The sequence below is a fragment of the Lycorma delicatula genome, chromosome 12 (genome assembly GCF_047948215.1).
Source record: "Lycorma delicatula isolate Av1 chromosome 12, ASM4794821v1, whole genome shotgun sequence".
Taxonomy (NCBI): domain Eukaryota; kingdom Metazoa; phylum Arthropoda; class Insecta; order Hemiptera; family Fulgoridae; genus Lycorma; species Lycorma delicatula.
In genome coordinates, this window is record NC_134466.1 from 39,879,069 (window position 1) to 40,455,784 (window position 576,716).

Below are 576,716 nucleotides of genomic sequence, written 5' to 3' on the forward strand. Positions count from 1 at the left end.
GTTGTTATAGAACATTTAACATAATAAAAATGTTACAAAAATTTTGTAATTAAGCTTTTCCCTTCCTGAGTTGAGGCAGTAGATATAATTTTATTTCATAATAAACTATATTAATTTTTTCCTTACTCTTGAGACAGTTAGAAAATGTCATAGGAAAGATTTAGGTCTTTCGTATGATCCTAGCGCATGCAAGAGGCAGTAGTCAAAATTGTTTTCCTTTAGAACAATAATGTTCATTTTACAGCCAGTTTGTGCGTAAACAGAGTTAAGGTGTCACTTATGTAACTGATTATCACCTGAATTTAATGTGGCTTGGCATAGTGATACAAAACAATAAATTTTACACAGTGAAGAAGACAATAGGAAACAATAGCAAGTGAGATGCTTATTATTAAGATATTGTATTATTATATTTGAGTGTGTCATGTTCCATGCCAGCTCACCTAATTTGGTTATGTCACTTAAAACATGTACAACCCTGCTATAACGTGGCCATCTGAAGACAACTTTTATACCCGCATTATAGGTTAACTGCATTACTTTTTGGATAGTGATTAAAAAAAAAAAAAAGAGTTAATATTGTAACACAATCAAAATTTTACAATAAAAATTAGAATATTTTGGGATAATATAAAATGTAGAAAATAAAAATATAGTACTGAATGTGTATAGTAGTACAGTTCTTACATTTTTGTAGCTGGATTTTATTTTCACTTTTTTTTTTCAGAATACTGTAGTCGTTTAAGAACTTCCTTTATAGCCTAATTAAAAATGCAGTACTGTACTAACCGATTTGAATTTAAAATACCATAAAGTAATATACTGTAATGCTATATTATAACATATTACTGCATTAACACAACATATGTGAATGTTTATAACTTAACGTTTAGATTTAGGATAGTTACTTGAAAAAAAGCAAGTTATTTTTGTTGCTTGAAGTTAATATTTTTTTACAGCTATGTATAATTTTTAAAAAAATAAATTTTTTAGCATATTTTATTATTCTGTTCAATTTTTCACACAGTTAAATGTGTACATAATTAAAATGCATTTTAATATGTTTTCTAAAAAGTAGACAAATTTTTTTTTTATACTGATTACAATTCTTTTTTTAGCACATCCTTCTTCCACATTATTTTGAATTACATTATAGCAGAATTGTATTGAATTTATGATAAAATAAAATAAATAAATGTGTTTTTTATGTACACCTGCAGGTAAACATTTGTACAAATTAATATTGTAGAAACTAATTTTACTTTTACATATGACAGGTCTACTGTGATTTATGTTTTAGTTTGTGATCATAATACCAGTAATCAGTTGTTTAAACTGTACTATTTTCAGCCATCCTTTACCATCATCATTGTTTATCATAAAATTATGAAAAAATTAATTATACATATTCTTTTGATAATTTTTAAATTATAAATTTTTCCATTTTTTATAAATATCAATTTATAAATGTTTTGAAGTAATTACTTAACTCTTTTTTACAATCTTTTTTCTAATATGTAGAAATTGTAATGTAAATACCTTAATTATATCATCCATAATTTTACAATGAATTTTTTTTAATGTATCAACTATTAATAGTTGGCTGTAAAAAATGACCACACCACCACCAGCTTCCATTGAACTATGCCAAACATTCTCAACATTAGTTAATAAATGGGAATCAAGCAGCAACAAGAGTGTTAGGAAAATACAACAATACGATTATATATTTTAGAAAATGTATGTCTTCATTGTAGATGTTAACAAGCAATAAAGAATGTAAGAATTATTTTTGAAATCATATTAGTTTTTTTTCAGTTAATTTTAACTGAAAAAATCATAAAAGATTGATCAATTGTTAATTACTTATTACTTCAATTAAAAATAAACATATAAAAATTCATAGATAGGCTATTATTGATAATAAAAATAAATTGGGGAATTATAATATAGAATTTTTTTTTTAATTTTACTCTATAATATTTAATTGGCAATAATAACTAACTAAAGGTGAAGTTATGTGACTTTTAAAACTAGATAATAAAATGATAAAAAATTGGTTTAAAACTCTGTTAATTATATCATATTATAAATAAAATGTAATAAACGTAAACAAGGTAAAATTTAATATAGCTTAATTACATAGCCGAAGGATTTATTGAACGTAATGAATGACATCAATATATCTTTTGAATAAATATAAGTATTATTTTATACTTTGTTGTTAAAATTATTTTATATTATCAAGAGCTCTTATAACAGGAGGTGTTCACCCTCATTTCATTTTTTGTATTACCTTTAGTAAATGAATCAGAATTTGGTTACTGGTATTTCTTGAGCTACATTGGTGAACTGTTGGTTTTTCACTTACTCATTGTTATGTTTGTATTAGATCTAAGATCTCATGTATTTACTTTACTTCTGCTCAGGTTTGTAACAGTCTGGTTTGAATTTTTCATAAGATGGTACAAGTGCCGTCATCTTATAGTGTTGATTTTTATAGTGCAATACAAACTCACAAGTCTTATTACACATAATTTGATTGCAGCACCATCTATCTTTTAACGTTGGCATTTTTTTAATAGTTACATTTAGCTATTTTCAGTTCTATTTTAGAGCATTATTACACTCCAACCATACAAGTCCCCTGAACCCCATATCACACTAACAATAAAATAGTTTGCCCTGGACATTTATTGCACCCACATATTTCCAGTATTTTTTTAATATGCTGTATATAAAATTATAATAACAGAAAAAATAAAAATATATATTGCCATGTATTATTTTTTTTTTTGTAAACTAGACAGTTGAGATTAAAATGTTTCATTTTTACTTTCATGTAATGTTCATTAAATGCAATGTTAATTTTTTTATAAATATTTAAAATTTATAATCATAAAAAGACAATACAAAACTTAATAGTAGGTATCGCAAATGATTTAATATTGTGTAGGAGAAAATTTACAAACATTTCTTTTGAAAATTTGGTAAATGTAATTATGATTTAATTTATTATATGTAATTTTTTTAAAATATTTACTGCTATTTTTGTTACTATCTCTATTTTTACATAGAATAAGGTAATCAGTTACTGGCATCTTGAAGGAATTCCTGATTATAATTTGTGTGTAAGTATTATTCTAATAATTTATGTATGTTCTGTAGAACCGGTTAAAAGGATGTAACCCCGTGTTATTGAACAACTATTTACTAGAACTGTCAATTGCTACCTAACAGCTGAAGCTAGTTTAATATACCTAACTTTACTTTTCTTTTTTTTTGTAGTGTTAAATAAGTAATTTTACTTCCTTCATGTAATTAACATTAGTGTTCAGATTAGGATTAATTGAAAACAACACAGTCTTTAAAACATTACTTCTTTTACTATAATTGTTTGAAAGATTTTAGTATATATTTTCATTTTAAAAGATTTAATTAACTTTTATGTGAAGTTTTTCAAGCACATATAGTTTTACACAACAAGAAGTATCTATTGATTAACAGTTAACAATACATCCTAGCCTGATGATCCAGATATGTAATAGGCAACAGGTTCTATAACTAGATGAAGAATAACTCTAGCTATTTAAAGTCTCAAATCAACCATGTGGCATAAGATAATAGAAATTTTGAGAATATTAGATGACTCATCAGTAAATTTCACAGAAAATAGAACAAAATAAAAGTATTTTTATTTTTATTTTTTTTAATAACTGCTAATATATTATAGAATTTTTATTGTAAAATTACCATTGAACAGATAAGTAATATAAATAAATGCCATAGAAAGCACATGCTTTCTGTGGCCTTTTTCTATATTGCAGTTTATACTGTATTGTTTTTATATCGGTAACAAGTAGAGTTAGTTTTTAGTAAAGTAAATTGAAAAAATTAATACTTTGATGAAATTTTTTATGTTTGTCTATTTATTTATATGAACCTGATTGTGGGTTCGTATAAAGGTCTATTACCTTTATTTATATGTAAGGTTCGTATACCATACCATGTCTTTACTGAATAATTACTTTTTAAAAAGTTGACATCAGTGATTGGGTATTAAAAAATAAAAAAAGTTTTTCAATTTTTTTTTATTAAAAGTGATATATTTTCAAATAATGTTACAGTTTTCTTAACCACTTCAAACTTTATAAATGCAATGTTTTTAAATAAGATTCTAACCAACAGTCCACCAGTATTTTAAAAAAATTAATTTTTCTAAAGTGTTGAAAATATCTATAAAAAGTGATTCCTTAAAATGTATTTTATTGTTTTGCAATAGATAATCTAAAATTATAATTGTTTTGTCAATCAAATTTTATAAATGTTATAATTTACTTATTGATGTTACATTGTTAATTCATTGGTGATTTGTTACATTGAGTTAAATATTGTTAAATTTATTGTGGTTAGTGTGGCATGGATTGTCTAAGCTGTTACTGGATGTAATTAATATACAACACAGTTAAATATTGGTTTTACGTTTTTTTAGATTTATTTTGAAATGTGTAAAGTCCAGTCCACTTATATTAGAGTTGGATTCATAGATCATGTATCGTAGATGTTGCCAATCGCAGTCAAGTAACAAGCATTTGTAATATTATCTACCAAATCTCTTTTCCATTAAAAAGTTCATTTATCTATATTAAAATTATAATTAGTAAAAAGGCCTGCACCTTCCTACGGGTTTTTGACTGAATAGTTTATATTGCTCAGCGGATGGGTTCATACACCTCTTACACTTTGTTACTTTTCTTTGAGAAAAAAATACGGTTGAGTATGCTATTTAAGTATTTGAAAACAGAAGTTGAATGTAGGAAGTAAGAAACAAAATAATTATGGAGAAACATGTTCAATTTGTCCAAGTAATACTAAAAATGATCCTAAATTAATAGAAAAAGAGGTTTGACAAATGCTTTTTTTAAGAATTTGTTATATGGAATTAAATTTTAAATGATTAGAAAAAAGAAATAGAAGTACATGGACATTTCTTAATAGTAGCAATTCTGCAGAATAATGGAGAAAGTAAAATGGATTGACAAAATAAGTAACAAAGTATAGAAGATAGGCAGAATTTTATGAAGATTTAACATCTTTGTTATATCTTACACAGAATTGTCTGGATTGAAAGATCACAAAGGTGAAGAATTAATAAAGAAAATGAAGAATAAATGGGATCCTTAAGATAGGAAGAGAAAAGCTACAAAACAAAAAGGAAACTGAAAAAAATAGAAAGCATTCAGTCAAAATCTATTAAAAGCAGATTCATCAAAGATGATTTATTCTTAGATACCTATTTTATTAAGGGCATAAACAAACTTTTATTTAAAAAAAATATATTGGTCAACCAAAAATATTATGATCTACATGGGTTGTAAACAGAATGGACACTGTCTGAGGAAAACCTTTAGTTTTTTCTGGACAAGTACGTGTATTGTGGTTCATCTAGATTACCCTTTCTCACAGTCTGTTTCTTCTTTTTATCCGTGATCCCTAAGTAATTTTGGATTCTGTAAGTGTAGGTCTAATCAAAATAGTTGTATGTAGGATACTAGAAACTGTTGAATTAATAGATTCTTAGTGTGATCTGATTGTGGGATGTACCCATAAACCAGTCTGGAAGCTCTGTTTTTTATGTCCATTGATTTACAATAAGCAAAAAGTTGTAATGTCTATTGAGTAAATCCTGTGGCCAGTAAAATGGATTTACATCTTAGTACAATATATTTTTCCTAATTAGGCAAATTTTATCCAACAATTTTTTCCAAAGATTTTTTTTATTTCTTAATGCGTTAGATCTAGTAATGCTATTACAAAACCATGCCATCAGTTATTGTTAATGATTAATCTATACATATAATTATATTATTATGTATATTATACATTATAATTAAAGAGTATATTAATATTATTTTAATTATTTATAAAATAATTACTCATGATTTATTTTATTGGAATTTTTGTAACTAGTCATTTTCTGTCATTATAAAATTGGTTTTGTTATTTATAATTAAGAAAAAAGAATATGAATTGTTGTTATAACCTAAAATTTTATAAAAGTTTTAGATGAAATTTAACCTTTTATTCGTTATTTTGTTAAAATTATTATCTAAGATTTAAGTGATATAATTATATTTTAATTATTATTATTTATTTGTCTTTAAATATAAATCTGTTAAAAACTAAGGAAGAAATTATTGATAGTCTGGTATATCCAAAATCTTCATGAAGATAATTTTTTTAACCTTTATAATTACCAGTCCTAATATGAATGTATGCCTGTTATAGGCTTATAATTTAATCTGCTCTACCCCACATTTCTCCTCAGTATTGAAGTTTCATCTGCTATCCATTTAATCTGTTACTACTACTTCAATTACATCTATTTGTCTTGACGTTATCTGCTTAGCTGTTCCTCACATTTACTTTTAAAAAATAAATTACTTTGTTGTAAAAGTAAAACTACAAACAAGAAAGATGCCATGTATTTTTGATTAATTTTGGCCAAAAATTATTCAATTATTTATGTTGTCTGAAACTTAACCAAAACACAGTAAACAGAAAAGTAAATTTACCAATAATAATCGATTTTTGTGGGATCTGCATCATAAGTTTGTATTCAGTTTTATGATTACATCAAAATCAATTATTTTTAAAAAATTAAAATTTAGAAATAAATATATATATATATATATATATATATATTGGTTAAAAAGTTTTTTTTAGTTACTATTACCCCAGTGTGCAGCAGTACAATTAATTACAAGTTCTGCTTGGGCCCATGTTGTGTTAAAGATGCATTTATACACAAATCTTATTTTATTAGATGATGGTAAGTGTAGTTGAGTCAGGAGCAAGCTGCAGTACAATTAATTACTTACAAAGACGCATGGTAGACAAGAGGAGAACTAAGGAGAAATTCTATTTTTCCTAAGGATATTTTTTGTTTAGTTTTACAAGTAGAATGCAAAAAAGTATAGCCAGCCCACCATTTTAGAAACACGTATACATGTATATATATATATATATATATATGTAAATGTGTACGAATAAATAATACAAACCAACTATTTTTATTCTATGAAAAATCAATATTTTCAGCATCATAAAAGAATCATTATTATACTCGTAATTGGGATTTTATTTTAGTTGCGGGCAAACTTAAAAAATAGAAATTTTATTTTCTGGTTGTTAATGAATGTTATCAAGAACTATCAGACCATTTCACTTGTATTTTAAATTTGATTTTGGTAAAAATAACTTAAAATTATTAAAAACATTTAGACATTTAAAAAAATTAAATATAAATAAAGTAGATTTTTAATTTTTGTCAGCTTCAGTACATGTCTATTAAATTTTCTGGTATCCTTTTCATTGTAATACAAAACTGTAAGATGGTTAAAAATTAACATATACCTATGATTAAACTCCCATATATTACAATTGACCCTTATTAAATTATCTCAGGACATATCAAAATTGTAATTAAAAATTATGATGAAACATTTATCGATTTTCTTTAATGTATTTTTTGTTTATTTTTAAGAATAATCTTTGTAAAATATTTCTCATACAAACTGTTACAAAATATATGTATATATTTATTGAACAGTTTCAGATTTATTTAAATGAAAAAAATTGTAGTTTGTTGTCATTCTTAAGGTTCTTATTTCATTAAGGTTGTCCACGAATATAAAGCGTAATTATTAGATTGGGATGTATCATTTGATACCTATTTCATGAAAATTGATTCAACATCCGGTTAAGGTAAGAAACCAATTCATAAAGGCATAATTGGTTAAGATATTTTTGAATCAAGTTGACTTTTATATTACTCTTATAAACATATGTTTATGTGCTTAAAAAACAAACATATAATCTGTTTTTTTTTTATGCTGAAAACAAATATGAACTCAGAATCTTTCTATAACCCACCATTTTTGAAAATTTTTATTAAAGCATTTTTTATTTTTCACATATTGTATTTTGTTAGTTCATTTTTTATTGTTTAACTAATACTGAAGAGAGAGCCTTCATGGACAAGATTAATCATGTCTGTGCATGATTAATTAAAACACAGTTGTGTTTGGATTTAGGAATGAATTTTGTTCAGTCTAATTGCCGTCTTAAATTTTTTAACAGTGCAATGTTATAATGCCTCGAAACTGTGTAAATGATGTGGATACCTGTTATATATGTGGTGAGTTTATCGTAAAATCAGTATAAAACATGGACTTGTCATACAGTATGCACTATTCTGTATACAAGAGAATGGCTGAAAGGTACATGGAAGGCTTTGCCATTTGGTATACCTATGGTTTGGTGTGAACCAAAGGATCATGTACAAAGTAGTAAAGAAATTATTTCAGCTAACTGTTCAAAGTATATTTCAAGTAAACACAATGCATTTTGTACATTTGGAGCACTAATATAATGTATAACCTTGTGGTTGTAATTAAATTATCACAATCTATAATTATTGAAGAAATAACTTTTGACAAATATAGGTTAAATTTAAGCAATAGTAAAGTATATACTGATTTGACAATGAGGTAAAGGAAACTAAAGATTATATTTCACATATATGAATACTGATTAAAATGCTATTCACAACTAGTTCAACATCATAATTATATAAGGTGAGACATATATCCAAATAGGATGTTGTAAGTAATATTTCCACACATTTAAATTTTGGGTAAATATTCTCTTTGAGGACACCTCTTTTCTGGAGAACATAAACTATTCAGTTATGTGCTGCATCCGTACTGGGTATTTAATTATAAGAATGGAAAAGATATCTTGTTGCACTTCTTTCAGTACAATGTTTATCTCATTTCTCCAAAAATAGGTAAACCATCCCTTTCTCACAATCAAAATTTTTTGTTATTATTAATCCCTTATTCCCAGTAGTGTATCACATGTTTTGGCAATATATCCTGTAGATAAAAATGTTATCAGATTTACAGAGGGAATGGTTGTACATATGGCATTTGAGGACACTATTCTTTGAATAGTGTAATGATTTTTAAAAACCTTTTCATTTCATTCAGATGCACAATCTGATGAATTGACTTACTAAAAATTGCAAACACCTTTTAAAATATTTCAGTTTATGTGTAAAATTTTCCATCTGTAAAAGAAAAAATTACTAGAAAATTAAAAAATTGTTTTTACAAGGTCTTTCATCAAATTGTCGCAAACTACACAGTCAATTATGAATCTAATTGAAGTAGTCTCTCAGAAAAATGTACCTTAGTTAACATATGGAAGTATATAATAACCGATTCCAAGTAATATAAGTATAAATATTTATATTATAATTTTGCAATTAGGGATAATACACTATCACCATTTTATATAAATATTAAATGTAGGTTAGTATTTATGTGGAGTTTCGGGAAAGTAGCCAAGAAAAAAAAGAATGATTGTTGAAGGTGATGATATAGACTGTTATTAATAACCTAGTTATACGGAGAGCAACACGGCACTGGTGCAAGCGGTCAGCGGATAACTGTGTCGAGCCGATCGTTTTTTTCCTAAGACTATCATCAGATTTGATTAAAATTTTTATGGAACCATTCCAAAAGTATATTCTTTCGATTAAAAAAATTATCAAAATCGATTTACTAACGTCGAAGATACTGTGTAACATACATACAGTAGAATTGATAACCTCGTATTTTGAAGCTTTTAAAATTAAAAAAATCTTTTTTTAATTTCGATTTAATCTAATACTAATTTTAATTAATGTGAAGTTAATTATTGCATTCATAATAAATATATCCTTTTCTAGCAGTCCTACAAGATAAGTTAACATTTTTTTAAAGGAAAAAGTCTAGTCTTGGGGAAAATTTTAGTTATATGTTTTTACAATTACAGGGAATAGGTTATGGTAATTATACTGTTTGTTTATTAGAATAAAAAGAGAGAAACATTATTGAATAAATTCGCCGTATTTTATTTACACGCATGCGTTACGTGAACGTGTAGTTGTGTGCGTAAGTACGCGTACTATAAATAAATATTTGTATAAAAATACTTGTTTATAAAAATATTTTTTTTTTTGTATTCTCAAAAGAAATATTTGTATGAAAGCTTTTGTGTAGAAAAGATATTGCTTGAATAAATTATGACTGTGTTGTTACTGTTGAAATACTTTTTCAACACGCAACACAAGTAAACAAAATATTTATTTTTTTTCAAATAAATAAAAAAAGAAACTTTTTTTGGTATTTCTGAAAATACTTCAAGGATTTCCTTAAATCCTTGAAGTATACTTAAATCTTCATTTTAGTTTTATTCAAAAAGTCTGTACGTAATATCAAACTCATAATTTTATTTTAAATAGTAAAACTATTGATATTTACAAAAAGGTGTTTCCACTGCTTACCATTTAATTCTGCTTTTTAATTAACATACATTTTTATTTTTATAGAATATTATTGAAGGTAAGTTAAAAAAAATTGTATTTCTAATAATTTTGTTCACTCGTGTACAGATCATTCTTTTATCACCACACATTTACATACAGATCATACAAATCACCTAACTACTAGGATGTAAGCATAAATCATATCTATGACACTATGTTTGTATTAATTTTCCCTTACTACTCAGGACTAAATAAATATATTGGTAAAAGGACCAACCTTTTACCAATATATTTATTAAAAAAAACTTGATATGTTTTGTTTTTAATAAACTTTGAAATTCTTATACTTGAATTTTGTTTCTTTGAATTTTATTAATATAATTTTACTTAGAATTAAATTTTCAGCAAATTTTTTAAAAACATTCAGGTATTTATTACCCATTTAACTAAGTTATTTTACGCAAAACATAAATAGTGTATTTTTCAACCCTAATCTTTTATATTTTACTCTAGATTTCTCAAAAAATATTAAAAATAAAGTTTTGCGACCAGTTTTTTTTTTCAGGTCAGATTTCATATAAAACCATTAAATTTATCCCTTAATCTGGGTTCTAAGAATTACATTCTGACTTAATTTAACAAAAGTGCAGAAATCAGGGAAAAATCTTTCATCCTGATCTCTGTCTCATTTATTTTCACCAGTAGAACATGCCCTGAAATTTTGTTACATATTTCATGAATCATTCTTTAAATTAAGATCTTATAGTGTAGTTATAATTGAATGTGGTCCAAGAAGGAAAAAGAATTGCTTGAATTTCACATATATTTGCTTATACTTATGTTGGTTGCTTATACTTATGTTTTTTCCCAGTTATGTCTTCTGTTCAAGTATAAATTAAGATGTTTATGTGTGAAATTTGTACATCATGAATAATATATTAGGACAGCAAAGGGTAAATGTAATAGGTGTGCTTTATTGGTTCTTAAAAACCCATATTTTCTGGTAGTTTTGAATAAGATGTAAATGGTTTTGAAAGTGTAAAAATGCTGTGGCTGAGTTTTCATGTACTGAGATCAGTTCATGATGGTAATCTTCTTACAAAAGTTGCTTTTGCTGTTTTTATGAATTTGTGTAATTAAAATATATTACAGCTGATGAATTTGAGGCCAGAACATAAGTAAGCAGTATAACCATTCTAATTTTTTATTGAATGTATATTATATTTTTATTCTTTAATTATTTTTTAAAAGTTTCTTGACTTTACTTTTTTTTTTAGATAACTATGAACGAAAATAAAAATATGTTAAGAAATGTATTAAATAATTTAGGATATAAGCAAGGGTTTATTCCATACAGACCAATTTTATATAATTTACTCGGAATAATATTAGCTATTGGTACAACTGTCGACATTAAAATGGAATGGAATAATATAATTGAACGATTTACAGCAATAAAAGATTTAAATGTTGCTATTACAATAATGGTATTTGGTTTTGAACTAATATTTATACCGAATCATATATGGTCATTAATGGAAATAATCGAAACCGATTTTTTTAATGATCAAAATTTATTTAAATTATCCAAAGAAAAAATTAATATTATTACTAAAATTAAACAATCACAAACATTTTATTTGCATAATATGTTTTATTTATTATTATTAATTATATTAATATTAATTTTTGTACCACTTTCAATTGCAATTTATGTATTAACTAAAAGTAATATTAATGATATAAATCGGTTACCTCTTCCAATTGCTTTTTGGATACCAGATAAATTAAATAATTTACAAAGTTATTTTATAATATACACATTATTAGCAATCAATTTAATTATAATTCCAAGTCATGCTTATACTGTAGTCGCATCATTTGCTGGAGTTGCTCAAAGTATGATTATCGATATAAAATTATTTAGTTTATCAATAAAAGAAGTTGATCAATTTGTTAAAATTGATACTTGTCATAAATCGATTGATTATCAAAATAATAATATAGATGAAAAAAAATTAAAGTTATACACCAAAAATTTAGTTATCAAACATCAACAAATTTCCAGGTAAAAAATTTATATATTATAATTTAGTTTTTATAAATTTTACTTTTTTTTTAATTTCATAACCATAATGGTAATAGGTGATTGTACATAATTCACCAGTTATTTCCAAAAATAGCAAAGCTGTCTTCAAGAATAATAATACTTCAAATGCCATACTTTTTAGGAAAATTGACATGTGAAGTAGTTTTATGTTGCCTTCTTTATTAAGCCAAATATATAGTTGCATTTCAGCATGCCAAGCCTACCAAAATAACCCACTGGGTTGATCTAGTTGTGAACTCATTATTGTAAATCAGCTGAAGTCAAAAGTTCTAAGGTTCAAATTCTAGTAAAGGAAGTTACTTTTATACAGATTTGAATTCTAGATCATGGATACCAGTGTTCTTTGATGGTTCGGTTTCAATTAACTGCACATAATATTTATGATATTGAACTAATATTTATACCAAATCATATATGGTCATTAATGGAAATAATCGAAACCGATTTCTTTAATGAAATCGGTTAACAGGAATAGTCGACCTGAGACCGTACCAGACTATACTTCATTCACATTCATGTATATCCTCATTCATCCTCTGAAGTAATATCTTACAGTAGTTCGGGAGGCTAAACAAAAAAAAGAAAGCCTTCTAAAACACTGTTGGTGATATTCAACCAAAATATAATGGTATTGGAATACCATTATAGTACTACTTTTTGGGAGAAAAAAAAAATTGTCCTTTCATATAATATTTGTTTTATCTTTAGTTAATACTAAGGCCAGACTAAAGTCATTTTACATTTTATTTTAACATTAAGTGTTCACTATTATCACTGAAAAACATTACCCTTCCTTAAGTAGTAAGTGACAAAAAAAAAAGTTTCGCTTCTTATCAAGCAATCATCAAAATGTTTCAACATTCTAATCATAGCCTGCCACCTTTGGCTGTGGACCATATTCTTATAATCTGCCATAATATGAAATCAAACATTCCAGTACTGGAAAATTTACAAGTGCACCCTTGCTTTAGCCTTATAAGTGACACCACCACTCTATACACCACAGAAGTGGCTGAATAATAATCATCATTACTGTCAGAAAAATGGTTTTGTAAGGTTTGGTATATATAAATATACACTATATATATATATATATTGGTATATATATATATATAGTGTATAATATATATATATATACACACACCAATAATAACAAATATATATATATATATATATCAATTTATATTAATAACATATATATAATGTATATATACACCACATAGCCAATAAAATTAGTGTATAAGCATAAAATGATTATTTTGAGAAAAATCTGTTTGAAGTGTTCAAGTTGGAAAATAAAATACATACCTTAACTAGATTTCAATAATATTTTAGAGGGACATTTTACATTCCTAATGGGTGTGAAATAATATTTCATAAAATAAATTATATTTTAAAGAAAAATTTACTTTATTGAAAATATGGAACTTACAACAAAGCTTAGTAGTAATAAATATGAAATGGAGATTCAGTTACAACATTTTACTGAATAATGTTCTTAGAAATCAAGCTTTTTTTATAAAGCGTGACTTTCAAATAAAAAATTATGAAATACTTCAACTGCTTTTTAAATTTTGCAAAAAAGAATATTATTAAAATCTAAAATAGAAACACTTACTATTTTAACAGATTAATAATTATATTTATTATTTTTTTATGTAGTTAATGGTAAAATTATTATTGAAAATTAAATACTGTGTTGTACACTGTGTTCATATTTAATCATTTACAATGAATTTATTCTCATTAAAAAAATTACACTTTATTTTAAAATAATAAATAAGTTTCATCATTTTAATAAAATTTAAAATAAAAATAACATCAATTCTTATAAAAAATGCAAAAATAGTAATACATAATAATTAATTTATCGCAATCTTATTAGAAAATTATTTGTAAAGTAAAAGAAAAATATTTTTAACATTATTTACAGGCTGTTATATATTAAACATAAACTAAAAGTAACTAAAATGATTTCCAATACGCTGCTAAGTTACTTAATAATTAAACAGAAATAGAGATAAGTATAAAAAAGTTTGAAAATACTGATTTAAACAGATCTGAAAACTTAACTATAACAGAAAATAAAAGTTCTTCCATTTTTTGCTAGGATTATTGTTTTATTTTTGAATATATTTAAATATATTTCAGCAATTCACACACAAAGAAAATCTTCAATAACAGTTATAATAGTAATATTAATAATATTAATTATGAAGTATTTAATTGTTTAAAGAAATTATAATTCACAGTCAAGTGATGAAGATAAAAGAAATCAAAAACCCCAGAAATCTTTCATCATTACAGAGTATATGCTATTACTAATTTTGAAATATCACTTTGTATCATCCTTGTAGTAGGATTTCAATTTTTGTATATGGCAGTTCAAAACGTTTTCTGTATTCAATTGTTTTAGAATGTTCTTTAATGACTTTGAATTCTTTCATTTATTCCATGAACTTCGCTACGATTTCATCTATATGAAAATTTGTACAATTTGGACTGACAGTGATCCCAAGTCATAATTTTTCAGTCAGCAATTTAAAAGCTTTTCCACTTTTCTTGTCAGTTTTACATCTCGTATCATTTAGCGCTAAATATAAGCGGCCGCTTCTTTTAGAGCTGTATGCTTCACTTTCTTAATTGATGCATGGATCCGCTTCGTTTTGGGCATGACTCTTAGACTCTAGTCTAAGATAATAAAACGAAAAAGAGGGACAGGAACCCTAATTTGAAAGAGGTCAGAAGATGTTGAAAAAGATGCGTTAAGGCTTTCTTTGGATCTTTTCATTAATAAAGATGACAATGATGGACGTATTGGGGTTTACTCTCTTCATAAATTAAATTAGCTAGGGAATATTGAGTGTAACCCACCGAGTTGGTCTAGTGGTGAACGTGTCTTCCCAAATCAGCTGATTTGGAAGTCGAGAGTTCCAGCGTTCAAGTCCTAGTAAAGTCAGTTATTTTTACACGGATTTGAATACTAGATCGTGGATACCGGTGTTCTTTGGTGGTTGGGTTTCAATTTACCACACATCTCAGGATTGGTCGAACTGAGAATCTACAAGACTACACTCATACTATCATCCTCTGAAGTATTATCTAAACGGTAGTTACCGGATGCTAAACAGGAAAAAGGGAATATTGAGTGATATCGAATTTGTTTGTCCAATTATCGATTTTGTAATGCGGCACTTTACAACATGTGAGCTCGATTGTTATTTACTTCGTTTTCTCGTTACAATTTTTAGCTGAATTTTAAATTTAACACCAAATAAGTTTCTTTATCGTAGATAGTAAATTGTTGACGAAAGCTTAAGAAAATTATGTAAAAATGTTTTAACAAAGTGCATTCTGATGTGTTTTTAAAACCGAATCACATAACCTAAAGTGGGAAGTTAGTAGTTTGAAAATATATAATTTTTAAGTAATCACTTTTATGTATTATTCTTTTTAGTGAAAATGAAGGTATTTAAGAAATATTTATGTCGTTTTAGAGAAATGATAAAAGAGGTTAAGTGGTCTCTTTTATCAAGTTAGTTTGAGACTGCTAAACAAAGCATAAGCTTTGATGAACTTTAAGCGGCAATTAACGTTTTTTTAAATACACTGAACGGTATTTTTTTAAATATTAACTTTAAAAACTATACAACTTAAATGTTAAGTTATTATTATTGCACTTTAAAGTTGGATTTTGTACTGTTTTAATTCTTTCGGCATTTACAAAAAAAAAAAAAATAATAATAATAATAAAATAAAACTAAAATCAGGGCTTTGTGATGACTACACCAATGAAGGTGCTTATGAATCGCAGCTGATCCAGCGGCCTGGAGCCCTGTTTTTCTGTACTCAGACTTGTTCCATGATTTCCTTCTGTTGAAGTTGAGGTATTATCTACCTTTCTAACATTTACAAACAAGAATCACTAATCATGTGTCCTTCAAGAAATATATATATATATATATATATATATATGGTACGAACAAATTTTGCAATGTCATCCCAACCCATATTATTATATGTGGTGAATTCCTTTCCAAATTTTTCCAGAAGGTGGCCTCTGTAGTGTGAGTGGTAGCATCTCAGCCTTTAATACAGAGGTCCGAGGTTTGAATCCCGGTCAGGCATGGCATTTTCTTCATTCACTTCATCCTCTGAAGCAATACCTAATGGTGGTCCCATAGGTTAAAAAAAGAGAAAAAAAATTATTCCAGAAAACCATATTCCAGGCTCATGTGCTATGATATATTGCACAATCATCAGAAACAACACTTGTACATATCACTAAATTTTGCATGGCAGGTTGCAACGTCTCCATTCAGTAATTTGGATGACATGAATCATCAGTTCCATGTCTCCATCTGATAATTTATACACAAAAGTCAGTCAAAATGGTTTCATATTTAATTTTTTTTTGATTTGATCATGCATTATTGATCATGGTATATTATGTTTGTGAACTCTATGGTATAATATGTGTAAACTCTATTCATTTACAAATAGAGTTAATTGGAGACTGCACAATCAAATAAGAAATGATCAGAATCAATAATAAGCAACTGCACAATCAAATAAGGTGACACTTGTTTGCACTCACATCTTTTTTTTATTTATTAAATGGCTTCTCTTTAACATTGCTGGAAGCAATTTCAGATTTTCCTTGATCAAGTATTGCTGATTTATGAGGTGGATCTTTATTAAAGCATTCACAAAAGCTTTCATTGTGGTATTGCTTGCCTCATGCATTGTTATCATACACCTGAAAGCATGTTACAAACTGCTACTCATCATTGTAACTGCATCTACTCACATCAGCCATGGTTTTGAAACTGAAACAAGAGATTGAGTGAGTGTTCTATGCGATCATGAGAGCAGCAATACCAGTTGTGGTAAAAATATTTTTTTCTTAGGAACCAAATACTACATGACTTTAAGTAGTAGTTGTATGTTAACTATAAGGAGAGGTATGGGGACTTCTTGTGGATGTACTGTTGGTCATCTCTGAATTCTTACGTTATTGCGATAGATTTTGTGATGAACAAAAAGTTGTAATATTTGGTATTATGTATATCTATCGCTACAATAAAGACATAATGAATGTATTCAAAACAAATTGCTCAAAACCTGCTTAGAACAGACTTCTTCTTTCAGTACATGATGGACTTGTTAGTGTTATAATTAGATATACTAGAATGTAAGCTAAGAAAGAAATAAGATTCAACATAAAATAATAACACATTATGTTTTGCATATATATATATATATATATATGCAAAACATATATATATATATATATATATATATATATATGCAAAATATATATATATATATATATATATAATATTGAAAAATGTTAGCATTTTGATTCATTTTTCAGAAAGTTGATTAATATTAACAAATTTGTGCGACTTGGTATTACAGCAGCAAATCAATCACTTTGTTTTCAAATATGTGTATATATTTACTTAAGTTTAGAGGTAAGAATTTTCGTACACTGCATTAGAATCAATCTTTTAATATTTAATTCTAATTTTTAAATGACAACCTAAGTAGTTATAAATTAACCTAATATATGACGTAAGTACTGAAGATTTCATGAACTCAAAAATAGGAAATGCAAGTAAACAGTGTTTAGAACTAAAACTAACACCAATTTTTTCACTACAAGAACTGGCTAAATAATTAATATCATTGCTGTCAGACAAAGCATCTCTGATTAGTGCCATTTGTATCTCAAATGCTTTAAATTTGTAAAAGCAGTTAAATAATTTGGGGTAGATAAGACAGAAATAACCCACCAGGTTGGTCTAGTGGTGAACATCGAAAATTAGCTGATTTCAAAGTCAAGAGTTATAAGGTTCAAATCCTAGTAAAGGCAGTTACTTTTAAACAGATTTGAATACTAGACCATGGATACTGGTGTTCTTTGGTAGTTCTCTTTGGTTTTCTGTTTAACCTCCAGAACCACCATAAGGTATTACTTCAGAGGATGATATGCATGAATGTAAATGAAGTGTATAGTCTTGTACAGTCTCAGGTCAATCATCCCTGAGATGTGTGGTTAATTGAAACCCAAGCACCAAAGAACACTGGTATCCATGATCTAGTATTCAAGTCCATATAAAAGTAACTGCCTTTACTAGGATTTCAACCTTAGAACCCTCGACTTAGAAATCAGCTAATTTGCGATGACAAGTGTACCACTAGACCAACCAGGTGGTTGAGTTTCAATTAACCACACATCTCAGGAATGGTCGACCTGAGACTATACAAGACTACACTTTACTTACATTCATACATATCATCCTCATTTCATTCTCTAAAGTAATACTATATATACACATGGAAAAAGCCAGGCGATACTGCAAGGTATCAGATAGATTATATGGTTAATCAAAGATTTAGAAATCTACTTGTCGATTGCACAACTTACCCTGGAGCAAACATTGATAGTGACCATAATTTAGTGATAATGAAATTTAGATTGGGGTTTAAAAACCTGAACAAAAGGTGTCAGATGAATATGTGGAATTTAGAGTAGAAAATGTAGAAGAAGAATGGGAGAATGTTAAAAAGGAAATTCTTAAATCAGCAGAAGCGAACTTAGGAAGAACAAAGAGAACTGGTAGAAAACCGTCGATTTCAGACGATATATTGCAGCTGGTGGTTGAACGTAGAAAATATAAGAATGCTAGTGATGAAGAAAGTAAAAGGAACTATTGACTCTTAAGAAATACTATAAACAGGAAGTGCAAACTGGCGAAAGACGAGTGGAATAAAGAAAACTGTTCAGAAGTGGAAAGACAAATGAATATTGGTAAAATAGACAGAGCATACAGGAAAGTTAAGGAAAATTTTTGGGTACATAAATTAAAATCTTAATAATGTGTTAAACAAAGATGGTACACTGATTTATAATATGAAAGCCAAAGTCAATAGGTGGGTGGAATATATTGAAGAGTTATATGGAGGAAATGAATTAGGAAATGGTGTTATAGAGGAAGAAGAAGAAGGTGAAGAGGATGAAAGGGGAGAAACAATACTGAGATCTGAATTTAAGAGAACATTAAAAGATTTGAATGACAGAAAGGCTCCTGAATAGATAGAATACCTGTAGAATAACTACGCAGTGCAGGTGAGGAAGCAATTGATAAATTATACAAACTGTTGTGTAATATTTATGAAAAAGGGGAAGTTCCATCAGACTTCAAAAAGAGTGATATAATCATGATAACAAAGAAATCAGGAGCAGATAAATGTGACGAATACAGTACAATTAACTTAACTAGCCATGCATCAAAAATTTTAATTAGAATTCTGTAGAGAAGAATTGAGAAGAGAGTGGAAGAAGTGTTAGGAGAAGACCAATTTGGTTTCAGAAAAAGTATAGGGACAAGGGAAGCAATTTTAGGCCTCAGATTAATAGATTAATAGATTTGGCATTTATAGACCTAGAAAAGACATTCGATAACATAGACCGGCATAAAATGATCAGCATTTTAAAAAAAAACTAGGGTTCAAATACAGTGATAGAAGAACAATTGCTAACATTTACAGGAATCTAACAGCAACAGTAATATTTGAAGAACATAAGAAAGAAGCCGTAATAAGAAAGGGAGTCCTACAAGGATATTCCTTTTCCTCGTTACTTTTTAATCTTTACATAGAACTAGCAGTTAATGATGTTAAAGAACAATTTAGATCTGGAGTAACAGTACAAGGTGAAAAGACAAAGATGCTACGATTTGCTGATAATATAGTAATTCTAGCTGAGAATAAAAAGGATTTAGAAGGAACAATGAATGGCATGGATGAAGAAGTCCTATGCGAGAACTACTGCATGAAAATAAACAAGAGCAAAACGAAAGTAATGAAATATAGTAGAAATAACAAAGATGGACCACTGAATGTGAAAATAGGAGGAGAAAAGATTATGGAGGTAGAAGAATTTTGTTATTTGGGAAGTAGAATTACTAAAGATGGACGAAGCAGGAGCGATACAAAATGCCGGATAGCACAGGCGAAATGAGCCTTCAGTCAGAAATATAATTTGTTTACATCAAAAATTAATTTAAATGTCTGGAAAAGATTTTTGAAAGTATATGTTTGGAGCGTCGCTTTATATGGAAGTGAAACTTGGACGATTGGAGTACCTGAGAAGAAAAGATTAGAAGCTTTTGAAATGTGGTACTATAGGAGAATGTTGTTAAAAATCAGATGGGTGGATAAAGTGACAAATGAAGAGGTTTTGCGGCAAATAGATGAAGAAAGAAGCATTTGGAAAATATAGCTAAAAGAAGAGACAGACTTATAGGCCAAATATTAAGGGACATCCTGGAATAGTCGCTTTAATACTGGAGGGACAGGTAGAAGAAAAAAATTGTGCAGGCAGGCAACGTTTAGAATATGTAAATTGTTAGGGATGTAGGATGTCGGTGGTATACCGAAATGAATCGACTGGCATTAAATAGGGAATCTTGGAGAGCTGCATCAAACCAGTCAAGTGACTGAAGACAAAAAAAGAAGAAAAGTAATACTTTATGGTGGTTCTGGAGACTAAACCGAAAAAGAGAGAAAGAGATAAGACAAACGGATGGATATTTGAATTACGAATAATTTCCCTACTGAATTGGAATAAAATATATTCATTGTTACACAATAGGAAAGAGGTACCTTAATTTGATTCTTTAATTATCTTTTACAGTATTTCTTATGGCTGTGTCCTTAAAAAGCAATACATGAGGCACCAGCTGAGATGATTTTTATGAGAATAATGATGTATAATGAAGAACTAATCCCTATTGTCTCCTAGTGAAGGTGTCTCTTTTAGAGTAGAATATAGCCTACATATCTTCTATTCTAAAGAAGACAACAGAAACTTATTTTATTGTACTATTCTTTTTCCCTGTAAGCTTGCCATGGGATGGTTATCATTCTTTAGAATAGCTGTTGTTTTCAGAAGTATCTTGTAATTGACTCATGTCAGATTATTTTTTTGCAATTTTGCAGCTTGATAGGCAACTGTTCTTCCAGAGTGATGGAGATCAGTCCCAGTTTTTCTGCCTAAATTAAACTGTTCCACCCACTTATACACATTACTGCGGTTTAAACATTGTTTCCATACTGTTTCAACATTCTTGAGTAAATTTCTGCCGCTTTTGCACCTTCTGATAGCAAAAATTTTAAAACTGAATGTTGCTCTTCCGGCGTACATATTTCAATTGGAGGTTACATCCTGAAATCAATAAAAGAGGTTATGTTTAGATTAATTATGATTGAAAAGCTGATTAAATGTGTTCCCAAGGTTGCCGCCAACTTGACCCTCAAAAAGTCTCATTGTCATTGAATGAACTGCTTTTTTCTCTACATCAGTTTGTCTCTTTAATTATTGAAAATCCCTCATAAAAGAGAATTTGCAGAATTAGATTAACCTGTATTTCCTAATATTATTGTAAATAGAAGAGTTTAATCGATTTGATAGGAATACTAAAGGAGTTTTCTTTGCTAGATATCCAGAAGAATTTAGAAAATTTGTATACGTGAAACATATCTTGCAACTGTGTTCAATAATTTTGCAACATGTGTTGTTTGTTAGAAAGTAAATTGTAATAAATAATTGCTATTATTAATAAACAGTGATATTAAATTTATTAAACCTCATCTTATAGGTCTGAAGAGGTCAAGATTGATGTTGAAATCTGATATTCCCCATAAACATTGTTTTTTATTTAGGAATTCATTATATCCTAAATTTTAATATGTCAAACTAATCTTATTTTTAAATAAATTATGATAAAAAATCATTACCATTAATAAATGATGAAATCAAATTTACTTATCATATCTTCACACATATAAAAAATTTGAAATTGGTATTGAAATTTGATATTTTTTATAACCATCAATACATCTTTTTTTGTGTAGATATTAGTTACCCTTTTACAAACTAAAGCATGCTCATCATACAGTTTTAAATTTCTTATTTAAATAATGAAGAAAATATTCATTGTAGTGTATTAGTGTCTTGGTATTTATAATCAATATCTTCAAGTTTTATAAGAAATATTTTAATACTATGAAATAATATCAGCAAAAGAGTATTAGTAATTATTGTTTTAAAAAATAAAAAAAATAAAACTTTATTTATCTATTTATTTTTATTATATCAACAGCAATAATTTGATATCCTACAATAAAACTACCATTGGATGGTAATGAAATTTTGTAGGTTGTGAAAAAATGCCATTATATGACTTGAACCCAGAACCTTTGGATGAAAGGCAGAGGTGCTGTTACTCTGCCAAGTAGATCAGTGAAGCATTCATTTCATTAAATACTTTATAATTATGTTTTACGATTATTTCTTTAACAGATTGGTAATATTAAACAATTACTTGATCAATGCAAATTTATTTCACTCTGACGTATGATTATGTTAATAACATAAAAAGTGAAGTTAACATAAATTAAGTGTCGGAAATGCAAACTAAACTTAAAACTAACCCTTAGTCGTCACAGTCAGAATCTGAGTCAGTCGTTAAAGCTGACTGATGTTACCCTTCGTAAGATTTTCTCCATCGTACACATGATTAATAGCATGGAACATGTGATGCAGTATCTCTCTGTAGTGACTAGGTTTCCATTTAAATATAAATTTGGTCAGTTGTCCTACAAGGTCGTGTTTAGTATTGCCATACCTTAATACTTTATCCCTAACCTTTCTCCACAAACGTCTAACCTTGACTGTAAATCTAATCTTTCTCCACAGAATGGATTAGTATCTGAACAGATTGCCATAACTCACAAAAAAACTGTTGGCTAATTGATTGGAGTACTGGTAATACAGTGTAAACTTACACATGGGTCACCCATTGTCCAGGTTTGCTTTCTGATATTTAGATATTGTGTTTTTCCTGATTCTAAGCATATCTAAAATGGTTATAGAGAAAAGAAAAGAAAATTGAAGCTGATGAAATACTTGCTCAGAATTAATGAAAGATTTAATTACAAAAAAGCTGGATTTCAAATCGTTAGATAGATTATAATTTTTTTTTCTAATGAAGTTTATTAATAAGTAAATCATTTCATATTAATGTAATAAAAGTTGTAAACGTAGTCTTTTGCTATTGCTCTTTTTGTAAAAAAATAAGATTTTTATGCGTTCTCTCTTTTAACAGATCATTGAGATTCTAGCCAACTTTTATGAAAATTTTTCTTTACTTTACATCCCTTTGTTATTACACTTATGAAATTACATATGTACTTACAATTTTATTATAATATATTGTGTGGTGCAAAAAATAGTTTCTATATTTACTGAAATTTGAGTAATAGCAATTGGTAGATTTTAGAGTGAGGTTGGACTGTATATTCATAGGTGATAAATGAAGACAATGCCTTGTTGTTTGTTGAATAATGGTTTAATGAATGTTGTCCTGACACTTAATGAAATGTATAATTGAACTGGATACATATCTCTTTACATATATAATTAAATTAAATAACATATAACTTATACTAATAAACTAAATGTTCATTTGAACATGTGCATCTGGACTGAAAGTGCATATGACAGCTGTGGGACGGATTCTGACATTGAATGCTAGTACCATCTTAACTCTCCGTTGAGCGCTAGCACCTACTAATCGCAGCACCAGACGGCTTGACGTGGAACGAAACACACCGCCCACCAATTATAATTACCATAATTATAATTTTGTGATAGATTACATGAAATGAAACTTAATATACAAACAAAGAGTATTACATAAAATAATTACGTAAACTTTGAAAGTACAAAAATTAAAGTTAATTCAACAAATTTTATATTGATACAGGCAAAGCTTACAACCAAAACAAATTGAAATAAACAAATACATTAGGAAGACGTTAAATAAATCTCGTTGATTACATTCAGAATGACTAAGTCCATTTATCGTGTTATTATTTTTCACATCAACTAATCTATCATTACCTGGACACACTTCAACAATTATTCCTAATTTCCACATCAGTGGGGAAGATTATTTTCTTTAATTATAACTACATTGCCAACGTAAATGTTATTATTTGAAATTTTACACTTGTTCCTCTGCTGCACGGAATGTAAATAATCGACAGACCATGCTTTCCATAAGTCTTTCAATATTCTTTGTATAAGCTGCCACCTAGTAAGCTTATTTACATTAATGCCTGAGAAATCAGGATCAGGTAGGGAAGTTAGAATCAGAAGTTAGATCAAGGAGCGAAGGTTAGAAGATGTCCAGGAGTAACTGGATTTGGATCAGATGTATGCCGCCCACCATAACGGATAAGTATTTCCAAAGTGGAATTGATTTCTTCCGGAGAAAGATCTGAAAATACGCGATTATTTTTATTTTTTAAATTATAAATGAAGCGAAGACATATGAAAATATGTTTAATGTTTGTGTGAACGAAGAAAATGGTTTTGAAAGTTTTAAGCTTCTTTAGCTTGAAGAGCAGTTGAAAACACATTAGTTTTGCTAGACTTCTCTTCCTTGAGCGAATCTGGCAGAATCGTAGAAATAACAGATTGATTGGATGGCCAGACGTTCTCCTCTTCCTTCAGAAAAGACAGACCATTCCACCAGAGTTGTGATTAGGTTAATGCATCCAGCATGCAACCACATGACAGGATGTCTGCAGGGTTATCCCTTGAATGAATGTGCTTCCATAAGCATTCCTTAGTTAGCTCTTGAATTTCACAAACTCTATTTGCGATGAATACCTTCCATCGATTAGGAAGCGATGACAACCAGTAAAGTACTACTTTAGAATCCGACCAAAAATGGATTGACTCAAATTTTATACTTAAAATACTCTTAACCTTATTGAATAAATGAGATAATAGAAGAGCCGCATTCAGCTCTAACCTATAAATAGAGATTTTCTTGACTGGAGCAACTCTAGATTTTGAACAGAATAAGTGGGTTTCAATGTGTTTGTTGCTATCAACAGATCTGATGAACAGACAAGCACCATATGCGCTGCTACTTGCATCACAAAAACCATGTAATTGATAACTCTTACTAAAACTAATTTTAACTAATCTAGGAATCTTAAAATTACTTGAAGATTTGAGTTGAGAGTACAGGAAATTCCTTTTTTCTGCTAACAGAGCGGAAACAACTTTGTCCCTGTGAAGGTTGGTGCACCATAACTCTTGTATGAACACTTTAAATGGAACAATTGCAGAAGCAAGTAGACCCAAAGGATTGAACAATGAAGAAATAATTGACAAAACAGGACGTTTAGTGTAAGAAGTATTTTTATCTTTTGGTTTGATTTGATAAATGAAATCATCACCTTGAGGATCCCAAGACAATCCAAGTGTTTTGATTTTTTTCATCTTTGTCTAATTTGATGAAGGAATCAGAATTGTCAAACATATCTGGAACTTTTGAATGGCATTTATGTAGTGAAAGTCCATATTTGCTAAGCAATAATGAAACATCATTGTATAATTGGTTCAACTGATCGTTGTTGTCACAACCAGTGAGCAGATCATCGACATAAAAATCTTGCTTAATTACTTGGCAAGCTTGAGGAAAAGAGGCGTCATTTTGATTGGAAATTTCAATCAAACATCTTGTGGCTAGAAAACTTGAAGCTGCTAAACCATAAGTAACTGTCTGTAAGTTATATGGAGTGATTGATTAGTTGGTATCATCATATCAGAGAATTCTTTGTAATGAAAAATCTCGAGGATTAATGCGAATTTGTCTGTACATTTTAGGAATGTCTCCTGATAGCACATAGCTGTGAGTTCTAAAACAAATTATAATTGAAAGTAAATCTTTTTGTACTACTGGACCTGTAGCAAGAATTGAATTGAATGATCAGCCATTTGAAGTTTTCGCACTACCATCAAATACTACTCTTGTTTTGGTAGTGGTGAAAGATTCACGAAATACTGCGTGATAAGGCAAATAACAGGTTTTATTTGGAACCTTGGACTGAGTTGATGCTACAGGTTACATGTGATCTAATTCTTGATATTCTTTCATGAAATAGAAGTAGTCTTCCTTGAGTTTAGGATTATTCTTAAATCTACGCTGTAATAAATTGAAACGATGTTTGGCATTTGCAAACGAATCTCCTAAAGTACAGTTTTCCTTATGAGGAAGAGATACAACAAATCTGCCTTTGTCATCACGAAAGGTATTTTCAACAAAATGTTTTTCGCAGAAAGATTCTTCCTTGGTCAGTAAACGATCTTCTATCTCTTCGGATCTCCAAAATGATTCTAATTGAGAGAAAAGCTGTTCATTGCTGATAAAAAGAGATGTTGAATTTGAATTGTTTTTCCGCTTACTAGGTTTCATAGGATTTGACTAGAAACTATGAAACCAAGACGAGTTTCTTGAAGTATGGTATGTTTGGAATTATGAGTAAATTGAACAGGCTTAAGCAAAGAAAGATAATATTGAGTGCCTAGAAGAATGTCGATTTGCCCAGGAATATTAAAATGAGGATCAGCTATAAAAAGGTGAAAAGGAATTTCCAAGTCACCTTAACTCTACGTCAATTATTCGGACAAGAAGGTAGTTTTTTTTTTTAATTCTCGTCCAACTAAATATTTTTCGCTTAAAGCTGTATAATATAATTGAATTTAAAATAAAAAATCAATAAAAATGATAATTATAAAGCTGGTTTTTTGTTAATCAGCATTTATATTTTCGTTAGCGCGTTTTTGAAGTTAGCGCTGAGCGTTAGACCCACTAGATCGCAACACCAGACGGCTAAACGTGGAACAGAACAACAATTTTATTTTTAAAAAGTGGCTTTCATATTGGGAAAGATTTTTAGAAAATTGTGTTTAAATACTTAAATTACAGCTATAACTGCTCTTAAATTTACTTTTGCTAATATTTTCTATTGCATCTTGATGGATCATTGAAATTACAGTATGGGGAAAAAATATAAAATTCAGGGCTCTTCTTATGTGTGATTTTCCTTAACTTCTACAGGTTTACTTCAAATAAATTGCAACTTATTATATTAAAGGAGAAAATAAATCTTATTCCAATATAAAAATAAATATTTTTTATCATTAATAGTTCATAAGATGAAAACCAACATATTTAAACATTGTTCTTTCTTTAATGATGTATTCTTCATTTATTGTATTCCATATATAATTTTTTGTTATATTTATGTTTCAGGTTGATAATAACTTTATGAAAATTGGCTATTTTATAAGTGCTTTATCTGAAATATTAATTTTGTATGCATATTGTACAAATGGTCAAAAGATAATCAATGAGGTAAGAAAAACACATATACATGAGTTCAATAATTAACTTAGTAAATTTTTTTTTCAGTTCGTTTGTAATTCATTAAAGCTATATTTTTATTGTGTAATAAGATTTATTCTGAATCTCTTCTTATTATTATATTTTATATCATATGTAAAAGAACTCAATACATACAGAATAAAACAATAAATTAGGTAATTTAGCCTGCAGATTTATTAGGAAAATAATTTTAATTCCAGATAAAATAATGGAATACCCTAAAATACAACACCAGTCAACAGTAAGCATTAAAATTTACTCATATGTTGTATGGGCTGTGGCAAATTTTTTTGATGGATTTGTAACTGCTAATATTCTTTCTTTATGTTTGATAGATAGTGCTGTTCATATCATTTTAATAAACACATGGTATGATCAGGTGATCAGCTTGATTTTATTATTGAAATATATTTAAAAAATAATGACTGTTGTTACAATGTAGGATTTATTTTTTTAAATGTTTACTTTCCTGGTGAATATAGCTAAAATAGATATATTATAGGAAAAGTATGGAGATCATAGAAAAAATGGTGTACTGGGTTTTTCAAACTTTTACTTTTAGGATCCAGTTAGTTCAAATATACAAAAAGAAATGTGAGTGAATGTACGTATGTATAGTTGCATGTGTGTTGCACTGCTTTTTACTGTGTATTTCAGGATTGACCAAACTGATTTTCTTCAAATTTGGCCCAAATATCCCTGTATATGGCGCATTGATCATATTAAGTAAGTTTTTTCAGAAATTGTTAAAGGAGTTGGGTGGATATCATGGAAAAACCAATTTTGATTTTCTTCGGAAGCGTTATAAAAAAAAAACCTTATTAAAGCAAATTTCATTCGTACAATGCATATAATAATAATCCAACAAAAAAATCTCAAAAATTCAACCACCACCTCTTAAAATTGAAATGTATGTTTCTGTTCCCCTCGGTTTAATTATTTTTCAAAAAATCTTTGAAAGTTTATTCTTCATACATAAAAGTTAGAAATAAGCATATAAAGTGTTAAAGTATTTTATTTTAAGCACTTAATTTCATATTTCTATAAACAAAAAAAGATTTTTTAAAAAGTAAAATTTTAAATGTAATAAAAATTACTTATTTGTTTGTGTATTCTATTTTTGTCATAGGTGTAAATTTTTAAATAATAAACTGATTGAACGTTTGACATTAATGGAGTCTAGCAGCATAATCAACTGGGTGTAATTCATGTGATAACATGAATTTGGTATGGCTTTAAGTTCAGTAGCTGGGTGCTTTAAAGCCACTATGCTGAGATATTCTTTTTAGTTTTGCAAGATTTCGTAATGGTTTGTTAGGTGAATTTAAAACATCTTCCAAAAATGTTTTGTCATTAAGTATTGAACGTTACTAGCTATGTCTCTGATTGCAAACAGAACCAGTCCCTCCATATTTCTTTAACAAATGAAGAATTGAAGATTTATTTGGTTCATCCTTACCCAGGAACTGCAATTGAAAAGCTTCTTCACACAAAACAAAAAATTTAGTTGTTAATTAAATTTCCACAATAAAAATTCTTTTTTCCACGTTCAAAACTATTTCTTCTTAATAAAATTTTTGGTTATCTTAAGATAACCAAAAATAGCTAACTGTTCACAAAAAAGAAATAGAAAATTTTATCAGATAATAGAAAATAACAACAATAGGTAGTGCTGCCAACCTCTTCAACTGAAATTATTATATTAACTTTTCTAAAAAGTATTTTTCTTCGGTTCAGTTTTAAAACAAATACCCAGTATATATTTTTTATAATTAAAGTTTTATAATGTTTTTCAGTGAGATTAAGTAATGCACTAAAGTGTTGGAAATAAAATTCCAGTTTAAATAATTAAGACTTTTTTTTCAGAGTGATGAATTAAGAAGAGCAATGGGTGAATGTCCATGGCTTGATAAACCTCTATGGTTTAAAAAAATGCTACTTTTGATGATGACAAAAGCACAAGCAACATTACAAATTAAACCATTTGGTCTTTATGTTGTATGTTTAAACAACTTTGTTGGTGTAAGTAGCTTAGTTACTTTTTTTTTTATGAAGAATAGAATCTTTTTTTAATGTGACTGTAAAATAAGAAAATAACTCACTATAATCATTCCTATAATCTATGTTAAGAAAGAAATTAGGTGATTGATTTAAAAATATTAATAATAAAAGTAGCATGACAATAAGAGGCTGACCATTTTGATAGAATTTTGGCAAAGTTGTGTTTAGTAATGGATAGAATTAAAACGTAACCAATCTATAAAGTGTGTCCAATTATTTCAGAATGAAAAAATAACTTAAAAAATAACACAAATAAAATAATTTTTTCAAAATAAGCATGTTCAAAAATTAAGAATTGTTTTCCATACAGCAGTAAAATATTTTTAAAAGTCACAACTATACCATTACTGTGATTATGTCTGGCAAGTTGTTCTCTGTTGTGGAAATTGCTAAATATAAAACTAAACTCATTGAAAGCATTTATAAATTGATTTGTAAAGACAGTAATTGTAATCTAGGATGTTTAGGGAAAGCTAACAAAATATTGAAATGAGAATAAATGAGCATTTGTCTCTTAGATATAAAACACCAAGAAATTTGTGATTGCTCATCATTGCCTAAAAACCAATCATAAAATTTGTTTTTTTTTTTTAAATAAGTATAAAAAAGGTCTTTAATATTTAGCTGCAGTAATTTTTTAGTGCATGTATTTTTCATGCATTAACGAGTTCACATTGTTTGGTATTCGCATTATTTCCACAGTGTGCTTCTGGACACCAATATCTTGTAAGGTAAGGTTTTACCTCTTCAACCCCTATCTATAGTTACTGATAGAACTCTTTGTGTAAAACAAAAAAAAAATTCAATCTCTGTTATACAAATCTTCATTCAAACTGTTAATTTATTCATTATCCATTTATGTAGGATTTTTACATTCTGAAAGTGGTTAATAAGTTATAAGTTGTGACTTAATAAGCTTTGAATTTTCTTTTTTCAAGGGCATCCATGAGTGAAAGTTTATTGAAACATTATTCCATAATTTAGCAAATTACATTTAGATTTACCTCATCTGAAAACTTCACAAATCAACAAACAACTTTGCTTCACTGTCAATTTTTTTAAACCTACCAGAACGTTTCTTCTCTTTCAGCTGGTTATAGAACAAACTAAAGCAGACAATATCAGTTTTTCTCATCAAATTCTCCAAAACCCCTAAAGTTTTTTTTATTATATTAAATTTATGACATTTGGTGATAAATAAGCACAATGTCAGCAAATTGTAATCTTCTTTGGGTATTATTCCAGTATGAAGCACATTATCAAACATTTGAAAAGTTTAATGCAGCAGTTTATATCCCTTTAAAAATGTTTTTGCCTGTGTGGCATGAATTATTAATAAATAATGAATAATTAATAAAACCATTTTGATAACATTTTCAAATAATCTGTGCCCTATCTGATTTGTCTAACTTGCAGCAATGGAGATAAAGACACGTTTTAAATACTAGAGTTTATCTAAAATAAGGAATTTCATCGTCTTGACCTAACACATCCAAAACACAACACAATTTAAAATCATCCATCTGCCTTGTGATCTTTATACACAAGTATACTTAGGACATTTAATAATTAAACAGTTTATCAGATTTCAGACCTAAATTTTATTTATTTTTGGAAATTTACTTTTAGACAAATATTAAATTCTACAACTCTGTATGAATCGATCAGTTTTTCTACAAATCCTGGTAATTTTGTGATTTATAGACGCCCAGAAAATTTTCATTTTTAAACACTGTACAAGCAGTGAATTCTACATCTATCAACAGAGAGTTGAACATTTCATCCCTGAGTGGTTCCCTTATTTGTGGGCCAAAGAAATCCCTTCCTTAATTTTGCACCACTTATTTCAGAAATTTCTGCCATATGTACAAGAATCCTTGATTGTCGAGAATCCATGATTGTTGTTCTTAGCAGTAACAAAATATTTTATTAACCCCAGTTTGATATGAAGTGTACATGATGCTGATCCCTAGCTCGGCTGTCTAATTCACAAGTAAAACAACAGTATTTTGTATACCCTAATTGCAGGCCTAACAGAATTATTATTACTTTTAAATCTCCAAACCTATTCTAAGTATTCATTTTTTAATTAATTTTTTTATACCAGTTTTTATAACATGCTGTCTTTTTGTATCAATTTCATAAAAGATTGGTACAGAAGGATATTTATTAATAATGTGAAACAGAACTGCTTTTAAATTACATTTAGAGGAATCAGTTGAAAGGCGCCTTTCCTCAGGTTTCATGAACTCATCCTAATTGTAACTGTACTAAACCAATATATGTACAGTAAATTAAGTAATTTTCTTCAAAAAAGTACAGAGAAATCTTTCTGCCAGCCTCGATTACCCAAGATTTTTTTAAAGTAAATTCTAACCTTGAAATCTTGAGCCTAAAATTCAGCTAGATTTTTTGATAAGTTTATTCTCTTACCAAGTCATTTAGACCACCTTGTCAGAAATATAATTGTGTTACCAATATAACACAATTATACCCATCATTTGGGTGTGATGAACATCATCTGAGCATCCATCATTTCTGTGTTTACTGAACTTTTTAATAACTGTACTAAAGTTTTATCTGGTTGCATTCACATTATCATTTTTTTAAACCAAATAATTTCTTTGAATAGGCAGATTATTTACTGTCTACTTCCATTATTTCGATTTTTCCTGGTATTATCACAATAGTTTAATGTGATGTATTTTAACACATATGTTTGGTAGTTGGATAATACGGATTTATAAGTTATACTGAGGTTAAAAGATAAAAAATAGATAAGTTAAAGTAAATACATTAAATATAAAAAAACTACTACAAAACAATTTACTATTCAGAAGGCATTATATAAAGAGCTTTTAAGCTCATATTTATGTAAGAAATTAGGGGTTTTTCAGTTTATTAATTATCATTCAAACATTCATAAACAATATTAATGTTTTTGAAAAAAAAAATTTTTTTAATTTTATTTGAAATAAACTGGAGGAAAGACTTTTTATTGAAAATTGCAATTAAAGGCGTGATTCTTGTGAGCTGAAAGCAAACTTATTTTATTAAAAGTAAATAATATTTTTTTTTAAGTATTATTCCTAGTTTTTATATTTTAATAATTTATTTGCGCCTTTTTTTTACAGATTTTAAATGGTGCATACAGTTATTTCAACCTGCTTAGAACTGTAAAATGAATTATTTAATATGACTGAAGTAGACTGATAATTTTTATTGTAATAATGATCTTTTTCTACATACTTATCAGTCTAATATAATCAAATAAGTGTAAATTATATAATTTTGTGTAAAAAAATAAAATAAAATATTTTGAATAAATATTTATCGAAAGTGGAGATATTCTTGTTTTATTATATTCATTTTTTTGTTACTATAACCTTTTAATATGTAAAATAAATAATGGAATTGATAATATGTTAAACTGTTCATTACATTCAAGGATTATTACACAAACCGGATATTCAAGACCCAAAGCTGGATATTCAAATCTCATCATTATTGAAGTAACTTAACTTTTGAACTTCACTGTAATATATTCTACACTGTAAATTTTCTCTTTCATGCAAAAACTACACAACTAATTGAACTGAAATTTTGCATGAACATAACAAGTGGATTATACTGAGGAAATTACAATACCCTGACTTTTTTTATATACTGAATAGGATTTAATTGTTACCCCTCCACCAAAAAAAATCTTCGCCAGGCCAGGCCAAGTCGGGCTCATTGACTAGGATACTTCTCTCTTTTATGTTTCTCATCCGCAAAGTGGATGAGAAACATAAAAGAGAGCAAAACGTTTTGCTGTGAGGAGGCGTATCGATGTCTCGGAACACAAATAATATTCTAAGTCCTCACCGAGAATATTATAAGGGGGATCATATTTTCTCTTTTTTCTAACTTCCTGTTCATCCCCGACTCTCACCCCTTCAGGATCTCCACCGATCCGAGCCTCCGCTATCTCCTGATCCAAAAAATTGCACCCTCCCAAAAAAACCCTTCGCCAAACCAAATCCTACAGTTTCTCGGGTTTTCACCTTTTTTTTTGGTGTTATATTATGGATAGATCAGAACTGGTGTGCAACGCCTAGAAAATGATAGATTCGGCCTGGCGACGATTTTGTGGTGGGGTGGTTATTTTTGGGCTTTTTTGGATTAGCGTTCAGGAGATAGCGAAGGCCCGGATCGGTGGAGATCTGGCGCGGTTTTCGTCTGAGACGAACAGGAAATCAGAAAAAATTGCATCCCCCTTATAATTCTCTCACTGAGGACTTACAAGTCTTTTCGTGTTCAAGACATTCATACTGACCGCCAAACGGTCTTTGATAAGCGTCATCTTTGTATTCCACGAGCTAATCCACGTATTCTTTTGATGAAAATTTCCACATCATAGCATAGGATGCTGCAAAAAGACAAAATCCCACCGCATATGCATGACGATCTCGCCAAGTTCAATCTGTGCAATGAAAGCAACCTACACGATTAATTGCCAAATTTTAACAATCTAAAGATATTCAATTGTAAAACAATATGACACGGACAATAAATACCATATTTAGATTGCTTTCGGTACTAACGAAGATGTGTGCACTTAAACAAGTCGGGCTCCGTGACTATGTAGGATACTTCTCTGTTTTATGTTTCTCATCACCAAAGTGGAAAACCACTACCACAAGATGTTTACCCAGATCAGCTGTGTGTTGAAACTGGCAGCACTTGTAACAACTTTGACATCTACAAATTCTTTGGCCTTACACGAAGAGAAGTCAGTAAACAAACTTCACTCAGATTAGACGCATTAAAATAGATCAGAACTCACGTGGAAAACAACATAGTAACGCTCTGCCTCGGACTTACCCATCAAGAATAATAATTGACAATTAACCTTGAAGGCCGTCTCTGTCATTTGAGTATTGTGATCCCGTAAAAGACACATTAACTCTTCCTGAAGTAAACGTCCATCAATATCATACACCATGACGTTAGGACGCCTCTTCCTTTCATGTCGGTTTTACTTACATCGAAGGAGACAGAAAAAAATTTATCTTTAAATCGTCGGCAAAAACTAGTTTCTTCTTCGCATATTTTGAATTTTCAGGCTGGGCGTCTGTCCATTACCAGTGTCTGGGATGTATTCTCGTAAACAGTTTCAGTCCTGCTGTGGAATTTTCGCAACTCTTTCCTTGACCCGGAAGTCTTGTGTTCGTTAATGCTTTCGGGTGCTGCTGCTGTAAAATAATACCCGAGGGTGTCATTTCTGTGCCCAGTACGAAGAGTATGCTGCCAAATAGAGCAGAAAAATTATCATAAATCCGAACAAACCAAATTAACTGTATAAGCTTTATAATCAGCCGAGTAAAAGTACAATTATACCTACGTGTACTTCGTTTTAGCAACCATCTTATCTAAAAGGGCAGTGCGTTTGGTTCCTTATTATGCGTAGTGATAATTCATCAGCTTCTGAGGCTGAGGCTGCTCAGCGGGTGTCGCATCGGAACTTCCGGTGACGATGGGCTCTTACTGGTCGAGCGAAGGTTGTGGACAGTGATTGAATTCCAAGCTACACAAGTATGCAGGATACAAGAGCTAAACGTTCATCAACGTAAGACGACCTTTTTTCTTCCGTGTATCCCGTAGGGGAAGACACCTGTCTTGTGACGCTTCCGGTCGCCGTACCATCCCCCTGAATTTCCTAGCCCTGATGGGCTTTAATGGGAACAATCATGTGTATCTCGATTCTCCCCGAGGGGAAGAAATTCCTCCAAATAGCGTGTCTGGTTTGTGACATTAATAGTTCAAGGTAACCAAAAAATTTATAAATATATCCAAATATGTATTTTTTTAAATTTGAATAAAAAAGGAAAAAATTTTACTTCCTAATGTGTTGTACATGTGGTACACATTTCATAATGGGATTACAGTGTGATCATGGTGAAATAAAATAATGAACTTGTACAAACTCACCACTTAACTACAATTCATATAGCTTCCAGATACTTACAGAAGAATTACACAGTGTACACTTATTTTTACAACCTCTGGTCAACATTGTTCCCTTCTTGCTTTGAGAGGTAATATAAACTATTCCTGTTGGATTTATTCTGGGATCTACTTTTGAAATAACATCACTCCTATGTATATTAAGAAAGAACATCCTCAAAGTTTGTGTAGTGAAAGGAAGGTGAAGGCCCATGTGAATGTAAGAACTTACTCTTCACTACTTGATTTTTCTCATTTGAGTCTAGAACACACCCCAAACACCAGAGTCCATATATCTGTAGATCAAGAACTCAACTTCTTCTGTGAATTCAATATCATCCTCAATATCTGGTGTGCTTGCTACTGTTGAGTTGTTAGAAAATGAAAACACCCTCACTTGCACCTGCTTCTTGTTCAGTGAAACAAAAGAGTGGAGTTTCCGAGTACCTGGTATAGTTCTTGCTGTCATTGTCATTGTCCTACTTTTTGTAATTTTGGATAATCACAAAAACTTGCCTAGTGACATAATCACATAAAAACCCATTTAGCTTTAAAATTACACCAAACTGAGCTCTGTTTCTCTTGTAGGAGCTGAGAAATCTATTGTTCTGTAATTTCTTGAAAAATCTGAGAAAAATATTTCATTTTTCCATCACTTCATGGGTTGAGCCAAACCTGTAAATTTTATTGGTCATGAATCCGAGAAGTCATTTATTTTGGTTGATTTGATGAGGAATGACTCATTGATGAACCTTTAGCTCGAGTATCCTGCATGTAGCTTGTGAGCTAATCGACGTCTTATGTTGTTGAAAATTAAAACATCGGAGGATGCTGCAAAAAGACCACATCCAAGCCCCTTCGTATGTCGATCTCGTCAAGTTCAATCTGTTCATTTTAAGCACCCTACACGTTTAATTGCTGAACTTTAACAATCTAAAGATATTTAATTATAAAACAATATTTAGCCTGGGATAAACAGGAAATTAGAAAAAAGAGAAAGAGTGATCTCCCTTATAATTTTCTCGGTGAGGACTTAGAATATTTTTCATGTTCAAGATATCAATATGCCGACTGGCCGCCCCACTGCCAAACAGTCTTTGCAAAGCATCATCTTGGTCTTCCCCGAGCTAATCGACGTCTTCTGTTGATGAACATTTAAACAGCATAGGATACTGCCACAAGACAACATCCAACCCCCTACACATGGCGATCTCGCCAAATTCAATCTGTGCAATGTAAGCACCCTACGCATTTAATTACCAAATTTTAACAATCTAAAATATTCATTTGTAAAACAATATGACATGCACAACACTTACTATTTACAGTACTATTTACGGTACTTTCAAAGACGTGTGCAGTTAACACTTTGGGCTAACCGACTACGTAGGAAACTGCTCTCTTTAATGTCTCTCATCCCCAAATTGGAAATACACTAGCACAAGATGTTTACACAGTTCATCTGTGTGTCGAAACAGGCAGCACTTGTAACAACTTTGACATTTAGGTCATAGTTGTTTACATAGGTTGTTTACAGAAAGTAATAACACCAAATAGAAACTGCAGATAGGTGGTTCATGAGAGCAGTTAAAAGATGTTCCAGGATGGGCAGACCTAAATACGGATATACAAAATGAACTGCAAATTACAAGCATTACTGAGGTTTGGACTCATTACCACAACAATTGGTTAGATCATTTATAGAGAATGGATAATGGATGATTACAGAACATGGAAATATCTGCCGAAAGGAAGGATAGACCCAGAAAGACAACATACCAGATGGAAATAGTTTTGATGTTGAAAGAGGTTTCAACAGGAACCTAATCAATGAACAAAGAAGAGAGAAGCAGGATGTAATTATAGTATTTGTTCAAAATACATCTTGATAATCACAATGTCCATAAACAAAAATTATGTCTGGATATTTTTCATTTGAAAAGACATATTAAAAACTGATACTCAAGCACACTGCATTCGTTTTCAATTCTTAAATACAAAAATATTAAAATGCAACATATGAATTTCAAATGCTGGTCAGCTATTACAACTGCCAACTTACAAAAGAGGAGTTCTCAATTTTTTTTTCAAAACCTCTTCTAAATAATGAATTTCTATTTCTTGATATTTTAACACAACACAAAGAAATTTAAAAATTACTATTTTAAACTATCATCTATTTAATCTTTGTTATTCTTTATTTTTTTTTTAATGGTTGGTTTTTTAAATTATTATTATTATTATTATTATTGATTCTTAACGTTTTAGTTTAAAATTATTGTATAGTTTTTTTTTACCAGATTTAGGTTTGATTCATTTTTAATAAAAGTCAAATCTTTTATTATATTAATTTGTCTTAAATTTATTAATTAAATTTTCTTCAAATTTTATTTTTATACTGATAATTTATTTTATAAGGTTATGTAAAAACCTAAAAAAAATTTGTTTTTTCATGTAAATGTTTTCTTTTATTTATTATTAACAGGACTCATGATATGAGGACATTAGATAATATGAAAAAGTAGGATGAAATTAAAAACACAAATATATATAAAAATTAAGTATATTTAATATGAATTTAACACTTTAAATTGAAAATTCACAAACTTATGACAAAAAAATGAAAAATACTTTTATTAAGTAATTAAGAAGCAAAATTATATCCCACACACAAAACAGATATTTATAAAATGAAGTACCTAAAAGTTAGAATTAATATCCTTGATACAATGTTGAACCAACATTGAAGAAACATACTTAGGTATATCATTTACGTTTCTGCGAAAATTTTTCATTGCAAGCCAAGAATTCTTTTCTGAAATGTGTTATGATATAATCCACATTAAGTTTCTGAAAATCATTAGTCATTCAGATTCTTATTTACCAATCTATCTGGTCGCTCAATTCCTGTCAAATATCAATAAATTGTAAATACTAAACAAGAATAGATAAATATTTCTACATTTCAAGTTCAGATTATTTTATTTTACTAAGTACAGTTTCCTGTTATGAACAAACATTTGTCATTAATAAATCCCAATAACACATGTGTGGAAGCTATACTTTAACTCTGCTTATCTTCTGGAGCCGGTTACTGAATACAAATATGCCTTTCTCCATTACCATTTTATTTTTACTCAATACCCATCAAATTCAGAAAGCTAACTTTCTTGCATTTCAGTACCGGATTGTCGTGGAATGGATTTTACTGTTATTCAGAACCTACATCCAGAGAATATTTCACTTAATGATAATCTGACACATGGTATAAAAATTCTTTGAATGAATTTTCATCGACAGTCTGTAGTAAATTGTTATTGTTTTGTAAATTATTATTATTGGTAGAAGTTGCATTAGAAAATGTAGAAGAAGAACAAGGTACTTCCCAGTTATTTTGTGATGAATTTGGTGATAACGATAGCTGTTGCATGTGTTCAGTTGGTGATGAAGTTGAAGGTGATAAAATTAGTGAGAAAAAATCAGTTGTCTCAAATAAATCTGTATTAGTTACTACTGGTACAGTTGTCATAGGTGATAAATCTGATGACAGTTGAGTTATTTTTTTATTAATTTCTTTTTTATTGTTATCAATTTCATTAATTATATTTAGTTCACTATTATCATCTTTAGTTTCTTTCATCTGATCATTTGTCCAATTAACATTATCTATAATTACAGATGAAGTATTATTATTATTATTATTAGCAGCTGCATTTAAATCATATTTTTGATTTTGATTATTGTTTTGGATGGAAGACAATGAAACCTGTAAAAAAATAAATATTAAAGTAAAACAAAGTAAAACTTACAATTTCTTAAGCTACATCAGTAAGTATTTTTATAGAGGAGGGGAGTGGCGCTGAAATCTAATGTATACTGTACCCAACATCTTCCACAAAATGAATAACTTTGAAAATTCCAAAATGACAGCCATTAAATTTTTTTAACCATTAGTTGCTCATACATCAGTCTTCTCAAATTGTGTTTTTATAACAAAAAATGTCTAAATGTAAATGTAAAATGTTTAAATGTAAATGTGTGTGTACCTTTTATTGTGAGCAAAATCATAACTCACTTGTTCAAATCTGTTGGTAAACAGCTGAGGTATGTCTGAAATTATTACACTGGATCAAAAAAATTATTTCAGGTACAAAATTATCAAAATGCACATTTCATTTTTTATTAGTTTTCTTTTATCATGATTAAACACATTTTATTAATTTAGTTAAAATGTTTCTTATAAGGTAATCATACAACGGTTATTAATTTTTACACGAGATAAACAATGCAACATTTGGTGTTCTCTTCCACCTAATGAAATATCACCAAAACCTATTGGAACACTCAAGAAACAATTTCTAAAATTTTTTACTGAATTTATTATCTAAAATCCATTTTCTATCTGTATCTCATAATTGAATTGACCAATTGTAAGTAATAACAAAGTCATTATTATTTAAAAACTCAATGGATTTTAAAGTCATTAATTAAAAACCCATATTTGAAATAAAAATTTGTCAAGGAAAGCTATGCAAAGAATCTGGAAAGTTTCACAACCTTTGTTTGATTTTTAAATAAACTGATCACATCCAATATATCTAATTTTTTTAGAAGCTATCAACATAACTTTCAAAATACTGAATGAGTTATTTCCTTGGATCAAATATTTACTAAACGTGCTTTAATCGTAGGAGCTCATAGGTATAAATATTAAAATGATGGGCCATTAAAAATCATTAAAAAAATTATTTAAGAAACAATATTGTGCTATAATATATCAATTTAAATAGAACATTCTATATTTTATATTGATTTGAAAATATTAATACACTTACCTACATATAAATGAAAATCGAAATTATCAATAGGAAAAAAAAATTTAAAACAATCTTTTTCTAATTTCATCAGCACATAACTAAAACTAAAAATAGTGTTATAAAAAAATTATTATATACGAATGTCACATTTTTTACTGTTTAATTCATTAAAAAAAAAATAGTAACATTCATTATCAAAATAAAAATTAAAAAACAATAATATACATAACGAACAATAATAGTAATGGCATGTAATTCCATGCCATTACAGCATAACAGCATAATGATAAATTTAGTGATTGGAGTGCTAACGAATGAAAATAATGTCCCAGAGATCCACAGATCTAGTCCGTTTGGGAGCGAAGTATAACCTCTAGTCTCCTACTTCAGCTCCAACTTTGAGGACTGCTTGGATTTACAAATAGGTTGATTGCAACTAACATTTACTTATTAGCTCCTTAATAAGTGTGCACTCCAATTCAACAAATTATCATGCTACTATACATGTAATCCCAACCCTGTAAGGGGGAAGACACACGCCTTGTGACGATTCCAGTCACCACCCCCGTCCGGTTCATAGCCCTGTTAGGGTTTAACGGAGTCAACATTTGGCCTCTAACTTTTTACATCTCATAGTAATAAGCCAGGCCTCATTGGGATGCCACCAATGTAAATGTCTACCGAGGCATTTACATCGGTGACTTTTAAATTCAGCTTTTGCCTTCGCTGCAGGCCTCGTCTGGACATGTTCTACTTCGTCTTGAATGTTCTACTTTGTTGCCCTCCGAACTAGCTAACCAAGTTCGCGGAAGCACGAACCCTGCGTCTAGTTCTACTTTCATTGAGCCAATTTCTTGTACTGTCTCATATATTCCAGGCAATGAAAAACAACATACCACCAAAATTGTTCACAACAACAAAAATTTAGTCCTTGTTCCCTTAGTGAACTCTACTTTAGTTCATACCCCTGTTACTATCACGTAAATCCCAACCCAGTAGGGAAAGACACCTGTCTTGTGACGCTTCTGGGGCGTACCATCCCCCTGAATTTCCTAGCTCTGATGGGCTCGCCCTACCATTCCCCTGAATTTCCTAGCCCTGATGGGCTTTAATGAAACTATCATGTGTATCTCGATTCCCCCCGAGGGGAAGAAATTCCTCCAAATAGAGTGTCTGGTTTGTGACATTAACAGTTCAAGGTAACCAAAAAATTCAAAATATATCCAAATAATTATTTTTTTTAAATTTGAATAAAAAAGGAAAAATTCTTTACTTCCTAATATGTTGTACATGTGGTAAACATTTCATAATGGGATTACAGTGTGATCATGGTGAAATAAAATAATGAACTTGTACAAATTCACCACTTAACTACAATTCATATAGCTTCCAGATACTTACAGAAGAATTACACAGTGTACACTTCTTTTTACAACCTCTGGTCAACATTGTTCCCTTCTTGCTTTGAGAGGTAATATAAACTATTCCTGTTGGATTTATTCTGGGATCTACTTTTGAAATAACATCACTCCTATGTATATTAAGAAAGAACATCCTCAAAGTTTGTGTAGTGAAAGGAAGGTGAAGGTCCATGTGAATGTAAGAACTTCCTCTTCACTACTTGATTTTTCTCATTTGAGTCTAGAACACACCCCAAACACCAGTGTCCATATATCTGTAGATCAAGAACCCAACCTCTTCTGTGAATTCAATATCAACCTCAATATCTGGTGTGCTTGCTACTGTTGAGTTGTTAGAAAATGAAAACACCCTCACTTGCACCTGCTTCTTGTTCAGTGAAACAAAAGAGTGGAGTTTCCGAGTACCTGGTATAGTTCTTGCTGTCATTGTCATTGTCCTACTTTTTGTAATTTTGGATAATCACAAAAACTTGCCTAGTGACATAATCACATAAAAACCCATTTAGCTTTAAAATTACACCAAACTGAGCTCTGTTTCTCTTGTAGGAGCTGAGAAATCTATTGTTCTGTAATTTCTTGAAAAATCTGAGAAAAATATTTCATTTTTCAATCACTTCATGGGTTGAGCCAAACCTGTAAATTTTATTAATCATGAATCCGAGAAGTCATTTATTTTGGTTGATTTGATGTGGAATGACTCTTAATTGCTTTCAAAAACATATTCAGTATAACTAGCTTCTAATAATAAGCCCAAAATTTCATTAAAGTTACAGGCTTCATCCATTTTGACAAAATAACAGCGACAACTGAACAATACGCACAACACTAAACTAACAATTTGTGCACAGCAATAATTTAAAAACAAACATTTTTCGATATCATTTACAATTATTTGATTGTATTGCCGATAGCCAAATATTTTGTACAAATATTATATGTAAAGAATTTAAGGAATCGATTCATATATATATCAGTATATTGGGAAAACTATAAGCTTTGTATAAGACTGATTTTTAATATGTTGTACATTACATCTCTATCACTACAGAAAGGAGCAAAACAGTTGTAAATTACAACAGTTATCAGTTCTAGAGGTAAGTCCCATAAATAACGCTACGGCACTACTTAATAAATACATCCAAAATAATATATGTCACAGAAACCTTGCTTCATCAGTTTAGTTATAAAGCTATTTTTTCAAAAGTTTTTTAACTAGAAGTTTAATTAAATTAAGTTTGATTTGAAAAGATTTTCTTACGTTACAAGTAGATGTTTTATCTGCTTCAGTGATAACTAATTCATTTATACATCCTTTTATCATGTTACTACCACTGCTTGAAACAACTGACGTTATGGTTGATGTTGTACTAGATGATGATGATGGCAGAATTGTACATTTGTGGGTTCGTTCACTAACCTAAAAAACAAAATAAAAATAATTACTAAAAAGTATATGCACCTTTACAAATCTTTCTTTATTTTTCTATAAATGTACACAGGGAAATATATTTTTACATTTATTTAGCATGTTCACTGTTAGAGCTGCAGAGCAGATCAGTGAATAAGATAGATCCTTCATTTCTTACGCCTGAAAATCTCCAGTCTCAAGTATTTTTATACCAACAATTGTGAAGAGGTACATAAGGTTAAGTGCATGTGTTGTTTGAAAACAGGACTCAAAAGGATTACATTTTCGATTGAATCCAATCATATTAATTAATGTAATTTAAATGAATTATAAATGTATATGAAATTTAATTACAATATGAGGGCAAGTCAAAAAGTAAAGTGAAATTCACAAATGACATACAATATATTTTAACATAATCCCTTACAACTTCTATGCACTTAGTTCATCTTTTAATGAGCTCCTAAATTCCAATCTGGAAGAAAGTTTTCAGTCTGGTGTGCAGAAATTTTTTCACCGCTTCTAAGGCCTCTTCATCAGATTGATGATTCCCTTGCAATTCTTCTTGTAATGGGTCAAAAAGATAAAAATTGTTTGGAGCCGGACTTTATGGAGGGTGGTCCAGCAACTAAAAACCGAGATCTTTAAGACAAATGACTGTTTTTTCGGCCATATGAGGTCGAGCATTATCCTGAAGCAAAATCACACCTTTAGAAAGTTTACCATGTCTTTTAAATTTGATTTATTGCTTCATAAACGCAGTAGCTGTCAGTTTACTGATTGACCTTTAGGTGTGAAGTAAACCAAAAGCGACCATTTCATATCCCAGAATATCGTCATCATCACCTTTCCTGCAGACAACTGAATTTTTGAACTTTTTTGCTGTGGGAGATGAAGGATGTTTCCACACTAAACTTTGTCGCTTACTCTCGGGTTTAAAGTGATGGACCCATGTCCCATCAACGATTATTATTCGCTTAAGTAATCAAATCACCTTCATCTTCATAACGTTTCAAAAGCTTCTGGGAAATTTTCAAACGATGCTGGATGCTGGTCAAGTGACATGGAACCAGCGAGCACAGATTTTTCAAAAGTTTAAAAAATCAAGGCTGATTGAAAATGCTGAGCCATGACTTATAATCAACTCACTTGCAAAGTCATCAACTGTAATTTGTTGATTACTGAGAATCATTAGTTTAACCGCTTCAATATTATCATTAGTCTTTGAAGTGGAAGGTCTACCTTGCCGCTGTTCATCACAGAGAGAAATCCTACCAATTTTCAGTGATCAATCCATTCATATATCTTGCTTCCACTCACACAACTCTCTCCATGTTGCTGCTGCACTCAATGAATAATCTCTGCTGGTTTCACCCCTTCCGAACTGAGGATACGAATCACTGCTTGAATTTCTTCTTTGGTGCAATCAGACAAAGGAGCACTAGTTTTAAACACTTTTAAACAGAATCACAAATAGCTAACAACGAAACAATACTTTCAATGAACAGGTGATAGAGGTTATGAGTTATAGCATAACAATCATTACTGCCATACATGTGATTAGGAGGGAAATAAAAATTTCCCTTTAATTTTACTAACCTCGTATTAATTATTTTATAATAATTATTCATAATTATGATTAAAAAATCTTAATTTTAAATTAGAACCAGCAGATGTAAAGACAATTACTCAGAATGTGAGATATCCTGAAGCCCAGATAAAAACTTACACAAAAATGTGTTGGAATCTATCATCATCAATCTTAATTAAATTAATTTGTTTATTTAATTTAACGTAATATTTTTTTATGTGTATTACTTTTTTACACTGCCCAAATCCCTTCTAAATATTCATTCCCCTGTAATGCTACATCTTAAAACCTCTATTTGTTGTTTTTCTCAGGCTGTCTGTAGTTGACATTTTTTGCCATAAATTTGTTGTTACAATGATTTTTTTACCACCTGGTCTTACTTTAAACACCTTTTATTGTTGAAAAAGAAAAAAAAAGTTAGAAATTTATTGTGCTGAAGAGGAATGAGAGAACAGGAATTGGAAGGTGCTGTAAGCAGAAGAGTAAATGCAGAATTTGCTGGAAAATCTCATATTGAAAGAGAAAAGAGAAAGATGAAGAGGAAAAGATCTGCTGTTATCAAATATACATTTAAGAATTAGAAAGAAATTTCTAAAAGGTACAATAAATTTGTATACAGTAATTGTATACATATTTTTTACGAATTTGTTTCTAATTCCTAAATTTACATTTGATAAGAGCAGGTTTTCTTTCTATTTATCTTTCTCTTTCAACATTACTGTTTAAAGAAGACCAGATGGTAAATGAAGACAATGTAACAACAAATTTCTTTTCTGTAATAAACGTTTTTCTGGCTTGAACAGGTTTGTTTATTTTGAACTCTGTATTAGCCAATACTTTGTAGTTTTACTACCTAAAAAACTTTTTGACTTAAGCATTATTTCAGGCATGAAAATTAATTAATTGCTAATTTATAAACACAAATTAAATACACACCTTATATCTAAAATTCCTGTTACATACATTACACTTATAAGGCATTGCACCAGTATGTATGCGACGGTGAACCAAATATGAAACTCTCTGACGGAAACACTTCCCTGAAAAAAAACAAAAAACAATCCAATGATATGTAATTGAACATACTTGGTTAAAACTAATAATTAATAAAATCTAAAACACCATTTAATTAATTTCTGACTCATTCACCATCAACTTTTAAAAAAATTTAATTGTTTTCAATATTTTTGAATGACACAAAAGTTAGTTTAACGTAAAAGTAGTACAATCTGGCAAATGAAAGAATATACCAAAGCTTAGACTGCAATAATTTCTCAATAAATCATTGTAAAAGAATGCAATATATACCAAACCGAAATAACATCGGAAACATGATTTTTGCACTCTTTTTCTAAATGCTATAGAAAATCCTAACACTTTACAAGACAAATCTTTGCATCCTGAAAAAATTGGTGTGTGGTATGCGATATCTCGTCATCGTATAGTCAGACACATTCTTCGAACAGACAGTAAATGGTGAAGTATACAGGAATATTGTGCGCCAATTTGTGTCCCTCCTGGAACCTCAAGAACGGTACTGCTGGTTTCAGCAAGACGGCGCTAGACATGCCACATGTCTCGAGAAACCATGGATTTTCTGCAAGAGTTATTCGATCTTTTTTTCTGCTTGTTATTCGATCTGATGATCGAATAATAAGCAAGGGCTTATGGCCTCCAAGGTCCCCAGACCTCACATCTCCTGACTACTTTTTGTGGGACTATTAAGTCTGAGACCTTTATAAACAATCCTCACACTATTGATGAACTTAAAGTCAATATTACAGACTTAATCATGAATATTTCCAATGCAACTCTTAAAAAGGTTTCTGCTAATATGCTGAAAAGAGTCCGTGCATATATAACCGCAAGGGGTGGGCATTTTGAGCATATTCTTTAACAATTATGTAAGTAATAGCTTTTTATTAAATTACTTTTGTAAGTAACAAATACATTTTTTTTTTATTCCACCTAAATTTCCCTTTTTTAAATTACATTTAAAATTGGGTAACAGGACTAAAAAATCACTCTGTACAAAGGGCATACAGCTTTGATGTTCATGACAGCTGATATGTATGTTTACATAAAGTGTAATGAATTTTTTCACCTCTTTTTTTTAGCCTATAAAAATTAATTACAGAATGTACCTCTTCAGGACAAAACCCAAAATGGGTGTCCTCAGTTTAACATATTGTCACTCTGGACTAAAAATTTGCACCGAGGTTGTTAAAGTGTTATTTTATGCAAAAGAACTTATTTTTCTCTACCATGACTAAGAAGGCTAACAAGCAATAACCAACCATAACCAATCATAATGGCAAAGATGGAATGGATTTTTTGGATATCCCTATTTTATTACAATTACTGAAAATCAGTTTACAATTACATCACAGAACTTTACATAAAGATAAAAGTTTTCTGCCATACAAACCTTAGGCAAAACGGAAGAATGAACTGGTGGGCACCCATTTATGAATTCAATTATTATTGACAAATTATATTTTTTTCAAACTGTAATACATAGCAATTATTGGTGAGTTACAATGTTTTTTTTTTTACAAAAAAGCAACTAAATTTCTAAAAGAAATGGAAACAAGACAGAAGATGCGTTTCAAAACAATCCTTTCTACCAGAAAATAAAATGATGAAAATTATACCTAGGGCTGAAAACATATTCTGTAAGTTTATTTCTACTTATTTAGAAAGAAAGTGAAGTATTTTTTAAAATGTATTTATTATAAAAGATCCCTTTTTTGTATGCTTATCTACAAGTCAGGATCATTCACTGGAATAATTTCTCTCTCTCTCTCTATATATATATAAATATATATACACACACACGAGGGTAAGCCAATTATTATCTGCAATTTAGTTATATTTTTGTTTATGTTGGTAGCACTGTCATGTTGCATAGATGACGCATGCGTGGTTTAATTGTTGTTTTGTCTGTGCAGGTTTGATGCTGCTAGGTTAGTTCCATTATCGCTGCCCTGTCGTTAACCAAGGCTGGTCCGCTCCCTTTCTGCTTGCACCAAAGAAGAGCAACTTTCAGTGATCCGTTTTTTGTGGTTGGAAGGTGTATCAGGAGCCGAAATTCATCAAAGACTTTTGGTACGGTTAGGAAAGTGTGTTGCCGCAACGGAGTGTCTACGAATGGATTGAAAAATTAAAAAATGGTCGCACATGTGTTATGCATGACAAAGAAGCCGGACGACCGTTTACCGCCACAAATGAGGAAAACATTGAGCGTCCACGTGACATGGTTTTCTTAGAGAGATGAGTAAATATTGATGAAGTGGCACATCGTCTGCAAATCAGTCATGATTCTGCCTACGAAATCATCCACAAGAGACTTGGGTTTCATAAAGTCTGTGCAAGATGAATCCCAAAACAACTTACACAGTTGCATAAACAAACGCACTAGGACATCTGCCAAAAACATTTGGATTGCTATGGTAATGAAAATCTTCTTAGACAGAATCATCACTGGTGACGAAACATGGATCCATCATTACGAGCCAGAGAGTAAGTTACAGAGTATGAAGTGGAAATATCCAAATCCGCCCGGCAAAAAAAAGTTCAAGATTCAACCATCCACAGGAAAACTGATGCTTACGGTTTTTTGGGACTCATAAGGCCCAGTACTGGAACATTATGAGGAAAGGGGCACGACAATAAATACAGCACATTACAGTGAGATGCTTACTGCTATGCTGAAGCCTGCAATTTGAAGCAAACGCCGATGACTGCTGTCGAAAGATGTTGTGTTGTTGCACGACAATGCCCATCCACATACTACTGAAACGCTCCAGAAACTCAACTTTGAAGTACTGGCTCATCCTTCGTATTGTCCTTATCTTGCCCTTTCTGACTACCACTTGTTTGGTCCACTCAAAGAGGCATTAAGTTTCGTCTGAGGTAAATTGTTACCTCAGACGAAACAGTGAAAGAAGCAATACATTCCTGGCTCGCAGCTTAACCGAAAACCTTCTTTTATGAGAGCATCAGGAAGCTTTTGCAATGATGGACCAAGTGCGTTGAAATGCAAGTTGAAAAATTATGTACATGTAGGGTTTCTATTTGCATTGCGATAAAATTTACAACTACACTGCAGATAATAACTGACTTACCCTTGTGTACAAATATATATATATATATTCACATATTACATTATTACATAAGATATATATCTTATAACATATATATCTTATGAACCAAAAGGCTTGTTAAAGGAATAAGTTAGGTGGAGTTATACCATTCAACAACCAACTATACATGGTGATGAGATCAAAGCAATACCTAATTGCACTTCTGTCATTACTGAAGGTAATATAAATACACATATAAAAATATGTGTATTTTTATATATTTAGTTACAAATAAATAAACTAATTACTAATGAAATTTAGACTTACCTTATATACAATGAACTTCACCAAACTATAGTTCAAATTGAATAAAAAGTTTATTAACTTTTGTTAATGACAAATTAAGTTAGTATGAAGAAAACACACAAAAAATATAAATCATCTGCAACTAATAAAGAAAAACAAACAACATTAGTAAAGATAAACATTTAAAAACAATAATAGTAGTATTAATTAATAAATATACACAACTCAAGAAGCATGACAAGCAGAACTTAAATCATAAAAAGGCTGGTAATAATTACCTGTTAAAATAAATCATACACTTACAACAGCCATCAACAATCCAAATCTCATTGCAGACCCATTTGTCATAGATTATAACACTGTGCTACAAGAGATTGACAAAATTTTGAAATAAGTTTATCATGTAAGCTCTAAAAGGAAAAAGTATAATAGTAAACTTTGACCAGTATACTTGTTAAGACATTGTTAATTCATTATGAAAGGGTCTAGACCATCGATTCTCAAACTTTTTCATCCACCATCCATATTGAGAATCAAAAATTTTCTAAATGTTTGCTTAGATTGGGAGATAGCAGAATCAAAGACAAAAGTGGCCTTTTCTCTTAAAAGTGGAATATTTTGGTTCAGAAAAATCATAGAGACATACAAAAAAAGAAATTAAAACTAGTCTTAAGCTTTTAATTGATTTTAATGCAGTTTACAGAAAACATTTTGTTTCCCCATGTGTTCAATCAAACACGAAGAAAAACTTTCAAATGTTTACAAGTTTTCTTCTCACGGTTTTTTTTAAATTTGATGATTTTTGAAATCTGAAGTATACTATCAAAAAGTAGAGTATTCAAGCTTTCATTTATTTTTATATTCGTCTCTCTAAGCCTCTTGTTTGCACAGTTAAAGTAATTTGAATACAATCATTTTCTATCATAAAATGTAGGTATCCCATTAATTTTTTGTACTAGTGTAGTAGTATTATTTTAATCAGCCATCACCTTCCTAGACAGCCTGAACAGCCCCAATCTTCTGTGGACCTTCTACTGCCCATCCCCCCCGAAGGCCTCTAGTGCCCACAAGGGAGCATTATTGCCCACTTTGAGAATGACTAGTCTAGACCAATAACAAAAAAATAATAATAAAAAATAGTACAATGGTCATGAAAGATTATTCTTCTACATGACTTCATTCATTTCAACCCTCCATTTTACAAATAAAAAAAAACTTTAGTTAAATAATTTAAGCAGAATTTTATTTCCTTACGCTCCAGGCTTGGCAGAGTGACTCATCTATTCACAAAGATGAGCAAGTGGTTGGCTACCCAGTGATTAGAAACCAAGAAGTTCATGGATGATACAAAGGGTTGGATTTCTGGTAACAAAGTTCTTTAACAATGGTTAAATAAGTAAGATAGTGTCTAAATATGAGTAATAATTATATGGAAGCATAGTGTATATATAGAGAAAAATCATGCATATAACAATTTTTTCTATTTATGGTTTTGTTTTATCAGTAAATCGAAAGTTAATTTTTGAACAGCCCTTGTAAACAGTTAAACTACAACAATGTGAACAAGAAGCATGCATCAAAATAAAAAGTACAGTTTACTATCTGTATCTTATAAGGTCTGATGATTACACTCTCTACAACAGATTTTCTTATTAACATTAAGTACAAAGATTAAGAAGTCAGCATATAATAAGTTCAAGAACAATATTTTAATAAAGTAATTTCATCAAGAACAGTGATCAATTGAATGTTGTTGCAACTTGTTCAAAAAGAGCCACAAAATATGAGAGAAATCAATGGGAAAAAACCCAGACTGGCATTTTTATATCTGAATAAAATGGCTGTTTATATTGGATGGGTGGGAATTAATGCCCTATTGAAAATTGTTTATGAATTTTATAATACTAAACCAATTTTCATGAAACAAAAAGCATTTTGTTCCTAACAATGGTAGAATTTATTAAATGATATCTCATTTATGTTATTGCAGATATCAGTGGGCGGACCATGGCACAACGTCTAACCATGTGTGAGCAGGCTCAGCTGGCATCCCGGTATAAAGTATGGCGGTCCATGGTACAAGTACAGAGATGGTGACAAAATGTAAAAGGACCTCATGCCTCAGTAGATACGAAGACCATAAGAAATTGCCACTCAAAGCTAATGGACACAGGTTCTACACCAGATGTTAGGAGACGCGGTGCCCTCAACATCCAGGATGGAGGAAAATGTGAAAGTGGTTCAGGAAATGTTCAATTGAAGTCTTCAGAAATCACAAAGACAGGCATCTCGCGAAAGTGGTTTAACCTGACACAAAATCCTAACTGTTCTGAAGAAAGAGTTGAATTTTCATCCATGGAAACCACATTACTGCCACGAATTATCACCAGAAGACTGTGATTATCAATTGGAATACGGGGAGATGATGCTTGCTTGGTATGATGACTGGACCAATAAAATTTTTGGTAATATCCTTTAGTCAGATGACGCTGTGTTTCATGTTGGGGGGTTGTTAACCGGCACAATTGTTATTATTGGGCAACGGAGAATCCGAGAATGGTTGTTGAAAAAAGCCAACATCGACCAAAGGTTATAGTGTAGTGCAGGATGACATCCACGAAAGTTGTGGGTCCATATCTCAGGGACACAATGAATATAGAATGATACCTTGTTATGCTTGAAAATTATGTTCATGGTATTGTATCCACATGGGACAATTACAACAACATAATCTTTATGCAAGATGGGGCCCAACCTCACTTCGCAAATCCTGCCCTTATGTGGCCAACACACATTTCCCAAGATGCTGGTTGGGACATCATGGCTCCCCTTGAATGGCCAGCAAGGAATCCTGACCTAACGCCTGTGACTTCAACTGACCTGCAAATTGGAGGAGCAAATTCATCCCATCCATTTATGGAAATTGATAGATAATGGTGATGCTTATGTGGAGTTTTAGCAATGCATAACAATTCTACCACTGTAAGGAACAAAATGTTTTTTGTTTTATGAAAATTAGTTAAGTATAAAAAAAGTTAAACAATTTTCAATATGGAGTTAATTCTCGCCCACTCGGTATATTTAAGGAATAATTACAGACATTAAATTAATTACTGCTACATAACTGCCAAGAATGACAGAACTGACTGATAGAACTGCGAGAATTCCTCCTCCACCTAACACGTTCACTGCTATTCCTCCAGAAGTGCATGCAAAATGGAACTAGCAGTTATGAATACTTTTGTAATTATAATTTACTAAAGAAAATTTTTTATTACAATGGATTTTTTGCATTTTTGTGTAGTTTTCTAAAAGTATTTTGATTTCAGTAAAAAAATTTGGTTTTTTATTAATGAACATAACACTAATTTAAAAACGATTATTGATCTGAATTTAAATTAACACCTTTTAAAAAATCCCTAATGATGGAGTAACAGCTCTGAAAGTACTAGGATTTACATTTTTTAAATTGTTGCTAAGTGAAAACTTAATTTATACAAATACTTCATTGTTGCAACAAAATCATTTGTATATAATTGTAGTAATTCAAGTACATCATTTCAATGCAAGATTATATTTTTCAAACGTTTATTCTTTAATGTGAAAAAGAAAAGTAATATCACACAAATATCACCTCTTTTTAGCTTCATTCCTCTTCTTCAATTTGTTTCTCATTTTTTCGGCCTGGCTTTGCTTTTGCTCATCTATCCATTTCTTTCTGTCTTTTTTATTTGTCACAAGAACTTTTATTATAAATTATTCTTAGGAAGTTAACTCTATCACAACAGTCCTCTTCTTTCAAGCCTATCCTTTGAAGGTCCTCTTCAATTTGTTTCTGGTAATTTAATTTGTTTTTCATGTTCCACACCCAGTCTAAGACTTATTTATTTAATCTGTTTCAGTCTATTCTGATTATATGCACCAAGAAATTTAACATTCTTTTTCTAATTACTGTTGGTAGAATTTAGAGCTAGTGTACACTGTATTTTTGATGAGATGGTAGATGATGAAATGAAGCAATACTATGTTCTTCTTGAATCGTTATATTTAATATCTTGTCACCCTTGACATTTTTATTGAATTACAATAGTTACATTAAACTTTTAATGTATGACACTTTTGTCATAATTGAACTTGAACATTATCAAGAAACTATGAATCCCCTTGGACTGAAATGAAAACACAACTGCACTGTGCGGGATTCTGACGTATGAACTTAACTTGCCGGTGAGCGCTAGCACCTACTAGATTGCAGCACCAGACAGCTCGACGTGGAACAGAACACACCGCCCACCAGTTATAATTACCTTAATTATAATTCTATGATGCATCACATGAAATAAAATTTAATATGCAAATAAAGAGTAATATATAAAATAATTACATAAACTTTGAGTGTACAAAAATTAAAGTTAACTCAATAAATCTAATGTTGATACAGGCAAAGCTTACAAACAAAGTAAACTGAAATAAACAAATATATTAGGAGCATGTTAAATAAATCTCATTGATTACATTCAGAATGACTTATGTCATTGCAAGCATTTAAATTTGGAAGAACAATCAATTTATTAATAGTTCTTTTAACTATCGTCTTATTAGTTTTCAAATCAACTAATCTAACTAGTCCATCATTACCTGGATATACTTCAAAAATGATTCCTAATTTCCACATCAGTGGAGGAAGATTACTTTCTTTAATTATAACTACATTGCCAACACAAATGTTGTTATTTGAAATTTTATACTTGTTCTTCTGCTGCAAGGAATGTAAATAATCATTTGACCAAGTTTTCCAAAAATCTTTCAATACCTTTTGTATAAGCTGCCACCTAGTAAGTCTATTTACATTATTGCCTGAGAAATCAGGATCAGGTAAGGAGATTAATGGAGAGAAGGTTAAAAAAGCCCAGAATTAGTAAATGGAGTATGCCGCCACCATGATGGATAAGTATTTCCAACGTGAATTAATATCTTCCAGAGAAAGATCTGACAATATACAATTATTTTTATTTTTTAAATTATAAATAAAGCGACGACAATATGAAAATATGTTTAATGTTCGTATGAACGAAGAAAATGGTTTTGAAAGTTCTAAAGTTTCTGTTGTTTGAAGAGCAGCTAAAAACACATTAGTTTTGCTAGACTTCTCTTCCTTGACCGAATCTGGCCAAATTATAGAAAATATAGGTGGCTTGGATGGCCAGGTGTCCTCATCTTGTTTCAAAAACGACGGACCATTCCACCAAAGTTGTAACGAGGTTAATACATCCGGTATACAACCACTGCAGAGTTATCCCTTGAAGGAATGTGCTTCCATAAGCATTCCTTAGTTAGCTCTTGAATTTCGCAAACTCTATTTGCGAAAAATATCTTCCATCTATTAGGAAGCGAAGACAACCAGTACAGTACTACTTTAGAATCCAACCAAAAATGGATTGAATCAAATCTTATACCGAAAATACACTTAAATTTAATGAATAAAGGAAAAACATTTTGTTTTTTTCCGTGTCTTTCTGTAAATATGTTTAGTTCTTTGTATCTTTAATTAGCCACATGTAACACAAAATAAATAACTTTTGCCAACAAGCTGATATCAGTATTACAGAAAAAGTTAAAAAATACTCATACATCAGATATTGCAAAAACTTCTAAATTTTCATAGACAACACAAACTACTAACTTGAAAATTTAAATTAAATTAAAAAGGATACTGCAAACCTTAAACTGAATAAATTATGTAAAACAGAATACATTATTTGAAACATACTAAGAAAAATTGATAATTATAGAGACTGAAATAAACGGCTGGTACTCAAGACTTTTTTTTGTTCTACTATACAAAATTAAATTACATAAACCAAGAAAAATAAATTGACTAATGTCAATTGTCTCAAAAAAATTAATGTTTTTCTGTTCCAATTTAAGACTGACATGAATGGTCTAGAGAACCTCATTTGGTACACACATAAGAACTACTTAAAAATCCCTAAACAGACACAGGGCATTTCTATAATTAATTTTACTTGCACTAGTTGAAAATAATTAAAAAATGTAACTGTAACTTAAAACTTCATATGAAAAATTTGTTTTTTCTTTCATAATATAAATTAAATCAAATAAGTATGTGCAATTTCAGGTTCTGTTGATAAGAATTACATGAACAATATATTTTAGTCTATAAACAAAAACGCAACAACAAAATTAATTTTTTTAGTTTTTTAAAACAAACACAACGTAGTCTCACTACTGACTTTCTTTACAAAGTTCCTATTTCCTACCTACATCAGTCTCATTAATGTATAAGCAATCCCTCACTCTAGAAAAAAAGGGTAGGTTTTCCCCTCTCCCAATAGTCAAGGTAAAGATAAAGGTAAGTTTCTCAACCTACATTGTATAAAAGATTTAATTCACAAAAACCAAACTGTATCAATAAATAAACTGATAGAAATCTTTGCTACAGGAAATACAACAAATTAAAAGCAACCTTGTTATGCAAAGGGTTAATACATAACTAGTTGATTAAATTTATCTTATTTACAGGTCAATGTAACAAGTATAATAATTAAATAAAATAATATAAAGCTGGAATAACAAATTAAAAAGTTTTTCTATACATTTATATTGTTTATTTTTAACTGACCACAAGTTTCACAAGAAAATGGTTTTTCTCCCGTATGTATCCGTTGATGATTATGTAAAGTAGATAATTCTTTGAAAGCACGGCCACAATCACAACACACATATGGTTTTTCATCACTGTGATATAACAAATGTTTATGATAAGATTGTTGAAATGTAAAATTTTTACCACAGGTTGAACAACTATACGGCATTTCACCTGAAAAAAATAAATAAATGACTTAACATTAATTTCCAAATTCATAAAAGTTTAAATTACTACTTTTTCCCGACTGCCAGATGCATAATATTTTTGAACTTTTGTAACTTAGAAATGGCAACCAATGGAAAGATAGCTGATTATTAATCAATTATCTTTTACTTCACACATGAAAAGCATATAGTGAGATGATGACCACATTGATTTCATTTGTAAGTACATTATATAATATTGTTTTTCATTTTGGGTCCAGAATAATATAGATACCAAAGTTACTTTAATTTAAATAGCCACAATGAAGAAAAATAAAAACATCTTTTTGTCAGTGAAAATTGAAAAGTCCCAAACAGCAAAAAACAGAATATATATTTTTTAGAGGTGGAGAATCAATTTTAAGAAATATTTTTCTAAAAATATTCATGTATAGGTTTTGCATAATAAATCTGCTTAATTATAAAAAGTTTTCTCTAAATTTAATACTCCATTCAATAAAGCAAAAAGAAAATGAAAATAATTGCAGTAATACTTGATAATTAATAATTGATAATTGTAGTAATTCAAGTACATCATTTTAAAGCAAGATTATATTTTTTCAAACATTATTATTTTATGTGAACTTTTCTGCAGGTGAACTTTTAGGTCCAGGGTCTATAATTTAAAAAATACTGTAGTCATTTCTAAAATAAACTCACATTTCAACAATAAAAGGGTTTTAAACTCTCTTGATTATTTGATCACAAAATATTTAACAATTATTTTACAGAGAAGATTCAATTGATAAGGGCTTCTTCATCTTCTACAATGAATTACCTAACCTAAATTGAATGAATTTTAAAAAAAACAGATATCACTTAATTTAGTTTTTTATTTAAAGCAGGATATTCAAAGAAACAGTAATATAAAGCAAATGATTGTTTTCAAATAAAAATTCATTTTTTTATGTTTACGACAGCAAAATCACATTACAAATTAATGGAAAAAGTATATTAGTATCTCATATTTTACAGAGTAAACAAATACTTTGTTGTTAACAAAATCATTTTTACATAATTGTAGTAGATCACTTTTAAAGTAAATTTATATTTTTCAAATATTTATTTTTTTATGTGAAAAAGCTAAGCTAAGATCACACAAATATCAATCACTTCTTTCATTTCATTCATTAAAAGAAAAGAATATATAAATTCTCCATATTACTTTTCTCACAAGTTTTTTGGCAAAAGAACATAAAACATATGCTTCAATTTAATTGTTTGAAGAATTTTATGATATTTATATATTCATTGTATGAAAAAAATTAAAAAAAGGAAAGTACAATGTATGTAAGAATAGTGACACTGCATGTAAATATCTGCTTTTATGGGAGAAAGTTAAAATGTATGTCATTGTTTTCCTATCATCGTATCTCGTAGAATCTGGCCTTAGTCATGTAACAGTTGTTAACAAAAAATCATTGACTCTGTATTTTAAAAAGAGGTGAACTTCATCCGACTCACAAAATTAGAGTCAGATATTAAAATGTTAACATCAAAACATGGCCACAAAGTTCTCATAAGTAGGATATATTTAATGGAATCCTATTTAATAGCCTTAGGAATAAATTTATATGTTGTTTAAAATAGTATGTTTTTAAATTTTTTTCCTATTCAAGTAAAAATATGTTTCATTTTTATCCATTAAATTTTTCAAAATTGGTTAATTAAAATTTTGTTTATTAGAATGTTTAATTATTAGCTTTTACTATCATACAAATAAATATTTCATTTAGGAATACTACATACGTGTATATGGGGGTCTACATACGTAAAGTTAGGAGTTGGGGGACTACAAGCAAAATAAGGTTGGGAACCCCTGATCTAGGTAAACTAGTTGAATCCTAAACATAAGCATTTTTAAAAAACTCGATACCCCATTTTTGTCATGATCACCATACTTTCCCCCTTATATATAGAATAGCTAGCTAGATTACCCCACTGGGTTGGTCTAGACTTCGAAATCGGTTGATTTGCGATGATGAATCGCAAATCAACTGATTTCGAAGTCAAGAGTTCTAAGGTTCAAATCCTAGTAAAGTTACTTTTATATGGATTTGAATACTAGATCCATAGTTTTTGGATACTGGAGTTTAGTGGTTGGGTTTCAATTAACCACACATCTCAGCAATGGTCAACCTGAGACTGTACAAGACTGCACATCATTTACATTCATAAATATCATCCTCTGAAGTAATACCTTATGGTGGTTCTAGAGGCTAAACAGGAAAAGAGACCTAGCTATATTAATTGGAAAAGTAATTACATAAATGTGTAATTTTATTTTAATATCTACCACAAAAAAACAACCTAGAACAATTTGGAGAGTAAAAACTCTTCTATTTACCACCAAGAAAATAACTTATTATTTTTAATACAACTGACCAGTATGCAATCGCCTATGTTTTTTTAGAAAATATTTTGTACTGAATGCTTTTGAACAGACATCACATTCCCACTGTTTAACTTCATGTGTTTTTTCATGTTGAATAAGATGCTGCTCCTGTAAAAAAATAAAATATTCACTTTTTTGTAATAAGCAGCAACCATAGAAATTAAAATTAATTTAACAAATTGATTTCCAATGTAAGAGGCTTGTTTTTAAAATAACATTCAATATGAAATAAAAACAAAAATGAAAAATATGAACAAACTTATTACTTACTTATGCATAAAAACTTGACTTATTTACTACTTTACTACATAGTTGCCTTTAACTTCAACATGTTTTTCACACGGTTTCACTAACTTTTCTTCATTTCCTCTTTAAAAAATTTTATTGCCAATGATTTAAACCATGCCTTAATGCCATTTTTCAATTTGTCATCATCAAACTTTTTTGATGCAACCCACTGTTTAAGAAAATAATTTTTGTGAGCCATGTCAGGTATAGGATGGATTATAGGCCTTGTGGCTCCAATCATTACTTTGTATGTGCAACAATACAATTGAGACTCCAACGTGTGAAAAAACTGGCGCCCACACCAATGAAGCAAAACTGGTCAAATCTACTTGAGCCAGCTAATAAGCACCAATTCCAACTAGCTTAGCCAACCAGTTTGCCATTTTAGCACAACATGTTGACGTGAATGTTGAGTTCAGGTAGCTGTAGTCATACAATAATGCGCCAAGAATATCTGCCCACCAATACGCCACCAAACACAAGCCTGGATATCAGATAAATATCTCAACTTAGTCGATCAGCTTAAAATAGTAAAACTGGTTGACTATGAACAGTACCAGAAATTGAACCGGGAAGTCAGAAGGAAGCTGAAGGCATTGTATGCAGCATATTGGAATAATATGGCCACCAAAATGGACATATTATTCCTAATATGTTCCTGTTATTCCTAATATGTTTTTTGTGCATACCTGCACAAAAAAACAACCTCTACACAACCCCTAGATGCAGAAGTGGAAAATCTATGAATTTAAATTTAAGAATATTCAGAAACCCAATGGAAACCTTGTTCGATCTCCTATGAAATGACTACACACATGGGAAGAATTTTTCCAAGACCTATGATGCCATGAGCTGCCACCTGTTCCACTAGCAAACTGGCCAATTTTGGAACTGTTGGAGGACCAAGCCATTAATGCTATACCAACAGTAGATGAAGTGAAAACAGTGATAAAACAACTCAAAAACAATAAAGCGCCTGGGATTGATGGAGTAACAACTAAAGTACCAAAAGCAGGTAGCAACATCCTTGTCAATCGCATACAGTAACTAGTACAGCTATGCCATACAGAGAAAATCCTTACACCATGGAAACAAGAGATTGTTTTACCAATACTAAAGAAGGGTGAAAGTCGCAAAAGCAAAAACTACCATGGTATAAGATAATGGCTACCATGGCCTATCGATAACTGGAAAAGTTTTCATGAGAATCATCCAAACTAGACTACAGAAACATCGGGAGCAACCGTCTAGAGAAGAACATGCTGGCTTTCACCCAAATAGAGGCTGCTGCGATCAGATTTTCACTCTCCAACAAATATTGTAAAAGCGACTACGCTGCAGGAAGCGAACAGTCATTGTATTCATAGATTTCAAGGTAGCATTTGACAGCGTTTGTTGGAAAGCAATATGGGCGGCACTCAAGTCTGAACTTATGCCTGCCAAACCCATCCAAGTACTCACAGAAATGTGCAATGGCTCAAGCAGCTGCAAACGCATTCGTAAAGAACTGTCTGATGAACTTCCAATATAAACCGGTGTAAGGCAAGGCTGTGTCATCTCACCCTTGCTATTCAATACTGTTATTGATGCAATTATGCAGAAAGCCTTCAATGGCCGACGTGGTATTCAATACGGCGAAAACAGCTATGTGACAGACCTAATGCTTGGTGATGATAGTGTTATATTTGCGGATGATGATGCCAAGGCGACAGACACCCTGTACAACATTAAGAGTGCAGCATAGCCATATTGTCTCAAAATTAATGCTGAAAAAACCAAGGTTCTAAGATTGATGGCTCACCATCTGCTGTTTACCTGGCTGGAATACAACTGAGTAGGCTGACAATTTCAAATACCTTGTATCATTAATCCAAGAAAAGATTTCATCATTCGCAGAAGTCCGTGGCAGGATTGGCCAGGCAACTGCTGCCTTCCAACTATTGGACTGGTGCCTGTGGAGGAAACCAAATGTAATCTTGAAGACAAAGATCTGACTGTTCCAGGCATTCACATTACCAGTCTTGCTATATGGATCAGAAACATGGGCACTACTGAAAGAAGATCTAAACATTAGAAGTGTTCTAAATGCGATGCCTACAACGAATATTAGGTAAATCACTGTATGATCATCTGCGAAATCTCACCATCAGGCTCAGATGTAATGAACAACCTACCATTGAACTCAAAATACATAAGTGCAGACTGCGATGGTTTCAGCATGTATGCCGAATCATGCATGAATACCAACTTCTATACCATCTCCTATAGAGACAATAACTTGTACAATAAAAGATCCAATGAACTGCACCAAAGAAAACATGGGTCAAGCAAATTGAGGATGATCTAAAACACCAGACTAAATGTAGCTGCCACAAAACTTGCAGCTACCATCCCGAAACATTGGGGAAATACTAGACACAATGCTCAATTTCCAGTGGCACCCACAACGTAAATATGTGGCTCCGAGCTCACCCTCGTCCATATGCTCCTTAAGGGATCAAAGAAGAAGAAGAAGAAGAATGGTTATCAAGGAAATCTCCACAGCCTCCAGGAAGTTCAAACTGTTATTCGTGATTTCAACAAGAACATTCCACATGAACAACTTGTGAATCTTTGAGAAGAAATGTATGTAAATATCTGAAAGTTCTTGGGGACCACTTCTTACAATTACTGTAAGTTACACATTTACAGTGTGCACGGAAGGTGTATATTAACTTTTTGAATGCACTGTATTATGTTTGTAATAGCATTTCGGTTGCTTTTGTAAAACAACTGAAATGTTATTAAAATCACCAAACATTTTATTTAATAACTTACCAATATCAACACAATTATAGATATTTTTCAACATTATAAAATGAAATGACATACTGCAATTCTGTAGATCAACTGATATTTATTTAAAGCAAATCAAGAATAAAATTAATTCAAGATTTCATATAAATGTTTCTATCTCTAAATTACACAAGATAAATTATGAAAATTCACTTTTTTATAACGTTCAAAATATTGATTTTCTGTAGCTTTATCAGTGCACTAATTTCAAGTAATATCAATTTATAACTTCCATCATGTAGTGTATTGCATGAGTAGTTACATAAAAAATTACACAACTTCTCAGGTCATAAATGGTTTTAGGTTTGGTTTCGTAAATATTATGTTTTAGAATCATTCAAAAGAAATAACTCGGTGGAGATCCAGATATGGAGACCTGGCAGATCAGTCTAATGCTTCTCTGTGATCTATCAAATAATCTGAAAAGTTATTTAGAATTTTTCGTGCTTATAGAACATTTTTAACAGTCCACACAACTTATTATGTTAACTAACATGTCATGATTAAATAATCCTGCAAAATTTCATTATAAATTACAAAAATCTAAAGATCTATGACTCATGTTCAAACATTTACTTTTTAAGTATTTAAAAAAATTTATTTTTTTAATGATTTTTACTTTCTAAGATTTACTGTGATTATTATCAGTCTAATATCTATACCAGGATATCATTTAATTTTATAATATGTTGAAAAGTATCTGTAATTGTGGACTTCATTGCTAAGTTATTGAATAAAGTGTTTTATGGTTTATGTTGAATATTAAATATTAATTATATCATATGTTTATAATAATGTTATATCCATAAAACAAATAATAATATAAATTATGTTTTAGTATAATCTGAAATGATAGATGTCAGTTAGTTATAAGTGTGGGTTGCAAGCATCTTTACAGCTACTTTTTTGTGCTGTTTTATGTGTCATTGTTATACCTTTTTTTTTTTTTTTTAAGGCATTAGCCACGTTTGTTATACAATAAATTATCTCTTTGGAATTAATCAACTCTTTTTAAACAATCTGTGCAATTATTAATAATTTAAATAATATTTGAAGTCTTTTACAACAGTAAGTGTTACAAATACATTACTGAACACAACCTGAAAATGAAACATAGTAAAAAAATAAATACAGAATGTTTTTCCTAGTTTTAAATCTTTAAGAATAATTGTATTTTTAAAATTATGATTAATAAATGTAAAAAAAAAAAAAAAAAAACAGTAATTATTGAAAAGCAGTTCTACCAAATTTCTCATGAAAATCTTTTATTGCATGTCCATCTTAAAAAATTTAAATTGAATTCAAGATGGTAGGCAGAAATTCAAACTTTCATAAAGATGTATTTTAAAAACGCACATGCATCTGTTTCTATCAATTAATGATACATAGTTATGTATTATAATATATATCTTCAAACTTTTGTAACACAATGTATAATAATGTAGAGGAATAACATTAAGAGAAATTAATAATAAAGAAATCACACAAGTGATTTGGGATATTTTCTGTTCCTGTTCCTATAAGACGTAATATCTGCAAAAATATTTTCAAACAAGTCTAATCCTTTGTGCCATTAATGCTACATAAATTTGCACAATTGGAATCAATCATGGACCAATCATACAACACTGGGCTTTGTGTGTTGCTTTGCAAGCTGCCATGTACTCTCTACTTTCAGTGTATGTGTGTCAGCATTGGGAGTCTACAAAGTTAAATTTACATACTATAACTTGATGGGTATAACTGCATTTTTGAAGATGATGCACGCTTTCCAATCATTAGATATAACTGTCATCACCAGAATAATATATTCTTTGATGAAAAGTAATAACGCTGCCTCAGTTCAGTTCTCAGCAAAGCATTCCCTTATACCATGATACATACCTCCAAGAGCCCACTGTTACAATAATAAATGGTCAATATCATTTTTCCACTGCAAAAATAGGCTTTTATCAATTTTCACAGTTTTTCTGAGACCACCTATTTGCATTGATTTTTCAATAAATCGTTAGCACACTTCATACCTATAATTAAAACAGCCAACCATAGTATTATGGTAATTTCAAACTCCTATTCACAAAAGTTTCTTATTACAACAATGGATGAAAAGTAAAATTTTCTGGAACGGCAATTTAGAGCCTATCCAGGGTGTATCTCGTAATTGTATTCTGGACACTTACATTTAAATAACACTATCTCTCTCAATCGTATAACTGTAAAATTATTTAATGGCCATAATTATACTTCCTCAGGATATGTAAAATATCACGCTCTTGTACAAACTTTACATCATTCTCCATCTTTAATAGTTCTTTCTACTAAAGTCAATAAAATTCCTAACTCAGAACATATGCACACACAAAATTGCCAGGTAATAAAATAACCAGATATCTTACTACCCTGGTATCTTGGTACTGTTATATCTAACTGGCTTCCAGATAAAGAGAACACTTGTTCATAATAAGTGTTCTGTTTATCTTGCAGATAGAACAGATCTATTATAAGATAATTTCAGTAAAATTTTTCCTTAATAATACACTGTTAAACAGATTAAAAAAAATATCCATGATTTGTTCTACATTACCAAAAAATTACCTTTTTAAAATTCTTTCCACACATGTTACATGGGTAAAACATATCTCCTCCAGGTGATAATGTATCTGGTATTTCTGGAATAACAATATTTGTTGCACTACTTGCAGCTGCAGCTTCTAGCTTTTTTAAAACTATAAAAAAAAATATATCAATAAATGTAGATTAATATTTACAGTACTATTAGAAAATTATGTTTTATTTTATACAATCAGGATGGACAGATGAATGAATATTTCCCTTTCTTCACAATTATAAAATCTGTAATGAACAAAAATAATTATATGTAAAAAACAGAAAATAAAATTCATTGTCATCTGTAGAATTTGTCTAAAAAGAAACCAAACTTTTTCAGAATTATTTTATTTTCTCATTAAATAACTTATTAATATTCATCTCTTTTTATAGTGTCTACAGTTAATATATCACTCTGTACGATGATAAACTATATTTTAGTCTAATTTAAGCTACTTTGAGGCGTCATTTGTACCTCAGAAGCTTTATATGTATCACAAAAACAAGTAAAAAAGTATAAAACAACAAATTAATGTTATCTTCTTCTGTTGAAAGCAATGCATTATACCATGACTTCAATCATGAATATAAAGCAATTTATTGAATACTCATTTATTCCTACAAAATTATTTATTAGTAGCTGTTAACTATTTAAATACATTATAAATAAGTAATTCATCAATATTCAAAGGTAGTTTGACAATTTTGATTAAATAACTTATTGTTACTATGTCAGTCTAACTTGTATATTCTTGAATTTCTTTTCATTGTCACTGTTTCTTAGTTCTGTTTTAAACCGAGTTGTTGAATCATGCTTCTAATCAATTAATACGTGAAATTGGTGATAAGGCAAACCTACAGAATTTCTACAGAACAACTACTGTTATATTTATAGTTTTATAAACTTGGGCACATTTCAGCTTTACATAATAGACTGATAACAACAATAAATGGCAATATAAAACAAGTGATGAATTTGCTTACTATGAAAGACTACTCTGGTTGACTTGTTCATATTGCTGCTACGCACATTTTTTTCATAATTATTTTGATGGAAGTAATAAACTATAGTATAAAAGTATATAAAAAAATCTTTGATTAAATGATTTAAAGATAAACAGTATTTTCTTTACACTGTAAAGACAGAACAAGTGAAACATTACTGAAAACAATTACTTGTTTAGTGTATACAAATTGGTACAAACATTATCTCTGCTTTATGAAAGGTATATGTATGTATATTTGTATAAGAATTTCAAAAATCAACTTTACATATTACAAAGTGAATCACAGTCAACATTTTGCCAATTCAATTAATAGGGCATAAACACAGGCTGTAGTCACTAATGGTACCCATTAAACAATACAACATTCACAAGACAGAACAATATGTCCAACATGTATCTGTGAATGCAAAAGATGTAATGATACATTCCAGCAAGTGCAGGTTGGAATTCACATATTCTGGTAGGCAGAAAAATTTTTAAGTGCATATTTCTACTCATTTTCCAAGTTAAGCATTTTTAATAAAAACACTTATAAACATATATTTTTCCTACCATTATTAAATAATTTCAATACAGAAATTTAAAAAAAAATATGAGTATAATCTGCAATCATTCTACCAAATTAATTAATTAAATTCATTCTACTTAGTGATTTAACATCTCCATTCAGCACAAACATGCTAACTTATAAACATGTAAAAGAAGATACTTATAAACATGTAGATATCAAACATGATAGCTTATAAAGCTATCCATTATTTTAATTTATATCATCAAGGTTTTCTGGCTTGAATTTTCACAATACTACGAATTATCAAGGATATTTTTTTAAATTTCTAATAATCAAATTAACTAGCACTCAAGCCTGCAATAACCACTAAAAAATAATAACCAAATATAAATACCTGCAATTGTAGGATGTGCAACACGTCTATGAACCATTAAGCTTCCTCTCATTTTAAACGATTTAGAACAAAGATGACAAGCAAATGACTTTTTTTTATCATTAAGAAAGCCATCATCAGAATGAACCAACTGTTTATGCATATTTAAAATTGTTGGATCAGGAAATGAAAACAAACACACATCACACATCACGTTATCATTACTATTGCCATTACCATTACTACTGTTATTATCACTCAAAGTTAATGTTGCGTTCAATAATGACATTGACGGTGATAAATTTTTATTTTGCTGTAATGAATTACAAATCTCTTTTTTCTTATTAATAGTAGGAAACATATTTTTATTACCATTATCACCACTTATAAACTTTATTCTACTGTCTAATTTTAAACTACTACTATTTATTTTTGTAAAAGATTCTTCAACAGTCTGTATTGCTTGTGATGCCGTTTCTTTAGTAAATTTATTAGATGATAATTTAATTGAACTATCTTTACATAAATCATTATTATTTACAATAGAATCACTGTTTGAATTATGAAAAACAGTTCCTTTTACAAGACTATCACTATTATTGCTATTTAATCCATTACGTAAAAAAACAGATCGATAAAGTAAATCAGTTGCATTTATTTTATTATTATTTACAATTTCATTTTTGTTCAATTTATCAGAATTTACATTTAATTTTATAAAATTAGTAATACCAGAGTTATCTGACAAACTACTATTGTTTTCGCTGTAAGAACAACATTTATCACTAGAATTCCTTAACAATAATTTATTTGGTGGATTAAAACAACAAATTTTATTATGATTCGCTGACAATTTTTTTTGTGATTTATCATTCAGATGACACATTTTTCTTTTATCAAAATTATCAATATCATCACCATCATCTGTGGTACCAGTATTGGAAATTACACTTTTACTTGAAGAATCTGGAATATTGTATCCCTGAGGTAATGATTTAGCTTTATTATCATTATATTTTAAAAATGGTTCTAAACTTTTTTTAATCATGTCACAATTATTATTATTACTGCTCCTATTATCAATATTTTGATCAGTTATAATAACACAATTAATATCAGATAATACAGGTAATAATTTATCATTAATATTACAGCAGTTTTTATTTAGTTTTAATACATTATAATTTTCATTTGGTAAAATTTCATCACAGCTATTAACGTTTTTATTACTCACTGGTTCTACTTTATTTTTTAATGATGTCGCTAATACATTTTGATTATTTTTATCAATTAAAGTATCTAAATTAATCATAGTTGATGAATGTAATTGATTATCAGTCGATACATTTACATTAAACTGTCCTTGAATGTCATTATTTTCATTTAAATTAGATGATGAGGATGACATATTACTATTATCATTATTTCCTTTAAAACTTTCATTATTTAATAGTATTTGTTGCTGCTGCTGTAAATTTAATATATGGCTGAATAGATGAATCGTAAATTTATCTAAACCAAACACAGTATCATGACAAACAGGGCACTCCAATAATCTTGTAGTTACACTGATCAAACTTAAACATAATGATGGTACAGATGAAAATGTTGACTGGCAGCATAATGGACAATTAACAGTTGCAGTAGATGCCATTCTGGGAAAAAAAATATATTATCAAAATTATAAACAAATTTTTAAAAGTAAAGTAGACTTATCATACCTGTATGTCTTTTGTATTAGGAGGGCACCTGCTCACCTGCTCTTATGGATGTGATACATCCATAATCCAAACAAGCCAGTAATATTTTAAGCCAACAGTTTTTTGATACTGTCTCTAAGTCACCAATCTATTGATTCTAAATAATAATAAATGCTGACCAGTTAATTTAAAAATGAAACTAACTACAGATATACTTACTACAGGAGTAAGACGTGCAGTTATATATAAGCCCAGAATCAAAAAAATATGAATGATAGTAGAGCTCATTTAAATTAAGTTGATTAATGCTTTTAAACAAAAGTATTAGGCAATAAGCTAAAACACTGCTTATACATTAAGTTTGATAAATCTTATAATAGGCATTCCTTGATGATGTTAATGTTTTAAAATAATGTAATATTTCACATTAACATAATATTCTGAATATAATAATGAGAATAATTTATAATTAACAAATAACAATATATAAGTAAAATTAAGAGTATAATCATACTGTTAAACTGATATGCTATGAATAGTAGCATTGAGTAATTAAGCCTCCAAATATCAGCAGTCATGATCAAAATTCATGGTGCATTCACGAATACAAACTATACATAACACATGAATCCTGAATATGAACGTGTTGTTTTCATCCACTGTCATCTTTGTCAAGATACCTGAAGATTTTCATAATGTAATGTGAATCAATCAAATTTAAACCTTTCCTGTCTGCAAGGAGTGAAAAATTACATTAAAAATATGTATTACTTCTTTCTAACCTTAAAAATAATGCTTCTGTATGTTCAAGTAGATATCAACTGTAGTGTGAAATCACTGTTACAAAGAAAATATTCAATCTGTGGAGAAGTCCAGCTCAAATATTTGCATTTCTTAATCTAGAAATTAAATCTACATATTATTAAACAGATAAAACTGAGTAATGTCACTGATAAATATTCAAATCTTAAGGCTAAAAGTACATCATTATAACACCTCTTTTTCATAAAGTGGTTAATAGTATTATTAACTGTTTGTAGATATATTCAAAAAATAGCCACTGATGTGTGAAGTAGAAAATATGTTGACATTATTAAAAAAACATAGACAAATAATGTTTTATTTCAGTAGCCAACGAATTTACCTACAGGCATGACAGCCTTGAAGTAAAATGTACGCAATTTACCAATACGTAATTTTATTAAGAAGAGACTCACTAAACGTTAAATACTACATATGAATCCCACGGTAAACATATATTTATGTTTCACAGAGAACATTTTGCTTAGCATAAACACATTGCCAGTTTCTACTAACGTTTTTCATAACCTCTTAAGTTGAATTAACACCATTAATAAAGAACCTTTAATCAATAATATATCTTAAAATAAACTGAATATATAATAATTACCTTCATTGAATAAATCAAAACTGTAAAATGTTATGTTCTTTATAAATAGCTACAAAATACTAACTTTAGACAGCCTATTTACCATGGTTCAACTCTATACGTCGTAGAACTGAACTGTATGAATGAAATATATTGTTAACTTAAAAGTTCTCAAATTGAGGTGCACAGGAACTTCTGAGTAATTGATTCAAATGAAAGTCATTGATAACAAAAATTTAATTAAAAATACACATTAATGGTAACTTAAGTCATTTCAGGTATAATTTCTTAAATTTATTTTTTTTTTGTCAGATGTCTTCATAAACAAGCTCAGAAACTAGTGATCAGAGTATTTCTTGGAGATGCCTTCGTGCTTGTGTTATTATTAGTGATTGGATTTAATCCTATTAATAAATTCTTTTGGATTTACCAGTAAGCCAAAGCTGTAAACTATTTAAAAGCTAATATTTAAGTACTAAAATTAGTTATTATGAGCAGTGTTTTTCTCTATTTAACTCTAATTTTTTTTGTGTGTGTGTGTGTGTACAGGTTTTTCAAAAATTAAAACTCTCTGTGCATCAATTAAAAACCGTTTTTGCATGACATAAAAAAGCTGACAACACAGTTGTAGGACTTTCCCGCCACGCTGCCTTTTTCTGATACATGGCTTACACATACAACTTAATTAAAAATATTATCATTTTATTTAAATATAATATTTTTTGTTTATTTAATTCAATGATTCTAACTAAAGCGCGCGGGTGTGGCGTACTAGCGGCCACTTTAAATATTATTCATTTATTTAATTCTACTGCTCTCCTGTGACGTTACAACATATCAGACGACTACAGCTGATTTTAAAGTCGATAGTTCTAAGGTTCAAATCCTAGTAAAGGCATAAAACTAGGATAGGGTTTTTTCTTCTTTTTCTGCTTAGCCTCTGGAACCACCATAAGATATTACTTCAGAGGATGATATATATGAATGTAGATGGAGTTAGTCTTGTACAACTGGTTAGGTCAACCGTTCCTGAGATGTGTGGTTAATTGAAACCCAACCAGAAAAACATGTATCCATGATCTAGTATTCAAATCCGTATAAAAGCAACTACCTTTACTAGGATTTGAACCTTATGATTCTCAATTTTTAAATCAGCTGATTTGCGTTGACGAGCTTACCACTAAACCAATCTAGTGAGTTGTACTTTGGAGGTTGGGTTTCAATTAACCACAAATCTCAGGAATGGTCAACCTGGGACTGTATAAAACTACACCTCATTTGCATTCATACATATCCTCTGAAGGATATGTATGAATGCAAATGTGCCTCCGGAACCTTACAGTGGTTCCGGAGGCTAAACAGAAGAAGAGAGACTGCAAGAGCTGTACGTACGTCAGTACTATATTAACGCTCTTTGTGGTGAGAGAAGGTACTAATGACACGCTATACACGCTAGTTATACGAGTGTATAGACGCTATAGACCAGAGGTTCCCAAACTTATTTTTCTCACAGACCACTTTCAAAATTTTGCTGGTTCCGGTGGACCCCCTGCATCGACATTTCTACCATATTTCCAGTCGACGGAAAATGTGAAAATTAGATCTAACTATGAAAATTTGCGTTACGGCTGAGTTCCACGAAGTAACAGCGTCCGAAAAAAAGTGAGAATTGATTGGTTAATTTTTGATTGACTGTGCTGTGAGTGGATGTCAAAAAAGTAAAGTTGGCCAATCAAAAAAAGTGCTTCCATCCAACTTTACATTTTTGACATCTACTCACAGCACAAGAAAGCAATCAATTCTCACTTATTTTATTTAGAAAACTTCCCATTCAGAGTGGTAAAAAGCAAAAGAAAAATAGTATATTTTTTGTGTTGCATTTATTCAAATATGTAATCATTACACTATTAATTATTTTGTTATCATATTGCAATGTAATATAATAAAATTGTCGTAATATAATTAAAATTAAACATTAATAACGTAATGTAACTTCTACAATGACACTCACAAAATAGTTACAATTTTAATGGGTGGGATGTACTTGATGGATTGACAGCAAATTATCAATGTTTGGCTTCAGTTTTGTTAGGAATAAGCGCAAATCTCCCCGTTTTGTGATATTGAATCTGCTCCTTTTTTTTGATAAAAGGTTTGTAACGACACTAAAACTTTTTCCGACAAGATATGATGAGGGAAACGCTATCAAAAGCTTTCTCGCAATTCCCCACAGTCCAGGATATTTTTCTGGTATTTCTGCCTGCAGCCAAAATGTTTGATACCCTCTTTTAAATTTCACGTTCAGCTCCTCATTAGTGCTAAGCTCGAGTAGCTCCTCTTGTAATATCACATTCTCCACTTCCGTTTCATCAAATGGATTTATGATCCATGGTGATATTTCCATCGTCAGAATATCTTCAAATCTGATTTTGAAGTCATCATGCAGGGCAATTAAATGTTGAACGTATGTCTGAATATCCTCATCAAGGCATTCTACCTGTGACAAGTTTGAAAACTGAGAAAATACGCGCCGACTAATATTTTGCTTCATAAATTTAATTTTCCAAGAAAAGCTGAAATTATACCCTTTGTTTTTATTAAATTGAGACTGTCCCCTTGCAATTGTAAGTTAATGTCATTAAATTTTTTGAACAAATCTGTCAAATACGCGATGTCAGCTTTCAAAGTGATCAGCTTTTCTTTTAAATCTGAATCTTTACCTTCTAGAAACTCTAAAACTGATTCAAAAAATGAGTAAAATCTTGTTAAACATGCACCTTTCGACAATCAGCGTACGTAAGCGTATGTAAGAGCAATCGTTGGAAGTCTTCATCATTTTCATCGCACAATTGGGCAAACAAACGCGTATCCAATGCATTGCTTCTTATCTTGTTAACAGCATTAATTACAAGTTGAAGCGATTGGTGCAATCTATCACTCAGATTTTTCGCTACTAGTGTTGTCGGTGGATGACACAGTGAATTGCAGTTACCTCTGGTTTAATTCTTTTAAGATGGCTTATAAACCCACGATATCGCCCGACCATGGCAGGAGCTCCATCTGTTGCCACCGAAATGACGTTTGTGAATGGAATTGATTTTTCGTTAAAAAAATCACTCAGGACATTAAATATTGATTCACCTTTAGTGTCCGTCCCCAAAGTTTTCGCGAATAGTAGCTCTTCATGAATTTCTTCGTCCATAACAAATCGAACATATGCCAATAATAATGCTTCATTACCAGGTAAAGTTGACTCGCCCAGTTGAATAGAAAAATGAGTTGTTTGCAGATAATTACACAAGAAACTTTCAATATCAGAGCTCATTTCATCAATACATCTTTGTACAGTGTTGTTAATCAAAGGAATTCTTTTGAGTATGTCAAATGGAGATTTGTGCAGAACAGTTTTTACCTCTTCAACAGCGGGTAAAATTAATTGTTCTCCAATGGTGTGCGGTTTTCCAGATTTCGCTATAAGTAATGAAATATTGTACGATGCCCGCAAGCCATCATCGTTACTTTCAGACGTTGAAGCGAACATATTGTGCACGGTAGGTCTCGTTTCATATTTTTCCTTCAATGTTTGAAAATATTTCAAATCTTCACCTATTTTATGAGGATGACACCTTCTTAGATGATCTTCGAGCTTCGATGGTTTTATAGAGTCATTGCTCAAAATTTTGCTGCATAAAAGGCATATAGGCAATCGCTTGTCTGCTTTTGATAGAAGAAATCCAAATTTTAAATAATCAACACTGTAGTCTACATTTCTTCTTAGATTCAGTCATGTTTGGTATCAGTTACCTACCGGTAAATAAAAAATAAAACTTTGTTTTAGTAATCTCAAGGCGGTCTTACTTAACAGGATATGACTATTTTAACAGAATAGGATTAATTAATTATTGCAATGAAATAAAGTACTAGCGGCAAACTGATTCTAATTATTAAAAGCAATAAATTGGTAAGATCCATAATAAAGTTTTATGAAAATGGCTGAACCGATTTTAATGTGATGTAAAACAGTTTTTCATTGATTATATTTTGATATATTTCTGTAAATTCTATAGAAAATACTTTTAAATAACCAATATTTTGATATCACAACTCTGCGATTTTAATCATTTATTTATTACTTTGATGCACGTTATGAGTATGTAAAGACAGGTACAATTTATGAAAATATACAACGTGTTACAAAATAAGGGTTACAACCGGGAAATGGTATGTTCAGGATCAGTTTTTAAGTCGATTCCAATAGTTTTTTTATATATCTGAAAAAAAATTTAGACCAAAAATTAATAAATCCTTAAACGGAGACAGTAAAAAGTGGTCACATTACAATATTGTGATGTCACGTAGGTAGCGTAGCCCCCGCGGCTTTGACCGCGCCGCGCGCGACGTTTCAATATTGTGATTTGACCACTTTTTACTGATTTTTTATTAATTTTTGGTCTACATTTTTTTTCAGATATATAAAAACAACTATTAGAATCGACTTAAAAACTGATCCTGAACATAACATTTCCCGGTTGTAACCCTTATTCTGTAACACGTTGTATAAATGTATATAATTATTGGTGAACCACCACACAGTCGGATAAAAAAAATATTACTAATAAAGTAGGGACAAAAAGTTCAACCTTTCTCGGCTTTCTGTTCTTTTAGGGAAGTCTCTAATAATGGCTCTGTTCAGTATTTAATTTCTAATACGTACCTACTACACGCAAACATTACAACATAAATATTTATCTTTATCGCAGGTGGGTTGGAAGAGATTTCTTTTAGGAATAAGCCTCGCCTTCTGTACCTACGTATTTTTTGTAATTTGTGCATTTTTTGTTTACTGACGTGTACAATAAATTGTCAAATAAATAAATAAACAATAAATAAAATAAAAGTAAGTATAACAAAAAAGCAGGTAAGTACGCTAACATCTATTCACTTTACTTTTCTTTTCGAAATTCCGGAAACAAATGAGTAACGTTTATCCTTGGCAATCGATTTTATATTAGTGAAGAATCAAACAAATTCATGCAAGATTGCTAGCACACACACCACAAGTCGTATTTCGTCCCTTTGCACGGCTGAACAAGCGTTGCGGACGGCGGCGGCGGCAGCGGCGGCGCTTTGCAAGTCTCGACACGTTCGTTGTACTGAATATGGAATATGCAAGTTTTTACAAGTAACAGTCGCTGAGCTTCTCAAAACATTATCTGCCTAAATTGATACGCATAGTCAAGCCAACATTTTAGTTCTTCACTATCGAAACCAGATGAATTTTCGTGGACCCCCGCTTACGAATTGTGAACCCCCATTTTTTTGTCACGCCAAAGTAGACCCCCGTCGAGTCTCCCGTGGACCCCTGGGGATCCACCTGGACCACTTTGGGAATCAATGCTATAGACGTTGACACGCTAGTTTAATTAGAGCATTTTTTGGGGTGAGAGTGCGATTTTGCAAAAAACGTTTTGGAAATATTATTTTTTAATTGTTAACAAATGTACCTAATAAAAATAAGACCTTAATTAGGTAAAATCTTGAGATACTAAAGGTGAACTTGGTCTACAGCCTTAACCCCTCAACCTTTTAAGTTGAAAATTTAATGGCATAAATGTCCCAAATATAAAAGTAAACTGACCAAGTGTGGTCAAAATCGGTTGACTAGTTCTGGAGATATAAGGTGATTTAGAGTGCAACAAAAAACATTGAACACACACGTACATATGAGCATCCAGAAAATTTCCATCTGGTTTTTTGGGTTCCTTGGGTGTCAAAACATAAATGCAGTGAAAACCGCATATGCCCAAATTTGACCGATTGCCATACTTTCCCTTCTGTAGCTACAGCTCTGCTGTAGAGCTAGGTGGGAAAGTAAAAACGATAAAACAGGAGTAGTCTAACATTATTATCCAACAAATACCTACATAATTAACCACTTAATGCACAGCTCTATGGCATCCACAGATAAATTAGATATAATTTAAATTTACAATTACATTTAAAGTCAGCATTAAGTAAGTGGTTAAGACATTAAAAACAAAATCCCTTTCGGCACGCTGGAAGGCGGAAGTAGATTTCACTGGTGCTATATGGGGATAAAAAAGATTTCCACCTTAAAGTTAGGAAAAACTTCAAATTTACTCAGTACGACAATGGTTGCATGTGAAAAAAAGTTTCACATGTTTACTATACGACAAACCCCTTCGGATATAAATTGTGGATAATAATTGACTTACCCTCATATTAAAAGCTATTTATTTTAAAATTATGTATATTTTAGATTCTGTACTCCAACTTTTTGTAAATTAATATCTTTATATGTATATCAGTTTCTATGCTATGATTCACAAAGCTTTATTCCATTTTAACCTTTGCCAATAAGTAAGAATGCCTTTAGTAATTAACAAATTAAAATTGCCTTACTTAATTACTGTTATACCTGTAAAGATTAAAAAAAGTATTTAATTGTTAAAATGAAATTTGAAATATATGCTTCACCATATGGTAGAAAAAATATATTTTACAAGTTAATTGATAAAAATATTTATCCATTAAGGATAATCTTCTATTAATAAGAGAAAAATAAATAAATAAAAGTAAGTAAAAAAACATTCACAAACTGAGCAAAGCTATTAATGTAATATATTTTCAAATCCAAAAGAATGTTTTTTGGTTTTTGTATTTCTTAATTTTTACATTTTTTAAATTACTAACTAAATCAAAATTTTTATTCGTTAACTTATGTTTATATACAAGTGGTATGAAACAAATGCTTTAAATTATATTTCAGTGACTAAAAAAATATATTTTATTTCAAAACTAGAGATTTGATAACCGATTTTTTTTCTTCCTTCACAGATTTTCCCTTCTACATCCTAGATTAATTAACCCTAGAAGCCATAATTCGCAATCCATCAACCTTTTTCTCTCTATTACAAGTTTTGCCAAAAGCTTTTCTCTTCCTCAATTTATCTTAAAAACTATCATTTTAAACTTTCCTCATCCTTTCTATACTTTTTCTTTTAAGATTATATGTACATTAAAAATTCACTCATTTGCCTTGTATGATCTCTTTTTGTCTGTACTTTGCAGTACACAAAGTGCTAATTTTTTTTTAAAGTGTTAAAATTCCTGTAAAATTATTTTTTTCTCATTCCCTTATCTTTTTTTAATAAACAGCATTCTTTTCTTTGTTACAACACTTTTGATTTGTTTTAAACCTTAATTTAATATCTTCCTTTGTTTGAACATCCTTTTTAATTTTAATATCTTATTAAAATAAAACTCTTTAAGATCTGGTTCACTGAATTCTCATGTTTAACTCATTCAGACATTTCTTTCTATTGCTTTTCATATATTTTGTTTGATTCTTATTTATTTTTTCAATGAATCTTTCCCTAAGCAATAAGTTTATACAAATAAATACTTATAAAAATCATTTTCATTTTTAGACCCATTAAACAAAATATTAAAGTCATTTCCAATTCTTAACATTTAAGTATACAAATTTATTATATATATTTACATTTATTTTTTTTGGGATGATTAATTCACCATATAATATTCAAAGCTTGTGTGCATGGGAATATGAAATGGAAATTTTGTAGCGTGTGAAAAAATTTCATGCCTGACTAGGATTTGAACCTGGGACCTTTGGACAAAAGGATGAGATGCTATCACTCCAACACAGACATTGGTGGAGTGGTGAATTTTAAATGTGGGAAGTACAGTTGTTCACATATGTATAAAAAATCTGTATATAACATCACTTGCAATGTAGGGTCCAATCTTAAAATTTTTGATTGGCCCATAGTTTCTTTATTTTTATTTTTTTTACCTGGGACTATTAGCTCAGAGTGACACATTAAATCAGTTCATACAGAAAAAAGTAATACATATAAAGAAAGAATTTAACTTAATAATAATACAAGATACATAGAATTAAAAGTGGATTTACAAAAACATTAAACAGAATAATAATCTTGTAGTAAGTTGGTAAAGTTTTCTTATATTTACAAGGTAATAATACTACTTTCACTTATCTTTTAACAGTAATTTCATCTTTTTTTAAATAGTTTTTTTTATTACTATAATGTTAATATTTAAATAATGAACTTAAAACTCATCTTAATGTATCCAAGTTAAAATTGATAATTAATTTAATAAATTATATCTATGTGAACTTTCTATATGGTACCTACTTACTTTTATTACATTTTGGAACTCTGGTCCATCTTCAGAAAATTACTCACTGGAAGTTGGCATCAGATTAAGATGAAATGGAAAATGAAAAAACAGACACACTCATATATATATATATATATATATATATACAAAGCTACAACACAATCAACAACATATATGACCATGCACAAGCACGACGGTGTGCACATCGCATTTGTGCATGGTTTTATGTTCTAAAACGTGTTAAAAGTAAGTAGGTACAATTTAGAAAGTTCACGAAGGCAGATATAATTTATTAAATTATTATATAATTAATTCACAATAAAAAATATTTAACCACTTTAATTATAATAATGATTAACTACTGAAATTTTTCTTTACATAATTTACCTTCCTTTTTCTGTATTATTTTTTGCTTACATTTATTCTCATATAAAATATAATGTCATCTCAAAAGCTCTTTTAAAAAATCAGAATAAGTGTTTAAGATACAAAAATGGATCTGTAAATGGAGCATAATGAATGGGGGTCATGACACTCGGCAATGAGTAAAACAACTGATAAGATATAGCACTCATCATTATGGATGGATCAGATCATTGCATGACACCTGTAAGTAAGATTTGTGTGGACTATAGTTAGAAAATTAAATATGTTAAGCTCATATGTGTATCCTGGCATTTACAATATTTATGAATAAGCAACTTTGTTAAAAAGAATGATTACTTATTCTTAAAAAAATAATATTCACATTTACCAAATCAGACAACCGAAATGTTTTTGTATAATTCAACACAATACGCTGGCTTAGGAGAAAAGGCCTTATTATGCTTCTGTTCACATTTTTTGATAGATTGCCAAACCAGTTATTATTTTATTGATGAATTTTTAAATAATACTAATTAAAAACAAAACAAAAAATTTGCTTTGTTTACATCCTATTCAACATGTACATATATGTGCGCTCCAAATGATTTTCAATGACTTCTGAATTGTGAATTATTTTGTAGAATATTTTTTAAATGCAATGTCTTTATCTTAACATTATTTCACGCGCTTATTTTTAAATAATTAATATGGAGTTTAAAGAAATTTATTATTTATCTTATAATTTATTTTTATACTAATAATCAATTTTATTGATGTGATCTATATAATATATTTCTATATACTGATCAGAATAAATATTTATTTATGTCATTAAATATTTGTATCATAATATTAATGGGTGAATTTAAAGCATATTACTATAAAAATAGAATTTGAATGATTGAAAAAAAAGATAGAACATTCATGAAAATATTTTTCTTATATTATTTAAATTAACATTTTATAAACATAAATATATAGAAAGAAAGAAAAAGAGAGCCTTGGAAGATGAACAAACTTAAGGGACTGATTCAGGACATCAAAATAAACAAAAAAAATCATGTAGACATACAATCTCATGTTTGAATTGCTTCATAATATAGAAGTTACAAAAAAGAGAGAACTCAGATGTTTATTGTAAACATCCTTTTACAATAAACTTAGTTCTTATATATTATAATAAGAACTTAGTTCTTATTGTAATAGGAAGAAATGAAAAACAGAGATGCTTTGAGCTACTGCAAATGGAAAGAAACTGACATCTTGTCTGACTTTCATGTAGAAAACTCTTCTTAAAATTGATGTAAGAGATGTGTTTGTTAGGATATAAAGAGTTTGGTGGACTTCAACTAATTGAGGTTAGGTAATAGTGTATATGGAATGTTGATTGGATGAAATTTTGAATAAGAAATATTTATTTGTTTTAGTCAGTTTTCAAGGACTCTCAAGAAAAGTGATAAAAATTCTTGAAGAATGTAAAACTGATCTAGCAGTCACATTGGGATAAATATATTTAAAAGAAATATAAAAACTGGATGATTAAATAATGACTATGATTTAACCATGTCAAGAAAAAATAAAAGACTAGTTCAATTTAATTTGTCACTGGTTGAAATAAAATGTGTAAATTTAGATAATTAGTGTCAATCTGGTGATATTCAAATTAATTTTTTAAATGTTGATATCCATGATGTAATTACTATTACTTCTTAACATGTTTTAAACAGTATCACAAAACAACATTTTAAAATTGCTAAGCATATCTCTTCAATGAAAATAACTTCCCTGGAGGGATGTGCTGCTAATTTATCTTTAAAACATCCTTTGGAAGAAAGCATTCCAAAATTTTAGAAGAAAGTCCTTCAATATTTAATTATTTTAATCTTTTAAAAGTTGAAAAGATTTAAAAAATTAATTACAATAAATTCATTTTATTTTAAGGTAAAAGTAATATCATTCTAAGAGTTTTCATTCTAAGTTAACTTCCATCAGAAGCTTACTAAGAAGAACAATCTCTTTTTCAAGAGATTCTTTTGAAGCAGTCTGGGGAAATAAATTAAGATAGAAGTAAAGATTTTATAACTGTGTCACCTGAAAGTGAAGTCTACTTAGTTAAAAAAATGAAATAATTCATATTAAATTTTGAAATAATGAAACTTAATCAATAAAGATCCCATAACCTAAGTCAGTAGATAGTAATGTCTTTCATCAAGTTTTGGGTTCAAATCCCAGTTGTGCTTGGCATTTTTATGTGCTAAAAAGATTCATCTACTTAAAAAAACCGAATTAGGTGTTAACCAGTGATTGCCAATGTGAATAAATAAACTTAATTAACCAATTTACTGATAAATATATTTAATTAAGTTTAGAGTGTGCACTTTATGCATAGGCACATGTTATATTGATCAATAAGGTAATTTGATCCTACATTAATTTAATATTTAATGTATGAGGGAATAGATAAATCTAGACAAGACATTTAATAAACATTGTTTATAGATTTATTTTATTATTTATTACACATAACTTTATTTAAAAAAAAAAAAAGAAAAAAAAATCGTCAGCTAATACATGTTAGTTATAATAATAATTAAATACGTATTTAATCACTCAGCTACTTATTATTATTATTATTATTTATTATAAGATGTAGGTAGTATTACAATATTACAGAAATTTATTTATTTATTTTTACAATTTCTTTTTTTTTGAAAACTACTTGTTTATTTTATAAAATACAACATATGTATTATGATATCTGTACTTTTCTATTAAATAAAACAATAATAATAATAATAATAATAATATTAATAAAACTTCATTTCTTTACTATTAAATCAATGCTATTTGATTTAACATATTGACTCGTCACATTTTTTTTTTTAATAAAAAAAAAGATTTCTTTTTTATGCATTTATTGATATTTATAAAAATACTGCCAGTTATTTTTTAATGAAAAGGAAATTATTTAAAAATTAAAATTTTATAATTCATTTGAAGAATTCATTAAATAAGCATATTAATATATTTAATAACATTCCCCACAACAAGTATCTCAAATAAAAGAAAATTAACTGGACCCATTCTAGTATATGTTAGGATGAAAGTTGAATTACCAGATTAAAAAAAGGATTCAATACAGACCATAACCCTACCTCCATGGGAACTATTTTTGAATTACCAGTGGTATAGTACAATAAAAGCTTTTGAATGGAATTTATATATAATTGAAATAATATAAAAAATAAAAAAACATATCTTTATAAAGTTGGTAAAAGTAGACAATAAAGATGGCTTAATATATTTCCAGTGGCTTGATCCTCATCAAGGGTGCAATTTCAAAATAAACATTACAGAATTAAAAGATAATACTTTTTCTCTTTAATAAATTAAAAGTAATAATTTCTACTTAAGTCACAAAAGCTAAATTCTAATTCTTTTTTATACTTTCAATTTTTTTATTTATCTATTACTTTGAAATTATGTCATTTATGATAAATCTAATGAAAATGACATAAATCCATTAAAATAACATAAATTTTTTCAACTTTATAGAGAAAGGTATTTTTATTTTTTATTTTAACATCACAAAAATAGTACAGGATAGACATGTTATGTATTTATGATTTTACAAACAATGTAAAAAAAAAAATTATATAAGGAAACCTGATTTTAACAGATAAGTACCTGGGTAAACGTTTTTCCTACAGCCATCAAATGGGAAGCAGAGTCCCTGGACGTGTTCATAGACAAAGTTGCAATCACCAAATCAGACAAACATCAAGGAAAAGCAACTTTATTATCCTTATGTTCACTGGGCAGATGTGATGAGCATCAGACTAAAATCCTTAGAAAATTTCCACAGCAAAAATCAGAAGATTTACTATGAACGAGAGAAAAACAAGTTTATTTAAAAGTATTCCTCCAAACACTAAATGTCCACTTCATACTCAAAATCCATCAGAATATTAAGGTATCTTTTCTCAAAATTTAAACACTATATTACTGGTTAACAATTTAGTTTAGAGTTGACCAATTGAAATACATACACACACACACATATATATATGTAAAAGGCTGATCTTTCTTTAGATCCTAAACAGCCAACTGAGAACTTTCTTAAGAGTTTTTTTTTTACAGAAAACTTATTAATAAAAGTTTACAAACAATAGCGTCTAAAGGTGCCAATATGATTTTTGTCATATTACATTTTCTATAAAGAGTTACTGTACTTTTTATTTTCTCAGCTATTGTATATAGGAAAGTTTGTTAATTTTGCGTACCTGGCTTTATTTTTCATTTGTCACAGTTTTTCATGTTCTGTTACAAAAAAAAAAAAAAATTATTAGCATCTCTTTCATTTAATATGTAGGAACATATGAATACTAATTCATGAAGTATGATTTGATGACTTGTGTATTTGAGGAACTGATACAATTAAATTTTTATGGAAATTGTTGAATCTAATATGGTAGTTCCCCTTTTATTCACGTTTGGGTTAAATACAGAGGTAAACTTTTACAGTTAATTTATGTCATTTTTATTCTTCATCTAAATTGAAGGTCTCTGATTTATTTGAATATAAGTACTTGAAAAAGTAAATTGGAAGTAACATTCTGATTGATGATTATTTAATTGTTGGCCAAGAAAACAATTAAGGCACAAATCATAAAAAATAAATTAATATATAGAAATTATGATTTTATTATTTACTAATTTGTTTAATTAAAATTTTTAGTAGTGTTGACTGTTATGGTGATTGGTCATTAATAAATACCAGCAGTATACTACAAAACTAACACCTCACATTGTTTAAATTTTGTGATATATGGCAATTGGTTTATTAATTATGACTTCAGCCATTGGAATTCTACCTTTACTTCTTATTTTTTAGTTTCCAGAATAATAATCTCAGAAGTATTTTAAGTATTACCCAATAATTAAGTAAAACTTAATTATTGTTTTACAAATCATGGCCTTCAAAGTAGAAACAGAACAGAAATTATTTGAAACTGTTTTAATATTATAAACCTTAAATATTGTGTTAAAATCAATTTCTGTAAATTAATTAGTATTCACCCATTAATAATATTTGGTCATTAATATATATTAATACTCACCCATTAATATAGATTAATATCTATATTATTTCATTTTTGTAAAGTACCATTTAATCAAAATGAAATTAAAAAAAGTACTTAAAAAATTACCTTAAAAAAGATACTTTATGGTCATATAAAGGGTCTGTTTACATAAAAACACATTTAATATTAATTTTTAATTTCTCCTATTTCTATTGACAAACATCTGTTAGTTCCCTAGATTTTAAATTTATGTTTAGAAAGCTCTTTTTAAATTTTATGGGCAGGTGAGAATAATGACTTTTTTCTTATTTATTACCGCTTACAAAGTAGAAGGTAGGAGTGATTTTTTCCCTGTTAAGAGTAACGGAGAACCTATCAATTTTTAATCTTACTCGTTTGGTGACCATCAAACGAGTAATTACACATTTTACATATTTACATATGTAAAATATTTGTGTAAATATTACAGATATTTTATACAAAAATTTATAATATTTGTAATATATTATAATATATATAAAATATTTGTAATATTTATATTTTTATTGCATATTTTTTATAATAAAATTATTATAAAAATTTCAGCTTTCTCTAACTTGATGAGAATTATAGGAAAACCTACTGGTTGATGTTTGATCAGATATATCATAGATTTTATATGCAATAGGTCCCTAATTAATAAATATTTAACAGGTGCAAATTCAATAATGTAGACATCTTGAATGAATTTTAAAATTGGTATCATTTTTTATTCCATTATTAGGGAAAAGATTCCCTTTGTTTTGAAGTAGTGGGCAATTTTTATGTATAAATTTTGCATTTTTATCAGTCATAAGCAAACATATAATAAGAACAATATATAAGATATCTGAGATATGAAGCACAATTTTTTGTTACATTAATTTGTTGTTAAAATAAATTGTATCATATTAACTGGCATTGTTTTCATTAAATTATTTTCACGGGTTAAGATAATTTCTGTTTATATTTTCATTATGTGCTATAACACTTTTCTTTTTCCTAAAAAATCTTTTATCATTTTTTTTTTATTATTTATTTATTTTATTAATAAAATACAGCTCAGTACTGTATAAACTTTCTAATGTTCATGATAGACAATCATTCAGCATGAAAAATCTCTGAGACCTGTATGAAGTGATAGAAGGAAATCAGTTGAAAAAATAGCATCAGACATTACAAATAAAATATCAGTGGAAGTTGTAACAGAATTCCACACAGTGAGCTGAAAATGCACATATATCATTCTAAAAATACTCTCTGAAGATTAAAAAGAACTATGAAAGATGGTTTCAGCAGACCTTACTGCTACAACTGATCAAGGCAAACATTTTCTGAAGAATATAATTACAGGAGATGAGACATGGCTATAAATACATTAGGGGTGATTGGAGCTGTGCCTACAGTGAGCTTTTCTCTCCTTAGAGTTTTATATACAGGTATATTATTGATATTGTATTACAAGTATTATTGTCATAAAGATAATTTTTTATTCTTTAAGTACAAAAGTATTTTGGCCGAATTAATGATGGTGAAAATGAATTTTTATGAAGAAATATCATGTCTGATGACCAGAATTTGAACTCGGTACATAATGAAAATAACATGTATTAGAAATTTAAAAAACCCGACATTAAAAAAAGAAGTAAAAAATTAAAATGAATAATAAAAAAAGGATTAGAAATGTTAAAAGTTTATGACATTTATGGCTCAATATCTTAAAAGGAACATGACAAATAATTCTGTGAAAGAATCAAGTCAATACCTGCAATAGGTACCAGGAAAATCATGAACATATACTGCACAGGTGAAACATAACCCCCCTTTTTTCACTTTGCTGTAGTCAAGAGTTAAAAATTGAACACATTCAAGGTTAATTTTCTTGAACAAGAACAAAAGAAAAGTTTTGATTTTGCTATCTTTCATTATCTACATGATGCCATCAGAAAGAAATGCCCTGGAAAATATAAAATAAAATTGAACATAAGTTATTTTATGTGATTTTTGGCTGAGAGTAGTTATAAAGCATTATTTGGTAAATGGGAAAAAATATTTTTTCTAATTTTACGATATAAAATCTGTGCTTTTATTTTTATGTGACTGAATGATAATGGTAACAGTGAACAATTTTTTACATAATAATATTTACGATATTTTAATTCTAAAATTAATGTACTCATCTTAATTACTAAGGCATTAATCTGATAAAATATACATGGTAATAGTGAATACCAAGCATGAAGAAACGCATTCATGAAGAAAAGAACTTCTAGAAAATTTGTTTTGTAACAGCAAGAAGGATTCTGATCAAATTAAGGAAAATGTTTACCAAACGCTTTGTAGCCATATGATAATAGATTGTTGTGGATGGTCAATAATAAGAAGTATTTAATTCATTTTGTAATGTCTTAGAGAGGAATGAAGAAAGATTGACAAAATGAAAAATGAGGAAGTTTAAAAGAATAGGAGAGAAGTAAAACTTGATGTAGATGATAAAGAAGAGATTAACACTTTTGTGTAGCAAATCTTACATAGAAATTATCTTTAAAAAAATGTATGGTAGGAAGGAGAAGGTAAGATGAACTAACTAAACTACTAAAAACAATAAGGGAATAAGGAAGATGCTTAGATTGAGAAAAATGGAGGACATTTAACTAAATTTGGTCAAATGATAGATTCACTGAAGAATATCGCTTAATAAAGAATATTTAATTCTTAAATATTCTTCGCTGAAGAATATTTAAAAAATATTCAATATTAATAAATATTGTTAAATTAAAAAAAAAATAACTATTTCCAAAGCAAATTAAATTTAAAGCATATATGTAGATGTTCTCTTTAATTCACTTTAATTTATATATAAATCCATAATGAGTGGTGGGGGAGTTAGAACTAAAATTAGTGTTAGATTATTTTTTCCAATTAAAAAAAAATTGACATATTTTTAACATGTTGAAGGTTAAGCTTCAGATAATAATTAGTTAATATATTATAGTTTTCATTTATAATCAACATAGTTTATTCATTAAAGTACATGTTATGAAATCTTTTTTTTTCTTTATTATTTATACATTTTACAAACACAAAATTTAATTATTTATATATTTCATACACTTTTAATATATTTATTTTTAGTAGCAATAACAATAATATTTTTTTTTATATGTACCTCCAAACACCAGTACAGTCAATTCTTACAACCCTAGATAGTAGCAACCAGGTAGGAGACATAGTGGAGAAAATGATAATACAGCAAAACAGTTTTAAAGAAAATTTTTGTATGCCAATTTTTTAACTAACAAATTTTATGAAAATGAAGTAAAAATTAAAAAAAAAGTAATATTGATATTATAACATCAACTACATTTATACATAATATTACATTTTTCAAAAGAACATATTAAAATGATAAAAGGTAAAATCACCATGACAAGCAAATTTAATATGCTGATCAGCATAACAAAATATTATTTAAATTATTACAAAAGAATAAAATTAATACGATTCACTTAAAGTAAGCCCTATTAATTTTTTTTTTAAAAAATAAATCATAAAATTTTTCTTTGTATACAAGACAATTGTTTCAATATTACTATTAACATGATTTTTAATAATAATTACTTTAACTGTATGAACATATCATATGATATAAATATTACTATTAATTTATTTGTTATAAATTAATTTTTAATTAATTTATTTTTGATAATATAATATTTAAAAAAAAATTTTGGGAATTTTTTTGTTAGTTAAAAAAATAAGACTAAAATATATAACACTCATTAAAAAAAAAATGTTATGGCAGTGTGCATTTACATTTGTTTTTTTGTTTTTTTTTAACTGATTTATAATATCTTATGAAAATTTATAACTCTATAAATATAAATAAATTTAAAAAAAATTCATTTTGATCGACCTTTTGGGTTGTTTTATTTATTTATATATTTTTTTATTTTATTTTCATAGTAATAAGAACCCATTAAATGTTACTATAATTAATACAGAAGTAGTTAATTAATTGAAACAAATAATGATTTCTGAAATGACTTCTTAATTGTTTATCTACAGGTTTTACTTAACATACTATGTAAGAAGTAAAAAATGTAGCCTCGTGAATCGTCTAAAATTTTATTTTATTATCACTTATTTAATAAGTAAAAACACTTGTATAAATATATTTAAAAAAATAATAAATAATAAAACAAATATAAATTCACGGTGAAAGATAGTATTAATATTGGAAGAAAAACTTAGCTTTCACAGTTTATAAATTGTGTTAAAATACAATTTATACGTTTCTTTTAATGCACTGTAGCTTGCTCAAATGCCTAATTTTAATTTATATTATTTTGCAAAACATTTTAATGTTTATATTTGACAAAAAAAAGAAAAATTATTCATGCATATTGTATTAATAATTTAAAAATATTGATTAAAAACATATTTTATATGTTTATTTATTTTTTAATTAAAAAAATGAAAAATGTGTGCATAAATATCCTTTTAAATCAAAAATCTTTAAATATTCGCTTCTCATATATTCAGTATTAAAATAGTTATATATTAAATAATTACAAAAAATATCATACATTTAGGGAAATAAATAAATCAAATTTTTAAAAAAATTAATTTATTTTACGAATTTTGTAAATACAAAATGTGATAGAACACTGAAGTACATGTTCTTAGTCAAATAGAATCAATGATTTATAGCATTTTTTGAAAGCTTACTGGACATGACTTCTTCCATATTGCATTTTTTCTCAATTGTTTTCTTTAATTTTTATGACAGTTACTATTTGTGGATATATTTATCAAATGTGGTGTTAGTATACTTTATATATTAAAATATATGAGATGTTGAAAGCCACATTGTTATACTGTCCCATAATGAGGTTAAGTGCACTTATAAGATTACCAATTTATCCACAGTAGCAGATTACAATAAAAACGAATGAATAAAATGAATGAATAAAAATGTTTAATGTGTATCATAAGAGCAAATGATACAATTCAACATAGATTTGACATTTTTCTTAAACATGCAAGGAATTAGTCAGGATCAATGAGTCATAACTCAAGTTCACAGGTGTTAGGAAACTAATAAGAAATCAGGCATTCACTTAAACTAGTACAATAACAATGAATTTGTTACATACATAACTCTACCCTCATTACTTACTGTGCAAGTTTATTGATGCGAATATATCTATTAATAATCTAGACAGCAAGAGTTAAAATTATGATCATAATTAAATATGTTTACAAAACTAATACAGAATGGATTTATCCTTCAAATGGCTGTGAAACGTTAAACAGCTTTATTATGATTAGTAATAACACATGGCTTTCTTTGACAGTGAGATCTTGAAAAATTACTCTCGCTTCTGAAAGAATTTAGACCTTTACCAAGAAATTGGAACTTGTGACCACCAGTTTGGCAGTCAATGATGCTACTGAGTGAGCTAGGCAAATTAAAAATGATTAAAAATACTCTATTACTGCATATAAATTGTAATAGCTTAGCAAATCTAGTAAAAAAGAATAAGTTATTCTGATCACAGATTTTTAGATTTCATTTTTCTTCATTTCACTTTTCTTCATTAGGTACTGAGAGAATTGTAGTTACTACTCTGATTTCTTCTTAACTGTGGTATGATTTTCTGAGAAAGCTGCTTCTTTATTGTGGCTCAGGGTTTAGGAGAGATATTTTATTATCTAAAGGAGCAATGAAATCTAAATTTAAACAATGAGTGACTTAAAAAAAAAGATGTGGGTTGTACTTCCATTAAAGGGAAAACAAGAAAATTGAAAAAATTACAAAAATAGAAGTTAATTATGTACTTTATTTTGAAATAAGCAAAATGATGCTTCATAATTGGAAAAATGAATAACAAAATTAACCTATTAATTCAATATATCTGATGATACTGAATTAGACATACTATCATTTTGTGGTTTTTATTTATTTACAAGATTTAAAATAAAGAAAAAATATGAATATACAGGTGGTTTATTTTTACCACAATAATTATTCTTCATTCTGGAAATTTATGTACAATTTTTCCATTATCTTATTTTCTCTACATCTAATCACTACATGTTTGGATGAGATTAAATCAGTTAAGAGAAACAGTCCACTATGCTTATTTGATCAAATGTAGCTGCCTGAATGCTAGTTAAAAGGCTGCCCAGTTTAGCTGAATATGTTTTGATACGAATTAAAAATCTCAATAAATTTTTAATTCTGCTTTAATTTTACCATAAATTTATAACTTTACTAAAATTTTACTGTTGATCATTATAGAGAAAAATTTTTTTGAATATATGTGTTTTTTTGAAGAAGAGGTGACTTATACAGTCTAAATTTAACCATAGTAACCTTCCTATGAAATAAAGGGTTTAATAGCAATATTTTTTAGGTACTATATCCAAAATGGGAGTGGGTGATCTGACAATGGATAGTAATCACTCTTGAAATTAGCATAGCCATTCTTAAGGAACAAACATCTCACGATTGGCTTAATAAGAAAAATAATGAGTGAAATGGTTTTCTGGTGCCTTCTTTATTATAGCAAATAACCATGCAAAACTTCTCAAAATACAAAAGTTTCAATCTTGTTCAGAATACAAAATCATTGGTTCTCTGTTCACCAAACGAATTGGGCTCAATGTGAACATCACTACTTTCAGAGAAAGTAAATCAAAGTAATACATCTTGTAATTTAGATTCTTAAACATCCACTTCAGATAAAGGAAAATGGTGACTATATACTAATTAAATTATATCAAATTTTCTGATAATATTGTAAAATAATCTGAGATAAATGCATAGAACAACAGGAGATAAGATAGTTGTTATATTCTAAATTAGAGAAAACAACATTTATTGAGGATCCACAATCATGATGATCAGTGATTAGAAAACATGAAGATTTTAAACAGAATTACAAAACCAATTAATTCATTATTAATTACATTCCTATATATTACAATAGGTTAAATGCATTGTATATGTAAATAAAATAGTTCTAAAAAAATAGATATTCTCAACTTTGAAGGAAAATGTAAAACAATTAAGTGGACTGCAGATACTAGGGATTTATTAAGGACAATTGCAGATTATAATTTACGCACACAATTCACAGTTTAATGCATAATTTAATGTATTAAAAATGGGAAAAGATTTTATTAAAAATATGTTAAAAATCATATCATTAAAAATATGTAATAATTATTTTTTCAAAGTTATATTCTGTTGAAAAATAAAGCATATGTTAAACAAATTATTTTGACAATTATCACGAAGCTACTGTAACAGATAATTTCTGTAACAGGGTTTTAACATTTTTTTTAATTTTATTTTTAATAATAATTTTTTTAATATATATAATCATATACGTATTTAACTAGCTACAGTTTGTAATTTTTTTTTATTATTTAATAAATTTTTTCATAATAATTGGCACCAATCTAAACATTCAGACTTTCACAGTATCTATCTTCTGGTAACACCCAAAAATTACTAACTACAGTTTGAAGTTTTGAAATAATTATTTACTGTATTTATTATTTCTTTATTTATATATTTTATTTAATTAAATAATTTAACAAGTATTTGTCAATAAGAATTGTATTTGTTGTTAAGTCAATAAAAGATATTGCATAAAATCTGACGTTGAGATATACTATGCCAACCATTGTATATGTTAGGAGAAGTCGGTTTATAATTTAAGTCAGTAAGTTACTTGGCCTAACTACATATGTAACCAATCACTATCAGGCTTTTATCACCTAACACTTTATCTAATCAATGATTACCTTATTTTTTTAAATATAGTAGGCTAGTCGATGACAAACCTAGTTATTCCATTCCTTAACATATACATGTGACACAGAAAAATATTTGAGGTTAAATATCAAGCAATATCTTATATGTTGTAGTAGGTAGTATTTGTCACAGTAACAGTGTTTAGTACAATATAATTAGTTTGTATATAAACCTTTATGATGACCATGATGTAATCTCTTTATTTTAATGTATAATACAATAATAATTAATCATTTAATTAAATTGTATCATCCAATTAATTACGGTTTGTTTTATTTAATTTGTTTAATAATAAATAAAAAAGGTAAAAGTTTGAATTAACAAAAAAGTAAATGAAATCAGCACATAGTAAGTCACTAAAATTATTGAATTAAAATTGTTTTATGACAGTTTTATTGGCTAATACTGTATTTACACAAGTTTATACTACACTCATTTTTTTCATACAGGGGACTTACAGATATGTTTAAAATATGCTTTTTCCAGGATCAAATAATTTGTAAAGGGCTTAATGTTTTAAATTGTTTGAAATGCTCATTTGCAACCAAATATTGTTTCTACAAAACAGTTATGAAAAACGTAAATTTATAGGTCTACATAATTTTATAAATTTAGTTAATTATCTATTTTCAACTATTCATTACAAATTTAATTGGTATAATAAAATTAACAAAAACCTCTTAGATTACTATTTACCTGGTTAAATAAGTTAAGTGTCAATCCGATTTTACCTAGACTAACTTAACAATGTTATAAAATAATATGCTGGATTATGAGGACCAATAGTTTTTCATTTAAAAGTATTTGCTTTTGAACATTTTAACCGTTCCCATAACATTGATTTTATTTATTAAGCCAGTATTACCTTAATAAAATTTAAATTACATTCAAATTTTGTTTATATTTTTTATTCATAAAGAAATCATTGTTTGTGGTACTGAACAGATTTTAACATGTTAAATGCACTTAACATGTTAAATTTGGTGGACCTCTGTAAACTTAGAAAAGAAATGTCGTCATTTGAGTCATGAATGGATGTAATATATTTTGTGAAGAAAATTGTAAATGTAAAAATATTTATGTTTATTTTTAATTAGGTTAAAAAACTAGGTGTGTGTGTGTGTGTGTTTGGGTGGGTGGGTGCGCATGCATGTGTGTTTAAGAAAAATAATGAATCCACTTTTAGCAATAAATAAAATGGTCTTACATATATTCTTAAAAAAATAACGAATTAATAGTGTAAGATGATCTACATATTTGTTGATTAAGATAGATCCACTAAAATACTTCCATTCTGTACATAATACCAATAGAAAAAATAGCCATATGAAAAAAGCTATTCATTTTTATTGTATAACAAGCGGATTTGATCAAATATATTTTTGGTCCAGACAGAAAAATATAACTCGCCTATTTTGCAAAAACAATAATTGGATATTTTCATGAACACTTCTTAAATAACTTTATTAATTATATAACTTAAAATTTTGAATCATTTTAACTACACCTAACTGTTAAAAATATAAATGCGTAGAAACCTAAATAAAAAAAAAATTGTACCCTAACTTAAATATTTACTAGTAAAAAAAAACAAAAATAATGATCTTTTTATAAACACATCAATTAAATTCTTAATGTTTATTATTTTAATGAATATATTTTATTTATTTTAATGAAACTCAGTAACTAAAATTATTTCTTAGTAGATTATAACAATTTAGACTGGAGGTGTTAAATAACAAAGGTTTCTGAGACATAAGCCAATGACAGTGCCAGTTAGCTAAGTTATCTGAGGGTTGATTGTAATGTAATTTATTCTCAGTAAAGCTATAAAATATATCTATGTTTCTATAATTCAAACGTGAATAGTTTACTGATGTGAAGGCCAATTTGAATGTCAACAGTGCTACAATGAACTGTTATAATATACAGTGCATGAACAAAATTAAAATGTCACATTAAATATTCTTTTTATGAAATTATATAAATTAAGTAATTTTTTATAATTATCACAATTATTATTACAATTTTTACTCTTGTTATCATTATTCAGTAAAAAAAATCACAAATTAACACAAAAAATTTTTTTAATGAAGTGTAATTTTTATTTAAATAATCAACTTAAGTTTTCTGGATTAAACTTACAGCAGGACCACCAGAAGAGCTTCTTCTACTAAAAAAAAATCTTCAAAATCTGTCTATCTGTCTAGAATAAGGCTTAAACATACATTACATTTATATATACTGGTAGAACTGAGAATCATCTTTTTTTGAAGTCAATTAAAGATTTAAAATGAATAGCCATTTTTTAAATTAACCAAATGATAATATTAAAATCAATGGAAAAAACATATTACTCAGGAACAGTGTGATTATACAGATTTTTCATTGTTCCTTAAAATTATGATAAACAACATTTTTTGAACACATTATACTTATCACTAAAATTTAGTGTTTTCTAGTCCTGGGTAAAATGGAAAACTACCTCAGAGGGAATTACTTTGTAATTTCCTTCTAATCTAGCCTTTTTTTTCTTTTCTTGGAGTAAAGAAAGAATATTTTCTTTTTAAATATCACAGAAAGGGAATCAGCTACCACCTTGTTCTCTCTGTTGCAGGAGGTTGGTTCTTTCTAGTAGCCACCATGGTAGTTAACATTTTATTGGTGCTCAATGGTGTGGTTTATCAAAACCTTCATAATAAATTTATATTTGAGAAAATCCTATAAAAAATGTATAGGATGTTGCTAGCTGAAATCTGTTAAATTCCGGATAAATTCTTTTCATTTTCTAAATCAACAGAGAAATACATAAAATATACTATCATAAAATAATCATTTAACTCAATAAACTTTTGAAAAATTATTATATAAAAAGCTGTACATTCAAAATAAATGATTATCCATTTATTTACTCAAAATAAGTTTATTCAACTTCTGAGAGCACAAACTATATTACTACTAAAGATGCGGATCTTACAGGTTAATAAAATAATTAATTCAACTAAACATAAATCATTGTTGGAAAAAAAATTAAATTTTAAGACATGCAATTTTTTTATAAAGAAAATTTATTTATAATTTACTGCATACATATAAATTCAAGGATGAAGTGTGGCAACATCATAATACTTCCTTGTAGTTTCAAATGTTGGTACCATGGCACCCAGCATATAACAAATTAACATATTAATATAACAAATTAACCATCAGAAAACATAAAATATATAGTAACTATATTCTTATAAGTAATATAATAAGGCCTTTTCATTAACGAACACCCACCTTCGGTTATAAACATTCAATTTACATCAGATTAGACAATACCATCATTATTTAAAAATCTTATATCATCAAAACAATGATATCATACACATAAGATTCAGACCCTTTGCCAGGGAAGACTGTTTGTTGTTCAAAGAGTTTCATTTAGCCCTCATAAACGTCCTTTTCATGAACAGCCTTTCTACAATTTTGTCTAGATATAAAACACAAAACTGGGAATTAATTCTTATACTAAATGTCATTTAATTTCAGAAAAATTACTATTTTTCTAATGTGTTAGTTTTAACCTTATTAGGAATATTTTAGTTCAAATATCATGTTAATAGCATATCCTATTAAAAAGTAATATGTAAATATTATTTTCAGATGTTAAATTAATAAAAATAAAAATGTAAATTATATTATTTATATATAAACATAACCTTTTGAAACACATCATTTTTGAGTCTATATTAATAATAATTAATAACAATCTATCATCAGTAAACACAATAAAATATGAAATCAGATAATTTCACCAATAAAATAAAAACTCCTTATAACAGATCTGTGCAACAGTTTTAGTTATACATGCTTAATTTATATTGGGTAATTTATTATTTATATTTTTATAACAAAAGTATTAATCTTGTCATTTGTATACTGGATGCCATGATCTAATGCTTGCAAGTGATCTGATATAAGAACAATGAGATAAGTTACAAACAAAAATGACATAGTCCATAGCCGTTTTCAAGAATAAAAATGTTCCATACCAAGCTTGCTAGAGAAAATGAGAAGTAAGGAAGCCTTTGGATAGTGTCAGTCCCTATGGTAAACAAAATTTAGGTGTCACTGTATGTATGGCTAAATATAATCTTTAGGAAAATTTGTTTTACTGATATGATGATATTTCGGCTAAGCTGAACATATCAGCACACCACATTTTATAAATGAAGATTATGTACATACAATGACACCTAAATTTTATTTACCACAAGGACTGACTCTAAAATGAATATCAAACACCAAGAGAAAGCTAGTCTGAATATCATCACAGCCATAAAAAAGACTGGGATAGATAAAATAAAGCAACATTATAAATGAATCCCTTTTCTGTGGCAAACAATGCATTGTATATTCGACTGTCTTATTACGATTTGATTACACTGGTTAAATATTCCTATCTGAAGATAAAGATAAGGATAAAACAAGCTCTTCTTATAAATTATTAGTAAGATTAAACTTGCTAAAATTAAGTAGTGTTTATGGATGGTTAATCATTTATTAATTAATTTCAAAACAAAAGACAATATGTTTAAAAAGGTTATTATAAGTAAAAAATATATATGTACATTATTTTTAAGTAACAAATGATTTAATTTTATAAATTAATTTATGATCAACTTTTAAATTTAGGATGTAGAATTTATAAGCGGGGTTACCTCTTGTTTTTTTTTATTATTTTTTTAATTAAATGGAAATAAAAACGTTGATAATAAAAGGCCTATACAAAATTGTAACTACATGTGCTGATTTAAAATAAAAAAAGTATGTAATATATCAGTTTACACTGTATTTCATGTTTAAAAAAATGCTGACATTTTTAACAATAAAACTATTTTTAATTTACTAAAAAGTAATATTCATTATTTCTATAAAAAAAGAAAACATTAATGGTAACAAAACAAAAAAGGTGTTTAAAAACCTATTAAAAAGTAATAGCTATTTAATTATTGAAAATCTTCAATTTCTATACACTAGATACAATTTTTTTGGTAGTTCATGAATGAATTATATATGATTTTCACATCATTCACAACAGAATTTACATTTTATTTAGTAGAATATAAAAAAAAAAAAAAAAATTAAGTAGTACATGGTCTAATTTTGATGTAAATGTAGAGATGCTATTTTTATAATGTAAGAAACAGTGGCATATACTGAAAAAAAAAATTATAATTGAATAGCGATTGGGGACCTATACAAATCAAAATTCTATTATTCAGAATATTTGTATAAAATGCCAAATATATGTTTATCCAGATGATATATATGATAAATGTGTAGTCTTGAACAGACTCAGGCTGACCATTCCTGAGATGTCAGATGAGGACACTTATAATAATACAGTAAATTTTTATGTAATTCAGAGATTTAAAAACAGTATGATAATAAAATTACAAAATTATATAATTATAATTAATTATAAAATTAATAAATAAAATTGAAGGTAATATAATAATTACAAAGAGACACACCACAACTACAAAATTTTGCATTGGCTTTTTGTCATGAGAAGATATTGTCGCGTTCATATAAAACATTTTAGCTTCCCTAACATTTGCTTTATAAACATACTTTAATTGTTGGTAATACTAATAATAATGTTAGAGATACATATAAAACACAAATTGAATATTAAAATTTGACAAAGATCCTGACTGAAATACTCCATGTTATGATAAATTTTTAATGAATTACATTGACACACCTTATGAAATATGAAAGAAAAGGAAGAAGAATGCAATAATAATTTTACTGTTAACAATTTTTTTTTATGACCATGTACCCAATTAAAAGTCAACTGGGTACATTGTACCGAATCATTAAAAACACACACATTACTTTGGAATTCTATTTTATTTACAATAAATAGAATAAAATTATATGAACTTTTAAAACAAGGAGACTGATCTTTTCTAGAAGATAATAAAAAAATTTCAATTGTCTAAGAGCATTATGAAATTTCAGATCAAAAATTATTTTGAGTAAAGAAACAATTGCTTACCAATAATCAAAATGTTTGTAAAGCAGGAGTGTCCAACTTTTAGCTTTGCAAGACTGCATACAAAGAAGGCAAGTTGTTTTGGATCACACGTAAGGTGTTAATATTTAAATAATTTAAACTTTATTAATTTATAACTTTTTTTATTATAAAATTAAAAGACAAGACAACCAACGTGAAATTAGTGAGTTGTTTGGCATTGTTTTTGACATACTAAAGCTTCAATATTTTTTTTATGAAAGTAGTTACAATTCTCAGTAATCTCAAGGTGTTCATCATATATTTTGTTTTTCGCTTTAGTCTTCATGAGCTTCGTATTTGAATATAAAACAGCTCACAAATGTAAATGCTTCTAAGTAGCAATAATATGAATAAGGTATGATTTTGAATCAAGGGATATTTTTCTTTGGGAAGATATATCTTATAGAATCCAATAAAGCGACAGGATCAGTTTCTCTTTAAGTTGAATGTCAGATTGCAGCTCTATGCATTCCATTTGAAAATGGCAGATAGTATTTTTATATCGGCTGAAAATGGAGTTGCAGATGTAACAAAAGATTGCTAATTTTTCCAGAATTCTTGAAACTTATACTCAAATTCCTGTGTCAAATTGAAAAACAAGGCTGCATATTTTTTGTTATTCACAAGTATTTAGCAATCATGCCAAAATTACATAACATTGCCTTAATTTGAGATTGTTATAGTTTCAGTTTCATTTGAGTGCTGTCAGTTTAAAACATTGTTGGTTTACACCTTAAAAACATATATCTAACTCATTAAAGTGAAGTATACTAAAACTGCCACATCTGTGCTCCAGTTTTCATCGTCAAATTCTGACAAATTTTATTTTTGATTCCATACATTACTTGATTTCATTCCAAAAATCATAAAATTTTTTCAACATATTACCTCAGCTCAACTATCTTAGTTCAAAAAAGTAAATATAGTCAGCATCCATAAATTTAAGGAATTCCAGGAATTGGCCATGATTCAATCCCTTGACCCTTATGAAATGTATAGCCTTGATGACAATTTGTATGACGTTATCCATCTTTAAAACTTTTGCACATACAATATTTTGGTGAACTATGCAGGATATTTCACCATATGTACATTTTGGTGGTACGTGATTGTATTATTTTCTATTAATTTTACAAGTCCATCTCTTTTACCTATCGTCACCAGGGCACGATGAATAGCTATACCAGATATATTCACAATGGACAAAGAAATTCACTTAAACATTTTTCACTCCTATATATATATATATACACTTAGCTGTGTCTTTTAATGATACTAAAGAAGCCATTTTTTCAGTTATATTAGATCATTACCTCTAGTCAATTGAATTGTATTAGTAGCATCAATAGTTTTGTTTGTCGACAAAGTATACAATTTTAAATTAGCAGCTCTATTCTCCAAACCTTTTTTGATAAATTTTCCTATTTCATCAATTTGTCTGGCTACAGTCTAGTGAGACAAACTGATTTTAGATAACCAAATTATATCTGGTACATTTTCTTACATTGCTTAACAAACTTCCCACTGACATACAATTTTGATTTTTTTGCCATTAGGTTTGCAATCACATAACTTACTTTTACAATAGAATCTGTTAGAATATTTTTTAAAAAACTTTCTTGAGATGATAAAATGTTTTTCAGTTCCGCTGCTTTGTCTTTACGACACATTAGTTAATACGCATTAATTTTTGCACATTTAGCATATAATACCTTTTCAAATTATAGTCTTAAATACTGGCACAAATTCCCTACAAATTAAGCAGTCTGCCTCAGTAAATAACTTGACAAAAAAGTTATCTGTCCATTTTTCACTGAACAATCTTCAGTTTTCTATAAATTTTCTTTCTTTTCTTTGGTTTTCTTCTGAGGTTCTGTGTGGAAACCATGCTAGAATTTAAAAAAGAATAGATTGAAAATTAGAAACTGACATTTAATAATCAAATAAAAATATTTACATGTCTTCATAATAACCAAAAATGTCCATCATTTACAATGATAGGTAGGAAGAAATATTATCAACAACCATTGCATTTACTCATCAAATCACCACAAACATATGTCTGTACCTTTCTCGGTGTCAACTTGACTGTTAACAATTGCACACTGAAAGCCACACTAGCGTGCACATGGCGCACATAGAGACATCTATTTCATGGTAAAAGTCGGAAGTAAGAGCGCTAGCACACCATTTATTATGTTGAGAAGTTACTACTTGCATGGATGGCAATTTTGAATAAACAGAATGATTTTATGAATCCCTCATTGCTAAAAATGTATTAAATTCAGAAATTCTGTGCTTATAAATTAATATGTTAATATTGCATTTTTAGTATTATTATTGGTATTTTTGGTAACAATCTCATAAAATATGTAAGTTTATATTTTTTTTTTGTTTTACATTCAAGCCATCCTCGACTGCATGTGGCCTGTGGGTTGGACAAGTTGGTTTTAAAATGTGAAATTTAACAATAAAGGATGTTAAGATCATAGCAGAAATCTGGAAACTTTTAAAAATTGAAAATATTGAGGTCTTACAATATGACTTCAATTAAGCCTTACATACTGCTACCATAAAAAAGTTTTCACTAAGTTGAACATTATGGATTAATAGTTGTAAAATCAAAACTATTCTGTTTTTAAAATAACTTTCAAATTGGTTTCAGAAAGGAATCTGGATTAATTTATTTTTAATAGAAAATAGGAGTGCTTCAGAGTTCTGTACTTGGTCCCTTTTTTGTTTGTCGTATTGGTATTTATTTTATTCTCCTGTAATGCTAAAATGGATCCAGGTGTACACTTTTTTGGTATGTAAAAGTACATGTTTAAAACAGTTGCTAGAGGATGCTAAGTTATAATTAAGAGGGGGTAATTAATTTTTTTTAATTAACCCAAAAACTGAAAACTTATGTGTTTTCTCAGACAACTTAAAAGAGTAAGTAAATGAAATTTCTAGGAGTCAATTGGAATAAAAACTGACTCAGTGTTCCCAAATTAAACTCAAGTGTTCCCATTTGTAATAAAGTTCCAAAATTCTTTTTTATCACAGAAATTAAAAACCATCGTTGAATAAAATTCTTCTGGAATGCCTACTTCAGTTTCTTTCATTCCCATCTACTGAATAGGTTAATTCTTTTCATCTAATTCCACTTTTGTTTATTTATGGTATAATCTAACTAAATTTTACAGGATATTTGTCTTAATAATTGACAATTATGGATGTAATATGATACAACTGATGTAGTATGAAGAGCTTTATTAAACAATTAAGTATTATAAATTACACTAACAGTATATCTTGTAGAGCATATTACATATAATAATATATTTAAGAACTTTGAAGGAATTTTTAGCTTACACTCATACAATATAAGATGTAACTGTCCTGTGGAAAAGGCCCAAAATAATTATAAAATATGACCGTATAACTGTTGAAACAAAATTTGTGTAAATATGATGAAATTGGAAAATAAAAACTTTTCAAATATTTTAATTTGAATTAAAACAGTGTATAAAATTACAGACAAAACAAATAAATGTACTGGTAATTATAAAAATTAATGTACTCTAATACAAGTATCAGTGTAAAGTTTTATCCTTCACAAAAAAAAGGAAAAAAAAAGAAAAATTATACATGTATTGTAAAGAGTATTCTTTTGTAGACCAAAAAAATAAAACTGTAAGTTGTTGTGGTGCAGTATCATATTCAACTTAACCAATAACTGTTTTTTAGAAACACCAGTGATGTAATAATACAGGCAAATTTTCTTCAAAATTGATCATATTGAAAGTATAATTTAAATTTACAATTAATATATATATATATACACATTAATTATAATATTCAAATAAACTTCTGTATTTATTTCATGCTTATTCAGATTTCTAAATGAAATTTTTAGTTCTGAATTTTTATTAACTTGGATTAAATCTGAATGTCAAGTCTAGATGAATGATGTTAAAATAAAGTGAGATATAAAAATTAAAACTCATTTAATAAGTGACTACTTCATGAAATTTGTTCTGCCACCTGTAAAAGATAAAGCCTGTAATATAGGCTTAAGGCCATAAAAAGTTAAGCATATACATTTACTTGCACTTTCTGTATTGTAATTTTTTGTATTGAAGCTAATCCCCCTCAGTTCTGGTGAAAAATGTGAAAACCTTTTTAAAACACTACTTAACTATTACACAGTTAATTAGTTTTCTTTTTGCTTTAATTATAATACACTACATAAGCTCAAAGCTTGTGCACAGGAATATAAAATATAATTTTTGTAGTGTATAAAAACTGCCATGACTGACCAGGATTTGAACCAAGGACCTCCGGATAATATGCTGAGACACTACTACTCCACCACAGAGATCAACAAGATTGCATAAAGATTTCTTGGAAGTTAAATTCTCCTACACGAATATTTGAACAAAATACCATGTTAAACATCAAATTTTTTTGCCATGTATCAAAAAGCCAAATTATTCATATTACATATTATTATAAAAGAAAAAAAAATTAAATAGCTACAATTTGTATTAAAAAAACACTTTTTAAACACCTTTTATATTAATAAAAATAAAAATTAAAAAATACATTATGATCTATATTTTATAATAGTGGCTAATATTATTTTTTATTAAAATTACCATACTGTATATTAAAACTTAAGTATTTCAGTTTTTCGTAAAACTTAAATAATTTTTTTCCGTTCCATTGTTTGATGATAACTATTTGGTTTTTTAATATAATTAAGATAATAATAACAATAACAATTATTGTATTTATTTCAAATAAGTTACTAAATGTTTATTAATTTATATTATTTTGTTTTCTTGTAGTTAGAGCCGTCACACTGGAAAACACAATGTATAACAGTTGAGATGATCAGTGAGAAAGCCCGAACAAACTGTTGTAAATAATAATAATAATTATATTATAAAGTACCTAAGGAATATATATATATATATAATATATATTTTGTATATTTATTAATAGTTCATATTTTTTATAATATAATATTATATATATATACATTTTTAATTTTTTTCCTCCATTAACTTTTATGGTGTATCATAACAAACACTATGCAGAGAGGTGGTCCAAAAAGATATAACCACACATTTTGGTGGACTGCATTTTATTTTAACTAATTTTTTTTTTTGTGGGCCAATACATGCAAATAGGCCAATTAGTGTCTTCGGTATATCATTTTTATGATAAGGACAATAAAGAGTACAAAATATTATTTTAAGTAATTTCATGTTTTGAATGTAATCATTAATAGAAATACATTCTTTTTATGTAAAATTTTCATAAAATTCATTCAATTTTTCTTTTTTACACAAAAGGCAAAATGCTTATTTAGGCATTATAATTTAAAAACATTAGTAAAATCAAATTCTATCTTTTAATTCTTTTGTAGTAATGATTCCACTTAATATTATTTCTAATACTAGCTAAACCAATGCAAAATATACTCTTGCAATTTAATAGAGTTCTAAATAGATTTTGTAACAGATATAATTGTTTTCAAACAATTATTTGAAAAATAATTTTATCATGAAATATTTTTTTACTTAATAAATTAATCAATTTGAAATCCCTTTTTAAAATAAATAGATTAAGATAAGAATCTCAAAGAGATTGTGGATAGAATTTTGTATGGAGAAGAGTGAGATAAATAGGAAAACTATGCAGATACATAAAATAATTCTACTAAATAATTTATATATACAGGAACTGACTTCTAATAGGATAGAAATTTAGAAAAAATTTTAAATTTGCAATGATTCAAGGATAATTTTTTTTTTTAGCAGTGAATATGTGCTCTTACTTGGAAAGGCCAGTTTCAGTCACTATAATCTATTTACTAAACCAGGCTCTTTTTGTTCTACTTTCATTGTCACATTTAATGAACATGAAGAAAACTCTGTTGGTGGTGGTTATGCATTTGTATACTCCCTTTTAAATTACAGATTTATTTTTTTGGATAATTCTGTTGATAGCAAAAAAAATATTTATTATTAAAAAAAAAAATTGTTTGCATGATTTGTCAACTCTTATACAAACCTGGTGGTTTATGTTAAGAGTTATTTTAGAACTTTCACTTTTCCATCAATTTATATTTTCCAGACTATACTATTTATTGAAGATAAGCTGTCAGAAGTGAACAGAACTCTGACTTTCATACGTATGATACCTGGCCTAAAAATGTCCTGTCCTATCCAAAGCACAGGATATCCATCCATGAACGTGCACCAAATTATGCTGATTATATCTTTATAATAAGCTGCCACCATATATTAAAACTGAATCTAATCAGAAGGGATTTAGGGGGATTTTGCAAGGTTATTTGGTAAGCAAATATCTGTCTGAGGAGCGATAGTTTTCCATCTTCTTCATCGTATTCCAGATACTCAGGCATGGATAATAAATGTAAAATGAGTTAATCTTATGGAAATTACCTTTAATTTTGGTTTATTTGTAATATGATACCAGAGTATGTGTGTTTAGAAATAGTGTATGCTGTAACTGTGATTTTGGTGTTAGTTTGTGATGTTGTTGGTGTCATTTTATGACTCTACGCCTACCACATAGATTTATTATTTCTGCAACTATGGTGTTATGCTATAATGATGTAAAATAAAAATAAATAAATATATATATATTTATAGCAGTCCAAGAAGATTATAAAAAATATATCATAATAATTATTGTAATTTTATTATAACACTGTATAATTTTATGTGGTGTAAACGGGTAGAACCAATAGGATTTCATTAGGTGTTGTAGTGGAGGTAGAGCGGATTTGTGATGAGAAGATGATATATTATTGAGATGTAATGTAGAAATTTGTCATGATTTGATTATTAAAGGTATTGGATAGCTAATATGACTTACATTTGTGTGTACACTTGAAATAGATTAGATAATAAGAAAAACATTTTGCAGGTTATTTATATTATGTCTGAATAGTTTATAACAGAGGTGTTTAAGAGTAGGTGAAGGGTTTATACTTGAGAAGTTTCTAAAGAGAGAATTTGTTTGCAGTAAGGAAAAAATTTAATGTTTGGTTTTAAAAGTACTACGGAATCTGATAAGAGAAGAGGTTTAACAGCTCAAATAGTGCTATTCTGTGCAGTTACTATGACATTTGTTACTAAGCAACAGAAATTCTTCATTTGCACATAGTATTATTTCTCATACAGCCTTTACTGAATTTCAATAATATTTTACAAAAACATTTTGTGAGATAGATATGAATTACGACTTTTTTTTCTGAAAGAACATAAATTTCTGAATCATTTGGTATAAAGATCTCAATTTCATGAAAATCTGACTAAGATGCTAATTTACTGGGTGTGATGTTATTATGACTGATATTCTTAAAATACCACATCCTGACTTGGATCTCTCATTGATACAAATAAACACTGATATAAATGAACACTGATGATTACTTGGTTCATTTATAAATGAATAAAATATTAATTTATTTATTTAAAAAAAATAATGAATATTTTATTCTTCATTTTCTTATGTAAAAATTTCTATTTGAAATTTTTGATTTTAAATTACAATCTACATGCAAGTTGTCCTATGTAGTTTGATATTCATTTCTGATGCTATTAGGTATTGAAAAAAATAATTTTGAATGGAATAAGAAAATTAATTTTTGAATTTTTTATTAGTTAATTGACCTGCTTGTATACATTGACCCACATATAAATATTTACCACTTTCTTTTATTATTAAAATTTTAAATAAACTAGTATAAAACTTATACAAAACATTCACGTAGTGTTTTTTCTTCTTTTTTTTGTCCACATCTTAAATAGAAAACAAACATACGTACATACATCATACATACACACTAGTTAATTTTTTTTAATGTAATATTTTTATTTTTCTTTGTCATTACTAACATATGCAACCACTTTTACATTTCATTTATTTTTTACCTTTTAGATAACATAATTTACGAGAATAATAAAAAAAAATAAAGTAGCAAATGAATGTAACAAATATATAAGTTAAATAAAAATTTATACATTTTATACCTGTATAGAGACTTAAAGTGCAATTAGATTTATATTTTAGGAAAAAAAGGGGCACAGGTTTATTAATATACACCCCACCATTATTAGACTTTTAGCACAATCCTACTTACCCAAATATCAAATAAATCAAGTTTTATAACTAGCCCATTCATATATAATACATATTTGCAACTTTGTCAGAGATTTCATAACAAGAAATAAAATCTTTAATTGAATTCTTTCTTAGTACCTGGATTACTAAACTTTTTTTTACAATAAAGACTGTAAAATTCATACAATAAAATTGAAACCTGGATTAAAAATCACATAAATCATCATTAAAAATTAACAAAAATTTTGTAAAGTACTCATTTATAAGCTTCTTTTTTTTTGATTTTATTCTTTACAAAAGTTATTTGTAAAATTTTAAAAGCCATTAATAAAAGGTGAAATTTCCAATTTTTATTCAATTTTTTCAAGATATCTTTAACATAATATAGTATATACAAACAATATGGAAATTTCCTTTTAGATAAAATAATCTCACAATCTTTTAAATGTATTACAAAATTTTAGGCGTTTTAGTGTAACGATACAAGGAGTTCAAGAAAAAAAAGATTTTTTTTTTAATTACTGAAATAATAAGGAAAATAGTCAAATAATTCATCCTTACAATGATATGGGAATATAAATCTGGAGAGATTTTAATGCAAATGAAGGGTTAATTGAATTACATTTCCCGATTTAATTACTCTCAACTTTGAAGGGGATATATATAAACTATCCACTACTTACTTATATTTGTAAAATAATTTCTTTTCAGAATCTTAACTTTTACATTAACTGTTATCAATCATGGAATGCTTTTTAGATAATACTGAAAACAAAAGATAATAAAAATACAAATTTATATCAAATACTAAAGTAAAAATTGGAAAATGGCTGTTACGAGTCCCTAAATGAATGGGAATAACTGAGTTGGAAGATATAAAAAGACACCCTGAATTAAGAAATGTAAAGACAAATAGATTACAGAAACATATTGTTTCTATGAAATCAAATTTGAATGGTGAATTAAGAAAAAGAGAGACTGAACTACCAATTAGAAAATAACAGTATTAAATATAAATACGTAGTTGAAAAGATGAGTAAAAAAATATCAAAGGATAATTTTAGCAAATGATTTTAATATTAATATTCCTGTAATAAACATGTTATCAAGAAGAACTGAAAAAATAACAGCTGTAAATTAATTTATTCTTATGAGCACTAAGAATTCCCTTTGGGATTTGGAGCAGAAAAAAAGTTAAGAGATAAGTTTTCAGTGCACAGAAATATATTCACAGAGTACAGTCAACAAATCTCAATTGCTAACATGTAGTACTGAGATGCTGTTAAAATATCTGTTGAAATATTTTCTCATCTATAACGTCAGAACAGTCATAATGATTGTCTTTCATTTAAGTAGTGAACAATATGATTACATTAATTTTATTTAGCATGGCCTGTTGGTATATATAATCTATAAAAAGTTTTTATAAATTATAATTTATAAAAACTTTTTATAAAATATATGTTTGTTCTCTTCAACCAGTTTTCCAGCTACTCCCGAGTCTCTCTCTCTCTCTCTCCATGTGTGTGTGTAGGCAAATTTAATTATGGCAACCTGTTTGCCAGATCTGACGTAGTGTAGATGTAGTGCAATATAAGTGTAAATGTACTGGTAAACATGTAGTCTGAAACACTCAGGTCAAGTATGACCACTCCTGAGGTATGTGGTTAATTGAAACCCAACCACTCAAAGAATACTGGTATCCACAGTCTAGCATTCACACCCATATAAAAGCAATTGCCTTTACAAGAACTTGAACCTTAGAGAACTCAACCTTGAAAATCAGCTTATTTTGTGATTAGTTTAACCACTAAACTAACCCAGCAGGTTATTCAACAATGTAATAAATAATATTAATTACAATATTTTAAGTAAATGCCTATAATTAAATAATAATATAAGTGAAAATAGATAACAACTTAGGACACTGTTTGAAAGCTTACAAAAATTATTTTTTATGGACCGTATAAGTAGAAATAGTCATTGTACTTTTCTGCCTAATAATCTTAAAAGAATAATACAAATATATCTGTGTTATATTTCTCATTACTACATATATAATTACGAGAAAACTCTACATAATATTCAGATAATTTAATCTGAAATTTTACTTATTCCTTTAATAGGTCCTGAGCAAGATGGTAAACTACTCTGATCCAAGGCAACCCATCTATGAATCAAAGGGACCCTTTTATTTCCCTCCCTTCTTCTCACCATTATTTTAATTTTTAACATTTCTTGAATGGATTCCATAGGAATTGGGTTAGCCACTATGCAGTTCCACCTATGACATCTTGTAGTCCTGCTCTTTTTACTGGGGGCTCAATGAAGTGTCAACCTATTTTTTTCTTTTTGCTCTGCAGAACTGTCCAAGACTCCATTTAATATTACAGGAGAGTTGCAGGAAAACTTATTTTGTAAGTGACTTGGATTGAAAATAATGACATGTTTTTAACCCTACAAGGCAGACATTTATTTCTGTCGAGGCAAGCTGTTTTGATCCACTTGCAAGCTTTGCTTTAAAAATTTAATATTTTAAATGATTACATCATTTTGTTTGGAATAGAATGCAGAGAGAGAATTATTGTAACACTGAAAAAAATTATTCCTCGCGAAAACATTTTTTGAAAGAAAATGGGTATTTTTTTTAACAATATTTTTTACTTTAGTGTTCGCAGTTTCAAATATTACAAAAATAAAATATAAAAAGCCAGCATTTTTTATATATAGAGTTTGTAATAAATATTCAAAAATTAAAATAAATCAGCTAATTTCCATTGGCTATAACAGCTTGGAAAATTGTAACGTCAAAAATTGACAAACAAAAAAAAGGAAAATTTAAGTTATTCAAAGCCACACGTGAGAAAATCAAATGTGAATCACTGATTGAAAAACTGAAAATTGTAAGCAATTATGTAACTATAATTTTCTGGTATCACCATTTAAAGATTACAAAATACAGATGATATTTAGCAGTGCAACTGCCTCCTTAATTCTGTTTACCATACAGATTACACTGAACATTATTACTTTTAGAGAAAGTAAGTCTGATTGTTACTTCTTGTATCTCAGGTTCTTTACAAGACTATAAGAATGGGTAGGGCAGATACCAGTAGTTGTAAACCAACAAATTAATGTACCTTTTACATTCATGAAACAATTTATTAAACCTACTGCTTCAAATAATTTGATAAATTTATAATATAAAAGATGGACTATAATGCAGGAGAAGAATTCTTGAATGATGAGAAAAGACCAAATAACGAGATAATGCCCACTGCTTGGAAGAAGTTTCATTGAATTAAAAGAAACTGTCTTTTGAAACTACTGAATTTTTCTTACTTTCATTTTTTTTGTTGAAATCTTTCTTTTAATTAATCTTAACTTATCTTTTAACTTTTTCTCTATCCTGTTCTCCTTTTAAAAATTTATTAACACACTTTCTAGGTAGATTTCATAAAAAAGCTACCTATTGTAATGGATACCATGATTCGATTTCCAGAAATTTTTGACATATCTTCGCATTTCACATCCCCCAGCCAATCACTTTCAAATTGATATATAAAATATAACGACCCAAAATCTTGGTTGAGTTCATTAATGGCCAAAATTGAATCATAGGGGTTGAAATGGGGGGGGGGGGCTTTTTTGAAAAACAAAATATTGCTATAACTTTCTTATTATGTAAAATATCAAATTCGTTTAAAGTTCCTACTATTCTTTGGATAAGAGTGTAAAACTTATAAGTATAAAACTTAGTAAAATTTTTTGATATCTTCCACCATGGCCTAGGAGGTGGAAAAAATGGGGGTTTGAAGATAAAAAATCATACCTTCCTTAACAGGTACAGTATTGAATCAGTTTAAAGTGGTTGTTAGTCCTCTAAACATTACCTAAAACTTTTGTCTGAAACAATTTTTGATATGACCAATCCTTACGGAAAGGGATGACCAAAATGTTGCTGGAATTGTAAGAAGATGGGGCTTGTCGTATGCTAAACATGTGAAACTTTTTTCACATGCAACCATGGTCGTATTGAATAAATTTGAAGTTTTTCTTAAATTTAAGGGGGAAATCTTTTTTATCCCCTATTTAGCACCGTTGAAATCTACCTTTGCCTTCTGGTGTGCCAAAAGGGATTTTTTTATTATTGACATACTTGAAAACTAATCACTTCAAGTTCTAGTATTAAACAATTGTAACAGATAAATCTCTGCCATTAGATGGCTTAAATTTGCCTGATTTATTTAAAAGCAACAACATTTCCAGAAAAAGAGAAATTCTGTTTGATTGAAATTGCATGTGCTAAAAGAGTAATTAAAAGTTAATTTTTTAAAAGCTTCAAACTTTCCAAACAGCTTTAATTGTAAACGAATAAAATTCACAGATAACATTTTCATTAAGTTATACTGATGCCTATATCATTTTCAAACTGGCCATCATTTTTGATGGTATGAAGTACAGTCAATCCAAATCTAGAAAATACAGAATTACCACTGAGATTATAGCCTGAATTGAAAAAAATATAAAAATATTTACATTCCTACTTCATTATTATAATAAATGTATGCATAAATTTGAAATACTTTCTTGAATTTCTACTACTATAAATTTTTATAAATTTCTATTAAAATTATACCTTTTGTGTTAAATGTGATATTAGTTTACTTTTGTCAGAAATAAGCATTATCCAGTATTGCACAATAAACAGTTTTTAAAAAATCTTATTGTAGATAACAATTCCTTGGTAGTTTCTAAATTTTTTTCTTTTTTTTACAAAATATTTTAAAGTTAAAACAAAAATAATCATTAGCTATTGATTTTAATTAATACACATTTATTAAGACAAAATTTAAGTTGATTTAATTTTGGTGAAAATTTTTAATTTTTTAATGCATACTATATTTGTTAACATTTTAAGTTTTTATAAATAAATTCAAATAACATTTTCAATTGAATGCACAGAAGATTTTTGCCTAAATTCAAGGCTGTCTTTGAAATGTACAATTATTTTATCAGCATATAGATTGTACCTCCAAATTTTAAAATTTTATAATAACACAAAAATAAAGCTATCACAAAATTAATTATGAAATGTACTAAAAGAATAAATATTTTTACCTTTGTGATTAATTTAAAATTATCAAATCTAATTACTGATTAAAATTATTTAAATTATTTTATTAATTACTCACTTTCAAATTATATGGTAATAATTCTTCCCAAGACCGTTTGAAGATGTTCATCATCATCATCACTTTTTTCATTAAAGTTTCTGATGACAACATTTTTAATCATTCCCATTATAAAAAGGTTAAGAAATCTCTTACATAAGAGAGAGAGAGAGAGAGAGATGATACATAATCATATTTGATAGATCTATGTTATGTATATTCATTTAATATGTTGTTTTCTTCATGTTTATGTAAATTTTATATTATTCTAAATATGAGATCTCCAGTTTTAGGCACTCAACACACATTTAAAAAAATAGAATTAATCAATATACCATTTAATATGATCAAAGTAATGATTAATTATACAAACATAATATATGAAATTAAATGACCAAAATACAGTAATCAGATAAACTTACTGTACTAATTTCCAACAAATCGATTTTTGCGGTTTCCTGCATCTGAAAATCGATTATTAAAAATTAATATAATAATAATAATACGTTTATTATTAATTAATATATAAGTTTAAGTTTTCTAATTACTGTGTTTTAGTGGTTTATATTTCATATAATATTAAATTTTATTAACACAGCAATCAATATGTTAATGAATTATTTGAATTAATATATAAATATATATAATGTTTTATATGATTACATATTTACACGTTTTACTAATCTTTAAAAGGGAGGCACCAGGTTTACTGCTACAAGATCCAATTCTGGGACTAAAATTACATGTACTGGACTACAAGACCCATTTTGATGTCTCAATTAATAGTGATTTCCAACTGCTAAGAGTCTTCATTTCATCACATTTTTTCAGGAGAAGAAACATAATATCATAAAAGAGCAAATTACAAAGATTTCAACAGCTTCCTATTTGTATTAACCTCCTTTAAAAGTTGTTAAGCTATTTTCCCAAAATTATAATCTTTACATTATTGTTATAAAATAACAGCTGATTTTTACAAAATAAATTTAATTTGTAGAATAATTTTGTTATCTAAGTCAGCAAACAAGTTAAGACCCAGTATCGGGGATATGCTACATATTTATGACTGGAGGGGTTTTCTAAAACTGTTTTTATAAAATAATTTTTTTTTAAAAATATTTTTAGAACTGCTATTTTCTTTAGAAATATTTTATTTTTTGCATTTCAAAGTTTCTTTTAAATATTTAAAAAATGATAGATAAAATAAAAAGTTTTTTGAGTGGTATAAAAAAACTAATGCAAATTTTTTTTTATGTATGTTCTGAACCACACAAACTGACATACTTGGATTTCATTATTTCAGATGACAAAATAGCTTTTTTCCTTATTTCATTTTTGTAAACAAAACAGTGTATTGTAATTATAAGATTGTCATTTATGACTTTTTTAGGCACCAATTATGTTTCTCATTGAAATACATTGAGACCCAAGTTTATGTCTCACTTTTTATTATAATTACACAGGATTTAAGATAGAATAAAATTTTCTATAGAAAAATTTATAAATTGAAAAGAAAAAAGAATTGTGGGAAAACATTTTTGTAGCAGTGTAGTCTCAAGTAGTGCTGTTTTGGATGTAGCAGTCAATCTGTTATTTGCTATAACAAATTTTAGTAAAGATGATTCTGATAATTAGAATATTTGAAAGCCCTAGAAGAACTATATCCATATTATCTGAAAGTGAAAAGTATTTGTAATTTTTAATCATTTTAAAGTTTGTCGTATTTTTCATGTTGTCCAATTGACATTTGTCAATAACTGATGTAAATAAAAATAATGAACAGAGTAGTAGTAAAAAATATATAAACGAATAATTATTATAAAGAACAAATTTGAACTGTAACTGTATTCAGATGTAAAACTGTATACAGTTGTAACATGTTAACTGGTCAGCATGATAACTAAGTTCTGAAGCCTAGAATAATATAATGGAATCATACAATAAATCTTAAAATGAATACTTTTAATGAAATATTTTTGTACTATAATACATTTCACATAAAATTTAAGTGTGGTGAACTAAAATCTATTTTTTTTATGAACAAATAAATTTTATAGTTATGATTGTATAATTTATTATTCTAAGTAAAATGGAACTGTAAGTTGATTCAATGTTCAGATCCTTGGCCTACATAATTATACAAAGAAATTTGCAGCTACAGTTTTAATACTTATAATGACAGGTCAACAACATTAAATCCCAAGACATTTTTCTCTTAGCTATTAATATTTTTGTGTATTAAGTACTCTAATGCTTTTTAAACCTGTCTAAATAATATTGCAGTTACAAAAATGGACTACCTTTTTGATAGTACATTTATAACCTCTACATGTCTCTATTAGTTTCTTATATAGACTATATTAATAGGAAATATTACTTATAAAAAATACAAAAAAATACAGTTTAAAGAAAAGGTTAATTAAAAAAATAAAAAATTGGTGACTGAACACACATGTTCGTAATATTAATAACAATAACATAAACACACAGATATAAAAAGATTTATATTTTTATTTATTAATTTAACAATTATATAATATAAGAAATGATACGAAAAAAAATCAACTTATTTAATAAATTCAATATAATTACTATAATATTTAATAAATATTTATAGGCTGTTAACTTTTTTTCTCATATTAAAAAACAATTATTTCTTCACTTTTTTCTGTTATTCACATAATTAAAAAATAAAATAAAATTACAATAATCTAATTAAAACTGTACTGGCAGTGAATAAAAAATATTGATCTGTAATAAATAAACAACAAAAAAAAATCATAACTCCACTTATTAGGCTTTCATATTATCTATATAATTTAGGCTTCATTTTTCTTTATTAAAAAAATAAATAAAAACTATTAATAATAGTTTACCACAAACAGTTTTAAAGAACACAGACACGTTTTGTATTCACAGAAAATATAATTTATGTAAATGTAAAATACAATAAAGTTCAAATCACCCAACCAAAAAATGGGAATGTCATATAACAAAATATGTTACATAATCTGTTCCTGAACAAATCTGAAATCTTAAAACAATAAGGGACAGAATGCAATGCATAAAATCTATGTAATCATCTTTATAGATTTAAAAAAAGATATGAGTTCCGCATTAGAAATCATCTTCAGTTTGAAATAAAATGAAATAACTGCAATAGCAAAAAAAGAAAATCACGAGAAAAACCCTACAACCAATAAAAACAGGTGAAAATAAATACAAATTCAAAAGTAATGTAATAGATCTTTCTAATTACAATGAAACTGAGAAAATACCAAATTCTATGGCCACCTTATGAGAACAAATTATACAAGTTCACAAAACAAATCTTCAAATTTTGAAGATTTGTTTACAACAAAAATAACTGTGGTTATTTTTTTATTGAGTTATTTTTTATGAGTGGATCTCAGTGGTTCAAAAAATCTAAAAGAAATGAAAATATCTGAAGAAATGGTACAAGATAAAATAACATTTAGAAAACTGGTATAAAATTTCAAAGATTTTCAAAAAGGAAGAAAAAAGAAATAAAAAATTCTGATAAGAAGAGAGAAGGAAAAAACAAAGTGAAAGAATGAAGAACAACAAGAAGACCAGGAAAAAAACACCCTGAAGAAAAAGAAGTGAATGCAAAATGTTGCTTCTTTTCAATAAAAATATGAATTGTGAAATAAGTTTTGCTTGAAACTAAAAATTTATTTAATTTAGATAAGTTATTTTGAGAATATATTATCTGTAGTTATTTTATGTAGAATATATTGTGAGAAGGATTAAAAAATTATATATGAACTCTTCTACAACTTTTAGAAAAGATATTTTGATCTAGATGTTGGGATCCAGATATTCAACACTAAAAACAAAATAAATAAATAAATAACTGTATTTCTTCTCAAGTCATATTTTTAAGATTAGTCTGTTATAAGTTATCAGTGATGTCATATATATTGCAAGCAGCATCCAGATTTGAAATCTATTCAGAGATGTGCTTTTTATGGGCAAATTACAATACCACAAAAATCATCATCAGTAACATGAAATGTAAGATAAAAATATGATTTTACATTAGTTGATTGTAAAATGGTGTACACTATTTGAGAATAGTTGCATATTTTTATTTTATTTTATTGTTTGTTTAACTTCCAGGAGCACCATTAGGTGTTGCAGAATGGATGCATAGTATTAACAAAGATCACCATTAGGGAAGGGATCAACTTCAGCAATGAATGAAAACACTGACTGTGTAAACAAAATTATTCATGAAAACAAATAAATCATTATGGACATAATTCTGGACGAACTGAATTTGTCATACGGAAGCATACATTACACCTATAAGTATCACAAGTATTGAAAAGAATATGCTTAGTTGGCTGTTCGCTTAATGTCAGATTAATAGAATGAAAAATATTTTTAAGTAGCTTTCTTGTATTTGTTTTATTATCATAACATACTATCTCAATATATTTTAAACCACTTTTTAAGGTAAGAGATTCATTTTACCAACAGAAATAAAATTAGATCTTTCTGAATGGAAACATTCCTGTTCTTTGCATATACTAAAGTACCAAATAAATGTCTATACTGAAAAGATGTTTTTATTTTTTTTTTTCTGGTTTTGTTGGGTGAAAAATGCTTCCACGTTGTCACTGCTCATCTTTTTTTGTAGATAATCAAGATTATGTGCGTACTGAATTCATGCTTATGTGCAGTACAATTAACACAGCAGCATATCGTGAAATTCAGAAGAATTTAATATTCACAAATATTAAATTTAATATTTTTTAGATATTATATAAAAAAGTAGTTTATGAATTGTTTGTTCAATGAAATATAAAAACTGCTCCAAATATATAATATTTTTCTGTTTATATACATGCATTTTTACTTCTTATAATTACATACAATTAAATTATTTTAAAAAAGTAATAAAAAATATGGTTATCATAAATAAGACAATACCATCTTAGGAATGCTTTACTGATGCGCTGTTACTCTTTTTTAATGTTTATATTCTATTGCTATTATGTTTCAGTAGTTTTATTGTGCATGTTATATTAAAACTTATTAGCATCTCAATATTTTACTTCCATAATGTGTGAACAATTATTTTCTACTGTTAGTTAAGTACGCACTAAACAAAGAAATGTATATATGAAAATAATTTTCATCTTTATAGAAACATCTTTTAAAATACAGGACTAATATAGACTATTAATCAATTTAATAAAACAAAATGTTGGGTAATCAGAAACTACTCTACACAAAATCTATATGAATTTACATTTTAGAAATGTTAGCAGTATATATATATATATATATATATATAATATAAATTTTTTTTTAATTTTATATAATTTCTATTTATTATTTTTGTGTTATAATTTTGATTATTGTATGTTTTTTTAATTAGTTTTTTTTTAGGAAAACAATATTAATTTGTATTTTCTAAACTGACATGTATTTTTAGAAATGGAAGTTGATGAACATTTGCATAGATATTCATTTTATGATTAAGAAAAGTACAGGCCTCTGAGAAGCGTACAGGCCTGTTTCCTTGGATCTTTATAAATTTTAAAAAAACAAGCAATTATTGTACAAAAAAAAAAAATAATAATAATAATCAGTTTTTATCAACAAGAAAGAAAGTAAATTATGTTTTATAAAAACCTAATGGTCCCATATCTAGATTGTGTGAGGAAAAGAAGAGAAATTTTTGTTTATCTTTAAATCCTTTTTCCCCAGTCTTATGACAATTTGTTAGGTAGTATTTAAATGGGGTTTTTATTGATTGTTGTCCTTGTTTTCAAATAGGTTGAAAAAAGAAGATATTTATATACCAAATAATTAATAATCTTTGTGCATTGTTGAAAATTACTCAACATGAGAAAACTTTGCAAATAGTCCAATGTAAAATTTTCTGTTATTCCAAATCTGTGAGCACAAATTTTTCCTGTTATAATATCCAAAGCTATTGAGAATTTTTTCTTTAACTTTTATTTCATATCAAATCAGGTAAGTATGTTTTTATGAATAGTTTTATATAAAATCGATGCTAAGCATTAACAAAAGACTTTTTAGATTCATTTAACACATATAGTAAAGAATGTACCATCATATTTAATAGTTTATATAATTATATTATCGATTTATGTATTTAATATACTGACATGACATATTGATGTACTTCTATAATCATACTGTAAAGAAAATAGACATCCATTTTAGTTCAGACTCAAAAGTATACAAAAATATGAAAATTTAATTAATTTTTTACTAAAGTATAAAAACTATAACTCAGTAGATTTTAGAAGATAATTAATAGTATAGAAAGTTTAAAATAAAAAAAGGGTTATAGAAAGAGCTATAAAAATTAACAAAAAGATCATTTAACCAATGATATATTGTAGATACATTGAATGTGAATACAAAGGTGCATGTGTGTCTGATTTACTTCATTTCTTTTTTAATTTATAAAACCAAAATAAAATTTAAAAATTTTAAATTTACTGTAGGAAATTTTATTTTATTACTGTAGGAATGAATGGGAAGTAAAAATTTTATTTGAATTATACAACAGTTCATTTTAAAATTATACTTCTTTTAAAAATTATTTTTAAACAATAATACTTTATATAAATTAGTTTAAAATATTCATAACTAAATTAAAAAAAATTGTAGCATAAACTGATAAAATTAACATACATAATTAACATTAATATAAAAATATCACAATCAGAAACAAATAGAAATAATTATGATAACAATAATCTAATAGGTTAAGTCAACACCTGAGTTCACAATTCAAATTCCCATATTATTCTAATCAGTAGTCAATGAACCACATGAATTGAATGATATGTTATTTTTATTTTTCCAAATAAATAAATAAACGAATAGACATATCATCAATTCAAGTGGTGGCATTAAATTATAACTTTTTCATTCTTAATCAACAATAAACAACAACATTATTAATAATAATAATAATAACAACAATAATTTGTTAATAATAATCAGACCAAAGTGTAGATATCCTTTTGTTGGCCAGACCTCTCTGCAAATCAGAGCTATATTCTAATCATTCGAGTTCTTAATGTTAATAAATGCCATCTCCAGTGTCCAATGTGTAATAGTATAAGAAACAAAGAAAGTCTAGAGTGCACTCGCACAACTTGAGGGGTCGCTCGGCTGGGCGAAGCACAAGGATTACTCGGAAGGTATGACTCGCAGCTTTCAGAAGGAGGCGGGCTTGGAGCAGGAGGTAACCCTCCCCTGCATATGGGTGCCACTGTCGGGCAGTTCGATCCCTGGCAGGGGGTGTAGCAGCAGTCAGAGGGACCATGCACCGAACGCTGAAGCTGGTCCCCCGTTTCTGGTATGTTGGGGTCTGTAACATACAATTTAATATTTAAAGAAAATTAAATTATAATATAGAAACAATTACAAAAAAATTAATCTTAAATATAATTCTATTAGTAAATTCCAAAAAAAGAAACTGACAAATTGTTCTAGGAAATTTTAATAAAATTAGCACGATTAAATTAAAGTTTTGCAGGTGTAGAATACTGAGTTTTTCTGGATAGGTGCCTCATCTTCAAGTCTTCTGTCAATGTACTGTCAAGTAGAAAATCCCTGTCAGTTTGTAAGATACTTACGCAACTTAATTAAGAAATGGATTTTCTACTAGCTTTTATAAAATATCAGCATGTCAGCACAGGTAGAGCCAGATGGTAACTGAGACAATTTCTACAATGACAAACCAAGAAGTGATGAAAGATAGGTAGAAAGCTGGAGAGTGGAAGAAAAGAACAATCAACCCATAGATTTATGGCTTCTGATCCAACACAGTGAGCTAATTTAATATTTTAAGGACCATTTAATATATATTATATAGACACTAACACTTGACTTACTTTTTCTGACAAGAGATAGGGGGCTATTCAAATGCCTATGTAAGATTGAACAGAGAGCAAAATTGATAAATGTATAATGTGAATAGAAATAAATTTTTTCATTATATCATGGATGTTTCAGGAACATTCCAGATATGTTTCCTGAAAATTTGGATATTATAATCTTCTAGGAAAATTCTAGAAATGTTCTATGAATAATGTAACAGCTGATATTACAGTAATGTCAAACTTGAACCTCATATACCTACTTATCAAAATTAAACTAATATAATTTTTTAAGTACTGCATTTCAAATTATTACTTCTGAGCAGTAATACATTCTGCTGCTTAATTTATGTTCCAATATCTGTTTTAAAAAAATACTATGTAAGTGAACAAATAGTGGAGTATTTTATATATTGTAAATGTATGAGGTGTGTTCAAAAAGTAATGAGAATTTTGAAATTTCACAGGTTTTATTACTCCAATTCTCAGGATTTTTTCATTGTTATATTGGTAAACATGTTTGAAAAGTATCTGTATATTTTTAGCCACATTGAATGTTTAGTCTGTTGTCTTCTGTCAAAAGAATAACATGTTTTGGTACAATTGGCGATTTTTTTATTTGTATAAATAATGGATCAAAGAATTTGTATTAAATTTTGCAATAAGAATGGAATAAAGTGTAGCAATGTTTTAAAAATGTTAAATATTGCTTTTGGTGCTTCTGCTATGAGTAAAGCAAGGGTTTATGAGTGGTATATGCGTTCCCAAAAAGGTGAAGATGTTGAAGATGACGAGTGCCCCAGACGCTCTAGCACGTCAACAACCAATGAAAATGTAGAAAACGTGAAAGAAATGATGATGAATGATCACTGAATCATGATCAGAGAAGTCGCTGATGATGTTGGGATATCAATTGGCTCATGCCATGAAATTTTTTTGGATGTTTTTGGTATGAAACGTGCGACAGCAAAATTTGTTCCAAAATTGTTGAATTTCGAACAAAAACAGCGGCGAATGGAAGCTGCTCACGAGTCACTAAATGAAGTCAACAACAATGCAGAACTACTGAAATGTGTCGTAACAGGTGATGAAACATGGGTTTATGGATATGATGTCGAAACTAAGGCTCAATCATCCCCATGGAGACATTCTGGATCACCAAGACCGAAAAAAGCTCGACAAATACAGTCGAATGTGAAGGTTATGCTCTCAATGTTCTTCGATTTTAACAGCATAGTGCATCATGAGTTCTTGCCACAAGGTCAAATGATCAATAAGGAGTATTACCTACAACTTCAAAGTCATTTGTGTGAAGCAATCCGAAAAAAACACTCGTATTTGTGGCGAAACAATTCATGGTTTTGGCACCACGATAATGTGGTTGCTCACACTTCATTGCTTGTTCGTCAATTTTTAGCCAAAAACAACATTGTAATGATAACCCAACTGCCATATTTGCCAGACATGACCCTGTGTGACTTTTCTCTTTTACCAAAAATAAAGAGAACCTTAAAGGGCTGATTTTTTACTAGCATAGATGAGATTAAAAGCAAACAATTGAAAGAGCTAAACACTATTCCAAGGATCCCAAGCGTTTCGAGGATTGTAAAAAAAGCATTGGCATAAGTGTATATTATCTAATGGGGACTATTTTGAAGGGGATAACATTAATGTAGACAAATAAATAAAATTCTTTCCGAAAAACAAAAATTCTTGTTAATTTCTGAACACACCTCGTTGAGTATGTTAAAATTTATAAATTTTAAGTTGATAGATTTATAGATCTAGATTGAGCTAAATCTGTGTGTTTATTTTATACTTTCTATGGTAAATAATATAATTTCATAAACTTTTTGACTTCATAAATCCTGTCTGCAGGAAAGGTATTTATTTTTTAAAGTAAAAAATCTGATTATAACTCACACTTCATTATTTTATATGTAATATATAAATGAAATTAACTACTTCTCATTTTTTTTTTTCAACTATATTTTATCATTTAAAATAAAAAAAAAATACATAACTGGCAAACAAACAGATTACCAGAATAATAAAAATTAATGATAATATTGTAAAAATTATACAATTTTAACACTATTTATATAATATATACTATTTTTTTTTTAAATATACAATTAATTTACCGAGGCACAGGAAGGTAGGCTCCCCAGCATACTGGGTAGGGTACGCGGGGGCACGGTCCCCAGGCAGAAAGAAGGGGCACTTCTGTTCTACTTTGTGGCAGACTGATCGGCATGGCTTTAAGCGATGGCCACCGATCCAGTGAGGCACCATGGCAGAACATACCCACTGTTGGTATGCTTCCTAGATAACAAAAACAATGTATTTAAAAAAAAAATACACTAAATTTAGTCAATATAAAATATTTTTAGACTTTAAATGACAAAGTTTTATATAAATGATTAAATTTCAGTCCACTTATCTTAAGAAATAATGTAAACCAATACATGTTCAATGGAATGCCTACTTTTGTTTAAATTTGTAATAATCATAATAGATATTCTAACATTAATGAATCGGAACTATTTTTTCTAACAAATGCTTCGACTCCTGAGAAAGTTTTTTTTTGGATTGGAATGTACATTAAATTTTTGTTTTTCTTTGATTATATAATGAAAAATAGTTCACAAATGGTGTGCTGAGAATCTAAATACTTTGAACTTACACTTGTGCAACAGAAAAACACTAAATTTAAAACTCCGTCGTTCTCTGTGGCAGAGTGGTTGCGTTTCAGCTTTTTGTCCGGAGGTCCCAGGTTCAAATCCCGGTCAGGCATAGCCTTTTTCAACTGCTACAAAATTCCATTTTCCATATTTCATGCACAATTAGTTAAGTGGAAATTGCACATGTTCTCACAAATACACAATTTTTTACTTTTTTTTATTTTAAAAATAGTAGAATAATAATATGAAAAAACACATGTTAAAAAACCTGGTGTAGGCATCGTTTATTATTTGGTGCAATATTATTATTTAGGTTTTTGAAATGATTCTTAATTAAGTTTATCTTGAATTAAACTAAGCAAACTGCTAGAATTAACTTGAAAAAAATGATCTCATATTTTATTAACTAACTGAATGATTTAATTTAGTATAAAAATTATGAAAATGAAGATTTATTTTTAACCTCATCACTACTGTTTTCGTCTGAATCAGATAGAATGTAATCAAATAGATTTATTCATCAGAACTGTATTTCATTCCAAACGTTTCACCATGAAGTACATGGATGAGATGTTCGAACAAAATACTCACTCAGTGGTCTCTGAGAGGATAACTTTCCTAATTATGTATTCAACATGTCATAAAATTTGGAAACAGATGTATCTGTAATAAATTACTTTCTAAATTTGCAAAATTTTAAAAAGTTTATTATGTATTTTGTAACAAAAATCAATGAATAAAATTTAATTTATTCTAATCTTTCTTTTAAGCAATTAATCAAATTTTTTTATTTGGGTCGAAGTACCACAAATAATTATAACATATCACAAATAGTCCTTATAACAATAAATTCAGTAGCAGATTATTTTTTTACATTACTTCTACAAAATAAATGGACTTTCAAACTTACCGTAAAGTATAACTCATTTGACTTCACCTAAAATTACTTCTTAAAACCTACCCTTAATGCAATGTAATTACATTCAGTAGTATAATATATGCAATTTATGTTTTTTAATCTCGTCCTTTAAGGTGTTTTCAGTTAAATCATGAAATGGTGAATCAGCTGATGAAAATTGATGGTGGTTTAATTCATCAACAGCCAGACACAGAAACCTTTATTTTAAAACCTATAAAAGCTGAAAATTATAAAAGCCAATTTCAAAAAATTATATATGAAAGAAAAACTACAAAAAAAAAAATAATAAACACAAAAGCACAACTTTATATACTAAGTAATTCCTGTAAATATTTAATTAATAGACATAACAGAACCAGTCTTTCATGTAACTTTGTGATAAAGTAATCATTAATGTATTTCAGTAGCAATAATAACTTACATTCAGTGAAATCCCTTAACAAGGAGAATAAACTTACTTTGCTTTTAGTGAAGTTTATCAGTCACATACTAAATCATATTTGCGAATATAGTATGCTTCTACTTATGTAATTGAGTTACATTTAAAATGCACTGATCTATGTTTCAAGCTAATTAACAATCTGGTGCTGATATAAAATAATATTAAAACAATTTTACAGTGATCTTAATTAATAAGTTTAAATAATATTACAAATAAAATATTTATTAATCATTTTTTGTAGTATTTTGATACAAAATAAAAACAAACCATTATTAATGATATTTCAAAAATAAAAACAAAAAACATTATATTCTGAAAGTATTGAGCGTCTATTTATTAGTGATAAGTTTTGCACAAAAATCTGGGATTCAAACTCAAAGTGGGCTCACTTTATAGATACAGATCAGCAATCTCCAAACGTTTTTGTTTTCATACCTGACAAAATTAATTATAAGTTGTACTCCATATAATATAACATTAAATATATATATATATATATATATTGTGTGTGTGTTGGGGGGAGGGATGTGTGTAGTCAAAAATCCAATTATTTATACTACTTCTTTGGTGTAAACCCCCTCCCTCCCCAAGGTTAGACGCACCCTACTTTGGAGACCACTGATATAAGTAAGAAGTACTCCTGTATGTACCTCTGTGTAGATTGTTTTTTTTTTTTTGAGTTTGTTCATTTTGCACAATAACAGATTAATGATTAAGTATCTTTCAGTTAAATACATTTTAAATAACCTTGGATGGCTACTACATCTTAAGTTCAAAATCATATAAAGGATTTTTTATTAAAATAAGCCATTGAAAAACAGCACATACTTTTTATTATTTTAGTTCAGATATAAAACTGATTCATTAAAATTAATACAGGTATAAACTTTTAATACGGTATGTAATTTTATAAGAAATAGGAGCCATTAGAAAGAAAACTTTTCTGATTTAATAATCAAAAGGTTTTGTTTATTTTATTAAAAGAGCAACTCTCATAATGGTTCTTTTAATATGTATTAAAAAATATTAAATAATTCAGATTGTATTTGTGTTTTTATTTTTAAACTTTTGATCATATGCTTTGTCAGCGATTTATACAAAGTTCAAATCTGAACTTTTTTTAAACTATCAATCTTTTAATGGCAAACCCAAAAAAATGATTAAATACAACAAACATCATAGTAACTTAATATAACAGAAATCATAGTGGTTTCAGTTGCTTATGTGTCCACCTTCACCTATTTTCACCCTGATATCAACTGATGTTATTGTAGGTGAATTATTTTTATTGAGTCAAAACATACAACATATTTTTCTACTAACCTCTAAATAGAAGTCTTCCTAATTTTACAAAAAAAAACAAAAAAAAAAACACCAGCAACAACACTTGTTGATGCTAGGTTGAAAACAGTGGTACTAAACACTAAAGACTGTCACAAAAGCAATTGGAAGCATTATAACATGCATTTTAAAAATGTTATACTTAATAATTTCATTAAATAAAATTATATCTCTAATTAAAAATCTGACTCCTTCTATTTCATTTAAGTTTAACCTTTTAAAGTTAATATTGATACTTTTACAATTAACATGTGTTTTTTTATTATTCAGATTGTTGCCATAACCTTTGATTCACTTTAACGTATATAAAAAAAAACAATTAAAAATGATTATCAATAAGAAATGCAAATTATCTTTCCATAAAATATACTGTTCAAGAAAAGAAAAGAGAATAAAAACATTTATCAATGCATTTATTAATTTTTTCTCAAATAAATTAAAATTTTATATATAGAATTAAATTTTATAATTATTACATAATAATACATTTGACGATTAATTAGTTAATTACTAAAAGGTAATCTCAAAAGCTACTGAAATACTGCGTTAAAATTAATTAAAAATTGGTTCTGCTATAGGCAAAACAATTGAAAGCACAGACAACTTAATTTATTCTGCCATTAAATCAATTCATCTAAGTAAATATATTCAGGACCAGAGCACAAACCATACTGCGATGAAATAACTGAAATATTTTCTTTTACAACTACCTTAATTCTTCAAAGCTGTACTTAAATCATATATGGATATAGATGTTATAATTTTTCATCAAGAATAACAAACTAAAAATGTAAATTTTGCATATTATAAATATATGTATATATATATATATATATATTAATAATGAAATGTTATGCTACATAATATATCACACATAATAACCTGTTTTCAAATGATACATTAAGAACACACATTTCTATTTATAATAATCCTAAAATATTACAATTATTATATTGTTATTAATATGTATATATATACTAATTATTGTCTTTTGTTACATTAATTAACATCTTTCAATTAATTTATTATTGAACATGGAAATAAAATTTTACCTCAAAAAATTAATAAACGTAAATTGTTTTTCAGTAAATGGTTGTAAGATTAAACAAAACACAAAAAAAATTTCAAAACCAGAAACTGATTATGAATCAAAATTAGAAAAACGTTTTTCTAATTTAATGGTCATTTGATTTCAATGATCATAATATTGTGTGGACAAGTTACATCCTCTTTTCTATCTCAAAGAAGTATACAAAAAGAGTTAACACAATTTTAAAATATTTATGAATTAAAATTTTTCCTCTTTGATCACATTGTTGTTAGTTAAAAAAAGAAAGAAAAGGGCTATAACTTCAAAATACTGCAAATTATATGTTAATATAATGTTGAAATTATTCTTTTCAGTAAATTTAAAAATAAAAGTTAAAAAATATGTTTTATAGAATTTATTAAGTTTAATTCTTTTAAAAAAAATTTTGTTTTTTTAAATTACTAAAAATTTTAAAGATAGATCTCAAAATGAATAAAACCTGCTTTCCCAAAGGTTTTTTTGAACTAATAATTGGTACCTTCCTAAGTGAAGTTTCAAGTAGCACTATTTCAATGACGTACATTTGAGAAACATTAGGAGATCCTTCAGTTACATAATTGAAAATTTATCACGTATTTAATATATTATAGAGATCACATTTATATTCGTATGAATATATATTTATGACTGTTTGAAATAAACTAAATTTTTTATAAACTGATTGATAATAATAACTTTAAGTTACTTTTATATTTTAGATATTATTTAATTATGCATTCAGTGTTTCAAACTTTTTACAATCAACAAAACAACAATGCCGCTAGAAACCTCACTGACAAGTTTAAAAGGTGTTTGGAAGAATAAGTTTCATTAATTTGAAAGTAAGCTGCAATTAATAATAATTTTAACGCTTCGCATTCATCGAGATTTTCAATAAATACTAACTTTATCAAAATATGTTTTACTTGAGCTCATCTTCTGTATCTTAAGAAATTTTCAAAAAACATATCTATGTTATATTCTTTGAAAAGAGAGTGTAAGAGAAAAATTAACTTTCATTAATTTTGTCATTATTTAAATGAAAAATATGTTAATTATATCAAAGAAAAATAAAAAGATAATTTAAAAAGACAAAAGAATTAAGATAGTTCCAAAAAATATACTAAATAAAAAATTATTAGTAAAGAATTGAATTAATTGTATATTTACAGCTTCTATACTGAAACAAAGACAAGTAATAAAAAATAAAATAAAATGTCAAGCTGTTTTATTAACTGAAAGAAGTAAATGAATATAAAAATAATAATATATATTTATTTAGTTAAAAATATTTATTATATAAATAATTAAGACAAATATTTACTGTAGCCAAAAACTTGATGGAAGAAGTTCTGACCAATTAAACACTTTAAACTAAATGCAAGATTTATTATGATTGGTCTAGGCTGCAAAAGGGTTGCTAATTACATATTATTATCCTTGTATCAATTCTTCAGGTAGCAAAAAAATTTAAACAAAAAAGATTTAGTTCATAATCATGGTAAAAGACCTTCAAATGCGCTTGGTAGACTATTTTCAAAGCTAATCTTTATAAAAAATTTGCTGAATGGAATTATGAGTAATTTTTCCTACAGAAAAATATAAATTTCCCTATGTCCCAAACTGTTTAAATGTAAAGAACTGAGATATTATTACACATACTGCATCAGAGTTGCTTTTACTCAGAGTGTTCATTTCACAACAAATCCATTACGTTAATATATTAAAACTGTTCACATTTTGCCTGATATGGTATACTTTATATTCTTGAAAGTGGTTGTAAAATTATCAAGAATGACCGAGTCCTATGTCAGATCATCAACAACTGTTTGATAATGACAACTAACATAAATATAAAAACAAAAAAAGATCAAAAGGAAGAACATTTAATGATAATTCTGTATTTTATTCATAAAATACTTTAGTTTATTTGTAGTGAAAATAAACTTAATTTATCAATATTATCTTTGAACGGTGATGTCCATTAATATAATCAATTCAGTAAATTACATGATTAACTCCTATGATATTTTAAAAGTTTACAGGATATCTGGTGCAACTTAGAAAAAATTTTATATCAAAATGTAACTAGTATGGCTTAATTTTGATATTGACCTTATATACTAAAAGTTAATTGCATCTTCTGATACCCTGTAGATTCCTTCTGATTCCAGAGTAATAAATGTGCCTAAGTGCACCTTTCATTATTCAGAACTTATCCCGCTGGATCATTTATATCTTTAAATAAAGTCCTTGTTAGTCTGATCAATATATATTTTATTTATATTTAATTTAGATACATTTTCACTTGTTTAAATATTATATCATTAGTAAATTATCTCACACTGTTAAGTTTAAAATGGTGTACATGTAAAATATTAATGTTTAAAGTGTATTATAATTAATATATTTATATTTAGTTTAACATTTTAACTTATATCTTTTACTATTTGATTTCGACATAGAAATACTGCAATTATTGTCATCCTTTAGTTGAATAACTTCATTTAGGTTATTTGAACCAGTAATGAGATCATCGACATGGAAATAATTTTAAATAGCTTTTCTACCCGACATCCAAACAAACCAAACGGACATCATTACTATCCTCACTTCCTCTAGCATACCCGAGATGGAATGTTTGTTTTTAATATGGCTAATGTATTTCTAAATGTAACATCTGACTACTCACCTGTAACCACTGTTATATAATAGCACTAACAGACAACTTTTTTGATATGTTTTCCTTTAAGATCTATATTAAAAATGGAGTAAAACAAAATGAATGAAGTATCTGATATGTAGCTGTTGAGAGACAAACTTAAAATAATGGGTGTTGTCAGGAGTAGGTTGCATCACAAGTCAAAGAGATCATATGTTAAGCTGTCAGCAGTGGTGATTTGATGATAGAAACTTTTCTTCTACACCATCTTTCCAACACCTTTTTTGGCAACCTCTAATTTAAACAGACAATTTTGTAAAAATAAAATCATTATACGTATGTGATTACACTCTGGTAAAGTTTTTATTAACTTTTATTTTAAAATAAAATTTATTCTAACTTATTAAAAAACTATTCATTAATAAATAATTTACAAAATCTAATCCTATCGAAAGTATAATACCATTTCAAAATTTTCCTTTGGTCAAAAGTAATTAAATTACTTTTAAATATGTATTAATATAATTTAATGAATTAGGTACTGCAATTAGGTACTTCAGTAAATCAATTGCTTCTCAGTAATACTTTCTTTAGTAATTTGTAATTTTTTTCATGGCTAGATTATAAAACAATAGGTTTTACATGTCTTAATCTTGAGTTTACAATAATTTTTATAAGTACTTCAATGTTACATGCATTGAATAAGAGTTTTGATATTAAAAACAGTTATTATTAATTTTATTTTGTGATGATTAAAAAACTTTTAATTTTTAATTTGAAGCATACGTATTTCTATCATATTTCATTAAATAATTTACAATTTTTTATAATTTAATAAATAAAATTCTAAAATAATGTGTACATACTCTATCTGCATATTTATAAAAATATTACGTATAATTTTAAAAATTTATGATTCGCATGTTTGCTCAAAATATGGCTTTCAAAAATGAAGTTAATATGATTAATACATTCCACTAACTTTAATAAAACTAAAATAAAAATAATCTGATTATAATTGAGATTTTAAAATTTACATACATGAGTGAATTAAAACTACAAGCCACCTGGGTAAAACAAAATACTGTATCTTCTTACAACCTGATAGTTCTCAATATTTGGAATATCTTAATGCATTGCATCTGGAACACTGAAGGATGTGAAATAAGGATAAAATTCCAATAATTAAGTCACCTTCTAATGAACATATTCCTTAAATCACTTATGTTAAATATTAACAGCAGTTTCAGTATATGGTGTTAAAATTTATTACGTAGTAATAACTGCAGCGATTGGAATTACTTAGAGTATACTGATAAAATAATGATAAAAAGGAAAATTCAAAAACAGTTTCCAAAAAAAAAGAGGAAATCTATAAACAAATGTGTATTTCGATTATTAAACAATTATCTGTAAGTAAAGAAAAATTAGTCTTCCCACTCGTCATGTAAAACATTAAGATCTGGACCATCAAGGTGAAAGACAGGAGAAGAATAGATGCATTTGAAATGTGGCCCTACAGAAGAATGCTCCACGTCGCTGAATGGAAAAGAGAACCATCATTTCGAGTATAATGATTTTATACAGAGTCTGCAATATGCTTCTAGCAAATCCTTCACTTTTTCGGTCAATAGTCTGTAGGCCTGGTGAAAATCTTGAGAAGCTAGTTGTATAGGGAAAAATCGAGGGCAGCAGGTCTTACAGAAGACTGACAAAAAATGGCTGGACCAAATTGAAGAGGCAACTGGAAAAAACTAGGCACATTGAATGACAGAGAAATGTGAGCTATGGCGGGAAATTGTCAGCAGGATATGAATCATGTCACCAGCTCTCAGACATGAGAAGAAGGACCACTGATAATGGTAGAAAAATTAGTAATAATAAACAAAATATGAAAATAAAATTAAAAAGAAAATAATGTATACACAAAATATATCCATTGTAAAACACCTATTTTACTTATATTCATAAATAAATAAAAAAATAAAATATATATATATATATATATGGTTTAAAAATGTTAATCTAAATGTAGTTATGAATATAAAAAAATAATTACCAAATCTCAGATTGAACAGGCCATGTTGAATGACGAACGTAATATTATTACAATAACTAATGATAAAAAGAGTACTACTGAAGTAGTTGCGATGATTATTTCAGTAATGTAGTTCCAGTAACTAGCAGCAGCTTGTAGTTTTATGTATTATATAACTACAGAAACTCTAAATTGCTAAATCGTGCAACATCTATCTTCTTGTTTTTATTATTTTGTCTAATACGTTTATTTATAATTAACTAACATAATATAAAAAATACAGCTAGAAAAGTTAATTTATATGAAAGTGTTATTAATGTTCATTAAATATGATGCATATTTTGAAATTTTAACTAAAAATTGTAAAAAAAATAAATAAATAAAGTTTGCCGATCTCCGTGGCGTAATGGTAGTATCTCAACCTTTCATCCACAGGTCCTGGATTTGAATCCTGGACAGGCATGGAATTTTTTATAAGCTACAAATTTCAATTTCCACTTGTAAGCCTCTGTAGTGAATTAATTCAATTTTCAGTCGAAAAAGAGTTCAAATATTTTTTTAAACAAAAAAGTTTTCATTTTTTGAATTTATTTTTGTTTAAATTTGTTTAGTGTAAAGAAAAAAAAAATAATTTGTTAATTATTATGTGAAGGTATTCCTCAAAAAAAAAATTCAACTCGGTTCATATGTCAAATAAAGGTTAAAATATTCAGTTTTTAAATAATAACATCAGAATATGATAGTACAACTTAATAACATGTAAACAGATCATTAATATTATGTCCGATAATTTATAAAATTATTTTAATAATGGAATTAAAATGCTAGCCATGTAAATAAAAACAATAAATTAGTAATTAATAAATAAATTTACATCAAATCAAAAAAGTATGTTTCTGACAGCTTTCTTTATAGATTTATAATAATTTTTGTGGTAACAATGTTATAATGCCTGGAGATATTTTTTTTGAGATTAAAAAACATATCAAAATAACAATTTTGCCCTGCAATTTGTACTCCTAGAATTTCAGTTGGTCTTATTACTACTGGAGCCGACAGGATAAAATTTTTTAACATTTTAGACAAACATCAAAAACCAAGTATTAGTAGATCCATGTTTAAAATTACCTTTTTACAATATTTTAGCAGAGAAATAAGCCTGTAAGTTAGGTAAAAACTTGCAGGAACAATCTGTATATAATCACACTTATATGAATCCTTTTTTGTAACTCTGTATGCATATAATTACTTGACGTGTTTTTAAGTTAGGTTTTCCCATTATTTGATCTTTTTACGCCTGTTAAGTATAAAATATGACAGAACCGATTTAAAATAAAAAATATCATCAAGTAATTCTTATTAATTTTAAGAGAGACACTGCTGCTTACATATAAACTATTAAAAATCTAATGAGAAATAAGAAATCTATACTTGTTGAAATCTATTAAAAGAAGTATTCAATAAATGGGTTTGAACAAGAATTATATATGTGTTTTATATATATATATATATATATATATGTAATACTCATGACATCATTAAGATCTGAGATGTGGTAGTTAACAACGATTACTGACATCTTAGTTCAATTTTATTACAATTGTATGTGTGTTGAGTTTTTTTTGCTTTTGAAGTTTAAAATTAAAAAATGTCTTTCTAAGAAATAAGGAACTATTTCACAAATCCTATATAAGAATTTAATTTTACAATGAGTGTACATGTTAATTACATATATAATTAACATTGGTAACTAATGGTATATATCTATTTCTCGCTCTCCCCCCCCCCCCTATATATATATATATATATAGAACTATTTGAATTTATTTATATAAAAAAAATTCTAATATTAAAATAATTTTTGCAACAATATCTTCTTCAGATCAAATAAAACAGCTTGATTTTAATATAGTGACATATAAACACAATAACAATTTTACAAATAACAAATGAAATAAAATCAAAAAAGGTTTTTAAATAGAAAAAAAGAATACAATTTTAATTAAACCAATCGGCAATCACTTCCTGTTAAAAAGGAAATTGAAAAAACAATAAAAATTAAATAAAACCTGAAAAAGTTAATTATTTAAAAAAACACGTTTTATTATTAATAGATTTTCTTCTTGAAGAAAAAAGTTCATCAACTTTTTTTTCATCTGAATCTTTAGTCTTGAAATCTTGATATGAAATGTTCCGTACTGGCTGAACCTGAAACATAGAAAAATAATACAAATAATTAATTTTCTTAATACATAAACAAAATATATAATAAAATTTATTTTTTAGTTAAATGTAATAAAAATTGTTTTAAATATATTTCTATTGAAATATTAAAAATAATGAACTACAAAAACTAGATATCAAACCAGGACTTGGGTGTGATAATGGTGATCACCTTAATACCTTTATTCTCCTTATTTTCTTTATTTTTCATAATAAAAACTATAAATAAGGAACAAATACTTACTGATATAATGAATCGTCAAAGGAAAAAACCCAAAGTATTTCTGATTAAATATTATTTCATCAATACTCTATTACATTTCATCCTTCACTATTAGAAAAAAATAAATGGAAGATAGTCATTTTTAAGTAAAAAGATTAAAACAATGGTCCTCAAACCTTTTCTTTATGTACTCTCATATGAATTACAGATCAATAGTGTACCAATTAACTATCAAATATGTATTTGTCCTTAGCATAGCGAAAGAGTTATATCTAACAATGGTAAAGCAATAAAAATTACAATTTTTTTTATAAATTTCTATTTATTTAAAAAAAATCTGATGCGGACATCACAAGACTTCCTTGTACACCTATTAAATTTCATATACACATTCTTTGCTGCACTTCATTTAAACTTATTTCATTTGAAAGTGAGATACGATCCTCGAATTCTTTAATATGACGGAGAGTTACACTATTGCTAAAATATTAGTTTTTATTAACATCAAATATTTATACAATTATTAATTCAACAATATTATCTGAAATATTAGAATAGAGTAAAAGTCCCTTTATTACTCTTTAAATAAATGTAAGTCTTATATCTATCTAATACTATGTTTCGTAACGGTACCATTATTCGACTTAAGGAAAATTTCGACATATCTTCGCGTTTCACATCCCTGAGACTCCAAAAGTTTATCTATCTATCTATCTATATATATATATATGTATTTCAATTGTGGACATGATAACAGCCGTAATTTTAAGCCAATCACATTCAAATTGATACATAAAGTATAACGACCCAAAATCTCAGTCGAGTAAGTTAATCAGCAAAATCGGACCATTGGGGTGAAAATGGGGGGGGGGGCTTTTTCAGAAAAACAAAATATCCCTATAACTTTCTTATTAAGTAAAATATAGAATTCGTTTAAAGTTCCTACTATTCTTTGGATAAGACCTAAATCTTATATAAGTAAAGTTTTTTTATATCATCAACCATTGGCCCAAGTAGTGGAAAAAAGTGGGGTTTCGAAGACAAAAAAAATCATACCTCCCTTAATAGGAGCAGTATAAAATCTGTTTAAAGTAGTCGTTAGTCCTCTAAACATTACCTAAAACTTTTGTCTGAAACAACGTTTGATATGACCAACCCTTATGGCAAGGGATGACCAAAATGTTGCTGGAATTGTAAGATGGGCTTGTCATTTGCTAAACATGCAACCATTGTCATATTGAATAAATTTGAAGTTTTTCTTAACTTTAAGGTGGAAATATTTTTTCATCCCCTACTTAGCACCGGTGAAATCTACCTCCGCCTTCCGGCATGTCGAAAGGGATTTTTTAAAATTAATATCATATATCCATCAACAAAATGAAAACAAAAACGAAACAGGAGAAGGTTACAAGATTTTATAGCAATATTTATCATCAAGTAGACTGAAACAAATGCATAAATATAAAAAAATTTCCTGAGAATTTTATATATTAATTTTGTTTCACGTCGCTCAAGTAGATATGTGGTGCAAGTGAAAACGTGTCGATCCATAACCATGAACACATCGGTTCGAATCCAACTTCATATACATATATATTTTTTTATTATTAATTATTAACCTCTGATTGTAAAAACTTTTTAACTAAAGTGAAAAATACATGAAATTTTATTTTACTAATAACTTACGATTTTTTTTTGTATTATTACTAAATTATTATTTATGGTTAAAATTTTTTTACAATCAGAGGCTAATAATTAATAATAAATAAATATTTCATATACATATATATATATATCGTTTTTGAGTTATGTACGTACGTACATACATAACGCCGAAACTAGTCAAAATGGATTCAGGGATGGTGAAAATGAATATTTCTGTTGAAATCTGAAAACCGAAAGTTTTCGCGATCACAATACTTCCTTTACTTTGTACAAGGAAGTAAAAAGGATAAGTTTTCCAACTTTCTGGGTACTCTAAACTAAAGGGACAAGTTCAGCAAAGTCTCTAAATTTACATCTTCTTTGGGCAGTTGAAATTCATGTTTTTAATTATGACGTGCAATATTTTTAAAAAAAGGAATCTCACTTATTATTCAGAAATAAAAATATCCACTTTTATTAAACCAGACAATTGAAAACTGTTATTCTTATTGTGTATATCAGTTCAATAATTCGATTTACGAATAAATTATATTTTTGTTGGAATTTTTAATAAATTATCTAACCATTTAAAAGAAATTTTCTCAGCAACTTATTTAAAATATAGTTAAAAGATTTTCTTTTACAGAAACAACACAACTTAATGTACTTTTAATTAATGTTAATAATTAAAAAAAAAACAAAAAAACAGAATTTTTTGTCAAGCTCAACATGAACATTATATGTGCTCAAATAATCTTTATTAACGTCTTTTGAAATTAGAATTATTTTTTATAATTACTATTTTCGTAGTGTTTATAATATTTCAAGTGTTTATTATATTAGAAATAATTAATATGGAGTTTAATCAAATCAATATCTATGTTATAATTAATTTTGTATCGTTTGACACTACTCCGATTAAGGTTTTATCGTGGTTTCCCTTTATCCATTAAGGCAAATACTGGAGCAGTTCCTTTTTTTTATTCATGGATATTTACCCGTTCCTGAAATGATCTACATATTTTATTACTTTCCCGTCTAGACAGTGCTATAACTGTAGAAGGGAAAGTACTGTAATCGTTCTAATTAGGGCATATGGGGTTTTCACCGTTTTGACACCAAAGGAACCCAAAAAAACCAGACGGAAATTTTCAGGATATTAATATTCTTTTCTAAATCACATTATGTCTCCAGAACTACTGGGCCGATTTTAACTAAACTTGGTCACATTACTACTACATATGGGGGCATTGATACCATTAAATTTTCAACTTAAAAGTGTTAAGGGGCTGTAGAACAAGTTCACCCTCAATATCTCGAGATTTTGCCTAAGACCATATTTTTTCTTAGGCACATTTGTTAAAAATTAAAAAAAAAACAATACTTGCAAAAAAAAATTTTGGCAAAATCGCAACTCCCACCATGTTATGTGTATATTGTGACATTATAGGAGAGCGGTAGAATTAAATAAATGAATAATATTTAAAGTGTAAAAAAGTAAATCGGTCTGGCTGGGTCTCGAACTCGATCGTCCGGTTGACTCGGTACCTCGTGCGTTACGCCTTGCGGCTAAACCAGTCTCTGTTGACCGTATAAGCGAAATCTGTTCTATGTAAGTTGTAAAATCACATTAGTTTAGTTAGTGCCGATCGACGTCGTTAGTACCGCCACATCCGCGTGAATTAAATACGGTATGCACGCGCGCTTTAATTAGAATCATTAAATTAAATAAACGAAAAAATATTATATTTAAATTAAATGAAAAAATTTTTAATTAAGTTGTGTGTGTAAGCCGTGCATCAGAAACAACCCAAGTTGTAGGATTTTCCCGGAACACTGCTTTAGCCGTGTGACGGGAAAGTCCTACAACTGCGTTGTCAGCATTTTATTATTACGAATCAGAATAAAAGATTTATTTTTTTGTATCTGACAATTTTTTTCTGAAATTTATTATTACAGTATTTCAATATTTCTTAAGTACAGTTTGTAAATAAAGACCAAAACGTTTATGGCTGCATTTGGGTACTCGTTTACATTCAAGATATCTTAATATTAAAACAAAAAGTATATAATTGATAGAAATGGATACTGTTACTCGTATTTCTAAAGAAGAGATAATTTTTTCTTTTTTAGCATATTTATAAATACAAAGGCACTGGTAAGTTAAAATTTGAATTTATCAGAAATATATTTTTCTTCATATTTCACTCATTGTTGAGCTCCGTGACCCCAATTTACCGTGCATCGTCATCCTACACGGGTTTCAGCGCTCCTCAAAGTCTGCTGGAAAAGGAAACCGGCGACTTTTTTGACTTAGTCTATCCATCTGCTTTAAGAATGATTTTTCTCTTTGATGATATTTTCGCTTGTCTCAATCCTGCCCCCCACCCCACGGAGCTCGACATGATTCATATTTATGACCGCTAAATAATTGAATCTTAAAAATAATAATTTTCTTTGGATATAGATGTAATTGTGTCAGAAGCGATGAGAATAACGATGAATGAATAGATAAAGATTTTAAAGCCAGTTATTTATTAATAAACAATAAAAAAAGCAAGGGGACAAAAACACGTCTGCAGAATTCCATATTCATCTTGAAGTGAAGATCTCATTTGCACATGTATTTTTAACGAAATTTCAACCATTTTTTCACGGTTGGTAACGTATGACTTCAACCAGTTCCTCTGATATCAGAATAACAAAGTTTTTTATCAATAAGAAATATAGAATTAAATGCAACGTTTTAAGATTGCAAAAAAATTGAAAATGAATTTTTTTTTTCTAATCTACACTGCTTAAAATATTATCCAAAAACTGGAAGTTCGCTGTTCCAGTTATTAGACAGTTTTTTTTCTCCTAAAACTATGTTGATATTTTATAAATATTGCTGTTGGGGAAAAACTCCATTAATAAATTAAATTTATACGAGAGACAATAATATTTATGACTTTTTATTTAAAAATATAGCTATGAATTTCATCAAAAGCTACTGAATTTTTATTCGTTAAATTTAAAATACAAGTTTTAACTTACTAATTATTAACAGGAAATAAAAATACGATTCATCAAATGTTTGAAATGGATTATTATTATTATTATTTGAAATTCTGGGAAAGAATTTATTAAACTCTTCTGTAACAAGTACAGGGGAAGACATAACAGAAGTCCTTTTTTTTGTTCAATTTTCTGTTTCAAATTTGCTTCAAGTTTTAATAATTTCCACGAATTTTTAAATTTAATTAAATATCTGAATATTATAATGTAATATTCTCTTTTAGAATAAATTTTTTTGTTAATTTTTCAAATAATTTTAGAAATTATTAAAAAAATATATTCGAACATTTCACAGAAATAAATTTATATTTCCTTTAATAATTCATGAATTTTTTGTTCATGTTTAAACTGAAGAGCAAACTAGAAAGAAACCTTCTAAAAACATTAAAAAAATTATATATTAATTCTTAATAAAAAGTAAATTACTTTATTAATTTGCAAATTTATTTTTGACAATAAAGTTTTCAAAAATCTATTGAATCTTTGTTTATACCCTTATAAAATAATAAAAAATAATCATTATTATTTTATCGCTTGTTTCCAGTAATAAATTCTGTTATTCGATTAGACAGTTGTTATCTAAAACACTATAATCTGGATAAAAAATTCGAAAATAATCTTTAATAAAGTTGTGAAAAAAATTGTCTGTATAGCGGTACTCGTAACTCTACTGGCAGGAATATATATATATATATATTTTTTTTCTGCTAACTCAAAATGAATAACAGTTAATTTGTCATAAGAATGTATGAAATTCTGCAACTTTATTTTTAGAATTGGTTCAGAATAGGGAATATTTAAATTCGATTTTAGGTTTTTAATATATTTGAAAAATGAATAATTTGGTTATTAACAAGATTACCCGGTGTTATTTGTGATATTATATACTATTTATTACTCAATTTTATTTGCTTTAATTCTTTTTACCTGGATATTTAATTAAAACTCATTTACAACGTAGAAATCACAAAAGAATTCTCAGGAATGTGAGAGGAGGAGCAATCCAGTATGAAATTTAGAAAGAATTTATTTGGTTTAATTATTACAACTTGAATGTTTTTTTTTTAATAAAATTTACCTGACCCCGTAGGGAAAGAAACCCTCCATGGGGCAGTTTCGGTTGCCACACCACTCCCTCCGTACCTAGCCCTTATGGGCTTTACCGGAGGTTATCTTCAGAACCCTGGCAAAAGACATCTCTCAGCCTTATTCTTCCTGAATCAGATAAATATCACATGTGATATTTCCATCGGTGTACTACTAGGAAATGAACTCTTTAAAACAAAACACATTTATATCGAGTCTAAAAATACTGAGTGACAAGAAGGAACTGAAATTAAAAACGCAACTACCTGCTCGATAGGTTAGAAGTTGAGTTCAACACAACCATAACGCAAAACAAGAAATAGAAATAAAAATAAATAAAACACTACAAAAACATCAAACTTTGTAACACAACCAAAACACAGGAAAGACCAGGCGGAACCCTAAATTCCCTCGGTAATCCTTTCTCTTGCCAGGTATCAGATGAGATTTTCAACGATTACCCATTCGGCCCAGTTTTTCCAATTCTCACGGAGATCTAATGTCGACCCGATAATATCAAACCGACAAATAGTCTCCGAGCGCATAAGTTCGTATTTTGCGCATTTGTAAATTACAAAGTACGAGTCATCTAGTTTTCCACAATCTGGACACACCTGAATCCCCCAGGCCAAACCGTTGGACTGTATCTCGGAAGGTGCCATGACCAGAAAGAAATTCCGTCACATACTTGTTAGGGTAAACTAAATAGGCGCCCCGCAAACCAACTACGTCTGGGAAGACATCATGCGTGTAACGTCCATCCTCAGTCTCATCCAATTTGGCCTGCCATAAAGCACTGCCATGCCGTAATAACTCGCAAATTTATTTTGAAGTCAGTTCACCTGACTTCTTAGCAACATAACGCTGCTGTTTTTCTAACGCAATTAAATCTATCGGTTTCACTACCGAATGAGTTTGCCTCCCTTAAAATAGCACGGTAACCTCCCGATACCGTTAATAACATAATGCGTTAAGCTCTTAATAATATATCCCGATAGCCTTTAAATTTTAGTTTAAAGACAGGCACCGCATATAGCATAATTACCTCGCACACACCTTTATATAGGATACTCATACTCTTAAAATTAAGACCCCAATCAGGATTGACCACTCGTCGAATACCAAAAAAGACATGACGGCGATGTAATTAAGGTGAACTTGTCTCTTGAACTGTCTCGTCAAGAAACACCCCGAGGTACTTTAGAATTTGAACATATTAAATACGATGGCCTGACATCGAAATATGAACCTGATGCCTCACTGCCAAATGGCCTTTAAGAAGCATCATCGTGGTCATCAACGGGCTGAGCGTCAACCCCGAGTAGATCTAGGTGTACCCTGAGCGGGTAACAATATTTTTGCAAAAGGGGTTTAATATTTTTTTAAATTTATTCTGAGAGAATAAGTGTCAGAAATATACTATCACCAAAAGGGAACAACTGATGTAAATATATCACAGTTAAATAATATTTTACATTGCTACAATTTAAAATCTTTTACTTACTATAGATATTTAATTAAATTAACAGATAAAACCATTTGTAATGCTATTATAAAACAGGTTATGTCATTTAATCCAAACAAAAAATAAAACATGTGCAATTTGAGAATATCATTTTAGCAGAATACTTCTTTGTTTTAATTTTGAACGGAACGAAAAGATAATTGAAACTATTGTAAGTCCTCAATTATTATTAAGGAAAATATCTTTAATTTTATAAATAGTAACTACACAGATAACATTCCTACAAAAATTTACATCAACCGCCAACCTATAAAAATCATATTACAATGAAAGTTTCTATTAATTATCTGGTATTTAAAAACAAATATTAAAATAAAATTATTAATTTATTTTGTAAATTTTATTAATATTTTTTCAAAATATTGAAAAATATTTTTAATAAAAAATGACACTAAAATATGATGCTGCATTCCCTGTCTAAGCTTTAATGTTTATCCAATGATGAAGTTAATTGGATAAATTTATGCCTTATTAGAGAAATGAACATTGGTAAAATAGACGGAGCATACAGGAAAATAAGGAAAATGTTTTGGGTACATAAATTAAAATGCAATAAGTGTTAAACAAAGACGGTACCGATTTATAATACGAAAGGTAAAGTCGATAGGTGGGTGGAATATATTGAAAAGAGTCATACGGTGGAAATGAATTAGAAAATGGTGTTATAGAGGAAGAAGAGGAAGTTGAAGAGGATAAAATGGGAGAAACAATACTGAGATCTGAATTTAAGAGAGCATTAAAAGATTTGAATGGCAAAAAGGCTCTTGGAATAGACGGAATACCTGTAGCGCAGTGCAGGTGAGGAAGCGATTGATATATTATACAAACTGGTGTGTAATATTTACGAAAAAGGGGAAGTTCCGTCAGACTTCAAAAAAAAAGTGTTGGTCATGATACCAAAGAAAGCACGGGCAGATAAATGTGAAGAATACAGAACAATTAGTTTAACTAGTCATGCATCAAAAATCTTAACTAGAATTCTATACAGAAGAATTGAGAGGAGAGTGGAAGAAGTGTTAGGAGAAGACCAATTTGGTTTCAGGAAAAGTATAGGGAAAAGGGAAGCAATTTTAGGCCTCAGATTAATAGTGGAAGGAAGATTAAAAAAAAACCAACATACTTGGCATTTATAGATCTAGAAAAGGCATTCGATAAAGTAGACTGGAATAAAATATTCAGAATTGAAAAAAAAATTAGGATTCAAATACAGAGATAGAGAACGATTGCTAACATTTTTAGGAACCAAACAGCAACAGTAATAACTGAAGATCATAAGAAAGAAGCCGTAATAAGAAAGGGAGTCCGACAAGGATATTCCCCATCCCCGTTACTCTTTAATCTTTACATAGAACTAGCAGTTAATGATAAAGAACAATTTAGATCCGGAGTAACAGAACAAGGTGAAAAGATAAAGATGCTACGATTTGCTGATGATATAGTAATTCTTGCTGAGTGAAAAGGATTTAGAAGGAACAGTGAACGGCATGGATGAAGTCCTACGCAAGAACTACCGCATGAAAATATTCGTAAACAAGAACAAAACGAAAGTAATTAAATGTAGTAGAAATAAAGTACAAAATAAGAATTTCGTTATTTGGGTAGTAGAATTACTAAAGATGGACGAAGTAGGAGCGATATAAAATGACGAATAGCACAGGCGAAATGAGCCTTCAGTCAGAAATATAATTTGTTTACATCAAAAATTAATTTAAATGTCAGGAAAAGATTTTTGAAAGTATATGTTTGGAGTGTTGCTTTATATAGAAGTGAAACTTGGACGATCGGAGTATCTGAGAAGAAAAGATTAGAAGCTTTTGAAATGTGGTGCTATAGGAGAATGTTAAAAATCAGATGGGTGGATAAAGTGACAAATGAAGAGGTGTTGCGGCAAATAGATGAAGAAAGAAGCATTTGGAAAAATATAGCTAAAAATAAACGACAGACTTATAGGCCACATATTAAGAAACATCCTGGAATAGTCGCTTTAGTATTGGAGGGACAGGTAGAAGGAAAAAATTGTGTAGGTAGACAACGTTTGGAATGTGTAAAACAAATTGCTAGGGATGTAGGATGTAGGGGGTATACCGAAATGAAACGACTAACAGTATATAGGGAATCTTGGAGAACTGCATCAAACCAGTTAAATAACTGAAGATAAACAAAAAAAGTGCCTTAAATTTCAGTAAAATATTGTTAATAAATTAATCATTTACAGCGGTTCTTGAATTTTATGAAAAAATCGGATCAAAAATCTAACTAATATTCACAAGCATATTTTTTTTTTACCACGACTGCCTCAGGAAGGTAATATATTTAGGGTGTATATGTATGTTTCTGTTGCCCACCAAACCACTTTTTCAAATGCAAGAAGAAGAAGTAGTCGTTAGGTGCAAGGTCAGGACTATATGGAGGGTGGTCATAAAGCTCCCGACGAAAATTTTGAATCTTCTTCTTGGTTAAGGCAACGGTATGAGGACGCGCGTTATCGTGAAGGAAGATTACATCAGGCAACAATTTCCGCGTCGTCGATTTTGGATCACACGTCTCAATTTGGTGAGCGTTTCGCAGTACACGTCAGCTGAAATCGTTGATCCACGTTCCATGAAATTAACCAAAATTACGTCCTTTTCGTCCCAAAAAACGGTAGCCAATATTTTTCGACTCGAATACGGAGTTTGGTTAAAAATTTTCGGTTTTCGGAACTTCAATGGCCCCACTGCATCGACTGTAGTTTCTATTTTGTGTTGGTGTAGGATATTCACATCTCGTCGCCCGTAACAATGTGGGAAAACAGATAGATCTTCTCCATCTTGTCGATAGCGGTCCAAAAATTGTACGTCCATTGCACATACTTTTCTCTTTGTGTTGGTCGGTGAGTATTTTCGGTACCCATCTTGCACAAAGTTTGTGATATCCGAGCTTTTCTGAGACAATCGTGTAGATAGAGGTGCGTCAAACATGCGGAAATTCATCAGCTAGAGCACTAATCGCCAATAACATAGCAATTTTCGGTTCACTTGTTCAACGATTTTGTCGGTCTGAATACTGGACCTGTAACTCCGCTCTTTATCGTACACATTTGTGCGGCCATTTTTAAAGTCTCGACACCATTGTATAACGTTTCTTTAACTCATTACTGTAGGTTCATACACTAGGCACAACTCCCGATGAATTTCAACAGCTGAAGATCCTTTTTCACACAAAAATCGAATAACAGTGCGCACTCTTCACGACTGGCAAGAGAATCGATTGTCGCCGACATTGCGATCTGCATTTACCGGCAGGCAAACGACTACAAAATCAAAACAACTGCACTGGCTTCGTAAATAGCCCTGCATGCATGAAACTGTGTTCAGACCCGCTAATATTTAAATATAAGTCGACGGTCTAACTTTATGAATATGCCTCGTATATATGTTAAATTAAAAAAAAAATTATACTGTATACAAAATCGTTACCGGCACGCTGTTCAATTGTCCTATATTAAAGAGCAATTGAGAGATTGGTAGTAGTGTGTTTTAATTGTTAATATTTATCTCTTCTTTTATAAATATTAGTGGATTTAGTACAAATTAATATAAAAAATAATTAACCAAATTAACTAATTAATTAAATTTAATTAAGTTGTAATTTGTTTTATTATATTGTTAACCTGAACAAAGTTTTTTACAGATAATAAATATATAAACGAGTCATTTATTTTATTTCAGGAATTAAATGCAACGGAGTCGAAATAGAATTTAATAAAGACGGTGACGGGTAGAAAGAATTTATACAGCAAAATATTTTAAAGAATATTTTTCTATATTGCTTCAATAGACTGCATTTGTCTATCAAATTATTTATATAATTTTTTTTATTATCAGGATCAGTTTTTAATTTTTGTTTTATTCTATCCTTTGGTTTACAATTCATGTTGTGAAATAAATCAGTGACTAAACGTAAAATGGAAATGTATTGTTATTTAAATTTACGAAAAGCTTAAAGATGTTAGACGAATAAATAATTATTATTTTTTAAATTTCTACCCTATTTACACGAGGGAGGGAAATTTGCAAATTTTAATTTAGATGAAATAGAATAAATTTATTCATTAAGCGAAAGATTTTAATTATCAGTCAAAATCTAAATGAAAAACAATGAAGTCAGTTGAGAAATGATTAATTGAAAAAAATCTTTTGTCATTATCTTGTCTGTTAATATTAAATGGTTTTTAAATAATCAATAAATAAACTAATTTTCATAGGTAGTTTAGAATACATAACATTAAATCACGGAGAAATAAGAAAAAGAAAAATTAGCTGGCAAAGGATGCTAAGAAAAATACTTAGACCGAGGAAAACGAATGAGGACTGTTAAATGCGGAACAATAATAAACTCGTATCTCAGAACAGATTCAGAGACTCCATATGTACTAAATTTTTATAAATATTTAACAAAAATGATCCCTAAAAAACCATGGGAATTTTCTACAAATATGGTGACAAAACTAATGTATGATGCTTCAAACAAATCAAGGAAGATATCTGAATTGCAGGTACAAAACATACAAACATAGTGAACAGAAACATGGTCAGAAAAAAAGATAAAATATTGTGAAGAAATACAAAAAGGAAACAGAGAATGTAGTAATAAGAATTGGTCAAAAGAGAGAAAGGAACAACATTGCTTAAAAATGGAGAGTTGGAAGAATAGTAGACAGACTAGAAATTAACTAGCTTTCGATGATAATGAATATAAAATTCATTTTTTATTACTCTCTCTTTTCCTGTTTAGCCTCCGGTAACTACCGTTAAGATAATTCTTCAGAGGATGAATGAGGATGATATGTATGAGTGTAAATGAAGTGCAGTCTTATACAGTTCGACCATTCCTCAGATGTGTGGTTAATTGAAACCCAACCACCAAAGAACACCGGTATCCACGATCTAGTAATCAAATCCGTGTAAAAATATCTGGCTTTACTAGGACTTGAACGCTGGAACTCTCGACTTCCAAATCATCTGATTTGGGAAGACGCGTTCACCACTAGACCAACCCGGTGGGTTCATTTTTTATTACTAGATTTAACAATGATTATTTTTACTTCCTTGTACGAAGTAAAGAAAGTATTGTGATCGCGAAACATTTCGGTTTTCAGATTTCAACGGAAATATCCATTTTGACTAGTGTACATACGTACAGACGGCATGACGTCTGCACGAACGTATGTGTGTATGTATGTACGCACGTATATCTTGCATAACTCAAAAACTGTTAGTTGTAGGATATTGAAATTTTGGATTTAGGACTGTTGTAACATCTAGTTGTGTACCTCTTCTTTTGATTGCAATCGACTGAACCAAAAGTGTCCAAAATTCAAAACAAATTTGGATTTTGGACCTTTACTTAACGGCAGTAATAAGCACTCATTGAGAGCTTTTCAACGATATATCAAAGTGGTACTTACTTTCACTGGTTCCAGAGTTATAGTCAAATGAAATTTTAATTAATGAAATATTTGGATCTTAGAAGGGAAAGGCATATCGATTCGAATCAGACTTCATATCCTTCTTTTTTTAAATTATTTTTATTATTATTATTATTGAATTATTAATAAATCAATAAAAAAAATATCAGAAGTTATTAATGAAATAAAATTTTATGTACTTTTCATGTGGACACCACATGACTTCCTTTTACGCCTATTGAATTACATATATGCATTTTTTGCTGCACTTGATTTAAACTTACTTCATTTGAAAGTGAGATTCGATCCTCCAATTCTTTAATAAAGATTGGATCATAATGAAGATTGGAACACCATAATGTTCGGATTTGTTTGTGGTGTTCGTAACAGCATTTTATATTAGTTTATATCTTAATTTTGTTTCACGTCGCTCAAGTGGTTACGTGGTATAAATGAGAATGTATCGGATCCGTAACATGTACACGTCGGTTCGGATCCGAATTCATATGCAGATTTTAAAAAAATTTAAATATATTGATTTGTCAATAATTTTTAACCTCTGTAAATTTTTTTGAATTAATATGAAAATACATACAGATTTATTTCACTAATAAGTTCTGATTTTTTCATATTTTTTTTTTGTTATTATTGAATTATTGTTTATTGTAATTTTTTTTACAATCAAAGGTTAATCATTATTAATAAATCAATATAATTAAATTAAAAAAAAAAGTTAAAACAAATATATGTATATGAAGTCGGATTCAAACCGATTTGCCTTCCCCTTGTAAGATTCAAATATTTCATTAATTAAAATTTTATTTGGATATAACTTTGGAACCAATGAAAATAAATACCACTTATGATTATCTTTGAAAAGCTCTCAATGAGGGCTGATTACTGCAGTTAAGAAAAGTCCAAAATCCAACAAATTTGGATTTTGGACATTTTTGGTCAAGTCGATTGCAATCAAAAGGGAAGGTGAACAACTAGATGTAACAACAGTCCCAAATTAAAAATTTCAAAATCCTACGGCTAATCGTTTTTGAGTTATGCGAGATACATACGTACGTACACTAGTCAAAATGGATATTTCCATTGAAATCTGGATTTGAAAACCGAAATTTTTCGCGATCACAATAAATCCTTTACTTCGTACAAGGAAGTAAAAAATATACCGATTTTAACTGTGATTCGTAAATACTTTTTATATTCTTTTTCCTCCGTAATGTCTACTGATGATCATTGTTTAATAATAATCGAAATGCTCAAATTGGCAGTTTTTTTTTTTTTTAATCACTAACAGATTTTGAACGATGATCCGCAAATATTTGTCTTTTAGGAAATAATATAAATACATATTGGAATTTTCTGATAAGTAGTCTATAATTTTAAATAAAACTTTTTTCTTACCTGGAATGATATCTGATTTTATTTATCATTGTTTTTTTTCTGTTCGTTGTTTTTTTTTTTATGTCGTATAACTTCGGATTTCAAAATGGTTTGTAGTAGATGTTAATTTCTGTTATGTCAACCATATGACACGTTTTCGTATAATTTGAATTTCGTAGTGGATTATGAAATAGCGGGTCATCAAGCACGGTTGTAGGGTTAAGCGTAATTCCTCAATTAAAACACTTTCAGACCAATTGTAATTAATTAAATTCATATCAATTTAGACGCAGATATATCAATATTAATGTAGACCCACAGTTTAAAAATTAGAAGGCTGTCAGAAACAGATTTTATGTTCGCTTCAACCATGATAATAATTCTTTGAATTTTTTAACGTTGAACCTGATAGATTTCATGTAATTAAACAATGTTTAGTCCTTCTGCTCTGTACTGCGTTAATATTTGTAAATATTAAATTCTAGATGCTGTAATACCATCTTTTAATTAATTGACATCTATTGTGTAGAATACGTTTTCACTTCAAAGTTTTAAAATCAATCTATGATATGAAGAAGGCTCGCTGCCATTACAATCCAATTCATCAACTGCTTTTTACCTTACAGTAGATCTCTTTTTTTCAACACAAAAAATAATTTATTATGCGATGAAATACGTCTTTAATAAGTTAATATTCATCTAATTTTCAACATGATTTTCTTAGGAGTCTTATAGGAAAAAAATTCCATAGATAATCAATTTATTTTATTATTCTCTAAACACTTATTTTACTCATACTAATAACTTTTAATTATTTTATTGCAGCTTCTATTGCTGAAACTGGCTGTTCATTCACATATTTTATAAAATTAGAACATTCAAAATAATGTACGAAAATTAGTTGCAAAGAACTTTAATTTCACGTACACTGGTGGAAAAAGGGTAACGAGCTGATAAATTTTGAATTCTAAAGCTAGCTTATTAAGACATATTAATACAAACGGGAAAACAATTAACGCCAGCAAAAATTACAAAATCAAAAACATATATTCCATATAAAACGAAAATGTAATTTAAACTTACTTAAGATAACTCATAATGTTTTTAAGATAATTTACCTGTAAGAATTGATAGAGGTAAAAATCACTTATTCATCAAACCATCGATAGAAATAAAACGTATAGAAACACACCTTTCAAAATCACATGTTTTTGCTAATGAACGAAAACATTTTTATCTCCTTGTACGAAGTAAAGGAAGTATTTTTGGTTTTCAAATTTCAAAGGAAATATTCATTTTGACCATATCTGAATCCATTTTGACGTGATATCTGTACGTAAGTATGTATGTATGTACGTACGTATCTCGCATAACTCAAAAACGATTAGCCGTTCAAATGTTAAAATTTAAGATTCAGCACTGTTGTGCACCTCCCTTTTTGATTGCAATCAAAATTAAAATTTTAATTAAGAAAATATTTGGATCTTAAACAGGAGGCATCGATTCGAATCAGATTTCATCTCCTTTTGTTTTTTTAATTTTTCTAATAGTTTTTAATTTAATAGTAACCCGTGATTGTAAAAACATTTACAATAAATAATAATTCAATGATAATAAAAAATAAAAATAAAAATTATTAATGAAAAAAAATTCTATATACTTTTAAAAATGTGTAAATGTAATTTAATAGGAATTACATATATTCATGTGTAATATTGGTGAAAAATCTGATAATTTAATATTAATTGAAAATGACAATTTAGAATCATATTATTTTTGGATTTTCTACTTTAATTTCTGTTTAATTTTATCTACATTAAAGGTAACTACAGAGCGACTGAAAAATAGATCCTCACAAGAACAATATATACACTGAGGCATACACGCCCGACCTTTAATAAATTGTAAAAGATTCTTATCTTTTAGGTCATTATTCCTCTGATATTGTCGGAAAATATTCTCCGTAAGTCAGAGTTGATCATCATTTCGTTTGTTTTTTGTTGCCAATAATTTAATCGCTCTTTGGTTTGATAATTCTACTGATCTTAATTTGTGTACACGTTCTCTAGTTTTCAAATTTTCTCTCTAAATTCATCGTCCTTCTTAATCTTTTTATTCTTTCCTTGGGTTAATGTTTCATTCCTCTTTATATTCATCACTTTCTCTTAATATTTTTGTTCTTTCTTTGTTCTTAACATTTTCTTCCCTTCATATTCATCTTCTTGTCGTTTTTTTAGATATATTTCTTCATGTTATCTTTCTTTTTCCTGTATGATTATTTTTTTCTTAATTTTTTGTTGTTCACAATCCAATAATAAAAACTGAATATTTTACACCGTCGGGTCGAAAATTAACATTTGTAACCAGTATGCAGGAGTTCAATAAACGGAATAGTTTAACTATTAACTTTTGTTTATACGACACACCAGAAATCTGAAACTTTTGTTAATCAGTAACTGAGGAAGATACGAATAATACTGCTCTAATAATACGAGCAATAAAGGGACATTTACGCTCTTCTAATATTTCATGTAAGATTGTTGAATTAATAATTGTATAAATATTTTATGTTAATAAAAACTAATATTTCAGCAATTGTGTAACTGTCAACTTTATTAAAGTGTTGAAGGATCGTATCTCATTTTCAAATGAAATAATTTTAAATGAAGTGCAGCAAAAAATGTGTATATGTAACTAACTTAATAAGCGTACAAGGAAGTCCACATCAGATTTTTTTATATAAGTGATCTTAAGTGTTGCATAGAAAAATGAAATTCTTACAAAATGTAATTTAACATCAAGATTTTATATTACTAACTAGTTTCCCCGTCACGTCATCGCCCGCGTTATATGGTTACTTAACGTTTTCTGTCGTAGTCAGAGGATTTTTAGCTAGTCAGGACCCTGCTCTCTAGAACCCCTTGTGTTTATTAACTCATGCTTGAGAATAATAATGATAAATAAAAATAATTAAAAAAAAAATTAAAACAGACTTCCATAAATAATAGTACTAAAAATTTACAAAGATTATATTTTTATTTATTAACTAGCATCCCCCGTTGCAGCTTCGCCCGCGCTATATGGTTACATATGATTAATTGTGTGTCGACCAATATTTTGTCGTTTTGACAAACAATAACCAAATCGAACCATAAATACAATTTTTCGAATTATCTCGACCCCAGCGCCACCTATCTTAATACAACTTGTAGTTACGTTAAACCTTCTGTGAAATCACATAATTTCAAATATTATAAACAATTTTTTATTATTGAAATGTCATAAAGACAAACGTTTTGTAATATGAATAATTGAATTTATTCATTTTTATTTTTTCGGAGAGCCATTAAAATTATGTAATTGAGACCGTAAAAAGGAATGCACGTTTAGTTCCTGCTCCTCTGAACCGGTTCAACACTCAAGTATTAATCAGCAAAGGGGAGTATCCTTGCGACTCTAATGAGCCTCCCCGCCTACTACGTCCGGCATGGCAGGTCGGTTCACCGGTTCCGGACCTTTTCCTTATTTTCATCTTGCCTCTACCTATAACTTCTAAAGCCAGGGACACCGCGTCCGGCTATGCCATTCCCGGGCCTTACCACAGTAGTAGGGTCTCGGTCTTTTTTTTTTTAAGATTTGCAGGTTACTTTTTCTTAAATAGTAACCAATAAACGTTTGAATTCCTTCACAAATGAATTTAAATACGGAGTGATTCAGGAAAACTTTAACAGATTTTCAGGACATGATCTACTGGTAAAAATAAAGAAGAAAGATCATATAAACATAGGTTTGGAAAAACTTCGTTAGCGAGTAACAGCTAGTGAAAGATTTTATCGTGATTTCTGTGTCTTCGGTATAAGCCAGACTTATAATTCTTGAAACCCAAATTAAGGAAAAACTTTAGTGGTCTTATATGATGAAATCTTACCTGAAAAATTGAAAAAAAAAGTCACCAGAATCTTATTAGATAGATTTAAAAAGAAAGCTACCAATTTTAATGGGTACCATGATTGGACTTCCGGAAAATTTCGTCATATCTTCGCGCTTCATATCCCCCAGACCACAAAACCGTCAGTTTAAAAGTTTACGACACGATAACTGCCGTAATTTTCAAATTGTCACTTTCAAATTGATACATAAAATATAACGACCCAAAAAATCTCGGTCGATTTCGTTAATGAGAAAACTCAGACCATGGGGATAGAAGGGAGCATTTCAAAAAAACAAAATATTCCTATACTTTCTTATTTATTAAAATATCGAACTCGTTTAAAGTTCCTACTATTCTTTGAATAAGAGCCTAAAACTTATCTAAGTAAAGTTTTTTCATATCACCAACCGCCTATGGTTGGTAATATCAACCATGGGGTGGAAAAAATGGTGTTTTGAAGACAAAAAAATCATACCTCCCTTAATAGGCACAGTATCGAATAGATTTAAAGTGGTTGTTAGTCCTCTAAACATTACCTAAAAGTTTTGTCTAAAACAATTTTTGATATGACCAACCCTTACGCAAGGGATGACCAAAATGTTGCTGGAATTGTAAGAAGATGGGGCTTGTCGTATGCTAAACATGTGAAACTTTTTTTTACATACAACCGATGCTCTGAGTAAATTTGAAGTTTTTCTTAACTTTAAGGCGGAAATCGTTTTTATCCCGTACTTAGCATCGGTGAAATTTACCTCCGCCTTCCGGCGTGCCGAAAGTTTTTTTAGCAGTTTTTGAGAAATCTGGTATAAATGACAGAAAACTTGGACCGAATAACACACTATTTTATGTTTGACATAGAATATCTTTGTGAAATTGTTAATAACAACAAAATTTGTGGAAAATTTGATTCCGAGTAAAATGGTTTGAATAAAGTCAATTTAAACTAAATACAAAATAAGAATTTTGAAATTTATCAGGAAAATAAAACGTATAAAAATGTGACAGATTTTAACTAGGTATTAAACGAAACAAAGTTTTCAATATTACAAAACAAAATAATTAAGTATTTTAGAAAAATAATAAACAGAAACACAAAGAATAAAACCAACTTACAAACAATTAAATAAACCGCTAAAATATCCTCCGCTCCAATAGAAAAAGCAGTTTGCCCGACCAATGTTTTTGGTGGCTTACCGAATTTCAACAGGGTTGTTTCGTATTAGTTATACCGCACTGAGAATTCTAAAACTAATTCTTCTGTTGAATTTGACTTTTGTTCGTATATTAATTATTTCAAGCAGTCCCACAGATTAATAGTCCAGAGGTGTTACATTAGGCGATAAAGCCTAATATAAACTTCACTACGTTCAATAGGCTTGTTTAAGAAAGTTGTATTTAAGTGTTATCTAACTGCTGGAGAAAAATATGGAGTTGCTCCCATCGTGCTGGAAAAATATGCTTTTTTGTTATCAGAGGAAGATTTTCCAGTAAATCTGCAAATTATTTTGCAAAAGGTTTAAATATGAGCACCCGAAATATTATCATTTAAAATAAATGATCCCGATATTTTGTTGTTTATAATACCGCAGCAAACGTTTACGTAGAACCTGCGTTGGTATCTAGTTTCGACAATGCCGTCGAATCTTCGTTACTTAACTTAATTAAAATCTACCGCATTTTGGTATGTTTTGTTTTTAACAAACTTCGAAATTCTTACGTTTTGCATTTACTTACTGTAGACTTTATTCTACAGGGTTATCATAAAAGAATGGTGCGGTTTCAGTAATTCATAGGAAGATTGTAGGGAAATTTCTAGATGTTATATTGGTATCCCTCAAAGCCTCCAACCCAAAAGTTTGTTTATCAGCAGTTGTAACCACAACGTCAGTTCTTGTATTGTTTTTGCGGCGAGTTTAGTGAGTTACTATGTTCTCGGATAAAGACAAAGCAAAGTGTGTTTTATTGATATCTGAATTAAATTCCTTAATTTTAGTTCAACGTGCGTTCCGACGTGAATTCGGAAGAGATCCACCACACAAAAATAACGATTCGAAGAAACTGGATCGGTTAAGAAACAGAAATCAACCGGCAGGCCAAATGTATCAGATGAAACGGTTGAACTAATTAGACGATCGGCAATTAGAAGTCCTGGGAAGTCCATTTCCCGTCGAAGCGTCAAATTAGGTATTCCAAAACCAACAGTTCACAAAGTTATAAAAAACTGAAATTACACGCTTATAAAATCCAGATACTGCAGGAATTGAAACCCGATGATGGTGTAAAACGTTACAATTTCGCTGTTGAAATGTTGGACAGAATAAGTGAAAACGAATCATTTTTAGATGATATAATTTTTACAGACGAAGCTACATTCCATGTGAATGGATGTGTTAACAGACACAATTCACGAATATGGGGTTCTGAAAACCCACACGCAATTATTGAGAAACAACGCGATTCGCCTAAAGTTGATGTTTGGTGTGATATGATGAAAAATCGTGTAATAGGGCCTTTCTTCTTCGCTGAAAAAACAATTAATGGAGTTGTGCATCTTGACATGTTAACCAATTATTGCTTTCCTCAGCCGGATGAACTCGAAAACATTCATCGACTTCATTTCCAACAAAATGGTGCTCCCCCACACTTCAATGCATCGGTCACGGACGCTTTGAACGAAAAATTTGGAGATCGACGGATAGGCTGGCAAGGACCCATACTTTCGCCTCCAAGGAGTCCAGACCTGACACCTTGCGACCTTCTCTTGTGGGGGTACATCAAAAGCATTGTTTATACTCAAAAAATTCGCGAACTTAACCACTTAAAAAAACAGGATTAATGAAGCAATGACAACCATTAACGAAGAAATGCTAACCAATATTTGGAGAGAAGTTGAGTATCGTTTGGACATTTGTCGAGCGACTAAGAGCGCACATATTGAAATTTATTAATTATGTAAAAAATGTTTAAGACGACAAATTTGAAAAATTAAAAACATAAACTGTAAGTAATTCTGTTTGAATTTAAACCATATTCAAAACCGCACCATTCTTTTATGATAACCCTGTATTTTGTATACTATTTTGCTCAGTATCAAATTCTCTACAAGGTTTTTTAAAACGTTTATGTGTTTATTACCCACTTAAAGTTATTTTACGCCAAACATAAAATAGGTGTTTTTCGACCCCAATAATCTATCTTAAACCAGATTTTTCGAAAATTAGTAAAAATACAGTTATCGCACATATTAAAAAAAAAAGTTTTAAGTCAGATTTCATATAAAACCACTAAATTCATCCCTTAATTTGGATCTGAAGAATTACAATCTGGCTTAATTTTACAAAAGCTGTAGAAATCAGGGCGAAATATTTCGCCAGATGATACTCAAAAACGAAGTATTTTCCAACCTATGTTTATATGAATTTCCTCTTTATTTTCACCAGTAAAACATGTCCTAAAATTTTCTTAGATTCTTTGTAAATCAATCTACATAATAATACAATATTTTAAAGTCTAAAGATATTAAAAAATTCCTGTAAACGAGAAAAGGTTTAAGGAAAAACGAAATAGTTATGGAAATAAACCTTTAAGAAAATTTTAAAATAAAATAAAATAATACGCGTTAAATACAAACTAAGAAACTTACTAGTACGAAGTAGAAACAAACTAACAAATGAGAGGTGATTATGAGGTATAATAACGTGATCTACATCGACAGACAAAATATAATATGACTGATTAAATCTTATCTGAAGAGTAATACAGTAATGTATATGGGAAGGAAAGTGTACGCTTCGCTAAGCTGCGCATGAGCACACATCTTTTTTCATAAAGTAACAAAAAATGTAAAACACTTATCGTAGGATAAATAACCAAAAATTACAAAAAAAAAACTTTATTATTAAATACAATAATGCTTGGTACAATTAAAAAATATTAATTTATTAAATAAATGTTTAATTGAATTTTATAAAGTATTATTGAAAATTATTCTTAATTTTATTTTAATAGTTATCATTCATGTAAGGAAAGAGGATCGTCCTTTCCAATGACTACTTTTTAAACATCTTTGACTTATGCTACGGCTTGTAAAATTGTATTCGTAAACCTATAGCATTCAAATAGTAAAATAAAAAAAAATATATATATAGATAAATTATGTAATAATTTAATTATAAATAACAAGTAAGGTTGTTCTCATGTTTCTGAGGTGATTATATTTTTTATATACCCATAAAAAAAAACTCCATAAACAAGATATGGCAGATTTCCTGTAATCTGAACTAATTATATCCAAGCCTGTACTGATTCGCCAAGGAAAACTGATTTTTAGGAGATCCAAAAATTGTATTATCTTCTTAATAATTATCAATTAAAATAATTGTTATTTATTAATCTCAAAACATTAAAGATTTATATACATATTATTTTATTAATACTGAATAAAATAGGCCGTAAACGTTTTTAAAAAATTCTACGTTGAAAAGAAATCAATAATGAAATTAGTTTTGTAAATGATTTAATGGGTTTTCAAATAATAACTACCAGATTTTAATAAAATATATCTACTTAAAAAGAAAATATAAACTACTTTAATTACAATTAATTAAAAACTGATTACAATAACATATGAAATATAATACCGCGTAAATGCTCTTCACGAAAAGTTTTAATTAAAACCATCGTAAATGTTTTTTACACAATCGAAATAGTCAAGATATCTTTCCAATAAAAAATCATGAGGGTTGGTTTGTTAGTTTGCTGTATGTACTTTAGAATCAACGCGTACAACCTATATAGTAAATAGAAGGGGCATGAGGTTATTTGAATGATATTAGTTATCTTTTACAATACGTCCTTTAATTCGTAAAAGGAAGTATTGTAATCCAGAAAAATTTTCTGTTTTCAAATTCCAACGGAAATATCCATTTTGACCATCCCTGAATCCATTTTTACTAGTTTCGGCGTGACGTCTGTACGTACGTACATATGTCTCTAGCGTAACTCAAAAACGATTAGCCATAGGATGTTGAAATTTTGGATTTAGGACTGCTGTAACATCTAGCTGTGCACCTCCCCTTTTGATTGCAATCGACTATATATATAATAGTACTATATATAATATATATATAATAGGTGTCAAAAAGAGCCCAAAAGCCAAACAAACTTGGATTTTTGACTTAACTGCAGTAATAAACCCTCACTGAGAGCTTTTCAACTATATATATATATATATATATATATATATATATATATATATATATATATATATATATATCATACGTGGTACTTATTTTCATTGGTCCCAGAGTTATATATCTTACAAGGGGAAGGCACATCGGTTTTAATCCGACATTATCTCTTTTTTTAACTTTTGTTTAATTGAAATATATTGATTTATTAGTAATTATTAATAATAATTTATTAATTAATTACGGGTTAATAATTTATTAACCCGTGATTGTAGAAAGATTTTTACAATAACTAATAATTCAATAATATCAATAAAAAAAATGAAAAAATGAAGTTATTAGTGAAATAATAAAATTTTATGTACTTTTAAAAATGTGTATAAGTATTATTAAATATGTGTACATGTAATAGATTTGCTGAAACATTTGATTATTTAATATTAATTGAAAATTATAATTTAGAATCGTATTATTTTTGGATTTTCTAGTTCAATTTTATTTACATTAAAGTTAACTACAGAGTGATTGTAAAATAGACCCTCACAAGTATAATATATACACTGAGGCATACGTGTCCAATCTTTAATAAACTGAAAAAAATTCCTATCTTTTAGTTCATTACTCCTCCTCTGATATTGTCAGACAATATTCTCCGTAATTCGTAGTTGATAATAATTTCGTTTATTTGTTTTTTGTTGCCAAATCATTAAATCGCTGTTTAGTTTGATATAGTAATTCTTCTGATCTTAATTTGTGTATACATTCTCTAGTAGCAGCAATTGTGTAACTGTCCACTTTATTAAAGAATTGGAGGATCGTATCTCACTTTCAAATGAAAGTGAATCTAAAATGAGAAAATATTTTTTTGAAACTTCTATTTTTCTTATTTTAGTCTCTAATTGAAAGGGGTGTTAAATTTATAAAAAAACTTCACTTTAGCAAATTTATTAATTTAAGTTTAAATGAAGTGCGGAGGAATTCGGGCCTCACGTTATCCAACAAGGTCTTAATTTACAAGGCTATCCTGCGCCCAATCTGGACGTACGGTATAGAATTGTGGGGAACGGCTAGTACTAGTAATGTGGATATTATACAACGATTTCAAACAAAGTAGGGAGGGTAATTGCCGAAGCTCCGTGGTTCACGCGGAATGATGATATTCAGGATTATCTAGAGCTCCCATCGGTTCGTGAGATTGCACAACAGCGCAATGTCAAATACCTGCAGAGGCTTGAGAATCATGTAAACCACTTTGCAATTAATCTACTCGATAACAGCAGAGACGTCCGACTTAGGGTCTCCGTAACAGTTTGGAATCTAACACAGTCAAGTTTAGTGGTGTCGTATCTAATTTCTTGTTACTTCTCTTTCTTTTTCTTTTTATTTGTTATTAATGTTTGTTTTGTGGACTATATGGTGCTGAAATTATATTATGACTGAGCTTGAAATTTCATATTTGATTTTAAGTTTGCTTGCAACTGTTTGTTGTGTATTATTTATTTTGGGGGTTCCTTAAGGAACTTCTTATCACGTCCTTTTGTCAGGAAACTTAATTATGGCTCCGCAGGAGAGCCGATTGTAATTATAATTATTATTGGGCAAAAAAAAAAGAAGTGCAGAAAAAAATGTGTGTATGTAATTTAATAGGCGTACAAGGAAGTCATATGGTGTCCACATCAGATTTTTTATAACTGGATCTATGAGTAACTAAATGAATATACATTAACTAAGGAATAATAAAGTGTGTCTTAGTAAAGACTGGTATTTTAATTAAGACAAAAAACTCACTTTTTAACAACAATATTTAATATTTTTGTTGTAATATAAAGTAAAAATTAGCAAGTTATATATGAATAAATATGTAAGTTAAATGACCGCCATGGCTCTGTCAACAGATGTCCACTTCTTAATAGAATTATCAAGTATACAAATTCACATGTCTGACAGCCAATTTCTTCTATATAGCGACGAATTTCTTTCTTCAACTGTAGGAGTGTGTTGACTACTGGCATACACGTTACTCTTCAAATAACCCAAAAAAAAAATAATATCAAGATGTTAGATCCCATGATTTTGCCACTTCTTATCTCCAAAACTAGAGATTAGACGACCTGGAAGTTTGATCTGCAATAATTGAATGGTTTTAAGTACTGTGAGGAAGGTTGCACCGTCCTGTTGGAACCTATGTCTTATTATTCTGACAAGAAATAAATTCTCGAGCATCGTACAATAACGAATAGCATTTACTGTAACAATATAAAAACTGTCGTTCTTGAAGAAGTATGACTGAATCACTTTCCAAACCCAAATTATGAACCGTAAAAAAAAATTAATTAAAAATAAACCATATTTTTGACTTGGTTTAAAAAAGTAGACTTTATTGACTTTTGTGGATACATGGAATACATGTTAACTGGGCTTTCACTGTCCCAAATTCGACAATTTTGTTTATTCACGAATTCGTTAAAGGGAAACGAAATTCATTACTAAGATTATTATTTTTCATTAAAATTCATCATCCATTTCCTTATGTTCCAACACTCGATTGACGAAGTCTCTTCCTTGTTGACTGTATCTAGAAAGCAGATCTTGCGTCAATTTGATGTCTAATATATGAAGAAGAAGAAGGTCTTTTGTCAAAATTCGTTATACTGTAACCCGTGAAATGTTTAATTGTTCTGCTCGTTGGCGAGCTGATGTTTTAGGATTAATTCATACACTCTCTCTTCACTGCAACGACCTTAAGTGCACACCGTCCGTAACATTGATCCACACGCGGTGTACCAATTATTCCCTTTAAGGGAATAAAAAAAAACTCAAATATTTTAATCAACTCTTCAACAGTTTACCGATATGGGGTGCATTCTGTCTAACGAAATGAGTACGTAATTTTCTCATCGTTTCCGCATTTTCTCAAACTTCCCATTTTTGTAATAGGGTTTTACAATAAATAAGTTTTAATAATGTGGGTTTTCTAATAACCTCTAAATCTCACTATGAAAGATATCAAATATGGCAGCTTAAAATTTTGTAGTTCGATTTAGGCGGAATTTAAAATACAGCTTTTAATTGAGAAGCTTATACAATGCGTTCATTACTATTATATCTGAAGAGGAGGAAGATATGATGCGTTTGATTGGAGGTATGATCCTTAATATTTATTCAGACATAGACATTAAAAAAAAACTTTAGGGTGGATTAATTAAGACATTATCTGGAGGATGATAATTAGATAAATGTAAGAATTATTGGTAATAATAATAATAATAATAATAATAATAATAATAATTAAATGATAATATAAGTAATGGGCATATCAGTTTGGATATTCATTAACTGCGCACATTCTTAATCTCTTTTTACCTCATCTTTCTTTTTCTGTTTAGTCTCTGGAACCACCGTAAGGTATTACTTCAGAGGATGATACGTATGAATGTATATGAAGTATAGTCTTGTACAGTCTCAGGTCGACCTCGAACTTCCTCGACTTCGAAATCAGTTGATTTGCGATGACGAGTTAACCATTAGACCAACCCGGTAGTTTAATCTCTTTTTTACCTCCTAATGGGTAAACATTAGAGAACAACTTCAATAGCGCATCAAGCTTAACACTGGTCGTTAATACCTGTTATTAACTGAAAAATATTTTTATTCTTTTTTCCATATATAATGGAAAATATATAATTTCTACCAACGGAACAACTGCTACAAAGTTTTTCACTCACAATTCAATTCAACGATTTACAAAGCCCACCCATTACTTTTCCAGAAAATATAGCTAGAATAGCTACATTAAAGGGGAAAGTATGATGATCGGTTCAAAAATGAGGTAGTTTCTTTGCAAATCTTAACGATTTAGAGTCCAACTAGTTCATTTAGACAAAAAAAACATATTTGTGAATGTATGTACTTACGTAGTATATTGTATCGCATTACTTTTGGCTTTTTATGTCAAGACTAACCGAACCGATTTTCTTAAAATTTGGCTCAAATATTTTGTATTTTCATGGGTCATGGATCATATTTATTTTTTTCAAAATTCGTTCAGAGGATGGTGGGATATTTCGAAAAGTGACTTCGATCTTCTTCACAGCCATTTAAGAAAATATTTTATTAAAGCAAATTTTTTACCTACAATGCATTTATAAATAATCCAACCTTTTTATCTAGAAAATTAACCCCCACATCTTAAAATTGGAATATATGTTTTTTGTTTTTTTATTCTATCTCCCATCGGTTTATATATTTTTCAAAATTTTTTTGAGATTTTATTTTTCATATATATATAGAACTATTAAGAAATGTGTACAATTTTTTTTTAATTATAGACCCCGAACCTAAAATGTGAAAATATTTTTTTTTGAAAATTTTATTTTTCTTATTTTAGTCTCTAATTGAAGGGTGTGTTAAACTTATAAAAAACGTCACTTTAGCAAATTTATTAACCCTAACCTATATACGGAAATTTTTAGAAACATGTTTTTTTAGTACTTCTTCCACACCTCTAAAAAATTAAATATTTTGTTTTTTGGTTCTAACTCTTCTAACTTTTTTTTTTTTAAATAAACATACCTACGTTCATTTTATAATCAGCGTTATTGTATTATTACAATTTTATGAAAAATAAATATTAATTTATTTAAGTGAGATAAACGGTGCACCGTTCGTCTTTTATACCCTTCGGGTTGGTCTAGTGGTGAACTCGTTATCGTAAATCAGCTGATTTCGAAGTCGACAGTTCTAAGATTCAAATTCTAGTAAAGGCAGTTACTTTTATACGGCTTTGAATACTAAATCGTGGATACCGGTGTTCTTTGGTGGTTGGATTTCAATTAGCCACACATCTCAGGAATGGTCTACTTGAGACTGCACTTCATTTGCATTCACAAACATCATCTTCATTCATTCTCTTAAGTTATACCTTACGGCGGTTCTAAGAAAAGAGGAGTTCGTTTTTATAAAATGTTCTAATCTAGAATACAGTGCGTTAATCGTATAATGAATGTTATACCCTGGTATTTGGTGCGCAATTCGGGTTCGCCGGGTACTTTCGATATAGATTAGTGATATAATTTAATTATTATTACTTTATTAACCGTCTTAATGAGTTCTTGTATATCTTAAAATGTAGTAAAAAAAGTTACGAACCGCGCGAGCAGGCTCTATTTTTTGCTCATTTTTTCGAAGAAGTTTAAACAAATTTTACATTTTTAAAGTCACCATTTAAAAGAACAAGTCTTGAAGAATACATTGCAACTTGAAATAGACACTAAAAAGTTCTTAAAAGCCAAAATAATTACAGTTGCTTTTTTATAAACAAATTACAATATCTCAGCAACATATTTACCAATTTGATTGCGTAACTACTTATTAAATTCGGATTTTTAAGAGCTAATTTTAAAACAATAAAAATGTTATATTTGCAATTAATATTGAATTTGCAAAAAAAAGCTATTTTTAACGGTTTTCGACTTTTTTTGCAGTAACTAATTAACGAAATTAAATGTTTAAGTACTTAAATTATAGTACTGCAAATGTCTAGAACTTTTATTTAGAAATGTTTCGCCTAGGAAGTCTACCTTGGCCTACAAAATTGAAAAACTGACTTTCACCACCTTTGAACAGCCGCCATTTTGTCCAGTCGTATATAATCAAATTATGCTTACCCTAATCTACAATACCATTTATTTCTCTAAACTCTACTGACTTTTTAGGAAAAAAAAATCCCTATTGATTGGATCCTTGCAGTAGTGTTAAAAAAAATTGTTACTGTAAAAGTTGTAACTGCGTCTATGCGATATCATAAAGTTGAGATCTAGATGTTTTATACGAACAAAATACTACATGAAATTAAGCTACAACATAATTATTACGATATCAATCACTATAACTACAACCAATAAAATTAGTAATGTTACTAACTATTAAAAGTATAAATTACACAAAGTAGAATATCAGGGATTTAAACTTATTTAATATCTCTCGTCTTTGACTTACAGTAATGAATTAGAAATAAAATGAAAGAGTAAATCATACAACTTTTCCCTACGAATATTCAGTGTGAACACATTTCATCACGCCGCGCACATCCAACCGATAGTACTCCCACACTTATACCAGCATATCTGAAGTAATGAAGGTGACAACGGCTTCAATTCTGTGCATCAAATAAGGTAGAACAGTAGATAACGAAAGCATACATACATGTATAGATGCATCTACTTTTCTATAAAGACGAAGAGGTTTTTTGTTTGTTCAGGATAAACAAAAAAAAAATATTCGATCAAATTTTTTCCCATTTTTCTTTGAGAAGGTTTTTAGATATATTTCATTTGGAAGATATATATAAATGTAGCGGTGGAGATTTGCTGGTTGAAGCGCAAAATTTAACGAATTGAATTAATTAACTGTGAACTATGAGTCTCTATCACTGTGTGATCTGAGTTTGTATTGCATGATTTGAATCAATAATATTACAAAAATTATAGAATTAAATTTACGTTGATAAATTAAAAAAAATTCTGTTTCACAACAATGAGCTTTCTGTGGAAACTGCGTGTAAGGCTAAGATATGCGACACCTCGTGAGAAGCTAATCCGTACATCACCATCAAATGGTAACAAACGGGATACCCCTGGGGCGCTGTCTTGGGAGGTGCAATGGGGTGCTCTTATAATATCTCTTCAAATAATCATCTGATTTTCAAAATTAAAATTGGATATTTGTTAGCAAGGGGAAGGTTAAATTTCCATGTATCACTAGACTCTCCATCTAATAGATCATGGTTGTTCAGAAATGTTATCTAGAAATATTTTAGAAATATTTTACAGTGCTGCACTTCTCATTCGGGACGCAAGGTGGCGAGCCGCCTACCACACCGGGCTCGTCTAGTAGTTAACTCGTCATCGCAAATGAGCTGATTTCGAAGTCGAGAGTTCTAAAGTTCAAATCCTAGTAAAGGCAGTTAATTTCATACGGATTTGAATACTATCATAAATACCGATATTCTTTGGTGGTTGGGTTTCACTTAACCACATATTTCAGGAATAGTCGACCCGAGATTTTACAAGACTACACTCCATTTACATTCATACATATCATCCTTATTCTTCGTCTGAGGTAAAAATACATAACGGTGGATCCGGAAACTAAACAGAAAAAGAAAGAAAAAGTGGCGAGCCACTAAATTCTTGTACTTTTTTTTCTAACTGCGAGTCGCTCCCAAGATATTTTTAAGTAGAAATATTTTCAATAGAGGTCTTTTTGAGATTGAACACAACAAATCGTGAGCGATTCACAACCAATGCCAAAAAAAACTACTAAAGATAAATTGATGAGAATTTGTAAACATGTTCTTCTGACACTGAAGAAACTGCACAATAAGAAAGGATTTTTTTTTACATTCCCAGTATAAAGGGATAAAATGGAGTAAAAATGAAATTTACTATTTTTTTTTTAATTTCTCGATAACAAATGAAGATATCAGCTCCATTTTTTGTGTGTAATCTTCATGTGAATATCTAAAATCCAATTTCTAGTTTTTTTAAATTAAATTCCGAGCTTCAGGAGTTAAAATGAATTTTTTTTTTGAAACCCTGATATTTTTTTTTTAATTTCTCGGTGACAAATGAAGAAATCGACCTGATTTTTGGTGAGTGTTACCTTCATGTGAATAAAACAATTTTTAGATTTTTGAAATTCGACGATGAAAAGGGGTGAAGAAAGGTAAAAAGAATTTTGAACAATGATTGTAAATTCTCCATTTTGGACTACACTAAACGAGATATTCAGTAGATTTGGGCTTTCAAATACACTTCAGATAAATATTTAAAAACCATTTTCGGGTTTTTTTTAAAACAGATTTTTTTAAGGGGTGCAAAGTGTCGTGGCTCATCTAACACAGTTACTGTAGTTTATAATCATTACGTTAAAAGATTTATCCTCAGATTATTTTGGAATATTATTTAATTAAGTAAATAATATTTTTCAAATATTCTAAATTTATTTTGGAATAGCAACTTATATACATACTATCATTTTTTCATTAATCATTTTATATATTTTTTCTTTTGTTTTTAATTTCCGGGACCACCGTTAAATATTTCTTCAGAGGATGAGATGAACGATTTGTAGCGTGTGAGAAAATAACATGCCTGATTGGGATTCGAACCAGGGACCTCCGGATGAAAGGCCGAGACGCTACCACTCGCGCAACGTAGGCCGGCAATAATTTTATATTAGTACTACTTATTATCAAGTGATATCAGGATCAAAGCAAAAACGGATTGTCTTTAAATTGTGCATAAATTGAAAATTTTAATATAAAAAATGAATTATTTTTATATTTAAAAATTTGCCATTAAAGCCTTCAATGATAATAGTTGGAAATATCTAAATTAAATTAACATATATAAAGGCCGACCTCCGTGACTGAGTAGGTAACATCACGGCATTTCATGCAGAGGTCCCGGATTCGAATCCCCCGGTCAGGCATGACAATTGTTAATACGCTACAATTTCCACCGGGCTAATATCTATTGATGCCTGCTATTTCATAAGAAAAACTTGACATAAGTTATTTTTTATAACAAAACGTGGTTAAAATCGTCATAAAAAATATATATTTGATAATAGATGATTTATGTAATAGATATTTTTATTTTTAGGGTTTGTATTAATAGGAATTACAATATTTTCTAGTTTTATGAAAAACTTTGAATTAAATTATTTATAAGGAGAAAATAGTTACAAGAATGCATACTTAAGTATGGCATAAATAATGTATCGCTTCGCTCAATAGATTAGCGAATGCAGCTTAGTAATAATAGCGCCGGCGGATGTAAGGGTAGCCCAAAAGCAATATAATTTTCGTTCTTAACCGATAACATATTAAATACTCGGCAATAAATTTTTGAACGCAAGATGTTTTTTATAACTGGGTAAATTTCCAGAATAAAACATTTTCCAATTTTTCGTTTTGAAAAAAAGTAATATTTTTGTAAAATGTTGGTGAAACAATAATTAAAAGTTACCTTTTTCTTGGATTTCAATAGATAAAAAAAAAATACATTACACTGATTTTCATTACTTATTCGGGTTACCGAAAAATTTATTGTATTTAATCAATAAATTTTTAAAAATTTCTATTTCCCATGAAGAAACGGAGAAAATTTAAGGACATGTTTTACTAGTGAGAATAATGGAAAAAGTTCATAGAAATATAGATCCGGAAACGTTTTGAATTTCGAGTTACAGCTAGCGAAAGATTTCGTCTGGATTTCAGCTCTTCTAATAAAAAAAACCATACTGTAATTTATGGAACTGAAGTTAAGGAGTATTTGATGGTTTCTTATGTAATTTGAGCTCTGATATAGGATAAAACAGGTCCCAGAAGTGTAACTCCAGTAATTTTTACGATATCCAACGTAAAACACAAAATTCGGTGTCGAAAAAAACAAGCTTTTTTAAAGTTTTTTAAAGATTTTTAACTTTGTTAAATGACTGACAAATGCGGAAGATTTAGTAAAAAAACTTGTAGAGAATTTAATTATGAGAAAATTATTGTAAATACAGCCAACAAAAAGTAAATAAAAACTTTTAAAAATAGGTTTTTTTATCGAAGAAAAACAGAGGAAAAAGAAAAAAAAATCATATTATTCTTTCTGTACCTAATAAATATTATTCCTACTAAATCTTCATCATTTATTAGTTATTTAATAATAATAAAGCTATTGTACAACAAACCAAAAAAAAAAACTTGTTTTCGACACCGAATTTTGTGTTTTATGTCGAATATCTTAAAAATTACTGGAGTTTAAAGTTTTGGGACATGTTTAATCCTATTTCCCAGCATAAATTACATAAGAAACTACCAACTTTATCCTTAATTTTGATCCCAAAAATTACAGTAGGATATTTTTACTACCTTGTAAAGATGTAAAGGAAGTATTGTAATAGCGAAAAATTTAGGTTTTCAGATTTCAACGGAAATATCCATTTTAACCATCCCCGAATCCAATTTGACTAGTTTCGGGGTGACGTCTGTAGGTACGTATGTATCTCGCATAACTCAAAAAACGATTAGTCGGAGGATGTTGAAATTATGGATTTAGGATTGTTGTAACATCTCTGTTGTACACCCCACCTTTTGATTGCAATCGACTAAACTCACAATCTACTAAAAATTGGTACTAGGACAGAACCTGCGAAATATAAAAAAACATCTGCCAACAGGACTTTCCCGTCACGGAGCTTTTTTCTGATGCACGGCTTACACACACAACTTAATTTAAAATTTTATGATTTTATTTAAAAATAATATTTTTTGTTTATTTAATTTAATGATTATAACTAAAGCGCGCGCGCATACCGTATTTAATTCGCGCTGAAGTGACTGTACTAGCGGCCACTTAAATACTTTTTTTACACATTAAATATTATTCATTTATTTAATTCTACCGCTCACCTGTGACATCAGAACGTAGCAGACGATTACAGCAGCTGTACATCAATGCTACACTAGGGCTCCTTATGGTGAGAGAAGGTAGGTACTATTGACGCAGTATACCCACTTAGCTACTAGTTTATTTAGATCATTTTTTGGGGTGAGGATACAATTTTTGTAAAACATTTATTTTTTTTGAAATATTATTTTTTGTTAACAAATGTGCGTAAGAAAAATAAGACCTTAATTAGGCGAAATCTAGAGATATTGAGGGTGACCTTACTCTACAGCCTCACTCCCTTTTAAATTTTTATTTAAACCTTTTATTTAACCTTTTAAATTGAATATTTAATGGCATTAATGCCCCAAATACAGAAGTAATCTGACTCAGTTTGGTCAAAATCGGTTCAGTAGTTCTGGAGATATAAGGTGATTTAGAGAGTGACACAACATACATACACGTACATATGAATATCCGGAAAATTTCCACCTGGTTTTTGGGTTCCTTAGATGTCCTTAGGTGCCTTGCTATTTGCTTGTTGTTTGAATATGTGTGTGGGCGCTTATTCCCTCCCTTCTGTAGAAATGCTTTATCAGCTATTCACAGGAGGGACGGGTCACCAGGGGTGGAGGTTTAGTCGGTAGTGGGCAGAAATACATACGCCTATTTTTACTATCTTACGGAACCTGTTAGCGAGTCCGACACTACTTTGGCGTTCGTAAATTGGGTAAATGGGGGCTTAAAAAAAATTGGCTAAATTAGACCAATTACAATACATTTCTAAAACTATAGCTCTGCTGTAGCACTAGACTGGAAAGTACTCGTAACTAGAAAATTTAATTATTTAATTTAAATCATTTGTTAATTGTTTATTACTTTTTTTTTAATTGACACCCGACTTTGTAGAACAATATTAAATATTTTTTCTCATCACATTCCCAGTATTTTTTTAAATTATCCGAGGTTTCTTTTCTTCTTTGCAGTTCAATTCTGCTTTTTTTATTTTCTTCCAAAATCTTTTACATATTTTGAATTTTCATCTAAATTTATCTCTAAATGTGTTAATTTTCTTTTACATCTTCTTTAACCTGCTTAAACCAGTTGGTAATTATTTTCCTGTTGTTTCCTTGGTCAATGATTTCTTTTGTTAGTCTGTTTCCATCAATTCTCATCAACTATCCATAGAAGGCAAGATTGGATTTCTTAATCGCTTCTGACAATATATTTTTTTCCTGTTTAGCCTCCGGGAATTCCCGTCAGGTATTACTTCAAAGAATGATATGTATGAGTGTAAGTGAAGTGTAGTCTCAGGTCGACTATTTCTGAGATGTGTGGTTAATTGAAACCCAACTACCAAAGAACACCGATCTAGTATTATCTGATAATATTACCTTCAAATAAAATTTATAGTGTTTTTCTAGTTTCAAACCATCGATTAATCGATTTATTTTAATTATTTTTACTAATATTTTCATTATTACAATCACTGTGCCTATCACTGTGGTGGAGTGGTCTTTTATTCTGTGTTCGAGTCCCATTCAGACATGGGATTTTTTCTAACGGTACAAAAAAAGCATTATTATCCATTCAATTATTATAAAGACCCCAAACTATTGTTGTAGTAGAAGTAAAAAAATAAAATTTCAACAAATGAAAAGAAATTTTTTTTTTAACTTTTATAACTAATCTTCATAAATAATACCGTTATTGAAAAATATAATATCTTTTTAAAATACGTTTTTGAAGTATTTATTTGAAATTCCATTATAGTATGGTTTTAAAAGAAGTCTTTGGTTTATCAACTAGGAGATAATTTAGACCATCATCTGTATTTTTTGTAAAAATAATCATAAAATTGTTATCATTGACGTGATTAAAAAAAAATCTTCTGAGATCTGTTTCATGAAAAGCGGTCAACAGTTTAATTATATTTGGACAAAGAGAAACAGTTATCTACGAACGAAAGAAATAGTACAATCACCATTTCTGTTATTCTACTGGGTAATCAAGACTTTGATGTGATGAATGAATTTTTTATTTAAAGACTCAAATTTAAAATAGAACTTACGATTTTTTTTTACAATTAATCTATAATAATAATAATTATTACCTGTAAAATATTTGAAGTATTCCTTTTCATAATTTCAGCATGTAGAACAAAGTAACTTCGTCCCTGCAAACAAAAGAAATAAAACTCTTAAATCGTTTTTTATTACTTTTATATCATATTTAATTAACATGCAAATATTTTTAAAAATCTGTAATAAAAGTAATTGAAATAAGACATTTTTATTTCAAAAATTTACCCTAGGAAAACCTGTAAAAACGTACGCCTGATTTAGGCTTAAACCTGAAAAATCCAAGCATATATATTTATAATTATAACCTGAAATTAAAATCATAAAAATATTAGGAACATTTCCAGGGTAATATATTAATTATTTTATAATTATTAGGGTGCATTTTTATTGTGCATCCCTAACTACATTTTATATTTTTCTTCTAATTCTTAAAATCAAATTTAGTAACTTAGATGTATAATTGAAAGGTATACGAAAACAATAATTGATATAAGATAGGTAGGCTTAGTAAGAACAATAAAAAAAAAGTTAGATGTTGGCAGGAGGTGGGCTCTTTCATCTACAACTACTTGGTAGTAGATATATGTACGTGATTCAGGAAGATTATAAGAAAAAATCCCACGACATATTCTACTGGTGATAATAAAAGAAGAACCTTCATATAAAAATTGGTTCGAAATTTTTTGTTAACGAGTGTCGGCCGGCGAAAGATTTCGCCCTGATTTCTGCGCCTTGAATAAAATTAAGCACAACTGCAAAAGATTTACGAACGACAGTGTTCAATAATTCTTCAATAGTTTATTTTTATAGGTAATGAAATACTGCATGGAAAAGGATCGTTAAATTTCAAATTATTATAAAATTAGTAAGTTGTATTTTAATCAAGATATTAGATTTTGCAGAACTCGAAGCGAAACGGAACGTCTCCTGTGTGTAGATATTGAACTGGCTGTTTATGATAAAGATAAAACTTGTTTTGTTTTAAGTGTCCTCCAAACTATCAAATGCGAAACTCCGATCCGCTTAGAAAGACGTCGTTTACTGACGCCTGGACTGCATCAATAATAATTTCACCAATGACAGCGTTGTGTTGGACAGATCGTTAGTACCTGGTACGAGTATAGGTAATGAATCTGTTTCTTGAATATTGTGAAAAGTGGAGCTAATTGTTTTGGAATCTGGAAACTTGTGATTCGGAGAACTCTATTTCATATTCTACTGCAGAAACTGTAACATTATCATTACACACAACAAAAATGAATACCATATCGACGTTTTCCTTTGTTGTAAATAAGAACTGCATTACTTCAATCACAAAACAATCTCGTTGAAACTAAAATTCACAAAAAAACCTTCGCTAACGACAGCATAGTTCACAGTACTCTATATACTTAATATGTCTTACAGAATGATTTAAATACTAATACAGTATTGCGCATTGTTGATCAGCTGTTGTTATTTCATTGCCAACTTTGAAATAATTTTTAAAATAATTCATTGTACTTCTATCATTAAAAAGAAAATATTATCTAAGTAATTTTTGTTTATTTTTTATAACCTAGATTGGTTTTCCAGCAGGATGGCACGTCACCACATTGGGGATTACTAGTTCAAGATTTTCTGAATGAATCATTTCATGGCAGATGGATTGGCCCGACGGTCCCACTCCTTGGCTACCACGATCACCAGATATAAGTCCCTTATACTTTTTCCTCTGGGGTTATGAAAAGACAGAGTATATGCAACACCCGTACTTAATCTGGATACATTTAGACCCAGAATACCTGAAGTTATAAGTGTTACCGAAGAATTGTTGATCAACACGTGATGTGAAATTGATTATCGGTTGGACATTCTACGAGCGACAAATGGTGCACATGTTGAAATTTATTGACAATGTAAAAAAAACTGATGACGTTTTTTTTTCTTTTGCCATAAACCGTACAGATGTAACTGTAATAATTTTTTGTAATCATAGAAAAACTTTATGGACACCCTGTATATAGATTTTTTTGTATACGGCTTAAGACGTCTTACTACATCTTAAATTATAAAACATGAACATTTTTTGGTAAAATAAGAAAAAATTAAGAATTTATTATGAAAATCTTAAAAGAATAATAAAAAAAAAATGAAAATATATTTCAATATAGTTTAATAAAGAAAACATTAAGAATACGTAATTTAAAATAAATGAAAATTTAAGATCTGGAGATTCCTTTAAGAAAAGCTGAAGAAGAAGCTTTATGATAAAGTTAAATTAATAAATATGGCTTAACATTGATCTTATACCATTTAATTGATTTTTACCTAGTAAGGTTTCACTTTATGAAAATATAACTCAGTCTGCGAATCTTTACCGATACCAAAGTCCATGATATTTTTATTTTTCATCTTACATTTTATATTTTCAACTGAATAAAGAAAAAAATATTAAAGAAAATGTAATGATATTAGAATTTAATAATCAAACTTCTGATATGGACACCATATAACTTCCTTGTACGCATATTAAATTACATATACACATTTTTTTTAAATGAAAAGTACATAAAATTTTATTTTAATAATAACTTCTAATATTTTTTCGTTATTATTATTATTGAATTATTTACCGTAAAATCTTTTTTTACAATCAGAGGTTAATTATTAATAAATTAATATATTTAGATAAAAAAATTAAAAAAAGTTAAAAAAAAGAGATGAAGTCTGATCTAATCAATGTACCTTCCCTTTGTAAGATCCAAGTATTTCATTAATTAAAATTTCATTTGGCTATAACTCTGGAGTCATGAAAATAAATACCAATTATGATATATCATTGAAAAACTTTCAATGAGGGCTTATTGCCAGTTAAGAAAAAAAGAAAAATCCAGTTTTTTTGGGCTTTTTTGGACACTTTTGGTTCAATCGATTGCAATAAAAAGGAAGGTACGGAAATAGATGTGACAGCAGTCCTAAATCCAAAATTTCAACATCCTACTGGTGATCGATTTTGAGTTATACGAGATACATTCGTAAATACGTACGTACATCTCAATTTCTCCCGAGGGAGAACACTCGCCTCGTGACGTGTCTGGTCGCCACACCAACCCCTCCGTTCCTAGCCATAAGTGGCTTAATCGGAGGTACGTAAGTACAGACGTCACGCCAAAACTAGTCAAAATGGATTCAGGAACGGTCAAAATGGATGTTTTCGTTGAAATCTGAAAACCGAAATTGTTCGCGATCACAGTACTTCTTTTACTTCGTTCAAGGAATATCCATGAAACAAAATCGAATACAAGGTGATATATATTTTATTATGAACGGAAAACACAAAACAGAAATAAATACAGACATAACGATTTATCTTACGGAAGCTATTCGGAAAGTAACATCTAATTCGTTATTAAAAAAAAAATCTGATGTGGACATCACATGACTTCCTTGTACGCCTATTAAATTACATATACACATTTTTTGCTGCACTTCATTTAAACTTATTTCATTTGAAAGTAGATACGATCCTCCAATTCTTTAATAAAGTGGACAGTTACACAAGTGCTGAAATATTAGTTTTTGTTAACATCAGATATTTATACAATTATCAATTCAACAATATTACATGAAATATTAGGATAGAGTAAAAGTCCCTTTATTACTCGTATTACTAGATCAGTATTATTCGTATCTTTGTGGGCTGCTGATTAACAAAAGTTTCAGATTTCTGGTGTGTCGTATAAATAAAAGTTAATAATAATTAAACTATTCCATTTAGTTCAGTTTTTATTTTTGGATTATTTGGTAAATAACTAAAAATGGAAAAGAAACAATCATAAAGGAAAAATAAACATGAAGAAATACATCTCAAAAAAACGATAAGAAGATGAATATGAAGAGAAAGAAAATGTTAAGTACAAGGGAAGAATAAAAAAATTAAGAAAAGATGATAAATATAAAAAGGGAGAAAATGTTAAAACCAAAGAAAGAAAACTAAAAAAAAAAAATAAACAGGAAGTAAATGTTACAAAGAAAGAAAGAATAAAAACAACACGAGAAGATGATAAATGTAAAGAGGAAGAAAAAGTGTTAAAATCAAAGAAGGAATAGATTAAGAGAAGATGATAAACATAAAGAGGAACAAAACGTTAAGATCAAGGAAAGCATAAAAAGATTAAGAGAGAATGATGAATACAAAGAGAGAAAATTTAAAAAACTAGAGAACATGTACACAAATTAAGATCAGAAGAATTATATCAAACCAAAGAACAATTAAATGATTGTCAACACATGATTAGAATAATATTAATAAATTAATTACTAATAATTTTTTTAAATGATTAAAATATGTAACCACTGTAATGTAGAAAAATGGAAAATGAAAATTAATCGAATTTGCTGTTCTAGGTAAGTAGTTCTTGATCAACTTCAATGTTTTCCTGTTTCACTAAAAATTTGGGGTCTTTTCTGTTTCCCCCCCCCCCCAATGGTTTTTATTTTTTACGTTATGTATTACGTGTCAGTAATTTTCATTTTATAATTATAATTATTTGGTTTTTGGAGGTATTTACAGAGAAATTACAAATATAATCTAACCAAACTTAACCTTCGCTCGTCAGTGAAGATTAACAAGCGTTGGTTAGATTATATTTTTAATTTATATTAATAATTATAAGCATATAATTAACACATGAGCAATCACTAATACGTAATATAACAAAAATCATTGTAGGAGAAAAAAGAAAAGATACAAAAATTGATTTTGGTAACAACTTTTATCTAAAAAATTTATTTTATCCGTAACTTATGAAAAGCGGTAACTCTTACATCAACAGTATACATAAAATTACTAATAAATATTTCCAATTTTTAAAATTCAATATGCACATAGAGAGAGCGAAACTAGTTAATCTGTAAGGGAGGGATTAAATTTTAACCTCTAATCATATTAACATATAAAAATGAATGTTTGTTTGTTTGTTTGTCCCGTCTGCGTTTCTATACTATTCATCCGATTGCAATGAAACTTTGGCGAGTTGTTGTGAGCACGCCCACAAAGGTTTCTGAATTAATTTGGACCCGCTAGGTGGCGCTGGGATATAGATATTTCGAAAAGATTGTATTTATGGTCCGATTTGGCTCATAATCAAAATATATATTAGTTACGTGAAAAGAAATATTTTTGCGAAAAATGGTATAAAGAAATACGGAAAAAGGGGAAAAGGGAAGAAGAGAAGAAGGAAAAAAAGGAAAAGGGGAAAAGGGAAGAAGGGGAAAAGGGAAGAAGGGGAAAGGGGAGATGCGAAAAAGGGAAGAAGGGATAGATTAAATTTTGTGAAGTTCCGTAATATTCAGTTTTTTAATGTTTTATCAAACTTTCATTTGTGTTCATTTACTCAAAAGTAGAAATGGCGAAGCATTGCCGGGCTAGCTAGTATAATATTAAAAAAATTTCAACAAAATTATAGGTATATTTTTTATTATACGATGAATTTTACTTAAGAAAAATGCAATTAAAAAATTTTAGGTAAAAAAAATTAATCGGTTAACAATGTTTGTGTCAGGACAAATTATTTCATAACGACTTAAAGAATCTTAATGATCAATAACTAACTTAGTTATAATTTATCGGAACTGAAATTGTTAAATATGTAAGTGAAGTGGCATCTATCGGCAGAAAATTTAATTATACTAGTACGTATTGTAATGTAATTAGTATGGTGACCACCAAAGGGAAAGTTAACTGCACGTTTCCAGTCTCAAAATGAAAACTTACGTATTATGTAACTAATTGCAACACTGATATGGAGTATTAAAACTGAAATGTGATGATTATTAATATCATCAGTCTGATTTCTGAAATTTCGAAACATTTGTTTTCCTTTTTTTGTATATAATTTTATCGCACAAATCTAATTATAGAAAATTTTTATTACAAATTTATAATGTCTGTCTATCTATTACTTTACTAAGAATAATTGAACCGATTTGAACGGATTCTTCATAATAACTTATGTTTAAGGTAGATTACATTACAAGGTATTATATTTTCAGTTCTTGGTTGTTTGAACGTAAACTTGAATGAAATTAACGCATATTTTTAATTATTATAGAAAGAAACACTTGATTATTGATACTTACTGCTCGTGAGTCATCAAGTTATTATTTTTTTTTATAATCTTAGCTTCAAAACGAAAATTTTAATAATTAAAAAAAAGAAAATTCTAAGAAATATATGACTAGTCTGCCCGTTTAGCCAGAACCTGGACCCTCGGGGCTCAGATCAGACCAGACGAATCCCGAAGCTAACTCAGGGGCTCTTCAGATCCTCTAGGGTTCAAGAGGCCTAACCCATGAGTGCAGAACTCGACTACGACTCAGATCCCAATATGCTACGGGAACCGGCGCCCTGGACACCCGCAGAGCTTATTTCGGTCCCCATTCACATCTACCCAGGAGGCTCCACCTGCTGGACCCGCGAATTGTACGTAATCCTCATGGTTGTGAGAATAATAGTGGTAAATAATAATTATAGTATTCAGGCTTTATAGAAAGCCGAAAAAAAACTAAAAGATAGAATAATAGTAACTTCTTTCCTTTTTCCTGTTTATCCTCCAGGAATCACCGTTAGGTATTACTTAAGAGGATGAATGAGGATGTTATGTATGAGTGTAGTCTTTTACAGTCTGAGATCGACCATTTCTGAGATGTGGTTAATTGAAACCAACCTACCAAAGAACACCGGTACCCACGGTCTAGTATTCAAATCCGTATAAAAGTAACTGCCTTTAATAGGACTTGAACGCTGAAACTCTTGACTCCAAAATCAGCTGATTTGCGAAAACGCATTCACAAATAGACCAACCCGCTGGGTAAAAAAACTGTAACTAAAGTACACACACCTTTGACCACAAAAATTCATAACTTATTTCTTTCCCAAGCTGGCAGAAATACAATAATGAAGTAAAAGTATTAATTTATTTTTTCCTTAATGAATATCTTTAATTCACAACTTCACCTCCTTGGGGGCGCAGAAACAATGAATATTTTTATTTTCTTAACCTTCAAGGGAGCTAGGGGTCTCGATCGATGGCTTAAAATATTCCCTGAAATAATAAGAATGTATACTGAAAATTTGAAAGTAATCGGTCGGTTGATTCTCGCGTGATGCGATAGCAAAGAATCAAAGTGACCAACTTCATATATATATATATATATATATATATATATATATATATATATATATATATATATATATATATATATATATCTGAATAACCATCTGTTAGATTGAGAGTGTACCTAATCCACGCAGAAATTACCCTTCAACCTACTAAGAAACACCCCGTTTGAATTTTGAAAATTGGACGATTGTTTGAAGAGATATTATAAGAGAACTCCATTGCACCTTCCAAAACAGCGCCCCAGGGATATCCTGTTTGTTATCAGTTGATGGTGATGATTGGTGTTGCCTCCCACGAGGTGCTCGCATACTCCACCACTCTAGCCTCACACGTAGCCCCACGTAAAGCCCATTATTTTTAACAGAAATTTTTGAAACTTTTTATTTAACATAGGTTTAAATTTATTATTATTGTAATATTATTCATTCGATTTATTCGAATCATTCAGTTTAAATCCAGCTCACAAAATGATACAGTTCACAGATAATTAATTCAGTTCATTAAAGTTTGTGCTTCAACCGGAAAATCCCCACTACTATGTATATATACTTTTTTTTTCAAGATGAAATGTATCTAAAAACCTTCTCAGTTATGCTAAGAAACATTAATAAAAATTCGATTGCGATTGATCGAGTAGTTTTTTGTTTAACCCGAACAAAAAAAAAAAATCCTCTTCCTCTTTATATACTAGTATAGATTTAAAGTTTTGGAAAAAATAATTTACTAGTTATAAAAGACTGTTTACATTAATAATAAATATTTTATAACGCTCAAGGACGTATGTGAAATGTTTCATAAAATAAATATTTAATTTTATTTATATTTTTATATATTTAGTATTAATATGTTTTGAGTTCAACCGGGCTCTTAAGCTACTATCTGTAAACGGTTCATGTTAACTGTAATTAAAAAAAAAAAAATGTTTAATTTAAATAGAAATAAAAATTCTAAATATTTATAAAAAAAAGCAAATACTTCAATTTTTTTAACACTAAATGAAATAATTACAATAACACATTGAATTCTTTAGGATATCATTATCATCGTTTTTGGATGTAGTATGCAGGGATGAAGATAATTTTTTTTTTTTTTTAACCTCCGGGACCACCGTTAAATATTGCTTCAAAGGTTGAGATGAATAATTTGTAGCGTGTGTAAAAATGCCTTGCCTGATCGGGATTCAAACACGGGACCTCCGGATGAAAGGCCGAGACGCTACCACTCGCGCAACGGAAGCCGGTAAGGGATGAAGATAGTTGTATTTATGATAATTTTATCTTTTCTGCTATGATGTATTTCTTTAATATTCAAGATAAGCGGACGAAGATAATCGTTATAAATATTAATATCTGCGTAGTATTGAATGTGATTTTACTGATTATTAAAAATGTTACTGATGTATGTGATAACAACGATGAATAAAACAATAAAATTATTTTAACGGCTTCAAATTAATATTATAGAATTGCCTCAAGAATATAAACTATCATTGACTTTAAATAATTAAATTTTACTTATTCATTTAGTTCGTTCTCTCCTAAATAAAACAAGTATATATTAAACTAAGTGAAATAGCTTGTCTAACTTAGTAGCACTCCCTATTCTGACAACTGACGTACGGACAGGACGATAAGAACTGCTCCCCCTTTCCGACAGCTACATAATCGAGACATATATATCTTAATATACTACCTCTTGCCAAACTGAGTTTTTCTGCGAACCTACCTTGTCTATTTATAGGATGAGTTAATTTGATTAAAGCACATTAATCCAATCATTGTATTTTATTTATTATTTTCAACAGATACATTCTTATTCCATTTTTACTTAACTTCATTTGAATTTAGTGATAATGATGACTTAACAAAGATAATGATTACTTAACCACACTGTATTTAGTGATAATCCTCGCTAAAAGTATTTACGATTATACTAATGGTAAATCTATTCTAAAATCCGAAACAAAATAAAATAAAATTTGTGTGTGTGTGTTTCTGTTTCAAATTCCACAGCCACCACAACACAGGCTTCTTCACTGCGGCCACGCGGTCCCCCCAACTCCTTCCCGGACACACGTGTGTCTGGATGATTATTGTTATGATGTTTGTGAGAATAATCCGCTTTTTACTAATTCAATCACAACGCCGTCGCCGCTCCCAAATTGCGATCGCGAAATTTGACCCGTTGTAAGTTCCTTACTTCCTTTTACCTTTCAAGAAAGAAGAAGAGGGAACGTACCAAGCAGCCACCAGCCGCAGTCCAAAGAAAGAAGAAACCTGCACTTTTCCCCCGTTCAGCCTTTCAGGGCCAAGGTACTTTTCAAGGTTATTGGCATGTAATTTGATTACTGCCAACTCACGGAAAGTTTAGGCCAAAGAAGAAAGAAGAGGTCGAAAAAAGAAGAAAGGAGACCCTCAACGCGACCCGCCATCACGGACTGGAGTCCGGTGGAAGATCCCAGCAGAGAAACAGCGTAAAGAGCAGCCACAAGAAGATGAAGATTTACATCCTTTCTACTCACCATCCTTAAAACTTACAATTTAATTCAGTCAGCACATGCAATTCCCTCCGGAGAAAGGGGCGCACTGCTCCCTCAAAATAACTAGGGCCCCGTTTTGGCGGATTCCTGCCAGCCCGTAAGGTGCTAGTACCGAAAGGACTTCAGCGGACGGAGTGAAGGGGAATCACACCGGGAACACCAGACTCAAAAAGCTTAATCTCCCGCGGTCAGACCCAGTAAACAAGTAGTTACACGCTGGTCCACACGGATTGGAACGCAAATCACCAAATTCGTCCATAAACAAAACTTAAAACTTATAACCGCCACTAAATAAACCCATGAAACTCGCCCGATTATAGAATGATACAGCAGCAAGGGACATTGTCCAGGCTCTGCAATGTGTAGGAAGAAATATTGAAACTCCCGCCATTCTTGCGTTCCGTTTCCTATTTTAAAATTTATTATTATTATTATTATTGAACTTATTACTGAAAATTATAATGCAATTGAAATCCTATTTATACCTGCCTCAACGCTTTGTAAAACGTTTTTAATAAATATATAAATTCTAGTTTTAGTGTAACATCCTTAGGTTTATCTATTCTTTTTTTAAATGTATTAAAAAACGACTGGTTATATTTATTTAGTCTTTAAAAAAATGTTTTTTATGTCAAATTCTGTTGAAAATTAATGGTACTAATACCATTGATTAATTTCTATATGTGTATTTCTAAAATGCATGAAATGTGAAAAAAATTACATAATTTCTTACAACTGTTATATTGCTCCACGTGTTAAAATTCATAATCATATAAATATACTAGCCGGCCCGTGCAGCCAGAACCTGGACCCTCGGAGTTCAGGTCAACACAGGTAAATACCGGAGCCAACAAAGAGGCTCCTCGGGGCCTTCAGGAGCCAAGGGGCCTACTCCATGCCCGTAAATCTCGCTTCGTTCACTATTCCCAATTTTCAAGGAGGACCGGCGCCCTGGACACCCGCAGAGCTTGCTTCGGTCGTCGTTCCTATATACCCAGAAGGTTCCATCCCCTGTACTCTCGAATTGCACGTTTATATACATTTCCGTACAGCCGTGACCTGTTAGATCGAATGTAACTGATCCGTGCAAAAATTAGCCTTTAGCCTACTATCAAACACCCCTTTTGAATTTCGAAAATCGGAGATTTTTTGAAGAGATATTATAAAAGCACTCCTTGCACCTTCCGAAACAGGCGCCCCAGGGGTATCCCGTCTGTTAACAGTTGAAGGTGATGATTGGTGGAGCCTCCCACGAGGTGCTCGCTTACTTCACCACTCTAGCCTCACACCCATTTCCCACGGGTAGCCCATTATTATTACATTTTTTGCATTTATTTAATATTATTTTATTTAATTTAAAGTAAATTTAATTTTATTTATTTTTATTTTTTAATATTATTCATTCGATTAATTCGAATCATTCAATTCAAACCCAGCTCATACAGTGATAGAGGATCATAGTTCACAGTTCAATTAATTAAAATTTGTGCTTTAACCGGCAAATCTGCACTATTAGATTTTTCGAGATGAATATATCTAAAAACCCTCTCAGTTATGCCATGAAACATGGGTTAAAATTTGGTTGCGACTGATCGAGTAATTGTTTTTTTTGTTTATCCCGAACAAACAAAAATTCTCTTAGTTTTTTTTTAATATAATAATATAGATAAACAGGTAATTCTAAATTGTACGGAAATTTCTCGGGAGATGATTATAATACCAAAAATAAGAAAAAAGGTTATATAAAGATAAGTCAAAAAACGGTTCGTTTGAGAGTTCCGGTTCGCGAAACATGTAACCCGGCTTTCTGCTTCCTCTGAGAAATTAAATCGTACTAAAATTCTTAGGGTACAAATCGAGGGATAAGTTTAGTGTTTCCTTTTGTTTTTTGGTCTAAGAAAATGAATAAAAGTGGTCCCATACCTTTATCTCAAACGTTTTGTCGGAAAATATAATGTTTTAGGTTTGGAATAAAACATAGTTAATTTAGCAATAAAGAATTACAAATTTCAGTTAATTTTGTAGAGAATTTAATTCTGAGAAAATTGTTGTAAATAACGTCTATTAAAATCAAATAAAAATTTGAGCTTTTAAATAAAGTTCAACTTTATTTAAAAACTGGAACGGAAAAGTTACATGTTCTATGTTTTAGTCGTCACATAATTTTAAAGAGATAAACGGGCTGGATGATAAGGTTCGTCTTCAAAACTTATATGCCTTGAAATATTTAGTACATATATCCTCAATTTGCATTATTATTAATTAAAAAGATATATATTAACCAACAAAAGTTTTAATTATTACAAAAATATTGCGGATAATTTGCTACAAAATGATTTACGATCGGTATATCTCTTTTTATATTTTATAATAAAATTAAAATTATTTTAAATAAAATATGTATGCATATTTTAACCGTTTATGTAATCTATGAATGAAGCTATTTAAATCTTTCCTTAGAATATCTTGCTCCACTGAAGAAGATTCTACAGAGCATAATATGAAGAATGAAGCAGGCCTTTCTTTTAGAACTAATAAATAAGAAATCACAAAAATGGATTCAATTTTTAAAGTTTTTTTAAAATTAATTAAAGTACGACATTTATAATAACATCAATACGGTTAATTTTTTATTGTATATAAAAAAAAAATCGATTTTCAACTGAAACAGCCTACTACGGTCTACAAGATATTACTTTTTACTTTCCCGTATAGCGCTATAGCTGTAGAAGGGAAAGAAATGTAATTGGTCCAATTTGGCCATATGCGGATTTCACCGGATCTTCACTTTTTCACACCTAAGAAACCCAAAAAACCAGATGGAAATTTTCTGTGTGTTCGTATGTACGTGTAGGTGTTCGGTATCTATTACCTTATATCTCTAGAACTACTGAACCGAATTTGACCAAATATGATCAGATTACTTCTATATGTGGAGTATTGCTGCCATTACATTTTCAACTTAAAAGGTCATGGGGGTGAGGATGAAGAGCAAGGTCACCTCAGTGTATCGAGATTTCGCCTAAGGTATTATTTTTTCTTAGGCACATCCGTTAAAAATTTAAAAATAATTATATTTGAAAAAAAAAATTTCGAAATCGCACCCTCACCCCAAAAAATACTCTAAACTAGTGGCTAAGTGGGTACACTGCGTCAATAGTACTCCTTATCACTCCAATGAGCGCTAGGCTAGTGTAGCACTGACGTACATCTGCACAAAAAATATTTTATTTAAATAAAATTATAAACATTTTAAATTAAGCTGTGTATGTTTGCCATGCATTAGAAAAAATCCGCGTGTCGGGAAAGTCCTACAACTGTATTGCCAGCTTTTTTAATCATTTTCCATATTTCCTTCATTTTCTCAGAGTGCATACATTTTTTTCTTCTGGTGCTCTTTCTTCTTTCATTCACAAGTATCTTCGTATTATAAATTATTTCTCTAATTTCATTTTATAAAAACAGTCCTATTCTTTTATCTTAAGGTTCTGAAGAACCTCTTTCATTTGGTTTGTGTATTCTGTTTTGCTTTTTTACTTTCCAAATTTTTTTCAAAAATTTTTATATTTTGACTGTTTGGATTCAATGAATCCAAAAAGGAATTTTCTTATTTTATTTTTAGTCTTTACTCTTTTTTCTATTTTTCTGAAACAGTAGAACGTACGTCCATTCGATTTTTCAGAGATTTTTGCTATTATTTTTTACACAGATAAATCGATGTTGAAACCTAATATCTCATGCAATATACGATGAAAAAGAATCTCCTTTGTTACAGAAATTTTTGATCTTTCTATTTATTTTTAATATTTTAATAATATATCTTTGTACAAGAAGTACAGAAGTTAAAAAAATGTGTTTACTTTCTCGAAAGATTACGTAAAGATTTATAAAAGTTTATTTATTTATTAATAAGAAGGTAACGAAAAACTGAATGAATTTCTTATATATTCGATTGTAACACAACAGCTTGACTGAGCTTCTTTTCACTCTAAAAAAAAGGATGGTGCCTGGATGGATTTGCTTGTTTGTTGGATGTATGTGCTCACATTATTATTTTAGCTGCTATTGGCGGAGAGTGGACCACGTGATGCACCGGGCACCTGCGCACGAACGATTCGTTCATTCGAACGATTTATACTCCTTTATATGAACGATTTATCTAAAATTTTATTTATGTTTTGGAGAGAAAAAAGGAAACATTGGGGTTAGAGCTGTGATAAAAAATTACCATTCAAGAAACAGACAAAAATGTTACGGATTTTGAAGCTTTTCGTTGTAAAAGTATTTGTTGTTATTAGTACGCTAAATTCAACAACGTTATTCAGTTACAATTAGCAAAAAAATTTAACAAAATGATGTGTAATGAGACATAAACCATGTAAAATTTTCGCGGCCGCCTTTTTTCTAGTAAGATACCAATGTACAGTCAGATTAGAGGGATTCATACACTATTAAATTCTTGAATTTCTTATTCTTCCAATAATCAAAAGCGAATTGATTATTAATTTTTATAGCTGCGATTAATGCGATAAAAATAAATGAATAAAGACATTTAACGATGATTTAAATTAAAAATATATATATATATATATATATATATATATATATATATATATATATATATATATATAGGAGGTGCGACAATAAAGTAATGAGACTGATGTGAAAAAAAAAAATGTTGCTTACCATTTTAGTCATGTTTAGTGTTGTCTCCTTCAAAGTAGTTCCCCTCTGATTGCACACACTTATTCCAGCGCTTCTGCCATTGATGGTAACATTTCTGGAACTCATCTTCTGTAATATCCTCCAAGACCCTCGTCACAGCTCTTTGGACATCTTGTGTTGTTTGAAAATGGTGTCCGTTGACCGCCATTTTGAATCTTGGAAATAGAAAAAAGTCGCACGGAGGGATATCTGGTGAATAAGGTGGCTGTGGTAGTACTGAAATTTGTTTTGAGGTTAAAAATTGCTGTACTGACAGAGCGTATGGGATGGCGCATTATCGTGATGCAGAATCCAATTATCAGCAATGTTGGCACGAACACGAAGAACTCGTTTACGAAGTCTTTCTAAAATTTCTTTGTAGAGATATTGGTTAACTGTTTGTCCAGTAGGCACCCACTCTTTATGAACAATTCCCTTGGAATCGAAGAAGCTCACAAGAATGCATTTCACTTTTGACTTTGACACGCTTGCTTTTTTTGGTCTGGGTAATCCCTTTGAGCACCATTGCGAACTTTGGCGTTTTGTCTCTGGATCGTATTGAAAAAACCAACCTTCATCGTCAGTGATAACACGGCTCAACAAATCTGGATTGATTTCCGTTTGCTCTACCAGATCGGCTGCCACATTTTTCCGTGTTTCTCGCTGTTGTGTGAGATTTTTGGGGACCATTTTTGCACAAATTTTTCTCATACCAAGATCTTCAGTTAATATTAGACGAACCGTTTCTCGATCGATGTTGAGTTCTTCTGCAATCATTTTCACGGATAATCTTCGATCAGATCTTACGATTTCACGCATCCTGGTCAAGTTGACATCTGTCCGTGAGGTTGATGGTCGTCCACCCGGTCTTCATCTTCAACATTCGTTCTGCCTTCACTAAAAATTTTATGCCACCGAAAAACTTGAGCTCTTGACATAACCTTCTCTCCAAAAGCCTTCTGAAGCTTACCGTAGTTGTGGTCGCGTTTTCACCCAATTTAACGCAAAAAGAAATGGCATATCGTTGCGCAATACTTTGCGGTTTCATTTCTGTGACGAGAGACACAAGCACGTGTTCACTTATTACAGCACAAATCACGACCGAGCAGTTGCATCAATGTGCTGCTTGGACTAGAAGTAGCTTATAGACCAAGGTCAAAGTTGGTGTGCCTACGCAAGCTGCAGGGTTGCCACATCTTGCAAAGAAAAATCAGTCTCATTACTTTATTGTCGCACCTCGTATATGGAAGGCACGTCTGTTTAAATCAGACTTCATCTCCTTTTGTTTTTGTTAACTTTTTTTTTTTTTAATTTAAATATATTTTAATAGTTATTAACATCTGATTGTAAAAAAATTTTTATGATAAATAACAATTCAATAATAACAATAAAAATAAATAAAAAATTTCAGAAGTTATTAATGAAATAAAATCTTATCTGCTTTTTATTTTAAAAAAAAATGTGTATATGTAATTTAATAGGCGTAAAAGGAAGTCATGTGGTATCCACTTCAGATTATTTTAATACTTTTATTTATTGTTTCATCAACAAAGTCATTAGCGACTTATCAGTATAATTTAACTGTACCGGAAAACGTGTAGTCTTGCGCAAACTCAGGTCGACTATTCCTGAGACGTGTGGTTAATTGAAACCCAACCACCAAAGAACACCGGTATCAACGATCTAGTATTACCTTTTTCTATTTAGCCTCCGGAAGTTTAGCTTATAGACCAAGGTCAAAGATGGTGTGCCTACGCAAGCTGCAGGGTTGCCACATCTTAAAAAGAAAAATTAGTCTCATTACTTTATTGTCGCACCTCGAGTATATTGTACTAAAAATTTACGTTATTAAATGTTAATATTAAATGGAGTTAATATTGTGTTAAATTATCGTAAAAATTAAAAAAAAAAAAATCCCGTATACAGACTAAATAAAGAAATTTAAAAAAAAGAAAAAAACTGAAAAATTTAGAGGAACTTCTACTTATGAATCCTTGTTCGTTTGCACTTTAAATACAATTAACTACGCTATGATGTACTGAAATGTATTTACTGCAATCGTACAAAACTTTTTAACTATACTACTTTTTTGTGTGATAAAAAATTAAGTTGCGAATTGAATTATATCATAAAGAAAAATAACTATTAAGAACCCATGGAGAAAATAAATCTAATGGACGTCCATAAAGTTATGAAAAAGAACAATCACCGTAAATTATTGATAAAGAGTATTAGATTGCATTTAGGATGTAATGTAATAACCATGTATAGTGGGCGAGACACGAGAGTACACCTGACCTTGGCCGAGTAATTGAACTGCGTTTATGCGGTATCGTAATTGTTTACATGCGAACAGCTTCATATTTCATTTCTACACAAAATTAAATAAAACCAAATTACATCAAAGCAAAAGCATCATCTCATCTATATTGTTACTAATTTAAAGTTATCTAATTGTACTAATTTAAAGGTTATTATGTTGAAAGTTTTTAATTAATTTAATACGTAAATAACATTCTGTGAAACTCATCTATTATTATTATTTTAATATTATTAATCAGACTATTATTACTTATTATCACGTAATATCAGAATCAAACAGAAAAGAATGGGCTTTAAAAAAAAAATTACGCGTAAATTAAAATAATTATTTAAAATGGATTATTTTTTGTAAAAAAATTTGCATTAAATATTAGGATAATCGTAAACGTTTAATTTAAATTTAAAAAAAATAATAATACAATTTGACTAATATTTTTTATAAAAAAAAAGGTAATTAAAATCATTGTAACATAAAGCTATCGAAAACAAGAGATAATTTTTATCTCTATCTATCTATATCTATCTATAATCTCTATTTATCTATCTATCTCTATTATTTAATATCTAATATTCTATCTAATATCTATCTCTAATTTATATTTATCTATCTCTATTTATCTCTATCTATCTATAAGTAGGGAGAAAACAAAGTAACGATAGGTATGCTCAATAGAGTAGTAAAAAAAACAAACAAATAGTGAACTCAGCTTGGTTACTAATAGCGCCTGCGAAAATAACGAAAGGCTAAAAACAAGAGCAATTATTGTTTCTCGCGGACAATATTTTGTTATTTACACAAAAATCCTTTAATAAAAATTATTTTATGTTTTTTCAATGGGTTAGTTTATAAGCAGGTACAATAATAATAATTAATTCGATCTGTTGTATAAACAGAGTGATTTACCAGGATATGCAGATACTTGTATTTTGGCAGCTCACGTTTTAAGTAAAAATTAAATCAATTAACATGATCCGTATGAAGTCGAACCTTATCGGCAAGCAGAATAATACAGAGTGTTTCATATCAAACGCAACCCATCCAATCACTCATCCATAAAATTTCAAAAGTCAAGCTTACTCCCCTACTCGTTACTGAAATGGACTCGTCCGACATCTGAACATCGCGGTGACGCAGTAGAACACTACCGATAATAACAAAAATGCAATCATAACGTTCAGTGTATTGCTAGAGACAAGATGGTGTTTTCGCTAGATGAACGTGTTTTCATTGTTGAGTCGTACTTCAGTACGAAATCAGTGGTTGCAGTGCAAGATTTGTTTCGTCATAAGTACCCAGATAAACCAGCTCCTAACAAAATATCAGTATTAAGGTTAATTGCAAACTTTAGAGAGACCGGTTCTGTTAATAACAAGGAACACAAAAGATCTGCGTCAGTGTTGAATACAGATACAGTCACTGAAATCAAAGACCGATTACTCGCCTCACCAAATAAATCGATCAGACGTTTGTCTGCTGAAATTAATTTGTCTAAATCAACTGTTCATCGGGCGACCAAACAATTACAATTACGACCTTATCGCGTTCAAACGGTTCATCGAATTCTTGAGCCCGACAAAGAAAAACGGCTTCAATATTGTCAACGGTTCCGTCGATTTCTGCGTGAGGGAATTAATGTTATGGATTCGTTATTTTTCACAGATGAAGCACGGTTTCATTTGGATGGCTACGTAAACAGCTAAAACAGTAGAATTTGGAGCGCTGAAAATCCCCACGTTTATCACGAAAAACAATTACACCCGCATAAGTTGGGCGTGTGGTGCGCGATATAGCGGAAGAAAATAATCGTTCCTATTTTTTCTCGAGTACACCATTAATGCAGAACGATATCAGGATATTTTATTTCAGTTCATCGCACTCTTGGAAGAGGAAGACAGACACTGCTGACTACAATATGACGGTGCGACATCGCACTACGCAGGTTCAACTTCTGATTTCGTCGAGGAATTCTTTGGTAATCGTGTTATCGGTCGAGGCTTGTGGCCACCAAGATCTCCAGATTTGATTGCGGCGGATTTTTTTCTACGGGGTTACCTCAAAGAAAAAGCCTACAGCAACAAACCACGAACACTTGAACAATTGAAAATCAATACTGAACAAGCTGTATTAAATATACAGCCACAAACTTTGAAAAAAGTTGCAAGAAAAGCTGTAAAAAGAATTGAAGCTTGTATTAAGAAGATGGCGGGCACTTCCAACATTTACTCTAAATGTAAGGTAATAATAAAAATTACATTTACATTTACACATGCCTTTTTATTATTTCAATACCTACCAATATAAGGTTGGGTTGCGTTTTATATTGGACACCCTACTTTTACGTTGAGATCCAGGGAATTTTTTCAATAGTCCTGGCTTTTGTAGATCAGCTTGTCATTGTAGTATGGGCTGTATTTTTTTCTAGAAAATCGACAAAAACCAGTTCTTTTGCATCCAAAAAAATTTTCATATTGATTTTTCTTACTGATGGTCAAGTTCAGAATCTTTTCTTGGTAGGTGAACTTGTGTGCTTCCACCTCTATGTTCTTTCTTTTTGATTCTGATTCATAAAGTTGAATTTATATTTCATCACAAGTTAGAATACTGTACCAAAAAGCCTGACCGTCCTGTTGATACCGTTGTTTCAGTTCTGCAAAGACTTGTCTTTATTATGGTGATGATCAGTCAACTTTCTTGAACTTGTAATTTTTCAGCTATAATCTCAACTGTAATTCTTTAGTCTTCTCTTGGATGAGCAGTCTTCGTGAATTTCAAAAGGTGAAATTAAAACTTCAATTGGACGTACAGAACGGTGTTTTAAACCGTCATTTTTAAACGCGTTTGTTTACCCGCTGAAAATATTTACTCTTTGGTAAAAATTTATGCGGTGTACACAAATCTGTCATTATTTGGTCGTACGAAAGTTTTTTTTCATCTTCGGAAAACAAAAAAAACGGATCACTAATTCGCAAACTTCAACTAGATTCGTCATCGTAAAATAACATTTTGTGGTTATATAAACAAAATAATTTTACTCAAACAGCTAATCAAAAGTCATCATAAGGTTACCAGATTAATGTTCTGAAGGTATCTTCTTACCAACAGATTTGCCTTCACAGCTATATGCCTTATTGAATGATAATTTCGTAATTATAGAAATTTATTTCTGTCGTAAATTACGAAGCTCAAGTCAATTTCGTGAAAAAATGTAAAGAAGAAGGGTATATTTTCTTTGCTTATATCTGGAAAATAATTTCGTATACAACAATTAATTAATAAAAGAATAAGCTAAAAAAAGTCACGAAGATTTTATTATTTCTTTCTAATGAAAAACTTAGTTTCAAACATAAGCTTCATATTTCATTTTAAGTGTAAAGTGTTATATTTATTCTTTTTAAAGTAAAAAAACGGTTAATTTTTTATTTTTTAATAACTGAAATATTTTTATAATTCAATTATTCAATAAAACAATAATCATTCGCTTTATTTTTTAATAGTTTTTTCGTTTTATAACATATTTAACGCAATTAAAATTTTACAACATATTGCTTTTTAAAATACTATTGTAGTTATGTTATTTTTTGTTTATTCCTTTTACAAGGTTTAACGTAGGAAGTTTTAAATTGCTACTTAATATTCTTGGAATAATTATGAAATATATTTATGTTTTTATTGATTATATTTATTATTAAAATTTATGTCAGTTGACATTTTTGTTTTCAAAGATTTTTTTATTTATTAATATTAACGCTTACCTTTCATCTATTTGACGTTATGAAACAGGAATTAGCTTTTATATAAGACTAACAATTTTATTAATTAAATTTTCAAATATTAGTAGCATTTTATAATTTATTAATACATATCCTGATATAAATATATACATGTGTATTTCCCGTCGAATATAGAATAGATATATTAAAGGGGAGAGTATGTTGATCATGTAAAAAACGGGGTATCAAATGTTTGAAAAAAATATTACTTTTTAAAGTCCAACTTTTTCATCTACACCAAAAAAAAAATATACATAGGTATTTGCCTAAGTATGTACGTACAAGTGCCACACTGTTTTTGTCCTTTATCTTACGATTGAACAAATCAATTGTCTTCAAGTTTAGCTCAAATATTTCTTATATAAGGTATATTAGTTTTTTTTTTCAAAATTCAATAAGGCAAGTGGGTACTATTACGAAAAGAACCAATATCGAATTTCTTCAGTGGCATATTAAAGAAAACTTTATTAAAGCAAATTTGTTGCCTATAATGCATATATAAATAATTCAAAAAAAATTTTCCAATAAATACACGCCCACCTCTTAAAATTTAAATATATTTTTCTTTCTGTTCTTTTCTTTATCTCCCTACGGTTTGAATATTTTTCAAACACTTTTGGAAAGTTTATATATACTTCATTTATATAGAACTCAAGAAATATCTATAAGAAAATTGTTAAAGTTAAAGACTCTCACAACTAAAATGCACAAAAGTGTTTTTGAAAATTTTGAATATTTTTGGGAAAAATTTCATAAAATTTATTTCTCACCTCTAAAAAAATATATATTATTTTTGTATTTTGGCTCTAACTCTTTTAATTTTATTATTTATAGCCGTAAAAGTCATGCAATACTTTGCCAGGTTGTTAGATAGATTTCATAAGAAAACTACCTATTGAAATGGGTACCATGATTCGAATTCCGGAAAATTTCGACATATCTTCGCTTTTCACATCCACCAAATCACAAAACCACTGTCAGTTCAAAAGTTTATATATCTAGTTCACATTCTTGTGTACAGGATAATTGCCGTAATTTTGCGCCAATCCCTTTCAAATTGATAAATAGAATATAAAGACACAAAATCTGGGTCGAGTTTCTTAATGGACAAAATCGGACCATGGTGGTGGAAATGGTGGGGGGGGGGGCTTTCTCGAAAAAACAAAATATCGCTATAACTTTCTTATTAAGTAAAATATCGAATTCGTTTAAAGTTCCTACTATTATTTCGATGAGGGCCTAAAACTTATCTAAGTAAAATTTCTTGATATAACCAACCATTGGCCCAGGGGGTTGAAAAATTGGGGTTTCGAAGACAAAAGAAATCATACCTCTCTTAATGGCCACAGTATCGAATCAGTTTAAAGTGGTTGTTAATCCTGTAAACATTACCTAAAGCTTTTGTCTGAAACAATTTTTGATAGACTAAACCTTACGGGAAGGGATGACTAAAATGTTGCTAGAATTGTAAGAAGATGGAACTGTCGTATGATAAACATGTAAAACTTTTTTTCACATACAACCGTATTGAGTAAATTTGAAGTTTTTCTTAACTTTAAGGTGGAAATCTTTTTGATCCTTACTTAGCACCGGTGAAATCTACCTTCGTCTTCCGGCATGCCGAAAAGGATTTTTTTAATCATTTATTAATATATATATATATATATATATATAATGATATATTACCTTATGTTATACCTTATTACCTTATATTTATCTTATGTTCGTTATTGAAAAAGAAACCAAAAAAAAAAAAAAAATACAGTTTCAATTATTTTCACTTAACTAGCAAAAGAACAATGAGATCAATAAAACATAACTTCTTTAAGAATCAATTTTTTTTTTAGTTTTCAGGAAAAATCTAATAAATGTTTGTTTTATACATACAATCTTATTTTTATATTAAAATCATATTTCACGCTTTTGAAAATTTTACAAAATTATCATTCGGACAGAATTTTTTGTAAAGCGTATCTTTATTCTAATTAATTCAAATTTCAACAAAGCGACATCAATAATGTATTAAAATTGAAAATAATATTCTCTCGATTCTTCATTAAATTTCGAGTTAAAATTTAAATTGACGCTAAATCAAAAACCAGTAGGTTTTTAAATTTCAATTTGAATCCTCGTTAAAGGATAAGGTTTTTTTAAATTATTATTTTTAAATCTTTGATTTCAGAGTTTTTAAAATATTTTATTTATTATTTACTGAATTAAAATGAAGAGTAATTAAAATTGAAAAAGAAATATTCTTTCAAAAATGCACTGATATCCGGGTCAGAGCGTCGCGGCCTCTCCTCCGGAAGTCCGATTTCGAATCTCAGTTAAATAAATAAGTAAAAATAAACCAAAGGTAACAAAAAGTAATTAGAAAGGGAGATAAAATTATACATCTTGAATGAAGTAAGGCAGAAGTAAAAAACAAACTTTTACAAGGAAATTTATTATGCAAAAAAGAAATTCACTAATATCTAAATTAGTTATACGAATTTGGTAGATTTTCTTAAATATATTAGTGAGTTATTGTAAGACTTTATGGTACCGAATTAGCGAAATAAGGAAAGGTGGGGGAAATGTATTAAAATTGAAAATAATATTCTCTCGATTCTTCATTAAATTTCGAGTTAAAATTTAAATTGACGCTAAATCAAAAACCAGTAGGTTTTTTAAATTTCAATTTGAATCCTCGTTAAAGGATAAGGTTTTTTAAATTATTATTTTTAAATCTTTGATTTCAGAGTTTTTAAAATATTTTATTTATTATTTACTGAATTAAAATGAAGAGTAATTAAAATTGAAAAAGAAATATTCTTTCAAAAATGCACTGATATCCGGGTCAGAGCGTCGCGGCCTCTCCTCCGGAAGTCCGATTTCGAATCTCAGTTAAATAAATAAGTAAAAATAAACCAAAGGTAACAAAAAGTAATTAGAAAGGGAGATAAAATTATACATCTTGAATGAAGTAAGGCAGAAGTAAAAAACAAACTTTTACGAGGAAATTTATTATGCAAAAAAGAAATTCACTAATATCTAAATTAGTTATACGAATTTGGTAGATTTTCTTAAATATATTAGTGAGTTATTGTAGGACTTTATGGTACCGAATTATCGAAATAAGGAAAGGTAGAAAAGATATGATTAGAGTAGAGGATGTTAAAAATTATGTGGACTGATAAAATACGAAATAAGAAATCCACAAAAGGGAAAGGAGTTTTGGATGAATCTTCTAAACTTATTATATCTCCTTATTACATGTAATAAAGATGTATTACATTGTTACATATAATTCAAAAAAATTATAAATAATTTAAAAAACATAGCTTACCAAATTCCATTTTAATTTCCTCAAGCGCATTCGGCTATTCTGCCATCTTCAAGAGGAATGAATATAATTATGATTAAAATTATAAAACTACCATAATTGAATTATATATATATATATATATATATTAAACAATTAATCGTCATTTTATTATTCGTCAAAAGTTAAAGTTTAAGTCTAAGTGAGTACGTCCGTATTGTAATAGTTTCTCAAGTAATAAGCTCTGTAAAGTGTGAAATTAGTTTGACCAACTTAATTATTATTGTTCACTATCTGCTTATACAAAATATTATCATCGAACTTAACTTGTTCATTTATTAATTTGTTACTATTATTGTATATATATATATATATATAGAATTTTTCGAGATTATTGAAAAGTATCTTGAAATCTACGGTTCTTAGACTGAAAGGTATATTAATCTCGAAAAATTCCATATATACAATAATAATAAATGAACAAGTAAGAGTTCGATGATGATATTTTGTATACGCAGAAAATGAACAATAATAATTAAGTTGGCTAAACTGATTCCACAATTTACAGAGCTCATATCGATTGAGAAACTATTACAATACGGACGTAGTCACTTATACTTTAAATTTTCACGAATAATAAAATGACAATCAATTGTTATATATACATATATAATTCAAATACGGTAATTTTATAATTTTAAATACGGTATGCGCGTGCGCTTTTGTTCGAATGATAGAATTAAATAAATAAAAAATATTATTCGTAAATAAACTGATAAATATTGTAAATTAAGTTGTGTGTGTAAGCCGTGCTTTACAAACAAAACCGCGTGAGGAAAGTCCTACAACTGTGTTTTCAGGCCTTTGTGGCGCGAGTGGTAGCATCTCAGACTTTTATCCGGAGGTACCGGGTTCGAATCCCGGTCAGGCATGGCATTTTCACACACGCTACAAATCATTCATATCATCCTCTGAAGCAATATTTAACGGTAGACCCGGAGCTAAACATAAAAAAAACTGTGTTCAGGTTTTTTTTTTTAACGAAGGAAGAAATACTATTCTTTAGCTTAGGTCAAACATCCAATGCATTTGTGGTCGCGCCCACTGTATTTGAAGACGCTAATGATGATGTTACATATTTTTGTAATTCGTATACTATGATGGAATCAGTTGCTATGGAACAGTCTATAGATTGTAGCCAATGGTTAAACAAAAAACATAAACCGAGATTGAAGTGGTTGCTAGGTAAAATTAAATCTTTTAATTCCTCTTAATATTCCAGATGCCACTCCTTACTTTATTTAATTATGTTATTAATGTAAAGAGATAAATTTTGTTTGTCAAAGTGATTATTAACTAAATAAATACTGCAGTGAATTAAGAAATTCTTTAATTAAAATCTGCTTAATAAATCATTATTAAAAATCTGCTTCTCAAATAGTGAAATTACAATAAATTAAATTCACCTCACTTTACCTTTCTTCTCTACTTTGAAGTCATTAATTAAATTAAAAAGCTTCTTAATCAGCTGATCTCGGATTTGACTCCAAATTTAAAAATACGCCATTCTTTCTCCTATAATTTATTAATCACACCGTTTTCGTTAAAATACATGTATTCAGATAGGAAAGTAAATAAATAATGTAAAACATTCTGTAGACGCGAAAATAGTTTATCATTGATCGAATTTAGCAGCTGATTATACAAATCGAGTTCGAGAAGGTTAATTAATTCTACGTTTGATAATGATATGAAATCTTGTACCCATTCTAAGAACCACTTTGTTTCGATTAATACAATATAATTATAACATAAATCGTATTTTTTTTTTTTTTTTAATATTTACTTTCTGGTTAAGAAAAAAATCCTAAGCTGTGAAAACAGTTCACCTACTTCATTATTCATCAACGTATCCTTCATTAAATGAAAATCTTAACCCATTATAATTAATAAAAGAAAATTACCTGCATACAAATAAAACGGAACATTGGGAAAAAAAATGATTACTAGCAAAAACTGAGTCTCCTAACTCGTACTTTGTTTGTCGTGGTTAAAAATTAATATCTATTTCATATTGTTTTTTTTTTTCATGTAATACGGAAGCAAGGAAGTTTATATGCCCCATTTAATTTAGTTTTCATTTTATTTCTCTTTTACGACAAAAGTTGAAATAAATTTTATAAAAATTTGTAAAGAGAATTAATCTCAACAAAAATTAAAGTGCATCTTATCTTTTAATAAAATATTTATGGTTTATAGGGGAGAAGTCAATTACTTTTGTTTTTCACTTTACTCTTTCTTTTTAATTAAATCGGTCGGTATGGATGAAAAATAAATCCTTTCTCCAAATTTTTTATTAAATGTATCCCTAGGTAGCAAATAAAAGAAAAAACTATTCTCTCAAGAAGGGAAATAGCATTCTCGAAAAAAATATTACTAAAACAGATGGGGAACTCTCAACCCACATACAATAAATAAAAATAAAAATTACTAGTAAAATCATTAGAAAAAAGTCCCGCCGAGAAAATGTTACATGGTTTATATTTCATTACATATGATTTTTTTTTTACACGTTTTTCCCAAGTATAACTAAATAACGTTCATGAATTTAAAGTAATAACAACAACAATTTTACAACATTTTACAACGAAAAGGTTCAAAATCCTGAACATTTTTAGTTGGTTCTTGAGTTGTGTTTTTTAACACAGTCTAACCCCTAATGTTTTCCTTTTTTATCCCCAAAATAGAAATATAATTTTAGATAAATCGTACAAATCGTTCAAACGAATGAATCGTTCGTGCGCTGCACGCAGCTGCTCTGCGCCAATGGTAGATAAAATAAAACATGTGAGCACATACAAAAACCGCGCTCACCTTCCTTTTTTTACGGAATGAGACTTAATTTTCGTGCAATAATATCTTTTTGCAAAAGTTCCCAAAAAAAGTATTTTAAATATTTATTATTTCTTAATGTGTACGTTGCACGTTGCGATCTAATGAACAATAAGCAATTCCTCCCCCACGGTCCAATGAGATGAGGATGATATGTATGACATCTAAAGGAGGTGTTCTCTTGTACAGGCTCAGACCGACCGTTCCTGAGACGTGTGGTTAATTTAATCCAAACCACCAAAGTACCGAAAATAAAAAAAAAACAAAAACTTTTTTCCCCAAGTCCAAAATATAAACAACGCCTAACATCTGTGTAAAAGTAAATAAACTGGCAATTGGCAACCGGATTAACGGGCTCCGTTTTGAGTTCCCATCGATGGAATATCGTGTACGATGGGCTTCTCCGGTTGAGATACCCGCAGGGTGTCACCCGTATCAACTACGCTGATGATTTAGCCCTGGTGGTGGTAAAGACTGAAAAGAAAGCGACACGTGCCGCGAATGCCGCTATCGCGATGGTCGGTGAGTGGATGGCCGGGATAGGACTCCATCTGTCCTACGATAAATCTCTGTGTCCCAGTGGCGGTAAGGCGCGACTGCTCTTCCCGATTACAATGGAGGAAGCGACCGTCCAATCACGGGAGGCCGCAAAGTGTCTTGGGATGTGGTTGGCCCGTAGGCGGTCATTCACTCGTCACGTTCGGGCGGTAAGTGAGAAATCTGGGCAGACTGTTAAGAACTTGGTTAAGTTACTATCGAACGTAGGGGGGCCCCGTACGTCGAAGAGGAGGCTATACACGTATGTGGCGACCTCGATCCTCCTCTGATGGCGCCCCAGTGTGGAAGAGAGCCAATCTGGTTGGGCGTAACAGATGACTTTTGAAGGAAGAACAGCGGCGTATAGCTCTTAAGGTGGGTCGGCATACTCCTCGGTCTCGACTGGGGTGGTACTGGTGGTTACTGAGATGCCGCCACTTCAACTGCTGGTGGCGGCTTGTTCGCGAGTTTATCAGGATGTGTCTAAGAAAGATGTCGACGCAACTGTCTACAGGGATTGGCAAGCTAGGTGGAATGCATCCACGAAAGGGAGATGGACGCATCGTTTGATCAAGCACATTGACCCGTGGGCCGGGAGGGAGTTTGACGAACTGGAATTCTGGTTTACACAATACCTGACCAGCCATGGGGTTTTTCGTTCATACCTGTGTGGACGAAGAAGAGCTGAAGACCCCTTCTACTCCTACTTTCGGGACTTAGACACGCCAGAGCACGTGATATTACAGTGCCCGTGGTGGGACGAGGATCGCCGCGACTGTGCTGCCGTAACTGGGCATCTCGAGGTAGGGACCATAGTTGGAACGATGATACGCAGTCCGGTGGTCTTCAACACTGTGACGGGTTTTGTGTTGGGAATACTTCAAATGAAATATTGCGAAGCGGGGGGTGGGGTGAGGGACAGCTCCGTACGGAGCTGCCGTTTGCCCGTGCTTGCACGAATGAGCGGTGGTGTTGAAGTGCGGGGACTCTCGAGCCCCTGAGCTAAAAGACTGAGTCCCGACAGGGCCATTCCTTCGGGGGTATCCCTGTTAGAAGCGAAGAACAAAGGACCGAGTCCCGGTTGCTGGGTGGTGAAGGCCGGGAACGGCATAGCCGGGCCTGGCGTTTCCTCATCTGGAGGCTAGATGCAAAGCCACCTCCCGGAACCGTGTTCATGCTTAATTGGGGGTCTGGTTCCAGGAGACAGGGTTAAATAATAATAAAAAAAAAATCACCAAAGCGCACCGTTATCCACTGCCTAAATCCGTATAAAAGCAACTAACGTTTCCTAGGATTTAAACCTCAGAATCTTCGAGTTAAAAAATGGCTATTAAACAAACGATTTGAGACGACGAGTTAACCTAGACCAGCTCGGTGGATTAAATTAATAATTTCAAATATACTTCTATTGTAATTTTTTTTTTTAAATTCATGCTGGTAATCGAAACAAATTACGAAACAGAGACGAAACCAACTATTGGATATTTAAAAATATATATATTTTTTTTATTATTCATTCATTTTTATTTTTTACATTGTCAAATACATATTTTCACGAAATCCAGCTTCCAGAATTAAATAAATGAAAATTCCGTAATTAAAAGCCATTAAAAAACCTAAAAAAATTTTACAAAGTAAAATTTCTTTATTTATTCTTTTTTTTTATGAATTTCGAATGAGTACATCCAAAACATTTATTCTGTGATACAAAAAGAACTATCTCCTTATATATTAAACTATTACTTATTTAACTAAAGATGAAGCTAAAATTTTAACCAGAGTTAAAATATTTTTTATTCTAAAAGTTCCGATAAAATTGTATTTATTATATATACTGAACTCGAATTAAAATAAAGTTAAGGCGTAAATTCAGAAAACTAAAAAAAAAATTATTTTCAGAAAAATAAAAATGGAAACAAGTAAAAAATGGGTTGCCGAGCTTTTTTTCCATTTTAAATTATATAAATAAATTTTTTTATAAAAAAATATTTTGCCAGTCTAATTTATATACGAATAAAATGTACTAAAACAGGGGTGCACACGTAACTTTTATAGCAGACCGCAAGAATATGGTCTATAGTCACAGGTGGCTAACTACATGAATATTTTATAAAAAATGCACACTCATTTCAATATTTACACTAATAGGAATCAAATTTTATCTTTTTCATATTAAATTTTTATCGACTTATTTTGTCGCTGTTTACTTGCGGATATCCAAAAGTACGGAGCATTTTCCTGCGGTCTGAGTTTTATAATTTAGGTTATATTCTTTATCGGGTCATAATTTGTCAATAATTTATTAATAAAAGTAAAAATGAAGTAAAGGAATCAAACCAAAAAATTTTAAATCTGTAAAAACCTACAGTGCATGAATATTCACAAATCTCAAAATTTAATAACTGTGACATCAAAGTACATTTTGTTTTATTCATTGTAATAGTCCAGTTTTGATATGTCCACACGTCCGTAACGTTATAAAAGCTTAGCAACCTTCACTAATCCACCGGCTTGGTCTAGTGGTGAACGCGTCTTCCCAAATCAGCTGATTTGGAGTTCCAGCGTTCAAGTCCTAGTAAAGCCAGTTATTTTTACACGGATTTGAATACTAGATCGTGGATACCGGTGTTCTTTGGTGGTTGAGTTTTCAATTAACCACACATCTCAGGAATGGTCGAACTGAGAATGTACAAGAATACACTTCATTTACACTCATACAACAAGAATTTACACTCCTCTGAAGAATTATCTAAACGGTAGTTACCGGAGTCTAAACAGGAAAAAGAAAGCAAGCTTCTCTATGGTTTGTTTTGCTTGTCTCGTTCGGGTAATATGTAGCTCGGTGTTTTCACAGCCATATGACTCTGGGTTCTCTCAAATTTGAGCCACGCACTTTAACAAACATCTAACTTCACGCATGTGGCACCTGTTAGTCAAATACGGGTGGGTGAAATAATGAGATTCATTTGACTGAATCCTTTTTCAGAATTGGCTGAAGTTCAGATTATTTAATGTTAAAATAAAGGTAGGCAAAAATTTAAGTTAAAACAAATTTTATGTGAAAGGATTATTTTTTATTTATTCCAAAATGCAGTACCGGAACGGCGATCCGGAATTACTTCTGTCCAAAATTAAAAAATATTTTTTTCTATTAATTTCTATCTTGGAAAGCGTGTGGTTTTTTTTATTAATTTCTCAAAATTTTGTTGTGTACAAGTTCAATATGTAATCACCAGCTACAGTAACAAACTTGGTACAGAATTACACATATAAAAAACTCATGAATTTAGCGTAATAAAAACTTTTACAAGAAAAAGCTTCAAATTCTTGAACATTTTTAGCAGTTTCTTGAGTTGCGATTCTTTATCTCTAATCGAATACATCTCTAATCCAAATGTTTTTCTTTTTTATTCCCAAAACAGAAATACAATTTTAGATAAATAGTTCGTGCGCTGCGCGCAGCCGCCCGACGCACCACCATTGATCCGCACTGATATTTAAGACAATCCCATAAACGTCAAGTTTAAGTAAACGTAAAAAGTGAAAACATCCTCTCACGTTCGAAAGGTTATGCAGACAGTATTTTTCGATTCTGAAATAGTTGTTTACAGTGAATATATGCCCCGAGGAACAACAATCGATGCTGAATCTTACTGTGAGACTTTAAAAAAAAATTGCGTAAAGCCATTAAAGAAATAAGACCCGGAAGATTGAGCGATGGATTCGATTTTCTCCACGATAACGCTACTCCTCATTCAGCTTATATGACAAAAGAATTACTCCAAAAATTCAAGTGGGAAGTGTGGTCTCATCTCCTTACAGCCCTGACCTAGCATCCTGCGACTACCACCTATTTCGTCCTCTCAAGCGAGACCTGGGAGGGGAGTGTTTCACTAATGATGATGAAATGAATGTCCTTAAGTAGTTGAAGAAAATTGGAAGAAATTTTTATGAGAGTGGAATTATAAAACCTGTCGCAATATATGAAAAGTGCTTAGAAAAACTTGGCGATTATGTCGAAAAATAGATAAAACTATGTAGTTTTTGTTCAATAAAAAAAAAAATTGTCTTATAAATATGTATTTGTTTCATAGAGGGGGTGTAACTTACTTTCTGATCGTCCCTCGTATATACTCATTCTGATTGAAAATTTTATCTGCAAGTGTTAAAAATAATTATTTGAACTAAGATTTTATTTTGTTCTACCTTTCCCAATATATTAATGGACACATCTTAAAATTATACTATTATAACTAGATATTCGTAAAAAAAACATAAAAAAAAGTAAAAAAAAAATCCTTTCGGCACGCCGGAAGGAGGTAGATTTCACCGGGGCCAAATAGGGAGAGACGAACTCGGATTATACGAGCTCGTATCAAACATTAGTTTCCGTATTTTACAGACACTACATTTTCTCATTACACTACAAGCTATTGCCAAATTTATCAAAACTTCCTTATGATTTTTCCAGAACCGCTTGACAACATATCTACTTGAGGATTAGTGGGAGATTTTAGGTTTGTCTCTTTGTACTGATGAAAAAAAAGACAATGTTTTCAAAAATTTTTATTTAAAAAAAATGTATAAATGTAACAACAGTGATGTTGAGAAGATGATTTGAAAATACAATAGGCCTACATTACCAACATTAAGTATTACAACTTACGTTAGATACCCTACCTTCTTTGAATATACCGAAAAGAAAATTCTATCTTCCTACCAATTTAGGCAAAAAAATCACACGATGTAAAATTATGTTTGTACAATATTGGCTCCAAGTCTTGAATATCTCCGTGTAAAATGACATCGCTGTAGGTTATGAGTCTTTCCTTGCAAGTCGTTACTTTGTTTTCGCTAGGTGCTGCTGCCGCTGTATTCCATGAAAATAGAATTCAATCGAATCACAAATACAATTTTTGGTTTTGGTCATCCTTTGCCGTAAGGGTTGGTCATATCAAAAATTGTTTTAGAGAAAAGTTTTAGGTAATGTTTACAGGACCACTTTAAACTGATTCGATACTGTACTTATTAAGAGAGATATGATTTTTTTTTTTTTTTTTTTTTTTTTTTTTAGTCTTCGAAACCCCCAAACCCGTCGGGTTGGTCTAGTGGTGTTGACGCGTCTTCCCAAATGCACTGATTTGGAAAGTCGACAGTTACAGTGTTCAAGTCCCCTAGTAAATCCAGTTATTTTTACACGTATTTGAATACTAGATCGTGGATACCCTGTTCTTTGGTGGTTGGGTTTCCAATTAACCACACATTTCAGGAATGGTCGAACTGAGAATGTACAAGACTACACTTCATTTACACTCATACATATCATCATCTGAAGAATTATCGAAACGGTAGTTACCGGAGGCTAAACAGGAAAAAGAGAGAGAGTCATCGAAACCCAATTTTTTCCACCCCCTGGGCCAATGCTTGGCGATACCAAAAAACTTTACTTAGATAAGTTTTAGGCCCTTATCCAAAGAATAGTGGGAACTTTAAACGAATTCGATATTTTACTTAATAAGAAAGTTATAATGATATTTTGTTTTTTCGAAAAGGTCATCCCTCCGATTTTCCACCCCCATGGTCTGATTTTGCCAAACGAAGAACTCGACCGAAATTTTGGGTTGTTATATTTTATGTATCAATTTGAAAGTGATTGGCGCTAAATTACGGCAGTCGTGTCTACAAGAAAGTGAAATATATATATATATATATATATAAATGTATATAATAACTTTTGGACTGACGGTGATTTTGGGGTCTGTTGGATGTGAAACGCGAAGATATCTCGAAAATTTTCCGGAATTTGAATCATGGTACTCGTTACAATAGGTAGTTTTTTTATGAAATTTACCTAAAAAAATTATAAATAGTAACCGAAAAGATATATTCTTTAACTTGCTAATAAAGTCCGACTAGGCAATTGAATTTTCACGTTAAGAATTAACTTCATTCATTTTTTACTGGTTTATAGTTTATTTAGCCGTTTTTTTAATTACAACATTTTTTTAACTTTACTGTACTTTTATTTTTGTTTTAAAGTTTTATTATTCATATAATTAATTTAATTGCATTATCACGTTTACAAAATTATTTAAATTAACTGTTAAAATACCCATAAATTCTATAATAATAGGTAATTTATTTTATTAAAAAGATAAGCATTGTGGTATTGTTATCGTCACATAAATTTAATCAAGAAAAATCAATGGTCTGTTTGCGTGTGACACATTGAAGTGAGACTGGATAAACGATACTGAAGTGTTAGATGATTTTATTAAAAAAAAATTAGATTGAAGAATTGAAATAAAAATTAATTTTTAACAGAAAGATCAGAAGTGTGGGAAAACAACCTCATGATGACAAATGCATAATAGAGAAAGGTTTATTTACAATAATTTTTATGTAATTTTAAAGATGTTGTCTAAACGGAAAATATCGAAATAATATTCTATTATATCCCTGATTTATCCATAACGTTTTCCAGAGTTCTGATATAAAAAAAAATTAAAAGAAAGTTTCAAATATATTTTAAATTCTACTTCTCAAAATTACGTAGATACCTCGGACAAAATATTAATTAATAATTCAAAGTATAAAAACACAAAAAAATCTGGAAAAGTATTGCATATTCCCGGCTATTAATAATAAAAATTAAGAACCAAAAATCAAGATATATCTTTTTAAAAGCTAGAAATATATCTTTTTTTTTAATTTCTAAAAATATTCATATTTAAGTTTATATATTCATATTTAAATTTGATGAAGTAAAGTTTTTTCTAAATATCCCTTTAAAATAAAAAAAAAAAAACCTTTTCTGCATTTTAGGTCCGGGTCTATAATTTTAACAAACTGTAGACGTTTCTGGATACCTCTACATATGAAGTATAAACTTTCAAAATATTTTTGAAAAATTGCCAAACCAAATTGTTAAAGGATGGATTTAACCCAACGGATTAATCTAGCGGTAAACTCGTCATCGCATAACATCTGATTTCGAAATCAAGAGTTCTAAGGTTTAAATCCTTCTAAAGGAAGTTACTTTTATACGGATTTTAATACTAGATCATGGATACCGGTGTTCTTTGGTGTTTGGGTTTCAATTAACCACACAACTCAGGGAAGGTCGACCTGTGACTGTACAAGATTACATTTCATTTATATATCATCCTCATTCATCCTCTGAACTAATACCTTTCCGGAGGCTAAACAGAAAAAGGTAATACTAGATCGTTGATACCGGTGTTCTTTGGTGGTTGGGTTTCAATTAACCACACGTCTCAGGAATAGTCGACCTGAGTTTGCGCAAGACTACACGTTTTCCGGTACAGTTAAATTATACTGATAAGTCGCTAATGACTTTGTTGATGAAACAATAAATAAAAGTATTAAAATAATCTGAAGTGGACACCACATGACTTCCTTTTACGCCTATTAAATTACATATACACATTTTTTAAAAAATCAAAATCAGATAAGATTTTATTTCATTAATAACTTCTGATATTTTTTATTTATTTTTATTGTTATTATTGAATTGTTATTTATCATAAAACTTTTTTTAGAATCAGATGTTAATAACTATTAAAATATATTTAAATTAAAAAAAAAAAAAAGTTAACAAAAACAAAAGGAGATGAAGTCTGATTTAAACAGACGTGCCTTCCATATACGAGGTGCGACAATAAAGTAATGAGACTGATTTTTCTTTGCAAGATGTGGCAACCCTGCAGCTTGCGTAGGCACACCAACTTTGACCTTGGTCTATAAGCTACTTCTAGTCCAAGCAGCACATTGATGCAACTGCTCGGTCGTGATTTGTGCTGTAATAAGTGAACACGTGCTTGTGTCTCTCGTCACAGAAATGAAACCGCAAAATATTGCGCAACGATATGCCATTTCTTTTTGCGATAAATTGGGTGAAAACGCGACGACAACTTCTGGTAAGCTTCAGAAGACTTTCGGAGAGGAAGTTATGTCAAGAGCTCAAGTTTTTCGGTGGCATAAAATTTTTAGTGAAGGCAGAACGAATGTTGAAGATGAAGACCGGGTGGACGACTATCAACCTTACGGACAGATGTCAACTTGACCAGGGTGCGTAGAATCGTACGATCTGATCGAAGATAATCCGTGAAAATGATTGCAGAAGAACTCAACATCGATCGAGAAACGGTTCGTCTAATATTAACTGAAGATCTTGGTATGAGAAAGATTTGTGCAAAAATGGTCCCTAAAAATCTCACACAACAGCGAGAAACACGGAAAAATGTGGCAGCCGATCTGTAACAGCAAACGGAAATCAATCCAGATTTGTTGAGCCGTGTTATCACTGGCGATGAAGGTTGGTTTTTTCAATACGATCCAGAGACAAAATGCCAAAGTTCGCAATGGTGCTCAAAGGGATCACCCAGACCAAAAAAAAGCTCGCATGTCAAATTCAAAAGTGAAATGCATGCTTGTGCGCTTCTTCGATTCCAAGGGAATTGTTCATAAAGAGTGGGTGCCTACTGGACAAACAGTTAACCAATATCTCTACAAAGAAATTTTAGAAAGACTTCGTAAACGAGTTCTTCGTGTTCGTGCCAACATTGCTGATAATTGGATTCTGCATCACGATAATGCGCCATCCCATACGCTCTGTCAGTACAGCAATTTTTAACCTCAAAACAAATTTCAGTACTACCACAGCCACCTTATTCACCAGATATCGCTCCGTGCGACTTTTTTCTATTTCCAAGAGTCAAAATGGCGGTCAACGGACACCATTTTCAAACAACACAAGATGTCCAAAGAACTGTGACGAGGGTCTTGGAGGATATTACAGAAGATGAGTTCCAGAAATGTTACCATCAATGGCAGAAGTGCAGGAATAAGTGTGTGCAATCAGAGGGGAACTACTTTGAAGGAGACAACATTAAACATGACTAAAACGGTAAGCAACATTTTTTTTCACATCAGTCTCATTAATTTATTGTCGCACCTCGTATTTCATTAATTAAAATTTTAAATTAAAATTAAAATTAAAAATTTTTTTAAAAAATGTTTTGTCTATAACTTTGGAACCAATGAAAATAAGTACTACTATATCGCTGATAAGCTTTCAATGAGAGCTTATTAATGCAATTAAGCAAGAGTCCAAAATCCAAAACTTTTGAATTTTGAGCTTTTTTTAACACTTTTAGTCCAGTCGATTGTAATCGAAAGGGGAGGTGCACAACTAGATGTTACAACAGTCCTAAATCCAAAATTTCAACAACCTGGGGCTAATCGTTTTTGAGTTATGTGATTTACCTACGGACACGTAGTACAGACGTCACGCCAAAACTAGTCAAAATGGATATTTCCGTTGAAATCTGAAAGTCAAATTTGTAGTCAAGGGACATTGTTTTCAAACAACAGGAGATGTCCAAAACGCTGTAACAAGGGCTTAAGACAACATTCTAGAAGATTTCCATAAATGCAACCGGCAGTGACAGAAGCGTTGGATTAAGTGTGTAAAAGCAGAAGCGAACTAATTTGTAGTAGATTACACTACAATTGACTAAAAACGTAAGTAAAATTTTTTATCAAATTAGTCACATTACTTTATTATTGCCCCTCGTAAACAGATAAACAGATGAAGACTTCTTATAAATAGTAATACAGTGTTTCTGTTTATTTTAAGAAACTATCGCTTGGGGGTCAACAATTATTTTACGTAAATAAAATGTTATTTCTGATTAAAATTACACATAATCTAGTTGTATTCAACAATTTTATTTCCATCCGTTAAATTTTCTGTAATCACTCGTATTCATATATATATATATATATATATATGTATATATATATAAACGAGAATAATAAATTACTAATATGATAATCAAAAGACAAACGCTTCCTCTAGGAAACTAATCTCAACGTAGAACTGCAATGCGACCTAAAAAAAAAGTCTGAATGGTTCATTAGCTAGTGGTGGAATGAGTGAAATGCGATTAGAAAAGATTACACTGGTCAACGTGATCTTTGTCTCACGAGTACCAATAGGTGCACTTAATACAGTTTTTTATCCTTTTTTTTCAAATATGTATTCGGTATTTCTCCATCACCCACAGTTTTTTTTTGTAATTTAATATTTTAGACGTTTATTCGTCCACTTGTCCATTGTCAAGTAAAAGCTCCTAGAATTGCAAATATTATGGAATCAAATGAGGTAACTCAAAGGGTAGCGTTGCTACTGTTGTGCAGGTTCAGACGTGTATAGACATGTACAAACGTGATCTAGTTTAGCACACATTTATCAGGACGATGCTGGTTATGAGACAGTAGTGAACCAGTAAACATATCATTGTGGGTGCATTATGTGTCTGAATTATTGTGTATTATAAATTAAAAAGTTTATTTCTTTTAATTAGCCGTTAGTTAAAAAATGCCTAGAGTTTGTTTAAATCATCCTAACACAATATTTGTTACGAATATAGTGAAGTGAATCTCAAGTCCCAAAGGCGAAACCTTACACCATTAGTAAAAAAGTATTATGATCTTGGGTGTAAAGTCAGGGACCAAACAATGGCCTGGGTACCACACATCTGTTGTTTATATGTTTTAGGTTTTTCACTGCATGGAAAAATGGCACACGCTATATGCCATTGGCTATCCATATGATTTGGAGGGAACCCAAAGATCATTCTTTTGACTGTTATTTCTGCTTAACAAACATTAAAGTGATTACGTCAAAATCAAAACATCCAGTGGTGTGCCCTAACTTGCAATCTCTAATGAGACCAGTTCCACACTGCAAAGAATTGCCCATACCAAAGACTCCAGAACATGTAACATTAGATGAAGAGAGCTCAGAGTCTGATGGAAGTAAGGAAGAAAGAGAAACAAATTCTGGTGATACAACTTTTGAATAAAGCAGTTCATCTGAGCCTCATTTACTGACACAAGAAAATTTTAACGATCTCAACCGAAATTTAAAGTTAACCAAAAAACAATCTGAAATGCTTGCTTCCAGGCTAAAAGGGTGGAATCTTCTTCAAAAGAATACAAAGATATGTACTTATCGTAATCATCAATCTGAATTAAAAGACTATTTTTCTGAGCCTAATGTTTTGTGATTACATTTTTTCTCTTATGGAGACACTTTGTAATGAACATCACCCAACAGAATGGAGCTTGTTCTTCTAAAGTTAGTTTAACAGCTGTGGTTCTGCATAATGGCAGTATATTCCCATTAGTACCTGTGGCTCACTCTGCTAATATAAAAGAAACATATGAAAACTGTAAATTTATGTTGGAAAATCTTCAATATGCAGTGTATGAATGGAATATTTGTGGTGATTTGAAGGTAATTGCACTTATTCTTGGTCTGCAGCTTGGTTACACAAAGTACTTGTCTTTTGTGTGAATGGGGTAGTAGGAACAGAAAAAACCATTTCATTAGAAAAGAATCGCCTAAATGCCAATTACATATTCCTGAAGAAACAAATGTGAAACATAACCCATGTGTAATCCTAAAAATGTATATCTACTTCTCTTATATATCAAACTAGGATTAATGAAGAATTTCGGCAAGGCCACGGACAATACTCTTGGTTTCATGTACTTAAAACAGAAGGTTTCTAAAATTAGTGATGCAAAAATTAAAGAAGGAATATTTGTGAATCCACAAATACGATCACTAACGCATGATGAAAAGTTTGAGGAACTATTGAATCCACTCAGAGAAGGCGCTTGACAAGCATTCAAAAATGTTATTTACAGTTTTTTGAGAAATCGAAAGGCGGAAAATTACCGTGATATTGTCAACGATCTTATAAAAATCTGGGTTGTAATATGTTCTTAAAACTACAATTCTTGCACTCGCACCTAGATATCATCCCGGAAAATCTTGGCGTAGTGAGCTATGAGCACGGGGAAACACTTTCATCAAGAGATATCAGCTACGGAAAAGAGATATCAAGAAAAATGGAATCTTAATATGTTGGTCGATTATTGTTGGACCATCTAGAGGGTTGCACTTAAGGCAAAATGTAGCAGAAAATCGTCATTTCTTGCTTTCTAGGCGAGTCAAATGTTTGAATATTGTGTAGTTAAGAATGCAGAAAATATTAAAATGTTTGAAATTATAAATGCCTCTCGGAAACCTTGCGTGATGGGGAAAAACCGATATATTATTCAAATTCCAGGAGAGAAAAGATACTATCAAAATCACATGTTTCTTCCGGAGAAAAAAAAAATTTTGTTGCCCAGTGTTATCGGGAGCTTTACAGAGAAAAATAAATTTGTTAATGATGGATATTTTCCGCGGTTATTTTATTAAAGATAATAAAATTCCATGTAACGGCTGGAAAATGTGATCAAGCAATATTCCTTATGGAATAATATCTTCCTTTCTTTTTATGTTTAGCATCCGCAAACACCGTAAGATATTAATTACTTAAGAAGATGATTTGTATGAATATAAATGAACTTTAGTCTTTTACAGTCTCAGGTTGACCATTCCTGAGATGTGTGATTAATTGAAATCTAACCACCAAAGAACACCGGTATCCACGATCTAGTATTCAAATCCGTATAAATGTAACTAACTGTCTTTACTAGCATTTGAACCTTACAACTCTCGGTTGATTTGCGATAAGTTCACCTTTTAAACCAGTGTCTTAACTGACCGTTCAAAAATAATATTATGAAGGTAAATAATATAGAAGGCATACACATAATTAAACAAAAAGTAACGGAAAACTAAAACGTCATCTTTGAGTTTAATATGTCAGTGGATTTTGAAAGTGTTGGAGAAAAACCCGGATCATATCTGAAAAAAAAAATTACTTTGTTTTTGGAAATTTTTTAAAATCCTTTCTGAAACCGATTAACAAGGCTTTATATTTTAATTCAACCTTTTTTTTTTTATTATTTGTTCTCAAGTTACACCTAAAAAAATAAATACCAAAGTCTATTTTTGTTCTGTTTACTAGTTGTAATAGACACGTAATTATTTTAACTGAAGATACAGAAATTGCTGTTAAGTTTTTATTCAATCAATTACTATGTATGATTATAATAAAATTAATTATTTATTTAAAATTCGTTCATGCTGTATAAATAAAAACAAACTGACCCAAATCATGGATCAAACTAGATAATGGATACTAAATAATGGACCGTCTATTTTTCGGTTTTTAAATGAAATGTTTGTTAACTATTTTTGAGAATTTTTTACATTTCGAAGATTTTTTTTTTTTGGGGGGGGGTTCTGGGCGAAAAACGTTTCGGCGTTATCATCGCCCGAACGCTATGTATTTTTTTTTTTTATAAAAAAACTAAATGTTAAAAATTCACAATTAAAACAAAACCTTCTTTAAAAACAATTAAAATCATCTTAAAATGAAAATATCTGTAGCGTATGTAAAGATTAAAATAAAAACACAAATATGTATCTAGCTATATATCTGATTTAGACAATAAAATTACTATCTGCTTAACGGCAAATGGAATAAATATCTGAAACACAGTAATTTAAATATATGAATATAAACGGACAGCCCCAAGGAATCGTAAAACATAACTTCGTTTCATTATTCCCTAGAACAGTTCACATGCTAGTCCCTACTTTAAATTTGTGAAGTAATGCCACGTAACAGACACAATCCACGAGGATGTGATGCACTGTTAGTTGCCAGTCACAGCGAACACAAACTGCTGCAACTGTTTGAGTCATCAGATATCCATGAGTCAGCCTAGTGTAGCCCATTCGCAAACGGCAGAACCTTCTACCGACGGTTATTTCTGTAAGAACAGTTCCATGGTGAAACAGTGTTCTAAATTGGGCGAAGTTTATTATTCATGGTAGGATCACACCACTTTGCCATTTATTATGAACTACCCTCTTCAGGTTACAATCAAGATCGTTAGAAGCAACGCAACTGGTAAAAAGAGACTGAAAACAAACCTCTTTTGCCTCACTATCTGCGCGCTCATTGCCTGAAATTCCTGTATGACTGGGGATCCAGCAGAAGGTCACTGTTGTATTACGTCTACTCATTTGTGAAATGACACACTGAATCTCATAAACTATAAGGTGTCTAGAGTGTACATCACCAATTGCCTGTAAGGTACTCATGGAATCTGAGCAAAAAGAACATGTCGAAATTTTGAGCTAACCAATGTAAGGTCTTATTAATGGCATACAGTTATGCAACGAAAATACTGAGGTATTACTTTCGGTCGTACGGTGGCACTGGGAATTGAAGATGAATCTTCTTTACGTTTTGAGTTATGAGAAGTACGAAAATACCATTCATTTAAAATGTCTTATTTATCTACATATATTTGTATATAGATCTGTGCGTAACATATCGTGGTGCGAAGATCACCAAAATTACTAAACCAATTTAATTTAAATTTAGATATGCTGTGAGTTGTGTATCTGAAACTTGATGAAGTTGGTTGAGCTGTTACGTTCAATTTAAAGTGGGAAAAAAAAATTGAGGTTTTGTTGACTGTGCAGTGGTGTATTTTTTGTACGTGTATATGATGTGAGTCACAGTGGTGAGCGAGTTGAATCTTAATATTTGTGGATATAAACTACTGGTTAATCGAACGTACGTAGTGCGTTGTACTTTGAAAAGATCAGTGCGTTTCTGACTGCAAAATAGTGAGGGTATCGGAAACGAAAAGTTGGTCTTGCCCGGAACTACGCAAAAGTTTTTTTCTTATTTCCTACGAATTTTTATTTTATTAAGTTCTCGGATATGATTACATACTATATTAAAGAAAAAAAATAAGACTTTATGGATACTGAATCCAGAATCAGGTCATCCAAACATTTATACATTAAAGTGCATAATGGATTATTGCAAATTAATTATGGATACCACTTATCGATCCATTTTAATTTTGTGTAAGGAAAGGAAATTACATTTTTTTTCAAAACTGTACTTATGTTTTTCCTTGTACAAAGTAAAGGAAGTATTGTGATCGTGAAAAATTTTTCGTTTTCAAATTTCAAGGAAATATCCATTTTGATCATCCCTAAATCCATTTTGACTAGTTCGGCGTGACGTTTGCACCTACACATGTGCATGCGTATGTATCTCCATAACTCAAAAACGATTAGCCGTAGGATGTTGAGATTTTGGATTTAGAACTGTTTAGAACTAGTTGTGCACCTCCCTTTTATTGCAATCGACTGAACCATAAATATCCAAAACAAGCCCAAAATCCAAAAAAAAATTGAATTTTTAACTTTTTCTTAAGTGCAGTTGAAACCCTCATTGAGAGCTTTTTAACGATATTTCATACGTGGTAATTATGCTCGTCGGTTCCAGAGTTATTGCTAAATAAAATTGTAATTAATGAAATATTTGGATCTTACAATAGGAAGGCACATCGGTTCAAATCCGACTTCATCTCCTTTTTTTTAATTTAAATATATTGATTTATTAATAATTATTAATTTCTGATTGTAAAAAAAAAATACAATAAATAATAATTCAATAACAATAAAAAAAATGAAGAAATCAGAAGTTATTAGTGAAATAAAATTTTATGTACTTATCATTTTATAAAAAAGTGTATATGTAATTTAATAGGTGTACAAGGAAGTCATGTGGTGTCCATATCAGATTTATTTCTAACGAAAATATTTTAATAAAAAATTTCAAGTAGTTAAAATTTATATTAAAAAACATTTTTAATAATTTTTTAACAAAATCTTATGGAAACAGTTTTGATTTGTAATTTATTTTCTGGAATATAATTTTAATAAAAATATCTCAAAATAAAACAGGAAAATTCCAATTAACAATTCTCTTCTACGTAATTTATAAACTAAATACCTGCAGAAACGAAAAGTAATTCAGCTGTTTGTATAAATGTAGGGTATATGCATAAACTAGAAATTTCTATGGGTAGTTTTAGAATTTTAAATTAAAAATTGTAATAATAAATATGTTTTTTTTTTTAATTTAAATTTCATATTAACTACCTTTAACAGAAAAAAAATAAAAAAATAAAAATGAAATACGATATTTTTGTTGTGAGGTAATCTTGTCTGATTGTGCATCGTACATACATTGACCAGTATTAATAAATATTATATAATGACAAATGGAGTAGATTTGTAGCGCAGCTCTGAGCAAAGTATCTTGCTCAATCCAAGTGTTACGTAACGTAAAGTACTTTTTTACCCATCAACGTAAGGGCATGTGACGCTTTAGTTTCACCGACATCCGTTAGGAGCGTTAGTAGTATATATATTCGATCGATAAACCTCTAGGCCTTCTCTATCCTTTCTCGATAAATTCCTCCTTCTTTAGCTAATACACCGTCTTATATAACTATCTCTATCGTTGTATACACAACTACAAGAAAGACTCACTCTGCTTAAAACTTGTCTCGCTCTTTCTATACCGCAAGAAGTTTGCATTCTTTTTCAATATACGTACTTCATCACTCTTAGCTATTATTACAAACAATAGAAACCCGTTCATTCGGACTTAGTTAAACCAGAATTTTGTTCAACCGGAGTATTAGCCTTATGTGTCAACTTAGTGAAATAAAATAATTTTTTATTAATAAATGAAAAATAAAATTGTTATACCAGATGTGGTATATGTGAATGATCTGATGCACTTTTTCATTCTTTCCATATATATATAATTATTATTATTATTATTATTATGTAGTATGACCTACAACCCCAATTATTTATTTTTTATATACTAGTGTTCATATGTTCATATTCCCTCACGTTTTAACCCTCTACACCCTTTACTTCAAGTATCATATTAACTAACTAGGACTCCTTTTTTATAGCCCAGTAACCTAGTTTTTATTTTTATTTTTTAAAAATAAAATATCATCACAAACTTCTCCGTTTTTTAGCTAATCTTAGAAATTTCTTCATTTCAAGGTTTGTATATTTTTTAAACATTTCTTGTAAATCCATAATGTTTCAAAGATTCTTTCTTTGCATTCATAGACATTCTGATCTTCCTTATTATCCAAGTTATAATGTAATAAAGAATTATATTCCATGTAAATATTATTATTTATTTTTTAATTTGTAAATCTAAATTCAATTCAATTTAGAGAATATTTTTTCCTTCTTGTTAAACAATAATGTTTTGATTTCTTCTCAAAAACCTTTATGCTTAATAATTTTAATACCTAAATTACAAAATTCTAGAAGTTCCATTATATATATATAAAGCCCACTAGTTGATCTGTTAGTTAACTCGTCGAAAATCAGTTGTTTAACAGCTCATTTTTGAAGTCGAAGGGTCTGAAGTTCAACTCCTACTAAACGTTTAGTTCCATTTATACGGATATGAATACTAGACAGTGGATACCGATGTACTTTGATGGTTGGGTTCAATTAACCAAAAGTCTCAGGAATGATTGGCCTAAGTCTGTGCAAGACTATATCTCATTTACATGTCAATATATCACCCATCTCACTGAGCCGTAAGAGGGGGGGGGGGGGTTGCTTATTGTTCACTACTTGAACAGATACATAAAATAATAATAAATAAATAATATATACATATAAACCAACATGTCGTGAGCGATTCATAATCAACGCCTAACAAAAACTACTTAAGATAAATTGACAAAAATTTATGTACAAGTTCTCCTTACGATATAAGTACACAATAAAAGTGGATTTATTGAAATTCCGAATTTAAATGGTTAAAATGGATTTTTGAATTTTAATTTTGGAACCTGGCTATTCTTTTTTTAATTTATCGGTAACAAATGAAGATATAAACTAGATTTTTGGTGTGTGTAATCTTCATGTGTATCTAGAAACCGATTTCTAGATTTTTCGAAATTCCACCTTAAAAGGGATGAAGAAAAGTAAAAATGTTTGGATAATGAATGAAAATTTCCCCCCACTTCTGATTAAACGAAATATTCGCTAGATTGGGACTTGCCAATACTCTTCAGATAAATATCTAAAAACCATTTTCGGGTTTTTTTGAATTTAGATTTTTTAAGGGGTGCAACAATGTAGGCTCGGCAGCTCAACTAACACAGCCACTGATACTGTATGTATGATGCGACTGGGTGCGTCTGCCTTGGGTTAGTTGAGTAGTAATATATCTAAAATTAATTAAAAAAAGAGAAACGAAGTACGGTCACTTCCTATTGGTGCTTGTCAGGTAACGGTAAGATCCGGAGAAATACATTTTTACCCGTAGTACGGTAACCAGTTATAACTAATATGTTTAAGCTGGAAGCCGACTATTTTGAAACCCACATTCTTAGAAGATTCAAAATTTCGAATCCTGTACTGATCAAAAACGGTAGCTATGAAGAAATTAAAATACACTGATATTTTTTTGTAAATTCAACAGGCTTTAATTTTTATTTATCGTTATTATTCTCACAAGCATGAATTTAATGAACAAAGCGGGGACCAAGGGGCAGAGCCCTCTCCTACATGGAAGGGGGAGCGAAGCGAGGGCAAAGCCGTGACCGGTCTGCTAGTTAATCTATATATATATATATATATATATATATGTCATAGGCGAATTGAAAAATCAGTCTTATTGTAAAGACCGCCGTCATTTTTTGATGCGTCCGGAAAATTGGGAAATTATCTAGCAAGACTAATTAGAAAATGTGCAATTGTTTGCTCTGAGAGCCTCGTTTCATCCAGGCTTATTGCAGAAAGCCTTAGCCCATGCAGGTGTATTGAAAAGAACCCACCGGATTGGTCTAGTGGTTAACGCGTCTTCCCAAATCAGCTGATTTGGAAGTCGAGAGTTACAGCGTTCAAGTCCTATTAAAGCCAGATATTTTTACATGGATTTGAATACTAGATCGTGGATACCTGTGTTCTTTGGTGGTTGGGTTTCAATTAACCACACATCTCAGGAATGGTCGAACTGAAAATGTACAAGACTACACTTCATTTACACTCATACATATATCATCCTCATTCATCCTCTGAAGAATTATCTAAAAACGGTTGTTACCGGAGGCTAAACAGGAAAAGAAAGAAAGGTGTATTGAATAGAACGGCACAGTTCAATCATGAAAAGCCTTCGAAACATTCACAGAGATAGACGGCGACCAGTCGACATATGCGTAGTGTCAGACGACGAGGAGTCTCTTTCAGAACTGCTCAGTAGCAGTTGAATTGTCTCAGCGTGCTCGCGTTTTCGTTCTATACAGCGTTCTACTTAGTGATATCGTGTATTTTTATTTGTTAGCGTAGTGTCATTTTGTGTTTTTTATTTCATCTTGGTGTGTGGCGTCATCAAGCCTGAACAAATTTAAAAAAAACTTTTTAATAACATTTACCTATTACATAATTAATAATAATGATAAGTTCTTTAAAATTATTTTAGGTAGATTTCATAAGAAAACTACCTATTATAATGGGTACCATGATTCGACTTCCGGAAAATTTCAACATATCTTCCGGTTTCACAATCCCAAGACACCAGAACCACTGTCAGTTCAAAGGTTTATACATACATTTATATATATTTCACTTTCTTGTGAACACTAGTGCCGTAATTTTGCACCAGTCACTTTTAAAGTGACACATAAAATATAACGACCAAAAATCTCGGTCGAGTTCGTTAATGAGCAAAATCAAACCATGGGGGGGGGGGCTTTTTCGAAAAAATAAAATATCGCTATAAATTTCGTATTAAGTAAAATATCGAATTCGTTTAAACTTCTTACTATTCTTTGGGTAAGGACCTAAAATCTATCTGAATAAAGGTTTTGATATCACCAACCATTGGCCCATGAGGTGGAAAAAATTGGGTTTCGAAGACAAAAAAAAAGTAAGTAAATTTGAAGTATTTTTTAACTCTAAGATGGAAATCGTTTTTATCCCCTTCTTAGCACCGGTGAAATCTACCTTTGTCTTCCTGCGTGCCTAAAGGGATTCTTTTTATGTGGTTTAATAATCATTTTAATATCTTGTTTATGAAAATTATAATAATTACATTCGAACCTCTATATAAAGAAATCGAGAATCCCGGAAAAATTCGTTAAATAGAGGCTAATGTATAATTGACGTTAAGTTTAGTGTGAACAATACGATTTTTACGTTATTTAATACGGAATTAATGTCTTGACGTTGTACCATACAATTATTAATGAAAAATATAATTTTTCTTTTTTGTCTGACAATCTGTCCAGTTTTTTGCACAATCCACGCCTTTTTGTTAAATATGTAGTCTACCTCTAGAAATTTAATTACTCGAAAACAAAGCGGAGTTTTACTTTTGTCGATTACCAACATTTTAAGTATTTTATCCCTAGCATGATTCTATCTAGTAACACTGTAATTCATAGTTTATTTTGATTACCACCAAAGCACGGTTATTTTTAAGTTAAAGTTTTGTCGGGTAAACATTTGAAAAATGAACCCGTCTCGTTCTAGTTGAAAATGACTTTTTTCTGATATTCTTCTAAAATCGATTTCAACACAATCTGCTTCCAAGTTTGACAGTCAAATACGCTGGCACTTGTACTTTCTCCAGAAATTACTTTATGAATAACACGATATTTTTTTTTTTAAGCTTCTCCAACCACCCATTGCTGGAGTGAAAATCTTTGTGTCCTAATGCCGCTCCAAATGCTAGGGCTTTTTCTTTAATTAATGTCCCGGATAACGAAAACTTTTTTCTCGCATTACTGTCATCCATTTTAAAATTGCTTTCTCGATATCATCATACCTTTTAATTTTTTTCAATAGATTTTCTCTATGTTGGTCTTGTTCTTGTAGTATCACGTTCCGATTTTTTTAAATTGTTGTTAATAAGCTCGATGGGATTTCAAATTTTTGCGCGGTATATTTTTTTTAACACCTTTGTCAACTTCGGGTAAAACGCTAATTTTTTCCTAAACACTAAGCCGTTTCCGTTTTGACACTGTAAACGGGACACTAAAGAAAAAGTATAGTACTGTATAACGCGAGTAACTTTCGTTACTCGCCTGAATTAATTCCAGGAAAAATTATTATGTATACACTCAACAATAAAGGGAGTATGTATTAAATGTTTCTAAGAATTCTGTTATGTCTACGTACTGTAGATAAATGTCTCGTTTAGATAAATGAAAAGTTTGCACAGAATTTTAGTGCTCTGCGTTAGTTAATGGATTACGGGAAATTCTGCCACATTAATGTTTAGGCAGACAGTAACTCCAGAACAGGTATTTAAATCTTTTGTTAGAATTTTATTGTTAATGGCTTATAAGAGAATGTTGGGAATTTTCCTCAGTTCAATAAAAATAATCTATCATTCTTCACAGTTGTTAAGAATAAATTGTATTTGTATACAGGTAAGATTTAAATCAAATAAATAACTACCTTAAACTTACAGAGATGTCCAAAATATAAAACTAAATGTCATTAATTTTAACAAACATTTCGTAAAAATTACTCTATCTTACTACAAACTGTATTATGTTAGTATGCATGTCACCATTTCATTATACAGAGGTATGAATAAGTTAAATAGAGGAAATTTATGTGTAGTTTTATTAAAATGTCATGGTGCACTAAACCTTTTTTTTGTAAAACTTTTTTTTGTAAAGTTTTCGTAAGATCGAGGTTCGTTATATTGAGGTTCGTTTGTATTACATAATTTTTCTTTAATAATAATGAGAATTCCTTTAAAAAAAATATTGTTTCGTAGTTTTTAAACTACATATTTCTTACCTTAATGATTGATATCTAATTCAAACATTTCGCTACAGTAAGTACAAGTTAGCACAGTGTTTTTACCTGCTTACGTTTTTAAAGCCTTCACTATCTTGGGGTTATTGCAAAAAGCCTGGATGAAATCAGGCTTTTTGAGCAAATCAAAATTAATCTAATTAGTCTAAAGTTTTGCTTGCTCATTACAATAAGCCTGAAATATATTAGGCTGATTAGAAATTGCTAGATAATTTTCCGGGCGCATTGTAAAATGACGGTGCTATTTACAGTAATCCTGATTTTTCAATTTGCCTACGACATATAGTACATACACAGTTGTTTCTAAAATGGTGGGCTGTCTATACTTTTTCGGATTCTACTTGTAAAACTAAACAAAAAATATCCTTAGGAAAAATGGCAATTTCTCCTTCGTTCTCCCACTGTCCTTCATTTTCTTATTTTTATATAAAAATTTATATCTCAAGTTCGAATAGACGAATCACATTAATATTTGGTAAGCGTCTTGGTAATAAAGTTTTAAAATTAGCAAAAAAGTAGGACTTAAATACCTTCGGAAATTACAAAATGGCGGTCATGTTTATTTTTCAATCCGTTATATTTTCATAAATTTTAGTTTTATCAAAATTTATGTTATTTGTTAAAATATTAAACCTTTTAGGTTGAACAAAATGAAATTTATTTTTGAAAATCGGTTAACAAATAGCCGCAAAAAATTCGATGTTGTAATTTTGTGCCTGTTTTCTTGTCCTCCATTTTACGTTCAATTCGATTAAATATTGATTGTTAATTGTAGTATTGTAAATTAGTATTAAATTAAGTAATAATTTTCTCACAATAATAAATCTAATAATTATGACACAAAATTACATCAGTTTTCTCCCATAACTCGACTATTTGTTAACCGATTTAAAAAAATTAAATATCACTTTGTTCAAAATAAAAGGCTTAATATTTTAGCAAATAACATAAATTTTTATAAAACTAATATTTATGAAAATATAACGCATTGAAAGTAGAATTACTAAAGGTGGACGAAGCAGGGGCGATATAAAATGCCGAATAGCACAGGCAAAACGAGCCTTCAGTCAGAAATATAATTTGTTTACATCAAAAATTAATTTAGACCTCAGGAAAAGATTTTTGATAATGTATGTTTGGAGCGTAGCTTTATATGGAAGTGAAACTTGGACGATCGGGTACCTGAGAAGAAAAAGTTATATAGGGAATTTTGGAGAGCTGCATAAAATTAGTCAAATGACTGAAGACAAAAAAAACCATTGAAAAATAAACATGACCGCCCTTTTGTAATTTGCAAAGGTATTTAATTCCTGATTTTTTGCTAATTTTAAAACTTTATTGTCAAGACGCTTACCAAATATTAATGTGATTCGTCTATCCGAACTTGAGATATAAATTATTTTATAAAAATTACAAAACAGCGGTCAGGGGGAGAACGAAGGAGAGATTTCCATTTTTCTTAAGGATATTTTTTGTTTAGTTTTACAACTAAAATTCGAATAAGTATAGCCAGCCCACCATTTTAGAAACACTCTGTGTGTGTATATATATATATATATATCCTGTTACAGGATCTCTTGTCTAACATTCAATTGTATATATATATATAATTGAATATCAGAGGATCTCTTGTCTAACATTCAAACAAATAATGCTCTGTCAAACGTTTTAACTTATAGATATTATTGCTGTAATGGAAACTAATAATGAACAAAATATAATTTATGATCCATTACATTAGTCAATAATGACGAATATGTCACAATAAAAGCTCGGTGATTGACATTATTCAGCGCTTACATATTTTAATATAACATGAAATACAGTTTTTCATGATAGTACTAAGATCTAAGTAGATTTTTACATTTACATTGTTTCAACAGATTTTAAAGAACTGCGAAAAATTAATTAATAAAGTTCTAGTTAATAAATTGAAATTTATTCACTTGTCAAAGTATTGGTAATTATTTAGTTTAGATACCTCACAACGAAATCACAAAAATACACCAAATTCGTTCAAAATTAATATTTATTCTATTAATGATGCATTTTGGGTGTCGGAAAATAGAAAATTAGTAAAAATTTACATAGGGATACAAATAACAAATAACACAATGAAAATCGAAAAAATACTTATATCATAGTGAAACATTATTTTTAAAGATAATAACAATTAATTAAACAGTTAATCTGAATCAGTTTGCGATGATACTTCAGCAGGATCATCACACAAGCGATTTGCCGAATCAATGTGTATCTCTCTTATAATTCGTCATAAATGGTGAAATCGTGTTTTATAATCACATTACTTCCTTTTAAATAAAAATTCGACCATATGTCCGTGGAAATGGTGTTTGCAATTTCCATAACGCGGCACATTGCTTCTTACTTCCCTCCATTGACGTTCGATTGTCTGCGTATGTGCCCCAGTGTCCGGATCTATAAAATTGTATGTATGATTCACAGTTAAGTGTTGGAAGCCTCCTGTCTGTAAACAATCATAAAATTTCCAACAGACACTAACAACTGTAGTACCTGGGTGCACGTAGTCCTTTATAATGCGGAGCAATGTTTCCTTTATCACATGTCGGTACTGGAACCGTGAAAACTTCTTTTATGTCTCGTTGTATTCCACCAAATATCCAATTACCATTTATAATTCTGCCGCGATTATATTTTCGTTAACCGATTTTGGCTTCGTCGATTTCTACAACTTTGCCTACTCCTCCAACCTTTTTCGAATTAGTGCACGAATATTCAAAACAAATTTCCCGAAAATAATTGCTCTAATCTACCTCAGTACTAGACGATAAATTTAGCTCACTACACAACATATATGGACGAGGTGGCTTTATTACACACAATATTGTGGAGAAACATAAAATAACAATTGTAACCTAGCGGTGGCTAACCGTGTATCGGCGTATTGCGAAATGGCTACGTTACACTGTTTTCTTTCATATTTCTTATGTTTGTTAAGTACACGAAGGCGTTTTTTACAACGGAAAATGTGTTGATATTTATTCAGCTTCATTTCGTTATAACATGATGGACATTGTCTGTGTCTCGGTAAAACGTTATGATTGTAAAAAAATTGTCTCGCATTATCCCGACTGAGAGAATTCAATAAGTGTAATAGATGTAAATTCACAATTTTTACAGATACATTTCAGGTCCAGCAGATTTTTTTTTCATCCATTGTAGTTCACTCTATTTACTTACTGAACACTTAAATTCTATAAAGAAAACTAGAAAACTTAGATGCCGTGTGAGAATAGAAGACAACAATGATATCTAATGAATAAGTTACAAATAATAAAAGTAGTGTAGTGAATAAGAAAGAATTATACATTATTCGGAGGAGAGAATCTGCATTATCGAGTGTATCAATCTTCAAATATCTACTTTGATATTTTTTTTTTTTTGTGATTTTGGGGTGAGGCATCTCAACTAAATAATTACCGAAGTATTTTTTTTATTTTCAGATGGGAAGTTTTGTACTTTAAGGATTCGCCGGGATCCATAAAAAGAGAAGAAAACACTTGGTCAACATTTTTTTGATTAATTTTAAATCAAGCCAATAATAATAAGCTGTTTAATTAGAATAAATGTAAAAAAAAATTAGATACATCGTTCATAACTGAAGTATATAAAAGAAAAAAAAAAAAAGAAACTTAAATGAACGGAAAAAGATTGATTCGTAAATTAATCAACATAATGCTCGTTAGAGATTGTTACTGATCTCCCACAACCACATCCGTTAATATAGATTTGTGCTTGATTGCGGAAATAGTGTAATGCGGTTGACGTATGTATGTAAGTACGTAAGTATATATATTTGTGGTTACTGTAACTACACACCGACTTTCCTGATTTTCAGGAAATTGATATTAAACAAATTATGCCAATGTAATAACTTACATACGAGTATATTCAATCGATATGGAAAACAAAAGAAAAAGTGCTTTTACAAACTGAATGACCATGATTTTTTTGAAAAACATAATGGCGAGCAGGATAATCCGTGAATGATTATAATATATATGTACACATATGTATAATATATTATGAAAGATGGCAAGGTATTACATGATTTTCCCAGCTTCACCGAAAAGTCTATGCAGTTTAATCATTAAGAGTCTTATTTTTATTTTCACGAAAATGTTTATAATAAAAAAAATGTTTATTTATCAAATTTTAGGGCCCTCATATCAATTGGGATTTTTATATTGATTTTAAGGCCAAAATAGCCGTCAAAATATTCAAATTTCTAATAAAAAATGTTTAATTTTGAATACTCCCTTACTCTATAAAATTCGTCCTCAAAGTGGGCGATAATGCCCCCTTGTGAGCACTGTAGGCCATGAGGGAGGGGGGAGCAGAAGGTCTAAAGAAAATTGGGAGCGTTCAGGCGGTCTAGGAAGGCGATGGCTGATTAAAAAAAGCAAAAATGATGTTTTCCTGATACTTAAAATTAAAAACCTACTACACGAACACAAAAAATTAAAGGGACACCTATATTTTATGCTAAAAAATGATTGTATACAAACTTCTTTAATTTTGCAACCAAGAGGCATAGAGAGATGAATAAAAAAAAATATTAAAGCTTGAATACAGTTTGATAGTACACTTCAAATTTCAAAAATCATCAAATTACAAAAAAAGTCAGTGAAAAATCCCTCTCATTTAAAATGTAAGTTTCAACTCAGAAATAGGATATACCACATTTAAAAATAAAAATTGCAATCGTTTTTTTTAAGTGTGCATCTTAAAACAGCAATTGCAATTATTATTTCTAACAGACTGTAAATTTAAACATTTTGTGGGGCTAGAAAATTTTTGATTCTCAATGTGAGCGGTGAGCGAAAAAGTTTGAGAATCGATGCTCTATAAGGACAATTTAAAGAAAAGATACTTTATAAACAAATAAATTTATAAAAAAGAATTGTTTATAAGTAGTGAAAAAATAAAGTATAACACTTTTATGATAGTAATAAAAAAAATGCTTTTTATTTTGGATTCGGGATATATTATACGGGGTCAAAACTATATAAATTTTAATAGATCAAAACAAAAAATCTTTTTTAACAATAAAAAATAAAAAAATAAAAATTAAAAACAGAAAAAACTAAATAACTTTCTAGAGGTAGGGAATAGATTTTAAGAAAAGTTTGTCTAAAAATATTCATACATTAACAAATTTTCTTAAGTAAAGTTTTCTCTAGATCTTAAATCGCCTTCAATAAAGGCTAAAATAAGAACATAAAAACTTCCAAAGAAACTTTTCTGTGTTTAAGGTCCAAGGTTCATAATTTTAAAAAATTGTAAATATTTCTGGACAGCCGATACGATGTATAAAATAATACCAAAATACGTTTTTAAATATTAAAACTGAAAGGAGATAGTACCAAAAAAAACAACATATACTTCAATTTTAAGAAGTGAGGGTTGATTTAAAAAAAAAAATTGATTATTTATATATACAATGCAAGTAACAAATTTGTGTTCATAAAGTTTTCTCTAAAACGTTTATGAAGAAAATCGAAATTGATCTTTTCACGATATCCCCAACCACGAAATGAATTTAAAAAAAAAATTAATACGATCAATTCCTTAGATACAAAAATATTTTAACCAAATTTGAGGAAAATCGGTTTGATCAACCCTGAGATATAAGGCTAAAAGGAATATGACACATATGTACGCACACATTTTTTTTAAATCTAGATGAACTAGTTGGACCGTAAAACGGAAAAATTTGCAAAAAAAACGGGTCCCCATTTTTGGCATGATCCTTCCCGTTTAATGAAAAGATTCCATACATTCTCCTATTCTAGCTATATTCGCCAAGAAAGTAATATACAGGTGATTCAAAGAAACGGGAAATTTAAAAAATTAAATAACGTTAATGAAAAATTTTTTTTACAAAATGAATATTATTTCATATAATTGTACAAATGTTGCCATTTTAGGATACGTACATTTTAGTTTATTTTTTTAAATATGACATCTTCCAGGTGACCTCTTCTACGTAAACACTCACGAAGTCTCTTCGTTAAATTGTTCATGGTTTGACGTAACATCTCAACTGGAATTTCCGCAATTGCTTCTCGGATCTTTGCCTTCTGTTCTTCCGTTGTAGCAGGTCTACTGTGGAGCACTTTGCTTTTAAGGTGACCCCACAAAAAGTAATCGCAAGCTGAGAGATCAGGCGATCTGGGAGGCCATCTAATGTGACCATTTCGTGAAATGACACGTTGTCCAAACAATCGGCGTACAGCTGCCATCGATATTCGTGCAATATGTGACGTTGCTCCGTCTTGTTGAAACCAGGCTGTGTTAAGAATAGGTGAAAATCTCTTTTGTTGTTCCACAACAAAGGTTTCAAGCACGGCTACGTAACGAGCCGACGTCACTGTAATCGCAAGATCGTTGTCATCCTCAAAAAAATAAGGGCCTATAACACCGTAAGATGACATAGCACACCACACTTTCTGGCTGTGCAACGGACGCTGGTGTAGCTGCGTAGAATTTTCTTGTGCCCTGTATCTGAAATTTTGCTTGTTAACAAATCCACTAACGTGGAAATGCGTTTCGTCTGACATCCACAGTTCGTGAACAAACTCTTCGTTATCATTTATCTTCTGAAGCATTACATTACAGAATTGTGCTCGTACAATTGCATCGTTCGGTTTCAGTTCCTGGACGATCTGCAACTTGTATGGATGGTATTGCAAGTCCTTCACTAACATTCTTTGAACACTTGAACTATGCAATTGTAAAGATGCTGAGAGACGACGGATTGACCGATGTGGACTTCGTGTGACAGCATCTTGTAAAGCTTGAACATTCTGTGGTGTACGGACGGTTCGCTCACGGCCTGGAGGTTTCTTTTTCATTGCCGAACCAGTTTCCTCAAAATCAGATATCCATGTTTTAATTGCATGTGCTGATGGAACACGGTCGTGCCGTCCCAGATTAAAATGACGGCGAAATTCTCTACGCGCTCCCTCCACACTGTCATTGTTTTTGTAAAACGCTTTGACAGCAAATGCACGTTGCGCACCACTCCAAGGATCCATGACAACTAAGTGGCAGGTTAGGTTAGAGAGGCTGGCGCCACTTATCAAGTGGTACCAATCGCCCACGGCTACCAACACAACTTTCAAAATTTCCCGTTTCTTTGAATCACTCTGTATATTATTATTATTATTTCTGATTATTCCCCTTTAGAAGAACGTGTGAACTTGAACCGGTCGGGACTTTACTACCATGTTTTTTTTTCGTTTCTTCCAAAACCTCTGCATCCGTTCATTGTGTTTCTTTTTCTCTCCTCCGACCATCTTCTAATTCCCGTTTCTCTTTTTTGTTCTTGTTCAATTTTCTTATTTCTAATTTCATTCCTAAATTTGCTTCTTTCTTTGTTTTTTTCTTCTGAGGTGTTCAGATGTATAATATATATATATATATATTTATACACAATTGGTCCATGACGAAACGGAAAAACTTTCAGGACATGTTCTACTGATGAAAATAATGAAAAATGTTTATATAACCATAGGTCAGTAAACACTTAGTTTTCAAGTTATGGCTAGCGAAAGATTTCGCCCGGATTTCACCTCTTTTAAAAAAAGAAGCCCTACTGTAATATTTTAGACATAAATTAAGTAGTAAAGTTGGTAGTTTTTTTTTATGTACTTGAAGCTGGGAAATAGGATAAATTAGATCTCAGAACTGCAACTCCAGTAGTTTTTAAGATATTCGACGTAAAACACAAACTTCGGGTCGAAAAGAAGTTTTTATTAAGTTTTGTAGTACAATAGCTTTGTTAAATGACTAATAAAAATAAGATTTAGTAACAGAACTTGCCACCGGAAATATTTTATATCGAGCAGAGTGCTGTGTATATTATGAAAGAGGGAATTTTGAAAAATTACCGTAACTGAGGTTTGTTTTCGATAACCATTTATCATTTCATGAATTTTATTCTTTTTTATTTTGCTATATTAAGAATAAACTTTATTAGTGACAACAAAATAATACAATTTTCTATCTGTTTGTTTTGCTTCAACAGAAAACCGATTTTTCTAAGTTTTTATTTACTTTTTATTGGCTGTATTTACATTCATTTTCTCAGAATTAAATTTTCTGTAAGTAATTTGTAATATAAATGTAAGATTACCTTTAAACTCAAAAAACGTTTAGTTTATGTGAATAATTCTTTTAGAAACGGTATCATTGAAATTCGGCAATATGTATAAATTAACCGATATAAATCCGTATTTGAACGAATAGTAAACGTTAAACTGAGAAGGTACTTTATTACGATATAATTTATAAAGCAGTAATTTTTCTTTAATTTAACATAGCATTTGACACCGTTGGTATTAATATAATTGTTAGTATTAATATAATAGAGAAAGGTGTTCATTATTTATGTATTTTATTGTTTGTTCTATACACTGTTTTTAATTCAAAATTTTTAAATATTTTATTCAATTTATTATAATTTATATTATATTCAATTTTAGTGTATTCATTTATTATATTATTGTTCGTTCGCTTTCTTTTATTTTTAATGTGTATTTTATTTTTTATTCTGGTAAATTATTTATTTAGTATCATATACATTATTTAAAGTTATATATTTAATATTATTCAACTATATTTTATATTTAAAATTTAATTTAATATTTAAAATTAAAATTTCATATATGTTTAAATAATAATAAATTGATGAGTGAAAAACTCAGGTTCTATAATGATATCCTTTACAAACAAATTATAAAATAATTAATTATAAATAAGTTGTTAACATTTCATTTAATATTAAATCTATTTCATAATAGTCGCAGACATCTTACAAACATGACGTTACTGTCTTATTGACGTACGAATTCATTTTATTCTTAACGACCGAACATTATGAACAAAACAGTTTAATTTAAAAACGATTTGAATTTAAATTAACATTTTTTTATAAAATCCCTGAAGACGGAGTAACAACTCCCAAAGTACTAGGATTTACCCTTTTTAAATTGTTGGCAAGTGGAAACTTAATTTATACAATATTTATTTATTTGTGTAGATTCAATCCATTTTGTAAAAGATAACTTTATGAGTTCTTTGTTCGAAATTTAAATAAAAAAAGTTACAATTTCAATTTGTCATTTAATTTATTAAAATTAGACACCTTTTTTCAAGAAATAACAGTAATTAATGGACATTTTTAATTTATTACGATTTTCGAAGGGAAGGGACCAAATTTAAATTTCAATAGCTCGTCTCAATATACATATACGTCAGTAATGTATAATATATGGTAATAATGTACATTTACGTGGCTCTAATAATTAAAGACACAAATATCTAAGGCAAAAAAATTGGTAATAGGGTTACGATACTTTCAGAACACTAAGTTGGTAACCCTGTGATGACGTTTGATCAGCTGTTAGTAAAATTGTTTTGTTTCTAACCTCAAAATCTCATTAACGCTCTCGAAGTTTACAAATTAGTTTAACAACAATTTTTTGCTTTCCGAAAGTAGTAAACCGGTTAAAATTTGCTCTCGTATGACTAAATAATACGGACAAAGTTGCAAGGACGACAAAATATTTTTACAATGAGATAGAAAAATCTAACGAGGATATTTGTGAATAACAACACTGTTCTGGACATCCAACTGAAGTTTCAAATCCAGCGCTTGAAACTCGCATAGATTCTCTCATCCAAGACGACCGATGATTACAATTGATATTATAGCTGAAAAATTATTGTCAGTACAGTTCATAACATTATCACATCATCGACAAGCTCAAGTACCGTAAAACAAGCTGAAGACGGGTTCCATGAGAATTATAATCATATCAAAGAATTATGATCATATTAAAGAAACAACTTCCTACGAGCACAGAGCTGAAGGAAAGGTATCAGCAGAAAATGATGGTTTTTCCCACAGTATTCTAACCTGGATGAATCATGGATTCACCATTATGAACCGGAAATAAAGACAGAACATGGAATAGAAGCACACGAATTCCCCCCCCCCTCCCACCGACAAGAAAAAATTCCGAATCCGACCATCAGCAAGAAAAATCATGATGACAATCCTTTGGGATGCAAAAGGCATAGTTTTTGTCGAATTTCTAAAATATCAACAAATGATAAACAGTGAATATTACTATGACACGCTTATCAACAAAGTAAAACCATCAGTGTTGAAAAAACGCCCTGGATCTCAGCGCAAGGGTATTATTCTGCTTACGATAACGCCCGTCCTCACACCCCTCAGGTAACTCGAGAAACCATTGATAAATTGCTTCCGGAATTAATTATTTGGTCTTTTCAAGAAGATGTTATGTGGTAAGAAGTTTAACGGTAATAACGACGTTAAAGAAGATATAATAAATTTGCTCCGATTTCAAGAAAAAAAATTATTTGCAACAGGCATAAATTAGTTGATTCAGAGATGGGTCAAATATATTAATGTTGCTGTAGGTTACATGAAGAAGTGAAGTCACATTTATTAAATAAATCTTTTTAGCTTTAGAGCATCTGTGTTTTTAATTATTATATTAAAAACCTACCTTGTTATATTACCTACCCTAATAAACGGAATTTATATGTGTGTCTGTCTGTGTGTACGTCCCCATTAGCTTAGCACCGGAATGCACCGATCACTAGCGGAAAATCCCGATTCGTTAATATATGTCTCGTGCTGGTCAGGTGTAAACTTGTTATATTATTATATATCTCATATATACAGATATATATGCGAAATGTATATTAATAATATATTTTTTTATTTATGTAATTGTTTTTCTTCATAAAATCGATTGTTTAATTAAGATCCAGGTTTTATTTCCTCCTTTTTTATTTGTAAAAAAATATTTTTCACTTTTTTCTTACTCTTTATAAATTCTCACTTTTTGTTACTCTTATTAAATGAATTTGTCTAATGCTCTATTGTTAGTCAGTCTTGTAATAATTATAAAATAAATTAATAAATTTTACTACCGTAATTCATTCATTCAATACCGTAGCAAATCTTAAAATACAATCATTTTTGATACAAATAAATCGATACTGAAAATACTATCGATTATCCAATTAGAATCATATATATGATTGTTTTTTGGCCTTGGAGTTACAATTAAACATACGTATAGGCAAAACACGTGGGTAAAATCAAATGATAAATAATAAAGAACAAAATTAAAAGAAACAATAACGGTCAAACTTATATATCCTCCTCAGCGATTTATTGATTTTGAAGCCAAATTCTCTTTTGTTATTGTGTCAAGGAAGGGTAGTTTCATATTACGACAATTTTTTTCGTAAATTGAATATAATATAAAAATAATAAATAAATAAATTTAATTTATATTTAAGGTTCTAGCTTTCGTATTGAGTGAATTTGCATATGGATAAAATTCGATTACTTCCAATTCACGGAAAGTGCAAGCTAAAGATGAAAGAAGAAGTTAACAAAAGACCCACAACGCGACTCACCGTCACGGGCTGGAGTCCGGTACAAGGGCCCAGCAGAGAAACAGCACGAACGGCAACCACAAAGGAAGATGAAGATCTTCAATCCTCTTACCCACCAACCTCAAAACTTACAGTTTAATTCAGTCAGCACATGCGACTCCCTCCGGAAAAGGAGGTGCATTGCTTTCTCCATATAACTAGGGCCCCGGTATTATACGGTAGGCGTATTTCAGCTAGCCTATAAGGTACCAGTACTGAAAGGACTTCAGCGGACGGACTGAAGGGGAATCACGCCGGGAATACGAGGCTCAAACACTTAGTCTCCCACGGTCAGATCCAGTAAATAATTCTCACGCTGATCCATACGGTTAGGAACGCAAATCACCAAATCCGTCCATAAATAAAACTTAAAATTTGAAACCCGCCCGATAATAGAAATATACAGCAGCAAGTGACATTGTCCAGGCTCTGCGATCTGTAGGGTGAAATATTGAAACTCCCGCCATTCTTGCGTTCCGTTCCGTTCCCCATATGGATATTATGGATCTGGACGAAAATGTTGAAAGTCTGAAATCTTTAAAAGATGCTTAAACCGATCTAAACCAAATTTAATTAGGAAGATTTGCTGATATTTTTTTCGCTTTTCCTTGATTAATTTTCATCATTTAAAAAAAAATTTACAAAAGAGGTAATCAATTTTGGACACCTAATAATAGCATTCCAAGACGCCTCCTGCCCGGAGGACCTAGCTGCGGAGGCTCGCCCTGAAGCTAGTATAAAATTAAAATACCGGCTAATGTGGGGTATTACTTTCATGTTATCTTTCTGTTCAATCAATAACTTATTTCAATTCTGTCCATTCTTTCAACGTGTGTTTATGCATTATGCATAATAAGAAAAATTGTTTTAAAAAAGAGTTTAAAGAATAATCTTATTTTAATAGTTATATGATAATATTAAAAAAGGTTTTCAAATTTTCCATACCTTGACTATTAAATGTTACGTAGTATTGACTGTTGACTTATTATTATATCATTTGTTTTTAAAATTTTATATATTTTATAATTATAAATGATTATTATAATTTAAAAATAGTAACTAATAAAATTTTATAGAAAAGTATAAACGGTGAGAGCCTGCTTATAAATCTGGAAAATAGGAGATATAGTTCTTGACAATCCCATCATGTAGCAAAACGAGACGGTGGCATTTGAAAAAGATTTCACATTTTTGGGAGTGGTTCTTTCACTGGATGGAACGTTTAAAAAAGAAGTATTGATAAGAATATTGAAAGAGAGTGTACTAAAATTGTTCGTATTTGTAAAACAACATGAAAAGAAGAAAAAAAGGTTTTTAAAGACGTTCCTTGAAGTATGTTTCTGTGATGATTTGTGATAATGACGAAAGATTTAGATATTAAAAATTAATTATTTGAGAAATGCTGTGGAATTAACTATTTTTAACATATTGGAAAGAAGATATTTAAACAAGAATATTGTTGAAGAATTTATTGTACGTTCTGTTTATAAAAAATCTGATGTGGACATATCTGATGATTTCATATGTACATTTTTTTTTTTTTTAAATGAAAAGTTCATAAAATTTTGTTTCATTAATAACTTCTACATTTTTTCAATTGTTTTTCTTTATTGTTATTATTGAATTATTATTTATCGTAATTTTTTTACAATCGGAGGTTATAATTATTAATAAATTAATACATTTAAATTAAAAAGTTAAAAAAAAGGAGATGAAGTCGGATTCGAACCGATGTGCCTTCCCCGTGTAAGATCCAAATATTTCATTATGCTATAACTCTGGAACAAATAAAAGTAAGTACCACATGGTATATTGTTGAAAAGCTTTCAATGAAGGCTTATACTGCAGTTAAGAAAAAGTCCAAAATCCAAATGTTTTGGACTTTTGGGGTTTTTTGGACGCTTTTGGTTTAATCGATTGCAATCAAAAGGAAAAGTGCACAAATAAATGTTACAACAGTCCTAAATCCAACATTTCAACATCTTACGGTTAATCGTTTTTGAGTTATGCGAGATACATACGTATGTACAGACGTCACGCGGAAACTAGTCAAAATGGATTCAGAGATGGTCAAAATGGATATTTCCGTTGAAATCTGAAAACCGAAATTTTTTGCGATCACAATGTTAGAAGAGAGCAACTTACCTCTTGAGGATATATACGGATAGAAATGTTGAGGTTACTACAAAGGATATGGAGATGATAACTACTTTGTAGCAGAGACAGAAGACCAAGAAAAGGATAACAGGATCAAGTTTTTACACAAGAAATACACCTGGAATAATAGGAACAGCTAATATAACAAATAGAATTTTTTATTAATGTAAGACATACTTTTCTCTTTTATTTTTTTCAAAAGGATCATGTCATGGGTTATAGTAGGTTACGTATATACACCGATGGAAATGTCTGCCGAGACATTTGCAATGGTGGCAACCTGACAGAAGCCAAACTGATAAGTATGTTGTTTATAAAGTTTAGAGAGTCTAAAAGACGACCTCCGGTAAAACTCACCAGGGCATCCGAGATCGTCACAAGGCGGGTGGTCTTTCCCTAAGGCAGACAGGTTGTTCTTTATTATTAAACACAATATTCCAAAATAATTTTGTAAACATTACATTACAAGTGGTGTTTCTGCTAAGAAAATTTAGTTATATCGAATTACCAGTTTTTTGTTCATACAATAAGCGCAAAATTTTATTGTTAAATTTTTTTAACATCAATATTTTAGTATTAAATTTAATATTGTTAAAATTTACATCGTAAAATCAATAAAAACTATTTTTTTTTTTTAATTATATTTTTCTGTTGATAAAAATAAATATAAAATAATTAAGGCCGTAAAGGTAATAATATTTTTATTAAGTTTATAAGTTACACCGGCCTCAGTGGCGCGAGTGGTAGCGTCTCGGCCTTTCATCCGGAGGTCCCGGGTTCTAATCCCGGTCAGGCATAGCATCTTTACACTCTACAAAAACTGTCATTCTCATCTAAAGTAATATACCTAACCTGGTGGTAAAAAAAAAATTTTAACTAATAAGGATAAATGTTTTAACTTTATCTAAATTTCGGCAAAATTCAGCAACATCGTAACCAGCTTACATATTATATAAAAATTATAATACATAATTTTTATATATAATATATATATATATATAAAATAACATAATAACTAGATGTATTCTTATTAAAAAAAAAAAGTTGGAAAAGTTTAATGATGAAAGTTAGCCAATTTAAATGCATATCACTTCAAACACCGATTTGCTAAGCGAAGTGTAGTGTGGAAAATATTCGCTAATTTATTTCATAGACTTCATTATAATTTTTTTTCTCCCCGTTCGTTTATGCCAAGTTATAATTGAGTTGTTATTGTTAACAAATTTTAAATTAACTACTTTTTCAACTATTATATTTTTTCAATATTACCAACATACAAAAAAATATGTTTTTTTTACGCTGTTTTAAAAGAACTTTATAGAAATATTAATAGTGAAAACAATATTAAATTCTCAATGTTTCTCATTAATTATAAATTGAGGACTTATTATTATTATTAATTTGTTTGTACACACGAGGTGTGACCAAAAAATAATGATAATTTTAACGTAAATTAACTTTTTCTATATTGATATTGTCCCGTTCAAAATAGTCCCACAGAGATTCGACACCCTTATGTCAACATTTCTTCCAATTCTCAAAACATTTTTTAACATGTTCTTAAGTTCACTTAACTATTGTTTTCTTTATTTTATTTATCATCGAAAATTTTCATTTTTGTGTTCTCTTAATAAGTGGAAGCAAGAAAAATTCGCAGGGTACCATGTCTAAGAGGTTGCGGGATCAGTAGTACAATGTAAATTGTGGTTGAATAATTAAGAATGAAGTGTGAACTAAAGAATTATCGTAGTGCAAAACGCAAAAATTGTTTTCCTTGCTTTATGATCGTTTTCTTTGGATGACTTCATGAATAGAACATATAGTTGTTAAATTACACTAATTGTTGATCGTACAACCTTTTCGTAAAAATTAATTATGGACAATAGCACTGTAATCGAGAAAAAAAAACAATATGGAAAACTTTAAAATTTGATCAAACTTGGTTATTCTTATATCTCTAAATAAGCACAATTTAATTATGAAACAATATTTATTAATTAGAACATAATGAATTAATTGAATATAATAGTATTGTAAGAATTGTCCATATCATCACTCCAACCCTCGATTCGATAGTCGACTTGCATCGATATCGAACGATGGGATACGACAGTTATCCAGATAACCTCGATTGTGATAATCCGACCTTCATTTCAATATCATAATCTACGTTTCGTTTCCTGGTTTAAAAAGTTTAGGTGATTTGGAACAGCAATGACAGCTAATAATTGTTCTTTCTGTTGAAAATTCAACAACTTTTAGAGAATTTTATTGCTGCTCGATTTATAATCAAATGGATTATGAAAATAGATTCACCCGAGTCATAAGAGATTTCCACCTCTTTAACGATTTCTCTAATAATTATTAAATGATTACTGATAATAATGTCTTTATTTCGTCGATATTTTCATCAATTGTTGATGTTTTAGTAAATCCAATGCTATTGCCGCCTTAAACATTCTCTTCTTGAGATATTTATATCAGTCATACAGCCTCGGCAAAAGCCTTCACCTAACGCCTTCACCATTTCACTATATTTTAAGTACAAGTGTAAGTGAAATCCAGTCTTTTACAGTCTCAGATAGACCATTTCTGAGATGTGTAGTTAATTTAAACCCAACCACAAAAGAAAACCACCTATCCATGATCTAATGTTCAAATCCGTATAAAAGTAACTGCGTTTACAGCCATTACTCTGCTGCCAAATTTAAATTATATCCATCTAATGTGACTGAAAATATTTATATACACTCGTAAATTATAAACAGTGCTGCCAACACGTAAGAAAAAATCTATTTCAGCTCGCCGAAAGACGGAGGTAGATTTCACCTGTGTAGGGGATAAAAAAGATTTCCAATTTAAAGTTAAGAAAAAATTCAAATTTACTCAATAAAACAATAATTGCATGTGAAAAAAATGTTCACGTTTAACATATGACAAACCCCATCTTCGTACAATTTCAGCAATATTTTTGTTATCCCTTGCCGTAAAGATTGGTCATACCAAAAGTTGTTTCAAACAAAAGTTTTAGGTAATGCTTAGAGGACTACTTTAAGAAGGACCACTTTAAACCGATTCGATACTGTGTCTATTAAGGGAGGTATGATTTTTTTCCACCCGTGGGCATAAGTTTGGTGATATCAAAAAACTTTACCAAGATAAGTTTTAGGTCCTTACCCAAAGAATAGTAAGAAATTTAAACGAATTCTATATTTTAACTAATAAGAATGTTATAGCGATATTTTGTTTTTTCGAAAAAGGCCCCACATCCACCCACTGACCCGATTTTGCCCATTAACGAACTCGACCGAGATTTTGGGTAGTTATATTTTATGTATCAATTTGAAAGCGATTGGCACCAAATTACGGCAGTTATCGCGTACACAAGAAAGAGAAATATATATGGATTTATAAATGTAATATATAACTTTTGAACTGACGGTGGTTTTAGAGTCTGGGGGATGTGAAACGCGAAGATATGTCGTAATTTTCCGCAAGTCGAATCATATACCCATTATAATAGATAGCTTTCTTATGAAATCTATCTAAAAGATGAACTCAACTGAATAGGTAGTGCGCAGATAAATCCTTTTTTTTTATCACAGCCCGTAATTTTAAATATGAAAAACATTTTTTTTCCTTTTAGAGACAGCTTTAAAAAAAAATCAATTCTTACTTCCTTGTACGAAGTAAAGGAAGTGTTGTGATTTTAATGTTAAAATTAAATAAAATATTATTTTAATTAGATTGTCAATAAAAATATTTGTTTTTATCTTTTTTTTTATTTCCTTTTGCTAAGGAAAATTCAAATATTAAATATTGAAAGTCTTTTAGTAAAGGAAATCAAATCTTTGCGTTCAGTAAATGCAATTTTATTTATTTATTATTTTATATTGGTTTCTAAAAAAATACAAAACACAAGTTACCTTTATTAAATAAAAAAGCGCTTAGAACAAAATTTAATTTCAAGAAAAAATGTTGGAAATAAGGAAATAAATAACTGTTTTATAATGAAATAAATAAAATCGTTCCATAATTTTTCTTATAACGAAAATTTAATAGCGTAAAATATTACAACAAGGAAAAAAACCTGATCTAGACATCATATGACACTTGTACGCCTGTTAAATTATATATACACAATTATTGCTGCACTTCAATTAAACTTATTTCATTTGAAAGTGAGATACGATTCTCTAATTCTTTAATAAAGTGAACACTTATACAATTGCTGAAACTAGAGAACGTGTAAATAAATTAAGATCAGAAGAATTATATCAAACCAAAGAGCGATTAAATGATTGGCAACAAAAAAACAAATGAACAAAATGATTATCAACTCTGACTTAGAGAGAATATTCCCCGACAATATCAGAAGTAATGAACTAAATGACAAGAATTTTTTTCCAGCCACTCAGTAGTTAACATTAATGTAGATAAAATTAAACAGAAATTCCAGAATAATTAAATAAACAAAAATTAAACTAGAAAATCCAAAAATAATACGACTCTAAATTATAATTTTCAGTTAATATTAAATAATGAGATGTTTCGCCAAATCTGTTACATATACTGTTACATATTTTTAAAAATACGTAAAATTTTATTTCACTAATAATTGTTTTTATTATCATTGAATTATTAGTTATTGTAATTTTTTTTCAATCATTGGTTAATAATTATGAATAAATCAATAATATATTGAAAAAAGAAAAAAGTTTAAAAAAATAGTTAAAAAAAAACAGATGAAGTCTGATTCGAACCGATGTGCCTTCCCAGTGTAAGATTGAAATATTTCAATAATTAAAATTTTATTTGGCTATCACTCTGAAAACAATGAAAATAAGTATAAGCAATGATATATCATTGAAAAGCTCTCAATGAGGGCTTATTACTGCAGTTAAGAAAAAATTCAAAATCCAAATTGTTTGGGATTTTAGAAGTTTTTTTGGACACATTTGGTTCAGTTGATTGCAATCAAAAGGGGAGATGCACAACTAGATGTTACAGCAGTCCTAAATCCAAAATTGCTATATCCTACGGCTAATCGTTATTGAGATATGTACATACGTACGTACAGATGTCACGCCGAAACCAGTCAAAATGGATTCAGGGTGGGTCAAAATGGATATTTCCGTTGAAATTTGAAAAAAAAAATTTTCGCGATCACAATACTTCCTTTACTTCGTACAAGGAAGTAAAAAATAAAAAAAAATAAGAGTTTATTTTTTCAGACCTTCCCTTTAATTTTTTTTAACTCGCTGATGTATTTAATAGCAGTAATTTCTCTAATCAACAATACTGGATGGGCGATAAATTGGTTGATGGGTGAGTACTTTCTAATTAACAGATTTGACAATTTAAAGCTATCCCCGTTATCCGTTAGACACAATAATGATAATAATAATGGTGAATAGAGAAATGAAACAGGTTCACCAATATCAAAACATAATTTTCCCTGTGGATGTAAAATACATCCACAGCAGGTAAATTACAGAAATTAAACTATTTCTAGAAGATAACGGAATCATCATTTGAAATTTTGAACAAAAAAAAAACATTTTTCCAAATATCTTAAAGTTCTATCAAGTTAATTACAACGAAATTTGATTAACAAAAAAAAAAAAATTAAGAGATTAGTCTTCTATACATACAATAAATGAGTAGCACACCCCTATCGCTGCTTCGCCCGCTTTATATGGTTACTTGCGTTTCCCGTCCCGGTCATTTTTTTTTTTATTTTATATATTTTAGTCAAGTAACCGGAAGCGGATGCAGCCAATCGCGTCGTACAGTGGCAGTGGCTGTTTTGCTTGAGCCACCATGCTGTACAACATCACATCCCTTAAAAATCGAAATTCAAAAACCTCGAAAATGATTTTTAAATATATATCTGACGAATATTTACAATCCCAAAAAAATAGAACATCTTCGTCAAGATTTCGACCGCTGTATATGTTTACTTACGTTTCTCGTCGCGGTCAGGGGATATTTAGCCGATCACGACTTGCTTCGGTCACACTTCCCGTCTAACCAAAGGCTGTGTCTCTTGGAATCCGCTGACTTCATTAAACTCATGCTTGTGGGAATAGTTATGATAGATAAAAATTAAATCCTGTTCAACTTATAAAATATATCACTGTATTGGAATTTCTAAAGAGCAAGAGTTTGGTCAATACAGGACTCAAATCTTTAAGTAATCTAAGAATGTGGGTTTCAAAACAGGGTGCTACTATCCTAAAAATATAAGTTTTAACTGGTTACTCGTCCTTCGTGCAGATAAAAATGTATTTTGCTCGGTTTTTAGCATTGTACGACAAACACTACAAGGAGGTAACCGTACTTCGTTTCTCATCTTTTTTAATTACTTTTAAGTTCATTAGCCAAGTAATTGGAGGCAGATGTAGCCAGTCGCGTCGCACAATCAGTAACAGTGTCTGTGTTGTTTGACCGCCGCGCCGCTCCTCTTAAAAAATCGAAATTAAAAAAAACGAAATTGTTTTTTAGATATTTACATGAAACTTACACACCAAAAATTAAGTTGATATCTTCATTTATTATCGAGAACTTAAAAAAAATTAAAATTCCATTTTAAACCTTTAAAATCAAATTTCAAAAAAATCTTTCTTGGTGTGTATTTTCACCGTAAGAAGAAAATGTATACAATTTTCATCAATTTATCTTCTGTAGCTTTTGATGGGCGTTGATGAATCAGGACAATTTGGTTTATAGGTACACATAACTAGGGTCGTCCCTGAGCGCAACGCGCATTATGCAAAAACTACTGGACTGATTTTAATAAAACTTTGCAGATTTATACCTCAGAGGATCGGTCATTATCTCCAATTATAATTAACACGATATTCGTAATGGGGGTTAATATATTAACGATATTCATTAAAGAAAAAAAATTAATCTTTTCACTTCATTATATTAATGTTACCATGGTCTAGCACTATAGCGCTATAGCTATAGCTATAGAAGGGAAAGTATTTGTAATCGGTCCAGTCTGGACACATGCGGTTTTCATCGGATCTTGACGTTTTGACACCTAAAAACCCAAAACCCGGATAAAACTTTTCCGGATTTTCATATGTACGTCTGTGTGTTCGCACTCCTTATATCTGTAGAACTACTGGACCGATTTCGACCAAACTTTGTCAGATTACTTCAATCTATTAGGCATTAATGCCATTAAATTTTCAATGGAAAAGGTCAAGGGGGTAAGTCTGTATAATAAGATCATTTCAAAATTTCGCCTAATTAAGGTGTTACTTTTCTTAGATTTGTAACAATTAAAAAAAAAAAAAATTCAAAAAAGGTTTTTGCAAAATCATACCCCTACCCCAGAAAATAAACTAGTGGGTATACTGCGTCAATAGTAACCTCCTTCCACCACAAGGAGTGCTAGTGTAGCACTGACGTACAGATGGTGTCGATTGTTACGTTGTGACGTCACAGGTGAACGGTAAAATTAAACAAATGAATAATATTTAAAGTGTAAAAAAGGATTTAAAGTGGCCGCTAGTACCTTCACACACGTGCGCGCTTTACTTAGAATCACTGAATAAAACAAAAAAAAAAAATTATATTCAAATAAAATAATATTTTTAATTAAGTTGTTACGTATGTGTGTGCAAGCCATGCATCAGAAAAAATTCGGGTGACTGGAAAGTCCCATAACTCTGTTATCAGCTTTTTTTTTCTTAAATGAATATCTGTAAAATATTTAATATTTTAAGTATTTTATTAGTCTAGTATTATTGTTATTAGCTTAAATTAGGATGTGAATACTAGATCGTGGATACCGGTGTTTTTTGTTGGTTGGGTTTCAATTAACCGTACATCTCGGGAATGGTCGACCTGAGACTGTACAAGACTACACTTCATTTATATTCATACATATCATTCTCTGAAGTAATACCTTATGGTGGTTCCGGAGGTTAATAAAAAAAAACCCCGAAGAAAGCTTAAATTAGCACATTCAGCTATCGTCGAATAGCAGGATAATTAGAAAAATAAAAATAATTATTTTTGGAAAAGGGGTATTGAAAAATGAATAGTTTTGGAAATCTAGCATTGGCTCTATTGACTCTATGCCCTAGAAACTTACCGAAATGCCAGCGAAGAAAAGAAAGAGAATTGATCAAATCCTACAGTCAAACATAAGCCATTCGTGCGTCGGAAACACTTGAACAACGGGAGCTTCTTGTACAGCAGTAGCGTATCAGATCTTCTAAATCAACTGGGAAGTGTTAGAGGAAAGACAGATTTTCAGGCTTTAATTGCTATTTATCAATATTTTTTTCACAAACATGAGAATAACGAACAAAAATGGAGTGCAGGGAGCAGCCCCATAGTAAACGGGAAGGGCTCGCTTCGTAAGTCCTGACCGGCTAGTTTAATATAGAATACAGAAACAGTTATTTTATATAATTCATATTTGTAGAAATAAAAGATACACTCGTGTAATATATGAGTAATTTCATAATAATTCTCGAAACCTGTTCCATCCTATCAAAAACAAACTGATTTACACGTAAGATATAACAATTTTTTTAATGTTTAAATATCCATACTATATTGTTAATTCCATTCTTTTTTTATCGAGGACAATAAAAGACTACACATTTTTAAATTTGGAATGCCCTGATCAAAGAGCATCAGTCACCATTTTTATCAAGATATCAGAAAAGTGATTCTTAAAAAAAAATTATTTTGTAAACTTCTTTTGGATTAGAAGGGAAAATTTAAATTTATTTGATTGAAAAATTCACTAATACCATAATTATAACATATTTCATTTAAATATAAACATTTTGTTTAAGAAAATATAAATAAAGAAGAATATTTTAGTTGAGATGCTTAAAATAATGATTTGGAAGCAATTCCAGTCGGCTGTTTAAAGCGGCTGTGTCAGAAGTGAAGATAGCTACTATGTCAGTCTTTATGTCGAAGATAGCATCTAGAAGAAGAAGAAAAAGAAGGAAGCAAAGGAGGAGGATGAGGAGAAGGATCAGAAGGAGGAGGTGGCGAAGTAGAAGATGGTGGTGGAGCAGAAGGTGGCGGTGGTGAAGGAGGAGGTGAAGAAGTCTTAATACATGATTCCACCAACCAAGTGCACCTCTTTACAAAATTATTCCACAAATTTCTCTCCTCTCCTACTGTCTTAAGATTTCTTCTATATTTCGAAATTTATCCATCTATCTAATTTTCTAAATTCTTCTGAAACATCATATTTCTAAGCTCACTATTGGTTTCTTTTTTACTTCCTTGTACGAAATAAAGGATACCATTCCGGTGGTATTGTGATCAAGAAAGATTTTGGTTTTCAGATTTCAACGGAAATACCCATTTTGACCATTCCTGAATCCATTTTGATTAGTTTCGGCGTGACGTCTGTACGTACCTATGAATCTCGCATAACTCAAAAAGATTAGCCGTAGAATATAACAATTTTTGATTTAGGACTGTTGTAACATCTACTTGCGTACCTCTCCTTTTGATTGCATCGACTGGATCATAAGTGTCCAAAAAAAGCTCAAAATCCAAACAATTTGGATTTTGGACTTTTTCTTAATTGCAGTAATAAGCCTTCATTGAGAGCTTCTCAACGATATGTCATAAGTGATATTTATTTTCATTAGTTCCAGAATTTAGCTGGATAAAATTTTAATTAATGAAATATTTGGATCTTATAAGGGGAAGGCATATCGGTTTGAATCAGACTTCATTCCTTTTTTTAACTTTTTTTTTAATTTAAATATATTACTTTATTAATAAATATTAACCTCTGATTGTAAAAAAATGTATACAATAAATAATAATTCAATAATAATAATAATAATAAAATATATATATATATATATATATATATATATATATATATATATATATATATATATATATATGAAAAAATATCAGAAGTTATTAACGAAATAAAATGTTATGTACTGTTAAATATGTGTAGATGTAAATTATAGCCGTACAAGGAAGTCATGTGGTGTGCACATCATATGTTTTTAGGTGTAATGTAAAAAAAAAAATTCTCAACTGTTCATATTAAATAATATACAAAATTATGCTATTACATATATGATTATTTTAAAAATAGTCTATTTTACTGCCTATATCTTAACTCTAAGCAATTATGGTATGAAGAGGATTGTTAAGGTATACAAGTATGTAACGTACTACCGAATCAAGTACTATTCATATTACAAACATCAGTCAGATTTTGATTAATGGCCAATATAACTATAGCGGTAGTAAATAGGTTAATAATAACTAAATTTCAAAGACATCTCTAGTGCAATATTAATAATATAAACGCGCTTTCCTACTTCAGTACTGACGCATTACATTCCTTCCTGCTAATTAAGAGCTTGGGTTTGGCCGGTTTGTATTTACAATCATGTATGCAATTACAAGACCACTTCATGGATGCATTACTGTAAGGATCTACATATACATTTTTTTCTGAATGATGTATTTCAATATATATTTTTTTCTGTATTTACTATCCATTTTTTAACTGGTATAAAATTTAATTAAAGTTAATATAAAAAAAAAAATGCTGGCAAAGTATTGTATGAATTTTTCATTCCAAAACCTTTCCGGCTTTGGCCGGAAAATCTTTTCAATTCAATCATTAAGACCATCAAAATTTTCAAATTTTGAATAATAAAAAGATTATTTTGAGGGCTCCCTTAATCTGTGAGGACAATTTAATAAAAAAATGTTTGTAAAGAAGTGATTTCAACAAAAAAAAAAAAACTAAATAGTTAAAAATATTGAAAAAAAAGATATAACTTTAAGACAGTGATGAAATAAAATTGCTTCTTATTTTGGGTACGAGGTATATTATAGGGGCCAAAACATAAGTAGTTTTTATGCACATACACGCGCACGTGCGCATATGTATTTATGAGCTGGAAATATATTGTATGACTTTTCCAACTTTGCCCGAATGTCTTTTCAATTCAAACATTGTCTTATTTTTATTTTCTTAATAAATAAATTTTTATATTAACAAAAAAAAAGTTTTAGAATTTTATTTAAGGTTAAAATTTTCCAGATTTCAAATAAAAAAAGTTTTAATCTTGAGGGCTCCCTTATACAATAAGGTCAACCTAAAGAAAAGATTCCTTAGAAAAAAAAATATATTTAAAAAAATATTTGTTTAGAAATATTAAAAATAATACGGTTCCGAATATAGGGGTAAAAATAGTTAATTTTTTAATTGCCCTAAAATGATAAAAAAAATTTTTTTTAACAATAAAAATTAAAAGTTAAAAACCAAAATATTACATTTTTTAGAAGTGGGGAATAAATTTATAAAAATGTTATCGAAAAATATTCATATATAAATTAAGCTTAACAAATTTGCTTAAGTAAAGTTTTCTCAACATATAACACCCCTCCAATAAAAGCTAAAATAAGAAACAAAAAACTTTCGAAAAAACGTTTCTCTGTTTAAGACCCGGGGATTATCATTCTGGAAAATTGTAAATATTTTTAGACAACCCTACATACAATGTATAAAACACCAAAACACATTTTTAAAATATTAAAACCGAAGGGCGATAGAGCCAAAAAAAATATATATTTCATACGGTTCGATTTTTTTTAAAATTTGGATTATTTATGTATGCAATGTAGTTAAATAACAAATTTGTTTTAATAAAGTTTTCTGTAAAATGCTTCAGAAGGAAATTGTAATTGCTTTTTTCGAAATATCCCCCGTTCCGTTAATGATTTTTTTCAAAAAGATTAATATGATCAATTCCCCATATATAAAAATATTCCAGCCTATTTTGAAAAAAATCGGTTTAGTCAATTGTGATTTAAGGCCAAAAGTAGTGTGACACATACGTGCATATTAATATACAATATATATACATACAGAGTGTTTCTAAAATGGTGGGCTGGCTATAGTTTCTCGGATTCTACTTGTAAAACTAAACAAAAAGTATCCTTAGGAAAAATAGCAATTTATCCACCGTTCTTCCACTGTCCGCCATTTTGTTATTTTTATATAAAAATTTATATTTTAAGTTCGGATAGAGGAATCGCATTAATACCTGGTAAGCGTCTTGGTAATAAAGTTTTAAAATTAGTTTTTATAAACGCCTACATTGTTTTTTTTTTAATTCTTAACAAATGCGCTTAAGAAAATAATGATCTTAATTAGGCGAAATCTCGAGATACTGAGGGTGACCTTGCTCTACAGCCTCACCCCCTTGACTTTTTAAGTTAAAAGTTTAATGGTATCAATGTCCCAAATATAGAAGAAATCTGATCAAGTTTGATCAAAATCGGTTCAGTACTTCTCGAGATATAATATGATTTAGAGGTCCACACAAAAGACGAACACACACACACACACACACGTATATACGAACGTCCGGAAAATTTCCATCGGGTTTTTGGGTTCCAGGTGTCAAAACATGAAGATCCGATGCCAAAATTGGACCACATATGCCCCAAATTGCACCGATTACAATACTTTTCCTTCTACAGCTATAGCTTTGCTATAGTGCTACCTAAACGAGGAAATAAAAAAATATGTTTTACTTTGATAGATTGAACATTTCAAAAAAAATCTACCAAAATCTTAAAATAAATAAGGTTTACCCCTACAGATTACAAGTTGAAACAATATTTGACCTACATACCCCTTGGCCCATATCTAAAATAATTATAATTATAATACGTAAAATAATACCGGTTTTGGACATTGCAGCGCGCGCGCGCACATGCATACACAATCTAATACCACAATTACCACATCAAACAGTAAACATAAATTGATTTACAAACTTCACATGTAACATAACCACAATCGTGTTATCTTCCAGTAGCACAACCAGACAGAATGGGGGAGAAGTGGTAATTCGAAGGACACAAATTATAATAATTACCTGAGCAAACATTAACAATTTAATTACTTTAATTAGATTAGAGCCGCTCGATATAACACATTAAAATATTAATTATCTCTATTAAAGAAGATGTAAACGATACTTCGAACTATCGATAATGCTGGTAATTTTTTTGATTAAATAGTTTTTAATCTAACAACATACCGTTCGTTAAAAATAATTGTACAATTACCAGCCATATATCTAGTTATATGTTCAGATATTTTAAATATTTAGTACATAAGCTTAAGGCTAAATAAATTCCAATTACTTAATTATTAAATCTTCAATATTACCGAATACATGTTACCAACAATTCAGTAGTCTAACTTAATTACTGAACCTTACGATTGTTTGGAAATAATCGATATATTGAAAATCATCGAAATTATACAGTCAATATTCAAAATTATCGGAATATCGATAGAATATAAACTGGTAAGATGATAATTTAATCTAAATCTCCAATAATACCGAATACATAAAACTGATAAAACAGTAGTCCTACATAATTACCGAATTTTAGTTCTTTAGAAATAATCGATATATCGAAAAGTCCTAAACTAAACAGATATACAGAAAAAAAACTTTTTTGTAGAACCATCTCAACAGTTTTTCTGAATTTTCATGTATTATTTCACGAACAATTTTCCTGCGTAATAAAATTCCAAAAATAGCAAACAGTTAGGCTCTATATAAATCGTTGTATCCAAAGAAAGTAATCTGGGATCAAACTTTTGCTTTCCCGTTGAGCCAGTAGTTTACTTAAGGGAAAGACTCCTACCGCACTGCTGTCGGAAGCTAACTTAGAGTTATATGGCTGATCACCAGCCAATTAAGGCTCCAAGCGTTTTAATATGATGGACAGGTACTTGCTGGCATTCAGCGAGCTAGGCGTGGCAGTGAATTGTGCTGTCTAGACGAAGTAAATTTTAATTTATTGATGTCATTTATATTTTTAGTAGTTGACGGGGTGTGCCTACCCATTTTATTAAACATATGACAAATGAGCGATTGGGACCCGTAAGCCGATGATGTATGGCACCGCGCTTAGTCCGCTCACGCTGTTAGGCAAGCTCTAGGAGCTATTTAGGACACTGGTCGTTAAACTATTTCGTGGATTAGGAGCCGTTTGTGGCACAGACATTCGGTCTTATGTTTTAGAGCGATCGAATGGGGTGGTGGCGGGAGAAATACCAAGAAAACCGTTTAGCGCACAAGCAGAACTATATAATATAATTATGAAAAGTATTATAATCGGTCCAATTCGGGCATATGCGATTTACACCGGATCTTCACGTTTTTATACCTAAGGAACCCAAAAAAACCAAAAGACCGAATGGAAATTTTCCGGATGTTCATATGTACGTGTGTGTGTTCAGTCTTGCGATCTTTATAACTCCAGAACTAGACCGATTTTAACTTAGACTACTTCCATACATCGGGCAATGATGCAATTAAATTTTCAACTTAAAAAATCAAGAAGGTGAGGCTGTAGAGCAAGGTCTCAGTATCTCGAGATTTCGACTAGTTAAAGTCTTATTTTTTTTAAGCACATTTGTTAACAATTAAAAGTAATAACACTTGCAAAAAGACTTCTGCAAAATCACATCCCCACTCCAAAAAATTATCTAAATAAACTAACGGTATAGTTGGTATACTACCTCAATAGTACCTTCTCTCACCATAAGGAGCGCTAATGTAACACTGACGTACAGCTGTTTTAGATGTCTGCTATGTTGTGATGTCACAGGTGAGCGGTAGAATTAAATAAATGAGTAATATTTAAAGTGTAAAAAAGTATTTGAACTCTTTCAGCGCTATGTGTATAATTTTGATACATGGTGATATTTCTGTACGGACCATGTGTATCACATTTATACATATTAATGCCTTTACTGGAGCAGCTGTAATTTGATATAATTTTCATCAATTGATGAAATTTTCATTAATTGCTGTAATTTTGCGCCAATCATTTTCAAATAGTTCCTTAAAAATAACTCGTCCCAAAATCTCGGTCAAGTTCATTAACGGCTAAAATCGGACAATGGGGGTGGAAATGAGGGGCTTTTTCGAAAAAACAAAACATCGTTATAACTTTCTTATTAAGTAAAATATCGAATTCGTTTATAGTTAATACTATTTTTTGGATAACAGCCTAAAACCTATCTAAGTAACGTTTTTTGATATCACCAACCATTGACCCAAGGGGTTCAAAAAATGGAGTTACGAAGACACAAAAATCATACCTCCCTTAATAGGCACAGAATCGAATCGGTTTAAAGTGGTCGTTAGTTCTCTAAACATTACCTAAAATTTTTGTCTGAAACAATTTTTGATATGACCCACCTTTACGGCAAGGGATGACCAAAATATTGCTGGAATTGTAAGAAGATGGGGCTTGTCGTATGATAAATGTATGAAACTTTTTTCACGTGCAACCATTGTCGTATTGAGTAAATTTGAAGTTTTTCTTAACTTTAAGGTGGAAATTTTTATCCCCTACAAATCTACCTCCTCCTTCAGGCGTGCCAAAGGGTTTTTTTTTACTTTCTGTATACTTCTGATGTACTTATTACAGGCAATGGTATTTGCAGACGATACTGTAATATATGTTACACATGATTCACCAAATTTTTTTAACAGTTTTTACTTCCCAAAGTGGCTTTTTATAATTAAATATACAGGTTACCATGAAGTTCTCCCGAAACTTTCATAACCTGTTCTTTTGATAAATGGAAAAAGTTCATATAGACATATGTACTAAACTGCTTCGTTTTGCGGGTTTCAGCTACCACGGTGAAATGAGGTCGTAATGAATCTTCTAGGACGTTAATTTAGGGGAAGAATTAGTGATTTATTATAGTTTTGATTTGAAAAATTAAATAAAATAGGTTCTGTAACCGTATCTGCAGTAGGTTTTGAGAAATCTGGGTAAGAAATCTGAAAATCAATAAATTGGGGTAAAAAATTGGGGTTTTTTACCCCAATTTATGTACATAACAATTTATGTATGTTTAACGTACAATATCTTTGTTAAATGAATAATAAACACATAAAACATTTTAAACAAAACTTGTAGAGAATTTATTCTGAACAAAATTTAAGTTGTAAAAACTAAGAAAATACGAAAAATTTGAATTTTGTTTAGAATAAGAGTAACATTAAAAAGGAAGAAATTTATGTGTAAACATTTTAAATAAACTAATAACAAACAATATTTATTTCTTTGTGGAAAAAAATCTTTGAAGAAATAGAAGCAATAGAAGAAATGAAAATTAAATACATTAAACGTGTTTTTTCAACTTTAAGTTTTATAGACAAACGTAATATTCTTTAGTAATGTTCATTTTTCCACATCAGACTCCGTAAAATATCTCAAATACGAGATCTGTTCAAAGGAAAACCGAATATTTTTAATTACGTGCCAAAGGAGATATTTAATGATGCGGTTGGCAGGATTGTGTTTCGTATAACTTCCTTCGTAACCGGATGTTCTTGGATTGTTGATATCTCGTTTAAATTTCGTGTTATTTTATTTCGTATATCTTCGGTAACTACCTAATCAGAATATAAAAACCGATAAAAAATAAACCAATGACAACACATATTCATTCTGGAATTTCAGATATTACACTTATCATTAACCGCCCTCACAAATTACTTCAGTAAATATCTAATCAGAATCAAAACTCCCAAAAAAATAAAACTGTTAAGGTTTCAACGAGGGTTTGCGGTCAATTGAAAACATCGAAAATCAAAATTCAACAATTTATTTATAGTTCAAAAAGACATAGTCCGAATCAAAAAAGTACAGATATGCATGAAAGGCGAGATAATAATTGTTATATATTTTTCCTACTTTATTTTCTCAAACACAATAATATATACCGTTAAATATTTTCTTTCTGCTCTACTAATATTATAAATAATGATAGAACTTTTTTAATATAAAAGAAATACGAAATTATCGAGAAATAATTGGAGATAAACAATTTTTTTTATACTTGTATAAATATTCAATAACACAAATCATATAATAAAAAATTCGTCAAATTTTCTCTAATATGTTGATTGAAAATGCAAAGACTCTTGCCGGCCCGATTTCATACTTTAAACCAGGGCTTCTTAAACTTTTTTATATAGCGACCCCCTTCAAGCTTAGGAAATTTTAAACGACCCCCTCCTCCATATAATGAAATATATATTAACCGTAGATGTAGATGTAATATCGCACTATTTTACAATGTAAATAAAATAAGGATTAAAGAATACGTACCCATTCATTTCACATATATATAATTGGAAACGTTGACGGGATATCGGTCGTAATAAAACACAATAAACAGAATGACATAAAACTATATATATATTTATTCAATAGAAAAAATAAACTTTTGTAACAATTTTTTTATAAGAAAACATAAAACTATATCTATATATTCAATAGAAAAAATAAAGTTTTGTAACAATTTTTTTAATAAAAACATATTATTAACATCAAACAATATTAATGTGACGGATATGATTGTTTATTTTTACACAAATAATTAAATCTAGGCTCAATTTGAGTTAGTGCAGATCGTAATAAATTTTCAACGTTTATTAAAGTTGAACGGTATTTTGATTTTATGTAAGTTAATGTGGAAAAGGCTGATTCACATAAATATGTTTTACAAAATGGCAGTAATTTGTTCATTGCCATTTCCGATAGTAGGGGATATTCTGATTTGATTTCTATCCAAAATTCATGCACAGGCACTTGAGAAAATCTAAGTCGCAAGGTAGTATCACTTGTTAATTCGGCAAATTCTTCTTGTGCTTTTAAGTTTAAAAAATTAATTTCTTCCATTTCAATTGAAAATGGATTGCAAATCCATTGTTGTGTATCGATATCATTGGGAAAATACCTATGCATGTAAACTTCCATATCCTTCAAATGATTAACTATAATTTTTGTTATAGGAGTATCTTTTTTTGAAATATTGTTACTAATTATATACTCGTAAGTAAATGGAAACATTTCGAGCGATCCACTTTCCACTCTGTTCTTCCATATAAGAATTTTTTTAACAAAGGCCTCAAGTTTATTTTTTAACATAAACATATTAACGCAGACTCCCTGCATTGATAAATTCATATCATTGATTTTATCAAAAATATCTGCCAAATAGCATAGCTTGAGAAGCCGTAAATTATCTTGAAAATAATCGGCCAAATTAGAATTTTGCTCTGTTAGAAATATAAGAACTTCATCTTTTAAAGTTAATAATCGTTTCAAACTTCGACCTTTTGATAGCCACCTAACTTCAGCATGTAACAATAAACTTGTATAATCCGAATCCATATCAATGCACAAATTTTTAAACAATCGACTATTAAGTGCTCGACTTTTAATAAAGTTAATGATTTTGACTGCATCAAAAAACACAGTGTTTAATTCTGGTGCAATTTTTTTAACAACAAGTGCCTCTCGGTGAATCATACAATGTGTAAATGTAATATGATCATTTCCAGCTTTAACAAATGCTGTAAAACCAAGATCTTGTCCGGTCATTGCTGCAGCACCGTCCGTGCACACACCAACACAATTTTTCCAATTTAATCCTTCTTTTTCAAAAAACTCATTTACTTTTTTATATATATCTTTTCCACGAGTATGACCTTCCAGAGGACGACAAAACAGTATATCTTCATGAATGCTTCCCTCATAAATATACAAAAAGTAACAACTGTGCCATTTTTGAAATGTCTGTCGACTCGTCCAGTTGTATTGCAAACTTTGAGCTGTCTTTAAGCCTCATAAGAAGCTGTTGAAATTGATCATTGCTAATGTCTGAAATTCTTTTGGACACAGTGTCATTTGATAATGGAATTTTACTAATTTCAGCAGCATACTGTTTTCCATGAACAATTTCAGACATTCTTATAGCTGCAGGTAGTAAAAGTTGCTCTCCAATAGTAAAAGGCTTTTTCGTTTTTGCTATCAAATACGAAACTTCATACGATGCCAATAGATATTTATCATTCAAAGTAACATACTTCTCCAAAGTGTTCTTTTCTTTATTTGATGTTTGCAAAAGATGCTCAAAATATTCTATTGGCTTTTTTGATAACGTTGCATGTTTAGTATTCAAATGTCGTTGCAGTTTTGACGGTTTCATGCTTTCTGCACCCAAAACTTCTTTGCAAATTAAGCACACTGGTTGTTCTTCATTGTTGTGAGAAGAGCATGTGAAGCCATACTGCAAATATGATTCGTCATATTTTCTTTTTTTTGTTTTGCTAGAAGTCGGATTTGAAGCACTGCAACTTGGTTGTGACGGCGTGGCAGACTTATTAGTTGGAATTTTAATTAGCCATTTATCCATGATGGTTAAATAATAATAAATAATTAAACAAAATGTAGTTGAACTTTAACGTAATAATTAAAAACACCAACTGAAAATTACACAGTAAATACACACATGTCACTACGAAGACAAAGCTGAGTCCAAACTGAAGTACAAACAGAAAAATAACTACACTCGAATCTTTACCAGTGCAATGACAACAAATTACGATCAGATCAACCCCGACACATGGCGTGTTCAAAGTGTGCAGCGCACAAAGGCACCGTATCACAAAGACGCCGAAAAGAAGCTTTCATTTAATTTTTTTTATTATTCTTTTATAAAAATAATATGCCGATTCGCCTAGCCTAGCTTGATTATGCTTCCGTATTGTATGTGTAAGCTGTAAGGCAACGCGGCGTCTGGGTACTTATAATCACTAAGTTATCTTGCAAACACTGACGCCGGCGGCCAGACATCAATGTCGAACGTTCAGTTGAAAATCGAGGAGCGCGTTGTATTTATTATTTTAAATGCTACTTCCATATTTTCATTTATAGGCCCTACATAACAGTTTTGCATTGCCACTTTTTTCAAAAAATAGTTATAATAAAACTACAATAGTATTTTGTATGATTTTTATTTGTATTTATATTTGTACGTAGTGTGTATACTAATTTTAAAATTTTATTTATAATGATTGAAAAGTATCAGATCTTTGCGATCCCCTTTCAGTAGTCTCGCGACCCCCCTGGGGGTCGCGACCCACAGTTTAAGAAGCCCTGCTTTAAACAACTTCATAAATCCTAATAATTCATGATACATAAGTGAGTGTTCTACTTCTTGACTTGCTTTTGAAAGACAATAATTCACAATGCAAATCATATGAATGATCATTCTCTAGTTCTACATTCATGACAGTATCAAATGATTTAATCATTGAAAATATTTAATTAATTAACTGAAAAATATTAACGGTTCGAAATTTTCATTGTTTCAAAAATTAATTCAATTAAAAAAATTAAATTCAAAAATTAATTCAAGAAAAAAATGCATAATTTCAAAATAATAAAACAAAACGTAAATTTCGTTCACAAAATTGAAATATGTTTTAACAATTTTTTTATTTAATAAGTTAATTTTTTCAAGCTAATTCTCTACACAGAGAGACAAATAGTTATGATATTTTAGAGTCAAGGTGACATTAGAAATGATTTTATCACTTAGAATTTTCAAAATATCAAAGAAACATTTTACTAGAGGTAAAATTATATATGATTAATACTGTGTGACTTTTTAACCATTAGGAACATGATAAATATATCAATGGAAACCTACGAATGGTAATTATTTTACACAATAAGACCTTCACTTTAAATTGTCACAACGTCCCGTACTGCCCCTAACGTTGATCTCTGATTAACACTTGATCTGTTCATTAAGTGATATTTTTCGCCATAACGGACAAAGTTGAACTTTTTGAGATCGTAATGCATTTCCGAAGAACAATAAATAATAATTTTAAGCGTAAAATATTGAAATTTCGCTCAAATTCATTCTTAAAAGTGTGAAATCGGGCCGGCAAGAGGTTTTGCATTTTCAATCAACATATTTAAGAAAATTTGACGAATTTTTTTATTGTATGAGTTGCGTTATTAAGTGTATATACAAGCATATAAAAAAATTGTTTATCTCCAATTATTTCTCGATAATTTCGTATTTTTTTTATATTAAAAAATGTCTGTCATTTAGTTATAATATTAGTAGAGCAGGAAGAAAATATTTAACGCTGTATAATTTTGTGTTTGAGAAAATAAAGTAGGAAAAATATTTAACAAATATAATCTCGCATTTCATACATAACTGTACTTTTTTGATTCGGAAAATGTCTTTTTGAAGAATTATAAATAAATAAATTGTTGAATTTGATTTTCGATGTTTTCAATTGACGGTAAACTTTCGCCGAGAACTTAGCAATTTTATCATTTTGGGAGTTTTGATATCATCTGTTTTTTTTTTTTACTGTTCATTCGTTAAATTCTGTGAAATTTTAGACGATATATCAAGTATATTCAATAAATATCTAATCATCTATTAATAATAAGATTCTTCTTATTTTTATGAAAAACAACTTCAAAATTCTCATCAAATAAAGCTCTCGATCTTCATGAATGAAAATCTTTTTTTTTTTCATTACAGTAAAATGAAATTAATGTAGATCTAGATCATATCAATCAGTTTTTCTAGTCGATATCATTATCGACTATTAGTATTTGAGTTTTTATTTTCATTGATTTGAACAACTACAATAATAATATAGAAACGGTTCAGCATTATTAAAAAAAATGTTTTAATAGTGTTAACAAAATTATCAAAAAATACAAGTTTGAAAACGGTAAAAAAGTTGAATATTAATTCTAAATAAATTTAAAGCAGTGAATAAATAATTGATATGATTGTATAGACATATATAGAGCCGCCCCTAGTTTTTGCGGGGCCCGGAGAAAATCTGAAATTGCGGGGCCCTTTCTAAAAATACTAAGTATTATTGAATAAAAAAAATAAGTAAAATAATTAACTTTAATTTTTCAACAATTTATTTAAACAAAATAGCAAAAATTATAAAACAAAAAGTGTAAAAATCTTCTTTTTTTAAGATTGTATGTTTTATCTTAATTTTTTTAATGAACCTTTTGTACTATTTTATAAAATATTAATTTTTCGAGCTTTTATTTCAGCAAAATTTTTTATTAAATCATACCAGTTTAATTTTTCACATATTTCGTGTTCGATAAATAAGTGTCAGATTTGTTAATCGTTCCTGTGACATTATTGTCCGTAAATAATTTTTAATTAGTTTTAATTTAGAAAAAACTACGTTCTGCTGATGCTATTGAAATCGGAATTGTTAATAATATTCTTAAACTAATGATTTGGCCAGATTTGGAAAAGAGTCCTGGATATTTCTCAGCATATTCAATCACTGTACTGGTGTTGTATTTTCAACATTAGTACAGATCGAACAAAAAATTTTAATTTCTTTGTATAAATTGGCTCCATTTATATCACGATTAACATCTTACCTTAATTTTAAATCTAAATCCATGCAAAAATTTTTAAGTTGGTCATAATAGTAGAATATTATAAAGAAAATCGAAAATATTAATATGATTTTCAATTTGTTCAAATCTTTCTTGTAATGAAGATATATGGCTTGACTTATTACTCCTAAGAAATAATTTCTGTAGAAGTTTCTGGATCATTTACACATTCATCTGCTCCTACTCCTTCATAATAAAAATAAACGTTTACGTTTTCTTATTCTTACGGTTTTTAATTTATTTTAATTTATTATTTTTTTCTGAAATATTATTTGCTTCCATTTTAGTTTTAAAAACCATTCTCTCTAAATTCTTTAAAAAATCCATCAACCTTTTTAAAAGCTTGGTTACTAAACTTAAATCGGAATTAGGTTTTTGAACAGTTTTACTTACTGTATTGGCAGTCAATAAATAATTCATAACGAATAACTGTAGATAAAACAAATTACAAATTAATTGCATGCTCAAGTAAGGAATCTGTTTCACTTTTCACATTAGAATCCTTTGTCACGTCAATTAATTCTTTTAAAATATATATATATATATATTTTTTTTCTATTATATGTACAATTTTTCGAAATAACACGACCTCAACGCCACCTGGCGGGTCCATTTTTGCAAAAATATTTCGTTTCACGTAACTAATATATATTCCAAATATGAGCTAAATCGGCCATAAATACAATTTTTCGAAATACCACGACCCCAGCGCTACCAAATAGTTCTAATTGTAGAATAAAAATTTTATCAAATTATTTTTGTTTTATTTATTCCTTTTTTAATAAAACTAGTATAATCTCTTGTAAACTAATACTTTTATTTTATTTTTTTTTAATAAAGTGATGGAAATTTAAAAAAATTGTTTCATCTCAGTACTTTCATCTACATAAGAGTATTTACTATTAAAACAAGTTGTAGTACATTTTCATTTAAATTTTTTTATTTCAAGTATACATTATCAAATTTTTATACGATACCTAGTACTATCAAGTACTGCTATGTTCTTTATTTTTCTTGTTTAGCCTCCGGTAATTCCCGTTTAGATAATACTTCAGAGGATGAATGAACATGATATATATGAGTGTAAATGAAGTATAGTCTTGTACAGTCTCAGTTTAACCATTCCTGAGATGTGTGGTTAATTTGAAACCCAACCACCAAAAAAACACCGGTATCCACGATCTAGTCTTCAAATCCGTGTAAAAATAACTGACTTTACTAGGACTTCAACGCTGCAACTCTCCAAATCAGCTGATTTGGGAAGAGGCATTCACCACTAGACCAACCCGTGAGTTGAGTTAAGTACAGCTATCTAGCGGCGCGATTCATAAATGGGTTAGAAGAACAAAGATTTCGCATTTTAAAATTAAAAATCGTGAAATTACGAAGATTATCACATATTTATCGACAAAAAACCTATATTTATTAAGAAAATTTATTTCTGCGATGATATATATGTAGCTTTATTTCATCAAAATTATTATTTTTTTTTTATTTTAAACAATTTAAAAATTTTGAAATGTCGATTTACGAGGTGGTTAGAGATTAAATAAGTTTTCGGTGTTTCCGTCGTGGGACAAACTCTCGCCGTCGTCATTCTACCTAACGAATTGATTTGAGTGCAACGTGTTCAAGCATTAGTAGCGATTTTTGTAATTTGCGATTTTCGGGAGCAACGATGCAACGTAAAATTTTGTGTGAAACGGGGAAAACCTTTCATAGAAACGTTTCAACTTTTGAAACAAGCTTTCGGAGATATTGCTCTGTTATTATCTACTATTATCCAATTAATTAAAAAGTATATTTTATTATTATATTAATATAATTTTTTTTTTTTTTACTATTATTTTTTTTACAAATTATTTACTGTTTCGTATGTTTTTAATTGACCTAATATCTGAAATCGGAATAATTATTAAATAAAAATCGGTTACCATAGAAACACAGTTTACAAATGTGTAAGAAAAAAAAAGTGTTCAATTAGATAAATTTCATCAAGAAGGTAACACGTACTGTTAAATTACGAAAAATTAGAAAACTTTCTAAGTTCATTACATAGAAAATAAGTTATCAGTAAAGTAATTTTGCAGTTGAATGATTTCCATTATCTGCGAAATTATTTTACTGCAAAACACTCACTCGTTATCTTCTGACTAGTTTTCTAGTCGCTATTTAAAATTAGTCACAAGAAGACGAAGTATACAGCAATTGTTATTTGCGCTTATTAGTCTTCTATTCAGCATGAAAACAAAAAATGAGATAAAAGAAATAGTTTTTTATTTTCATTTTTTTTCGAGCAAAAAATAGTTTATAATGTAAGAACAATTTATTATCATTTTCCAAGTACGTCTAACCTAAGAATCCGTACAATACAATTTTACATTAAATATTTTACTTTATAGTAAAATCAACAAAAAATTGAGATTTGCGTAATTCTGCGTAAGAAGATTTACCGTTATTTTATTTTGTTTCCTTTTGAAATAGAATCAACAAGCTCACCACTGATTCACTACGTAAGCGCGTATGAGAAATATACCACTATACCGTCAACATAATCCTTTTATAATAATGCGTAGGAGGATGGCCTTTCGCGTAACATCAGTGTACCGTATAAGATCTTACGAGGAAGCAATGGTCCTTGCCGGAATTTCTCCTTTCGAGTTGCTTGCCAAGGAGATAAGGGAGAGAAAATATAGCGTGGAGCGTAATTTAGCCAGAGTTTGTTTGCGAGCTGGTAAAGCATGTAGGAGAGGAGTCTTAAAGGAAGCAGGACTAGGCGTCTGATACCGGTTGTGAAGGATTGGGTGAACCGGTGGGTGGGGGAGCTTGACTTCTACCTCACTCAATTCTTCACGGGGCACTGATATTTCAACGCATAAAGCGTACGATTTACTCCAATAAAAGGGGAGGTGGTTTTAGTCGTTAGTCTGCTGGTGGCGGTTGGATGAGACCACCAGCAGAAGCCCGACACACCGTGCGTAAATACATTTCCACCTCTTTCCCGAAAATAAACCCCTATATAAAAAACATATACCCAGTCTTCATGATCCTCAAAGAAGCAAACGCTACCTGTAATGCCGAACAATATTGCTAACTTTAGATACCGCAGATAAAGAAACGTCAACGTTCAAAATTGCTACATCATAACGAATCATGATTCTAATTTGCCCCGCTCAAAATTTTTCGAATTTAAATTGAGACCGTAACTTAAAACCGACTCAACCAATCTTACTGAATTATCACACTACAACTTCAGATACACTACTGAAGCAAATTTAAATTTCGGTGAAATTGATCTAGTTTTGGAAATTTTCGAGCTTCAAAATTTCACATAAAGTCCCGCAGAAATAACTTCCCGATTTCCCACCGCTGCTGGTGGAACGCTAATAGGACAGGGCTTGGTTTCGGTATGCCATTTTGTACCGAGTGTCTTCCCATTTCAGTTACAACCTTGGCGTGGATGAGTGAGTATAACGCTTTCGTTATTAAAACGTTTTAAACATTTTTTTTTTTATACTATGCCTTGATTGTCTTGGTCCATTTCGGTCATGCGACGTCTAGCAGCCCAATACACTTCACCCTCACTCTTTGCTGTGGTTCTAACGTCCCGTAATTCAGTACAGGTCAATAAATGTAGGGATGCCATTAACCCTTGTCGACACAGTAGGCATGTTGCAGATTCGGCGAGTCCAATGCGGTGGAGGAGGCTCTGGAGATACTAGTACCCCGTCTTCATTCGAAACTGTGCTACGGCCTCACTCCTTGGAGGATCTACTAGCACCCGTCTCTTTTCGTCAAGTAATGATACCCATTGCTTCTCCTTTAACTCTAACCGTCATTTCTGCTCCAACTCTCCCATGATTGAAAATTTGATTAATTTTTTGCCGTCACAAAAGGTATTGGCTTATCGGGATGTTCCATTCTGGCACCTTGTTTAGCTAATCCATTAGCTTTTTCATCGCCTGATAACCTACAGTGTGCCGGTATTCACTGTAAAACGACTTGTATGCCTTCTAAAATCAATTCCTGACGCATGTTAACTTGATTTGTGAAAGAGCAGGACGCATCAGAAACGGCAGTTATGGCAGCTTGCGTGCGAATAAATCATGATAACGAATTTCTTCGGTTTGAACTTTTTTATGGATTCCAAGGCGAGAAAAACTGCTCTGACCTCGCCGCCAATACTGACGGCCAGATACTGGCTAGCTTTCCTACAGGCTCTGATAACTGGAAAGCTTCTGCATAAACTCCAGCCCCTTCATCCTTTCTTGCATTAATTGTCTGTGAACACGTGTAACCATAGGAGTGTGAGGTATCGTACTCTTACAGTTTCGAGCGCAAAATTCTTTAGCTCTGTCCTTGAGAACTTTGTTTATCAGCTGCAGGAGCTATAAGTTGGTTTAATTTTAAAAATGGTGATTCTATTATCAACACGCAGCGATTATTACGTCCACACTTTCGGCTAGGTCGAGACGCCACGAACCCGATACGGAGACAATTCAGTTATGGTTGTCCGACTTTAGAACTACCGGTTTAGATTCGAAGAAGAAACCACCAGATAGGCCACGTTCACCGGAAAATACTGAAGCAGTGAGACAAGCAGTTACACGATCTCCATGTCGCTCAGCTATTAAACACGCTGCTGCGTTACAAATTTCTGATTCGATTGTAAGGAAAGTTTTACATGCCGACTTACAGTTTTATCCTTACAAAATGACAGTTGTACAGCAGATAAATAAACGTGACTGGATTAGCCGTATTGCTTCTTGCCAGACTAAAATATTTCGGTGAACTCCATTGTGCTGTCAAGTGTCGAAGCTAATTTTTTCATTTATCGGGTTATTAACAAAGAAAAAAAATGTTATTGCCTTCTCACAGTACTTTCATCAACAGTATCATCACCATAAATGAGTTTTAAACAATTATTATCACCACAGTTCACTTTTTATGTTATTAAAGATTCAATCACTACAGGTTGTTTTAAACGCGTTGAAACAGGAGGAGTACTCGACTTCGCGCGACTGACAGAAAATAAGATGACGTGAATCAACGAGGTTGGAAATGAAACCACAAGATGCCAGCTCTTGTTTTGTGTGACATTTTATTCCCAGTTACGTTCGAGTGAATATTACATTAAAAAAAGCCGCCGCAATTATACAGAGTGTTTCTAAAATGGTGGGCTGGCTATACTTCTTTGGATTCTACTTGTAAAACTTAACAAAAAATATCCTTAGGAAATATAGCATTTCTCCTTCGTTCTCCCCCTGTCTATATCTCATGTTCGGATAGACGAATCATATTAATATTTGATAAGCGTCTAGGCAATTAAATTTTAAAATCAGGAATTAAATACCTTCGAAAATTAAAAAAATGGCGGTCATGTTTATTTTTCAACCGTTATATCTCCTTAAATATTAGTTTTATCAAAATGTATGTTATTTGCTAAAATATTAAGCCTTTTATTATGAACAAAATTACGTTCTACGTTTTAAAATCGGTTAACAAGTAGCCGAGTTATGGCAGAAAATATTAATTACCAGGTTTTATTTTTAAATATAATTCGTAATTACTTTTATAAGTTATTAGTAAATCACAGATTTAATTTTTATAAAGTTTTTACCGTTTAAAAAAATATTTTGACGAAAAAGGTAATAGGCATGAAAAGATTAATTACGAGTGGATTTTGGAAGTACGTTAAGTTACTCCATTGGTATGTCGTTTAGCTATGATATGAATAAAATTAACCTTTATCGGTGGACTAAGGTGTATATGTTACGATGCTTTCCATGACGAAGATGGATACCGTTTTTAAAGTGTCAAAAATTAATTGGGTCAAGCAGTACTTTTTCTTTATCTTCCGCCTTGTGTAACCTGAGCGTACACTTTCTCTCCTAATCCTTCTCCTTCTCTCTTTCTCTCTCTCATAAACACACACACTCACACACACACACACACCATACACATGCTTATTCAGTCCTTTACTTCCTACTCTTCTTCAACTACACACTATTTCATTTTCCATAATACCATCTTCCATTTTTACCCTTCTTTTGTCTGTTATTATACATTTCTTTACAACATTTGTATTTACATACTCCGTTTTCACCATCATAAAATCAACGTGGCAAAGAATAATAAATTTTATTTCCAAAATTTACCTACTGTTTTTGAAGAATAGTGAAAAATATTATTAATTGATAGTGTACGCAAAGTGTTATCGGTTTTAATCTTCAAATCACAAGGAAGAATATTTCGTATGTGAAAAAAATTTAAACATAAATTATGGACGGAAGACGTTAATTGTTCCAACAAAAAGATAAACGTTATCCACCAAATTGTACTAAGCCCGCCAGACTGATCTAATAGTTAACTCGTCGTAAATCAGTTTTTTAACAACTGATTTTCGAAGTCCAAGGTACTGAGTTCAAATAAAGTTAGTTGCTTTTATAGGGACTTGACTACTAAACGGTGGACACCAATATACTTTGATGGTTGGGGTTCAATTAACGACACATCTCAGGAATGATCGACCTGAATTTCTATAATAGTATACTTAATTTATATAATATCATTCCCATCCCGTTGGGTTCTGGGGAGAGCGGTTGCGTACTGTTCACTAGTTGAAGAGATTGCAACGTACATATTAGGAAAATAAAATAAAATTGTATTACAGAAAAAAAACTTTTTTATATCTCCCACTTACGGACAACTATTTTTCTCTGTAGATTTTTGCTTTTCCGGAGAATATAGTTTTTTTTTTGTTTCCGGGACCACAGTTTTCAAAGTAAAGATGAAATGACAATTGTTTTGAGTGTGAAAATGCCGTGCCTTATCGGTATTTGAACGGGAAAATATCAGTAATCAAGTCAAAAATTGGGTATCGAATTCTTTTTCGAATCTTTACGTTTTATGATTTAATTAGTTCTTACAGAATAAAATAAAAAAACATACTCTTATGTATTTACGTACGTGTGTCTAACTACTTTTGGCCTTACATCTCAGGGTTGACCAAAACGATTTTCTTCAAATTTGGTTCATATATTTCTCTATATGGGGCATTGTTCATATTATTATTCTTTTTTTTAAATTCGTTAAAGTAAGGGAGATATCGCGAAAAAACCAATTCTGATTTTCTTCAAAGGAATTTTAGAGGAAATTTTATTTAAGCAAATTTGTCACCTAAAATGCATATATAAAAAATTTCAAAAAATCAACCCCAACCCCTTAAAATAGAAATATACATTTTTGTATTCTTCTGCTCTATCTTCCTTCGGTTTAAAAACTTTTCAGACATATTAATCTTTATATTTGATATACAACTATCAAGTAATTTCTCAATTTTTTTACTATAAACTCCAGACAATTATATTATTTATTTTAAGTAAAATAAATCACACTTTTTTTGCCTTTCGATTAAAATTCGTCTAAGAAAAGAAACAATTCAATTTTTAAAATAATTTTATTGGCTGAATTCGCATATTAATTATATAAAATTGTTTGAATTTATTTTCCATACATTTAAGATAAAAGTATACAATAAAATATATTATTACACTTTGTAATGTAAAAAAAAATCTGGGAATCTATTGCATCACTTTTGTGGCTACCCTTGGTAAGTCATACATACCTTGCACAGCTTTTTGATACAATTTTTAAAAATACTTATTAAATTACATTTTTAATATTAAATATTCACACTTAATCACTAAATGATTAACAAAGAATTTGCATTGATATTTTATATAATTGTATTTCAAAAACTGACATTGTAAAAATTCTACAGATATTGCAAAATAAAAAAAATAGATGTGGACATCACATGACCTCCTTGTACGTCTATTAGATTACATATACACATTTCTTAGTGCACTTCATTTAACTTATTTTATTTGAAAGTGACATATGATCCTCCAATTTTTTTTAATAAAATGGAGAGTTACACAATTGAATTGTGGTGGACACCAAACTGCATCACATTTTTTTGTGGTGTCCCTATCAGAAAAAATTTTCTATTTATTTGGAATGTAACAATACCTGGAATATTATCTTCTCCGGTATTTATAGTGAAAACAAAACGTGTCGAAAGTTTTTGGATTTTTGTCTTTTTTGGAAACTTTTGGTTCAGTCGATTTCAATCAAAAGGGGAGGTGCACAACTAGATGTTACAACAGTCCTAAATCTAAAATTTCAACATCCTACGTTTTTGAGTTATGATACATACATACGTACGTAGACGTCACGCCGAAACTAGTCAAAACGGATTCAGGGATGGTCAAAATGTATATTTCCGTTGAAATCTGAAAACCGAAATTTTTCGCGATCACAATATTTTCTTTACTTTGTACAAAGAAGTAAAGTTATTAACATAAGAATCTGCCGTGAAAAAACTTTATCCAATTAAGGATGGAGTTTCCGGTCAGCTGGAAATTGGTGATAATTCTTATTCCAGTTTAAATAATTCTGTTTATCATATGATTATTGCTGAAAACGGAACTTACTGATTTTATAGAAAAACAGTTCAATAGAATTGAATTCTTTATAGCAATTTATTTCATAAAAAAAAGGAAAAAGAGATTATAAAGACGTCATAACGGTGTTAATCTTCTTTACAATTTCTAATAAATTTAACATTGAGATTTTAACACACAAATACTTTTACGCTAATACATTATTGTTACGTACAGTTAATCCTATTTATTTGGAATGTAACAATACCTGGAATATTATCTTCTCCGGTATTTATAGTGAAAACAAAAAAAACGAATGATAATATTGGTAAAGATAAAAGAGAGTTACATATAAGAACTTTTCTGGAAAAAATAATTGTGTACATAAAAAAATTACGTAAAATAACAAAATTTTAATTAATAATGATTGACAGATAAACAGTATTTATAAAAGCGATTTATGTATCTATCGGATTTAGACAGGGTTTTAGTACAAGAATAAAAAGATACATATAACTAACTATTCGTTAAAAGTAACCCTGATAAGAAAAGCATAAATTTATTTTTTAAATATTTAAACTATATAAACCTCAATTTGTACTGTCTTCCTCGACTTAGTACACGCAATTACCTTATCAAGTACCTTATCTTCTATATTGGTGGATAGATAAAACGCTACCTCAAAAAAGGAAAGGATAACACTAACCCTAAACCATTCGTTCTCAAAGTGGGTGGTAACCCCCTTGTGGACGCTGGAGGCCTTCAGGAGGGCGGTAGAAGGCCCACAGAAAATTGGGGGCGTTCAGGGGATTTAGAAAAGCAATGGCTAATTAAAAAAAAAAAGGCAAAAATTATGTTTTTCCTGATATTTCAAACTAATTTAAATACCTATTATACTAGCACAAAAAAATTAAAGGGATTTAAAAAATATAGGTTTTGTATTTTTTTATTAAAAATGATTGTATTTAAACTACTTTAACTTTGTAACCAAGAGGCTTAGAGAAACTAATAAAAAAAATTTAAAGCTTGAATACTCTTGCAGTATAATTCAGATTTCAAAAATCATCAAATTAAAAAAATCACTGAAAAGAAAAGTTTAAAAGATTTGAAAAATTTGTCGTCAAGCAAGATACCGCTTTGTACTGGAATATCGGGGCGTTTCGATCTATACGTTTGCTTCACGTATTCCCCAAAACAGGTGATTTTAATCACGATACTCTGTTCTTTCAATCGACGCAAAAAATCAGCTAAATTATTGTTCTCATGTCTCAGAACGCGGTACACAAAATATTACGGCTGACGAAACGGTTTCATAGGTATTGCTTCGTCTTTCTTTTGTCATTTCACTAACACGGTTTCATCCGTTTGTGAAAATATTCTTCAACAGACCTTCCTCATTCTGTTCATAACGCGTTAGAAGTAAACTTCTATTCGAAGGTAAAGAGGCAAGGTATCTATCTGGCCACAATTTTACTGGAACCGAGACGGTTATGTAATTATTTTTACGCTTCCGACACTAATCTTTACTCTAGCTACAGTTTCTGCATATTAATGCGTCGTTGTCCAAAATAAGCTGTGATATCATCGGGCATGACACTGGTGCTCGGATATTAATCGTGGGCTTCGTTTTCAAGCCCTTCGACGCCCTTTCTTAAAGGTATCACACGACCGGTGCCTCCGATAACGTTTCATCGCCGTACTGGGCGCACAGTCTGATATAAATTTCCCGGGTTTAATATTTTTTTTAATTAAAAATTTAATGATAATGCGTTATACAACGGATACATTGCTAGCTCATCACGCTAACGATCGATTTAACGATGCAAACAGAACTGTTATAGGCTAGGGTGGCATCTACTAATCCAGTCTCTCTGTAAGTGCAGCCACAGAAAACCGTTAGTTTCTCTTTTTTCCAGAATAGAATTTCCATATGTATTTGAACCACCTTACTAAATATATATCTTTTAAACAATACAGAATGATCCCGCCATGTTCCCAAAGCATTAGTTATTTTGTACTAGACCACTGAAAAATGTAAAGGCGAAAAACTCCGATTTACACAATTGAACGTATTTACTGTTTTTCGTAAAGCTCAGACATCGATTACTCAATGCATTCTCTGCAAACGAGTATGTCTTTCATAAGTAAGTATCTCTTCATCTCGCAAGAGATGAAAAGAGTATGAAAGAGTATGTCTTTCATTTCGCATCTCTTTCATTTCGCAAGTTTCCATGATGACGCTCCTTACAGTAGTAAATTAATTGTGAGCGTTCTTCAGGCGTAACGCGGGAGCCTACCCAATAGCCACAGAGCTCGCTTCCCTCGCCATTCTCAATTTGTTGAGGGGACCGGGGCCCTGAACACCCGCAGAGCTTGCTTCGGTCGCTATTCCCATTTACTCAGAGGGCTACACCTTAGGACCCTCACACTGTACGTTATCTTCATGGTTGTGGGAATAATACTGATAAATAACAAAGTATTCAGGCTTTATAGAAACCTAAAAAAGAAACTAAATTACAAGATAGAATAATTGTAACCATAGTAACTAAAGTACACGTACGACGAACGAAAAATTCATAACTTAATTCTTTGCCATCCTTACAGATTTATAATAATGAAGTAAAAGGATTAATCTATTATTTCTTTAATCCCCAACATCACCCTCCTTGAAGATGAAGAAATAATGAATATATTTAATATATTAACCTTCAAGGGAGACAGAGCTTCGGTCAATAACTTAAAACCTTCCCTGGGACAGCACGCATGTATCTTCGAAATTTGAAAGCAATCGGTCGGTTGGTTCTCGCATGATGCGATAATAAACAGACAAGCTTTATATATATGCATATATATGATAGGTTTAGCCTCCCACAAGGTGCTCGCATACCTCACCACTCTAGCCTCACACTCAGTCCCCACGTGAAGCCCGCTATTGTTAAATAGAATTTATTTATTTAATATTATTTTATTTAACGTAAATTCAATTCTATTTATTTCGTAATGTTATTCATTCAACTGATTCAAATAATTCAGTTCAAACCCAGCTTAAAAAGTGATAGAGATTTTTATAGTTCATTAATTCAATTCGTTAATGTTCGTACTTCAACTGGCAAATCTCCACCACTACATAGATATATAATTTTTTTTCGAGATGAAATTCCAAAAACATTCCCAGTTATGTCAAGAAATATGGTAAAAAATTTGGTTGCGATTGATCGAGTAGTTTTTTTACCCCGAACAAACAAAAACCCTCTTCCCCTTTATATAATACGAGTAGTATAGATTCCTGCATTTTAGACAATCTTTGCTAATATACGATAACAGATTCTTAATTTCAATGCATCCTTTTCCTCAGATCTTTAAATCGTTTTGAACAAGCTTGTTTTGTTTCAAGATAATGTTCTTTTCTCTTACGAGCAGTCTAATTTAGTGCAAAATATTACGATAAACAAAAAGGGAGCACCATTTCATTTTTGGATCCATTCGTTTAAAATAGTAGTTTCCAAACTGTGCAAATATGAGCATCACGTTCGCTTAAATTAAACGTTTACTTGTAATGACAGTAACGTCATAGCATTTTTTATTTTATACATGATTCTAAATGTTTTATTCAGAGATAAGTTGCATAAGTTTTATTTTTTATTTTTTGACGTGAAACGTCTTTAAAATAACACCGAAAAATACGGGTATCAGAACAGAAATTTGTAGCCTAATAGTTAAGGTCTATATCGTCCTGCCTTAATAAGTCCCTAACTATTAGACTCAGAAACGTAAATGCGATGTCATTTTATAATTTACATGGTCAGTTCGCCGATACGACTTTGAGTTTGCGTCACTGCCGAGCGGGTTGTCGGGGAAGGGGCTCCACGCAGATCGGCCAAAACTGGCGCTCTCGCTCATTTCCATTCAGTGTAGCTCACGACTTAGATGTGATAGCGCAGTGATTTGTGTGTTTGTGTTTAGATTTTGTCGATTAAAGTAGTAGTAAGTGTATTTTTGACAATATTTATGTGTAAAATATTAAAGTAAACGTGTAAAAAAGTATAAAAAGTGTCAGTCCAAGTTCGCACAAAAGATAGCCGGAAATATAAATTACGCATATCGTTGGAAAGGGGAGGTTATGGGTCACGTACAGCGAAACCGGTACCGAGCGAGCGAAACTGTTTCGGGAGCGTCGGAAAGCTGGCAAGGCGCTCTCAGTGAACGACCCCGACGGCGCGAGCACCTCTACCGCTGCTTATTATGCCTTATGTCTTACTTCTCATATCACAGACCAATGTTAAACAAAATTTCTGTCGAATTAATATTTGACGGAAAATATATATCATAAAATAATATCATGTACCATTTTATGTTACAATTAAATTTTGTATGGAGTCAATATCTCGTTCTTATTTCAATCCAACACCTAAAAGTGACTAGACCGACTAATTTATTTCCATTGAGGACTTTCAGTTTTGTTAAAAAAGAATACGATGGTGGCTCTTGCATTTAACTCTACAGATAAGTTAGTCGGTTTGTAGCTCGGAGGAACTTCATCCAAGGTCTGTAACGTTTCACGTTAAACCAACGGCCGTGCGTCCAGATACAGCCCCACCCGATTTTTTAGTTTTATGTTTTGCTTATATTCTTGGTTGTATAATAAAAGATGTAAATTTCAGTGAATGAAAGCAAAAAAAAAAAAAATTAAGAAATTCACTTATTTTCTTTATTTCTAAAAGCATATTGCCTAAACATTATTCGAACAGGTTTCTAGGCAATAAGAGTACGCTATGACTATCCTCTAAAACATTCCTGCTGGTCTACAGTATCTGGAATATTCTAAGACAATCGAGCACTGTATATGAAATTTTTGATTAACTAATTACCTTCACAAAGTTTAACAGTAATAACCAATAGACAGCTTAAATTTAAAATTTACATGTAAATTTAATTTTTTTTTAAATTTAAATTTTATTTTTATTTAATAGACAGCTTAAATTTTTTTAGAATTTTAAATTTCTTAACCTGTATCCAAACATGTGCTATCGAGTAAGGCATTTTAGAAAAATACAACTGTAACACAAGAACACGGATAAATTACAACTGACAATAGTTGGTGAAAACTCTAACATATACGAACAATATTTGCCCTACTTTTATCACCGTTAAAGGTAGTGATTCTCAAATAACTGCAGTTCAAATAACCAACTCAATTTGGTTTTAAATTACTCACCAGTTATCATATAGATTGTTAAAAGTACTTATGCTTTGATAATAAAAGCAATATTACACTTTTCGTAATTAATATAACTATTCATAATCTTTAATTATAAATGACAGTAGTTGAAATATAAAACCACAGCTGAGTGTTTACCATCTATAAATGAGTATTAATTTTATGTACTTTCTTTTTTCTGTTTAGCCTTTGGAATTACAGTAAAGTATTACTTCAGATGATGAATGAGAATGATATATATGAATGTAAATGAAATGTAGTTATTTTTGCCTTTGCTAGGATTTGAACCTCAGAACTCTACATTTTTTCGAAATCAGCTTATGTTCGATGACGAGTTAACCACTAGATCAACCCGGTTGGTTTACCAATTAGGGCTGCTATTCTTCAAGATTTTTTTATCTTGTTTAACCTCCTAAATTACCGTTAGGTATTGATTCAGAGGATGAGATGAATGATTTATAGCGTGGGTGATAATATCATTCCTGACCGGGATTCGAACCCGGGACCTCCGGATGGAACTTCCTTTACTAGGATTTGAACCTTAGAACATCCGACTTCGAAATCAGCTGATTTACGATGACGATTTCACCACTAGACCGACCCGCTGGGTTGAGTCATACAGAATCGGTTGGGTTTGTTGTATACAATTTAATTTCAGCTCACCATATACAGCATCTAAAAATTCAAAACTTAATCGCAAATAAACAACAACGATTGGCAACCACTAAAATGAAGTCGATTGGCAACTCCCAAACACGACGAATAAACTCAACCATTCTATCCAAAAAAAAGAATGAGGGATCTACCATTTCCTGTTTGGAAAAGTGCCAGACTTAGAAAACAAAAAAAGCTCTGAAAGACTACAATTTTTATGTTATTAGTATAAGGTTAACAGATAGACCGTGAATGATCACCCGAAGTAAAACGGAACGTTCTAAAAAAACAATGAAAAGAAAGACATTCTATTTTTGAAAAATATTATATATTTATAAATAATATTATATATTTTTGTTTAAAAATATACGTACAAAATATTTGAGATTATTATAAAATTACAAAAATTTGAGATTATGATAAAATTGGATAATATAACCAATATGGCAGTTGGGGATAAGTTAAAAGAAGCGATTGATTCTATTCACCTATCGTACTTTTGTGTGTGTAAATGTTAAATCTATATATACATACACACACGAAGTCCTCGCTGGACTTTCATAATCTATTCTATTCTCGAAAATAACAGATAAAGTTCATTTAAAAACATATGTCTACAATTCTTTGTTTGCGAGTTACGGCTAGTGAAAGATTTCTCTCAGATTTCAGCTACCCCGTGGAAATGAGGATGTACTGACATTTTTTTAAGGACGTTAATTAAGAGGCACAATTAGTGATTTCTTATAGTTTTTATCGCGAAAAATCGAATAAAATAGGTCCCAGAACCGTATCTACAGCACATTTTGAGAATTCCGAATGAAAACCAATAAACTGGGGTAGAAAACCTGTTTTTTATGTTTGACGAACACTAACTTTGTTAAACGGGTAATAAACAGATAAAAATTATAAACAAAACTTGAAAAGAAAAGTTAGAAAAATTTGAATTTTATATGCAAATAGTATTCTATACCAAAAACCATTGTACGTACCAGTTTATAATAAATGATTCCGTCACTTTCATCACATTCGCTGACGCGCTTCCGTACTGTTTTGTTGCCCTTTTTAAATCTTCAGAGCTCTTCTTAAGTCGCTTAGCCGGAAACATACTGTGTGGACAATTAATTCCTCAGGAGAATATATTTTTGTTTTGTATACCGTTTTTTTACCCGTTTCCAGACGTAAAAATCTAAAGGTGTTACATCACACGATTTTGATGCCTAGGGATGTGGACCTCCAGGACCAATCTATTTTTCAGGGAAATGAAGATTTAAATGAATGGAAACGGCAAAACAGAAGTGGAGAGGCACGTCATCATACTAGAAGTATACTTTACATCTTAGTACTAGAGGAATATCTTCAAAAAGCTGCAAACCGTTGAATACGAAATTCCGATCGGCTTAGAAAGACGTCGTACAATGACGCATAGACTGCATCGATAATAACTGTACCAACTACATCGTCAATAATTTCATTAATAACAGTTTCGTGTTAGACAGATCGTTCGTAGCAGGTACGAATACTAGGTAGTGAACCTGTTTCCCGAAGGTTGCGCTTATTATTTTGAGATTTGGAAACCCGCTATTTCGGAAAGGTATTTCATATTTACTGCAGCAGTTGTAGCATTACCATTCCACACACAATCAAAACGAATACTTTATCAGTGTATTCGTCTGTTGTAAATAAGGAAGACGACATTACTTCAATCGCAAACCGATCACGTTCAAACTAAAATTCACAAAAAAACTTCGCTAACGACAGCACAAAGAGCGTTGTTGATCAACTGCTATTTTATTGCCAATTTTGAAGTAATCATTTTTTCAAATTATTTATTGTATTTCTATCATTATTAAAAAAATTATCTAAATAATTTTTATTTATTTAAATTTATTTTACATTTGTGTAATCTCCATTTTTTAAAATTTTTTTACAATAAATTCTGTTTTTCCAAATTTTTTATCACCAAAAAAGGATTTATTTATTTATTTTACATTAAATAAGTACACTTCTAATAAGTGTAGTAATGCACTGTTTCTAAATAAAATTCTAATTTTTCTAAATTTTATCTGTTGTAGTCGATTTATTTTACATCGTTTTGTTCAGAATTAAATTCTCTGCAAGTATTATTTAAAATTTTTATGTATTCATCGCCCATTTAACAAAATTATTCTACGTCAAACAAAAAAATTTACCCCAATTTATTGGTTTTCGCCCTAGATTTCTAAAAAAACTATACAAATACGGTTTTTGGGATCTATTTTCGATTTTTCAGGTCAATAACCGTAAGAAATCACTAATTCTGCTTTTTAATTAACATCCTAAAAATTTCAGTTCGACCTCATTTCACCGAAGTAGCTAAAATCCGAGCGAAAACTTTCGCTAGCCAAACAAGCAAACGATGAATTTTAGATCATATGTTTATATGAATTTTTCCATTATTTTGACGAGTAGAATAGTCGTGATACACTCTGAATATACACGAGTATGTTTAATATTATATGAAATATAAACCAGCAAAACACAGTACTTAGTTACGTCAAACTTACCTTATTAATTTCCAATTACCGGTTCCCGCAGTATCACGCATCTTCAGTTGATATTAAATTCTGTATTTTTTTTTACATTAAAACATTCTTTTTAATGATTTGTCATTTTTTTCCGAAATTATATTTTATATTGCCAAATTTTAAATGATATTATAAAAACGTACATGTAATTGTGCTGTCTAGCAGTGGAATAATTTAATCTTTAAAACTTAGTAATTTTCGTTGTTTATTTTCGTTACTGCCAACATTTAGATCGTATTTTTTTGTATATTATTAATTAAATCATTATTCTCAAATGCGATTTGGTGATTTATCATTTTTTTCTTCCTTGTACGAAGTAAAAGGAATTATTGTGATCGGAAAAAATTTCGGTTATCAGATTTCAACGGAAATGTCCATTCTGACCATCCATGAATCCATTTTGACTAGTTTCGGCGTGACATCTGTACGTACGTACGTATGTATGAATCTCGCGTAACTCAAAAACGATTAGCCGTAGGGTGTTGAAATTTTGGATTTAGTACTGTTGTAACATGTTGTGCACCTCCCGTTTTGATTGCAATCGACTGGACCAAAAGTGTCCAAAAAAGCTCAAAATAAAAAAAATTGGATTTTTGACTTTTTCGAAACTGCAGTAATAAGCCCTCACTGAGAGCTTTTCAACGATATATATCATAAGCGGTACTTATTTTCATCGGTTCCATAGTTATAGCCAAATAAAAGTTTAATTAATGAAATAGTTGGATGTAACAAAGGGAAGGCACATCGGTTCAAATCCGTTTCATCTCCTTTTTGTTAATTTAAAAATATTTATTAATAATTATTAACATCTGATTGTAAAAATTTTTACAGTAAATAATAATTCAATAATAACAATAAAGAAAAATATGAAAAAATATCAGAACTTATTAATGAAATAATATTTTATGTACTTTTCATTAAAAAAAAAAAAAAAATGTGTATATGTAATTTAACAGGCGTACAAGGAAATCATATGGTGTTCGTATCATCTTTTTTTTATCAATATCATTGTTTTTGCAGTTGTAATACAAAGTTTGCATTCTAACAGGTAATCAGCTTCATTAGATATGAGTATACCTATTTTTTATTTTTGTAAGGTGTATAATGTTCTATAAATCTATTTTTTTAATGATGTAGTGGGTTTACGTAAATAAATTTTGTTACATTCGTTGCATCATTACACTTCCATAATTGCAATACACAGCAACTTTCCGAACGTATGGTAAAAAAACTACTAAGAAAGTATTCCCAAATCTCAGGTCAGAAAGGGGTATATAAGAAATAAATTATTTTAATGCTTAAGTAATTATCAAAAACATTTAAAAAATCGCAAATGGAGAAACAACGTTTGTGACAGAATCTTGCACAAAAAATAAATACATACAGAGTGACACAGCAGTCTACTTACATGCATGTTTTATTGTTGAATAGGTTATTTCAAACAGTTCTGTTTATAACACTAGTAACTTCAAACAAGTTCCATATGAGCACATTTATGGCGTGTAAAATATCTAGACGAAATTCAATTTCACGCTACACATTACAAAGAATATCTGGAGTTATATCATTAATTACACTTTCGATTCTTCTTTTTCGTTCACTGATGTTTGAGAACCTTCGTTGCGTACATTCTGTCTTTGAAAACCCCATAAACGAAAGAAATCGAGTACCATAAAGTCAGAGGATCAAGATGGCTATCCCAACCCCGTAGGGGAGACATCCGCCTTGTAACACTCCCGGTCACCACATCACCCACCCCCGTTCCTAGCCCTGATGATAAAGATTGCCAGGGGAATTGGTCCATCACAGTAGATCCAACGTTGAAATGTAGATCCAAACTGCTCATGTAGGTAGTCCAAAAATTTAAACCCGTATGTTGGTGCGCCATCTTACTGGAAATAAACTTAGGTTGCGATGTTCAATTTGTGGTACTGCATGATTTGTAATATCTTAACATGTCTAGATAACTAGCGTTAGTAATCGTTGACTCGGCGAAGATGAATGGTACGAGCACTTCATAAGCAGTCGACGTACACAAAAGGTTAATTTTCAATCTGTCATGTTTTTTACCTGTTCAGCCCCCTGGAATCACCATCAGATTTACTTCAGAGGAAGATATGAATGATAAGTGAAGTTTAGTCTTGTAGTCTCAGGTCGACCATTTATGAAATGTGTGGTTAATTGAAACCCAACCACCAAAGAACACCGGTATCTACGATCTAGTATTCAAATCCGTATAAAAGTAACTGCGTTTACTAGGATTGGAACGTTGCAACTCTCGACTTCGAAATCAGCTGATTTTCGAAGACGCGTTCACCGCTAGACCAACCCGGTGTGTTTCGAGCTGTCATGTAGTGTTTGTCGAACGACATGAGGGTACTCGCTACCCCAAATCCGACAATTATGACATTTAACCTGACCAGAAACATAAAAGAAAGCTTCGTCAGAGAATATTACGTTTTCTAAAAACGCATTATCCTCGTTCATTTTATCTAAGGCAAAATTATAATGGCGTGGATTATAGTCATCTACGGCCGTGGTTTATTGTAGCACCTGAATTTTGTATGCATTAACTTTTAGGCGCTTGTGTAGAAGAACCTTCAAAATTGTCGATTGTAGTATTCCCAGTTCTAAAATCGCATGACGAATCGATTTACTCGGGCTTCTCTGAAAAGTTTTTCTTATTCGATCTATAACTTCCTCAGAAACGGAAGGTCCACCTTTCTTCAGTACTATACTTCCTGTATCCTTAAACTGCTGATACTAACGTTTAATAGTCTTTATAAGGAGGATTAGGGCTACACTCTAAACGAAAACGTCTGAGAACAGTAATAACAGATCCGCTTTGATGAAACCAAAGCACACATATTGATTTCTCCCGCACGATAGCTATTGCTCAACCGACGATCCTTCATGTCGTTAAATCGTGAATTCATTCAAGGTCATAAGTAACTAGTACCTACACTAATGTCTGAAAAAATTTACGCGCGCTACATTACTTTACTCATTTCTTATTAAATTCTAAATTGTGCTGAATAATTTATGTTCACGCTGTTATATAATAATAATAGATCATCCAGGGTTAGTTAATTTGTTTTATATGAATATCCAGACTGTAAAAATTGCGAAGAATTACAGTATAAAATAAATAACAAATAAATAATTAGGGATTTAGGGTACAAAGTTATATTCAAGGATAAAATTCTAGAACAGAATAGAAAAATACATTATATTACTCGTTACTAATGTTTAAAAACAAAATCAAGAAAAAAAAATTAATAGAAGAGAATAGTAAAGAGCTAAAGAGAGAAGATAAAACTTAGGGGAGAGCATATACATGAGAGTGAAAGCACACATAGAGAATACGGTACAGAATGCACTCTGTTCTCCTTTATATATATATGTAAGTTCAATACCATCCAGGCGTATAGCAGCACAACTAGTCCTATAGAGCGCACCCTGGTCGAAATTGATCCACCCGCACTCACTCACGCCTACGCTTCCAACGCCCTAACACATTTCTGCCACCACTGCCAACAGTTCCGTATCCTCACTCCAGCGCAGGCGGGCAGGATACATCACCCAGCTGGCAATAGAGGGAAGTCGAGCTTGCTAACCCACCCGACCACCCCGAAGTATAGTATACCCTTTACGATGTCGGCTACCAGGACCGCCCATTCTTAACCTATAATTTTCTATACGCCCTTATAGTTTCTTATTTATCATTAAATACATCGATTTTATTATATTTTACACTAGCATTTACCGTCGTGGCTTAACTTGCGAAATACTTAATCAAAATTTGAACATGAATACAAAAATTATTTCCTCGACGCAAATTTATTTTGTTTTATGAATAAAAAAAAGGATTAATTATTCAAAAACACGTATTAAATAAAAAGAAAGAACGAAATTTGTACGAAATGTGAACGAGTTGAAAAAAATAAATAAAAAGATAGCCGGTACGGGCTCGCTTCAATCGCCCTTCCTGTCTAGCCAGGAGGTTCTGCTCCCTGGACCCCCTGTATTATAAACCGCCGTGACCATTGGTTTCATTAAATTCATGCGTGTGAGAATAATAATAATAAATAAAAATTAAAACATATTCAATTTATAAAAACTATCAGTATATTGTAATTTCTTCACAGAAACAGTTTGGTTTTTAAATTTTCCGTCACGGTTTCGCTCGCGAAATACATAAATCAGAATTAACAAACATAAATTACCATCACAATAATACAAAATCTCATAAAAATTTATGCAATAACGGTAATTCAAAACGGCAAAAAAAAATTAATGTTTTATTACCCCTTAAAATATTAGTATTCAAAAAAACCGAAAACGGTTATTAGATATTTATCTGAAGAGTATTTGCAAGTCCAAACGAAGTGAATATCTCATTTACTATACTCGGAAGGGGAGAACATTTTCAGTAATTGTTCGAAATTTTTTTTACCTTTCTTCACCCCAAGGATGAATTTAAAAATATCTTGAAATTGATTTTTAGATATTTACATGAAGATTATATACACAAATCAAGCTGATATCGCCATTTGTTTCAGAAATTCAAATAATAGTAACTCTTTAAATTCGAAATTTTAAAAATTCTAGAAATAGTTTTTTGGTATTTACATGATGATCCTACACACCAAAAATTAAATTGATATCTTCATTTGTTACCGAGAAATTAAAAAAAAAACAGATTTTTAAAAAATTCAAAAATCCATTTTAACTCTTTAAATTAAGAATTTCAAAAAATCATTTCTTAGGGTGCACTTACACCGTAAAATCAACGTGTATAGAAATTTTCATAATTTTATCTTCAGTAGTTTTTATTCGACGTTGATTATGATCAATCACATGTTGTTTTATATATATAAATTAACTAGCAGATCCGTCACGGCTTCGCCCGCGCTATATGGTTACTTGCGTTTCCCGTCGCGGTCAGGGCTCGCTTCACTCACCCTTCCCGTCTAGCCAGAGGGCTCTGCCCGTGCACCTCCCTGAGTTCATTATACTCATAGTTGTGAAAATAATAATAAATAAGAATTTACGCCTTTTCAATTTATAAAAACCATCACTGTATTGTAAGTTCTTCACAGCCAACAGTTTGATCCGTAGGTCTTAACTTTGAACCCATCGGGTTGGTCTATTGGTGAATGCGACTTCCCAAATCAGCTGATTTGGAAGTCGAGAGTTCCAGCGTTCAAGTCCTAGTAAAGTCAGTTATTTTTACTTGGATTTGAATTCTAGAGCGTGGATACCGGTGTTCTTTTGGTGGTTGAGTTTCAATTAACCACACATCTCAGGAATCGTCGACCTGAGAATGTGCAAGAATATACTTCATTTACACTCGTACATATCATCCTCTGAAGCAATACCTTTACATTAACCATCATTGTCCATTTCTTATTGTGCGGATTCTGTCTTACGAACGAAAATTCGAATAATTGGGGTTCCATTCCAATAAAATATAAAATTTAGTTTGAAAAAAATATACCTGAAAACAGAGTTGTCAGTTCATCGTAGATGTAGACAATGTTTGTACAATCTATGTGTACATAAATACAAAAATAATACTAGAATTTTAAACCTAGTTCTAAACTTATTCCAATAACGGAGAATAAGTTTTAAATTGAGAGCGTATTAGTATTATATGTATAAAGTATTTATTCGTTTCGTTATTATTTTGAATAGATAAAAATAATATTCTGTTAAGAAATTTGGTTCTCATAAAAAAAAAAACAATCAGAATTTTATTTTGAGTTTTAATTTATCAAAATCGGTTAAATTATTCTTAAAATATTCGAAATTTAATATAAAAATTTGATAATAAATACTGGTAGTAAGAATTTTATTTTGTATCATATTAAGAATTACATCCAATAACAAACTTTAAATACTAACGGCTGGAATTAATGGTCCAAACATTAATAACAGCCTTTGCAATAATACATTAGACTAACAATAACAGTAAACTAATAATTTGCAATATTGGTACAAATTAAAGGGCAAATAATAATGCACAGAAAATAATACTTTGCAATATTACTGCAAATTAAACGGCTAAGTCAACTGATTATAGTTTCTTTAATTATCACAATGTTTAATTTAAAAACTTAGTTAAATATTTTTGGTCCTAGATTACGTAATAAAATAAATTTAACTTTTCCGTCTAGATACCACTGATGCAGAGCTGTAGCTCTAGAAGGGAAAGTATTGTAATCAATCCAATTTGGGCATACGCGGTTTTCACCGGATCTTGACTTTTTGACACCTAAAAAACTGGATGGAAATTTTCTGGATGTTAAAGTTCGTATGTACGTGTACGCGCGTGTGTGTGTGTGTTCGGTGTTTTCCCCTAAATAACCTTATATATTCAGAACTACTGAACCGATTTTGATCAAACTTGGTCAGTTTACTTCTATATATGGGGCATTGATTCCATTAAATTTTCGACTTAAAAGGTCAAGGAGATGAGGCTGTAGAACAAGGTCACCCTCAGTATCTCGAGATTTCAGTTAAGGTCATATTTTTTTTTATTAAGGAAACATTTGTTAACAATTAAAAAATAAAAATATTTACAAAAAACCTTTTTTTGCAAAATCGCATCCCCACCTCCAAAAATGCTCTAAACTTTGAAGCTTTGTTGTGATCGCTGTGATGGTTGTTTTTTTACTTCGTCTAATTACGTATATAAATTAATCTTTAACTAATTTTTTCCCTATTTAGCATCTGAGAACCAGGTATTGTTTCAGAGGTGATATGTATGAGTGTAAGTGAAGTGTAGTCTTGTACAATCACAGGTCGACCATTTCTGAGATGTGTCTCAGAAATCCAATCACCAAAGAACAACGGTTTCCGCGATCTAGTAGTAAATTCGTATAAAAGTAACTGCCTTTACTAGGATTTGAATGCTGGAACTCTTGACTTCGAAATCGTGATCATGGCAAAAATGGGGTATCAAGTTTTTTTTAAATTCTTATGTTCAGGATTCAACTAGTTTATCTAGATTAAGGGTTCCAAACCTTATTTTGCTTGTAGTCCTCCAACTCCTAACTTTACGTATGTGGACCCCCATATACACATATGTAGTATTCCTAAATGAAATTTTATTTGTATGATAGTAAAAGCTATTAATTAAACATTCCAATATAAAAAATGTAAATTAACCAATTTGGAAAATTTTAATTGGTAAAAATGAAACATATTTTTACTTGAACAACAAAATTAGGAAAAAAATTTAAAAATGTACTATTTTAAACAACATATAAATTTATTCCTAAGGCTATTAAATAGGATTCCATTAAATATGTCCTACTAATGAGAACGTTACGGCTGATGTTTTGATGTTAACATTTAAAATAAATAAATATCTGGTTCCAATTTTGTGAGTCGGATGAAGTTCACCTCCTTTTACAATACAGAGTCAATGATTTTTTGTTAACTGTGTAACATGACTAAGCCAGATTCTACAAGATACAACGATAGGAAAATAATGACATACATTTCTCCCATAAAAGCAGATATTTATTTACATTCAGTGTCAATATTCTTACATACATCGTACTTTCCTTTTTTTAATATTTTTCATACAATGAATATATAAATAATTCAACAAATTTTTCAAAAAATTAAATTGAAGCATATGTTTTATGTTCTTTTGCCAAAAAACTTGTGAGAAAAGTAATATGGAGAATTTATATATTCTTTTCTTTTAATGAATGAAATGAAAGAAGTGATTGATATTTGTGTGATCTTAGCTTAGCTTTTTCACATAAAAAAATAAATATTTGAAAAATATAAATTTACTTTAAAAGTGATCTACTACAATTATGTAAAAATGATTTTGTTAACAACAAAGTATTTGTTTACTCTGTAAAATATGAGATACTAATATACTTTTTCCATTAATTTGTAATGTGATTTTGCTGTCGTAAACATAAAAAAATGATTTTTTATTTGAAAACAATCATTTGCTTTATATTACTGTTTCTTTGAATATCCTGCTTTAAATAAAAAACTAAATTAAGTGATATCTGTTTTTTTAAATTCATTCAATTTAGGTTAGGTAATTCATTGTAGAAGATGAAGTCCTTTAACACCTTATCAATTGAATCTTCTCTGCAAAATAATTGTTAAATATTTTGTGATCAAATAGTCAAGAGAGTTTAAAACCCTTCTATTATTGAAATCAGCTGATCTGCAAAGACGCGTTCACCACTAAACCAATCCGGTGGGTAAATCTTTATATTGGGAGCCCCAAACCCCATCAAAAGTCATGCATTTTTTAATATTTTACTTCTTTCCCTTTTCCATTGTTATCAAGACTGCTTTAATTTTTTTTAAAATTGAACTTGACTTTGGGGTTTGCGCAAAAAGTAACAAACATGGTTGTGTGAAATATCAATCTATACAGTTTTTCAAGGGCGCTGAAAACGATTTTAATATTTAAAGTTGTTGAAATAGAGCTGTTTTTTTAGTAATACCAATTTTAAAATTTTAAATTTGCGGTTTTAACCTCAAGCCAATATTATTATGTTGTAATTATGAAGTGGAATTTTTTCAATATGTCATTAAAATATTAATCATAATTTATTTGTAAATAGCCGCGTAACAGGAAGTCCTACAAATGTGTTGTCAGCTTTATAAATACATTTTGAAAATATACTATTCTACAACAGACATTCAAAATACTTCCTCTACAGCTTGACAGTGCGCTAACCTTAAGTAATATCCGTTTTTAATATCCGTTTTAACCTAAGTAATATACGTTTTGTCGTATTATATGAGAAGATTCGTCAGTTATAAACCTTTTCAAGTTGTAAAATTTTATACTTTTGTTTTGACCCGATCTTGGCACTCCCACATTGTGATAAGAAGTGCGGACGAAGCCGTGACGGGGGATCTAATTTATTTATACCTAGTATATTTATATTCGATGGATAAATTAATTATATTTATTTAAGTCTATTATTAACATTAATTAAACGAATTTACAAACATATTCAGAAAAATTATTTTTTTATTTCAGTAATAATAAAATAATTTTTAAATATACAAAAAAACGATAAATCCTCAAATCTTTATTTTAATTAATAAAAAATAATCCAGCTACGATTTTGCTACAATTTCTAAATATTTGCAGTGAACTTAAATTCCTATTATAAATCTATTTTATTTCTAACTAGCAGGCCCGGCAATGCTTCGCTATTGCTAGAGATTTGAGTGTGTGTATATATATATATATATATATATATATAGATTAAATGAACACAACTGAAATTTTGATAAAATATTAATAAACTGAACATCACAAAATTTAACCTTTCACTTTTTCCCCATTTTCCCTATTTCCCTTCCCCTTCTTCCTTTACCCCGCGCGTAAATCGATCCAGTCATTTTTTAATCTACAGCGGACACACATACGAACATTGTCTTTTATATATGTACAAGAAGAAACTCTGTTTGTATATTTGTTTGTTTGTTTCGTAAATATCTCGACATCGGTGCGCCACCTAGCGGATATAGTTTTTGCAAAAGTTTTTACTTTTACGTAACTAATACATATTCTGAATATGAGCTAAATCGGACCGTAAATACAATTTTTCGGAATACTTCAACCCCAGAGTCACCTATCTGGTCCAAACTAATTCAGAAACCTTTGCCGGCTTGCGCACAAATCACCAAGTATCATCGCAATCCGATGAATGGTATAGGAACGCATAAGGGACAAACAAACAAAAATTAATTTATATATATAGGGTGCCCCATATAAAACGCAACCCATCAATCACTCATCCATGAAATTTCAAAAGTCAAGCTTACTCCCCTACTCGTTACTGAAATGGACTCATCCAACATCTGAACATCGCGGCGACGCAGTAGAACACTGCCGATAGTAACAACAATGCAATCATAATAGTTCAGTGTATTGCTAGAGACAAGATGAAGTTTTCGCTAGATGAACGTGTTTTCATTGTCGAGTCGTACTTCAGTACGAAATCAGTGGTTGCAGTGCAAGATTTGTTTAAGCCATAAGTACCCAGATAAACCAGCTCCTAACAAAACATCAGTATTAAGGTTAGTTGCAAAAATTAGAGAGACCGGTTCTGTCAGTGTTGAATACAGATACAGTCACTGAAATCAAAGACCGATTACTCGCCTCTCCAAATATATCGATCAGACGTTTGTTTGCTGAAATTAATTTGTCCAAATCAACTGTTCATCGGGCGACCAAACAATTACAGTTACAACCTTATCGCATTCAAACGGTTCATCGACTTCTTGAGCCCGACAAAGAAAAACGGCTACAATATTGTCAACGGTTCCGTCGATTTCTGCGTGAGGGAATTAATTTTATGGATTCGTTATTTTTCACAGATGAAGCACGGTTTCATATGGATGGCTACGTAAACAGCCAAAACAATGGAATTTGGATTGCTGAAAATCCCCACGTTTATCACGAAAAACAATTACACCCGCAGAAGTCGGGCGTGTGGTGTGCGATATCGCGGAAGAAAATAATCGGTCCTATTTTTTTCCAGTACACCATTAATGCAGAACGATATCAGGATATTTTATTTCGGTTCATTGCACTCTTGGAAGAGGAAGACAAACACTGCTGGCTACAAGATGACGGTGCGACATCGCACTACGCTGGTTCAACTTCTGATTTTGTCGAGGAATTCTTTGGTAATCGTGTTATCGGTCGAGACTTGTGGCCACCAAGATCTCCAGATTTGACTGCGGTGGATTTTTTTCTATGGGGTTACCTCAAAGAAAAAGCCTACAGCAACAAATCACGAACACTTGAACGATTGAAAGTCAATATTGAACAAGCTGTATTAAATATCCAGCCACAAACTTTGAAAAAAGTTGCAAGAAACGCTGTAAAAAGAATTGAAGCTTGTATTCAAGAAGATGGCGGCCACTTCCAACACTTACTCCAAATGTAAGGTAATGGATGGTAATAATAAAAATTACATTTACATTTACACATGCGTATTTATTATTTCAATACCTACCAATATAAGGTTGGATTGCGTTTTATATGAGACACCCTTTATATTCATATACGACTATATGTTACGTTTAACAAATTTGCTTAAGTAAAATTTTCTCTGAATAACACCTCTTTTAATAAAGAATAAAATAAAAACAAAATTTTCAAAAAGAACTTCTCCGTATTTTAGGTCCGGGTCTATAATTTAAAAAAATCTGATGTGGACACGACATGACTTCCTTGAACGCCTATTAAATTATATATACACATTTTCAGAAGTACATACAACTTTTTTTTATTAATAGCTTTTGTTATTATTTAATTTTTTTAATTCTTATTATTGAATTATTATTTATTGTAAAACTTTTTTTTACAAACAGAGGTATATAACAGTTAATAAATCAATATATTTAGGTTAAAAAAAAAAAAAAAAAATATGTATATAAAGTCGATTCGAACCGATGTGCCTTCCCCTTGTAAGATCCAAATATTTCATTAATTAATAATTTATTTGGCTATATTCCGGAACCAATGAAAATAAGTATCACTTGTGATATATCGTTGAGAAGCTCTCAATGAGGGCTTATTACTGCAGTTAAGAAAAAGTCCAAAATCCAAATCTTTTCGGACACTTTTGGTTCAGTCGATTGCAATCAAAATGGGAGATGCACAACTAGATGTTACAACAGTCCTAAATCCAAAATTTCAATATCCTACAGTTAATCGTTTTTGAGTTATGCGAGATACACATGTACATACGTACAGATGTCACACGGAAACTAGTCAAATGGATTCAGGGATGATCAAAATAGATATTTCCGTTGAAATCTGAAAACCAAATTTTTCGTGATCACCATACTTCCTTTACTTCGTACAAGGAAGTAAATAGTACAAATTTCTTGATATCTCAAAAATTTATGAAAATATATTTAAACCGAAGAGAGATACAGCAAAAGAACAAAAAACTTAAATAAGTTTTTTGAGGTGAGGGTTGATTTAAAAATAATCGGTTTATTTATATATCCATTGTAGGTAACAAATTTATTTTAATGAAGTTCTTTCTAAAATGCCTCTGAAGAAAATAGAAACCAGTTTTTTCTTTCCTTCAACGAATTTTGAAAAAAAGTATTAATATAATCAATTTAATCGAGTTAAATTTGAAGAAAATCGGTTTTGTTAATGCTGAGATATAAGGCCAAAAGCAGTGCGTCGTATATAAGTACACACGAAAGCAATTTTTTTTTTTTTTTTTGTTTAGAAGAACTAGTTGTACCCTAAAACTAAAAAGAGTTGCAGAAAATGCGATACCCCATTTTTAACATAATTATTATACTTTTTATTTTAATATCATTATTGTAGCTATATTAGATGGGAAAGTAAAAGTAAATTATGATTCGACTGGAAATGTTTTAAGTGAACTAAACCGACACGTAATAAAATGTTTATGTAAGATTTCAATTTATATTATTCTATCTATATGTGCTTAGCTGTCTGACAACTCAGCAAACAAAAGAAATCTTTAAATTCGTTGATCGATGAAAAACTATTCCTAATTATATAGAATAAAATCTGAAGATAAAAACATTTTCCTTTTGTTATTTCTCTTTTTTATATACAAATTTATTTTTAGATGATATAATAATTTTGTTTTTGATCTTATATGATAACAAATAAATATAGATATTTTTACTTCCTTGTGCGAATTAAAGTAAGTACTGTGATCGCGAAAAATTTCGGTTTTCAGATTTCAACAGAAGTATCAATTTTGACCGTCCCTGAATCCAATTTGCCTAGTTCGGCGTGACGTCTGTACGTTAAAAAAACGATTAGGCGTAGAATACTGAAATTTTGGATTTAGGATTGTTGTAACATCTAATTGTGCAACTCCCCTTTTGATTGCAACCGACTGACCCAAAAGTGTCCTAAAAAGTCCAAAAATTTGGATTTTTTATTTATTCTTAACTGCAGTTTTAAGCCCTTATTGAGACCTTTTCAACGATATATCAAAAGTGGTATTTATTTTAATTGGTTCCACAGTTACAGCCAAATTGAATTTAAATTAATGAAATATTTGGAACTTGCAAGGGGAAGGCACGTCCGTTCGAATCAGATTTCATCTCTTTTTTTTAAATTTACATATATTGTTTTATAACTAATTATTAATCTCTGATTGTAAAAAAGCGTTTACAATAAATAATAATTCAATAATAACAATAAAAAAAGAATATGAAAAAAATATCATAAGTTATTAATGAATTAAAATTTTATGTACTTTTCATTTAAAAACAATTTGGTTATGTAATTTAATGGGCGTATAAGAAAGTCAGTGGTGTCCACATCAGATTTTTTCAAAATGATCATTCTTGGATTATAAAATTTAAGTTTTCTGAAAACCCAAGAAATTCTACCAAGATTTTTGCCATTAATATAATTTTTTCTTTTATACAAAGATCCCCAAAAAATAAAATAATAAATAATCTAATAAGCTTTTATTTAAATGACATACAAATATTTTAATCATGGAAGATTATCAACTTGACGTTGGTAATATTAAATATTACATTTCGATAAGCTTTCTACTATGATGGCAACACGACGTTTGTTTAAGGCGTCTCAATAAGAACCGACAATTTAAATTTCGCGCCTTTTTCGAACTGAAAATTTCTAAGCCGCAATATTTGATATCTGTTTTAGTGACGTTATTAGAACTGCCACGTAACATTAAAACGACGTTTATTTTATGTATAAAACCATTACAAAAATAAAGCGGAAACAATTAGAAAATGACGTAAATATTTCGGTAGATACAATGACCCATACCGGTCAACTGTTGAAGAGTTGATTGCAAAATTTAAGGATACGTATTCCTTCAAAGATGACACAACACGTGTGCGTCAATATTCCGGACGATCTATACAAACTATCGCTGCAGTGAGAGAGAAAGAGAGAGAGAGATAGTATAATAATAAATCCTTAAATATATCACAGAGGACAACAATTAACAATTCACGGACGCAGAACAAAGAATTTTGATATAAGGTATATCTTCACGCATAAAAAATTCAATTGAAGGGAGATCTGCTGCCTAGAGACCATAAACAATAAAGAGACTGTCAACAGGATGTTGGAACAAAACAAAGTGGATGATGAATTTCTAAGCGAAATAATTTTTAGTGACTAGGTTTATATCCAACTTAACGGCTTCGTGAGTAAATTATATTGTCAAATTTCGGGATGTGGAAACCAAAGGATAGTTCACACGCATTCAATGGATCCACAAAAAGTAATATGATACGCTTTCAGCTGGGAGAAGAATTGGGCCCAATTTCTTCGAGAACGACGCTATTGTTACTGTTAAAGAGAATGCTGTTCGTTATCGACCGATTTTTAATTCCTTGAACGAAGTAAAGGAAGTATTGATTGCGAAAAATGTCAGTTCTCAAATTTCAACAAAAATAACCATTTTGACCAACCCTGAATCATCTTAACTAGTTTCGGCGAGACGTCTGTACGTACGTACATACGTATGTATCTCGCGTAACTCAAAAACAATTAGCCGTAAGATGTTGAAATTTTGGATTTATGACTGTCCAAATCCAAAAAATTGGATTTTGGACATTTTTTTAACTGCAGTAATAAGCCCTCAGTGACAGTTTATCAACATATATCATGTTACTTAGTTTTATTGGTTCCAATAACTGGATCTATTTGATATAACTCTGGTTTCAGAGTTATAGCCAAATAAAATTCTAATTAATGAAATATTTGGATCTTACAAGGTAAATCGATATATTGAAGCATATCGATTACTGAAGGCACATCGGTTCGAATCTGACTTTGTCTTCTTTTTTTTAATTTAAATACATTGATTTACTAATTAACATCTGACTAAAATTTTATTTACAATAAATAATATTCAATAATAATAAAAAAATCAGAAGTTATTAATGAATTTATGTACTTTTCATTAAAAAAAAAATGTATATGTAATTTTATAGGCGTACAAGGATTCCGACCTTTGTGGCGCGAGTAGTAGCGTCTCGGTCCTTCATCTGGAGGTCCCGGGTTTGAATTCCCCGGCTAGGCATGGCATTTTTCACACGATACAAAAAAATTGTCATCCGTCTCATCCTATGGAGTAATACCTGAACGGTAGGGACTACCGTTCATTTTTTTCCTTTTTTTTTAACCTCCGTCCCGGAGGTTAAAAAAAATAAAAAAGTTGTACAAGGAAGTCACGTGATGTCCACATCAGATATTTTTTGTCAGACTTGGAAAATATATTGTTGCAATAAGACGAAACAACCTGCTTCAGAGTAAGTGAAACCATTCGATTATTGCAGACCAAATTTTCAGGTCAATTATTCTCTCGTTCTCGAAATTAGGGCAGCAAGGTCGTGCTATCTGACACTATGCGATTACTTTATATGGGGTTATTGGAAGACTAACGTGTTCGCAAATAAACTAGACATATATTATTATAAAAGAATGTACAACTGCCAACGGAGCCATAGCCGTCATTTGGCTGACATATTATTTCATAATTAACCTTCTACATTGAACTATCAACAAAATATTAACAAAAAAAAATTTTTCTCTTAATTTAAATACCAGTTCATATTGTGACACTTATACTAAAAGAAAGCCTTGTACCAGTGTGCCTTATGGTTCGAGGAATCTAAATTTCTTGTCTTGTCGCTATTCACAAACTAAGAACTATAAAAAACATACTGTAAAATAGCTTTTGTATCATATGTTTGACAAAAATTTAATGAAACCCTCTCACAAGCAATGATGTAAAGCATATATTATAGTTTAGCAGTAGGATCCCAAAAAAATTAATCAACCGCCTTATTTTGAAGCTCTTTATTTCTAAAACAATTACCCATGGTTTTAAATGGTAAATAATACGATTACATATAAAACAAATTTAACGAAAAACTCGTAAACATGTCGAATTTTTAAATGTTCTGCTAAGAAAATAAATGATAATGAAGATATCTTAAAAAGTGTTATTTTCATAATTTAGCCTCTTTTTTTTACATGACTGTTCAAAAAGTAGGCTAATATATTTAGGGTCCATGTATTTACGCATATTTATTTGTTCCACCATAGTAGCTCAACGGCTGAACCGATTTAGATGTATGACCCTGCGGAATCCTTACATTACCGGGAGGAGCCTATATGGAGATTTGTCGATTAACGCACAAAATCTAATGAATTGAATTAATTAACTGTGAACTATGAGCCTCTAACAATTTGTGAGCTGGGATTGAACTGAATGATTCGAATTAATCGAGTGAATAATATTACAAAAATTATAAAATTAAATTTACGTTGAATAAAATAAAATATTAAATAAATTTATGTAATCTCTTTTTAATAATAAAGGGCTTTCCATGGAGACGCGTGTGAGGCTAGAGTGGTGAGATGATGCGAACACCTTGCGCGAGACATCAATCGTCACCATCAACTGGTAATAAACGGGATGCTCCTTGGGCGCTGTTTTGGGAGGTAGAATAGGGATCTCTTATAATATCCCTGCAAACAATCGTCCGATTTTCAAAATTCAAACAGGGTACTTGTTTTTTTTTTTTTTTTTTTTTTTTTAACTCTACTCCCCTGGGGCGGTCCGACTGGTTGGTATTGCGCCAGCCAGGGGAGTGCCTGTTCTACTCTAATGGGCCTTCCCACCTACCGGCTATAAGTCCGGCATGGCAGGTCGGCCCACCGGTCAGTTCTTTTGAGTTCTTTTGCCCCATCCGTATATCGCCACGTCACGACAATACCAGCATTGTCGCGACGTGGGGATTGGGACTTCTCAGATCTTGATATTAACCTAACGATAAAACCCTTAGGAGTCCCCAGTGGATCATAAGAACCGACACAACTCGGCATGTCAGCCCTCACCACTGAGGCTGTCCACCCTGCCCTATGCTAAAGTTTAAAAACCTAGTCTCCTCTCATCATTGTTTTTCTGCGTAAGTATTCTTTTGATGACCAACTCGACTTTTTTCCAAATTTCTTCACTGTTTATCATGTTATTGATTAGTCTCCCAGTTCCATCAGATGACAGGTCAATACCGTCTGTCTCTTCCCTCCATTTATGACATACAGTGAAAGTATGTTCGACATCATCATCACAGTCACAGTACATACAGGCTGCAGTTTCCCTTCTACCGACTCTATGCAGATAGTAATTAAAACTACCGTGTCCTGTAAAATACTGTGACGTGTAAAAGTTTATTTCACCGTGTTTTCTATATATCCAGTTCCTTAGATCGGGGATTAGCCTTCTGGTCCGGTCTCCAGGGCCTGCTGTGCTCCATCTCTCCTGCCATCTCTCTATTAGCTTATGCCTCGCTTCATGTACTTCAACACCTTGATCTCTTTCGACTCTGAAATGAGCCATAAGGTCGATCGGAGGCACTCCTGATAAAACGCATAACGCTTCATAGGAGACTGTCCTGTACGCGGAAACCACGCCTAGCAGCAGTCTCCTATGGGTCCTAACTAAGCGTGCCAAGTTCTTCTTTATCCGTACTGAAGGCCACCATACCGGAACAGCATATAATATCGATGACATAACCGAGGACGCAACAATCCTCCTTTTAGACGCTTTAGGTGCTCTTTGAGAGGTCATAATAATATTAAGAGATTTAGTCATCTTATCAGCCCTATTGCAAACCTCATGTATGTGTTCCGTAAATGCACCATTTCTCTGAAAGGTGACCCCCAAGTACTTTAATCTATCTGTTTCTGCTATTACTTGTTCATTGACCTTGATATTTAGCCGTTCGATGATCCTTCTGCCAGTAAATGTAATAAAATTACATTTACTAGCAAGGTACTTGTTAGTAGGTTAAAAGCTAACGTATGCATGTGTCAAGTACACTCTCGATCTAACAGATCACGGTTATTCGGAAATTTTGTTATATCTACGCAACCAATCTTCCAATTTTAAAAATTCAAACGGGGCATTTGCTATTATAATACAAAATCACGATGGAACCAAACCAGAACACACATTAAGTGATATACTCAGAAAAATCGAATGGCCTGCACTACGCCGAGACCAGCTTCAAACCGGTGAGCTCCCACAAACGTCTTTGTAGAGTTTGACGACAGTACGATTACAGGTAATGCTATCAACATCAGATTGAGGATCGAGCACACTACTGTCGAATTTGATACTTGAAATTTTTAAATCTCGAAAAAAAATGTGTGTGTGTGTGTGTGTGTGTGTGTGTGTTTGTGTGTGTGTATGTGTGTGAAGCAGTGAAGATTTTCTGGTTGGAGCATAAACTTTAATGAACTGAATTAATAAACTGTGAGTGTCTATCACTGTGTAAGCTGGGTTTGAACTGAATCAATCGAATTAATAATATAACAAACATAATGGAAATACATTTACGTTAAATAACATAAAATTAAATAAATTTAAAAAAATTCTGTTTAACAATAATGAGCTTCCGTGGAGACTGCGTGTGAGGCTAGAATCGTGGTGTAACCGAGCACTTCGTTGGAGGCTAGACCAATCACTACCATTAACTGGTAACAAAAGGGATGCCCCTGAGGCGCTGTTTTGGAAGGTGCAATGAGGTACTCTTATAATATCTCTGCAAAAAATTGTCCGATTTTCAAAATTGAATGGGATACTTGTTAGTAGGTTGAAGGCTAACGTTTACATGCATCAGGCACGCTCGCGTCTAACGATTACGGTTATTTGGAAATGCTGTTGTTATAACTACGCATCCAATCTTCCGATTTTCAAAATTCAAACGGGTATTTGTTATTATAATATAAAATCACGATGGAACCAAACCAGAACAAAAACAGCAATGTTTGTCAGCAAAGTTTTTCATTAGTTGTCATGTTTTTTTTTTTTAATTTCTAATATTTATCTTATTTAACAATTTCGTGAATCAGCATAAATTTCAAATTTGGATGGGTCGAATCAAGAGAAGGCCAGAAGAAAGCACCGTTACAGTTATGAACCGTTACGTTACCGCACCGTTACGTATTTCGATAAGTTTCTACTATTTAATTTTCCAGGAATTTATCTTAAACCGATGAAAAATAAGATTATGTACAACAGGATGAAGGACTATAAACAATCACTGGTTGAAGGTAAAAATTTAACAAATGGTGTTTCCCTAATCGGTGAATTTATAAAGGAAGGAACTATTTCCTGATTATAAAAGTCATGATTTCAAGCATGCCGTGATTTATTTTTTAGTCTAAATAAAGATAACTGTTTATTTTATGAATTCCCTGATACGGATTCATTTCCGCGAAAAAACGAGTAGAAACTGTCGTTATAATCCACCCGTAATGATCCATTAAACCTTCCAGAAAGAGAATATTTTTTTGATGACTGCGTACAAGTGGTGCTTAAAAACTTGGTGGTATAAAAATTATTATTAATGTATATAGAATTATATATTTTTTTGGTATTCCTGTAAAAAAAAAAAAAAAAATTATAATAAACTTACTTAACCAACCTCAAAAAATTATTAACAGAAAAAGGATATTCACTGAAATCTAATCAGGTGATTTTCCAAAACCAAGAAGACCTAGAAACAGCGATAAGGAAAAAAAAAGTTAAATCTCTTGGGGTACAAATGATGAAGATGGAATCAAACAGATTAATTAAACAAATCTTTGACAAAAAAACTACAGAACGTGAAAAACAAATAATATTAGCGAAAACAGATGGAAGAGGACTTCCAAAAAAATGATAAGGCTTGAAATGAAAAGGATTTTTGGAACAGAGTTAACTTCCGAAGAATAATTTACAATATGAAACTTCTTATGACAGAAATAATAAGGAGATGAAGAAAATGATCAAAAAAGCAAAAACGAAGCGCTATAAAAAATGCAAAAATAACCATAGAAGAAAAGAAAAAAAGCCAAACAGAAGTAGTATTTCCGTGGTTCTAAGTTCCCCTTTTCATATATAAAAAAGAAATATATCAAATAAAAAGATACCAAATCCAATAATTTTGTATAATAGTAGTAAATTAAAATGTAAGTGACATCAAACAAAAGGCTTGATTATTTTTCAGAATCCCAAAATAGAACGTTCCAATTACTAATAAATCAAATAAAATAGGCAATATCTCGTGAAGATGCGTGTAATATGTCAGTATTTAAAAAAAAAAAATATATATATATATATATACATACACAAATAAATTTTTAATTTGAAATGTTTTAGTATTTAAACTACAATATAAAATTCAAAAGCAAACAAAATATTAAAATGAACATTGTAAATAATTTATTAAACGTTTATATAATCCAAAAATAGATGAAGCTTGTCAAAAAATGAATATTTTTATTATTTTTTAACGTTTAATTGTTTGAATAAAAAATTTATTAATATACTGAGTTTAAAAAAAAAATTTACCAGGATAAAAGGAAAGAAAACATGGGCTTAGTTTGGTAAGACGAGTCTTGTCATCTTATAACAGCTGACTCGTCTCAATACGTTACAGCCCACTTGATCACGTCCACTTTGTAGTCTTCATAATTCACCCACCTTAGTGTTCTTAATAGTATTTTTTTTTTCAATCAGAGGGGCCATGCAGAATATTACACAGCTAATCAATAAACTTTTTTCATGATCGTAACAAACAAATTATTCAAAAAAATTCTTTTTTGTTCAAAATTTAATACCAATATTTATATTTAACTTTTTAGCCACTACTCGCTTCTCTAGTCAATCAACCGTCTTTAATCCTTTGAGAAAGTTACTTATTTTTTTATAGATTCTTTATTACAGATTTAACCCATTTTACGTTTTTTACGTATTCCTATCATTATCTACCTTTACAGATTTCACCGACCTTTACCAAATTTACTTATCTCAATAGAAAAGAGTAGTGTTTTGTTAAGTAAGAATCATTTCATGATAAACTGATAACAAATTATTAATTCAAAATCAATCGTTTTACAATGAAAATAGATTTTAAACAGTTTGCTGAAATTAAAAAGAAATCAAGTCGAAATTGAATATCTCCTCATAGAACCCTGGCGCCTGTTCCTTGAACCTATCATGGGATCATCGGTTTGCAGTATATTTACTCCTCAAAAATTTCAGAACAAGATAAAAGTCAGAAGATCCAGATTGGATGGAAAATGGTCCAGTGAAACCAATCGATTTGTTTGCTACTGTTTACGACTTTTGAGCAACGTAAGGAGAAAGTTATCATAAAAATAAAGATATATGTCTTAAGTAAGTAAACCACGCCAACGATTGTGCGTTACCCGACAAACGTTTTGTAGTATTTTCGTAGATTGTTTTTTTCTCTAACGAATAGAAATAATGCCTTTGCAATCATCAAAAACTTCGGTTATAACTGTTAAATGTTCAGATTTTACTTATCCACCACTTGTTCTCGCTTTCTCGAATAATAATATCATTTATGTATATAATTGCTTTGTTCATCACACCTTGATCAAAAAATTAAATTAGATCTCGATGAATTTTAGCAGGGAGATGCTTTTTTAGCATTTAAGAAATAAAATCTTCGATTTCACCTAATAATCGGCTGGTTTAACGACCGGCAGCGTTAAAGAAATACTATTGACAAATGATATTTTGGTGCATTCAAGTAGAAGCTACGTTAAAACGAGTTAGAAAAAAAATTCTTTACTAGGTTGTATTCCAAATCGTTAAAAAATTATTGTTAATATATCTATATATTTTTTTTACTTTCTTCTATGATCTTCCACATAGAGCTTTTTTATTTTCAGAACTACATTTGGACTAAAAAAATACATCTCTTCATTTAAAGTAAACATATTAGAATTATTCTTTTAACTATTTCACAGCCATGGGAAACATATTCTTAAAAAGGGTATAAAATGATAAAAACGAAAACCATTAAAATGTTCGGAAATCTGAATTGAAGGCAGTCATGTAATATAAGAGTGGAACATAGTATACTTATTTGTACAACTCTTTTACTATAAAGAAATATGACATGACTGTATTCTACGCTAACCCAAAACCGATATTTCCATAAGTTTTATATGAAACTATTATTTTTATAAAATCTTTCTTTCTATCTCGTTAAATACTACAAAAAAGGAAGAAAAAATTCTATTTATACCGAAAATTAAATCTGCAATGTTTTAGAAAATGGCCATATAAATAATAAACTACAGAAAAAGCTTTGATCTTTAATAAGCAGTAGTTCAATATTATACCGGTGATTCAAAAAGGACTTCACAACTTTAAAAGCGTGTAAAAATTTATTGAGCTAAAAAGATACGGTTGAGGTCTCATTTCATAGAAAAACACTCAAGTTTGTCACCCAACATTCACTTTGGTTCGAGAAGGCTTCCGTTTGTAATGCGATATACACCTCACCTGTAGTCTATTTCATTCCAGACTGTAGCCAATAAGTCGGGCATTACCTCTGCAGCTGCAACATTAATTCAAAGTTTTAGTACAACAAAATCACCAGGCAAAGAGCTTAGCACGAATTCACTTAGCTCGAATTTTAATGAAACACTACCAGAAAAGATCTAGCGGGGTCAAATCTTGCAAGCGAGATTACCATGCAATTGGACCTCCAACGACCTGAAAACTGAGTAATAAGAAAATCTCAAACTCTTAGATGGTAGTGAAGTAAAGCCCCGTTTTGCTGATAGTAATAGCGTCCATCTTTGCCATCATCTAAAGAATTAGAAAATTTTGAAGAATGTCAAGATAAAAGATACCATTTACGGTTGCCTCCTGAGACAATAACGGGCCAAACAGTCTTTTGTTTACTTAGAGTACAAAAAACATATAACTTAAGACTATGACGGCAGTTATGGGTTTTCACCTTCCCACTGATGTGAAATTTTGACTCATCACTAAAAATTACATTGACTAAAATGCATCGTTGTCTGCAATTCTATCCATCATTTCCATACAAAACACACAGCAAGCAAGTTCCGCACCAGTAAATGTATCCACTTTTAACAACATTTGTGACCGAATTCGGAATTAATAAACTTCTTAAGCGAAAACTTGATAAGTTTGCTATGAAATGAGACGTCAATCAAATCTGTAAGTTATCTAAATAAATTTTTGTATGCTTTTAAAGTTGTGAAGTCCTTTTTGAATCCCCTTTATAACCTATTAACGAAATTATGGAACAGAATAATTGTAGTATCATAAAAACAGGCAAAAAATACGGTACCTTTTATGATTAATTGAATAATTAAATGAATCCTAATTATATGAGTAATTATGCCGATCTCGGTGGCAGAGAAATAGTGTTTCGGCATTTCATTCGGAGATCTCGGGTTCGAACCCCGGACAGACATGGCATTTTTTAATACGCTACAAAATTTCGTATATGGTAAATTTAATCAGAAAAAAGTTTTTTTCAATCCCTGCAGGTTTTCTTCAAATAAACACTGAAAATTTTAAGGATCGAAAACAAAAAGGCTTACTAACAAATATAACTTTTTCCCCCATCAAATTGTTCACAAGATATAAATACATAAAAAAAACCACAAGTCTTTTCTTTCTTTTTGCAAACTTTAAATTCCACATCTATATCGAATCCTTGACATTCAAAAACATCGGTATATCTGCACTGAAATATTAACTAGATTGCTCCAGAATGGTGTATTCAGAACATATTTGAGAGACCGTAGCGTGAGCAACTGTTAGAAAATAATGAAAAAACGTACTTTTAATTATCTTTTTTGCCGCATCAGAAGAGTTTTTGAAATACTGACGCTAAAATTTAAAACTCCAAATTCAGTTAAAATAAGGAAATATGAACGATATAGTTTTGGCAATTTATGTAATATATAATTTTATAAAAAAGTGAAATGGAATTACGAACAAGTTTTAAAAAAAACTAACTAATGAAAACAATTATACCAAGTAAAAAGTAAAATTAAGATGTTTTCTTTCCAGGGAGAGAAATTCATCACAAAAAACTTTTCATGTAAGAGAGATTTTTAAAAGTTACTTTATACCAAAAGACAGGCGTATACCATGGCAAGACCACCATGTTTTATTTATAAAGCAATTATTTATAAGCGACTGTAAGTAAATTACATTGTGAAATAATCTTAGGAACTTATATTAGTCATCTAAATTACATATTATAAGCAATAAAACTCTAAATGTATCTACCAACGGTTTTCATTTTGTTAGCTATCTCATTCGAGATTTTCCCTTTGCTAATCATAAATTACAGGATGTACCGGTGTTAAGACTCAGGGTTATTTAAATGGAATAACTTAATTGAGTTATTTAATTTTTAAATGAAGGTTCTCACTTTTTTTACACGTTTTTAAATCTCTCACTTTTCTGTTACTCTTTTTAAATTAATTTTTAACTACGGTTTAACGCGCTCTTGTTAGTCAGTCTGGTATCAGCCATCACAGACTAAACATGTATTTAACAGTCAATTATAATTAATTTATAACAAAGTTACATATATGAAGCATAAGTATGAATAATATAAAATATTCGCGCCTTCGTGGCGCGAGTGGTAGCGTCTCGGTCTTTCATCCGGAGGTCCTGGGTTCGAATCCCGGTCAGGCACGGCATTTTTCATAGGCTACATTTCCATCCCACGCACAAGCTTCAAGCTTATGTGGCGATATCATCAAATAAAAAAAATAATTTCAGATATAATCAAAACAAAGACTTTTATCTATTTCAATGAACCAGCGACCGAATAAAATAATAGTTGGAATAATTTTAACCCAACCGACGTATTAAACTAGGGGAAATTTATTCGACAACCGGAACCAATTTAATCAACTATACATCATTCAGAATTATTAATAGTATTTTGAATGTAGTAAATTAATAAATATAAGTGATAATACTAAAATGTTTAAGATTTATAGATTAGGTATCATTCATAGATTTCCAAAAAGCCGTGTATGAAGATTCGGATTACACCCAAAACTAGTAAAAATTATAGAAATAACGTTAACTGACACAAAATCGAAAATAAAATTCAGGGGAGAAATATCAGAACCATTCCTAATCAAAACAGGTTTAAGACAAGGAGATGGACTACCCCCATTGCTCTTCAACTGCGCCCTAGAATGTGCAATGAAAGAGTGGAACAAAAAAGACCCTCCACACGTAACAATTGAAACAAGGAAACATGTAAACCATATCATAGTAAATTGTCTAGAATTTACAGATGACCTAGCGTTTCTAGCCGATAACAATGCAGAAGCTAGAATCCAAGTAACTTCATAACAAGAACTAGCAGGAAAAATAGGTCTAAGAATATCACATGAAAAGACTAAAATAATGGCCATAAATCCCCCGGTACTGAACCACGTAATCAAGATAAAGTCGAGATAGTTGAACGGTTTAAATATTTAGGAGAAAATATCACACGTGACTTCAAAGAAATAATAAACTGGAAAGCAAGATCACAAAAGCTCAATTATGCACAAAATACCACCAAAACAACATATAATAAAAGATGCATTTCGATAAACACCAAACTCAGACATTACAAAACTGTGATCAGACCTATAATATCATATGGAAACGAAACACTCTTCAAACTAAAATCCAACGTATCCTACTCAGCAGAGATGCAAAGAATAGAAAGAAAAATTCTAAGAACGTGCATAAATAAAAGATGACTTACAGATGGGGAGAATGGAGACTCATACCAAACCAAGAGGTACATAAAGACGTAGAACCAGCTCTAAACTACTTTAGAAAGAAAAGAATCTCCTTCTTTGAACACATTATAAGAACAGAACCAAATAGGCTCGTCAGGAAACTGGTCGAGAAATACTGAAAAATTTCCAAAATACCGTCCTGGATAACCGAAATTAAACAAGATATACAAGAACTAGAAATCAAAATAGAAGATTTACGAAACAAAACTGACAATATAAAAATACTAAAAGAAAAAACTCCAAATTTAAAATTATAGAATAGAAAACAACAACAATAAGGGTTTGTTCAGAAGAACTCAGAAAACTCATCTGACAGAATGAAGTACTGGGTAGCAATCAAGAAATAAAAAGAAAAAGAAAAGACGAACCAGAGTTGAATAAAGTGGTCCACTGTGACTTCAAAATCCTAAAAAAAAAAAATGCTTAAGAATAAAAAATAAAAAATCTTTGACTAGCTGTGGAACATGAAAAACGAATTACCTGAAATGGAATAGGACCTCAAAAGGATAGGCTTGAAAGAAGATGGGATCACTTCCGAAGAATAACGTATAATATAAAATGTTCTTGCGGCAGAAAAAAAGACAAAAAGAAAACGGATAGATGAGCAAAGACGATACCATGCCGGAAAAATGAGAAACGCATGGAAGAATAGAAAAGAAACTAAAAAAAACTGATATTATGATGGAGCGGGGATCGCGCTTTTACGAATCAATTGATTTGATAGTTGGGGGTTGTAAGTTATGATAGATGGTCGTGGTTGGAAGAGGCCATACGAAGGCGATAGTAAGTTGTGTAAATACGCTGTTGGAAATGTTTGCCGATGCATCTGCATCGGTGGCCAAATTGATGACTGTGTTGTGTTTCAAGATTAGAAGATCTAAAAGACGACTTCTGGTAAAGCCCATCATGGCCAAGAACGGAGGGGCTGGTGTGGTGATCAGGATCGTCCCTAGGCGGGTGTCTTTCCGTACGGAGATCAAGATGGTTGTATATTGGCCTTTCCGCCAGTTTTTAAAAAAACGATGGCAAAGTATTAATTGTGTGCCACTCATTGTACGATTGGCATGCATACACTGGGCGTACCTCACTATTCAACTTCAGGTTTTGCAATTCAAATAATTTTATCTGTTTAATAAAACAATTTCATATTTTTATAAAATAATAACAAAAATGTACTAATGTAATTAGAAAACGTTTTTGGTAACCAAACATTTAATTTTCTTAATAAAATTTACACCTATGAAATTAAAATTCACAAACACTTAAGTACTTTAGGTAGATTCCATAAGAATCCTAGCTTTTGTAATGGGTACCATGAGTCGACTTCTGGAAAAATTTCGACATACCTTAGCGTTTCACATCCCCCAGACTCCAAAACTCCCGCCAGTTCAAAAGTTTATTTATATATATTTCACTTTCTTGTGGACACGATAACTGCCATAATTTTGCGCCAATCACTTTCAAAATGATACATAAAATATAAAGATGAGCAAAATCGGACGATGGGGGTGGAAATTCTAAATTCAAAAGCCATGGGGCTTTTTCGAAAAAAACAAAATGTCGCTATAACTTTCTTATTAAGTAAAATATCGATTTCGTTTAAAGTTCCTACTATTCTCTGGATACGAGCCTAAAACGTATCTATAGGTTTTTGATGTCACCAACCATTGGCCCAGGGGGTGATAGGGTTTCGGAGACAAAAAAATCACACCTCCCTTAATAGGTGCAGTATCGAATCGGTTAAAAGTGATCGTTAGTCCTCTAAACAATACCTAAAACTTTTTTATATGACCAACCCCTACGGCAAGGGATGACCAAACTATTGCTGGAATTCTAAGATGGGGGCTTATCATATGATAAAATGTGAAACTTTTTTTAACATGCAACCATTGTCGTATTGAATAAATTTGAAGTTTTCTTAACTTAAAGGTGGAAATCTTTTTTATCCCCTACTTAGTATCGGTGAAATCTACCTCCACCTTCCGGCGTGCCGAAAGGGATTTTTGTTTTATTTAGCTGAACTAGTCGGAGTCTATAACGTAAACATTTGAAAAATCCGATACCCTAGTTTTAACACGATTATCATACTTTCCCCCTTTAATATGATTAGTCTTGCTATATTACCGAGAAAATGAAATGCTTAAAAAACATAGAATTCACAATTTGAAATTACTCGTAATAAGTATTACGGCTGTTAATTAACCAAAAATTTAACAGGAAACTAATTTTATTTTTACTATCTACACACGTTCTATGCTATGAGTAGCACTGAACGGTACTGTCACCAATCAGTTTGTCGAATACTGAACAACGACATTTTTTTGTCTCCGGTATCGGTGATATTTTATTTTACTGTGAAACACGTCACTGTTGTGTATGAATAGTTTCTAACCCTTTCATATCACATAGTACTTTCCGTACAGTCTCACTGTCTTCCAATGAGTAAGCATAACCTTAAATTAGTTATTTTTAAATCGATGTTAAGTCTATACGCACGTTACACAAGTGGTTCAACAGGTTAAATAAAAAAATAAAAAATCCGCCGGGTCAGTGTAACGGTTAAACTCGTTATCGTAATATCAGATTATTTTCGAAGTTAAGAGTTCTAAGGTTCGAGTCTTTGCAAAGGCAGTTGCATTTATATGGATTTAAGTGCTTGACTGTGGATACCGGTGATCTTTGGTGGTTGGGTTTCAATTAACAATACATCTCAGGAGTGGTCAACCTGAGTCTATTCCAGTCTACATGCTTACCGGTACATTTACACTTACACTGTACTACGTCAGGCCTACCAAGCCGATAGCCGTGATCCGTGATTGCAGTTAATAATTTATACACATACACACACCTAAACTCGGCATTAATTGGAAAACTAGTTGGAAAAAATCAAACTAAGTACAACTGAATAGATTTATTGATATTTTTTATGTAAAATATAAACCCAATAGAACTATTTTTTTTCCTAAATACAAATATTTATGTAAGAGGTATGTAATTAATAAAAACATTATTTTTGGCTATTTTTTTCGAATATCAAAAATATCCAACTGCAGGTAGTAGGATATTGAAAATAAATGGTAGTCAACCGGTTTAAATTAAAAATCCTTTATAATTTTACTACGGAAATTAAAAATTCTCATCAAATTTTTATTATCTTTGTTTCCAGCGTATTTCGTCAATTTAGTTTTATTCTAATTTATTATAAATTGGAATTCTCTCCGATCAATAAATTCAGTTTTACATTTTTAATTAATTTTAAAAGAATATTATAACCATTGCATCATAAACTCTATTTTTTTATTTAAAAAAAAATTAATTCACCAAAAACACTTAGATGCATAGGAATATGGATATGAAATTTTGTAGTATATAAAAAATGCCATGACTAATCAGGATTCGAACCCGGGAGCCCCGGATGAAAGACCGAAATATTATCTCAGTCCACTATGATGATAATGATATGCTTTTTTTTATCGCTGAATTGTTATAACGCTTTCAAAGTTTTCCTTCAGTATTTATTAGGCTTTTATTATGAGTGTTAAAAATAAAAATATTGTTGTTTCACTACTAATTAAATTTCTCTTACTTCTGTTTATGTTATTTCAAATAACTAAAAATAAATATTTCCCTATATTTCATTCCAATTTATTCTACACCATAAAATTAAAAAAAAAATCTAATCAATGTATGTGTGTATATATATATATATAAAAGGAGTCTCAAAAGAACCGGTATTTTAAATTACACGCCATTTATGCAAAAATCATGCATTTCCTACAAAAATGTAAGCCGCCATATCTGATATCTGTCTTAGTGATATTTAGATGGTATTACAAATGCTACGTTATTTCACATTAATGTTTGGTGTAGAATTATTTATGAAAAAATTCTGGGAATATTTACTTTCAATGAAAACCTTATGGGTAATGCTTACGTCATTACGTTCATTTCTTGAAAAATAATTTTTGAAAGATGTTCTTTTACAAAGTCTCATATTGTCAATCCAAAATGTGTTTTTTTACACACATCACAAAAAAGCAAAATACAAATCTCTACCTCTTCTCAACCGATTGAATTCTGGATATAAGTTTATATCTAACCACTGATCATTGAACAGTCTTTTTCGATGCCATTTAAAAGCGATTAATAAGCAAAAATTAAAAAAAAATTCACGGATGTTTGAGAGAAATTCATAGAAAACAGTCAACAAGCATTACATTTTTCAATGGTAACTTTCTGTTAAAATTCCACGAGTGAAAAAAATATCTGAAATTTGGAATATTACTCCTATAATACAAAAAAATAATAATAATTAAATAAGAATAGGACATATTAATGGCTACTTGTTGAACTGTGCTGGGTGATGGAGTCGCCACTTCCCGACGCCGGGAAAGTATATCAAATATATTTTGGCAACATTTAAAAAAATAATTTGTTGATAACTATTTTTTTCCCTGTTCAGCCACCTAGCAGGTATTATTTCAGAGGATGAATGAGGATGATATGTATGAGTGTAAATGAAGTGTATAATATACGAGATAACGTACGAGATACAGTCTCAGGTCTACCATTTCTGAGATGTGTGTGGTTAATTGAAACCCAACCACTAAAGAACACCAGTATCCACGATCTGGTATTCAAATCCCGTATAAAAGTAACTACTTTTACTAGGATTTTAACGTTGGAACTCTCGATGTCGAAATCAGCTGATTTGCAAAGACGCGTTCACCACTAGACCAACCAGGTGGGTAATTTATTAATAACTAACATTATTAAACTTAATTCGGTATCAAAATGCAATTTTCTGTAATTTTTTGCAATTTTCCTGATTTTTTCTAAAAATTCCTGACTAATATTACATAGTTCGAACAAATTAATTTTCCCTAATTATTAAGTAAATTGTGGATAAATTGGTAGCATCCCTGATTTTCATCACGGTCATGCTTAGCATTTTTCGTACGTTACAAAAATTAATTTCTCGTAGAAAAAAAACAGCCAGGATGTAATAAGAAAGGATTACTTATTGTTACCAATAATGTTAATGATAAACAAATAATTACTCTATACGATGGTTTTTTAGATAATTATCATTAAAAAATCTTTAACAATTTAAAAAACTTTTTAAAAATATATGATTTTTATTTTATTCATTTATTTTTATCTTTAAAAAAAATATATTACGGAAATGTATCATAAAACAAATAGTGAATGAAACTAATAATAATAAATAACTTGGTCTAAAATTGTTGAGATAATGTAGAATAATACAACAGAGTTTATAAACCCACGTGCCCAGGAACGTGTCACGTGGGCTGACATGAGAACGTCACGTGGACGTCTCGTAATTTTCTGCAGCTGGTACGAAGTATTCTATTTTAAATACATTTTACATTTATACAACTAATAGATTTCGAAAAGAAAAGTAGGTTTTTCTTCTAACTGAAGGGAATTTATAAATGTATATTATTTTTTATTATGATAAATTATACTTTTTAGTTGAATTTTTATTATGCGATCATTCTGGGAAAAGAAATTTCCGAGTTAAAGTAATAAAAATTGTTTGTATTGATTTTTATTTTAACCAAACAAATTTTTATATTTTTAATGTCTAAAATTTTAAACGTATATTGAAAGTATATTTTCAGTGGCATTTAAAAATAATAAATCTTTTTTTTAATTTTACCAGCCAGTTTTAGAATCTTAATGTATCTATTGTATAGAGTAATAAAAAACTATTGCGCAGTTCTGCGGAAGAAGACAGACTTTCCGTTAAGTTACGAGAGGTAAAGATCTAAAGTAAAGATAGGTTCATTGTAAAAAAATTTATTTTGAAAACTTAATAAATATTTTTTATTTCTCTTAAACTAATATACCTTATACTACTTCTCTATATAATCGCCACATGAATTAAGACATTTATCGTAGCGATACACCAGCTTCAATATACCCTCGTTGTATTCTTCTGCTGCCAATCCATTTAGTCGTGATTAACAGCGTTTTTAAGTTCAGTCACCCGCGAATTGCTTACCATTCAAAAATTCTTTCAATTTCCCAAACAAATGGTAATCAGAAGGAGCTAAGTCCGGACTATATGGTGGTGATCGTAAATTTCCCATCCAAATGTTCTAAGTAAATCGTGTCGGACCCGTAACATATTGACGTGTATTATCGTGCAACAGGACGACGCCAATTTTGAATGGCGCGTCGTAACTTATGCAGTTTCGCAGTAGGTTTCTGCATTTACAGTCGTTCCACGTGGCATGAAATCAATCAGAAATATGTCAAACCGATCCTAAACGACAGTGGCCATCAGTTTACGTTCAAATGGCTGTGACTTGACCATTGTCGGTCTGGTTGGTGATTGAGGATGACGCCATTCATTTGACTGCCGTTTTCTCTCTGACGTATAATAGGAAATCCACACGTTTCATTGTCGGTAACGATTGAATTAAGGAACTCATCACCTTTTTCTGTGTAGCGCATCAAAAATTCCAAACCAGATCCCATTCGGATTGTTTTGTGAAGTTCCGTTAAGATGTGCGGTACCCAACGTGCACAAAACTTTTTGAAGCCAAAACGGTCATGAACAATGCAACCGATAACAGCTATTGAAACATCAGGAAAAAGAAGGGCCAGGTCGGAAATCGTTGAGCGATTTCCGACCTGACGATGTGTCATCATTGACACATTAATTTTTTTTTATTTCTAAACCTATCACAACATTTTCGGGCATTTCTTTCATTCATTACATTATCACCACACACAGCAAACAATTGCCTATGAATTTCAGCCAGGTTAACGTTTTAATGATTTAAAAAAACATATGACTCCATGTATTTCACAGTCGGCGGCAACATCGATTTTCCTATTCATTTTATAACGTAATAACCCACCCGTAATCAAAGATACTACAACGTGAGAACTTACAGACAACAATGCAGTGTGTATATTACTAGTGTGGCCATGAACGACACAGGTTTGCCATGCTTAAGGAGAGAAATTTCCCAGCGCTCATTACTTTAGAGATATCCCTCGTAATTTGATTTTAATATTTGCATTTTTTTTTATTTTGGTTTAATATTGCTAAAAATATATACAAAGATAAACAAAACCTGAACTTCCATCTTGCAGCATCATAACGAACCAAGCTTCTAACTTCCCCCGATAACATTTTTTCGACCTTAGACTGAGCGTCAAAAACAACTCAAATCTTCATCAAATTGTCATATGCACTTCAGGTACACTGCTACAGTGTATCTAAATTTCAATAAAATTGAGATAATAACTTTGGATACTTTAGTCACATATTTTTATAGAAAGACCTATAAATATATGAAGAAACTTCAATTTAAATGAATGTAATCTCGTACTCCTCATACCTCAAAATGTAAATGAAATCCATTTTCATCCCTCCCATTCCTACCATGGGATCGAAAGTAATACCCCGTACTTTTCTTCAAAACGTCGGTAAAAATAAAGCACAAACATTATTAAATTGCATATACAGAGTGATATTAAATTATGGATACTGCTTCATATTTCAAGAAAGAGAAATAATAGGAGGTAGAAACAACTACGGATCTAAATAATTAGAAAATTACTTTTTATCGTGTATTTGAAATCTTTGTCATATTGTTTAACTTTTTTTTTAAATCTATTTTATATTAGCTGACCCAGCAATGTTTCGCCATTGCTAAATTTGAGTATACATATATATATGTTACTCATATACTAAATTATATATATATATAGTAAAAAAAACAAAAAAAATTTTGATAAAACATTAAAAACTGAACATTACGGAACTTCAAAAAATTTAAACTTTCCCTTTTTCCCTTCTTCATAACTTCTCTTCTTCCCTTTTCCCCTTTTTCGCAAAAATATTTCTTTTCACATAAATATTATATAAAGTGAATAAGCGCCAAATCGGACCATAAATGCAATTTTTCTAAATATCTCAACTCCAGCGTCATATAGCACCTCCATTTTTTTTGCAGAGGTATTTCTTTCCATGTAACACATATTCTGAATATGAGCCCAATCGGACAGTAAATACAATTTTCCGAAATATCTCGAAATAACTACCTAGCGGGTTCAAACTCATTCAGAAACTTTCGCAGGCGTGTGCACAACTCACCACAGTTTCATCGCAATCGGATGAATTGTATAGGAACGAACGGATACAGGACCATCAAACAAACATTATTTTTTATATATATATATTTGCAAACCCGGCAATACTTCGTTATTATTAAATTTGAGTATATATAATATATACATAGATTAAAGGAACACAATTGAAAGTTTGATAAAACATTAAAAAACTGAAAATTACGGAATTCACACAATTTAACCTTTCATATTATCCCTTTTTTCCCTTTTTCTTATTCAGTTTTTCCCTTTCTCCCTTTATCCCGCGCGAAAATCGGTCCGGTAGCTTTTTAGTCTATATCGGACATACATACGAGCATTGCTTTTTATCTTATTGCTTTTTATACATACATATATATATATATATATATAAGTAAGTGTGTTTGTATATTTGTTTTTCTGTTTCGTAAATATCTCGACACCGGCGCCACATAGCGGGTATAGTTTTTGCAAAAGTTTTTCTTTTCTCATAACTAATATAATATATATTATAAATATGAGTCAACACGGTCCATAAATACAAATTTTCAAAATATCTCGACCCTGCACCACCTAGCCCGGGAAGATTCAGAATCTTCGCGGGCGTGCGCACAACTCACTAAAGTTTCATTGCAATCGGACAAATGGTATAGGAACGCATACGGAACAAACAAACATTCAGTTTTATATATATATATATATATATATATATATATAAGATTTAAAAATTAAATATCGTGATAATTAAAATAAATGATACTACCTGATCTAGCCATTCAGTATGTGGTAGTGTTGCAAATCATTAGTTATTGTGTACTATTACTATTAGTGTTATTTATTATCATTAAGGCTGTTATTATCATTATTTGGGTCATTACTTTCATCATTAACTGTTAAAAGTTTGTTATTGGATGTGATTCTAAGGGTAATACATGATAAAAACACATTTACCTAAATTTATTATTGATCTGATTTTATTCAGTTTTGCAACTTTAATTCTCCGTCAACTTTATCGTAAAACTATAGATTAAAATCATGTATCATAAGTCCATCTTCCTATTAAAAAAAAAAAAAAAATTGCTTCAGTTAGACGGATACAGTTCAGGAATCTATTTTATTTGATATTTCAGTCAAAAAAAAATTAAGAATCTATGAAGTTTATCCCTTATATAATACCTTAAAAATTTCATCACTATGATCTCACTTCTCCGGAGGAACTGAAATCCAGGCGAAATTTTTCGTTAGCTGTAACACAATAAAAAAGTATTGTTGGACATACGAGTATGTTAGTATGGACTTTTTCCTTATTTCAAACTCTAGAGTCAGTTACCAATTTTTTTCCTTTACTCCTGAATCACTCTGTATAAAAAAATAACATTTTCCCTTTTATTCTTCTCTCCAGAAAAAGTACTCAAATATTTAAGTTCCTATTAATTTTTATAAGAAATATATAAATTATTCAACCAGCTGAAATAGGAGCGTTTTTTCCGATTAAAATAATGAAAAAAAAAATCTATAATAACAATATCGTAAACGGATTTTCGTTTTTGAATTACGGCTAGTGAAAAAATCGTCTTGATTTTTATTCCAAAGACAATCAGTTATGGATGCAGTCTAGAAAGACTTTTCCGAACGAACATTCTTTTAATTATTTCTCTCAATTATTAATCTATTTCTAACAAAGTTATTACCTGACGTTAAGTTAATATAATCTATCTATCTTGTGTTTTGGCGGTTTTTTGGTATTTTTTTTACAATTATTAAAAATTTAACTTAACCGCCATTTTGGAGGTCTTACACTCGATTTAAAAAATCGATATTTCCAAATTTTAGCACTTTAGTAAACCTTACATTAGTGTAATTGAACCAACTTGATAACTTAGGCCGTTATTGAATAATTCTTATAAATTTTTTATTTTGGTGACCATTTCGAGGTGAACCCAACGGCCGATCGCTGTCATTCGCATATTTTTTGTCGTTCGCTAAAGATGCTTAATCGAAATCCAAATTCAGAGACAAAAAGTTTCACACATATAAAAATATACACGTGTCCCACGAAGAAACATACAGGAAATTTTTCTACTGATGAAAATAATACGAGTAAACAAAGTTCATTGTTATAAAGTTACGGCTAGCGAAATATTTCGCCCGGATTTTTAGTACTTATAATAAAAAGAAGCTCTACTATTTTTGGGACCCAAATTAAGGAATAAAGTTGTTGATTCTTATGTAATTTTTACTGGGAAATAGGATAAAACAAATCTCAGAACTGTAATTACAGTAGGTTTTAAGATATCCGACGTAAAACAAAAATTCGGTGTTGAAAAACCAATTTTTTTTAAATGTGTAGTACAGTAGCTTTGTTAAATGACTAATAAATGCGGAAGATTTCGTAACAAAACTTGTAGAAAATTTAATTCTGAGAAAATTAATGTAAATACAGCCAATAAAAACTTTTATAAATTGGTTTTTTATTGAAGCAAAACAGATGAAAAATGGAGAGAAAATCGTATTATTCTTTTTGTACCGAATAAACGTTTGTTTAAAAAAAAAAAAAAAAAAAAAATGCAAACTACTGTAAATAATTTTAAAAGAGATATAAATTTATATAACAATATTTTAGCGGTGTATATTCAATAATCTACACAGGTAAAAAGAAACAATTACGTAAAAAAACTAAATTGATATGTGTGTTACTTTAGAAATATTCAAAAATTACTGTATACCTGTCAACACAAACAGCTGTACAACAATGAAAATTGTGTACTTCGTTTGAATCTATTGTCATGCAAATAATGGAAGGGTAGTGTTATATCGTAATATAAAAATGACATTCCAATTTCCTAACAAAGAATATCACGATAAAATATTTACTTTCAGATAATATGAAAGTAAATATATTATTTACTTTAATATTATAGTAAATAATATTAAAAATTATATTATATAATAATATTATACATATTACTTTCACATAATACTTCAGAGGATGAATGAGTGTATAAATGAAGTGTAGTCATGTACAGTCTCAGTTCGACCATTCCTGAGATATGTGGTTAATTGAAACCCAACCACCAAAGAAAACCGGTATCCACGGATCTAGTATTAAAATTCGTGTAAAAATAACTGAATTTACTAGGACTTGAACGCTGAAACTCTCGACTTCCTAATCAGCTGATTTGGGAAGACTCGTTCACCACTAGACCAACCCGGTGAGTGATATAATATAACTGTTTTGGATTTTTTACCGGAGATTGTGAAGCTGCTCGACGTGAATATTAGGAAGATTTCCTGGAAGGCAGATTTCAAGTACAAAAACGTTTTCTTCTTGCGTATCAACATTTACGAATTTTTTTCATTATTTTATCCGTAAAACATGTCCTGAAAATTTCTCCGTAGAACTCCCTGTGTATTGAATTCAATAATAAACTGTTTGCTCGTTGAAAAGAGGCTATACTAAAATTCATGGAGCAGAAATTACGGGGAGTGGGAAATTAATGGCTATATATATATTTTTTTAATATTTTTACTGAAACTTTAAATTAAACAGTAGTAAAATCAACTTGTGTAATTAGGAGAAGCAACTTAATGTACCTAGAATCCATCTTTAGTATAGAACTAAAAAAAAAAGAGTTTGAACCTTATTTTTTAGGGAAATATTAACAGGTTATTTATATCTTAATGTTTTACTATTGTCTGATTAAATAATCCTCTGTTTAAGGATGATTGCCCCTATATAACATAAAAAGATGAGGAAACATATGATCACGGAATTATAGATAGAACAAGAGAAAAGATCGACCTCGATTTTTCAAGTTAGAAATTAAATGTTACAAACTTTTACTTAATGGATTATGACGTCGATTCTTTTGTATTACAATAACTAACCGGGCAACCGCTTACAAACAACATACGCTACTAATTACACGAAGGAGGTGTATTGGACCCTACAAAACACTAGGGCCTGTATCAGGCACATTCCTGCTAGACCAAAAGACTTTTAGTGGACGACTGAAGGGGAATCGCGTCGGAAGAAGAATGCAAATATCTTGCAAATTTACCAAGGAATAATCTGAGTAAAATTACATTTCATAAACACGATTTACAAACAATCAGAACACAACGGCGATCTCTGTGGCCGAACGGTAGCGTCTCAGCTTTTCATCCAGGATTCAAACTCGGAGATTCCCGGGTCAAATCCCGGTCAGGTGTGCCATTTTTCATACGCTAAAAAATTCAATCTCCACGTTTAAACTTTAAGAATCAAGCAAAGTGGCGAAGTAAACAAGCAAAAACCTCAACCTCTGCCGTTTAAAAAAAAATAAAATAAAATATATAACAGCCATTAAAATTAAATACCCGCAAAATAAATAGAAATACTTAGCAGCAAAGAACTGATATCCAGGGCCTGCAATAAACAGAGGGATAAGATATCCCCCGATATATTTTCTTTTCGTTCTGGTTCGTTGATGATCAACATACTGCCACACTCACGTGATCTGACGTATACGATTTTTCGTTCTGGAGAAGACACGAAATTTTCATCAAATTTAAATTATTTGAACCTCCTCAAGTTGATAACTGAAAACTAAATTAAAATTATTAATCGTAATATAAAAAATCTGATTAATCTTTGTTCGCCTATTAAATTACATACACACGTTTTTGTTTTAAATGAAAAGTACATAAAATTTTATTTCATTAACTTCTGATATTTTATCATAAATAAATATTTTTATTGTTACTATTGAATTATTATTTATCGTAAAGATTTTTTGTACAATCGGAGGTTAATAATTATTAATAAATCAATATATTTAAGTTAAGAAAAAAAAGGAGATGAAGTCTGATTCGAACCAATGTGCATTACCCGTGTAAGTTCCAAATATTTCATTAATTAAAATTTTATTTGGCTTAACCAATGAAAATAAATACCTCTTATATCGTTGAAAAGCTCTAAATGGGAGTTTTTCCACCATATATTATCGTTGAAAAACTCTTAACTAGAATTCTATACAAAAGAATTGAGAGGAGAGTGGAAGAAGTGTTAGGAGAAGACCAATTTGGTTTCAGATAAATATAGGACGAGCGAAGCAATTTTAGGCCTCAGATTAATATTAGAAGGAAGATTAAAGAAAAACAAACCAACATACTTGGCATTTATAGACTTAGAAAAGGCAATTCATAACGTAGACTGGAATAAAATGTTCAGCATTTAAAAAAAATTAGGGTTCAAATACAGAGATAGAAGAACGATTGCTAACGTTTACAGGAACCTAACAGCAACAGTAGTAATTGAAGAACAAAAAAAAGAAGCCGTAATAAGAAAGGGAGTCCGACAAGGATGTTCCCTATCCCCGATACATTTTAATCTTTACGTAGAACTAACAGTTAATGATGTTAAAGAACAATTTAGATCCGGAGTAACAGTAGAAGGTAAAAAGATAAAGATGCTACGATTTGCTAATGATACAGTAATTCTAGCTGAGAGTAAAAAGGATTTACAATAAAAAATAAACGGCATGGATGAAGTCCTACGCAAGAAACACCGCATGAAAATAGACAAGAACAAAACTAAAGCAATGAAATGTAGTAGAAATAATGAAGATAGACAACTGAATGTAAAAATAGGAGGAGAAAAGATTATGGAGCTAGAAGAATTTTGTTATTTGGGAAGTAGACTTACTAAAGATGGACGAAGCAGGAGCGATATAAAATGCCGAATAGCACAGGCGAAACGAGCTTTCAGTCAGAAATATAATTTGTTTACATCAAAAATTAATTTAAATATCAGGAAAAGATTTTTTAAAGTATATGTCTGGAACGTCGCTTTATATGGAAGTGAAACTTGGACTATCGGAGTATCTGTGAAGAAAAGATTAGAAGCTTTTGAAATGTGGTGCTATAGGAGAATGTTAAAAATATGTAGGTGGGTGGATAAAGTGACAAATGAAGAGGTATTGCGGCAAATCGATGAGGAAAGAAGCATTTGGAAAAATATAGATAAAAGAAGAGACAGACTTGCAGGCCACATATTAAGGCATCCTGGAATAGTCGCTTTAATATTAGAGGGTCAGGTAGAAGGAAAACATTGTACAAGCAGGCAACGTTTGGAATATGTAAAACAAATTGTTAAGGATGTAGGATGTAGGAGTATACCGAAATGAAACGACAAGTACTAGATAGGGAATCTTGGAGAGCTGCATCAAACCAGTTAAATAACTGAAGACAAAAAAAATTATCGTTGAAAAGTCAAAAATCTATTTTTTTTTTATTTTAGATACTTTTGGTCCAATCGATTGCAATCAAAAGGGGAGTGCACAAATGGCTGTTATAGCAGTCCTAAATCCAAAATTTCAACATCCTACGGCTAATCGTTTTTGAGTTATGGAAGATATATACGTACGTACGTTTCGTAACGCCGAAACTAGTCAAAATGGATATTTCCGTTGAAATCTGAAAACTGAAATATTTCGCGATCACAATACTTCATTTACTTCGTACAAGAAAGTAAAAACACTTTTTGAAAAAAAAAAATTAAATTCGTGGTTAACATAGCCGTGAATGAATAAGGTAGAATCTGATAATTCGGGCACTTTGATATAAGAGAACATTAAATAAAAAAATGATTTAAGAAAAAAGGTAATTTTATCCGAAACAGAGGTAAACATTTCCTCCTGCATTTTTGTAATAACGGTAAAATATTTATTATTAAAAACCACCGTTAAATTCAAATAATAAATATAGTATAAAAGAACTAAAAAAATATAAAACGAAATATTAGTAAACAACAAATTATAAATGGTGTATTCTGTGACTTTGTAAATGAATTAAGATTACTGCTGATCTCTTTAACGTAACTATTCCTTTTAAGGGAGATTGGAACGAGATAACTCAGATGGGTGTGTCTAATAGACACCTACACACGGCTCAGTGCGCTGCACTCTAACATCAAAAAGGTCGCAGGTCAAGTAATTTATACAACATACATTACCCATTTACCAATTTGTTTCTGTTCGCTTAATTACCCGTACGTTTTATATACATATGTGTAACCTAACAGACTGTTAACCAATAATTCTTTACTTAAGATTCTACTTAACCCTTTTAGTGATCGTAGCTTTAACCTTTTTAGTGACAAAAAGTTTATAAAAAAACAAAAAACAGTTAAAGTTGTTTTAAAATAAGTATTTTATTATATTTTGTTTTGTAGAATGAAAAAATAATTCTTTCCAACATCCAACACTGAGATTTGACATTGTTTAATATCTACACAATAATTTAGAGCGTAGAAATGAAACAGAAAAAAATTTTAATAAATGTGAAAGTTAAATAAATATGATTATCTTACCTCGAATTATTTAACTTTCAACCGTTAAAAAGAGGTACTGTTACAAAAAAATATATATATTTATGTAACACCAATTGAAAGTATATATTTACAGATTTTAGGTCATGAAAAGTTCTCGGCCTGGAAAAGAAAAAACATTTTCCGGATTTTTTAATAGTCACCTTTAAATTTGACACATTTAGACCAAAGCTTTCCAATGTAATGTGATTTGTCTGACTCAACAAGAACGGCTGTCTAAGCTTTAACCTCATCAACTGAAATGAATCTTCATTCCTCCGTTTCTTCAGATTTGAGAAAAAGAAATAATCGTAACGAGCCAAATCCAGTGAATACGGGCAATTGCTAATTCGCGACTAGCTTTACAAATAGATTTCCTAGGACTACGCACAAAAGACTTTCTTACACAATCAACAGTGTTTTCAGACAACTCGATCGTCCTGTATTCTTACAAATATAGGCAGTGGTTTCAAATTATTTATACAATCTACAAATGTTATTGTCACTCGGGAATCACAACAGAACGCACGTTGAACGGTAATTACAGATTCACCCTTCGCAAACGCTAAAACACAGAACGCTTTCTGTTGTGCGTGGGGGGGGGCACCATCTTTACTACTAGAGCTTTCAAGCAGAAGCTACAGGAAACAGTGTATGAGCTTGTGTACCCCTAAAACTGTTGGAATAGCTCTTTCATTTATGAATAATTAATCAATGTACATGAAACTAAAGAAAGACTGCGTAGCTTTAAAACCCCGATATGCATTTTGAAACATTTTGTATTGTATTTTTAGCAGGAATCCGACTGGGAAGGTAATATAGGGAAAAAATATTAATTTTTATAAACAAAGATTAAAGTAAAAATTGTTGAAATTCCATACAATTGGAATCAAAAATAAAATTTATAAATATATGGTACTAGCAGACCCGGCAATGCTTCGCTATTGCTAGATTTGTGTGTGTGTGTGTATATATATATATATAGATTAAATAAACACAATTGACAGTTTGATAAAACATTAAAAAAGAGAACTGTAAAGAACTTCACAAAAGGTTTCACTTTTACCTATTTCCCTTTCCCACTCACCCCCTATTACCCTTTTTTCCGCGTGTTAAATCGGTCCAGTAGATTTTTAGTCTATAGTGGACACACATACAAACATTGTCTTTATATATATATATATATATATATATATATATAGAAGAAGAAAGTTTGTTTGTATATTTATTGTTTGGTACATATCTCGACACCGGCGCCACCTAGCGGATCCATTTTTTGCAAAACTTTTTGTTTTCACGTAACTAATTTATATTCTGAATATGAGCCAAATCGGACCAAAAATAAAATTTTTCGAAATACCTGGATCCCAGCGCCACGTAGCGGGTTCAAACAAATTCACAAACCTTCGCGGGCGTGCGCACAACTCATCAAACTTTCATCGCAATCGGATGAATGGTATAGGTTCGCATACACGAGAAACATTCATTTATGTATATATATATATATATATATACATATAAAAGATTGAAATTTTTTTTCTACAAAAAGAGAAAAAATGGATATAATGTAGGGCTAAAAATGTATGGGCTTCTATGGTAGGAGTTTCTGAAAGTTTTCCTGATAGAATAACAGATATTAGAATAAAATTAAACCGTTTTTGCTTGAGGCAAAAATCAAGAGAAATATGCTTTGAGATTAATTGATAATAAATTGTAAACATTTTTCTTTAGAAATAATACAGTCATGAACGGTTGGAACATATGCTAAAGATAAACATTCTATTATGGAGTTGTCAGCTCATAGTATTGATCGGGTAAATATTCCTGAAGTGAACAGGATTCACAAAGCCACCATTTAGTAATTAAAGTGACTCAATAAGAACCGGTATTTTAACTTACTTGCTATTTTGCTATTTTGGAACTATACAATTCTAAGCCGCCATATTTTATATAAGTCTGACAATTAGAGGTTATTAGAAATGCCAATTTACATGTTATAAAAACTTTATGAAATGTAAAAAAATATTTAAAAAATGGGGAATGTTTAGGGGGAAACGATGAGAATATGATACATTATTTCCGTAGACCCAATGCCCAATATCGGTCAACTATCGAAAAGTAGATTAAAATATTTTACCGCACGTATTTCCCCAAAGATGATACAACGTATGCGCGTAAATGTTCCGGTCGACCTGTACCACCATCGCTGCCCAGACTGCCTGGAGATCAATTGTCGGATGTTCTGCATGAGCTTTTTCCAACATATATGAATTGGAGGCACAAAGAGATGGTGGCGGATGAGATCCCGCCGTTTACATGCAAGGAGCATGCAATTTCAAGGCTTAGGCCGCAGAAAAGCCCCGGTCCCGACAGGGACCGGGGCTTTTGCCGAGACGTCCCCATTGACGTTTTTCACCTCTTTCAATCAAGCAGTTCAATATAAAATGATCCCAGGAAGCTAGAAGTCGGCACGATTGGTTCTGATCCCGAAGAAGGGGAGAGATTCAGGCCTATTACTCTTACAAATACGTTGGGGAAGATCGTCGTGGCTCTGTTAGCCAGACGACTGGAAGTGGAGTTGGAAAGAAGAGGAGGTTGGTCCAATAAACAGTACGGATTTCGTAAAGGAAAATCCATCTCTGATACGATCAGGAAAGTGATGGGAATGGTGTATGAGGCGGCATCGGATACTCGATGTACGAGCAAGATTCCGCTGGAAATATTGATCGACATAAAACACGCATTTAATAGCGTGAGCTGGGATTCAATAATCAGCCAGCTGATAAAAACGAAGATGGTTCTATACCTGATCAGGATGGACCAAGAATTCTTCACGAGTACGGAGATGAAGAGAAGATCTCTTCGGAGGAGGGCGAAGAGGTTGTAAAGGGGAGACCACAGGGTTCTGTCCTAGATCCCCTCTTATGAAACGTGGACTACGTCGGCCTGCTGGACAGGAGATTCCCAGCAGGAGTGGAGTTTATGGCGTATACGGATGACCTGAAGTAAATAAGTAATGAGCGAAGTCGGTGAAAGCCTTAGCAAACAATGTACTGGCAAACTTGGTGCGGTGGCTGCGAAAGCATGGCCTTAAAGTATCAACGCAAAAAATAGAAATTTTGCTGATGACGGACAGGAGGTAGATGCCTAGGTTTTCAGTCAAACTTGAGAGCACAGAGTTGACTCCCTTGACGAGAGCCAAGTTCCTTAGTGTTGTGCTCGATGAGACGAAGCGGTTTACATCACACATCATGGAGTTATGCCAGAAGGCAGAAAAACTAACTTCGGCAGTAGCTAGACTTAAGAGAAATTTTCAACAAAATTACCACCAAAGTACACGGTATCCACGATCTAGTATTCAAATCCGAGTAAAAATAACTGAATTTACTAGGACTTCAACGCTGGAAGCCGCGTTCACCACTAGGCCAAGCTGGTGGGTTAATTTTTTTTTTTTATTATTATCTATCTACATTTCAACATACTCCAATACAATAAATTTAAAGAATCGCTAATATTTTCCATATTATTTGTTAGATCGTGGCTTAATATTAAAATATATTTGACCAAGAAAATTCTTTCTTAAATATAAGAAAACGGTCACCGTTTCACCTCTTACTGCGCTAATAGCAATAAAACTGAGGTTTTTCATGGTTATTCATAAAGAATTTTAAGAAAAACAAGGAATACTACAAGGAAAAATAAGGATATTATTATATCGATTAACAACCCCTGGCGGATTAAATTAAAATAAGATTGAAACGGGTTGAAGTAATGGAAAAATTAGCAGGGATGTACTTCAGTGGTATTACTTTAACATTGAATTTATCCTTACCAACCCTTAAGGTGAAAGAAGGGGTAAGAATGAATATATATATATAATATAAACGGAAAATCTTTACTAATTTATTCATTAATAATTCCTCCCATTTCCCAAATATATAAAAGAACTAAACAATTATTAAAAGTACTGCGGAAAAATTACAAAAAAAAAAATTATTCTGTTCAAGAATTAAATTTATTCATTATATATGATCTAAAATGTCCTATCAACCTAATATTTCCAAATAATTAAAAGATAAAACTTGGTTTAATTTGTACTGTTTTAAAATTTCCAAATTAACACTAATCTAATTGGACCATTTTTGTAAATTTAAATATTTACAATATTTGAATTACACAAATTACATTAAAAAAAGAATCGTGCGTTCAAAACTTTTAAAGGGAAAATGATAAACCAACAAAATAGCAGAACTAAAAATAATAATGATAATAAAGATTGTACAGAGTATTATTTAAATATGGAAACAGCTTTGTACTGAATATCAGGGAGGTATTTGGAGACAGAAAGAAATAGGGTTCTACATACTTAAAATAGATCTTCATTACGTTGGGTTTTCAATTTTTGTCTGCCATCTTCGATCCGCCATATTGAATCAAACTTAATTTTTTTAAATAGCAAGATGAACATATGACACATGATTTCGATTTAAAATTTTACAAGAAAAATAATAGTGAACCCCGTTTTTCTGTTAATGCCTTCGTTATCGAGTTATAAGGATTCAAAGTTGCAATGACGGAAAAATCGTCTTAATAATAAAACGAGGTAAAACGCGCTGTACGAACAATTTTATTCAATTTTTACATTCATAATGCATAGAATAACGAACAGTTTCTATAATATTGATGAAAATAGTAAATATAAAATAAATATTATAATATTTAAATTAAATAATATCAGTTGAAATAGCCGTTTAAACTTGTTAATTATTAGTATTAATGTATTTATTAATTAAATTATATTTAATTAATTTATATTAAATTAATTAAATATTATTATATTAAAATATTTATTAATTAATTAATATTAATAGTTAATTGATAGAATTAATCATTTTAAATGTAAAATACAATAAAATTGTTCATGCAGTGCGTTTTATCTCGTTTTATTGTTAACACGATTTTTTCGTCATTGCAACTTTGAAAACTCGATAACGAATGGATTAACAGAAAAACGGGGTTCACCACTGTTTTTCTTGTAAAATTTTAAATCGAGATCATGTGTCATATGTCCACGTTCGAATTTAAAAACCTATTTTGATTCAATATGGCGGATAAAAACTAAAAACCCACCTTAATGCAGATTTTTTTTTTTTTAACTGTATAAACCCATTTTTTCTGCATCCAAATACCTCTAAGATATACAATATAAAGCTGATTCCTACTTAAATATCATACTGTATTCAAATAAAAAAAAAAAATATTAAAATAGGTTTTTAAATTTCAAGGCTAATTTAAATTTCAACAAATAATTAAATTTTAGAAATAATCAAATCAATACAAACTGCTGCAATCTATCTACATCAAAAGTAGACAGATTGTAAAATGTAGTCTAGTAGATTGATAAATGTAGTCTACATTCAACAGTATTTAATTCTAATTGTAATAAGAACGGAGGACGGACATGTTTTAACTTGTTACATGCTTATTTTAATTTTTATTAGTTCTGGTAAAGCGCACTAACTGGTAGAGATTAGTTCGCAGCGCACGAACGATTCTTACGTTGGCTGATTTATCTTTGTACGAAAGATTAATCTAAAATTATATTTGTGTTTAAGGGGAAAAATAAGAAAACGTTGGGTATAGAACTGTGTTAAAAAATCACAACTCAAGAAATAGCTAAAAATGTTCATGATTTTAAAGCTTTTTGTTGTTAGTAGGCTAAATACATGAACGTTACTTAGTGACAACTGTGCAAAAACATTTTAACAAAATCAAGTATAATGAAACATAAACCGTGAAACATTTTCACGGAGAGTCATAGGCCCCCCTTTTTTCAAGTCTTTCCCATAAAAAAAAGGATAGTGTGTAGGTCTGTTTGTTTGATATATGTGTTCATATTTTTATTTTAGCTGCTATTTGTGCAGAGTGGACTACCTGGTGCGCTGGACAGCTGAGCGCAGCGCACGAAAATTCATTCGTTCGAAGATTTATATTTCTTTAAACGAAAAATGTATCTAAAATTATATTTGTGTTTTAGGGGGAAAAAAGGAAAATATTGGGGTTAGAGCTGTGTTAAAAAGACTTTTAGTACTTTGAAGCTTTTTGTTGTACGCTAAATTCATGAAGATTATTTAGTTAAATTGGCAAAAACATTTTTTAAAAATCATGTGTAATAAAAAATATACCGTGTAACATTTTCGCAGAAGGGCGTATACCCTCCTTTTTTCTATTATAATAGAATATATATATATATATATATATATATATATATGAGACACTCCCAGTAACGTAAGAATTCTAACGCGGGGTCATACATTTAAATCGGTTCAGCCGTTGAACTGCTACGGTGAAACACACACATCACACACCTTTTTGGACAGTTGTTTAACAAATGTTAAACATGCTATTAAAAAAAAACTTCAATTTAATTTTAACTGAACGAAAGATTAAAATATAATTTAAGAATTATTCAGTTAGTAATTATATAAAGGGAAATTCCAGAAAAGCAAAATAAACCATACTTTGTAAAAATGAATAATAAAATGAAACACAATAATACGATAATAGAAATTATAAAAATATTATATATATATGTATATTACTTGTATTACGTACTGCATGCAACACACGCGGATGCGTGTTGAAAATCATACACACACACACATACACAATATTACATATAAAATATACTTACGTGAGTAATAATAAACTGATACAAACCTACTGAAATAAATAAAATACAAATTAAATGACAAAAAATTTTTTTGTTGAAATTTTTCAATTTAGTAATCAAACTTGATAGTAAATACAATTTAAAATAAATTTCAATGAATTTATGTAAAAGTCAATAATAATATATTTTTGTAGTTACCGATGAATATTTATTAATATAACATTATTAAAAAACGCAACTGCGCTCATACTCGGTTCATACATACATTATAAATAATGTATGTTAATAATAATGTATGTATTATAAATAATTTATGTATTCTTCAGAATAAATATTTTTGAAGAATTTCATGGAAAATGGATTTTTTTATTTGCAAATACCTTGTATCATATGAAAAAATTTGAAATTTCCAGAACTAAGATGTTTTCTAAATTTTCAAATTAACATTTTATCTTTCAAGAATGTAATTTTTTTGTACTTTTTCTCGTGTTTCTACTAGTTTTATATTTTACTTTAGCATTAATATTTACTTTTTATTATTTCGTTAATATTTATTCATAAATTAAAAACATAACAAAAGAGCTCTAAGTATTTTATATTTTTACGTAATAAAAAATTCTGAATTGTATTTTTAATAATTTTAATAACAGCTTCTAAAAGTTTGTATTTCATATTATTATTAAAAATATTTTTTTTTAAATCGAAATAATTAAAAAGAGTTTTTATCCTGCAATGTTTATCAATTATTAAATTTTTCAACAAAAAAAAAAGAAATAAACAGTGAAAAACAATTACTAAGTTCGGTCAAAAAAAATAAATCGCGTTCATAAAAATTCAGTTATAATATGTTTATCTTATGAAAACAGGTAAAAGCTAAGATAAATATAAAAAACTGAATTGTAATATGAACGCAAAAAATTTATTAACCGAGTGTTTTTTTTTTTTAATATATATATTACATATAATAAATTATTTATCAAATTTGAATAATTAAAATTAAAAAGATTTTTCATATAATTTTTATAAAAAAAAAAATAAATAAATAAATAAAAGGAAAAAACCGTTTAAAATTAAAAAAAAAGAATTGTAAATTTTTATTTTTTTAAATTTAAAAAAAATATGTACCTTAGGAATCATTTTTTTTTTTTTTTTTTTTTTTAATAATTACTTCAGTATAAAAATACAGTAACAGACCAAATTAAAAGAAGTGACGCATATCTTTAGTATTTTTTTGAGTCTATCCTTGAAAATAATTTAATTAGATATTTCCCTAGTGATTATATTTCATAAAAAAATATATTTTTTTATAAAGAAAATTTTTTTTTATATATTACAAATTTTACGTTTCTTTTTTATAAAAGATTAAAAAATCTAGTCGTTAAAATATGAAAGATTTATTTTAAATAAAACGTGATCAAAACTATTTACAGCTATCCCTAAATGGTAAAAATTTTCTTAGAAATTTTAAATTCTTAGTATTATCAAACAAATTATTAATTTATGTGATGGTAAAAAAACGTTTTAATTGAAACTGCAAAATAAATTCAACATTTTAAATTAACCTAAAAAAAAGTGTTGAAATTAAAATTTTTATAAATTGAATTAATATAATTTAATACTATTATTAATTATTAAAATAATTAACTTTACATAAATTCACTGGAATTATTTAATTATATCGATTTAATAAACTTCTGTAAAAAAAAAAAGATTATATAAATTAATTCATTATAATAAATTCATTTAACAAATATATAAAATTCTATAAATAAAAAAGCAACTAACGTAAACAGAAATAAAATTTAAAAATATAGAATGTATTAAAAAATTTGAAGCACATCTGAAAACAAAGAAATATAAATTACAAAAAAAATTAAATGACAATGTATTCATAATAATTTTGTGTAAAAATTAAAAATTAAATGTATAATAGATATTAATTAATAAAATATAACTGATAACACATATTAGATTATAATGTACAAATTAAATTAATCATACATTTTAATTTATATAAATGGCAATATATATATTTGTAAATGTTGAAAAATATACCTGAAAAATAAACGTTAATTATTAAAATTATATACATATTATATACATAAACAGTTAATAATAAGAAAAACTTAATTAATTCAATAATAAACCAAACAATACAATTAATTGAAGAAAAAAAATTGACTACCTGAAAATAAAAATTAATTTTAGTGCAATTAATTAAGAAGTACTCACTAAACACATATATACAATAATGTCTTAAAAATTTACTTGCATACTAATCATAAAAAAATTAACAAAAATAAACTTTTCTTAAAACACCAATTTCTTTTAAAAATATAATTATAATAATTAAATAACCAATTAAATACTAATTATAACTTTAAAATATTCTTATATAAGTAATAAACAATTACATAGATAAAATATAGTGAAACAAAACTTAAACTAAAAATACGTGATAATAATAAAAACAAAATTATATTATAATGTATACACTAAAATAATTATAACAAATATTTTACGATATTATAAATTACAATCTATAATAATTGTACATTATAACCTAAAATAAAAAACAATAATTTTCATCTTACTTTTATAAGTAACTCTACATACTTTTATACGTCTACATATAAAATTATAATAATTAATTAACATGCAGTATTATATAATTTTTAACAAGTATTTATTTAAATATAAACTTAAATAATAAAAAAAATTATAAATTAATTTATATACATTTCATTAATTATTTCATCACCATTTTCATTTTTTTATGATATTTAATGCACTAACTTTATTTATTTAATTTCAAATATATACATAAAAGTAGATTCTTTTATATTAAATACGCAAAAAAAACTTTTAGTACTTTAAATAAAAGTTTAAAATCAATGCTGCCGTGATATTTCAAAAATAATCAAACTAATTAACCTGCTCCATGTATTATATATATATTATACTACTCTGTACTTTAACGCATTTATGTAATGCATTCTGTAATTTATGATAAATCATCATCATGATGTAGTGTTTTGCCTGTTAGCAGGTCCCTGTCACCACTTTTATTTCCATATGTTTCTGTCCCGTACAAAATTTATGATAAAAAACAGTTATAATTATTTAAAACTATTGTTACTACTACTTCAGCTGCTTTAATGTTCAAAATATTAAAAAAAAAACAAGATTGGAAGTATTCACATATTATTTGAAATTTATAACGTTTCTTAAAGTTTAATCGAATTTAAATTTTATTATTCAAAAATTTATGTATGATTTTTTCCGGTCGAAAATCAGAGATTTCAGTACTATATTAAAGATATTATTATATAAAATATAAATTATTTTTATTTTACAATTATAAAAAAATGATATTTAATAAAAGCTGGGTAAAACATTTTATGACTTTCCCAGTTATTAATAATACAAATTAAAAGATTTAAAACCGAAAAAAAAACAGAATATATATATTTTAGAGATAGGGAATAAATTTTAAGAAAAGTTTTGTCTAAAAATATTCATATATAGGTTAAACTTCGTTCATCCTTCCAGACTAGACAACTGTACCCCCGTTCTGTTCGTTATCCTCATGGTTGTGATAACAATACTAATAAATAACAATTAAAGCCTGAAAAGCTCTCTCTCTCCTCCAACGTTTCCCTCGTTCTTGACATAGAAGCTCTGATACGCTCCTGCTATTATTCCTTTTGGTTACCCTTTCCATTTTCGAAGATGACAATACAAACGCAGTTCTGTCATGGTGCCAATGTGACCGTAATCAGCTACTTAATTTGTACATTATAGGTACAGCCACTTCTGTTCTTATGTGGCTATGGTATTTCAATAATGTGACATCAGTAAGAACTGGTGAGGAATTTAACTAAGCTCGAGTCTGGGCGTAGCGCTTTCCGTCAGCACTTAGCTGTTTCAGAGGACCGAGATGCTCTCATTTTTTTAGAAGACTTTGAATAAGAAGAAAGGTTACTTCTCTATTTTGAAGGCCACAAATAAACAATCAAAACCAATAAAAATTCGCTAAATGTGCTCATTTAAGCTAATTTACTATAATATCGATAATAATTTAATAAAATATTTAAATGTACGTAGATCTGATATCGAAAATCTTTTTCTGATAAAATATCAGAAATCTTTGAATAAAATATCTGATATTAAATCTTTAATATATCTTAAAGATATCTTCATGAACATATTTAATATCGTAACCCCCATTTGGATATCATGATAATTCTGATTGGAGATAATGACTGAGCTTCTATAGCAGTGATTCCCCAAACTGTGCGCCGCGCCCTCTTCACAGGGCGTTGCGAAATACTGTAAAAGCTTCATAATTAATTAAACAAAGACATTTACCATTATTAATTTAATGTTAAAGTAAAAAAATAATGAAGATACACGAGTTTTATTTATTTATATCTCTTACGAGTAGTCACACTTTTACTTAGGGCAGGGCGTCTTGGAAAAATTTTAATTGAAAATCGAAGCCGCGACTCGGAAAGTTTGGGAACCACTGCTCTATGGTATAAATGTACAAATTTTTAATAAAATCTGTCCAATAGTTTTTGCATGATGCGCGCATAAGAAAGACCCTAATAACATTTTATTAAATGTAAAGATTATAAAAATATTAAACTTTATTTATACCAGTGTTTTAAAAATATTTTTCCGTTTAACGTAGGAGTTGTCATTGAAATAAAAAAGGCATACAAAATATTGATAGATAAAAGAAGGTGTAACAAACATGACGCGTAAACTTTCATACCTCAATCAACATTTATGGCGATAAATTCATCTCAAATAACTCTCTTAGGGTGTCCCTCAATTTAATATAAGAGAAGGAGGTAAGAGGAGTTATTAGTAGAAGGTGGGGGTTAATTCTTTCAGCCCTTATTACCGGTTTACGATTATTACTTTAACATATTTTTTACCTCTTTCTACCGTCTCCTAACTTTCAATCTTTTAATTAGTTCGTTATATTCTATCAATATATTTCACCAAATACTTTTTTGTAGGACATAAATTGTTATACCCTATAAATCTATCATAATGTTCGTGCGTGCGCACACACAGATTCATTCAATATTTTTTTATTACTACATTTACATCAGATAACTCAAACTATACAAGGCGTTTAACATTATTCACGAAAGAAAAAAAGAAGTTATAACTTTCTTGATGGATAAAAAAAGTTTTATATTATATTCAGTACTTTTTTTACCGTTATCTTGAGAGATTTAATTTATATAAAGATAAGCAGTAGTAAAAACTATAAATTATTTCACGTCTTTTACAAATTTTTGCCCTAAATATGTTCTTTAATTGTTCTAAATGTTCTTTAATTACGTTAAAAAAAATAATCATGGGCAATTTTTGACTTTTCGTTAATTTAATTAAGTTTTAGTATTTTTTTTAATGTATTTTAATATTGGTAACAACATATACCGCAGATAAAACAAAACGTGAACTTCTAACTTGCAGCATCCTAACAAACTACCCTTCTAATTAACCCTGTCAAATTTTCTCGAACTTATTGAGCGTAACTCAAGAAAGACTCAACCAATCTTCATATGCAAAACTTCAGATGCACTACTACAGCACACCTAAATTTCATTGAAATTGATCCACTACTTTAGAAGATTTTTGAGCCACAATTTAACATATATACAAGATCTGTTCAGAAAATAACCAACACTTTTAATTACGCGTCGACGGAGATATTTAGTGACGTACGGTTGGCAGCATTGTGTTCCGCATAACCTACTCTGTAACCACTTGTTTTCGGATTGTTGATATCTCGTTTAGTTTTCTTATTGTTATTTGAGTGCAATGTGTTTAACTGTTAGTAGCGATTTTTGTAATGAGCGGTTTTCGGGAGCAACGTTAAACCTTAAATTTTGCGTGAAACTGGAGAAAATTTTCAATTTTTGAAACAAGCTTACAGAGTTGATGCACTGGGTCGTACGCAATGTTACAAAAGGTTTTCACGATTTAAAAATGGTCGTCCGTCAATTGAAAATAACCCTCGACTTCAATTGTAAAATCCACCTACAGAAAATCAACGATCTGGTGCATGCAAATCGCCGATTGACTGTCAAATAATCTGCAGACGAGGTCATCATCTCGATTGGATTATGACGTGGCATTTTAACAGAAAAACTGAAAATGCATCGAGTTGCAGCAAAGTTTGTTCCTCGTTTGATGACCGAACGGCAGAAATAACGTTGAGTGGACGTCTGTCGGTAACGTCTTGAACAAGCATGAAACATTCATGCAAAGGATCGTAACGGGAGACAAAAGCCGGGTCTACGGCTACGACATCGAGACAAAAGTTCAATCGTCAAAAAATCGCACATTACAAAAATCGCTGCTAACACTTAAACACGTTGTACTCAAACGACAATAAACGAAAACCAAACGGGATATCAACAATCCAAGAAAATTTGGTTACAGAGGAGGTAATACGAAACACAATGCTGTCAAACGCACGTCATTAAATATCTCCGTTGGCGCGTAATTAAAAATGTTCGATTATTTTCTGAACAGACCTCGTAAATCAAACGAAACCCCAATTTAGTGAATGGTATTTTCGTACTCTTCATACCTCAAAAAGTAAAAAAAAAATAATTTTCACCCCCCCTTCAACAATGACCGAAAGTAATACCGTATTTTTTTTCGGAAAGTCGATAAAAATAAATTAATTATTAAGAAAATAGTTTTATCTATCGTTTAATTTTTCGCGTTTTTGTAATCTATTTTACAATAAGGGTTATCATAAAAAAATGGTGCGGTTTCAGTAATTCATAGGAAGATTATAGGGAAATTTCTAGATGTTATATTGGTATCCCTGAAAGCCTCCAAACCAAAAGTGTATTTATCAGCAGTTGTAATCACAACGTCAGTTCTTGTATTGTTGTTGCGGTGAGTTTAGCGAGTTACTATCTTCTCGGATAAAGACAAAGCAAAGTGTATTTTATTGATGGCTGAATTAAAATCCGTAATTTTAGTTCAACGTGCGTTTCGACGTGAATTCGGAAGAGATCCGCCGCACAAATATAACATAACGCGTTGGTTCAAACGATTCGAAGAAACCGGATCGGTTAAGAAACAGAAATCGACCGGCAGACCAAGTGTACCAGACGAAACAGTTGAACTAATTAGACGATCGGCAACTAGCCTGGGAAGTCCAACCCCCGTCGAATCGTCGAATTAGGTATTCCAAAATCAACAGTTCACAAGTTTTACATAAAAACCTGAAATTACACGCTTATAAAATCCAGTTACTGCAGGAATTGAAACCCGATGATGGTGTAAAACGTAACAACTTCGCTGTTGAAATGTCGGACAGAATAAGTGAAAACGAATCATTTTTAGATGACATATTTTTACAGACGAAGCTACATTCCACGTGAATAGATGTGTTAACAGACATAATTCACGAAAATGGGGCTCTGAAAACCCACACGCAATTATTGAGAAACAACGCGATTCGCCTAAAGTTATTGTTTGGTGTGGTGTGATGAAAAATCGTGTAAAGGGCCTTTCTTCTTTGCTGAAAAAACAATTAATGGAGTTGTGTATCTTGACGTGTTAACCGATTATTGCTTTCCTCAGCCGGATGAACTCGAAAATATTCATCGACTTCGTTTCCAACTAGATGGTGCTCCCCCGCACTTCAATGCGTCGGTCACGGACGCTTTGAACGAAAAATTTGGAGATCGATGGATAGGCCGGCAAGGACCCATAATTTGGCCTCCAAGGAGTCCAGACCTGACACCTTGCGATTTTTCTTGTGGGGGTACATCAAAAGCGTTGTTTATACACAAAAAATTCGCGACCTAAACCGCTTAAAAAACAGGATTAATGAAGCAATGACAACCGTTAACGAAGAAATGTTAACTAATGTTTGGAGGGAAGTTGAGTATCGTTTGGACATTTGTCGAGCGACTAAGGGCGCACATTTTGAAATTTATTAATTATGTAAAAAAATGTTTGAGACGACAAATTTGAAAAACAAAAAACATAAACTGTTAGTAATTCTGTTTTAATTTAAACCATGTTCAAAACCGCACCATTCTTTCATGATAACCCTGTAAATTACATGTATACGCTTTTAACTGTATTGAGGAAAACAGATACAACGTTAAAAACATAAAAAATTACATAATAAATATAACCAGTTAAGTTGCAAATCACCTAATATGTTAAAGCATAACAGGTCACTGTTAGGTGTTAATATAAAAAGGTCTTAATAATATTAAAACCCATTGGAGATAACAAACATTTATGTGGAACAAATATATATATCAAATTACAGAAATCAAACCAGTTTTACATAACGTATTAATTTGTGATATAATGCGGTAAAATCTTTATACTCTACTCTATTGTTTACTCTAAGAATTTTTTTTGATCATTTTGAATACAGAAATTATTTTTTCAATTAATAAACCTAATAATTCGGGCCTAGAGTTTTTGATAAAGATACGAAATTTTCTGTTGTATTTAACTATATGTTTAACAATACTTTACTGTTAAAAATGAAAAAATTGTTGAAAAAATAAAGAAAAAACTTCTATGAAATCTCAGATTTTATTTAGAAATATAATACAGTCGTTTAAGAATATTCCACAACGAAACGATTTGTATAAACAAGAAACACGTCTGTACTGAATTCTACTCATTATATGAGTCTCATTATATGAGTTTAAGAAATATAGAGTCCATCGACTCTATATTTCTTAAAATACAGCTTAGCTTTCCCATCAGTTTTAAAGGAAAATATTCTGATTTCCACAAAATTCTTTCCATCCAATTATTAAATTAAATAACACTACGTATCATATAAATTTAAAAAAAATGAATATCAGGATCAATAATTAAATTAACGGTACATATTGGAATAGTATTTTACAAACACATATGAAATTACAATTTTAAAAGTTTTAAACGATCATTTTTTTTAAATATATATAAATGTAATTTTCAATTCAAAGTTGTAGAAAATAAAAATTGCTTACTCTTTGGTAAAAACAAAATTCAAACTTTGTTTTTTTTATACCTCGTAACCCCGCAGTTACAACAATTACAATACCAAATTAAAATTCTTAAGATTATGTTGGAACTTCCTCAAGAATTTCCAAATTAAAGGCTTATACTCGGCTTGAGTCCTTTTATTTCTGTTCACTCCCAGTCTCACGTAATTTATACATTAATTACTGGGAATTTCAAATGGGAACGTCAATTGAAGCACGTCTTCAAAAATTTTAAAGAAAAATATATCGGAAATCATTTTATATAATAAATACACGATTATCCTTAAATAAACTTAAATGACACTATAAGCATGACAACGATATTTTTACATGCCCGTCTAGATGCCGCTATAGAAGCTCCAGAAAAGAAAGTATTGTAATCGGCCCAATCTGGGCAAATGCGGTTTTCATCGGATCTTCACGTTTTGATATCTAAGGAACTCAAACAACCGGATGTTAATGTTCGTATGCACGTGCGTGTGTGTACAGTGTTGGCCTCTAAATCACCTTATTTCTTCAGAACTACTAGACTGATTTTCATCAGGCATGGTCTTCTATATGCGAGACATTGATAAATTAAATTTTCAACTTGAAAGATCAAGGGGATGAGGCTATAAAACAAGGTCACCGTCAGTATTTCGATATTCCGCCTAATTAGGTTCATATTTTTCTTAGTCATATTTGTTAACGATTAAAAAATAACAATATTTGCAAAATCACACCCCCACCCCAAAAAATTCTCTAAACTAGTGCTACGTTGTGATGTCAGAGGTGAGCGGTAGAATTAAATAAATGAATAACATTTAAAGTGTTAAAAAGTAACTCCGTCTGGCTGGGTCTCGAACTCGATCGCCCGGTCGACTCGGTACCTGATGTGTTAAGCCTCGCGGCTACACAAGCCTGCCGACCGTATAAATAAAATTTGTTCTATAGAATTTCTATAATTACATAAGTTTAGTTAGTGCCGACTGTCACCGCTAGTACCGCCCCACCCGCGCGAATTAAATACAGTAAACACGCGCCGCGCGCTTTAATAAAAATCATTGAATTAAATAAACGAAAAAATATTATATTTAAATAAAATGCTAAATATTTTAAATTAAGTCTGTGTGTGTAAGCCGTCTATCAGAAACAACCCGCATTTATCATCATTTTTACTTGTTTTATTTTAACTCGTAATGTTTTTTCATGTTTTCCCTCAAATCTTGCATCCTTAATTTATCATACTTCCTGGCAATGCCTATTGATGAAATTTTACACAGTTACTAAGATCGGGTGACAATAGAATATTCCACCATTACTTTTGCAAACATTCCCCTGTACTGGGGGGAAATTAAAAAAAATGTATACAAGTAATGATATAGGTAGTAATTGTAAATGTTTATATATGTATAATTGTATGTATATGTATGTAAAATTTAAGATTTAAAGAAACGGGAAATTTTGAAAGTTGTTTTGGTAGCCGTGGACGATTGGTATCACTCGATAAGTGGCGCCAGCCTCTGTAACCTGATCTGCCATTTAGTTGTCATGGATCCTTAGAGTGGTGCGCAACGTGCATTTGCTATCAAAGCGTTTTACAAAAACAATGACAGTGTGGAGGGAGCGCGTAGAGAATTTCGCCGTCATTTTAATCTGGGACGGCACGGCCGTGTTCCATCAGCGCATGCAATTAAAACATTGATATCTAATTTTGAGGAAACCGGTTCGGCAATGAAAAAGAAACCTCCAGGCCGTGAGCGAACCGTCCGTACACCACAGAATGTTCAAGCTTTACAAGATGCTGTCACACGAAGTCCACATCGGTCAATCCGTCGTCTCTCAGCATCTTTACAATTGCATAGTTCAAGTGTTCAAAGAATGTTAGTGAAGGACTTGCAATACCATCATACAAGTTGCAGATCGTCCAGGAACTGAAACCGAACGATGCAATTGTGCGAGCACAATTCTGTAATGTAATGCTTCAGAAGATAAATGATAACGAAGAGTTTGTTCACGAACTGTGGATGTCAGACGAAGCGCATTTCCATCTCAGTAGATTTTTTAACAAGCAAAATTTCAGATATTGGGCACAAGAAAATCCTTTCTTGAAACTGTGCAACGGACGCAGCTACACCAGCGTCCGTTGCAGAGCCAGAAAGTGGCCGTGTGGTGTGCTATGTCATCTTACGTACGGTGTTATAGGCCCTTATTTTTTGAGGATGACAACGGTCTTGCGATTACAGTGACGTCGGCGCGTTACGTAGCCGTGCTTGAAACCTTTTTTGTGGAACAACAAAAGAGATTTCCACCGATTCTTAACACAGCCTGGTTTCAACAAGACGGAGCAACATCACATACTGCACGAATATCGATGGCAGCTGTACGCCGATTGTTTGGACAACGTGTCATTTCACGAAACGGTGACATTAGATGGCCTTCCAGATCTCTCAGCTTGCGATTACTTTTAGTGGGGTCACCTTAAAAGCAAAGTGTTCCACAATAGACCTGCTACAACAGAAGAACTGAAGGCAAAGATCCGAGAAGCAATTGCGGAAATTCCAGTTGAGATGTTACGTCAAACCATGAACAATTTAACGAAGATACTTCGTGAGTGTTTACGTAGATGAGGAGGTCACCTGCAAGATGTCATATTTAAAAAATAAACTAAAATGTACGTATCCTAAAATGGCAACATTTGTACAATTACATGAAATAAAATTTATTTTCTAAAAAACTTTTTCATTAACGTTATTTAATTTTTAAAATTTCCCGTTTCTTTGAATCACCCTGTATATAAGCGATAAAAAATGTTTTGTTAATTTACAATTGTATTTCAATAATAAAAATCTTCACTTATTTTTTTTATTTTGTATAGTAAATGTTTGATTGAAAATATGTTTGATATTTTATAAATGTATTAGAAATTTCAATATACGGTGTTACCTTTTAAAATCCAAACCTACTAATTAAACTCATGTAATGAATGATAATAATAATTTGATTAAAGTATAACTAAAACGTATAAAGCAAGATTTTAAAAATCTTTGTAATATTATTAAACATAATTTCAATACCGGTAAATCAATATTTTTAGCTATAATCTGCTTCAAAATAGGAGATAATGGGAGTTTATGCATCTATAATTTTTACATCGATAGGCCTTCAAACTGCTATAAAAGTTTTTTGCCTATCCCACTCCAGTGGTCTGTAACAAAAATTGTTTTATAATTTTTTTAAAAATTAAAATATTTAATTTAAATTTAAAGCCATCTCGCAATTTACTTATTGCAACTAAAATGTAAAATTCTCAATTTTCTGTTAGCAATAGTTTAGTATTTCTTTTAAAAAAAATTAGCCAAACATTTTCCACTCCCTTCCGAGAAAATTACAACTTTGTTTATTTATCTATAATTATAGATGAATCTTTGTATTTTTTAAACAGCTTTTTCATAAATGAATTGTATAACTTGACCGGCGTTGGTGTCGACTGGCGAGTAGATTGACATAAATTTTACCTTTGAAAAAATTACACGACCTTATTCTAAGGATTGTAATGGTTTTGCCAAACACCAATTTTATTGCATACAGACTAGTTCTTTCAATAATAATTTACTAAAGAATATTTCATTTTCAATAAAATTACGATTTAAAATGTCTTTCTCGTTTTCCTACAAAACTCAATGTTTTAGTAAATGATATAAGTGTTATATAGATCATTAAATTTTTATTTATAGTGATTTTCACGCTATAAGATACGAGATTACATTTAATGGTAATAAAAATAATGCCTAAAAATTAAATAAAAATCTAATTAATCGGAGAAATAAATTACAACTTTCATTAGACAGTGTGTAATTAACAGAGTAACAGTTATACAATACTCGTATATTTTATTGCAATTTTAAGGACTATAAACAGTAGATAAAGACTGTTTTAATGGCCAATTAATAGATCGTAATTACAACTTAGTTAAAAAACGTATAAACAATATTTTTTTAAATTATTAATTAATTAAGCAATAATTAATTTATTTTGTTTACTCCTCATTTCAATAAAAGAAAATGTAATGTAAAAAAATAAATAAGCTGACAATTTGTTTTTAGAAAAAAACCTTTCCGGCTACGATTTTTGAATAATTAAAATTGATTTTAAATAAATTAAAATCGAAATTAAAAAAAAGTATCGATTTTTTATTATTTGGGAGCTCTCCCATCAGGATAATGGTATAAGGTTATTTTAGTGGCTTTACTGATTCACCAAATATTCTTAAATTAAAAACTTGAATTTTTTTCTCATTTTGGGGCTGTCATAATCAAGGGAAAACATTCGAGTAAAAATTATTTTTAAGAAAATAATAAGTGGTGTTAATATTAAATTTTTAAAATATTTATTATTATTTTTTATATATACAAATATAAAAAAATTTTAAGTAAATAAAGATGCAATTTTCTAGGAAGGAGGTGAAAATTCTTGGCTAATTACTCCCTTGTATGAAGTAAAGGAAGCATTGTGATCACGAAAAATTTCGGTTTTCAGATTTCAACGGAAATATCCATTTTGATCATCCCTGAATCCATTTTGACTAGTTTCAGTGTGACGTCTGTACGTACGTAAGTATGTATCTTGTATAACTCAAAAACGATAAGCCGTAGAATGTTAAAATCTTGATTTAGGACTGTTGTAACATCTAGTTGTGCATCTCCCCTTTTGATTACAATCGACTGGACCAAAAATGTCCAAAAAATCCCAAAATCCAAAAACAAATATGGATTTTGGGCTTTTTCTTAACTGCAATAATAAGCCCTCATTGAGAGCTTTTCAACGATATGTCATAAGTGGTACTTATTTTCATCGATTCCAGGGTTATAGCCAAATTAAATTTTATTATGAAATATTTGGATCTTACAACTGGAAGGCACATCGGTTCGAATCCGACTTCATATCTTTTATTTGACAAGTGGGTGGTGGGACACGCAAGCGAGCCGTGTGTGGCACCACGCTTATTCCGCTCACGCGTTTAGGTTATCTCTAGGAGCTAGTTAGGACACTGGTCGCTGAACTGATTCGAGGCTCAGTAGCCGTTTGTGACACAGACATTCGGTCTTATGCTAATGGAGTAGTGGCGGGAGAAATGTCAAGCAAACCAGATATACATACACAAAAAAAAACCGCATGAAGGTCAAACTGAAAAAACCTCAACCTGTTATTGAAGTCCCGTTTTAAACGTGGAATCATTAAATAATACACATATGTCTGGCAAACCGATATAGTTCCATATAATAGATAAGAAAACTCATTATAACTATTTTAAAATAGTGAAATGAATTTATTTTAATCACTTGTCTTTTTTGTTTTGTTAACATATCGAATATGATATCATTATTGACTATAAGGTTTTTTTCTTTTATCGAAATGGGTTAATATACATCTTATATATAAATAGGAAAATTTTTAATGGATCTGTCTGTCTGCTTCACGCGAGAAAAGATTGGACGATTGGTTTGACATTTTCAGGATACATTCCCGTTATCCTAAGAAATATTTTAAGGCATAGATCAAGGCCCTACTCTTACGGGTTAAGATATTACAAAAAAATCCATTAAAGAAAAAAAAATTAATCCTCTTGCTTCATTTTAAACATTTCTGTCACCATGGCAACAGAAATAATATAATGAAGTTAAACGACTTATTATTTTCTCTTTAATGAATATTTGAAAAATATTTAATATTTTCACAACCATAAGGATTATGAATGCGTCGGGGGTCCACAGAGCGAAGCGTTGACCGGTAGTGTAAATATATGTATGCATACGTATTTTGAATAATGAAAAACACAACTTTATTTTTATATTGAAAATTTTTTTTATATTAGCTGTCGAAAATGTACAGTTACAATAAATTTTATATTTTTGTATAATTTATTTTGAAATTACCATTTAATTAGAATATAAATTTTTTAAATTAAATAATATAGGTTAAGTTTGGTTAGATTATATTTGTAATTTTACTTATTTATTTTTTTATTTCAATACAGCGTTTTAGTGGCACCCTTTAAGAACTAACCAACTAATTACAGCGGTAGATCGCCTACTACACTAATACCAAAGTTTATTATACCAATTTCTATTATTTAAAGCGGAAACATTCTACTAAACAATATATGTTTTACCATTAGATTTGTGCATTTAAAAAAAAAATAAGTTAAACATTTATTACTGTAATTAAATAAATAAATAAAATTGAAAAGTAAATCATAATAAATCTAGTAGTTAATACAATTAAAAACAACTGTTTACGTTTCTACTAGATCGAAATTTTTTTATTGATAATTTTTTTTATTTTTATATTTACAAATTTTCCCAAATTAAACAACAAAATGATGATGAATATTAAATAAAAATGTATATAATAAAATTCGTTGAAGTACAATCGTTCAAACATTGAAGCTTTATAGTTGACATAAATTAATCACCATAAAAATGGTAATTTTTTTATAGTTTTATATATCACATACGCCCCTTTAGCATAGAAAAAACAAACTATAATTCTTAATAATATTCAAGATAAAAAAATTGAAATAACTATTATGATTGTTAATAAAAACACACAAATTCGTAATTTTTATTTTTTATGAATTTAATTTTCACCAAAGGACTTTATTTATTTTAAAAATTTATAGAATTACCTCCCTTTAAAAACCATTTATTTTTCTTTAAAATAGAGGAAAGGGAAAAAAGTAACGTTTTAAGTTTCATTCAAATCATACTGTGTAAAGAACAGGGAAGTTTTCATTATTTTATATGTTTTGTTAACAAATTGCATAGTCGACAAACCTGTATTATTTTATTATACCATACAAAGGATGATATAACTTTGTATTACATCGTTATAAGGCATTTGGATTTTGTTATAAATGTTACATTGAATTAAATAGTATAAAAATAAATTACCCGATAGAAAAATCTAATTTAACTTTTAATTTTAAAAAAAAAAACGTCGTACCCTGTGGCTGAGTAGCTAGTGGTCTCGACATTTGGTGCAGAGCTCCCAGGTTGGAATCTCGAGCAAGCATGGCATTTTTTCATACGCTACTAATATTTACCGGGCCAATAACCATAGGATGTTGATAAGCTATTTTCTGGCTAATTTTATGGATTTATCAAGAAAACAATATATATATATATATATATATCCTCCCTACATTATAAAATGGTAAGGAAAATGATGAAGACACGAAAACAGCAATAATTCGAAACCAAATTGATCTACTGGAATGGGGGCGATGGCTTAGAACATTCGGAGAATCAAGTCACACCTAATGAGGTGCGGTTCACTCAAAATTTTCCTCAAGTCTGAGTCGAGATAAAGCGAACATTGGTTTTCTCAACATTATAACACGGTAAGAAAAATGTTGAAATGCTAGCCGTGAAGCGGTCAGGGGGCGCAGAGCCTCCCCAGTTATATATAATTAAATATATATATTGAAAATATTAATGTTGTTAACTGAAACAATATAATTTTTCCTTTAAGAAAAATCATTCACTTAAATTACCTTCAAAATATAAAATTAACACAAGAACATCCTGCACAAAATGGAATTCTATCATTATAATCGATTCATTTACTAGTTGTTACGACTAAGGACCTCCAAATGAAAAACATTACTTTTAAGTTATTCCTATTATTTCTACTGTTATAGCAAGGACAATAATAATAATAATGCATACGGAGAAATAATGTAAATTAATTTATTATCTTTCTTTAGAAACAGTACATTACTAAACTAAGGGAAAATAAACTGATATAATTTAAGAGGTATCTTCAAGGAAAGTTATTACAGTGAACGAAAGAAAAAAACATTATAAAACAGTCTGATTTTGTCACTTATTAAATACAGAACTATGTTGTGAGAAGCCTCCTCATTGTTTGTTAATTTATAAAGATTTTTAAAATTAAGAAATCTGACATCAGTAAAGCTATATTAAAATAAATGGATAACGGATTGAAATTAAAAGAGATTTTCTTTTATATCTCTATGTTTAAGACAACTGCACATTTTTATAATTATGGAAACGTTTATGTAAGTAAAATTTCTAACCTTAAAAACGAAAAAAAGACTATAATCAGAAAATATTTAATACAGATGCAAACAAAGAATCAAGATTTACTGTTAATTTTAAAGACCTTCATATCAAATGCGACGGAAAAACAACCTTTAAATAACAAATTTAAATGCAATTTATAGACAATCTTTTATGCACCAAAATTCTACCACACAGACATTTTTCTAGTTCTTAGGATATACTCTTTTTAGTTTTCTACATTATTTTAAGTAAACATATTTCTTTTGTAACTTTTATAACTGAAATAAAAAGAAATGAAATAACTGAAAATAAGTATTATAATAATACTTATAACTAATGTAAGTAATCTAATGGTAGCTGATGTTCAGTTAATGGCACTGTATTAAAGGTCTTTCGATTTTATTATGATATTCATTATCTTTAATTAAAATATTAGTTAAATGACCTGTCAAAATACTCAATATGATGCGGTTCCACTAACCAGAAATGAAAAATGATATAGTAACTGTAAACCTTCTTTGGTTTGTATTTGAATATTAAAGACGAAATCACTTAATTAGTTGATTTTAGTGTTAATCTTATGCAAAAGAAAACTTCCCTAAATACACATTCACTTTTATATATAACCTCCCCATAAAGTTAAAAATATTTGAAATATTTTTACTTAATATAGTTTCACCTGTACTATCAAGTACTATTTTATAAATTATAAAATTTATAATACTATTTTATAAATTTAATATATGAACACTTCCCAATTAATTTTTTGTTTTAAATACATACTGTATTTTAATTACGTAATAGTATGTAATATAATTTGATATTTTTGAACATCACATTATATTTTAGTAATATATATCTGATATTACATTATCTCAAGTAAAAAGCTTCAAAGTTTTAACATTTTAATAAAAACTCTTCCGTTTAATTTTTTTTTTTTAAATCATATTAGAAGATTATCACATTTTAATACAAAATGCAAAACGACGTAAAAATACGTCAAAGTATTTTTTTTAATAAATGAAGTAACGTACGTATTTTACTTGTTACTTTTGGTTAGATTATAAGACGTAATATTACGTTGAAGTGAGTAATATGTGAAAGAAAGAGAAAGAGAGAGTGTGTGTGTAAAGTAACACCTAACACGTTGATAAAATTGATTGTAACAACTTACAAATCTTTATACTAATTTTGCTTCATCAATATTGTAGAGGGCTTCGTTCAATGTATAACCTTTATTAATTAAGAAAAAAAGTTTAATAAGTTAGAATAAGTACAGATTCAAAATTAATCAATTTTGACATTTGCACTCTTAATGATTCTTATGTCTATTTATAATACGATCCTCGCTAGTTTTGTTACACAAAAGTACAGTATATTACATCTTAATATGAAGAAAAAAAAATTGAAACGGAACAGTCTTTTCAAAGAATTATAAATTAAATTAGACTTAATTATTAAAACAACGAACAATAATTACCTGGCATTCAGCACAGCTAGTCCTGACGGAGTATTTTTGCCCGCAATCATACCGGGTCAGAAGCTGGGCGAAATGGCAGGATAGCTGAGCGGCCGTATTGTCCAGCGCGAGGACGGCGTCGAGATGCCGTAAGCAATGCGCGAAATTGTGCAAGTCGCCCGGCGCGAACGTGTCTATCACGGCATGGTCGCAACAGTGTTTGAATCGGTAACTCTTTATCATATTATTATTATTATTATAATACTTAAAATTATTATTATTCTTATTTATATTATTATTATTATTAATATCCGTAATCGATCTGCAAAACGTCTCTTTGTGCGATTCATCCAGCAGGTAAACAAGGCACTGTGAAGTATTATTATTTTTTTCCTTATTATTATTATTAATATTATTATTATAATTATTAAAATTATAATTATTATTGTTGGAACAAGGTGCACACGCGGCGGGGCGAAACACTGGTATTGAACAGGCGGTTCCTGCGGGTAGAAGATCCATGTCCGTATCGCAAGAAGAGGCCGACCAACCCCCGTGGAAACTCCAAGAATTAGCCGGCGGCGCCGTCGTCGACGTCGTCGTAGTCGCCGTCGCCGCCTTCTTCGCCGACGTATTCGGGGGCGTATCGGAAGATGATCGGCATGCCATCAAGAGAATCGCGGCCAAGAGTGGGATATGGCCCGACCAAGCCTGTGGCATGTTCCCTCGACCGAGGACACGTATTCAACAGGACCTAGCCGGCTGCACTGACGGTGCATCTCTGCTGATACCTATAAACAAAAAAAAAGCAAAAAACATATGAAATTCCTTATTACAAATATAAATCACAAAACGTGTAATAAAAATGTTCATGGAAAATCGTACAACTAAGTTTCCTACTAACTGAAACTAAATCTGAAAACTAGCACCTGTTATTTATTCTTATACAATGGAAAAATAACGATACCTGAAAACGTTACCTAAGATTTATTTTTTGGGGTGGGGGTAATTTATGATGTTTTATTGAAAAATTATCATTATATGCTTAAATAAACCGGATAAACTTTTAAAAATTCAAAAAATCGGAATTTTTTATTTATGCTCCCATTTAAAGAATACCTTCTAATATTTTTTTTTCTACGTTTACTATGTTAAATGTAGGAAACTAAAAAACATTCCATTGTAAAATGTGCAAACAATAAATAGTTACCAAAGATTTCTTTTTTGTGAGTGGGGGGGGGAGTGTACTACGATGAAATTTTATTGTAATATTATTAATAAAAGTTTATTCCCTAAACTTATAATAATATTAAGAGTTAAAGTAAATCAAAAAGAAATTTTAAAGTCCATATTTTTTAATTTTGATCGGCTCCCCCACTCACTAAGTAATTCTTTTTTTTTTTGGGTCACTTGTACTATTATGCCTAGAAGACATAAAAATAATCCTGTTAAAATATGTACAATAAATAAAAAAAAAAATATATTTTCTAATAATTAGAGAAGGGAGAGAATTTTGGGGAAATCTGTTTTTTTTTTGTTAATGGCAAGGTAAGCCTACAAGCATTTACTGAGAGTTTAATATAATGTGGAATTATGTTTACAAAATTTTATGAAACTGACCCCAAAATTTTACCAACAAATTACTCCATAAACACAAGTCCCTGTAAAAAATTTCATCAAAATCGATTTATCCAGTCAAAAATTATTAAGCTTCAAACACGCCAACACACGGACATACGTACATAAGCACATTACCCCCCGACGTTTTTTTATTTTTTATATTTTGAAATACGTAGGTTGTTCAGACAGTACTGCTATTTGGCACCATGTGTTGTTAAGTATTAGTTTTTCCTTTTTTTCAACATAATTTGTATTTTTATTCATTAATTGTTAGTGGGTAACACGCAACAAACGATACGGCCTGTCGCCACGCATGTTGGATTCAATCTTATTATATTATCGTAAGATGTGTTAAATTATGGCGGGCAGTGTGTTGAGACAGCTCCTGACGATTCACTCGGCTCCGTATGATTCACACAGCTCCTGAAGGTTCACTCGGTTCCATCTACACTATATAGGCCGGTTCAGCACTAGAATCTAACTGTTTACGCCATTGCGTAAAGCAGTTTTTAAGTTAATTCAACTGGTTTGGTATTTGACTTTTTTTTATCTAAAATTTAACAGTATTTTGATCTAATGACTATTTTAATTATAAATAAGAATTTTTTTTTCATACACTGAAATTAATGCATTCCATTCAACATACATATAAATATATGCTCAGTTGATTTTTATTTATGACTTTTGTATTGATTATTTATTAAGATGTAATTCTGTATTATTTCATAATGTTTAAAAAAATAAAATAAAGAAGAAGAACTAAACGTAAACATGTTACATTCACTCGGCTCCTTTCGGATGGACTCGGCTTCTATCGACCTCACTCGGCTCTTTACAGCTCACTCGGCTCCACCTACCCTATATAAGCCGGCTCACCACTAGAGTCAGGGCATTCTCTTGCGATCTCTCAGTGTGTGTGTGTGTGTGTGTGTGTGTGTGTCTCTCTCTCAGCCAGTCTCACCTTTCTTCTGTTTCGGCAGTCTCTCGTTGTGGTCACTCTCTTCTCTTCTTGTGTGTCGTCACTCTGACCATCGTCTCTCTCTGATCACGGTCTGCGACCATCATTCGAGTGATCATTGGTGCGTCTTGCAACTCTGGTATTGTTTGGTCAAGCTTCACACTTCGTGCGGTTGACAAGTGGATTGCACATGTTCTGCAGCAATTAATCTTTTTATTGTGTGTTAAGGATCCTTTAAACGTTGTGTTTGTGCTTTTTCTTTTCTATAACTGTATTATAAAATATTGACTTGAAGGAACTTATGTAGACGTATATAGGGTCCACGATTGTGAGGTTATGTTTTGTGCGACTGAATATCAACATATTGGTGTTTTTCGTCCGTTGAACTCTTTGTCGTTATAATCCAGATTGGATCCTGTGCCGGTGAGTGTCAAGGTATTTGTTTTTCATTAACAGAAAACAGTAATCGTCTACCAAATATTAAAGTAATCCCATGTTAAACAATAAGATACTATTATTATACTCTGTACTGTTATTGCACTGTGTTTATGTAAAAGAAATATTTAATGTAATAAGTTTACCTATACTTTACTTAAGGATTGTTGTATATAAATATCGCACAAGGAGATTTTGTGCAAAGCATTTGTCTTAACAAAACAATAATATGTAATAATGTATTTATGCTTTTTTTTTTGTTTGTTTTTATGAACTTGGTTATATAATTCTGTTTTTCATTCTGTTAAAAATAAAGTCCAATATTCTTTTGGCAAAAACGAGCTATTTGTAATTTTATTTTTGTACTTTCCCCAACACTAAGAGTCTCATCTCGGTCTCGACTACTCTAGTCTCTATCTATCATTTGAAGACTCATATTTTACACATCATACAGCAGACATGTACATACATTAAATTATATATATTTATCAACAATGTAATACAAATTAAATTAAATCTTAGTACACACGTAAATTGAAGTACATTAAAGTGTTTAAATCATTGAAATGTCTAAAATAACAGTTTTTAAATGTGTAAGTCACTGGAATTTTCTTATCTTAAATTTTTTAAGTATGTTAATTATAATAAAATTAAAGAGAACTTCGAATATTTACAATCTAACAAAGTTCTGCTGGTTTGAGGGAATTTCGATATCGATATCAAAATTTCCAGATATACGTGTTTTATTAAATTAATGTCTTTGTCTAATCTAGTGGCACCCTCTCAAACTCTCTCTCTCTCTCTCTCTCTCTCTCTCTCTCTCTCATTCTCTCTATCTCTCACTTTCTCTCTCTCTCTCTCTCTCTCTCTCTCTCTCTCTCTCTCTTTTTCAGTTTGGTCTCCGGAATCACCATATTACTTCAGAGGATGAATGAAACCATAATATAGTATTCAAATCCATATAAACGTAACTGCCTTTACTAGGATTTGAACCTTAGAATTCTCGACTTCAAAATCAGCTGATTTGCGATGACAAGTTTAACCACTAGACCAACCCGGTGGTTAGCCTTTGCGACCTGCGAGAGCAAAGTAGCACTGTGTAGATTTTTATATTCTGAAATAAGAACTTCCATCAGGTTAAGCCGTACACATAACCCACCGGGTTGGTCAACTGGTGAACGCGTCTTCGCAAATCAGCTGATTTGAGCCGAGAGTTTCAGCGTTAAAATCCTAGTAAAGGCAGTTACTTTTATACGGATTTGAATACTAAATCGTGGATACCAGTGTTCTTTGGTGGTTGAGTTTCAATTAATCACACATCTCAAAAATAGTCAAACTAAGACTGTACACAATTACACTTCATTTACACTCATACATATCATCTTTATTCATCCTCTGTAGTAATACCTGGAGGCTAAAAAGAAAAAAGAAAGCCATACATATGATTGGCATAGATTCGATTTTGAATTTGTTATCAATATTTTTATAACATCTAGGACGGCGAGGTCACATACTGGAAAAAGAACTTCTACTAGAATCTATGATCATGGACAGGGTGAATATACGCCAGAACGTTCTAAACGATATTTTTGGAAAGACATACTCTGTCTAAACATTTTATTTTATCCGGTTATTTTGGGAATAACGATAACTCTGATAGCAACAGCCTATATATAATTAATAAAAAACTGTTTCCAATTTTTGAAGTTTTACACGCGTATACAGCAGGCGAAGCTGTGAAGGGAATGCTGGTTATTTATTAAAGATCAACAAATAAAACGTTTTTTAATTGCAAACGTCAAATGAAATAATTTATAACTCCACAGGAACAAATTTGCTACCTGGAAAATTGACCAAAAACGAAACATTAATTGACGAAGGTTTCATAAACAAAATTTAAACAAGTTGACAGAGTATATAACATAATAAAAAGTGTGAGTACACTCTTGAGTTAATAACACAATAATGTTTCAAATTACGAAATTATATAATTTTATATGAAGGGTAAACCATTAACTTGTTACTATATTTAACTCAATTTGCTTGTTCATAAATGCTTAATTACACTTTAATTTACAATAGCCAACACAGTAACACGATATAAATACACTGGCGCGCACATGCGCGTACGTAAAGTGAGGAAGTGAGGTAGTGAACCTACGAAAGTTATTAATAACCTGTTAAATGTAGTAATTTAAACAGAATTTGATTTATATGTCAGTAAAATACAAGTCTCCTATTTCTAAGTTGAATTTTGCTAGTTGTAGAAATGTTATTTTTACCGTCTTATCATTAAGAGATAATTAATTTTGTTTTCAATTATCTTTTTGTAAGTTATATAACTTTTAAGAACCATTAAACCAATCTAAAAGATAATTTCGCTGCTGAAAAACTTGCATTAAACAAATTTGTTAGATTAAATATAGGGTGTCCGAGGCGAAACGCCCTAATTTGAAACACTTATATTGAACATATTAAACAACCAAAACAATTTTGTTAGGTGGTACATAATAGCTTAGCTGTGGAAATTTAAATAATGTAATTTAATAGCAAGATCAATTTTATTTCTGGTGCTGAAAATCATTTTTGAAAATCTAAAAAGTTGAAAAATTACAACGAATGCTGAAAAATCACAAACCGTGTGGTGGTATGAAGAATCGGGGTTCATTATTGCAGTTCACCGACGTTTCCATGCAGAGTATCACAGAAACCCTCCCGATGACAAGAGAATCAAGGATGGAAAGCAGCGTTTCTAGAAATAGAATCTGTGGCTAAGAGGCATGTGGTGGCCCATCATGAACAACAGAAGAGAATGTCGGCGCATTTCAGCGTCACGTGATCTTGGTCACCCAAAATCAACTGTCCACGATGTGCAACACAAGCTTTTGCACACAATTGCAGTTGTTACACCCAATGATAAACCCAAACGAGCAACATTTGCCGAAGTCATTCTTCAGCGCATCGAGATAGTCAGCAACTTTTTGCCAAGGTTATGTTTACTGTGAGTCAACATTTCATCTCAGCGGTAAGGTCAAAGGACAACGTGCGATTTTGGGGTAGTTAACATCCTCGAGAGGTTATAGAGTATCAACGAGACAGACCCAAGATCAACGTTTGGTACGTTACGTCCAGTAACTTCATCCTTTAATGAAGGATGAACTTACTGGACGTGTTTTCTTTGCAGAGGCAATTATTACTGATCACACATATCTTGATATGTTAGTTAATTTTGTGTACCCTCAGACAAGACATCGATACCTAAATCTGCTCTTCAAGCAGGACGGAAGACCTATACAGTACAATTAAGGTCTTATTTTTCTTGGCACGTTTGTTAACAATTAAAAAATAATAATATTTGATAAAGAAAATTTTCAAAATCGCACCCCCACAGCAAAAAATGTTCTAAACTACTACCTAAGTAAGTATATCTGATTGATAGTCCCCTCTCGCCATAAGGAGCGCTAGTGTAGCACTGATTCTTAGCTGCTGAAGCCGTCTACTATATTGCGACGACACAGGTGAGCGGTAGATTTAAATAATGAATAATATTTAAAGTGTAAAAAAGAATTTAAAGTGGCCGCTAGTACCGCCACACCCGCGCGAATGAAATACCGCATGCGCGCGCACTTTAGGTAGAAGTCATTGAATTATATAAACAAGAAATATTATATTTAAATAAAATGATAAATACTTTAAATTAAGTTGTATGTGTAAGCCGTTCATCAGAAAAAAGTCGCGTAACGGAAAAGTCCTACAACTGTGTTGTCAGCTTTTCCTTGCACACGTCTATTTATAAAATTCTATTACTTGAAAATCCCCAAAACAACTAGATCAATTTCATTGAAACTTAAATAATTTTTAGTAGTTTATTTGAAGTTGTGCATATGAGAATTTGATGAAAATTGGTTGATTCGTTCTTGAGTTACGCTCAATCAAATCTGGAAAAAAAATTTGATCAGGGCAAATTGGAAGCGTGGTTCGTTATGATGCAAGTTCGAAAGTTAACCTCTCTTTATCTCCAATATCTATTATTAGCAATATTAAACGAAGATAAAAATATATTAAATATTAAAGCCAAATTAGATTAACGAAAAATCGATTCTCTTGCGCAAAATTGTGCAATTCTTTTATTTTTAAGTCTTCCTTCACTGATGATAAATCGCGCCAGATTTATCTTCCACGTATCTTTTTCTTTGGTATGATGCCAGGATAAAAATATATACCTAAAATATAAAATATATTCCTCTCCTTATGCCATCTACTTTCTACACTGATGACAAGACAGTAATGCAATAGTTTCATTATTGTCTATTTTAGTATTTTAGGGAGAATAGAAAAGAAAAATATAATTTTCTATACCCATATGGAAAATTATATTTAGAAAACAATACAGGAAAAACTTTATTGCATTTTAATAAATAAACAAATATTAACTAACTTCATGAATTACAGTAATTTTGTTGTAATAAATGTTTATGTTTCTTCATATTAGCAGACACTTTTTAATTTTTTCAGGGTTGATATGGGATATTTCTACTTCAATATTCAGTTTGAGTTGATCAGCTATGAAAGGATTATTTTTCTTTTAAATAAGCCCAAAAAAAAAAATACGTGGAAGATAAATCTGTCGACCTGTGGGTAACAGGAAATGAGTTTTACCCCAAAAGAACTCACGTAACAGCAATATTGTATTCCCTTATACGCTGTTGCACCGTCTTGCTACAAGAGACAATCACGTTCATCTGATTCTAGCAGAGCTATGATGTCAGTTATAATTTGCCCATAAAATACGGTTTCCGTGAAAGATAATGAACCCACTATTCTAATCATTTTCTGAACTTTTTTGAACGTAATGAAGTCTCATAGAAAACGTGAGGGTTCTCTACATTCCAATATCGATTATTTTGTGCACAGCTATTTAGATAAAAATATACCTAGTTATTAAAGAAAATGTTATCAGAGATCCTAATATTGCCGGGAAAAAACCTATAAATCATTTTTAATCGTTTTTTTGTGATCGTGGTTTTCGCAATTCCTGCACGATTTAAAATTTGTATGGACGTACAATTTCTTTAATAATTTTATATTCTTTACGACTTAACGGACACTAATATAAAATTCGAACCTGGTGAGATAGCCTAATTATTTTTTTTTAATGTGATCGTTCAAAGAACGCACAGAAACGTGTTCTACAGTTTCGAAATTTAAAACTTTAAGTCTGACACCTGTAGATGTAATGCTACTTAAAATCTATCAAGATTCTTTCGACCATCTGCCGAGAGCCAAATATAGCTTAAAATATCATCAACTGCCAAAACACACCTCTTACGAAGCGGGATTAAAACAGGCTGCGATCCAAATCATTCATGGATTATCCGGAAGAGAAATGATTACACATTTATACAGACGGATCATCAATACCGGGAATAGGAGCCGCGTACTGCTGCTGTCACTTCCCCGGGAATCGTGCAGTCGGTACTCCACGAAGCAATTATGACGGAGAAGTGTTGCCGTAATTCAAGCAGAAAATTTAAAGCAAATTCAAACAGCAAGCATTCAAATGTAATCAAATTTTTTTGTTGTTGTGGAAACATATAATTTTATCTTGTCTCTCTTCAATTTCCATAGAACGGATCATATTCCTGAAACGACCTTTACACTAAGACAGAAAATCGTACAATTATCTTGTCACCAGTGTGTAGGAGATCTAAATCTGCAGCCAAGCTGTTCGTTCCTTAAGTTAATCTTTTCCCCTTTCGTTACTTATTTGTACGAAGTAAAAGGAAGTATTGTAATCGAGAAAAATTTCGGTTATCATATTTCAACGGAAATATCCATTCTGACCATCCATGAATACATTTTGACTAGTTTCGGCGTGACATCTGTACGTACGTATGTATGAATCTCGCATAACTCAAAAACGATTAGCCTAAAATGTTGAAATTTTGGATTTAGGACTGTTGTAACATCTAGTTGTGGCCTCCCCTTTTGATTGCAATCGACTGGACCAAAAGTGTCCAAAAAAACCAAAATCCAAAAAAACGTTGGATTTTGGAATTTTTCATAATTGCAGTAATTAGCCCTCATTGAGAACTTTTCAACGATATATCAAAAGTGGTACTTAGTTTCACTGGTTCTAGAGTTATAACCAAATAAAATTTAACTAATGAATGATTTGGATCTTAGGGGAAGTCACATCGATTCGAATCAGACTTCATCTCTCCTTTTTTTTAACTTTTTTTTAATAATTAAATAAGTTTATTTATTAATAATTTTTAACCTCTCATTGTAAAAAAAGTTTTACGACGAATAATACTTCAACAATAACAAAAAATAATAAAAAAAGTAATTAATTAAATAAAATTTTATGTAATTTTCATTTTTAAAAAAATGTGTATATGTAATTTAATAGGCGCACAAGGAAGTCATGTGGTGTCCACATCCGACATATCATAAGTGGTACTTATTTTTATTGATTCCAGAATTTTATCGAAATAAAATTTTAATTAATGAAATATTTGGATCTTACAAGAGAAAGGTTCTCTTGTAAGTCATTCGTTGTTCTTACGAACAACGGTTCGAATTTGACTTCATATACCTTTTTTTTAATTTTAATATATTGATTTATTAATAATTATTTACCTCTTATTGTAAAAAAAGTTTTACAATAAATAATAATGCAATAATAATAAAAAAAAATATGAAAAAAAATCGGAGGTTATTTAGTGAAATAAAACTTTATGTACTTTTCAATCTAATTTAAATATTTGTACAGAGGTTAATAATTATTAATAAACAGATATATTTAAATTAAAAAATAGAAGTTAAAAAAATATATTTATATGATGTCGGATTCGAACCGACGTGTGCATGATTACGGATCCAACACATTCTCACTTATACCATGTACTACTTCAACGGCGTGAATCAAAATTTGTATAAAACTAATATAAAATGCCGATACGGACACCACAGAAAAATGTGATGTAATATGGTGTCCCACCACGCTGCAGTTATGTAACTGTCCACTTTATAAAAGAATTGAACGATCGTATCTCACTTTTCAAGTTATGTAACTGTCCACTTAAAAAAGAATTGAACGATCGTATCTCACAAATCAAAACCTAAACCGACAACGATTGTTAACGTCTATATGCCTACAAGCGCCCATGATGATGAGGTAGAGTGTGTATACGAAGAGATTGATGAAGCAATTAAACACGTAAAAGGAGTTGAAAATTTAATAATAGTGGGAGATTGGAATGCAAGCATTGGAAAAGGTAAGGAAGGAAATATAGTGGGTGAATACGGGCTGGGCAAAAGGAATGAAAGAGGGGACCGACTTATAGAGTTTTTCACGAAGTATAATTCAGTAATTGCCAACACCCAATTTAAAAATCATAATAGAAGAATATACACTTGGAAAAAGCCAGGCGATACTGCAAGGTATCAGATAGATTATATCATGGTTAAGCAAAGATTTAGAAATCAACTTCGTTGACTCCAAAACTTACCCTGGAGCAGACATTGATAGCGACCATAATGTGATAATGAAATGTAGATTGGGGTTTAAAAACCTGAAGAAAAGGTGTCAGATGAATCGGTGGAATTTAGAGAAGCTTGAGGAAGAGGAGGCAAAGAAGATTTTTGAGGAGGACATCGCAAGAGGTCTGAGTAAAAAAGATAAGGTAGAAAATGTAGAAGAAGAATGGGAAAATGTTAAAAAAGAAATTCTTGAATCAGCAGAAGCGAACTTAGGCGGAACAAAGAGAACTGGTAGAAAACCTTGGGTTTCAGACGATATATTGCAGCTGATGGATGAACGTAGAAAATATAACAATGCTAGTGATAAAGAAAGTAAAAGGAACTATCGGCAATTAAGAAATGCTATAAACAGGAAGTGCAAACTGGCGAAAGAAGAGTGGATTAAAGAAAAGTGTTCGGAAGTGGAAAGAGAAAATGAACATTGCTAAAATAGACGGAGCATACAGGAAAGTTAAGGAAAATTTTGGGGTACATAAATTAAAATCCAATAATGTGTTAAACACAGATGGTACACCAATATATAATACGAAAGGTAAAGTCGATAGATGGGTGGAATATATTGAAGAGTTATACGTAGGAAATGAATTAGAAAATGTTGTTATAGAGGATGAAATGGGAGAAACAATACTGAGATCTGAATTTAAGAGAGCATTAAAAGATTTAAATGGAAGAAAGGCTCCTGGAATAGACGGAATACCTGTAGAATTCCTGCGCAGTGCAGGTGAGGAAGCGATTGAAAGATTATACAAACTGGTGTGTAATATTTATGAAAAAGGGGAATTTCCGTCAGACTTCAAAAAAAGTGTTATAGTAATGATACCAAAGAAAGCAGGGGCAGATAAATGTGAAGAATACAGTACAATTAGTTTAACTAGTCATGCATCAAAAATCTTAACTAGAATTCTATACAGAAGAATTGAGAGGAGAGTGGAGGAAGTGTTAGGGGAAGACCAATTTGGTTTCAGGAAAAGTATAGGGACAAGGGAAGCAATTTTAGGCCTCAGATTAATAGTAGAAGGAAGATTAAAGAAAGACAAACCAACATACTTGGCGTTTATAGACCTAGAAAAGGCATTCGATAACGTAGACTGGAATAAAATTTTCAGCATTTTAAAAAAATTAGGGTTCAAATACAGAGATAGAAGAACAATTGCTAACATGTACAGGAACCAAACAGCAACAGTAACAATTGAAGAAAATAAGAAAGAAGCCGTAATAAGAAAGGGAGTCCGACAAGGATGTTCCCTATCTCCGTTACTTTTTAATCTTTACATGGAACTAGCAGTTAATGATGTTAAAGAACAATTTAGATTCGGAGTAACAGTACAAGGTGAAAAGATAAAGATGCTACGATTTGCTGATGATATAGTAATTCTAGCCGAGAGTAAAAAGGATTTAGAAGAAAAAATGAACGGCATAGATGAAGTCCTACCCAAGAACTATCGCATGAAAATAAACAAGAACAAAACAAAAGTAATGAAATGTAGTAGAAATAACAAAGATGGACCACTGAATGTGAAAATAGGAGAAGAAAAGATTATGGAGGTAGAAGAATTTTGTTATTTGGGAAGTAGAATTAATAAAGATGGACAAAGCAGGAGCGATATAAAATGCCGAATAGCACAAGCTAAACGAGCCTTCAGTAAGAAATATAATTTGTTTATATCAAAAATTATTTTTAAATGTCAGGAAAAGATTTTTGAAAGTGTATGTTTGGAGTGTCGCTTTATATGGAAGTGAAACTTCGACAATCGGAGTATCTGAGAAGAAAAGATTAGAAGCTTTTGAAACGTGGTGCTATAGGAGAATGTTAAAAATCAGATGGGTGGATAAATTGACAAATGAAGAGGTATTGCGGCAAATAGATGAAGAAAGAAGCATTTGGAAAAATATAGTTAAAAGAAGAGACAGACTTATAGGCCACATACTAAAGCATCCTGGAATAGTCGCTTTAATATTGGAAGGACAGGTAGAAGGGAAAAATTGTGTAGGCAGGCCAGGTATGGAATATGTAAAACAAATTGTTGGGCATGTAGGATGTAGAAGGTATACTGAAATGAAACGACTAGCACTAGATAGGGAATCTTGGAGAGCTGCATTAAACCAGTCAAATGACTGAAGACAAAAAAATCTCACTTTTAAATAAAATACGTTTAAATGAAGTGCAGCACAAAAATGTGCATGTTATTTAATAGGCGTACAAGGAAGTATATGGTGTCCACATCAGATTCTTTTTATATTTATAGAAATATTAAAATTGTAAATATTTTTCAACAAAATTACTAAAAGAGATTATTATTTAATTTATATTACCTATTAATCCAGATTAAGTCTGATAATCAGATTCTTATTACCCAATTGCAATTTGTTTTGCATAAATGTTTATTTCCGGAAATAATATCATAATTAGTTTATTCATTTTTATATTAATTACCTAATAATAATTGATGAAATTATTAAAACATATATTTAATAAGAAAAAAGAACGTGTATTTACTACACTGAGAGAGTAATGTACCAAAAAAAAAAAATCATTCTAATATACGTTACGCTTTCTTTTAAAGATTATTTACTCACCCAATAATGGAGTTATATGGATCAGTTTTACATCGTAATCCATTGTTATAATTCAATAATAACAGTTTTAAAATAATTATTCAGATCAGTAGACCGACTATTTGAATTTTAATGAATACATTAATACACAAACATATAAACAAAAAATAAAGATGTGATTTATATATTAATTACCATCTCCCGTGCGCGTGCGCGCAGCTGTGTATTTATATCACGATACTATATTGGCTATTGTAAATTAAAGTGTAATTAAGCATTTATGAACAGTAAATTGAGTTAAATATGGAAAAAAGTTAATGTTTTACCCTTCAAATAAAATTATATAATCTCGTAATTTGAAACATTATGGTATTATTAACTCAAGCGTGCAAACTCCCTTTTTATTTTGTTGCATACACTCTCAACTTGTTAAAAGTTTTTTTTTACGAAACCATCAATTAATGCTCCGTTGTTAGATAATTTTCCAAGAACTAAATTTTTGCCTGTAGATTTATGAACTATATTAAATTATTTCACTTGAAGTTAACAACTAACAAAGTTTTATTTTTTGACCTTTAATAAAAGACCAGCATCCCCGTCGCGACTTCGCCCGCACTATATACGAAGTATAAATATATACTTCAAAAATTGGAAATAGGTTTTTTAATAATTATACGTGGTCTCAAGAGTTATCGCTATTCACAACCTAACGAATAAAATTAAATATTTAGTTAAAGGCTGTATTAACAAAATCAAATTTTTAATGAAACCAGGCGGACATTGAAATTGTTCAAAAATTATTTACTACGAGCATAGCAAAGTCCAGGAGTTTCATCCTTCCATTTTGCGAAATTTTAATGGTTAAATTTTTACCTACCTGAATATCTTTCAAATTCTTCAGATAATCAATTTCAGAATGATAATCAAAAGCTAACATATTTCTCAAAAGTATAACTCGAGTTTGAGCCGAGCGTTTACGTTGTCTTCAACTTTTTGAGACCGCTATGGCGTAGATTCAAGTTTTCTATGATCGTAAATTCTAGTAACCTTAGAAGTTCTTCCTCCTATCTGTGACCTCGCCGACTTAAACGTTATGAAAATATTAATACCAAATAAAAAGTCGAATCTATGTCAATTTGTAGGCTTATCCTGCTGATGGGTATTCTTAGTTCAGTAAATAAATATCTACAGAATGCTAGTTTAATGGTGTGACAATGAGTTCTTGAGGGTCCCCACAAAATTAGACAATGAAATATTTTGCAAATAATAACATAATTTTCTGAAGAAGTCGATATTGGCGTAGGAAACGATCGATATAAACAATATCTATCTTTATAGACAACAACATTAATATTAGCAAACGTTATAGATTATTTATTTATATATTTTTTTTATTTTTTATTTGTAATTTATATATAATGAGTATGGTAAACAATGATCTACGGTAAACATTCCGGGGATTATAAGAAAGTTACAGTTAAACTTTCATAATAATTAGTTCAGTAGCTTTCTCTTTATATAGTAGTGATATTATAAAGATAAAAATCATTTCCTAATAACTTTTTATAATATTTAAATAATTTTTTTATCTAATTAGATAAAACTAACAACAAAGCTTTATTTATTATCTAAAAAGAGATAAAAAATTAGATTCATTTTTTCAGCAACTTAAAATTTTTACTTCCTTGTACGATCGCAAAAAAAAACGGTTTTCAGATTTCAACAGAAATATCCATTTTGACCATCCTTGAATCCATTTTCATTAGTTTCGGCGTGACATCTGTACGTACGTATGTATTTCACATAAATCAAAAACGATTAGCCGTAGGTTGGTGAAATTTTGGATTTAAGACATGTAACATCTAGTTGTGCAACTTCCCTTTTGATTCCAATCGAATGAACCAAAAGTGTCCAAAAAAACCTAAAATCGAAAGATTTGGATTCTGGACAACTGCAGTAATAAGCCCTCATTGAGAGCTTTTCAACGATATATCTTAAGTGGTTCTTATTTTCATTGGTTCCAGAGATAACAGCCCAATAAAAGTTTATTTAATGAAATATTTGGATGTTATAAGGAAAAGGCACATCAGTTCGAATCCTACTTAATTTCCTTTTTTTAACTTTTTTTAAATTTAAATACATTGATTTATTAATAATTATTAACCTCCGATTTGTAAAAAAATAAATTACAATAAATAATAATTCAATAATAACAAAAAAAAAAGATTCGAAAAAAGAAATACATTCAATTTAATAGCCGTACAAGGAAGTCATGTGGTGTCCACATCAATTTTTTTTTTTTAATCTGGAATAAAAACTTATATTCTTTGTTTTTTTCTTTTTCTTTAATGGCATAAACAAACATTTTATCCTCTCCTGACTAGTTTACTTAGAAAATGAACCTATTCATAAAAGATAAATTATTAATACAACGTTTATGAATCTCTGTTATACAATTTAGTGAAATAAATTACATTTTTTTAAATAAATCACATATGTTTTGTAAAAATACATTCGTTTTAAAATTTAAATGCATAAAAAAATTTATATTAAAATTTAACCCACCGGGTTGGTTTAGTGATAAATTCGTCGTCGTAAATCAGCTGATTTCGAAGTCGAAGTTCTCAGGTTCAAATCCCAATAAAGGTAATCGTTTTTATTCGGATTTGAATAATAGATCGTGGATACACGTGTTCTTTGATTGTTGGGTTTCAATTAACCACACATCTTAGGAATGATCTCCCTGAATTTGTTCAAGACTACATATTTACCAGTACAGTTACATTACACTGATAAGTCGTTAATCCCATATGTTGGTGCGACTAATAAATAAAAACATTAAAAAAAAAAAACAATTTTAATTTTTTAATAATTTAAAAAACACTAATTTTTAATAATTATTTGTTACATATTTATTCTTTTATTTGAAGTTAAAATAAATTATGTTGCATTCGAATTGGAGAAATATGCCGTTTCATTGTGTTTATACATTACGTTCGGAAAGTCACTGGGCAGTGTGCAGTACGGTCGGAGACGTGTACAGTGTTTTATTAATGTTGGAGGAAATCATTTTCAACACCTTTAATAAACTTATTCCAGTTATTGTAATACCCGTTTCTATAAAATAATGAAATAAAAATACAAAATAATAATAATAAAAGTTTCGTAATTACACTTCTATAATTCCAGTGCACAGCAACTTTCCGAACGCACTGTAGTTAAAACAAATGTTTGTCTTTTTTATATTGTTAAACTAGTATAATTATTATTTTCCTTTCGTTATTTGTATTTATATTACAATTTTTTATACTATTAAATAATTATTTTTAACCGACTTCAAAAAAGGTTATCAATTCGATAATTTTTTTTTTGTAATATATGTTACGCAACATCTCCGACGTTAGTAAACCGATTTTGATAATCTTTGTTTAATCAAAAGAGTATATATTTGGGATGATCCCATATAAATTTTAACCAAATCCGATGATAATCTTAGGAAAAATGCAAAAAAAAAAAAAACGGAACGGCTTTACACCTTTGGTCACTAACCGCTCGCACAGTACAAAAGGAGGTTTTATAAAATAATTTATAAAAAATAAAAATAAAACCCAATTTCAACAAATAATATTACCAAAAAGTCACAAATAATTGTATTTTTATTTATTAACTAAAGTAAAAGTATTTACAACAAACAAATATCGGTGTCAATCAACACAAATTACACATAAAATTACGTAAAGTTAACTCAACCGACCGCCAGGCGGATAAACGGGATTCCCACATGTAAAATACAATCTCAAGGAAATATAAGAGAAAGCATCTCACGATCATACCTCATCTTAAGTTCGCTTTGGCATATACTTCGTGGTAATGTATGAAACTAAGCACCTCTTTCTTCTGTTTAGCCTCCGGAACCAAGGTGGTTCCGGAGGCCAAATAGAAATCCGCGGATGATATGTATAAATGTAAATGAAATGTACTCTTGTACAGTCTCAGGTCGACCATTCCTGTGGTTAATTGTTACCCAACCACCAAATATTACCAATATCCACGATCTAATATTCAAATCCGTATAAAAGTAACTGCCTGGATTTGAACCTTAGAACTCTCGAGTTCGAAATCAGCTGATTCGCGACGACGAGTTAACCGCTAGATCAGCCCGATGGACTACATAAGCATCTATAAAGTATTCTCATATCTTATTTTTGCACGTCAAATTTTTTTGTTGTACGAGGTGTGACTAAATAATGACTCTTGCCGCTACAAAAGAACTGCGCATGCGCCAAATTCGTACGAACGACAGCTGTGCAGGGTGAAGCCTTTTCTTTCGATTGTTGCCACTCCAGTTTCTGTGGATATGTTATTCTAGCCGTGGCCTTAGTTTGGATAACATCTGTTTTTTTTTTTTGTTTTGCCGAAAAAATTATGTGTTTTATTAAAAAAAAGAATTGTGAAATTTCGTACGATATTTGGAAAAACCGCTACTGAAACTTATCTTTTATTTAAAAAAAGTATACGGCAATGTTTATCACGTGCGCGGGTTTTGGAGTAGTTTAACCATTTCCAAGATGACCGAGAAGACGTTGAAGATGTTCGCTTGGGTTGCCCTTCTACGTCAAAAACAAATAAAAATATTAAAAAACTGGTATAATCTGATCCGATCTGACCGTCGGTTAACTATTCGTTCGATTGCTGAAACTTTAGGAATTGACAAAGAAAAAAACGATCCGAAATGTGGAAGAACACGTCATGGGTTCTGCATCAGGGCAACGCGCATCGGCTCACACTGCATTGTCTGTCAAGATGTTTCTAACCAAATATAACATCCCAGTGATATAGACCATCCGCCTTATTCATCTGACCTGGCACCACGCGACTTTTATCTATTCCCACAGGTCAAATCTGCATTAAAAGGAACAATATTTCAGACCGTTGAAGCTGTGAAAGAAAAGGCAGGATGCATCATGAAAGAGCTCACAGAAGAACTTCCTGCACTGTTTCGAACAATGGAAAATTCGCATGGAGCGTTGTAGAGATAGAGGAGAGGTGTATACTGAAGGGAATAATAAATAAATATGTATAAATTTAAAATAAAATAGTTTACAGCCTTAGTCTCATAATTTAATAGCCACATCTCGTTATATTTTTGTAAATCTCATTTCATAATAGTGAAACTTCTATTATCAATTTTACATTATTTAAAGTAGGATTTGTATTGTATAGATCATAAGGTTTTTTTTTTGTTTTTTTTTTTTTTTTTTGTTTAACTTGTGTTGGCACCGACTTCAAGAATAGTTATTTCTTGTAAATACTTCTTCTTAAAAATAAAAAGTATAATTATTTATAACATTTTATATACTACTATTTTTTTCAGTCGGTTTTTATTTTTATTCTTTTAATTATTTTATATATTTATTATTCGGGATGTAAAGTGTTAATAAATTTCCATTTTGAATAAGTTCACCAGCAACACAGTCGAAAATCTCTATGGCAGGCCTGAATTTAACAATCAATCTTCCACTGCTTATCCATTAGTATGTACAGAAAGGAGTAGACTCTTATTTATATTTACTACATATATATGTATATGTGTGTGTGTGTGTGTGTGTTGATTTATGATATTAGAAAGTTTGGGATTTACCATAAATCTTATATAGTTCCTAAACCTTCAGTTTACCATTAATTATAGGCATTATATATAAATATATATACCAAATCTTCTACAATTCTGATATACTAGTAAAATTGTTTTTTTTTTTTTTTTTTAATGAAAACTTAGTTACTTACAGCAAAAATATAATTAAAACTAATTAACATAACGCCTTAAAAGTATTAAAAAAGTTATTCAAAGTCCGGATGATAGTAACGACATACAAACTGACTTAAAATTAATTTTTTTATATTTAAATTTAATTTCATTCAAAACATTATTTATTTCAATAGTTTTTGAAGATAATATCTTTTAAACGCGAACCTCTGAAGCGTTCACAAATCTAGCCTCTTTATAACACATAGTTAAAACCAGTGTTTCCTCCTTATTGCCGCTATTTCGGCTCGAATGTTGTATTTTAATTCTTCTAAATTTTATGGCCTAATTACATAAACATTTTCTTTCAAACGGCCCCAAAAAAAAAAAAAAAACAGGAACCGGAAATTTCGGTAACCTTGACTAATAAATGCGAAAAATTTAAATTCTGAGAAAATTAATTTAAAAACACCCAATAAAAAATAAACAAAACCTTTAAAAAATCGGGTTTTTAATGAAGTAAAACAGACAAAAAATAAACAGAAAAATCGTATTATTCTTTCTGTACCTAATAAACATTATTTTTAATATAGCAAAACAAAAAAGTAAAATGCATTAAATGAAAATTGGTAACAAAATAACAAACCTCAGTTGTAATAACTGTTCGAAATTCCCTCCTTCACAATGAACACAGCACTATGCCCGACGTAAAATATTTCCAGTGGTTTTCCGTATCATCTCAGGATCGTTTCGTATAAATTCAATAGCATTTCATACTTTAACGAGTAACTCTTCTTTAGTATTAAATTTGTTTCGGTATACTATCGTTTTCATACGGTCCCAATGAAGTAATTTAGCGGCGTTAAGTCAGGAGATCTTGGTGGCCGATCGATTTGTCCACCACGTCCGATCCGGTTTAAGAAATTAGCATTCAAGTGATTTCTAGCTACTAAAGAAAAATGTTGCGTTCAACAATCAAGCTGGGTAATCACTTCCAATTTAATTTGTAAAGGTACATCTTCCCAAACAGCCGGTAAATTATTTCTCAAGAAACGAACGTATCCATCTCCCGTTAAGGTTTTAATTGAAAACAAACGGTCCCAGAATTTTGTCATAAATAATGCCACACCAAACTTAAATGTGAAATCTATATTGGAAACTGGTCTCCACAATACCATCTGGATCGTCTTCGCTCCATAAATGATTATTTTTAGAACTGAAGACTTCGTTTCTCATAAAAAAAGGCTTCATCGGTAAATAAAATTAAATTTACCTTACCAGCGTTGTCTAGAAGCAATGAGTAATCGCTGGGGTAATCTGTTGGCAGCAAATTTTTAACTTTCTTAGGCGGAAAGGATAAAGTTTTTCTCTTTCCATAGGCTGCGCCACAGTTTATTTTCTGACAAACTATTGCGACATGATAGTCGCCTTGAACTAGTGCCTGGGCTACGCTGAATATGCTGAATCACACGATGTTCACCGTTAACACGGTGATTTACTTGGTGTTCAACAGAAAACGTACACGTTGGAAATGACCCTTCCGTTCTTAAATGCTGATACACCAAGGAATGTTTATTAGGTACAGAAAGAATAATACCATTTTCTGTCTAATTTTTGTCTGTTTTGCTTCAATAAAAACCCGATTTTAAAAGTTTTTATTTACATTAATTTTCTTAGAATTAAATCCTCTACAAGTTTTATTACTAAATCTTCCGTATTTATTAGTCATTTAACAAATCTGGTGACTGGAAACAAAAAAAAACTTGTTTTTCGACACCGAATTTTGTGTTTTACGTTGGGTTTCTAAACAACTACTGCAGCCACAGTTTTGGAATCCTTTTTTATCCTATTTCCCAGCTCAAATTACAAAAGAAACCACCAACTTTATATCCTTAAAAAATATACATTTGGAAAATATTCGTAGAATTCTCATTTTCTGCGGCTAAAAATTCACCGAACGCTGTTTTAACCGTGTTGATAAACTGACCGTACTCGACTTCATTTTAACTGCTACTGAAAACAAACGGGTAAACGGATTTCAACGCATTGTCGCAGGTTTGTAGAGGGGGATTATAACTATCATGTGCTGCCACGCCCAACTCGATAGTACCTTTTGTCTCCGTGTAGCACGCTAGTGTGCAAAATTTATCAGCTGAGCCTTGTAGATATGTATAAATGGCCAAAACTTTGTAGGAAATGTATTTATATTAAATGTATGCGTTCTATTGAAATTGTATACACTATTGCTATTGTATTTGTAACTGTTTTTTTAAAAACATAATTGTTTTTTTGTCATAACATAATTGTCATCCTCATTATCATTATTATTATTATAATTTCACATATTTTTTAATTTGTTTACATTTTTTCTCAGCATCTACTGATTGATTATATCGTTTAAAAATAAAAATGATTAAAAATATGTTATTTTACGCGTAAATTTTTCTTTTAATGTTAAAATATATTTTCTGTTTATAAGAAAATTAAATTATTATAATCGTAATTTGATTAAATAGTTAAAAATAATGAGTAGACCCAATTCACAAAACTCAAGTTTAAGCTCATTCACCACTATGACTCACTGCATAACTGAGTATAAATAACAAATTCAAAAATCACCAATACAAATTAAACATAACCTCAAATTTTGTTTACTTGTGTTGTCGACCTTTTATTGAGCGTAACTCAAGTACGACTCAACCAATCTTCATAAAATTTTCAAACACAAAACAGGAAAATATTATACCATAATTTTAAATCAAAACGAGAATCTTTCCAAAATTATAAAATGTAGAAACAAAATAAAAATATAAAAGCAAATTAATAATAATAAAAAAAATTACATATTTATTACTAGCGGACCCGCCAATGCTTCACTATTGCTAGATTTGAGTATATATATATATATAGGTATATGAACACAATTGAAAGTTTGATAAAACATTAAGAAAATGAACGTTACGGAACTTTACAAAATTTAACCTTTCCCTTTTACCCTTTTCATTTTTAACATAAAAACATTAGAAATTAATTTATTTATATAAAAAAAAAGTTAATTAGTTTAGTTAAGTTGTATATAGACAGAGATTTCTCAATTTTTGGTTTATTTAAACAATCTAATTTTAATACAAGTAGCGTTTTTCGTAACCCTATTGTGGTTTTTTATGTATCAATAAAATTAAAAAGAAAAAAAAAACTATAACCAATTTAAGAAAAGGATAATTAAAAGATGATTTATCAACAACCCTTCTTTAAATTTCAGTTATTAAGGTCGACGTTAAATTAAAATCAATACGAACAATCCCTAATTTGGCACCGAATTTAAATGCTGAATATATATAGATATATCAGATATATATATATATATATATCTGATCAAATCAGCTACACTGCGGATACTTACTGCCAATACGGAAAAATTACGTCAGTTTACAATCTACCAAAAACGTGAATCGATAGGATTTTCTATTAACATTTTAAATCTACAGATCGCTAAACTGGCCACTCACAAGCGGCATGTCAATATATCGTAAGCCGCATTGTCGAACCGAGTGGAAGTTCCTGGATACGGTTTCTTTGTGCTACCGGCATCCGCAGTTTGCTTAAGGAAAAACTCTTACTCTTACCTTATGGTGGACAGGTACTTGCTGGCATTCAACGACCTAAGCGTGGTAGCGAATTGCTGCCTAGACGAAATAAATTTTATTATGGATGTCATATATATTTTTAGTAGTTGACGGGGTGCGCCTACCCATTTTAGCAAATATATGACAAGTGAACAGTTGAGACACGTAAGCTTTTGGTTGGTGTGTGGCACCACTCTTAGTCCGCTAACGCTTTAGGTAAGCTCTACGAACTATGATAGGATACTGGTCGCTAAACTGTTCGAGGCTTAGTTGCCGTTTGTAGCATAGACATTCGGTCTTATGCTTTAGGGCGACCGAATGGGGTGGTGACGAGAAAAATACTAAGCAAACCAAATATCTACAGAACGGATTTCACGATTTTGTAAAAGAAAAGTTAAATAATCCACCAAATTTCATTAATAGAAACCATTTAATAATCTATAAAAATAAAAAAAATTACTCGGCGACAAAATATAATTACATAAAAAAAATTATAAAACATTATAGCCTTTTGATGTACAACGCATAGTTGTACATTTTTTTTGTTGGAAAAACTAATATCTAACTCTTAATTAAAGTAATGTAGAAGAATTTTTATTTATTATAAAATAATTCATTACATTTTCTTGATAAATAAGAATGTATCTTTTAATAAATTACAGATTTTACATGAAAAAAACTCAAATTAAAAGCAAAGAAAATAAAGTATCAAAAATAAAAGTATCAAAAAGGTAAATAAATTCAAATATTTAGGAAAAGTAATAACGATAACAAAACTAGAAAAAAAACGTAAATGGAAGCTAGGAATTGCATCACTTAACATAGTCAATTTTTTTTTTTTTAATTTTTTAAAACTATTTAAACGGATATATATATATGTACTCACTCACTCAAAAATGTACTCACTCTTTGTAAGTAAATAATATCTAAACACAAAAACACTCCCTAATCTAACGTGTAGTGTAGTGTAAAGTACAAATTTGTCGTGGTAAGCGAAGCTAGTAACTTTTTCCGCGCATGCGAGAATGGTTGGTGGTGGAACGAGCCAGTCATATTAGCCAGTGGAGCAGAAGACAGTCGAATAGCAACAATGGCTGAGGTTTTCTATTAGTTTGTTGAAAGCAAGACTGTACTGAAATGGTACTGGAAGTACGAGAAGATTCACGAGGTACGACGGCAGTGGCAGAGAGTTTAGAACAAGGAAAAATCCGGTCAACCACGAACAGCTACAAGTCCGGCGTCCAGTCCTACGGTGTTGTAACATTTCACCCGACCACCGCAAAAATCAGTGAACCAGGGATCGCGCGAAAGTGGGGTGAGCCGGACAAGTGTAAGACGCATTCTGAAGAGTGCAGAGTGGAAAATGTACATTCCTCGACTGCTACAAGGAATGAGGACGACCTAGATCGTAGGATGGAGTACTGTGGTTTCAGCAGATGGTTGGCGATGTTGAGGAATTTGCAGGGAAATTTTTGTGGACTGAAGAGGTCCAATTTAAACTTAACGGTACTGTGAATCGCCACAAGTGTGTCTACTGGGCTCCTGAAAATCCTCATGCTCCTGTAACAGGACAGTGAATCTACCGGAGGTTTTGTGTAGTGCGGTCTATCAGTAAGTTGTTTGATTGGTTACTTATTATTCAAGGGTACCGTAACTGGTAACGTGTATCTTGACTTCAGACAAGGATTTTAACTGCCATCCAAAACCAGTATGGTGATGAACGTTTATACGTGCAACAAGAGGAAGCCCCGCCTCACTGCACGTTGAGATGTCAGCTTGTACCTCGATAAAACTCTACCCGGTGGGTGGATGGAACGAAAAGGTGCTGTTGAGTACCCACCTGATTTGATACCTCTGGACGTCTACTTGTGGGAGACCGTCAAGAATGACGTCTGTCGACAAAAACCAACAATAATTGACGAGCTACGTGAAAAAATCGTAGAGTCATGTGCTGCAATTACGCCAGATACACTAACAGCCGGTGTGCAGTTCGGCGCCGTGGAAGTTGTATAGAAGCTGTTGGTTGTCATTTCGAACTAATACACCATAACCCTCTTTCAGTGAGAAAAATTATCACGTCAAGTCAAATTTATCTAGAAATATGGACTAGCAAACAGTGAATACACTTTTTTGGACCCTTTGTATTTATATAGCCTACGACGCTCCCGGTAATGTAATGCGGATTCCAACGCGGGGTCATACATCTAAATCGGTTTGTTAAAAAATTAAAATAAAATTTTTAATGATCGGTTTTTTAATAGCGATTGATTTTTAATAAAAATAGTCTTTGTGATTGTCGGGAACAAACGAAAAATTCACTGCCACTTTATACATAGTTAGAGGAAGAATAAATATTAGGCCTAATAATTGTTATATATGTTTAAAAAAAAAAAAAAAATTTTTTACAAGTAAACATGTTTAGCGCTGAAAAAGTAATATTATATTTGAATAGCTTTTAACATTTTACTTTGATTTTTCACGTTTTAATTAATGCCACTCAGTTATGAATGCACAACCTTAGTATTTAATTAACTAACGGTGGTTCTCTTCAGTCTCAGTTGCTTTGTTTGTGCTATTTTCCATTCCTTTTTCTTTTGTGCTATTTTTTTTAATAAACCTTACTTTTTCCATTAACTGTTTTTTATAATATATAATAATCTTTGTCTCGTTTTACAATTTTTAGCTTCTATATATCGTTCGATAACCAAATGAACCAAACCTCTGTTTTAATACACGATTTACTAAGCTGGTCTCTTCATAGATTTTTAACAATTTCTCTCGTGTTAATTTCTTTCCATTTCTATCGATAAACCTCTTTCTCTTTTTCTGTTTAGGTTCCGGAACCACCGTAAAGTAGTTACGGAAATTCATCCTTCAGGGATGAATGAGGATGATGTATATGAATGAAAATGAAGTGTAGTTTTGTACAGTCTCAGGTCGACTATTTCTGATATGTGTCGTTAATTGAAACCCAACCATCAAACACCGATATCCACTATTATTATTTAAATCCGTATGAAAGCAACAAACTGTCTTCACTAGAATAAATCTTAAAACTTTCGACTTCGAAATTCTATCGACCCACCTCTCTTTTTTCTGTTTAGCCTCCGAAACCACCGTAAGGTATTACTGCACAGGATGAATAAGGATGATACGTATGATTGTGAATGAAGTGGTCTTGTACAGTCTCAGGTCGACCATCCCTGAGATGTATGGTTAATTGAAACCCAACCACCAAAGAAAATCTATCGACCCTAAAATATAACATCTTTACGTTGCCTCTGATGAAGTCGATGTTAACGTAGACAACGATTGATATTAAACAAAAATGACAATCGATAAAGTCATCGATGGAGATCTAGTAAAAGAACTTTTAGGTTATTTATTTAAATTTTCTTTTTATTTATGATTTATATAGTAGAGATATCGGTTTTGTATGAATTGTAATAAACATTCCGATATTAATAAGAAATGTGTAAACCCTAGCTGGGAATTGAATGTAGATCTGAACAAATAAAAATTTTGTACATACGTCCTGTTTACCATAATATGACGACATAGTAAAATAATAGGTGAAAAATTAAGTTAATAAAAGTTTTTTTTTGTTTAATGTGGTTTTAAAAGAAGTGGCCTGCAGGAGAATGAATTGCACTCGCTATGATGGTATGACGTCATGACCAATCAGTTTATTTGAGATGGTCGAATTAATAAAAACTGGCTCGTCTTAAATTATTATAAATTTTCAAATATGTATTACTTTGTCAATATTTGATAATTTTACTACCTAGTTTACAATATTCTAAATCTTTTGGTAATTTATGAATCCTATTTTAAATTTTAATTTGGATTATTCTTCTTTTTGATATATTTCATTACATTTGTTTTTATCTAGTTCTTTTTTTTTTTTACATACATAATTCTCTCTCTTAGCAATAAATCCATATGATTCTGTATTTCCTGTAATTTTTTTTCAGCTAAAAAAAATTATTTTATTAATTTTTTCCTCGGGAAGACCACCATTAGGTATAACTTCAGACGATGAGATGATAAAATAACATTTTTGTAACGTGTGAAAATTACTTGCCCGACCAGGATTCGAATCCGGGTCTTCCGGATGAAAGGCCGAGAAGCTACCACTCGCGCCACGGAGGCCGGCCAAGATTGTTATTACAGATCTATTTAGTTATCAACTTCAATAAGTGACAGTAATAATAATCCTAATTTTAACTTACGAGAAATTCTGAGTATCATTCACAACGGCTTTTATAAATATCCATAAAAAAATGATTTATTTAAAAAATAAGTTTATAATTTAACTTGTTTTGAAGTAGATGTTAAAAATTCAGCCTCTAATCCTTAAAACGTTATGCCAATTTACTAGTAATTAGCCGTTTTTAAAAAATATTTTATTTTAAACTTAAGTACTAAGCAATATGTATACAGTTATGTAGAGAAGGTTGCATAACTATTCAATACATTATATAGTATATATGTATAAAGGCTCCTTTAACTGAAAACAGTACAACTCTCCAATGACTAAAAACAGCACATTATTTATAATATATAGTATTAAGTATCAGATAAAAGTCTACTTTCAGCTAAAAAGCGGAATTGAAAATTCTGTTTTAACGTGAATGGAGTTAAATTTTTTAACGATATTATTACGTGTTTAATCGATATTTTTAGTTTTTTAATAATTGATTATGATCACGCAAAATACCACAATATAAAGCTCAAGCCTTGATCCAAATCGGTATTACTTCCTTTTACACAGATTCTTATTTTTCCGTTTGTCATAGTGTATAGAAAATTATTGAAAAAGTTTTACTTCCCTTCCCCCGAATAAAACACTATTCCTGAGAATAAGATTAAGTCAAATTTTCAGTAAACCCAGCTAAATGTTCAGAAATTCTTTGTCCTGGGATTTTCATTTAAAGAAAAATTACGCCTAAATCTTTTCAGAATAATCTAAAAATATATTTAAATAAAATAATACTTTTACACAAATATTCATTAAAAAACTTATGTATCTTGTAGCAAGATATAAACAGATTGATTCTATACTACGTCGAGTTCATTATGAGCTATTTAATCTTGAAATAACAATATAAATTAAATTAATAATACCTTGTTTAAAAAAAAGCTGGTAAAGTATTCCATGATTTTCCTAGATATTAATTAATAAAAATTAAAAAAGTTACAACCAAAAAACAAAGAAAAAAAATTATATTTTTTTTTAGATATGGAGAATAAATTTTAAGAAAAATTTTCTATTCTAGCAACCCTTCACCAGAAGCTAAATAAGGAAAAGAAAATTTTCAAAATCTTTTCTCATTTTATCTCTAGAGTTTATAAAAAGTTAGACATTTCTTGATAGCTCTATATGAAATTCAAAAAACTTTTGAAAAATATTTAGAGAAAAAGAAAAAATAGAGGAGAGAAACAGAAAAAATGTATATAAATTCCAACTTTAAAAGGCGGGAGTTGAATTTTTTTTTTTAAATAATTGGATTATTTATATACGCAGTATAGGTAATAAATTTGCTTTAATAAAGTTTTCTTTAAAATACCTTTGAAGAAAATCGAGATTATTTTTTTTTAAATATCCCCTCACACCTTTAAAGAATTTTGTGACAAAATTATTACGGTTATTGCCTCATATAAAGAAATATTTGAACGAAATTTGAAGGAAATCAGTTCAGTCCAACTTTCTAACCTGAAACTCCTGACCTTTTCAAATTTATCTCGGATACAAAAGTACAATCTCAAGATCAACTGAGTCGCTTTTGCCAAAGAAACTGTTCTATTGCCTGAAAACATAGTAACTGCAGCCCGACAACTTGAAATCCTTCAAAGGATCGGAGCTAAATCTGGCATCCAAGTTTTCTTCAAAAAACACAATTCATTACAAACACTAAAGACTCGCCCAAATGTATTCGAATTAACAACAATCCAGTCAGCAAATTCAAGTAGCTCGGGAAAACCATCACGCCCAACATTTCTGAAAGACAACCGATGACCGAACGAGAAAGCAAACTGGAACTCGAATACCGATTCACCTAAAGCATCTACAATAAAAGATGTATTTACAACAACGCCAAAATCCGCCATTACAAGAACACATTAACAAACCGACACCCAAGTACTTAAACGAAAACACAGAAAAATCCTAGGCCCAAGGATATCAATGATAACCACAAACTTCGACCCGACAAGGAACTCTACACACACTGTGTAGTTCACCAATATAATCTGAAAAGCAAGAGATCCAATTCCAAGGCCACATTTCTCGCATGAATGACATGTCTTACAAAACATATCGTTCACTAGTAGGTAAAAAAACAAAAGAAAAATAGATGGATCGATGATATCCATAAATATACGCAAGAAATAAACAACACCGATGAAAAAAAAAGAAGACCAGAACGCATTTCGAGACAAAATCAAGAATTTCAATGGGTTTCATGAACTAATAAAACAAATCGACAAAAATTTGGCAGGGTTTGAAAAGAGAAAACAATTTCATTAACAAAAATTGAAAAATTACTAGAATAAAAAAATTAAAAACCATGTATACCGTTCTTCACGCGGTTCATAGATGGCCTAAATCGAGAAAAGAAATAATATTTTTCCTTTTTTACTTCCTTGTAAGAAGTAAAGGAAATATTGTGATCGCGAAAGATTTCGGTTTTCAGATTTCAACGGAAATATCCATTTTGACCATTCCTGAATCCATTTTGACTAATTTCGGCGTAACATATGTACGTACGTATGTATCTCGCATAAATCAAAAACGATTAGCCGTTAGAATGTTGAAATTTTGGATTTAGGACTGCTGAAACATCTAGTTGTGCATCTCCCCTATTGATTGCAATCGACTGAACCGAAAGTGTCCAAAATCCAAAAACATTTGAATTTTGGATTTTTCTTAACTGCAGTAATAAGGCCTCATTGAGAGATTTTCAACGATGTATCATTAAATTGTACTTATTTTCATTTTATAGCCAGTTATAGCCAAACAAAATTTTAATTAATGAAATATTTGGATCTTACAACGGAAAGGCAACATCGGTTCGAATCAAACTTCATTTCCTTTTTTTTAATTTAAATATATTTATTAATGATTACTACCCTCTGATTGTAAGAAAAAAAATATGTGGTAAGTAATAATCCAATAATAACAATAAAAAAAAGATATATGAAAAAATATCTAAATATTTATTATGAATAAAAGTTTCTCTTCTTTTTCATTTAAAAAAAAAAAATGTGTATATGTAATTTAATAAGTGTACAAGGAAGTCATATGTTGTCCACATCAGATTTTTTTATAAAGGCATAACATAACTTTTTAGTACATCGAATAATATTTTAAATAAAAGTAAAATTAAGAAATTATAAATGAAATAAAATTTAAAATAAATATATTTACTTCAAAAAATCCAGTAAAAGATAAAGATATATAAATAGGTTTTTTATTTTTATATTTTTAAAGTGTTAATATTTTACATATTTTAAAATCGGGGTCAAATTAACGATCTTTGAAAGTTGTTTATATTGTATTTAATTTGTCAACGTCAAAAAATTGTAACCAATATTAAAAGTTTTTAATGGTGATTCCGTTATTTAAATCTGGAACATTCTGAATAAAAGCTTCACTTTTAAAGATTTTATTTTTACTTCTTTATATTTTACTTTTATTACATTTTTTTAAATTTTAAAGTCTATTATATATACCATCACATGTATAGAATAAAATCAGAATTTATATATATATATATTAGCCGGTCAGGATTCGTTTCGCTTGGCATTCCTGTATAAAAACCCTGACTGTGTTTATTATTCTTATACTTGTGAGAGTACTATTGATAAATAACAAATTAAAGCATATACAATTGATATATTCTATCAGTGTATTGTAATTTCTTCAGAACGACAGTTTGATCAGCACAGGACTCGAAATTCTTTGAAGTATCTGAATTTTAGAATAGTCGGGCTCCTCTTTAAAATAATAGCTGATTACCCGTCAGTACGTGTAAAAAATTGTTTTGTACGGTCCAGCGTTAACCGAGAAACACCCCGAGGAGCTGACAAAACTTCGTTCCTGATTTTTTTAAACTGTTTTTTTTTTAACTGATATTTTTAACCTTTATTTTATGGAACAATTTGTGAATAACATAATATAAAAAATGGGCTTATACACAATATTTACAGCTTTTTTTCTGCAGTATATATATGCAAATAGCTTCCACAGGAGACTTTGAGCCAAGCCATATTCAGTTGCCCATGCTAGAAGCATTCATTCTCCAAGTGGAGACCAGCCACTTGAAGCGTCTGACCAGATGGCTTCTTATTTATTTTTATCAAAAAATCAACTTTAAATAGAAACTGGAAGCGCTTGAAAGTGAAGAACAATTTTAAAGGAATGTACGCTGAACACCTTTAAAGATACTTTTATCGATAACCAAATGGGATAGATATAGAAAAAAAAACGAAAGAAACTTTTTTTGTAGAAAATTTAATTTCAATTACTTTATTTTTTATTTTGTTGAAATTTTCCCACTTTGGGCTATTCCGGTAGCCCACCACGCCTGCAGTTCCCAGGCCAAAGTCTTTACCTGAAGTCCTCAAAATGCCCTCAGACTTTTAGTGTTATGCCACTTGCTGGGCCAGTTGCCCCCCTCAACCACCCTCGGTAAAGCCTCCGGCTTCATAGGGCGGTGTCTTGGGCCGGTAGACAAATAACGACCCAGTCGCCTTTTCCGACGATATTCGCCATCTGTCTGGCCTTAAAGATGTCCTATTACACGATAACGTGTCAATATCGTATGCCCCGCATACAAGCAAATCACCACACAAATTACTCTTCAACAACGGATCACCCTGCTCTAAAAAGAGTTTCCATGAGCTTAGAAGAGAAGAGCGATCCCTACGGGCCCCTCATCTCTAGCCCATGGGACTGTATGTCAACTAAGCATCATTTCGATATTTAAATACATCACGTGCTCGCAGATAAGAGGGAAAACTTCTGATTAACTATTGTGCGTGGCCGGTTTTCCAACACGATTACAATTTATACAGGTTGGCGCACCCCAGCTTTTTTCACCGGAAAGTCTCTCTCATGATGCTCATTTTTACAACAAAATGTGCAAAGTTCTTGTTCTTTACAACCTTTGGCCACATGCCCGATACCTGAGCATCTAAAGCAGCGGCTAATCTTCAAATATTCACGAACTTTACAAGATAGACATAATCGATAAAAACCTGCCCTTATTCATCAAACACCGCCCGCAACCGTTTATCACACTGAATTACAAAATTTCAGGTACTGCAAATGGTATCCGAATTTGATTTGACCAAGAGTTTGGCCATAGTAAAGTTGAATATACGTAAAGAACATAATCCGGTTGTTACCGCTAGCAACTGAAACGGCCACCATCTTACAACAGTGAAACATTTCGTAATGGCAGTAATTTGTTGTGTAGTGTAGTCTTGTACAGTTTCAGGTCTACCATTTCTGAGATGTGTGGTTAATTAAAATCCAACTACCAACGAACATCGGTATCACGATCTAGTATTCAAATCCGTATAAAAGTAACTGCCTTTACTAGGATGTTAACGTTGGAACTCTCGACTTCGAAATCAGTTAATTTGTGAACATGCTTTCACCACTAGACCAACCCGGTAGGTGATAGCAGTATTTTCTTTCCAGGTACAAAAATTATGTCCATAACATACTTTAATCGTAGTTTATAACATAATTTATATATTATAAAAAATGACATTTCAGTTCAGGAGTTTTTGCGTGAAAGAGTAGCACATCTCTTAGATTTATATATATATAGAAAAGTAAACTATAATAATTCAGTATTATACATAGCAAAAATCTAAACATTTGTACAATCGGTACAGTTTCTTTTTATAATAAAAATAAATTTTTTTAGATTACTAAAATCGGAAATCTTCAAATATAAGTATCAGATTGAGTACCTAATCCTTAAATCAGTTAAAGATTAAATTTATTTCAATTTTTAAACAAAAATATAAAAATTATAGTACAATATATATATATTAATGGCTAACACAAAGTTAAGATATTACCAATTCTGATATTAAGAAAGAAAATTTACCAATCGTGTTTCTGTAGGGACAAAATGCTTTCTATTTATTCTATTCCCTTTATAACAGATGACGATATTGCCAATTCAGTCAACCCACATACTAATTGCAATACTATTACACACGTATTCCGGTGAATCTAAACTAAGCGACAAATTAATTTGAAATGAATCTATTTCAACATATCTTATTTATAGAACATTACAAATCTGTAAATAACTCATTTAATTTTAACAGTTTATAAGACGAGAATCTAATTTTTTATCTTTTATTTTTCATTCTTACCAAATTGACTGATTTCAATGAGTCTTTGTGAATTTTTACAGACAATTATTCGAATTTTCATGTTAAACGTTTTTACACCAATATGCGGAAATTTATTAATGAAAAATTATGTTTTCTTCAACCACGATTTGAACACATATATATATTATACACACACATATATATTATATATATATATATATATACCCTTTTTTTGTCAAATTTTTTACTTAATATTGGATTTTAATAGCGTAATATTATAATATTGAAAATATTTACGCACGAATATTTGAAATAAGAAAAAAAAAAAAAAATATATATATATATATATATATATATATATAGATGGCTTTCATTACAGAGAGCTTAATTTGCGCTCAGAACCATTCTCTCTTTCCTATTTCTATAGATTTTTATACGTATATAAATATTTTAAGTAAAAATAAAAATAAATAATAGGTGGCAGAGTGGTAATATCTCGTTCTTTTATCCAGAGGTACCAAGTTTGAATCCCGGTTAGGCATGACATTTTTCATATGCTACAAGTTTCTATTTTCAGATTTCCATGTGCAAGCTTGTATTTAAGCCTTTGTGTTGAATTAATTCATCAATAATAAAAAATGGAAATCTTAGTCAAGTTTTCTTTAAATTTAAACATTTTTAGGTAAACAAAAAATTAGTTACTAAGAAGGTATTGAAACAATATTCTTAAATTGACGAAGATCGATAAACATAGTTTTCGTATGCATGATGGTAAAAAGGTTTATTCAAATACTACTTTGGATTATTGAAATAGTATATTAATTTATTAAATTGCCTAAAAGCAGTGTTGATAATTGGATATCCGGAAAATCAGAGTATTATAATCGGAATTTCCTGTAAATAATTTAGAAATGTAATTGTTATTATCAGAATAAGACTGTTATATTAAAATTAATTATATATTTTTTAAATTATAATTAATAATAAATAAATCGAAGGTCATTTAAAAATTAAATATACAAATAACTTTGGAGGCAAAACAGTGAATAAGAAGAATACGATATTTTAAGACAGTAAGTTTTATTGATGATATCTTATGATGATTTTTTGTCAGCTGTTTGAATAAAATTGTGTTGTTTATAATCTAGAAATTTCATTTTACGATGGCGAATCCTCATGAAGTTTGAAAATTAGTTAAAGAGCGTGCAGCGATTCGTTTTTCGTAAGTGAAAAACCAGTTAAAATTTATTCTGGTATGACTGTAAAACTGGCCACTCACAAGCGGCGAGTCAATGTGGCGAGAGCCGCATTGTCGGAACGTGTGGGAGTTACTTGTTGCGGTTGCTTTGTTCAACCGACATCAGTAGTTTAACTAACTGGAAAGACTCCTACCGCACTGCTGTGGGAAGCTAATCTAGAAATATATATGACTGACCACCAGCCAATTAAGGCTCCAAGCGCTTTAATATGGTGGGCAGGTACTTGCTGGCATTCAGCGACCTAGGCGTGGCAGCGAATTGCTGTCTCGATGAAATAAATTTTAATTTATGGATGTCATATATATTTTTAGTAGTTGACGGGGTGCGCCTACCCATTTTAGCAAATATATGACAAGTGAGCGGTTGGGAAACGTAAGCCGGTGGTGTATGGCACCGCGCTTAGTCCGCTCACGCTGTTAGGTAAGCTTTAGGAGCTATTCAGGATACTGGTCGCTAAACTGTTCGAGGCTCAGTAGCCGTTTATGGCACAGATATTTTGATCTATGATTTAGGGCGACCGAATGTGGTGGTGGCGGGAGAAATGCCAAGCAAAATAATATTTTGGTATGACCAAACAATACGCACAAAGTTGTATAAACCGCAGAAAATTTCAGAAGTGGGTAGAAAGATTTAAATTGAACTTCAATGACTGACGAGTACCGTTCTGGACGTCCGGTTGAAGTTTCAACTCCAGCGCTTTAACTTAGTATAGACTCTCATCCAAGAAGACAGACGGATTACGGTTGAGATTATAACTAAACAATTACAATTAAGTGTTTTTACAGTTAATAACAATTTCATAACAAATTCGTGTACGCTAAAACTAACGAAATATGGGTTCAAAGATCGCCATAAGGAGACATGTGCACAGAGCTAAAACAAAAGTATCAGCAGAAAGGTAATACTTTTATGCACAGTATTTTAACCTGTGAGGATACATGGATTCACAATTACAAACCGGAATCAAAAAGACAGAGCATGGAGTAGAAGCACTCGAGTCCACCTATCCAGAAAAAGTTTCGAAGTTTAATTGAAAACGTTTGCCCGACAACCATTTCATTTCTTTGAACTTTATCTCAAACTGCCTTCTCTTCTCTCTTATATGAATTCTCCATATTAGCTGACGGTCGAGATGTAAATCTTACATTACTCTTCAGTCTTCGGAATTACAAACCATCAAGGTGGACTCGTGGGTAATAACTTCTCCTCATCGTGAATGTCACGTGGTTCGATTTTGCTTGGTTAACGCGTATTATCAATGTTCTCAACCATCTGTTGATTAAGTCTAACTAAAATTGTAGGCTATTCGACGCTAGTTGTGCATCAACAGCTGTGTAATCCGCAAACGAAGCGACAGTATCCTCGTCTGTAGTCGGAAGGTCTGCAATAAAGATGAACTGTAATACGGGCCCCAAGACAGAGCCTGAGGAACCCCCGACTTGATATCGAAGAACGTGGACTACTCCTGGTTAAATTTCACTTGAGAAAAATGTCCTTCTAAGGAGCCACAAACAGTAAGATTATGTGGTTGAGGAAGGCTCATCTTCAATTTTTAAAAAAGGTCAGGGTGCCAGACCTTGTCAAAGAAGGCTGTCGAACAGTATTTTTTCTCTTCAAGAGTTCTGTTGATTACGTTTACGAGCCTGTGTGTTGTTAATTTATGAACTGATTTGATAAAAAAATTAATTGAGTAGATACACTATACTAAAAGAAACAAAAATTAATTTTAATATTCATTTAAATGAATTTGCCGATCTGCGTGGCAGAGTGGAAGCGTCTCGGCCTTTCATCCGGAGATCTCGGTCAGGCATGGGATTTTTCATATGTTACAACAGTTCCATTTCCAAATCTCACGCACAAGCTTCAGGCTTATGAAGCGATATCATCACCAGAAAAAAAAAAATTATAATGCAACAATTATTATTTTTTCAAAGACCGTTTAAGTAAACCCAATATCATTTTCTTTTTCAATTAACAATAAAAAGTTTAAACTAATTAATTACAATAAATCTACTTATAATATCTATAAAATACAATGAGATACAAAATTATTAAAAAAAAATGCTATAATTTTTATCTAAAAAAAAAACCGCTTTTAGGAACATTTAAAAGCACAATAAAAAAACGGTGATTATAATGCAGAAAATAAATACATATTTTCAAATATAAAAAAACACATGAATCGATAGTAAAAAAAAATTGAGAACATTCATGCAACAAAATACAGTGACTAATATATAATAAACAAGTAAAATATGAACATGATTTTAAACAAAATTTAATAAATTTGAACAAGGATTAACTTAGAAAAATAAATACAAAAATAATGTAGTGTACTTATTAAATAAAATTATAATTAAAGATATCAATATCAGCTGAATTCATTTTATTTCAATGAATCTTAGCAAAAATAATAACTATATCTATAATTTCTAGGTTTTTTAGTGTTTTTAATTAATTCATCATAAAACAAATCTATTCAGAAAAAGCAGTCACCTTTGTAGAGATTAAAAATACACTCTTCGGAATTACTCAGTGGAAAATACTCAACAGAGATAAAAAAAAGTGAAAATCAATAAATAAATAAAATATTAATTATAACAAAATAATAAAATAATTTTAAGTCAATATATCAAATGAAACTAAAATTCAACCGATTTAAAATTTTAGAAGTGGAAAGTTTAAACCCTAAATAAAAGATAAGATTTTAATACTGACCTTTTGATCGCATATAGTGTTAAAGGAGGGATTTTAGAAACATAGACCTATATTTATCATTACAATTTATATAATCAGAAAAACGGTATCCTAAAGTGTTCATTATTATATCATTTTATTCGAAATATTTAATTAGTTATCATAAAAATATTCGATTCTTAAAAAAATGTTGTTAATCTTCTTGACGAAATGGTAGTAGCGTCTCTGTATTTAATTCAGAGATTCTGGGTTCAAATTCTGTTATGTTGTGGCATTATTTTACACATTACAAAAAAATTCATTTCATTATTATCTATCGGCAGATGTTAACAGGGTGCCAGCCAGAATAAAACGCCCATGTGATGTTCTTCCAAGTTTTGTACTGAGCATCAATCTGATCAGTCACGCTAGAAGAGGTGGGCCCTTTTAGTTTTTAATCGGGTAAACACGGCTGTTTGCCTTCAGGTATGCTGCGAGTACAGGCCATCTCGGAAGATGCCACAAACGTAGTGACCGGAATTGCACCCTTGGATCTTCTCGTTCAGAAGAAGGAGAATAAGGGGTAAGGCGAATGCGAAGGCATCACTTGTCCGCAGGTGGCAGAAGAGGTGGAATCAGTCGACGAAAGACAAATAGACCTACACATCTCTGTCCTTTAGAGATGGCTTTACCGAAAGTACAGAGAACTGGGGAATGAGTTGACCGGTTTTTTACAGGTTATGGTGTTTTAAGGTATGTATACCCGTACGTGCGGACGTTGAGATCCTACGCGGAACGCGATTATTGTAGAAAGCAGGATGCCGTAGAACACACGGCGTTCATGTGCGATTGGTTCCTGCAGCATAGGGAAACATTCAAGAGAGAATTCGCCGTACTTACTTCTGAGATCATTGGACCTATACTGCAGACGGAACGATCGTGACTACGACGTTAAGATCATCCCAACAATGGAACCAGAAGAAATCCAGTGATGAATAAATCTCCATTGAAGAGGTCCTCGTCCCCAAGTCAAAGTTAAAAAAAAATTAGGATCCCGATAGGTTCAATGCGTCGGACCCAGCAATGGGGAGATGGATGGAGAAAAACACGTAGGTTGCTGTGATAATGTATATAAAAATAATTCTTACTTTAAATTGTTTCTATATACAATATCTTTACAACACCTTTATTATCACATATAATTCTATTTTCCTACTTTTATACAATTTTGTTTTCTTGGTCTGTTTTTCACAAAAAAAATATATATATTTTTGTTAGCAAATTTAAATTGTGGTAAAATCATACCTTCTCATAAATTTGGTTTCAGGACTGACTACTCAACAGTACATAAAATTCCACTACTTTAATCACGTACGTACGAAATGTAACGAAAACTTTATATTTTTAAACCGTTATAAATATAGCAAAAAAATTCCTTCTATACAAAATTTAAATTCTTTTCTTATATCAAAGTAATTTCTCATTTTAAGATATGTTTTATGGTACAAAAAAAACAACGTATTCTATCCGAGTTTACTAGTATTGCAGAAATTCCCCGAGGTTCAATTTTAATCCCCACTTATAATTAATTTTACAGAATCGCTGTCCTTTTTATAAAACAGTATGACTGATAGCCACATAATCTGTTACACCAATATTCTATAAATTTAGATATCCTATTGACTTCAAATTAACTATTCAGCATCAATTTAACGAATTTCCACTTAGTTCTATAATTATAAAATTTAACCGAACCGTTTAAATTCAGCAAATATGTTTCTACAGCTACATTAATAAAACACTTAATCGGTAATATAACCATGAAAAAACTATCAACTTTGAGTATATTCATAAAACAAAAAAGACAAGCAATATCTACTTGAAATTAATTTTTTTTACATCTTATAGTTGGCATTCTTCTTTACTACTTACTAAAAAGCTTAAATATATAAATATTTCCTAAAATTTATTTAGATTAATAAAAATTAAATCTATGGATTAGCAAAATTACAAACTCTGTATGCTAGCCACTCATTTAAGATTCTTAGAATTGTTACCAGATCACCGTGATCTTACACTATTATATATTATTACAATACACAATGATTTACGAGTACTGTAGATTTATATACGTAATCAAACGTATTATTATGTATGATTTTATCACCAATCAGAGGATGTCACAATAACGAACTTATTACTTTTAAAAAATCCCTTTCGGCACGCCGCAAAGCGGAGATAGATTTCACCAATGCTGAGTAAGGGATAAAAAAGATTTTCACCTTAAAGTTAAGAAAAACTTAAAATTTACTCAATACGACAATGGTTGCATGAGAAAAAAGGTTTCACATATTTAGAAAACAAGCCCCATCTTCTTACAATTCCAGCAATATTTTGGTTATCCCTTTCCGTAAGAGTTTCTGATATAAAAATTGTTTCAGACAAAGGTTTTAGGTAATGTTTAGAGGATTAACGACCACTTTAAACCGATTTGATACTGTGCCTATTAAGGGAGATATGATATTTTTTGTCTTCGAAACCACATTTTTTCCATCCCCTGGGCCAATTGTTGGTGATATCAAAAAGATTTACTTAGACAAGTTTTAGGCTCTTATCCAAAGAATAGTAGAATTTTAAATGAATTTGATATTTTACTTAATATGAAAGTTATAACGATATATTTTTTTTCGAAAAAGCCCTCCCATTTCCACCCCACAGTCCGATTTTGCCCATTAACGAACTCTGGATCATTATATAAATTTGGGTCGTTATATTTTAAGTATCAATTTGAAAATATTAGGCGCAAAATTACGGCAATTATCGTGTCCACAAGAAAGTGAAATATATATATATATAAACTTTTGAATTGACGGTGGTTTTTGGGTCTGGGGTATGTGAAACGCGAAGATACGTCGAAATTTTTAAGAAGTCGAATCATGGTACCCAGTATAATAGGTAGCTTTTTAATGAAATCTAACTAAAATTTCTGTTTAATAATAATAAACTTGCCGTAGGGATGCATGTGAAGCCAGAGTGGCGAGATGATGCGAGCACCTCTTTCTTTTTACTGTTTAGCCTCCGGTAACTACCGTTTAGATAATACTTCAGAGGATGAATAAGGGTGATATGTATGAGTGTGAATGAAGGGTAGTCTTGTACATTCTCAGTTCGACCATACCTGAGATGTGTGGTTAATTGAAACCCAACCACCAAAGAACACCGGTATCCACGATCTAGTATTCAAGTCCGTGTAAAAATAGCTGGCTTTACTAGGACTTGAGTGCTGGAACTCTCGACTTCCAAATCAGCTGATTTGGGAAGACGCGTTCACCACTAGACCAACCCGGTGGGTTGATGCGAGCATCTCGTACGAGGTTAGACCAACCATCACTATCAACTGGTAATAAATAGAATACTCCTGGGACACTGTTTAAGGAAATGAAATGGATTCTCTAATAATATCTCTTTGAACAATCGTCCGATTTTTAAAATTCAAACTGGATATTTGTTAGCAGGTTGAAGACAAACTCTTGCACCCATCAGGTACACACTTGATCTACCAGATCACGGTTATTCGGAAATATTGTTATATTTTCGCAACCAATCTTCTGATTTTCAAAATTGAAACGGCTTACTTGCTAGTATAATACAAAATCACTATGGAACTTTAATTATTAATTCACGTATATAGGATGTATGTATGTATGTTTGTTCCACCGTAGCAGCTCAACGACTGAACTGATTAAGATGTGTGACCCCCCGCGTTGGAATCCTAACTGTCATAGGCTATATATATATATATATATATATATATATGTATACATATATGTTTAAATAAATTTAAAAATTTGAAAAAATAATTATAATACAAGAGTTACTCGCACGTTCTTTAATTATCCTATATTAAAGAGCAATGTTTGTCAGCAATGTTTTTTTTTTTTATTTTTAATATTTATCTCCTGTTATTTTGGTTATTGTTTTTCAATAAACAAAGGAATCATTTTATCATAAAATGATAAATAGAGCTTAAAATGATGACTCAATTTGAACGTTGAAAGTTTTCCGGTTACACCGATCAAGTTACGCAATTCATTACCGGATTTTTAAAAATTACATACATTAATGAACTCGAACAATTCATACAAATAAAACACTAAATAAATGTTTAATGGTAATTTTCACTGTTATTCAATTTTTTTTTTTTTTAAATTACTAGTACCTGTTTGTGTTTTTTTTTTTTAATTTTTCTGACTGAAGATACTTACACATACTTTAGATTTAGAGTACCATATTCGTGCATAAGGATATACTTCTTCAGAATCGCTTACGTTTAATTTTCTTTTTTTTTGTTTAAGCTCCAAAGTTTTGTTTGCAAACCTGTACGTCAATTTCTTTTCAAATTTATAGATAAATTATTCAATGGTTTAATATTAGAAAAGTACTTTTTATCTTTCATCTATGACTACTGCTCTCATGTTTTTCAGACGATAATAGCCTCTCTGATTATATACTCGTTGAAAAAAGATATACCTATATAAATACTTAAAGGGTAATGTGAATTTTCTTTTGCTTCATATTTATTAAAATCGTATGTGTAAGCTATAAAAATAGCAAAGGTCATTTATACATTGAAGTAGCTATGAAGCAGAACAGTTGATATGAGGGTTATGATATTTTAAGAACAGTAAGTTTGTAAACCTGTGAAGACTTTTGATCAGCTGTTTGAGTAAACTTGTTTACAACATCAAAATCTCATTTTAGGATACCCAGTTCGCTTCAAGTTTGCGAATTAGTTGAACAGCGTGCAGTGATCCGTTTTTTACTTTCGCAAGATGGAAAACCGTTTAACATTTACCATTATATCTCAAAAAACAAAAAGATAGTTATTTGAACACAGAACGAGCACCGTTCTGGAAATCCGATCGAAGTTTCAGTTCTAACACTTGAAACAAGCGTAGATTCTTTCATTCAAGAATACCAACGGATTACAGTCAAGATTACCGCTGAAAAATTGCAAATAAGTGTCCGTACAGATCATAACATTATCATCGATAAGCTCAATTACCCTTAAAACAAACTGAAGATGGATTCATTAACGAACGGTTCCATTTCCTCAAATGAGAGTTACCAAATCATCAGATCACCAAAAAGAGACAAGATTTAGCATATATACAGAACTAAAACAACGGTTAACTGTAGAAAAGTGGTGTTTTTTCCACAGGGTTCTAATCTATGATGAGACATAGATTCACGATTATGTACCGGAATCAAAAAGTAAGAGCGTGGAGTGGAAGTACACAAGTTCACGTGTTAAGACAAATTTTAAACCAGACGATCAGCAAGGAAAATCATGATAATAATCTTTTGGGATGCTAAAGGTCCGGCTTTTGTAGATTTTCTAGAAGAGCAGTGAACAAAAAACAGCGCAAACAACTATGACACGCAAATCAACAAAATATACCAACGTTATTGAAAAACACATTCTGGATCTCAGCGAAATGGTATCATTTCACTTCACGATAAAGTCTGGCCTCACACACCTAAGATAACTTGAGAAACCATCGACAAATTGCACCAGGAAGTAAAATACTTCACCTCTCATACAGTTCTGACTCGACCACATCGGGTTTCCATTTGTTCCACTCAACGAGCACTACGTGGTAAGAGATTTAAGGGTAATGACGAGTCAAAGAAAACAAGTTAAACTGGCTTCGACATAAAGACAAAAATTTCATTGCAGAAGGCATAAATAAGATTATAAATGGAATAAGTGTGTTAATGTTGGTTGAGATTATGTTGAAAAGCGCATAAATAAAAATCACTTTAATTAAATAGACCGTTTTTGTATCAATTACTATATGTAGCAATTTGTATCGGTAATTATTGAACGACCCTTGAACTTTTCACTATTTCACATTTATCATAGGTACACGATAACGTATTTTTTTACTCCAAGCACTTTCAGCACACACTGTTCATAATTAAAATATGTAAATGTGTGTGTGTGTGTGTGTGTGTGTGTGTGTGTGTGTGTGCGTGTGCGCGTGCGCGTGCGTGCGTGTGTGTGTGTGTGTGTGTGTGTGTGTGTGTGTGTGTGTGTGTGTGTGTGTGTAACTAAACAAAACATATCTTTAGGAAAAATGGCAATTATTCCTTCGTTCTCCCACTGTCCACAATTTTATTTTTATATAAAACTTATATCTCAAGTTCGGATAGAGGAATCACATTAATATTTTGTAAACATCTTTGTAATAAAGTTTTAAAATTAGCAAAAAAACCGGACTTAAATACCTTCGCAAATTACAAAATAGCGGATATTTTTCGTATTCAATCCGCGTTATATCACCATAAATATAATTTTCATCAAAATGTATGTTGTTTGCTAAAATATTAAGCCTTTTATTTTGAACAAAACGACATTTTATTTTTTTTTAAATCGGTTAACAAATACCGAGTTATGGCAGAAAATTGATATTATAATTTTGTGTCTGTTTTCATGTCCTCCACTTTACATTCAATTCGATTAAATATTAATTGTTAATTCTAGTATTATAAATTAGTATCAAATTAAGTAATAATTTTCTCACAATAATAAAGATAATTAAAAAAATAAAACAACTACCTGTGATAATCTTACGTTAATTGTTGTAGAACATTAGTATACTCTTTTTTTAAATAAACAGTTAACAATTTTCCAAAACTTATCCAAAATAATACCGTTTCAATTACGCAGTGATACTGGTTACAACTGGGTAATTGGAAAAGATTTTCATTATAATACAAGTGTTCAATCGATAAAAATCCTACATTTTTCAACCACAGACCAATCAGAAGCGGGTTACTTGTACGAAATAAAGGACGTATTTTGATCGCGAAAAATTCCGGTTTTCAGATTTCAACGGAAATATCCATTGTGACCATCCCTGAATCTATTTTGACTAATTTCGACGTGACGTCTGTGCGTACTTAAGTATGTAAGTATGTACGTAATTGAGAGCTTTTCAGCGATATATATTTATCATAAGTGGTATTTATTTTCATTGGTTTCAGAGATATAGCCAAATAAAATTTTAATTAATGAAATATTTGGATCTTAAAAGTGGAAGGCGCATCGGTTCGAATTCGACTTTAGTTCATTTTTTTTAAATTTAAATATATTGATTTATTAATAATTATTAACCTGTGATTGTAAAAAAATATTTACAATTAATACTCATAATTCAGTAACAGTAAAAAAAAAAAAAAACATGAAAAAAAATCAGAACTTATTAGTGAAATAAATTTTTATGTACTTTTAAAAATGTATATGTAATTTAATAGGAGTACAAAGAAGTCATGTGGTGTCCACATCAGATCTTTTTTTTTACTTTAATTTTGATCCGAATTAGTAGTTAACAAGCAAATTTTAATTTGAAAACACACCAATAGGTAATTAAATTCTACGTTACACTGTTTATCTTTGTTAATTATGTCGGATTCTAAGAAGAGTCTTAAACACCGATCGATATTTAAGAAAAGGCAGAACTTATGATTAACCTATTTCCACAGAAATGTACTTTTTAAAAAATTTAAAAAAAATATTCCGTAAGCATTTTATTTTATCATAGTTTTATTATTTTTTTTTTTATTTGACGACACTGGATTTTTTTTTACTTTGACACTCGCCAAGACTCGTATCGGAATTTACTTTTCACTCCTGCATCAATGACTATCATTATAGGCTATCGTTGCATAATATACTATAACAGAAACAAATGTTACTGCATCTTAAACAATATTAAAAGTCAGCCTCCGTGGCGCGAGTGGTAGCGACTCGGCCTTTCATCCGGAGATTCCGGGTTCGAATCCCGGTCAGGAATGGAATTTTCACACGCTACAAATCATTCATCTCATCCTCTGAAACAATACCTAACGGTGGTCCCAAAAAAAAATAAATAAATAAATAAAAAGGTGCTAAATAGGTAAAAAGGTACTAAATAATTAATTGTATAGTGATCAGTTCCTTTTCTTCCTAAAAAGAGTACATTATTTATTCGGATAAGTATAAATATTTAAATCTTTTTAGCAAACCGAGTAGGAGTTAAAATCTAAACATGTCTACTTTCAATACCTTAACAAACCATTAAAATGGTTTTTTATTTTTATTTTGTTTTGCTTTCTAGACAGTATCACTATATAGAGTTTTATACCCAACATTAATAATACAGTTGGTAAGACTTATTTGGTAACATATAATCATATTACTGGGCGTCCTTAAACCTTGTTCATGTTCTTAAAAATTTATATTGCAACTACTATTTAACCTAGCTTTTTTTAAAGGAAACGTAAAGATAAGTAATAAAAAAACAAAGATAAAGAATAACAAAGTAAAAAGAAACAAAAAAAGATAGAAAAACTAATTGTAATTGTACAATTTTTACGAGTATGAATAAAACGTTTACACACATAACTGTCCGAAATAATTTTACAACTCAAAACTAATCACAATTTCAAAACCCGTTCGATTTAACGTAAAAATAAATTACGAGCCCGTACTAAAGAATATGACAATCCTATTTCAGGCTTACAAGGGGAAGTAAGAAACGAAGTATTTTCATTTTGCAACCCAAAAAAAATGTGTTTCGGGTGATTTTTTTAAAAATAGTAAGATAAGCATACATACATACATACATACATATATGGAATATTTAAATTAGTTTATTTTAACTTTGTAAAGTTTACTTGTTTTTAAACTTTTTAAATTAAAGTTGTTTGCAAAGTTTGAAAAATTGATCCCATAAAAAAACTGCCAACCCTCTCATGGAGATATTGACCCAAAAATGTTACCAACAAACTGCCTCATATACACGAATATTTGATCATATTTGAATATATATTACATAATGTTATTTGAACATATTATTTGAATATTTGAACATATTTGAATACTTCATCAAAATCGGTTTATCCAGTGAAAAGTTATTAAGGTGCAAACACGCCCCAAAACACACCTATATACATACGTACGAACTTTTACCCCACTTATTATTTTAGGTATATTTTATAAGAAAGCTCCTATTGTAATGGGTGCCATGATCTGACTTCCGGAAAATTTCGACATATCTTCGCATTTCACATCCCCCAGACCTCATAACCATCGTCAGCTCAAAAGTTTATATTTATATATATAATACATTCCACTTTCTTGTGGACAGATAACTGGTGTAATTTTGCGCCAATCACTGTCAAATTCTTCCCTAAAAATAACCTAACCCAAAATCTCGGTCGAGTTTGTTAACGGCTACAATCCGGACCATAGGAGTGGAAATGCAGTTAAGAAAAAATCCAAAATCCAATTTTGTTTTGGATTTTGGGCTTTTTGGACAATTTTGTTGGTTGCAATCAAAAGAAGAGGTGCACAACTAGATTTTACAATAGTCCTAAATCCAAAATTTCAACAACCTTCGGCTAATCGTTTTTGAGTCATGCGAGATACGTACAGACGGCACGCCGAAATTAGTCAAAATGGATTCAGGGATGATCAAAATAGATATTTCCGTTGAAATCTGAAAACCAAAATTTTTCGTGATCACAATACTTCCTATACTTCGTGTAAAGAAGTAAAAAAAAAACAAAAAAAAAAACGAATAAATAAATAACCTAAAACATCTTTTATAAAATTTATGTCGTCTATATCGATAGATATTGTCTACAGTATATCGATTATCATTATCGATCATGGCTTATATCAATATCAACTTCTTCAACAGTTATTACGTGATTTAATAAATTTAATGTCACAGTTTAAAAAAATCAATTTTTTCCTATTGTCGTAATTTAGGTAAAAGAAATCAGTTTGAAAATAAAATTAAACGGAATTATGAATATTTACATATTAAAAAAGTATTATGGTTTTAATGGTTTGAGAATTAATGAATTTTGATATCAATATACACTTTTTCAGAAAGTTATTACATGTTTTACTAAATTTAATGTCATTATATAATCTGGTAGCGAAGTGAGAACTCACGCAAATTAATTAACACTGTAGATCTTTAAATACTAAACCTAAGATGTTCCAACAAGGTAAGCCATACACATGACTGACATAAATTCGATTTACAATTTGGTAGTAATATTTTCATAATGCCAAGATCGGCGAAGTCACAGATAGAAATAACAACTTCTAGGGCTACTAGAATTTATGATCGTAGATAACGGTAATCTATGCCAGAGCGTTCTCAAAGACTTCAAAAAGTAACGTGTACACTCAGCTCAAATCACCTTTTCATTATCTCGCCTTATACTGACTGTCTGAATTTTAATGATATACAAGTAGGTATAAAATATATAAACCCTATTAAGGCGTTTTATCCGGTAAGTTGTGAATAGCAATAAATCTGAGAGCAAAATCCCACGCATAATTACTAAAAAAAAAACGATTTCCAATTTTTTAATCTCTATATGCACACAGCGCGAGGGATATTAGTAAGAAATAATTATATTTGCACTAATAATAAAATTTCCTCTCATATTATATGTTCCTCTAGGTTTTATAAAGCAATCAAAGACAACATTTGAACAGTTTAACAATAAATCGAATGAATTAATTTTAAATTACTTAAATTGTCGGTAATTATGATTTTTTATTAAGTTTAGAATTAACGATAATTTCTTCCCTTTTTGTCGCATTTCTCTTCAATTAAAAGTTTTTTTAAAGGTCTATTACTTCCTTGTACGAAGTAAAGGAAGTATTGTGATTGCGAAAAATTTTGATTTTCAGATTTCAATGAAAATATCCATTTTGACTACTCCTGAATCCACTTTGGCTTGTTTCGGCAAGACGTCTGTATCTCACATAACTTAAAAACGATTAGCACTAGTATGTTGAAAATTTAGATTTAGGATTGTTGTAACTTTTTTTTTGTGCACCTCCCCTTTTGATTGCAATCTACCAAAAAAATCCAAAAACAATATTTGGATTTTGGACTTCTTCTAAACTGCAGAAATAAGCCCTCAATATAAGTTGAGAGCTTTTCAGCGATAAATCATAAGTGGTAATTATTTTCATTAATTCCAGAGTTATAGCCAAATTAAATTTTAATTAATTAAATATTTAGATCTTATAAGGGGAAGGCACATCGGTTCGAATCAAGCTTCATTGCCTTTTCTTTTTTTAATTTAAATATACTGATTTATTGATAATTATTAACCTCTGATTGCAAAAAAAGTTCTACGATAAATAATAATTTAATAGTAACAATAAAAAAAAATATGAAAAAATAACACAAGTTATTAATGAAATAAAATTTTATGTACTTTTAAAAATGTGTACATGTAATTTAATAGGCGTACAAGTAAGTCATGTGGTTCTACATCAGATTTGGTGAAACATCTGATTATTCGTTTTTGTTTTCATTTTGTTGATGGTTACATCATAATAATTTAAAAAACATACTATTATATAGATATACGACATACATTTATTTAAAGAGTAATAAAGGGACTTTTACTATATCCTAATATTTCAGGTAAGCTTGTTGGATGAATAATTGTATAAATATTTTACGATAATTAATATTTTAGCAATTGCGTAACTGTCCACTTTATTAAAGAATTGGTTGGAGGGTTGTATCTCACTTTCAGATGAAATAAGATTAATTGAAGTACAGCAAAAAATGTCTACATGTAATTTAATAGGCGTACAAGGAAGTACTGCGATGTCCACATAAGATTTTTTAATTTCTATACGCATATAGCGCGGGCAAAGCAACAACGAGGGATGTAAATAAGAAATAATTATATTTGCACTATTAATAAAATTTCCGATGATATATATTCCTACAGGTTTTATAAAACAATCGAAGACAACATTTGAATAATTTAACAATAAGTCCAATGAAATCATTTTAAATTACTTAAATTGTAGGCAATTTTTTATTAAGTTAAGAATTAACTATTTTTTTGTTGCATTTCCCTTCAAGGTTTTTGTAAAGGTCTGTTTATTTCTTATATTCTTTACCTATTCAAATTACTTAAAATTGGAATGTTTAAGAAATTTATTGTTGTTTTATAAATTCAACAAGATTTTTTACCTAAAAATAAAATCTTTCCATCAATCGAAAAAAAAAATATCTTTCGGGGAATAAAAAAAAACTATTTACGCCAAATTACATTTAAAATTAAAAAAATATTCCAAGTAATTAGTGCTTACAATACAATAAATACAACACAATATTAGTTTTTACATACTAGCGTGCCTATGGCACGCCTCCGCTAAAAAATAACGTAAAAAATACATTAAAAAGTTTTTAAAACACCATTCTTAAATTAAATGCACTAAAAGGTAAAAGATAATTTTAGGACGGTATCTCAGAATGGATCTAACAACAACCTTAGATGGTGATAAGTAAGATTATGTAAATTTCATCGATTCAAATTTGATGTTTTTGCCAATTTTTTCTTATGCGTTTGCAACCCACCCTTTAGGCCATTTATCACGCATAAGAAAAATTGGAAAAAAGATCAAATTTTTAATTTGAATCTATGACTTTCAGATAATCTTACATATCACCATCAAAGCTTGCTGTAAAATTCATTCTGAAATACCGTCCTAAAATGATTTTTAACCTTTTAGTGCGTTTAACTTAAGAATGGTGTTTTAAAAACAGTTTTTACATATTTTTTATTTTTACTTTTTGTGCATTTAAAGTAAGAGAGGTTTTTACAGTCTTTTTTATATATTTTTTTATTTTCTAATTTACAGCTGCGCTAGCGGACACGTTTGAACGTATTTAGCGAAAGATCGGATCGGTACGTACGGTAGAGTGCAATCAAAACATAAAGCTAATCGATTTAATTTCCGGATCCGGTGGATCAAGAGTGTACTCGATGCGTTTAACAGTTAGTGCTCGACCTGCCGGTACATTTGCCGTTTGAATCGTGAAAATTGGACTAACGGTTGCCGAGCTATTACGGTGGCACTCCATCGCGCCCACTTCCCAATTTCCGAACAGCGCCCCGGGGGCACTTGAAAATATTATCATCCAACTCGTACCACTGGAAGCGAATGGGGTACCGTCGAGGAAGGCCGAAAAGATTTTTCAGAGCGCTAGGACCGACCGTTTTCGAGATATTTGCGATTTTCATCCGAAAATTCGGATTCGCTTAAAAAGTACTAAATTTTCTCAAAATATCGATATATGTTTCGTATATATATAGATATCCATACTGTATATCGATATATATAATAATATACCATCACAAAACATGTACTAACGAATAGAGGTTTTCCGCTACATTTTCGGTTCATTCCGGTGTTAAGGAAAACTCACACACAGACCAACATACAAATGCCGTTTAGTAGGGTAGAATAATATAAATTAAGGAAAATCAGAAGACATAAAGGAAAACAAAACGTTTTCTAGGTTACATTTTTTTATGTGAATCTTTTTCTATATTTTATCCTGTAAAAGTCATTCCTAAAATATGTTGTTTTCCCTCAAAATAAACTATAAAAATGGTTTAATTAAGGACAAATTAAGCTGTCAAAAAACGTATATGTAAAAAAATTAATGTCGTAAAGTGGTTAATAATCAACGCCCAACAAAAAAAATACTGAAGATAAATTGATGAAAATTTGATACACACTTTTCTTACGCGTAAGTGCACCACCGGGTTGGTCTAATGGTGAACTCGTCATCTCAAATCAACTGATTTCGAAATCGAGAGTTCTAAGGTTCAAATTCTAGCAAAAAATCCTTACTTTTATACGGATGTGAATACAAAAGCGTGGATACCGATTTTCTTTGATGGTTGAGTTTCAATTAACACATATCTCAGAAATGGTCGACCTGAATCTGCACAAGATTACACTTCATTTACATTCATACAAATCATCCTCTGAAGTAATATCTTACGGTGGTTCCTGAGGCTAAACAGGAAAAAGAAAATGCACACTAAAAAATGATTTTTTGAAATTCCAAGTTTAAAACGTTAAAAAGAAGTAAAAATGAAATTGACTATTTTTTTTTAATTTCTCGGTAACGAGTGAAGATATCAAATTGAGTTTTGGTGTGTATAATCTTCATGTGAATATTTAAAATCCATTTCTAATTTTTTTGAAATTCTGAGTTTAAAGGGTTAAAATGGTTTTATTTTTGTTAATCTTTTGGTAACAAATGAAGACATCAACTTGATTTTTAGTGTGTGTAATCTTCATGCATTTATCTGACACGTATTTCTAGATTTTTCGGGAAACCAACTGCAATTTATAAGAAGTAGGCCGATTATTTTGAAACCGGCATTCTTCAGATCACTTAGTTTCGGGTCCTCTAGTGACGAAACTTGCCATGAAAGAATTACACTGATAGTTTTTATAAATTGAACAAGCTTTAATTCCTATTTATCATTACTACTCTAACAATCAAGTTTAATGAACAGAAGGGGGTCCAGAGCACCTGGGTGGACGGGAAGGGCGAGTCATGACCGGCTTAACATCCTCTAACCACGATGGGAAATGCTAGTAATCATATAACTGGAGAGGGAAGCCGCAATAGGGATGCTAGTATATATATATATATATATATATATATATATATATAATTTAATATAAATGGGAATGTTTGTGGCGGATTCTGTTTATACGTTTGCAACAACATCACGCGATTACTAACTCACCGACTGCAATCAAATTTTCAGTACACATTCATGTCATCCAAGTTTTAAGACATACATCGAGATTCCAACACCCTTGGAAATGAAGTTGTAAAGTTTTCCTCGTTAAACGTCTGTGTACTTTAGTACTTTAATACCTTTCTTTCTTTTGTACTTTATTTTCTTTTTCAATTATTTGTAAAGTCTGTGTACTTTAATTATTATTTATCAGTATTATTCCTCACAACCACGAAGATAACGAACTCAACGGATATATATATATATACATAGAGAGAGTGAGAGAGTGAGAGAGAGAGAGAGAGAGAGAGAGAGAGAGAGAGAGAGAGAGAGAGAGTGTGTGTGTGTGTATCACGAAGGTCTCCCGGGACTTTTCTACCCGGTTCTACTAGTGGAAATAATAGAAAAAGTTCATATCAATGTTTCGTTTGCGAGTTACGGCTAGTGAAAGATTTCGCACAGATTTCAGCTAACCCGGTGGAAGGAGGTCGTACTGAAATTTTTAGGACCTTAATTAAGGTGCATAATTAATTAGTGGTGATCTCTTATGGTTGTTGACCTTAAAAATTGAATAAAATACGTTCAAGAATCGTATCTGTAGTAGCTTTTGAGGAATCTGGGATGAAAACCAATAGTTGGGGTAAAAACCCCTTTTTTTTTATGTTTGACGTTCAATTATTTTGTTAAAGGATAATAAACAAAAAACGTTTAAACAAAACTTGTAGATAATTTAATTCTGAACAAAATGGTGTAAGATAAGTTGAATGAAACAAAGAAAAGTTGGAATTTTATTTAGAAAACACCAGACCAAAGTGCCAGTTTATAATAAACGTTCTAAAATGAGCTTGCCAATTTCAACACATTTCTTGGCACGCATTTGTTGCTCTTAAATTTTTCAGGGTTGTCTTTAAATTGCTTCGCCGCATCTATTCCACACTTAATTTCCCACGAGAATCTATTTTTGTTTTGTATACAATATTTTTCATTCATCCTCAGACATAAAACCTAAAGGTGTTTGATTTTGCAGAACTTCAAGCAAAGCGGACCATCTCCTGAATCTGTATGTTGAACTGGCCGTTTATGATATGGATAACACTTGTTTAAGTGTCCTCCAAACCATCGAATGTGAAACTAGGATACGCTTAGAAAGACTGACACAGGACTGCGCTAATCTGCATCGATAATAATTATATCAATAACAACAGCATCGTGTTGGATAGATCGTTCGTAGCTGGTACGATGGCTCAGTCCTAGTAAAGCCAGTTATTTTGACACGGATTTGAATTCTAGATCGTGGATACCGGTGTTCTTTGGTGGTAGGGTTTCAATTAACCACACATCTCAGGAATGGTCGAACTGAGAATGTACAAGACTACACTTCATTTACACTCATACATATCATCCTCATTCATCCTCTGAAGTATTATCTCAACGGTAGTTACCGGAGGCTAAACAGAATAAGAAAGAAAAAAGCTTGTACGAATGCTAGATAGTCATTCCTGAAGATTGCAGTCACGCTGATCGTTTTGGAATCTGGAATCCTGCGATTCCCAAAAACTATTTCATATTGTACTGCAACAGCTGTACATTACTATTTATTACACACAGCCAAAATGAATACCACATAAGCGTATTTCTCTGTTGTAATAAGTATGGCATTACTTCTATGGGAAACCGATCACATACAAAGTAAAATTCACAAAAAAAAACATTCGCTAACAACAGCACAATTCACAGTACCAAATATACTTAACGAATCTTACAGAATCATTTAAACACTAATACAGTATTGCGCATACTTGATCAGCTGTTGTTATTTTATTGCCAACTTTGAAATAATAATTTTTCTAATAATTTATTGTATTTCTGTCATTAATAAAAAAATTATTATCTAAGTAATCTTTATTTATTTATTTTTATTTTACAACTGTCGTGTAATTTCAAGTTTTTTTTTAATAAGCTTCAAAAAGGGGGTTTCACCCCAGATTTCTCAAAAACTACTGAATATATGATTCTGGACCAATTTTATTCGATTTTTCAGGTCAAAAGCCATAATAATAAATCACTAATTCTACCCTTTAATTAACGTCCTAAATATTTCAGTACGACCTCTTTTCACCGGAGTAGCTGAAGTCCGGGCGAATCTTTCACTAGCCGTAACTAGAAAAAAAAAAAACATTTTAGGGCAAATGTTTATATGAATTTTTCCCATTATTTTCACGAGTTGAATAGGTTACGAAAAATCCCTGAAGAATTAGGTGGTACACCTGTTATAAAATTTTACTATGTGTAAACAATTTTGCAACTAGCTTATGAGATCACAATTCATTAGTTGCATTATCTGATTTTGAATAAAGGTATCTTCGATGTAGGAAAACGTAATTTATTTAGATTTTACATATGTACCTTACGTTATTCCGAATCAAAAAATAAATAAAATAAAACTAAATTTAAATTAATTAGGTCAATATTTTATTTGAAAGTTTCATAAATTAAAACAAAAAAAAAAGTGTTACATGCTTGAAGAAACACAAAGATTATGTTTACGTTGTTTTAAACTAAATTATTATTTATTGCTAAAAAAAAAATAAATAAATAGCGTAGATAAACAATGCAAAATTATTGTTTTTCATTACCGATTTCAAACTTAATTCCTTATTTTTTATTAATCTTACCTGAACTGCTCATTTCTTTTCAAAGTCAAGCTTTTTACTAATTGCATATAAAATACATGTACGAGTAAATAATTCATTTTTTTAATATAACTATTTAATAAACAAATAAAAATACAATTATTATAAAGGAACAAAAATTAAAACCACAGTTTTTTTATTAATCATCTATAATTTAACAAGAACGACCCCATCATAATTTATTTATGTTTTTAATTGTCCCGTAAAAAAAAATATCAAAAAAGATTCGAATAAAGAAAAATTGAAATTAAGAGGAATTTAAACCTAATATATTTTATTTTAATACAATCCCTTAACTTAGCCGCCATTTTTAGAAAAAAAATGGCGGGGTGGAACACCTTAAAATAATCAAATTATATATATATATATATATATACATTCTTTTTGGCATTTAATTCTACAAAATAAATAAACGTCAAATGATTAAAACGTTATAATTTAATTTTAAATATTTTAATCGATTCTACCGTAAGCTTTATGATTTCAGATCAGGAAAATTCGTTAATTCTGATAAATCACCAGAAAATGTTTTTCTAAATGTTTGAGTAGAAATCCCCCCCGAATATAGGATAGTTATATTAACAATGGAAAATTATTAGTTTTTCCTTCATTAGTTCTTAAACCATTACTTTTTTTATATAATACACATTTTGTGTGTTAGTGTGTGTGCGCGCGCGTGTGTAAGTTACACATATATATATGTTTTTTTAAAGCAATTATTTGAAAAAAATAATAAGTGTAAATATATTTTTCTCCGAGTGTAAAACTTGAGTTTTTATATTTATTTAATTTACAATATAACTGCAGTCCTTTAGCAAAACCACGATTATAAGAGTATAATATTATTATAATAGACTCATTATAACCCATATTTTTTATAATCCAACAATAAATAATATGTCGGTTGCTACGTTTATATTACGATGTCTATGAGATGGGTGAAGAAATTACTTTATTATTTTAAGTATTTTATTAATTAAAACACGTGTTACTATTAAATGTAATGAGTATATTTGTGATTAACTATAATCTAATGTTTGAAACCTTTCCATATTCAGTACGAAAAGAAATTCGTATACATAATTTTTAGGTAATGAAATTAAATTAAAAACTTTATCAGGAAATATAAAGAAACATATAATATGATGGTTTAACGATTATTTCAATTGAATTTTACGATATTGTTGATAATTCCACAATCAACGAAATTTAAGTAAAATATATATATATATAAAAATATAAAAAGCTAACAAATTAATTCGTAAAAAAATTCCGAGTAAGTTAAAAAAAAAAAGACTAATAATGAAATTTGATGAATTTCTTATGGTTAAAGAAGTACTATATATTATATGTGGTTTTCCTAAGAATGTCGCAGGCGTACGTCAATATCTGGGAGTATATATATATGTATATATACATATATATATGCCAAAAAAATAATAAAAAAAGTATTAATCGGTATAAAAAATATAATAATGAATAAAATAATTAAAAGTAAAAAACAAAAAGGTGCGTTTTTTTTAAATTTATTTTTCATCACTTCTTTTATCTATAATTTTCGATAATCCGGGTGTCAGGATGTCCGATTTCCATCGTATTACCGTGGATTTTTAATGTATATGTTATGTAATTAATAATTTTACAATTAACGTTATTTAAAAATAGTATATTTAGTGAAGAAAATTATTTTTTTATTATTACTCTTTTCTTTATAAAAAATAATAATAATTATTATTATTAATGTAGATTCAAGAACTATAATATTTTTTTTAATTTTTACTAATAAAATTTATTAAAAAAATTATCATAAATTAATTATTTATGCCTCCTTTTTCAATCTTTTTTTTTTTTTAATTAGTAGCGTGTTCACCGAAAATATAATTAATTATTAATAAAAATAATAAATTGAAGGTAATTATATAAGAAAATAAGGTGGATCACCTTTTTAACAATTTTTTTTTAAAACGATTTTTTATATACGTATTTTCTGAAAACGGTAAAAAATTTTCTTATTAAAATGAAATATTACTTCCGTTACGGTGTAGGACACTTAACTATTATCGAGTAAAGATAATGACATACCTGGAGCGTGAAGAAATATTGTGATGTCCAGAGCCAGCGTTGAGAGGAAATCCTCCAAGGACATAGGCAGGCCCCGGTGGCTTTAGGCACTAAATATTAACAATGTTTTTCATACATTTTATAAACATCACAGTACCCATATTACCCTTTCGGTTCAGATTACGATAGGCAACACCCTAGTCGCGGCCATCTTGTACTGGTACTCCGAGGATGCGCACAATTGTGTGCGCTGTAAAATACCCGGTCGATATCTGTCTCTACACTTACCCGGTTTGCTTATGCTAGTATCTGGTGTTGCCAGCAAGCCCGCGGCTCGGTTGCTGCCCTGTATCTCCCCGGGCCAGGCAGGCGATCGCCCGGCCCTCCCATCTCACTCTACTTAAACTCAGACACAAACGCACACACACGTACACTTTCTCTTTCTGTCTTTTTCTTTTCCTCCCTTCCTTTCCTAATACTGATTCCCGCCCCTCTTTTCTCATCCTAATTCCTAAACCTCTTTTTCCTCATTCACAGATCGCTTTACTCTTCGGACGACATACATACATACATATCTCCCACCAATAATTGTACGGAATGCAATATTACTCCAACATCAAAACTAAGGTAGTCCGATGAAAGTAATACGCTTATAAGAAAAATACCCGTATTTTTTATCAAATTTAAAAAAAGAAATATTCATAAAATTCTTTAACAAAAAAAATAAATAAAAAACGAGTAATAATTTTTTTTTCCATCCTAATATATAGTTTAGCTGAATATATAATATAGTACCGTAATAAGAAAAAACAAATAATCATATTGGATATAGTTTTAACCGATTTCAAAAAAAAAGAGGAAGTTTTTTTTTGTAATTTTTACCATTCTATTTTTCTAAAAACTAATTTTGATGTTTTCTTTCTTTATTTTGTAGAGGAACAATCACTATTACATCCGATGTTAAGTTTTTTTTTTCAAATAATATGTGCTGAAGTTTTTTGGACAAAAAAAAAATTAATTGCCTACTCAAAGAATTTTATAGCCGATCAAAATTTCTTAATATTGGATTGTTATACGGATATCGGCTTTTTAGTTTTTACAAACGACCACTAGATGTGAAATTACTATAGTTTTAAAATTTGACTTTATTGTTACAAGAATGGCAGCTCAGAAATCGGCTAAGCAGTTTGTTTACAATGAGAATTTAAAAAAAAACAGTTTTGTGAAAAAGAGAAATTTTACGTGAAGGTTTTCGTTGGATAACTTTTTACAATTTTAATAAGTACTTAACAACAATGCTTCGAATCGCTTCGTTGAACTTTTGGTAATAAATCACCATCAGAAAAGACTACTTACAATTGGTTTGCAGAATTTCGTTGTGCTCTGCTTCCGTAAGCGAAGAATTTCATGAAGGTCCACCAAAATCGGTTGTTGTTCCAAAAAACCACCAATACTGTGCGCAATATGATTGAAGAGGATGTGACTTATCGTGAGATAGAAATATTCGAAGAATTAAAGTTCCATTGATTTTGCATTAACATTTAGCTGTGAAAGGGATTTGTTCCCTATGAATTCAGCATAATTTGACCGAAGCTTAAAAACATGCTATTATCAATCGGTGTAAAGAAATGCTCAAAAAATTCGACCGAGGAAATGCAAAATCCGTATACAACATTGTAACAGGAAATGAAACTTGGATAAATTGATAGGAGCCGGAAATTAAGCAATAATTAACTGCTTGGGTGTTCTAAGATGACAAAAGTTCGTAAAGCAGTTCCAAGAAAATTATCGCTTGTTTCTTCAGTTACACTGGACATGTAACAACCAACCATCGCTTTAAAAGATCGAAGAACTATTAATGCAGAACGGTATAAAATAATTTGATTGCCAAAAGTCACGGATGAAATCAGAAAAAACAACGGAAAATTTTCATCATTCATCATGACAATACCAGCCTTTTCCGTACCTTCACCTGATTAATCGCTTAACAACTTCTATTTGTTCCCGAATTTCAAACAAAAAATGCGTGCATCACCTCAAGAAACTGTTGGAATCTTTTTAAAACCACGTTCAGGTACCAACTTCAGAGTGAAAATGATCAAAGCGAATATTTTGAGAAACAATAAAATGATTTGTACTAAAAACTTGTTTCTCTTTCATTGTTTTTGTAAAAACTTAAAAGACAGCTCTCGTAATATAATAATTCATGGTCTGATAACATAATATTTATTGCATTTTCGGGTGAAAATAAAAAAAAAAAAAATAGATAAATAAAAAAATATACTTCTGTCACATTTTAAAAAACTGACATAGTACTAAAAGACTTTCCCGACTAATCTTGATCAAATCATGAATTACTCTAATATAAGATTACAGCATAAAATTTAAAAATTTCAAATAATCTTTACTTGGTCGTACAAGGAAGTATTGTAATTGCGAAAAATTTCGGTTTTCAGATTTCAACGGAAATATCCATTTAGATCATCCCTGAATCAATTTTGACTAGTTATGGCGTGACGTCTGTATGTACGTATGTATGTATCTCGCATAACTCAAAAACGATCAGCCGTAGAATGTTGAAATTTTGAATTTAGGACTGTTGTAACATCCAATTGTACACCTTCCCTTTTGATTGCAATCGACTGGACCAAAAGTATCGAAAAAAGTCCAAAATAAAAAAATTGGATTTTGAACTTTTTCTTAACTACAGAATAAGCGCTCATTGAGAGCTTTTCAACGATATAACATACTTATTTTTAATGGTTCCAGAGTTGTAGTCCAATAAAATTTTAATTAATGAAATACTTGGATTTTACAAAAGGGAAGACACATCGACGTGAATCCAACTTCATTTCTTTTTTTAATTTAAATGTATTGGTTTATTAATAATTATTAACCTCTGACTGTACAAAAAAATTTACAATAAATAATATTCAATAACAAAAAAATATATATATAATTTCATAGGCGTACAAGGAAGTCATATGATGTCCACATCAGATTTTTATTTTTTATTTTAGGGGATTCCTTATTACGGGGAGAATTTAGGAAAAATAAATTTATAAAGAAGTGATTTCTAACACAAAAAAGAAATTTAAAAGAATTATTTAAATATATATATATTTAAATTCATCCTGCGGATGAATATGTAAATATATTGAACAAATAAAGTATTAATTTTATGAAATTAATGAGGAAAAAAAAATCCTTCTTATTTCCGGTATATAATATAGACGGCAAAACTACTATAATATTAATAAAAAAATAATAATAAATAACAATTTCTTTAAAGAAAAATAAAAAAAATTAAAAAATTAGAACCAACAAAAAACAATATATATTTTTTAGAGGTGAGTAATAAATTTCAAGAACACTTTTTTCTAAAGGTATTTATATATAGATAAAGTTTAACAAATTTGCTTAAGTTAAGTTTTCTTTAAATTTAACAACCGTTCAGTAGAGGCTAAAATAAGAAAAAGAAGATTTTCAAAAACATTTCTCCATTTTAGGTCCGAGGTTTATAATTTAAAACAATTGTAGATATATCTTGATAGTTCTATATATGAAAGATAAACTTAAATTTTTTTTTTTGAAAATTATTTTATCCAAAAAAAGATACAGCAAAAATAAGACATATATTTCAAATTTAAGAGATGGGGATGGATTTAATTTTTTTTTTATTTTATATATCTATATATATAAAAGAAATGTAAATGTTCGTTTGTTCAAAATCTTAAATATCTGAAGGATCTTCACCGACTGCTTTGAAATTTTTTGATACAACGTTGCATTCGAATGCGAGCGTGTTTTTAAATACCTACTATTTATATACCTAAGATGTCACACTTGTGGCAGGTAAAAACATGGTTTTTTTTTTTTAAAACAGCGCTACCTTTTGGACATAAAAATAACACACGCTATACAAAATATTTTACGATTTCATTTGAATGTTTCCTAAATGTGTATCCGCACTGGACCGATTTACGCGCGGGGAAAAAGAGAGAAAGGGAAAAATCGGAAAAGGGAAAAGCGAAGAGATTAAGGTCTTATTTTTGTTAGCCACATTTTTCAAGAATTAAACAATAATATTTGAAAAAAAAATTGTATTCAACATAGCACCACTACCCCAAAAAATGCACTAAACTAGTGGCTAAGTGCATGTGCTGCGTCAATAGAACTCCCTCTCAACACAAGCAGCGGTAGTGTAGCACTAACATACAGCTGTTGTAAAAAATATTATGTTAGAAAAATTTGATGTGGACACCATAAGACTTCCTTATACGCCTATTAAATTACTATACACATTTTCTTAAAATGAAAAGTACATAAAATTTTATTTCATTAATAACTTCTGATAATTTTTCATACTTTTTATTTTTATTGTTATTATTTATCGTAATTTTTTTTACAATTAGAGGTTAATAATTATTAATAAATCAATATATTGAAATTAAAAAAAAGTTAAAAAAAGGAGATGAAGTCTGATTCGAACCGATATGCCTTCCCTTTGTAAGATGTAAGTATTTCATTAATTAAAATTTTATTTAGCTATAACTCTGGAACCAATGAAAATAAGTACCACTTATGATATATCGTTAAGAAGCTCACAATGAGATTAACTGCAATTATTAATAAGTCCAATTGGGTTTTTTCGACATTTTTTGCCAAGTCGATTGCAATCAAAATGGGAGGTGCACAACTAGATGTTACAACATTATTAAATCCAAAATTTCAACATCCTACGGCTAATCGTTTTTGAGTTACACGAGATATATTCGTACGTGCAGACGTCAAGCCGAAACTAGTCAAAATGGATTCAAGGATGGTCAAAATGGATATTTCCGATGAAATCCGAAAATCGAAATTTTTCGCAATACTTTCTTTACTTCGTACAAGGAAGTAATAAAGTGATAAATATTTAAATAAATTAGTGTGTATAAGCCTTATATCAAAAAAAAGACGCGTGTCGGGAAAATCCGACAACTTTATAACTAGCTTTTTTCATAATTATAGGAAGTTTTTTTTTGTTTTCCAGGTATACATTCTGCTATAGCAGTGATAACGCTGTAACAGAAAATTATATACAGATCGGTAAAAATAATTCTAAATGAATTTTTTTTTTTTTTAAGTTTTGTGCCTTATGGAGACATTTTAAGAAAAAAAAATGTTTTTCACCAGAAAAAAAAATGTTAATAAATTGAAAATAATTTGCAAAAGATTTTTTTTAATTATATGTAGTTGCATTTTTTTTTTTAGTTAAAAGTCGTATAAAATTTTTAATTAAATTTTTTTTGTTATATATAAAAAGTATACTTTATACCTCGTTGAATTATAGTAAAACAACATATATATTTTTTTACATATTTTAAAATGGAAAGAGTTGGCTAGATATTTTCAGGAATATATCTGTATCGGACAGATTGACATTTTCCACATTAATTAATCTAAACAAGTATGAAATGTTTAATGATGTTTTCCTCTTATGTTTATATTTTAAAAACGATTAGTTTTAAACAGAAAAATTATATTTTAATTAATTTTCCATACATGTATTATAAAAATTGATAGGATTTTTTTTAAAGATTTCAAACGATTTGCTTTTTCACAAATCGGCATATTTTGGTCTATAACAGAAAAAAAAATGTTCTGAATTAAACTAATATGTATTTTCATTATTTTTTTTAAGTCTTTTCAATTTTTTTTGTCATTTTTCGATGATTTTTTGTTGATTTTCTAAAGGAACATTCTCTTGTGATCCTGTTGTAAGTTTATTTTCTTCAGAAAATTTATGTTAAACATTTTTTTAAATAAAGATTACATCGTATAAACGAGGTCTGTTCAGAAATTAAACAAACATTTTTAATTACGCGCCAACGGAGATATTTAGTGACGTGCGGTTGGCAGCATTGTGTTTCGCATAACCTCCACTGTAACCACATATTTATGGATTGTTGATATCTCGTTTAGTTTTCGTGTTATTGTTATTTAACTGCGACGTATAGCGATTTTTGTAATGTTCAATTTTTTGATGATTGAACTTTTGCCTCGAAGTCGTAGCCGTAAACCCAGCTTTCGTCTCCCGTTATGATCCCTTGCATGAATGTTTCTTCGTAGTCGGCTTCTTCAAGAAGTTTCCGACAAACGACCACTCGATGTTCTTTCTGCTGTTCGGTCATCAAACGAGGAACAAACTTGGTTACAACTCGATCCATGATGTTCAATTTTTCAGTCAAAATGTCACGGCATGTTTCAATCGAGATGCTAACCTCTTCAGCAAGTCTCTGACTGTTAATTTGCACGCACCAGATCGTTGATATTCTGAACACGGGTGTCATCAGTTGAAGTCGAAGGTCTACCTCATCGAGGATCATATTCAATCGACTGATAATCACTTTTATACCATGAAAACCGTTTGTAGATTGCGTACGACCCAGAAGATCAACTCCGTAAGCTTATTTCAAAAGCTGAAACGTTTCTGTGAAAGTTTTCCTCAGTTTCACGCAAACTTTTACGTTGTATCGTTGCTCCCGAAAATCGCACATTACAAAAATTGCTAACTAACAATTAAACACGTCGCACTCAAATAATAATAACATGAAAACGAAAGAAGATATCAACAGCCGAAAAATATGTGGTTACAAAGGAGGTTATGCGGAGCACAATGCTGCCAACCACACGTCACTAAATATCTCCATGGGCGCGTAATTAAAAGTGTTCGGTTATTTTCTGAACAGACCTCGTACGTTGATATAAGATATGCACTTTTTTCTTAGAGTATATCTTTAAAATATCTATCTCAAAAATTATCTATTTCAAAAATGAAATGTATTTTCTTATACATTTCATTTTGCGTTATCAATGCCCCTAGTATTCCATATTACAGCTTAAAGATTACCCGTCCCATGTTATTCAGACATTCGCTTAAAAATATTAAGCATTTTCACTTAGACTGAATATTTGCAGTAAAATTTATAAATACAAAAATTATTTCTCTGAATTCCATTTCTTACTTTAATCAAAACCCATGGTTTTTCATTTTTATATTTATTTTTTATTAAGTTTTCATTAAAGCATTTCATTTTGTAATCTTATTTAAGATTTTAAACAGAATTAAAACAAAAAAATATAAAGTAAAATTAAAAATAATGGTGAAAAATTGATTTAAAGAAACAAACATGATATGAACAAATGAACAAGATATTACATTATACACAAACAATTTTTTATGTTCATTGCTCATCATTAATTCTCGATAAGGAACACCTGCATACCGGAAGTCGCCATATAGCAATCAGTAAGTAAATTTTCTGTTCTCTTTAAGTTGAAATAATTTAGTTGCCCGTAAATCAATAATGAATAGGGAGTTCGTTCGAAAAAGCCACTCGACTTCAAAGTAACAAGTGGTGGCGCCGGTATTCAATAAAATATCTATTTTAGTCAGTACTTTAATATTGTATTTTTATAATTTAAAGTATATTACTATAATATTCAAACCGCTTTCATATGAAAATTAGTTCAAAAAACTTGCTAAATTCTCGCATTTTAGAAAGCATATGCTTATGCAAATATGTTTACATTGTTTCTCTATATTGTACGTCTTAATTTTTAATTAAAACATAAAAGGGTTCCCAAAAAATTTTAAGATTCCCTTTGCCTGATCAATTTAGTAAAACTTTCCTGAATATCATAACGTTACCGTTTATCCCGCAAAATATATAGATATTTTATTTTTTGCAGCCTTCACCATCACCATACCTTCCAACTCATTTTTTTTTATTATTATATTCATTTTTAAAGCTTATTTTTAATATATATTTTTTTTTTTTACAATATATGTTTAAAATTAGGCTATTATCTGTTTCAGTAAATTACATTGCAACGTACAAAAAAAACAACAATATTTAATAAGTTACTTGCATAAAAATGAATATCATGATAAGTAAAAGTACCTCAGATAAGAAATAAAAACTAATTAAAGTAATTTTTAAAAATAATCAGCTCCCACGTAAGATTGCTAAAAAAAAAATCATAAAAACTAGTCTACATTATTTTTCAAAGTAAAAAAAAAAAAAAAAATTTAATAGGTTTTCATACAAAAATATAAATAAACAGATTTCATTTAACAAAGAATATAAAACACAACTTAACAGAAAACTAAAATCATTGCGAATATAAGTATTATAGATAAGAAAACTAGATCAGAACACCTTATTTTGTACAGAAAACAAACGTTATTAGCATTTACTTTATTCTGTTTAGCCTCCGGGAATCACAGTCAGGTATTACTTAAGAGGATGATATGCATGAGTGTAAATGAAGTGTAGTCTTGTACAGTCTCAGTTCGACCATTCCTGAGATGTGTGGTTAATTGAAACCCGACTACCAAAGAACACCGGTATCCACGATCTAGTATTCAAACTCGTATAAAAGCCTTTACTAGGATTTGTAACTTGGAACATTCGACTTCCAAATCAGCTGATTTTCGAAGACGCATTCACCACTAGACCAACCCGGAGGGTTATTAACATTAACTTGGAAAACCTTTTATCAATATTAATCTAGAATATTTGCAGAATGCCATCAAAGTATGGTGCAAGGTTATCATGATTAATGACATAGAGTATCTACAAGCTGGAATTTTGACGCTACACAACTATCAGGAAACATAATTTTACAAGGCTCACCAATATCGTCATATGAACTTACAGATAACTTATTTTATACAACACTGAGAACGCATATAATCTCCGCCTTAGAAGCATCGACTTTATAACAAAAAGAAGTTCTCACAACCCTTGATCAAAGTTTTAGTCTGCTGAGCTGAAGTATCACTGGGAGATAAAAAGTTTTTCAATGAAGACTGAAAATTCCTTATATTAATTATTTAATTATGTTGCTTTTCTTTACTGTGCGAAGTCACTGCCTTTCGGCCCATATTACCCAATGTCTTTTATACACTCATCACAAAAAGCATAATACAAATCTCTACCTCTATTCATTCAATTGAATTCTGGTTGTAAGTGTATGTCTAACCACTGATCATTAAGCAGTATTTTTAGATGCCAATTTAAAAGCGATTAATTAGCAAAAATCAAACAAACAAAAAAATCAGTGGTTTGAGAAAAATTCTAAGAAAAGAGTTAACAACCATTAAATTTTTCAATGGTAACTTTCTGTTAAAATTTCACCAGTGAACAAATTAACTGCGATTTGGAATATTCCTCCTTTAATAAAAAAGAATAATCGGGGAATGTAAGAAGGTCATGATGTTAATGGTTGCTTTATGTACGTAGTTGCTACGAGTTAAGCGATGTGATCGCCACTTTCACCCGGTAAAGTATATCAAATATATTTTGGCATTAATTAAAAAATATTTTATTAATAAGTAATATAATTTTAATTCGGTAACAAAAATGTAATTCTTTGAAATCTTTTGCAATTTTTTCTAAAAACTCCTGATCTTTCCTGACTATTTATATTTCCTGACACTTTTACTGAGTTTTCCTGCCTATGGTAACCATTTAAATCTCAAATTTCTTGATTTTATCTTTTGATTTTTAAGAGAATGTAATTTTTTAATACGAAAAGGGTTTTCAAGCCTATCTATATCTAAAATAAAATTAAAATATATATAATTTAAAAAAGCGCATTAAAAATTGTTTAAATCGTTCTTCATATTAGATGATTTTGAGAAATTGGTGGAAAATTAACTGGAAATAATTGGAAAATTATGTAGTTTCACTTTAGAGACTAGTTTTAGAAATCAACATTTAGGAAAAAATTTATATATATATAATATATTAATTTTTTAGTATGTTGAAGTCGGTTTTTATAATTATTCATCTTGCTTTACTATTTATTTTTAGAAAAAAAATTATACACAAATAATTATATATGTACCTGATTGCAAATTGTTTTTTTATATAATTTTAGTTTATATCATTAAAATGATACTTACAAATTCGGTTGAGGTCTCATTTCATAGCAAAACATATCAAGTTTAGACTCGCCTAGTTTATTAATACCGAATTTAGACACCAGTGTTGTTAAAAATGGATAAATTTATTGGTGCGGAACGTGCTTGCTGTGTGTTTTGGTTTCACAATTTGCAGCCAGCAATTTCAGTTCAACGTAATTTTCGTAGAATACGGTAGGGAGCATACTATTTTTACTCTTGACACCAAATCATCGTTGAAACGGGTTCATCTTATTCCAGAAAGAACGGTCCGTTCTTCTTCCAGGAGACTATCGTAAATGACTATCGTTTATCTGGATATGTTTCAAAATTGGACGTTATTAGTATAATAAAAACGGGACACCACTTCACTACTGCCTAGAAGTTCGAGTTTTTCTTTATACTCGATTCCTAGATCGGTGGATCAGTCGTGAAGGTCCAATTGCACGACCACCTCACTCCCCAGATTTGACCCCGCTAGACTTCTTCTTATGGGGTTTCTTTAGGGTTTATGTACCACCTTTGCCGGGTAATACTGTTAAGCTAAGTCTTCAAATTAACACCGCAGCTTCAGAGGTAACGCCCGACTTGCTGGCTACAGTCTGGAATGAAATTGACTTTAGGTGGGATGTATTGTCGCATTACAAATGGAAACCATGTCGAACCAAAGTCAATGTTAGGTGAAAAATTTGATGTGATTTTCTATTAAATGAGACCTCAACCTAATCTGTAAGTTATTTCAACAATATAAGCTTTTAAGATTAAGGAGTCGTTTTTAAATCATCCGGATACCGTATAATTATATATATATATATATATATATATATATATATATATATATATATAAAATAACATTTCGTGAATCATTCATAATCAATATCCAGCAAAAACTATTGAAAATAAAGTGATTAAAATTTGTATCTGCAGTGTAAGAGAGGATTTTAATTCCGAGGTTAAACAGTTAAAATGGAGTAACAAAGAAATTTACTCTGTTTTTTTTTAATTTCTCGTTAACAAATGAAGATATCAACTTCATTTTTGGTGGGTGTAATCTTCATGTGAATACCTAAAAACCAATTTCTAGCTTTTTGCGATTCGAGTTTGAAAGGAGTACAAATATAATAATATATAATTGGGACTGCAAATATTTTTCAGATAAATATTTAAAATCAATTTTCGGTTTATTTTAATCTCGATTTTTTTTAAAGGATTCGACAATGTATGGCGGGGCAGGTTAACCAACACAACCACTGTCACTATTACTGTATATCTGAAGCGACTGGCTGTTTCCGGTTACTTGACTGAAAAATATAAAATAAAAAAAATTGACTGCAACGGGAAATACAGGTAAACAGTAACCATATAGAGAGGACGAAGCTGCGACGGGGATTCTAATGTGTGTGTGTGTATATATATATATATAAATTCTTGTAAGATTTTATACATAAAAATTTTTGTAAATGTAAACTATATATATATATATATATATATATATACACATACATTCTGTAACTACGTATTTTGCAAGCATAATACCGTTAAAGAATTCAATAATATGAATACATAAATTTAATATTATTTCCTGGAATCCGTTTACTTTAAAACTATGCAACCAACAAGTCTTTACGTTATATTTCCTTTAAAGTAGTTTCGCTCAAGAGTCAAAAAAATTTTCCAACGTTTAAAGCTTTTGAAAATATCTCTAGAACTTATTCTTTGAACTTTGTTCAGTTCCTTTATTCCATTCACGATTAATATAACCTTTCTCGGTTCTTATTTCGAAAGCGTACACATTCCTCAATTTTCATTTTCTATATTACTAATATTATTATGTAAATTATTTATGGATTAACTAATAATATACAACATCAAACTGCTAATGTGATTATATTTAAACTTATCTTACTTTATCATAGTTATATCGCTGGCTGTGTACTAATCAGTGCAGTCAATTATTTCAATCGTGTACTACTATAAAATCGCTTGTATACGTTATTTTCATACGAAATAGATTTGATCGACTTAAATTGTGAGGTGCCGGATAAACAACTATTCATTTTTTTAAAAATGAAATGAATTTTACATAATGCTAGGTTTTGTGTTCAGGGACATGAAATGTCTCTTTCATTAAGCGAAAAAGAAGATAAACAGTGATGTACAAAAGAGAATAATCACAGTTCTGCTCGTTTAAGAAACGGTACGTTTGCAATACAGCAAACAGAAGTTGTTTATTTCTTGTACGCATGGAGTAGAGAATATACTGGTTTTAAGTATTTTAACGAAGAATTTCGTACGAGCAGTGCTGCTGTAACCGATTAAACAAATTTCCTAAGAGAAGTGCGCGCGGATATGTTAGGCTATTAACCTGTAATAATAGGCGGGAGGGAATAGTTTGAATGTTGAAATTAACGAATCTCTTTTTTCAAGGCGAAAATACAATATGGGGTCGGTTTATTTTCAGAAGTGGGTATTTGCGGGAATTTGCAAAGAAATAACAAAACGGTTTCGTAAATGCGATCCCTGACCGAACGAATGACACGTTACTAAGTGTTATAAAGCAGTGTATTAGACTTCTCTCTCTTTTTCCTGTTTAGCCTCCGGTAACTACCGTTTAGATAATTCTTCAGAGGATGATATGTATGAGTGTAAATGAAGTGTAGTCTTGTACATTCTCAGTTCGACCATTCCTGAGATGTGTGGTTAATTGAAACCCAACCACCAAAGAATACCGGTATCCACGATCTAGTATTCAAATCCGTGTAAAAATAACTGGCTTTACTAGGACTTAAACGCTGTAACTCTCGACTTTCCAAATCAGCTGATTTGGGAAGACGCGTTAACCAACCCGATGGGTCAGTGTATTAGACTTGGGGCGAACCCAGTGGTGAACTCGTCATCGCAAATGAAATGATTTTGAAGTCGAGAGTTCTAAGGTTCAATTTCAAGTAAAGGCAGTTACTTTTATAAAGATATCAATACTAAATCGTGAATACCGGTGTTTTTTTTGGTGTTGGATTTCAATTTACCACACATTTCAGGAACGGTCGACCTGAGGCTGTACAAGACTACACTTCATTTATACTCACACATATCATCCTCATTTATCCTATGAAATAATACCTTACGGTTGTTCCGGAGGCTAAACAGAAAAAGAGAAAGAGACCTGGGACGAACATAATTTCTGACTGCTGGGGAAGTTACGATGATATATCTAATTTACAAGGAAACTAAAATTTTAATCACGCGATTAAACTTACACTATTAAGAGGTTAATAATTATTAATAAATCAATACATTTAAATTAAAAAAAATATTATGCGAACCAATCTGCCCTTCCCCTAAGATCCAAATATTTCATTAACTAAAATTCTATTTGGCTATAATTCTGGAACCAATGAAAATAAGTATGATATATCGTTGAAAAGCTCTCAATGAAGGCTTATTACTGCAGTTAAAAAAAATTCAACATCCAAATTTTTTTTGGATTTGGGGCGTTTCTGGACACTTTTGGTTCATCAAAAGAGCATGTGCACAACTAGAAGTTACAACAGTAGTAAATTCAAAATTTCGACATTCGACAGCTAATCGTTTTTGAGTTATACGAGATGCATACGTACATACGTCACGCAGAAACTAGTCAAAATGGATTCAGGGATGGTCAAAATGGATATTTCGGTTGAAATCTGGAAATATTTCGCTATCACAATACCTCCTTTACTTCGTAAAAGGAAGTAAATAAATAAATAAACAAAAAATTCAACGCCGGATGAATGCTGCCAATTTATGAAATGATTAATTCCCTTGTCACGATTAGCATTTAAAAAGAAAAAAAAGACTAAAGCGTAGAGGAAAATCACTTTTCTTTCATACCTCATTTGCTGAGTTTCAACTACTACGTTTTTCTCTTTCACAAGAAGCAAATGTCATCTACAATAAGCTACTGCTTTTTTCCTTAAAATGTTTTTAATAAAACTTGTTGCTTGCGCGTTTAGGATGAATAATTTTGTATATATTTCATGAATGGTGCAATCATTTCGTAGTTACAAGAGTATAAATATAAAATCTAAGCAAATTACTTTCTCCTAATGTACAGTAGACGGGTAAAAGATATATATATATATAATATGATAAGAAAAACATTTACAAAAATCTTCTGATTTTAAATAAATTTAATAAAACACAATTTTTTTTTACAAAAAAAAATAATAAACCTTACGTAAATTTGCGAATGCATTGAAATATTTTTCCAATAGAAATTCAAATGTGAGCAATACGATTGCCATAAAATATACATAAAATAAGGTTGAGTACAGTACGTCTTCTCTTTTTTTTTACTTTACATTTTATTATTAAACCCAAGAGAATTCATACTTTGACATTTCATGTTTTCTACGAAATAACACACACTCACATATAGATAAATAAAACACAAGCCAAATAAATAATCTTCATGGGGGAATGTCAACCATCTTTCATCTGGAAATTACAAACTTTGATTCTGGGTCATAATTTGTATTTTTCATACGTTAAACATTTTTTAAATCATATTCCCATGAACAAATTAAAATTTTATGTTGTAAATTAATCGTGAAATATATTATCTGTAATTGGGTATATAAGTAAATTAAAAAATTACTTGGGCAGTTGTGCGCAAGAAGAATAACTTTTCGTTATTTTATTTTGTTTTAAAAGGTATCAAGTCATTTTAATCTAAAATTTTACAAAAAGTGAGAAAACCAAAAGGAAATTTTTTTAGGTAGATTTCATAAGAACACTACCTATTGTAACGTGTACCATGATTCGACTTCCGGAAAATTTCGATATATCTTCGCATTTCACATCTCCCAGACCTCAAAACCACCGTCAGTTCAAAAGTTTATATATACATTTTTATATATATATATATATATATATATATATATATATTTCACTTTCTTTTGGACATGATAACAGCCGTAATTTTAAGCCAATCGCTTTCAAATTGATACATAAAATATAACGACCCAAAATCTCTGTTGTTAATGGGCAAAATCGGGGTAGAAATTGGAAGGGTTTTTCGAAAAAAAAACAAAATATCGCTACAACTTTCTTATTACGTAAAATAACGAATTCATTTAAAGTTCCTACGATTTTTTGGATAAGAGCCTAAAACTTATCTAAATAAAGTTTTTTGATATCACCAACCATTGGAACAAGGGGTTGAAAAGATGGGGGGTTTCGAAGATAAAAATTCATACCTTCCTCAATAGACATAATACCGAATCGGTTTAAAGTGGTTGTTAGTCCGCTAAACATTACCTAAAACTTTTGTGCAAACAACTTTTGATATGACCAATCGTTACGGTACAGAATGACCAAAATATTGCTGGAATTGTAAGATGGGGCTTGTTGTATGCTAAACATGAAAACTTTTTTCACATGCAACCATTGTCGTATCGACTAAATTTGAAGTTTTTCTCAACTTTAAGGTGGAAATCTTTTTTTCCCCTTATTAGCACAGGTGAAATCTATCTCTGCCATCCGGCGTGCCGAAAGGGATTTTTTTTAATATTAAAGAATATTTTTTGTTTATAACAGAATTAAATACCTGTAACTTAATTAAATAATTAAAATATTTATTTTATTATATACAATAATCACAATGTTTGAAATGATTTATTCGAAAATTTATGTTTAGAATTTTGTTTTTGTAAATTACTAATTACCTATTGGTAAATAATTAACAGTTAAAATATTTATAAAAAGAAACGTCAACGTTGAAACTTATAGCATCATAACAACAAACGCTTCTAACTTGCTCCGCTCAAATATTTTCTACATTAAATTAATCGTAACTCAAGAACAACTCAACCAATTTTCATCAAATTTTCACATGCATAATTTCAGATACACTACCACAGAATACATAAATTTCAAGGAAATTGATGTAGTAGTTTTGGAACATTTTTAGCCACAAAATTTTTTTACATACTGTCAAATAAAAACCGCCTTGGTGCCATACCTTAATTAAGTGTATTTATTCTGTGTATTATACTTGCTGGTTCATATTTCGTTGTAAATAAAAATACATTGTTCAGTTATTTTTACAGAACGTATTTTCGTAAGTTATAATGATTATTATATATATTAACATATTTAAGATTTAATTTAATGCGTACGTTACATTGTTGAAGAATATGTGTAATTTACTTGTTAACTGCATGAAGTGTAAATTTTGACTAAACAATATTAGAATTGTAAGACACAGTAATATGATTCTTCGAACGATGATCAGAGACTGACAGAATCTAGTGGGGAGCCGGCTTATATAGTGTAGATGGAGCCGAGTGAACCACCAGGAGCTGTGTGAATCATCAGGAGCCGAATGAACCAGCAGGAGCTGTGTGAATCATTAGGAGCCGAGTGAATCGGCACGTTAGGAGCTGTGTGAATGGTACGGAGTTGCGTTTGAGCATACTTCCCGCCAAAATCATATGATGATTTTGTTATAATATCAAAATTAAAACGATAATTCTTGAATTTTAATATTAATATGATAAATGTAAATGAATGTATTATATACAATGTAGTCAAAGAATAAATAATATAATATACAATGCTGCATAGATTATGCCATATTACAAAATAATAAACAAAGTTTAAATGTGAATATCTCTTAAATATAATACTACAATTAAATTATTGACTTTAAAATCACTTAAAATTGGATTCATACTCATTTCATACGAAGTAGAATAATGGTTATGTCAAGCGTAATGGTAATATACCTCATTTGTATCTTCTTAATGTGTAAAAAATATCAATCAATATATTGAATGATTGAATAAATAATCTCTAGTGTCGTAAACACCTTGAATAAACGAGTAAATAGTCTCTAGTAAAATCTTAGTACAATACAAGAAATTGAATCAAACAAGTGATTTGGTGACCAAGCCAAATCGTATTAGTTGTGTGTGTATGTTACATGCATGTGTGCACGTATGTAGTATAGTAACTGTAGACTCTAATGGTAAGAGCTAAAGGAACATATTTCAATTATAGGCCAATAAAATTAGATTTTTACCTGCCAAAATTAACTTCCGTTAGGTAACACATGTAAAAAATAGGAAAAATTTCGTAGAATTGAATAAACTACTTTTCCGCATAATTCAAAATGGCGTCCAAAGTTGGCGAAAAACAGTTTTTTCGTTTTAAAGAAAAACTAGACGTTTTACAAAAACAACTTCAAATAAAAGTAGTAGAACCTTTTGAAAAAAAATGTAAGCCCTGCCCAATATCAATTGATCAACAAATAAAATAGTTACTGCAAAAAAAAACCCCGATACACTTCGACTTGGCGTCCTCAGCTAGTCTGTCAACCGACGAGTCGAGGTCTCTCTCCGACCACCACGCGCATCAACGTGCCGAATAGGATAAGTATTTTCCAGGGTCCAACAAAATTTAGCTTAATGTGAAGAAAACTAAATCGATCGCTGCGGAATAATTTTTATATTAAAGTACAAATATTCAAGTACAACTGTGCAAATTTCAGACCTTAATATTGACAAATGAGGTCGTAAAAATGTTTCGAAAAAAAATTACCTTGGCTCCAAAAGGTCGTAAAAAGTTTTTTTTTTTTTAAATTCGTAGAGAAATGGTTGAGATCGAATAGCATTAATACCATTTCAATGGAATTCCAGCTTTAAAAAATAATTAAATAATAACTAATAACAAAATAATTATTAATAATAATTAAAGTTAATTAATAAGTTAATATTAAGTTAATTAATAATAATTATTAGTTATTAATTGATAATAATTAATAATAATTAAATAATTACGAGTAAGATAAGTTTTTTAGAGCCAAAAAAAAGTTGATGTTTTGATCGATTTTTAGAATATTTGCAATTGTTTTTCAATACGTTCACTAATTTCATACGTTAACACAACTCTTAAAGAAACTTTTCAGCCCCGGATGGGTCATGTAGGCTCATTACAGTATGAGTTATTCGAATTTTAAGAAAACGTCTTTTTTCGAAAAATTCAATTTTTGCAAAAACTATTGAATATTTTGCAAAAGTCGAAAAAATTACTCGCCAAGAACTACACATTCTGGAAGTTACGTCAAAAAATATATTTTCATTTTAAACATATTAATAATTGAAGTAAACGATATTTTTTTAGCGATTTTTTTGCAATAAGTATAATTTGTTGATCAACTGACATCGGATAGGACTTACAAGTTTTATTTCAAAACGTTCTACAATTTTTATTTGAAACCTTTGTAAAACGTTTAGTTTTTCTTTAAAACGAAAAAACTGTTTTTCGCCAACTTTGGACGGCATTTTGAAAATTATGCGGAAAAGTAGTTTATTCAATTCTACGGAAGTATTCCTATATTTTACACATCTTACCTAACGAAAGTTAATTTTGACAAAAAAACGAGGTATTTTCGGCAATTTGATTGGCCTATTAGTTAATATGAATATGCAAAATGAGTTACGAACAATTATACAAAATTTATGAGCATATCAATAATCATATTTTTGAAAAAAGCAAAAAATGAAATTACAATAGAATATAAATATCAAATCAATCGTATTACGAGATACAAATTAAATGAAATTGTAACAACAATAAAGAATGCAAATAATAAACTAAATCATTAAATTGGTAGTAAACAAGTCATTTATCCACAAGCCATCAAAACTGATCATTAAAGTACCTAAATCACCATTATTACTAGGATGTCAGAAACTGAATGTGTTACTTGCACAATGTAGATAACTTGACAGGATAACTAGAATAACTGTAGTTGTGGATAATTTTCGCAATATGGATGTGTGTGATGCTTCCAATGCATGATGAAGTATTCTCGTTGGGGATCAACAATAAATCTCCAGCAGAATGGTTATGTGATAAACGGCGTTGCTGCAGATGGATTGCACGACATTTTGAAGTAGTTGCAAACGGCCTAAGCGGTTAATTGGAATTTTTTTTAGGTAACTCTCTCTCTCTCTCTCTTTCCTGTTTAGCCTCCGGTAACTATCGTTTAGATAATTCTTCAGAGGATGAATGAGGATGATATGTATGAGTGTAAATGAAGTGTAGTCTTGTACATTCTCAGTTCGACCATTCCTGAGATGTGTGGTTAATTGAAACCTAACCACCAAAGAACACCGGTATCCACGATCTAGTATTCAAATCCGTGTAAAAATAACTGGCTTTACTAGGACTAGGTAACTTGGATTCAGGTAAAGAGACGAACGGACATACAATGAAACAGTGTGCCAGTAATAGTGATTCTAAAGTTAAAACTGGATATAAATTACGAACGATATTTTATCCCAACAGAAATCGAAACCGTTGTGAGAAAAGACTTGACTAGGTGTATGAATCTTTTGAATCCTATAATTGCCTCTACTGAATCCGTATGAATAGCCTTGGTAGCAAGACATTTAAAGATCTACATAAACCTTATTCAAAGTTTTAGATCTCTGCCTGCCATGATGAATCATAATTGAGCCGCCATTGTCTACTGTGCAAGAAGAAAATGTTCGGTAAGGGAATTACTATAAAAGGTGGTGGCTGACCAAGTTGTTGAACCTAAGTTCTAGACCTCTGCCCACCATGATGAATCACAATTGGACAGATTGAATTATGGTACTATTTATAAATGATAAATCATTAACAGGTTCATTAGCGTCAAAACCTAGTAAACTTCCAGAATCATTAAAATACCAACCACTCAATTTAACTTTAAACACAACAGAATCATACTGCAATTTATAGTGCAATATAATATTTATAATAACAGGTTATAATAACAGTTTTATTATAAAACTTACTATCTCTGTATGCTATTAAAAATCCTTTGAATAGTTTTGGCGATCTGATTGTTTACCATCAAACACTAACTCTAATCTAAAGTCTACAATTACCTAATGTCTTATTAATATAGTCAACAATTCTGTAACACGATCACCATCTTTGTTTTTTTTTATTTTCTAGTGTATAAGTTTTAGAAGCACCGAAAGAACTGACAATCAGGTGGTTGATGAAAATTAGGAAAACTATTAAGAATTTTGTAAACAAATCTTGAATCAACTGAACAGATATACTGTGTGTGTATACTGTGATGACATTTGAAAAATGATTCTTCTTTTATGTTATTTAAAGATATCAATGATATTTTAACGAATAAATAAACAACAGGTGTGTAAGCCTTCTTTAATATTTCTAATAAGTCTGAATTATTACAAAATCATTTGTCTTGTAATAAATGTTACAATTATATAAAGAAATCCCTTAATAGCATTTATTGCAATAGGATGGCTTTCAATGTATCATAATTGCCAATAACAGTAAATGATTAGCATTAAGAAATCGTTTATGTTCATCAGACTACAACTGTACATCTTAAATTTACTCCAAACAGTTTAAATTGATTGACATAGTTACACAGTCTTTGGTTTTTTAAACGAATCAAAATATTGAGCTAATAGTTTTATTAATGATTCCAGTTGCTTATGTTGTTGATGAATCTATTTAAGTATTAACATTAAAAAATGGAATACAAATGATTTAAATATACAAATCCAACCTGTTGTTTCTAGTATATTATTTTTGTAATTCAACTCCTGCTTTTCATTGCTATTATTATCAGAAATACCATTATAATTCTCTCAAAGAGATTCTGTATAATTCATTACACAAATTTTTTTATTATCATAATAACAGAATGACTTTTTTTTGTTATTAATTAAATATGACCTACTCAAATTATATATGATTATGTCAAATTAAGTGACTGATTATAAATATAAATAATTTTAGAAGCACCGAAAGAATTGACAATCAGGTGGTTGATGAAAATTAGTAAAACTATTAACTATTAGTTATCTCTGATAACTAATGATGCAGTTTGATTTATATTTCTACTGGTATTTGAAATAAAATAACCGTCATTAAAATGACGATTTTCTTTTAGATCTAAATAACTTTGCATTTTTTATAATCAACTTGATGTATATTATTGCAGTTTCAAAATCATATATTTTTTTTTATTATTCTCATTATTTTTAGTATTAAATTTCCCTGATTAATAAATGAACAAATATTATTTATAAATTTAAATCTATTATTTTATATATTTTCATTGGTACCATTAACAACTGTTTTTTTAACTTCATCCATTTTTCTTTTAATGATGAGTTATTTATTTTAAAATAAAGTAATGGTTTTAGAGTTGTTTTAATATTTAACTCGTTTAAACTCCCATAAATTGCAATTTAAGTTGTGTTTAAAGATTGCCATATCTTCAAACACAGTACATTTCAAATTTTAATCTTACATTGATGTCAACATTTCCTTTACCTTTTTAATTGTCATTTGAGATGTTTCAATAAAACTATTATAAATCTTTGTTGAATACTGAAAATAACCTGACAAAATCTTATAGTATTCATTAGTATATTCATTGTTAGATCCTTGATCTGTAATCCATACAATGAATTTGATAATTCAGATTTTAACAAATGATTATTTGGTATAACGGTGTATAAATGATAGCTTTCACTCAATCATAAATAAATTCTATTAGTAGATCACGATTATACTTCATCAGACTCATTCATAGTTTTAATGGAGTCTTTTATCATTAATTTTTTACCTTATTGTTAATTCATTACAACCGTTTTCTTTTGCCCATAATGAACCTCCAAAGAATGTTTTTCCTTTATTGTTATCTAAATAAATAAGCAGATAAAATACTCCAACTCCATAGCCACACAATGTTAAGCTTTAAATTAAATTTTAAAGCAGATAAAAGATTATTGTCTTTAATGTTTATATCGTTGAAAATGATGCGGATTCAAACAATATGGTTAATTCAATAAAAACCTTACATTAATATTTCTTACATTATTGTAGATATATAAAGACTGAAAATAATATTTCATCATAAAAGGTATTTCTAAAATTTAATAAAATAGATTTTTATTTTGTGTCCTCAACAGCAAAATGTAATTTATATTTATTGTTAATGAATAGAAGACATTTAACAACTCTATAATAGTTTTTCTTTAAACCAATGGAATTCGATAAAGTCATTTCAGTCACCCTTGCCATTTCTGTCAATATCAAATATACGATTGTGCTCGGTACCGGTTTAGACAATTTATACGTATAAATCAATAAATTAATATTAGCATTTTTTTCTATCTTCTCTGTAATTGAATTTTTCTATCTTGATCAAAATGTTTTCATTCTAAATTATTCTCTTTATTTATACTACGTTTGAATCATGTTTTTAATTTTGAAATAGGTATAGGATTACAATATTGAATATTTGAAGGAAATAAATTTGTCTGAAGAAAACTTGTTTGCAAATAATATCCAAGGACTTAAGTGTATTAAGTTCATACTCAATACACCTGGTTTAATTTTAATGTGATCTCTTTTCTGTTTCAAGCAAGAAAACCTGTCTCAATAAGTTACTATTAGTTTGTTTTGAATCGCTGTTTAATGTGGTTATAACAAGAAATCTGTTTCTGAATTATAGTGCATGACATGACAATAATTACGATGGCATAAATTACTACTGTAGAAAGGACAGTTAATTTAAAATATTCCTTTGATGGTAGTATTTAGTCCTGAATTGTTATAAACTAGTTGATTAATATTATCTACAATACTTGAAAAACACTTTGAGAGAATAGTTGAAATAATGTTAAATTTCAAGTACCCTTCTTCACTTACTTCACAATTAAATTAAGGTTAATGAAAATACCTCTCTGTATAGCAGCAACTGCTCTTTCATGATAATAATATTAATAAAGATAAATTAAATGTACATAAATTAAAATGATATAATTATATGAATTGTTGTGAAACCAATTGTAGTGTTGATTAATGTCTGTACCTCTGTATCTCCAATAATTCCTTACTCTGCTATTAATCAAAAATTAAAGTATCAAATTGTAGAACCTTCAATATTCACGGTTAGAGGACCAAAAATAAGTCAAATAAAAACCGCCTTGGTGCCATACCTTGGTTAGGTGTATTTATTCTGTGTATTAATCTTATTGGTTCATATTTATTGGATCATTATATATTAACATACTTCAGATTTAATTTAATGTGTACGTTAAATTATTAAAGAATATGTGTAATTTACATGTTAACGGTATGAAGTATAAATTTCGACTAAACAACATTAGAATTGTAACACACACAAATGAGTCTTCAAACAATGGTCAGAAACTGACAGAATCTAGTGCGGAGCCGGCTATATCTAGTGTATAGTGTAGATGGAGCCAAGTGAACCGCCAGGTGTGAACCATCAGGAGCCGAGTGAATCGTCAGGAGCTGTGTGAATGGTACAGAGTTGCGTCTTTATATATATCTCTTTATTTAAATAAAGAAACCCCAGTTAAAGTGAATGGTGTTTTTGTACTCCTCATACCTCAAAATGTACAGAAAATTCATTTTTACTTCCCACTCACGCCATACGACCAAAAGTAATACCGTACTTTTCTTCGAAAAGTTGGTAGTGAATCATAAAATGATTCACTACCAACTCAAGAACGACTCAACCAATCTTCATCTAATTTTCACATGCACAACTTCAGATACACTACCACAACATACATATATTTCAAGTAAATTTATCCAGTAGTGTTGGAGAAATTTGACCACAACACTTTATACATGCCTCTTTATATATATATATATATATATATATATATATATATATATTTATTATGCGGTTTCCATTTAAAGGTTACGCGATATAGAGGCTCCTAAGCCTGGTTTGTCATTTTTTGACACTCTTCACGGTGGTGGTCGTTTAATACGGCATGAAGCCGTTTTCTTACACCCTGTGGGGTAAGGTCCTCTCGGCAGATGTTCCGGAGATGGCCGTGTTCGGACACAGCCGATCTCCCGAACAGTCTGCGTGCCTGCTCCACCCCCACCTTGGATACGGTGTGTAGTAGTCCCGCATCGTAGCGAAGAGTGACGTTTCTGACGTACCACGGTGCTCCAAATATCGTCCGCAACGCTATGTTTTGGACGGCTTCTAATTTCTTTTGAAGCGTGGAGTTCAACAAAGCTTCCCATGCCGGGTAAGCATATGTTAGAATCGGCAGGACGTATAGCCGAAAAATGAGCAATTTGGTCGCCAGTGGATATGGGCTGGCACTGTACAGTACTTGGTATAGTGAGGCCCTGACGGCCTTTGCCATTTGGGTCATATATTTAACATGTTCCTGTGACGTCACAACATAGCAGGCGACTACAACATTCATCTCGGTCCTGGGTTCGAATCCCGGTCAGGCACGGCATTTTTCATACGATACATTTCCATATCGCACGCACAAAAAAAAAATTTAAAAAAGGGCACTTAACAGAAAAGACCAAAAAATTAATTATAAAGAATCTTATAACATTAAACGTAAAATTAATTTAATGTAGTTTTAATTTTCACGTAGTTTCAGAGATATTTGAAATAAACTTAATTTTCCTCCAGGGAAATCGGCTGTAGCACAGCATTTCCTACAAACTGGTCCTAGACTTAATTTATTAGAAACGAATTTTTTAAAAATGAGCGAATTAGAAAGGAGTTAGTTTAGAATTTTGTTTCTCATCAATTCATCATATATAAGCTGGAAGCTTGTGCATAGGAATATGAAATGGAATTCTGGAGCGTATGAAAAAATTTCATGCCTGACCGGGATTCGAACCCGGGATCACCGGATAAAAAACCGATACGCTACCATTCCGCCACGGAGATTATTTATCTATCAACATTAAAGCTGAAACTTCAGTGTTAAACACAACGGTAGGGAACTAATAGCCAACAACTTATTTGAATTTTAAATAATATTTGTTAAAAGATCATTTTAAATTTTGTACACAGTGATTAATTTAAGGTTCTTCATACGCTACCTACATCTTTATTAAGAAAAATTATTATCCATCTAAGTAGTACAAAAGGTGTACATTATTTCGTGATGGATAATCTGATTTGGTAGCTTCAGTGGTTTATATGTTTTTAAGCAAGCTTTATGCTTTCAATTTGGATTACCTAAAACATTAACAGTAGTTTTTTTTTTAAATCCTATTTTTTTTAAATCTGACAACAAAGTTGTCAGATTTACTTTTCTGGTATTGATTATTCTTATATATTCTTATATATCTATTCTTATATAGTGGAAATATAATTAATTATATATGAATAAAGTGATCTAAGTTTTCTTTTTTTGGGGTAAGGTAATTTATAATGAAGTTTTATTGTAAAATTATTGTTGTATGTATAAATAAACAAAACAAAAATTTTAAAATTCAAAAATTCGTTTTTTTCTGCTCCACACATCCAAAACCAACTTCGAAGAAACTTTTTTTGATTTTTCTACGTTTACTGTATATTAAACGATAGAAACTAAAAAAAATTTCCACTAAAAAATATACAACCAATAAAAAGTTTAGATTTAATTTACTAAGATAATAGTCGCAAACATCTTACGAACACGACGTTACTATCTTATTGACGTACAATTTAAATTTATTTCTTGTATAATACAATTATACATTTGAATTTGAGTTAACATCTTTTGTAAAATCTCTGATGATGGAGTAACGGCTCCGAAAGTACTCCGATATATACTTTTAAACTTGTTGGTAAGTAAAACTTTATGCAATAAAAAGTTACCTTGGATTTCTTCTTTTTTTTTTTGGGGGGGGGGGGATGAATTATGATGAAATTTTATCGTAATATTAAACTAAAGGTATAATTATAACATTATTTATAGTTTAAAACACCCAAAAAAACTTTTCAAAAATTCACAAAAATCGATATTTTTAAACTTTGATCTGCTCCATCACCCCCAATATTGCCCCCAAAGTATTTATTATTTTTGGATCGCTTGCACTATTACTATCCCGAGAAAGATATTAAAAAAAATTTGGTTAAAAAATATAATTGATAAAAAGAAAATTTTCGGATTTTTGGGGAAAAGAATTTTTGGGGCAATTTTTTTTTTTAATGGTAAGATAAGCATGCACTCTTGTACTGAGCTTTATATAAAGTATAAGTACGTAACATTTTGAGAAGATTGACCTCAAACTCCACCCTACCCCTTGGATACATTGATCTCAAATTAAAAAAAAAAAATTGCCTCATATTTTTCCTTAAAAATAAAAAAATTGCCTCACATACACGATTCTCTGAAAAAAAATTCATCAAAATTGGTTTATCCAGTCAAAAGTTGTTCAAACACCCCCAACGCATCTATATTCGTACGAACATTACACCCCACTTTTTTTTTGTTTTTTGGGGTCCCTGGCTCATGAAATAACGAAAATGCAATAAAACCCATACACTATTTTTTTATTGATTACCACACTCTCCTTCTTCCAACATATAGCTCTTAGAGCTGTGATGCCAGGAAAACAAAACGTTACCCTATTAAGAATACTTAATTCTTTTTTTTTACTGATGAATTAATTCACTGTAGCATGTTACAAAGAAGCTGCTTATACGTGGGAATATGAAAATGGAAATTTGCACAGAATTGAAAACTGTTATGCCTAATCGGGATTCGAACCCAAGACTTTCGGATGAAAGCCCGAGATGCTACCACCACTCCATCATGGTGATTTGCAAATTGTCAAAAAATATTTTTTATTATTATTATTACTCTTTTTTTCTATGTATTTAAATAGATTCCTATACATACTTTTTTTTCCCAAAAACTAATTCTGTATTTTTTTAATATTCCAAATAGCTAAACCGTATTAGATTAAAAAAAAACTCGGAATAATTTTGCATACTATAAAAATCTCCATATTATATTCCCATGCAAAGGTTTTGAGTTTATACGATGAATTAAAATATTCGAAAGAGTAATAATAATAATAATAACAGGCCTAGTAGAGGCCCAATAATAATAAAATAGAATCCAAATAGTAAAAATTTCGGAAGAATCAATGAAAAGAATCCAAAAATTTTAATATCTAGGTGACATATTTGGCCTTAAAATTTTAGTAAAAGAAGGAATAAAAGCAAGAACGCAAAAAATATAAGCGGCTTATCTTACAAGAGATAATAACAATAAAAATTATTTTCCAAAACCCGAAATTAATTTCTTTTATAAAAGAGGATGTCCTGACTGATTCACTGACTCATAATCAACCTACAACCAAAACTATTATAGGTAGAGACTTTAAATGTTCAGGGTACCTTTGTATCTTTAAGTAGGCATACATTAATAAAGGATTTTACGACATTTTGATTTTAAAGGGGTTCAAATCGATAAAAACTAAATTTCGTGTTAACAGCGCTAACTGTTGGACGTAAAAGCAACATACGCTATACTAAATATTTTACGATTCCATTGCAGTGTTTCCGATATGTGTCCGCTACAGACAAAAAAACTACTGGACCGATTTACGAGCGGGGAAGAAGGGAGAAAGGGAAAAATCGAAAATGGGGGAGATGGAAAGTGGAAAGGAGGAAAAGTAAATGGAAAAAAGAAAAGAGCCAGGGGGAAAGGGAAATGAGGGAGGGGATTAAATAAATTTAATTAAAAAATTGTAATATGTAAAGCAAATAACTGAAGATGTCAGATGCAAAAAAATTGGTTGAGATTAAAAGCGTTGGTGAAGCATGGAAATGAAGTAATTCATAACATCTGTCAAATAAGTAATATTAATAAATCGTGTGCGCGCGCAGAGCGATAGAATGAGTGTGTGAAAGCTCCAGAAGAATGCCGTTAAATTTAACAGCTGTATTTCTCTGTTAAAAATAATGAAAAAAGTTCATAATAATCATGTGTCAGGAAAGGGCGTTGTTTTTAAATGAGGAATAACAAAGAATTTTACCACGATTTCTGCTTAGCGGCAAAATGAACCTATACCGAAATTCATCGAAAACCGGGGAAGACGGGAGAAAGGGAAAAATTTGAAAAGGGAAATTGGGAAAAATCTAAAAAGGTAAAAGTGAAGAGGGTAAAAAGGGAAGGGAAAAATGGAAAAAATAAACAGGGGAAAACGGGGGAAAGGAAATGAAAAGGGAAAAATAAAAGAGAAAATCGGGGAATATGAAGGGGAAAGGGAAGTAAGGGAAAGAGAAAGGGGAGAAGGAAAGGAAAACGGGAAGGGAGAGCGAAGCGAGCCATGACCCTCTGATTGTGACGGGAAGCGCAAGTAACTGTAGAGCACGGGCGAAGCCGCAATGAGGATGCTAGATTTGGGGTTGTAATAAATTTTTTGATTATCTTTATTGGACTATTTTAATTCCTTCTTAAAATGGATTGGTCTAACAAATATTGTTCAATTTTCTTATCTTCCTTTTTTTGTTTTCCTTTATTTAAGTTTTGGGCAACAATTCATCGTTTTTTGTTAATTCCTTCAGTATTTTTCATAAAAAATGTTATTTACCGTATTATCAGGATTTAATGAAAATCTAAATATAATATTGTTGATTAAACATTTTTTATTTATAAAAAAATAAATTTGCTATTAAAAAAGCAAGAAAGGTAAAGTCGATAGATGGGTGGAATATATTGAAGAGTTATACGGAGGAAATGAATTAGAAAATGGTGTTATAGAGGAACAAGAGGAAGTTGAGGAGGATGAAATGGCAGAAACAATACTGAGATCTGAATTTAAGAGAGCATTAACAGATTTAAATGGAAGAAAGGCTCCTGGAATAGACGGAATACCTGTAGAATTCCTGCGCAGTGCAGGTGAGGAAGCGATTGATAGATTATACAAACTGGCGTGTAATATTTATGAAAAAGGGGAATTTCCGTCAGACATCAAAAAAAGTATTATAGTCATGATACCAAAGAAAGCAGGGGCAGATAAATGTGAAGAATACAGTACAATTAGTTTAACTAGTCATGCATCAAAAATCTTAACTAGAACTCTATACAGAAGAATTGAGAGGAGAGTGGAAGAAGTGTTAGGAGAAGACCAATTTGGTTTCAGGAAAAGTGTAGGGACAAGGGAAGCAATTTTAGGCCTCAGATTAATAGTAGAAGGAAGATTAAAGAAAAACAAACCAACATACTTGGCGTTTATAGACCTAGAAAAGGCATTCGATAACGTAGACTGGAATAAAATGTTCAGCATTTTAAAAAAATTAGGTTCAAATACAGAGATAGAAGAACAATTGCTAACATGTACAGGAACCAAACAGCAACAGTAACAATTGAAGAACATAAGAAAGAAGCCCTAATAAGAAAGGGAGTCCGACAAGGATGTTCCCTATCTCCGTTACTTTTTAATCTTTACATGGAACTAGCAGTTAATGATGTTAAAGAACAATTTAGATTCGGAGTAATAGATTCGGAGTAACAGTACAAGGTGAAAAGATAAAGATGCTACGATTTGCTGATGATATAGTAATTCTAGCCGAGAGTAAAAAGGATTTAGAAGAAACAATGAACGTCATAGATGAAGTCCTACGCAAGAACTATCGCATGAAAATAAACAAGAACAAAACAAAAGTAATGAAATGTAGTAGAAATAACAAAGATGGACCGCTGAATGTGAAAATAGGAGGAGAAAAGATTATGGAGGTAGAAGAATTTTGTTATTTGGGAAGTAAAATTACTAAAGATGGACGAAGCAGGAGCGATATAAAATGCCGAATAGCACAAGCTAAACGAGCCTTCAGTAAGAAATATAATTTGTTTACATCAAAAATTAATTTAAATGTCAGGAAAAGATTTTTGAAAGTGTATGTTTGGAATGTCGCTTTATATGGAAGTGAAACTTGGACAATCGGAGTATCAGAGAAGAAAAGATTAGAAGCTTTTGAAATATGGTGCTATAGGAGAATGTTAAAAATCAGATGGGTGGATAAAGTGACAAATGAAGAGGTATTGCGGAAAATAGATGAAGAAAGAAGCATTTGGAAAAATATAGTTAAAAGAAGAGACAGACTTATAGGCCACATACTACAGCATCCTGGAATAGTCGCTTTAATATTGGAAGGACAGGTAGAAGGGAAAAATTGTGTAGGCAGGCCACGTTTGGAATATGTAAAACAAATTGTTAGGGATGTAGGATGTAGAGGGTATACTGAAATGAAACGACTAGCACTAGATAGGGAATCTTGGAGAGCTGCATCAAACCAGCCAAATGACTGAAGACAAAAAAAAAAAATTAAAAAAGCATTGCGAGTGAAGCTACATCTATATTGTGGGCGAAGTCGCGACGGGGTACGCTAGTCTATTATAAATAAATAAATATATATATACCTATAAAAAAAGACCTGACTGACTGATTCTTCAACAAAACTACTGAAGATGAATTTATGAAAATTTGTATACATGTTCTTCTTATGATTTAAGTGCACACTAAGAAAGGATTTTTTGAAAAGTTTAGAGGTAAAATGGAGTAACAAAGAAATTAACTTTTTTTTTTAATTTCTCGGTAACAAATGAAGATATCAACTTGTTTTGTTGGTGTGTGTAATCTTCATGTAAACATCTAAAAATTAATTTATAGATTTTTAATTTATTTTATAGATTTATAGATTTTTTTTCAGTTAAAAAGTTAAAAATGGATTTTCAATTTTTTTGAAACCCGGCTATTTTTTAAAAATTCTCTGTAACAAATAAAGATATGAGCTTCATTTTTGATGAGTGTAATTTTCATTAAAATATCTTTAAAAAAATTTCAATTTTTTTTTCGAAATTTGAACAATGATTGCAAATTTTACCCATTTCCGCCTATACTGAACGAGATATTTACTAGACTGGAGTTTGCAAATACTTTTCAGATAAATATCTAATAAATATTTTTGGGTTTTTTGAATTTAGATTTTTTAGGGGGTGTAAGTAAAGGTACAGATGCGGCGGTTCAACCAACAAAACCACAGTTACTGTACGTATAACCCGACTAGCTGCATCTTCGTCCGGTGAATTGATTAAAAAACATAAAATGGAAATAATTTAAAAAAAACGGGTCACCTCCTGTGATGATTGTCGGGTAATAATAAGAACCGGGCAAAATACATTTTTACTCGTACGAAGTATGGTAACCAGTTTTAACTAATATTTTTAACATGGAGGCCGACTCTTTTGAAACCCACATATTCTTACATCACTCAAAGTTAAGGCATGTACTGACCAAACTGTTGCTGTAACAAATTGCTATACATTGATATTTATTTTAATTTGAACATGCTTTAATTTTTATTTATCACTAGCAGACCCGACAATGCTTCGCTATTGCTAGATTTGAGTGTATATATAGATTAAATGAACACAATTGAAAGTTTGGTAAAACATTAACAAAATGAACATTACGGAAAATTTAACCTTTCACTTTTCCCCTTTTTCCTTTCCTTTTCAGCATTTCCCTATTTTCATTTATACCATATTCCCTTTCCCCATTTTTTACCTTTCCTTTCCCCAATTTTCCTTTTCCTTCGCCCATTTCTCTTTCACTTACTCCTGTTTTCCTCTTTCCCCCTTTTAATTTTTCTCGTTTCCCGTTTCCATTTCCCATTTTCCCCCTTTTTTCTTTTTTCCATTTTCCAATTCTTCACTATACCTTTTTCGATCTTTCCCTTTTCCCATCTTCCCTTTTCCGGGTTTTCCCTTTCTCCCCGCGCGTAAATCGGTCCAATAGTTTTCTAGTCTATAGCGGACACACATATCGAAAACATTGAAATGGAATCGTAAAATATTTAGTATAGCGTGTGTTGCTTTTACGTTCAACAGATAGCGCTATTTAAAAAAAAAAAACATGTTTTTACCTGTCACAGGTATGACATCTTAGATATATATAAATAGTAGGTATAAAAAACACGCGCGTATTCGAATGCAACGTTGAGTCAAAATTTCAAAGCAATCGGCGAAGAACTTTCGGAGATTTAAGATTTTGAAAAAATGAACATTTACTTTTTTATTTATATAGATTATTACTCTCAGAAGCATTAGTTTAATGAACACAGGGCAAAGCCAGACGAGAAGGATTGAATCATGACCGACTAAATATCCCCTGACCGCGACAGGAAACCCAAATAACTGTATAGCACGGGCGAAGCCGCGACGGAGGGATTCCGGTATATATATCGATATACATATATATATATATATATATAAATCTAGTGGTTTCTGTGTTATTTTATGTAACTTCATCTATTATATATACGCGTATATAAATTTAACGGTTTCTGTGAGTGTTACTCGTTCACGCCAAACCTATTCAACAGATTGAGATTAAATTTTCCATGAATATAGGTTTTATACCTGGAAAGAACGTAGGATTATTACTGTTACGAAATGTTTCACAGTTTCAAGATGGTAGCCATTCTAATGGCTTACGATAACAACCAGATTATGTCCCTAGCCGACATTCAACTTTTATTATTGCTAAACGTCGGTAAAATCTAATTCGGAGACTACTTGCAGTACTTTACATTAATTTTTCAAACGTTAAGTATTATGCAAAATACTTCTTTAACCGTACTAAGAATGGATGATCAGCAATAACTACTATTATTTTTAAAATGACGGGGCCAACTATTCTGAAACCCGCATACTTCAGATCACTCAAAATTTCTAGTCCTATGCTGACCAAAGAGTTGTACTGAAGAGATTACAATACACTGATAACTTTTATAAATTTAATAAACTAATTTTTATTTAAAACACATTATTCTCACAAGCATGAGGATAATGAATATAGTAAAGATGTAAAATGGCTAAAGTGGCAGGGCGAGCGAAGCGAGTCCTAATACATTATAAAACTGTAGTTTTATTGGAAGGTTTATATAGTGTGAAAGCCTAACATAATTTCTCAGGAAGAATCTAGTTAAAAGTTGAAAAAAAGGCTGACATTGTTGTGGGACTTTAACCGATCACACGGCTTAGACACACTGACTTCATTTAAAACATTTATCATTTTATTTAAATATAATAATTTTTTTGTTAATTTAATTCGATGATTTTAACTAAAGCGCGCGCATTTCATTCGCGCGGGTGTGGCGGTACTAGCGGCCACTTTAAATAATTTTTACGCTTTAAATGTTATTCGTTTATTTAATTCTACCGCTCACCTGTGACGTCACAACATATCACATGACTACAGCAGCTGTACGTCAATACTACACTAGCGCTCCTTGTGCTGAGAGGTGGTACTATGGACGCAGTATACCCTCTTAGCCACTAGTTTATTTAGAGTACTTTTTTGGGGGTAAGGGTGCAATTTTTCAAATATTATTATTTTTTAATAGTTAACAAATGTGCCTAAGAAAACTTGGACCTTAGGCGAAATCCTGAGATATTGAAGATGACATTGCTCTACAGCCTCAACCCCTTGACCTTTCAACTTAAAAATTTAATAGCATCAATGCCCCATACATAGAAGTAATCTGACAAAGTTTGGTCAAAATCCTTCCGGTAGTTGTGGAAATATAAGGTGATTTGGATGAACATACGTACGTACATACACACATTCAGAATTTTTTCAATCTGGTTTTTTTGATTCCTTAGGTGCCAAAATGTCAAGAACCGGTGAAAACCGCATATTCCCAAATTGCACCGATTACAATACTTTCCCTTCTAAAGTTATAGCTCTGCTATTGCGCTAGACGGGAAAGTAATAATAAAAGTTACGGCCCAAAATCTTGAAACAAATAGACCATACAATGGGCTAAAGAAGACTCAAATGTTATAGTCACTTGGAAAAGAAAAATCAAAATAACCTGGTTCAAAGAAATTGAAAAAGATTTAAAACTATTAAATATTTCTAAAGAAATTATTTTCAAATGAGAATCATTCAGAAAACTAATATACTAATAATATGTATGAATCTAAATTCTCGAAGAAACAGAAAGGAAATAATGGATAGACCAGAGAAAGGAGGGAAAAATTAAGAGAAAGAATGAAAGTATTTTGGAAAATAAAAAAGTCAGAAATATGCATGCATGATCCTTCAAAGATCCTATTAAAAAATAAAAAAAATAGTAATAATAAGCAAAAATAATTTTAAAATCTTATTTTTATTTATTGTCGTAACAGTTTAATAAATCAGTAGACTCTTCTTGAATCTTTATTGTTAAATATTTTAATGAGAATAAAGAGACATTATATTACACAATATGCACCAAGAGTACTAGCTTGGCTTTATGTGTAACCACTAGATAGGAAACAAGAGTACTTAAACAATTACTTGGGAACAAAAAATTATTGTCATTCAACATAGAATGAATAAAGAAGAAAACAACAGCGCTAACCTACCAGCTATAAGAAGAAATTAACATGATGCAAAGGTGGAACCGAGACAGAGGTTGACCCAATTCCCATTGTCTCATCCAATAAGTATGAATAAAGAATAAAGGAGAGAAAACAATCAACCCGCAGATGTACTGTATGTAATTAGTTTACAATCTTACCCAGAACCACTCGGTTCAGTCGGGATTCAAATTAAATTTTTATTAAATTTTTTATAAAAGTTACATTTGTATATGTAATAGTCATATTGAATAACAAACTTTCAATACAGTACAGTTAGCAATTAAATTAAATTTTTAATAAAAGTTAGATTTTTATATGTAACAGGCATATTAAATAACAAACTTTCAAATACGGTACAGTTAGCATTTAAATTAAATTTTTATTAATTTTTTTATACCGATAGATTTTTTTATATATAACATATTAATAACAAACTTCATATTAATTAACAGACTTTATTATATAAACTATAACGTGTATGTATATATATTATTATTATTATTTTCATATATAATTTTTAAGGTATCCAAACTGGAAAAAGTAAAGCACTTCTAGCACAGCCTTAAATAATATTAAAAAATTTTATCAATTTTACAGTTAAAACAGCATACAAAGTTTCATTTCTATTTACCCCAGAAAATCCTTAGTACAGGTTTTACAAAAATATTCATAAACACACAAAAAGGATTAAAACTGAGATCAGCAGAGAGGAAATCTTTATCTCCTTTTGTTTTGTATAATTGAAAATGTACAAAGAAAAAACAATAATGCAGGGCAAGGCGCATGCCATACATTTAAAAAAAAATTTAAGCGGAAAAGACGAACCAAACATGTAAAACGAGTTAAAAAGACTGTAAAAATTTTACCATGTTTAATGATCTAGAATGGATTTTTGGCTTCTACTTCATAACTACCGTGTAACAAACTCAAATGTACATTAACAAAAGTAATTGTTCATGTATTTGTCAACTGATAAGGAAAGATAGAATCAAATGTAAGATCATCTTACTTCATACTAACTATGCCCACAGTCATAAAATACACATTATAGATAAAATGTAGAATGTAGTAGAAGGAAGATTAAAGAAAAACAAACCAACATACTTGGCGTTTATAGACCTAGAAAAGGCTTTCGATAACGTAGACTGGAATAAAATGTTCAGCATTTTAAAAAAATTAGGGTTCAAATACAGAGATAGAAGAACAATTGCTAACATGTACAGGAACCAAACAGCAACAATAACAATTGAAGAACATAAGAAAGAAGCCCTAATAAGAAAGGGAGTCAGACAAGGATGTTCCCTATCTCCGTTACTTTTTAATCTTTACATGGAACTAGCAGTTAATGATGTTAAAGAACAATTTAGATTCGGAGTAACAGTACAAGGTGAAAAGATAAAGATGCTACGATTTGCTGATGATATAGTAATTCTAGCCGAGAGTAAAAAGGATTTAGAAGAAACAATGAACAGCATAGATGAAGTCCTACGCAAGAACTATCGCATGAAAATAAACAAGAACAAAACAAAAGTAATGAAATGTAGTAGAAATAACAAAGATGGACCGCTGAATGTGAAAATAGGAGGATTAAAGATTATGGAGGTAGAAGAATTTTGTTATTTGGGAAGTAAAATTACTAAAGATGGACAAAGCAGGAGCGATATAAAATGCCGAATAGCACAAGCTAAACGAGCCTTCAGTAAGAAATATAATTTGTTTACATCAAAAATTAATTTAAATGTCAGGAAAAGATTTTTGAAAGTGTATGTTTGGAGTGTCACTTTATATGGAAGTGAAACTTGTACAATCGGAGTATCTGAGAAGAAAAGATTAGAAGCTTTTGAAATATGATGCTATAGGAGAATGTTAAAAATCAGATGGGTGGATAAAGTGACAAATGAAGAGGTATTGCGGAAAATAGATGAAGAAAGAAGCATTTGGAAAAATATAGTTAAAAGAAGAGACAGACTTATAGGCCACATACTAAGGCATCCTGGAATAGTCGCTTTAATATTGGAAGGACAGGTAGAAGGGAAAAATTGTGTAGGCAGGCCACGTTTGGAGTATGTAAAACAAATTGTTGGGGATGTAGGATGTAGAGGGTATACTGAAATGAAACGACTAGCACTAGATAGGGAATCTTGGAGAGCTGCATCAAACCAGTCAAATGACTGAAGACAAAAAAAAAAAAAAAAAGATAAAATGCCAAACAGTTAATATGTATATATGTAACAGAGAGGTCAAAAAAAAATTCTCCTATGTAACTCTAACCGTTGTACTATATAAACTAGTTTTTTACTTCCTTGTACGAAAGTAAAGTTAAAGGAAGTATTGCGATCACAAAAAATTTCAGTTTTCAGATTTCAATGGAGATATCCAGTTTGACCATCCCTGAATCACTTTGACTAGTTTCGGCATGACATTTGTAAATATGTATGTACATATCTTGCACAACTCAAATACGATTAGCCGTAGGATATTGAAGTTTTAGATTTTGGACTGTTATAACATCTAGTTGTGCACCTCCTCCCCTTTTAATTGCGATTGACTGAATCAAAAGTATCCAAAAAAAGCCTAAAAAATTCAAAAAAATTGGATTTAGGGACATTTTCAGTAATAAGCCCTCATTGATGGCTTTTTATCGATATATCATAGCTGGTACTTATTCTCAGGTTCCAGAGTTATAACCAAATGAAATTTTAATTAATGAAATATTTGGATCTTAGGGGAACATACATCGGTTAGAATCAGACTTCATCTCCTTTTTTTTTTAACTTTTTTTTAAATTTTTTTGTTTCTAATTTAAATATATTGATTTACTAACAGTTTATTAACCCATGTCTGTAAAAAAAAACTTTACGGTAACTAATAATCCAATAATAAAGAAAAAAAATATGACAAAAAATCAAAAGTTATTAGTGAAATTTTATGTACTTTTAAAAATCTGTATATGTAATTTAATAGGCATTATTGCATATAAATATATGCAATAGATTTGGTGAAACATCTGATTATTTAATATTAATTAAAAATTATAATTTAAGATCGTATTATTTTTGGATTTTCTAGTTTAACTTCTGTTTAATTTTATTTAACTATTCTGGAATTTCTGTTTATTTTTATCTACATTAAAGTTAACTACAGAGTGACTGAAAAATAGACTCTCACAAGAACAACATATATACTGAAGCATACATCCCTGATCTTTAATAAATTCCAAAAAATTGTTATCTTTCAGTTTATTACTCCTCTGATATTGTCAGACAATATTCTCCCTAAGTCAGACTTTATTATCATTTCATTTATTTGTTTTTTGTTGCCAATCATTTAATCGCTCTTTGGTTTGATATAATTCTTCTGATATTAATTTGTGTACATGATCTCTAGTTTCAGCAATTGTGTAACTGTCCACTTTATTAAAGAATTGGAGGATCGCATCTTACTTTCAAATGAAATAAGTTTAAATGAAGTATAGCAAAGAATATATATATATAATTTAATAGGTGTAATAAGTGTACATAGGTGTACAAGTCATGTGGTGTCCATATCAGATTTTTCAATTTATACGTTAAACGTATGAATTGAAAAATTTATACTCTCTATAAATTAATAGAGAGTAATTAATCAACTCCTGGCACTCTTCTTCTATTTTGCAGGTAATTCAACAATAACAATTATTCTAAATATACACAAAGATGATATATCACTTTCTGTGTTTGCTTTTTTTTTGTAGCTAAAAAGAACAGTACCAATTCATTATGAATGTGAAGCAGTTTATATGACTTTAATCTAATAAGTATATAATAAGTGCAACACTGGTTTATGAATCGTGTAAAGTTGAGAAGTAAATAAACAAAATAGTATGTGTCTTTCGATGACAGTAGATACTGATCAAGCACCCACCGGGTTGGTGTAGTGGTTAACGCGTCTTCCCAGATCAGCTGATTTGGAAGTTGAAAGTTACAGCGTTCAAGTCCTAGTAAAGCCAGATATTTTTACATGGATTTGAATACTAGATCGTGGATACCGGTGTTTTTGGTGGTTGGGTTTCAATTAACCACACATCTCAGGAATGGTCGAACTGAGAATGTACAAGACTACACTTCATTTACACTCATACATATCATCCTCATTCATCCTCTGAAGAATTATCTAAACGGTAGTTACCGGAGGCTAAACAGGAAAAAGAAGAAGAAGAAGATACTGATCAAGCAAACAAAGATTTATGTGATAACTGCTAAATACTGAGGCCATAGTAGTAGCGTCTCAGCTTTTAACCAAAAGATTCTGGGTTTGAATGTCAATCAAGATTGGTATTTTTTCCAAGTAACAAATTCATTTGTCATCAATAAAAAAAAAAAATTATAATAGTGTGTCAGACTAAAGTAGCAAATGTGACTAAATAAATAAAAGAAAGAAATTTGGAATAAATTAATTTTTCACATGATACAATGCCCCAGTTGTTTATAACTATTTAAGGTATTAAAAAACATGACTCAGCAAAAAGGTCCCTCAGCAAACAACTGATGAGACAAGAAGAAGTGTATGTGTATGTCCTTAACTCATTTTTTTGGATTTAAATAAAATGATAAAATTCTTGGGTCAAATAATTACTGAGGATGAAACATACATATTCCATCAGTCCTGAGATGAAATTCCAGTCCAAAATGTTAAACAACTCTCATAACACATCAAGTGTAAGATGGTTGCTTTAATATATTTCCATCTTCTATCAACAGTTTTTATTCATGAATTTCACCCTAGACAAGTGATCAACCACGAGATTGGAACATTGAAAAATAGTACGAGTATAGGCAAGAGGGATATACTAGAGCTACAACTTGGGTTCTATCTTTGGTTGCCATCACTCTAACACCTTCTAACAGAAATAGGTTCAATTGACTGGCAAATTTATGTGCAATATAAATTACTGAGGTAACAAAAACTCAACTACTGGCTCCTTTGTCTAACATTAATCAATTCTAAAGATTTGTTTAACATCACTCATCAAAGACATACCAACTCAAGAACTAAAGGTAACAATAAATTCCTTTTCATCTCATAAGAATACAAATGTACAGCGTTCCCATTAGTTTCTATACATAGGAAAAATAAACATTTTTTTTATGAAAACCATTTTTATTTGTTTATTTTTATTATTGTTATTATTATTATTAATTTTTGTTTGAAAGCTAATAGGACACTCTATATAATGATTGATTTATTATTCAGATAATAATATAAAGATGTAATTTGTCCACTGGGGTTTAATTAAATGTCAACACTTAAAAAATGATTAATTTAGACAAACATAAATATCATCTCATTATAGTGTGAGTATTATATATATATGATACCAAATAAATAAATAAAATTTATTTGAGTTTAAAAACAAATTCAAAACACTTTAATTTTTTTTGAAGCCATTTTCAGCAACTGGTGCTACTATTTTTCGCTATGGCATCAGGGCTAACAGTATTTTTCTTCTTTTTTTAATATTAGACATGTATTTAGAATTTGTTCAAAAGGTGTTAATTTAAACTTATCTGTTAATTTAATATATTATTACTGTTGTAAATTTGTATATTTTAAATTTATTTAAAATATGATCCTTTTGTATGATCCTTTTTTTTTGTTGAGTAATATATCAAAGTTGTCAGCATTGATTAATTTGCAATATACGTCTATGATGTGGTTGGAATATGTTACCTCTTTGCTGCTACTGAGTGCTTTTATGTATTTATTAACTTTGTTTGAAGTTCCATCCCGTTTGAATCTGTGCAATATCATGAGTTTTTAAAATCTTTTATTAAACAAATTTTGTTATGTTTATAATTGAAAAGTTAATAGGTTTTCATAAAGAATACATAGATGTATGCAGCTCTCAATATTACCTCCATTGTTACGTTTATTTTAATTTTTTTTATTATCACTTTATTTTATTGTTTTAGTTTATCATTAGTAATGTAATTTACATTTTCTTTCTTGCCACAAGAAAGCCTACGTTGTTACATAGCATTTAATCATAAATAAAATCTTTTTGAAATATTATTCGAACTCATTTTTTAAACCATATATTATGTTAATACTATACAACTTTCAACAGTATAAATTTTTGTTCACAAATGATATTACTATATAAGCACAAAGTTTGTACAAAGGAATATGATATAGAATTTTTTTAATTATGAAAAATGTTAAGCTTTACTGGGATTTAACACAAGACCTTTAAGAAAAGCTGTGATAACACTCTTTCACAAAGGTACAAATTGTAGGGTTTTTTAACAAAAATTTGGTCTAATTCCACCTATGCCTGTAAATTGTTTAACATTTTTTATACACTTATATCAATCTAAATATTATATTTATATTTAGAGTAGGATAAACATTACTAAATACATAAAGTTACTTTACTTTATTATAATTACTTTTAATGAAACTGAACAATTTATATTGTTATTAAACCAACAAACTTACACAAATGTTACTGTGGCAGCCAATAAGTACTGCCGACACCAGTATATGCTTAGATGGATTGGTGTCTACCGATAATCTTTTCCTCATATAAATTCACACAAATAATTGTCTAACACATTCATTCTCAAAGTGGGCGCTGAAGGACTTCAGGGGGCAGTAGAAGGCCTACAAAAAACTGAGGGCATTCAGGTAGTCTAGGAAGGCGATGGCTGATTAAAACAAAAGACCAAAATTATGTTTCACTGATATTTAAAAAAAAAATTTAATACCTACTACACTAGTACAAAAAATTAAAGGGACACATATATTTTATGATAAAAAAATGATTACATTCAAACTACTTTAACTTTGCAACCAAGAGGCTTAGAGATGAATAAAAAAAAAATTGAAGTTTGAATACTCTACTTTTTTCAGTATACTTCAATTTCAAAAATCATCAAATTAAAAAAAAGAAGTCGAGAAGAAAAGTTTTAAAAATTTGAAGTTTTTCTTCGTATTTGGTCGAGTGCATGGGGGAAATGAAAGTTTTTCAGTAAACTGAATTAAAATTGTTTGAAGGCTTAAGATTTAAGCTTTAATTGTTTTTTTTATATGTCTACACAATTTTTCTAATCCAAAATATTCCACTTTAAAGAAAAAAGGACATTTGTCTTTAATGCTGTATATCTCCCGATCTAAGCAACGTATTGATATAGATAAATATGGAAATTAAAGGGTTTTGATCTAGCGTTAATGGCAAATTATGTGGCCTTTAATGTAGCATTCCAGTTTTTGGCCTTTGTTCATTTTGTGCCAAGGTATTGAAATTTTTAAAGACTGAGACTGCAACACGTATCACCCGCTTAGCTTAACCCAAGATCATGTTACAGTCTCAATCATTAAAGATTTCAATATCTCAGCACAAAATGAACAAAAGCCAAAAACTGCAACACTACATTAAAGACCTCATAATTTGTCATTAAATCTAGATCAGCTTGATCAAAACCCTTTAATTTTCACATTTATTTATATCAATACGTTGCTTAGATCGGGAGATATGCAGCATTAAAGACAAAAGCGGCCTTTTCTCTTTAAAGTGGAATATTTTGGTTTTGAAAAATTTTAGACATACAAAAAAAAATTAAAGCTTAAGTCTTAAGCCTTCAAACAATTTTAATGCAGTTTACTGAAAAACTTTCGTTTCCCCCATGCACTTGATCAAACACAAAGAAAAACTTCAAATTTTTAAAACTTTTCTTCTTACTGATTTTTTTTTAATTTGATGATCTTTGAAATCTTAAATGCACTGTCAAAAAGTAGAGTATTCAAGTTTTAACTTCTTTTTTATTCATCTCTCTAAGCTCTTTGGCTCCAAAGTTAAAACAGTATGAATACAATCACTTTTTATCATAATATACAGGTGTCTCTTTTTTATTTTTTGTACCAATGTAAAATGCAGCAGTAGTAAAAAACAAGAAAATAAAACAGATTTATATTCTTTGTTATAGAGCCACTTTACTAACGCCAGTTCGAACTTTTCTTTGTTGTGTGTAGCAGTTACCAAATGTCATTTTGACGACTACTTATAATAAATATAACAAAATAAATGAGTATTTATTATACACAGAGCATTATTATTCAATTATAAATGAAGAAAAAGCAACAGGAAATACATATATAACACAAAATAAAATTGAAGAAGAAAAAATAAACATATTTTTAATTTTTGAACACGAATTATAAACAAACCAATTATCGGATATTATATATTTTTATAGCAAATTACATCTTAGGTCATCCTGTTTGAGATGCCATTTAGTTTATGAATCATGTAGCATTTCTCAAACATGTATTAAAATGATTAAGTCATCAATGTTTAAGTCAATTTTTATATGACGTTAGGTCTGTATGAGTTAAACAATGTGATTTGTTCAATCCTGCATGAATTGCCAGGATTATCAGTGCTTGTTCTAATCTGCTCAGTACGAATTCTGTCATATGTGGTAAATGATGAATTGCATGTTTATTCCTGTCAATGCATGTTGCATTTCAAACATATATAAAGGCAGTAATTGTTTCTTTTATTTTCATGCGTATTTTCCTGTGCAATCGGTAGCAGGTTTTTTTAAAGTCAATCTTTTACTAAAGTATTTGTGAAGTTAAAACCATTTCGGAAGCAAAAATGAAGAAATGACAGTACAGCGTGGAATATATTAATACAGATTTATTGAAAATCCCACAAATCCATCATCACCAATGTGACCTATTTGTCAAAAAATGTTTTCAAATGAAGCGACGAAGCCTTCCAGGCTGCAAGATCATTAATAAATTGCACTCAGATAACAAAGACAAAGATGTGGCCTATTTTCAAGACCTGGAAAAGAAGTATGTAGCGCAGCCAACTATATCAAAATTTTTTTCAGCATCTTTCAAGCAAGATGATGTAGGACTTCAAGCTTTGTACAATATCTCATTGTTAATTGCTAAACAGGCAATCAACACACTATTTGGGAAGATTTAATTTTATTGGGGAACAAGTAATAACCACTGTGCTCCTTAAACTACGGCAGATATCTAAAAATTTCTTTGAGCAATAGTTCTGTGAAAAGAATTGGATTAGATGGCTGAAAACATGAACGAATCATTATGCAATCATCTGAAGACATGCCAATTTTCAATTCAGTTGGATGACTCTACTAACAAAGCAATGTTGTTGTCATACATGAGGCTTACCAAAGATGAGAAAGTATGTCAAGAACCATTATTTGCTAAAAATTTAGAAACGGATGCAAAGGGAGAACAATATATAATACAACATTTTGTGACAAAAAGGAAATTCTTTTGAAGAATATTATGTCAATTGCTACAGATGGCACTCTGGCTATGACAGAGTGGCAATGACAAAGGCTTCATAGCATACTTAAAAAATGAAGTTCCAGATGTGCTTGTTATACATTGCATCATTCATTGTCAATATTTATTTGCGAGAAAACTGAGTGATGTATCAATGCAATATGTTATCAGTGCAGTTAACAAAATCAGAAGCAACTCACTAAATAATGAATTATTTAGTCAGCTTTGCATTGCCAATGATGAAGATTTTAACCACTTACTGCTTCACACAGAAGTGCACTGGCTATTAAAAGGTACTTGTCTGACTCAATTTTACAATCTGTTTGAGTCTGTGATAGAGTTCCTGGAAAACAAAGGCACACAGTTGCACGACAACCTCATTAAATCAAAGAATACTGCGTATTTGGCAGACCTACATAAATTGTTTAATGATGTTAATCACCAGCTTCAAGGTGTTGCCTTGAACTTGATTAAAACAAAAAACATTGTTGCTGCTTTGGTATTTTTAATTTGGATATACCAGACTGGGTATTGAATTCTTTTTCAAATGTCAGCACAGCAGGATCATCCCAGTTAGAAGAACAACAAACAAACAACAAACACAACAAACAAAGAAATAAAAATAAAATTTAAGAATGGCTACCAAGAATTTTGGCTGCAAGGGCTAATCCCACAACCCTGGATTACGGTAAATTGTTCAACAATTTCTGATAGCATTCCCTTCGTCATACTTGCCTGATGTGGATTTAGTGCTGTAAAAACATTGCTAACCAAAAAGAGAAATCTGCATGTTACCGAATGCAGCGACTTATGGCTGTTCTTAAGTAAATTCAAGTCTGACATTAACAAACTCATTTATGCATATCAGGTTCATCCTTCACATTAATGTAATGTAATTTTTCAATTGAAAGCTTTGTTTTAATTACTGCATTGTTATATTGAATATGCTATCACTATTGTTGTTATATAATTAAATAGATACAATTATTTTTTTGAAGGTAATTTTAATAAAAATACTTCCAAATATGATTAAATATGCATTTTAATCGCTCTCATTTAAAATGTAAATTTCAACTCAGAAATAGGATATGCCACATTTAAAAACAATAATTGCAACTGGTTTTTAAAAGCACATCTGAAAAACAGCAATAACAATTATTATTTTTAACAGATAAGTTTAAAAATTTTGGAGGAGCACTAGAAAATTTTTGATTCTCAATGTGGGTGGTAGGCGAAAAAGTTTGAGAATCAATGGCCTAACATTTATGAGATTCCTATAATGCTACCTAAAAGAAAATGTCACAATGCCCCATTCTTTTAACAGTTAGTGTTTTAACAATTGATACCGGGATCTATGAAGTGTTTGGTGTGTGTGAGATAGTCCTATATTTGTACGTTTATAATCTTCCTTACACCATTGTAAAATTGTATGAGTTCCGGGTACAATTTAATTAACAATAACCAGCAACAAACCAATCACTGTTCTATTTTTTTACAGCCAATGAAAAATAATTACCTGTTTCATGGTAAGCAACTCCAAAAATCCACTGCTATTTGGGAACTCGACCAACATTGTAATTACATTATATTTACCAGTAGAAATTCATCAATTTCAACAGTTAATCTTGACCCTCCTATTACTACAGCTGTTTCAAAAAGTTTAGCAGCATACATTTCTCACACATAGCTACATCAATCCACAACTGTGTTGTGGTTTATTCGTAGATCATGCTGGTAAAACTTAATATTCATCATCTCATAGCTCCAAATCTAAATAAACAATACTATTTTTCCATACAGTAATCTAACCAACAATTAGAATGTAATTGAACATCTTGTCTACATTCAGTTTTTTGCAATGCCATCCATCCTTCTCAACTTTCAGTTACACTTAATGTCATGTTATGTCCATTATTACACGTTTTTTCTTTTAAAAAAATGTTATACATTTCAACAAAAGAAATACACCATTCTTTAGGTTTACACAAATCATTCAAACTGAAAATATTACCAGGAACCTCCATAGCTTTTCACAATATCACAAACAGAACAACATAACTCACTGCAGGTAATGAACTGACCTGACATGAACTGGACCAGCGTGCTTATCACAACAATGTGATTTGATTAAATAACATCAGCTCACTCCCAGAATACCAGGAAATACTTTACAATAATGACTACTAGTTCCTTAATTATTATAACACACATTTACATTGCTATAAATGTATAGAAAATGTTTAAAGATTGTTGGCAGATAGAAATAGAATCTGACTAAAAATTTATTAAAACAAAACATCAATAAACATTAAAAAAATATATTTTATAAAAAATAAATAATTACCAAAATTTTAATTTTATTTCATTTACACATATTTTTTCAGCAATAAAAAATGGTATGAATATTAATTCTAAGAAGAAATTCAATTTAAAAATAAGTGAGAATAAAACCAAGTAAATTAATGAAACAAAAAACAAGGATACAAATTAAAAACAGCAAAAGTAATAATGGTATCTTTTTATTTTTTATTTTTTTAATATATATTGATTATTTAAACATACGACATTTAATTCTGGATTTTTGTAAAAAAAAGGACGTCAATTGATACAGCAAGGAAAATAATGAACTGATATGTGTGTATAGAACTTGGATAGTTATTCATGTTAAACAGATGCATAGACAATATGACAAAAGAACTAACTAAAATAGAAACATATTATTGGGGAAAACCTAGGATGAAATGACTGGCCAAATTAACATAAATAATACAGAATTTTATCCGTATAAATTTCTTTGAAAGAAACAGATATATCTAAGGAAGAAAGAAAAACAGTAAGATTATAAAAAAAAAAAACAAATTAGGTAATGTATATAATAAAAAAAAGTTGATAATAACCAAGGACAATTTTTTCAAAAAAATTATTCGAAAAAGAAACTGATGAACATCACTAAAAATATCTATTAATGAATAAATAAGATTTATATCGAAAAAGGCAATTTAATCTTAATTCTTCAATGCAAATTTCTTAATAAAATATTCTCTGAACTAGCTATGGGTGACATGTAAATTATATTTTAGTAAATACACATTTTATCAGATTTGTTAATTTTTGTTCTGCTTATAAGAATATAAGCAGACTATTATTATTTTAACAGTAATATACAAATTTGAGGATTATGAAAGGCATTTATTGGTTATGATACCACCAACTCTCATTTCATTTATTTAGAAGACTTATTTTTATTTATGTTATATTTTTAGGACAACATGAATTATTAAATTAGATTCAAGCACCCAACATGCCAATAATGCACGCACAATGTTTCTTTAAATATGATATTACTCACTCTGGCAAGTAAAACAATGAATCTCTCACCTCATATCAAAGTTAGGTCAAATATAGAGTATAGATTTGAAATTATTGTTACACTCAAACCAACAAATGATAGTGAATTGTAAAAATGGGTATGAAGACTAAGCATAATATCTATTTTCCAAACTCAATATGATGTGTTCTTTAAAATTAATAGTCGGAGAACCAAAGTGAGTAAAGGATTATCCAAAACAGTAACCTACGAATATATAAAAGTTAAATGAATTAGATTAATAGCTAGACAACCGATGTAAAATAAATTCTACGTTATTTTACACAGATAAATAAATTGAGAACTGATATCATTATAATGTAAAATTATACTAATTTTTGTTTATTATTAAAATTACTATAGCTTCATAATGATACTTCGGGTTTAATTAATAACAAAAAAAAGACTGTGCTTATAAAATGTGAAACAAACCTATTTCATCCACACATAACACATTAACATAATAATTACGTGATAAAAAGGCAAAAACGGGAAAGGGTCTTTTTTGTAAAGGCTTACACTAGTTTCTATATTTAATCTAAAAAAAATATATAATACTTTTATACAACATACCTCGTAATTATTAAGGCCTAAGGCCCGTTTCATAATACAATTTCACATAACTCGAGTCGATTTCCACATTGGCTGCGTGGTGGAAACCTTACGTATCAAAAGCACACTGCTGTACGAAGAGCCCGTGCAAGCTTGTAACTGACGTTATAGTTGCGCCGTTACCTTGGATGAATTGGCTTCTGAAAGCGCTACTATCTACTTTTATAAAACCTGTAATACCGGTAAACTAAAATTATGTACATGGTACGTCATATCAAAATCAGATAGCAGCACTACATATCGATAATATCAATGAAATCTGTACGTATTTGCAAAACTAAAAAGTTATGGCCAAGAATATTCAAAACATTAGAAAATATTCCGGTTTAATCCTTAATTTAACATAAAAAATAAAGTTTTATTGGTTATGGAATAATTTAATTTGTATACCTTTCATTAAAAAACATCTAAAAATTATTGTCACTATTGATATTTTTTTAAAATAGTATTCACATTTAACATACAAAAAGGTGTTTACTTCCGATTTATTGCAAATTATACTAACTTTCAATGTAATTAAAAAATATTACAAACATAGATCAATATTACAGAATTCAAATTACTGAAGAGAATCAATAAAAAAAAGTAATGTATTGAAAGAGTGAAAATAACCTCTTCACAAAATTAGCAGAAAATTGAACTTTTTTTAAAATTGTTCAATGTACGTAAAAAGGAAAAGAAATAAATTAAAATTTGATAAAAATAAATATACACAAATCTTGGAATATTAGGGGAAAATATTTCATAAATTACGTTTTTCAATTTTAAATTCTTTTTTTTATACTTGTTTAAGTCCCTGTGCCCTGATTTATTTCAGAAATACATGACCAGTGAATAAAAAAATCCTTCTCAAAAACTGTCTCAGAAGAGGGAGACTAAACCTATGTTGAATTCTCTTTTCTTTATAGTTTTGTGCAGTTTAAAATTCTAATTTCTTTTAATTTTCCCCCTTGAAAGAATTTTTTGCAATTTATTAAAAATCAGGGATGTATGCCTCAGTGTATATGTTGTTCTTGTAAGTGTCTATTTTTCAGTCACTCTGTAGTTTGATAAAATTAAACATAAATTCCAAAATAATTAAATAAAATTAAACTAGAAAATCCAAAAATAATACGATCCTAAATTATAGTTTTCAATTAATATTAAATAATCAGATGTTGCATCAAATTATATTTGAGAAAAAATTGAGAAATAGGGGTCATTCTGAACGCAATGTTAGCTTCGAAAACAAGTTCAAAAAGCGGTAACTATCACAACAGCATTAACAATAACAATTTCATGAAGTGGGCATCCGAAAAATTAAAAAGAAGTTCCTTGTCTTCCTCCCCCAGTCGGTGATTGTTATCGATAATGTGCCATACCACATTTCACTTCAAGAGAAGCCCCCAAATTCAAATGGTAGGAAAAGTGGCATGATTAATTGGTTAGTAAAGAACAATATTTCATTTAATAAAGCATTGTTAAAAGCACAACTGTATGATATAATTAAATCACATAGAAGTTTAAAAATATGATACCATTTTGATGAACTTTTAAAAAACCATGGGCATCAGATGTGACTTCCACCTTACCATTCCAATTTAAATAAGATCAAGATGGTTAGTTGGCTCTGAAAAGATATGTTGGTAGTAATAAACCAGATACATTTTTTATGCCAGATATTAAAAAATTAGCTCAGGAAAAAATGAATAAATATGACTGCAAACCATATTCTCAACATGTAAAAAAAGCTGAAACTCAGTATAAGAAGATGGAACTGCTAATCAACAAAATGAAGGAGAAATTTATCATTCCTCTAGACAGTGTTAATGAAAATGACTGTTCCAATGAAGACAGAGAAGATGGTGAACTTTTACCTGAACTGGAGGTAAAGAGCAAACATCAAGTATGTATAATTAACAATGAAAACAATTGTAAAAAAAAAAATTTTTTATTCTAAATAAAAAATTCTTAACAATGTACAATAATAATTGTACATCTAATTCAGTGTATTCACTACTAATTATATAATGATGAATTACAACTAATAAAACACGAAAACAGCAATAAATTAAATGAGCATAAATAAAAGTACGATTATTATTGTTGTCCTATTAGATTGGTGTAAATGTTTTCAGGTTCAAAGAATGGAATCGACCAAGTAATCCACATTGTTACTGGATTTATTTTCAATCAAAAACCCACAGAAATTTGACCATACTTGACCAGTCTACACCAAAGGAGCAGTCAAGTATGGTCAAAATTCCTTGCGTTTTCAATTGAAAATAAATCGGGTAACCATGTGGGTTACTTGGTCAATTCCATTTTTCCTACAGGGATCCCATTTTAATATGAGACATATCCTTCAATGAATTCTACAGTACAAGTTTTGTAACATATTTAACACTATTAACAATACTATTTAAAAATAAGTTCTGTACATTTTGTTCATCATATCTCTTTTGTTGGTTTATAGTATATAAATGGTTTGATAAAAACATCAGCTCAACATAAATATGTTTAGGCATAGAGGTGTATGTAAAAAAATGTCATATTGAAATATAAAAGAAACTTCATGTAGCGGGAAAATGATCGAATTAGGTTTAAGCTTGACATAATGTGTTTGGAATTCATTTTTTGCATATAGTTGAAGATGTATGTGGAGCTAATAAAAATTATCTTATATTGAAATAAAAATGGAACTACGTAGAAGGAAGATGATTTCAAGCTTCACAGAATGCGTTTGATCTCATTTTTTGCACAGAGTTGAAGATGTAATTGCCATAGAGTTTTATGGAGAATTAATAAAAATGTTTTATACTGAAGTGAAAAAGAAACCTTATGTAGTAGAAAATTATCGAATGAATGTTAATCCACAAAGTAGTACGAACCATAAGTCATACTTGCGTATTCAAATAAATTTTTTGGAGTCTTCTTGAAAGACATATTGTCTACGAACATTATACAAAGATGGACAACAAAATCTGCAATGTATGAAAATTTCCAAGATAAAGCCAATCACTAGGAACAATCTGACAAAACCTTATCAAAGTAAATAGACTAATATTCCTGTTAAAATCCAACCATTGAATTATGGTAGAATCTTAAAAAAATTTAATGTTTCTTTTGAAAATTTATTCTATGTATAAATCCAAAATCTATAAGAGCAAGGCCGCAAACAGTTAGTGATTAATAAAACAATCAGAACAAGAGGACCTTATCAGAACTTCTTTCTAGAAAAACATTGCTCCTAGACCTAACAGCTTTCAGAAAATCAATTGAAACAGAACTGTGAAAAGAATAATGTAAACAACAACCTCCTCATATTTCAGAAGGATTTATGATCATAGATCTAGAACTGGTCTTTTTTTCCACTTAATAATTATGAATAACATCCATAAAAATATATAACCGAACCAATTTTGTAAGAAATATCTAGCAGCAAGAGACAAAGTCCATGCTCTGCAGTGTAAAAGGATAATACATACAAACCTGATGCATTTTCTTCCAACTTAAAAGTAATTCATAATTGATGGAAGAAAAATTACAAGAACTATAAAGAAATCAGCATAAATATTTAAATCAAATAATAATCAATAGGGCAAATTGGTCTAAATATACATATATTTTGTAACAGAATCTAACAGGTTAAGTTTTTCATTACATAAACCTGTTTTTTATAGATATTAAAAAAATCTGAGGGGGACATCACATGACTTCCTTGTACACTTATTAAATTACATATGCACATCTTATAATTAAAATCTTATTTCACTAATAACTTCTGTTTTTTTTTCACATTTTTTTTTATTGTTATTATTGAATTAATATTTACTGTAAAACTTTTTTACAATCGGAATTTAATAATTATTAATAAATCAATATAATTAAATTAAAAAGAATGAGTTAAATAGAAAAGAAACAGAAATGAAGGAATTCAGATTCAAAGTGATGTGCCTTCACCTTGTAAGATCCAAGTATTTCATTAATTAAAATTTTGTTTGGCTACAATTCTGGAACCAATGAAACTAAGTACCACTTATGATATATCGGTGAAAAGCTGTCAATGAGGACTTATTACTGCAGTTAACGAAAAACAAAAAATTTTTTTTGGACACTTTTGGTCCAGTCGATCGCAATCAAAAGAGGAGGTGCACAACTAGATGTTACAATCCTAAATCCAAAATTTCAACATACTACGGCTATGGAGATACATAGCCGTACGTACATACAAAATAGTCAAAATGGATTCAAGGGTGGTAAAAATGGATATTTCCATTGAAATTTGAAAACTGAAATTTTTCACGATCCCACATTTCCTTTACGTCGTACAAGGAAGTAAAAAGTAAGGATAACTTTAACATTTGAACTCAGGGCACTTGTTTTGGTCTTGGTTTTTCAGGAAACTTCCATTGGACGACTGAACCTTCGTTTCAATATCATAATCATACACTCATGTTTTGTCATTTGCTATGATACATTTGAGTACCTTGAGTAATCAGCAAAGTCAGCTACAATGTTCTGTGATGATGCTTTTGACGAAAATTTAAGTTTTAGAACAAATCTTGCTGCTACTCATTTCATATACAAGAGTAAGTTAAAAGTTGTTTCACATGAACCGTAACAGATTCCCACTTCTTCACCTACTTCTCTGATGGTGATTTCATGATTACTGATCAAACTGTCTTTATGTTATATTCATAAGTTGTGATGTATTAGGATGTCCAACCCTTTTGTCATCTTCATGGCCTATTTAAAAACCATTTGTACCACTCATAAACCCTTGATGTTGAAATAACATATCCACGGAAAGGCGCTTCTAACATTTTCACCACTTCCCTCAATTTTTAACTCAAAATTTAATGCAAATTTAATCTTTTGTTCCATCACTTTCAAATGAAATAAATTGCCACTTGTAATAAAATACATCCTAATTACACAGTTCCCAAATTTGAACAACACGTCAAATACGGATGAAATTATTGATATATATATATATTATAAACAGTGCTGCCATCAAGTGGGAAAAAGATGAACTCAGTAGAAAAATATAAAATCCAGAACTAAATAATTCTTGTTATTTTTTTATCACACCTCACATTCTTCAATATATTAAAGATGAAAAACAAGCTTGTTACTGTAAATTAAAAAAATAACAGAATATATAATTCAACATCAGGTTTAAAATAATTAAGGTTATTCATAAATTTACAAATCCTAAAAAAAAATTATTCAGTGAAAATCAGTGTCTTCCATGATAAGAAAACCTTTTTATCATGTACAAAATAAAGTTCACATGCATTAAAATAGCAACCATATAAGTTAATGTTTTTTTTTAACCTTTGTAACTTTCAGCAGCACCTCCTGAGTTATCATACTATAATAATATTACAACAATATTGCATAATTTATTTACTTTTGTTCAGATTTGTTTCTTTATAATTAAAATATATAAAACTTTTTTAATTTTTTAAAAAAACATTGTTTATTAACTTATATTTATCGCATTTTTGTTTAGCCCGATTAGCAGAATATATTACACTTACAAATTTAATGATGGTTGATGTAATGATAACATTATATACAAGTACAACCTTTAAGCAAGTGTTTTTATTTAAGCTGATTCTAAATATAATATTGTTTATAGGTTACTGCATATTACTTTGTATACAGCACTAAATGTAACTTTCAAATATTCTTACTTATAATAGTATAATATGGTTGTGATTTATTGAAGCTGTTTAATTTAAAAATAAATCTCCTCTTACTGCATTAGTTGAATATTTTTTCTGAATTTATTTTGAATGAGAACTTATGACAATTAACTTTTAAATGCAATATCTGTACAATTATATTCTGAATAAACTTTATGATGGTAGCAAGGTACACATATTTGGTAATGGTAGTAAGGTACACATTTATATTTTAAGAATTGAAATATGGTGTAGCATTTGTACATTTACATAGTTATAGAAGCATATTCTACACGTAACTACTGGGAATAGCAGCAACTATTTGAACCATCTTATTACACAAACATATAATGTAAAAATGTGTACCTGACTTCAGAAGCCCCTGGATAATCCGAACTAATAAATTATAATAATTTTCATAATAGATTATGAAAAATTTTAATTATCAAGGGTTCAACTTAAAATATACAGGATAGGGTATCGAGGTGAGTTTTGGAAGTCGAAAAAATTGCTGAAACCCATTCTTTTGGTAAACAAACACTTTTATTACTGTACTGATATTTACCTTCTAAAAATGAATTTTATTATGTTTCTTTAAAAAGTCAATGATTTTTGTCTGTTTCATTGAAGTTAGTGATTTTTCTACTGCATCTTTTCGTATTTGAGCCAATAAAAGTAGTTTTTGTGGTGGAATGTTATTCTCTGTTGCCCACTGAATACAAGTGTTAAAACATTTTAGTGCTTCTTTATGCTTTACACTCTTCACTCCTACTTTAATTTCGTCATCATCATCATCATTTTCAACTCATCCTTGTCGTACTGTTTTAATAATGTCATCATCGAATTTCCTTGTCGTACTGTTTTAATAATGTCATCATCGAATTTAAGTTTTAAACTATTCTTTTGCATCTACATTAATCTGGTTTGTAATATCTTCTTTTGTTATTTCTGGTTCAAGGTTAACAGTTCTAGTCACTTCTACTACACTTTCTATTTGTTTATTTAGACTAGTGCCTACATTTTCAATATCTTTTATCATAAAATGCAAAAGCTTTTTTAATGATGCTAGAATTAAATCCTTGTCAATAAAATCCCAAGGAACAGAAAGAGAAATCACAACATTTTTCAGATTTTTAAGCACTCTACTATGATATGGAATGCGTAGCAGATTCTAGGAAGAAATTTGTTACTTTACTGTGCTATAAATAAACACAAGTCATATACACGAATCATCAACAGTCAAAAAATTGGTCAAAAAATCAACGTAGAGTTGGATTTGATAAACACATGGTAAACTTACAGCTTCTTGTAGGTTTGGAAAATTCCAAATGTAAAATAATTTTTTTTGCATTTTCTCGTACTGAGTTAAGATTACTCGGTATTCCAGATTATTTGAGGTTTGCTTCTGTATTTATTTTTGAATTTTACAAATCAAAATAAACAAAAAGCCTTCTATGAAAAAATGGTGATTTCCCCTTCATTTCCTCGTGTCCAGTATTTTTTTTAAAGAAAAATTTATAACATAAGATCGGGATGTGAAATCATTATAAATGTTTAGTACACATAGTCACACCAATTTTCTCTAATAAATAAAAAACTATTATATGTTTACAAGTTCTCAAATTTCAAAATGACAGCCATATCAATTTTTTAATATTTTATATCTTTGTAATGATTAATTAAAATACATTTTATTAGCTAGAATATTAGGATTTTATTGCAACCAATAAAACCTTATTTTTTAAAATCAGTTGACAAACAACTGAGTTACAATAGAAAATCAATGACATAATTTTAAGGCTGATTTTAAATGTATGTATCTATTGCATGTACATGTAAAATTATTGTACAATTTTTTTTTAAATTAAAACTATAACTTAAAAGGATTAGAGTTTTAAAGTAGCATGTTCAAAATTTCTATTACTGATATAAAATGAACTATTCTGTCATACTACACCATGTGGGAGATAATGAAACAATTGCTTTTGGTACCATAATTTGAATAATAATAATTAAATGTATTTTTCTTTAATTTTATTAATGTATACAATTAAGGGGGGGGGGATTTAAATTTATACCTAATTATTTCCAACCCAGCAAACAGAGCTTTTTAGCTCTGCCTGTTCCAAGTGGGGACTCATTTGTCAAGAAATGAGAAAGTGTGGAGGAGGAGGGATAACAACCTCATAAAAAAAACCTGCGTCATCTGGCTCCAGATGGTAGTATCCAGTTACAGGGCCCATATCTAGAGTTACAGATGACAAATGGCCAATGATTTGAAGGACAGATGAGAACTCCCAATGGCCAACAGTAGAAGAGTCTAGGGGGGGAGACAACCCTGATGGAAAACCTGCAGGTTTGAAAGCAGTGAGGTAGCAGCTCTACTATCAAACTTATCCTACATGGTGTGCATAATGCAGTCAGGAGATTTTTCTAGCACCGATAACAGCCTTGGATGTAGAGATGGTACTATCGGAAAACCAACTGGAAATGTGAAATAAAAGATTTTCAATATTGGATTCATTATGAATTACTACTTGGGATGCGAGAGGAATAGCTAATAAGGAACAGGAATTATCGACAATATTTGGTGAAAGCAAAATTGATATTGTTGCAATTATAGACTAAAAGAAAACTTAAAGGATCATCATATGTTGGTGATTATTTAATGTTGCACATTGGTATCAAGAAGATGGGAGTGAGCTAGCAAGAGTGTGGCTATTATGATAACAGGAGGTGATGAAAAAAGGAAAAGAATTATTTATTTCTACCATATAATAAGCAAACAGTTGCAACACAGTAGAAACAGAATGTATGTAACTGCAGTTTCTGACTCTGAGAAGGATAAATTAAAGGAAACAAAATTGTTATATGAACAGAGTCAAAGAATCATCAATGAGAGTACATGCAATAATGATAAACTCTCAATGCATGTGTGGGCAATCAATTGCCCACACATTCACATATAAATGGTGAAGTTTTGAGGAATTTTGCTTCTCATATTTCAACCAGGTAAAAGTGACAAATACTTTCTTCCGCAAGCGAGACATTCATATATACACTTTGGCAGGTTGATACCTGCCAAAGTGTATGCTAAAAAATGATTACTACCTTTGTAAACCCATCATGATGGGTTTACAAAGTTAGCAATCATTTTTTAGTGGAATCATCTTTAAATCCGTACACTATATGGAAAAAACAAGGTTTAACTTACAGTAAAGAAGTTAAGAATGAGAGTGATAAGGTACAATTTCTTAAGGATGAAAATGTTCGGTGCTTGAATCAGAGTAGACCGACAAATATATTAAAGAAGATATCAACCCAGGAAAGTATAGGGAAAGAATTTAATAAATTAAAGATGTCTATAGAAAAGGCTGCATCAGAGGCATTGGGGTTAAAAGCGAAGTTCAAGAGACATAAAGGTTTGAAAATATGGAATCACGAGCTGGATTCTGTAATTAAAGAGAAACAAAATGTTTACAAGATATTGAATAACCCTAACGAAGAAACAACTGCAGTGTAGATCAGAGCTAAAGCTAAGAGGTTGGTTAGAAAGGCTAATGCACAGTCTAGGGATCACTTCATTAGAGAAATGGATGATGATCTGCGTGGTAGACAAGTGATGACTTACCCGGCAACAAGTTTCCATAACTTTAATGTCAGAGAGAGAGAGAGAGAGCACAATTGGAGGTTACAGTTCCAGAGGAATGGATGAAATGCTATAGAACTTTGTGGTATGATAATGAGGACATAGATGGTGAGGACAAAGCTGACTGTCATTCATGTAAGAGTTGTCATACTACAGTATTACAATGGATGAATTAGTGAGAGCTCTCAAAAAAGTGAGTTGTTTATGCAGGTTATTCGCTGACTATTTAGCAGCCTGACGAGCGTTGGAGTTTGCTTGTTTTTCTGCAGTTGTGCTGAGCTACAGAGAAGTTTGTATAAATTGCGCTAAAGATAGGTAAGTACTTTAGGATGACAATATCACAATTTAAATCTAAGACAATGATTTTCTTGAGTAAGCTACCAGTTAGAATGAAGTTAGTCCTGCACTTTAATTATTTATGATATGATACATATTATATGAATATTTTACATAAAGTGAATAAATTTAGAACTCCCTGTGGAACAATATACAAGGTGTGGCTATTAAATAATGAGACTAATGCTGTAAAATATATAATTTTAAATTTATAAATATTAAGTTACTATCCCCTTCAATACACACCCTCCTCTAACCCTACTATGCTCCATGCGAATTTTCCATTGTTCAAAATAGTGCTGGAAGTTTTCTTCTGTGAGCTCTTTCATGACATGTGCCGCTTTTTCTTTCACAGCTTCAACGGTCTGAAATCTTGATCCTTTTAATGCAGATTTAACCTTGGGGAACAGCTAAAAGTCACAAGGTTCCAGGTCAGGTGAATGAAGTAGATGCTCTAACACTGGGATGTTATACTTGACTAGAAACACCTTGACAAATAATGCAGTATGAGATGATGTGTTGTCCTGATGGAAGAACCCATGACTTGTTCTTCCACAATTCGGGTCGTTTCTTTCTTTGTCAATTCCTACAGTTTCAGCAATCGCACAAATAGTTAACAAACGGTCAGATTGGCTCAGATTACATCAATTTTTTCAATATTTTTATCTGTTTTTGACATGGAAGGGCGACCCAGGCGAACAACATCTTCAACTTCTTCTCGGCCATCTTGGAAATGCTTAATCACTAAAAAACCTGTGCACATGATAAACATTCATTGCCATATAGTTTTTTTTTTTTAATAAGATAAGTTTCAGTAGCAGTTTTTCCAAGTTTCATATGAAATTTCACAACAATTCTTTGCTCTAATAAAACACTTATTTTTTCGGCAAAACAAAAAAACAGATGTTATCCAAATGAAAGCCATAGCCAGACTAATATGTCTACAGAAATTGGAGTGGCAACAATCGAAAGAGAAGGCTTCATGCTACACAGCTGTCGGTCGTATGAATTTGGTACTTGCATAGTTCTTTTGTAGCAGCATGGGTCTCGTTAATTAATAGCCTCTTATACCATTCCTAAAAATAAGGCTAAGGGAAACTAAACTAAAATATTATAAAACATTGGCTGTTACAAACCTACTTTATGGGAAAGAAAATGGGTGACATCGAAAAAGGAAGAACCTATGATTCATGTTATAGAAATGAGATATCTGAGATCAGCAGCAAGTTGCACTACATCAGAAAAGAAACGTAACAAAGATATTAGATGAGAACTTAATACGACGCCATTGTTAGACACAATTAGGAATTATACAGCTAACAGGTATGGCCATTTAAATACAATATCATCAGAACATTTACCAGTCAAAGCTTTTGAATATAATCCTCATGGAAGAAGAGATCAAGTAAAACCAAATAAAAGATGGGCGCCGATATGGGCTGAATAAGCCAATCCTTGATATGGTAAAGAATAAGAAGAAGCTATTTATTTCCAACATTTGCATGTTTTCTTTACTTCAAAATGTCTGTTTTAAGCAAATCAACATTCTTTGATTTTTTTTACTAAAGAATTGATTCACAACAGACGCATTAGAAAAGCTTGTCATGGAATAAGAAGATGCAAATATTGTAGAAAAATTCCAAGCTTGACAGGGATTTGAATCCGGGACCTTCGGATAAAGACTGACTCACTACCACTCTCCCACAGAGATGGTTTTCTATTATACGCTTGTAAATTTTTCTGAGTGCTTTCTTTCTACATAATTAAAAATATTATCAATGAACAAATAATATTTTAACATGATGAAGGGGAATTATGCAAATAATACATTAAATTTAAAATATTAAACTTTAATTTTAATTAAAAATATACATTCAAATTAACGTACAAAAAAAAAACAAAAGGGTTTCATTATCTTCCATAGACTGTATGAGTAATAAGAGCAGAATAGTTCATTCTACATCAATAACTGAGATGGTAAACAAACCGCCCTAAAAAACAATGATCTTGATAAACGTACTAAATATGGAAGAAAAACAACGCAGTAAGTGAAAAAATTAAATTTATAAGTTACATATAGTAAGGTTTATAGCAGAATCTTGTAAATTGATGAACTGCATCTGACGGATCATATATAAAGAAATCCACGTTTAGGTGATTTGCTGATTTTAGAGGGATATGTAGAAAATGAAAACTAGAATACAGAGAGTAGTATATTAACCAAACAAAAGAGAATAACATTAAAAGATAAGTACAGAACAGAAAGCAATGGAGAATCATCGCATCGAATCAATCAAAAGGCTGATAACTAAAAAAAAAAACACAAGATTAATTTTGCTGATCCTAGAAATAAAAAACTACAAAAAAAATTGTTCAAGTTGTTTTTAATTCAGCACAAAGGATATATGATAGACAAAGTTTATACAGCAGTTGTAGGATCAAAAAAAATCTTAAAAATATAATTTTATTTGTAGAACTTCTAAAACAACCATTTCAGGGCTATAGAAACCCACCTTATGAAATTACATATATTTTTCTTCTTTCATAAAAAAAAATAATTTATACACCTCTTTTGAAAGATGTGATCATGTAATTTAGTAGCGGTCAACTAATTAATAATAATGATGGGTTTTTATAGAATGAATTTTTTTATTATTATTAATTTTTAATATCCTATTAGCTTGACAATTATGTATTGATCTTATAAAATGTTTTACATTAAGACACTCATGTTAAATTAAATTGGTTTACTACTAATTTGACATAAGTGGCTGAAGAACAAGGACAACTTCTAAAATTATAAGTAATCAACTTTAATTACGAAGTAGAATTTACTGAAATTAAAACAAAATATTTATATAAAATTGAGCAACTCACATAAAGTACGACCTTATAATTATATTTAAAATTCTCTGAAAGGTCAAACAAACTGAGATTTTGTATCAATAATAACACAGGCCTGTGACGAAAAAACATTTTGTTGCATTTTATCTGTTTCTTATATATTTTTTACACAAGTTTTAAAAATAATACTAAAAATGTCATATCATTACCATTTCCTCACAATTAGCTTTTTTTATAACCCATACATGTATGTTACACAGTGATTATACAGACACACTTCCATTATATTTTATTTATTTCAAAAACCTAGCAAGTCATAGAGAATAAACTAACTGTTATTTATAAAAGTTCATCATAATCCTCTTGTTTATATTCTGGTTTTCTTACAATCTTCAAAAATTAAGAATTATTGTCATGAAACTGTCAATATTTAAATCTTGCATTCAGTAGTGCTAGCAGCAGTTACTCTTTGAATGAAATAGTTCCAAAAGAGGAAACATCTAGAACAGTAGTGACATAGCAATATAGTGATTTCTTTTATAATGTTCTAACCTAACTTTTGACAGTGAATTTAGTTGTTTTGTGCTTAGTGAGCTCCTGCGATAAAATAAGTAGCTATGGTTGTGTAAAGTATTTGGATAACTTTTGCGCTGAGTTTACAATAAAAAGAAACATCAAAGAAACAGTTCATATTTTTATAGAAAAGTTTATCATGAAATTTTTGAAATTTGAAGTAAAGTTGGGAAATAAATATAAATCACTGATTACTCACAAAGTTTGTTTTGTTTGTGTGGAGGATCTGAGAAAATAGTCCAAGGAAAAAATATCTTTTAAGACCTTGTGACCCAATGATTTGGAGGGGAGTCAAAAACTCACTTTGATCACTGTTGTTCTTTCTCTTGTGATGTTAAAGGCTATAATTCAAAAAATTATAAAAATATTTTACTTCCACACCTATATGGAATAGGTTGTAGTGAAGTTTCAATGCCTCTTACTCCCAAAATATTAGAATAACATTCTGATATTTCTTATTCAAATACTGATAAGCAAGATAATGATCAAGAATTTCACTGTGACGAAGATAATGAAGATTCTCAGCTTTTCATTTAATTCAAAATAAATGATCTTTTATGATATTTAGGATTACCCAAGGGTTCTGCTCAATTCCTGGGTTCTAAAGCTTAGAACTTATTGGCAGCAGCAATGTCTGTTTACTTGAATAGAAAGAGAAAACAAGAATTTTATCCGTAGTTTTCATAGAGGTGTGATACGGAATACTGCAATAATATTGCCAGTTTGATGCACAAGTTTAGCATTGAGTACAAAATAGATGAATTTGACTGTACTAAAATAAATAATAAAACTGTTCTACATAATGGGAACAAATATGCCTCTTTACATGTTATTCACTTCATATAAAAAAAAATAAAATTACATTAATTTTGAACCTATATTTACTTAAATATAATATAAAGAACATAACTGGATGATTTGTGAACACGTTAAAATACTGAACTTCTAGGTCAGCAGAATGAATATACAAACTGCCAATGTGAATGGAACAACCAAGCAAACTATCAAAACTGAGCACAAAAATACTGGCCTATAAAAACATTTGTTGAATAAAAAAAAAATTCGGTCTCACCGTAATAAAACTAAATATCATGAAGCAGTTTGTTAGTCTTACAAAAAAAAAGAAATTGTTTTTAAGTACCTATTCTCAAAGTTTCCTCATCATTAACAAGGTAAGATGAAAGAAGACATATTTGTTGAACCAGATATATAAAAGCAATGAAAGATATATGAAAGAAACTTCCTGCCCGCAATGAACAATGTTGAAGAACAAATTTGGATCAATTTCAAAATGTTAATAAATTCTAATGAAAAACCAAGGATCCTGGCTATAAAAACAATGCTGAAAGAATTCTAAAAAAATTCAAAATATTGGAATGTTCTAAGAGTTCTTTTTATGCACATATTTGGATTTCATCCCAGAATATTTTGTGACAATGAGTAAAGAACAGGGTCAATGTAATATCAATACGATGGGTGGCTATTGTTGGATGCTACATCATGACAATCAAGATCATTGCACAAGAGATAAAGCAGCAAGTGGAGTATCAATAAATAAATTTAATAAAGAAGAAAAAAAATTATTAATGAAGTGTGCATTCCTTTGACTTTTACAATTTTCAACAGTCAAAATGACTTGACAGATTCTGAAAAAAATGTATACGATGTAAAAAAAAAATCAACTCATATTTCGATTGGGCACTCTAAAAAACAGTATATTCAATATAGATTTTTCAAAAAGCTTCCATGAACTTAAATTTTACAGGCCTGTGTATTGTCATAATTAAAATAGCTTATAACACTTTCTCAAATCTATTGCTTAAATGATTCTCAAGTATCTGTTCCAGTTTACCATGATTTGACTATCTCCAAAACAAGAGTAAAAATTCAACACATAGTTCCTTTATGAATAAATTCATTATATAAGAACTATTGAGTACCATTTAAAGTACTGTGGACAGGAAAAAATGTATAATTTTTTCTTATACTTCCTTATTCCTTGTTGCACATACATAAATAATATTACATTCATATGAACAGATAATTCATTTATAACATATATATATATATATATATATATATATATATATATATATATACAGAATCAATTAGCTGTAAGAACAGAAAATAAGGAAAAGTTCAGTACAGAAGTACATAAAGTTATGAAAGTAACAGTATAGCTGTTCAGTACAGTATAATGCAGAAATGAGTGATACAATGTGAATTTACACATGAATATAAACACAAGCAAAAAAAGAATATGAATGATAAGATTTTTTATATTTTTCTTTAATGGGAATAGAAATAAGTCACAGGAAGTAATGACTCATATGCGTTCATTACTAGGGTATAAATGAACAAAAGGAAAAGATTTTGTTACCTACAGTGAACATGATAATAGATGGATGAAGTAAAGATTAGATAAAAAAAAATGCAGATCAAACCAAGAAATTTTTATGTGCCAAAAATATATATATTGTTATCAAATATAGATTTATGAGTTGGAAGAAATTATTTTTTATGTATCAAATTATATCAAAGTTTTTAACTTAGTTGATCTATAGTAAATAGTTCATTAAACTTGGCTCAGGCTGTTAGAATTTCATCTTACTTTACACCCTTTTAAATTTCCTGAACACTACTCCCAGAGATATTCAAGATGCGGAACTATCAGGTTGTTAAGAAATGCATTAGTTTTACCCAAGACCCAAAGAATAAAAACCATTTTTAAAAAATATTTGAATGGAGTATAAACACTTAATGGCAAAGAAACATGTTTGATATAAAAACCAAACAAATGAAGGAAAAGAAAGAAGTTTGTGGGAGAATCTTGTAAAAAAGACTAACTGAATTTAATTTGCTACTAAAAAAAAAAGTGTGATGGCAGAACAATAAAGATAAAGATCAGAATACATGTAAAAGAAAAATAGTTTAGACAATAGGGTGCAGAAGATAAGAGGCTGACAGAGAATAGAAATGAACAGAGAAGTGGGCTAAACCGGCTTGACAACTGATGGCAAAATAATTTACAAACCTAAATGAAGAAAAGGCAAAAGATATTTGTCTTTTGACTCAAAATTCAACAGTAAATTTGACGCTGACGATACAAATATATTGAAAATGCAATACAAATATATGAAAATGATTAAAAAAGCAATTACATTAAACAGAAATAAATAATGAAATGATCCTTCATTTCAAATGTAAATGAAAATGTGAATAACTTTTTTAAACAATTTGAAAACCGATTAATAAAATTGTCTGTAATAATAAAAAGTTACTAATATAAAATAAGTGCAGAAATGAAAATGATAACAATTTTACTATTATTCTATAGACTGAAAGCAAATATATAGAAAAAATTAATTTAAAAAAATTTATTCATTAAGTACCATTTATGAGATTCATAAAACACATTTTGCCAACTTTAAACTTATACAATTACCACTAATAGGGTTAAGTTTGTTTTATTCATTATTGTTTAGCTTTTATTCCAATAAAAAGATTATCACTTTAAGTGAAATTATACTTAGTATATAAATCTTACACTAAACTAGATACGATTCGCACAATAAAATAAATTAACTCATAAAATGTCTTTTAAGTTAATAATAAAATAATTAAAAATTCTCATTTATTATTAATTATTAATATACATAATATATATTTATACTTATTATTATATATATTCTCTTTTTACAGATGTCATTATTCTAATTTTTTTTTATTACTTCTTCTTTATATTTAATTTATACTTCTTCAATAATTCATTCCGTTGTTTTATTTAATTATTAAATTGTAAAGTTATTGTAATATCACAGTCTTTCTAATGTTAAACTTGAGTACTCGTACTGTGTGGATACTGTTGTGATTTTTGTGTTATTATCGGTTGTGCCCATTCAACGAAATCATCGATTAAAACAGGCCACGCACCTTCTTCATCGTAGTTACTCATATTATCGTTTATTGCCATAGCAAAATCCAATAATAAATTCCATGTATCTTTTGGAATTGATCTTTTATGATGTTCCTATAACAAAATAAATTTATTAATATTGTTAACATAAAAAAATTATTCAAAAAATAATACACAAATAAACTGTTACTATTGGATTCGTTTACCAGAACCACACTTTATTTCTTCGGTTTATTTATCTTAAAATTAAATCAATATATTCATGTTTTATAACATTTCCTGAAATCTTAGATCTGAGAATAAATTATGTGTTTATTAAACAAATGTAATTTTAAAAGTTTAGATGTACATTAGAATTAAAAAATCCAAAATAGAATCTTCCAAACTAATTCTGTTCATAATGAAACTAAACTTGAAAAAAGTAACCAGACAACATATGGCCATCTACCTAGTGACACCATGTATATTACACGTATGTCTGAAAAGTTCTCCAATTAAATTAAATAAAAATACAGATTTAAAGATAAATAAATTTACTTACATCAACTCTCTACAGAGAACCCTTCTCTAGTTATAAACTCATTGCAATGCCAGTAGAGCCTGTCAAATGCTCAGGAGAAATCCTTTATAGGATCGCCTTCAACTGCTCGGTGCAAGCCCTTTGGATGGCCGGAATGTTGTCAAAATAAGCGACCTTTCATCTTCAACTTGTATTTCAGGAACAGAAAATAGTCTGCTGGAGCCAAGTTGGGTGAACAGGGCAGGTGGGATAAGATGATGATTTGATTTTCAGTGTAATAATGTGTTAAAACTGTTGCCATGTGTGGCATTGTCGTGCAAGAGAGTCCAACTGCCCAGATCCCAGTACTCGAGCCGGATTTGACGAATATGATGCATCAGGCATTTCATTACTTCCAAATAGAATTTAGAATTCACAGTTTGACCAGTTGGGGCAAATTCATGATGAATCAGGCCCTTTGAGTCAAAGAATGCAATCAACATCGCTTTCACTCTTGATTTTTGCTGCCTGACTTTCGCCAGTCTTTGTACTCCAGGACTCAACCAAGCAGCGGATTGACACTTCATTTGTGGATCATACATGAAGCACTGGCTTTCATCCCCACTTACAATTGTTCAAAAAAATTTGGGTTGCTATTAGCCGTTTAACAAAGTCTGGAATGCAATAAAGATGCACCTGTTTCTGTTCTTCAGTTAAGAAGTGTGGAATGAAACGAGAGCACACCTTACAGCAGTGCATTTTTTCTGTTAGAATTGACATATCATGTCTTTACAGATGTTTAGCTCTTCTGGAATGACCCGAAGGGTAAGATGAGGTTGTTCGAGCAGGAGCACATGCACTTTTGCAACATTTTCATCGAGAACAGCTGATGACGGCTGCCCACTACATTTGTTGTCATCCAACAACTCTCTACCATCTCTAAACAGCTTCCATCACGTGTACGTTGTAGTACAAGATCTGGCTTCATCACCGAATGCTTGCTGTATCATGGAAATTTAAAAAAATCAAGAAATTTAGTTTGGGAACTTTTCAGACCTACTGTATAGAGTAGCTTGAAATTACAAGGTGTCCCTTTAAAGTAAGGTCTGTTTTGAATTTGCCAGCTGTATACGTAATGTAAACATCAACATCTATGCATCATCATTTATGCATAATTTATTGAGTTATTTCACTCAATAGTCAGCTGTTAGCAACAATAATTTAATCATACTGTTGTTTAAATTCATTCATCTATGTGTGCTAAAATTTGTAACCCTGCCAACCATGAAATACTAGGAGTAAACTGATTTTTGATGGCAAAAAACAATTCTGCAGCTGAAACTCATAGGAAAATTTGTTGCGTTTATGGGCCAAATATTGTGAGTGAAATTAAAATAATACTATGGTACTGTTCACATTCGAGAGAGAACAAACGTTAATAATGAAGAACATAGTGATGACCATTGATGATGACAAATGATTTAATTGAAAATGTCAATAAAAAGATAAAAAAAACTGATATTTCACCATGTCACAATTATCTTTATTTCATGATCTGATTTATAAAGTTTTGACTGAAAAATTTGGATATAACAAATTGTGTGCCAGACAGGTGTTGAAGATTCAGACACACAAGGAAAACTATTTTACTGCAGCGAATGAATTTTTGTAACATTACAAAAATGAAGGAGATGAATTATTTGATTGCACTGTTACAGAATATGACCTGGATTTCTTGTTCAAACATAGAGACAAAGCTGTCAATGTAATGGCAACATTCATTGACTCCTAGACCAAAGAATTTCAAACAAGAATGTTCGATAAAGAAGCATATTATGGTTACCATTTTTTGGGGAAGAAAGGGGTGTCTTGCTTGTCAAATTTAGTGATTGCAGAACTACTGTGAATGCCAATACATATTGTGAAATGTTAATAAATCTTGGAACTATAAAGAAACAAATGATATGGGATGCTGTCCCAAGTTTTTGCATGACAATGCCCGCCTACACAAGAAATGAGACAAAAAGCAATTAAAAATATTCTGTTGGAAAACATTCAATCATCCAATATAGTCTTAACTTACTATAATCCTGACTTACCACCCAGTGATTATTTTCTTTTTCTTCACCTTAAATGTGGCTTGCATCGCAAAGGTTTAATGATAATGACGAATAGAAAAATGGCGTTACTGTGCGGTTTAAGTCACTGGTGATGGAATTTCTTGTAGTGAGAAAGAAAAAGCTAGGGAAACGCTATGACAAATCTATTGAAGTTAAAGGCAGCTATATAGAAAAGTATTAACTACATGCAGTTTTTATGTGTAAGTAATAAAAGTAAAAAGTTTTGTTTTTATTTCAAAATGAACCTTACTTTAAAAACATTGTATGTTTAGGCAGATTCTTAATAAACAAAAGGAAGGGTACTGAATAATCAAATTTTTGTATTAGATTTTATTTTAAAATTCAGAACACTTTGATAGAGATTTTTTTAAGATTATTGGATGAAAACATTAATTATATATAATTTAAAAACAGCTGGTTTCCTCACCCAAACACGTATGTATGTTATTATAGCCTTAAACATATATTTATAAGAATGTGTCAAACACCACTTCTAAACTGATATGACTTGCTTTATTTTTTTACCAAACACTACTGCTAAGTGTTTGAAATATTCGGAAGTACAATTAAACTGTAAGTCAATTTCAGTCAATTTTGTCATTATGTCAATTTGCATCCTGGAATAGTCGCTTTAATATTGGAAGGACAGGTAGAAGGAAAAAATTGTGTAGGCAGGCCACGTTTGGAATATGTAAAACAAATTGTTAGGGATGTAGGATGTAGAGGGTATACTGAAATGAAACAACTAGCACTAGATAGGGAATCTTGGAGAGCTGCATCAAACCAGTCAAATGACTGAAGACAAAAAAAAAAAAAGCAGTTAACAAAATCAGAAGCAATTCACTAAATAATGAATTATTTAGTCAGCTTTGCGTTGCCAATGATGAAGATTTTAACCACTTACTGCTTCACACAGAAGAGCACTGGCTATTAAAAGGTACTTGTCTGACTCAATTTTACAATCTGTTTGAGTCTGTGATAGAGTTCCTGGAAAACAAAGGCACACAGTTGCACGACAACCTCATTAAATCAAAGAATACTGCGTATTTGGCAGACCTACATAAATTGTTTAATGATGTTAATCACCAGCTTCAAGGTGTTGCCTTGAACTTGATTAAAACAAAAAATATTGTTGCTGCTTTGGTATTTTTAATTTGGATATACCAGACTTTTTTATTGACATAAAAGTATGTCAATATCAATAAATATGGGCTACATTTACTAATTTTTTGTTTTTGTTTTTTTTTTAATAACTTACATTAATTTAATATTTAACTATTATTTAATCTTTTATAACTTTAAATATCAAGCTGAATGGAAAACTGAAATTTGAGTGTGTGAATTCATGTGAGGTGTATCTGATACTTTACCATATGCAAAATAATTTTAAAATAATATTCTCTAAAGAAAAATAAAAACTACTACACCTTTTAAAATATTCAGATTAATGAGATACTAGGAGAGATATACTTAAAACGACATACTTTAAAAAAAAAAAAGGTCAATCAGTAGGGATAATTTAGAGTTTCTAAACTCAGTACTCAAATGATTAATAATTTCAACTTAGGTAGAATAGCAATTGAGAAACCCATCCGGACTGGTCTAGTGGTTAACTTGTCATCACAAATCAATTGATTTCAATGTCGAGAGTTCTAGGGTTCAAATCCTAGTGAACGCAGTTACTTTTATTCAAATTTGAATACCAGATCGTGGGTACTGGTGTTCTTTGGTGGTTGGGTTTCAATAAACCACACATCTCAGAAATGGTTGACCTGAAACTGTACAAAATACACTTCATTTACAGTCGTACATATCATCCTCTGAAGTAATATCTTACGGTTGTTCCGGAGGCTAAACAGAAAAAAGAGAGAATAATTGAGAAAAATGATAAATCTTGAGAAACTTCAACATCAATTGATGGCAGTCATGTTGATAAAGTACATCCATAATGGTTACAAGAGAAACTCACAGCTGACTGCTTGGAGGTGTCAAGTAGAAATTTCTATCACTTTTGTTTTGCCAAAAGAAAATGAACAAGAGTTATGTCAAGGTAATATCGTAGCTGCTGACCAAACAATAAAAAGAAAAACAGACTGTCATTCAGAAACTTTTGAAATGGTCAAATCTCAACTAAAACCTTTTAGTAATTTTTTTCTTTTTGGGGGGGGTTTTCTGGGTGAAAAATGCTTTCACATTATCATGGACCAGACATGATATATTTGTTGTAATAAACAAAGATATATCATATTAGAGTGGTATTTTCTTTTTTCAATTTGAAGTAAATTATAATAAATAATTTTCAATAATTTCATTTCAAGGGTTGAAAATACCCTAGTATTCTTATTTGACTTTCATGTTCTTATAATAATTTTAATTTATATGAGGTAGCCTCCTTAAGGTTCCTTGGCAAGTCTGGCTTAACTGAGACTTGCTCACTTATTTCATGAATTATATAAATGCTGTTAATCAATAATTCTTGGGACAATGTTCTAGTACAATCAGGTTGTAAGTAAAAAAAGTTAGATAATTTCCAAACGCTCCAGTCCAAATCTGCTCATTCACACAATTTCCCATTGAGTTGATTAACCAATCTTCCATAGGTTTATCAGTTTAACTACATAACCTAATATCTGTAGGTACTTCCTGTAGGTTAAGGACTGCAACTGGAAATAGAAAAACTAAGAGAAGTAATGCAACAATAAAATAGAAACTGGTAAATCAATTTTATAGTTTTTAAAAAAGAAAACTCAAAATAATAAAATTAAAGACATATTGAATACTTACTTGTAAAAACCGACACCACAAATCAAGAAATCTAAACCTTCCTTTTAAAACAATATTCCAATATGTTATTGCCATATCCAAATCAAGCCCCTTCTGACCTGGATTCTTCGCATAATTAAAAGTAAAGTGATAAAAATCCTTAAAACGTGTACTATCTTTCAATTCCATTTCCAGAGTTGGCAGCCTTGATTTCAATTTTTCTATACTGTCTGCCCTGTAAAATCACAAGAAAAAACAATACTTTAATTACATCTCTAATATGTACATGCATGTATGTGTACAAAATGCACTGGAAAAGTTTTTTCAATATGACGGAATCGACAATCACAGGCAGTTACACGTTAGAGCATGTCTAGACAGGCTCCAATCTGCACTGCAGCCACTCTAGTCACTATCTCAGGGTTATTTGCTTTTTAGTTGTTTTAATGAAAAGAGATGAGTGCAATTTTGCACTTTGGTTAAGTGTTGATCAGTTTACAGTGCTAGGAGAGGATTGTCCTCATCATACAATAATATTTAGGTGGTACTAAGAGTTTCAAAGAGGAAATTTTGGCCATGAAAACATCAGTTCAATCGTCTTAATCTATAGTTACGGGAAACACTGCTGCAGTACAAAAAATGCTTCAGACAGACCTACCAACAAATAGAGGTGTCCTTGGGCATTAATGCACCAACAATTTATACTATTCTGCGAGATAATGTTCAGGTTATAAAGCTTTGTACCTTTTTGTTGTTACATAACTTGACCAATGATCGAATAGTATGTCATGTTTCAAGCTGGTGTAAAGTGCTGAAAAAGTTTAGAAATGGGAAATCTCCCTATGTGAACAGTATTGTGGCAGGTGATGAAACTTGGCTATACTATTATGATGCCCAGGCCAAGGCTCAATATAAAGTGACAGTATTCGAAGGGAGAAAATCTCAGTGTCTGAAAATCCAAATTAGTGAAGAAGAGGATGATGGCTATATTTTTTTATGCAAGAGGATTTTAGAGTGAGTTGGTTGGAAACTCAGATCATAGTTACAGCCAAAAACTTCCAAAAACTGTTGAAGCTTTCAAGAAGCTGCACCCAAACTCAAGGATGGGCTAGCGCACTGCTCCAGTGTTTGCTCCTCTTATTGGCCAGCACTGAAATATGTAAGAGCACCCTCCCTCATCAAGAATCAGTCTCCAACTTGCTCCATCTGACTTTATGATTCCACCAATTGAAGTGAAGAACAGATAGAAAGGAAGACGCTTTATAAGGGGATGATGATCTCCTAAGGGCTTGGGACAATGAGTATGTCCAGATATCTGACAAAACATGTCAGGCTTTCTTTGAAGGCTGGTTTTGAAGGTCGGAGAAGTGTATAATGTCCCATGGAAATTATTTTGAAAAATTATAAAAAATAAAGCTGTATTGCAAAACCTTTCCTAGTACTTGTTGTATACACAAAGTAGTTTATGTTGAATACATACTACTTCAAGATGGAAACACTAATTGGCACTTCAGTACTATTACTTAATAAAGGTATTATACAAGATTATAAAGTAGGTTTCACCTGCTGCTAGTTTGAACTTCAACTTTGAATATGACAAGAGTAAGTAAACATTAAGTTATCACCCTCTTGTTTACACTTATTTTGATTATGGTAATGTGAAGTGGTGATTTCTCATAATGTTTGTCTGGACATGGCAGAAAAATTAATATTATAATAATAATAATTTTGTAGTTGAAAATAGTCAATCGTATTCCAAACCAACCAACCTTTGGAATTATACCAAGGGGTAAGAAGAAAAACTAGTTAAGCAATTACTTTTTTACTTTATATGATAACATTTGCTTTCCCTTATTTCAAAATAGACAATTTGGTTCTGAATGTACAATATATACACTTGTTAAGCCATAGAAAACAATCTAAATATTAAAAAATTGCACATATTTGTATATATTATAGATACAGAATTTAATTTGAAAGATATAAAAAACAAAAAGAATTCAGTAAGACGATATTATCATTCAAATTAGGAATTAATGAAACAGAACACTCAAAAATACTGTATTAAGGAGTATAACAAAAAATCAATGTTGTCAGAAGATACAATCTACAAAAGATTTGAACAAAAATTAAATAATAATGCCATTATAATTAAATCAAAATAAACAAATATGACCATAATTATTGAGAAATAAGTATATGTAAATAAAATGGATGATTATATAATGAAAAAATAATTTTTAAGAAATAAAACTTCTGCTATTAACAAATGTTTGAAAATAGCTAAAAACTATAAGAAACAACATACATTTTAAATTATAATAATCAATTACAATATCACATTACACTACATCCATTTCACCCTGATCAATGCTTAGTGGTTTATAAATAATCCATCAAACATGGAATCCAATACATACATTCATACATTTTTTAACATCATCTGCATATTTCATGTTTAAAGAACAAGATAAAATACATGTAAACTAAAATTAAATTTATTATATTCATACAGATATATGTTCAATATTATATGAAATATAAACTACCAAAACACAGTAATTAGATAAGTTAAACTTACCAAATTAATTTCCAATAACTAGTTTTTGCGGTATCCCGCATCTTAATTGTTATTAAATTCTATATTTATTACATTAAAACATATTCTTTTAATTATTTGTCATTTTATTTGAAATTATATTTCATATTTTGAAATTTTGAATATTATGAGCAGACAAGTGTCCAGTACTGGAATCTTAAAAAAACTTAAGTATGTATGTACTAGTGACATATTTAAAACTTCTTACATCTACCATGTTAAGTTTTTAAAAAAATTTAACTGAATTTTAATTATATTTTTTAATTTATAATTACACATTACTTATAAAAATTGGTCTGCTGATGAAGAAAAAATCCTGAAAGTACTACAGATAGGTGAGTGTTCTTATCTTTTATTTTAACTGTATCTGATGGAGTTATTTAAATAATTGCTTTTAAAATAACTTATTTGACACAGTGGTATTATGTTAGAAAAAGTAATTCACACATGAATGTGCACACACACACACACACACACACACACACACACACACACACACACATGCACACAGTTTTCTGATCATTAATTTGCTAGATAAGCTTGAAGCTTTGCATGGGACTATGGAAAGAAATTTTGTAGTAGCAAATGAAAAATGTTGTATCTGACTAGTAGAGACCGATTCATGAAGAATGTAACAATACTTCCAGGAAATGTTACTGGTGAAAATAAACAAGAAACTTTACAGAAACATAAGTTTGGAAATGCTTTGTTAGCAAGTGTTGGCTGGTAAAAGATTTCAGTCTAATTTTTATGGTGATAAAATTAAGATTTCAGTCTAATTTTTATGGTGATAAAATTAAATCAAACTGTAATTTTGGGGACCAAATTAAAGTGTAAATTTAGTGGTTTTATATTAAATTTGATGTAAAAAATTGAAGTAAAAATAGGTCCCAGCACTGCATTTCTAGTACTACGTTGTTTTATTTGATTCATACTTTTTAAGTTTGATTGTTAGCTTTTCTAAAATATTTAATTCTTTTGTTATGTAATACAGGGCGTTTCATAATATTCTTCAGAGTTTCGAAAATTCATTAACAAAAAACTATTTCACTCATACGAATAAAACAAGTACTGTACGAAAGAGTACTTTAAATAGTTTTCTACACATATACTAGGCAGTTAGTAAACAATTTGCTTGCTAGGCGTCAACAGTAGAGAAAATGGCTGCCACGGGAAGCGAGAAGTCGTTTTGTATGTTAGAATTTCACTTTTCAAAGTCAGCAATTTCTGTGCAACATGCGTTTCGGTTGAAATTTCATAAGGAGCCACCAAGTGACAATTCGTGCATGGTATAAACAATTCAGTGAAACCAGTTGCTTATGCAAGCGAAAATCAACTGGAAGTCCATCAACCTCAGAAGTCGATGTTGAACGTGTGCATGCAAGTTTCATTTGCAGCCCGTCAAAATCGACTGCGGCTGCAGGCAGAGAATTAGGAATTCCGAAAACATCAGTGTGGAGAGTTCTCCGTAAACGTTTATTATGCAAACCGTACCATCTTCAATTAATCCAGCGTCTTTCTGATGAAGATAAAACACGTAGGCTCGATTTTTATTTACAGTTACAAGAAAAGATGTTATTAGATGAAGGTTTTGTAAACAAGATATTCACTGATGAAGCTACTTTCCATATTAGCGGCAAAGTAAACCGTCATAACGCGCGAGTTTGGGGAACTGAAAACCCACACGCTTATGTGGAACCCATTCGGGATTCTCCAAAAGTAAATGTTTTTTGTGCGATCTCTCGTGAGGCAGTGTACGGGGGTTCTTTTTTTATGGAAACGACAGTAACCGGCATGATATATCGGGATATGTTACAATTATGGCTTATGACTCAGCTATTCAACGACTTCATTTTCCAGCAAGATGGCTGTCCAGCCCGTTTTCATAACGAGGTTCGACAGTAACTTAACACAACATTACCTCGGCGCTGGATAGGATGTGCTTCTGAAGAAGAGCAACACATTATGCTGTGGCCACCAACATCACCAAACCTCATGCCATGTGATTTCTTTCTCTGGGGTTACGTGAAAGATAAGGTGTTTATCCCACCAATGCCGCACGATATCGCTGAGCTAAAGGATCACATAATCAATGCAATCAACTCTATCGAAAATGACATGTTAGAACGAGTTTGGCAAGAGCTAGACTAATATGTTGATGTGTGCCGTGTCACCAAAGGAGCACATATTGAACAGTTATAGATTTTAACAAAAACTGTTTGAGTCCCTGCATCATCTCGTACAACTTTTATTTAGGTAAGTGAAATAGTTTTTTTGTACTGAATTTTTGTAACTCCTAAGAACATTATGAAACGTCCTGTATTAACAATTTTGCTACCTAGTCAAAAATCTGCTACATTTTGATATGTTTTGTTTTTAATAAATTTCAAAACTCTTACGTTTGTATTTAGTTTTTATGGACGTCATGCACATCATTTTACTCAAAATCAAATTTTCTGTATGTTTTGTTTAATACTTTTATGTGTTTATCACACATTTAAAGTGTTTTTAAGTTATTTTATGCCAAACATAAAATAATGTATTTTTCGACCACAATATTTTGTATTTTACCCTAATTTCTTGAAAACTAGTAAAAATAAAGTTTTTGGAACCTATTTTAAACATTTTTCCTAGTCAGGCAAGTTTACCCCTTACTTTGCATCTAAGAATTACAGTCTGTATAAATTTTACCAAAGATGCAAAAATCAAAGTGAAATCTTTCACCAACCAACACTCGCTAACAAAGCATTTCCAAACCTAAGTTTACATGAACTTGTTTCTTTATTTTCACCAGAACATGTCTTGAAAGTTTGTTACATTCTTCATGAACCACTCTGTATAAATGACTATGAACTGACTTAAATTGTATATTTTAAAAATGAATAACAACATTAAAATAGATTCTTAAGATAAAAGATAATATTTATACATCATTAAAAATGCTATATGTACTATGTACTATGTATCACTGAAAATATGATGTATGATAGAAGTGTGTAAATTAATCCGAACATAGATATTAGTTAATAAAAATTAACTTTATTTAGAAAAAAGCATAACTATAAAATTTGTGTATATTTATTAATCAATAAGCCTCCTTTATTTTTATTCACTTTAAATACACAATTTGTATTGATTCAACAAGTGAAGTGTATTACATATTTTTTTTTTTATTTCTTCATCATGAAACCATTCTGATAATGTGATACTATAATGTAATAAAAATTCATTTTTGATAATCGTTTTATGACTACTGCCCAAAAATTCTCAAATGGGATTAAGTGTAGGGAGTTGTCTGTCCACGAGAGTTCTTCGTGTTTCATTCTTCGAAAACTTTTCCACTTTTTTGGCAGTATGCTATGGCACTAAATCTTGTTGGAACACTCTCCACTGCCTTGTGGGAATCTGTTTTAAAGTTGTATCACAACCCTTTCCATCAGAATCTTCATATAGCCATCACTTTTCAATATACCATTTACTGGAAGTAATGAACAAGAGCCTTCAAACACGAAACAATCCAAATTTTTTTTTTCTGGGAATGTTTAACTGATTGTTGGAAACGGGCTGGTGATGTATTTTCATCTAATTATTTTCTAACATATGGAATCCTTGGATCAGAATATAAAAATGTGAGTTGTCAGAAAACAGAACGTTTTCCCATCTTCTTTGGTCCAGTTAGCATGTAGTTTGGCCCACAAGACCCTTGTTTTGCATATTGCTGGTGTTAAAAATTGCTTTTTAAACAGTGACAAGCTTACCGTCCAGCTGCAAGAAATTAGTATTTAACAGTTGTCACATGTAAATCTGTTTCACTGGCTGCTACTTTAAGTCTGCAGATAATTTTGGAAAAAGTTTACTTTTCTCATTAATAATTGACCCTGTGTAGGAGTAGTTTTCTTTAATGATCACATTTGCCTTTTCTTTGAGATGAAAAGGAACTAGTTTCTTTAAATTGTTTTAAAACAGCATTACTATCCCTAGTCCAACACCACACTCAGAAGCTATTTGTTACTGTGTCATACTGAAACGCTCAGAAAGAGAAACAAGTTTCAAACACTTAACATATAACATATAATGCACTACATATACAGTAGTTTATAACTAAAAATCAATCTATAGATTAAAAATTTGATTACTATATGAATAGGAAAATTTTATATTAAGAATTATTTTGTTATGTTCATAAGTCAGTTTAATGTGTGTGTATACATATATATATATATATATATTATATTTTATTCAGTATAAATTCAACAGAATTTCTCAATATAATGTGAATAAAGGTTGGATTAAAAAAAAATTAATTCATGATTACTTGAAAATACTAAAACTTAAAAAGTATATTGAATTGTAGTAGCATGTCTTGCCATTATTTGATTTTTTTATATGATCGAATCAAGCCACCCACAATAATTACAATTACTCAGATTGTGGGCCATATTAGCAAAATTCTCAACTTTTTCAAAATGATGGAAAGCTTTTAACTTAATGATCATTGGTAAGAATACATTATTTTCATTTGCACCTTGTATTAAGTCAGCAAACCTACACATCTAAAATCAAGTTTAAAAACAGAACAGTATTTTATCAGGTTAAAAATCCCTTTAAATGACACTGATTAATACACTCAAACATAATAAGTATCAAACAGAATTAATTACAGTATATATAAAATTACTTACTAGTATGAGATGGTACACTATTTAATACTTTAGAAATTTATCTGTAATCCAAAAAAAAGAAAATAACCCAGTACTTATAACTGTCAAAAAAGAAAAGTTTTCTTTATAAATTCAGAGTAAAATAAGAGAAAGAACATTAAAGCATCCACTAGTAAATATAATTGAATTATAAAGGAATATTTTTAGGATCACAAAAATTAAGGTTGATCGCTCTAATTAATTTTATATCATATCCTGTTAAAAGCGGCACACATCCAAAGCACAGCAGTAGAATACTGCTGTACTTTGGACATACAGCAGTAATTCTTTATTATTTTATTACTGTGTTTAAAATAATGTGTTTTTTTAATACAGACAATTGTATAAAAACGTATAATATTTATATCATTATACAGGAATGTATAATTTCTCCAATAAAAAAGAATGGTGCTATGGTTTGTTTGTTGTATGTGCTCACATATTTATTTTGAATGAAGCACTACCATATAACAGGAAAAAATTTAACTTACAACTGTATAATAAATATTTATAATTTATTATTAAATTAAAATTAAAGATTAACAATTCTTATTAGTAATTAAATTCATTATTAATATAATTATTTTTCAAACTTAATAATAAAAGAAAGAGATTATTAGTTGATATTTAGCAGAAAAAAAAATTCTTTATTTAATGAATTATTTAAAAGTACATTACAACGAAATGTGGGAAAGAAAACCTAAGAGAGCACAGGGAATAGGAGAGAGTCAGCTGTTGTGCAGCCGCCCGGTGCACCACATGATCCATTCTGCGCCAATAATAGCTGAGTAGCAGTTAGGCTAGTGACTAACATAACCTCACATAAACACACACAAGACTAAATGAAGAAGATGGCATCCCCAAGCCAACTCCCTGTTATCAACATGGCTAGTGGTAAGTATCATATTTCTATTAAAAACAAATTCTATATCTACTCACTCATTAAGCCTATTTTAAATATAAAAACACCAAAATGTTCAGAAAAATATCCTCCATACACCAATATTTCTTTTCTTAAATGAATATCTGTAAAATACTAAATATTCTCACAAACATGAGGATACGAACATGTCAAGGGGTCCAGGGGGCTGAGCCCACTGGCTGGATACTTAATTATAAATAAGCCTTTATTAACGTATGCTTTATAAAAACAATTTCCAACAAAATAAATACATCATTACTTACAAAATAATATGATAACCAAAACAAAAGTTCTATCCTTTCCATAACAATAAATAAAACAAAACTTTATGTAAAAAAGATGTAAAATTTCTCTTCTTGAGAGAGTTTTGGTGCTGCAATGACCAGTTGAACCTTGATTTATGAGTTCACTAGTTTCCATTCCATTTGCTCACACTTTTCCCTCCAGTACTAATATCTTCTACTTTCCTCAACCAATTACACCTTCTTTCTTCTGCAAAATCATTTGCCCATCTTTTACCTTTGCCAAATGGTCCTTATCCATTCAGGCCAAATTACTATTAAATGTACGGGCATTTCCATTTAATGTCTACCTTCACTTAAATAACCATCTTGTTACCACATATATGTCCAGCTTAACATCGATTGACGCAATGCTAGCAGCTCAGATGTCAGCGAGAGTACAGTATATGTATGTGCTTGCACAAGCATTACTCCCACCATGTAGCTGATCATGCAGAACTCCCACCATAGTGGTGCTGCAGCCCCACCACTCACAGGCTCAAATAAAAGAGCATACACCAGAGTGAATTTTCAGTTCGTTGTTGACCACCACCTGGAGAAGTCCAAGAAGAAGAAGACAGAAGTACTATGGCTGGCTCAACATGAGATCTGCCGGTGGATTACAACATCCCTGCTGGAGCATCAGGTCTGGCCAGCCCGCCGAGGGAGCCGCTGGGCAGAGTTGCTAACTTCCCACTCTAGCATGCCATGCTTCAATTGCCCTGGTCGGTGGACTCGGCAGCAAGAGCCAACCCAGAGTGGGATCGGTCAGGGAGAATCGCCTCAGCCACACCAGCCCGACACTGTGGGCCACCAATGCTACACTGTAGTGAGAACCCTACTGCTGCTGAGGGGAAGCTTGGTCTGATTTCAAGGACGAGCTGCAACTCCCTGACTATAGCTGGGTCGACATCATTGGAGACCATCTTCTGAACCAACAGCTCTTCTCAGAGCTAATGCAAAAACGGCCCTTTTCAGAGAGAGCACTCCAGAAACCTCAAACTGCCCTTTTCACCACAAGGTTTTAAATTACAATGAGCTGTCAAAGTCATTCAGCGACAACAACAGCTCTTCTCAGGGCTACCATAAAGTTTTAAATTGCCACGAGCCTTTGAAGCCATTTGGCGACAAGTCCTTTTCAAGGCTACCATAAGATTTTCAAGTGCCGTGTGCTGTCAAAGCCATTCAGCGACAGTCTTTAATGACCAGTATTTAGGCAATGTGCCGCTGAATATCTTTTGGCAACCTGTCTTACTAAGACCTCGACTGCATCAATATTTGAATGGTCCTTTTTGAGCCGGTTTGTTGCATCACTTGCTACAATCATTGTCTTTTCAAAATTTAACTTCAGACCAACCTCCTACAACCTGTTTTAAACCATTTAACATCTGAATAAGGTCCTCTTCTGATTTTGCTATCAAGACATCAATCTGCAAACTTCAATTATTCAAATATTTTTTCATTAATATTCATGCCCATACCTTCCCATTTTAAGTTTTTTAAAAGTCATTTCAAGTACAATCACAAAGAGGATGGGGAAGAAAGGATCTTCTTCTTTCCCTTCTCGCTTTATAGAAAAAAAAGATCACTTTTATTTTAATAAAAGCCACATTTCCTTTGTACAGTTCCTGATTACATTATTATGTATTTCTATTACATACCCGTTGAGGCCAAAGCTTAATAGAAATGCTATTATGTGCAAGATAATCAAAAGTTTGCTAAAATTTACAAATTCTAAAAAGGTTTTCATCCATACTCTTCGGCCTTTTCAATTCAAGGATTTATCATATATGCAGGTGTCTACTGTCGAAAACTTCTTCCTAAAACCTGCTTGTTATATTAAGCAGGTTATATTAAGCTTGTTATGTAATATTAAGGTTTCTTCTACTTTTATCATTATTCTACTATTCAGTATTCTTATAAATAGTTCATATAAAGCTGGACTGGAATAAAAAATTACTAGCCTATTGATATAGACTAGTAATTTTTTATTTCAATTCCTGTTTTTAAAAAGCAATATAATTTCAGACTGCCTCCATTAAGATCAAATCTCTTCCTTAACGAAGATTGTATTAAAAAGATCTCTCAAAATTACTATCTGTTGTAGAATTGCATGCACTCACATACACAGATAAACAAAAAAATCTTTAAAAATCTAATTTAATTGCCTACATCATATCCACCAGAACTGCAATACTGAATGTTCCAGTTGTTATTTATGAACAAACAGAATGAAAACTAGCTCAGAAAAGATAACATTTTTAATTTTCACCATAAAAGAAAGTGTATTGAGACAGATTTTAAATAAATTGTAATTAACTTTACAATTTATTTAAATTAAATTTTAATTTCATATAGTAATAGATTTCTAGACTCTGTATAAAATACAGAAAACATATAAAAATTTGGTGCGCACAAATAAATAGAAAAAAAAATTTATTTTCATGATCAGATTACATGATAGAGAGAAAAGTAGAGAAGAGCACTAAAAGGATCAATACAAGTAACCATTAAAAGTATTAGATGTTGATTTCAAAGGTTAACTAATCCTTACAATTCCAGTATTCAATTTTTAGATGTTGAAAGTTTGTTTGCACATTGATAAAAATGAGAATTGGAATAAAAATAAATGACTAAGAAAATTACTCTGAGTTTAAATATTCTGGAATGAGAAAATTTTACATTATGAACTTTTCCAAACCAGTTTCTTGAATTTTCACACAAAAACACCTTGAACGTAAAATTATATTACAGAATATCATTAAGCAAAAACATTCAATATTATATTAAGTCATTACTTATAATGTTTGCCAACATCATCATGTTGGCAAACAAAAATTTCTTTCTGTCACTGACATTCATTTAATTTTTTGTTAAAAAATCTTAGTTCATGTTAACTGTAAGTTATTAACAATGGAACTGTCCAAAAAAGTTCCTTTACAGACAAACAAAATGGAAACAATGGATTTGAATATAAATAAAAATATCACACTGAGAAAGACCTCTTTTTTCCTTGTCTTTTAAAAATAATTGTTAAAATAAAACTTGGTTTTAAAAATAATCCATTCTAATAGTTAAATTACAGCATTAAAAAAATCTATATGTAAATACTCTTTTACTGATTAACTTTTATCAACTATACTTACCCAAGTTCAGTCATTCCAGACATAAATTCCTCTTTTGAAAATTCACACTGAGCAGCTGCTTTAAATTTCCATGCTATTATAAGTACTAATTTTGATTCTGGACTAAGATTTAAATCATCCAAAAACTTAAGTATACCTTCTGCTAATATTTTATCTTGTTCTGTTGGATCTACAAGAAAAACATAAACTAAATAAAAATAAATAAATAAATAAAATTAAACACAGGAGCATATCCAGCTCAAAATAAAAGGAGGGACAATTTTCTAAATTTAACTTCTTTCATGAGGGAAGGGTAGTCCATGAGGGGCGGTGCTATGCAGTAATAAACAACAAAAAGAATAAAATATTTATTTAAAAAAAACTAATTTATAACAATAGTCTGTAAGGATTAGATGCAAATTGTCTAACAACAACTTTAACTAATTGCTCCTTGTTAGCAAAAACCCACTATTGGAGAATGCTTAACCCATTTAACCAGTTTTCTCCAATGGTGGTTCTTAGCCATTTTTTAATTTGACAAACAGAGCAAATCAAATGCTAAACAGTACTTGTTATACAGAGCTGTAAAAGCAATATCAACAGAGTCTTTCATTTAGTCAGGAAAAATAATTGGCTCTTTTTTTAAAACCTCAATTATGTCTGGTGCTTCCTGTACCTCATTCCACATTTTGAACCACAAGTCCCTTTCTCCTTCAAAGCCTTCTAAATTGTAGAAAACTGCATAGATGAAGTACTTTCTAGTCATTCCTCTCATGTTACTCAGATGGAAATTTATCTGCACACCTGCATGCATTTGATAGGTATTTTTTCTTGTTGCTGATTATTTCCTTGACAGTTACAAGGCTGTCTCAAATTTTTGGGATAAAATTTAAGTCATTCATGACAAGGTTAAGTTTGTGAGAAGAGTGATGGAAGTAGAAGGCTTTTTTGTACTTTTATCTCGACATCACCTGCACACCTCCTTCTTTCCTAGACATGGTGTAACATCCATCAAATCCTAACCACACATTTATCAGGATCTAGGTTTAAGTTTTTCTCAAAATTTCCAATGGCTTTTGCAATACTCACAGCATTAAGTTCTACAAGCTCTACAAAGTCTGAAAATTCTTCTTCAGTTTTGTTGGCCTTTTCATCAAAGAAAGGTAATCCAACAGATAGCTGTTCTTTGCCATAAATATCCACGATCAGTCAAAATTCTGTAAATGCAAGCTTTTTTAACCATTGTGATGATGTGTTCCCTGATTGTTCACATAAATCAATTATTTCATTTTGGATAATAGGTGATCGGTATGATGTATTTTTCAATAATCATGCACATCCTTGTACTTAGTGAAAGGTCTGATAGCAAAAGAACCCCAAACATCTCTTACTGTTCTGGCTGACAATGGAAACAACACACAATATTAACAGAAAGCACCTTTGCGTTGCCTAGAGTAAGCTAGCCATGGTGATTATGCATCCAGCCACTGGTGATTGAATTTTCTCTTGAAATGTCTGGCATAAAACTGTAATTCTTTGAAAGTGTCCAGACATTTTCCAAGAGATTTTTTCTTATTAGCCACCATAGTGCTCGCCAGGCTGATGAATTTTCCAATATTATCTTTATGATAACAGTCAACTTCAATTTCACTTTCATAACGTTGCACACTGATATGAACCACAGAAGAAGGCCCAGCCCTTGCAGTGTTTGAACCAGAGGGTGGTTGTACTTCCTTGTCCTCATCGTCATCACTGGTATCTTTTTTCATTTTAAATTCACTGCAAAAAAATAAATTTAATTTGATTGAATATAAATGTGGATGTAGGTATGGCATCTAGCTGCATTGGTTTGACATGGAAGGTTCTATTCTAAATGACATTTTTGTCAAGATTTAGTTTTATAAAATAAATGACTATACAAGTTGAGCTTAATTCTATAATAGGATTCATTATAACATTAAAAACTTATGGAAGAATCATCAATAGAAAATTTATCAGTCATACAGACATTCTAAAATCCACTTTTTGGACTAGGAACCCCAGAATGGATATTTCCATATATCCATATCATAATTATAAATTTCTCACGAGGTAGTTAAATGTTTTCCTTTCTTTACTGACAAATTCAAGATAAACAAGAAACAAGATTTTACTAATATAAAAACCGAGCAATTGCCACAAGCAATATTGGTAATTACGCCAAGTTTTGAATTATTTGTAATTGTTCATCAAAAGTATTGATTATTTACAAAAACTTAATAAAAATTATAAATTCTATTTTATGTTAAAAGGTCCCTAAGAAGATATAACACGTGTAAGCATAGAAAGATATCTAAAAAAATTAAGAATAATGAATTTTAAGTTATATGCTTTTAAAGCATGAGCCACACTTATGTAAATTTATGGTACATACACTGCAAGTTAAATAAAAGCATGTAATAAACATTACTGTAAGCTACTTACCAAAACAATGTTCTAATATTCATTCATTATAATAAAGTGGGTAGCAGGTGGCCTGCGCAAAAAAACAAACTTTATAGTAGTAAAAAATTGCATACACTACTCACACACTTGTGTGAAAGTAACAACTGCACTGACTACCCAAAAACATGTATACTCTTATAAACTAGGTAAGTAGCTTCTGGAATATTCCCAATGTGTCATGAAATGAGACAATAGTGACAAGACTTCTAGAAAACTCTAGCTGCCACGCATAAGATGGCACCAGTGTATAACAGTAGTACTTAAATCTTCTCACAGATGTTGTAAGTGTCTCGATTTTGTATAAGTTTCTTTCAAAATATTTTTTATTTTTTCTTTCAAAAATATTTTTTTCTTGGGGAAGGAGGCAGCTGTCCCCCTTCCCCAAAATGGAAAAAATTTCCCTTTTCTGGATACGCCTATGATTAAACACATGCTGTAATAATAAAATAAATGATAACTTACTTCTTTGAGTAAAAGGCTAACAAGAAGATTACAATTTATATACTAAGTGATTTAGTTTTACCATTTCATTAACAGATGACAATTACTTCGGTTTTTTTTAAAGTGCTCTCAATAACATGAAAACTTCTATCTCATCATAGAAGACCAAACCTAGCCACGAATTGAACTCAAGACCACCACTACATTACCTCACTATTATTTTAAACTGAAAATACTACCTCATAACTTACTTGTTCATTTTTCTACTACTGTTTACATTTCACAAATTCATGTCAAAATTAAAAGTTGAAAATTTCTTAACTGACCAATAACTGCCAACAGGAATATTATCTAGAGAAACTATACCAAATACTGCCCAGCGATCTATTGATAACAATTAATTATAATGGTTGGCACTTCTTTCCTACTTTACACCTTCAATTTACAGAACAGGACTAAGATATTCCTAGTAATGCATTTATTCCTTATCATTAATCCCATTGGTGATTTATTTGACTTTAAGGTCAATTTTAGATTAATAAACCTTTTAATCTGGCATACTTCTGTAAAAAACAATTTAGAAAAATTCAGTTTAAAAAATCCTGAATATAAACTAACAGATAAATAACTTGAAATACATCATGTTTATAGAAGATTTTCAAAACCATAAAATATAAATCAATTAATTATATATAGCATGTAATTCATAACTATAGTACCAAAACATTTTTTTTTAAATGTCTATATCTCAACAAAAAAAAATAATTTCACTTCCATTGGAAGAGATACAAAATGGAAATAAACTGAAGTTCAGAAAAAATATGGGTACAAAAGAGGCCATTTTAACTTCAAGATTAGTTTTCCAAGGCAAATTAAAGATAAAAATGCTTCTTGTATGGCATTTAAAGCCTATTATTAGATTGCATTCAATAGTAAAATTGAAATGTACAGAAATAAATTTACTAATATTTATAATTTGTATAAAATCACATACTTAATCAGTACTGTACTTGATCAGGTAAATAAGACTGAAAAAATGACATCAAGAAGGAACCCAAGTATAAAGACTCTTAGGTAAGAATAAGTCCATCCCAATTCATTATATTATGGGTGGAGCAATTAATATAAGGATAAAAAATAAATAAAACTTGTTAATTATTTGTTTTGATGCTAAAAATAAAATATAATTAGGAGAGATACTGAATTGTTTGGATATATTAATGAAAGAAATTTGGTTTTACAATAAATAAGAATGAAGAAAATAATGAAATGAAAAATAAGAAAACTTTCATTAAATCTTTCTTATTTTTAAATTAATCCATTTTTAAGATCTTATTCCATTTTTAAGATTTTACAAATTTACATCAAAATACAATATATGATTTTACACTTACATCACTTTTGTATAAGTAATTAAATCACAACATATACAAATTTTGGTTAGTATGACAGATCTAAAAATTCCTCAAGGGAATGTTTTTTATATTTAACAAACATAAAACAAAGGTAACACTTGTAACAACCAAACAAAATAGAAAAACTTTTAATATAAGCAACAGATCTTTGGAATAGGTTTATGATGAATGGGAAAATATGTATGCACAGAAAAGACTTAGAAAAACAGTATGATCAACTTCATCACCACCAACAGGACAACCATTTTATAAAAGGAAAAGCAAGATTATAATTGATTAAAATTTTTTGAAATGATTTTTTGCTTTGTTACATAACAAATTTAGTACATATTATCTTCCAATAATAAGCAGTCACAATATTCATTGAATATTCTAAGAACAAGCTACTTTAATTGGTTTACTTATCATCTGAAAGTTTCTTCTATAGTCTATATTCAAAATAATTCACATCTATTTTAAAAATAACCTATTCTATGCTGTTTCTTCTAATCTTGATATCAGTACCATATTGGGCTCTTTGTTGTTTAAATAACAAAAATATAGTATACAATAAGCAAGACACGTATTATACATAACACCTATAAATTAACAACCCCATAAACACTTCCATTTTATACAAAAAAAAATAAATTCCACAAACTATTCTGCATGATTGATGTCAAGCTTGAGGTTGTCATTTGCAATTGAAATCAATATGATTATACCATGATGATTTACAATCTAGTAAGACATTTATTAAATTCATATCTGTGAAACAGAAATTAATACTAATGGAAATACTACCCACACAGTTAAAAATAATATGTCTACCTGAAAAACACAAGATAATTGTTTCATCAATATTTTAAGTTTAATACAACCCATGAAGTTGAGGAATTTTTGAACTGCTAATTTAGAATTTTGTAGTTTTAAAAGTACACATATAACTTATAGAGTGGAATCATTTACAAAGAAACCATAGGGTTTACTGGTTGTAGTCAAATTAAATTGATAGAAAAAAGTAGTTCAAGGAAGTTAAACAGTACATTTTATAGAAATGTGTGAATATAACTAATAATAACACAGTCACTGAATCTACCAGTAAATTGTAACACAAATGTAGAAAGACACTTGTACATACCTCTATATTTAGCATACAAACATTCCAGCTTTTTTCTATCGACAACAACTTTTGGTTCTTTAAAGTACACATCTGGATTTTGGAAATAATTATCTGATGCTAGTTCTAACTTCCAATCATTCTGAGATAAACAAAAAATTGCTGTTGACTCGCCAGTTTGAGTAAAAGCTATGAACTTTTTAACCTTGTCTCGCTGCGAAGATTTCAGTTTATGCTGTAACAGACATAAATTTATATGATATTATATTACATAAATTTAATAAGGGAAAACTATTCATTAGCGAGAAAATTTTTAGGCTATGTAACCAAAAACTAGTATCAACATCACCTGCCATTTTGTACAAATATGCGCCAACACAAGTAAATAAAAACGGGAAAATGTACAAAAATATCACTAGAATTTAATAATCGCATATACTTTACCATTTTCAAGGTATCTTGGGTCAAAAGACCAATAATTCTTCACAAAATTCTACATAAAACTGGAACAACAAAGAACGCACATGCGCAATACGTTAGGAACGAAAATGCCATATGATTTCTAGTAGATCAGCTGTTTTTATAAAACGTTACGTTCGAAATCAGTTTTTTGGTTAAGCGGTGTGTTAATGTTTGTGTGGTATTCGGTAGTTAAATTTTTGTTTGAATAGTGAAATGTAGTCTACACTTAAAAAATAAATATGAGACATCTTAGGTCCACGTTCAAGGTGCTTAAGTTTGTGGGATCGTTAAGTAAACGAAATCGGTTTTATTGCACGCAGTCTACAGTTAGGGTTAGATTTGCTCCCAGTCCTACAGGTGAAAAATAGTTTTGTTTTTTTGCCATCTCAGGCTCGCTTTTGCACTTATTTTAAGTAGAAACATGAGATGGATGAAAATGTAGGAGAAAAGATATGCCTATTCCTATGCCAAGAATCGAACCCGAGACCAGCAGATCTAGAAGCCAACGTGCTATTTCACTAATTTGCTGGTAACACACCCAGATTTATTTTGTTTTAAATGTATACTGATTCAGCATAATTTACTTATTGTCTACACCTTTGTTTTATATCAAGAGAAGGTAAAACAAAAAAGTTTTCATCTAATTTCATTCTTTTATAATAAAGAGTTTTTTTTAAGAGGCCCACATTTTTTCTACATACTTTCATGGACTGAAGTGACTGTAATTGATTTCTTGGCAAGATTAACTACAGCTTTCTTGTGTATGTTCATAGTACTTCTGTTGCTTTTGTCTTCCCCTTTTCTTAAAAAATATAATTACCAAAATAAAAGGAATAAGGGCAGTTTTTAACATTGTATGATCCTGCAATGTATGATATTTAAGTTAATATAAACTTTGAAAAGTAAAATAAAGTATTACAGAAATTTGTACTTATAATGTTGTATTATTTTAACAAATTCACTATTTCCAGAACCTTGTATGCTGATAATAAGATGTTATATAAAATTGCATGTTAGTATATATAATACTGATATTACATTGAATTATTATACTTTCTTTTTATACTTTTAAGTTTCAACCTGCTTTTCCCAAAAATTAAATAATAGCTGATAGAGGAGAATTTACGTATTTTTATGAATTCTTCCAGTTTTTACAATGTTATTGGTAAATAACCAAATATATATATATTTGTTGTTTGTACTGGAGCTTAAACCTGTTGTTCAAAAGTTTTATATAATAACTTACCAATTGTTCTTGCGTAGATTACATTTGTTGTAGATATTAGTTTTGTTCTTCCTCCTCAAGAAATATCGTCTGTCAGATTATTGGTTTTCTTTTTCAAAGGTTGTAATGTTATACTTATGTTATTAGTCATTTTGGTATTTATTTATCATTTCTCTTTACGGTTATATTTTTGTTAATTCATTTTGTGGGTCCAGTTGTAATTTTTGTTGTTGCATGTGTGTATGTTACCGTAAGATAGTTTTATTTGCTATTCGTGTATGTTAAAATATTCTTTTAAATGTGCAAATCTGTCTGTAGTTTGACAGAAGATGTATGCAGAAGAATTAAAACTATTTCCAAAAAATGTAACAGTGTCATAAGTTGAGCAATTATTAAGATATTACTTTGTATTTGCATGAATACACTTTTTATTTGATGTTTTAGAAACATATATAATACCCTACCATTATATGACTTCTTAAAGTTTTACATCTGGCAAAAGGATCCAATTTTGTGTAACAATGCAATGAATGCAGGCATTTCTTAATTACTTAAACAAAAGTAACCTTTAATAATGAAAAAAGTAAAAAACTTAGAGAAATGTTTTATGCAACATTGAATACATACAGTATATCGTCAAGTTACATTTACAAATTTTCAATATGGCTGTCTTTTGTAACATGGCAGATGCCGTCTGTAATCAGTTTCCTGACAAATCCTATGAAGCAAGTCATGTTTGGTGGGTTTTGTGTTATCTGGTACCGCAGCTTGTCAACATTTCCTGGAAATGGAGGAACAAACACTCTGTCTTTAACATAACCCCATAAAGAGAAGTCTACTGAAGTTAAATCAGATGATTGTGGTGGCCAGGAAATTGTTCCCTCCAAGTCAGTACTTTGTTATTGAGGTACGCAACAACTGCACGATGATAATGTGATGGCATCCCACCTTGCTGGAAAATGAATTCTGTGCCTATATCCTGTTGTAATTGTGGCATTACATAATGTTCAAGCATGCCCAGGTACAATATGCCAGTTACAGTCGATTCGGCAAAAAAGAAAGACCATAAATTTTGTGATAATGTACAGCACAAAAAACATTTACCTCAAGCAAGTCCTGTACTGTTCGATTGTATGATGTGGATTCCCTTCACCCCATATCCAACATTATGTTGATTCATTTTACCACTGGTATGGAAGGCTGCTTCATCACTGAACAAAATTTTATTAAGATAATTATCTTCATTCTCAATTTTGTTTAACATGTTTACACAAAACTCAGTTCGCTTTTCTTTATCACCTTCTCTCCATAGTAATTTGTAGGGTTTAAATGACAGTTTATTAAGCAATACCCTACATTACTGTAACTCTAGGAATATTCATTTCTAAGCTGACAAGTCCCATTGATTTTCCTGGACTTCAAATGAATGTGTGCCGCACTTTTTTAATTGCCACTTGAGAAACTGAAGTTCCATCCTGACATGGTGTCATTTGTATTACACAACCTATTTTGGAGATAGCATCACTGTCGTATTAGTGGTGAGAAGCATTCAGACAAGCGAGTAATCAGTCGCATATTAACTGTGATCCTGGTTGCCAGCTCCACTCAATGGAGTTAAATAGATATTTGTCATTAATAACTGTCAGTACATCATTCATTTTTGTAACAGTGTGTTTATTTTCTTTATCACCTTGTAATTTCAAACCCAGTAGGATTGAAGCAGTTCTTATTACACACAATTAACAATACAGTCCAATTTTCATTGCACTCTATATCTTGGTTATTCAACATCTTTTGGTCCTCCTAGGCTAAATTTTGTAAGTCCTTTTACATTTTTGTAAGCCTGATACATCAGATAACTTGTTATGGAAATCGTGAAAAGCTATATTGTGGTTTTAAGTTGTAATCGGAACTATAACCAATATTGTGTATTATTCTTATTGAATTACTTTGTATCAAACCGTTATCAATTTTATTCTGCAAATTGCTGTAGCATGTGCAAATTAGTCAACTAGCCATCTACTCACCAGGTTATTAGTGCCCACCAGCTGTGTATCAACATCATTAACTAATTGCGTTCAACTAAGTCACTCTTAATTACATTTTATCTCTAAGTTATTCCATGTTTATTCTCCAAACTCTCATTATTCGTAATAACAAGAATTATTTTCTTGTACTGTATTTCTGTCAAACAGCCATTTAATTACCCTTAGAATTTAAAACATTAACCTTTTTAGAATTTTTAATCTGTAATTTGTAGAATTTTGTTTTAATCATAGATAGAGATGGAAATAAGAAGTACCTTTGTAAATGATCCGTGAAATCATTCGAATATTCAATTATTGTTTATAAAATATCGTTGATTGCCTAACATTGAAGAGGAATTTGATTCCATTCAGAATAACTTATAATTGAATGACAAAGAGGATAAACATTCAAACTATAGGGTACAGTTTGAAGATCTTTATAACATAGCATCTAAGTTAGAAATAGTCTTAGGAATAGAACAAATCAATCAAGAGCCTAATCAGTCATTTAGTGTATCAGATTTAGTAACCATTAAAGAGCACTTATGAACAATAAAAATACCATGTTTTAATGGTGATTAAAGATACATTTGAAAGCCCAATACTGAATGTAAATTCTTTAATGAACATCCAGAAATTTCATTACCTTCTCGCTTCACTTGAAGGAGAAGCAAAACAACTTATTCCGATAACGGACGCTAACTTAATAATGCATACAAACTATTGAAAAGAGCCTGGTAATGCTACAAGGTATCAGATATGCAGATTAACACAGTTAAACAAAGATTTAGAAATCAACTCCTCAAATGCAAAGCATATCCTGGAGCAGACTTTGATAGCAACCATAATTTCGTGATAATGAAATGTAGATTGGGGTTTAAAAACTGAAGAAAAGGTATCAGAAGAATCGGTGGAATTTAGAGAAGCTCGAGGAAGAGGAGGTAAAGAAGATTTTTGAAGAGGACATCGCAAGAGGTCTGAGTAAAAATGATAAGATAGAAAATGCAGAAGAAGAATGGGAGAATGTTAAAAAGGAAATTCTTAAATCAACAGAAGCGAACTTAGGCGAAACAAAGAGAACTGGTAGAAAATCTTGGATATCAGAGGATATATTGCAGCTGATGGATGAACATAGAAAGTATTAGAATGCTAGTGATGAAGAAGGTAAAAGGAACTATCGAAAATTAAGAAATACTATAAGGTAGCGCAAATTAGCGAAAGAAGTATTAAAGAAAAGTGGAAAGAGAAATGATCATGGATTGGTAAAATAGATGGAGCATACAAGAAAGTTGGGGAGAATTTTGTGGTACATAAATTAAAATCTAAAAATGTGTTAAATATAGACGGTTCACCGATTTATAATACGAAGAAAATGTCGATAGGTGGGTGGAATATATTGAAGTTATATGGACGAAATGAATTAGGAACTACTGTTATAGAGGAAGTTGAAGAGGATGAAAAGGGAGATACAATATTGAGATCTGAATTTGAGAGAGCATTAAAAGATTTGAATGGCAGAAAGGTTCCTGTGATAGACGGGATACCAGCAGAATTACTGTGTAGTGCAAGCAAGGAAGCAACAGATAGATTATAGAAACAGGTGTGTAATATTTACGAAAAAGGGGAAATTCTATCAGACTTCAAAAAGTGTTAGTGAACTTTCTTTTTTAAAAGAAAGCAGGAGCAGATAAAATGTGAAGAATACACAATTAGCTTAACTACTTATGCATCAAAAATCTTAACTAGAATTTTGTTCAAAAATTGAGAATAAAGTGGAAGAAGTGTTAGAAGAAGACCAACTTAATTTCAGAAAAGTATAGACAAGGGAAGCAATTTTAGCGCTTAGATTAATAGTAGAAGGAAGATTAAAGAAAAACAAACCAACATACATAGAATTTGTAGACTTAGAAAAGGCATTTGATAATATAGACCGTAATAAAATGTTTATTATTTTAAAAAATGTAGGGATCAAGTATAAAGATAGAAAAACAATTGCTAACATTTACAGAAACCAAACTGTAACAGTAATAATCGAAGAACATAAGAAAGAAGCCATAATGTAAAAGGGAGCCTAACAAGGATGTTCCCTATTCCCTTTACTTTTTAATCTTTACATAAAACTAGCAGTTAATGTTAAAGAACAGTTTAGATCCGGAGTTACAGTGCAAGGTGAAGAGATAAAGATACCGCGATTTGCTGATGATATAGTAATTTTTTTTATATAGAGGTGGAGGAACCCTATTTACGGGCGCCTAAGCAATGTGGGGCTCGCTAACAGGTTCCGCAAGATATTAGGTGCGTATGTGTTACTGCGTACTACCGACTAAACCCCCACCCCTCCTGGAAACCGCTTATGCAGCATTATTCCAGGAAGAGGAAACGCCCATTCACACAATCGGTTGCCGCAATCAAGGAATACCAATACAATCGCACACTCAACACAAAGATACAAAACACAAGCAATACTAAGACACAGCAAAGCACAATTACGCCCACACACACAGCCGACCTTCACAGACCAACACAAAACGCACATAACAGTCAAACAAATTGCGGTACACATACACGCGCATACACAGCCAATACACTCTCAGGTACTTACCACATACTTACACAGAACTTACCAGGACGTCCACAGTCTAAGCGTCTGAAGAGGGGAACTTACCTACGAGCCCGTGCAAGCGGAGTGACCACGGTTTCATTGCATCCAATCGACTCCCACAAGGTCGGGGGCCCCCTAGACATTCGACCACCCTGTCCGCCATTCAACAACCCTTCGGCTCGTACCCTCCCTTCGGCCTTCTTCAGCGGCACGCAGTTTGTCTACTATTATTTTGGCAAATCTCGCCACTACGTTTCACTTCTCTTTTTTTGCTAACATAATCAGCTCGGAAGTCTTCAGGTAAGAACACATCCCTCCTGCCCAACGTGTCCAAGACTTTGCCACGCTCTGGTTCAAAACGGGGACACCGGGAAAAGACATGATAATACGTCGTTTCAGTTCCACAAACAGGGTAACTACCCGTATAATCGAGCCAAAATCTAAACAAATAGGTTCTAAAGCCCCATGGCCTGACAGAAGCTGCGTTAAATTGAAGTCCATCGAGCCATCGGTTCTCCGGACCCATCCACCAACATCCCCAAACAATCTAAATGTCCACCTGTCTTTCCCACTGTGGATCCACCATCCACCTCTCCTGCCACACCCCTATCAACTCCTCCATAATACCCAAATTGATACGTTTCTTTTCCGTAGCAATCAGTGGTCCGCATTGGTATAACTTCTCCCTTTAGTTATCTCTAAGTCAATTGGAAGCAACCCAGCTATCACTTCGACTGCCTTCCGGGATACGGTACGGTAAGCATCCGCCACCCGTAAAATTGGCGGAGACACTAGATTTCAGTGAAGTACGCGAGGTTACTGAGGCAGAGGACGGGGCTGGATGTCTGGTCGACTGCTTGAAAACAGTGTGTGCTGCTCTTCTCCCTCGCAGGTATTGTTGGAAGAATCGTTCCCCAGCATATTGGTGGACAGAAGACATATTGTATACGGGACCGGATGGGTCCCGTATGACCGGATTGTATTGTAACCGGATGGGTCCGGTTCGCGTAGCGAACGCGTCTATACTTACTAGTACAGTTTTACATGGCCCGATGTAGGAGGTGCAGGAGCGAGCTCAATAAGCTTATTAAAGACTTGTTGTGGAAGTTGAGAACGATGTGAATCACCCTCCACTTTTCACCAGAGGTGATGTCTCTGGATAAGGGGGCCTGGACCAGACTTTACAGTTAAGGTGGCTGTTTGGGTGGACCCTGATGTCTTTTTGAGGGTATACAATAATTGTTTAGTTGAGGAGGTGTTCCCCCAGAGGTGGAGACGACAGCTCCTGGTCTTGGTTCCAAGCCAGCGAGGGACCCGGTCCTGCCGTCCTCTTACAGATCACTGGCAACGATCGACACCATACCAAAGATATTCGAGTGCATGCTGTTGCAGAGGCTGACCAGAGTAATTGAGGGCGCAGGGGGACTTTCGGATAAACAATTCGGTTTTCGCAGAGGAAGATCTGCTTTGGACGCAATGTCGGAAGTTGGTATGACGAGGAGAAGAAGACAAGTTGGTATGACATTGAAGGGAAGAAGATTTGCGTGCTCGTGGCGCTTGCAGTTTGCAACGCATTTAGCTGTGTGATCCATGACGCCATTCGGACTACGCTGGAGAGCAGGAGAGCCCCCCATTTCTGAGAAGGATAATTCTCTCCTATCTCAGTGAGCGCAGATTGATCTGCGAAGTGAAGGACGAAGCGATCGAACGGTGCATAGATAGAGGAGTTCCACAAGGGTCGATCCTAGGGCCTGCGAAGAGGGATTCCTGGTGTTCCTTTGTGCATGAGCAGGGATCCCTGGGGAGTCATTTATAGGGTTTTGGGGCATAAACGTAGAAAAGACGTTCTTCCGCTTGCTCTTTCAACCCGACACGGTGTAATTTCATGTACGATTGAAATTTTACACAGGTTACTTGATAGTGACGAAACTGAAGAGAATGCACTATGAGTTGCAGGTCATGTAAAATTACTAAGTGGTCGAGATTTGCTGCTCCGCGAGAGCAGCCATGTGGTAGGCAAGACGCTGTCCAAGGGATGTCCCCAGGGCATCATGTTGCATCCTTTGTCGTGGGTAGTGGAGTTCGATTCTCTTCTGCGACTGAGGTCGCCTAGCGGGTTTCGTTTCTTGGCTTGTGCTGAAAATGGACTCCTGCTGGTTGAAGGGTGCTCGCGGAGGGTGGTAGAACTCCGAGCCACTCAAGCTTGCAAGATACTCGAACTGTGGGTTCATCAACATAAGATGACGTTCAACCCCGAGAAGACTACGATGATGCTATTAAAGGCCTTTTGGCAGTGAGTCGGAAAGTCCGTATTCCGATGGCAAGCCAGCGTACAAAGTATGTTCAGGTTCAAAGGTACCTCAGGGTGTTTCTAGATGAGAAAATGCAGTTTAAGAAGCACGTTCAATACGTCGCGGAGAAGGTCTGTAGTGCTTTCTTTGGTATTCGACGTGTGGTCAATCCTGATTGGGGTGTTAACTTTAAGTCTATGAGTATCCTGAATAAGGGCGTCTGCGAAGCAATAATGCTATATGCAGCGCCAGTCTAGGCGGAAAGGCTAAAATTCAAAAGCTATCGTGATATACTTTTGAAGGGTTTAACGCCTAATATTGTTAACGGTAGGGGATGGCTAACGCACGATTTCACTGAAGGCGATCTTGCTGATTGCGACCGTGAAACCGATAGATTTGCTTGCATCAGAGAGGCAACAGCGTTATGTAGTGCTTTGTGGCAGGCCAGATGGGATGAGGCAGAGGGCAGACGTTATAAGCATGGTCTCTTTCCAGATGTAGTTAGTTTACAGGACGCCTCTTGGGTAAACCGGAATAAGTACGTGACGTAATATCTTTCTGGCCACGCACTTTCAGGAAAAACCTGCAGAGATTCGGCCTGGCGGACTCAGGAATGTATCCGCAATGCGGACAGTTGGTTTACATCTTGTTCTGTATGAATGCTCCAAGTACGAGTTGATGCACACGGAGACTATCTGTCGGCTCGTTGTTATTGGGTCGACGTTAGATTTCCGTGTTAGTTGGCGAAACCAGGCCGAATGGGTCACAATGGAGAACTTCAAAAATTACTTGACATATTTCTTTTGTCAAGAAAAATGGCAATTTCTCCTTCGTTTTCCCGTGTCCGTCATTTTGTTATTTTTATATAAAAATTTATATCTCAAGTTCGGACAGAGGAATCGCATTGATATTTGGTAAGCGGCTTTGTAATAAAGTTTTAAAATTGCAAAAAATCAGGACTTAAATATCTTCGCAAATTAGAAAATGGTGGCTATTTTTATTTTTCAGTCCCTTATATCTCCATAAATATAAGTTTCATCAAAATGTGTGTTATTTGCTAAAATATTAAGTATAATAGTAATATTGCTAAAAGTGCAATAAAAGAAGTAGTCTTATTGTTTACAGAATGTTAACTAAAAATGCAATAAAAGAATACTTATCGTGTACAGACAAAAAAACAAAAATAATAGATTCTGCAATGATGTTTTAACTATATATATTTTAGAAATATTTGTACATTCTAAAATTCTCACCTGATATGTTAAAATGATTCGATACTGTAGCTATGTTAGGCTTCTAAAAAGTTACTAGTCTTTTTTTTAGGTTTTTTGCATCTTGGTGGGCTACGAACTGCTTTGTATAATTATCTGTTTGCTAAATCAAGAGGTGGTGTTTTTATTTTGAGAATTGAAGATACTGACCAAAAACGTTTAGTTGAAGGAGCTACTGAACAACTTCAGTATGACCTTAGATGGATTGGTATTATTCCAGATGAAGGACCATCTTCTGGTGGAAATTATGGTCCTTATAAACAGTCAGAAAGATTACATATTTACAGGTATCAATTCGTTTTAATTAAATTTTATTTATTAATTGAATCAGTGTCATCATTTCTGTGAAAAAAAATATATATTCTGTTTATTTTTTATTTTATTTTTCTCCAAAGTACTGTAGGAGGACAATAATGTATATGATAGGGTTTTTTCAGTTCAGCAAGTGGTATTAGTTGTACGAGATGTTAAAGAAAACAATATGGTGGTTAGATTCCACTTTTTTCTGAGGTAAAACCAAGATTGTTCAACACTCATAAAATGAGTATTAAATACTCACTTTGTGATGGAGTGGTAGTGTCTTAGCCTTTCATTCAGTGGTACCAGGTTTGAATCCTGGTTAGGCATGGCCATATTTCATATGCTACAAAATTCCATTTTCATAATTATTATTTATTAAGCAACATTAACTAGCCTGAAATATAAGAAAATTATTTTAACTACTCTGTAAATAGATATCTAGATCAAAGAATTTAAAATTTCCACGTACAAGTTTTTTTTGTAAGCTTCAATGGTGAATTAATTAATCAAAAACAATGAAATTATTTGAAGATCGCTGATTATTTGATCAGTATGACAAAAGCCAGCAGCTTTTTTTAAATAAGAGAATTTATTAATATTTAATTTGAAGCTCGCTTTCAAATTACTTGCTTATTATTCTTCCACATCTTTTTGAAGGTAATTATTGAGATTCTTCATCACTGAAGTTCCTGGAAATATGTGAAATATTGAACTTATAATAAAGTGAAATACTGAACTCGTTACAAAGATCCCTAATCATCATGCAGGTTAACTCATACAGCAGTGAAATGTTTTTTGATGTTGATGGCAATTGTTTTAGAAAGGTTAAGAAACCACCGTTAGTTTGGTGGTGGATAATTTCATCCATGTTGTATTCGTTTATTTTTGTTTTTGTTAAATTTTGAATGTATAAATTTTATTTTGTTTATTACATATTGAGATTATATGCAGCATATGTAATCAAAATCTCAAAAGACTTGAACAATATAGAGCTAATTTTTAAATACTTTAATCTGACAAAAAATCAGCATATTAAATAAACTTGATGTAGATTAAATATGCATTGTTGTTGAGATCTGTGATTTTATAAATATATAATAGATTGCTAAACATTATCATATTTAATTATATAGAAAAGTTTACAATAAAGCTACAATTTGATTGCATTCTATAGAACATTTCAATATGAACATCATCCCTTGTTGTCTATCAAACATCTTAATTGCATCTCCCCAACCCAGTCTGATAGATCATGTCAGATATTTATTATAGTAGCTATGGTAGTGATGATTCTCTTAAAATCGCTAAATGATTAATCTTTTTGTTTTGTAGAATTTTTATTTAAGTTAAGTGTATTACATACATATTTATTGAAATAACACAAATAGATATTAAGAAAAAACCTATTCAGTTTAGTCTGTCGTAAGCAGTAATTTTACATAAGTACTTTGCTATTGTACTTCTCTCATTGTCTATTTCTTCTAACTGTGTTTTAATTGTTCAATATTGATCAATGTATATCAGAACTGTTCTAGCAAGGCGCTTTCCTCTCTACTTACAACCATACATCTACTCCCTTCTGCAAGCATTTTGCTATAACCGCTCAGCTATACATAGGAAATTTTGTTAGAATTTCATAAAAAAATATTTATATTCAATTTATAATATTTATTTTTTATATACATACAGAATGGAAGCGGAACAATTAATTGAAAGTAAAAAGGCGTATCATTGTTTTTGTACCGAAAAACGTTTAAATTTAATTAGAAAAGAAGCAGTGAGATTACAACAAGTACCAAAATATGACAATAAATGTCGTAATCTTTCCAAAGAAGAAGTTAATACAAAATTAAAAAATGGTGAAAAGTGTTGCATTAGATTCAAGGTCTGTATATATACCTATGCTTCGTAAATTATTTAAATGTATGTGGTGATTAAAGATTTTATTACTTACAGATTTGAGGCATCAATCTCTTCAAAAGTATTCTTGTTCTAAGTCCTTACAGTGTCTTCAGCATCCTTACCGCTTCTACTTCTGAAAGCATTTATGGAAATCATGTTTTTTAAATCATCTATAACTGCTCAACATATTTTGTTTTATCTTCCACATCCTAAAATTGTTCACTCTTGAACACTATATTCAACTCTAGGAACAAGTAAAAATTGCTGGAAGTAATTTTGGTGAGTAAAGGTTGTTGAGATGCTTGTTAGCAAAAAGATTACTACATAACAAGGACCAATTGTTTTTAGCTGCCTGAGTTTCTATGAACTCGGGTTATTATTCTGCTAGGCCACTCACAAGTGCTAAAGAACCTCAAAGCACTATTCCTTCAATCCATTTGTCCCTTAAGAATGTACTCGTGATTAACAATGAAACTGAAAACCACAACTGGCAATACTTTCATCTAACTACAAATGTTTTAAGATTCTTGGATTGGGGAGAATCGGCTGTTTTACACTTCAGTGATTTTGCCTTTGCCTCCGAATTGGATTTTGTCACCAGTAATTATTGATTTTTAAGAAATTTTCACCTGACTTACTCATACCCAAATTAGCAGTGAAGATCTTTTTGATCATATCATAATTGTAGCTTATTGAAGGATATCCTTCACATTTAACCCTTTCAAAACATCCTCTTTAATACTTATAAATTATTAAAAAATACTTAATACATCATATATATATTTTCATAAACAACTTTGCATAACTTGACAAGTAGCATTTATGTGCATTTTTCCCAAACATTTGAAGCACATATATCAAGTTATTTAATTTTTTTAAAAATTCAAGTTTAAAAACCATATTACATTCAGTCAGTCTGTTTATATTTACATTAGTAATTATGTGTTAGTCAATAAGTGTTACAGTTGTTTGATTTTTAAATCGACTTTATCTTGAAATATTATAAAATTTAAATAATTTAATGATATTATTTCTTAAATTGATTTTCTTATTTTCTTTAAGTAAAGTCTTAAAGGTAAATAAATTTGCCAATATCAATGAGGGAGTGATAGCTTCTAATCTTTTCATCTCAGGGTCTGGGTTCAAATCCTGATCAAGCATGGCATTTTTCAATTGCTACAAATTCTATTTCTATATTTCCATATACAAGCTTCAAAACTTCCATGGAAAATTATTTCATCATTACAAAAAAGTAAATAATTTTCAACCTTATTTGTAGTTAAATTTTATACTTATATTTTTTATTCTTCATGAAGTATACACTCTGTCCTTTTTTATTTATAAAATTTAAGTTTGTTTTTTGGTTGACAAGATCTGTCATTGGTATTTGTTTCATTTCTATTTAGAGTGACTTTATTATTACCCCTATATTTTTCTTGAGTAATTTTACAATTTAAAAATATGTTAGTTATAATATTTGTTTTCTTTTGTTATTTATGGCAATATATACAGAGTAGTCCAGGGAAATGGACATTTTAATTTTAGCTCTGAGGAGCTGGGAGTGACATCCTTCTGTGCACAACTACTTGTCATTTAGTAATCTTGGACCAGTGGGTCGGTACACAACATGCATTTGCCATGAAGGCATTTTACAAGAATGGTGTATGACCGCTGCTCGGTGGGAATTCCGACATCATTACAATTTAGGACATCATAGTCGTCGCGTTCCATCTTGCCATACTATCAAGACATGGGTTGAGAATTTTGAGATGGATTCATCTCAAAAAAAAAAACCACCAGGTCAACAAATTCAACGAACCCCAGAAAACATTGAAGCAGCTTGGGCCTCAATTTGAAGGAGTCCACAACAATTGGCAAGGAAACACACAGCAGCATTGAACCTAAACTGAATAGCTGTTTGGCAAATACTCCACAGTGATTTGAAGTTTCACTCTTACAAAATTCAAGTTGTAAGAGTGAAACCACAGGAACTGAAACCATCAGACTATATGGGGCAACAACAATTCTGTGATAAAATGATTGAAAAGATTAATAACGACCTCAATTTTGTTGACAACCTTTTCATGTCAGATGAGACTCATTTTCTTGTCAACAGGTATGTAAACAAGCAGAATTGTAGATATTGGGCAGCTAAAAACCCTTGTCAATTGCACAAACAACCGTTACACAGCCAAAATGTGTGCCGTATCAATTTGAGGTGTGATTGGGCCTTACTTCTTTGAGAATGAGAGAGGGAGTGCAATAATATGTTGATATGCTTGAAACTTTTGTAACAGAACAACTTCAAACTTTCCTGAACTTCATAATCTTTGGTTTCAGCAAGATGAAGCCACGGCCCATATTGCCAGAGCGTCAATGAGTGCCGCTCAACAGCTCTTTGGTAAACACATAATTTCATGTTCTGGCTACATTCATTGGCCCCCAAGATCACCAGATTTGTTGGTGTGCAATTTCTTCTTTGTGTGGCCATTCCCAAAGTAAAGTGTACACCACTTGTCCAATGACAATCGCCAAGTTGAAAGAAAGGATTTGAAAAGAAATCGCTGAAATTCCAGTGACAGTGTTTCAAAGTGCCAAGCAAAATCGAAGCATTCATTTCCAGGAATGCGTACATTCAAATACCTCATCTTATGGAAATTGTTTTTAGAAATTGAGATTTTTTGTGTTGGGACAATTAATGCCATGTAATTTATTTTTTTGTTTTCAACAATAAAACTTGTAATTTCATTTTTTTTTTTAGTTTTGTGAGAGTTACTTCAAAATGTTGTGTTTCCTTGTGTATATGTATAACATTTTTTTGCAATAAATTTAAAATCTAAAATGGACTGTAATGTATTTCTTAAAGCTATATTTTATTGATAATATGCTAAACATAGTTAAGTAGTCATAATTGTCATATGCTTTTTTCTTTACCTTACTGATTTACTCAGAAGTTTAAAATTTGTTTCTCATAGAATTAGGTATCCATTACCTCAAAAATTATTTCATCTGTATCTATGGTCATGATAATATCTTTTACATTATTTTCATGTATTATTAGAATTTGTATTTCTTTTTTTTATATAATTTAAAATCTAAAAAGTTTAATAATGCTTTGCTTAAATCTATACTTTTATTGATACTTGTTTCATATTTATTAATAATAATCCTTCAATTCATTTATACTGTAAATTATGATTTGATTATTCTACTATAAACTGTAGATCATACTTCTTTTTCGTACAATTTTAAGACTTTGTTCCTGTTTATTTGTTTTTGAAACACTTTTGGAGGTTAATGTTATTTATAATCTGATTGTTAGCTTACAATATATCAACTTTCCCAAACAGCTATTGTCTATCAGTACTTGGCTAGCTGAACTTTCTTTGTACTAAATTTGTATTGCATTTTATCATTCAATAAAGGTGTTTTATTATAATTAATATATATTATTTATTTATAATTTTTAGTTAACACCTGGTGATCAAACCTGTAATGATTTGATATATGGGTCGATTACACATGACGTTGCTTCATTAGAGGGTGATCCTGTCATATTAAAATCAGATGGTTATCCGACATATCACCTGGCTAATGTTGTTGATGATCATTATATGAATATATCTCATGTACTTAGAGGGGTAGAATGGCTGCCTTCTACAACAAAACACATTTTACTTTATCAGTAAGTGATTTTAAGTTTTTAATTAATTTTTTTTATGGGGGGGAGCTTCTAAAAAATGATGGGTATGAATGAATCCAATCCAATAACTTGAAGGACCTTGAGTACCCTTTTGTGAGTATTTATTTATCTTATTTTATTATCCCTGTATGGATAAATCATCCCCTTTTTCACTCTCCAACCCTTGATTTTTTCTTTTTTAAGATGCTTACAGTAGATAACTGTAGGGCCCACGTTAAGGATGTTTAGAGCTGTAAAGCTACTTTGTACTGAAAATTTACATGGGTTAGTAGGGCTATCTTTTCTTATGGACCTATCCAGTAGCCCCATACAAAAAACTCAGCTCAGGGCTGAGGAGTTCAGGCAAAGCAGGATAAATTATAAAAACGATTAAAAGTAATTAGATAAACAAATCCTCAGCATACCTATATAACATTATTATTGTGCCTTACCTCATTCAAAATGTTTACTTTCCTGGGTTTTGCTCTACTTCTGCTGCAGCAGCCTAGCTAAAACGGAAAGTATAGTGATCGACTAGATTTTTGGATAGCAGAGTTATTGCAAATGCTACTATTTATAGAACCCTTTAGTTAAAAAAAAAAAAAAAAAAAAAAAACACAAAAAGTTAAAGAATTTCTGGAAGAAGTATGTATTTATATGTGTTAGCATATATTTTGATTAACAATACTATCTAGAGTGGCTCAGTTTAAAACCTTCAAAAATGGGTCAAAATATTTCTATGTATGGGGCAATGATGGCATTAAATTTTGGAGAAAATTTAAAAAAGGGAAGGGTAGTTTTCAACATTTTGAATTTTTACTTTCCCGCCTAGCCCTATTGCTTTATAAGGGAAAGTATTGTAATCAGTCCAATTGGGCATATGCAGTTTTTACCAGAGCTTTATGTTTTGACACCTAAGAACCCAAAAAACACAAAAACCTGATGGAAGTGTTTGCATATTCACGTGTGTGTGTGTGTGTATGTTTTTTTGTTTTTTTTAGTGTTTCACACTTTATAATCTCCAGAACTACTCGACCAATTTTGACCAAACTTGGTCAGATTACTTCTATATATGAGGCATTGATGCCATTAAATTTTCAACTTAAAAGGTCAAGGGGGTGTGGCTGTAGAGCAAAGTCATTCTCAGTATCTTGAGATTTCTCCTAATTAAGGTCTATTTTTCTTAAGCACATTTTTTAACAATTAAAAAATATCTCAAAAAAAAAGTTTTGCAAAATTGCATTCCCATCCCAAATAATGCTCTAAATAAACTAGCGGCTAAGTGGGTATATAGTGCATTATTAGTACCTCCTTTCACCAAAAGGAGCACTACGCTAGCATGACGTACAGCTGCTGTAGCCATTTGCTGTGTTGTAATGTCACAGATGAATTGTAGAATTAAATAAATGAATAATATTTAAAGTGTGAAAAAGTACTTAAATGGCCACTAGTAGTGCCACACCTGCGCGAATGAAATACAGTATACGTGCTTGCTTTAGTTAGAATCATTGAATTAAATAAATAAAATAATAAATATTTTTAATTAAGTAGTGTGTATAAGCCGTGCATCAAAAAAAAGCTGCATGATGGGAAAGTCCTACAACTGTGTTGTCTGCTTTTTTACCCTTTGTATTGTACTCGACAATTGAATTTTAATTCGATGAAAGTAATTCTTTTTTTTTTTTAATTCCAAAGTTATAAATAAATCAAATTTAGAAGTGGAGAAATTTCAACATTATTTCTGAACAATTTTTATTTCCCACATAGCTCAAAAACTGATTGACCAACAAAGTTGAAATTTAGAGCAAATATTTGGCTGTGAATGTTACAAATTTGACCTGACCTATATTGAAGTAAATTATTGCTAAAGTAAATAAACTTTTAAGATCCATAAACCAAGGGGGCTAAATGATATATTTATTTAATTATAAATTTTTCAAACTTTAATTTTCAAGATTGAAAATCCAATTGCATGTAGAATTGACATAAACAACATATCATCTTTTTAATAAAAAGAGGTTACACTCAAGACCTAACTTAAGAATTTAACATTTTTGAATTTTTTATAATTTCTGATACTTTATCTGTTTTAAAGTAGTGGTTTATATTAAAAATGTTATAAGATATACGAAGGATATCTCTAAAGTAAAGACTGCTGGGAAATTTCTCTCCTTAAGGTTGGCAAAACTGTGTTGTTCATGGCCACACTAGTAATGCACACACTGCATTGTTGTCTGTAAGTTGTCGCATTGTAGTATTTTTTATTATGTTTGTGTTATTACGTTATAAAATTAATAGGAAAATAGATGTTAACTGCCGACTGTGAAATACGTGGAATCATACTTTTTTAAACCACCAAAACGTTAAGCCGATTGAAATTCATAGGCAGTTGGTTGCTGTGTACAGTGATAATGTAGAGAATGAAAGAAACGTCCGAAATGGTGTGAAAGGTTTAGAAGTAACAGAATTAATGTACATGATGAAGAACATTTGGAAAGACCCTTGATAATCACTGAGGACTTCTTGAAAGGCATCGATGATGAAATCAGAAAAGATTGTCGCTCATGATTTCCAATCTGGCCCTTCTTTTTCCAGATGTTTTAAGAGCTTTTATCAGTCGCATTGTTCAAGGTCATTTAGGCTTCAAAAATGTTTGTACACATGGGTGCTGCATGTCTTAATGAAACGTCACAAAAAAATCTGAATGGGATTTGCTTTGGAATTTTTGATGCACTACACAGGAAAAGGTGATGAGTTCCTTAATTCAATTGTTACCAGCCCTGAAACATGGATTTCGTATTACACACCAGAGAGAAAACACCAGTCAAGTGAATGGCAATCATTCTCAATCACCAACCAGACCAACAAAGGTCAAGCCAGAGCCTTTTGGACACAAACTGATGGTCACAGTCTTCTCGGCCCAGTTTGGCATACTGCTGATTGATCTCATGTCATGTGGAACAACTATAAATCCAGAAGTCTACTGCAAAACTCTACATAAGTTACAGCACGCCATTCAGAATCAGCATTGCCCTGCTGCACAATAATTCACATTCACATGTTGCAGAACCGACACATCAGTTACTGAGAACATTTGGATGGGAAATTTACGATCACCAGACTTAGCTCCCTCTGATTACCATTACGGATGACGATGATCTTAAAAATACTGTTAATCAGTGGCTAAATGGACTGGTGGCAGAAGAATACGACAAGAGTATATTGAAGCTGGTATATTGCTATAATAAATGTCTTACTTCATAAGGCGATTAAATAGAGAAGTAGTATAAGATATATAGTTTAAGAGAAATATAAAATATTTATAAAGTTTTCAGAATAAATTTTTTTACAATGTAACTGTCTTGACTTTAGAGATAACCTCTCATAGTTGTTGAGCAAGAGGTCAAATGGGATCAATATTTTTTATTAAAGATTATTTAATTTATTTCCATTTTTTTTTTTTGCAATTATGTTCTAAATACTGTATAATTTTTATAATTAAACATTATTTGGTCAGTTAAGACCCAAACCTTTTTTACTAACCATTTTGATTTTTTTTTAGTTATACCTTTAATACTGTATAATTTTTAATATAAAAAAGTCATTTGATCAAGGGGGTCAAATTAAGACCTAATTTTTTACTATACATATTGGTCCAGTTTTACTCTACTTTTAAATATATTATATTTAAATCATTACTATTTAAAAATCCACGACACTTAAATTAAAATCTGTCAAGAGTAAAGCTAGGAAAGTTATGCACCCTTTGTTGCCAGCTTTTTTTTTAGACGTCATTGTTATAGTCATTAATACTAATTACTTTTGACTTTCACTGACCTAGACCAAGTTTATTACCATCAAGTCTACATTCTTTAGTTTTTGTTGTATATAAATGATAAATACTTTTTATTTTTTGCAGAGCATTTGGGTGGGAACCACCTTTGTATGGTCATTTACCTTTACTAATTAATGCTGATGGAACAAAATTTTCAAAACGTCAAGGTGCTATTACCGTTGAATCTTATAGAAATAGTGGAATTTATCCTAGAGCATTAATTAATTTTGTTACATTTACTGGTGGTTTTTCACGATTAAAAGGGGATCCTCATGAACCAAGGACTTATAGTATCTATGAGCTAATTGAATTTGTAAGTGAAATTATTTTTATTAATATTTCTATCCCATTATGCTTAGAAGAAAAGAGAGGTATGTTTGAATAAATTAGTGTCCCAGAAACTCCAAAATATACATATAAGTTTTCTTGTAACAGATGTAAAATAATTCACTTTAGTTGTGTGATTGGCATTGTTTATATAACAATTAAAAATTATAAATAGTACTAATTATTTCAATGATTTCATTATTCTAAAGAAACTGAAATTGTTTCAAAATTATTAAGAGAGTGATTCATTACAAGTTCTTGTAAAACAGATTTAAATATTTTTTATTTTTTTGTTTACTTTTCATTACTTATTATTTCATTTTTACAGCGTAATGATATATAACCTGGTGTGAATTTGATATTTAATTTTGATACATTATATATAAAAAAAACTCATTTAAAATGTGTTTTAAATGCAAAAAATAAATTTGATTACTTGTCATTTATAAACATCACAAAAATCTTACATTTAATTTTAAGATAATACAATAAAATAAAACTTCCAAGGACATTTTACGTACATCAGTTAATTTCTGACTATTAAAAAGGCATTAATTAAACATTAATGTACAAAATTAATTTTTAAATCTGTTTTTCTTACATGACTGCCCAAAATGGAGTGTAATCTATTTAGGGTATACGTATATATGTTTATTCCACCATAACAGCTCAATGGCTGAACCGATGTAGATGTATGACTGTGCATTGGAATCCTTGTGTTACTGGGAATGTCATAGGTTTTATATATATATATATAGTAGTGGAGATTTTCCAGGAAGCACAAACTTTAATGAATTGAATTAATGAACTGTATAAACTGTGAGCCTCAATCATTGTGATAGTAGAATTTGGAACTGAATAATTCAAATCAATCGAATGAATAATATTACAGAAATAATAGACTTAAATTTACATTAAATAAAGTAAAATAATATTTAAAAAATTTCTCTTTAATAATAATGAGCTTGCCATAAGGACTGCATGTGAGGCTAGAGGCACTCTAGCTAGAGGCTAGAGTGAGGCATGAGATGTTGCTAGCATTAGAATCTCATGAATGGCCAATCATCACCAACAACTGGTAACAAATGGGTTTACCTGGGGCATTGTTTTGCGAAGTGTAATGGGGTGCTCTTATAATATAATCTACAAACAATCATCCAATTTTCAAAATTCGAATGGGGTATTCGCTAGTGTAATATAAAATCACGATGGAACCAAATCAGACTGTAAATTAACTGATATACTCAGAAAAATTGAGTGTCTACAAATGATTTTTGTAGAGTTTGATGAGAGAACAATTAGAGGTAATGCAGTCTACATTGGATTGAGGCTCAAGCACACTATTGTCGAATTTGCTGCTTTAGAGGGACAGGGCTAGTAGCAGCGTGTGCTGCTACTAATATTGTACTGGGCTATGACAGTGCATAAACTTCAAGGGACTACCCTAGAAGATAGAGCTGTCGTAAATCTGAGCACTCGCATCTTTTTCAAGGGCCAGGCCTACGTAGCAGTGAGTTGCTGAGACAATTAGAAAGTTTAGCCATTAGTTGTTTGGATCGCAGAAAATTACTGTTTGATCCGCACGATAAAACATCTCTCAAGGAACTCAGTTGCTTGAGAAATCTGTAAGTTTACATTGATATACGCCAATTAAATAAATTAAATGTTTTTAGTTTCCTCATTTGGCTCAGTATGTTAAATACGTTATACCCATAAGTTTAAGAATCAAGAAATTTTCTCAATGATCACTAAAAAGTGTTAAATAATAAAAATTAAACAACACATCTGCCATAAAATTAAACAAAATTGAACAAAAAAAAAGAAAACCAGATATGGTAATAAAAGACTAAACATCATTATGCAGTATTTAATGAAATAAGATAATGGGTGACCAATCAACTTTCAGACAGTTTTAATTTGTTTAAATATATTTTTCATGTTGAAATAGCAGGCATTTAAGGTTATCTAATGATTTCATTCTCACCAGGTCTTATATCGATAAGAAAATTTTTGATAACAAAAATTCTTAAATAGTTAGGGCCTCTTTAATATATGATAATTACTATTCAGAGTAATTATTTTATGTGAATGCTCTAGTATAAAATTAGGGTAAAATTATTCGGATTATAACATAGTAACACTATATAGATTATCTACAACTCTAGAAACACAAATATCATATATATTCATAGAAGTATCTATAAAGTGTAAGATTAAATTATTCAGATTATAATATAATTATATTAGAAACGGTAGCTCAAGAATTTCTCACGACATCAAGACTTACGTGATGTGTGATGTGATGTACATATATAGTATTATAAGATTTTCACTGTTCCTACTGATGCTGTTATGTATAATGTATATTGGGTCTGAAAGGTTTGAGACAAGATATCTTGATTTTTGATGATTTTATTAACGGTGCTATATATCTTACAGCAGATATTACCAGTCCTACAGAAGACCATACAATATCATCTAACGTATAGAATATCAGGATTCCTACTGACCCTACCTACCCGTCGCACAACAAAAAAGATATTTTATCAATTTTCAGACAATTTTTTATGTGTAACGAACTTTCTCAACATCATGATATCACCGCAAAAAGCTGCTGCATCGATTGCAACAAGATTTATTTCAACTGGATTAATAGGAAAAACATTATGCGTGAACAAACAGAAAATAAGATACACAGGTCAAATACACAATCTTTTTTGAAGTCAGTTAAAAAATGAGAAATGGTTGTAATTCATATTATTTTTTTTTTTTTGTCTTCAGTCATTTGACTGGTTTGATGCAGCTCTCCAAGATTCCCTATCTAGTGCTAGTCGTTTCATTTCAGTATACCCTCTACATCCTACATCCCCAACAATTTGTTTTACATACTCCAAACGTGGCCTGCCTACACAATTTTTCCCTTCTACCTGTCCTTCCAATATTAAAGCGACTATTCCAGGATGCCTTAGTATGTGGCCTATAAGTCTGTCTCTTCTTTTAACTATATTCTTCCAAATGCTTCTTTCTTCATCTATTTGCCGCAATACCTCTTCATTTGTCACTTTATCCACCCATCTGATTTTTAACATTCTCCTATAGCACCACATTTCAAAAGCTTCTAATCTTTTCTTCTCAGATACTCCGATTGTCCAAGTTTCACTTCCATATAAAGCGACACTCCAAACATACACTTTCAAAAATCTTTTCCTGAGATTTAAATTAATTTTTGATGTAAACAAATTATATTTCTTACTGAAGGCTCGTTTAGCTTGTGCTATTCGGCATTTTATATCGCTCCTGCTTCGTCCATCTTTAGTAATTTTACTTCCCAAATAACAAAATTCTTCTACCTCCATAATCTTTTCTCCTCCTATTTTCACATTCAGTGGTCCATCTTTGTTATTTCTACTACATTTCATTACTTTTGTTTTGTTCTTGTTTATTTTCATGCGATAGTTCTTGCGTAGGACTTCATCTATGCCGTTCATTGTTTCTTCTAAATCCTTTTTACTCTCGGCTAGAATTACTATATCATCAGCAAATCGTAGCATCTTTATCTTTTCACCTTGTACTGTTACTCCGAATCTAAATTGTTCTTTAACATCATTAACTGCTAGTTCCATGTAAAGATTAAAAAGTAACGGAGATAGGGAACATCCTTGTCGGACTCCCTTTCTTATTAGGGCTTCTTTCTTATGTTCTTCAATTGTTATTGTTGCTGTTTGGTTCCTGTACATGTTAGCAATTGTTCTTCTATCTCTGTATTTGAACCCTAATTTTTTTAAAATGCTGAACATTTTATTCCAATCTACGTTATCGAAAGCCTTTTCTAGGTCTATAAACGCCAAGTATGTTGGTTTGTTTTTCTTTAATCTTCCTTCTACTATTAATCTGAGGCCTAAAATTCCTTCCCTTGTCCCTATACTTTTCCTGAAACCAAATTGGTCTTCTCCTAACACTTCTTCCACTCTCCTCTCAATTCTTCTGTATAAAATTCTAGTTAAGATTTTTGATGCATGACTAGTTAAACTAATTGTTCTGTATTCTTCACATTTATCTGCCCCTGCTTTCTTTGGTATCATAACTATAACACTTTTTTTGAAGTCTGACGGAAATTCCCCTTTTTCATAAATATTACACACCAGTTTGTATAATCTATCAATCGCTTCCTCACCTGCACTGCGCAGTAATTCTACAGGTATTCCGTCTATTCCAGGAGCCTTTCTGCCATTTAAATCTTTTAATGCTCTCTTAAATTCAGATCTCAGTATTGTTTCTCCCATTTCATCCTCCTCAACTTCCTCTTCTTCCTCTATAACACCATTTTCTAATTCATTTCCTCCGTATAACTCTTCAATATATTCCACCCATCTATCGACTTTACCTTTCGTATTATATATTGGTGTACCATCTTTGTTTAACACATTATTAGATTTTAATTTATTTACCCCAAAATTTTCCTTAACTTTCCTGTATGCTCCGTCAATTTTACCAATGTTCATTTCTCTTTCCACTTCTGAACACTTTTCTTTAATCCACTCTTCTTTCGCCAGTTTGCATTTCCTATTTATAGCATTTCTTAATTGCCGATAGTTCCTTTTACTTTCTTCATCATTAGCATTCTTATATTTTCTACGTTCATCCATCAGCTGCAATATATCGTCTGAAACCCAAGGTTTTCTACCAGTTCTCTTTATTCCGCCTAAGTTTGCTTCTGCTGATTTAAGAATTTCCTTTTTAACATTCTCCCATTCTTCTTCTACATTTTCTACCATATCTTTTTTACTCAGACCTCTTGCGATGTCCTCCTCAAAAATCTTCTTTACCTCCTCTTCCTCAAGCTTCTCTAAATTCCACCGATTCATCTGACAACTTTTCTTCAGGTTTTTAAACCCCAATCTACATTTCATTATCACCAAATTATGGTCGCTATCAATGTCTGCTCCAGGGTAAGTTTTGCAGTCAACGAGTTGATTTCTAAATCTTTGCTTAACCATGATATAATCTATCTGATACCTTGCAGTATCACCTGGTTTTTTCCAAGTGTATATTCTTCTATTATGATTTTTAAATTGGGTGTTGGCAATTACTAAATTATACTTCGTGCAAAACTCTATAAGTCGGTCCCCTCTTTATTTCCTTTTGCCCAGCCCGTATTCACCCACTATATTTCCTTCCTTGCCTTTTCCAATGCTTGCATTCCAATCTCCAACTATTATTAAATTTTCATCTCCCTTTACGTGTTTAATTGTTTCATCAATCTCTTCGTATACACACTCTACCTCATCATCATCATGGGCGCTTGTAGGCATATAAACGTTAACAATCGTTGTCGGTTTAGGTTTTGATTTTATCCTTATTACAATGATTCTATCGCTATGCGTTTTGAAATACTCCACTCTCCTCCCTATCTTCTTGTTCATCACGAAACCTACTCCTGCCTGCCCATTATTTGACGCTGAGTTAATTACTCTAAAATCACCTGACCAAAAGTCGCCTTCCTCTTCCCACCGAACCTCACTAATTCCTATTATATCCACATTCACCCTATCCATTTCCCTTTTTAAATTTTCTAGCCTACCAACCTTTTTTAAGCTTCTAACATTCCACGCTCCGACTCGTAGAATGTTATTTTTTAATTTTCTGGTGACCCCTTCCTTAGTAGTCCCCACCCGGAGATCCGAACGGGGGACTATTTTACCTCCGGAATATTTTACCAAGGAAGGCGCCTCCATTGTTGCTATGTGAAAATGCAGAGAGCCACATTTTCTTGGAAAAAAAGCAGCTGTAGTTTTCCATTGCTTTCAGCTGCGCAGTACTCAGAGGACTGAGTGATGTTGATACGGCCGTTTAAGTCATTGTGACTCACGCCCCTAACAACTACTGAAAGAGCTGCTGCCCTCTTTCAGGAATCATTCCTTAGTCTGGCTCTCAACAGATACCTCTCCGATATGGTTGCACCTTCGGTCCAGCTACTCTGTATCCCTGAGCACTCAAGCCCCCTCACCAACGGCAAGGTCTCATGATTCATAGAGGAGGTATTATTATAATAAAAATAAATATTTAAATATATCATAAATGGGTTTGGATTTTCCCATGCTCTAGAGAACCTTAGCTCATGTTCAATTATTGTCCCTTTGTGATCTTTAATGAATTACTTTTAAAATGTAAAATATATTAATTAATGTTTTTTTTTTTTTGAAGATTAGTGAGTTGCTAGCAGTTACTTTTAATTTTGCCATTGATCTCAGAAGGATGAAATTTTCGGATTAAAAATTTTTTTTTAATGTTTATCTTCATTTTATTACCACTTCACTAATTACTGCATTAGTTTTTGAAAAAATTTAATTTTTTTTATTAGTGAATATGATGCACTTTAATACAAATTAAAATAGATCCAGCTAACACAACTAAACAAAAGAATATCATAAAAACTTTTCTACATATAATATTCAAGAAAAATATAAATGCGACTATAGAAGTTAAAAGTCTTATTTTTCTGATTTAGCCTTCATAACCTCTGTAAGGTATTACTTCATGAATGAGAATGATATGTATGAATGTAAATGAAGTGTAGTCTTTATAGTCTCAGGTTGACTATTCCTGAGATGTGTGGTTAATTGAAGCCCAACCACCAGAGAACACCAGTATCCACGATCTAATATTCAAATCCGTATAAAAGTAACTGCCTTTACTAGGATTTGAACTTTAGAACTCTCGACTTCAAAATCAGTTGATTTGCGATGACAAGTTCACCACTATACCAACCTGGTGGGTTAAGTTAAAGGTCTTCATTAACATACTGGTTCCTGTATAAATATCAAAGTTTAATAAAATTATATACTTCTACGTTCCATCTATTTATAAAAATACTGGCCAAACTATTCTTTGCTTGAAAAATTTATAAAAATAAAAAATTGAAAAAGGTTTTATCAAACGATAGTGAGCGAATTCATTACAATTTTTTTTTTTTCAGTTTCATTTGAGTTATATTAATACTCAACCATGTCGATTGATGTTTGATCAACTACCAGAATTTAATCGTGCTGAAATGTCAAGGCAAATTTCAGATGAAAATTCATTGAAGCAATTAATAATTGAGTTGAGGGAGTTGGTAATAGAAACCATTTCAATACAGATAAGGTGAAGTAAATATTTTATTAATAAATCATAATTTCAGCCATTTTAACCCAACTTTGCATTTGCATTACTTATGTGTAATTTATCCATATTAATAAAAAATTATTTTAGAGAACTTTTGAGTGTAAACTAGTTTTCAATTCCTTTTTTCATATGTCCTCATATGAAATTTTTTTCTACTTTCCTAATCTACCTTTTCTTCTCCAGTCACAATATTCATCCAAATTTTACTCTTGATCTACCCTTTTAAATGTGGCATTTTTTTACTATTCCTGAGATGTGTGGTTAATTGAAGCCCAACCACCAGAAAACACCAGTATCCATGATCTAATATTCAAATCCGTATAAAAGTAACTACCTTTACTAGGATTTGAACCTTAGAACTCTCGACTTCAAAATCAGTTGATTTGCGATGACAAAGGGTTATAAACTTATTTTTAACCTTTCCTAATAGCCATTCTGACTTTACCTGACAGATACTTCAGCTGATAAATACTTGTCTTTCTGTGCAATCCTTAACAGTTACAGTTCCACAGGAAAATTTACCATCCAGTAAAAAAAACACTACTAGAAGATTCTGCATGCAGCCACAGGAAATGGATGTGAGGCGGTGACTAATGGAATTCCTGTGATACCTATCCAGAAAGAAAAGGTAAAGGATAATAAACAAGGAAAGAGATAGTTTTAATTAAGAACACAATTATGAGAAATAAAGAGGCCTACATTCACACATTAGACACTGTTGCTGCTAGTTAGGCTTTTTGTGTGACCTCTCGATTGGAAACAGAATCCTTGATAAATCCTATTAGCAACTAGCATAATATTCTCAGATGGGTTGGAAACATTATTGAGCCTAGTATAGAAGCAGCTGACTACTAGATGGTGGGGACATATATAGAACCAGGGCGGCAGCTGATCAATTCCCATGACACCATACAAGATAGAACTTTCTACAAGAAAAAATTAAGGAACTAAGAAGAGAGAAGATGATCTGGATAGCTAAGACCTGGATCGCTTTAAATACTTTACTCCCTTTTTCCAAATTTTTAATTTTAAGAAACAAAAGTTAAATTACAAATTAAAATTGAAATTTGTTAAATTAACACTACTTATTACATTTTCATGCATTACAATGGGAATAACTGGGTATAATCTCCTGTAATTACTTATTTTTCCCATTTTCTTAGAGAAACAATTATTAAATTTTGTTTACTCTTTCACATAATTTGTTAAGTAGAAGTAAAAAAAAAAAAAAAAAAAAAAAAAAAAAAAAAAAACGTTTTTTGGAATTTTATGCTTATAAACAATACAATATGATAAAAAATAAATTTTATTTTGGGTGATAAGATTTTTAATCTGATTTTAGTGTTGTAAATACTGAAATAAGTATGTATGATCTTCAGCTGGATGATGAACATTTAAGTTTTGTTCTTAAATGGTGTCCATCAAGAGTCACTCAACTTAAGGATTTAGTGAAACCTAATTTTATGTTTATTTGGATTCAACCGTCTTACCAACAGATTAATATCTCTAATGTTCTACAATATAAAGGTATATATATTTATTTTATTTCATAATTATAATTTGAGAGAAATATTGTATATATAATTACACTTATATATATATTTACACCTTATATAATAAAATGAGCAGTTGTAATTACATGCATGTTATATACAGTATTCTATAATATTGATATCTGTACTTAGTACTATGTACAGTACCGTTGAAAATGTACTGCAGAGACTAGCTAACTTTTATCAACCATATTACTCTAATTGAGTCTTAGATGAATAAAACTGGCAGATGGGAAATTAATGGCCGTGATCCAAATGTGTACTCTGTAGACAGTATTAATGCTGAATTAAGTTAGTATCAGACAATGGTAGACTAATAATAGGTATAAAATATGAGTCGCTGTTTATAAAATAATATATGGTTCAGTATTGTACTGTAAAATTTCAGAAAAGGTTTTGTATCTTGTCTAACATATACGATTAGTTATTTTTTATTACTTAATATACATATATAATATACTTAATATATATTTCTTGTTACTTAATATTATTTGATTGATGGTTAAAGATTTTTTTTAATACATGTTAAAAATAAAACTTAGAAAGATTAGTTCTGATAAAAAAGAATACGGTTCACATTATAGGGAAGCTTGGGTAAAGGGACAGTTTTAAAGAAAAACTTAACTGTATATAACATGCATGTAATTAGGACTGTTAATTTAATAAAGCATTACCTAACAACCAAATAAAGCAGAAGATATGCAAACATAATACCAAAAATAAACTCAACTGTCACTTAGAGTAAAAATACATATGCTTACAGCCTCATGATCAGCACCTGTAAACCAGTAAATCCAATACCTGTTATACTTAAGTGTATTAGGTAATGATTTTATTACCGATAGAATAATTTAAAAACAAATTACAATACTGACTTATTTGTAACCCTTCTTATCACATTGATTTATAAAAATGGGCAGTCATAAGTAACCTAGTTTATGGACAATTAGACTGAAATATGTTTTATGTTCCAAGAATTAAGAACTGCAAAACATTATCTTTTGACTACTTTTTTATGCTTGTTATGCTTACTGCATATTGTTTTAACATGAAATTATGTATCGTCACTGTTAAAAATATTATTTAGTCTGTTAGTGGATTTATTATATAATGTGAGCAACTTAAAATCGAACTCCTTCAAACTAAACACAGTTGCAGTATATAACATTTTATGAATAAAGTGAAAAAATTAAAACGTTAATTACATTTTTATATTAACAAAAATTTATATATTTACTTATATTTTATAAAAGATGTTCGAAAAGAGTGTCCTGTGCAGCAATGCACTTTTGTCTCTACATGATAGTATTGAGCAACTTGACATAAAATGTTAGTGCTGTGGATTTTTTATTGAATGTATACCTTCAGTTCATTTATATGTGAGGATTTGAGTCACAAACTCTATCTATCAATTGTCCCAAAGAAAAAAAATCACAAGACAAAACTGGGAAAGGTGAATGCTTATGCCCTCTACTAATATTGTTCTATTGTAAGAGCCAGATGAACGCATGCCGGTGAATCATTTGATGTTGACATGTTGCTCAATGTAGTTTAATCTTAGACAAGATGTGTATTTTACACCACTTTGTTGTGATAACTTATGAATAAATTTTTTTCAGACTGGTAGAAAATGATTGCCTATAACATTTTGCATCTGAAACCGACTCTATTGTATGCCATTTTTTAATGAAATCATACATGCTATTTTTTACTAGGATACTGGCACTGGAAAAATTTCCTACAACTATTTGACATGTTTCTTGAAAGGATCCAGATCGCACATAAGCTTACTCTATTGAAAGAATATAGACAAGTGACTGAAATTGTAGCTATGCAACATTGTACTATTTTTTAACATTTACTTACTCAGGATAAACTTTAAATAAAAAAATAAAAACAATTCAGAAAATTAAACCCATTCCCCTTCTGGTAAAATTTTATATAATTTACACACTAGGATGCAGTTAAGCAAAATATTTCAACCAATAAAAATTAAAACAAATAGAATTATACAAAACTTTCATAGAAACATTGGAAGGACAGGTAGAAGGGAAAAATTGTGTAGGCAGGCCACGTTTGGAGTATGTAAAACAAATTGTTGGGGATGTAGGATGTAGAGGGTATACTGAAATGAAACGACTAGCACTAGATAGGGAATCTTGGAGAGCTGCATCAAACCAGTCAAATGACTGAAGACAAAAAAAAAAAATTCATAGAAACATTTGAATTTTTAATAAATAATTTCAGTAGGCAAGAATTAAAGCAACTAAACTGAAAATAATTTTTCTTCAAAATACTTTTTTTATTTTTCAAAATAATTTTACTGAGGGTTCCCTTCTAAGTAATAAATTAGATCCCTTATCAATTTGCTCTGAAAAATAATTTAATATGATGAACTAGCTAACACACAGTAAATTTACAACTTATGTCTAATGTGAAGTACTGGATAATACACTACAGTAGAATTGTTCATTTACTACTGTTCCATATGAATATTAGCCAAGCCATATAATTTCATAGAAATAACAGAATATTTTTCATAAATATATTTATATACAATTGAAACAAATTCAAATTTAATTTGGTAATTGATTTATTTTTATTTTTGTTTTATTTGATTTTTTGTAAAATGAAAAATTAAACATGCTGTCATCTTAAAATCAGTTCATCTTTTTGTAATTCCAATAACGCTTTTATAGCTACAGATAACTCCTACTGTGTTTTTTGCTTTTGTTGTGAGTTGGCAGTAATTAATTAAATAATAATAACACTGACTTCCATCAATGTTACCAAATTTATTTACATTTATGTTAAAACTGAGGTTACAATTAATGTATGTTCAACAAACAGTTATTATCACTTGCTGTGTTTACATCAGAAGTTATATAAGAAGTCCTCCTTTATTAAAGCATTTTAATTTTAAACAAATGCAAAATGCATGATTTCTACCACATATGAAAACAGCACTAATGGGATGCATATGCAGTTTGGATAAATAAGCATCAGTTGTGATATACATAAACCTTATCTTACTTTTATAATTATACTATCTTTTATAAATAAAAAAATGATATAAATATTTATATTGCATATAAATAACAGTATGAGACCAAGAGTACCACAAGTAAAAAAAATATAACAGTTTGATTACAATACATATATTTTTATAACAAAAAAAAAATTAACCGCAATTATTTTGATCGATATGATTTCTTAAATCATTGCTCACAGTTTCTGCTGTTTGAAGTATTTTATTAAAAAAATCCTACTTTAGAGGATGAGAATTGTTAAACTTAGCATTATTCAAACTTATCTGTAGTTGAAAAACATCTGTTAATAAAAATTTCTAGTTTATACTTATAACATTAAAATATGCTGTAATCTATTTATTAATAAGTATCTACCTTTTTTATATTTATGTTGCAGTCTATAAACTTTTTAATTGAATTTTTCTGTTTTTGTATTACAGAAAAATTAATGATCCTAATTGCAGAATTAAATGAGATTGAAGAATTTACTCAAATTGCTATAAAGGATAAGTTAAAAACTTTCTGTAAAAGTGAGAATCTAGAATTCAGCAAATTTATGAAAACTTTACGTCAATGTCTGTCTGGTTTAGAAGTTGGTATCGTATTTTATGAATATTATTCTGTTTCCAACAAATGAAAACAAAATTATCAATTTAATTACTCTTCTCAAAAATAATTCAGCTATTGATAGTTTTAAAAATACTCTTAAAAAGCCTCTCCATATGTAGCTAAGCCTATTAAAGAATTAATAAATAAATGTTTTGCCATAGGGTGTTTTCCAAATAAATTTAAAACTGCTAATGTTATACCAATCTTCAAGTTGGAAGATCGTTGTATTCTCACAAATTACTGTCCAATAAGCTTATTAAACGATCTATATAAATTATAGAAAAAATTGTCAAATCATGAGTGACAAAATAATTAATTAAACTCAACATAATTCTTTTAAATCAGTATGGATTTCAACCAAAGAAAAGCACCCAAATTTGATAAATTACCTTATCAGCTCCATATTAAATAACTTTAAGGATAATAAAAAAATTATAGTCATTTTTTTAAATCTGGTGAAAGCCTTTGACACTATCCCACATTCAAAGTTGCTACAAAAATTAAGTAGTTTGGAAATAATATGGCTTACATCATAAATTATTTATAAACTTCCTAAAAAACAGATCACAAATACTTACAATCAACAAAAATATAAGCATGCAGCACTTGACTGAATGTGGTGTACCACAGGGATCAGTCTTATCCTTATTGTACATAAATAACATACTAAAACCAAAAAACTGTGGTATATCTGTCGCTGACTATCCTACCATGATTTTCACAGGCTGCTCATGGGATGAGGTTATAAGATCAGCTAAAGAAGATCTTAGGGTTGTCAGAACTTGGTTTAACGAATATCTATTACCTTTAATATTAAAGAAATCGTGTTTACGATGTTTTCTACAAATCACGATAGTCAGCCTCCTAACCTAAATAATTTAACCATGCATTCAATAAACTGCAAAAGGCCAACTTTTACTCCATGTCTGTGTCCCAAACTAGGAAAAGTAAATAAAATAAAATCTGTTGGTGTCAGTAATCAGCAGTAAAGCTTTTTTACCCAACTTTCTGGTGTGAACTTCTTCAGTCTTAGAGATGACTGCCAGTATCACACTGACTGCATTTTGGCTCAAGATTTGAATAAGAATTCTAGGTGTTATCTCCAGTAATAATGTATTCAAACAATTCATTACATTCCTTTATTAACACCACAAAAATGAATTCATTGGAACAAGAAGTTTTTCCATCAAAAATGTTATCACTCATAACGTCACACTTGGTGGAATCATGAATAATAGTACTCATTATAAATGGATGAATATAAACAACAAAATGACTAAACTATTGTTGCTAACATCTGCTTAGTATTGATTGAAATAACTGAAGCCACACAAGCACCCTTTACATTACATATATATATAGCAAATTCAGAATAGACTAAAATAGGCCTTGTATGTTACTCTTTTCATTATTGTATCGCTTTTATAAAAAGTCAACATATTTATTATATTATTTTATAATTACTTATTTGTATGTATTATTTTGTTTAGGAAGGGCCTGGTGTTGCAGAAATAATGGAATTATTAGGTAAAAAGACTACATGTGCAAGACTGAAAAGAGTTAATGAGAGTCCAACACAACCAGATAAGAATACTTGTTGTCCAAAGTGATCCTAAATAACCATAATGCTTCATATCTATATATTGTATCAAGTTAAATTATAAACTATTTCTTGTGACACAGTTTATTAGTTCTTTGTGAAACGGGTATGTTTTTCATGTGTTTGTAGATTGAAACACTGAAGCAAATTAATCTACTTAATACACATAGTATGTATAATGAAACAAAAAAATAAATAAATTGTTTTATTCTACTGTGTTTTTATAAAATATAGATATAAAAATATTTGTTCAAAATAGCTTGATTAAATAGCTTCAGTAAAATAATGGTTTATAAAAAAATATTTTTATAGTGTATTTTTACTTAACCTTGTTTCCATTTATTATACAAAGTAGCAAGAATTGTTATTAGAAACAGAAATGTAATCTAAGACAAAATTACAAAAAAATGTATAAATTATAAAAGATTCGGCTGAAATATAAACATAATGTCACATAAAGCAACAAGTATATCATTTTGTAGTTTCATTCCCCTTCTACTAACATTCCAGAACTTGTTGACCCATGCCCTCACATTTCTGTCAATTGCCATTGTTATGGAGTCAAATACACCTGCTATGTCAACACATTTAAAACATGCATAAAATAAATTCAAAGTACTGTGAGTAGGAAGATAATAAAATTTCATGCATCAGAAGTTGGTAAAGTGAATATTGAGGATGAACCTTGCAGTGGTAGACAAGTTTCTGGACTGATTTGAAGCATCAAAAGGAGGTGAAGGAGGAGGAATTGATTCAAAATGAATGTCGTATTACAATACTATGCAGATTGGTATAACAAAAGAACTAGTAGGACACATTATTGACAATTCTGCAACATGATAATACTCATATACGCATATCATGTGCAACTGCTAAAGCTCTTTTGAAGTTCAAATTTGAACCTATTTATTTATTTTTTTAAGAATAAAAACATTAAGAGAAGATCATAGATATAAAGAGGAAGAAAATATTAAAACCAAAGAAATAATAAAAAGATTAAGAGAAGATTATAAATATAAAAAGGAAGAAAACAGTAAGACCAAGGAAAGAATAAAAAGATTAAAAGAGGATGATGAATATAATGAGAGAAAATTTGAAAACTTGAGAATGTGTACACAAATTAAGATCAGAAAAATTATATCAAACCAAAGAGCGATTAAATGATTGGCAACGAAAAACAAATGAAATGATGATCAACTCTGACTTAGGAAGAATATTGTCCAACAATATCAGAGGAGTAATGAACTAAAAGATAAGAAGTTTTTGCAATTTATTAAAGGTCGGACATGTATGCCCCAGTGTATATATTGTTCTTGTGAGGGTATATTTTTCAGTTACTCTGTAGTTAACTTTAATGTAGATAAAATTAAACAGATTTTCCAGAATAATTAAATAAAATTAAACTAGAAAATACAAAAATAATATGATTCTAAATTATAATTTTCAATTAATATTAAATAATCAGATGTTTCACCAAATCTATTACATGTACACATATGTAATATACCTATTAAATTACATATACACATTTTTTAAAATAAAATTTTATTTCATTAATAACTTCTGATATTTTTTATTTTTTTTTATTGTTATTATTGAATTATTATTTATTGTAATTTTTTTTTACTTACAGAGGTTAATAATTATTAATAAATCAATATATTTAAATTTAAAAAAAAGAGATGAAGTCTGATTCGAACCAATGTGCCTTCCCCTTTTAAGATCCAAATATTTCATTAATTAAAATTCATTTGGCTATAACTTGGGAACCAATAAAAATAAGTACCACTTATGATATATCGTTAAAAATTTCTCAATGAGGGGTTATTAGTGCAGTTAAGAAAGTCAAAAATCTAGATTTTTTTTTAATTATGTGCTTTTTTGGACGCTTTTGGTTCACTCGATTGCAATCAAAAGGGAAGGTACACAACTAGATGTTACAACAGTCCTCAATCCAAAATTTCAACATCCTACAGCTAATTGTTTTTGAATTATGCGAAATACATACGTATGTACAGATGTACCAAAACTAGTCAAAATAGATTTAGGGATAGTCAAAATCTGAAAACTGAAATTTTTCGCGATCATAATACTTACTTTACTTCATACAAGGAAGTGAAAATAAAAAATCATAATGAATATATAAATTAGGTTTAACTGTGGTTAAAATAAATTTCTTCTGTGTCTTATAAAGAGTTTTCCCCCTATAATTTTATTTTTCTTGCCTGATTCCTGAGTTTATATTTAATTATTGTTAATGTAGAAATTTACAAGAATATATTTTTTTTCATTCCTTCAGGTACAAACATTTTGTTTTCTTTTTGTCCAACTTGCATCCACTTATTTGGCACTTTTCAATGTCAACAGTTCATCAAAAAAGAAATTAAATTACTTCATAATACATTCTAAAGGAATATCAAACTAAATTAAATCGGGTGCAATGATTGTATCAAATACTGTCCTGTGTATTAAGCGGATCAAATAAATACAGTCATTAAAGATTTCTTGAAACAGAACTTATCCAACTGTGAACTCCAGAGGCAACTACAAGTCTGCAAATTTTGAATCTAAAGAATGTCCATTATTTCATTAATTTTCTAAAATGCTATGGTTCTCATTACTACAGAGGATCTTTTGAAAGCAAATTTGCTTGCCCTAAAACATAAAGCAGATTCTTTCTATGGCAAGAGATTTGATGAAATGCTAACATTTTTCTTTGACTCTCACACAATTCTTCCAATTCCTAACCCATCATTTTAAAATAATAACCAGTTATATCTTTATAATTCTGCAATGTTAATTGGTTGCTCAAAAAATCCCCTAGCCAGTAATAACTACTTATACATAGATAAACATCAATTTCATAAGGAGTCCAATAAAAGAGCTTTGGCAATTATTCATAATTTATTTTCATAAATTTAATAATATTAATTTTGAAAAAATAAATCTCTAATCAGGTTGATAGCTGATAAATTTGTTGCCAAAACAAAAACATTATAGTCCTTGCATCATGTTCAATATGGTTGATAAAGTTTCCACTAAAAATACTGAGATGGTGTATTCCCAGTCAACAGTTATTTTATTATCCCAACTTGATTTTCTTTTGGCAATGTAAAAAAATTAATAAGATAGAGAAAATTTTAATTAATCTTAATTAGTATTTTGATATACCACACCGTGAAACTGTTTTTAAAATGGGACATAGAGATTGAAAGTGGTCAAGATGCTAAGAAACAATTTAAAAAGTATGTGAAACTTCAAAATGATGATGAAGACATTTTTTTTGGTTACCAACAAAAAGATGTTGCAGTAAAAAGATCAGAGGTTGTATACATACAGATATAATATGGTAAGTTAAACTGATTACAAAAGAAAATGCAACTTTCAAGATGTAAACAATTTATTTTTAAAAAGTACTCAAATAGCATAAAAAAAGAAAAAAAAGCAGTTCATGTAAAGAATTTCCAACAAAAATATTGTGATGATTAGTAAAAATTTTATAAAGCTTGCACAATATAAAATCTTTTATGAAAAAACAGAATGGACTAAAAGGAACTGATGTAGTTTGTGAGCCAAGACATGAAACAGAATTTCTTATTTAATGCAGGTGAATGAAGTTACATAACCCATATGGAAAAAATATAAATGGAAACTTATGTACAAAAACATTTTAAGAAAGAAATAAACATTAAATAATTTCATAATTTACAGTAAATAATTTTGTTATAATGAATGTTCAAAATGTCCTCTATTTGCAGCTACACAGTCATCAACATTATTCTTCACGTTAGCAGCCACTTTTTAATGGTTCCAGCGCAACCATGCATGATAATTTTTTATATGAAGTATTTTAACTAAAGTGTTCTGTTTGAGTCAATCATTTATTCTGAGAATTACTGTAAAACGCATGATAGTTTTTTTATCGAACACTTGCCAATGACACACAAAATAGGGAGAGATTATTTGACTTATATGTATTTGTTATTACTACAAGATCAAGCATTACCAACAAAAAAGCTAATTTCCCAACTCAGTGGATTAATGAATTCAGAGTTTTATAACTTTTTGCTCACCTGTATAATTATTAATATTTTTGAAGCTAATAAAAATAAGGCAATGTGAAATTAATTTTATTCTTTATTTTTACACAACTGCCCAAACGAAGCATAATATAATTAGGGTGTATGTATGTATGTTTGTTACACTGTAGCAGCTCAACAGCAGAACTGATTTAGATATATGACCTGCGTTGGAATCCCTACGTTACCAGGAATGTCATAAGCTACATATATATATATGTTTAAATAAATTTAAAAGTTTTGCAAAAAAATTATACTATATACAAAATTGTCATCCTCACGCTCTTTAATTACCTATACTGAAGAGTACTGTTTGTCACCTACATGCCTAATGCACTCATTTGAAAATCAAGTGCAAATTTTAAACTGCGCCCAGAAGTTTCCGATTTCGACCATTAGGTGGTGAACCCGTGAACTCTATTTGCATCGACGCTAATAAAATAAAAAAGGCTCTTGCATAACTATCACTTGTATCCTAATGTGCAAGTTGATTTCTAAATGAACAGTGATGAAATAAACTATGCAATCTTCCAATCAGTTACCACACTGCAAAATCAATATGTCGAACGAAATGAACACCATTGAATGTTATTTCCATGATAGAGGCAATGGGAAGTTTATAGTATGTGGGCATTTTAACCAAGGTAGCGATTGATTTGGAGCAGAATCATGCAGTCACCAGTGTACGGCAGATGTTGACTGCTATTGCATATTCGGTATTGAAGCCTCTCCCTGAATGGTTGTCATCAGAATTTTTTTTTTTTTGTTTGTTTATGGGTGAAAAACACCTGGGCATTATCATCGCCCAGAATTTTATTAATAAAAGGGTAAAGTAACTCCAAAATAATAAAACTTATAAGGTGTAAATGTAATATTAATCATATAATAAAAATTCATCAGAATTGGACAGAGTTTTGCTACCTGGTGACTTCCTTCTTACAGTACTTGGTAGATAGGCCAGACTACCTGAATACTGAAGAATTGTTCCCCCACATGGTTGTCTGTGAACATGCATTTGATACACAAATTCAACTGTATGTAGTTGATGGTCTTATCAAGCCCACTGCACCTGAAGAACCACCAGAGGGCTACTTTAACAGTTTAGAATCAGGCATAAAGCATTTCTTCCAGAGCCAAGAGCACAGCGATCGTGACTTGTCAAAATCAGTACTCAGTCACAATATTTAAGGATAATGCTCATTTCTATATCTTTGACTCCCATTCAAGATGGCCAAAAGGATTTGTAACGGGTGAAAAAAGAACATCAATGCTGATGTGTTTTGCAACACACTTGTCATTACTTAGACATCTGTTGATCGTCTTACAAGTGTGGAACACAAGAGATCTGCAATTTTCCATTAGTGCAGTTCTGTGTTGTTGGTGACTGCAAACAGTTTCTACTGCTCATGAAACGTAAGCACAAGTTGTTACAAACAATGAGGATTATAAGATTGAACGTGGTGATTTGTATGTTGGTAAAATCATTACCACTAGTATAATGCCAATTGACATCTACATACCAAATATGAGCTCTATTTTACCTGATACCTATCTATCAGTTGAAGCGTAAAACAGCTCCTCCCATCAATGTTATGAGAAAACAAAGGGCAAAGGAGTCAGCTTGGATCAAACTGTCTCCAGATGGTAGGAATGGGTTCAGAAAATATCAATCGATGCCCATAACTCCACTTGACAACTTTCAATCAAAGATAATGAGTAATGAAAGGAGATTACAAACCAACGAAGATACTCGTTTAAGAGGTTTATGCTCTCTTAACTGTAGAGTTACATAGAGCTCAGCAAAATGCTTCTGTTTGTGGTCACTTAAGCCAAAATGGAGTTGAGCCTAATAATGTTATTCAAAATGTTCACCTTGTGATGTGAAATATTCGAGGGACTCAGTCATACTGGCATAATACCTTCCAGCTAACTTTATTGGCTTAAAGCTAGCTGGACATGCCTTTTTTTTAGGTTTTTTTTTGGCAGTTATGTTTTTTTAATTTTTAACAGATTTAAAACTTAAGTTTTTTTTTAAAGATGTACCAAGAAGTGAAACAATACAGTTTATTCTTTAATGTTATTATAAAAATTGTTTAAGCTGATGAAAATAAAATATTTTAAAAATTGCTTTATTTTTAGCTATTTTATGCAATCTCCATTATAGAATATCTGGAATTTGATTATTGTGATAAATTAACCTTTATTAATAAAAGTACAAATTGCCATAAACTGACAATTTTACAGTGAAATCAACATCTCCATTTTATAATAATAGTTATAACTTAATTACTGATGAACATGTGGTAATAAAATCATGTAAAAGTACTTACAGAGAACTGTATCATAATTATCATGCAATTACTACTTAGATAAATGTATTGAAATAATATAAAACAAATTTATATAATGAACAGCTTGTAAAATTGCTAATGGTTGGTTTTGCTATAACCCCTTAATTTTTTTTAATAAAAATCCAATCCCACAAAGAATAAAAATAAGGTTCAAATGATTTCATAATAGTTTACTTCCTAAACAACTAGAAATACACAAACTAACCATTGCAAGTTTATCTCTGTTGTTCAGATGATGGGATTTTGAATATTGATCCTAGGTGATCAATTACAAAAAGAGCTCTATCTCAACTCTTTATAAATAAAATCTTCATATAACTATATTTTTTAGTTGGTTGAGTGTACATGTTAGATACCCAGAAGTCAATCAGAGAAAATATAAAGCTACCAATTTGGATATTACTGCTAAAAATTAAAAAGATTATAAACTTAAACTACTCTTAATAAGTATTAAAGTACAGTTTTTGGACATTTTTAATAAAGAAAACTGTTCAATATAAATTAGAAATATCACTTACCAATTCATCATTGTATCTTCTAATATCTACTTGTGGATAAAATTAAAATAAAATGCACAGAGGAAATTTTTATAACTTTTTAAAACTTTTAAATCCCTCCTGCTTAAATTGTCTCCAGTTACTAGCTTTCAAAAAAATTATTAAACAGTAAAATTCTGTAAAGAAAAAAAACATTGCAGGTTAGGAATAGAGTCAGTCATTAATATAAATATTGCTGGAACTTGCTTACAAGAGGCACCATGCATATTTTAATAATACACACTAATTTACAATGATGAGAACTAGTTGTTTATTTATGTGAATCAATCCTAAAGATATTTAAAATTTTAAAAAAACAACAAAAGATGAGTTAATTACAAAAGATGGGCTGTATCTATCCATTTTTTCACATATAAATAATTTATTAACTCTGGGAAAGGAGTACTCAAAAAGTGCATAAATTCATTATGTGGTGACTAAATTGAAAAAAGAAGTAATTTTTCTACTTTTATTGAAAATCATTTACAAACTACATCATTTAGATTTGAATGCCAGTTAGTTGTGACATTTGCTTACAACTACTTCTTAATGAAAGAATTAGCCTAGTCAAGTCAAGTGAAACAAATCCCGGAGTTTTGAAAATTGACACAGTTGTTCCTTGGTACCTAAGTTTGAAGAAAATAAAAAAAAGTCCTGGTTAGGGGGTGGGTAAGCTCGATGGGGTCTCTTGAGGTGACGTTTTTTTTTAGTTTTTCGCTTATATTTCAGAAACTATCACATGTAGTAAAAAATTGTATATATAAAAATTGAAGCTTACAAAAATGGTCCAATGCATTTTTTATGTAGACCAATAGTTTCAAAGTTACAGGGCTGAGAAAGTAACAGTATTTCCAAAAATCGTGATTTATTCACATTTTATTGTATATAACATGCTTAATCAATATTTTATATCAACATTGGTAATGAAAATTATGCATTATTAAGAAACAATCATGTTACCAGGATCATATTAATCAAACAATCATTTCGTTAGGGTTGTCAATCCCTTCTTCGTCTAGGCATTCGTTGTCTAATAATGCAGACTTCCTTACAGTTTCCACACACTTGTAAAGTGGATTCCCACCTTGCAACATCCACAGCCTGTCATACAATTACAAAAAAATTGCTGAGGATGGTGGGAGGGACAGCAGGTTCCATGGTCATAAAGAGTCAAAGATTTCCATTGACACCCTTCGCCCAACCCCAATCCATATTTGGTTGCTCAACCAGTTTTGAACTTGCAGATACATTTTTGAACCCGACTGAATTCAGAGATAATCAAATAGAAGTGAAGCTGGAATAAAAGGAACGGTTGTTGAGAATATGAATGGGAAAATAAAATTAAAATAACAAATTGAATTAGGCAAGCACTTAAAATTATCATAACAGAAAAGTTTTCTCTACTGAATAGAGAAAGTGTAAATAATTTATTGTTACTTGATTGAATGAATATAATCTGTTTTCTTTAGACAATCTCAACATTCTTTCTTAAGTATTTAAGCACAACTGTAGGTACAAAAAGCAATAGTTCGAATTTCATTCTTTAAAATCCATGAATGTTCAGTATACAATTAGTCCCTTTGGTAAACAAAGAAGTATTATTTGTAGAGATAACACATTCATTTCAGAGGGCGCACACTTAATATAAACAGTTTGTTTGTCTGAGAAAAAATTAATAGGAAACAACTTTACTTCTCACTTTCACGCAGAACAGACTTAAAATTGTGTTTTTTCTTATAAAAGAAATCTGTTTTAAGTGTTCTCCATTTTTTTTATTTATAATCTAAATTAATTTAAATTTGTTTACTTACACATAATTGATTATGTTATTCCATCCATATTGAACTGTGTTATTAAAATCATCATTTTTATCCTAACAAATATATAAAATTGTTTTATTAATTCATCATTCTGCATATTTAAAAAATAATAACTGCTAAATAGATTACTATTATCATCAGTTCCTGAAAAATAATAATAAAGCAACTTTAAAAAATAAATAAAAAAAAAATTAAAATAAAAATTCAGAAAAATAAAATACATGCATACATGAAAAATCATATTTCCCTACAGAGTAACACAACTTAGCCCAAAGCAATTTTAATCTAACTAATTCAAAGACAAAATAATTTTATAACGTGAAACACAACATAGTAGTAGTAAAATACTAGAATTAGATCTAATAGGAAGGACGCTAAAACCCAACTTAAAAACTAAAACACTTAATCTAATTAATTTTAAAAATATACATGTTGAACCTGAAAAAAATTCACATAAAACAGTTTAAAAAAGGCAACCTACTAAGGAACCCTACTTCGGGAGCATGCTTTTTCTTTAAACTAGAGGGTCTACAGAGAAACATTTTTCCTTAAAACTAGGCATCATCTTGTAACATGCATATTTTTACAATACAAAATAATCAATGAAAAATTTTGAATTACCTGTAAAATAAATTAATTCCAGTGAAAAACCCCATAGATCTAAGATACTTGATGAGTTTTAATGCATCTTTCAAACAAAAAGTACATCAATCATTCTATTGTAAACTCCATCACAGATAATATACGCAGGATTTATTCATCTGAAATACAAAATGAAAATAAGTTACATATTCCTAAAACAACTCTTTCACCAGTCATTATTGTATTGCCTTCAAACCATAATTTTTATTTAGAAAATACTTTTAAGCATTTTTGGTCTACAGTTGAGATAAACTTCTGCAATTATAACTCTAGAAATTTTATCTTCCTTTAAAAGTATTTTGGTTTGCTTTCAAAACCATGAAAATCTGATACTTTCTATGCTCAATACGTTTTAGTTTTAATCAAGATATCAATCTCGTGGTTAACCAACTGAGCAATGAACTCTTTAGAGGAATACGATTCTCTATGTTCTTATAAATCAATTCATCAAAATTAATTGAATGAAGAAAAAAACAATGTTCCAGCCTTGTTGCCTAAATTGTTGGCCACAATAGTCACCCCGATGAAAGTAAAAACTAAGCTTCTAAGAATTTTATGAAATTACATTTGCAATTATTATGTAAATACTCAGAGAATTAAGAGGTGCATCAGGAGAGATGAACAAGATGGTCATTCTCTGGGCACCATTAATTTTGATTAGAAAAGACAATACCAAAAACATTTTATTTTAATACATATTCATCAGTCTATTAAATATATTAATAATACAAAGCTTTATCAATATAAATGTGTAACGGGTGATCGTACAGTCGCACAACCCAAATTACAACAAATTGTTTTTAGAAAGCATTTTTATTCATTTACAAATTAATATTAACATTTACAAAAGTGTTACTTAAAAGTTTATAAGTGCTGGAAATGTCCACCATGATTTTCAATGCGTGCATCAACGAGTTTTCTTACATTGTATGCGACCTTTTTCAGTGTAGCAGCAGTGATATTTGATAAACAGCCCTCAATATTTTTTAAGTACACAAACTGTATCCGGCTTGTTTGAGTACACAAAAATGCCCCACAAATAAAAATCGGGAGGACTCAGGTCCGATGAACGAAGAGGTCATAGACCACGAGAAATTAGAGGAAACAAAGCTTTATCGCTGAAAAATACCTTGACTAGAACAGATATATCATTTCGAATGAAACTTCTAAACCATCGACAATACTGCATTCGTTTGTCCTTATCTGGTTCTTGGAGCTGATCAGTTCCTGAAAAATAATAATAAAGCAACGTTAACCCGATACGGATGTACTCTTAAAACGTTAGTAGTCTTATGAATACTTCCGTAAGATAGCCCAATTTGGTTAGAAAGTTTTCGAAGGGGCCTTTTTGGAGAACGAAGACGTGTTTTACTTATCGTCTGCAGACTTTTGTCGGTTAAAACATTTACGGTCATGCACACTACCTGTATCCCTAAAATGATTAAATAAACGACATATAGTGGATTTGTTTAGCACATTACCATCTGGAAAAGCATTTTAACAAATCCGCTTGACGCTTCGCGTACGATTTCAATTCGCAGTAACTCATCAATAAAGACGCGTTGTTCTTGCGTAAAAGACTGCTGCTCGGACTAAACAAACTGCTTGGTGCTCCGCCCATTATTGCCCGGAGGCGTGATCTATCATACACTATTCTACCGCACAAACAATAACCCTAATTAAAATATTTTACAAATTTTCCTACCATTTTTGCCATTCCTACAAAGCAGAAAAATTTGGGTTGCGTGACTTTACGATCACCTGTATAAAGCCTTATCACTCGTATTTTATTTGTTTCAAAGTAATGCAATACTTTTTAATAATTAATTATTATATATAAATAATAATTGTATTGTTTTGAAAAAATAAATCATACTTTTTATTATCTTTTATGACCGCATAGGATCGCTTTAGTCAGTCCATTATCCAAATCTCTTCGATGGGACTGTTTGGGCCTTGCGGTCCTCGTAGTACTTTTTCATACGTTCCGATCTTTGAGCCCTTTCTAGTGTTGAAAATGTTCATGTTGTGAGTTTTTCTTTCGAGTGTTTTTGTTCTTGATTTTCTAGTTTAATTTGATATTTTCTGTGGTGTCTTCTGATGTAAGGCCAATTCCCTTCAGATCCTCTCTTATTTCTCTGATCCATCTACATTCTATCTTGGTGTTTTTCGAGTTGATATTGTACTGTACTAGCCTTTTCAAAAATCTTGGATCTGGCATCCTCATGATACCTCCCAAGAATCTTAGTTTCCTCTTACGCATGGTATCAGTGATGGGTTCTAATTCTTTGTACACGACTATTTTGGGCACAATCCACAACTGCCTATCTTTTTGGAAATTTTTATTGATGCAGGTTCTTCCAATTCTTCTTTCGGTTTTCTGGAGTCTGTGCGTCTTCGATTGTAAGTTCAGATGAAACAGTGTTTCTGCTGCATAGTTGTGCAGCAGAAACATGTGTTGTAGTGTTTTATTTTTGCGTTTATTGATAAGCATTTTTTTATTGTAAATGTACCAGGTTAATTTTTGTGGTTAAGCTAGTTTGTTTCTTATTATTTTGATCAAGGTTTTTTCTTTAAGTTGTTTATTATTATTTCTCAGAGGTATTTAAATTATGTTACTATTTTGATTTTATTACCGTTAATATTTACTTCTCTTAATCGTGTTGGTTTTTGGGGCATAATTTTTGTTTTTTCAAATGACACTTTCAGGCCAACTTTGTTTGCAATGTTTTGAAGTTCTAATAACAGTGATTTAGCTTCGTCGATGTAGTTTGTTGATAGTGCTAAGTCGTTAGCGAAACCAAGGCAATTTTTTTTTATTTTTCAGCCTATTTTTACTTTTGAGGGACAATTTTTGGGCCCTTCCCTCATTACAATTTCTAGAGCACAGTTGAATAATAGTGGTGAGAACTCATTACCTTGGCGCAGTCCTGTTTTGATCTCAAATGGTACCGAGAACTCGCCTCTGAACTTTATCTTCAACTTAGTATTTGTGAAGGTCAGTTTTAATCATGTTTAATAATTTGGTATGTAGTCCGAGGTGTCTTAGAATTTTTAATAGGGATTCACTGTAGATGCAGTAATAAGCTTTCTTGAAATCTACAAATAAGTTATAATCATGTCTCTGTTTCTTTTCCTGTTGTAATCCATTATCAGCTTGAGACTTATGATCTGGTCTGGACAGCTCTTTAAGGGTCTAAAACCTCCCTGGTATTCTCCTAGTTCTTTCTCAAGTTGTGAACCAGTCCTGTTGAGAATGATTCTTGAAAGAATTTTTTGTATGCTGCGTCTAAGAGTGAGATTCCCCTGTAATTGTTAGGGTCTGTTTTGTCCCCTTTTTTGTGTAGCGGATGGATGAAGATGGTCATCCAGTGTTCTGGTAATTATTCTTTGATCCAGATGTCAACAAACTGTTGATGAAGGGCAATTTTTGCTGATCTTCTCCTGCTGCTTTGTAATTCTTCATCTCACCCAGTGCTAAGTGTACTTTTTTTATTGTGGAGGGATTTGATGTTTTCTGATGGTGTCGTTATTGGGGTGTTTGCGTTGAAGTTTTTTATTTCTGTCGGTTCTTTGCAATTTATTACTTTTTTGTTGAAATATTTAGCTAGGATTTTCACATTGTCTTTATTGTTATGGGACAGTTTATCATTGTCGTTTTTAATTAGTAGGGTTGGAGATCATATTCTTGGAGCTGATTTTTTTATGGCTTTTTAGTAGTCTCTTGACTGTGTTTTATTGAGTTCCTCTTCTATTGACTTCAGTGTATCTTTATGTTCTTTTTATTTTCCTTAGGGTTCAGGTGGTTTCTTTTCTTTGTTTTACTATATTTTTTTAAAGATGTTTCCGATATTTGGAATTGGTGAAATAGCCATGCTTGACATATTTTCTTCACCGTTTCATAACACTCGTTGCTCCACCATTGTTTTTATGGGATTTTTTTTTAGGCTAATATATTTATATTACAATTTTTTTAAATATCTAACAAAATGTGGAGATAAATCATTTTTTTAAATTAATTTCTAAACCTATAAAAAATCTACTACAATTCATAGTCAATCCTGTACTAATTTAAACAGTCCTTTGGTAACAAAACATGTATAATTAAAATAATATATCATTTTAAATGGAATTATTTTTGACTACTAAAAAAAGTCTCCTATTCTCAAATTAAAAATGAAAATAACTTCTCTTTCTAAAATTGCTTCATTAAGAAAATATACAACAAATTCAACAGAGTTAATAGATTGTACTTTAAACTTAATATTTTAGTAACAATAGACTAATTGCCAATTAGTTACTAATGAAAGAGGAATATTGTATAGAAGAAAATAGCCAAGCCTTGAAGACAAAACCTTCTCAATGAAAGGTATATTCACTGCAACTCTACTCTACTGATATCAACTCAAATATATATAATTATTAAGTAATTATCTGATGAAGTTTAACAAACTAAGTGCTGGTAATTAGCCTTCTTCTAATCATTAGATTATTTTTGTTCGAATCTAATTCAGAGTTGGAATAAGACTTTATAATCTAATGACACCAATCAATACTCTAGTAAGACTTTCTTCAGTACCTCACTAAATGTTTACATTTTATATTTAAAATACAAATGGCAGTAAACATACTGATTCATCAACAAAACAATTCACAGTACATGAATTTGTTTAAAGTGGATTAATATTTGCACTACATCCTTTCGGATTTTATTTGTTATGCAGCATTAAGTTGTGAGTTAAGGTAAGGGCTAACATTCAAACTATTCTAGGGATAATGAAATGTTTTTATCCTATGTTTTATGGTTTCTTAGGGTGTCCATATTCAATAATTTAACTCAATAATTTAGATTACTGTAGCTTATATCAACTATTCAGGCTAATTGTCATATAACAGATGAAAACTTTATTGTTATAATTGAGACATAAAATGTAATATGTGTTTGTTTATTACAACAATATATCGTGTTTGGACGATTATAATACTGAAGCGTTTTTCATCCAGAACAAACCGAAAAAAATATCATTGTTGAATGAATACTGGAAAAGATATTATTCCTTTACTAACTGAAAAGGAGATGAAAAAAATGGCAGTAGAGTAGAGTACTTTTATATGTTTGGTGAAGTTGTATGATCTGTTTTATTTCAAAAACCACATTCACTTTAAATCCACACAGTTATTTGTTTGAATTGGTTATTAAATTATACTAATATTTTAGTATAACACAAAATTCTAGAATAACTTTATAATTTTTCAAATAAATTTGAAAGTTTTCAGACATGTAATTAGGCATTTCAAGGAAATTTCTCAGTATAGAGCTAGAATTTGGTTACTTTTGTAATTCAAGCTTCTTTTAAGTTTAAATGTTTCTTTTTTAATAAAAGTTAAATTAGATTATTCCATTACATTATGTCACTTTGATAATGTATTTTGGAAATTTCATCCGGGGGTAGAGAATAATAATCCTACTTTTTTCTTCATTGATATCTTCAAACTGGAGATCAAATGTACGAGTAATTTAATAATTACAAAGGTAATCTTTGAAATATTTATGTAAAATATTTTTTTGATAGTGAAACATGAACAATAGAAAAAGCAGAAAGGAAAAAAGGATTTTAAAAATAGATAGGTCAACAAAATTTATAATAAAATTGTCTTTAGATTAGTAGGAGAGGGAAGAAATTTTTTAAACAAATAAACTAGGTGGTAGACCAAACACTAATACATCTAGGTTTAGTCAATTTGATAATAGGTCATGTAGAACATAAAAACTTTGGACAGACAAAGATAATTTTACATAAGACAGATAATTGAGGATGCACTAAATATGCTGATGTTAAAAAAAATCAGCATAGAACAGAATTAAACAAGTCAAATGACCGGAGACTCAAACTAAAAAAAAAAAAATATATAATGTTATATAAATATGGGAAACCTAAATTTCTATCTAATCAAGAAGTTGTGATAAATGGGTCATTAGATTGTAGGAGAACATGTATGTGATTAAAGTGTGTACATTATTTATCCTTAAAGGAAATGTAAAAACCACCAATTTCTGAAATAATAATAATTTACAAATATTTTTTTTTCTTATGAATCATCAATACACATGATAAAATGTTTTCAATGGTAAGTAGATGTTATGTTTTCCGTTTATTTTTTTCTGTTAAAAGATCTCAAATATCATGTTGCTTAACATACTTGAAACAGTGTTGTTTATTTTATTTTTTTTACAGTTATTTGGAGCAAATAATGAATTTAATAGTACTAATAATGATTGTTTTAAATCACATAGTGTTAAATTAGATTATGTAAACGATACAATAAAATCTTATTATAATAACAGCAGTTTAACAGGAAATGTATCTAATGAACTGAATCAAACATATTTTGATTGTAATGATACAAGTTTGGTAAAAAATTATTTAAAGAAATGTTGTGGTGATGGTTATTCAGTAAATGCTCTTGGTGTCTGTGTCTCTAACAAAAATCACTTTCATGTTAAAGATATTAAGTATTACAAATATAAATCAAATGCATTATCCAGTGATTTGTCGATCGAGGAAGTTAATATTACTAATTATAATAATTTTTTTATTGTTTACTGTCAAATAAATGATACTGAACATGAGTATGAAAAGATTGATCACAGAGTTAAGAATCCATTCTACATACTTACAAATGGTAGCCTTTTACGTAAATCCAATGATGATCCAACAAACTTTTTTTTAAACAATATAACTTATTGTTTGGAATATTCTACACTGCACAAAAAAGTAATTCCATATCATTGTTCTCCTACTTCATTTAGGAAAAAACTATTATATATGATACAAATAATAGCCCTTATTATATCAATTGTTCTTCTTTCACTTACAATTTTAACATATCTTATACTACCGGATTTGAAAAGTATACCTGGAAAATGTTTGTTAAGTGAAATAGCAACTCATTTTATATCTTCAACTTCATTTTTTTTTTATGTATATGCAAAGCATAAATTACTCAGAACAATTACAGGTAAGATGCTCTATTTTTCTTTATTTGTATAATCAATTAATGACATTACAGAACATTTTTTCTTCTTCTTCTTAGACCTTGCTTCTTTTTAGCTATTTTAGATTTAACTGTCTTATCATCATTCACTTATTTTTCAAACTTGGCTGATTATTAATAGAGTGAAGCAATGCTCTTTTTGGTCTATGTACACGATTGTGGAGCAATTATGGGCAACTGTTTTCCAGTTTTATGTAATTTTGCTGTAAAGGGTTTTTTGATTAGTTGCAAAAACATATTTATAACAACTTCTTATAAAAATGTTTTATTTAAAAATGGCAACTGCTGTCTTTCTCGGGTAAGGGGGATAAAGGAGACATGATAGTTTCCTTACAGAGTTACCACGGCACAGACTGAACAGATTGTTCCCCCATTTTCAATTCAATAGTCACAAAATTTCTAATATATGAACAGCTAAACACTATATACTTTATTCTTTCAGTTTTACTCCATCTTTAACCCTAAAGATTGCTGTTCACATAAATTTATGTGAATAGCAGAATTAATAAAAACCTGGGTAACCTCTTAATCTACTACTAGCTATGAAAAGAGAATTGTTTGTACAAATGAACTTGCTAATAGGAATAGATCCTTTATCAATATCAGTTATGAAAGTCAGACATACCTGTTTACACACTTTGAGTAGCTGTAATCTGATTTACAAATAAATAATAATAAACCAAAGATTACCCAACCAACCTTGGGAAAACTTTTAAAAAGTTAAGACTTAATTTCTATGGAATCTGAAAATTTCAAAAACTTTTCAGACCCTCGTAATAATGCAAGACAAAATCTTTGTCAGAAGATAAAAAAAATTACTACCAAAAGTGTATAAATTTACATTTAGCAGCTAAAACAGGCTATGCATGGAAATTTAAATGTACATTTGATTTTTTATTTTATGATTCAACACAGGTAGTTAGAACAAAATAAAACATAAAAATAGATCATACATTACAAAATGTTTTCAAGAAAAAGTCAATTTACTATAACAAATGAACTGTACAGACAAATTCGAACAAATGAAAGGACACAAAATTATAGAAAAAAGAAAGCATTGTAACAAAGAGACAATATAGTTTGGTTTCTTACTGATTAGTGTTATTGTCTTATTATCGCATAACAAATTAAATTTTTAAAAATCCTTCTCTGAAGAAAGTTTAGTGATAAATAACCTAAAGACTTATGACAGAATTTCCCCTAATTTGGTAAAAGAAAATCAAATTATTTGGCAGTAAAAATAAAAAGGTATATTTGCTTATAAAAATTCTGAGCCAAATTGTTTAGAAGTTGTGTAAAGTACAACAAAAATGAAATGTGTTTTCAAAATTATTATAATATTGAAAATGTGGTGGAAAAGCATGCCAGAGAAGTAATTTTAAGAATTAGCTCATTAGGAAATATGAAAAGTTTCCAGCTGCTTTCTGAATAAAGCCAAATATTCTGTTGCACGTCATGCCATGCCCACTGAATTATAGGTAAAAATCAGCCATACATGAGAAATTTAATTTTGTTCACCTCAGACTGAAGATTACGCTAAAAAAAAAATAATTCTGATTAATGACTCTCATTTTTCAAGTACATTATACATATCAGAACCATAAGAAAGACTGAGAAAAATGTTTTTTTTTTTTCCCGAGTGTTTACATATTAGTTATGTAAGATTTGGTTTAGTTCATCTTAAAGATATGTTTTTTATAAATTATTTTATTTTTTATTTCAGGTTTTCTTTTACTGTATGGACACATGGCAAACATTTTTTGGATGAATGTCTTATGCTACGACATTTGGCTAGTTTTTCGGTATATTAATAATTTTTTTTTTTTGGTGTAACAAGTACTTGTATATTTTATTTTATAAATTCAGTAAAAAAAGTTAAAATGTAAAATAACATTCTTGTTTTCATAATTAGAAGGTTAGTAGTGATTCATTGCTTAGTTCTTTGATATCATGGTATAGAATTGATTTATAATGACTGTGTCTGTCTGTCTGATTCATGAAACAAATGCAGATATTGACATATTTACTTCATTTAGAAGACGTGAAACGTAAACAATAGAATGGAGCAGAACTGTGGTGATACTTGTCTTGAGTTGAAAACAATATATACAAGCCAATAAATTGTTTTAAAATTACTGTAATACCACTTTCCAAAATCCATTTGAAATCTCAAAACAATCTGTAAATGCATATTTCTCAGTTCACACAGAACTCAAGTAGCATACTTTTAAAAACTGTGATGATTTCTACATGATTGAAATGATACAGCTATCACATATTCATTTAACTCATACATTTTTTATTTAACTTTCATAAATTTTATTATCGATCGGTCAAATACTTTGGTCGATAGCTTTTCATGTAAATTACATTTTTGTAAGTGGAAGAGTAAAGACCATTAATTTCAGAAAAAAATCATGTTTCATGCATTCTTTAAAACAAATGTATCACTGCTCGTATTAATTTTTTTTATATAAAAAGGCAATACATCATTCATTAAAAATAACTTGGCATTATAATAACAAAAAATTTAAAAAAATGAACAAATTCTTTGGGCAAACATGAGGTGGGAAATAACAATGCAAACACTGTTGTCAACCTTATAATTGAGGAAATAAAACTGTATTTAACTTACTGAAACTACAAGAAACTGTATATAATAAGTTAATATTTTTATGAACTGAAATACTGCAGACTGTATCTACTACACTGTTGTTGTAGTGCAATACATGTACAAGTAAATAATACCAGCATGGTTAGTTAAGGTAAGTGGAATGTAATCTTTTATTGATTGTAACAATAAAAATGAAATAACTTAAACTGGTCAAATGGGTTTGATAATAAAAATTCATGATTGCATGTATCTGTCTTTCTGTTATGAAAATCATTTTTTTCTTGTATCCAGTCATTAAAACCAGTAATATATATATTACTCACAAAGCACTGTTCACTTGGCGAATCCTATTAACTACTTTTTGTTAGCATATGTTGGACAACATGGTAAATACGAAAATGAGGAATAAAGTTGTTTCCGGTTACTCTCACTAAGCCCAACACAGTTCACCAAAAAGCAGATGTTCAACTCTACAAATGGTAAATGATTTTTTTCCTGTTCACCAAAGGGACTGCCTGAATAGAGAAAATTTTTGTATAACAATTCTGACTTGTACCTCAATTCGCTCTATATTAGATGTACATCTTAACTGATATATACTTAATCTTAGGGGTGTGTAAGTTAATTAATCATAAAATTAGAAACATATTTAAAAAAATGTAAGATGACAAAAATAAATAAAAAAGTTTATGTTATTAAATATGTATCAAAGAGTATATGAAACTAATATAAAATAAATATAGAAAACTTTTGTATTAATAAATTAAAAAAAAGATTAATTAAATTAGAAAAAAATAACAAACTCAAATTTAAATTAGGCTCTGTTACGGACATACTTGTAACATATCAGGGCAGAAAAAGTAAAAAATTAATATACCACTTCTTTTAAGACACTGAATTACATACATTGCAACTACTTAGAAAGGGATAAAAAAAAGAATAGTTGTAAAGTTAGTAGTACACATAAATCATTTAGAAGTATTAGTAATCATGAAAGTATTATTACAGGTAATAAAGATAATTTATTGTACACTAGCTGGCCCATCTTGGGGTTCAGGTCAACCCAGGCGAATCCCAAGGCCAACTCAGGGACTCCTTGAGGCTTACTCCACGGCCACAGAGCTCACCATTCCCAATTTGTCAGGGGGGATCAACGCCCTGAACAACCGTAAAGCTTGCTTCAGTCACCATTCAATCTACCCCAAGGGCTCCATCCCCTGGATCCCCACACTATATGTTATTCTCATGGTTGTGAGAATAATATTTATAAATAATAATTATGGTATTTAGGTTTTATAAAAACCTGAAAAAAGAACTAAATTACAAAAGATAGAGTAACGTAACTAAAGTACACACACCTTTGACGACAAAGAATTCATAACTTATTTCTTTGCTATGGTGACAGAAATATAATAATGAAGTAAAAAAGATTAATCTATTTTTCCGTAATGAATATCTTTAATTCACAACTTCACCCTCCTTGGGGGTGAAAAAATAATGGATATCTTTAATATCTTAACGTTCAAGGGAGCTAGGGCCTCGGTCGATGGCTTAAAAATTTCCCTGGGATAACACGAATGTACCCTGCAAATTTGAAAGTAAAAGGTCAGTTGGTTCTCGCAAGATGTGATAACAAACAAACAAACTTTATATATATTTTTTTTTAATCTTTGAAGAATCATATTCCTCTGTACTATATACAAATAAATTTAATTTATTAGATCAACCAAAGTATAGATAAATGAAGTAGGATGACTTACCTTATTCCACTATATATGCAGGAGCACTTTTGAGATTTACTCACATCATCAGCTGCATTATATATTTTATCTCAAACTACATTAAACTTCATGCATTTATTTATTTTATTCAAAATTTAAAACCTATAATAAAAAGATTAAGGTTTTAAATTTTGAATAAAATAAATAAATGCATATGTTATTATATTTTACGAAGTTTGTAATGTAATTTAAGATGAATACATAAATATATAATGCAGCTGATGATGCGATTAAATCGTGAAAACGCTCCTGCATATATAGTGGAATAAGGTCGTCATCCTACTTTATTTACTCTGTACTTTGACTGATCTAATAAAATAAATAAATATATATTTATTATTTGGAAATGTGTATAATATATATATATATACACACACACACACACACACAATATATACATTTCCAAATAACCATGATCTGGTAGATCAAGAGTGTACCTGATGCATGCAAAAATTAACCTTCAACCTATTAATAACAATACCCCGTTTGAATTTTGAAAATCAGATCAATGTTAGCAGAGATATGAGCACCTCATTGCACCTTTCAAAACAGCGCTCCAGGGGAACCCTCTTTCTTACTGGTTGATGGCGATGATTGGTCTAGCCTCCCACTAGGTGCTCGCATACTTCACCACTCTTGCCTCACATCCAGTCTCCATGGGAAGCCATTATTGTTAAACAGAATTTTTTTTAAATTTATTTAATATTTTTGTATTTAACATACAATTAATTCTATTATTTCTGTAATAGTATTCAATGAATTGATTGTAACCATTCAGTTCAAACCCAGCTCACAAATAATTAAAGTTTATGCTTCAACTGCCAAATTTCCGCTCTACTAAATAAATATTTTTTTTTTTTTGAGAATTTTCAAAATTAAATATATCTAAAAATCTTCTCAGTTATGCAAGAAATATGGGTAAAAATTTGGTTATGATTGATCAAGTAGTTTTTTGTTTTTTTTTGTTTACCCAAACAAAGAAAAACCCTCTTCCTCTTTCTATATAGTAAGAAAAAATTCACAAAAAATATTTAATTAAAAAAATAAAATCAATAGAAATGTTTTCAAGAATTAATTCCAAATTGGTACTAAAAAAAAAATACATTATGTAATAAATTAAATAAATATGAGTGTGGTTTGAATTTTTACTTTATTAAATATAAATCATTTCGTTGTTTTTTTAGTAAAATATTAAAGTTTATCTCTTTGTATTTCAAATGACACTGGGAAAAAGATGTAAAATATATTAGAAACAGAACTTAGTATTTGTGACACATCTAAAGCTGCTTTCCAGCTAGAAAATTATTTTATTAAAAATATAAGGTTTTCTTCTTGTACTCCTGTTAGCAAAAATAATTTTGTACCTCATTCGTCAATAAATAGCATATTCTCCATCACTGAAAGCACAACTACAACTTTTAATTGGAATTCTTAGAATTATACTTTATACAAAGTTCAACAGAGCAACTGCCTGATTGAGTTACTAATTTAAATATATATTTGTTATTTTGTTTCTAATTTCATTTCTTTTTTCTTTGCTAAGTTTTTTACATTTATTATTTTTTAAATACTTTTATTTATAGTCACATCAACAATTAAAGTCATTAGCAACTTAACAGTGTAATGTAACTACCGGTAAATTCCGGTTAATAATGTACCAGTAAATTTGTTGTCTTGAACAAACTCAGTACGACTACTCGTAAGATGTGTGGTTAACTGAAACTCAACCACCAAAGAAACACTGGTGTCCACGATCTAGTATTCAAATCTGAATAAAAGTAACTACCTGTATAGGATTTGAACCTGAGAACATCAACTTAATTACATTTATTTTATTTTACTTTCATAAACCTTTTGATGTACATTTAATAACATAAACTTATTTTATTTATTTTTGCCATTTTACATTTTTTTATAAAGTGTTTTTGTTTATATGATTAATTAATTAACAGCAAAGATATTACTTGTAAATTTACAATATTATATAACTAATAATATATATATATATATATATATATATATATATATATATATATATATATATAATAAACATTACAATATTCAGCTAGATATTTGATTTTTTCTTTTTCTTAAATTTTGTTTTATATCTTTGTTGCATTTTTAAGTTTATCATTGCCCACACATAAATTCAATTACGTAGCAATTAATCACTTGGTGTATGCTTACATGGACTATGACAATATAGTATTATTAAAAAAATGTGTGAATTGTGGATTTAAAGTGAAGTTTTAACAGAATGGGAGCAGAAATTTGGGAGGTACCTTCTAATGTAAATTGCGTTGTTGAACTAGCATTTCTTATGTAGTTTTTAAAATGTTGTATTTACAAAAAAATTCACAATTGATTTACATTTTTTATATCCTTTTATAAATATGTTGAAATAATATATAGTACAAATCAACTCTAATTTAGTGTATTAAACAAATTTTTTAACATACTATTTGATCTTGTAAGTACCAAAAAATATATCATGAAATAGAAATAAAAAGTAATATAATATTAGATTTTATAAAAATCATACAATTTTCATCATTTTTTCTATATTTTTGGTTATTCAAAAAAATAATAATTTTTTTTTTTTTTTACTTATGTTTGTAGAGGTTCTTCACCTATTCATCATAGACGGACAAAAAATGAGGCAAATAAAAAATTCAAAATTTATTCATTATATGCATGGGGAATACCATTTATGATTTGTTTCACTATCCCATTTTTACAAATACTTGAAGTTAGATTTTATCTAGAAAGAGGTATAGTTAATTACAACAGTATAAAACTATTGTTTTATACTGTAACATATCATTATACTATACTATAACATAATCATTAAATTATACTTTATTGCTTAATACGTAGCAAGTTTGACTATCACATCACATAAATAAAGCTTTACTGCATATGCACTGTGTTGGGATGTGTGCTGTGCATGGACATGTGTGTATTATTAGCTTTGTTATATGTTTTTTGCTACTGCCATGTTGTAATATTAATATGTATGTTTATTGATCATGAAGCTCATTCTCTAAGAGGACCAATATATCTCTGTATTGAATTAGATAATATTTAAAAAATTTAAAAGTAGTTTCCATTTTTAAGAAAGAAAATCCTAAAATAATTTATTTTTTTGAGCCAGCTTAAAACCAATTTTCTAAAATCGTATATTATTAATTTTTTAAGTACTATATTAGAATCTAATCAATTGTTTTAATATTGACAGTTTGGAGAAAGAGGGGTTTTTCACAGACTGAATGTTAAAAAAAAAATATGATAAATTGTTTTGGAAGTAATCATTTTTTGTATGTGTAATTTATGAACCTTACCAAATCTTTTAATCTTCATGAATTACCGGAAAATAGTTTTTAAAGTTATAAAATAAATTAATTTGCATCACAATTTAAGACACAGTACATGGATTTGAATTAAAATAAATCTGAACTGATGAAAATTAATTATGTATACACGGTACATCTCAAGAAGACGCCCGCAGCCGATCTGTAGTTAGTCATTTGTCGTTGTAGTTAGATGTTAAATGGCGCCACTGAAAGGAGAAAATAAATAAATAAACATATTTTTTTCTTTTTAAATACATACATTGTACTGTAATATCATTAAAATAATACAATCATACTGTAATAATAAAACAGTAAAATAAAGTACAGTAATTTACGTATATCATTTACTGTGTAACTTAATAAGAACCTAAACTGTATTTCTGCATTAAATGTGAGTCTCAATTAACGGGATTCCATTACATTTTCCGGAACATAACATCCGCGTAAACTGAAAGTGCACTGTATAATAAATTTGTATAAATAACTATACATATACACACACATATAAATCTAAAAATATAAATATAATCGAACTAAACTTAATCCACGCTAGCTAGTCAAGGTTAGCGAGCGAAGTAAGCGTAATGATCCAAGTTGGTTGGATTATTTTTATTTATGTAAAGTTAGATTACAATTTTTAATTTATTTATTTTCTCCTTTCAGTGGTGCCATCTAACAATTAACGACTAACAACAAATCGGCTGTGGGCATCTTCTTGAAAAGTACCGTGCATACAAAGATCAGTCTTTGGTCAGTTACTTTTAGATGAATAACTCACCTTTCTAGACAAATGGAAAATTTAGTTTTGCGCTTTCTAATTGCACTATAATTTTTTGTACCGATTGTAGTTATGAACCTGAAAAATATACTTTTGCAATAATACAAAAGATAAGTACGAATGGTTCAGTGTTAACAGATTAGAATTAAATAACCTTAAAAATTTGCAATTGAAATGATTAAATACGAATTAATGAAATTTTAATATGGTAATAATATTTGAAACATTGAATGTTAATACTAGGCCCAGCAAATGTACGAGCTTGTGACAGTCATGAGCAGCTGCGTATTACTACTCTGCCTGAAAACATCAACTCCGCGTATCAAATCGAACTATCACTTATCATATTGTAAGCGGTAACAACTATCATAATTACATTTACTAATTATAAATACGTAATTAATTCTTTAATAAGCTTTATTTGTACTAAATTATTCATTTTTAACAATAAACAAAAAAGCTTACTTGAATTTTCTTTGTGCATCTAATTCAAACTTCTAGCAAGTTCACCATCCTCGCTAAACAAATCACTTTCACTTATTATCGGAGTCTACACGTATAGTACAACGTTCTGTCATTTCATCTATCAGTATTCCAGTTTTTCATACTCTTTTTCAATATCTTTTACTTTATCAGAATAGGATTTCCAGTCATCTTCATTCATGAAATTTTTCAACATTTGTGAAAGAAAATATTGCATTATGACTCGCCAAATATCTTCTTACGGCTAACCATAACATCTCGATGAATTCAAATCAGACCCACCGGATTGGTCTAGTGGTGAACGCGTCTTCCCAAATCAGCTGATTTGGAAAGCGAGAGTTCCAGCGTTCAAGTCTTAGTAAAGCCAGTTATTTTTACACGGATTTGAATACTAGATCTTGGATACCGGTGTTCTTTGGTGGTTGGGTTTCAATTAACCACACATCTCAGGAATGGTCGAACTGAGAATGTACAAGACTACACTTCATTCACACTCATACATATCATCCTCATTCATCCTCTGAAGTATTATCTAAACGGTAGTTACCGGAGGCTAAACAGGAAAAGAAAGAAAGAAAGGATTCAAATCAGGATGGAACGGTGAGAGTCTAAGAACACGATGCCCATGTTTTTTTCAAAAGTTCAACAAAGTGATATTTTTGTACTTTAGTTTTATGTAACTTTACTAATTCATATAACTGTGATTTCAGTATTTTTGAAAAAAAAAAACGAAATATGGGTTTTCTCCAGCCAATCGGTTATATATTTTCTTCTGGAGTTAGAATTCCAGAAGAAAAGTGCTTTATCAATACCTGTATTGTGATAAGGAGCGTTATCAACAACTACTACTAACATTGATGGAAGATCAGTTTTTCAGACGCCCATTTCATGAAATTGTTTGTATTCATGTTGTCATGATAGTCGCCAGTTTTCGAACTAGCTTTCCAAGTTAGTAATGCGTTCGGAATAAAACCGATTTCTCCTCCAGCATGAGTTACTATTAAACGGTCACCTTATTAATCGGCACATGAAGTCTCTCAGCAATACCATCAGACTACGACTTGTCGAACAGTGAGACCTTAAGACGTACGTTTCATTCAAATAAACAGTTGTATCATTGTTTGTCTGTAGTTCGCCATTGCCTGCAAATATTCAATTCTCTTCCACCTGATATCGGATTTTTCAATTAACATTTTACTGTTATTTTCAGTTTTACGTCATTTGAAAACTAACTTTTTCAAAATAACAGCTAAAGTTGATTCACTGCCCTTAAAATCAATACAGACTGAAGTTCTTGCCTTATTTTTTTTTTTTAAAGTACGTAATTCATTCTTCTTTTAATGAAATTCATTAACTATTGTTTTAACTACACCTAAATCAAAACTTTCAGTCCACTGATAGGTTTTGAACGTAGTTTATATTTTTTCGACGTGCTGAAAGAACACGATTGGGATGTTTATTGAAGAATCATGTCTTTTTTCTCTTCTGAGATTTTGAAAATGTGTTCTTGATATCCCACAAGCGGCAGCAGTTCTTTCTTCGTATTTTTGAATGCCAATTATATGTTTGTCGTCAGTTAATTTACCTATTTTTAGAACTTCTTTTTTCATAAAATCATAAACATTATTGATAATTTCTCGTGCTTGACTCCTAAGTTTTTTTTTCTTAACTACAGATTTAAATTTTGCCATAACAAACCGCACTAATAACACACGAACAAAAATAAAACAAAAAATAACATATTTTCGAATAACAATTAGTAATTATAAAATAATATGACCGTACAAAAATACTATCTGAATATCTTCACTGAACACGATATAAACTGGACTAATGTTAATTTCTTGATACACACATTGTTTACTACGAATGGCGGATCTAAATAAAATCGTGACAAAAGACATCATTTCTAATTGCATGTATAAATTTTATAGGCCTGTACATAATACCAATCAGAGCAATATTCATTGGTTAAGGACAATTCCTTATTATTTAAAAAATTGATTCATTAAGCATTTTTATACATGTAATCAACTCAAGTGGAAAAAATTGAACACAAAACAACATAAATGTATTGTTTGGGCGCCGTATTGTTTGTAAGTCGAAAAATGAGATAAAAATAATTACGGGCCAAAATAATGTTTCGGAAAACAATATGAGATGTCGGCACGTGACGTCACAAGCTCGTAGATTCGCTGGGGCAACTATACATGTGAACACATATTATTGTGTATATACTTCACACTCCAAACGCTTAATTACCTTGCAAACATGCTTGATAATATAATGTAATAAAAATAAATGCACCACTTCTGGGGTACTATCTTACATTTAATGGATAGTAATAAACAACTTGCGTGATAAAATTCGATAGTAGTTTTTTTTACCGCGATATACGGTGGGGTAACGACTTAGACATACTGGGGGGTGGATAATGGAAGACGACCATATTCTTACCTCTTAGATCACAAAACTTACACTAAAAGTAAAGTAAAGTAAAAGTAACTAAAAGTTAAGTAAAGTAACAAGATGTAGGAATTTTCTTTTTTTAATTCCATATACTAATAAAAATCATTTTACACCAACCTCCTGGACTGCCACAAATAATGACTATAAACACTGCATAAGACCTTCCAAGAACAAATTTTAGTCAACCTTAGACTTCCCTTAATAAAAATTTTTCAAAACTCCCTATTTTTCCCTTGAATAAACTATGATAAAATCTATTTTGTAGCTGCACTTGTTGGCTGCTTCTTTATAGCAATAAATTTTCCAGAACTACCTGTACAATTTTACCAGTTAACCTAGAATTTTTTTAAAAATATTACCTTTACATTCACCCACATTTACACCTATTTTACGTTGCAGATTTTACCTGTGTATTCCAATCGTCACGATCTTACATTTTTAAATTATAATAGAGAAAAATGTAATGAAAAAATTAACGAAAAATGACCACAAACGTAAACTCACGTGTAAAACCGTTAAATAACGTACAAACTGGTGCAGGCAGACACTAGCGCACTATATTGTCAAAACATTCAGTTTACTGTAGAAAGTAGACTAACCTAAAATGATACACTAAACCATGATGAAAGTAGCATTGCGCACAGTATTCGGCGCGCATGCGTATACGCTCGTCCCAAAATCTCATTTTCTACCGGGTTATTTGAACATATAAGTAAGGGATTTTGGGACAAAAGTTATTAGTTGTACAAAAATTTTACAAAATTTTAAATACATGATAATGATTAAACGAGCTAACAATCTAATATTTATGAATGATTATTCACTTTCAATATGAATTAGTATTATTTGGTACTGATAAAGTTGTAATATTTATTAAAAATAATAAAAATTTTTTTTCAATAATCCTTAATAAAAATAAATATTTTATACAAGTCTATTGATTCTTAAGAGTATTGAAATTGATTGTTAATTAAGATAAAATTCAAAATAATGAATGAAAACCTAAACAAACAAACAGGGGACATCTTATGAAGTGCAACTGACACAAAGTCTTCGTGTAGCGTGTGTGGCTCTATAGTAACGACTTTTGCTACTTTTGGTGGGGTTCGGTATCGAATCACCGATAATTTTTTTTTTTATGCTCACAAAATATTTTTTTTACTAGTATTATTTTCCATTTATTATGTGAACCTATTTAATGCTGTTAAAATGGAAAATCAACTAAATGGGAAATAACTTATTTCAAAATTTTATAACTAAAGATCTGATTTTATTTATTTTGGTCAATCTTCGGAATTGATGATTTTTTAGTTTAATTAAAAATATTATCACACAACAATTTTTGAAAGAAATTGCTTTTAATAATCTAATTTACACAGGAAAATGAGATATTACTTATTTTTTACGAATACCAAAATAAATATTACTTTATAATACTGAAATAAAAATAAAATAAAACGTTGTTGTTTAGTGAAAAAGTAATTTTATATTCAATAAACATATTTTTCTAATGAATCAAATGAAATGCAAGGGATTTTCTAGGTAAACCATTTTAAACCGCGTGCAACAAAGAGAACAATTGCAAAAGGGTCGGTTTTGGTTTTTCTGTTAATGAAAACTATTTTATTTTCTATTTCATTTAAAATGTTTCCATTATATTTTCATTTTGAATTAAAATAATTAAAGTTAATTATTTTCTGAACCGCTCTGTCTCTAATAGTACATTAATAATTAATTCAAGGTAAATTGTTTATTAAGAAAAATTATTAGAAATTATTATATTGTAAAGAAATAAACGAAATTAATCATTCAGATCATAATTCTCGACTCCACATACAGTCAATTAAATTTTATATAAAATAAACAAAAAACCTACACTCCATATTTATTTGGAAGTGCGTGTACACGCACACGTGAGTACGGCACTTCCTATTTATAAATATTACAGTAAAAATCCACATTTCGACGCCAATTTTCATATACGTCAATAAATGTTATTCTTTTATGTTTCAAAAGTTTGTTTATTTTTGATAATTCTGCCTTTAATCACATTGATGTCTTGCTTCTGTTTGTGCGCCAATCGCATAAACGAATTTAAACATCATGGCGGAAAAAGTGTTTTTGGGACAAGCCACTGCGCAACGCTGGGTGTGCGACACCTTGTTACTTTCATCATGCACTAAACTAAATCTACAACTGGTGAAGTGACGTCAAATGACGGCAGGTGTCTGTTCGCTACGTGTACCCCTACCTTTGATTACATAATCAAACGTGCATTGCAGCGGCTACTACCTTTAAGGAAGTATTGTAATCGCAAAAATTTCGCTTTTCAGCCTTTCAATGGAAATATCCATTTTGACTAGGTAGTTTCAGGGTGACATCTGTACGTATATATGTATCTCGCATAACTCAAAAACAAGTAGCAGTAGGATGTAGAAATTTTGGATTTAGAAGTGTTGTAACATAGAGTTGTAGACCTCCCCTTTTGATTGCAATCGATTAGACCAAAAGGGTCCAAAAAAGCCCAAAATCCAAAACATTCGGATTTTGGACTTTTTCTTAACTGCAGTAATCCCCGCATTGAGAGCTTTTCAACAATGTATCATAACTGGTGCTAATTTTCTTTGGTTCCAGAGTTATAGCCCAATGAACATTTGGATCTTACAAGGGGAAGGCACATCTGTTCGAATGCGACTTCATTTCCTTTTTTTTTTAATTTAAATATATTGATTTATTAATAATTATTAACCTCTGTAAAAAAAAAAAGTTTACAATAAATAATAATTCAATAATAACAAAAAAAAATACATGAAAAAAAAATCTAAAAATTATGTAATAAAAAATATTTTTTTTGTCTTCAGTCACTTGACTGGTTTTATGCAGCTCTCCAAGATTCCTTATCTAGTGCCAGTTGTTTCATTTTGGTATACCCCCTACATCCTACATTGCTAATAATTTGTTACATATTCCAAACGTTACCTACCTGCACAATTTTTCCCATTTACATGTCCCTCCAATATTAAACCAACTATTCCAGGATGCCTTATTATGTGGCCTATAAATCTGTCTCTTCTTTTAACTATATTTTTCCAAATGCTTCTTTCTTCATCAATTTGCTGCAACACCTCTTCATTTCTCACTTTATCCACCCATCTGATTTTTAACATTCTCCAATAGCACTACATTTCAAAAGCTTCTAATCTTTTCTTCTCAAGTACTCCAATCATCCAACTTTCACTTCCATATAAAGCTATACTCTAAACAATTACTTTTAGAAATGTTTTCCTGACATTTAAATTAATTTTTTATGTAAGCAAATTATATTTTTGACTGAAAGCTCATTTCATCTGTGCTATGCAGCATTTCATATCACTTCTGCTTCATCCATCTTTAGTAATTCTACTTACCAAATAACAATATTCTTCTACCTCCTTAATCTTTTCTCTTTCTATTTTTATATTCAGTGATCCATCTACATTATTTCTACTACATTTCATTACTTTCATTTTGTTCTTGATTATTTTCATGTGGTAGTTCTTGCGTAAGACTTCATCCATGCCATTCATTGTTTCTTCTAAATCTTTTTTACTCTCAGCAAGAATTACTATATATCATCGACAAATCATAACATCTTTATCTTTTCACAATGCACTGTTACTCTGGATCTAAATTGTTCTTTAACATCATTAATTGCTAGTTCTATATAAACATAAATTAACAGGGATAGGGAACATCTTTATCAGGCTCCCTTTTTTTATTACGGCTTCTTTCTTATGTTCTTCAATTATTACTCCTGCTGTTTGGTTGCTGTAAATGTTAGTTCTTCTATCTCTATACTTGAACCCTAAATTTTTTAAAATGCTGAACATTTTAGTCTATAAATGCCAAGTATGTCAGTTTGTTTTTCTGTAATCTTCCTTCTATTATTAATCTTTCTATCTTTCTTTTTCCTGTTTAGCCTCCGGTAACTACCGTTTAGATAATTCTTCAGAGGATGAATGAGTGCTAAAATTGCTTTCCTTGGCCCTATACTTTTCCTGAAACCAAATTGGTCTTCTTCTAGCACTTCCTCCACTCTCCTCTCAATTCTTTGAACATATTCTACTTAAGATTTTTGATGCATGAGTAGTTAACCTCTAATTGTTCTGTATTCTTTGGATTTATCTGCTCCTGCTTTCTTTGGTATCATGACTATAACACTCTTTTTGAAGTCTGATGGAACTTCCCCTTTTTCGTAAATATCACAACCAGTTTGTATAATCTGTCTATCACTTCCTCATCTGCACTGCGCAGTAATTCAGCAGGTATCCTGTCTACCCTAGGAGCCTTTCTGCCATTCAAATCTTTTAATGCTCTATTAAAGTCAGATCTCAGTATTGTATCTCTCTTTTCATCCTCTATGACTTCCACTTCTTCCTCTATAACACCAGTTTCTAATTCATTTCCTTCAAATAACTCTTCAATATATTCCATCCACTATCGACCTTTTCTTTCATATAATAAATTGGTGAACCATCTTTGTTTAACACATTATTCGATTTTAATTTATCTACCACATAATTCTCCTTAACTTTCCTGTATGCTTTACACTTACCAATGATTATTTCTCTTTCCACTTCTGAACACTTTTCTTTAATCCACTCTTGTTTTGCTAATTTTCACTTCTAACTTATTTTCTACCTCACCTTTTTTATTCAGACCTCTTGAGATGTCCTCCTCAAAAATCTTCTTTACCTCCTCTTCCTCAAATGTCTCTAAATTTCACCAGTTCATTTAACACCTTTTCTTCAGGTTTTTAAACCCCAATCTACATTTCATTATCACTAACTTATGGTTGCTATCAATGTCTGGTTCAGGATAAGCTTTGCAGTCGACAAGTTGATTTTGAAATTTTGTTTAACCATGATATATTCTATTTGATACCTTGCACCATCACTTGGCTTTTCCACACGTATATTCTTTTATTATGATTTTTAAACTGGGTGTTGGCAATTGCTAAATTATACTTTGTTGCAAAACTCAATGAGTCTGTCCCCTCTTTCGTTCCTTTTACCCACCTGTATTCACCCACAATATTTCCTTCCTTGCCTTTTCCATTGCTTGCATTCCAATCTCCAACTATTATTAAATTTTTATCCCCTTTTATGTGTGTAATTGTTTTGTTAATTTCTTCATATACACACTCTGTCTCATCATCATCATGGGTACTTGTAGGTAGTTAGATGTTAACAATCATTCTTGGCTTAGGTTTTGATTTTATCCTTGTTACAATGATTCTATGACTATGCATTTTGAAATATTCTACCTCTTCCCTATCTTCTTGTTTGTTACAAAACTTATTCCTGCCTTCCCATTATTTGAACCTGAGTTAATTATTCTACAATCACCTGACCAAAAGTCGTTTTCTTTTTCCCAACAAACCTTGCTAATTCCTTCTACATCTAAATTTAACCTATCCATTTCCCTCTTTAAGTTTTCTAACCTACCAACCTCTTTTAGACTTCTAACATTCCACGCTCCGACTCCTAGAATGTTATTTTTTAATTTTCTGGTGACTCCTTCCTTAGTAGTGCTCACCCAGAGATCCGAACAGGGGACTTGTTTACCTCTGGAGTATTTTACCAAGGAAGGTGCTTCCATCTTTGTTACATGAAAATGCAGTGAACTGCACTTTCTTGGAAAAAAAACAGTTGTAGTTTTACATTGCTTTCAGCTGTGCAGTACTCAGAAGATTAAGTGATGTTGATATGGCCGTTTAAGTCCTCTTGAGCCATGCCTTAATAACTACTGAAAGAGCTGCTGTCCTCTTTCAGGAATCATTTCTTAGTCTGGCTCTCAACAGATACCTCTCCAATATGGTTGCACCTTCGGTCCAGCTACTCTGTATCACTGAGCACCCAAGATCCCCTCACCATCAGCAATGTCTCATGATTCACAGAGAGAGATAAAAAATATAAATATATAAAAAATATATATAATTTAATAGGCGTACAAGGAAGTCATATGGTATCCACATCAGATTTTTTAATTACATTTAGATTGCTGTGCAGTGAGAGTGTTTATTGTGTCTGTTTTTTCTCAATCAAGTGTCCAATGTCAAACTGATGTATGCTCACCATTCATGTAAGTACAATTTCCTTTCGTAAAATGATCAAATAATGTGGATATTTGGTTAAATATAAATTTATTTGCATCCAGTTGTTTCAATTTATTAGTAAATCATATTGATTTTTTTCAGTGTAAAAATGAACATGAATGTTCAGAATTTCTAAGCAGCAATTCTTCATGAACTGGATGGATAGGAAAGCGAGGATTCGGATATTGAGGAACCAATTAGCTCAAAATAAGGAACAAGGTGAAAGTGGTAATCAAGAATGAGCTTCAGTTGAAAATCAAGAGATGGTTGCTGTAGGAAATAGGAACAGGCTGTTGATCGGATTGATTGTATTGTCAACGAATGTGATACAGATTCTGAAGTCGAAGTTTCAAGAGGTGGTGAAAATGAAGGGTTTGATAAACATGGGGATGAAAACGTTTATCTGAGTAAATTAATTTTACATAGTCTAGAGTAGAACAGAGAAGAAATATCCATGTTGCGGCACATAATATATTACGATTTCCAAACAGGCATAATATTCAAAATGAAAGTGAAATTGGAGTATGGAATAAACTATTTTCCGATGATATTTTATATATTATTTTGGAGTGGATAAACAAAAAAACAGCTTTCTTTGAGAACAAGATACAAAAATCCAAATATTATTTTACTGAATGATGTTGATAGTGTTAATTGAAAGTGCTTATAGGAATACTATTCTTACAGTATTCTTCAAAATTCAAAATTCTTACAGTAATGTTCAAATGTAACTGCGAAAGCATTGACTCAGTTTTTTCTGCCAATGGAACAGGTCGAGAAATCTTTCGATTAGTAATGCAAAAAAAGCGATTTTTAGTGTTACTGTTTTAAGATTTGACAATTCTGAAACAAGAGTTCAGAGGAAAACCACTGACACAGTAGCTTTGATTACAGAAGTATTCTTTTTTATGGCTAACTATCGGCACATCTATTACATCGGTTCAAATGCTTGCGTAGATGAAATGTTAGTCCCGTTCCGCGGCAGATGCATATTCAAATTGTTTATACCAAAAAAACAAATAAATACGGACTAAAATTGATGTGTATCAGACTCATGAACTAGTTATTTATATAATGCATACATTTACACGGTAAGGATTCTGATGGAATTGAATTGTTAGAAGAAGAAAACAAATTTTGTAAACCAACAAAGTCTGCAATACAACTGGCAAAACCCCTTTATGGCTCAAATAGAAACATAACTGTGGACAATTGGTTTTCATCAACTGACTTGCTCGAAAAATTTTGAGGTAAAGGACTAACATATATTGGCACCCTAAATAAAAGAAAATGATAAATTCCAGCTGAATTTCTCCCTGACAATAAACAGGAAAATTTGGGGAAAGTTTAAATGGCTTTATAAAACAAATGACCTTGATTTCTTATGTACCAAAATGTAACAGAGCAGTAACACCTATTAGTTCTATGCATCATAATAAAGGTGAAGACCATAACAATAAGCTTGAGATTTCATTCTACTATAATGCCACAAAAAATGCGGTTGATGGATTAAACAAGATGTGTAGTAATTACTCTTGTATCTGGCATACAAAGAGGTGGCCAATGATTTTGTTCTACAGATTTATTGATATTTGTGCAGTTTCCTATGTCGCTTACCAATCCCAAGACAAACAGTCTTATGACAGACGCTTTGACTGTCTGAAAGTAGTAGCAATAAAGTTATTTTCTGCCCATGCAATGCAAACACTTTATAATAAAAATATTTCTCAAGATATACCAATTTCATTAAAAAGAAGTTTTAAAATGCAAGAAGAACCTGAGGTACTTCCAACAACTTGCGGAAGGCTGTAAGACCGAGAGACATGTAGTATCTGCCCTGCAAAAAAAGAAATGGACATTGCATTTGTGCTATGGGTGTACAAACCCTGCACATTTAGACTGTCTGAAAAAGATTTGCATGAACTGCTATGAAGACTAAACTACAACTTTTTTTATTTCAGTTATTTTTTTTAAATTTTGTTTATTATCATTATCGTATTATATTCACCCGTATTTTTATGTAATAATAATAAAATATAACTGTATGATCTTAAATCTTAATAAAATGAAAAAAGCAAAAGATAAACCATCAACTTAAAATTATGACTTCCAAATTCTTCATGTCTTTTATATTGGTTTTCCTGCTTTGGGATTCCAAAACCAAATTCCTCAGATTTGCAACCATGTGAGTCTTTTGTCAGCAATTCCTTTGAAATTACAATCATGTAACAATGAAAAAGGCTGTAAATCAGAATGATATCAGCTGCCAATTACCTAGTTATCACACTTTCTAGGAGAAACCACCTTTATATCCTTCTCAGAATATGTGTAAAGGTACTGACCCTTAGAATAGAAACCTATTCAGGAAGGATCTCACCTTAACGAGTTAATTATTTTGAATTATGAAGTATTCTTTCAGATTAATTATATTGCACTTTTATAAATGTTGTACAAATTGTGTTCCAGGCTTTATCTTAAACCCACCGGGATGGTCTAGTGGTTAAATTTGTCATCGCAAATCAGCTGATTTCGAAGTCGAGACTTCTAAGGTTCAAATCCTAGTAAAGGCTCACTTTTATATGGATTTGAATATGATCATAGGTACCGGTGTTCTTTGATGGTTGGGTTTCAATTAACCACACATCTCAGGAATGGTTGACCCGAGACTGTACAAGACTTCACTTCATTTACATTCATACACATCATCCTCATTCATCCTCTGAAGTAATACCTTACGGTGGATGCGGAGGCCAAACAGAAAAAGGAGAGGGTTTATTTTAGTTGTAAATTCATTTACTTAGGGCTGTAAATCAGTTATGATTTACAGCCAACAACTCAACTTGTATATAATCAAGGAAGTTTTACTTCCTTGTTGGAATTTGGCTTTGGATCCCATGTTATTGTACATTTATATAAATTCATAAAAACTTCTGTTATTGTTTATCTTTGTTGATGGTGAACATTCAGTCACTACCATTTGTTTTGACCAGTACATATATTGGTTGAATTCCAGTTTCTGTGGGTCATGTGAAAGTTGCTCCAAACATTTTTTTGTTGTGTAACATTATGTGGTTTAGTCAAACCCCTCAATCACTCAAGTACTTTTTTATCATTACTGTATAAAAGTGGTTTAAAATATTAAAGGTATTTAAAAAGCTTTATTCACTTAACAATAATTATAATTAAGAATTTACTTAAAAATTTGTAAAATGTAACAAAATATTAAGGGGTGTCAAAATGACGTCACCTGGTTAAAGTACATATTAAAGTAAATTACATACTTTAAACATTTACTGGGGTTGTAGAAGTTTTGTTTATACAGTAAACAAAAGTTGGTACACTGTTGATTGACTAGAATAATTTTATTTATTTTTACGTTTTCTTTTCTGTTTATGTTTTAGGTTTTCTTGTAAGTATATTTTCAACCTCTCCAGCTTTTATACTTGTGACATTTAATACTGGGATATTTATTAATACAACTTCCATTATTTATAGACACATGAAAGAAATGAAATCAATCCAGAACTCAAAAGATAGCAGTTTTAGTTCATCTGAAAGAAAAGGGTAATTACTTCTATGGTTTGTTTATTTTATACTAGATAAAACTGACATTGATTTATGAATATTAATAAATGACTTAATAAAATAAAACCCATTATTTGAGAGAAGGTTTTCAAATTTTAGGCTACCTCCGTCTTAATTTTTAAACAAAAATAAATAGAAAAAAATTTTGTTTTATTTTTTTCAACTGATCATAAATTGAATGTACCCAGATCTTTTTATGTTTTCAAAATTAGAATTGAGAACATTAAATATAATCAACAGATTGAAATTTTTCTTAATATTTTATCAACGTAAATAAATTATAGTTTTATAAGTAAAAGTTAATTATTCAAATGAATTTTATGTTGGTTGATCAGCATGACAAAATTTGATTTAAACTTGTTTTTTTTTTTTTAAACTTGTTTAAAAAAGAAATAATTAACTTTCTTCCTCGACTGCGGTCAACTATTAAGAAAGGAATGACCTTTATCAATTAATAATTCCCATTCACAGACTCCACAGACTAGTTTTAGAATTGCTGACCCTTGGAATATAATTTCTTGCTATGAACTATAAACAAAAAAAAAATCATTTAATTCAAAATAAATTTGTTTAACTTTTATATGTTATAAGAGCACAAATAGACTGTAATAATTAATACAATTTTATTATGTCCTTATGTATAAAGAGGGGATAGAGAAATTTATCTTTCTATAATTAATGGAGAATATTACAGCTTACTACTTGAACCATCCATCATATGCTTATCACAGTTGATAGATAATAATACTTTTCATCTAAACATCAATTTTGTGTGTAATTTAGATCAAAATACTGTGCAGATTTTTAGAATTACTGTAGTGTTTAAAAAAAAGAATTTCAAAAATGTATGATTTTAAAATGCAAACATAATAAATGACATTGGGATTTGTAGCTATAGTACTAAAATTAGTAGCCTAGATTACAATATAGAAGCTAACAAGTTTGTTATTGTTGTTAGATATTTGAGTACAAAAGAAAGTGGATAATATTTTAAATTTTACAGCTGGCACTTTACATTAAGTGATGAAAATATAAATAATTTTATAGCAACAGAGATTCTTCCACCAAAGTTTCCATTCAATGAAAGATTCCACCAGACATTGCACATTGAAGTGATCAAACATGTTGCATTTGTAAATAGAACAAAAAGCAACCCTTGTTTGGAGAAGATATTAAGTTTAATTTTTCATTTATAAAAAGAATCTCGTCTTGCAAAAAACAAGAAGAAAAAGTAAATTTTTATCAGTTACAATAGATTGTAGAATAAGTGTAAGTGGCACCAATTCTACAGTTATTAGCTGTGAGAGTATGTCAATAGCACCCAATGATATTGCATCCAGAATTTTAAGTTCAAGGATCTACAGAAACTGGTTTATTAAACACAGTTTTGGTCAGTGGTATTTTAACTTATTTCATACTCTTCAATTTCCAACATGCTATTCCCTCAGAGATTCTAGGTATTTAAATAAAAAAATCAGATATGAAAAATATTGTGATAAGGAGGTAAATGTGACAGTTATGTATTTCATACCTGCTAGCAATTAAATTGTAGTCGAAAAACTATTGATTTATGTTTTATTATTAATAAATTAATTGTAGATGTTATATGTTTATGGTAATTATGATTAACTACGTCATATCTGTTTATGATTTTTTTTTTTCAGGTTGTACCTATACTTTAAATTTTTCTTAATAATGGGTGTAATTCAAATTCCACAACTGGTCTTATCTTTATTTGAAGATCTTGAATTCGTAAGACAGATGCTAGTAAAAGTAATAAATGCCACTCAAGGTATACCAGTATTTATAATATTTGTATGCAATAAACGGATATTGAAAGGTGTTCACAAAAGAATATTCAGTAAATTTGAATCTGAATCATCTCAATTATCAACAAATCTAAATAGAAGTTCAGTTCTTACTCAACCTTCATCAACTGACTTATGATTTGTCTACAACTCAAAGCACAGAGAATTCTTATCACGTTAAAGGAATTTTGTAAATTATGTTATGTAATATAATTTAAAATTATAAATTATCAAGTAAGAATATATTTTGTTAATTCTTCTTTAAATAAATTAAGGTAACATTAATAAAGTAATACATTATTATATTGCTGACTAGCAATGATTCCTGTAGCTTGGAAAAATTACGTAATAAAATGACAAACTAGTATAATGATTCTGATAAAAATTCATATTTATGAAATATTGATAATGTACATACGTTATTGTTCTGTGTTAAGTTATGTTTTACATAAATTAATATTTAATAGTATGTACTATAAATACATACTATTTCAAATATTTTACATAAATGCAAAAAATTACTACACAAAGAGTTCACTTGAATTTACTGACACAAAAGTAACAACTGTCCACACATCTTATTACTATTTTCAATACCACTGAAAAATTATGAAACACGTCATGCAATTTTTATTTTTTAAAACTGTACTTTTTACATATAGTATATTGATTAAGAAAGATATGATTTTTTTTTTTACACATCTGGCCCTTAATTTTTAATTAAATAAATTAAACTTTTTAATTACTAATTATCTTAATTACTAAACTATCTTTAATTTATTTTAACTTTCTTAATTTAATTTACTTAATTTTCAAACTGAAAAAAAAATTAATATGTTACATGAAAAATCAATGTACCTTCTTTTAAAAAACAAATATTAAAATGAAGTATTATTATTACTGCAAAACAAAATTATTTCTTATATTTAGTCAAGATTTTTATATAATAAATATTTATTAATGAAAGATTGTTAACAGTAAACAAACTTATTTAAAGAAATTGATACAAAAATATAGCAAATACATATGAACATGGACAGTATTAGCTGGTTGCTATATATATCTCAGCTAAGCTCAAATGCCTTGAAAATAACACACTATACACTATAGTGTGTTATTTTAGACGCCGATTGTCCAAACACTAATTTTCTGGATATCCAACTATCAGGACTGCTTATACCTGCATAAGGCAATTTAAAAAATATAATACTCTATTTAAAAAAAATTAAAATATTTTACAAATAAAGCTTAACTTCAACAGGAAATGTGTTTTTGTCGATCTTTGTTTTCACTAGGTTTTTTAATCAACTATTTTGCAATTCATAAGCACTTTGAGCTCTGAAGTATCTTTTTAATTTTACTGAAATACATTTATTTTTTCATATTTTCATCTTTTTATTATGTATGACACCCATTAAACATTAGAATGTTTAATCATAGGATCATTGAAATCTGTAACAGTAAATCATATCAAATAATATATATCAAATAAAAAAAATTAAACAAAAAATTAGTTGGTACAATATTTTAGAAGTGTAATGGAGATTCCCAATAGAGTAACCACATCAAAAATCATTCTTCTGGATGACAATGCACAGTCCCACAAGCTGAAAATGATTGCTGTTATTTTAAGTTTTTAGGTATATTCTTAGAGTTGTACTGTGCAATCTATAAAGATTTTACTTTAATAATAAAGTTTTTAGATTATACAAAGACTTTATTCAATTTGAAAAGTTCAACTAGTGCGTTGGGGCACAGCCCGGGCACGGCATTAAATGCTACTCTCCTTACAAAAATGAAGATCATATAGATGAGATTAAATAAGGGTTTCATACCAATAAGGACCTGGAAACAACTGATGAGAGGTGTCTACAATTACTAATGCAGATGTTGATGCAACTGTATCAGCAAAAAAAATACCAATTTCAAACAGATATATTTCATAATAGAAATGTATTACAATTATAAGGCAAATAACATACTATTCAAAAATGTTTAAAATTTTACCAACCAAGTTATAAATGTTCTATATGCCCTCCATCTGCTGCATGAATAGCATCAAGATGATAGCTGAATTCTTCACTAATTGGTTGCAGACAGTCTTCTGTTATAGAAGTTATTGCAGCTGTGATCCTGGTTTTCAGCTCATCCAAATCAGTAGGTAATGGTGGAACATGAATTCTTTGTTTCACATATCTCCACAAGAAAAAGTCCTAAAGTGTAATGTCTAGGGATCTTGGGAGCCAAGAGTGTAGTGCCAAGTTCTTGGGTTGTTGTACACACCCTATCCAGCATTGAGGTGATGTTTTGTTTAGTATCTGACAAAGATAGGTATGGCAATGCAGTATGGGGGCACATATTGCAAAAATATGAATTCTTCATAGTTTTTATTTAGTTCTGAAAAAAGCCAGTCCTGCAGTATCCAAGATAAGAATGTGTTTCCTTAAAAAAAGAAAGCGTCATACATTTTTATAAATGCAAAAAAAACATTAACTTTGGTGAATTTCCTCCTGCTGTACAATATCATGTGGATTCTTAAATTTCCATATGGGAAACATTGTGATACCATTTTGCATAGACTTTTGCTTGCTTTGATAATTATATGATACAGAACTTTTTACCTGGTATCTAGAAAATATAGTATAGTAAATTCCTTTATTATCTTAATTTAGAGTAAAAATCTACAATGAAACACCTGAGTTGATAGCGATTAAGTGATTAAACAAGTTTTGATCAATTGCGTGAAGAGTAACTTTATCACTTAAATGAAATGTTGCTTCATCACTAAAAAATTAACCATAGTAAGAACCTACCATCTTCCATGTCAACTAAGAGCATATCACAGAAATTTTTACACTTTTTTTTTGTCACTTACATGAAGAGCTTGTACCAGTTGTAATCAGTATGACCTGAAATACAAGTGTCATCTTAACACACATCAAACATTCATATGAGAGATTGCAACAAGTGAACTTTTTCAGGCTTCTCTGAAAAGCCTGTTGAATTCAATGTACATTTTCCTCTGAAATGCTTGGTTGCCCTAGACACTTCCTCTTACATAAACACTTCCTCAAACTGGTTATACTAGTGACGAATGTTCTTAGCCAATGGTGTATCAATTCTGAAACACATATTGAACCTCTCTTGCTAACTCTTGTTTGCTGAACTCTTGTCTTGCTAAATTGTAGAACACAAAATGTCTTCTGTTGCATAACTGCCATGTTGTTTACAACTGAGGTTAGCATGTGTTTGAGCATTAGCATTGCAATCAAATGACAGTATTTGATACTCTATGACGTGCATTTTCAAATGGTGCAAATTTCATTCACTGACCATGCATGGTGGCACAGCATGGTTTTGAAATTGGGTCATTATTTTTTATATATGTTGTACATGTATAATTAAACCTTTCCTCTGTCATTTTCTTATCAGCCAATTAAAATTAATTTTGTATTATATTAACTTGGACACATAATTTAATTTAACATAAAAACACATACTATTTATTGAATTATATTAAACGAAAGATGATAATTGACAATCACTGCAGAAGTAATTCCAGTATTATATTGATTATTAGTTTCCTTAAGCATCTACTCACTCTGGAAAATTAAATATAAAGTATATGAAAACTAGAGGCAGTAACTAACCCATCGGGTTGGTCTAGTGGTTAATGCGTCTTCCCAAATCAGCCGATTTGGAAAGTCGAGAGTTACAGCATTCAAGTCCTAGTAAAGCCAGTTATTTTTACACGGATTTGAATATTAGATCGTGGATACCGGTGTTCTTTGGTGGCTGGGTTTCAATTAACCACACATCTCAGGAATGGTCAAAATGAGAATGTACAAGACTCCACTTCATTTACACTTATACATATCATCCTCATTCATCCTCTGAAGAATTATCTAAAACGGTAGTTACCAGAGGCTAAACAGGAAAAAAGAGAGAGAGAGGCAGTAACTAGTTAATGGGAAAGAGGTTTGGTGTTCTTTACTGGTATTTTTGTTTTCTGGTAACATATCAAACAAGATTCTTTATGTTTAATTCTCCTGAAAGTCAAGGCTAGCAAAACAGTAAAGTATTTTGTGTATTGACTAGATGTTTAATACTACCATGTTCCATAGACTTTTGCTTGCTTGATAATTATATGATAAAGAACTTTTTACCTGGTATCTAGAAAATATAATATAGTAAATTCCTTTATTATCTTAATTTAGACTAAAAAACTACAATGAAACACCTGAGTTCAGAGCGATTAAGTGATTAAACAAGTTTTGATCAATTGCATGAAGAGCAACTATTAGAGATATCTTTAAATTACTTATGTAAACCAAATTAATTAAATGTAGTATATTTAATAACTGGCTCAGCTTCAATTTATTTTTCCAATCATAAATCTTTTTTTTCTATTTATGGATAAGCAAAATATTACTACAATCATCATTCATGGTTATTTAGTTAAGAAAAATTAATTTTTATCAGATATGTTATCACGTATCATAATTACTAACCAAAGACTAGCTTTTACCTATCTACTACTATTAAGATGGTATTCAAAGCCTAGGCATCACTACAGATAAACACTGGCCAAATAATGTGGGTTGTAGGGTCAGTTCTTTCCTGATTGGGAGTATAATTACCAAATAATCATTGGTGAATGGGCCATCAGTCGATCTTACCATCTTTTCGATCTTTTAAGATCTTTTTGATCTTAGCCATATAAACATGTATAAAACGAAATTGTTATATCTAATCTATGTTGCAATGGACAATCATTAATTACCCAAATTCATGACTGAACAAAGTTTTAATGATAACAATAAAGGACAAATAATAAATAAGTAATTTTGATTTTTAAGCATGCTAGGATTTTTATTTAATATAGAAAAAGACCTTTATACAAGGTTTTTAACTAAAATAAAATAATTATGACATGGTTATTTATTAACAGATATTATGAAATAAATAAAATAAATAATAATATTAATACTAAAATTACTCTGGATATTTACAAGTCCTGCTTCATATTCGCTTTATACACTTATGCTTCCATCATTAAATATTAAATTTCAATAACAATATTGTTTTAATTTTGTTTATTTTTATTCAGATATTAATTAAAATATTAAGTTAAATCACAACAGCTTTACTAATAATTATATTTTATTTGTTTCAATTTAACGATGGTAAGCAAAATAAATTTGTTCATTGAAATTTCAACCCTTTTAACAGGGTAAAAGATGAAATTTCAAATAATTTAGTATTTAAGCAGATGGTCCTTTTTCTTCTGTGACTGTTGTAGCACCAGATGCGACTGAAGCTGTTCCATCTTCGGCTGGGCCAGCACAGACAAGGCTTGGGAATTTCTTTCCAAGAGCTGCTCGGTATTTCGGATGGCTGTAAAACAAAATAAATACTTAGAACTGTATGTAAATATAGAACAATAGCTTCAAATAAAAAATAGAACTTCTGAAATTATAAGAATTGTCCACACCAAAGAGCATACATCTCTTAGTAATTTAATGCAAAATAACTAAGTTAAACATTTCTAAGATAACCTCTAGTTATTAAAACCATTATTCAAGATTCTAAATTTTATTTATTTAAATTCTTGTTCTGAAATACAGTTTAATATAATTTTTCCAAAAATGTTATCACTCTAGGCAAAAGTTATGCAAACAAATTAATAAAAGCCTCATTTGAAATTTCAAAAAATGAAAATGTTTCTACAAAAGTTATTATGAAATCTATAAACTTTAATTCTTAATCCATTTATTATTGAATGTAATGATTCAATTATCAATGTATAAATTCACAGACAATATATATATATATATATATATATGTGTGTGTGTTTTTAAGCAAAATATTTAATATTATAATAATACATGAACAAAATTCAATGCATAAACCTTCAGTTAAGATGAAAAATTTCATATTCAGATTTTATTGGTTTTTATTCTGTACTTCACATCAAAATGGTAATATTTCACACACCCCTACAAAATATATCTCTACATAAGTCCCCTGATTACCAAAAGATCTCAAAAATCTTCCCTCATAACTAAATCAATTAAATTGAATGTTTTGGTTTTAAAATATTTTTTTGTTTCTAATATTTAGTTATGAAACACATTACTGGAAAACTAATACTACACAAATATTATTAATCTGATGTTTACTTGGCTAAAATGATATTTCCAGCTGTTACAAACACCTAATTAAAACTACATATCAACTAGTTTTTATTGTAAATAAATGTACTATTACTACACCTGATTTATTTTACTTGCATACAGTACTTTTGGGAACTAGATTCTTACACTAATTTCCTTCAATTGTCTTCTTATTTTATCGTTTAACAGCTAATCTTTATGAATCCTTCTCAGTCATTTATCATCCACCCAATCCTGGATTTCCTTGTTATTCCTTCTACCTACTAGATTTTCATCCAAAATCTTTTGACAATTCATTTTCTAGTCATACCTCTATATGTGTTGTTTTGTTGACACATCTTCTTTGAATATTTATCTTGTTTCCCACATGAATCCTTTAATTCAATTTTTTCATATCCTTTATCTCTTTCCCTCCATAGTTCCAAACATAACATTTAAATAAATAACTTTCTTAAAAAAAAAGGCTACATAACTTTATTAAATTTACTCTTAATTCTTCTTCTATGTTTGTCTGATTAACTAAAATGCTGATTTCTGGTTCAAGCAGTCTTGGATTTGATTTTCAATAAGAATCTGACAGTTTTTTATCTATTATTTTTTCCATCTCACTTTCATTGTTGAAATATGCATAGAATACAGCTGATGTTATAATGATAAAAAAAATTGTCCATGATTCTGCCCCTGCTTTTTTAAATTGAAATCTCATAGCTCTATAAGACAACTAAACATAAAAGAATCTATCTTCTCACACTATGTTTTTATTTACCAAAACAGTTTATAATTTCCTCTTTTCTTCCCTTTTAGATAATGGTTCTCTATAAGCAAGGCAATTTACTAGTATATAAAATTTTGACAAAAATATAAAAAATTCTTCCTCATGATGAAATATTATTGTTACATTCACAACTTCAACTTCCTTAGATATATAAACCGAATCAGTTATGAAGGATGCAATCATATTAAATAGTTTCTTAACCTAACAATAATTTTTAATGAAAAAAAGAAATAAATAAATAAAACCAATATTTCTTTTTTTGTTTTATTTACCTGATACCATAGACAATTGGGTTATATACTGCATTGGCCTTAGCAAAGACAGATCCCCAGATGGTAAACAATGGACTGATAGTAGCTAATTCAAAAATACCAACAAAGTTAATGATCAAGTATGGAGTCCATGCGAAGAACCATAGAGCAATTGTCATAAGGGCAACCTATAAAAAAGAAATACAAATAAAATTCACATAAATTAACTGCAATTTAATTAAATTTGAAGGCTATAAATTAGGTGACAAAAAAAGAAGGTTTGTTAAATTATAATTTTCTTTTTTTTTATATAAAAAAATAATTTTTTTGAAAGGTAAATAACAGTTATCAACTTTTATCAAAGATGCAGCTGGACACCCAGCTTCTAAATAATATGATTTTTATAAACTTTTAATCTTTTTACTCCATCAATTTAGTGATAAAGAGTTTTTTATCAGGAAGAAATAGCTCATTTATCATAAGGATAAAAGGTATTTTTCAAAATTGGTTTTTAACAACATAGTTTGTTTTTATAGCTTTATAAAATTATAATATAATTATAGTGTCTTATATTATCTTATAGTATTTATATTTTTCATAGTGTCCATATAACACTATGTTGTTCTATTCCGTCCTACCCTTTTGTTCTTAGATTTTCATTTTTAGATGAAATGAAATATTTCATTGGCTGGTTAACAATTTCTCAGTATTATATCTTTTGCTTCTAAATGGATATTTTGAATGCGAATTTGAGAAAAATCTGCTGTCTAATCAAGTTGTCTTATAAAAAGTGTATATTTCAGTAAACAACCTTTTTTATCATATTTCTACAATAATGTGATTCATTCATTCATATTTTCTAATTAGTGATCAATCTACTTGGGATTAACACCTTAGGAACTGTTCCATTTTTTCAAGGACTCCATTTTGTTTTCCAGAGCTAAACAAATAAGCTATATTAGTGATGATTCTTATTTAAATATTCATATAAATATGTAAATATAATTACTTATTAACTGTATTTAATTCTAAACATTGTAACATTAACATTAAGAATTAATTAATTTTGTACCATAATACTAATTAAAAACCCAGTCAATAGCAAAATTTAAGGAAATTTCATCATTTTTAAAACAAAATTTTCTTTTGGAAATGTTATGCTGGGTCAGTACTGAAATTCTGGGTTAATACTAGTCGTTACTTCTGAGAAAAAAGATCTCCTTGAATCTATAAAAACATATGTATTTTTCACCAATAATTTTTATTGGTAATTCTCAAAATGCGTTGTAGATTTAATAATAGTCAAAAACAAACACTGATGCAGTAACAAATAGGTTTTTCTCGTACATATAATCTTTTTTAAAAAGAAAGAAAAAAAATTGATTTACTTTATTACCTTGGCTAATTTGCATTCAGCACTTGTGTTAGCTGATTCAGCAGATCTTAAAGAAGCTACATTCATTTTCTTTGCCTGTTCCCTCATCTGTTTCTCATGGGCAAATACAGCCTACAGACAAACAATATGATTATTAACATACATGAAAAAAAGTAAACCTAAAGTAATCAATAGCTTGTAAATAAAAACTGAACATTCAACTAGATAATTTTATATTTTTATTCAAAAAGTGGATTTTTAAATAAACTAGAATGAAATGGAATATAAAAGAAGGTTATAAGTTAGAATAACTCTATACTAGAAGAAAAAGTAAGGAAAACTTGATAAATATATCATAACAAGCAGAGTGAAATTTTATTAAAGTAAAGAAATAATCTAGTATCAATGTTATAAGTAAAAATAAGATTTTTTAAAAATATTTATGCAAACTTCAATGTGTTAAATTGGAAGTGAAAAGAAAAAGAAATGAAATTTGAAAACTGTTGTATTAAAGACTAGATGGAAAGTTTAAATCTGAAATCAAAGGGAATAAAACCAATGAAAGTAGTAAAAGAAAAATTATAATATAAAAAGCAGATGTTTGAGGAAATACAAATAGCAGTTATTATGTTGAGGTTAAGAAATTTGAATGTAATGGAAAGAATTAGAGAAGTGAATAAAACCAGTAAATTAGATATAATAAAGTAGTTAAATACCTGCACAATGAACCAGTATGAGTAGATGATTACTAACAATGGCAAGAAATATACACAGAAACCATAACAGACGAGGTAGCTTCGACTAAGCCAATCCTTGCTTAAGTAATCTGTGCCACAGGCAGTCATGTTGCCTTCAGGAACATATCTGAAATTGGTTAAAACAAAAGAAGAAATCAATAAAAATAAAAAAAATACATGGAATAAATTCAAAGTTATAAAGTAAGATTACAGAATATAAAATGAAGACCAACAAAAAGAAAAAAAAATGTCTGAGATTAAGTTATTAATGTTTTTTTTCTTTGAGAAATGGAAATGGCAAAATGTGAACAAATTTACAAGCGAGAAAAAAATTAGAATAAAATTTTAAAATGCATTCCAAAATAAAAATAATAAAGGAGGAAAATATTTAAAAATATATTAAAGTTATTCATGTATTATTATTTTAGGCAAAAAAAAATTATGTTTGCTTAATATAATGGAAAAACATACCTGTTCCATCCGAATAATGGTGCAATAGTCCATCCAAGAGAAAAGAGCCATACAAAGAAAATCCAGCAAAGAGCTCTCTTAGTTGTCATTGGTTTAGCAGCCAAGCCCTAAAATATATTAAAATAATCATTATTAGCAGAATAAATTTTGAAACATTTGAATTACCTACTATACTGATTTTTTTCATTTGCAAAAATAAGTATCAATAAAATTAAAAAAAATATAAAATTTATGATTCATTGAAGGCAAGTGGTTTGAACACACAATCATGAATTTTTAGAAACTAAATAAAGAAAACGCTTTAGTTTTGGATGAAGAAGACTTAAGTATTCAAGAATTTCAAAATAAACATAATAAATCAAATGTAATTAACTGGAAATATATTTTCACAAAATATATTAAATGGAATTTTCTCATTTTACATCAAATTAAAATATGAAAGTATATTCTATTATATAAAGAGGAAGAAAGTTTTTGTTTGTTTGAGATAAACAAAAAAACTACTTCATCAATCGCAATCAAATTTTTACCCATGTTTCTTGACATAACTGGGAAGGTTTTTAGATATATTTTATCTCAAAAAAAAAAAAAAATACATATATAATACACATAAAATCTCCACTATTATATATATATATATATATATATATATATATAGTAGTGGAGATTTTCTGGTTGAAGCACAAACTTTAATGAATTGAATTAATGAACTTTGAACTGTGAGTCTCTATCACTGTGTGAGCTGGGTTTGAACTTAATGTTTCAAATCAATCGAATGAATAATATTGCAAAATAATAAAATTAAATTTACGTTAAATAAAATAATATTTAATAAATTAGAAAAATTTCTCTTTAACAATAATGGGCTTCCTGTGGGGATTGCATGTAAGGCTAGAGTGTGAGGTATGCAAACAGCTCATATATATGTGTATTTATGTAGTTATTTAAAAAAGGAACTATTAAATTTAAGAATGTTTCATTCATAATTTTCCTAACGTTTATTGGTACAAGGAAATAAAAAAAAAAACTTAAGTTTCATACAAACGATTTTCAAAATAAAAAAGTGAACTTAAAAATATCATTGAGTGATCTACTTTGTAATAAATTTAATTCTGTCAATAAATTTTTTTCATTAATTAATCATATATATGATTGCATATTGAATGTAAGTGTTGATTATTCAACTTTATGTAATTTTTTTTTAACTATAAGTTATAAAAAATGGAAAGCTAAAATTATGAAATTTCAGATAAACAGTTGATGAAAGATAAGATTTCATAGAAAATATTTTGCAAGATCTCTTTTATAATCATTATATTGCAAAATATAAAATACATATATTTCATTAAGAAAATGATTGGGCCTAATAAAATATAAATTTTTAATATTAAAATAATGAATGTTTTATTAGTGTAACTATTAGTAAGAATAATTATGCACAGATATACAAACCTTAACAATGACATTGTACCTATCCAGAGCAATCATGGTCATTGACCAAATGGAGGCACATCCGAACAACGACCCACAAAATCCATAAAGTTCACACATAAATGGCCCTGAAACATTTCCTCTTATCAATAAAACCATTCACTGAAGCAAAATTATACAATTAAAAATAAATTAGTATATTTTTAAAGAATTTGGAAAGCGTCTCTTTTACCATAGACTTTTCATATTCAATACAATTTATTAAAATTTAATTAATCTTGGTTACTTGTTTATTATCAAATTTTATTTCATACAATCAGTTTTACAAATTTACTGATTTTAAGTCTTCTAATCTTAAATTATAATCTTTTGTTAAGATTTTATTAATGAAAGTATGCCCTCAATAAGTAACTAGTTTCTATTATTTTTGTTAAAATAAAACAGATTGTGAAAGCTAAAAAATTATTATATATGTGCTAATCTGTTCAGGATGTATTTCGGTACTGATGTAGCGTAACACAAGTAAGAAGGCATAGAATTTTTACTTTAAAGTTTAAATATATTTTATCCATTTTCTTGACTAATTCTCATACTATCACAAATATATTTAAAAAGCTTAGTAAAATATTCCTTATCAATATTTTTTTTTAATGTTAATTATATTAAATGTTACTTGGAAATATTTTTTATAACTTGATTTCCAAATTGGTAATAATTTTAACAGATTAAGATATAAGTAGGATATTTTTAAGTCAGCTATTGACTATAAAATATTCCAATATGATAATAACTTCACTAAACACAAGTTATATCATAGTTATATGATTATAACCACACAAAAAATATGGGTTTTTACCTAGAATTAAGATAATTTTTTTTGTCCCTCTCTAATCAAAAGGAGAAAAGCTTTTATAACAATTGGATTTTACATCTAATGATTATATATTTTACAAAATTACATTTTTACTCAATTTAAATTTGCTTTTCTTAAGTTTGAATACAATAAATTCACTAAGATCATTAAAATTAGTTTTCGAATAGATAGTTTTATGTAACATTAATCTGCTTGTACTTTCGTACTAATAAAAATCAAAACTTTTATTATTTTTAATCAAATTCCATGGTAAAAACTGTTATTTACACATCTATATAAAAAAATTATATACAAATATACACACCAAGCACCCAGGTTTCATAATAGCAGTTAATGACCATAGTTGGTGACATGGTAAACATCATACAGAAGTCAGAGAAAGCTAAGTTGACTACGAATAAGTTTGATGGTGTCCTCAAGCTCTTTGTTGTTGAAAAGATGTAAATTACCATTCCATTACCAGCTATTGAAATAAAGCCGAGGAGACCAATTGCGAAACCTAGGAGATCGTGCCATAGTGGGTTCATTGGTGGAAACTGGTACCTATTAAGTAAAGAGAAGTATTAAAATAAATAAGAAAAAAGTATTTTTTTTTTTGGAATTGAAGTAAACTGTATGTAATCTCTCAGTCTGCAATGATATTAGCATTTTTAAGTTACCAGAGTAAATGATGTGATAAAACAAATCTGTTATCCATTATTTTCTAATTTTTATCCCAAAAAAAAAAAATAGTTTTATCGTAATAACACTAAGAAATAGTATTACAAGAATTCATAACATAAAAATACAAATGGTCTAAGTTCTGGATTTGATGAGCTTTTCTTATTTTTGATAAACAATGAAAAATAACAGCATCATATTCTACATATAAGTAATTTTTGTGTGACTGAAGAATAAATATAATTGGCAAATTTCAGTTTTCATTATATTTTTTATAAAATTGTACATCTTACCATAAAGTTTTTTCTAAACTTTAATTTTAAATTTAAGTTTACATTTATTAATAAATTTTAAATAACTAATTTTTCATTATTATTTATTTATATTTTGTTTTGTTAAAATGTTATGTATGTATGATAGGCTACATAACTGTAATGGTTGCTGGTAGTCTGACAATAGAAAAATAATCTTTTCTCAAGACGAATAAACATACCATGCCAGGGTTTATTAAGGAATGTGAAGAACGAAGATTCATTAAGGAATATTAAAAATATTGCCATCTTTAATGTTGAATATTTAATATATATCAACATCCTAGACCTCCTTTAAACTTTGTAGATGATATTCAGCTGGATAAATTACACATTTTGATTATCATAGGAGTTGAGTGAATACTGAAAAAAATTAATCCAACAGAAAACAGCTCTGATTAATTCCATTTAAACCTCATATGTTCTACAAGCATCACAGCCATATGAAAAAATGAAATTAAATATTACAGAAGAAAATTATTCTACATATTTTTTTGTGAAACAATGCTTCACAAATTTATAGAATCAGTAGAGGAAGCAATAAGTATATATACACTATAATACTTTGGTTCAAGGTATTAAAATATAGATAAAATTATAAACAACTATTATAGATTTTTGTCTTACACTTAATAAAATAAAAGTTTGTGTTTTATTTCATTAATTTTATATATATATACATTACCAGTGAGAATCAACCATATGAAGCATCTCTGGCAACACTTTATCCACCACAGTCTGATTTCCCTGGTAGCCTCCTCCTTGTCCATGCCAAGCGGAATAGGCACTGAAGCTTGGCTCAGAGATCAAAGACATGGCTGGAAATTTAAAAGAAAATTTATTATTAATCATAAATGTATTATGTAAACTATTATTATAACATAATTTATGATTTATTTTGCTGATCTATAGCTAAGTAGTTATAACTCAACTTTTCATTCAGAGGAGTATTCTGGAAGATTCTCAGTTATTTTTTTTTAAATACTTCAAAATTCGCCTTTTCATCACCAATAAGAATTGGTAATCAGAGTAACACATGAATTTAATTTAAATAAAAATTATTTAAACTTAGGATCAGTTAAAGAAGTTAAATAATAAACTTCAATAATTTTGAGTGGTAAGTACACATTCTGTTTAACCATCTAGTTTACAGGGATAAAAGAAAGAATTAAAACACCTAAGTTTTTGGGGAAAAGATATAAGAACAGTATTATCTTATAATATTATTTAAAATAGTATAATTTTAAAAAGTGATTACATGTTTGTGGATTTAAATAATATCAGGGGGTGGTAAGAGTAATGTCTCCAAAAGGGAAGTTCAATCCATTGTTTGTCAACTTTAATGACAAAGGACAAATGGTTTATTAAAACAGGAATTTGATTTAAAAGACTTTGTCATTAATTCATAACTATTTATACATCTGAATGTTATAATTTATTCAGTCAGTTAAATTGTAGTACATTAATTATCATGAAATAGATTAACATATATTTATATTAAAACGCTATTAAACAAAGCACCTGATACTGAATATTGAGATAAGACATATCTTACCTTAGTTTTTCACGAAAGTACTTTCATGGGATCCTGCATCCTAGCTATGATTGGAATAATTCAGAATAATTTAATTCCCATGAAACTACTTTCATGAAAAATTAAGGTACGATTTGTTTTATCTCAATATTCTGTACTTGGTGGTTAATTTAATACAATTTAAATATAATTTAATAGTATAGAGGAATAATATAAATCTTAAAAAGATTAATTTCAGTAAACTAACAGATATTTATAAGTTTTTGAATTAATAACACTTATTTATAAAAAAAAAGCTAAAATATGTTTTTTGTCATTGATATAAAAATTTATTCAAAGTAAATAATGTAAATTTAAAAACATTTTTTTTTTAATTTTAATATCTTTACAATTAATTTTTTAAAAATTTAACTTGATATTATCAGTTTTTAATTTAAATAATTTTTGTTCAGTTCAGAATACTTTTCCATTTCATAAAGAAATAAAATTCATAAATTATTTTGAAAAATTATTCATAATTAACATTATAAAAATGACTTAAATAAATGGAAGTAAATTATATGATACAATGAGGGAAAACGTTTTTTAAGTGTTGGCTAAAACTAGAAAAAGGTTCTTTTTTCTTTTGATTGGAACTATAAAAAATTCTAAAAGGTCTGATAAATAAAAGTTAATCTGAATAAAAATTAGATAAATAATAATTAAATTGTTGAATAATTAATATTCTATCAAGTAAAATTATACTTAATATAATTGTATTAAATTTACATTTGCTGACAAAACCTTTTCTTCTTTTTTTTCATTTTTAATAATTATACTGAACTTAAACCACCAAGCAGGCTTGCCCTTTAATAAAAATAAACTTCCCTTCATTTTTATTTATTTATAAAAAAAATTGAAATAAATAATTATGAAATTTAAAAAAAATATAAATGTATTTTATAGAATATTTTTTCTTAGAATATAAAATATTGAATACATTTAAAAAATTGTTTTCAATATTATGGAAAAAATGTTATGTTCAAAAATGATACTTTATTTGTAAAATCGTGAACAAATATTTGTAATTTGTAATCATCCTGAAGGATGGTATCATTTCTGCAATGTACAATAAATATGTATGAAAGCTTAGGCAGTACAATGTCTACATTATCTACTTGGAAAATGATTAATTTTTTCTTAATAAAAAGAGAAAGATAACTGGACAAAAAAGTAATTTTGAAATAGAATAACGTAGTTCTTGCTATGTCCAGGAAAATTAATTTGTAAGCTAGAAAGAATCATACCACAGTAAAACTTTTATAGATAAATTAAAAGTAATTAAATTTCTTTTAATATTAATTTATTTTTAAGTGAATTTTTGGATTTAAATTCATTGTTTATTCCAGAACAATTATTTTATATTAAATAATAAAAAGAATTATTAATTACTTGTAACTTTAAATAATATATTCTGAAAATTAAAAAAAGATATTTTCTGAAGTAAAAAAATTTGATTTTATAAAAAACATACTTGTTAAAGTAAGATGATAAGATCACTGAAGAAAATCGCTAGATAACCAGACGAACTACTTCAGGATAGCCAGACGCCAACTTGGAAACACAAAGAAACAAGAAGAATCGTCTTCGGATGGCCTCAAATTGGCTTCTAGCAGTCCGGTTTTATTCCCCGGGGTAGAGCCTTTAAATTATTCATGTTTTCCCCCACTACTATCAACAAGTAATAAATTGAATTAACTGTTTAAGAAAGAAGCCTTATTTTAGCAACTCAACCTTGTATACATACATACTTTATCTTTCTTATTTCTTATAATCTAATAAGAAAGTACTGAATACGTCATTTCCTTATGTTGCTGTCGTGTATTATTTTCTTTAATACATTATGCAAGATACTGTATGGAGAATGCGGTATAGTCTTTTAATTTTTTTTTAGAATTCAAATTTTTTATATTTTTCATACATTAATTACTACTTTTCTTTGTGTCCTGTACATTTAAAACTCAATAAGGGCAGGTACTAAATTTCATTCTATTGTAGGACCATAATGTACAGTAACTGTACAACAGATGTAAACTTTTAACCAAATAAATGCACATACTTGAATGGTATTTTTTATTTAATTTTTATCCATGTTGGTAACTGAACCATAGATGTTTTTTTCCCTAAATAAATAGCCATTTATTACTAAAATAAAAAAACAATAATCAAAATTATTAAGCTTACATAACTATGTTAGCTATGTTAACTATGTGCTGTGTGACAGCACAATAATATTTATACAAAAAAAATCCCTTTCGGCATGCTGGAAGACAGATAGATTTCACTAGTGCTAAATAGGGGATAAAAAAGATTTCCACCTTAAACTTAGGAAAAACTTCAAATTTATTTAATACAACAATGGTTGCATTTGAAAAAAAGTTTCATATGTTTAGCATACAACAAGCCCCATCTTCTTACAATTCCAGCAACATTTTGGTCATCCCTTGCGATAAGGAATGGTCATATCAAAAATTATTCCAGACAAAAGTTTTAGGTAATGTTTAGAGGACTAATGACCACTTTAAACCAATTTGATACTGTGGATATTAAGGTAGATATGATTTTTTTTGTCTTCAAAACCCCACTTTTTCCACTGCCTGGGCTAATGGTTGGTGATATCAAAAAACATTACTTAGATAAGTTTCAGGCCCTTATCCAAAATAGTAGGAATTTTAAATGAATTCGATATTTTACTTAATGAGAAAGTTATAGTGATATTTTGTTTTTTGAAAAAGCTTGCATTTCCACCCCCAATGGTCTGATTTTGCCCATTAATGAATTCGACCAAGATTTTGGGTTGTTATATTTTATGTATCAATTTAAAAGTAATTGGCGCAAAATTATGGCAGTTATCATGTCCACAAGAAAGTGAAACATATATAAACTTTTGAGGTGACGGTGGTTTTGGGGTCTGGGGGATGTGAAACACAAAGATATGTCAAAATTTTTCAGAAGTCGAATCATGGTACCCATTACAATAGGTAGCTTTCTTATGAAATCTACTTAATAGGGCCTGATTATGAGAGCCCTGATAGTTTTCTCTTTTTTCCAGTTTCTATATTGCTATTCTGGAGTACTTTTTGGGACCCTAAACTGTGTTTTAATTACAACACAGTAAATGTAATTTGTGTTTTGTACTCAGCTCTGCGATTCTATAAATTCTCACATCATGTACAAAATTAATCATTCTTTTGTCATTATAGAAGGCATAGAGCAGAGCAAGGGCTCTGCTCTATACTTTCCCAAACTACTGTACCCAGATTTAGGATCTCAGACTCAGGCATTCCAGTCGCCCATCACTACAATATATGTTCTACGCTTCAGCATAATTTTTCTAGACTTTCCTGCAACAATTCATAAAAATCATCCTTTTTAACGATCCCTTATCCTGTGTCGATGCATATATCTGAATCATTGCCCACTTTATCCAACAACTCCACCGTCCCTCCTTCACTCTCTCATATCCCAACATCCCCATATAACTCTTTACACAACAATCATCCATCAAGACTTCTTTTAGTTTCATTTCCCTTCCTTTTAGTTTCACTCAATCTTGTTATTGGTATTTTATATTTTTTCATTTCCTCAATTAGCTCCACCTCCGTATCTGCTAGAGAAGTAATGTTCCATGTTTAAAAAATCATTTTATTCTGATATTTCCATTCTTATCCCTTATTTTCAGTCTAGTTTCCTTTCTTATATCTCTTTGAATGGTTATAAAATTCGCTCATTATGGGTTATTAACCCTACAACTGAACTATCTAGGTGGAGGGGCTGCCTCCTTAAGGTTTCCTAGCCCACCTAATTATCCTTCGGAGTTTATTCCCTTATGTTCTTCCAGTCCCTCAGTTACTGGGAAAATATTCCTCCAGTGTCCTCAGGACCGTTGACCATTTCTTATTGGCAGTGCTTATTAAATGGTGACACTTAGTCGCCATGTCACAGCATTGTCAAAGGATATATGTGGGATTTAAAAAGAATAACCCTGCTACAGAGGTATCCTTATCACATCCTGCTAATTCTCACTCCTTGGTCAGGGACTGCTTCTTTGGCAAAGCCTTATTTGCAGCTAACCTCCATATTTGAAGGCCATTCACCATCCGCCACCTGTGACCTGCCCAGTAGCTGAGGTTCACCCTACTTTACAAAGTTTGTAGGTATAATAAGTTATATAATGTGTTATATATATTTTCATGAAGTTGGTGAACTAATAAATTATTTCTTCTTTTTGTATATGATAGGTTTCACTCTACAAAGAGAGAACACTGCCATTTACTCATCATTGATTCATCTCATCTACCTTACTAATGCTGCTTCATTGGTAATATGTCCTGGTAAAATCATTCTCCCTGTTTACAACTCACAGTTTCCAAATTTGGTGGGAAAATGTCAAGTTGGGAATGCAAAAAATGAATTTTTAAAGACATCCAGCAATCTAAATTTTTGTAGTTCAACAAAAATTTTGTACCAAAAGATCTGAAAGATTTCTGCTTTGTTATTTTCAAGAAAGCCATGCCTACATCCTTAAATGACTTACATTATTTTATGTTATCTTCTTGTCAAAATTCTCATCATCAAGCAATTTTATTTTGAGGTCCAACAAATACTTCTTTTAATTTGGCTTCATTTAACTTAGGAAACTCTTATCTTAGGACATTACTTTTAAGCTTGTTTTTGATGACTCAATGAATAACAGCCAATCATTAGCATTATAAACAGTACCCAGGTCAGACATCAAACTTTTTATATCACAACAGGAACATAGCAGGTCTTTCATAGTGAAAAATTTCATTAAGTTTTTATTTCAGTTTCTAAAATATGAGATTTTGGTATCCTTAGTCAATAAATCCCACTTCTTTCTTTCTATGAACCTAGAAATTCTGCTAGCTGTTTTGGTAAATTTGACTACTAGTGAACCAGATCGTTCGTTAAGTTTCAGTTGTGAAATGAGATGTGATTCACTGTTTGATTTTTCTAGTATGAAATCACCATCAAGTGAAGCTTGTGCAACCACAGTATTTTCAAAACAATCCTCTTCAAAATCTGAAATTTCTTGCCAGGAAGCTGGGACTGTCAGAATAGGTAAGAAATTGTTTTCATGAGCAATTGGTCTCATAGATGATGGGACATTGGGTACAGAATATTACTTTTATTTTTTTGAAGAAAAAACTGATGTATGTTTATTTATTCTGCAATTAGTTACATACTTAATCATATTAGACACTTTTACAACATAACAGAATGGCATAATTGGTTAATTTTAGACTTGGATAACATAAAAAGCACATGATGTGATTACACTTTTACATTACAGATTTTCTGTTTCAGCTTAAAAATACATTTTACGACACTCATTAATGTATCTGTTCAAAAATCATGTAGACCAGTGTTATTAATGAGATTGGTGTGAGGGAGTATCAATTAATATATTATTAAGTTAATTAGCCATAATTATAAATTAATTGATGTTGATAAAGATCAGTTCAAATTTCTGGATATTTTCAATGAATTTTTTAAGAGTGGAAGGGGGTTATACAAAAGATTGATAGACTCCATAATAATGAAGCCAGTACACAAAGCAGTACTGGACATAATAAGGATGAATTTCAACCAGCAGTTTTGTATGAGGAAGTTTCTAAAGCCATAGATCTGAGCAACAAGATGCAATAACATTTCTGCAAAAATTTTCATAATAATTAAAAATTATATCATTTTACGAATTAAGAATTCATTTAAGAATTTCTCAGCAAATCTTTAGAAATACTGGAATGTGTCCTATATACAAATAGGGGGTGATATATTAATTATATTAGCAATTATAGACCAATATCTTTCATTAACACGCTTCTGTCTAAAAAGCAGTTTGGTTTTCACAGTAAGACAGTACTCAGGATGCCAGTTTGCTATAATTATTTTATTTTCTGAAATATCAACTCGCTAGATAAAAAGACTTTAGTTATTTTTTATTTTTTTGATCTATTGATCTTTATGACCATGTATCATGAAGGCCTTCTGTGTACGCTTAAAAAAATTATTGGTTTCAAAAATTGTCTTGATTTTTTTTTTCATTCACCGAGATAGCTGAAAGCCGAATGAAATTTTTCACTAGCTGTAATTAGCAGACAAAGCATTTTAGGATAGATGTTTACATGAATTTTTTCTATTATTTTTACCTGTAAAATAGGTTATGAAAGTACTGGAAGAACTTTGCGATACACTCTGTATGTATAATGTAATACGTACCAATTTGAATAAGAGATTTATTTGTTTATTTTAATGTATTATTAAAATTGAGTTTTTATACATTTTTGTTTATAATTTATTCTGCATTTTGTAACACTGTTCTTATCAAGATATGATAATGTTTTCATTCAGTATGTTTTCCCTTAATTCAACGAGGCAGATGTTCAAGAAGTTTATTTTTATACATTAAGTAATAGACTACTTTCTCATTATGTGATACACAGTATAAAATAAATAATTATGTACCCTTTTGGGTAATAACGCAGTCATTTGATAATTGATATATATTAATAATTCGGGGGTAGATTGAGGGCTTTGGTAAAGATGTTTGCTTTTTGGGAGATTGTCATTTGAAAACTTGTGAAACTTCTATTGTGAAATTTAGAAATATCCTGTTAAATTGTTTTTACTCATTCTAAGTTCATGGGCACAATTTTCCAATTTAACACAACCTTGCATTCAGATAAAGATTGGAATACTCATACTTATTTAAAAAGTAGGCAATGATGTTAAACAGTCCCAATATTAGCATAGATCTTAAAATTTAACCCCCCTACCATATTGACAAATATCATTTTTACCACTATAAAATAAATTATTTAAAGAAAAATAATAAAAGAGGTCCTAGATATATTTTTAATTAAAAAATAATAATTAGATTTGAAAGTTTGAATTATCATATTTTGAAGTATTTAAAAAATCATTTCTTTAAAAAATAATATTAGTTTACTCTCAACCCTTGTGATAAATCTTGAAAACTATTTATATTTTTAAATGGAGCATTATGAGGTCCTTATAATGCTTCATTTAAAAAGAAATAATAAAAAAGTTTCAAGTCGACAGGTTGAAACTTTTTGAAAATTAGAAAAATTTGTCTCCCATTTATACCCTTAACATAATTAATTATATATTTGTTGAATTCAGCAGGAATTAGAAGACTTGACTTTATTCTACAGTTTTTTTAATCGATAGGTTCATTGCCAACCATTGGAAAGATCATAAATTGATTCTTCAAGTCCCTGGATTGATCCACAGGACAAGCGCCACCATCAGATCACATTATGGATGGACTAGCTCTTCAACTTGTGTAGTATATTTAGCAATAGATTAAGCAGAATTAGTGCTGTACTAGCAACCAGTAATTGGAAGATTAAGGAAAAGGAAAAAAGTATGATGAGAAACAGTCTACCCTTACAAAAACTGGAATGCAAGGAAAAAATCCCACGCAGAGAGAAGCTTAAGGCCTTCTTCAGATGAAGAAAGCTAATGGCTTTCTTTGTCTGTTAATAATAATGAAATGTTAACAATTCATTAGGAGATTAAGGAATTTTCACCAGATAGAAACAGCTCATCATGATCATTTACCAATTAAATATATGCTACAAAAAACAATAGTTTTTCCTCCACGCACTAAATAGTCATCTGAGAACAGATAAAGGGTTTCTAAAAAAAACCCCTTTATGTGGCATGTTGAAGTATGCAATTGAACACTTCTGTGATAAAATTTGTAAACTTTCTACCCTGAAAATCTATCAATAGAGAAAAATAATTTTAAAAAATGACAACCTTTTGGGTGAGGATGCATTTTTCAAAATTAATATGCCTAATAGTGCTTTTTTGGTATTATTTTTTTAATTTGCTAAAAAATATTTAAGAGTAAAATTTTTTATTTTTTTTTTTGGCTGTACTGGTTATTCAACCTACCCCATTCTTTCATCCAATTTTTAAAATATTTAATAAAATTATTACTTCTAAATATGTGAGTCAATGTAACACATTTTTTAACTATTGATTAATTTGTGAGATGTAAACCAATATAGATACCAACACATTTTGCAATTTAGATGATAAACCTTTTAGACTCAAGAATTACAAAGGTTGCTGATAAATAACAAAATACAACGGGTAATTTTTTGGAAAATAGCAAATCTTTCCCTTTTATTAACTAAAAACTAAGCTGCAAAAGTAAAAACGATACAGATTATAAATTATAAGTCAAAATAAATTTCTTGCTATATTTGTTTGTTAAGTATTTTAACCATAATTATAAGTTAACTCTGGCATGATACATAAATTATATCTTACTGTTAAGAATAATAAGCATTCCATACCATGCTTACTAGGGATATTGAAAGGTTAAGTGAGGTTATTGATAGGTTATGAAAGGTTATTGATAGAGGTTACCTCTATCTTGGTAAAGAAGTCTCTACAGCTGACAATATTCACTAAATTCTGTAATGTATGTAATTTTTTTGTTGTTTTTTTTTTTTTTTGTTTAACCTCCGAGTCCACAGTTAAGCATTACTTCAGAGGATGAGATGAATGATTTGTAGCGTGTGTGAAAAATGTCATGCCTGACTGGGATTCGAACCCGGGACCCCTGGGTGAAAGGCCGAGACGAATGTAATTACTGTAATGTAATGTGATGTAATGTAATGTATGTAATTACTCTCAGTGAAAGTAACTCTAGGAGCCTTTTTTACCCCCAGGTACTTCACATATGATGTAACCTTTTAAAAAGACTGAGAAAGATAAAATAAAGGAATAGTTTATTTATTACTAAACATATTATTTCGAGATCAAATTAAAGTGGTAGTTTCTATCATTAAATTTTGTTATCTTTCACTTTCCAGGCAGATTTTTCATTTAATTTTTATTAAATCTCTTGATGTATTCTGCCACTGAACAAAAAAACAACAGAAAAATATAATGTAAAAGTATAAATGTTACAAACTCGATGAAAGAAAATAATATATTTTATATTAATGTCTTCCCTCTTTGAAAACCAGTTTCTGATACCAGTCTGCTAGTGTGTTGGATGACAGGTTATGAATAATTTTCGCAGGAATTAATTTTATTGAATGAAAATCTATTTATTTTTTTGTTGTATAAAATTATAATTGATAATAAGATTCATACCAAGTGTCATAGAAAAATGGTGAAGATAGTAAATATTCACCTAAATATTACAATATGTTGTATAACATTTATATAGTTGTTATATAAGATCTCTAAAATTACACGTACATTACAAATTAACTTAAGCAAATTGACTTAACTAATAATATAACAATTTTTACCCCTCTTTGAGAGTTGATTATTTGAGAAAAATTAACTTAAATTATTTAAGAAAAAAATACCAAGAAAGAAAATAAAATATTATTACTGAAATTTATTAGTTACAAAACTAATTAATATTTATAAATTGGTGATCTCCAGGGCAGAGCGGTTGCATCTCGGCTTTCCATCTGGAGGTACCAGTTTGAATTCCAGTCAGGCATTTTTCATAAGCTAAAATTTCCATTTCATATTCCCATGTGAAAGCTTTTTTGTAAGCTTCTGTAGTGAATTAAATCACCAGTAAAAAAAAAAAAAAACTACAATGGACAAGGTTTTAAATTAACATTGCAATTTTAATAGACAAAGCAAGCATTGTAATTCTTTAAAACTGATTGAAAGAAA

The 576,716-nt window shown here is 30.0% G+C and overlaps 7 protein-coding genes and 1 long non-coding RNA gene across 10 annotated transcripts; 3 read left to right on the top strand and 5 right to left on the bottom strand.

Annotated features, from left to right (window-relative positions):
• Positions 1-9,875: 9,875 nt before the first annotated feature.
• Positions 9,876-33,153, top strand: LOC142333293 (odorant receptor 43a-like). Of its 2 annotated transcripts, XM_075380318.1 has the most exons (5): positions 9,876-10,001; positions 17,863-17,962; positions 27,671-27,772; positions 29,669-29,824; positions 32,998-33,153. In XM_075380318.1, the coding sequence occupies exons 3-5, from the start codon at positions 27,686-27,688 to the stop codon at positions 33,046-33,048; spliced, it is 294 nt and encodes a 97-aa protein (XP_075236433.1). In that variant the 5' UTR covers positions 9,876-10,001; positions 17,863-17,962; positions 27,671-27,685; the 3' UTR covers positions 33,049-33,153. The 2 variants fall into 2 exon arrangements, with proteins under 2 accessions (XP_075236433.1, XP_075236432.1); XM_075380317.1 differs by lacking the exon at positions 17,863-17,962 and having other exon boundaries at positions 9,881-10,001; positions 32,998-33,150.
• A 5,245-nt stretch (positions 33,154-38,398) lies between these two features.
• LOC142333134 (uncharacterized) lies at positions 38,399-69,582 on the bottom strand. 2 transcript variants are annotated; one of them, XM_075380067.1, is made up of 9 exons: positions 69,480-69,564; positions 68,851-68,967; positions 66,390-68,023; positions 64,466-64,596; positions 58,738-58,855; positions 56,123-56,320; positions 46,025-46,128; positions 43,348-43,506; positions 38,399-39,617 (listed from the first exon to the last, which is right to left on the bottom strand). In XM_075380067.1, exons 3-9 carry the CDS (start codon positions 68,020-68,022, stop codon positions 39,096-39,098), a joined length of 2,865 nt encoding a protein of 954 aa, XP_075236182.1. In that variant the 5' UTR covers position 68,023; positions 68,851-68,967; positions 69,480-69,564; the 3' UTR covers positions 38,399-39,095. The 2 variants fall into 2 exon arrangements, with proteins under 2 accessions (XP_075236182.1, XP_075236181.1); XM_075380066.1 differs by lacking the exon at positions 68,851-68,967 and having other exon boundaries at positions 69,480-69,582.
• Positions 69,583-131,291: 61,709 nt separating this feature from the next.
• Positions 131,292-439,690, bottom strand: Mid1 (calcium-permeable channel component Mid1). The gene is made up of 4 exons (XM_075380284.1): positions 439,531-439,690; positions 335,920-336,689; positions 167,664-167,726; positions 131,292-131,597 (listed from the first exon to the last, which is right to left on the bottom strand). Exons 2-4 carry the CDS (start codon positions 336,616-336,618, stop codon positions 131,472-131,474), a joined length of 888 nt encoding a protein of 295 aa, XP_075236399.1. The 5' UTR covers positions 336,619-336,689; positions 439,531-439,690; the 3' UTR covers positions 131,292-131,471.
• A 16,547-nt stretch (positions 439,691-456,237) lies between these two features.
• Positions 456,238-479,579, bottom strand: SCCRO (defective in cullin neddylation 1 domain containing SCCRO). The gene is made up of 5 exons (XM_075379448.1): positions 479,452-479,579; positions 479,029-479,242; positions 473,590-473,758; positions 461,963-462,176; positions 456,238-456,673 (listed from the first exon to the last, which is right to left on the bottom strand). Exons 1-5 carry the CDS (start codon positions 479,452-479,454, stop codon positions 456,476-456,478), a joined length of 798 nt encoding a protein of 265 aa, XP_075235563.1. The 5' UTR covers positions 479,455-479,579; the 3' UTR covers positions 456,238-456,475.
• On the top strand, positions 479,580-513,187 carry GluRS-m (putative glutamate--tRNA ligase, mitochondrial). The gene is made up of 9 exons (XM_075379447.1): positions 479,580-479,826; positions 488,938-489,172; positions 490,875-491,070; positions 494,558-494,772; positions 498,689-498,917; positions 505,908-506,074; positions 507,438-507,622; positions 511,118-511,269; positions 512,777-513,187. Exons 1-9 carry the CDS (start codon positions 479,709-479,711, stop codon positions 512,894-512,896), a joined length of 1,617 nt encoding a protein of 538 aa, XP_075235562.1. The 5' UTR covers positions 479,580-479,708; the 3' UTR covers positions 512,897-513,187.
• Positions 513,188-521,685: 8,498 nt separating this feature from the next.
• On the bottom strand, positions 521,686-541,412 carry LOC142333176 (uncharacterized). The gene is made up of 3 exons (XR_012758547.1): positions 541,255-541,412; positions 522,294-522,433; positions 521,686-521,816 (listed from the first exon to the last, which is right to left on the bottom strand). It is a non-coding gene; the product is annotated as an uncharacterized LOC142333176 (long non-coding RNA).
• LOC142333175 (G-protein coupled receptor Mth2-like) lies at positions 531,093-552,656 on the top strand. The gene is made up of 4 exons (XM_075380123.1): positions 531,093-531,172; positions 536,385-536,536; positions 550,386-550,548; positions 552,234-552,656. The coding sequence occupies exons 1-4, from the start codon at positions 531,117-531,119 to the stop codon at positions 552,514-552,516; spliced, it is 654 nt and encodes a 217-aa protein (XP_075236238.1). The 5' UTR covers positions 531,093-531,116; the 3' UTR covers positions 552,517-552,656.
• A 4,566-nt stretch (positions 552,657-557,222) lies between these two features.
• On the bottom strand, positions 557,223-568,643 carry LOC142333046 (rhodopsin-like). The gene is made up of 9 exons (XM_075379847.1): positions 568,486-568,643; positions 566,124-566,256; positions 564,772-565,010; positions 563,615-563,721; positions 562,163-562,269; positions 561,671-561,818; positions 560,976-561,086; positions 559,601-559,767; positions 557,223-557,774 (listed from the first exon to the last, which is right to left on the bottom strand). Exons 2-9 carry the CDS (start codon positions 566,252-566,254, stop codon positions 557,642-557,644), a joined length of 1,143 nt encoding a protein of 380 aa, XP_075235962.1. The 5' UTR covers positions 566,255-566,256; positions 568,486-568,643; the 3' UTR covers positions 557,223-557,641.
• Between the last annotated feature and the right edge of the window lie 8,073 nt (positions 568,644-576,716).

Excerpts from the sequence above, each read along its gene's own strand:
- LOC142333293 (XM_075380318.1), top strand. The coding sequence starts at position 27,686 with ATGAAAATTGGCTATTTTATAAGTGCTTTATCTGAAATATTAATTTTG. Across the intron at positions 27,773-29,668 it reads GTCAAAAGATAATCAATGAG|AGTGATGAATTAAGAAGAGC; the intron begins GTAAGAAAAACA and ends CTTTTTTTTCAG. Across the intron at positions 29,825-32,997 it reads GTTTAAACAACTTTGTTGGT|ATTTTAAATGGTGCATACAG; the intron begins GTAAGTAGCTTA and ends TTTTTTTTACAG.
- LOC142333134 (XM_075380066.1), bottom strand. The coding sequence starts at position 68,022 with ATGGCATCTACTGCAACTGTTAATTGTCCATTATGCTGCCAGTCAACA. Across the intron at positions 58,856-64,465 it reads GTGGAAAGAATTTTAAAAAG|GAGCAGCATCTTATTCAACA; the intron begins GTAATTTTTTGG and ends ATTTTTTTACAG. Across the intron at positions 56,321-58,737 it reads ACATAGGCGATTGCATACTG|GTGAAATGCCGTATAGTTGT; the intron begins GTCAGTTGTATT and ends TATTTTTTTCAG.
- Mid1 (XM_075380284.1), bottom strand. The coding sequence starts at position 336,618 with ATGCCACAGGCTTGGTCGGGCCATATCCCACTCTTGGCCGCGATTCTC. Across the intron at positions 167,727-335,919 it reads CTAGCTGTGCTGAATGCCAG|GGACGAAGTTACTTTGTTCT; the intron begins GTAATTATTGTT and ends TTTTGTTTGCAG. Across the intron at positions 131,598-167,663 it reads ATACTTCAAATATTTTACAG|GTTCAGCCAGTACGGAACAT; the intron begins GTAATAATTATT and ends TCTATGTTTCAG.
- SCCRO (XM_075379448.1), bottom strand. Across the intron at positions 462,177-473,589 it reads TCTGGAATGACTGAACTTGG|GGCAGACAGTATAGAAAAAT; the intron begins GTAAGTATAGTT and ends GTGATTTTACAG. Across the intron at positions 456,674-461,962 it reads TGTGGTGTCGGTTTTTACAA|GAACATCATAAAAGATCAAT; the intron begins GTAAGTATTCAA and ends ATTTTGTTATAG.
- GluRS-m (XM_075379447.1), top strand. The coding sequence starts at position 479,709 with ATGAGACATCTTAGGTCCACGTTCAAGGTGCTTAAGTTTGTGGGATCG. Across the intron at positions 479,827-488,937 it reads ATTTGCTCCCAGTCCTACAG|GTTTTTTGCATCTTGGTGGG; the intron begins GTGAAAAATAGT and ends TCTTTTTTTTAG. Across the intron at positions 494,773-498,688 it reads AAACACATTTTACTTTATCA|AGCATTTGGGTGGGAACCAC; the intron begins GTAAGTGATTTT and ends TATTTTTTGCAG.
- LOC142333175 (XM_075380123.1), top strand. The coding sequence starts at position 531,117 with ATGGCAAACATTTTTTGGATGAATGTCTTATGCTACGACATTTGGCTA. Across the intron at positions 531,173-536,384 it reads GACATTTGGCTAGTTTTTCG|AGGTTCTTCACCTATTCATC; the intron begins GTATATTAATAA and ends TTATGTTTGTAG. Across the intron at positions 550,549-552,233 it reads AGTTCATCTGAAAGAAAAGG|GTTGTACCTATACTTTAAAT; the intron begins GTAATTACTTCT and ends TTTTTTTTTCAG.
- LOC142333046 (XM_075379847.1), bottom strand. The coding sequence starts at position 566,254 with ATGTCTTTGATCTCTGAGCCAAGCTTCAGTGCCTATTCCGCTTGGCAT. Across the intron at positions 562,270-563,614 it reads GGTACAATGTCATTGTTAAG|GGCTTGGCTGCTAAACCAAT; the intron begins GTTTGTATATCT and ends AATATATTTTAG. Across the intron at positions 561,819-562,162 it reads CCATTATTCGGATGGAACAG|ATATGTTCCTGAAGGCAACA; the intron begins GTATGTTTTTCC and ends AACCAATTTCAG.